We start from the raw sequence: 502,434 nt of genomic DNA on the forward strand, positions 1-502,434 counted from the left end.
TGCTGCTGCTGCTGCTGATTATGATGGTGACGTAACAGGTGGTAACCTCTTATGGTTCATGGATTTTGTTTCTTAGACAGTTGTCATTCCAAACACACAATCTTGCTGAGTTTGGCCTTCTACATTTGTAGAAGTGTAAACTTCATCGACCAATGCAGTTAGGATTGCTTGTATATATCTCACAAAGTTCTTTATTAAGTCATAGCTGCAGTTTCATTTTCTGTACTCGATTTTGTTGAACACTGGGATTTGGCTTTTTTCTGACATTTTGAAACCACACCGCCATGTACGTGACAGGTACTTGGATAGTTTGTTGTTCCACTGAAGAGTTATCAATTGTTGTTAGGACTCTTTAGTTTTCTGATTGTGATGATTTTGAAGTAGCTGGGTATTGCTTGTACCATATATAGTTGTTTGGATGTGGTCCGACACAGCTGGAACATTTAGCTGGCTCTAGTTTTGATTTTTTTGTAGGAAGCGGTTGGGTGGTTTCTCCACATTTAATACAGTGGCAATCGTCCTGCACGATCCTGCAGCAGTTCTGCGAGTGGACGAATTTTTGACAACGGTGGAATTGCCTACCTGATTCCTTCTATCATGATGGCTCTAGTTTTATATCCAGGTCGCTGGCGGATTTTAATCCGTAGATTTCTCGGTATTGTTTGATGATCCCCATTAGGTCAAGGGGCATCAGACATTTATCTGTTTGGAACATACAGATAAGTTTAACTGGGTTAAGTCTGCGGTTTTGGAGGTATCTTATAACTTCCTAGGTGGTTCCGGATTCTGTTATAAAGTGCATCACTACCTCGATATTTTTTTCTCTTTTTAAACGACTGCATGGAACTAGGCATTTCTACCGTCTAAAAGTTTAATACGTGCGAGATAATCGGATACATCTCCAGAAGTATTCGACCCCCCCCCGCATGCATTTCTGGCTTTTGTAAAATGTATGTTTTTTGAGGGACGTGGCTACTATTGCCCACTGTTCACTGGCTCTCAGGATAACAGAAGAAATTCTTCCAATATCTTTGTTCGTTTCTGCATTGCAGTTTCGTTTGATGTTGTTTCTTGCTTCCTGCTCTCTCTCTTCCTCTGGATGGCAGTTAAATCGGTAATCGTCTTGGGAGAGCTATCTGTGATTGGCTTTGAGTGAGAATTTCTGTCCACTAGTATCTAAAAGTTGGTACTATATAGCTTCGCTTACGCTTTTAGAACTAAATTCATTAACGGTTTATTGCTCAGTGGACTTGGTGTTTGCACACCACAGGGCTTGATCGCACGAAGGAAGACATGGTTTCGAGTCTAGTCGGTGACTAGAGGAAATTTTTTCTAAACCTTTTATCGACCGGTTCCCGAGTTAGTCGATCTCTGGAACTGGAAAGCGTGTTTTTTCTCCCGGAAACTAGGGTTTTTCGTCGCGTATACTCAAGAAAATCGACTGTCGAACCCACACTATTTCAAACATTAAATATATTGTGTTAGGGTTAGGGACCACGAGATGGCGGTACTTGTTGACCTGCCTCTCTTCACTGCGTGCCACTTAATTAGTGATAGTCTTGGTCCAGCTATCTCTGATTAGGTACCAGTGGAGATTGACCTGCCCACTCAGTCTCAAAAAAATTAGATAGGGCTAAACGGCCTCGCATACTCCCTATACGGAAATAAAAATGCGTTAGCTGATTTTTTAAGGTGTATTTTCTTTCTTTCTTTCTTTTTTCTTTTCTTTTCTTTTTTTTTTTTTTTCTCTCTGTGGGTTGAGTTTGGTTATGGCCACTCTTCCAAGCTTAGAACTGAACAGCTTACCCTGCTCCCACTGGAGAATAAAAAAACAATAGCAGATTATTTTTTTCATGACCCTGATGTCTAATGTTTACATAAATTTCGAAATATTTTTGTTGCAGTTCCTCTATTCTTTATTAGCCTAATCATATTTTATTTCGAGATTATTTTAGAGATTATCGAGATTCGTGTTATGCCATCTAGAGGGTGTTGATTTAAACTGTGAACTAAAGTGGGAATATACGTGTTCAACGCCAGCAAACTTATTCTGTTATGTGTTGTGTTTGTGCGTGATTCAGTGTTGGAAATAGACATTTCGAAAAGTTGTCAGAGAATATGTATGTTTTGAAAAGAGATAAGAAGGAAGAGGAAGACGGTAAGGCTGGTGTGTCAATTAAGTACACTTATTCATTCTGTTTATTTTTTGATGGGAGTGTCAGGTGATCATAGAAATCTTAGATTACCGGTTTGCTGTAAACAACTGGTAACTAGTTATTTAATGATTCCCCCCCCCCCCACTGTATATATTGAATATATTATTATTATAACGGTGTCTCCATGGAGTCGAAAGACTCATCGCGGGAGACCCGCCACTAATTATTCATACAATATCTATCATACTTCCTTAAACTCATTCACAACCACCTCTGGCAATGCATTCCACACACTCACCTCCTCCAAGCAAAAAATCTAGTCTTAACACCCTGGTTAACCACACTCTTACGCAATTTCCAGGGATGATTCCTCATTCCCTCCCTTCCTGCACTGCACAGAAAAAAACTCATCAGTATTAATCCTATTAAACCCCTTTAACAAGTTATATGCTTCTATCATATCCCCTTTCTTTGCCTATCTGCTAGGTTTTTGGAGTCCACAGACCTTCAGTCTTTCCTAATAGGAGACATTCCACAGGTCTGTAACAATCTTTGTCACTCACCTCTGGATCCTCCCCACCATTTCTTCATGGCATGTGCAGTTTTAAATTCATGCTGTCACTGTATGACATTTAATGATTATGATGGTGTGATCGGTTGATTTTAGTAAGGATTATATCGAAAATGCTTGCGATCCAAATACTTTTTTTTTTTTTTTAATTATTTTAACTTTCTTTATGATTTCAAGAATATGCCATGTATTCGATTGGTAGCATATATGTTTCGTTTATCATGCTGTGATGGAATTAAATCTTTACTACTGCACTTTGGATTTCTGATTTCATATTAGTATAAAATCTGATTTACAACGAATCAAAATGTATATATATCATTGATGTGATATATAATGTAGGTTTATAAACTTTTGAATGGCTATTATAGGATATCATCTGATGAAATTTTTTGTTATATGGAAGGTGGGGAGAAAACACGAGGGGACATCCATGGAAGCTAAGTTTGTTCACAGTCAAGAAAGAGGTAAGAGCTAGATTTTTCTCTCACAATGAGTGAGTGGAATAGTTTGCCTTTAGTGAGTGCATTTAAGGAAATTGAATGAATTTAAGTATGACAGCTGGTTTGAGTGATTCATAGCCTCCCTCGTTGAATCCCCGACTCCCTGGAGGTCTCAGATAATAATAATAATCATAATTTAGGACACAAACAGAATCCTCAGAGAGCAAAATGCTCTTAATGGTAACATACAACCATTATTTTTAAACATAAGGTATTGCTTCCGAGTAAACAAAACAACTGATTCCAATAAAATTGTTGTTCCTAAGTGCATATTGCAAGAAATATTAGTTACATTAAATTAATACTCTCCATGTAATTGTATAGTTTCTTTAAATTTGTTTTTAGCATCTGTTACTACAATACTTTTGGGAAGTTTATTTCCGTGGTTGGCTATTCTTTCGCTAAAATTGTTATTGTTATTATCATTATACTGGTGTCTCTGTGGAGTTAGAAGACCCAAGCTAGGGCAATCCTTTATTGGTTTAAAAATTGTAGATCCTCTGCTGTGGTTTCATTTTAACTAGAAGAAAACATCTTAAGGCAGTAACAAATTGTAAGGTAATCCCAACAGATCATGTGGTGCAACAACACTGGCTGCTGTGCACAGACTTTAAAATAAAGTTGGAGATAAGAACCTTTGGAAGCCATGGGAGGAAGACACAGCCCGTTTTAGGAAGAAGGTGTTAGAGAGGATTTCAGATGGACTAGAAAGTGCACAAGATTGGTGGAGACATAATTCAAATGCAATTTTAAGCTGTGTAATTGAGGTGCTTGGTGAAGCATCCGGAAAGATTAGAGAGCAAGAGAAGGGTTGGTGATGGAATAATAATGTACAAGAAGCAGTGATGCTAAGAGGAAGGCAAAGCAGAAGTGGGACGAGTCAAGAACGGAAGAGGACAGAGAGGAACACAGAGTATCGATTGGCAAAATGTAGAAATAAGGCATCAAAGGACATCGTACATGTGAGGCAGATCAAAGACTCTGGAGGAAGGGTATTAAGGAGGGATGTGGTATAAGAAACAGATGGAGAATATATTTTGAATGGCTTTTGATTGAAGAAAATGCAAGGACTCACAGAGAAGATGAGGAGCCTTATGAGGGCATGGTGCAGAACATTAATAGAGTGGAAGTGAAGGAGGTCATAAAGAGAATGAAGAATGGAAAATCAGTGGGCCCTGACAGGATCCCAGTGGAGGCATGGAAGGTGCTGGGGTAAGAGAGAATTGAGGAGGGAGGAAGAGTATGTGGGAAGAAAGGTCATGTAGATGGATGTGCAGGGGAAGAGGAAGCACGAGCAGCCAAAGAAGAGATGGAGGGAGATGGTGGAGAAGGACTTGAGGATGAAGAACTTGGATGTGGCTACAGCCCAAGACAGGAGGTTGTGGAGGAGACTCACTACAAACAGTGACCCTACTTAAGTGGGAAAAGCTGCAGAAGAAGAAGAAAAGGTGTATGACAGGGTGCCAAAATAGAAGCTGTTCAAAGTGCTACAGTTGTATGGTGTCAATGGAGAATTATATCAAATAATACTTAGTCTTTATCAGAGTTGTAAGTCAGCAGTCAGAATTGAAGGAAGTACAGGAATATGGTTTTTATGTTAAATCTGGTGTCAGACAAGGATGTACACTATCCCTGTTATTTATTATCTATATGGATCACATTATGAAGGAAAGTGGTATTAAACCTAATATCAAAATTGGAGATGTTAATTTCAGCTCTTTATGCAAATGAAGTTATACTCCTAAATAAATCCAGTAAAAGTCGGCAAGATTCCCTGACTAAAGTGAATAACTGTTGTAACACGTTTGGTATGAAGATCAGCAATAAAAAGACAAAGACAATGAAAATAGGCAGAATCATTGAAAATGTCAACTGTGTTGTGAATGGAGAACCTATAAACAAGTAAAACATTTCAGCTACTTAGGCACAATTTTTAGTGAAGATGGTAAAATAAATATGGAAATAGACAATAGAATCAATAAAGCTGATATGTTAGGAAGTCAACTGAATAAATTTATATGGAATAAGAGATAAATTAATCAAAACACTAAATTGAGTGTATACGAGACGGTGTTCAAACCAATTTTAACTTATGGATCTGAGAGCTGAGTTAGAAATAAAACACTTGACCAAAGACTAGTGACCACAGATTGATAACAGATTGAATAGATGGCAACAGTGTCAATATATTAAAAACAAGGATATTATGAAAGAACATAATATTGTTAGCATCCAGAAATGTGCTAGCAGAGCTAATTTCAAGTTGCTATGGTCACTTAAACAGAATGGGAGAGAAAAGATAAGCAAAATAAGTGTTCTTTGCCAAGTTGGCAGGAAAGAGACCCAGAGGAAGACTAAGATATAGGTGGATTGATACAGATAAAAGAGCCATAGAAGATAGAAATATAAGAACTGATAATGTTGGAGTCTTGGCAAGTAACAGATTGATTTAGAGGAAAATTGTAGATAGGAAGTTAGTAATGGTGTAAGTTTTTCATGTAATACTATCATATCCTGTACATCCCTTGAAGACACATATCAGGAATTTCATGATGATTATGGTGGTGAATAATAATGCAAAATTTATTTTCAACAGCATAATAATGCAAGTGGGAGGGATTATTTTTATTAATTTGCAGAAGTATTCATTTTTCCTGAGTGGTATACACAAATATGTAATTGTTTCCCTATACAAAACAGTTCTGCCTGCTCCTTTGGGAGTCCCATCTTGGAAAGGATACAAATATGTTTAACAAGATACAGAGAAAAGTGAAAATATCTGTAATAAATTTAGTTTAACCTTTATCCAAGTGTAAGCAAACAAAGTTTGCACCTGAAAATATCTTCAGGACTGAGGTAAGGTGGTACATCCCTTGGCAACTTGTAGCAACGGTGGACTAAGCTCACAACACTCCTTGTCTCAGCATCTCCCATAATGCAAAGCATATCTCCTTGTGGACATGTATACTGCCATGCATTAAGGGAAGGGCTGCTATCGAGACCAGTTTCGAACTTTTTTGAGATCTCGTTAGTGGGAGGCAGACCCGGGGTGGTGATACTAAGGAGAAAGTAATGGAGAAATCATATCTACCTATGCGAGTTGCCAACCGGTGTACCATCTTATTATTAAATTACTCTGGATTTAGAGAAAGATGTTGGAAGTTTATTTTGCACTTGGTTAGACTATAATAAATTTAGTTTAATCCTTTATGCAAGTATGCAAAATGGTTTCAATTTTATATGCTGCAAACTGTATATGCAAAGTAAATAAAAGAGAATCTGAATCAAACAAACAAACTGTTAATAGAATTATGTGCCCTTTTTTTTTTTTAAATATTTTTCCACAGATCCTTAAAACAAAGGAGAATCTACAATTTATAAACCAATAAAGGATTACCCTAGCTTGGGTCTTCTAACTCCACAGAGACACCAGTATAACGATAATAACAATAACAATTTTAGCGAAAGAATAGCCAACCACGGAAATAAACTTACCAAAAGTATTGTAGTAACAGATGCTAACAACAAATTTAAAGAAACTATACAATTATATGGAGAGTATTAATTTAATGTAACTGATATTTCTTGCAATATGCACTTAGGAACAACAATTTTATTGGAATCAGTTGTTTTGTTTACTCGGAAGCAATACCTTATGTGTAAAAAATATCCTTATTACTATATTTTATATATATATACAGGGTGTTCGGGATAAATTTGACATATTTATAATTAATTATATTTTTCCGTAAGTTACATGTATTAACACACACTTCTCTTCATTTAAAAGTTTGGACCCTTCTTCATTCATATACAAGATGTCAGAAAGGATGGATAGCTGGAACCCACCTGAATCATGGAAGAGAATAACTTGTATCATGATGATTCGTGCCCGCCATCAAAATAAGGATATTACGACTGCTGCCCAATGCTCCCTGAATACAGTAAAAACAATCAGGCATGAACTAGAGACTTGCAATGGTGACTACGAGGATGTAGCAAGAAGAAAGATCCCTAGCAGACGATCTGATTGCGTTCGTACAGCAGAATTCCTCGCAAATCTGCAGGAACAGGTGTTGAAGAACCCTGGCATTGGAATTCGGGCTTTTTTCGTGGAGTTGCTAACTGTAGTCAAGCCCTGGATAACAAGGGTAGCCAATGGTAGGCCGTATGTATGGCAGAGGATTCGGCCCCTTGCCACACCTCTGGGAAAAGTCAAAAATGGTTGTCTGAAAATTTCTACGACTTCACCAGTCCAAATGTTTGGCCTCCAAACTCCCCAGACCTTAACCCCATGGATTATTTTGTATGGGGCGCAGTTGAAAAAGACACCAATCGCACTTCCAGTAATACAAAAGCCCAGTTAATGGATAAAATTAAAACAGTTTTTGCGGCCCTTCCCAGGGAGACTGTAGCATCAGCTTGTTCGATGTTCCGAAGCAGAATTGAAGCTGTGATCGATGCTAATGGTGGTTATTTTGAGTAAATCTTGTTGATAGTATTGTAATTAACTCTGCCTGTAATGTTTTTTTGTCAATTCATTAAATTTAATAGATACAAAGAAGATTTTCTTTTTCCTTACAAAACTGTCAAATTTATCCCGAACACCCTGTATATATATATATATAGTAGTAATGGTTGTATGTTACCATTAAGAGCATTTTGCTCTCTGAGGATTCTGTTTGTGTCCTAAATCATGATTATTATTATTATCTGAGACCTCCAGGGAGTCGAGGATTCAACGAGGGAGGCTATAAATCACTCAAACCAGCTGTCATACTTAAATTCATTCAATTTCCTTAAATGCACTCACTAAAGGCAAACTATTCCACTCACTCATTGTGAGAGAAAAATCTAGCTCTTACCTCTTTCTTGACTGTGAACAAACTTAGCTTCCATGGATGTCCCCTCGTGTTTTCTCCCCACCTTCCATATAACAAAAAATTTCATCAGATGATATCCTATAATAGCCATTCAAAAGTTTATAAACCTACATTATATATCACATCAATGATATATATACATTTTGATTCATTGTAAATCAGATTTTATACTAATATGAAATCAGAAATCCAAAGTGAAGTAGTAAAGATTTAATTCCATCACAGCATGATAAACGAAACATATATGCTACCAATCGAATACATGGCATATTCTTGAAATCATAAAGAAAGTTAAAATAATTAAAAAAAAAAAAAAAGTATTTGGATCGCAAGCATTTTCGATATAATCCTTACTAAAATCAACCGATCACACCATCATAATCATTAAATGTCATACAGTGACAGCATGAATTTAAAACTGCACATGCCATGAAGAAATGGTGGGGAGGATCCAGAGGTGAGTGACAAAGATTGTTACAGACCTGTGGAATGTCTCCTATTAGGAAAGACTGAAGGTCTGTGGACTCCAGAAACCTAGCAGATAGGCATAAGAAAGGGGATATGATAGAAGCATATAACTTATTAAAGGGGTTTAATAGGATTAATACTGATGAGTTTTTTTCTGTGCAGTGCAGGAAGGGAGGGAATGAGGAATCATCCCTGGAAATTGCGTAAGAGTGTGGTTTATTTTTTGCTTGGAGGAGGTGAGTGTGTGGAATGCATTGCCAGAGGTGGTTGTGAATGAGTTATAAAAGTTTTAAAATGTTATGAAATGTTACTAAATGTTATAAAAGTTTTAAAATGTTACTAAATGTTATAAAAGTATTATTTGATATAATTCTCCATTGACACCATACAACTGTAGCACTTTGAACAGCTTCTATTTTGGCACCCTGTCATACATTTTTTCTTCTTCTTCTGCAGCTTTTCCCACTTAAGTAGGGTCACTGTTTGTAGTGAGTCTCCTCCACAACCTCCTGTCTTGGGCTGTAGCCACATCCAAGTTCTTCATCCTCAAGTCCTTCTCCACCATCTCCCTCCATCTCTTCTTTGGCTGCTCGTGCTTCCTCTTCCCCTGCACATCCATCTACATGACCTTTCTTCTCACATACTCTTCCTCCCTCCTCAATTCTCTCTTACCCCAGCACCTTCCATGCCTCCACTGGGATCCTGTCAGGGCCCACTGATTTTCCATTCTTCATTCTCTTTATGACCTCCTTCACTTCCACTCTATTAATGTTCTGCACCATGCCCTCATAAGGCTCCTCATCTTCTCTGTGAGTCCTTGCATTTTCTTCAATCAAAAGCCATTCAAAATATATTCTCCATCTGTTTCTTATACCACATCCCTCCTTAATACCCTTCCTCCAGAGTCTTTGATCTGCCTCACATGTACGATGACCTTTGATGCCTTATTTCTACATTTTGCCAATCGATACTCTGTGTTCCTCTCTGTCCTCTTCCGTTCTTGACTCGTCCCACTTCTGCTTTGCCTTCCTCTTAGCATCACTGCTGCTTGTACATTATTATTCCATCACCAACCCTTCTCTTGCTTTCTAATCTTTCCGGATGCTTCACCAAGCACCTCAATTACACAGCTTAAAATTGCATTTGAATTATGTCTCCACCAATCTTGTGCACTTTCTAGTCCATCTGAAATCCTCTCTAACACCTTCTTCCTAAAACGGGCTGTGTCTTCCTCCCATGGCTTCCAAAGGTTCTTATCTCCAACTTTATTTTAAAGTCTGTGCACAGCAGCCAGTGTTGCTGCACCACATGATCTGTTGGGAGTACCTTACAATTTGTTACTGCCTTAAGATGTTTTCTTCTAGTCAAAATGTAGTCAATCTGTGAACTGTTGTTGCCATTTCTAAATGTTATCAAATGCTCTTCCCTCTTACAGAAAAAGAAGTTCACAATTGCCAGATCAAACACTACTGGAAAGTCAAAAATCCTCTCTCCTTCCTGGTTTATCATTCCCACTCCATGACCACCATGCACCCTTTCACAGTCCCTATTCTGTCTCCCTGTGTGTCCATTCAAGTCTCCTCTGACAATCACCGTCTCGTTTTCTTTCAGTTTCCTCATTTCTTCATCTAACACATTCCAGAATTCATCTTTCTTTCTGCTGTATAGCCAATTTGTGGTGTGTATACACATAAGATGACCAGTTGCTCTTCTCCAAGACCCAGTTTTATTTGAATGATCCTGTCGTTCCTCCTACTTACTTCCAGTACCTTCCCTCTTTATTCTGCCACACACACACACCACAATTCCAACACCATTTCTTCCCTCTTTATTTGCTCCAGAGTAGAACAATTTATACCTGTCTCCTAGTTGCTTCACCTTTTCCCCCTTCCACCTTGTCTCCTGCATGCATAAAATGTCCAACTTCCTCTTCCTCATCATGTCTGCCACCTCTCTTCCCCTTCCAGTCATGCTTCCAACATTCAACGTTCCCACTCGTAACATTCTCTCCACTTGCTGGGCTCACTTCTTTAACTGCACCTGGCCTGGATACAGTAGCCCTCATCCACTTCTCGCAGCTGTAGGATGATGTGGCTGTGTGTTGCTTAAGGAGTATGCCCTAGCCTTTGTATCACTTTCTTTTCAACTCATTTGATCATAGCTAAAGCTAGTAGTGAAGTTTTACGACCAAATGCCCTTCTTGACATCAACCTTCACCATTTATCTGGGCTTGGGACTGGGAACTATTGGGGCTCGCTTGCTCCTTTTAGTGGCTGCAATAGGCAAAATGACATAGCAAGACAGGAAAGATTCACCCCTAGCCCTTGAATAACCAAATAGCATTGGGGGTAAGGAGCGAGAAGAGACGAAAGAAGCAAAGAAGGGGAAGGACTAGTCTACAGATAATATAACAGATGTATATTACATGAAGTAAGGCATGGTCCAGCATCAGGTACCTTGGGTTTTCCATGCCTGTACTCACTAAAGTGAGCCCATGAGGAAGTCTTTCACCTTTTCCAGATTAAGATTAAAACTTAAATACAGATCGTTGTTATATTATCACAATTTTTCAACTATTTGTCATAACTTGAAAATTTGATCCTGAATTTTGCATTTAGACTTCATTATTATTCTGATCTGTTTCATCTATTGTCCTGAGTTTGACTGTACCAAAATAGTACATTTTTTTCTTATTAAGAGAGACCTCTGACTCCTAATATTATTAGGAGTCAGGGACTCATTGAGGAAGGCACATACTACACACACACCAGCTATCATACTTATTCTTGAATTTATTCACACTGCCTGCACTCAAAACAGCCAATGGTAATCCATTCCAATCACGCACCACTCTATGAGGAAAAAATCTAGCCCTCGCCCCTTCTTATCAGAATTCATTCTCGGCTTCCAAGGATGCTCTCTTGTTCTTTCCCCCATCCTCCATAAACTGAAAAATTCCATCAATTGAAATCCTGTATGATCCCTTTAAAAGTTTGTAAGTCTCAATCAATCATCATCCCTTTTTCTCCTATTTGCTAGTGTCTGCAGTTTAAGAATTCTCAATCTGTCTTCTTACTCAATATTCCACAATCCTGATATAATTTTTATTGCTCTCCTTTGCACTCTCTCCAATATATCAGAATCGCAACAGAAACCAGGAGACCAGATCTGGGCACAATAGTCCAAGTGAGGTCTCATCAAAGCCTTGTAAAGAGGCAAAATTAACATCCTTATATTTACATGTGAATGTTCGTTTCAACATTGCAATTATCTTTTGAGTTGTATTTGCAATCTTTGCTACATGGCCACCTGAACTTCAACATCTTATCTGCTAACACTCCAAGATCTCTAGCCGCATCAGTTTCTTCTAGCATAATCCCACCAATATAATATGACATTGGATAACTAATCACTCCGAAGTGAATGACTTTACATTTACTGACATTGAGCTGACATTCATTTTCACATGCCCACATTTCCAGCCTATTCAAATCATTCTGCAAGTACTGCATATCAGCAGCATTCCTGATTTCCCTACCTATCTTTGCATCAGGGGTGTCAGAAGCCCTGGTCGGTTCTCCGACCAGGGCTTCTGACCTAATGTCCATTCCTCTTCTTCTTGTGGTGCACCCTGTTGGGTATCTACCTGGATACTGAACGAACAAGGATGGCTGGCAATTTGGGATTCAGCCGGCCAAATTGTATTCTTATTGGCTTAAACCAAAATACAAAATGATGGTACAACATGACAAAATTTCATGCCTACACGGGCGTCACCCGGTTAAACAAGGCCCCTGTTGTTTTCGCCACAGTGAAAATTCAGCAAAATGAAACAGTGAAAAGTCAGCTACTGAAACAACCATAAAACACGCTCCAACTCGATATCACCAGAGTTGAAGATCGGTACTATCAACATAAGAAGCCTGAATGGTAAAGAAATGGAGCTAGCTGAGGAATTAGATGTACCAGATTGATATAATAGGGGTGACTGAAACAAAAAAGACAAAAGCTGGTGAGACCTTTCTGAGCAATAAATACAATGTTATATTCAGGCAATGACAATTAAGGAAAAGAAAGAGTAGCAATAGGAATTGTTGAAGAAGCTCAGAAATGGAGAAAAGAGTGCTGTAAAAGGAATTAAAGATGATAAAGGTAACATGAAAACAGGAGTAAAAGATATCCTTGCAGTATGGAGTAATTACTTCAAAAAATTATCAAATGAAACAAGCAGTGATAGCACAGTGGTTAAAAAACACTAAACAAGCATACAGTCAGGAATACATATCCATACTTGAAGTAGAAAAAGCCATCAAAGTCTTGAAATGTGGAAAGACAGCTGGTGGGGATGATATTCGACCAGTAATGTTCAAGTATGGTGGTATAAAAGTCTTACAGTGGCTGCACTGCATAGTTCAGAAGAGGGACGAATTCCCGAGAGAATTACAGAGGTATTTCCCTACTGAGTATTTCCGCTAAGATTTATGCTAGTATACTTGAGAAATGGTTGAGAAGAATTGTGGAAGAAAAGCTTGGTGAAGAACAAGCTAGATTGAGGCCAAATGGAGGCTGTCAGGATTAGATTTTCACTTTACGACAAATAGTCGAGAAATCATGGGAATATAACAAAGATCTGTATTTAAGTTTTGTCTATCTGGAAAAGGCATATGACAAGGTGCCAAGAGAGAAGCTATTCAATATGCTACAGTTATATGGTGTCAATAGGTAATTATATCAAGCAATACTTAGTCTTTATTTGAGTTGTAAGTCAGCAGTTAGGATTGAAGGATGTACAGGAAGATGGTTTAATGTTAAATCTGGTGTGAGACAAGGATGTACATTATCCCCTCTTTTATTCATTATCTATATGGATCACATTACGAAGGAAAGTGGTATTAAACATGATATCAAAATTGGAGATGTTAATGTCAGCTCTTTTGCTTTATGCAGACGATGTTATACTTCTAAATAAATCTGCTACATGTGTGCAAGATTCTCTGACTAAATTGAATAGCTGTTGTAATAGATATGGTATGAAGGTCAGCAATAAAAAGACAAAGACAATGAAAATAGGTAGAATCGTTGAAAATGTCAACCGCGTTGTGAACGGAGAACTTGTGGAACAAGTAAAACATTTCAACTACTTAGGCACAATTTTTGGTGAAGATGGTAAATTAAATATGGTAATAGACAACAGAATTAACAAAGCTGGTATGGTAGGAAGTTCAATTGAATAAATTCATATTGAATAAGAGAGAAATTAGTCAGAACACTAAATTAGCCGTATACAAGACAGTGTTCAAACGAGTTTTAACTTATGGATGTGAGAGCTGGGTCAGAAGTAAAACACTTGACCAAAGACTAGAGACCGCAGATATGAGAGTCCTGAAAAAAGATTAGAGGCGTGAACAGATGGCATCAATGGCGATATCATATTAAAAATGGGGATATTAGGAAAGAACTTGACATTGTCAGCATCCAGGAATGTGTTAGCACAGCTAATCTCAGGTGGTTTATTCACTTAAAAGAATGGGCGATGAAAGATTAGGAAAACAAGTGTTCTCTGCCAGGTTGGCAGGAAAATGACCCAGAGGAAGACCAAGATATAGATGTATTGATACAGTACAAAGTGCCTTAGACCAGTGCTTCCCAAACTTCTGGATGTCAGGGCCCCCTTTGCAAAAAGTAAAATATTTCATGCCCCCCCCTCCTCGAAAAAAATCATAATAGAGAGATATTATATTTATTGTATTTATATTCAATACAAAGCATACACAGCGAATATTGCAAAAATCAAATGCATATATTACATTTTTTGCCACTTACCGTTTGGTTCTGAAGACGATGCAGGCTGTTCTGGTGAAATATGAAATACTGTCCTTTTTTTTTTTTGAGTCTGTTTCTGCTTCTTCTTATTGTTCGCGGGATTTTTTTTTTATTAGTCACTTATCCATCTCAGGGTTAAATTTTTTAACATAGAATAGTAAGTAGTAATTTTCTAACGTAGAAAGGTAAGTGGTGATATCAAATAATATCACCACTTACTGATACTGGCGCACCACAGACTGATAACATGAAATTAGTGAATATTACCTGAATAAAGGAATCCCCGGACCAGGAACATTTTTCTCTTTTGTGACTTTTTTCCCTTTATGGTATTTAAGCCTAATGCGAAACAGATAGCAAAGGCAGGTTATTAAAATGTGCATATGATTGGTGTGGTATTAACAAAAGATCGTGCAACCGAAAGATAAAAGCATAGCTGACAATTGAGTTGAAATTCTAACTCTCTTCAACCGAATTCCATATGTGAAACTACCATAACATTCATTATATGTGTGTATATATATATATATATATATATATATATATATATATATATATTACTTAGTTTTAACACTTTTACTAATTTTAACACGTGCGGTTGAATTGTATTGCTGCCTTGGGAAATCGAACTCTCACACATCTAATTAATAACAATAGTTTTTCGTTAGATACTGCGTTTGCCCATGCAACATATGGTTTTGTTTCAGTCTATACAGCAGTTTCTGTATGAGGGGATCATGTGATTCATTAATTAGTGTGTTTTTATCCCAGTTGTCTCTAATTGCACTATTTTTTGAGAAATATATTACACAGACTCCTCATACCTTATTCACTGGCATAATAAAAGTACTTGTTTTTATTGCCTCTGCAGTATAGTGGCTGTTAGGGGTGGCGTGTTGTTTACCACTGCAAGCGAGTTACTATCTCCCCACATGAACTTGTTTAAGCTTTTTTTCATGTGTGAAGTATATGCGAAACTTTTATTGGTAACAGAAAACTAGCTCGGATGACAGTGATAATATAAAACGAGTTTTGATATGTATATAAAGTCAATATCAACAATTCCTGATTACAAACGCATGATGAAAGGGACAGGAAGATTTGGAGCTTCACTGGAGAGCATTCGAAGTAAATACAATTAACCACTGCTTTGAAATGAAACATATGAATAAGCAATATTTACTAATATTCATTAAGCGCTGAAATACGCAGCAAGCAAAGTTTGTGAACCAACACTAATGTGTGAATTTTTCCATTAAAATATAAAAAATAACAGAAAAGAAATAATAAATAATAAAAGTTAAATATGTTAAATATCAGACAGTGGACTGGTATGAACTCTGAGAGACTGCTCAGAATAGCTGAGAATCGCTCAAAATTTGCCAAGGTGGTCGCCGCCCTCCGATAGGAGGTGGCACTCAAAGAAGAAGAAATATGTTTCTTTTAAAATAAAAAAAGTCTAGTTTTAAAACATTTTAAATTTGTTTTCATTATTTCATGCCACCCCCCCTCAACAAAACCTATGGGCCCCCAAGAGGGCCAGGGCCCACAGTTTGGGAAGCGCTGCCTTAGACGATAGAAATATAAAATCTGATAATATTGGAGTCTTGACAAGTAACAGACTGATTTGGAGGAAAATTGTAGATAGGGAGTTAGTAATGATGTAAATTTTTCATGTAATACTATTAAATCCTGTACACCCCTTGAGGGTCCATGGCAGGAATTTGATGATGATGATCTTTGCATCATCAGAAATAGCTGTATTTGCCTGTCAAATCCTTACCAATATCATTAATGTATAGATTGAATAACAGTGGGCCAAAGATTGATTCTTGTGCTATACCATTAGTTACCATAATTCTGCAGACTCACATCCTCTGTGTACCACTTTTTTCATTTTTTTTTTTTGATGTCTGGCAGTCAGCCATCCTTTTTATCCACGATAATATTTTATAATCCAAACCTATATTCTCCAATTTAACCAACAGTCTTCCATGCTGTATTCTGTTAAAAGCTGTAGTAAAATACAAAAGTATCATGGTGTATCCATTCCCTTGTCTAGTTTTCAGTGGTAACATTGTTATAGACTCTGAGCAAGTTGCTAAAATATGACCTTCCCTTAGTACCCATATTGCTCATTGCAAAGTAGAGATTCACTGTCAACCCATTTTTGAATTCAAGCCATAACCAATTTAGTCAAAATCTCACCACTACTCCTGAGATACTGATTGGTTGATAGCAAGATACATTGATCTTTGCACCACTCTTCTGCAATGGGATTAGGATACATTCTTTCCATTCCTGCAGAATCTTCCCTGCTCTGAGATTCAAATTGTATAGCCTGGTCGATTCACTTGACACTGTCAGTTCACTGAACACTCTTTTACCACCTGTGTTTGATATCCCATCAGTCCTTATTGCTGAATTCTTATTCAGTTTGTGCAACAGCTCTAATACCTTCTCTTCATACACCTGAGTTCCTTCATTCAGTGAGGAGGTAGTAATGAACTCAATGTTGCGTACTCCAGGTTGATAGCTTTTAGCAAACTGATCACTCAATTGAACTACCTCTTTTGCATCTGTCACCATCACACCATCTGCATTCAAAAGAGTTATTCTTTCATATTCAGTCTTTTTTTACTTGCAGCATATCAATAGAATTCTCGTGGGTTGTCTTTAGCTTGCAAGGCTAGTTTCTTTCATATTCAGACACCTTGCTTTTTATGCAATAGTTGACTATTCTAACTTGCTGCTTATAATTTTAATAATGGACATCATCCTTATGCACGTGGTATCACTCAAGAATATCACTATCGATATTCTTCCTATCAAGCAACTGATACCATACCACTGAAATCAGTATGCTCCTCAGTTGGTCATAATTTGCTGCTTTATAGTTTAGCATATAACCTTTTCTGAATGGAACATTCATGAACTTAGTCACTTCCCAAGTGAGTATTGCATGATCGCTGTCACCAAACGGAGACAGAATAATTACATCTTTACCTGAAACACCCTCTGACACTATAATCAAATACAATCTAATACATCTGCTTACATTTAATGCCTTAGTAATAATGCTATCATAGTAACTGAGTTTGACAAGCAGCGCTTATCTTTAACTGTGGTGTGATTTGTTTATAATTTTATGGGCATAATGGCTGTTCCAACTGACTAAAGTACAAACTGTTATTTTATTCATGACATGCCTGATGCCATTATCACTTTTGACCTGCTTTTTTAATTATGATAACATTTGTCCTTCTTCAGCTCACTAGAATTTCTCTTACATCCAGTGAAGGTCTCAATTATTAAAGTTAATGCTTTAACTCTTTTCTTGTATGATACTTGTTCAATATAACATGATATACACTGAGTAATCACTTCATTAGGAACAGCATTTATTAAACAAGTGGAATCCCCTTTTACCTTAAAAACAGCCTGTATTCAGCTACGTATCTAAAATGTTCCTCTGGGATGTTTGTCCATGCTGCCAAAATGGCATCTCCCAATTGTTGTTGGTATCACACTGCTGTTAGCTGCTCATTCCACCTCATCCCAGAGATGCTCTGTGATGAGATACGTTGTCTTGCTGGAAGTAAACTTTGACAGTGGGTAAACTGCAGCCACGAATGGCTAAACATGATCAGTGACAATGTCAGCTGGTATCAAGGAATCTAATGTGTGCCAAGAAAACATATCCCACACCATTGCACCCCACCACCAACCTGAGCTGTTGCTACTTGGCAGGAAGGGTCCATGGCCTCATGTTGTCATCATATTCTGGTTCTGCCATCAGCATGATATTGTATAGACTGGGAATCATTTTGCATCTTCCTGTTGTTAGCTGACATTGGAATCCAGGAAGGGTGTCTGCTCCTGTACCCCATCCGTGAGAGCATGCAGTTGTGTACTCTGAAATTATTGCAATTGTTGTATGGAGCTGTGATTTGACTGGCTGTGACTCTCCTATCATGTTTCCCAATTTTTGCCATTCTTCTCTGACCTTTTGCATCACTGAGCTGTTTCTGTCCATTGTGCTGCCATTGGCTTGAAGTTGTTTGGTTATTACATTACTCCTGGTACATCCTAAATGATGTGTGTGAAAATCCCAGAAGAGTAGACATTTGTGAGATACATCTGGCAACACCAGTCACACCTTTTACCCATTTGATGCATCAAACTCAGAACCACCAGATGCCTCTCTGCCTGACTTATATAGCAAACTGCAGCCATGTGACTCGATACCTTCAGGAATGGTCTATTTTCATAAATGGAGAAGTGTTCCTAATAAAGTGGCCACTCAGTGTATGTCATCTATGAATTTCATATTTGCATTATTTTTTTTTTGATTTATTCTCAGTTTTCAAAATCTTAAAGTTTGCTTACTGCCTTTTATTAACTAGATTGCTAGTGTCATTTATAACCAGCATCTTTTCTTGTATAAAAGTAAATGCAGAATAGGGTTTAATCATTAGCCATCTCTCTCTCTCTCTCAATTTGGCATATTTCTTTTGCTGTCTCTTAGGGGTGATTTAAATCTTTCCTTTTTTGATGACAATATACATATAATTTCTCATACCCTTTTAATTTTAAATTCATACAACAAACACTCAAAGACAACTGTAGGCTCAAAAAAAGCCAAATAACAATTGAACAGCAGTTTCTATATACTAATGCCAGAAATATCAGGAACAACAGGGAGGAGTTTTTGGCAATGGTTAATGCAACCTCCCCAAAAGTTATAGGCATTAGTTAGACTTGGCTAACAGCAGATGATGTTACAGGGATTGAATGTGAAGGGTTTAGTATTTTTAGGGAAGATAGTATGGGGAAGATGGGTACTGCTGATGATAGCAGATGAATTGCAGCCAAAAAGAATAAGAGACAGGCAGGAGGGTGGCTGTTTATTTGAAGCAGTCTGGTGTGAAATCCAGTAAGACAAAATATACATTTGTTGTTGCTATAGGCCAGGGAGTTCCACAGATGATCTCGAAGATATGCATTGCCAAATTAGTACAATGAGTGCAGGTTGAGTATGGAGATATAGGCTGGAAGGAAGAAAGATCACATGGCAAGAAGGAAATAGAATTTATACACCTGCTTTGTGATAATTATTTAAGGCAGCATGTGATGGAAGGGACTAGTAGATGGAGAGTATTGGACCTGGTCATAAGATCAGAAGACTACTTATAACCAAGGTGACAACATTGCCTCCAATTGGTGAAAGTGACTATGTGGTCTTGATTAGAAAGAAGCTTAAATCTGCACAATGGCATAAAATACTGCAGCATAAAGATGTTAGTAGTGCATGGAATATAGTTATGGGTCATCTAGAGCAGCGGTTCCCAAACTGGGGGCCGTAAGTTTTGTTGAGGGGGGGGCGTGAAATAATGAAAACAAATTTAAAATGTTTTAAGACTAAGTAGTTCCTTTTTTTTAATCTTAAAAGAAACATATTTAATATTTATTATTTCTTTTTTGTTATTTTTTATATTTTAATGGAAAAAAATCACATTGGTGTTGGTTCACAAATTTTGCTTCCTGCATATTATAGAGCTTAATGAATATTAGTAAATATGTGCTTATTCATATAAGTTTCATTTCAAAGGTATTGATAAGAAGCACGAAAAAGCTTGCAAACGTAAAATCTTGAATATAAATTATTGAATATATATACAATAAATATTATAATAAAATATGTCTGTATTATGATTTTTTTTTCAATGGGGGGGGCGTAAAATATTTTAATTTTTGCAAAGGGGGGCCTTTACATCTATAAGTTTTGGGAAGCACCGATCTAGAGGAATCAGTATTAAATTGTATGCCTATGGTAAGGAGGGTTAATCAGGTAGGAGTTAGGTGGATGAGTTATATCATTAAGCACGACCTGCAGAAGAAGAAAATGCTGTGGAAAGTATATAAAGAGAAAGGTGACCAGCAAACTCATGAACATTACAAAGCTCAGGCAAGAAATGCTATCCACTTAACCAACCAGGCTGTCACAGTACGTTGAAGATTTCATCATGATACAAATTTAGTGCTTGATGAATTAATCCATATCAAATGGCTATTTGATTTCTTGAAAATACAAGTAGAATACAAAAATGTCTTCGTCATCTTTCTGCATGGCAAGGAAGGCAAAATCAGATTATGAGAAGAATCTAGCCAAGCAGTCCAAAGGAAATCCCAAAAGAGTTCTTTTGTTATATGGCAAGTAAGAGGAAGAATAACCATGGAAGATTAACCTCAATGAGTGATGAGGGGCACGAGGAGACAAACATGGATAAAATAGTCTAGTTACTGAGTGACCACTTTGCAAGGATATAACCTCCTAGTGAAGTTACTGCTTTAACCTGTGTCACAGACACTAATATGGGAACAGAGGTGGACGAATTGGAGGTTCTCAGGATATTGCAGAATCTCAATGTAAATATAGCTGTGGGATTAGATGGGATATCAGCCTGGGTTTTTGTGAGAATGTGATAGGGAACTGGCAGTGCTTATGACTAGGCTCTTTAATTTAAGTCTCAGCTCTGCTAGAGTTCCAAGGAGTGGAAAGAGGGCAAAATAATTCCTTTGCATAAGGGAGGTTCTAAGACTACGGTAGCAAATTATAGACTGATCGGTATCCCGGGCATGGTGGTAAAAGTACTAGTCAAAAAGAGAATTCAAGGATGGGTAGATAACAATATGATACTATATGAGGGTCAACATGACTTTGTGAAGGGAAGGGTCGGTCATGTCTTAGTAATTTACTAACTTTTTATAATAGAGTAACAGCTGAGTTGGATAAAAGAAATGCCTACATGATGATTTTGCAAAGGGCATTTGATAGTATACCACATGGAACTCAGTTACACAAATTAGAACAAATAGGGGGGGATGTATATGACACTGATTAAGTGGATAGGAGGGTGGCTCCATATACCACATGATATCTGCTGGACAGATATCATGTGGTATATGGAGGGGCATGTAAAGTGATGTATGGAGCGGTAGAATCAAGGCAAAAACAGGTCACTAATGGCGTATCACAAGGCTCGGTGTTGGGACTATTGCTGTTTAATTTGTACATAAATGATATAGGAAATAAACTGATAGGAAATATTCAGTTGTTTGGTGATGACGTGATGTCATTATGGGCAAAAGATGATGGGTGTCAGTTTAATGTGGAGAAATGTAAAGTTATGCATTTTGGGATAAATAGATTAACAAGGTGTGTACCACATTGGTGGAACTGTACTCCACTAAGATGAAGGTAGGAGCAATGGCAGACATATAATTAAAGTTTAGAGGACACATTGCTAAGATTGATAAGATGCCCATAAGATTACTTGGCTATTGAAGAACACATTAACAAGTAGACATAAGAAGTTTTCATTCCTCCTTATAAGGCCTTGATATGCCCACCTCTGGATTACTGTGCTCATGTCTGGTCCCCTGGATTTCTTGGGGATGAGGAAGCAGTGGAGAGGATTCATTGGTGAGTGACCAAGATGGTGAATGGCCTGTGAAATGTTTCCTATGAGGATATATTGAAGGTGTATGGATTGCCGAAGTTGGTGGATAGGAGAGAGAGTTAGGACCCGGGTTGAGCCCGCTTCATCTACTGATCAGAGCAATGAAAAAACCGTCTTTTGGAGGTGAGGCCTAGTGTTTCTGACAGGAAAATGTCATGAGGGGGAGAAGGGTCATTACAAGCTGCTGCCCACCTCCTCCCCACCCACCCCAGCAAATTAATTATTATTATTATTTTTTTTGTTTTTTTGTTTTTTCAAGTTGGAGCAAGCTCAACTCTTATATGTCAACTGATGTGTGAACTTGATAGAAACATTTAAGTTGCTTAAAGGGTTTTATAGGATAGATGCAGGGGAAATATTTCAGCACTTGGCTAGAGGAACCAGAATAAGGGGGTCATCTCTGTCTGGGATAAATACTCCTATATATATATATATTCCAATTGCTAATTAAAAAAAAAGCTGCTTATAGAAAAATAAATACAAAAAGAAGAATATCACTTAACATCTTGAAAAACAAAAATTAAAAAAGGCGCTTTTGTTTTTAAACATATCGCTATAAACAAAACACAAAACAGTACAGCAAACCCATTGTTAACAGAATCAATACTGTCAAAACCCACTTAAAAATGAGTACGAAGCACCATTCTGAACATAAAATCAGACCTCAGTAAACATGATATATAAACTAACCAGTAATATCCCTTCTTGATGTCAGTTAATGTTTTGTTGATTTCTTGGCTCTCAGAAGCAGTAATTTTTCATGCAGTAATACCTGTCATAATTATGATTTGTACTGTCGCTTTCTGACATCTTAATGGAGTTCTATTGATTCTAGTCTTCTTAGTCATCCTACCAGATGCATTTTTCTTATATATTTTCAGGCTGCTTTGCCTATTTTCTTGGAGGAAAACACCTTTGGTATAAGATCAGCTGACTTGCTTTCAATTGAAAAAGCTCGTATAAAAGTACTCACTATATTCGATGTTTCAGCATAGGTCTTTTCCAACCATTTCATTAATGATTTGTTCTTTGTGTGTGTGTGTGTGTGTGTGTGTGTGTGTGTGTGTGTGTGTGTGTGTGTGTGTGTGTGTGTGTGTATCAATTGTTCTTCAAGAACTTTCTATAGTCTTCCAGTGCATCAATAAATGTTTTTATTATTATCATAATGTGACACTTGCGAGGTACTCAGAGACTCATTATAGGAGGATATGATGGAATATGCCCTTTTTCCTTCAACATTTCCTTCACCTTGATATTTTGATAATGCCAAATATTTATTTAATGCCTAGCAGTTTAAAAACATCTCAGAATTTGGGAGCATCACCACAGGTGGTTATCTTCATTCTCAACTTGCAGAAGTTGCATTCAGCACCATTAATTCTCCATTTACAGTGAGATTGTGATTACTGGAAATCATGTGCTGATTCATCATTCTAACAATCACATTTATTGAAGCATATACATTGCTCCCAGTTTATCATTTTCATCTTTTGTAAAATCCTGAAGTAGCTCTTTCAGCATCTTGCTGCCTGTACTATCCACTGCTTTTTTTTATGTTGATATAAACGTAGATAAGATAGATAGTCATTATGGATGGTAGAAGCAAGCATGTGGTTTATTCTAGAGGTTTAATTTGGCTTATTTGATTGACAGCATGTCATTCAAGAATGAGCAAAACTTCGGAACAGTTGGTACCTATTTGTATATTCATTTCTCTTTGTTGGTCTTCCAAAATTGTAATAATTATCATAACACTCTATTGCAGTATGTTTGGTAAGCAGTATTTGAATTATTATGCCGGCCTGGTTGGCCAAGTGGTTAGTGTATCCGTTCTCCAGCCAAAAGGCTGTGGGCTTGAATCCCACCATGGGCATGGATGTTTGTGATTGCCTGTGGAAATGCTAGTGGTAGTGTAGTTGGTGGAGATAGAGAATTGTAGAGTAGGTGCTCTCCCTCGATGAGTCTTTGGACTCCCTGGAGGTGTCACTTAATGATAATAATTCTCTTACAAATTTGTCGCATCTGGCACCAGTATAATGATTTTCAGTTTAATGTGGCACAGTATAACAATCAAAAGATTGTATGATGTGTATTACATTACTAGAATCATGCTATAGGGAACTGATAAGGCTAGTGATTTGGGTCGTGATAAAATATGTTAAAGTTTAGAAGATATATTGCAAAAAAGTAGCCAGAATAGCTCAAGGATTACCTAAATGTTGAACATTAACAAGTGCAAGGGATTAGATTGTCATTATCATCCCTCTTTATAAAGCTTTGATGCAGCTACACCTTGACCTATGCTACACAGATCTTGTTGCTGTTTTTTTGAGATGCTCCCCTCTAAGGATGGATTGAAGATATGTCTAAATTTGGCTTATAGGCAGAAAAAAGGGGACAAAGTAGAAATTTTTCATGTGACAAGATGAAAACAACGGGTTACTCATGAAGGTTGTGTAAGAGTGAGGAGTAAATTTTTTTTGCTGGTGCAGTGAATGAGCTTAAAGTGTTTGCTAGTTATTGTGTGAATAAAGGCATGTGTGGGTTTCTCACAATGTCTTCGGACTCCATGGAGATGCAAGATAATGAACGCAGGCAAATAGCAAATATTGTACGGGTATCATCTCGTAACAGTAACTTTTTTTTACCATGGAATGAAGTTCTTCACAGTGTTAGGTTTCTTTGGCTGTAGATTGAAAAAAAAAATAATACTGTCCTTTTAGCATCATGTATGTGTGTAGCAGTGTTTATCTTTTTGTAAATGATCTTCTATATTAACATCTTATTTGACATTCCATTTATGGAATAGTGTGTTGGCTTGAATCTTTTAAATTAGTTGCAACAAAATTATCTTTCCTACAAAAAAAAAAAAAAAAAAAAAAACTTTACTGATAGATGCTGGTAGATACATTCACTCATCATCCTGTCATTCTTCACATAAAAAAGGGCATTTTCAAGAGTTTTGTACATAATGCTCATCTGATCTGATTTTCTGATCCCTTTTGCTAGGTGAACTGAATAAAATTAAAGCAATCTGATATGTAATGGATACAACAAAACTACTGTTCAAAAAATTATTGATAACTATCATTCTTCTACTAGACTGTGATCCGATGTGATAAGAATTTCAATACCCTACCTTAAAGGAACCTAGGAACAAATAGCATGGATTCTTCGTAAATTCAGTCTATATGCCTCCTTCAAACAAGCTTGGAAACTGTCTTACTTCCTACCATCTACAAAGAATGCATTATTAACTCTTTCCTTAGGTGTCTATCAAATACCCCGCTTCTCATGCTAGTAACACTAGGCATAGTTCTTTTGAACCAGACAAACTTCATTCCAGCAAGTGCAGATTTGAATTTCGTTTCCTAGAAACTTTAGATGAACTTCAACCATTTAGACTGTATGCCATTATCCAAGTTTTGGGAGGTGATCACTATTAATTGTTCATAAGTTTTTTAAATTAATAATTATTTTAATTTATTTTTTATCTACACAACATTTTTGCAGTTGTTCCTTTGAATTCTAATAGTGTAATATTGTATACTTCAGTTGTGAGTGAGACATGAACTAATATACACATGATTTATTACTCATTGTAATTCATGTTTTTGATGAAGTTAACGGTCTCTCTCTCCCTGATGTCCATGTAAAATTGGATGAAATTAGTGGAGTTTTTGAATAACATTCTATACAATTTTTGTTACACATTCAAGCTGTGAAAGTTATTTAAATATGTCTAGTGTACATGTGCCATTAAAACTCCTTAAATAAAAAAAAATATCTTTTCGTTGATGCTGAAAAACTTCTTCAGATGAGAACTCATGGTTAGTGTTTCACTTGTATAGTCAGAAGATTTTATTGATACTTAGTTAAAATCTGGGGTTTGTTTTTGGTGACACGAGGAATAATTTATACTTCATATATACCATTTATATGCAGCTTCCACTCATGAAAGGTTGTAAGCCTATAGTACTGTGAGTGGGCCAACATTTGAACAATTTTTCACTTCAAGCTTTTTTTAACATATGTTCCTTTTCAGTAAAAAGTAGTTAGCTTGTCTCCAGTTTTTTTCCACCTTGGAAGCTTAGATTTTTTCATCCCACAGACAGATATGCTGGCCTAGTGTGTATGTGTGTGTGTGGGTGTATGGGGGGGGGGAACTGAAAGGAACGAACCTGACTGAAAATACTAAAACAGTATACCTAGAATTGGAAAGTGTTCTCTTTAATCCACGGAAACACCTAATCAACACGTGCACCCTTATGTGAAAGTGCAGAGCCACCTCTGATTTCTCTGTGGTGAATGCTGCAGTAATTTTTCTGCTTTAAAGAGTGTATCTGTTGTATATAGTATTTTTAGTTTTGATATGAAATACTCAATATCACTCAATATTAGTGTGAGGTCGCATGTACTCACTAATTTTGTTGTCATTTCCAAATGTTTTGCATTTTTTACTGTTTTCACTTTTCCTGGGTAAGGTCTGCTTCACAGCATTACCTTCCATTGTCATTCTGTAGCACAATGCTGTATTAGTGTTTATGTTAATTATAGAATCGCACATGTACCAAAGTAAAACTTAATTTATTATACAGATATTTTGTCTTACATATCGTAAGACTGTGTCAGTGTAAGCAGAGAATAAGGAATTTGAGTGAAGAAACAGTGGAGTACATGCATCACATTGGAATCCCTCTGTGTATGCAGTCTTGTGTTCATCGGTTAAAAATTATTGGGCTGAAAATAAAATTTAAAAAAATTGGATAATTTGAGGTTTATTGTTATTATTTGACACCTCCAGGGAGTCCAAAGACTCATCGAGGGAGGGCACCTGCTCTACACCTCTGTCTCAATCCACTAACTGACCGCAACTACACCAACGCCATTTACTGCCAACCACTAATATTTCCACAGACAACTCAAATATCCATGCCCATGCCTGGATTCGAACCTGTAGCCTTTTGGCTGGAGAGCAGATACACTTACGACTCAGCCAGCCAGACTGGCATATAATAAAATATTAGTGGCACAATTTGTTAGTGTGCAGTATTTATAGGACAGTATTGGTGAGTGATGACGAGGTTGTGAGTTCGAGCCTCACCTGGAGAAATAATTTTTTAAGGAGGAGTATTCTAGTCAGATGGAGGAGATTGAGACTTTTGTCTCGTTGATGGAGTGACCTTTGACAGGAGCACGCACATGGCCAAGGTGGTGATGAGCCTATAAGGCAAGCCGCCCAAGAGTAGTAGTAGTAGGAGAGAGAGAGAGAGAGATGAAAAAATAATGAAATAATTTGAGGTTTAAAAAAGACTTCATTAAAAATTTATTTAATACACTTAGGGATGACATGTGAACAAATCATAATGGGGAACTGGAACAATGAGACATATTTGTGCCTATGGTCTCACAGAAGGTTCTACTAAAGTAAAAGTGAAGGAATTTTTTGAGGCTTTAGAGAAAGCAACTGACACAATGAAAAATGAAAAGTTTTCGGGATCTAAATAGCAGAGTAACAAATGATCGTCAAACACACAAAAATATTTTGGGAAGATTTGGAGAAAACAGCAAAGCTAATAATAATGGCAAATGCCTGTTGGATTTCTGCTCAGGACATAGACTGGTTATTACTAACACAATGTTCCAACATAAAAATGTGTACAAATTCACATGGAGAGAAGAGGCAAGGAATAAGAAAAATCTCATTGACTATGTTATTGTTGATAGTGATGTTTTCTCACTGGTGCATTACACTTGAGTGTACAAAGGATTTGAAATTGGAAGTGATCACCATTTAGTCTTGAGCAGGATAAAATTGAATTTCATATTGAAAAGAAGAACATGTAAGAAAGTTTTAAAGAGAATAAAGGTTGAACAGCTCTCAGATGTGAACTGTAGACTAAAATACACAAACATTATTGAAGAAAAAATGAAAGAGTTAGAGAACAGGAACCAAACCTTGCAGATTCAGTGGCAAATCTTGAAGAAAGCATTGATTGATTCAGCCAGAGTGGCATGTGGAGAAGTTGTGTGCAAGGATAGAAAAATCAGTACTCCATGGCAGACACAGGAAGTTAAAGAGACAGTGAAGGAAAAGAAGAAAGCATATCAAAAGTTCCTGGCAAATAAGTCAGCTTATGCTCTTAGGGAAAACGGAGACAAATTTATGAAAGCTAAACACTGCGTTAAACTAGCTAAACAAAAGTCATGGGAAGACTTTGTTAAGAACATAGAAAATAAATACCAAGAAGGTGGCAAGATATACTGGAGGTTGTTGAAAAAGCTTAGAAATGGAGGAAATAGTGCTGTAAAAAGATTAGCGATGATACAGGTGACATGAAAACTGGAGAAAAAGATATCCTTGAAGTATGGAGTAATTACTTCGAAAAATTGCTAAATAAAACAATTAGTGACAGCATAGTGGTATAAAACAATCAGCAGCCAATCAATAGATATATTCGACTAGAAATTCTGAAGTATAGAGGTGTAAAAGTCTTAGTAGCTGCACTGCATAGTTCAGAAGGCATAGACAGAGGGATGAATTCCAGATTATTGTAGTAGAGCTCTCATAGTACCCATATATAAAAAAGGGAAATAAAACCGAATGTGAGAATTACAGAGGTATTTCCCTATTGAGTTTTCCTGGTAAGATTTCCTGGTAATGAAAGTATACTTGAGAGATGATTGAGAAGAATTGTTGAAGGAAGGAAAATCTGATCCTGATAGCCTCTATTTTGTCTGAATCCAGCTTGAAGAGCAAGCTGGATTCAGACAAAATAGAGGCTATCAGGATCAGATTTGACAAATAGTTGAGAAATCATGGGAATATAACAAAGGTCTGCATTGAAGTTTTGCGGATCTGGAAAAAGCATACAATAAGGTGCCAAGAGAAAAGCTATTCAAAATGCTACAGTTGTATGATGTCAATAGGGCATTATATCAAGCAGTACTTGGTCTTTATTTGAGTTGTAAGTCAGCAGTTAGAATTGAAGGAAGTACAGGAAGATGGTTTAATGTTAAATCTGGTGTCTTCTGAATTCTGGTGTTTAATGTGAAACTCAACTATTTGTCATAAATTGAAAATCTGATCCTGATAGCCTCTATTTTGTCTGAATCCAGCTTGAAGAGCATTTTCAATTTATGACAAATAGTTGAGAAATCATGGGAATATAACAAAGGTCTGTATTGAAGTTTTGCAGATCTGGAAAAAGCATACAATAAGGTGGCAAGAGAAAAACTATTCAAAATGGTACAGTTGTATGATGTCAATGGGGCATTATATCAAGCAGTACTTGGTCTTTATTTGAGTTGTAAGTCAGCAGTTAGAATTGAAGGAAGTACAGGGAGATGGTTTAATGTTAATTCTGGTGTTTAATGTGAAACTCAACTATTTGTCATAAATTGAAAATCTGATCCTGATAGCCTCTATTTTGTCTGAATCCAGCTTGAAGAGCATTTTCAATTTATGACAAATAGTTGAGAAATCATGGGAATATAACAAAGGTCTGTATTGAAGTTTTGCGGATCTGGAAAAAGCATACAATAAGGTGGCAAGAGAAAAGCTATTCAAAATGGTACAGTTGTATGATGTCAATGGGGCATTACATCAAGCAGTACTTGGTCTTTATTTGAGTTGTAAGTCAGCAGTTAGAATTGAAGAAAGTACAGGAAGATGGTTTAATGTTAAATCTGGTGTCTTCTGAATTCTGGTGTTTAATGTGAAATCCTTGTCTGACACCTTGTCTGGTGTCAGACAAGGATGCACATTATCCTCTCTATTATTCATGATCTATATGGATCACATTATAAAGAAAAGTGGTATTAAACCAGTTTTCAGAATTAGAGATGTTAATCTCAGCTCTTTGCTTTATGCAAGTGATGTTATACTTCTGTATAAATCCAGTGCAATTCTGCAAGATTCCCTGACTAAATTGAATGACTGTTGTAATAAATTTGGTATGAAAATCAGCAGGTTCGTTGCCAGATTAGATTGTGCCCTGAGGCAAACGATTAAATATCGTACCTGATGGATTATAAGATAAAAATATAAGAAAATCTCCAATTGCTATTTTGTTTTTATTAAAAAAGAAACATTAATGCAAAACAATTACCTAATAACATTAATTAAGTGTTGCTCTACGGGGATATCACATAAGTTCTTTTTAAGCTCTTCTAAATTTAAATTATAAGCTATATCCACCTCTATCGATATAGTTTCTAGATCAACCAATCTTTCTTGGTTCGTTGCAGTTCACAAATAATTTTTAATCAGTTTAGGCTTGGAAAATCTTTGTTCCGCACTTGCTATGCTAAAAGGAATTGTTAGCAAAATGATGGCGCCTAGCGCAATATGGCTGAACGAGCTCCCTTATTAAGCTGTGCTGTGAGGCAGTCTGTCTCAATGCCACACTCTGTCGACAGTACTGAAAATCAGCAATGATTTTCAGTACTTGTTCAACTTGTTTATTTGTTCAACCTATAGAACAAGTAAAACATTTCAGCTACTTGGCACAATTTTTAGTGAAGACTGTAAATTAAATATGGAAATAGACTACAGAATCTACAACGCTGGTATGGTAGGAAGTCAACTGGATAAATTTATATGGAATAAGAGAGAAATTAGTTAAAACACTAAATTAGCTGTATATCAAACAGTGTTCAAAACAATTTTAATTTATGGATCTGAAAGCTGGGTTAGATATAATACACATGACCAAAGACTAGAGACTGCAGATATGAGAGTCCTTAGAAAGATTAGGAATGTGAACAGATTATTATTATTCATGACACCTCCAAGGAGTCCGAAGACTCATTGCGGGAGGACACCTACTGTACAACTCTCCATCTCCACTACTACTACACCGAACCTCTACTACCGATCACCTACATCAATGCCATCTACTGCCCACAACCACACCACCACAGCTAGTATTTTTGTCTGTAAATTGCGTGTGTTCTAAAGGGCCAATTTGTGTGTATGCGGGATGAAAAAACCCGAGTTTCCGGGAGAAAAAACTCTGCTACCTCCGTATGAGATCGGCTAACTCACCTTCGATTGAAAAAGTCCATATAAAGATTTCTCCTGTCATGACGAGAATCGAACTTAGGCCTTTTCTAATCGAAGGGCGCAACATACTGTCGTTCATCCAATTGTGCTACGGAGGTGCTTAAGATGGCATCATTGACAATACCATATTAAAAACAAGGATATCAGGAAAGAACTTGACATTGTTAGCATCCAGGAATGTGTTAACAGAGCTAATCTCAGGTGGTATGGTCACTTAAACAGAATGGAAGAGGAAAGATTAGCAAAACAAGTGTTCTCTGCCTTTTAGCAGGAAAAGACCCAGAGGAAGACCAAGATATAGGTGGATTGATATGGTTAAAACGTACCTTAGAAGACTGAAATATAACATCTGATAATGTTGGAGTCGTGATAAGTAACAGATTGATTTGGAGGAAAATTGTAGATAGGAAGTTACTGGTGATGTAAGTTTTTCATGTAGTACTATCATATCCTGTACACCCCTTGAGGATACATCTCAGGAATTTGATTATGATGATGAGGATTGACTGATTTCCACACTTTAGGAATGGTAAGAGAATCATTACAATTAAGGTTAGGTCGATGAAGTAGGACTTCAGCACCTTTTTTGTAAATGTTTATTATTTTTATTATTGCATGACATCTCCAAGGAGTCCAAAGACTCATCGTGGGAGAGCACATACTCTTCAACTCTCCATCTCCATCACTTAATCCACTACAGCGATCATCCACTACCATCATCCCCTTACAGTAATACCTACTTACTACCACACCACTAGTATTTTCTGTCTGTAAACTGTGTGTGTTCTCAAGGCCGATTTGTTGTATGGGGGATGAAAAACCTGAATTTCCAGGAGAAAAATCCTTGCTACCTCTGTATAAGGTCGGCTAACTAACCTTCATTTTTTTTATTTCAAATAACGAAACCTGTGGTGTGTTCATAATTAGAAGAAACACACGTATAAACCACTGTGAAAATTATTTAATTGTAAATATTTCATCCTAAGTATCTTAGGATATCATCAGTACAGTATTTAAACAAAATTAGGAATAACATACAGTTAGGGCGCATGATTACAATAGAATCTCATGAAAACGTGCATAATGTGCTAAAGTAGTACAAAAAAAAAAAAAAAAAAAAAAAACGTTATATTTAACACAATTTTGTATGATAATTTCCCATACTTTAGGAATAGTAAGAACGTCATTGCGGTTTAGGTTTGGTCTGTGTAGTAGGGCTTCAGAACTTTCTTTGTATAAACGTTCATGTTTAAATAAAGATCTATGTAAAAGTTTAGCCTTTTCCCAATGGATCCTATGGTTTGGATTTTCAATTCCGTGTTGAGAGAGGCCAGATTTCTGTGGTTTAAGAAGACGAATGTGGTCTTGATATTCTGAGATGTGTTTCCGAACAGCCCTACCTGTCTGTCCAAAGTAAGATAATTTGCATGAGCATGGAATCTCATAAACACCAGGTAACATCAAGGGTGAGAATTTGTCCTTAGGAGAAGGTAATAAGTTGTAAATTTGGTTGATAGGTTTGTAAGTAGTGGCAAAATTGTATTTCTTCATAATTTTACAAAGACGTTCTGAGATGCCTTTAACGTAAGGCATGGGAATCCTATGGACTTCTTCCTGTCTGGTTTGATGTATGCAGAAGTGACTGATGATTTTTTGAGTTGTTTTGGGATTATATCCATTTAGGATGGCTGTATTTTTGATAACTTCTAATTCCTGGTTTAAAGATTCTTCAGAAGAGAGAATTTGTGTGCTCTGGAAACTAGTGATTTAATAGCACACAAATTCTGCTCTTCTGAAGAATCTTTAAACCAGGAATTAGAAGTTATCAAAAATACAGCCATCCTAAATGGATATAATCCCAAAACAACTCAAAAAACCAGATTTCTGAGATGGATGACGAGCAGAAGAATTGTGAATGTAGCGACCTGAGAATGTAGACTTGCGAAAGACGGACGTGGCGATGGAACCGTCTTCTTTTCTTTGGATGTGTAAATCCAAAAAAGAGATACCCTGTGGAGATTCTTTTTCTAACGTAAAGTTGATGCGATGATGAAGAAGGTTAATTTTATCTAGAAACAGTTGTAATTCAGGTTCGGGATGATTCCAGACTGCAAATACGTCATCGACATATCTTAGCCAAATTTTTGGTTTGGGTTGAAAAGTGAATATTTTTTCCTCAAGGTGTTCTAGAAACAAATTTGCTATGTTGGTGATAAAGGAAGGAACAGCAATGGGATCTCCTTTATCACCAACTGTAACAGTTCAGTGTTTTCTTATTGGATCCTGTGGCTAGTATTTAAACTCCCATGTTGTTCTAGGCCAGATTTGTAAAGTTTGAGCTGTATGTGGTTCTGATGTTTAGATACATTTATTGACAGATCTTCCTGTTTGTTGTAGTAAGCAAGTTGCACCAACATGGTACTTTATATACACCAGGTAGCATTAATGGTGAGTGTCTTTTGAAGGTGACAGGTTATGAATTTGATTGATGGGTTTATAGCTAACATGAAGTTTGTTTTATGAGCATAGAATATTGCATAATTTGTTGAGCCCTACCTGCCACTGTTGAGTTTTTATTATTTCCTGACACCTCCAAGTAGTCTGATGACTCATCGAGGGAGGACATCTACTCTACAATTCTATATCCACCACTCCATCCACTAGCTACACTACCATCAAATGCCCACCACTCCATCCACTAGCTACACTACCATCAAATGCCCACCACAACCACCACTAGGTATATTTTGTCAGTAAATTGTGTGTTTTGAAGGGCCAATTTGTCTCTATGCAGGATGAAAAACCAAGTTTCCAGGAGAAAAAACCCTCTGCTACTTTCATATGAGATTGCTAACTCACCTCAATTGAAAAGACTCCTCCCATCGCAACAAGAATTGAAATCCTTCTTTTTACAATCGACATTGTTAACTGATTCTGTGCTTTGCTGTTTCTTATTTTGCAACTTAATTTTCCTATCCTTCCTATGTACATTTAAACACCTATTGGCCTTCTTTAATTCTCACGTCATCTCTCATAATCTGCTTGAACTTTGCAGTTTTGGATGTTAAATCATTTTCACTATCCTCAATATCTTCAATAACTTGCTTAGTGGGACAAGCCTTGTTTGTTCTCAACTAAGCTTTTCTGCTTAGTGTTACATTTCTTTTGCATTTTTGGTGCTATTTTAAACCATAATTATAATTACAATATCTTAATAAAAATATGCTATAAAACACTAAATACTAATACTCTAAAAACACAAATCTTCACTAATATACTATAAAATACTAATTTTCTTAGTAGAAAAACACAATAAAACAGATAACAATTTTATAGCTGTATTTAAGATTGCAATAGTGGATGACTAACAATATAAAGCAGGAGCTGCAAAAAAAGAAAGCATTGTGGAAGGAATATAAACAGGATAAAGTACAAGCAAGAACAGTAACTAGTATGGTAAGGAAGGCTGAATCAGATTTTGAGAGAAAATTAGCTGAGCAGAAGTTAAATACAAAAGAGTTTTTTTGCTATATAGCAAGTAAGAGAAAGAATGATTATGGAAAGATAATTTACTCAGGACAGATGGTAGGAAAGTGACAGAAACAGAAGAAATAGTTAATTTACTAAGTGATCACTTTGCAAGGGTATATCTTCCAGGTGGTGAGTTTGCATTTACTCATGTGACGGAGACTGATCTGAGCATTGAGATAGATGAACTGAAGCTACTCATTATATTGAAAAATATCAATGTGAATACAGCAGTGGGCCTAGTTGGTATGTCAACTTGTGCACTACAAGAATGTGCTAATGAATTGGCAGCGCCTCTGACGAAGTTGTTTAATCTCAGTATTCAGCTCTGGCAAGGTTCCAAGAGAAAGGAAAGAGGATAAAATAGTTCCATTATACAAAGACAAAAGATAAAGTTCCAAATTTCTTCAAGACAGAAGTAGCAAATTACAAAACAATTAGTAACTTTGGAGTAGTGGTTAAAGTGTTGGAAAAGTTAAAAGTAAAATTCAGGAATGGATGGATAGGAATATGATACTCTATAGGGGGGAAGCATGTTTTTGTAAAAGGTCGGTCCTACCTCAGTAATTTAGTCACATTTGATAATAAGGTAACAGCAGAATTGGATGAAGAAGGAAATGGCTACACCATGATACTGAAAACTGCATGGAAAACTTGCATAAGTTGAAGCAAATGGGAATGGATATGAGGGTGGTGACATAGATAGGGGGAGGAGTGGCTGATCAGTACTGGGACCTGTATTGTTTAACCTTTATGTCAATAGATTGCAGGGGGTATTCAGTTGTTTGCAGATGATGTGAAGCTGGGAAGGGTTATTAGTAAGGGTGCAGATGCGGCAGACCCTGCAAGAGGATTTTAATAAACTAGACAGATGGGCAAATGAATGGGGGTGTCAGTTTAATGCAGCAAAATGTAAAGTCTTCAAGTTTGGGGTATATTGATGGGAGGCTGCATACTTGATTGGAGGAGGTAGGGGAGACTAGATATGGGGGATTGATAGAAAACTGAAATTCAGAGAACATATTACAACAGTGGTGAAGGTAATCCAGAGGATTTCTACAATACTGAGAAGGACACTGATCTGCAGAGATAAGAGTTATTGTTCCATTGTATAAGACCCTGATCAGACCACACTTAGACTATTGTTCTCAATGGTCCCCAGTATTTGAAGGAGATAAATTAACTGTTGAAAGGGTACAGAGGCAGATAATAAAGATGTTTTCAGGACTGTACAAGTTAGTTATGAGGATCAGCTGAGGGAATGTGGACTGCAGATAGGAGACGTGATATGATTGAGACTTTTAAACTGTTGAGAGATAGTTACAGGGTTGACACTGGGAAGTTCTTTCACTTGTTGGAACAGTGGAAAGGAGCAATGAGGGTATCCCTGGAAGTTGCAAAAGGAAGCTGTTATAAGCAAACAAAGTTTGCACGTGAAGTAACTTCATGACTAAGCAACTCGTATATAGAGGTTAACACATTCCTTAGTATCCCATAATGCAGAGCACATTGACATGTATAATGCTATGCATTATGGGAAGGGTCACTACCCAGACCAGTTTTGACATTTATTGGGGTCTCATCGGTGGAAGCCAGACCCAGAAGTGATACCAAGGTTGAAGTAATGAAGAGGGTAAGGAGTGGTTTCTTTGCATGGAGGGTGGTTGAACCGTGGAATGCATTGCCTGATAGAGTTGTGAGAGCAAGAATGGTCAGTGAGTTCAAGGAGTGGTATGATAGACTTTATGTTTCCTAGGAAGGACCTCCCATGATGAGTCTTTTGACTCCATGGAGGCCTGAATAATAATAATATTAACAAGTAAAGATAGGGAGGTTATTATCCCTCTTTATAAGGCTATGATTCCACCACATGTTGATTATTGTGTACAGATCTGGTCACCTATGTTTCTTGAAGATCAGGAGGTGGTGGAGAGGATTTAGAGACAAGTGACCAAGTTGGTGACAGGTCTGTGGAATGTTCCCTTGTGTATGAGGATATATTGAATGTGTGTGTGTGTGGGGGGGGGGTTGCAGAGTTTAGCTGAGAGCCAGAGAAGAGGGAATATGAAACTTTTATTTACTAAAGGGATTCTGTAAGATTGAAGAGTGACAAGACCCTAGTAAACATGTACAGACTAGGTTCTTGACTAGGAATGTGGCGAATAAGTGGAATGATTGCTAGAGGTGGTTGTGAGCCCCCCCCCCCTTTTTGACTCTATGGAGTGTCCTTATAAATAATAATATCTCAGTAAAAATATATTATTGAAATGCTAAATACAATAAAAAATATGCACAAATGTACTATAAAACAGTAATATTCTAAGGAAAAAAAAACAATAAAACAGATAACATTCATTAATTTCACACAAGTGCTAAGTACACGGAGTACTCACAATATCACCTCAAATCCAATCTCAGTTTAGTTACATAAGATGTCTCCAGGTTTAAAATAAAACTTCTTTAATAAATTTGTTAACTACCACTATTATCAGAGAACTTGAAGTGAATGAGATGTTTTGAAATGAAAAAGAAAACAAAATGCAAAGAAAGTAATAGTTTGATTGCATGCAGGAGGAGGCTGAAATTTCACTTTCCTGTTCATTAATTCAAAGATGCCAAGTGGATTTCTTGAGGGCTGATGGAAGATTATGTAGTGGAAGATTATGGAAGATTTTAATTATGAAAATTGTTTTAAATCAACATTTAAGCAATAAAAATAGTTACTGTTCTGTTTTTCTGTTTCAAAAATTTGTTAAATTTTACTTAGATTCATTTCTCAACAGGAAATGGTGGTAATCCATTCCATAGCTTAGAAAAGACAGCTGTTTTGCAAGAGGTAAGTAAAAGTAATCTTATGTAAATACTCACAAAAAATCTTGTTTATAATGGATTTAAATCATCAGAAACTATCTGATTTTTTGAAATTATTAGTCACCATCTATCTTCAAAGTCAGTATCACATTATCTTCAGTTAATAACTCTTATCCCAGTGTTAATTATAATTTCTCTGATTATTCTTTAAAACTTGAAACAGTTTCTCTCTTTTGCTTGCTTGCTATCTATATTTATCATATTGTACAACTTCATACTTTGAGCTTGGTTGTGCAGAAAGAGTTTCATTAAATAATCTAAATGAAGTATATAATCATTGTGTCTATCAAATTCCTGCTACACTCTAAAGGAGTGTAAAGGATGCAAAGCTAACATGATAATTAATATCAGGACTTGAAGTATATTGTTTTAAGTGCATTATACTTGATTTTTTTTCTTTTTTGCATAAAAAAAAATTCTGTACATATAGGTGGATTTTGGCATAATCCTGAATGATGGACTCAAAATTTGTTCTTGTATTTCATTGAAGTTGTCAAGAAAAGTGCATCTCTTAAATGACATTGTAAGATGCAGCACTAGGAAAGCTAGAAAACGAGCACTTTATGTTCAGCAGTTTGTGTAATGTTTGAGCTGAAATTGGAATGTTATGCATTCCAGTATATTTTTTTATCTAATATTAATTTCTTGATATCAGCATCAACCAAAATGGTCAAAAATACTGAAAGATGTTATGTAAACACTCACCTATTTCAAAGTTATTCTGCAGTTAGTTTTTCAAATCAGTAACCAGCATAAGTGCTAAGTTTAAAAAGTTTTTTGCAGAATGTTGAAACATTCATGTCTGTGCTTATAATAATGTGTAAGGAATACTGATTCTGGATATTCCAGTTCCTATATCACCTCTTCAATCTTTACTGCTCACAATTTGCATTGATTTTGCAGCATGGAAAGCCTACATTCAGCACATTCCATAGAAAGGTGATAGGTCAGCCAACAAACTACTATCCACTTGTTCTCACTTTCGGGGAGAAATTCATAACAGCAGCTAACTTTCACACTATATGGAGGTCCACCAGCTAATTAGTGATTAACAATATGGATTCTACCATGCCTGATCCACAGCTGATCTCCTAGCACAGTGGTGGCGAACCTTTTTATGTATGCATGCCAAAAATATACCAATTGAGTTGCTGACGTGCCAAGCAGTTTTTATTAGGGGAAATATTAATAGAAAATTAATTGAACTTAATTTATTTATTTATTAATTTATAATATATATATTTATTTATAATATTTTATAAATAATTATAATTTTATAAAAAGTGTTTATAATTTTATAAATATTTTATTTTATTTATAATATTTATTTAGCTCAGTGGATGTGGCGTTTGCACACCACAGCGCTTAGCACGAAGGAAGACTTGCTTTCGAAACTAGTTGGATTCGAGATCGATTAACTCAGGAAACGGTTGAAAAAAGGCTTAGAAATTTTTCTAAGCATTTTTTTGACCGGTTCTCGAGTTAGTCGATCTCTGGCATGGACAAGCGGGTTTTTCCTCCCTGAAACTCGGGTTTTTCGTCCCGTAAACTCCAGAAAATCGACCTTAGAAGCCACATTATTTCAGACATTAAATATATTGTGTTAGGGTTAGGGACCACGAGATGGTGACACCTGTTGAGCCCTCTCTCTTCACTGCTTGCTGTTTAATTAGTGATAGCCTTGGGCTAGCCATCTCTGATTGGACTGATTACCAGTGGAGATTGAACTGCCCACTCAGTCTCCAAAAGTTAAATAGGGCTAAAATGGCCTTGCCTATTCCCTCGCCTATATGGGAATAAAAAGGCATTAGCTGATATTTATTTATATATACATTTATAATGTTATTCAGTGTAAAATTTGATTATTGTATTACTAAATTGATTTTAATGATGGTTTAAAAAAAAAATGGTAGTGAGGAATATTTATGCATTGTAACTCACCATAGAAGTCAGCTGAGCAGGGGAAGCAGCAGAAGGATGTCAACTTGTCAGTGAATTGCTTACTGTATTTACTCGATTATAACTTGCACCCCTGATTTTACTTTATGAAAAAAGACATTGAAAAGTTATTGAATTTTGTAGGTTGAATAATTGAAAAAACTCTATACTAACACTGTATAAATCCCAAATCCATGCAAGCATGAAATACTGACCACACACATGTAGTGGTGCACCCAAAGCTTCACTAACATTGTGTGAATCTTCAGAAAAGGACAGTCAGATTAATTAATCCCCATTAATTGATCACACACACCAAGAATGATGAATTTATTTTTATTTAGAGGTTTTTTTTTTCTATCTCTCTCTCTCTCTCTCTCTCTCTCTCTCTCACACACACACACAGGCCAGTACATACATAAAAATTTATACTGTCATCCAACACAAGAACTAGGGGTAATCAGCACCCTCAAGCATAGAGCCCTAACAGTTCACTTCAGTGAGCAGGCACTGAAGAAAGAATATGATATTATTAGCCAAATGTTTTTAAAAAATGGCTTCAATAAAAATACAATTCACAAGATCCTCCACAATAATACCATTAAAAGCAAAAAAGATTACAAGAATGCCATAACCATACCATATATTAGGAGAATATTAGGAAAAATCTAACGCTCCATAAATACATTAAGACAACCTTCAAACCTCCTGCAAAATTAAGAAGTATACTCAGCTCATCCAAAGATCCCCTTCCCTCCACCCAAGGGGGTTTACCAAATTCATTGCACCTGCAACCTACCCTACGTAGGTTGCAGGTGTACTGAATCTCCCTAAAGGGATATCAGACAAAATAAACAGATATACAAAAATACAACCATAAAGCCACCTTTAAACATTCTGCAAAATTAAAGAACTTAACTCATCCAAGGATCTGCTCCCTCCGCCTGTAATTTGCCCTGTGTTGGGGAAACAGGACACGCAATTCCTATCAGAAAAAAGGAACATAAACGACACATTAAATATAATAACCATGGTCAAGCTGGTCTTTCGGATCATGCCCTGAACACTTTATATAGAATTGACTGAAAAAAAATAGTACCTGTTGTTTGCATCACACCAAAACATGGTGAACATAAATTTAAGGAGCCCTGTGAGATTCTTAACAATAATGATGGTCTAAAAATCTCAAGCATGTGGATGACACATATTCTACCCACTTAATCTTTCTCCATAAGAGTTAATTTTAAATAGAACCATAGGTAATCCAGGATCCTTAGAATAACCATTCATCAAATCATTGTCTCTTCAGCATACTATGTGTAATGTAATTTAGCTCGTCTCTGTATGGATATGCTCCAGATGATGACCTTAATATCAAAGTTGAAACATCAGGAAATTAAAATAGTTATTTATAACACGGTTGTAGAGTCCATTGTTTAAAATGAATGGATTTATTTTTATTTAGAGATTTTTTCCCTGTTATCTGTATATTATTATACTGATATGTATAAAAAGTTTTTTTTTTTGTTAATTTATATTTTGTATATATTTTATTTATTTTTATTCATTTATTAATTTTTTCACCAGAGGTCAGGCCAGGGTAAACAATTAACAAAGCATTTAGATTTATCTTTTGTGTAGTGTCATGTGGCTTGTGTCCTGTACATATGTTTTCTGGATGATAATGACCTCGATACAGAGGTTGAAATGTCGAGCATTGAATTCTTCACTATGAATGCTGACCACTGTGTAACCTAAAAAAAAAAAAGAATCCAGTTTCTAGTGGAAAAGGAAACTAACAGTAGTCTACCCTATTGTATATAGAAAACCCACTCACAGGTAGATATATTCATCCCCCTCACCAACAATATGGTATCATTAAAACCCTAGCCTATAGAGGATAAGAGTCGGTCTAAAAAGATTCTTGACTGCTAATTTGAGCATTATCAAAGGTAAGTTGTTGTTTTTTTTGGTTGGGGGAGGAAGGGGAGGAGAAAGCAGACAATCATTTTGGAAGCATTAAAAAAAGTGGCTAGGTTGTTGCCCCCAATGGAGTAGATAAGGGAGATCAGTGTTTGGTACACTCAGCACAGATTACCTTGAAGCTTGAAATGTTTGAGTTCTACATTGTTTGTTGTATGAGTGGAGAGTGCTACTCATCAGCAAAACTGTGAATATGGTTTGAGACCAGTGAAAGCAGGTCATTTTATATATATATATAAAGAAGAGGATGGGTGAAATAACAGCCTTGAGGAACACCTACATTAATAGGAAACTGAAGAAAGAACACTTTCTGTCATTACACATAGGGAATAATCTGTGAGAAAACTGGCAGTCCAGTTATGAAGGAAGGAAGGCAGACCATAACATTTTACTAAGAAGCCTTTGATGCCTGACCCTATCAGATGTCTTAGAAATACTGTAGCAGCATATAAAGAAGAGGATGGGTGAAATAACAGCCTTGAGGAACACCTACATTAATAGGAAACTGAAGAAAGAACACTTTCTGTCATTACACATAGGGAATAATCTGTGAGAAAACTGGCAGTCCAGTTATGAAGGAAGGAAGGAAAGCAGACCATAACATTTCACTAAGAAGCCTTTGATACCTGACCCTATCAGATGTCTTAGAAATACTGTAGCAGCATAGGTTTCTCCAAACTTTCATTGGCATGTGTCCAGAGGTGGATGATGTAGGCAAAGTTACTGATCAGTTCACAATTCTCCAGATGTTGAAGTTGACTGTTTTTTCCTCCATTACTTTGAACTCTACTGAGGTGATGATGGTAGTAGTAGTAGTAGGTCAATCGTTGGATGGTAGACACCTTTTTTAAATTGACTATATATGGATTTGGATTTGCTTCCATGCTGTAGGGTGGATGCCAGCTGAGTATAATATAGTACATAAATTATTATTATCCCAAGACTCCATGGAGTCAAAGACTCATCTAGGAGTTCCTTTTGTCATACACACATCCTACTGCGTCTTAAACACACTCAAATTCTCTGCAGACACCATGCTCTCAGGCAAGGCATTCCCATCATTTACAACTCTGCATGCAAAAAACCTGCTTCTTGCTCCCCTGCTCACACCCGCCTTATACATCTTCCAGGGATGACTTCTGGTTCTTCCCTGATCAATCACCATTTGCTGTAAAACCTCTCTAACACTGATCCTATAACAACCCCTTACTAACTTGTAGTTCTCTCTTGTGTCACCCCTCTTCCTCATATCCACTAGACCAGTGGTCGATATCGACCCCCAGGGGTCAATATAACATTGTTAGGGGTCGATAGAAAAATATGACATCATTGTATGGGTAATATTTAATTCGGTTAACTTGGATTACCTTCATCCTGAATGACAACGCAATTAAGAGTGAATCATAGGAACAGTGACATGAATAGGACCTGTAAGATGGAGCAAGGTCATGAAAATAGTTACGGAGGCCAATCAAGTAGGCCAAAATGACATATTTACCAATAAATGGATGTTGGTGGTTCCCGCCTGGCTGGCACGGCAGGAGTGAGATTGCAACACGTGCGCTGTTGCTTATTTAATCGAACCCAGTCTCATTTTTGCGCATCGACATGCAAGTGAGCGTTCTAAAATTCATGAACACATATTAGTAATATTGAAATTACGTAATAGTAAAATAGAGATGGTCGAAAAAAGTCAAGAAACTCTTGAAGGGGTCGACGGTCAAAGAAGTTTGGTGACTCTGCACTAGACTGTAAATTGCATCTTCTCAACCTTTCCTCATATTCGACATTCCAGAGACCAGAAACTTCCTTAGTCGGTCGCCTCTGGACCCTTTCCAACATCTCTTCGTCCTTTTGAAAACCAGGTGACTGTGATTAAATTTGGGCACAGTAGTCCATGTGTGGCCTAATTAAAGCCTTATTACTTTTACAAGGCAATGTCCTCTGCATGATTCCTATAATTCTTTGTGTTCTCACAATTTTGGCAATGTGTTTCTAAATTTCATATCCTTATCCACTATCACCCCGATCCCTTGGGTATAAAAACTTCATCAAATACTTGATGCTGTCAAAAAGAGCGCCATCCAGTTAAATGCTAATCTTATTTTACAGGCTCACTCCACTCCCAACATGATAAAGAATAATAAAGAACAGGTGTTTAACTTAGGTGCATGCACTACTAAACTAATTGGTGGTCAGAAGCCTTTTTAGTATTGAGATTTTTCAAAATTTCCTCTCACATCTTTCTGGCTAAAAACTACAGGGGGGAGGGGGGCATGTGATGTAATGTTTCATGTAAAGAAGGTGATTTGCCTTCTTTACATGAAATGTAAAGAAGGCAAATCACTAGCAAATCTTTACAAGGAGATCAGCCTTGTTGTTAGGTGATGTTGGAATTATTCTACCATTTGGGTAAGGAAAAGAACAAATCAAAACTTATACTCAACAGCTTTTGCATTGGACCAGAAGGCATGAGTGCCATTTAGTAATGAGTTTTCTATATGCAGCCCTATCAAAGTTAGTCCTTTTAATGATGGTTTTGCAAGCAGGTAAAGAACATTTGACTTCCCTGGCACACTTGCTAGAAAGCCATGGCTTAGGAATTTTGAACAGAGTGAGGAATGAAATGAAAGGTTTCATTCATGAATAACTTCTATAACAAGATCATAAGCATCTAGACTGAAAAATGGAAACATTTTTAATGTTTCCATTAAAAGTAAATTCCATTAGAAGTAAATCTCAGGGTGATCTTCCCATTTGGTGTTGTAGTGCCAATCTACATAAAGTTGCAAATGGCTGAAGGGAGGATGCTCCACAAGAAATAAAATCTGGAGGAGGTTGTGATCTGAATTACCAAGAGGAGCAGTTCACCTCAACAAATCTACGGTCCTCTTCTTTGTTTGATTAATCTGTAGTGCTTAAATGTTTGGCTTCAAGATCTGTAATCACTGATCTGCCATTCTCCATTGAAGTGAGTTCATATTAATAAACTTCATCACTATACGAAAACAGTTTTTCTTGTATGAAGATTTTGCTTCACTTCCCCGTGACCAAAGTATAATTATACATGGATATATAAGGAATATATGATTTCTCTTCTTGGACTGACTCCTTAGCCTCCAAATATTTATTTTTTTCTGCTGGAAAGGTTCTCATTTATACAACTAAGTTTACAAATCCCAAGTTAGGCCACCCTCAGAATATTGTTTTCACATTTGGGAATAGTGCTGCAAAAAAAAAAAAAAAAAAAAGTCAATGCTGTCAAAAAGAGGGCCACCCAGTTAAATGCTATCTTATAGGCTCACTCCACTCCTTATCTGAAGATATATCCCAGATTTTTCACAGACAGGTTTTATGGTGTGTGTGATATGGAACTGATAAGTTTTTTTTTTTTATTTCTCAGATATGCTGTTTCTGCCTTATGCTTTCTATAGGTATTTTATGTGTACTTTTCTGCCAGATCAGCTACTTTCATTCATCTATGTTCTGTTAAGCCTGGGGTGGGGTACAGAGAGAGAGAAAAACTGCTGGCCAGCAAGGAACAACAGCTTTCATTGTACTCTTTTCTGAAGACCACATTCCTCATCTTTTTATAAACGTGTGAACAACATCCTTCTGTTTTGCTTGACCACTTTTTTAGGAATAGCACTGATATGGTGGAGGCCTTGAAACATCTCATGCATAAGGTTGATATATATATATATATAAATTTCTGTAATAGTTTGATCATGATTCTCAACCTATCAGCTTCATTCAGCTCCACTACTATTTGCTAGCATGTTGGGATATGTTATACTATCTAGTTGTGATGCGCAGAAACACTTTGCTGCTTTATCTTGAAATAGGGAGGTTCTGGGTCTCTACTAGATGATTGGAATGCTATTGATTACCCACACAGCACTTTCATCCTGAAGAAAGTACTAATACCAATGATATTCCAATCATATATAGCCTCAAGGAGTATAGAGTTTAAAGTGTGCTAAATATCAGGATTCCCTGTGCCAACATTGACACATTTGTTTTTGTGAAATTGCCAAAATAATCGATATTTGCACATTTGTCTGAATTTTCATTTAAATTTTAAATTTTTGTGTTATGCACGAACAGAGTTGGTAATAAATGATTGAACTTAATTTATTTGGTATACCTGTATATTTGTTATAATAGTTTTCTGAAGTAAAAATCTCCTAGGGTGTGTATGTTTAATACACACCCTAGGAGATGATCTCCTTTTAAATGATCTACATTCATAATGAAAACTATAATGTTTAAAGTTTTTTATTATTATAATTATTTTTTCCCTCTTCAACAGGCTCGAACTTTTAATGAAACACCATTAAATCCCAGAAAATGTGCTCATATTCTTACCAAAGTTATTTATTTGATAAATCAGGTAAGATAATTCATATTAATCCTGTGTTAAGATCCATGAAAAAAATTTATCAAATTCATGATATATACCCTAATGGGGGGTGTACAGGATACTATGATTAAGTATGCATTATTGGTAGATTCTGTTAAGCAATTTTTTTCAGATTGTCCTTTGTACATAAACTGTCATGATTGTTCAAACTTTAGATAGAAATGACGTATAAATTTTAATGATAGTTTTTCTCCTTAGTATCAAAGGCATCTTCAGTGCAATGATAATGGAACACAATAAAAATACAGTTAACAGAAGCAATTTAAAAAACAGCATCATAGCATAAGTAAGATGACAACTTGTCACTAAAATTCCTAATTAATCAATTAACTTCAACAAAATTTTGTGTGTGCATGTGTGAAAGAAGAAAATCATAAATTAGGAACTATAGAAAATTGATACAATAATATTTCCCATAGAGGAGATAACTGAAATCTGTTTAAATTTGGATAATATAAAAGAGTTTCACAGTTTTCTTTATGTGAATTTTTCATGTGGAATCCAATGGAGAACCAAGGCTTCTGACCTAATGTCCGGTCCTCACCTTCTCATGGTGCACCGTATTGGGGTATCTGCCTGGATACTGAATGAATGAGGATGGTCTGGCAATTTGGAAATTAGCTGACCAAATTGTATTCTTAGGGGCATTAAACCATAGTGAAAAATGATGTTACAACATACAGAATTTCATCAGCGGAGGCATCACCCATTTAAGCAAGATCTGTTTTTTATATCAAGGAACCAGGGCAAACAGTGAAACAGCAGCTGCAGAACAGAACCCAATTCAACATTGGTAGAATTCAAGATTGATATCATCAACATAAGAAGCATCAATGGAAAAGAAATGGAAAGCAGAACTGGATAATTACCAGATCAGCATAATAGGTGTTACCAAAACAACAACAAAAAAAAAAGGACAAAAACAGGTGATCTTTTTAAGCAACAAATACAAGATTTTATATTAAGGAAAATAAGTAGATGTAGCATTCAACGCTAAATATGAGAATAATCTTTTTGAATGAATAGCAGGCAATATCAAGTAGAGTGATATGGGCAAATATTAGAGTGGAGAAACTGAACAATGAGACTTATTTGTGCCTATGTCCCACAGAGGATTCATTCTACTAAGAAAGGAGGAATTTTTTGAGGCATTAGACAACGCAAGCAGGCTCAACAAAAAAAAAAAAAAGTTTTTCTTTGTTGAAGATCTAAACAGCAGAGTAGGAAATGTTCTGGGGAAATTTAGAGAAAGTAACAAAGTTAATAATAATAGTGAAGTTTGTCCTGAACAGAAATCCAGCAGGATTTCTGTTCAGGACATGTTACTGACATGTCCCAACATCAAAATGTGCCAAAATTCACATGAAAAAAGATGCAATAAAATAGGAAAAGTCTCATTGACTGTTATTGTGAATACAATATTTCCCCACTGGTTCAGGACCTAAGGTTATACAGAAAATTTGATATTGGAAATGATCACCATTTAGTGGTGAGCAGGATAAAATTAAATTTCATATTGAAAAGAAGACTCATTAAGACAGTTTTAAAACAAATCAAAGTTAGAGCAACTTTCAGAAGTGAACTATAGACTAAAATACTCGCATTATTCAAGAAAAAAGAAAGAGAGAAAATAAACACCAAACTTTGGAGGTTCACTGGCAAACCATGAAGAAAATTATTCATCCACAGAGTCATGTGGTAAGGTTGTCTGCAAGGATAGAAATCAGAACTCCTTGATGCACTCAGAAAGTTAGAGATAATTAAGAAAAGGAAGAACGTATATAAGAAGTTTCTGGCAAGTAGAGCAGTGTGTGTGTGATTTTAGAGAATACATAGAAATATGTAAGAAAGTGAAGCACTATAAAACTAGCCAAACACAAGGAAGACCTTGGTAAGAATATCATCATATTATCATAATCAATTTCTGACATATACCCTTGGGGGGGGTGGGGGATGTTCAGGATCTTACGATAATATTACATGAAAAGTTACATCATTACTATCAACAATTTTCCTCCAGATTAGCCTGTTATTTCTCAGCATTCCGATATTATCAGATCTTATATTTCTGTCTTCTGAGGCACTTTTACTGAATCAATCAATCCTCTGTATCTCAGTCAGTATAGGCGAAGCCCTTTGGTTGACAGGGGCTCGATTCCCATCCATAACTGGTCTCTTTTGACTAAAGGTGAGTTAGCCAGTCTCATACAGAGGTAGGCATTTTTTTTTTCACCTGGAAGTTCTGGTTTTTCATCCCTCAGAACAGGCAAACCGGCCCTGTGAACACACATGGATCTACAGTCATACATACTTAATCCCTCACTAGGAGGGCTCGACCAGTCCTAGGGACAGTGGAGGAATGGGGGAGGGGAGACCCATGTGAATAAATAAAAATAAACAGAATCAATCCACCTACATCTTGGTCTTGCTCCGAGTCTTTTTCCTGCCATCCTGGCAAAGAACATTTGTTTAAGTGATCTTTTCTCTCTCCCATTCTGTTTAATGGTCATAACACCTGAGATTAGCTCTGCTAATCTTAACACATTCCTAAATGCTAACAATAACAAGTTCTTTCTCAACAGCTTCGCTTTTAATATGATACTACCATTGATGCCATCTATTTAGTCCCCTAATCCTTCTCATGACTCCCATATCTGCGGTCTCCAATTTTTGATCAAGAATTTTATTTCTAACCCACTCTCAAATCGAGAAATTAAAATTGTTTTAATACTTTGTAAACAGTTTAGTGTTTTGACTAATCTCTCTCTTATTCCATATACATTTCTTGAGTAACTTCCTACCATACCAGCTTTGCTAATTCTGCTGTCTATTTCCAAATTTAATTTGAAATCTTCACAAAAAATTGTTCCTAAATAGCTGAAATATTTTAATTGTTCTATAGGTTATCCATTCGCGACACAGTTGATGTTTTCAATATTTCTGCCTAATTTCATAGTCTCTATCTTTTAATGCTGATTTTTATATCAAATTTATTACAGCAGTTATTCAGTTTGGTCAGGGAATCCTGCAGATATCCTGGATTTATTTAGGAGTATAACATCATCTGCATAAAGTAGTGCTGAGATTAATATCTTCAGATTTAATACTGCTTTCCTTCATAATGTGATCCATATAGATGATGTGGAGATAATATATACCATGTAATAAACAGTGGAGATAATGTATACCCTTTGCACACCTGACTTAACACGAAACTGTCTTCTTATATCTCCTTCAATTCTAACTGCTGATTTACAACTCGAATAGAAATTATGTATTATTTGATATAATGACTCATTTACACCATATGACTGGAATGTTTTGAACAACTTTCCTCTTGGCACCTTGTCATATGCCTTTTCCAGATCTACAAAACTTAAATACAGATCTTTGTTTTATTCCCATAATTTCTCAACTATTTGTCTTAAAGTGAAAATCTTTGAATGAGTACTCTCCATGTGAAGCAATGCACTTATCCCAGCGTTTTTTCCCACTGTTGGAAACAGTTCTGATACTGGTCAACTGGAATACTGTTTGTGGCTTCCAGTGATGTTTCTTTCATTTCATCCACATCAATGAATCGCTGCCCTTTCATGGTTTTCTTTATCACTGGGAATTGAAAAAAAGTCATATGGAGATTTCAAACGAGTAGGGAGGGTGGAGGACAACCACCATGTTGTTTTTCATCAAGAACTGTTGGACAGCAAGGCCGTGTGGGCTGGGCACTGTCATGGTGCACCAATCTCCACTGCAACACATTACTGGCCGTTTTCATTGCACACTATCATGCAGGATAAAATGTTGAGATAAAAAGGTTAGTTCACTGTCTGTCCAGGAATGGTGAATGGCACCATAAACAGTCCATATCTGTGTGCATAAGTTTTGATAAATCTTAACTTTTTATAATAGATCTGTATATCTCTTTTGGTAGTAAATGATAAAATAGACTAGTGTCAACATATATTTTATGAATTTATAACATACTTAACTCTCTCTCTCTCTTAATTTTTTTGATATTTCTAGGCTATGCAATTTTTCTACGAGTTTTTTCAAATTATCGCAAGTCTCAAAATATTTTCCAATATATCTATTGAAAAAATTCTGCATATAAGTGGATTTGCATTGTTCAAACGTCAGCTGTATTAGAAAACAATAATGAAGGAGAATGCTATATTTTGTTGTATATTTGAATTACTGAAAGGTGTAAAATTTGGAAGAAGAGGACGAGGCTTACTGCTTTCGACTATAATACTGTTTCCCATTGTAAATGTGGACAAAAAATTATAAATTTATCGAAAATTATATATTAAAACTTGTCTACCACATCTGTTTACACTTCACGCATGCAAAACAGATGAAACTCAGAAAACAAAAACAGCAACTCATGACAAATGACAATGTTCAGTTGGATTAGTTGATACAATAACCAATCACAGCCTTTAGGTGCTATTGTCTCAGAGCTCAAATGGCTGAAAGGTATGTGTTTTGAATGTATACCCGGGCTATTAATGCAAATATGATGCAATGTTTACACATCGAAAAGTGTCCTCTTCATGCAGCGTTGGCATATTGTGTTTAATTTTAGGAATCACACGAAGCCAGAAAATAATGGGGGGGGGTTAATATGATACATTTCAGTGGATGAGCACCACACACCTAGCACACCCTGAATATTCGCCCCTGCCACACACAGGTGACATTCCTACTGAGTGTTTTCTACCACCATGCTGTCACTGCTTGTTTCATTTAGCAATCTTTCAAAGTAATTATTACATGCATCAAGAATATGCTTATCCTCAGTTTTCATTCTGATCTTTTTCAATTGCTTCCAGAATATTTTACCACCTTTCTGATGTTTATTTTCAATGGTCTTACCAAAGTCTTCTCATTATTTTTGTTTAGCTAATTTTACACGCTGCTTTGCTTTCTTACATTATTCTTTGTATTCCCTATGAGCACAAGCTGACTTGCTTGCCAGAAACTTTTGATATCCTTTCTTCTTTTCCTTGACTATTTCTTTAACTTCCTGAGTCCACCATGGAGTTCTGATTTTTCTATCCTTGCAGATTACCTCACCACATGCCTCTCTGACCAAATCAATCATCCAAGTTTTCTTTATTGCCACTGAATCTTCAAGGCTTGGTTATTGTTTTCAAACTCTTTCAATTTTTCCTGATAGTAAGAATATAGAAAAAAATTGATAAGAATATAGAACATAAAACTCAGAAAGGTGGAGAAATATTCTGGAAGCTATTGAAAATGCTTAGACATGTATAGAAAGAGTATTGTAAAAGGAATCAGATGATAACATGAAAAATATAGGTAGATATTCTAGATATCTTGAGTAATACTTTGAAAGACTGCTAAATCAAACAAAGAAGTAGGAAAAAAAAAGTCATCAAAAACCTGAAATGTGGAAAGGCAGCTGGAGTAGAAGATATTTGTCCAGAATTGTTCAAATATGGAGGTATAAATGTTTTACAGGGGCTACGCTGCATAATTCAGACGGCCTTGTTAGAGGGATGAATTCCAAATGATTCTGTAAAAAAGAAATAAAAACTGAATCTGAGAATGGTAAGATTTATGAAAGTATATTGAGAAGCAGCTAAGAAAAAAAGTGTGGAATGTTGGAAAAAACAAGCTGAATTTATTCCAAATACATGTTGTCAGTATCACATTTTCACTTTGAAAGTTTTTCCACTTGGTTATACTATAAATTAAAGATGCCAAGAAATTATATTCTTGGTTTCATCCTTTATCCAAGTGTAAGCAAACAAAGTTTGCGCATGAAGTAACTTCACGATTGGGCAACTTATATATAATGGCTAATGACTTCACATCATTTGCCTTAGTATCCTATCCCACAATGCAAAGCACACAAATATCCTTATGGACATGTATAATGCCATGCATTATGGGAAGGATCACCACCCAGACCAGTTTTGACCTTTATTGAGGTCTCATTAGTGGGAGCCAGACCCAGAAGTGATACCAAGGAACTTAAAACTTTGGGTGATGGACTGAGTCCTTGACCTCTTCATTCCTTCATCTGAATTTTAGCTTGTGGGTGATGGGATTATTGTGGATTAATTACCTGCTCTTTGTGAGTTTTTTATGCTGTATTAGCTTTCTCTTGCAATGCAGGATTTTAGTTTTTTGTGTTTGAAACTATCTGAGGGTTGTAGTCTGCTGCTGCCTGTCGAATTAGCTGATTTGGGTGATTATCTGTGACTGTGAAGTATTTTTCTGCAATGCCTATTATGTAGGTCTTGATACCTAGAAGGTTGGCTTCTTGGTATAATTGGAGGTTTCTGATGAACCAAGGGACATTAAACGCCATTCTTAGACATTTATTCTGGATCATTTGTAGTCTTTGGATGTTTCGCTTATTCGTGTGTCCCCAGGTGGGTGAACCGTAAGTTAGTCGCGAGATCTTATCACTGATTTGTAGAGGAGAACCTTGTCGTTTATGTTTAGGAAGCTGTTCCTATTCAAGAGTGGGTAAAGCTGTGCTATAGTCTGATTAGCTTTAGTGGAGATACTATTTATGTGTCTTGAAATTCAGGCGTTTTTCAAGCTGAATTTACAGATATTTGGTTGAGTTGTGCCAAGGGATGATTTTTTCCAAACATTTGTATGGTTGTGTTTTTGTATCTGCTTTACTTCTGGTAAATACTACTACTAAGCTTTTCCCTGGGTTGATCGATATACCCCATTTGCTGTACCTATTCTCTAATATGTTGATTGCTATCTGCAGCTTGTTTATGGCCAGTTGAGGATGGAGTGACCTGGCTATGGTAATCCTGTCATCGGCATAGAGGGTGGTGATGGATGGAGATAACTTGAGGTGATCTGCCATGTATATGGAAAAGAGTAAGGGAGATAACAAAGAGCCTTGAGGGACTCCAGCTGTAATTCTTCTTGCAGTGGATATGACTCCATTGATTTTATTCTGAATTGTCTGTGTTCTTAATGAATAGAACTAGTGGTAATGGGAATCCTGCTTGATGAAGTTTGAAAATTAGACCATAATGCCAAATTCTATCAAATGCTTGAGTTATGTCCAGGAAGACTGCACCTGAGTGTTAGTGCCATTCATAACCTCGGGTGATGTATTCAACGACTCTGTAGATTGGTAGTGTGCTTGTGTAGAGGCTTAAGTGCTGTGAGGACATTATGTTGGAGGTTTAATGGATTTTTTACAACACTCAAAAAGAATTAAAATAGAATTTAATACTTCCTATATTTCGTCCTAGTCACTAGAACATCTACGGGGATTACAAAAACAATTAATGTAACATGCACACAAAAACTTACAATACTAAGCCCAACCATGTTGGTGACACTAAAGTCCTATCTAGGTGGAGCGCCCTCTAAGGGCAGTAGTAGGTGGCCTGGAATGTAAGGTGGGACCTCTGGTGATGAGTGTTTCCCAAATCTTCGGAAGCTTAATGCAACCGTATTTATTAAGATTTGGTTGGTTTTTGAGAGCTGCTGCTGCTTCTAAGAAAAGTCTCTCTTTCTTAAATTTGCTGTGGTGGAGCATGGTGGTTTTCTTCCATGATTTTCTTCCAAAAAAGATTACTCTAAATCCATTGCCATTCCCTACATCCGAGGCACCTCGGAAAAAATCAACAAAATCCTAAAAAAACATGACTTGACCACTTGTTACAGACCATATAGAAAATTGGCATCCCTTATCTGCCCCACTAAAGACCAACCACTTCCCCTAGACCTATCTGGTGTATACCAGGTCCCTTGCAGCTGTAAATTGTCCTACTTTGGCCAAACAGGCAGGACAGCAAATATCAGAATCTCATAACACAAGGATTACATCCAATTTCACCCAGTACAGCCACTCTGGGCTTGCAGACCATGCTCTGGATACTTGCCACAGTAATACACCGCAGCAACTTTAAATATGAAAGACTATTCATGGAATCAGCCTCAGCCCTTAGGAGCATGCCAATCCTCAACAAATTTGGATGCATGAGACTGCCCTAAATTTTGGAAACATTTATCAGAAGAACTTCAGCCCAAAGGCCAAGAACTACCGATATAGCCCACCAGGGGACACCATCAGGACTTTAGGAAAGCGCTAGCTTCCTCGCTTCGTTTCTTATTTGCTGTTATGTAGTACTTAACATGCACTTGTCTTTGTATTAAGTTCCCAAGAAGATGGCAACGTGACGTTGCCGAAATATCGGAAAGTATATATTAAAGTTTATTTAATTTATATTTCTAGTGTATGCTGTCAATTCCTTAATTATTAGTTATCATAGAGGATATGGTGTTTTATCAGCTGATTGCATACGGTTGATTTTAGTAGGTCTGAAGCCTCTGTTTTTGAGTTTGCTTGAACTTCATCTGTTGTAATTGATTCTGTTACCCCTCTGAGAACAACTTTGAGATTCTTTTCACTATCAAGAGCAAATGTATGGTGGGGTAGGTTGCTGTTATCCAATAATTTGGTTAGTTATCTGTAATAGGTAGAAGTTTTTCTTTTGGATGCAAATTCCTTCTTCTGTATTGGTGGATTTCGTAAATGATATTTTTAGAGTTCATAGTGAGATGACAATTGATGTCCATTGGTTTTTGTCTCTTAGGATGACTGGGGGTATTCTTTCTTTTGAATTTGTATTAATATCATTCTCGATATCTACTGTTTTGGGTGTTTTTCTAATAATGGAAATTTTCCTTTTTTTATTTTTAACGGTTTGGAATTCTTCTTCTGTCTCAGCTGTATCCAATAAATGGTGGGCATTGTTTTGGGATATTGCCACATCCTCAGGATCTAGTGACTTTCCCGAGTTTCGCTGTCCGATGTCCAACACAGTCTGTAACGATTGTGTGGAGAAACGTGCCATAGAGCTTTACTCTTCCTGGTCAGTTATTATTAAGTACTTCACCTAATCGGATAAATTCCTGATATACGTCTTCGAATTTTGTTGCAGCTATTAATTTTTCCATGTCTATATGTCTGTCAGTGTCAAGTATCAAAACTTAAGGTTTGATAAGTGGGTCCTTGAACCCAAATGTGAAATCCCTTAGATCAAATCAATGATCTACCAGCAAATAAAAATTCCGCAGTCACAAAAGGACTGCCAGCAAGACCGAACGTTAGAAAAAAAAAAAAAAAAAACGTGCGAAGTAGCGGTGGAAGAGTTATGATTTTCACTCGCCTTCAGGTAGAGCTTTCTACCTCTCTGTAATCCATCATACATCCACTGGTATTCTTTTTTGGTGGGCCTTCAAAGCCATTGACCTCATGCACATTTCATGCAGGGGGGGGGGTTCAAGATGGAATGGAACCTGTGCAATGTGAAAAACACAAAACGCCACTGAAATCAGATACAATTATCTAGCAGAAAGAAGTGAACATGTTTGTCCTCATCAATCACAACTCAATCTCATTTTGATCTTTTTCCCAGTGACTCAATACCATAATCTGATACCAAGATTGAAGTAATGCAGAAGTCATCTGTCCATATACAACTAGCCGAAAGGTGTCATACCTTGTTACCAACATACTCTGGATTAGAGATAGATGTTGAAAGTTTTCCACTTGGTTATACTATAAATTAAAGATGCCAAGAAATTAAATTCTTGGTTTAATCTTGTGAAGTTGCTTCACGTGGTTTGCTTACACTTGGATAAAGGATTAAACCAAGACTAGTATTATTAAACATAAGAACAGTGGTGAGCTATAAGGGACTCGTGGAGGCTCGCGCGAGCCTTTTGTTAAATTTTTCTCAAATTTGCAAGCTCCTTGTTCTTCTTGTTTACTTTTTTATTTTTTCAAAAAAGAAATTTTTTTTGAAACATATTAACCGACAAACTCATACGGTAACCTAACAACAATTAGTTTATTCAGCAGTGTTTAGATTATTTAGAATTCTTGTTTTACCTCCTCTATAACGAATGCCCAAGTTTGAAAATAAAATAAGCGCATGCACTATCTTTACCCTTCTGGTAGCCAATCGTATGGTAAAACCAGTAGCCAATCAAATGCTTTATAAAAGATTTCATTCTTATTATATTTTGATAGTTAAAAAATGTTTTTCTTATGTAAGATAAATTAACACAGTTGATTGTGTGCAAATATTTCATGTTTAGATCATGAAATATTGTTAAAATTTCCACAGCTCACCACTGCATAAGGAGGAACAAAAATTACACATACAAAAAAAAAAGCTCGAGAAAAATAAAACAGTGTGGACTGAAATGAAAACCATTTGCTGAGATCAAAGAATTATACTACCATATTTTGTTTTGCTTTTTCTTCTGATTCTTGCTGTTATTAGCAAGAACCAAAGAAAAACAGTGGTTGGGCACACATTACAGAATGTGTACTGAAAGAGTTTCTCAAATGAAAGAGCATAAGGATATATAATACTACCAGGAAAACCAAGAATAGAATGGACAGAAAACATTGAATATAAGTTGTATGAACTCAAAAAAATTTGAATAACTTCACTGCAGATAAATCTGACTTGAAAGCTATCACTCATGATAGCATCAGCCTGCCTTGTGTTAAATCTCTTCTACACAAAAAAAAAAAAAAAAAAAAAAAAAAAACTGAACATTTGTGTAATAGCTTGTGAGTTCAAAAATGCTAATGATGATTGCTGTAGAAAGGAAATGTGGAGAAAAGATAATTGTATTCCTATCTCCTAGTTGACTTCATTGCAGACTACGCTCTTTCTCTGTACTAGCCATGAATAAAAGCAGTGACTGAATTTCATGAAACAGTCTCAGAAGATTACCTGCAGATAAATAAATAGTGATGACAAATCTATCAAAGTTTTGTAAATATAGCTAGTTGGTAATAAATTGGCAACTAGTCATGTTCCAAGATAAAGTATTAATATTTTAGCAAAGGCCTGCAGAAATCATTGCATCAATAATTTTCCTTGCAAATTACATCTATAATACCATTTGATTACTGGATTGAAGTGTAAAAGTTAAATAAATGTGCAGAGCTTTTCAACTTTTTTTAATTTGATTTTTAATCATTAATTTCAGAATTTGTAATATTAAATTAGCAAATAGTCAAAGATGGAAAAAACCAGCTGTCAATCTTTTTTATCATGATGTATTTTATTTTTACAGGGAGAACAGCTGGGTACCGTAGAAGCTACAGAAACATTTTTTGCCATGACAAAACTTTTCCAATCTAATGATCCTGTTTTGCGGCGTCTTGTATATTTAGGCATCAAAGAGCTTTCAAAAATTGCAGAAGATGTCATTATTGTAACTAGCAGGTGCTAATACGTTCTTTGCTCTTTAGTAATTTAATCAGAGCACTATGTTTAATTTCATTTACAGTTCTATACAGTTGCTTTCATTGTAGTATGAAAAATTAAAATCTTGCTCTGCTCCTTTGAATAATCATATTGCTAGACAGTCATCTAAGCATGAAGCTTATTCAGTTTTTTTTTTTTTTTTTGCTTCTGTGTAATACTGTGTAGAATTATACTCTATATAATACAATATTCATATAAAATTTTGATAAGTTTATATAGCTTGATTCTTGTAGGGCCAGTGCAGTTTACTCTGTTATTACTTATTATAGATAGTAGTTATTTTATTTGAGTAGTCGTAGTCTACCTAAATGTTTAACATGTTTGTGCCAGGCTGTTTTGCTTATGTTGTGCATATCAGGCAAACTTGCTTGCCAATATATCATGTCCCTTCTGTGTTGGATAGGTGCATTTTAAAAAAGTTCTCATCTCATCTTCCTTTTACCCTCTTTTTCCTTGCAGTGTCAAGGGTTTATTAATCATTGGACCTCAAACTGTTCACAGGATAAGGTGGTCAGCCCTACACCCTGGTATATGCTATGTCCGTAGTGTTGAGTTCTCAAGGCCAGTTTGCCTGCTTTGCGGGATGAAAAACCCCAGAATATACTGGGGGAAAAAAACCTACTGTCCATGCCCAAGACCAGCTAACTTGGCTATGGCTGAAGAAGATCCTTCAGCTCCTCACGTCACTGACGGGATTCGAACCTAGGACACTCCTTCCCCTGGCATATGGTTGCGAAGTGCACAGTTACTAGGCTAACCGCATGGACTTTTTAAAAAAGTTCTCAATATATATGTCATGCCAATTTCAAATTTTTTGATACAATTTTATTTGTGAAATGAGTATTTGTGAACCATTTTAATGATATAGAAAATTTCAAATGTAATTCTGTGTGATTTTGAGTAATATTCATTGGTTTCCATAATTTATAGAACAGAGTAAAATCACAATAACTTAAGAGGAAAATGGAAAAAAAATGTATAAACATCAAGTGATGCTGAATCTGGTTCTCGTATACAAATGAGTGGTGCTGTCAGCAGTATATGCAAATGATCCGTGGCATTTTGGAGTGGTTTTCTGTTTCTTGTTTGGAATAAGAATGAGGCATTTCATAATAGCAAAATTCTTAGATATGACTACAAGACATTTAACTGGTGAATTCAGGTGGTCATCATTCTTATGATGACTCACCATAAGACTAGAGACTGGCTAAAGTCAGGCAGATGTAGTCACATGGTTTCAGGTGAGTCATTCTGTGGCTCAGACTGAGAACCCATTCAAATAGTCATAAACAGCTTCCCAGAGATGCAGTAAAGGAAGGCCTCAAACCACAACTGCAGCAGGTGGTTGATATCTCTAATTATCTTCTCATATAGAAGTTAGACCGGGTATTCAAGAAGAGAATAAGACAACAGATAATGCCCTTTGAAATGTGGTGCTATAGGAGAGTTCTGAAAATCTCATGGACAGATGTGACAAATACAGATGTCCTACAGAAAATGAGAACACAGAGATCTTTATTATGGGAAATAATACAGAGAAAGATAAGATTGGCAGAATATGTACTGAGAGGTTCAGCAGGACAGAGGATACTAACAGTTTTAGAAGGAAAAATTATGGGAAAAGGATCAAGTGGTAAAAAACAAAGGACATGGTTCGAAGATATAAGATCATGGACAGCATCACATGGCTATGCAGAAACAAAAAGAAAAACCACCAACAGAGAGCACTGGAAGGACATGGTGCTTCACCCTCTCACTGAGGAAGCTACATGAAGAAGAATTAATAATTAAAATTAAAAGAAACACACATATTGACCACAGTGAAAATTATTTAATTTTAAATATTTCATCTTAAGTATCCTAGGACATCATCAGTAACAAGTTGTAAATTTGGTTGATAGGTTTGTAAATAGTGGCAAAATTGTATTTCTTCATAATTTTAGAGACATTCAGAGATGTGTGGAGAAGTGACTGATGATTTTTTGAGTTGTTTTAGGATTATATCCATTTAGGATGGCTGCATTTTTGATTACTTCTAATTCCTGGTTTAAAGATTCTTCAGAGGAGCAGAATTTGTGTGCTTGGAAACTAGTGATTTAATAATGCCAGATTTCTGAGATGGATGATGAGCAGAAGAATTGTGAATGTAGCGACCTGAGAATGTAGACTTGCGAAAGACGGACGTGGCGATGGAACCGTCTTCTTTTCTTTGGATGTGTAAATCCAAAAAAGAGATACCCTATGGAGGTTCTTTTTCTAATGTAAAGTTGATGTGATGATGAAGAAGGTTAATTTTATCTAGAAACAGTTGTAATTCATATTCGGGATGATCCCAGACTGCGAATACGTCGTCAACATATCTTAACCAAATTTTTGGTTTGGGTTCAAAAGTGAATATTTTTTCCTCAAGGTATTCTAGAAACAAGTTTGCTAGGTTTGGTGATAAAGGAGATCCCATTGCTGTTCCTTCTTGCTTGTAAATTTGACCTTTCCAGGTGAGGTAACCTGATGCAATAACAAACTTGAACAATTCAACTATATCAGACGGAAATTTCTGAGTTAGTAATTCTACTGTTTCTTTATGGGGAATGTTTGTGAAGAGGGAGACAATGTCAAAGCTGATTAAGAAGTCTGTTTTTGATAGTTGAATGTCTTTAATTTTTGTGTGAAACTCAGTAGAATTTTTGATTGACGAGACTGGGTGGCCTATGTGAAGGCGAAGAAGGTTAGATAAGAATCTTGATAACTTGTAAGTTGGACAGTTGATACAGTCTACAATGGGTCTAAGTGGAACATTAGTTTTGCATAGCTTAGGTAAGCCATAAATTCTAGGAGGTCATGGTATGTCTTAAGTTTTTTGATTGTTTCTTCATCTAAAGAGGAAGAAGTTTCATTAAGTAGCTTATTTAATTTTCTGAGTTGACGTTTCATAGGATCATAATCCAATTTGGTGTAGGAATTAAAAGTAATCAAAAATACAGCCATCCTAAATGGATATAATCCTAAAACAACTCAAAAAATCATCAGTCACTTCTCCACACATCAAACCAGACAGGAAGAAGTCCATAGGATTCCCATACCTTACGTTAAAGGCATCTCTGAACGTCTTTCTAAAATTATGAAGAAATACAATTTTGTCACTACTTACAAACCTATCAACCAAATTTACAACTTGTCACCTTCTCCTAAGGACAAACTCTCACCTTTGATGTTGCCTGGCATTTATGAGATTCCATGCTCATGCAAATTGTCTTAGTTTGGACAGACAGGTAGGGCTGTTCGGAAACACATCTCAGAACATCAAGACCACATTCGTCTTTTTAAACCGCAGAAATCTGGCCATTCTCAACATGGAATTGAAAATCCAAACCATAGGATCCATTGGGAAAAGTCTAAACTTTTACATAGATCTTTATATAAACATGAATGTTTATACAAAGAAAGTTCTGAAGCCCTACTACACAGACCAAACTTAAACCGCAACGACATTCTTACTATTCCTAAAGTATGGGAAATTGTCATACAAAATTGTGTTAATTTTTTTTTTTTTTTTTTTTTTACTTCTGTAGCACGTTATGCACGTTTAATGTGATTCTATTGTAATCATGTGACCTAACTGTATGTTATTTCTATTATTGTTTTAAACTACTGTACTGATGATGTCCTAGGATACTTAAGATGAAATATTTACAATTAAATAATTTTCACTGTGGTCAATACGTGTGTTTCTTTTAATTATGATCGTACCACAGGTTTCGTTATTTAAAAAAGAAGAATTATCTTCTCACTGAAACAGGAGTGCTACCCCAAATCAGCTGTGATCTGATCTTATGTTGGCTACAGGAACATTGTATGTTTCCGCTGTGTGGAAACTGCAGTAAAGTTCTCTGTGGTGTGGTATAAGGACACACAGGCCACTATTGCCTAGCATACAGACCTTCATGAAGGTTGTCTGTATGCTAGGCAATAGTGGCCTTTGTGTCCTTATACCATACCACATAGAACTTTTTTTTTTTTTTAAATGGCCCAGCCTCCATGTCGAATGGGCCCAAGACCACTGGCGAACAGTATTGTTTACAGATGAAGCCTGATTTGCTGTACAAAGATACCAGACTTGCCCCAATCTCGAGTGGATCTTCTACATTCATCTGTATGCAGGTGCGATACAGGAGACATTTATCCTACAAGATTTCCCCTACTGAGTGTTTCTAGTAAGATTTATGCAAATATTCTTGAGAAACGATGGGAAGGATTGTAGAAGTTAAGCTTGGTGAAAAACAAGCTGGATCAGGCCATATAGAAGTTGTCAGGATCAGATTTTCACTTTACGACAGATAGTCGTGCTTAACGGTCAAAGCTGTATAACTGAGAGGAGACTTCCACATAGCCTTTAAAGGAATGCGGAGAACCGACCAGGGCTTCTGACCTAACGTCCAGTCCTCACATTCTCGTGGTGCACCCTGTTGGGTATCTATCTGGATACTGAACGAACGAGGATGGGCTGAAAATTTGGGATTTGGTCGGATTTAGCCGACCAAATTGTATTCTTATTGGCTTAAACCAATATACAAAATGATGGTACAACATGACAAAGTTTCATGTCGCCTAGTTAAACAATGCCCCCGTTGTTTTTGCCAGAGGAACCAGGGCGAACAGCGAAAAGTCAGCTACTGGAACAAATCTGAAAACAAACCCCCAACTCAACATCACCAGAGTTAAAGATCGGTACTATCAACATAAGAAGCCTGAATGGCAAAGAAATGGAGCTAGCTGAAGAATTAGATAAGTACCAGATCGACATAATAGGGGTGACCGAAACAAAAAAGACCAAAACTGGTGAGATCTTTCTGAGCAATAAATACAAAATGTTATATTCAGGAAATGACAATCAAGGAACAGAAGGAATAGCCATAGTATTCAACACAAAATACGAGGCTAATCTTCTTCAATGGCACACAGTCTCAAGTAGAGTGACGTATGCAAAGATCAGGGGGAATTGGATAATGAGACTTATTTGTGCCTATGGTCCCACAGAAGGTTCTACTGAGGTAGAAGTGGAGGAATTTTTTGATGCTTTAGAAAAAGCAACTGACAATGAAAAAGGAAAAGTTGGTCCTTGTTGGGGATCTAAATAGCAGAGTAGGAAATGATAGTGAGACATACAAAAATGTTTTGGGAAAATTTGGAGAAAAGAGCAAAGCTAATAATAATGGCAAATACTTGTTGGATTTCTGCTTACGACATGGACAGGTTGTTACTAACACCATGTTCCAACATAAAAATGTGCACAAATTCACATGGAGAGAAGAGGCTAGGAATAAGAAAAGTCTCATTGACTATGTTATTGTTGATAGTGATGTTTTCTCCCTGGTGTAGGACTCCAGAGTGTACAGAGGATTTGAGATTGGAAGCGATCACTATTTAGTCTTGAGCAGGATAAAATTGAATTTCATATTGAAAAGAATAACATGTAAGAAAGTTTTAAAGTAAATAAAAGTTTAGCAGCTCTCAGATGTGAACTGTAGACTAAAATACAGAAAGATTATTGAAGAAAAAATGAAAGAGTTTGAGAACAGAAACCAAATCTTTGAGATTCAGTGGCAACCCTTGAAGAAAACCCTGATTGATTCAGCCAGAAAGGCATGTGGTGAGGTTGTGTGCAAGGATAGAAAAATCGGAAATCCATGGTGGATACAGGAAGTTAAAGAGGCAGTGAAGAAAAAGAAGAAAGCATATCAAAAGTTCCTGGCAAATAAGTCAGCTTGTGCTCTTAGAGAATACAGAGACAAATGTAAGAAAGCTAAGCAGTGGCTAAAACTAGCTAAACAGAAGTCATGGGAGGACTTTGGCAAGAACATAGAAAATAAATATCAAGAAGGTGGCAAAATATTCTGGAGGTTGTTGAAGAAGCTTAGGAATGAAAGAAAGAGTGCTGTAAAAGCAGTTAGAGATGATAAAGGTGACATGAAAACTGGAGAAAAAGATATCCTTGAAGTATGGAGTAATTACTTTGAAAAATTGCTAAATGAAACAAGCAGTGATGACAGCACAGTAGTAAAAAACACTGACCAGGAATGCAGTCAGGAATACATATCCATACTTGAAGTAGAAAAAGCCATCAAAGGCTTGAAATGTGGAAAGGCAGCAGGAGTAGATGATATTTGACCAGAAATGCTGAAGTATGGTGGTATAAGAGTCCTACAGTGGCTGCACTGCATAGTTCAGAAAGCCTGGAAAAGGGGCGAATTTGAGTAGAGCTCTCATACTACCCATATATAAAAAGGGAAATAAAACTGAATGTGAGAATTACAGAGGTATTTCCCTACTGAGTGTTCCTGGCAATATCAATGCAAGTATACTTGAGAAACGGTTGAGAAGAATTGTGGAAGAACAGCTTGGTGAAGAACAAGCCGGATTCAGGCCAAATAAAGGCTGTCAGGATCAGATCTTCACTTTACGACAAATAGTGGAGAAAGCATGGGAATATAACAAAGATCTTTATTTATGTTTTGTCGATCTGAAAAAGGTGCCAAGAGAGAAGCTATTCAGTATGCTACAGTTATATGGTGTCAATGGGGCATTATATCAAGCAATACTTAGTCTTTATTTGAGTTTTAAGTCAGCAGTTAGAATTGAAGGAAGATGGTTTAATCTAAATCTGGTGTGAGACAAGGATGTACATTATCCCCTCTGTTATTCATTATCTATATGGATCACATCATGAAGGAAAGTGGTATTAAACATGATATCAGCATTGGAGATGTTAATGTCAGCTCTTTGCTTTATGCAGACAATGTTATACTTCTAAATAAATCTGCCATAATTCCCTGACTAAATTGAATAACTGTTGTAATAGATATGGTATGAAGGTCAGCATTAAAAAGACAAAGACAATGAAAATAGGTAGAATTGTTGAAAATGTCAACTGCATTGTGAACGGGGAACTTGTGGAACAAGCAAAAACATTTCAGCTACTTAGGCACGATTTTTAATGAAGATGGTGAATTAAATATGGAAATAGACAACAGAATCAACAATGCTGGTATGGTAGGCAGTCAATTGAATAAATTCATATGGAATAAGAGAGAAATTAGTCAGAACACTAAATTAGCTGTATACAAGACAGTGTACAAACCAGTTTTAACTTATGGATCTGAGAGCTGGGTTTTTTATTGCTGACCTTTATATTACAACACGTTTTCATATTACGACCAAGTATTACAACAGCTATTCAATTTAGTCAGAGAATCTTGCAGACTTGTAGCGGATTTATTTAGAAGTGTAACATCATCCGCATAAAGCAAAGAGCTGACATTAACATCTCGAATTTTCACATCATGTTTAATACCACTTTCCTTCATAATGTGATCCATATAGATAATGAATAACAGAGGGGATAATTTACATCCTTGTCTCACACCAGATTTAACATTAAACCATCTTCCTGTACTTCCTTCAATTCTAACTGCTGACTTACAACTCAAATAAAGATTAAGTATTGCTTGATATAATGCCCCATTGACACCATATAACTGCAGCGTATTGAATAGCTTCTCTCTTGGCACCTTGTCATATGCCTTTTCCAGATCGACAAAACTTAAATACAGATCTTTGTTATATTCCCATGCTTTCTCGACTATTTGTCGTAAAGTGAAGATCTGATCCTGACAGCCTCTATTTGGCCTGAATCCAGTTTGTTCTTCACCAAGCTTTTCTTCTCAACCGTTTCTCAAGTATACTTGCATAGATCTTGCCAGGAACACTCAGTAGAGAAATACCTCTGTAATTCTTACATTTAGTTTTATTTCCCTTTTTATATATGGGTACTATGAGAGCTCTACTCCAATCATCGGGAATTTGTCCCTTTGTCCAGGCTTTCTGAACTATGCAGTGCAGCCACTGTAGGACTCTTATACCACCATACTTCAGCATTTCTGGTCGAATATCATCTACTCCTGCTGCCTTTCCACATTTCAAGCCTTTGATGGCTTTTTCTACTTCAAGTATGGATATGTATTCCTGACTGCATGCCTGGTCATTGTTTTTTACCACTATGCTGTCATCACTGCTTGTTTCATTTAGCAGTTTTTCAAAGTAATTACTCCATACTTCAAGGATATCTTTTTCTCCAGTTTTCATGTCACCTTTATCATCTCTAATTCCTTTTATAGCACTCTTTCCTCCATTCTTAAGCTTCTTCAACAACCCCCAGAATATTTTGCCTGCAAATAACTGCCAAAAGATTTGAAGACAGCCTCTCTAAAACCAAGAAGTAAATCTTTGATGATACTCAGAGGATATAATCTGAAAATACTAGCTTAAGTGTTACCTCTCCTTACTCGTTGCTTCATCCTGTGCTTTTATGATCATACTGACCTGACCTGACTGCTATAAATTGCCTTTAATGTTTTAGTAACTGAAGAAGCAAAATATTGTTTATGAAGTATCTACTTCATTTACCTGTTATGTTGTAATAATCTATGAAATTAAAGAAATATATGATTTAGTTATGCTAATTTTTTTTTTTTTTTTGTTAATCTTGAGTATTTAAAGTTTAAATTCATTTCTGTATAGAATAATCAAGGGTTTAAAGTGCAATCGCATGTGAAATCTTTTTGTATTAAAAACTTGCTGAATATTGTCATAATTGAATATAAGAATTGGGTTTTTTTTCCTCCCCCATAGCTTAACAAAAGATATGACAGGCAAGGTAAGACTTAGTATACAATTCTAATTAATTATATTCTATACATGCATCACATGCATGTTTCATAGTTTTTATATCAATCCCATTCAAGTTTGTAGATTAGCAGATTAATGCAATGTTTGTGATCAGCAATCAGAAATGCCATTAATTTCTTTTTTGAATAATTGGTTGTTGAGGAACACTTAGTTGAAGACTTTTCAAGGGAATAAAGAAGACGGATTGAATAAAAAAAAAAAAAAAAAGATTAGGATAAGCCGATTTGTTGGGTTCGTTTCTGTTGGACTGTGAATTGTTATTGATCAATTGCTGCTATGATAATTGTCATAGTTTTAGAGAGAAGTATATAATTGATGGATGTGAATCTGTGGAAAGTGCTCGTGAAAGTACATAAAGAGAAAAGGATAAGGACAGAAAATCTCTCCTTGTGGCCACTTTTTTCCTTCTCATAGTGCAGTCAATTATTGATGTAAACATTTTAAGTTGAATAAGATAGGCATTTTGTTAAATTAAAATTAATTATTGTTATTGCACTATTCATATTGAAAGACACTTGTTTCACCATTTGATGCATTCTCAACTACTCCAGTTAAACTAAGGGATCATCCGGAAACTTACAGAATCCGATGAGTTTATAGTTTTATATTCACTGTAATTGTTATTTTCAATATCTTATAAAATCATTGAAAAAATACTTATCAATAAAATGTGCATTCTCATAAGGGATCGGTAAAAACGTTTCATGATGTAATTATTATTCACAAGCAGAATTCCATACAGTAGATTAAACAATTACAATGAAAGATAAATGGAGGTAAAATAAACACCTTACTTTACTTTAGAAATAAATTACAAAATACCATCCTATGGAGAATCTGAATGACTCTCATTCAGGTAGACAACATTTTATTTTTATAAATTAGGTGATTCGTATTATAAAAAATATTATGTTGTATAAAAAAAATTTTAAAGAGATTGATATAATTAAATCTATTTCATTTCATTCCATGTTTACTGCGGTGTAATGTATTTCCTTCTAATTTTTTTTTGTTATGTTGAGCCCATGCATGAGAGGTTGGTAGATCAACCTATAGTACATTAGTACTGTGTATGGAATAGGAAAGAAGGTACTTGTTCACATTGGATTTGAATGAATGTATATTGTATTCCTTAGGGAACACATCAAGGGGAAGACTGTTTCATAGTATAGCAGCTGCAGGGATGAAGGAGGAGGAGAAACTTGTTCTGCACTGTGTAGGGATGTTGAGCAGCAGCTGCATGTGTTCCAATGAGCTTAGTACTAAGTGGGGGAAATTATTGATGCTATTTTGGATGAACATTTTCCATAGAAATATTTGTAGAAAACACATAGTGCAGAGACCAATCGTCTCTGTGAAAGTGTGTGTGTGTGGGGGGGGTGAGTTGGTAAGAGATGGATCATTAATAAGTCTGATTGCTCTCCTCTTTATTGAGTCGAGCATTTTGAGGGCCCCAAAAGCTGTTCAGGGGGTGAAGTAACCTCTTGAGCGAAAGAGAAATCCTAGTTTTTTAAGAAGCTGAGGATGCAATGGTTATGTGTTTATGCCAGGAGAGGCTTGATGTCAGGGTAATTCCAAGAAGAGAAATCTCAGATTGTCTAGAAATTTGGGTGTTGTCAAAAATAATACTGGGAGAAAATGGTTCTTTTTTATGAGAAATGAGACAGTACTGGATTTTATTTGCATTGAAATTGACTAGGTTATCTGAACCCCATTAGAGGATGGCTTGGAGGTATGACTTGAGGACAGTGGTGGTTGCTGTTCTGTAGGTTGAGGTGAGTTGTGTGGAGTAAGATTTATCAAAAGTAAGGGAGGAGTGCAATGTGCTGTCATCTGCAAAACTGTGTATTGGGTTGGAGGTAAGCTGAAGTGGGTCATTGATATATAGTAGGAAGAAGGTTGGTGAATTTACTTCACTTGTCCCAAAGAATATAAAACTTTGTTAATAACTCTTATGTTATCTAATATAATCTCATCTAATATAAAACTCATGTTAATATATAAAATTTTATCCTTATTAAAACAGTCTGCAAGTTCGTTATGAAATATGGTTTGACTTTGTAAATATTTCATAATGGCAACAAAGAGAGATAATGTTAACACAAATTAACATGTTAACACAAGGAAAAGAGTGAAAAGTGTTTAATAGCCAGGGATGCTTAAGGGTCAAAGCTGTATAACTGAGAGGAGACCTCCACATAGCCTTTAAAGGAATGCAGAGAACCGACCAGGGCTTCTGACCTAATGTCCAATCCTCACCTTCTCGTGGTGCACCCTGTTGGGTATCTACTTTGATACTGAACGAACGAGGATGGGCTGGCAATTTGGGATTTAGCCGACCAAATTGTATTCTTATTGGTTAAATCAAAATAAAAAATGATGGTACAACATGACAAAATTTCATGCCGGGTGGGGCGTCGCCCGGTTAAACAAGGCCCCCGTTGTTTTCGCCAGGGAACCAGGGCGAACAGCGAAAAGTCAGCTACTGGAACAAATCTGAAAACAAACCCCAACTCAACATCACCAGAGTTAAAGATCGGTACTATCAACGTAAGAAGCCTGAATGGCAAAGAAATGGAGCTAGCTGAGGAATTAGATAAGTACCAGATCGACATAATAGGGGTGACTGAAACAAAAAAGACCAAAACTGGTGAGATCTTTCTGAGCAATAAATACAAAATGTTATATTCAGGCAATGACAATCAAGGAAAAGAAGGAGTAGCCATTGTATTCAACACAAAATACGAGGCTAATCTTCTTGAATGGCAGTCAGTCTCAAGTAGAGTAATGTGGGCAAATATGAGAATGGGGAACTGGACAATGAGACTTATTTGTGCCTATGGTCCCACAGAAGGTTCTACTAAGGTAGAAGTGGAGGAATTTTTTGAGGCTTTAGAAAAAGCAACTGACACAGTGAAAAAGGAAAAGTTGGTCCTTGTTGGGGATCTAAATAGTAGAGTAGGAAATGATTGTGAGACATACAAAAATATTTTGGGAAAATTTGGAGAAAAGAGCAAAGCTAATAATAATGGCAAATATCTGTTGGATTTCTGCTCAGGACATGGACTGGTTATTACTAACACCATGTTCCAACATAAAAATGTGCACAAATTCACATGGAGAGAAGAGGCTAGGAATAAGAAAAGTCTCATTGACTATGTTATTGTTGATAGTGATGTTTTCTCCCTGGTGCAGGACACCAGAGTGTACAGAGGATTTGAAATTGGAAGTGATCACTATTTAGTCTTGAGCAGGATAAAATTGAATTTCATATTGAAAAGAATAACATGTAAGAAAGTTTTAAAGCAAATAAAAGTTGAGCAGCTCTCAGATGTGAACTGTAGACTAAAATACAGAAATATTATTGAAAAGAAAATGAAAGAGCTTGAGAACAGGAATCAAACCTTGGAGATTCAGTGGCAAACTCTGAAGGAAACATTGATTGATTCTGCAAGAGAGGCATGTGGTGAGGTTGTGTGCAAGGATAAAAAAATCAGAACTCCCTGGTGGACACAGGAAGTTAAAGAGGCAGTGAAGGAAAAGAAGAAAGCATATCAAAAGTTCCTGGCAAATAAGTCAGCTTTTACTCTTACAGAATACAGAGACAAATGTAAGAAAGCTAAACAGTGTGTAAAACTAGCTAAACAAAAGTCATGGGAGGACATTGGCAAGAATATAGAAAATAAATATCAAGAAGGTGGCAAAATATTCTGGAGGTTGTTGAAGAAGCTTAGGAATGGAGGAAAGAGTTCTGTAAAAGGAATTAGAGATGATAAAGGTGAAATGAAAACAGGAGAAAAAGATATCCTTGAAGTATGGAGTAATTACTTTGAAAAACTGCTAAATGAAACAAGCAGTGATGACAGCACAGTGATAAAAAACACTGACCAGGCATGCAGTCAGGAATACATATCCATACTTGAAGTAGAAAAAGCCATCAAAGGCTTGAAATGTGGAAAGGCAGCAGGAGTAGATGATATTCGACCAGAAATGCTGAAGTATGGTGGTATAAGAGTCTTACAGTAGCTGCACTGCATAGTTCAGAAAGCCTGGACAGAGGGACGAATTCCCGAAGATTGGAGTAGAGCTCTCATAGTACCCATATATAAAAAGGGAAATAAAACTGAATGTGAGAATTACAGAGGTATTTCCCTACTGAGTGTTCCTGGCAAGATCTATGCAAGTATACTTGAGAAACGGTTGAGAAGAATTGTGGAAGAAAAGCTTGGTGAAGAACAAGCTGGATTCAGGCCAAATAGAGGCTGTCAGGATCAGATCTTCACCTTACGACAAATAGTCGAGAAAGCATGGGAATATAACAGAGATCTGTATTTAAGTTTTGTCGATTTGGAAAAGGCATATGACAAGGTGCCAAGAGAGAAGCTATTCAATACGCTGCAGTTATATGGTGTCAATGGGGCATTATATCAAGCAATACTTAGTCTTTATTTGAGTTGTGAGTCAGCAGTTAGAATTGAAGGTAGTACAGGAAGATGGTTTAATGTTAAATCTGGTGTGAGACAAGGATGTACATTATCCCCTCTGTTATTCATTATCTATATGGATCACATTATGAAGGAATGTGGTATTAAACCTGATATCAAAATTGGAGATGTTAATGTCAGCTCTTTGCTTTATGCGGATGATGTTATACTTCTAAATAAATCCGCTACAAGTCTGCAAGATTCTCTGACTAAATTGAATAGCTGTTGTGATAGATATGGTATGAAGGTCAGCAATAAAAAGACAAAGACAATGAAAATAGGCAGAATCATTGAAAATGTCAACTGTGGTGTGAATGGAGAACCTTTGGAACAAGTAAAACATTTCAGCTACTTAGGCACAATTTTTACTGAAGATGGTAAACTAAATATAGAAATAGACAACAGAATCAGCAAAGCTGGTATCGTGGGAAGTCAATTGAATAAATTCATATGGAATAAGAAAGAAATTAGTCGGAAAACTAAATTAGCTGTATACAAGACTGTGTTCAAACCAATTTTAACTTATGGATCTGAGAGCTGGGTGAGAAGTAAAACACTTGACCAAAGACTAGAGACCGCAGATATGAGAGTCCTGAGAAAGATTAGAGGCGTGAACAGATGGCGTCAATGACAATATCATATTAAAAATGAGGATATTAGGAAAGAACTTGACATTGTCATCATCCAGGAATGCGTTAGCAGAGCTAATCTCAGATGGTATGGTCACTTAAATAGAATGGGAGAGGAAAGATTAGCAAAACAAGTGTTCTCTGCCAGGTTGGCAGGAAAACGACCCAGAGGAAGACCAAGATATAGGTGGATTGATACGGTACAAAGTGCCTTAGACGATAGAAATATAAGATCTGATAATGTTTGAGTCTTGACAAGTAACAGACTGATTTGGAGGAAAATTGTAGATAGGAAGTTAGTAATGATGTAATTTTTTCATGTAGTACTGTCATATCCTGTACACCCCTTGAGGGTACATGGCAGGAATTTGATGATGATGATATTTCAACCTGAAAATTCCAGGTCATCAGTGGCATATGAATACAAATTAGAATACGAACATTGGATTAGATGAAACAGTAAGAGCCTTGTAATGTGTTTTACATGGAAAAGTAGTGCAAATGAATAATAGAGTAAGCATGGTATTATTATTTTTAAAAAAAAAAAAATGTTAATTATGTGTGATTAGAATAAGACTCCTGTATCTTCAATACTGAGAGGCTGTCATTCTGATTCAGGTTGCAATTTTGGAGTAAATTTTCAGACCATAGGATATTGTGGTCAATATCAATTCCATGTTGTGCAAGGCCAGATATCTTATTAATGATGTAGGATTGGTGTTCTTGCATTCTTTTATGCCTTGAACATGCAGTTTGTCCAAGGTAAGAAAGGGTGACACATGGAATTTGGTTGACACCAGGAGGTGCCAGTGGAGATCGTTTATCTTTATAAGATGGGAACTATGGTGATAGTTTGTTGAAAGGAATGAATATAACCACTAGATTATACTTTTTAAAGATTCTAGAGATAGATCGGTTCAGAGTTTCCAACATTTAGGTTTCAAATTCCAAGAATTTGCAATGCAAATGTTGCTTCTGTTTGTTAACTGAGGATGCTTTGCAGCCATTTAAAATGCATGTGATAGGTGAGGATATTTTTATTTATTTGTTTTTTTAAATATCTGATCCACACATGAAAAGCCACAAGACCTATAGTGCACTAGTGCTGTGTGTGTGTGTGTGTGGACAAGAGGGATAGAGGAAAGGAAGGAGTCTGTTCACATGTTATCTTGAATATCAATGATATGATTGCAAGTACTTGACTTGCATTTAGAAAGATCCCTGCTGGAGATATGATTGTTTCTTTCAGTTTTATGAAGTTAAGAATAATCTTGAGTTCATGGCATTTGGGGGGGGGGGGGAGAGAAATCCTAGCTCAGCTTATTTTGTAACAGATAATAATGGCTTCTTGGAGTGGACCAAACAACATATTTTTGATTTCTCAGAGGCTGTGGAAGCCAACTGTCCAAACCAATATATTCATTCTTTTCCTTGTGTTATTGTGTTAATTTATGTGTGTGTGTGTTGCTGAAACAGTAATGCATGGAGGTGACTATTTTCAAGTTCAATTACTGCATGTAATTTTGGATGACAGATATCAAGAAATTATCATTTTACTTTAATAGACTGAAAGTGTATAATATAACTGTCTTTCTTACTTGACTGTTTATTTTATATGTTGTTTTGTCCTGCCATGCGATTAGAGTGCTATTGAGTTTAACCAGCAGTTAGCCAGTACATGCATGTACAGAGATTGAGGAAGCAGCACATCTACCAATAAACAAGTTTGAAGTTGTTTGTTGTATAAAAATCTAGATAAGGCCTCTAACTTTTTTTTAATGATAGAGTAGCATAGTTGGAAAGAGTGAATTCTTATGCTAGTTTTGTCTATTGTTTGTTTATTTAACACTTTTTGTTCCTATCAGTAGAAAAAAATTGAAGCAACAAAATTTTTGTGCTGCAAACAAAGCTGTGTTTTCATCTAATTTTTGAGGTGACATGATCAATTTTCTGGTAGGTACCCTCAAGGAGTGTTCACACTACTATGACAGCAACACATGATTAAGTTTACATTATTATTAATCTCCATTCAAGAGATTTTCTCTAAATTAGTGTAGTACTTGTCAGCTCCAATATTATTGCATCTAACATTTCCTGCTTCTAAGGCACTTCTGACTTTGGTCTTCCTCTGGGTCGCCTGCTGCCATCTAGGCATCAAACACATTTATTTCTAACATTCATTTTAGATAAATTATGGACTCAGCAACTATATTATAACTATTTTAATTTCCCGACATTTCAACCTACATGTTAAGTTCATCATCTGGAGTATGCACATATATACAGAGACAAGCTGAATTATATTTCACACAGTATGATAAAGAGACATTGATTTGATCAACTGTTATTCTACTGGCATGACCTCTAGTGAAAATAGAATATATATAAAAAAAAATTAAATAAATAAATACAAATAAAAAAAAAAATTAAAAACTACATCAAAGCTATATTCTATTTAAGATAACATCAGAGAAACATTCTTTCATATAGATTTTCTTTCTGGATTACTTATGGTCCTATTTAGAGTTAACTCTTAGTGAGAAAGTTTAAGTGGGTAGAATATGTGCCTTTCATATGCTTGGGATTTTAAGACCATCATTATTGTTAAGATTAGGGTGGTTAATAAGAATCTCACAAGCTTCCTTAAATTTACGTTCATACCATGTTTTGGTGTGATGTAAACAATTGGCGCTTTTCCAGTCAATTCTATGTAAATTGTTCAGGGCATGATCAGAAAAGTCAGCTTGACCATAGTTATTATATTTAATGTGTCGTTTATGTTCCTTTTGTATGATAGGAATTGTGCATCCTGTTTCCCCTATATAGGGTAGATTACAGGTACAATAAATACGGTAACTCCAGGGTTGGCCAGCAGAGGGAGCGAGTCTTTAGATGAGTTAAGTTCTTTAATTTTGCAGGAGGTTTAAAGGTGCTTTAAGGTTGTATTTCTTTAGTATTCTGTTTATTTTATCTGCTGTCCCTTTAATGTATGAAATGGTTATAGTTTTATTGTAGTCTAGTTTATCTTTGTTTTTTAGTGAGGTCTTGTAGAGAATTTTGTTAATAGTATTTTGGCTGTAATAACCATTTTTTAGGAAAATATTGCTGATAACTTTAAATTCATCTTTAAGCGCTTGGTTATTGGAGCAAATCTTCAAAGCCCTGTTTTTTAGAGTATTAATAACACCTAGTTTTTGTGTTGTGTGCATCTATTGGCCAGTATGTGTCAGTTTCCGGTAAACAGTGAAGGAAAGACTGCTAGAAGGAAGACGTGTGACAAGTCTAGAAGTGTGTTCTGCTTTTCAATCTCAATTGTGAACTGTATGTGTTTGTGTGGCTGAAGAAAGTGTGTAATGTCTGGTGGCCATGGGACTAGATAGTGAAAACATCGTCAATGTATCTAAACCAAACTGATAGCAGAGGACTCTAGAGCATGTTGCTCAAAATATTCCATATAAAAGTTAGCAATGGGGGGGGGGTATAATGATGAGCCCATGGCTATGCCTTCTTTTTGTAGGTAGAAAGCGTTTTGCCACACAAAATAACCAGAACTTAATACATGCGCAAAGAGCACCGTGATATCAGGAGGGAATTTGTCCTGTAAAAGAAAGATTGTGTCATTGATTTGGACATTCATGAAGAGGGCAGAGATGTCAAAAACTGACTAATAAATCATCTTTCTTTTTTTTTTTTCCTAATGTAATGTCTTTGATTATGTTTATAAAGTGTTGTGTGTTTCTTATATAGGAAGGGGAATGACCTACCAACTCCTTGAGTGTTAATGCTAATTTCTTTGCCAGGTGATAATTAGGGCTCTCAATACTTTCGATTATCAGCTAGAGTGGTGTGTTTTGTTTGTGAATCTTTGGTAGACTGTAAATTCTTGGAGAAAGAGTGTAGTGCGGAAGTAAATTTTTGACTGTATCTTCAGGCGATGTAGTGACTGATTTAAGTAGCTTCTCTCTTTTCTTTTTTATTCTATTGGTTGGGTCATAGTTAACAAGTTGATAGGGACTGTTGTCTGAGACTATCAGATTCATTTTTTCTAAATATATGGTTAGATTTAGAATAACTGTGGTGCTGCCTTTATCGGCTCTAGTAATCATGTCCGGATTTGATTTTAATGATTTCACCACCGTTAATTCGTGTTTTGTTAAGTTGCTCATTATTGTTTTCTTATAATTTACTAAAGGAAAGGATTTTTTACTAACCTTTCCACACCCATTCTCTTTAAGTAGCCAATACCAGCTTAGATTAGCTTACACATTCTTGAATGCTAACAGTGTCAAGTTCCTTTTTAATATCTTCATTTTTAATATGATTTTACCATTGATGCCATCTGTTCACTCCCCTAATTTTTCTCAGAACCCTTATATCTGTCACTTCTAATCTTTGGCATGCTTTATTTCTAACCCAACTCAACATGTGCCCATTATTGGTATTATTATTGTTGAAATGAAATGTAAAGCATTTGAAAAATTGATGTACTTACTAGAATCTGATAATTTGTAATAATTTGAGTTTTTATTGTAATTTAAAATTGTGAAGCGTTGATATTTGTTGTGGTTTGTGAAGACATCCTGCTTACGCTAATGAAAACAATGTGTCAACCATTATAAGTAACTTTATGCTGAATTTTTAATTTTTGATTTTTTAACGATACTTGTGACATAATGATTAGAAATATACACGTTTATACAAGAATAATGTTTAATTTGCCAAATATTTCAGTCTGAATATTACAGACCATCTTCAGTGGCTACATAGGAATAATTTTAAAAAACAAGGTGGAATACGAATAATTGATCATTCACACATAGAACGAGCCGTGTGATGTCATATCGCTAAGTATTAGAAGAGTAAACATTTTAAAGTCTTAATTAAAGATATTAATTCAGAAATTCATATAATCTTAAATAACATTAGACTAATATAGGAAATTTACAAAAAAAAAAAAAAAAAAAAAGTGTTATCCTGATTGATTAAACTTTCCTTTTTTTTTTTTTTTTTTTTTTGATATAGATATACAGTCATTACAATTCAAGTTAGGACGTTGAAGTAAGGCCTCCACACTTTCTTTAAATAAACATTCAATTTGTAGCGACATCTGTGTGGGAGGAGAGTATTGGACCAAAGGATGTTGTGGCTTGTTTCTAATCCATGCTGAGCTAATCCAGATTTCTCGGGTTTGTTGTGTTGAATTAATGATTGATGCTCTTGAATTCTTTTTTCTATAGAAAGTCCAGTTGGTCCAAAGTAGGAAAGATTACAATTACAAGGAACTTGATACACACAAGGTAGAGACAAGGTTGAGCGTTTATCTTTAGATGAAGGAAAATGGGTGAATAATTTGTTAATAGGTATATAAGTGGCTGTTAAATCATATTTCTTCAGAATTCTTGAAATTGGTTCTGAAATCCCGGAAATGTAAGGAATTTGAACTCGATGTATTGAATCTTTGCTGTTCTGTGTTGGATTGTAAGAATCAAAAAGATGTTGTGTTCTCTTTTCGGAGAAGCCATTTAGTTTCATGTGATGTTTGATAGTTGAAAGTTCTTTCTGTAATAAATGAGAAGTCGAACAGTTAGTTTTGGCTTGCCAGATTAAACATTTTATGATTCCTGTTTTTTGACAAGGATGATGAGCAGATTCTTTGAGAATACCTGTGAAAGTTGGTTTTCTGTAAACTGTTGTTGTAAGAATACCTGAAGGTGAACGGATGAGAAGGATCTAAAAATGATAACTTGTTGTCTTTTTCAATCTCCATGGTAAACTTATACGAGGATGTAAGGAATTGATACTGCTTGGTAAGGAGTCTCTGTTGTGAGGCCATACAGCAAAGATGTGTACATATCTAACCCAGAAGGATGGTTGAGGAAATATAGAGGAGAATAGGACTTCTTCTAGATGTTCTAAATTTATTTAACTTTATGCTTGCCACTTACATGGAGTGCTCATGCCTGCTGAGGAGTTTGATGTGTGATTGACAGTTGACAGACAGTTCATTTGGTATCGAGGTAACAAGGAAAACAAGGAGAGCTAATGGGAGTTTAAGAATGTAGATCAGAGATATTTTGTTCTTATGAAGTTTATAAGTTTTATATGCTAGTCGGGAGAATGTTAATAGAAGATTCCAAAGATGAATCGTAGAACTTTGAGTCTCTAAACTGGAGGAGTTGAGATTTTCAACAAATATTCAGTAAATAACAGAAGCTATTGCAGTCAATGTTCTAATTGAATGTTTGAGGAAATGCTGATTGGAAAGTTTCATCTGTCTTAAGGATGCCAGATCTATTTATTATTTCTACTGGAAAAGGCAACAGAATTTACTGTACTAGAGAAGAAACTTTTCTTCTCTAGTACAGTAAACTGTGCATCAAATAGAACTGTAAGAGGTATTTTTATACTTCAGTGAGACAGAAGGAATAATATTGTGTTCTATATAAGGGAGAATAGAAAGGATCCTATGGAAAAGACAAAGAGAATTTTGTATTTTCAGAAAGTGCCCTAACCAAAGAAACTATGAACATTTTACTATTGTGAAAACAAAGTGTTTAGTCTTTTAGACATGATTAAGTACATGTTAAACAATCCAGTAATAGAATGAGTCAGAGAATGGGTGATTTTAATATTTTTGGATATCTCTAAAGAATAGATTTATTTTAGAAGGCTTTAGATCCAGTATTTTGTAGTTATGTAATTTTATTTAAAGTGCATATATTGTTTTATTAAATGTGTGTATTTTTTGTATTTGGTCTTGAGTTGGTGATTTTCCAGATTCTAAAAAAAAACGGTTAAAAGTCATTGCACCAATTGGAATTGAACCCTTGTGTAATAATAAACACTTGGATTAAAAAATATCATTTATAGAAATGAATGAAAATTAAAAGGCAATTTCTTTACAAATATTATCTATAATTTTTTTTTTTTTTTTTATACTCTGAGTGTTTATATTACACAAGGGTTCAATTCTGATTGGCGCAATGACTTTTAACTGTTTCTCTTAGAATCCAGAAAATCACTAACTCAAGACCAAATACAAATAATATATACATTTATACACTTTAAATAAAATTACATAACTAACTACAAAATTAACTGAATTCAAGGTCTTCTAAATTAAATCTACATTTTAGAGATTTTCTTATCGAAATTAAAATCATTCATCCTCTGACTCATTCTATTATTGGATTGTTTGACATATACTTAATCACGTCTACCAGACTAAACACCTTGTTTTCACAACAGCAAAAATGTTCATCAAAGTCAGTTGCTTTGTTAGGGCCTTTCCAAAAATATAAAAATTTTCTTCTTTTCCATGGGATCCTTTTTTTTTTTTAATCTCTCTTATGCAGCATACAATATCATTCCTCCTGTCTCTGAAGTATAAATACTCTTACCTCTTGCAGTTCTATTTGACGCACAATTTACTGTATCAGAGAAAAAAAAAAATTTCTTCTTCCACTTCGTAAACAAATTTAAGCTGAGCTAATTCCATCTCCTTTTCAATAGAAATAACAAATATATCCGGTGTCCTTAAGACAGATGAAACTTTCCAATCGGCGTTTCCTCTGAAATTCAATTAGAACATTGACTTCAATATCTTCTTTTATTTACTAAATACTTGTTGATGGTCACAACTTCTCCAGTTCAAGACCCGCAGTTCTACGATTTCTTTTCAGAATCATCATCAAATTCCTGGCATGTGCCATCAAGGGGTGTACAGGATATGATAATACTACATGAAAAATTTACATCATTACTAACTTCCTATCTACAATTTTCCTCCAAATCAGTCTGTTACTTGTCAAGACTCCAATATTATCTTTATCAGATAATATATTTCTATTATCTAAGGCACATTGTACCATATCAATCCACGTATATCTTGGTGTTCCTCTGGGTCGTTTTAAGTTTTAACGACAACCTGGCAGAGAACACTTGTTTTGCTAATCTTTCCTCTCCCATTCTATTTAAGTGACCATACCACCCGAGATTAGCTCTGCTGATGCATTCCTGGATGCCGACAATGTCGAGTTCTTTCCTAATATCCTCATTTTTAATATGATATTGCAATTGATGCCATCTGTTCACACCTCTAACCTTTCTCAGGACTCTCATATCTGCGGTCTCTAGTCTTTGGTAATAGTGTTCTACTTCTGACACAGCTCTCAGATCCATAAGTTAAAACTGGTTTGAACACTGTCTTGTATGCAGCTAATTTAGTGTTCCGACTAATTTCTCTCTTATTCCATATGAATTTATTCATTTGACTTCCCACCATACCAGCTTTGTTGATTCTGTTGTCTAGTTCCATATTTAATTTACCATCTTCAGTAAAAATCATGTCTAAGTAGCTGAAATGTTTTACTTGTTCCACAGGTTTCCCCGTTCACAACACAGTTGACATTTTCAACAATTCTACCTATTTTCATTGTCTTTGTCTTTTTAATGCTGACATTCCTACCATATCTATTACAGCAGTTATTCAATTTGGTCAGGAAATCTTGCGAACTTGTAGCGGATTTATTTAGAATTATAACATCGTCTGCATCAAGCAAAGAGCTGACATTAACATATCCAATTCTGATATCATGTTTAATACCACTTTCCTTCATAATGTGATCCATATAGATAATGAATAACAGAGGGGATAATGTACATCATTGTCTCACACCAGATTTAACATTAAACCATCTTCCTGTACTTCCTTCAATTCTAACTGCCAACTTACAACTCAAATAAAGACTAAGTATTGCTTGATATAATGTCCCATCGACACCATATAACTGTAGCGTATTGAATAGCTTCACTCTTGGCACCTTGTCATATGCCTTTTCCAGATCAACAAAACTTAAATACAGATTTTTGTTATATTCCCATGCTTTCTCAACTATTTGTCGTAAAGTGAAGATCTGATCTTGACAGCCTCTATTTGGCCTGAATCCAGCTTGTTCTTCACCAAGCTTTTCTTCCACAATTCTTCTCAACCGTTTCTCAAGTATACTTGCATAGATCTTGCCAGGAATACTCAGTAGAGAAATATCTCTGTAATTCAAACATTCAGTTTTATTTCCCTTTTTATATATGGGTACTATTAGAGCTCTACTCCAATCATTGGGAATCCGTCCCTCTGTCCAGGCTTTCTGAACTATGCAGTGCAGCCACTGTAAGACTTTTATACCACCATACTTGAGCATTTCTGGTCGGATATCATCTATTCCTACTGCCTTTCCACATTACAAGCCTTTGATGGCTTTTTCTTCAAGTATGGATTCCTGATTGTATGCCCGTTGAATGTTTTTTACCGCTGTGCTATCACTACTTGTTTCATTTAGCAATTTTTTGAAGTAATTACTCCATTCTTCAAGGGTATCTTTTTCCCCTGTTTTCATATCACCTTTATCATCTCTAACTCCTTTTACAGCACTCTTTCCTTCATTTCTAAGCTTCTCAACAACCTCCAGAATATCTTACCACCTTCTCGATATTTATTTTCTGTGTTCTTGCCAAAGTCCTGCCGTGACTTTTGTTTAGCTAGTTTTACACAGCGTTTCAATTTCTTACATTTATCTCTGTATTCTCTAAGAGCAAAAGCTGACTTATTTGCCAGGAACTTTTGATATGCTTTCTTCTTTTTCTTCACTGGAGTTCTGATTTTTCTATCCTCGCAGACAATGTGTGTTTTTACATTATGAGAAAATATCAAGAATAGTGAGGGAGCTTGCTCCACCTTTGCAATGAGTTGCCTTGGTGTGGCACTACCAAGTGGTCACTTACGCTTGGATCTGCCGACAGTTTGTTCGCATGAAATGTTCAGATCGTAGTTTTCGATCTTAGTTTCGCTTACTGGCTGAAAAACAATATGGGATTTTTATCCCCTTAACTTATCAACCTCGCCAGAAAAATAGCTGTTTGGCTTTTCATCTTAGTTATAATATGTTATAACACAATATAGTGACACACCTTTCTGGCATTCGTATAGCAAAAGTAAGAAATGTAAGAAATGTAAAAAAATGTAAGAAAGCTAAACAGTGTGTAAAACTAGCTAAACAAAAGTCATGGGAGGACTTTGGCAAGAATATAGAAAATAAATATCAAGAAGGTGGCAAAATATTCTGGAGGTTGTTGAAGAAGCTTAGGAATGGAGGAAAGAGTGCTGTAAAAGGAATTAGAGATGATAAAGGTGAAATGAAAACAGGAGAAAAAGATATTCTTGAAGTATGGAGTAATTACTTTGAAAAACTGCTAAATGAAACAAGCAGTGATGACAGCACAGTGATAAAAAACACTGACCAGGCATGCAGTCAGGAATACATATCCATACTTGAAGTAGAAAAAGCCATCAAAGGCTTGAAATGTGGAAAGGCAGCAGGAGTAGATGATATTCGACCAGAAATGCTGAAGTATGGTGGTATAAGAGTCTTACAGTGGCTGCACTGCATAGTTCAGAAAGCCTGGACAGAGGGACGAATTCCCGATGATTGGAGTAGAGCACTCATAGTACCTATATATAAAAAGGGAAATAAAACTGAATGTGAGAATTACAGAGGTATTTCCCTACTGAGTGTTCCTGGCAAGATCTATGCAAGTATACTTGAGAAACGGTTGAGAAGAATTGTGGAAGAAAAGCTTGGTGAAGAACAAGCTGGATTCAGGCTAAATAGAGGCTGTCAGGATCAGATCTTCACTTTACGACAAATAGTCGAGAAAGCATGGGAATATAACAAAGATCTGTATTTAAGTTTTGTCGATTTGGAAAAGGCATATGACAAGGTGCCAAGAGAGAAGCTATTCAATACGCTGCAGTTATATGGTGTCAATGGGGCATTATATCAAGCAATACTTAGTTGTGAGTCAGCAGTTAGAATTGAAGGAGGTACAGGAAGATGGTTTAATGTTGAATCTGGTGTGAGACAGGGATGTACATTATCCCTTCTGTTATTCATTATCTATATGGATCACATTATGAAGGAATGTGGTATTAAACCTGATATCAAATTTGGAGATGTTAATGTCAGCTCTTTGCTTTATGCGGATGATGTTATACTTCTAAATAAATCTGCTACAAGTCTGCAAGATTCTCTGACTAAATTGAATAGCTGTTGTAATAGATATGGTATGGTCAGCAATAAAAAGACAAAGACAATGAAAATAGGCAGAATCATTGAAAATGTCAACTGTGTTGTGAATGGAGAACCTGTGGAACAAGTAAAACATTTCAGCTACTTAGGCACAATTTTTACTGAAGATGGTAAACTAAATATAGAAATCGACAACAGAATCAGCAAAGCTGGTATCGTGGGAGGTCAATTGGATAAATTCATATGGAATAAGAGAGAAATTAGTCAGAACACTAAATTAGCTGTATACAAGACTGTGTTCAAACCAAAGACTAGAGACTGCAGATATGAGAGTCCTGAGAAAGATTAGAGGCGTGAACAGATGGCATCAATGGCAATATCATATTAAAAATGAGAATATTAGGAAAGAACTTGACATTGTCAGCATCCAGGAATGCGTTAGCAGAGCTAATCTCAGATGGTATGGTCACTTAAATAGAATGGGTTTTGAAAAACAATATGGGATTTTTATCCCCTTAACTTATCAACCTCGCCAGAAAAATAGCTGTTTGGCTTTTCATCTTAGTTATAATATGTTATAACACAATATAGTGACACACCTTTCTGGCATTCGTATAGCAAAAGTATGCAAGTTCTTTTCACTTAAAATCTGATATTCTAGGTCTAGCTACTCACTGATGAGACCTCAAAAAAGGTTGAAACCTGTCTGGGTAGTGACCTCTCCTCATAATGTAAAGCAGTACTACATCTCCTAGGAGCTGTGTGTTTTTACATTATGAGAAAATATCAAGAATAGTGAGGGAGCTTGCTCCACCTTTGCAACGAGTTGCCTTGGTGTGGCACTACCAAGTGGTCACTTACGCTTAGATCTGCCAACAATTCGTCGGCATGAAACGTTAGATTGTAGTTTTCGATCTTAGTTTCGCTTACTGGCTGAAAAACGATAAGGGATTTTTATCGCCTTAACTTATCAACCTCGCCAGAAAAATAGCCGTTTGGCTTTTCATCTGGTGATGTTGATTTGGGGTGTGCTTTCAGATTTGTTCCAGTAGCTGACTTTTCGCTGTTCGCCCTTGTTCTCTGGTGAAAACTACGGGTGCCTTTTTTAACCGGGTGACGCCCCAACGGGCATGAAATTTTGTCATGTTGTGCCATCATTTTCTATATTGGTTTAAGCCAATAAGAATACAATTTGGCCGGCTAAATCCCAAATTGCCAGCCCATCCTCGTTAGTTCAGTATCCAGGTAGATACTGAAATAGGAAATATCCAATTAGATACTGAAATAGGAAATATCCAATTAGATACTGAAAGAGGAAAATATTATTCTGACATACATAAAGGAGAATTAGTTTTGCTAGTAATGAAAGGATTGTTTACAGAACTGTATAAATCAACAGTTTATTCTTAATGTTTTCTCGTCATGGAAATATTTCTGAAAGTAATTTTTCTGATATACTGAGGTAGAACAAAAAAATCCTTCCTTCAGTTTAAGAAAGAAAAATAATTTGTGAAGAATGTTAACATCCTTAGTCTTTATTTGAGTTTGAGTCAGCAGTTAGAATTGAAGGAAGTACAGGAAGATGGTTTAATGTTAAATCTGGTGTGAGACAAGAATGTACATTATCCCCTCTGTTATTCATTATCTATATGGATCACATTATGAAGGAATGTGGTATTAAACCTGATATCAAAATTGGAGATGTTAATGTCAGCTCTTTGCTTTATGCGGATGATGTTATACTTCTAAATAAATCCGCTACAAGCCTGCAAGATTCTCTGACTAAATTGAATAGCTGTTGTAATAGATATGGTATGAAGGTCAGCAATAAAAAGACAAAGACAATGAAAATAGGCAGAATCATTGAAAATGTCAACTGTGTTGTGAATGGAGAACCTGTGGAACAAGTAAAACATTTCAGCTACTTAGGCACAATTTTTACTGAAGATGGTAAACTAAATATAGAAATAGACAACAGAATCAGCAAAGCTGGTATGGTGGGAAGTCAATTGAATAAATTCATATGGAATAAGAAAGAAATTAGTCTGAACACTAAATTAGCTGTATACAAGACAGTGTTCAAACCAATTTTAACTTATGGATCTGAGAGCTGGGTCAGAAGTAAAACACTTGACCAAAGACTAGAGACCGCAGATATGAGAGTCCTAAGAAAGATTAGAGGCGTGAACAGATGGCATCAATGGCAATATCATATTAAAAATGAGGATATTAGGAAAGAACTTGAATTTGTCAGCATTCCGGAATGCGTTAGCAGAGCTAATCTCAGATGGTATGGTCACTTAAATAGAATGGGAGAGGAAAGATTAGCAAAACAAGTGTTTTCTGCCAGGTTGGCAGGAAAACGACCCAGAGGAAGACCAAGATATAGGTGGATTGATACGGTACAAAGTGCCTTAGACGATAGAAATATAAGATCTGATAATGTTGGAGTCTTGACAAGTAACAAACTGATTTGGAGGAAAATTGTAGATAGGAAGTTAGTAATGATGTAATTTTTTCATGTAGTACTGTCATATCCTGTACACCCCTTGAGGGTACATGGCAGGAATTTGATGATGATGATGATGATGTTAACTTCGAGTCACAGTGATATGGCTCTCTATTTTAAAACTGACTGTACTGTATATATTGAAAGCCAAAGTTGTTAATCCTAGAAATGATTTGCACAAGAAATTTTTTCTTTGTTTTATTGCTAGAAATCTTTTAATTCCTGAAATTAATTAGTATGAATGTGAGAGAGAAAGCATATCTTAGGAAATCTTTGTAAATGAATTTTACGTAATTAATATTTTTTGTATTAAACAATGTCCTTTTTTCTATTACTTCCTTTCTTATTTATGATACAAAGATAAGTGAATGTAATATGAATGATTTATTTTAAGGTTTGGAGAAAACCAATTATTTGTTTAAAGTGAATATATTCGAGGTTGGATGGAAACCAAATAATGCTCATAGCATGAACCTAATCTTCTTTTTTTTTTAATATAGGTGTGGGAAAAGCACACATAAAGAAATAATGTAAGGCAATGGATTTTGAAATCAATTCATTGGGGTTTCCTCGCATAGGTTTGAATCCAAGCCATTTATTATAAATGATTGAATGAAAATATATATGCATTTCTATATATTATTACTGGGGGGTGGGGGGGAGCATCTTCTGTTAATAGGTGCCCAGTTTACTGGCCCTGGGCTCTTCAGCAAGTTTATTAGCTTTGGCTATATTTCCTAATGTGTTTGCTCTAGTCTCGTGTCTGGGGATGAGGAAGAGGTATACATTATTTTATCTGTTCCTAAGGTTTGCAACAAGAGTTTTCAAATCACTAGGGAAAAAAAATGCTTAGATAAGTACTCCACAACAAAAAAGTGCACATTAGATTTATCACACTTTATCTATTCATCTTAGGACAAACTCCACCCTCTCTTATCTAGGATTATGTAAAGTGCCTTGGCCTATTACCAAAGAACTATGAACTCCTTCATTCTGTGCATTTTGGCATTAGTGATGTGTGCAATAGCCAACCACTAGGTTGATGGGTATTTAGCTTAATTAAAATCTTACTAGTTCAAGTAAGCAGCATAAATCGATTCTTCAACCAAATTCATTATTCCATTGCTGCAGTCGTACTCTTTGACAAAACTAGTCTCGTTATTCTTGTGATCAAATCTGCCACTAACATTCTTTTTCTTATCTTATGCTCTTTGTCTTTGCAGTAATTTTTACCTCTCACCTTAATGCATGCATTCAAATTTTTGTGCAGTCATAATCATCCAGACATATCTTCTTCCCTGACTTTTCATATAATATTCTTTTACTGATTAACAGTTTTTCTAAACACTTAATATTAGCTGATCTCATCCCAAGATAGCAGGGTTCCCCCCCCCCCCCCTTCCCCTTAGAATATGGGTTTATTATCCATAGCCTTTATTACAGACTTTTCCAGGCACTACAAATTAAGTGTAATCCAGTCTATAAATACACAAATTCTTTCAACCACTTGTATGGGAGTGACTGACAAAATTAACCTCACGTGCCATTTACTCCTGTAAGACTCAGTCTCGTCCATTTCTTTTGTCTCTTTTCAGCAAATTCTTTTATATCCTTTCTGTCATGCCATACATATCTCCTTTTGTCATTTATTCCAAAGAACATAATCATATCTTTACTACCTGTCATATTAGCTCATTTGAACTCTAAGTGTCGGAGAGGTGCAATTTCCATAAGCAAACTCTCGGTCGGTGTGTAAAGTATTTACTAAAATAAAGAGCCAAAAGGCTTCACTTAGGTGATGCAAAATTATATAAATTAAGTGGATATTATTTCTTTTACAGTTACATGATGATCAGCATTCATATTGATGAATTTAGGGACACAAAACACACGTGTTGAAAAGATTATTTTACTGATTAATGATAAAATAATAACTTTACGTTTCAACCCCTGTATTGAGGTCATCTTCAGAAGGATACACATGTATAAGAACAAGCTACATGCTGTTACACTCTATACAAGTAAATTACATCTACGTTGTTAACTAATCTTTTTTTCTTAGCCTGCCCTCTAGTGGAAAAAAATAAAATAAAATAAAAACTACAATAAACTTTGCTAAAGTCCTCACGTACTAGGATTCCTCTGGAATTATACAGTTTATATTGTTATATTATGATTATCTTCTGGATTTGTATAGTACAGGTTGCTGTTGAATGTTCAGGGAGGGAACAAAAAAAAAAAAAAAACTTCAAGTCTTCTTGTATTGAGATTTTTCTTCGTGGTTGCTATGAAGGTTGTAGATGGGTCCTCCACGTTATTGGAATTGTTAGACCATCATTTTTATTCAGATTCGGATCATGTTTGAGCATTTCACATGCTTCCTTGAATTTCCGCTCGAACCATGTTTTGGTGCAGTGTAGGGACTTCGTACCTTTCCAGTCAATTCTGTGGTATGTTTGGAGTGCGTGGTCAGAAAGGCCGGTTTTTGGAACCGGGCTTGTTTAACCGGGTGACCCCAGCCGGCATGAAATTTTGTCATGTTGTACCATTATTTTGTATTTTGCTTTAACTAATAAGAATACAATTTGAGCAGCTAAATCCCAAATTGTCAGCCCATCCTCGTTTGTTCAGTATCCAGGTAGTTACCCAACAGGGTTCACCGCGAGAAGGTGAGGATTGGACATTAGGTCAGAAGCCCTGGTCGGTTCTGCACATTCCTTTAAAGGCTATGTGGAGGTTCCCCTCTCAGTTATACAGCTTTGACACTTAAGCATTGAGAAATTTATTAAATTTAATAATAATTCTGTAGATGTACTGCAGACCATTAGAGAAATTAAAAACATCGTTAAAGAGCTAATGGAAAGAGAGCATAACTTAATGAAAGAGACAGTGGAACTACGGCAAGAAGTAAATACTTTAAAAGAACATTATGAACCTCTAAACCAATAATAGTAGAAAAATGATCTCCTCATGGTCGCCCATTAACTGCTACTGAACATTTAAAAGACAAGGTAATTCAACTAAGCCAGAAAATTGATGCTCCCATAGAATCAAAAAATATCCTGTAGGTTCATCAATTACGTCAAAAAAGGAAAAGAGAAGGTTCTCCCTGACCTTCACCCCACATTGTGCGACTGACTAACGGTCCCAACAAAAGTTAACCTCATAAAAGCTAGCAGGATTAAAAAACCAGTAGTCAAGGATCTGAATGGAACTCACGATAAGACCCCAATCTACTTGTCCGAGTACTTAACACCACAAGCTATTCTATTATACAAGGAAAGTAAAAACTGAAAAAAATACCAGTTTATACGGATAAGAGACAGCAAAATATTCCTTAAAAAGACACCAGATGCAAACCCAATCCAAATAAAATCCGTAGAAAATCTCAACAGGCAGCCACGTTAAAAGGAACACTGACGAGTCTTAAAGAAGGGAACATACCAACTTATATTAGCGCAGACCACCAAGCAGATGTAATCACCCCATGGAAATGGAAACAAGTGACTACCCCAAAAAAGGACTATCTATTCTTCATATCAACATCAGGAGATTCAAAAATACTGGCTGACCCTGCAAGGTTATCTGAAGAAAGATATAGACATCACAGATATTTTAATACTAAAGAAGAATCCACAAAAAAGAGCCAGGTTTCTTTTATGCCATTCTGAGCTGTTGTTAATTTGTTTCTGTAATAATTTTGTAAAATCTTTGTTGTTAAGCGATTATTATTATTATTATTTTTTTTTTTTTTGGATTCAGCAAAACAACAACGTTAGGTGACTGCTTAAGTTGTTTCCATAGGGCATCGTTTCTTTGTACGTCTATTAATATGTTGTCTGTTATCCATGGATTCCATCTGGTTTGGGAGCATATTTTTATTTTTGTTAACGATTTGTTATATATTTTATTAAATAAGTTTAAGATTAGTATATACAGCATCAGCAGAGTCTAAAGATGCTGTCTGCATCCAGTCTGTTTTTCTGATTTCATTGCTTAGTATAGTTTCGTTTATGATGTTATTATATTGTTTTGTAGTCTCAGTGAGTTTAAGGGTTCTGGTGCAGTATGTAACTTAACTGTAGTGCAGTGACATAATGAACTGTCAGTTTACACATTATGACAGCTGCTCTATAGCTATTTGGTGCCCCCCTCCCGCATATTTATCTTTACTACCTGTGGTCAATTCTATGGTCAGTGTAGGATGAGATGATTGTATTTTAGATTATCTCTGCTTGTGTATACAACTGTATAGATGGAGTTATGTTATATGCTGATAATAGGTCTAGGTATTGTGCTGTGTTGTTATTTATGTTTCTAATGTTTATATTCATGTCATCTATTATTATCAAGTATTCTGAGGCGCCTTCTTCTGTGGTAGAAAGCCATCTGTTTAATTCATTTAGAAATTTTGTGGTATTTAAATTGGGTGGTTCATATATTGTGTTTAATATCAACTAGTTCTCTTGTTCGATATTTTTAACTTCGATGCTTATATTTTCTGCAAATTCTAATTTATAGTTTATTTCTATTACTTCTAATTCATGTTTGCTAAATGTTATTATACCGCTGCCTTGTTTAGTTTGTCTGCAGTGTTTGTGTTGAAAGTTTGGCATTTGGTAGATGGTTGCCTCTTCTTTTTTGTGGATTCTTCTTTAGTATTAAAATATCTGTGATGTCTACATCTTTCTTCAGATAACCTTGCAGGGTCAGCCAGTATTTTTGAATCTCCTGATGTTGATATGAAGAATAGATGGTCCTTTTTCGGGGTAGTCACTTGTTTCCATTTCCATGGGGGGGGGGTGATTACATCTGCTTGGTGGTCTGCGCTAATATAAGTTGGTATGTTCCCTTCTTTAAGACTCATCAGTGTTCCTTTTAACGTGGCTGCATTTTGAGATTTTCTACGGATTTTATTTGGATTGGCTTTGCATCTGGTGTCTTTTTAAGGAATATTTTGCTGTCTCTTATCCCTATAAACTGGTATTTTTTTCAGTTTTTACTTTCCTTGTATGGTAGAATAGCTTGTGGTGTTAAGTACTCGGACAAGTAGATTGGGGTCTTATCGTGAGTTCCATTCAGATCCTTGACTACTGGTTTTTTAATCCTGCTAGCTTTTATGAGGTTAACTTTTGTTGGGACTGTTAGTCAGTCGCACGATGTAGGGTGAAGGTCAGGGAGAACCTTCTCTTTTCTTTTTTGACGTAATTGATGAACCTACAGGATATTTTTTGATTCTATGGGAGCATCAATTTTCTGGCTTAGTTGAATTACCTTGTCTTTTAAATGTTCAGTAGCAGTTAATGGGTGACCATGACGAGATCATTTTTCTACTATTATTGGTTTAGAAGTTCATAATGTTCTTTTAAAGTATTTACTTCTTGCTGTAGTTCCACTGTCTCTTTCATTAAGTTATGCTCTCTTTCCATTAGCTCTTTAACGATGTTTTTAATTTCTCTAATGGTCTGCAGTACATCTACAGAATTATTATTAAATTTAATAAATTTCTCAATGCTTAAGTGTCAGAGCTGTATAACTGGATGGGAACCTCCACATAGCCTTTAAAGGAATGCAGAGAACCGACCAGAGCTTATGACCTAATGTCCAATCCTCACCTTCTCGTGGTGCACCCTGTTATCTACCTAGATACTGAACGAACAAGGATGGGCTAGCAATTTGGGATTTAGCCAACCAAATTGTATTCTTATTGGCTTAAACCAAAATATAAAATGATGGTACAGTATGACAGAATTTCATGCCAGTTGGGGTCACCCAGTTAAACAAGGACCCCCCCCCCCCCCGTGTTGATTTTGTCAGGGAACTAGGGTAAACAGCAAAAAGTCAGCTACCGGAACAAATCCTAAAACACACCCCCAAACTGAACATTGATAGAGTTAAAGATCGGTACTATCAACTTAAGAAGCCTGGATGGCAAAGAAATGGAGCTAGCTGAGGAATTAGATAAGTACCAGATTGACATAATAGGGGTGACTGAAACAAAAAAGACAAACGGGTGAGATCTTTCTAAGTAATAAATGCGAAATGTTATTTTCAGGCAATGACAATCAAGGAAAAGAAGAAGTAACCATAGTATTCAACACTAAATATGAAGCTAATCAACTTGAATGGCAGGCAATTCCAAGTAGAGTGATGTGGGCAGATATCAGAATGGGACAATACGACTTATTTGTGCCTATGGTCACTCAGAAGATTCTACTAAGGTAGAAGTGGAGGAATTTTTTGAGACTTTACAGAAAGCAACTGGCACAGAAAGCAACTGAAAAAGGTAAAGTTGGTCCTTGTTGATGATCTAAATAGCAGAGTAGAAAATGATTATCAGACATACAAAAATATTTTGGGAAAATTTGGAGAAAAGAGCAAAGCTAATAATAATGGCAAATACCTGTGGGATTTCTGTTAAGGAAATGGACTGGTTATTATTAACACCTTGTTCCAACATAAAAATGTGCACAAATTCACATCGACAGAAGAGGCAAGGAATAAAAAAAGTCTCATTGACTATGCTATTGTCGATAGTGATGTTTTCTCCATGGTGCAAGACAATAGAGTGTATAGAGGATTTGAAGTTGGAAGTGATCACCATTTAGCCTTGATCAGAATAAAATTGAATTTCATATTGAAAAGAAGACCGTATTAGAAAGTTTTAAAGCGAATAAAAGTTGAGCAGCTTTCAGATCTGAAGTGTAGACTAAAATACACAAAGATTATTGAAGAAAAAATGAAGGAGTTTGAGAACAGGAACCAACCCTTGGAGATTCAGTGGCCAGCCCTGAAGAAATCACTCTTCAGCTAGAAAAGCATGAGGTGAGGTTGTCTGCAAGGATAGAAAAATCAGAACACCATGGTGGACACAGTAAGTTAAAGAGGCGATGAAGGAAAAGAAGAAAGCATATCAAAAGTTCCATGCAAATAAGTCTGCTTGTGTTCTTAGTGAATACAGAGACAAATGTAAGAAAGCTAAGCACTACGTAAAACTAGATAAACAAACATCATGGGAGGATTTTGGTAAGAACATAAAATAAATAAAAATGTGAAAAGATATTTTGGAGAAGAAGCTCAGAAACGGAGGAAAGAGTGCTGTAAAAGGAGTTAGAGATGAAAAAGGTGACATGAAAACTGGAGAAAAAGATATTCTTGAAGTATGGAGTAATTACTTCAAAAAATTGCTAAATGAAACAAGCAGTGAAGCACAGTGGTAAAAAAAACACTCAACAGTCATGCAGTCAGAATCCATATCCACACTTGAAGTAGAAAAAGCCATCAAAGGCCTGAAATGTGGAAAAGCAGTAGATGATATTTGACCAGAAATGCTCAAGTATGGAGGTATAAAGTCTTACAGTGGTTGCACTGCATAGGTCAGAAGGCCTGGACAGAGGGATGAATTCCAGATGATTGGAGTAGAGTTCTTATAGTACTCATGTATAAAAAGGAAAATAAAAGTGAATGTGAGAATTATAGAGGTATTTCTCTACTTAGTGTTCCTGGTATTTACACAAGTATACTTGAAAAACGGTTGAAGATTGTGGAAGAAAATCTTTGTGAAGAACAAGCTGGATTCACGCCTAAACAGAAGCTGTCAGGATCAGATTTTCAATTTATGACAAATAGTTGAGAAATCATGGGAATATAACAGAGATCTGTATTTGAGATTTGTAGATCTGGAAAAGGCATATGACAAGGTGCCAAGAGAAAAGCTGTTCAAAACGCTACAGTTATATGGTGTCAATGGGGCATTAAATCAAACAATACTTAGTCTTTCTTTGAGCTGTAAGTCAGCAGTTAGAATTGAAGGAAGTAGTCCAGGAAGATGGTTTAATGTTAAATCTGGTGTTAGACAAGTATGTACATTATCCCCTCTGTTATTCATTATATATATGTATCAAATTATGAAGGAAAGTGGTATTAAACCTGATATCAGAATTGGAGATCTTAATGTCAGCTCCTTGCTTTATGCAGAAGATGTTATACTTCTAAATAAATTCGCTACATGTCTGCAAGATTCCATGACTAAATTGAATAACTGTTGTAATAGGTATGAATGAATGTCAGCAATAAGAAGACAAAGACAGTGAAAATAGGTAGAAGCATTGCAAATATCAAATGCAATCGGAATGGAGTACCTATAGAACTGGACATTATCAGCATCCAGGAATGCATTAGTAGAGATAATCTCATCTGGTATTATCACTTAAACAGAATGGGAGAGGAAAGATTAGCAAAAGAAGTGTTTTCTGCCATTTGCAAAAAAAAGACCCAGGGGAAGATGAAGATATATGTGGATTGGTACAGTAAAAAGTGCCTTAGAAGATAGAAATATAAGATCTGATAATGTCGGAGTCTTGATAGGTAACAGACACTGATTTGGAGGAAAATTGTAGATACGAAGTTAGTAATGATGTAAATTTTTCATGTAGTACTATCATATCCTGTACACCCACACCCCTTGAAGTTACATGGTAGGAATTTGATGATGATGATAAATTTCTCATATTGGTTAAATTTTTCAGTAATTTGTGCGGTATGATTTTTGAATAGTTCTGAAACGAAATTAATTAAACACTCTTTTGGGTTTTGTAATCTATTTTCTTTTAATACATTAAAAGTGGATTCACCTGAGTTTCTGTTATTGTACTCCTTGTGATTGCTGGTTTGCTCTTTACTGCCTGCTGTTGAAGGCAACATTCCTTTGTTTTCTGTATAATGTGGGAACTTCCATCACTCTTTGCATTCGATTTTTGCTGCCAAGTGGCCTCAGATAATCCCAAACAGAGAAAATGCATTTTTCTCTGTTCACTTCCTGCACATGTGGTTTTCTTCTTCCATTAAGTCTTCCTGGCATTTATAGCACTTCATCCTTCTGGTTTTGGTGATCTTATTGTGATTGCTGAAATGGCGACTTCCTTTGTTCTCCTGTCGCATGATTGACCACTGTATGCTTCAAGCTTTGAAAACTTATGACTTACTTATTACTTAACAGATACTTAGTCTTTACATCAGTATGTTAGGTTTGAGGAATGAAATTCATTGATACACTTCGAATATCAATCCGTAAGTGAAAACTCTACTTTAATATTTTGCTTTACTTTACTTAATAATACATTAATACTTTAATAATAAAAATAATGATATCAGATGACTTGAATCCAGTTAGAGTTGAGATGTATGATTATAGTACTACTGCTAAACAGTATTTCATGTGGCAGTGAGTTTGAAACCCTCTGGTGTGAGGTGGAATCTAACAAGATCAATTACGTAGTAGGGGTGTTGTTACAGGTCTGGTGGATTGGTTGCTAGTGATGAAATAATGTATCACCAAATAGAAAAGATGAGCACGAAAAGAGTAATCATAATGGGAGACTTTAATTATCCTAATATTGATTGGGTAGCAGTAGAATCTCATGAGAAGAATAAAAACGCATTTGTTGAACTGTTGCGGAACAACTTCCTCAAGCAGCATGCGACAGAAAGAACTCGAGATCAAAGAGTGTTAGATTGATTATTGTGTCACAGGGCATTTCAGTTAAAGACTTAACTATTCTGCCTCTGGTTGGTGACAATCATGTGGTACTCACTTAGGAAATGACTTAGTTTATGAATGTTCCATTCAGAAAAGGTTACATGTTGAACTACAAAGCAGGAAATTATGACCAACTGAGGAGTATACTAAGTTCAGTGGAATGGATATATTGCAAGTGCATGGGAAGCATTTAAACAACACTTGAATGATGCGATCTCAGAATGTGTCTGTAGAGTTTGAAGAATAAATAGGGTAGGAGTAAAATGGATGTGTAATCTTATTAAGCAAGAGATTCGTAAGAAAAGGATGACATGGAAGAAATACCATGTGCATTATGAAAATTATAAGCAGCAGGCTAGAATAGTCACAACTGTTGTATAGAAAGCAAAGTCTGAGTATGAAAAGAAACTGGCTTTGCATGCTAAAGAAAACCCACAAGAATTCTATCGATATTCTACAAGTAAAAGAAAGAATGAATATGAAAGAATATCTCTTTTGAATGCAGATGGTGTTGAGGGTTACAGATGCAGAAGAGGCTGTTCAAATTTAACTTAATTTAATGGTTAAAATCTATTAACTTGGTGTATGCAACATTGAGCTCACTGCTACAACTTCATGGATGAAGAAACTCAAGTTGAGGTGTATGAGGATGAGGTATTAGTGCTGTTGCACAAATTGAATAAGAACTCATCAATAGGGACTAATGGGATATTAGTATGTGTGCTAAAAGTGTGTTCAGCTGTGAATTGGTTATTTCTTTGGCCAGGCTGTTTAATGAGGTCTCAGAACAGGGAAGATTCTGCAGGAATGAAAGAATGTATGGTAATTCTAATGCACAAAGCTGATGCAAAGACCAATGTATCCAATTATCGACCAATTGGTATCTCAGGAGTGGTGGCTGTGAAGATTTTGGAAAAATTGGTTAGGGCTCACATTCAGAAATAGGTTGATAATGAATCTGTACTTTGCAATGAGCAACATGGGTTTAGTAAGGGAAAGTCATGTTTTAGCAACTTGCTCACATTCTATAACAATGGTACAATTGAACTAGACAAGGCGAATGGATATACCATGGCACTTTTGGATTTTGCTAAGTTATTTGACAGAGTATAGCATGGTAGACTGTTGCATAAATTGAAGAATATGGGTTTGGAATTATAGAATATTACTTGGTCCACTGTTATTATCAATCTATACAATAATCATATTGGGAAGGATTTGACAAGTGACATACAGCTATTTGCTGATGATGCAAAGATAGGCAGGGTAATCAGGAATGCTGCTGATATGCAGCATTCCTGATTACTTGCAGAATGATTTGAATAGGCTGGATATGTCAGTTCACTGTCAACAAATGTAAATTCATTCACTTTGGCATGATTAGATATGCAATGTCGTATTATATTGGTGGGATTATGCTCAAAAAAACTGATGAAGTTAGGGATCTTGGAGTGTTAGTAGATAGGATGTTGAAGTTCGGGGGGTGGGTGGGTGGGGGGGGGCATCTAGCAGAGATTGCAAATAGAACTCAAAAGATAATTGCAAAGCTGAAACGAACATTACCATGTAAAGATAAGGATGTCATTTTGCCTCTTTACAAGGCCTTGATAATACCTCACTTGGACTATTGTGTGCAGCTCTGTTCTCCTGGTTTCCATTATGATTCTGATATATTGAAGAGAGTGCAAAGGAGAGTATTAAAAATGATATCAGGATTGTGAAATACTGATTATGAAGAGGTTGAGAATTCGTAGACTGCAGACATTAGCAAACAGGAGAAAGAGGGATGATATGATTGAGACTTACCAACTTCTGAAAGGATCATACATAATTTCATTTGATGGAATTTTTAAATTTATGAAGGTTGGGTCAAAGACAAGGGGGCATCCTTTGAAGCTGAGAATGAATGCCGTTAAGAAGGGATGAGGGCTAGAGTTTTCTCTCATAGGGTGGTATGTGATTGGAATGGATTGCCATTGGATGTTTTGAGTGCAAACACTGTGAATGAATTCAAGAATAAGTATGATAGCTGGTGTGTGTGTGTGTGTGTGTGGCCTCCCTGGAGGTCTCTCTTAATAATATCATGATACCTCTCAGCAGTGACTGTATTACAGGATGCAACTGGTGAATGTCTGCAAAGAAGAATGGGCCAATATAAATGAACTGTGCACTAGTCAGTAAGGGTGAATACAAAAGAATTAGTTGGATTGCATGAGAGTTTTGAATAGTCCATACCCAGCAGTTGTAGGTATTCATAACTCCATTCAAGCGAAAGTGAGTCTCATCACTCCACAAAATCATTCTTGGCCACGCATCGTCCAACTCCACTTGAGCAAGGAATGTTAATAAAGTGAATATCAGTCGACTTTCAAAGTCCTACAAGTGCAACTCCTGTGTCGGGTTATTTTGAATGGGTAGAAATGCAGAACTTCAGTAGATTCTTTCAATACAGTTGTGTAAGGCAGTGTCTTAACAGAGCACATGCACTCAGGAACCAACACTTATTCATATCCTGCTCCACAACAGCAGTAGCAACTTTATTTTTTTGTGGTGAACTGATTGTTTTGCGACCTTTGCTGGGTCTAACTCGCAACTTTAAATTGTTCAATGAATTGCAATTCATTAAACTGTCTTTTGATTAACTTTTTTTTTTCAATGAATTTTCATGGAACACAAAATAAAAATGTCATATACTTTTTTTTTTTTTTTGTTATGAATACTTGTATCATGTCTGTCATGCCTTCAAAAATTATTTACATTTATTATAAATTTAGGAATATGCTGTTAATTTATTCAGTAATTATTGGTTATCCACCTTATTAAAAGCTTAATGGAAACAAACAACTATTTTGTTTCATTCATAGAGATATCGTTATGAAGTTATGTTACAAGTGAGTGAATACTATGTAACACCTGCACAGAAGAGATTATAATGGCTTGTTGGTTTTTGGTAAACTGGGGGGGGGACTAATGGGGTTGAGTTTTTTTGCCAGGAATTCAAGAAGTTAACTTTCTTTGAGCATTGCCTTTAATGTCTTAACCTAAGATTTAGTGGAATTGCAATCTAATGGAATTCAAGTAGACTAATCTCTGAGCATAACATTCATTTTGTGATTATATTCACTGACATTTGAGAATTACAGTAACACTGCTATCCTGGAGCAGAGACACTAGTCTGCTCTGGTGATGACTATTGTCGTGTTTCTATAGACTCCTGAAGGCATAGAATTGGCTAAATTACTTTGATGGACTAAACTTGAGAAAGAATGTTACTGATGTCGTCTTAAATACTAGATGCAACTAATTCCCTTTCTTAGATTATCAAAACAATTACCTAAAATTTTCCCTTCAACTAGTCATACCTCTTGCAATTAAAATTCACTCATTTTAAAGTTTCTATCAAAAACTGATTGTAAATAGGTTTGTTAAGAGATGAATTTCATTGCCTGGTATGACACTACTGCCTTGCTTATTGGAGGCCTGAAGTAGCTTGAAAAGTTCCATGTCTGGCTTCTAGAGCAGGGTTTCCAAACTGTAAAAATAATTTAAAAAAAAAAAAATCACCAGAGTAACAAACAAAGAGATCTGATCTCACCAGACAAGACCAGATCTCTTTGCTTGGACTAATGTTTACCTCTAGTTTTTCCTGGCACAAACATATCACATCAGCCTCCTCAGCATCCAAGCTTCCATTAAAATCTTTGATGCCATCCAGAAGTGTGCAATTAGGTCCATAGAAGTTCCTTCTCTTACAGACTTAATTGAACTTCTTTCTCTCAGTTGCAATGTTTCAGTGCTGTGTCTAATCTATAGGTATTTTCATCATTACTGCTCCAGTGAATTGGCAACCCTTATTTCTTCACTTTCAGTTGCACCTGTTAATACAAGATCTGCAGCTGCCTAAGACTCCTTTACTGTGCAACTGTTGACACACTGAACCTGCTTCTGTTCATCCTCTTTTATTGTCCACCTCTGTCTTCTGGAATAATCTTCTTCAAGAAGTATTCTTAAACAACAACCTACAGTTCTTAGAAGGTTTTTTTTTTTTTTTGTCTCAGTCCTTACCTGCACCCCCCCCCCCCCACACACTACACTGATATGCCTATAGGTTCCTCAACCTCTCTTGTATTGGATCAGTATCAAAAAAGAAAAACATTTTTTTAACTGAAAGAATCAAAGAGTGAGAGAGAATGTTTCCTTTGAATTCACATTATCTAGTTCTAGATATTGGCTACTGGTAGAGATTTGAACTGCCCACTCAGTCTCCAAAAACTGATAGGGTATAAAGGCCTGAACCATGCAGACAGCTTCTTGCTGTATGCACGGTTCAGTTTGTGTAGTGGAATTAACAGAATTAGTAAAAGTTATCGGTACAAGACGTATCAACAACTTCTACTAATTCCGCTAAGTCAGAGAGTTATTGTAATACATAATTTGGACATGTTATTTCTTTGTTGCCCCGAACACAGCTGAACCGAAAACTGGAATAGTTCGACATTTTCTTGTTAAAGTTTCAAATAGAGAATCTGAGTAAAATTCATCCGATAATAATTGCTGTATTAAAGTCACATATTATTACTAGTAACAATAATAATAATGGAGCCTGTGTAGGCTGGGCTTTTCCTCCTGGAAACAGGCAAATCAGTCCCATGAACAGATATGAAGCAGTCATCGGACAAGAAAGACGATAAGAAACCATATTGTTCTACAATTATTCCCTATTAAAATAGGATTGCTATCTCACTCTGCAAGCTTCAGTTTTTGTTCTAAATGGATCACTTATCATAACATTTTCGGAAAAAAGTTTGAAATGATATTAGCAATTCCGCTTTAGCTGGATCAATTTAATGAAATTTTAGTTAAAATTTTTGGTGAATTGGTTTTTAATGAATTGTTCATTCGCTGAATTGCCTTTCGATTAAATGTTTTTTGATGAATTTTCATAGAACCTTTATTTCTAATCCAACCCTCAATTCATAACTTAAAATAGGTTTGAAGTGTACTGCTAGTTTAGTGTTTTGGCCAATTCCTTATTCCATATAAATTTATTCAGCTGGCTCCCCACCATACCAGGTTTTCTTATTCTGTTGTCTATTTTTGAATTTCATTTATCATCTTCACTAAAGACTGTACCTGAAGAGCTGAAATGTTTTACTTGTTGTATAGATTTTCCATTGAGAATGCAGTTGAAGTTTTCTATGTCCTGATATTTTCATAGTTTTCGTCTTTTTATTCCTGATTTTTATACCAAATTTGTTGCAGCTGTTATTCAATTCAGGTAAAGAATACTGGAGACCTGCATTGGATTTGTTTAAGGTACATCTGCATGAAGCTGAGATCTAAGTTTGTATCTCCAATTTTGATATCAGGTTTAATGACATTTTGTTTCAGAATGCAATCATCATAAATGATGATTATGAGTGGAGATGAGGTACAGTTTACATGTTCATGAAGGAGTGATCTCGCATATGCCAAAGTTGGATTGTTACTCCTCAAAGTTGAGGAGTAACAATCAGAGAGGTTATACTTGAGGTTGGTATTAAGGTGTACAGCATTGATGACAATTTCTGTTGATTCAGTAATTCTTCTCTCAAGCTCATCATAGCATCTGAAAATGTTTTCTGATTTCTTCTTGATCACTGGATGAGTGATAAAATCTACATCATCAGGGTTAACAGAATTAAGAGCTGATTTGATTGCTGGCTCTATTTTTGCCATACATGTTGTCTCTTGCAGTTTTCTCATTGTTCAGATCAATGCATTTCTCCATGTGACAAAAAAGAGCACATTGCAGTTACACCAAATATGGATTCCTGAAAGCTTTAGGTTGTTTGTCATGTCTACAGCTATTACTATCAGATAATGTTCTTAATTCTAATAACCCTGACAGTGAAGATTCTATCACTAATCCAGTGATCTGGAACAAATCAGAAAACATTTTTAGATGTCATGAGTTTCAGAGAAGAATTATTGAATCGGCAGAAATTGTCCTTAATCTTGTCCACCTTAATACTGACCTAAGTTATAATCTCTCTGATTGTTACTCCTCAGCTATCCAACTTTGGCTTACATGAGATCATGCCCACATGAACATGCTCAGTAATATGGCAACCAGAACATCTTCAATGTTAGCATTGTCAGCAATCTGTTTGCAACTTAATTTCCAGCTGTTGTTCTCTTGTAATGTATATTTGTTGTATTTCTCTTTTCATGTTATGCACCTGATTTAGTTTTATAAGATGAAACTAGTTGTGCATTCATGTAATAAATGGTTTTATTGTTTTTTCTCATTAAGTTTAGTCATTAAGTTTTTTTCGGTTATATCATATAGCCGAGTAAATCCATTGAATCAGATATATATATATATATATATATTCAGTTACTTTTTTTTGAAAACATTCAAATACTAAGTGCTAGTATTGACTGATTGTTACTGCCATCTTAGTCAAATATCAAAAGAGGAAAATCTCTGCAAAAGATCATAGATTAAATTGAAAAAGATTGAAAACCAAGACACATACTGTTCTTGCAATCAGCTTTTCACTTTATTCTAATTTTATTTTGACTTTAGATATAATATTGATTCCTTGTTTTTCCCACAATAAGTTTAATGATTATTTGAATGTCAGGTTTTGTGTACAATGGAATAATTATATCTTGCTAGTCCCTTAGTTGGAATCCCTCCCTCCCTCAATGGATGATTTGTGGCAGATAGTTCAGTTATAAGAATGTGCCTATTTTTATTCCAATTTCATATGTAATTTTGTTTTATTTATGAATCTATCAAGTTTATATCATGTATTTTCTTTCTGCCTTATTTTTTCAGGAAGATCAATATAGGGCTGCTGCAATTCGAGCTCTGTGTACTATAACAGATGTAAGTAAGTTTCTTAAATGATAGTAAGTAAATACTTGGTTGACAAAATTTTGTTAAAAAAAAACAATTATTTTTGTTTCGATTCCATTCTATTCAACTGTTAGACAGAGTAGAATTATTATTATTGTATTAAAATCTCCATGGAGTCCAAAGACTAATCTTGGGAGACCCAAACTATCTACACAATCTGTCATACCTCTTCTTGAATTCATTAACAAAGTACTCACAACTGACTATGGCAACCCATTCAAATCATTCACAATTCTTCAAGCAAAAAACCTGGTTTTTGCACTCCTATTAACAATGCTGTTTTTTTCAACTCCAGGGATGACCTCTTCTTGCCTCTCTAGCCAAGTGCTGAAAAAAGTCCTTGCACCAGTCCTGTAAATAAATACCCTTTGAATACCTTGTATTCCTATCATATCCCTTCTTTTTCTCCATTCAGCCAATTTCTGCAATCTATACATCCTCAATCTATCCTCACAGGGAACATTCCACAGATCACTTAGTTCCTTGCCTCTGAATCTTATCCACTGCTTTCTCTCCCTAAGATACCCAAGTGACCAGACCTCAGCACAGTAATTCAGATGTGAATGTATCAAGATTTTATAAAGAAGAATAACAACTTCCTTATCTGTGTTTCTTAGTGTGTTCTTCAATATCCAAGTAATCTTATGAGTTATTTTATTAATATGTCCTCTAAACTTTAACTCTGTTTTCCACAACCCCTAAATCTCTAGCTTTATCTATTTCCTGGAGTACATTTCTATCAATGTGGTATATAGCATGTAATCTCTTTATTCCAAAATGTGTAACTTTACATTTCTCCACATGAAATGGACACCCATTATCTTTTGCCCATACTGACAGCCTATTTAAATCATCCTGCAAGTTCTCCACATTACTTTGATTAGCTGTTACTTTACCTAATTTTGCATCATCATCGTCAGCAAACAACTGAATGTTTCCTTGGGATATTTTCCTATATTATTTATGTACAAATTAAAGAGGAGTGCTCCTAGCACTGAACCTTGCAGCACACCACTAGCCAACTGCTTTTGGCTGTTTTCTGCACCCCCATATACCACTTGTTATATGTCCAGCAGCCACCCTCCTATCCACATATCCAGTGTCATATCCATCCCCATTCTAATTTGCATAACAGAGTTCCATGTGGTATTCTATCAGATTCCTTTGCAAAATGTCATATCCATCCCCATTCTAATTTGCATAACAGAGTTCCATGTGGTATTCTATCAGATTCCTTTGCAAAATCCAGCAGAATCATTGTGTAGCCATTTCCTTTATCCAACTCAGCTGTCACTCTATTATAAAAAGTTAGCTATCTAAATTACTAAGGCATGACCGACCCTTAACACAGCCATGCTGCCCCTCATACAGTATCATATTCTTATCCATCCATTATTGAATTCTCTTTTTGTCCAATATTTTAATCACTTTTACCACCACTCCTAGGATACTGATTGGTACATAATTTGCTACTGTAGTCTGAGAACCTTCTTTATGCAAAGGATATTTATTTTGTCCTTGTTCCACTCACTTTTAATGGAGTTCCTTTGGTTGCAGATGAGTTTGTTCATTTTATATTATTTTTTTTTCCTTTAATTACCAACTTTGCCACCCATCATGGTAAAGTTAGGTAGGTTTTATGAGGAATTATGTGGACTTGAAACTAAAATTTGGAATTCTGGTGCAGGCATACACTTTTTTACTCATGACCCTAATATGAATATGTCATGTAGATATAACTGAAACAATTTATTACTATTTCCTTTATTTCACTATAGTGGCATTGGCATTATCAGGTGGTAATACACAAATATATGTGCATATAGGCACTCTATGAATTGAAAGAAACTGAAGTGGGTAACGAATGCCAATTTTTGTGTGGTCTAAAAATGGTAACTAGATCATATTTCTTCAGTATTTTTGCTACCTTCTCACACATGCCATGGATATAGGGGACGGTGATGGGGTCATCTCTTGAGGAGGGTGTATGTGAGTATGAATTGCTTTTTTAATTCAGTAGCCATTATCTAAAATTGTATTGCCATTAAGTTCACTAAGTTCAGTGATGAGAACATAGTCATTAGAGCGTATCAATTTTGCTGTATTAAAATTCTCACTATAGAGGTGGTGGGAGAGAATTGCTTCATGATGTTTCATTTCATGAAATGGATTGGTCCTCTTTCTTGATGCCCTACCTAAGTGATCAGATTGCATGGCACCTTCAACAGGAACTAGGGTTTTCTTACTTTATTGCATTTGGAAGTCCGTTATATATTTGCATAACCTGTTAGACCCCATTATGCCAATAATCATCTAAAGACTTTGCAGAACAATATTGATGTATTTGTTCTGCAATATTGATATATATGGAGTGTTTTCAGAGAGCTCCCAAAAGCTAAGTATAATTTTGAGTGAAAATTAGAATATAGGTTTAAATCATAACATAATATTGTCTAATTTTGGTAGCTTGTTGTGTCTGTGTGATTTTGGTATGAATTCCGTTTTATTTAATTTAGTATTTTAACGATACGTTTCATAGAATAGCCCATGGCGCCAATGCGACGTAAGATAATGGCATCCAAAAATATGACGCCTTTGTTCAAAAGCTGTAATGTGAGGGAGTTTGTCCAATGTGATGTGTGTGGGATGTATGCATTCCTGAATGAGGCTGGAGTTTGGATTGAAAGTGATAGTGGTGGGAGAATGTGCAGAAAGTGTAAGCAAAGTTAGGAGTTGAAGTATGTGTCAGGTTGTGAGAAAGTTATGGTTGAAGAAAGCCAGAATGTGAATGAAAATAGTGGCTTGATAAGGAATTGCGATGTTGTACAAGATGGCAATGAGAGCGGTGATGAAAGAAAGAGTGAAAGCAACTATACAGAGAGAGAAAATGGTTTAAATGATGAAAAAAATGAGGAATTATTTGTAGGGAATGAGATCGCTAGGTTGCGTGCAGTGATACAAAATGTGCAGCGGCAATTAGAGCACCTGCAAAACTCTTTCCAGAGTGATTCGGCTAACGTAAATAAACAAGTGTTTGAAAGGGAAAAATAAGCATAAGAGTGGGAGAGTTTCTGAAATGAAGGAAAGAGTGTTGTATGGTGACTCGTTATTAAGAGGAGTGATAGATGGGAGTTTAACTAAATCATACTTACTGGGTGCGAAATTTAAGGATGTACGTGAGAGTATTAAAGTGCAAAAACAGATGGTGAAAGAATTGATAGTTGTGGCGGGTATGAATGAATTGAAAGGAGATAAATTTTTTATGAGAGAGGACTTGAAAGTATTGTTAAAGGTAGTGAAAGAAAACAGTGACAAAGTTAGAATGGCGAGTCTGTTGCCACGGTATGACAGAGAGGAGTTTAGAAGCAGGGCCATAATCGCAAATGACATTATGTGCAGGTTATGCAGACGGTGTGGTGTGGAATGAGTTTGATGGGTGAAAGGATTTATACAAGATGGATGGCCTGCATTTGAATGGATTTGGTGTGCAGAGACTGGAAAAGTGTTGCTGAATGAAGTGAAAATGGATGTGCAGAACCAGGGAAACTAGAACTACCAAGGAAGGGGAGAAGTGAATATGCGGACATCAGTGAGACAGTTGAGTATAAGAATGTATATAATGTACCTGAGCCAGTACTAAGGACAAAAAATCGGAATGGAATAGTTAGAATAACGCATCAAGATAGGGGTGGGACAAAGGGACCACTGCATTTCATGTATACTAATGCCAGGAGTATTAGGAACAAGAAGGAAGAATTTTTGACCTTGATTGTCTCTTCCTGGCCACAGGTTATTGGCATTAGTAAAACATGGCTGACTGAAGATGACATAGTTAGTGGGATAGAATGTGTGGGTTGTAGTGTGTTTAGGAGGGACAGAGAGAATAAAATGGGGGGAGGGGTGTTATTGATGATAGCTGATGAACTGCAGCCAAGGAGAATTGAAGTTGTATCGCAGGAAAGTGAAAAGAGATCATCATCATTAAATTCCTGCCATGTAACCTCAAGGGGTGTACAGGATATGATAGTACTACATGAAAAATTTACATCATTACTAACTTCCTATCTACAATTTTCCTCCAAATTAGTCTGTTACTTGTCAAGACTCCAACATTATCAGATCTTATATTTCTATCGTCTAAGGCACTTTGTACCGTATCAATCCACCTATATCTTGGTCTTCCTCTGGGTCGTTTTCCTACCAACCCGGCAGAGAACACTTGTTTTGCTAATCTTTCCTCTCCCATTCTATTTAAGTGACCATACCACCTGAGATTAGCTCTAATGCATTCCTGGATGCTGAAAATGTCAAGTTCTTTCCTAATATCCTCATTTTTAATATGATATTGCCATTGATGCCATCTGTTCATGCCTCTAATCTTTCTCAGGACTCTCATATCTGCGGTCTCTAGTCTTTGGTCAAGTGTTTTACTTCTGACCCAGCTCTCAGATCCAAAAGTTAAAACTGGTTTGAACATGATCTTGTATACAACTAATTTAGTGTACTGACTAATTTCTTTCTTATTCCATATGAAATTATTCATTTGACTTCCCACCATACCAGCTTTGCTGATTCTGTTGTCTATTTCTGTATTGAATTTAGTGAATTTTTAGTGAACCATCTTCACTAAAAATCATGCCTAAGTAGCTGAAATGTTTTACTTGTTCCACAGGTTCTCCATTCACAACACAGCTGACATTTTCAATGATTCTGCCTATTTTCATTGTCTTTGTCTTTTTATTGCTGACCTTCAATCCATATCTATTACAACAGTTATTCAATTTAGTCAGAGAATCATGCAGACTTGTTGCAGATTTATTTAGAAGTATAACATCATCCGAATAAAGCAAAGAGCTGACATTAACATCTCCAATTTTGATATCATGTTTAATACCACTTTCCTGCATAATGTGATCCATAGAGATAATGAATAACAGAGGGGATAATGTACATCCTTGTCTCACACCAGATTTAACATTAAACCACCTTCCTGTACTTCCTTCAATTCTAACTGCTGACATCATCATCATCAAATTCCTGCCATGTACCCTCAAGGGGTGTACAGGATATGACAGTACTACATGAAAAAATTACATCATTACTAACTTCCTATCTACAATTTTCCTCCAAATCAGTCTGTTACTTGTCAAGACTCCAACATTATCAGATCTTATATTTCTATCATCTAAGGCACTTTGTACCGTATCAATCCACCTATATCTTGGTCTTCCTCTGGGTCGTTTTCCTGCCAACCTGGCAGAGAACACTTGTTTTGCTAATCTTTCCTCAACCATTCTATTTAAGTGACCATACCATCTGAGATTAGCTCTGCTAACGCATTCCTGGATGCTGACAATGTCAAGTTCTTTCCTAATATCCTCATTTTTAATATGATATTGCCATTGATGCCATCTGTTCACGCCTCTAATCTTTCTCAGTACTCTCATATCTGCGGTCTCTAGTCTTTGGTCAAGTGTTTTACTTCTGACCCAGCTCTCAGATCCATAAGTTAAAATTGGTTTGAACACAGTCTTGTATACAGCTAATTTAGTGTTCCGACTAATTTCTTTCTTATTCCATATGAATTTATTCAATTGACTTCCCACGATACCAGCTTTGCTGATTCTGTTGTCTATTTCTATATTTAGTTTACCATCTTCAGTAAAAATTGTGCCTAGGTAGCTGAAATGTTTTACTTGTTCCACAGGTTCTCCATTCACAACACAGTTGACATTTTCAATGATTCTGCCTATTTTCATTGTCTTTGTCTTTTTATTGCTGACCTTCATACCATATCTATTACAACAGCTATTCAATTTAGTCAGAGAATCTTGCAGACTTGTAGCAGATTTATTTAGAAGTATAACATCATCCGCATAAAGCAAAGAGCTGACATTAACATCTCCAATTTTGATATCAGGTTTAATACCACATTCCTTCATAATGTGATCCATATAGATAATGAATAACAGAGGGGATAATGTACATCCTTGTCTCACACCGGATTTAACATTAAACCATCTTCCTGTACTTCCTTCAATTCTAACTGCTGACTCACAACTCAAATAAAGACTAAGTATTGCTTGATATAATGCCCCATTGACACCATATAACTGCAGATTGAATAGCTTCTCTCTTGGCACCTTGTCATATGCCTTTTCCAAATCGACAAAACTTAAATACAGATCTTTGTTATATTCCCATGCTTTCTCGACTATTTGTCGTAAAGTGAAGATATGATCCTGACAGCCTCTATTTGGCCTGAATCCAGCTTGTTCTTCACCAAGCTTTTCTTCCACAATTCTTCTCAACCGTTTCTCAAGTATACTTGCATAGATCTTGCCAGGAACACTCAGTAGGGAAATAACTCTGTAATTCTCACATTCAGTTTTATTTCCCTTTTTATATATGGGTACTATGAGAGCTCTACTCCAATCATCGGGAATTCGTCCCTCTGTCCAGGCTTTCTGAACTATGCAGTGCAGCCACTGTAAGACTCTCATACCACCATACTTCAGCATTTCTGGTCGAATATCATCTACTCCTGCTGCCTTTCCACATTTCAAGCCTTTGATGGCTTTTTCTACTTCAAGTATGGATATGTATTCCTGACTGCATACCTGGGCAGTGTTTTTTACCACTGTGCTGTCATCATTGTTTCATTTAGCAGTTTTTCAAAGTAATTACTCCATACTTCAAGGATATCTTTTTCTCCTGTTTTCATTTCACCTTTATCATCTCTAATTCCTTTTACAGCACTCTTTCCTCCATTCCTAAGCTTCTTCAACAACCTCCAGAATATTTTGCCACCTTCTTGATATTTATTTTCTATATTCTTGCCAATGTCCTCCCATGACTTTTGTTTAGCTAGTTTTACACACTGTTTAGCTTTCTTACATTTGTCTCTGTATTCTGTAAGAGTAAAAGCTGACTTATTTGCCAGGAACTTTTGATATGCTTTCTTCTTTTCCTTCACTGCCTCTTTAACTTCCTGTGTCCACCAGGGAGTTCTGATTTTTTTATCCTTGCACACAACCTCACCACATGCCTCTCTTGCAGAATCAATCAATGTTTCCTTCAGAGTTTGCCACTGAATCTCCAAGGTTTGATTCCTGTTCTCAAACTCTTTCATTTTCTTTTCAATAATATTTCTGTATTTTAGTCTACAGTTCACATCTGAGAGCTGCTCAACTTTTATTCGCTTTAAAACTTTCTTACATGTTATTCTTTTCAATATGAAATTCAATTTTATCCTGCTCAAGACTAAATAGTGATCACTTCCAATTTCAAATCCTCTGTACACTCTGGTGTCCTGCACCAGGGAGAAAACATCACTATCAACAATAACATAGTCAATGAGACTTTTCTTATTCCTAGCCTCTTCTCTCCATGTGAATTTGTGCACATTTTTATGTTGGAACATGGTGTTAGTAATAACCAGTCCATGTCCTGAGCAGAAATCCAACAGGTATTTGCCATTATTATTAGCTTTGCTCTTTTCTCCAAATTTTCCCAAAATATTTTTGTATGTCTCACAATCATTTCCTACTCTACTATTTAGATCCCCAACAAGGACCAACTTTTCCTTTTTCATTGTGTCAGTTGCTTTTTCTAAAGCCTCAAAAAATTCCTCCACTTCTACCTTAGTAGAACCTTCTGTGGGACCATAGGCACAAATAAGTCTCATTGTCCAGTTCCCCATTTTCATATTTGCCCACATTACTCTACTTGAGACTGACTGCCATTCAAGAAGATTAGCCTCGTATTTTGTGTTGAATACTATGGCTACTCCTTCTTTTCCTTGATTGTCATTGCCTGAATATAACATTTTGTATTTATTGCTCAGAAAGATCTCACCAGTTTTGGTCTTTTTTGTTTCAGTCACCCCTATTATGTCGATCTGGTACTTATCTAATTCCTCAGCTAGCTCCATTTCTTTGCCATTCAGGCTTCTTACGTTGATAGTACCGATCTTTAACTCTGGTAATGTTGAGTTGGGGTTTGTTTTCAGATTTGTTCCAGTAGCTGACTTTTCGCTGTTCGCCCTGGTTCCCTGGCGAAAACAACGGGGGCCTTGTTTAACCGGGCGACGCCCCAGCCGGCATGAAATTTTGTCATGTTGTACCATCATTTTTTATTTTGGTTTAACCAATAAGAATACAATTTGGTCGGCTAAATCCCAAATTGCCAGCCCATCCTCGTTCGTTCAGTATCAAAGTAGATACCCAACAGGGTGCACCACGAGAAGGTGAGGATTGGACATTAAGTCAGAAGCCCTGGTCGGTTCTCCGCATTCCTTTAAAGGCTATGTGGAGGTCTCCTCTCAGTTATACAGCTTTGACCCTCAAGCACCCCCTAACTGCTGACTCACAACTCAAATAAAGACTAAGTATTGCTTGATATAATGCCCCATTGACACCATATAACTGCAGATTGAATAGCTTCTCTCTTGGCACCTTGTCATATGCCTTTTCCAAATCGACAAAACTTAAATACAGATCTTTGTTATATTCCCATGCTTTCTCGACTATTTGTCGTAAAGTGAAGATATGATCCTGACAGCCTCTATTTGGCCTGAATCCAGCTTGTTCTTCACCAAGCTTTTCTTCCACAATTCTTCTCAACCGTTTCTCAAGTATACTTGCATAGATCTTGCCAGGAACACTCAGTAGGGAAATAACTCTGTAATTCTCACATTCAGTTTTATTTCCCTTTTTATATATGGGTACTATGAGAGCTCTACTCCAATCATCGGGAATTCGTCCCTCTGTCCAGGCTTTCTGAACTATGCAGTGCAGCCACTGTAAGACTCTCATACCACCATACTTCAGCATTTCTGGTCGAATATCATCTACTCCTGCTGCCTTTCCACATTTCAAGCCTTTGATGGCTTTTTCTACTTCAAGTATGGATATGTATTCCTGACTGCATACCTGGGCAGTGTTTTTTACCACTGTGCTGTCATCATTGTTTCATTTAGCAGTTTTTCAAAGTAATTACTCCATACTTCAAGGATATCTTTTTCTCCTGTTTTCATTTCACCTTTATCATCTCTAATTCCTTTTACAGCACTCTTTCCTCCATTCCTAAGCTTCTTCAACAACCTCCAGAATATTTTGCCACCTTCTTGATATTTATTTTCTATATTCTTGCCAATGTCCTCCCATGACTTTTGTTTAGCTAGTTTTACACACTGTTTAGCTTTCTTACATTTGTCTCTGTATTCTGTAAGAGTAAAAGCTGACTTATTTGCCAGGAACTTTTGATATGCTTTCTTCTTTTCCTTCACTGCCTCTTTAACTTCCTGTGTCCACCAGGGAGTTCTGATTTTTTTATCCTTGCACACAACCTCACCACATGCCTCTCTTGCAGAATCAATCAATGTTTCCTTCAGAGTTTGCCACTGAATCTCCAAGGTTTGATTCCTGTTCTCAAACTCTTTCATTTTCTTTTCAATAATATTTCTGTATTTTAGTCTACAGTTCACATCTGAGAGCTGCTCAACTTTTATTCGCTTTAAAACTTTCTTACATGTTATTCTTTTCAATATGAAATTCAATTTTATCCTGCTCAAGACTAAATAGTGATCACTTCCAATTTCAAATCCTCTGTACACTCTGGTGTCCTGCACCAGGGAGAAAACATCACTATCAACAATAACATAGTCAATGAGACTTTTCTTATTCCTAGCCTCTTCTCTCCATGTGAATTTGTGCACATTTTTATGTTGGAACATGGTGTTAGTAATAACCAGTCCATGTCCTGAGCAGAAATCCAACAGGTATTTGCCATTATTATTAGCTTTGCTCTTTTCTCCAAATTTTCCCAAAATATTTTTGTATGTCTCACAATCATTTCCTACTCTACTATTTAGATCCCCAACAAGGACCAACTTTTCCTTTTTCATTGTGTCAGTTGCTTTTTCTAAAGCCTCAAAAAATTCCTCCACTTCTACCTTAGTAGAACCTTCTGTGGGACCATAGGCACAAATAAGTCTCATTGTCCAGTTCCCCATTTTCATATTTGCCCACATTACTCTACTTGAGACTGACTGCCATTCAAGAAGATTAGCCTCGTATTTTGTGTTGAATACTATGGCTACTCCTTCTTTTCCTTGATTGTCATTGCCTGAATATAACATTTTGTATTTATTGCTCAGAAAGATCTCACCAGTTTTGGTCTTTTTTGTTTCAGTCACCCCTATTATGTCGATCTGGTACTTATCTAATTCCTCAGCTAGCTCCATTTCTTTGCCATTCAGGCTTCTTACGTTGATAGTACCGATCTTTAACTCTGGTAATGTTGAGTTGGGGTTTGTTTTCAGATTTGTTCCAGTAGCTGACTTTTCGCTGTTCGCCCTGGTTCCCTGGCGAAAACAACGGGGGCCTTGTTTAACCGGGCGACGCCCCAGCCGGCATGAAATTTTGTCATGTTGTACCATCATTTTTTATTTTGGTTTAACCAATAAGAATACAATTTGGTCGGCTAAATCCCAAATTGCCAGCCCATCCTCGTTCGTTCAGTATCAAAGTAGATACCCAACAGGGTGCACCACGAGAAGGTGAGGATTGGACATTAAGTCAGAAGCCCTGGTCGGTTCTCCGCATTCCTTTAAAGGCTATGTGGAGGTCTCCTCTCAGTTATACAGCTTTGACCCTTAAGCACCCCCTAACTGCTGACTTACAACTCAAATAAAGACTAAGTATTGCTTGTTATAATGTCCCATTGACACCATATAACTGTAGTGTATTGAATAGCTTCTCTCTTGGCACCTTGTTATAAGCCTTTTCCAAATCAACAAAACTTAAATACAGATTTTTGTCTTATTCCCATGCTTTCTCGACTATTTGTCGTAAAGTGAAAATCTGATCCTGACAGCCTCTGTTTTGCCTGAATCTAGCTTGTTCTTCACCCAGCTTTTCTTCTCAATCTTTTCTCAAGTATACTTGCATAGATCTTGCCAGGAACACTTAGTAGGGAAATACCTCTGTAATTCTCACATTCAGTTTTATTTCCCTTTTTATATATGGGTACTATGAGAGCTCTACTCCAATCATTGGGAATTCATCCCTCTGTCCAAGCTTTCTGAACTATGCAGTGCAGCCACTGTAAGACTTTTATACCACCGTACTTCAGCATTTCTGGTCGAATGATCTAGCTGGTGACATTGAAAAAATGAAGGAACCATTAGTTTATAAGGGAATTATGATGAATGAAGTGGAGGTGAATAGTCTATTACAGAACCTTAATGTGAATACATCTGTGAGATTGGATGGTATACTGGCATGGGTTTTGCATGAAGCGGCTAAAGAATTATCAGTGCCCTTGACCATGTTGTTTAATCTAAGTCTCGGATCTGGTTTAGTCCTGAAGGTGTGGAAAGAGGGGAAAATAGTTCCACTGCATAAAGGAGTATCCAAGACTATCGTTGCAAATTACCGACCGATCAGCATATCAGGAGTCGTTGTCAAGGTCTTGGAGAAAGTAGTCAAGGGAAAAATACAGGAATGGATTGATGAAAATGAGATACTGTATGGGGGACAGCATGGCTTTGTGAAGGGTAGATCATGCCTCAGTATCTTGCTCAAGTTTTATAACATAGTGATAGCTGAACTGGATAAGGGTCATGGGTTTACAGTGATACTGCTGGACCTGGCTAAGGCATTTGACAGGATACCACATGGAATTCTAATCCGTAAACTACAACATATGGGAATGGATATAGGGTTGGTGAGATGGATAGGTGGTTGATATAGAGATATCAAAGAGTAGTTTATTCAGGAGTAGAGTCCGAAAGACCGCCTGTGACTAGTGGTGTGCCTCAGGGTTCTGTTCTTGGACCACTGCTGTTTAATTTGTTCATTAACTATATAGGGAAGGATCTAAGAGGAACAGTTCATTCGCTGATGATGCAAAGTTCGGTAGGGCAATAGTGAATGCTGAAGATGTCAAAATCTTGCAGGATGACTTGGATAGATTGGAGTTCTGGACTAAGGAAAATGGATGTCAATTTAATGTGACAAAATGTAAGGTTATGCATTTTGGGGTGAAAAGATTAGCAGCAGTATACCACATTGGAACTGTACTCCAGGAGATTGATGAGGCCAGGGACTTGGGAGTGTTGGTGGATAGAGAGATGAAGTTTAGGGGGCACATTGCAAAAGTAGCTAAATCAGCTCATCAACTCATTTGGTTGTTGAAAAATACCTTGACGAGCAGAGACAAGCAAGTTATTGTACCTCTGTACCAAGCCTTGATAAGACCTCATCTCGACTACTGTGCCCAGATTTGGTCACCTAGGGTCCTTCTTGATGGGGAGGAGGTGGAGGGGATCCAGAAGCGAGTGACTAAGATGATAGCAGGTCTATGGAATGAACCATATGAGAACAGGTTGAAGATTTGTGGGTTGTAGAAATTAGTTGATAGGCGATAAAGGGCAGATATGATTGAGACATTCAAATTGCTAAAGGGTTTCTATAGGATTAATTCAGAGGATATTTTTGAGATCAGGACTGGTGGTGGGAGAGCTAGGGGACACCTATGGAAGCTGGGCAAGAGTGTGGTTAGCAGGGGTGTTAGAGCTGGGTTCTTTACTTTAGAGTGGTAAATGAGTGGAATAAGTTGCCAGAGTCTGTTGTGGGTGCTATGACGGTGGGCGAGTTCAAGGCAAGGCATGATTGATACTGTGAGAATGTCGTATAGTTATGTGGACATGATGTTTAGGGCCTCCCTCGATGAGTCTAAGGACTCCCTGGAGTCGCCCATAATAATAATAGTAATTTCACTTGATTTGTCAAATGATGCATGTGGCTGTTCTACATTATTATTGTTATATGATTTAAAACTGCTGCTATTAGAAATGTTAAATTTTTCTGTATATGCTTTTATACATTTACCTTCCTGCTGCAGTTAGCAGATATCAAAACATGAAGTTTATTATTATATTTTTAAATGTATGAATAAATCTCATTATTGTAGTTGTTGAAAGTTGAGTGATTCATCAGATTTTACATCAGATATCAAGAGCATGGAAGAATGCCCTCTCTTTTTGAGGGCAAGTTTTCTGTGTAATTCCTGCCCAAAAACTGTTGTGAACTTATTATACATTAGTACTATGGGTGGGCTAAGGATTGTTTCCTATTTTAATTGTGTATTACATTTTTTCTATTTTTATCTTTTACATCATCCTGATATGTATCCCCAAGGCATGTTCAGATTACTATAACAGCACTACATGATTAAGTTTACATTATTATTATGAAGTTCCTTTCTAATATCTTTGTTTTTATTGATTCTGTCATTGATACCATTGGTACACTTCCCCTAATCTGCTATCAACAATATTCCTCCAAATCAATCTATTACTTATGAGCACTCCAATATTGTCATATCTAACATTTCATGCTTATAAGGCACTTCTGACCGAATCAACCCACCTAGACCTTGGTCTTTCTCTGGATCTCTTTCCTGCCATCTTGGCATCAAACATGTGTTTTGTTAACTTTTCTTCATCCATTCTATTTAAGTGGTCATGCCACCTTAGATTAGGTTTGCTGACACATTCTTGAATGCTAATAATGTCAAGTTCCTTTCTAATCTCTTTGTTTTTAATGATTCTGCCATTGGTACACTCCCCACTAATTTTTTTCAGAATCCTCATATCTGTGGTCTCTAGTCTTTGATCAGGTGCTTTATTTTTAACCCAAATCTCAGATCACTAATTTAAAACTGGTTTGAACACTGTCTTGTATACTGCTAGTTTGGCGTTTTGGCTAATTTCTCTCTTATTCCATATGAATTTATTCAGCTGGCTACCCCACCATACCAGCTTTGTTTATTCTGTTGTCTATTTCCAGATTAAACCTGCCATCCTTCATTAAAAACTGTGCCTGAATAGCTGAAATATTTTATTTGTTCTGTAGTATCTCCATTCAGAATGTTAAATGTTTCTGATTATTTTCATAGTTTTGATCTTTTTATTCCTGATTTTCCTGTCAAATTTGTTACAACTGTTATTCAGTTTAGTTAGAGAATCCTGGTGACTTGCACTAGATCTTTTAGTAGTGCAACATCATCTGCATAAAACAGAGAACTCAGTTTGACATCTCCAGTTCTAATATCAGGCTTGATGCCACTTTCTTTCACACTATGATCCATGTAAATGATGAATATGAATGGAGATAATGTGCATCCTTGTCTGACCCTTGATTTTATATCAAACCATCTTTCTTTTTTTTCCCTTTCAATTGTAACTGCTTACTGACAACAAAAAATAGACTATATATATATATATATGTGGCGATCAGCTTTTACTCGGTTGTTATACATTTGAAAAAAATAGATTTAATGACTCCAAGACCGAGATAACATATAAAGATTTTAATGATAAATACTACTAGTTTCGGCATATAGCAGCCTTCTTCAGGTATTTATAAAGGAAAGGAATACTAATAAACATTGAATTATTTAAACAAACTGGAAATTACAGGTACAAATTGCCTCACATAATCGATACATAAAAACGTTGTATTTTTCAAGTTGTTCCAACTGGCGTGCCATTGTTTGTTGCAATTGTGCGTGCAAGTTCACGTGAACGCCAATATTGAATAACTGCAGCATGGCTATCTGGGATGTTATAACTTAAATTATTATTTAAGTGGACCGGGTTCAGTAGGATTTCCCTTGATTCTACGATTTTCCTTTCAAACTCATCTTCACAGCGAAAAATATTTTCTGATCTATTCCAGCATACAGAGTGGCTTTGTTGGTCATCATTAGGATTATTTGAAAAAAGAACATGACTGGATAACGCAGTTGCATGAGATCTTTTGCATGAGATGTCTCTCTTATGCTCTTCTATGCGTTGTTCAATAGATTTGTTAGTTTGACCAAAGTATGGGATGTTGCAATCACACCACAATTTATATACTCCAGGGTACTTAAGGTTGTGATGAGTAGGTTTTGGATGGCTGATTAGAGAACGGATTTTTGGAAGTGTGGTGAAGAAGGTCCTGATATTATATTTTTTAAGGACTTTAGCTATTTTCTTAGAGACTGTGCTAATGTATGGAATGGAGATGCTACCTTTAAAATTAATAGCTACCTTTAAAATTAATAGATTTTTTAGGGCTTTTCGATTTTTATTATAAATAATGCCAAACCTCCAACAGATAATATTTCAGTGGCTGAAAGAAAAGCCCTAAAAAATCTAAAACAGAACAGTAACATTATTATTTTACCTGCAGATAAAGGCAACTCTACGGTCATCCTCAACTCTGAAGATTACCACAACAAAATGCTTCAATTACTTGAAGATAGTTCAATATATTCAATTCTTCAGGAAGATCCTACAAGAGAATTACAAAACCGTACAAACAACTTGTTAAAGACTGCGAGTGAACTTCCTCATAATATTCGCCTCTCATTACGCTCTCTACATTCTCTTATCCCACGCATCTATGGAGTTCCAAAAATTCATAAAGAAAACATCCCTCTTCGCCCAATTGTGGAAGGAATTGATTCACCTACATATAAACTTTCAAAATATTTAGCAAAATACCTCAAGTGTTTCTCCAATAAATCTTCATCTTTCATCAAAAACACCACAGATTTTGTTTCTCATATTAAAGATATTCCCATCGATGATAATGATATTCTAGTTAGTTTTGACATTATATCTTTATTTACTAACGTTCCTACGGACGAGGTACTTACATTACTACAGGACAAATTATCCAAAAAAATGTTCACTTTATTAAAGCATTGCATTCATTCTGGTTACTTCAGATATAAGGACTCCATTTACCAACAAAAACAAGGCCTGGCAATGGGCAACCCTTTGTCCCCAGTGCTAGCTAACATCTTCCTTGAAGACTTTGAAAAGAAAGCCATATCTTCCTTCTCATTTAAACCAAAAGTTTGGAAAAGATATGTTGATGATATATTCATTATTTGGAATCACGGGCACACAGCTCTCACAGATTTTCTTCGTCATCTAAACATCCTAATATAAAATTTACTGCTGATATAGAAAATAATAACTCTTTACCTTTTTTGGATGTTATGCTTACACGATGCTCTGAAAGATTAAAAATCTCTATGTACAGAAAACCTACGCATACCAATAGATATCTGCATAATCTTTCTCATCATTTTCCACCACAAAAACTTGGAATTATATCTACCTTAGGGCACAGAGCACGTTCTCTCTTAAATGAACAAGATGAACTACAAAAAGAAATGAATCACCTCACTCTTATTTTTAAACAAAATGGATACTCTGAAAAAACAATTAAGAAATTTCTTCTGAACCCTCCTAAGCAGTGCACAACAGAGACTATTAATTTTAAAGGTAGCATCTCCGTTCCATACATTAGCACAGTCTCTAAGAAAATAGCTAAAGTCCTTAAAAAATATAATATCAGGACCTTCTTCACCACACTTCCAAAAATCCGCTCTCTAATCAGCCATCCAAAACCTACTCATCACAACCTTAAGTACCCTGGAGTATATAAATTGTGGTGTGATTGCAACATCCCATACTTTGGTCAAACTAACAAATCTATTGAACAACGCATAGAAGAGCATAAGAGAGACATCTCATACAAAAGATCTCATGCAACTGCGTTATCCAGTCATGTTCTTTTTTCAAATAATCCTAATGATGACCAACAAAGCCACTCTGTATGCTGGAATAGATCAGAAAATATTTTTCGCTGTGAAGATGAGTTTGAAAGGAAAATCGTAGAATCAAGGGAAATCCTACTGAACCCGGTCCACTTAAATAATAATTTAAGTTATAACATCCCAGATAGCCATGCTGCAGTTATTCAATATTGGCGTTCACGTGAACTTGCACGCACAATTGCAACAAACAATGGCACGCCAGTTGGAACAACTTGAAAAATACAACGTTTTTATGTATCGATTATGTGAGGCAATTTGTACCTGTAATTTCCAGTTTGTTTAAATAATTCAATGTTTATTAGTATTCCTTTCCTTTATAAATACCTGAAGAAGGCTGCTATATGCCGAAACTAGTAGTATTTATCATTAAAATCTTTATATGTTATCTCGGTCTTGGAGTCATTAAATCTATTTTTTTTCAAATATATATATATATATATATATATATATATATATTGCTCTATATAATGTTCCATTCAACCTATATAATTGTAGTGTTTAAAAAAGCTTTTCTTTAGATACCTTGTTGTATGCCTTTTCCAGATGTACAAAACTAACTACAGATTCTTGTCATATTCCCATGGTTTCTCAGTTTGTCTTAAAGTGAAAATTTGATCTTGGCAACCTCCCTCTATTTGGCTTGAATCCAGCTTGTTCTCCAAGTTTCTCTTCCGCATTCTTTCTCAACCTCTTTTCAAGTTTGTTTGTATAAATCTTACATGAACACTTAGTAGAGAAATCCCTCTGTAATTCTCACATTCAATTTTATTCCCTTTTTTTTTATGGTTGGGTACTATGAGAACTATTCGGAATTTGACCTTCTGTAGTCCTCAATTATGCAGTGTAGCCACTGTAGCCACCACAAATGCATATAACGGTACAACATGAGATTTATTTTTTTATATAATCTGGAAATCCTGCTCTATAGACCGAACAGCAAACCTTTTCAGACCACTGCCCTGCTTGCTGCAGAGCAGTGGTCAGCAAGCAGGGCAAGTGGTCTCACACAGGACAATGAAATTTGTCTCCCACCTAAAAACATTCACAAACATTCATACTTTTTAGGATTAGAATCCACAGCATTTTGGGTAGACTGCATCAGATAATATGTGTGGGTGTGTAAGTATTTTCAATCCCATAGTATCTAATAATACTGTAGATTTAACTTGATACAAATTTAATTCTTATACAAAAAAAAAAACATTCTTGCTCAGGTGATTAAGAATGTTTTAATCTCCAAATAGTGAAAATGTTAACATCATCATTAGTGTTCTGGCTCTTGTCAGCAGATTCTCTTCCTCCAATTTCCTCTGTCTCTTGCTTCCTCCTTCATTTCTTGATATCCTATTGTGGCCATTGTATCATTAGTGATCTCCTTCCTCTTGGTCGCTTTCCTTCAGTTTTCCCTTCTATGATTCTTTTCAGTAGGCTGTCTCCTCTTAATACATGTCCTATCCAGTTATGCTTTCTTTTTCTTATTGTCTTTAGTAAATTCCTTTCTTCTTCAACTGTTTGTAATACTTTGATTTTTTCAGTCCACTTTATTTTCTCCATTCTTCTCCATAACCACATCTTAATGTTAACATACCAGATGATCCACAAAAATCATTTAGGATAGATGGATGGAACAGGTAGCCAGTGTTCAAGCTGACTGCCAGTTTCAAACATATCAACAAAATTTACCATTTACTACTAGGTAGAAAGAGCAGAAGGATCTTTTATGAGGTCTCATGCAATCTGTTATTTCAATGAAGTTGATCTTCAGCTAAGAAATGAATCTCTAAACATGAAGACTATATTCAGATATAGGCTTATAAGACCACAAATCAATTTTAACTAGTCAGGATGCTTTGGGATATGACTTCCCTTGCTGTAATGGAATGAATGTCTTGTCAGAAAACTGGGGAATATCCATTTTGTTCTGATGCTGAAGGCCCTGGTTATAGAATATTGGACAGTGAAAAGAATTCCAAATGATTACATCAAAACATCTTCAAATGTGAATGTGTATTCAGATAAAGTTTGAAATGCCTACGTCTTCACCTTAATTTTAATGCGAATAATGGAGTTCTCAAAATGTGAGAAATTGTAATTTCTACTTGTACCAAATAATTTGTGTATGTGTGCTTAAATATTTTTGTTCCCATAGTACCACTCCTATTTAAGTGCCATCTCCTATGTAGGAGGTTGACTACCACGATGTGACTCATGGTTAACTGTGGGGGTCTTATGACACATGGTGAAGACCCTCTCTCTTCCACATATTGTTGTAAGTATTCATGGCCGTAAATCCATATGTGTTCATGGGGCTGGTTTTGTCTGTTCTGGGGGACAAAAACCTGAGTTTCCAGGTGAAAAAATCCACTACCTTTGTATGAGACAGGCTAACTCAACTTTAGTCAGAGAGACCTGATAAAGGATCATCACATCACATCATGGATGAGAATTGAACCCAGGTCTTCCCAACCAAAGGGCTTCATTTATACTGACTTTAGCTACCAAGGCTCTAGTATCTACTAATGTTGAAAATTTAACTTTGTACAAGTGCTTGTACTTTAGAAGTATGTGGTTATAATTAGTTGCATTTTCCCATTTCACTAACACCAATTTTTTCCAGTTAATTAAATGTTCATCTCTTTCTTCCCATCTCTCACTATGGTCCGTATATCTTATTTCTTAATATTTTAACTTCTTTCAATATAAAATGCACTTAATTTTAAATATTTAAATTAAATATACAATCTTGCTTGAAATTTATTCCAATAATTTGAAGTTAATATGAATGCATCAGATTTGAAGACTATTTATTTTACTCTTTAGTCAATAGATAAGAAAGAAGACCGTCTAAGAAATCAATAGTAGACAGAATAAATAAATAAATTAAAAAGGAAAAAATTTGCTTCTGAGTAGTTTGCAGTTGAACTGTGAAGGAATGTAAAATAACCGCTGCATGTGTTAATGGATTTAGAAGTGATCCAGTCCGTATCAGTTCTAATAGACAGTGTCCATGGAATCATTGCATTCCTGATATGTACCCTCATTGGGAAAGGGGGGGGGGGGGTTGTTCAGGATATATTAAGATAGTACTACATGAAAAGTTACATTATTACTAACTTCCTATCAACAATTTTCCTCTAAATTAATCTGTTATCTATCAAGATGCCAATATTATCATCTTATATTCTTATATTTCTGTTTTCTAAGACACTTTTTATTGTATCAATCCATTTAGATCTTGCTCTTCCTCTGAATCTTTTTCCTGCCAGCCTGGCAAAGAAGTAAAACTTGTTTTGCTAATTTCTTACTCTCCCATTCTGTTTAAGTGATCATACCACCTGAGATTATTTCTGCTACCATATTCCTGAATTTTTAAGTTCTTGTCTAATATCTTTGTTTGTAATGTTGTGATACTACCATTGATATCTTTTCACTCTCCTAATCTTTCTCAGAACTTTGATATCTGTGATCTCCAGTCTTTGATCCAATGTTTTATTTCTAACCCAGTTCTCAGATACAAAGGTTAAAATTAGTTTCGACACTATCTTGTATACCGCTAGTTGGTATTTTGACTAATTTCTATTATTCCATATAAATTTATTCACTTGACTTTCTACTATACTAGCTTTGCTAATTCTGTTGTTTTTTCCATATTTAATTTGCCATCTTCACTAAAAAATTGTTCCTAAATAAGCTGAAATGTTTTACTTTGTGCTATAGGTTCTTCATTCAGGATTCAATAATTGATGTTTTCAGTGTTCGGACCTATTTTCATTGTCTTTTTATTGCTGATTTTTCATATCATATTTGTTACTGAGATATTTAGTTAATTAGGGAGTCCTGCAAGCTTAAATGGATTTATTCGGAAGTATAACATTTGTATAAAATAGTGAGCTGAGATTAAGATCTCAAATTCTAATATCAGGTTTAATGCCACTTTGTTATAATGTTATCCATCTAGATGACTAACAGTGAAGATAATGTATGACCTTGTCTCGCACCTGATTTAACATCAAACCATCTTCAATTCTAACGTACAACTGAAATATAGGTTGTGTATTTGCTTGATATATCTCATTTACATCATATAATTGTAGCATTTTGTTTTTCATATACTTGTTCCAGATTCTTCTTATATTCCCATGATTTCTGTGGAAATCTGGTCTTGACAACCTGTTTGTCCTGGATCTGGCTGGATCTGATTTCCAGGGTTCAGGATAGATATCAGTGGAATAGGAAAGAATAAAAAGACAAACATTAAGCAACTCTGCAGTACAGCCCTACAGAACAGTAGGAGAAACACTATCAGGACCAAACATACGAGGGTGGTCTGAAAAGTTCTCGGCCTCGATGATAGATGGCGACACTGTCGTTACGATTTTTTTTTTATTTCTAAGTTGGTACATCTGTCATAAGCATCCATGTGAAATTGCAAGTCATTCTATCAAGTAGTTTGTTTTATACAACTGTCTGAAGCAAAAGTGTTGTCTGTATCCCTTCAAAACAATAAAATTGATATTGTGCAGTTATAAAATTCTTTGTAAAAGAAGGTTTAATGCTAGAAGAAATTCATTCGAAGTTGATAAAAGTTTATGGACACTCTTCTCCTTTGTTTTCGATAATTAAGAAATGGGTTGCCGAGTTTAAAAGTGGCCATACCAGCCTTGAAGATGATCCATGCGAAGGATGTCCAGAAAGTGTAACAACACCAGAAATCATTGATCAAGTGCACGATGTGGTATTGGATGATCGGCGAGTCAAAGTGCGTGAAACTGCTGAGACTATAGGCATTTCAAAAGAATGTGTAGGATATATTTTGCATGAAGAATTGCAAATGAAAAAGTTTTGCGCAACATGGGTACTGCACTTGCTCACAGCAGATCAAAAACGCACTCGCATGAAAATCTCTGAACAGTGCTTGGAACGTTTTAACAAGAATAAAACCAATTTTGTGCATCGATTTATTACTATGGATGAGACTTGGATTCACCATTACACACCAGAATCCAAACAGCAGTCAAAAAGTGGACAGAAGCCGGTTGTTCAGCTCCAAAGATGACAATGTCGGTTCCATCAGCAGCATATCGATGTTCTGGGATGCTAAAGGCATTTTTTTATTAATTATCCTGAAAATGATAAAACAATAACCGGGGAATATTATTTCGATCCTTTAACCAGACTAGACGAAAAAAATCATCTTTCATCAGGACAGTGCACCTGCCCACAGCAGATGTTTTGGCAATGGGAAAATTAAGGGATATGCACTATGAATTGTTGGAACATCCACCCTATTCCCCAGATTTGGCTCCCTCTGACTTTTGTCTCTTCCCAAAACTAAAACTCTTCCTCACTGGTCAGCGTTTTTTCTTCGAATCAAGAGGTGATTGCAGCTGTAGAGGGGTATTTTGCAGATCTTACTGAGAACCACTACAGGGACATGATCATGGTGCTGGAGCATTGCCTGGAATTAATGTATTAATTAGTCTTAAGGGAGATTATGTTAAAAAATAAAAATAATTTTGAAATTATAAATTCGTTTTTTCATTGTTACTGAGAACTTTTCAGGCCACCCTCTTACTTATCTAGCTAGTCTGCAGAATCTAGAAGAAATGGGAGAGAAAAAAAAAAGACTAGTGCACTTGGAATGGAATCTAAAGAAATGATTTTTAGTCATCCAAGCTCTTCCAGTAAGCAGAGTAGTAGCATTGCAATGAAACTCATCACCTAATAGTGTACCTCAGAAGTTTGGACTTTGCTTTGAGAGATGTGGCTGCCACATGTTGATCCTTGCCTGTGTTATTTCACTCCTAGGAGTTATCTTTAGTCTAGTGTCTCGAGGTAACTCATAAGTCTTCTCCATATTGTGATGGCCAACATAACTTTAAGTGTAGACATTTATAGGTGAGGAGTGTGAACATGTTAGAAGAACATGAAATAATGGCCAAATAATGTCATTCATATAATGTGCAGCACTGACATTTAAGTTTAAATTTTAGATTGTCAGAGAATATGATCTGAATTTCTAAACTATGTATACACATTAAGTGCCACAAACTGTAAATGTTACTGAGATGCAGTTTCAATACAACAAAATTAGTGCATATCGGTGTTTTATAAATTTTAACTACCTTTCAGATGGTTAATATTTCAAGTTTAGATACCTCTTCGCTGCTTCAATGGCATTTTGCTCATAATTACTGTTAAATTATACTTGACAAGAAATCTTTATCCAAGTGTAATCCTTTATCCATTTACTTTGTAAGCAGGTGAAAAATATTTCTATGACTATATCTGATTTCTTTCTTTTTTTCTTCTCTTCTTTTCTTCTTTCATTTCTTTTTTTCTTTTTTCATTTATGTTGACCCCACACATGAAAGGTCACAAGACCTGTAACACTGTAGTGGCATGTGTGGAAAAATTATTAAAGAATAAAATGTAGCCTGTTCATATGTTTCTTGTAGAGTATTGAGAGATGCACTCAGTCGGAAAAACAGTTTTGGAGAAATTATTCCAGAGAATAGAGGTGGATGGAATGAAGGAAACTGATGAGAAGTTAGTTCAATTTGTTCAAAGCTGGACAGTGTATGGGTATTGGTGACTGAAATAATCTGTGAGGGATTGGTCATTTTTTAAGGAGATTGCTCTCTTCTTAATATCATCAAAAATTCTTAGAGAAGTCTTGGGTGCTCCATCCCAAATGTGGGAAAAGTACTCCAAAGTTGGATGGATCTGAGACTAATAAAGTGTTAGGATTAAAGAGAAATAATGTTTAGAACAGAAAAGTAATATGTTTGTGCCAGGATAAACTGGTTTGACAGTCTGCTCAAGAAGAGAAAGTCTATCTTGAAGGAAACTAGAACATTGTCAAAAAAATGAGTGGGGAATGAGGTAGGATTTTTTTCTGGTGGGTAATAAGGCAGGATTTACTTTTTTTGTCATTGAAATCTCTTAAGTTGTCAGCCCATTTCAAGATGTTGAGGAGGTCAGTGTTCAAGTCGCTGGCTATAGACGATCTCGAGGCATCTGACATTAGGCTACTGCAGAGTTTATTGAATGAGGAATCAGAATGAAGAGTATTATCATTGAAGAGTACAAAGCTGTGAATAGGATTTGAAGGTGAGAGAATGAAGTCATTGATGTAAAGGAGGAAGAGTGTGGATGAGAGTACAGAACCCATGGGCATTCCAGCATTGATAGTGAAGTCTGATGAGAGGAAGCCATCTACTCTGACACACAATGTGGAAGCTGACAATCCAATCACAGTGTAGAAAGGAGGTCATAAGATGGCAGCTTGTTCAGTAGGCCTCAGTGCCAGATGTGATCAACTGCCTTAGAAATATTGAGAAATAACCTCCAAATCTTTCCATGGCCTGAGTCCAAAGTTGGGTGAGATTAACTAGGAGGTCGGCTGCAGAACGAGATTGGTGGAATCCATATTGGAGATCGCTAATTAACTGATGAGTCTCCAGGTAATGAAGAAGCTGGTTGTTGATAACCTTCTCTATCACTTTTTGAAAGTACTGGGACAAGAGCAATGAAATGATAGTTAGATGGTTGACTTTTGTTTCCCTTTTTTGGGGCAGGGCAGAAGTCATGTCTGCTGTATCTTGTTTTATTTCCATGCTGTTGGTTAGATGCCAGTAGACTATGAAAGTTTATATGAAACTATACAAGATGCATATCATTTCTGGGGTACAAATCTTGAATACAACTGAAGGACCATCTGCGCCAGGAGCCTTATTAGTATCAAGATTAATGAGGGTTTTTATTGTTGAGATTTAGAGGATGTTTGCAGTGAACAGTTTGTGGAAGTACGGGACATGATTTACTTTAGTCTTCCAGGAAGGCGTTGGAGTTAAAAACTGATGCCAAGAGGTCTGCTTTTTTTTCTTGTGTGAGGTTATCATAGTGCCATTAGGATGCAGGAGTGCTGGCAACATGGAAGGCAGGACAAAAGTCATGCCTGCCAGCCTTAGCAAGGAACTAGAAGGCTTGACTACCAATTGAGCACAAAGCAAGTTTATTGCATTTCATTCTTATGAAGTCTGCTTTGGAATCGTTGATAACTTTTTTACATGTTTCTAGTTGTTGAGTAAGCTGAATGAGAAGCTGGAATTTTTTTTTTGTGTGAGGTTATCATGGTGCCATTAGGATGCAGGAGTGCTGGCAACATGGAAGGCAGGACAAAAGTCATGCCTGCCAGCCTTAGCAAGGAACTAGAAGGCTTGACTACCAATTGAGCACAAAGCAAGTTTATTGCATTTCATTCTTATGAAGTCTGCTTTGGAATTGTTGATAACTTTTTTACATGTTTCTAGTTGTCGAGTAAGCTGAATGAGAAGCTGGAATTTTTAATTAAAGCAATTGAACATAAGCTGCATTTTTATCATGGATGGCAGAGGAACTTTTTTTTTTTTAGAATCAGGGCTTGGATTATAGGTGTGCAGTTTGCAGTGTAGTAGGGAATGAACTAATAATCAAAATAATTCCAGTGAGAATTATTTTGATTATTAGTTCAGTGCAGGTGAGAGCAAAAGCAGTAATCTGACCATGGAAAAGTAGCATAAAAATTCCAGAAGTCATCCCATTTGGAATTATAGTGCCATAGGGTATGAGACTGAGATTGACTGGGTGAAGGATGATGAACTGTGGAGAAGGATACTTGGATAGGATTGTGGTCACAGTTGCCAAGGGGAGAGATCAGACATCCATGATATATTTGGAGAGAGAGAGAGTTGGTTAAGAATTTTGGTAGAATAATGAGGATTTTTTAGTATTCTGGTTGGTAGATTAACTATTTGTGTTATGTCATTACTAATGGCAAATGATTCAGCTTCCCTTTCAGCTTGATCTGTGAAGTTGAAGTAGGAAATCTTGAGCCAGAGCAAATTGAAAAGTGGAGATTTCAAGTTGAATAGCTTTTGACAAGGAATATCAGATTTCACAAAAGCACAGTCTGCCCTTTTTTGCAAAATGTATCGTGTAGGATGTAGTTGGAATAGTTGAGGTGGACTGATCATGGAGGATGCCAACTAAGGTTCTGTTAGGAAAAAGAGAACAGGTTTTCATATGTAAGTGGTAATGTATATTACTGTTGTTGTGTATTAATGCCTCAAATGTTAGTGAAATGAATATATAAGTGTTTTTTTTATTGGAATTTTGCTATTATTTGGAGTGGGTTGAGACATGTTTTTATTATTAATTCCAACGTTTTTTTTTTTTTTTTTGTTATATTTTTCCTATCCTATCCTTCTCATCCATCCCTTAGTATGGGTTGAGGTCCCCTCCTAATGAAGGGCTTATCATGAATTAATGCAGCCAGCTTGTCACTCCATTGCTGCACCCCCCCCCCCCCCTAAGGGCAACATTCATGACTGTAATCTGTGTGTGTGTATACGGGACTGGTTTGCATGTTCTTGGGGACAAAAAACCTGAGTTTCTAGGTGAAAAAAACCCTACCTCCTTATGAGACCAACTAACTCACCTTTTGTCGAAAGAGACCAGATAAAGGTTCCCCACATCATTGATGGGAATCCCAGGTCTTTCAGACCAAAGGGCTTCATCTATATCGACTGAGCTACAGAGGCGCTGTCATATTTTTAGATTTTTTATGGGAGGTTCTTTTTTTTTGTATCTGCAGTTAAAACTCTGGTATTTTAATCATTGACTTTCTTGATTCAGAAAACAAAGACAGTGTCCAGATTCCAGTCTAAGTGTGGCCTCAGACAGTGCCTCTTGCATACCATTGACCCAGTCTCCCTGCAGGCACAGTCTGGCAGGGTTAGTGGCAGCAGGATTTACTGCTGTACCCTCAAATGGGGCAGAAACTGGCTCTCTAGTTGAAGATAACAGTGTAATGAGTATGCTCAGCAAGGCCATCACCCAAACTGTATGTGAGAAGAAAGGGGAGGGGGGGGGAGAGAAACTGGAGGCTCTACTTTGGGGATTAAACATGGCTGAATCTATTTCACATCTCCAAAAAGCAGGGTGGTGATGCTTCACTGGGCAATGAAGGACATCTACCACCTAAGATACCCCTTCTGATTCTAACCAGTTCCAGTTCTTTTTCATCTCGTTCCTTCTATCACATGCTGCCTCAAGTAATTATCTCTCAGTAGGTATATAAATTTTAACTTCCTGTCATGTGATCCCTCTTCCTTCCAATCTATATCTCCATAGTTGAAGTCTCCCATAATAATTACTCAACCTGCACTCATTGTACTAATTTGCTGATGCATGTTTTCTACATCATTGGTAGAATCCTCAGCCTATAGCAGCAACCAACCTTATGTTATCTTATTGGCCTTGATCTCACACGAGACTGCATCAAATGAACAGCCATCCTTCCCACCTATCTCCTATTCTGTTTGGCTACAATTCATTTGCTGTTATCAGCAGTACCCCCATCCTACATTCTGTTTTCTCTATCTTCCCTGAAAATGCTAAACCCTTCATATTCTATCCCTGTAACTAAATCATCTGTTGTTAGCCAAGTCTTACTAATTCCTATAACTTTTGGCAAGGGTGCACTAACCAATGCCAAAAAACTACTCTTTCTTGTTCCTGATATTTCTGGCATTAGTATATATTAACTGCAGCATCCCTTTGGGCCCCCAACCACCTTTACTTCATGAATTGATGATCCTATTCAATATTTTGCCTTGAGAGACTAGATTCTGCACTTGTTAGTTATTCTCACACTCACTCACTTACCTCATGGGTGCCCTCACACACACACATTCACCTACATCCACCCTAATTGCTTATGTTTTCCTCAATTCACACTTCAGTATGCTCAGTGAAAAAAAGCTCAATCTCTCTAGACACCTGACACCAAAACCAGTTAGATGCAGTCTCTCAGCTTTATACAAATCCTTCTTTCCATCAAACTCTGTCCATGGTTTACAAACTCTACATCATTCCTTCTGTACATTTGTATCTTGATTCATTTGCTATCAATATATTGAAAACCTCCCGATCATCCTCAGTTTGCCTCTCTCATAGCATAGCAGGAGACTTACAATTTTACCTTCTCTCTCTTCTTTTTTTTTCTTCATCTAACATCTCCTTCACATCCTCCCTCATAGAATATCTCTCACCGCTCAGATTATTAGTGCCAACCAATACAGTTAGTTCTTTCACCTTACCTTTTTTGCGTCCAGATGGCATGACTAATATCCTTATTTTGACCAGGGAAACATGATTTTGTTATACTTTCTTTATGTGTTCCTCTGATCATTGAGTCTCTGTACATAACTTTCTCTTTACCATGTTTTTCTCATTTGTTGACATGATCTCGATTTTTGCCTCGTGCCATCTTTCTTTTCACTTTCATGCTTTGTCATATGAAGGATAATGTCGAAGTACACTATTTCCTTATATACATCTATTTCATTCTCCTGTATTTACAACACAGCATATTCACTCTTAATTCTGACATTATCACTTTCCATTTTATCATCGATACGATCTGCTCCACTAACATTCACTTCATTCTCACCACTTAACTGGCACAGGCTGTTCAAACACTTAATTATAAACAGTCATCCATTTCAGCAGTATGGCAACCTCAAAGCATTTAATTGCTGAACCAAGAGCTATTTGTTACATTGACACAGCCCTTGAAACTGAGCTGAGGCATCTTCATAACACCTTTTTAGCTACTGGCTAAAAAGGTGTTATGAAATATAAAATAGATAAAATTCTACATGCATCCCTATCCCTCCTGTAACGAACACACAGAATCAGATCACAGCTAAACTATTCTCATCTCATATATTTAAAGGTACATCAGAAAAGATAGCTAAAGTTTTCTGCAGATGTGCTACTTCATCTGTTCTCCAGAAGATCCACCTGTAGTTTAGCTTATTTTGGACAGACCGGTAGATCAGTTACCATCTGCCTTAAAGAACAGAACAAGTTAGAATTGACAGACCAGGCATGGATACTCCTTCATGTAGTATGATGAAAGAAAGAAATGGAATGAAACATCACTGTTGCATAGAAGTTGCTACAGATCTGAGAGAGTGTTTTTAGAATTAGCATCAGCTATAAAGCACTCTTTTAACCTCAACAGACATGATTGTATTAGTTGGCCAAAGGTTTGGGAGACAGTCATTCTGAGACTAGGACTTCTCCAGATTAACTCTATAGTAATCCAACCCACAGAGGGCACCATGTTGTGCTTAGAGGACATTGGTTCTGTTTCAGCTATGCTTTAATTGTTTCCATGGAATACAATTTAAGAAACACCACATTAGAACTGTGTGTCTAAGAATGTCGTTAATAATCTCAAATGGTTTCTCATTTCAGATCTCTCTACCCAGATTTACTGTAGGATTCTGGCCTCTGTTTCTAATGCCAGGGAGCATTTTGTTGAACCTTGATTATTTTTTTTCAATGGCATACAGAAACCGCCATAGTAAGCATCCTCTGAAATTGGGGCGGAAAATTTTCTTCATAAAGCAAATTTTCACCATAGGGCATTGTTGATACTGATTGAACCATGGAGTCTCTTTAGATCAGAGATGTTAGAAATAGAAAGAAATCAAGCAATTAATCAAATGAATACAGATAAAATAAGAGGAAATAACAATATCTCATAACTGATTAATTATGAAGGGATCAAACCTATAAAAATGAATTAACACTATTTAATAAGATAACTTTTTTCTGGTATGATCCTGAATGATTGGCTAACTGGAAAAATAATTTCAGTTCATAAGGGAACAGACAAGATTAATCTCTAAAGGTACTTATTGCATGACTATAAACAATAAATTACACGATAACCACAGTAAAACTTTAATGGAATGAGAGTACTTTGATTTCAAATCAAAGGAACGGGAATACAAGGTACATACAGCATTCCATGTTTATCAATTAAAAACTGTTTCTGTATGCTAGAAATTAATATTAATAAATAATATTATTAAAAATATTATTTAAAAACTATTTTTGATGATTATATAAGATAAGAATCTTTCAACTTTTGGGGAGGAGAGAGAGAGAGACAATCGTTCCAATTCAGATTTGGCTGATGTAAAAGGGCTTCACAACTTTCTTTGAAAAGGCATTCATATTTAAACTTGTTTCTATGGAGAAGACAAGCTTCTTCCTACTGGATACTGTGTTTTGTGTCAATACTGTGCTGTGTCAGACCAGGCTTTTGAGGTTTCATGTATTCGATATAATATTGGTGTTCGTTAATTCTTTTTTCCACAGAACGGCCTGTTTGCCCAAAGTATGTTAGATTACATTCACAAGGTATCTGGTAAACGCCAGCTAATGTTAGAGGTGACAGTTTGTGTTTTGTAGATGGTAACAGATGAGAAATTTTGTTGATAGGAAAATATGTGGGAATGAGATGATACTTCAAAATTCTACCAATCTTTTCAGAGATGGCAGAAATATAAGGGATTGGAACCCTGCAGTCTGTTGAAGAATTCTGAGGTGTTGGAACATGAGTCAATTATCTGCTTGATTTGATTAGGGTTGTAACCATTGAATTCCATAAATGTTTTGATAGTGAGAAGTTCCTGTCGTAAGCCTGAGGGAGAGCTCACGCAATTTATATTCATGCAAGATTTTCTTGATATGGAACTAACGTCAAGCGACTAAAAAAAGATTTAGCATGTAATAGTCCGTCTATTTTAGATCTTGAAAGAAGGATTTCAGCTACCCTGGATGACGAATTACTGGATATTGTTCTGTGTGTTTCTAAACAATCTTTAGCCAGTTCTTATGAAAGACATTCTGACAGGCTGATGCAAAATATGAATCTTTATGCCGTAAGCAAAAAATTACTTCTGACAACACTCCTAATAAATTGATTGTGAATATTTCTGGATGCACGTTGTCTGATGCTGAAACTAGTTAAAGGCTATGACTTGGTTGTGATACCTAAATGCATCCTGTATCTTGATTTTTTGCATAACATCAAATGCAATCTGTCGAGACTTTCCATCAAAGACGCTAATAAACTACACTTTGAAGTTGCTGCTTCACTTTTTAAAAGCAAATTACCTTCATGTAATTTATCTAGTGCAGAAACCCTTGTGCTATTTTCATTAAGACAAAAGAGCAATATATCTATTTCGAAAGCAGATAAAGGAAAAGTGGCAATGGATAAGGCCGACTATGAAAAGAAGATAGACTTCCTTTTACTGGATACCTGCACCTATTAAGAAATTAGTTATAACCCTACAAAAACACAAAATAAACAATTTAAATAAGCTGCTTGATGAATTGTTAGTTGAGATTAAAATACTTTGGACAAGTTGCATACTCATTTTGGAAGAACTCATTTATATGGCCTCACAAAAATTCATAAAGAAGGTTATCCAGTAAGACCCATCATGAATTGTATTGACTCTCCCACCTATAGAATTGCTAAATTTCTGTCACGTATATTTACTGCCCATACTGGACAATCCAGATCATTCATCAAGAATTCCATACATTTTCTTGAGAAAATCAGGGACATTCAAATACAAGAGTCAGATTTGTTAGTCAGCTTTGACATTGTTTCCCTCTTTGCCAACATTCCATTATCTGACACTGTTAATTTACTATATGATGATTATCCTCGTGATATTGCAAGGATTTTTGAATTTATTATACAATCAGGATGTTTCAGCTGGAAAAACAAGATCTATAGACAAGTTGAAGGTACTGCCATGGGTAGCTTTCTGTCTCCACCTTTGGAAAACTACTTTTTGAACCATCTGGAACTTGTTCACATCCATTCATCTCCAGCCCTTTCATTGGTTTCATTATGTTGATGATGTCTTTGCTATTTGGCCTCATTCTGAAAACGAACTTACCACTTTCCTACAACAAATCTGTAGCCTTCACCCACACATTCAGTTCTCCATGAAAAAAAAAAGGCTGGTAATTGACATTCTTATACATCCTTCTTATGTGCACTCAAAAGTCTGCTCATCACACCTCTCAAAAAATTGGTGGTATCAAGTCTTTAATTAATAGAGCACATAAGGTGTGCTCCTCTCCCTCAAGCTTACAACAAGAACTTCTCACTATCAATATCACTATCATTATATCGAATACATTTCATGTATTCGATATAATATTGGTGTTCGTTAATTCTTTTTTCCACAGAATGGTTACAACCCTAATCAAATCCAGCAGATAGTTGACTCCTATGTTCCAACACTCAGGTGTCTTCAACAGACCACAGGATTCCAATCTCTTATATTTCTGGCATCTCTGAACTGATTGGTAGAATTTTGAAGAAGTATCATCTCATTCCCACATATTTTCCTATCAACAAAATTTCTCATCTGTTGTCATCTTCAAAAGACAAACTATCATCTCTAACATTAACTGGCATTTACCAGATACCGTGTGAATGTAATCTAACATACTTTGGGCAAACAGGCCATTCTGTGGAAAAAAGAATTAACGAACACCAATATTATATCGAATACATGAAACCTCAAAAGTCTGATCTAACACAACATAGTATTGACACTAAACACAGTATCCAATGGGATAAAGCTCGTTTTCTCCATAGAAACAGGTTTAAATATGAATGCCTTTTCAAACAAAGTTGTGAAGCCCTTTACATCGGCCAAATCTGAATCAGAACGATTGTCTCTCTTTCCCAGATTCTTATCATATGTAACCATGAAAAATAGTTTTTAATAATATTTTTAATAATGGTATTTATTTATTAATATTAATTTCTAGCACACAGCAACAGTTTTTAATTGGTAAACCACCAACTGCTGTATGTACCCTGTATTCCTGTCCTTTGATTTGCTTTTCTGCACACTGATGATGTACTGTTATTTTCAGTGTGAAATATCTGTAAACCAAAGTTAATTACTGTGGTTATCATGTAATTTATTGTTTATCAGACAAGATTGCAAGCATCTATCATAAATATAAAATTTATTAGAATTTTGCAGAACCGAATATCCTTGATATGTGAATAGTCAGTTGGAGAAAAACAGCTGAATTTAAATAGATGTGTTGTTAACCAAATCTTTGTCTTTCACAGAATTTCAGAAATAACCTGGGAAAAGACATTTATCTTTTTTTGTTGATTTCAATCAAGCACATTCAACTCTGTTAATGGTGAAAAATTATGAAATACTTAAAATACTAACTGTATACTATAAAAACTACCATTTTTATTTTTAACTTCTTCATAGGTTTTATTAATAATGCAAGATAGAAAGTAAAAGGAATAATTTTAGCAAACAGGCCGTTCTGTGGGAAAAAAGAATTAATGAACATCAGTATTATATTGGATACATGAAACCTCAAAAGTCTTGTCTGGCACAACATAGTATTGACACTAAACACAGTATCCAGTGGGATGAAGCTCGTCTTCTCCATAGAAACAGGTTTAGATATGAATGCCTTTTCAGTGATAGTGTGACAAGTGATAGACATCACTCATATGAAATATTCTGACAGTCATAATTGCAATCATGAATTGTCATTGGTATATTTAATTATCATTAGATACTAAACCTAAACAAGCGTATTAGATAATAGGTTTAACAAAATGAGAAGCCTATTGAAAATATAAAAATGTCAGTATGAACTAAAGAAAAACAGGAAAGATAGAAAGACAAAGCAAGAGTTTTAAATAATTAATTTAACTAACAGTGATGAGAAAATTACAAAAATGGGAAAATAATATACTATCTGACTGCTTCACACTAAAGCTCTATGATTATCATTATTCCATTTCTCTTTATATAGTTGAGATATGGAAAATGAGAAAAGATGAAAGAAAATTGCTAACCTTTGAAATAAAATGTCTCTGGAATATTGGATTCAAAATCCAGAATTCAAATTCAAAACAAATGAACAAATTAGCTATGGACTTAATAGATCACACATAACTAAGGATTAAAGTATTAAACATTCAAAGAAATTGGTGCTAGATAGACAGATGAAATGTACACAATCCAAAGGGAGTCTGTGATAATAAATAGTTGCAGACATTATGAAACACATTTGTAAGAGATGATGATGAGAGATCTTGCACAAGACAGGAATGGAGGTGAATTGACACTTATGAGAGGTTGAACCTATCAAGTCTCCAGTGACTGGGACAATGGTTTCATTCTGAGAGATGAAATTTATCTCCCCTAAAGACAATCACAGATATTCATGTCCATGATTGGAGAGCAGGTATGCTACCCACTCAGTAAAACAAAAAAATAACAAACTGTCATTGAAAGTCAATATTGGGAGGGGGGTATCACTAAACATAAGATTATATGCATTGGCATATAATCCTCTTATAAATATGCAGTATATTATCTTCATAGCAAGTCAAGCTTTCTCTTTGCTGATTCCTGGTTCAATAGATTGTGGTCACAGACTTCTGTTACATTTGTATTTAATGGCTCCAGTATGCTCTACAGGATTTGTTGTATTGGAAGTGCTCTTCATTAGCAGATGAGTGCATAAAAATATATCAAGTGCTTCTTTGCTTGTCCTTTTATTTTTTTTAACTAACATAGTTCTTATTTCAAGGAAATATAATCTAAAACCTTGCTCAACTATTCATATTAATCATGGTTAATCAGAGATTGCAAAACCTTGAATCTGCTTGATGTGCTTTGGCTCAATTTCCTTATCAAACCAACCTGTCATTTTTGTTCACTGTGGTTATCACTCCCCAAACTCTAATAACCACTCTGATCTCTTCAAATGTTTTTCTCTATCTCAAGTTATTTTCACATTTGAAATACCCTCATAGTGAGGTCATTCTTTTTTGTGGACTTTATCTGCAGTTCAAACTATCTTCCCTTCTCCATTTTCACTGATCAAGCAAATAGGAATGTTGAGGTATTTGCCATTAGCAACATTAACACACACAATGTCAATCTCCCTACCAGAATACTTGACAATCCTTTACAATCTGCGAACACACTCTCTTATTAACAATGCTCCTCTTCCAAAATATATACTGTGGATGTCAGTTCTTCTCTTGATAACTTGGACCACAACCTCATACAAGCCTCCTTTGTCATGGAACAACCTTCATCCAATAGTTCTGTCTTGTGTCCTTTGCACTTTAATGATGCCAAATGGAATGATCTCCGTGACTTCTATTCACACTTTCCCATGGTCTTGACTGCTTCTTCAGTTCTTCTGATCCAAACATTAGGTCACCTGTTGAAACCAAATAACAGAAATTGTCTTCTCAGGAAAGAAAACCTTTATCCTTCGTTTCCACCGCAAATCTGTACAATATCCAAGCTTTGCTTCTCAAGAAAGTGTGCCAAGACAGCACAAGAAAAATCTCAGCATGCCATGAGTGACTCAAGACTAAAACTCCAGCAGCTCACTTCACCTGTCACAGCTTGCAACAGCTGTAAAAATAACCAAATTTAAATTAGATTTTGAAAGTGCCAAATATTACAAACTTGCCTCCTCCTGTCCAAATGGCTGTCAAGCTTTCTGGTCCTTAACCAAGACCATTGGTCACAACTTTTGTCTGCCATTGTTTCCACCATTCTCATACCATAGCTACCTCACTCAACTGACATCAGTCTTCTCTTCCAAAGGGCAAAATTTCCCCCACTTTACCAAGAACTGCTCATTCTATGTCATCTATAATCTTCTGCCAGAAAGAAATCCAAAGAATCCTTAATAACCTGAACACAAGGCATCTGGTTCTAAGGGTATCTCATCTATTCTGTTAAAAACTTATGAGAGAACTAATACCTGTCCTGTATCTACTGTTCACCTGGCATCTATTATACAGCTTGGAAACAGGTCCACATCCAGCCATTCCAAAGAAAGGAGATAAAAGTCAGCCAACAAACTATTGTCCAATTGCTCCCAATTTTATTCTCTAAAACTATGGAGAAGTTCATTTCCAACCAAATTGTGTGCCATCTTGGAGACCTGCTGCTGAGCTTTCACCACCCATCTTTGGACTCAAGCCATGGAAAAATTTGGAAAAATTCACATGGTCACTCTCAGCATCTCAAAAGTGTTTGGTCGGGTTTGTTACAGGAGCCAGCTTAGTACACTGCCATTCTATGGTCTTCCCTACACCCTCTATGGATTGCTAACTTTCTCTTATAAATCATGGTGGATCGTTTCCCTCTCCTCAGATTTCCCCACCAGTGCTGGAGTGCCCAAGGGTTCTGTATTTTACCCACTCTCTTCTTCTTGTATATGAATGATCTACTCTCACAGGCTTCAAATCTTATTTATCCAAGCCTTGATTCTCAAGAAAGTGTACCCCCCCCCCAAAAAAAAAACCTCAGCATACCACGAGTGGCTCAAGGCCAAAAAGATGAGAGTACACTCTATCACCCCATTCCTCCTTTTTATGTGACAAACCTTGTAGTACCCAGTTGTTAGAATCCTCAAGATACACCTTGACCAATGTCCTGAACTCCAATCTCCAAGCTATATTTCAATGGGATAACAGCAACCTTGTAGACTTCAATGTCATATTGGAGGCTTAATGGATTGTATACAGCACTCAGAAAGGATTAAAACAGAATTTAATACTTCCTATATATTTCGTCTCAGTAAATGAGACATCTCTTTTAGTGACTTAAAACTGATCTTCCTGTCATTCTCATGATAATCCAGTGAATTTTAATGCAACCAAAATACAATCCTGTTTTATTTCATGAAAGAAAGAAAGAAATCAAACATTCCTCACTCTCCTTCCCTTTTGATAACATCCTGCTTTATAACAGGCTAATTTATTCTTCTTGGCTTGACTTTTACATCTGGCCCAACCTAGCCAGAGTATTTATTTTACTGCATGTTCAGGCTTAATCTCATCTGTACTTAATACTAAATATTTGTTTCTGTTGGCTTTTGTTATTTCTTTGCTTTTCTTTGTTATTTGCTTCCCTTGACCTCCATAAGCTAAAATGCAAAATTCAAACTTTTTTCCTCTGAACTTCAAGAAAGTTGGCATCCATCCAAAATATCCAAAAACAATTCAATATCCAAGCTGATATTCTTACCTTTTCTTTTCATTTCATTTTCTTATTATTTATATTATAACATAAAATTTGTTATTAGCATAAAGTCGCATTCTTTTCTTCATACATATATTCCTTTGAGTACTTGAATATAATACCATAGTAATGTATTTTATTGTTATATGAGATCGCTTTGGAGTCCTAATTTATTGTGTTGGGAGATCTGCTTCAGCTGGATGTACCATGCACAAAGAGTGCATTTGTTTCCTTATCACTTATTTGCAAGAACCTGCTGCATACCTTTTTTTACATAGCAAATATTTCACTCAACTAAACATGCCTTATTGAGTCTACACTTTGTCTTGTCCTTGACTAAGTGGGTAATTGGTGTAGTAGTTGTCCAGATAATTACACTAGTACCTTTCCTGGCTGAATCAGTCAAATGTGTATTTCTTCAACTTTTTCTGTTAGATCCCTAATGTCTTGTTCCTGTTTTTAAATTCTTTCACTTGATCTAATTATGTTTATATTTGAATCCTCATCATCTTTATCTACATCTCTCAACGTAACTTCATTTCAATTCTTTTAAAGACTTTACATATTTTTCATTTTTATCCTGCATAAAACAAAATGATAATTTCTTGTTTTAAATTTCCATGTAATAGTATTTTCAGCAGTGCTTGTAAAGTTATGTTATACAATCCTGAAAAATACTGTCTAGCCCTTTTTAATCTTTGATATCTTGTCCATTTTCATCTTGTATTATTATTATTTTCTGTTGTGAGATTGTTTCATAGTAGTTTCATATTTTTGTTATCTTTTGTTTCTCATATCATTTTATCTTTTCTTTTCTTTTTATTTTATTTAATAATTTTTCTGATTGTTTTATTTCTGTAAGTTCTACTGTATTTTTCCCCCCTCTCCAATTAGTTGTCTTCTTTACTCCAACAGATTTTTTGTTTTCTACAAGAGGATTTTATTTTTAATTTTTCTTTTGCTATTGTATGTGCACTTTCTATAATAAAGATTTTCTTGTATATTATCCATTTGTGGATTTTCATTTTCATTCATGGTTTTTTTTTTTTTTGATTGCATAATTTTTTTGCGGTTTTTTTTCTTGGTATAATTTTTCATTGGGCACTAATGTATCATTATTTATCTTTACATTTTTGTTTTATTCTGTCTCATCTTGTAAATTTTTTCTTATATTATTTTCCCTGTAACTATTCTGAGATAACTTCCTATGCCTATTTGATTGATCACTGAAACATCTTTAAATATTCTTACATGAGATGATTTGGACCAATCCATGCCCATTTTTGGTTCGGTGTTTCTTTGTAAAATGTGTTCATATCACTCAGTTGGATCCTTGTCATAAGTTTAACATCATATTTCCTCTTTCATTTTGTTTTCTTATTCCATTGTTTCCTGTACACTTTTCAGGTTTGTTTTTATTTTTTCTAAGTTGTGCATTAAAATCTTCCAATACTATTGTGTAGGCTGTAGGATCTTACCATAATGTTTTGGACACTGTCATAGAATTCTTTAACTTCATCTTCATAACTGCTGATTGGTGCATATATTTGTATTATTTTAATGATTTTCTGTTCTGATGTTTGTTATATGCTATTCAATCTGATAATATTCCTGCATATTTAGTAACCTTGTTTGCTATACTTGGGTTTATGAAAAAAACCTGCTCCTCTCTGCTTGATATCATCTGGTCCTTTCCAGTAAAGCACTTTTTCTGATTTTAGTGTTATGCATTCTTCTTTCACTTAGTCCTATTATATCCCATTCCATTTTGTTTATTTCATATTCTAATTACCTTTTTCATCATCTGCTAATGTTCTTACAGTGTATGAAGCAATTATGAAATTAGTTTTCTTGCACTTGATTTTATTAATTTGCTTTAAAGTGGCATGTCCATTCCAGTAGCTCAGTTCTCTACCAAACTAGGTTCTCTGGCAGTTGTAAGGCTCAGCAATGATAAATACTGTGGGCTCATTCTTGTATGTAGTATATTCATGATCTTAATAGGAAGGAGTCATCTTTTCCTCCCATGATGACAAATCAGCTTAGAAAAGGTTGTTTTCAATATTTTCTGTGTGCGCTTTTATAATATATTTTCCTTCTGGGCTCTATATAAAATTATTCTTTAGCTATCCTTTTCTGCGTATCTATTTCCCCTCCTTATACTGTATTAATATCTTATTCTTCATGTTATCTCTTGCTCTACCTTCCGTGACTATATTCTTATACCTGGGAGCACTAGAAATTTATTTTTCGTAATGACTGTGCCACCAGTGGTCCTGATGTGGTATAAGAATTAGTAGTACTTCCAGTAGGTCCTAATCTAACACAAAATCCTCTCTTAATTAAATTACAGTCATGGCTTTTTATGTGTTCCTTATCTTATCTATCACTTAATTCCCAGCTCACAGGATCGAGTTTATTTGGAAACAGTGCATTGCATATTAAGATAAGGCAGCACTTCTTTGATATAAATAACAAGCTTGTTTATTAAACACTTAGTTTGAATATACAATACATGCAAAATAGAAAAATTGCCTTTTCTAATCTTAGTTCGAGTTACGCTAATTATGGCAAACTCTTACGACAATCTCCCACGAATATGCAATAAACTTACAATAATCGCTGCAACTGAATTTATAACTCTTATTTTTAGCTAATTATCATAGAACATAATTTCTATAGCAAATCTACAATTAAGCAACATAAAACTTTAGGATTCCTTATAATTAACAATTTAACTTTTGGCCCAATTCTTAGGAAATTGCTATGCTCTGGTCTACACACATAAATAATCCAACCATAAATTTGCATTAAATTACTCTCAGATATATATATATATCTCAGCACCATAAACTTATCAATCTATCTATGATAGTTCTCTTACATCACATGCAAGATAACATATAACAAATAACTCACATTGGTTCTTCATCTCTTTGCCGCACTTCTTCACAGTCTGTTTCAGTTTTCAGATTCTTCTCTGTCTCTGGTTTTTGGATTTTCTTTCCGTGGGAGTTCTCGGAGCACCAGCACATCAGTCAGATCTGTTGACGGGATTTGGAATGCAATTTCCTGGCATCTCAAAATGCAGACTAAGGGTCCAGTGATCGGCACATATGCAGATTCATCTATGCGACAAGGCATCTGGTCTGGCTCGGTGTGGTTCCTCTGTGACTAATCGCTTCTGGTGACCGTCATCTTTGATCTTGGACATTGTGGCAGATCGACCTCCATCTCCTCTTTTCCTCTTTCGGACTTCTGTGTGTTCTAGCCAAAATGTCAATCCTCATGGTTCAGGATCCATGCCCTATATTCAGTCTTTTCTGGAACCTTGGCTTAAGGATTAAAACCCCTGAATATTTCCTCATTATTCCCTAGATCTAACATTTCTGCCTACTTCTCTTTTCTCCCCATTAGTACATCATCTTTAATCCGTTTTACTGGACTGCGGAACAATGCTTGATTCATACCGCCCCTTTCTCCACTGACCTCGAAAGTCGTCTTAGACTGAACTTATAAACAAAAGAGTTCTCTTACAGAGCTCTAACTTCACTTGGCTTCCCTTGGCTTTACCATTTTAACATTCTTTGTTTATGAGAGGAGCAAGCTAATTCCCTTTGGGCTTTATATATAGGCCTTTAGTATTCTATTTACAATAACAAACAAAATTTACTTTTGAGAATTTTTGATGTGACCTCTGTAAAAGTCAATGCAATAAAAAATGAAAAAAATTCATGCTGCATCGAATTTTACATCTTCACTATTTTCTCAGTAATCTTTGAATATTTGCTTGTACAGTTCACATGCAAGAGTTGTTGAACTCTAATTATTTTCAGACCTTCACTATCAATTTTTCTCTTTATACACATATTACGAAGTAAAAAGTTGTGAAGTGCAGTATTAGTTCAGAAGTTACATTTTGTGCTCTTGTACTTTTTTCCTTCAAATATACAAATAGCAGACTTTTTTTTCTGAATATGTTGTTTAAGCTCTTCCTTTGGTTTATTAAATATAAATAGCCATGCATTTCTTTTGTGATTGCAGAGTAGCATGTTACAAGCTATCGAGAGGTATATGAAGCAAGCTATTGTCGATAAGAATAGTGCTGTTTCAAGTGCTGCATTGGTGTCATCCTTAGTAAGTATTTGTCATAGAAAATGAGTGTATTTTTGTGATTTGGATATTTAGTTATATTTTTATGTGATAAAGCTGCATAGGAACTATTTTAGATTGCTGATTATTGAGATTAACATGCTGGCCTTAATTTATCCTCAGATTTAATGGTATATAAATTAGAATAAACCAGTAAGTAAATGATTATATACAGTCAATTTAGATAAAGTTTCATTAATTCCAACCAGAGTGGAATTATTTCATATTTTGATAAACATTGGATAGATATAGTGAGCAGGAGGGTCATTCATCAGTAGGCCTTAAACCTCACTCAAACCTCTGACTGAAAATTACTATACTGCAACATATGTAAATAAATATATATAGCACAGTTTAAAATTCTTCACAGTTTGAATGTTGATTTCCATCACCCTAAGACAGTGTGGTCCATAAACTTTAGGACAAAAATTATAAAAAATCAAAAACATGTGAGAGAAAGTAAAACATATCTATTTTATCTCTCAAACATATCTGTTTTAAATGTGATCCATTGATATCTATACAGGCTTTAGTAAAGTCATCCATATAAAACCTTGTAGAACCATATAAAATTCTGCTTGTTTGATTGCCTTTAATTCATCGTTGTTACTTTTTGGATGGCTGAAACATCTGCAGATTAGTATCCTTTCAACTTGAGAATACACAATTGTCCAGAGGGGAAGGGGATACTTTGTGTGTAAAAAAGTGATGCACATTTGCAATTTTGTGAGCAGGTGCATTATAATGCAACAGGAAAAAATCCTGTGATCAGAATGTGGCATCATGTTGAATGCATTTCAGATGATCCATAAATTTATAAAATTATACATTCACTGTTCTCTCTCTCCTCTAGCAAAATTCTTTGTGTACCACACCTTGAGAGTCAAAAAAAAAAAATTAATAAATAAAAAACTTATGAAACATGATTTTGATGTGTGACTTTTGGAATCTCAATTTCTTCAGTCTGAAAGATGTCTCATCATCCATTCAGAACTTTGTCACTTTATTTCAGGATCATAGGCCCAATTTCTTATCTCCCAAAATGATTTTGACAAAGAAATGTGCATCTGTATCTGTCATTGCAATAATGTCCAGACAAAACATGACAGAATCGTCTCTTTGCTCAACTATCAAGGACTGTGGGCTAAAATGTGCACATAATTTCCTCTTCCCAAAATCTTCACTCAAAATGCGACAAACAGCATTCTTAGGGATGTTTTAAGATTCTACTATAATTCATCATCATCATCATCAAATTCCTGCCATGTACCCTCAAGGGGTGTACAGGATATGACAGTACTACATGAAAAAATTACATCATTACTAACTTCCTATCTACAATTTTCCTCCAAATCAGTCTGTTACTTGTCAAGACTCCAACATTATCAGATCTTATATTTCTATCGTCTAAGGCACTTTGTACCGTATCAATCCACCTATATCTTGGTCTTCCTCTGGGTCGTTTTCCTGCCAACCTGGCAGAAAACACTTGTTTTGCTAATCTTTCCTCTCCCATTCTATTTAAGTGACCATACCATCTGAGATTAGCTCTGCTAACGCATTCCAGAATGCTGACAAATTCAAGTTCTTTCCTAATATCCTCATTTTTAATATGATATTGCCATTGATGCCATCTGTTCACGCCTCTAATCTTTCTTAGGACTCTCATATCTGCGGTCTCTAGTCTTTGGTCAAGTGTTTTACTTCTGACCCAGCTCTCAGATCCATAAGTTAAAATTGGTTTGAACACTGTCTTGTATACAGCTAATTTAGTGTTCAGACTAATTTCTTTCTTATTCCATATGAATTTATTCAGTTGACTTCCCACCATACCAGCTTTGCTGATTCTGTTGTCTATTTCTATATTTAGTTTACCATCTTCAGTAAAAATTGTGCCTAAGTAGCTGAAATGTTTTACTTGTTCCACAGGTTCTCCATTCACAACACAGTTGACATTTTCAATGATTCTGCCTATTTTCATTGTCTTTGTCTTTTTATTGCTGACCTTCATACCATATCTATTACAACAGCTATTCAATTTAGTCAGAGAATCTTGCAGACTTGTAGCGGATTTATTTAGAAGTATAACATCATCCGCATAAAGCAAAGAGCTGACATTAACATCTCCAATTTTGATATCAGGTTTAATACCACATTCCTTCATAATGTGATCCATATAGATAATGAATAACAGAGGGGATAATGTACATCCTTGTCTCACACCAGATTTAACATTAAACCATCTTCCTGTACTTCCTTCAATTCTAACTGCTGACTCACAACTCAAATAAAGACTAAGGAAGTTAACATTCTTCACAAATTATTTTTCTTTCTTAAACTGAAGGAAGGATTTTTTTGTTCTACCTCAGTATATCAGAAAAATTACTTTCAGAAATATTTCCATGACGAGAAAACATTAAGAATAAACTGTTGATTTATACAGTTCTGTAAACAATCCTTTCATTACTAGCAAAACTAATTCTCCTTTATGTATGTCAGAATAATATTTTCCTCTTTCAGTATCTAATTGGATATTTCCTATTTCAGTATCTACCTGGATACTGAACTAACGAGGATGGGCTGGCAATTTGGGATTTAGCCGGCCAAATTGTATTCTTATTGGCTTAAACCAATATAGAAAATGATGGCACAACATGACAAAATTTCATGCCCGTTGGGGCGTCACCCGGTTAAAAAAGGCACCCGTAGTTTTCACCAGAGAACAAGGGCGAACAGTGAAAAGTCAGCTACTGGAACAAATCTGAAAGCACACCCCAAATCAACATCACCAGATGAAAAGCCAAACGGCTATTTTTCTGGCGAGGTTGATAAGTTAAGGGTATAAAAATCCCTTATCGTTTTTCAGCCAGTAAGCGAAACTAAGATCGAAAACTACAATCTAACGTTTCATGCCGACGAATTGTTGGCAGATCTAAGCGTAAGTGACCACTTGGTAGTGCCACACCAAGGCAACTCGTTGCAAAGGTGGAGCAAGCTCCCTCACTATTCTTGATATTTTCTCATAATGTAAAAACACACAGCTCCTAGGAGATGTAGTACTGCTTTACATTATGAGGAGAGGTCACTACCCAGACAGGTTTCAACCTTTTTTGAGGTCTCATCAGTGAGTAGCTAGACCTAGAATATCAGATTTTAAGTGAAAAGAACTTGCATACTTTTGCTATACGAATGCCAGAAAGGTGTGTCACTATATTGTGTTATAACATATTATAACTAAGATGAAAAGCCAAACAGCTATTTTTCTGGCGAGGTTGATAAGTTAAGGGGATAAAAATCCCATATTGTTTTTCAAAACCCATTCTATTTAAGTGACCATACCATCTGAGATTAGCTCTGCTAACGCATTCCTGGATGCTGACAATGTCAAGTTCTTTCCTAATATTCTCATTTTTAATATGATATTGCCATTGATGCCATCTGTTCACGCCTCTAATCTTTCTCAGGACTCTCATATCTGCAGTCTCTAGTCTTTGGTTTGAACACAGTCTTGTATACAGCTAATTTAGTGTTCTGACTAATTTCTCTCTTATTCCATATGAATTTATCCAATTGACCTCCCACGATACCAGCTTTGCTGATTCTGTTGTCTATTTCTATATTTAGTTTACCATCTTCAGTAAAAATTGTGCCTAAGTAGCTGAAATGTTTTACTTGTTCCACAGGTTCTCCATTCACAACACAGTTGACATTTTCAATGATTCTGCCTATTTTCATTGTCTTTGTCTTTTTATTGCTGACCATACCATATCTATTACAACAGCTATTCAATTTAGTCAGAGAATCTTGCAGACTTGTAGCAGATTTATTTAGAAGTATAACATCATCCGCATAAAGCAAAGAGCTGACATTAACATCTCCAAATTTGATATCAGGTTTAATACCACATTCCTTCATAATGTGATCCATATAGATAATGAATAACAGAAGGGATAATGTACATCCCTGTCTCACACCAGATTCAACATTAAACCATCTTCCTGTACCTCCTTCAATTCTAACTGCTGACTCACAACTCAAATAAAGACTAAGTATTGCTTGATATAATGCCCCATTGACACCATATAACTGCAGCGTATTGAATAGCTTCTCTCTTGGCACCTTGTCATATGCCTTTTCCAAATCGACAAAACTTAAATACAGATCTTTGTTATATTCCCATGCTTTCTCGACTATTTGTCGTAAAGTGAAGATCTGATCCTGACAGCCTCTATTTGGCCTGAATCCAGCTTGTTCTTCACCAAGCTTTTCTTCCACAATTCTTCTCAACCGTTTCTCAAGTATACTTGCATAGATCTTGCCAGGAACACTCAGTAGGGAAATACTTCTGTAATTCTCACATTCAGTTTTATTTCCCTTTTTATATATAGGTACTATGAGTGCTCTACTCCAATCATCGGGAATTCGTCCCTCTGTCCAGGCTTTCTGAACTATGCAGTGCAGCCACTGTAAGACTCTTATACCACCATACTTCAGCATTTCTGGTCGAATATCATCTACTCCTGCTGCCTTTCCACATTTCAAGCCTTTGATGGCTTTTTCTACTTCAAGTATGGATATGTATTCCTGACTGCATGCCTGGTCAGTGTTTTTTATCACTGTGCTGTCATCACTGCTTGTTTCATTTAGCAGTTTTTCAAAGTAATTACTCCATACTTCAAGGATATCTTTTTCTCCTGTTTTCATTTCACCTTTATCATCTCTAATTCCTTTTACAGCACTCTTTCCTCCATTCCTAAGCTTCTTCAACAACCTCCAGAATATTTTGCCACCTTCTTGATATTTATTTTCTATATTCTTGCCAAAGTCCTCCCATGCCTTTTGTTTAGCTAGTTTTACACACTGTTTAGCTTTCTTACATTTGTTTCTGTATTGTGTAAGAGTAAAAGCTGACTTATTTGCCAGGAACTTTTGATATGCTTTCTTCTTTTCCTTCACTGCCTCTTTAACTTCCTGTGTCCACCAGGGAGTTCTGATTTTTTTATCCTTGCACACAACCTCACCACATGCCTCTCTGGCAGAATCAATCAATGTTTCCTTCAGAGTTTGCCACTGAATCTCCAAGGTTTGATTCCTGTTCTCAAACTCTTTCATTTTCTTTTCAATAATCTTTATGTATTTTAGTCTACAGTTCACATCTGAGAGCTGCTCAACTTTTATTCGCTTTAAAACTTTCTTACATGTTATTCTTTTCAATATGAAATTCAATTTTATCCTGCTCAAGACTAAATAGTGATCACTTCCAATTTCAAATCCTCTGTACACTCTGGTGTCCTGCACCAGGGAGAAAACATCACTATCAACAATAACATAGTCAATGAGACTTTTCTTATTCCTAGCCTCTTCTCTCCATGTGAATTTGTGCACATTTTTTTGTTGGAACATGGTGTTACTAATAACTAGTCCATGTCCTGAGCAGAAATCCAACAGATATTTGCCATTATTATTAGCTTTGCTCTTTTCTCCAAATTTTCCCAAAATATTTTTGTATGTCTCACAATCATTTCCTGCTCTACTATTTAGATCCCCAACAAGGACCAACTTTTCCTTTTTCATTGTGTCAGTTGCTTTTTCTAAAGCCTCAAAAAATTTCTCCACTTCTACCTTAGTAGAACCTTCTGTGGGACCATAAGCACAAATAAGTCTCATTGTCCAGTTCCCCATTCTCATATTTGCCCACATTACTCTACTTGAGACTGACTGCCATTCAAGAAGATTAGCCTCGTATTTTGTGTTGAATACTATGGCTACTCCTTCTTTTCCTTGATTGTCATTGCCTGAATATAACATTTTGTATTTATTGCTCAGAAAGATCTCACCAGTTTTGGTCTTTTTTGTTTCAGTCACCCCTATTATGTCAATCTGGTACTTATCTAATTCCTCAGCTAGCTCCATTTCTTTGCCATTCAGGCTTCTTACGTTGATAGTACCGATCTTTAACTCTGGTGATGTTGAGTTGGGGTTTGTTTTCAGATTTGTTCCAGTAGCTGACTTTTCGCTGTTCGCCCTGGTTCCTCTGGCAAAAACAACGGGGGCCTTGTTTAACCGGGCGACGCCCCAGCCGGCATGAAATTTTGTCATGTTGTACCATCATTTTTTTATTTTGGTTTAACCAATAAGAATACAATTTGGTCGGCTAAATCTCAAATTGCCAGCCCATCCTCGTTCGTTCAGTATCAAAGTAGATACCCAACAGGGTGCACCACGAGAAGGTGAGGATTGGACATTAGGTCAGAAGCCCTGGTCGGTTCTCCGCATTCCTTTAAAGGCTATGTGGAGGTCTCCTCTCAGTTATTCAGCTTTGACCCTTAAGCACCCCTCTACTATAATTCATAATGTGATTTTGTTTGTTCTTCACCGATTTGGCCCCAGCAGTAATGTTTTCCTTAGTTCAAGTCAATGTGCGACATCCACTTGTTATCTTTTGCTGACTCCCTGTTGTTCACGAAAACAGAAAACACGAATGCTCCCTTGAAAAATGTTATATTAGCTCAGAGCCTCATTTCCATATGCCTTTTGTATGTTTCTAGGGTTTCTGTGGCAGAAAGACTCACTTTAAAACAATTTAATTGTAGTTCTATGTTCACTTTTCATATTTATGACATACGTAACAAATGCACTTTACACCACATCATGACTCACACGCTACTGAACATAACGTAACCTCACTGTCTGGGGATGTAGACTTTAGTGGGTATTACTTAGCCTGTTTGCTGATAAATTACTCCAGTACTGTATGTGCAACAAATCATGTCCTAAAACTTGTGGACTGCACTGTGTATCTGGTACCCTTTGACATTAAAATTTGTGAAGCCAGTGAAATTTTAATTTAAGCACTTTAATTAAATTTATAAAGTTGGATGGATAACATAAAGGAACTTACAACTGCCAAAAGAAAAGACAAGAGGCCTAGCGAGATGGACAGAAAGATCACCAAGAATTGGAAACGACTGGATGGCACATAACTAAATTTAAATAGCTTGAATCAGTTTGCCAGTAAAATGATCTGATTAAATTAGATGGATGCATTCTACTGAACATCTTAAATTCCAACCAGATCTTATTAAATTCATCTGAATGGAATTTGGATTCAGGTTCAAGGATATTTGGGGAATTTTGTTGATTCGTAGCACTGCTTTTCAAAAAATAAGTAGTTTTTTTTCAAACTTTGGTAATAATATCAAATAAAATGCTGGCCTGGTTGGCTGAGTGGTTAGCATATCTGCTCTCCAGCCAAAGGGCTGCGGTTTCGAACCCTGCCTGGGCATGGATGTTTGTTTGTCAAAATACTAGTGGTGGTCGACCATTGATGGCATTGGTGTGGATAATGAAAGTAGTTGCGGCTGGTGGATTGGCAGAGTGGTGGAGACGGGGAGTTTTAGAGTGGGTGCCCTCCCTCGATGAGTCTTCAGACTCCCTGGAAGTGTTGTGTAGTAATAATAATAATAATAATAAAATTATTTTACTAAAATTAATTTTAGTGAAATTAATGAATAAAATTAAAAATATTTAATTGTTAAGGATGCAAGACTAAGTTATTTAGATGTAAGTAAAACATGCATGTTTCCTTAAACTATATACATTGTTGGTGGCACCTATGCATAACAGAACAGAGGCAGCCAAGATGTCTTTGTTGGGTGAGCTGAATTTGTGTGAAATTGTCCAGTACAAAATTGTGAGATGTATTCATTGCAAAAGTTGAAAGATTTGTGGAAAGCGAGTTGAAAGATTTGTGGAAAGCGAGCGAAACTGGTGAGAGAGTGTGCAATAAATGTTTTGAGAGTAATTCTGCAGCGAATACATTACGTCATAGTAGTGTATTGATAGAAGACTGGAAAATGTTAATATCAGTGATAATACTGAAAGTGCAAGCACACTATGTCTTTATTCAGGTCTTTTATGTTCACCAGAACAAAGCATGAGATTGAAAGGCTGCAGAAACAGCTAGAGATTTGTCGAACTGAGAACAGAAAAAAGCAACAGGTCTGAAGCCAAAAAGAAAATTTTAAGAATAAACACTAGAGAGAGAAAATGTAATAGTAGCTTTTTACAGTCATTCTATGATAAGGGAAGTACTTCATGAAAGTGCTACAAAATCTTGTTTCCCCCCTAGTGTAAAAAAATATTATTATTATTATCCAGGCCTCCATGGAGTCAAAAGACTCATCGTGGGAGGTTGTTTTTAGGAAACACAAAGTTTATCATACCACTCCTTGAACCCATTGACTGTTCCTGCTCTGACCACTCTCTCAGTCAATGCATTCCACGGTTCAACCATCCTCCATGCAAAGAAACCACTCCTCACCCTCTTGCTTACAGCCTCCTTTTGTAACTTCCAAGAATGGCCCCTTGTCATCACTCCTTCCTGCTGTTCAACCAAGCGAAAGAACTCCCCAATGTGTAAAAATTAATAATATTGGTAATGCTCAGAAAGCAGAAGGGGAAAGTGAAAGAATTGATTGTTTTGATGGAACCAGTGACCTGAGAGATGAGAAGTATTGTATATGGAAGAATGTGACAAAGTTATTGGAAGAAGCAAAAAAAACAACAGAGCAAGAGTGGGAAGTTTATAAGTCTGCTGCCATATTATGTAAGAGGTAAAACTGAGAAGGAGGATTATGATAGCTATTGAATCAATACACAGGTTGTACAGAAGGAATGATGTAGAGTTTGAGGGACAGAAAGATTTGTACACTGCTAATGGACTGCACTTAAATGGATTCAGGGTTGGATGTATAGAGAGCTTTGTTCACTAAAGGTGTGGAGGTGCAAAGTCAGAAAAACTAAAGTAATTAGAGCCGATACATACGAGTGTGTGTGTGTGAAGGCACCCATGAAGGGAATGAGTGTGCAAATGGTGGGGGGGAGCAGAATCTAGTCTCCCGGGCAACAGTATTGAATGCAGTAGTGAATTAAGGCTGTAAAGGTTGTTGGAGGCCTAAGTGGATTCTACAGTCAATTTCTATATACTAATGCTAGAAGCATTAGTATATAGAACCAGTTTTATTCTAGTATTAGTATATAGTTTTAATGTAAAAAGTTTTTGGCATTGATTAGTTCAACCTTGCCAAAAGTTATAAGCATTAGTGAGACTTTGCTAACAACAGATGATGTAGTTACGAGGGGAGAATGTGATGGATTTAGTATATACAGGGAGGATTGACTAGACAAGACAGAGGGTGGGGTACTGCAGATGAGATTTGTTTTAGTCTTTCCTCTGATTCTAGGTGACACTTGATCTGGCATGAAAGTGGTACTTATACCATCGCAAGAATGTTCTTGAAAGGAATAGATACGGTGGTGTTGGGGTCATGATGTGGGGTGCCATTATAATATATGGACACACTGAGCTATGGGTGCTGGAAAAAGGGACCATGATTGGTGAACATCATGTTTGATTGTTCCGTGTTGCTGTAGGTGAAGAATTCATTTTTATGGATGATAACGAAGTACCTCCACACCACATCCTACATAAACAGTGTATGATATGGTGTGGAGATACTTCTGGAGACAGGATATTAAACAAATTGAGTGGCCATCATGGTCCCCAGAACTCAACCTTATGTGGGGTGCATGACCTATGTTGCTGCTCGAAATTCACTCCAGAATACACTCAAGGCCATATCCTTGCTCTCGAGGAGTGGGCCAGTTTGCCTTAAGAATTCCTGAATCATTTGGACCTAAGCATGGTACTATGTACTGAGAGCTGCATTGCAGTTTGGGGTGGACATATTCCATCTTGAAATGTCTCACTGCATAGTTTTCTGTAAGCATTGTACTTTAATTCCTTAACTGTGTCCTTAGGAAATTTTTAACTTTTGCCAAATGCAGATTGCAATTTAATTTGTACAAAATTTATAATACATTTTTTGTGTAATATAATTTATTAGTATGCTGGCAATAAATTTATGTCCACATTATGCTGTAGTCATGAAAATTTTTTCACATACAGGTAAAATGTAGTTTTTCCTTAGCCTTTGGTTGCCAGCGTACAAGGCAGGTGATTATGATACACCCAAGTTCTTGCATAGGCACTGCGGAACTGCAGTACCCTCAATTTTTCTCGATATATAAATTAATTTATTTATATTTGTTTGTAATATTTAATTTTATCATCAACAATCCTATCAATTCTCTTATTTTGTATAAAAAATAATAAAAATCCATCTTGTAGCACTTAGGAAGGCGAAAGATGCTAGCAGCACTGTGTCATATTTACCACAGTGTCATATTTATACGCACGCAAGCATATTCGTGTCATAGTGAGATATGAGTGGTGCCGGCCCGAGCAAATTTTTGAGTGTGGGCAAGATTTTTTTTCCCTTCCTTCAGTCGAAATTGTATATGTATATATAAAAATTATATATAGTGAATAAATAAATAAAATATTTTTGTGTTTATTATATAATGAGTACATAATTTTAACACAATTTATAAATATTACATAAATCACATTAAATATGACAAAACAAATATGAAAAAATCTAAATTAAAAATTAACAATTTTAATTATTTAAAAAGAAACCTTTCTAGCCTTAATTTCGGCAAAAGACTTTACTACTTCTTCTAGATCTAATATCTCGGCTATGTCACTTTCAATAGATAAAGTGGGTAAGCCATCTAATCTCTCTTGGGTCATTGTGGACCTCAAATAATTTTTAATAAGTCTTAATTTAGAAAAACTGCGCTCTACACTTGCAACTGTAGTTGGGATTGTTAAAAGAATTCATAGTGATGTGTACACATTAGGAAAAAGACTTATGCAGTTATTTGCACAAATATAATTTAATACTTCTTTGGGAGAATAATTATTTGATATCCTCTGAGACAATATTTTTAATTCATCTAATAAATCTATTGCTGAAATATCTTTTTGATCACCATCAGACAGAACAATGTCTAAGTTGAAACAAGCTTTTTTTACTGTATCATTATCAAATTTTACTTTACCAATGTTAAAGAGAAACCCAAAAATTGATTCATATTTCTTTAGTTGTTCCAATCTCTCAGTAATTGATGTTATTGCTGAATCAAGAATTACATTAAAAAAAATTAATTTGAAAATGTGGCTCAAAATTAGTAATTGATTCGTCAGGACATTCATAATCAAATTAAGTTTTTACATGTCGAGTTCGTGTGCTGTCATTAGTTGAGAAATCAGCATTTAACCCAATATTTAAAGCAAGGCTTGGCGCTTAACTTTCAAAAAATTATTTTCACTTCTGTATGACATCAAGAATTTTTTCGTGACATCTAATGATTTCAAGGCTTCCATAATATTGCAAGAGATATTTTGCAATTGTTTGCTAGATGCATTGACTTCACTTAGAATATCATACCAAACAAATATGCAAAATATAAACTTGAAAGAATTATTTTTTTTTTTTTGCTGACGAACTAGCTTCCAATTTTGTTTTAATGCCTTGTTGCCCAATTAAGCCATCTTCTGTGATGAAAATTAAATCTTCATGTATTTCTTTTACTTGATTTTATATTGCTTTTACAGCTTCAACATGACTTTCTTATCTCGTCGTGCATAAAGGTTTTAAAGTAAAATTTTGGATGTGGTTTAGAACTTCCCATTGATGACTCGATGAAGAATAGAAATTATAGATTGACTGAATAATGTCAAAAAATAAAACTGTATCTACATTGCAGCTTGCTGCATTGCTCAATACCAAGTTTAAGGAATGCATATAACACAGAACAAAAAATGCTCTAGGATTTTTGTTCCTTAAAAGTGCTTATACCCCTGCATTCTTCCTCTTCATATTTGACCCATTGTCATATCCCTGACCACGGATATTTTGAATATTTAAGTTTTTTCTTCTAATAATTTTAAAATTACTTCAGCCATGCTACTTCCTGTTGTATTATTAATTTTAATAAAATCTAGAAATCTTTCCTCTATTTGTATATTTTGGATTTCTTCATTTTTTCTTTTATAGAAACATATCTTACAGTTAAGGACATTTGCTCCTGCCGCAAAATATCAGTGGTGCAATCAGCAATTATTGAAAAATTCTTAGCATTCATTATTTTAGATACTATTTTTTTTAAATTTCATTACTCAATATATTAATGATTTCATTTTGTATACATTTCCCTAAATAATGAACGTGAATTTCATTGTTTTTTATGCGTTCTACGTGTTTTTGAAATATGCTGTCAAATTCGGCGAATAATTCAATCAGTTTCAAAAAATTTCCATTATTATTTGTATATAGAGTATCTGAACTTTCTCTGAATGCTATGTTTTCTTTTGCAAGAAATTTAATAACCGATATTATGCATTTTAAAACATTCATCCAGTGTTCTTGTTCTTTTTTGAGTAATTTTAGCTGATGTTGATCAATTGTAGTTTCATTTTTTAAACGCTTTTCCAAATTAAAATGTTTTTGAGATTTTTCGTGATGCTGAAGAACTTGGGACATATGTTTCCAATCGTTATTTCCTTCCGAAATTAAGTTCATAGTTTGAATATAAGAAAATAATTTGCAGCAGAAACAAAATACTACATTTTTTGAACTTGAGTAAATTAACCAAGATCTTTTAATGGTTTCTCCATTACTCAAAATCCTATTATAATGCCATACATGAAAACTTCTGTTATGTTCATCGCGTGGAAAAAAGTCTCTTTTGATTCAGCAGGAGGACCTCGTTTTACTAATATATCAATTATTGAATTGGACAAGTTTGGCCATAAAGCTGGATCATCAAAAAGCTTGTAAATTAGTGTTGAGGTATTTGTATTTTGAAGTCGAAGCTATTGAATGTTTCTCAAGAACCTGATTATCATCTAAACACAAATTCGAATTTTCAGACTCATTGTCAGTGGGGAACTCCACAGGAACATCGCTTTCACTGACTCTTGTTTCTGATAATTTCAAAAATTTCCACAATTGATTTTCTTGCTGAGCTCGAATAACCTCTCGTTCTGCTCATCTTTTTCTGTATTGATGACCAGAAAGGGTTTTCATTTTGTTTCTCTTGTCTGCCATTTTTGTCTGGTTCTGAAATGATAAAAAAAAATTCTTTTTTCATAAATTATGGGCACAAAGCAACATAAAAAATTTAGAATTGAATCGTCATTTGCAAAGTCTCACCCCTTTATACAATCATTTTTATCTGATTTTACTGCATTAAGAAAACAAATAAATTAGCAAAATAGAATTAAAAATTACCTTGTTTAATATAAACATAAAACTCTGTGTAGTAGTCAATGGGCACAATTTCAAATATATGCAAGGGTTCGTAACATAAAAAATTAAAAAAAAGTTTAAAACAACATGGCTATAGCTACAAAGAAAATGAAATGAATAATTTATTCGAAAAATCATTACTAAGATAAATCACATATTTAACTACAAACTTACCTTCATAAATACAAGGTAACAAAATTCATTCATAGCTAATAATATAATGCACATTAATACAGGGATAGCGAACTGGCATGTACGAAAATTTTGTGATATGTGAACGATTTATAATAATAATTATTATTATCATAAAACCCTCCATGGAGTCAAAGACTCATCGTGGGAGGTCCACTATTATGCACATAGTTTATCATACCACGTCTTAAATATATTTACTGTCTCTGCGCTCACCACACTCTTGGGCAATGCATTCCAGTCATCACTCTCCATGCAAAAAATCTGCTCACTCCCTTGCTCACACAAATTCCAAATCTCCTTATATTGCTTGTTGCTTTCTTTACTTGCTCTTCCTTTTCTCTTTCAAATTACTGATCTAAATGACAATAAATTTTGTATTGAGAAATTATTCTTTTTCTATTAATTATTAATTTTGAGTTAATTTATTTATTATTTTTAAGAGTTTTAAAACAAATCTTATTTTTAAAAAGAAGCAATTTAAAACAGTTGCCTTCTATGGATTTTTATTATAAATAATTAATATATACAATAATTTGAAAATTTGAGAATTGAAGATAAACTATAATTATCGAGGGCAGTGTATGACGTAAAGTATGCTGCCCAACGAGCAATTTCGGCATTTTAGCAAAATTCGCCTCTGATTAATATGTTTATAATTTATAAACTATTATCTTTAAAATTTTATTTGTCTATCAAAAATCCAAAAATAAGTACACAATTAAAATCAAAGTCAAGAATTGTCCAAAGTCACTTAAACACAGAATACACACAATATGTTTCACATTCAAAATTGAAATGACGCTGAAAAAAATGCAAGAAGTGCATATCACTGTTTCATCTATCCAAATTCGAAGCGGAATTTAAGAAAGCGAACAGCGTAATATACATCTTTCAGACTAAATATTTGGATAGATAAGTGTTTCTGGAACTTCAGATATCCATGTACCCTTACTTTAATTTTCATTATTACCAAGTACCTATCAAAATACCCTTATCAAAATAATAATACTAATAATAATAATTAAAAATATTTCATTGTAAATGTCTGTTTTATTTAAATTTAGATATACATTTAAACAAAAAAAAAGATTTATTTTTAATAGAACAAAATTTATCATCAGTGAGAGGAGTGAAATTGCTTATTTCTCTATCTGCTATATTGCTCTCTTTTGTACATTTTATAAATCCAGTCTTTAACCAATGATCCATACGTATGAATTTGGAAGCTAAAAAAATTGCTGTATTTATTCGAATATAACTCTCACTTTTTCCCAAAATTTAAAAGCTAAATTAAAGCTAAAAATAATAAATTTAGTTTAATCCTTTATCCAAATGTGAGCAAACAAAGTTTGCGCCTGAAAGTATCTTCAGGACTGGGTTAAGGTGGTACACACCAGGGCAACTCGTTGCAAAGGTGGAGCAAGCTACCAACACTCCTATCCTAGTATCTCCTATAATGCAAAACACATCTCCTTGCGGATATGTCTATTGTTATGCATTAAGGGAAGGGCCACTACCCAGACCGGTTTCGACCTTTATTGAGGTCTCTTCAGTGGGAGCCAGGCCCAAGTCGAGATATCAGGCAGAAGCATTAGCAGGTCATCTCCACCTATAGGAATTGCCAATTGGTGTGCCACCCTTTTTTAATAAATTACTCTGGGTATCACCAGAGTAATTTATTAAAAATCACCAGAGTAATTTATTAAAAAAGGGTGGCACACCAATTGGCAATTCCTATAGGTGGAGATGACCTGCTAATGCTTCTGCCTGATATCTCGACTTGGGCCTGGCTCCCACTGAAGAGACCTCAATAAAGGTCGAAACCGGTCTGGGTAGTGGCCCTTCCCTTAATGCATAACAATAGACATATCCGCAAGGAGATGTGTTTTGCATTATAGGAGATACTAGGATAGGAGTGTTGGTAGCTTGCTCCACCTTTGCAACGAGTTGCCCTGGTGTGTACCACCTTAACCCAGTCCTGAAGATACTTTCAGGCGCAAACTTTGTTTGCTCACATTTGGATAAAGGATTAAACTAAATTTATTATACTCTAACCAAGTGGAAAATAAACTTTCAACATCTAAAGCTAAAAAATCGTGGTGTGAGATATATGCGGGGATTTTTGGAAACTAAAGTTTTCAGAAAAAAACAACTTAAAATGGGTATTATTAAAACACTTAAGGAATAGAACAATGTAGTTAAGGATATAAATTAAATTAAACTTTAATAAATATTTTCCGATATTTCGGCAACGTCACGTTGCCATTTTCTAAAGGAACTTACAAAAAAGTTACGTGCACGTAGGCACTACAACACAGAAACTGGGAATGAAGAGATGAAGCTATTGTTCTCCTAACAGTCCTGATGGTGCCCTCTAGCGGGCTAAGTAGGTGTTCTTGGCCGTTGGGCTGAAGGTCTGCAGATGTAGGCCTCCCAAATTTGGGGCAGTCGCATACAACCAAATTTGTTGAGGTTTGGAGAATTTCTTAGGGCTGAGGCTGATTCCATAAAGAGTCTTTCAAATTTGTATTTGCTATGGTGTATCACTGTAGCTTTCTTCCACCGTATTCTGTGGCGTGTATCCAGAGCATGGTCGGCAAGCCCAGAATGACTGTATTTGTGAAAACAGATGTAGTCCTTGTGTTCCGAAATTCTGATATTCGCTGTCCTGCCTGTTTGGCCAAAGTAAGACAGTTTACAACTGCAAGGGACCTGGTAAACACCAGGTAGGTGGAAGTGGTTGGTCTTTAGTGGAGCAGATAAGGGATGCCAATTTTCTGTAAGGTTTGTAACAGGAGGTCAGGTCATGTTTTTTTAAGATTTTGGTAATCTTTTCCGAGGTGCCTCAGATATAGGGAATGGTGATGGATTTAGAGTAATCCTTGTTGTGTGTGTGTGGGGGGGTCTGTGGTTTGTAGGTTCTATTTTTTTTTGGGGGGGGGGGGGTAGCCATTGGCTGAGAAAGTGTTGAGGATGTGATTTAGTTCAGTGTTTAGGGCCAAGTCGTTTGAACAGATTAGTTTAGCCCTGTTGTATAGTGTTTTCACTACTCCATATTGTTGTGAGGGGGGGGGGGATTGTTGGTGAATGTATCTACCTGTATGGGTGGGTTTTCTGTAAACTGAGAAAACCAAGGATCCATTAGGCTGGCGGGTGACTAGTGTGTCTAGGAAAGGGAGGCTGTTGTTTTCCTCTTTTTCCATTGGTTGTTTAAGTGTGTTAAGAAAGAGAGAAGTGTTTCAGAGCCATGTGGCCAAATAGCGAACACATCATCAATGTAGCGAAGCCATGTGGTTTGTTTTTGTGGGGCAGAGGCTAAAGCTTTTTCTTCAAAGGTCTCCATAAAGAAATTGGCCAAGGGTGGGGAGAGTGGTGAACCCATGGCTGTCCCCTCTATTTGTTTGTAGAATTTTCCCTGCCAAATGAGATAGCCTGAGTTCATTGTGAACTGAAATAAGGCTGAGATATCGGGAGAAAATTTAGCTTGGATTAGCAATGAACTCAGGCTATTGCTGCTGTATAGACTCAAAAAACCACCGGCAACATGTGGTTTTGTTTGAGTCTATACAGCAGTTTCTGTTGGAGGGGAGATGTGATTCATTAGTTAGTGTTTATATTCCCACTTGTCTCTAATTGCACTATTTGCACCTCTTGTATCTTCTTTGTGATCATTTTTGTTCTCTAACACTGCCATAACCTCTTCAAGAAACTTCTTCTTATACAATCTCTTGCAGGCAACAATGACTCCCTGGTCTATAAGCTGTATTATAGAAATGGTATTTGGAGGAAGGAAGATAGATTTTATTCTTCTATTCCTACTAACCAACTGCTCAGCATTAGGATGGGCTGATGCATTATCAAGAAGTAAAACAGCTTTTACATCTTCAGGAGTGATTTTCAGGATCTCTTCATGGTAGTTTTGCACTTCAAGCATGAAGTGATTGAAAAACTAATTAGAAAATAATCACTTGTAAACCAGGCACATTCCTTGAGCTGGAATTGATTACATGCAACTGGTTCATAACATTCTTTAAAGCGCGAGGCTTTCGTGCTCTTCTGACTACCATTGGCTTGAGGCGATTAGTGCCATTGACATTAGCACAAAGTATTCAGATTCAGTCAGAAAGTCCATAGTGCACTGAAATGTTAGACATGACAATACTGGAGTGCTGAGCAATTGATTAATTCGGAGGGAAATTGTTAGTATTCAGGGATGCATGAGCAGGGCTAATATAAAGTGCTATGGTCACTTAACCGAATGGAGAGGAAAGGTTAGTAAAACAGATGTTTGATAGCAAGAAAAAAATTCAGAGGAAGACCAAGATCTAAGTGGACTGATTCAGTCAGAAGTGCCTTAGAATACTGAAATAGCAGAGTGCTGACAAATAATAGACTGATTTGGAGGAAAATTGTTGATAGGAGATTGGTTGCATGATTAATGCAATCTTAATCATGTAATGCTGTCATCATAGCCTAATCCACTTGTGAGGATACATTTGATGATGATAATGGTGATATCTCTCTCTCTTAGATAGTCTTTTTGACGAATATCACCTCACTGAACAGTTGGTGCAGTACAGATATTATTTTTTCATGTTTACATCTTGGATACATGTATTTGTTGTCATGTTTTAAAGATTAATTTTTCTTTCCACCAATAGTCTCGAAAGTAAAGTCAATCGATTAAAATGTGTATATATTTCATTAAACTGTTTAAACTAAACATATTTGGTCATTTATAATTAAAATACAATTTTATTAATGCTGACCATAAAAAAATTTTTTTATGGTCAGCATTAATAAAATTGTATTTCAATGTGTATATTATTATTATTATTATTTCATTATTGTACAAGCACCTTCCTGGAGTCAGAAGACTCATTGGGAGACCCAAACTATCTACATAATCTAACATATCTCTACTTGAACCCATTAACAAAGTGCTCACAACTGACTCTGGCAACTCGTACCATTCATTCACAACTTTCCAAACGGAAAATAAACACTTTTACTTCACTTCCAGGGATGGCCTCTTGTTCTGTCCCCTTTATCCAAGTGCCTAAAACATTTCTTCTGCATCAGTCCTATAAAAACTCTTTAAGTAATTTAAATGTTTCTATCCTATCCCCCCCCCCCCTCTTCTTTGCCTGTTAACCAACTTCTGCAGTTCACACACCCTCAATCTATCTTCATAATACACATTTCACAGACCAATCACAATCTTGGTTGCGTGTCTTTGAATCCTCTCCACCACTTCATCATTCGCAAGAAACCTAGGAGACCAGAACACACCTAATCCAGACATAATGAGGCCTTATAAAGAGAAATAACAACTTCCTTAATTGTACTCATTAATGTGTTCTTCAATAGCAAAGTAATCTCATTAGCTACCTTGGCAACCTAAGGAATATACCTTCTAAAATTTAATTCTCTGTCTAGCACCACCCCAAATCTCTGGCTTCATCTATTTCTTAGAGTATAATTTCATCAGTGTGGTACATAGTTTGTAATTGATATATTCCAAAGTTCATAACTTTACATTTCATCACATTAAACTAACATTATCTTTTGCCCATACTGATAACCTATTTTAATCATTCTCAAGAGCTCCACATTGCCTTGATTAGCTATTATTTTATCCAATTTTGCATCATCCACAAACAATTGAATATTTCCTTTCAGATTATTTCCTATATCATTAATGTACAAATTACACAGTAGTGGTCAATTGTGGCACTCCACTAATCACTTGCTTTCATCTGGATTCTGCTCCTCCATATACTACTACATTTTGGTATCTGTCCATCAGCCACCCTATTATCTACATGACCACTGTCATATTCATCCCCATTTGTTCTAATTTGCATAACAGTTCCATATGGTATTCAGAGTAATCATGAAACCATTTCCTTTATCCAACTCATTTGTCATTCTATTATAAAAAGTTAGTAAATTACTAATGAACGGCTGATCCTTCACAAAGCCATGTTAACTCTCACAGAGTATCATATGCTTATCCATCCATTCTTGAATTCTCTTTTTGACCAATTTTTCCTATACTTTTATCACCACTCCTGAGATGCTGATTGATCTATAATTTGCTGTTGCAGAGTTTGCTGTATGCAAAGGACTTATTTTATCCTCCTTCCACTCCCTGGGACTTTGCTAGTGCTGAGACTTAAACATCCCAGTCAGAGTCCCTTGCACATTCTCATAAAATGTGAACTAATACCCCCCCCCCCCCATCCTAGTTCCGCAGCTATATTTTGATTCTGGAGTATCCTGAGAACCTCCAGTACATCCATCTCTATTCCCACATATATCTGTAATGTATGTAACAGCAGTAAATTCACTTGGATGATCTTGCAGAGTGGTTACTGTGTAACTCAACTACTTTATCTGTTTCTTTCACCTCATCACAATCAACAGTCATTAAGGTTATTCTTCCATAGTCATTCTTCCTCTTACATTGCCACATTACAAAAGAATTTTTTGGGATTTTCTTTGGCCTGTTCAACTAGTTTCTTCTCATGATCTGATTAACCATTCTTACCATGCTGGTCACCGTTCTTGCTTTGACCACCCTTGTGCTGTTCATGAGCTTGCTAGTCACCTTCCTTTCACATATGCCCTATGTTCTCTCCACAACATTTTTTTTTCTGTAGTTTATGCTTATGACATTACTCATCCATCTGACTCCTACCTGATTAACCCTCTTACCATAGGTATACAATTTAAATTGGTTCCTTTAGCTGTCCCTTAACTATCTGCCATCATTACTAACATCCTTCCCTTGAAGGGTTTTACGCCATGGCACAGCTTTAAGCTTGTCATAATTAGGACCTTTTAGTTCCACATATAATCCTTCTTTGCAGATTATTCCTTATTTTTAACAATCTCCCTAGTCAAGACTATATAGTCACTTTCTCCAATCAGAGGCAATGTGGCCACCTCGGTTATGGCTAGCTATTTTGATCCTATGATTAGGTCCATTTCTCTTGCACTCTGAGTCCCTTTCCATCGCATGCTGCCTCAAGTAATTATTTCTAAGTAGCGATATAAATTCCATTTCCTTCCTACCGTGTTAATATTTTTTCGTTCCAATCTGTATCTCCATAATTGAAGTCTCCCATAAAAATCACTCAACCTGCACTCTTACTAATTTGTTGATGCATGTCTTCCAGATCATCCTTGGAAAACCCCTTGCCTATAACAGGAACCATATATCTTATCTCATTGTCCTTGATCTCACACCAGACTGCTTCAAATGAACAACCACCCCCACCCTCCCACTTTTCATCTCATGTTCCTTTTGGCTGCAATATATCTGTCATCAGTACCTCTCACCCATCCTATCTTCTCTATCCTTCCTGAAAATACTGAATCTTTTGCATTCTTTCCATGTAATTATATCATCTGCTTTTAGTCGAGTCTCAGTAATGCCTATAACTTTTGGCAAGGTTTCTCTAACCAATGCCAAATACTCCCCCCCCCCCTTGTTCCTGATACTTCTGGTATTAGTATATAGAAACTTTAGTGTTCATCTGGCCTGGTTGGCCGAGTGGTTAGCATATCTGTGCTCCAGCCTGCAGGTTTGAATCCCACCGTGGGCATGGATGTTTGTGATTGTCTGTGAAAATACTAGTGGTAGGTGGTAGATGGCGTTGGTGTAGTTGCGGTTCGTTGTAGTTAGTGGGTTTGGGTGGTGGAGACAGAATTGTGCAGTTGGTGCCCTCCCGCGATGAATCTTTGGACTCCTTGGAAGTGCCACGTAATAATAATTAAATCTGCTATTTTTATGGCTATTTTGCCGTAAAGAATATAATTTTTAAGAGGAGTAACTTGGGAGTTTTCTCAGAAATAATACATAAAAAAAATCTACCGTTACTTCCTGAATTGACTACTTATTTGATGTTGTTACTTGAGAGACGGGATTCTGCATTTGGTCATTCTCATACTCACCTCATGAATGTTTTTACACACACACACACCTGACTCCACCCTAATTGCTTAAATATTCCTGAATTTGCACTTCCTCATGTTAGAGAGTAAATACCAAAACCATTTAAGTGCAGATGACCAGCATTATACAAATCCTTCTTTATCTCAAACTCAGACCATAGGTCTACAAATCCTACATCATTCCTTCTTCTCAACCTTGTATATATCGATTCGTTTGGTTTTCTGTCAGTGCTCTTATCAGTCATTCTTGCTCCCCCCCCCCCTCTTGCAATAACAGTTTGCCTCTATTATAGAGAATTGCAATCTTCATCTTCTGACTCATCATTTTTTTACTTTGTCCAACAACTCCTTCAAATACTATATATATAAATGTGTGTGTTTAAGTTATTTAACATGTAAGATATATAATATATATTATATAGTAATAAATATATGCTTTTAAATTAATTTATTTAACAAAAGATGTATATTAATTAGTTTTTTTTTTTTTTTTAATGTGGTTTTTTAAATTCATTTAGAAAAAGTTCTTGGTTCTTATGTAATCATCAACTTCAGAATTAACACATAATCAACATTTAAAGATATTGTTCAGATCAAACTTATTTTGATGAATAATTTTGTATATATATTTGACTGAGATTCTAGTTTTTGAGATGGTTAATGAATTGTGAAAATCTTGATAATTCAATTTCCTAATTAAGATTTAAAAAAAAAAAGTGTGCAGTACGAATATTGTGACTTATTTTCAATGCTACTCTTAGCATCTGATGAAAGTCAGTCCAGAAGTAGTGAAGCGATGGGTAAATGAAGCTCAAGAAGCAGTAAACTCTGACAATGTCATGGTACAGGTAAGCTATTTGTGTTCCTTGAAAAACTAGTTCTGATCTCTAACAAAAATTATATAGCTAACATGTTACTACACAGTCCATATTATTCAAGAACCATAAAATAGCATGTTTTTATACCACACATTAGGAACAATATTTCCTTTTTTAGGTAAAACAAAATTTAATTTTTGTTCGTATTGTTTGTCCTGAAGAGTCAGGTTACTGGATACACAGATGTGTGCCTCGCAGTTTAACGCCTAGCTGTTTATAAAGAGAGGTGATTCTTAAGCTACATATGACATAAGCAACATCTCAAAAGTTTTTCTAAATTTCCTTCTCCATCTTTCCAAAAAGAAACTTTACATTTCATTATAGCATTAGTTCCCAACCTTTTTTGGATTGTGCCCCACTTCAGTGCCTCAAAGATTCTGATGTTCCCCTCTTGCATAATAGTCAGCCAAGTTCTGAAAAAGTATAATATAAATAGGTACTTCAAATAAAAAAGGAACTTAGGTAAAACTGTTTTTAATTTGACTTTCTTCAATGAATATAAATTTTATATTACTTTGTATATTATAAAACATAAATCGAACTCAACTTTAAAAAATAAAATCCAAGTTAATATGATCCTTGAGCATGATGTCTGCTGTAGAGAGTTTTTATTTGAGGTACTAATTTAGTCAGTTTTAATCTCAAATCCCCACAGTTTGTGATATCCAGACGATTTTTTTTTTTTTTTTCAGTAATAAGTCATTTACTAAAACCACATTCAACTAAATATGATGATGGGAAGGACAACAGTAATTTTCTTGCAAAATTAGTTGAATTTGGGTATTTTATTTCTGTCTTGTCACAAAGCCATCCATTGTTCCTTTCATGTTGAATAAAATTCTAACAGACACAGACTCATCATTCTGCATTTCTGAGAGTTCTTCTTAAGTCCACTAGCATTGACTTAGTTATCAAACAATGAATGGAAAATCAATTTCTTTTAAATCAGATCTATCATTTAAATCACAAATCCTTTTACTCAGGCAATCTGCAATAACAAGTACAGCAGCATCAGTTACCTCACACTTATTTAGCCAATAAAATTGGTCAAATTTTTTGGCTGAAACATTCTTTTGACATAATGGCAGAAATTCAATGAAGCCAAATATCTTAGCCTTTGCATCAATAAGGGATCTTATTTGGTCCTTGCAGTTGCTTATTTAACATATTCAGCTTTTCAAAGATATCTGTCAAATAACTCACAAATGCTTGACCACCAACTGTTTGTAGGAGTTTCATTTCAGGTTTGTTATTCAAAAACTCACTAAGAATATCAAATAGTTCCATGAATCTTCTCAGTCAATTCCCCTGTGACAACCATCTCACCTCGATGTGAAGCAATAATCTTACATGGTCAGCAGTTTTATCCTCACAAAATTGTTTGAAGAGATGCTCACATTTGGCCTTAGCTTTTGATAATGTTGATCCATTTTATAACTGAATTCAATATCTTATTTAGAACAGGTGAAAGTTTTTTGGAAACTAAATTTTCTCTGTGAATAACACAATGCAAAAGCAACATTTCAGGATTGTCATCCTTCATTAATTTTAAACGGCCATTATTCTTGCCTGTCATAATGGGAGCACCATCTGTAGCACAAGATGTAATATTTTTCATTGATATTTGAGCTTTGTCTAAATAATTTTTGAGTTTATTGTATATATCAATGACAGTAGAGGTGATTTTCAATGCTTCACAGTACATTTCTTCAGTAAATTCACTATTGTCAATATCTTACGTATACTATCAATACAGCCTCGCTGTCTCTTACAGTTGATTCATCCATCTGTATAGAGAATTATTTCTTGATCTCATTGATTGTGTTTTTGTTGATAGCTATGTTTTCCCCCTGGTGCAGGACACCAGAGTGTACAGAGGATTTGAAATTGGAAGTGATCACCATTTAGTCTTGAGCAGGATAAAATTGAATTTCATATTGAAAAGAAGAACATGTAAGATAGTTTTAAAGAGAATAAAAGTTGAGCAGCTCTCAGATGTGAACTGTAGACTAAAATACACAAACATTTTTGAAGAAAAAATGAAAGCGGTTGGGAGCAAGAACTTGGAGATTCAGTGGCAAGTCCTGAAGAAAACACTGATTGATTCAGCCAGAGAGGCATGTGGTGAGGTTGTGTGCAAGGATAGAAAAATCAGAACTCCATGGTGGACACAGGAAGTTAAAGAGGCAGTGAAGGAAAAGAAGAAAGCATATCAAAAGTTCCTGGCAAATGTCAGCTTGTGCTCTTAGAAAATACAGACAAATGTAAGAAAGCTAAACACTGTGTAAAACTGGCTAAACAAAAGTCATGGAGGACTTTGGCAAGAACATAGAAAATAAATGTCAAGAAGGTGGTAAAATATTCTGGAGGTTGTTGAAGAAGCTCAGAAATTTAGGAAAGAGTGCTGTAAAGAAATTAGACATGATAAAGGTGACATGAAAACAGGAGAAAAAATGCTTTTTCTCCTGTTCTCATGTGGTAAAAAATGCTGCCCAACATGCAGTCAGGAATACATATCCATACTTGAAGTAGAAAAACCCAGCAAAATCCTGAAATGTGGAAACGCAGCAGGTGTAGATGATATTTGACCAGAAATGTTCAAGCATGGAGGTATAAAAGTCGTACAGTGGCTGCACTGCATAGTTCAGAAGGCCTGGACAGAGGGACAAATTCCAGATGATTGGAGTATAGCTCTCTCATAGTACCCATATATAAAAAGGGAAATAAAACTGAATGTGAGAATTACAGGGGCATTTCATTACTGAGTGTTTCTGGTAAGATATACGCAATTATACTTGAGAAATGGTTGAGAAGGATTGTGGAAGAGAAGCTTGGTGAAGAACAAACTGGATTCAGACCAAATAGAGACTATCAGGATCAGATTTTCACTTTACCACAGATAGTTGAGAAATCATTGGAATATAACAGAGATCTGTATTTAAGTTTTGTAGATCTGTAAAAGGCATATGACAAGGTGCCAAGAGAGAAGCTATTCCACATGCTACAGTTCTGTGGTGTTAATGGGGCATTATATCAAGTAATACTTAGTCTTTATTTGAGTTGTAAGTCAGCAGTTAGAATTGAAGGAAGTACAGGAAATGGTTTAATGTTAAATCTGGTGTCAGACAAGGATGTATATTATCCCCCCCCCCCTCTCTTATTCATTATCTATATGGATCACATTTTGAAGTTTCAGTACTTTACCACCTTGACGTGAAGATGTCGTGGTTCTTTCGTCTGTCCGTAAGGGGGGATATCTTTCTGTTACGGTAGATTGCCACCACGTGGAAGTCACGTGTTCGTTACGAAATGGCCACTTTTCTTTGCTGGACACTCGCTAATCCCATAGATTGCTGTCGTTAGCTGGACCTCCATCAAAAGGAATCCTTTACTATCTCAACATCGCCAAAAGCTTTACTGATGGCCCAATTTGGAGAACTGCCGTCATCTCGCTTATAGCATGCCCAACTCCTTCAGTTAGCAACCAGGAAGGAGATTGCCGTCCGGCGGCATCGATCAGTCAGCACTGCTGATCCATATTTCAAAAAATCTTAAAAGGAAGAGAGGAAGGAATTAATGTAAATGGTGAAATCATTAGTAACATCCAATATGCTGATGACACAGCTCTCCTGGCTAACAATATTCAGGATCTTCAAAATCTTCTGTAACTAGTGAATGAAGAGAGTGAAAAAATGGGATTAAAAATAAATATCACCAAAACTAAATTCATGGGCATAAGCAAGAAACCAATTCTTCATTCATCACTTTCTTGAAATGGGAAACGAATAGAAAGAGTGAAAAAGTTTAGATATCTCAGATGCTGGTTAAATGAAGAATGCAATCCAGAAATGGAAATAAAAGTTAGAATTGAAATGACAAGAAAAAATTTCCTCCTGATGAAATCAACACTGTGTAACAGCAACTGAAACTTAGAGCACACATGATTAAATGCTATGTATGGTCTATACTGCTGTATGGTGCAGAAACTTGGACCTTGAAGACAACATCAATAAAAAAAACTTGGAGACTTTGAGATTTGATTATATAGACGAATGTTAAAAATCCCATGGACAGCAAAAACGTCCAATCAGGAAGTACTGGAACAAATGGGGAAATCACATGAACTTTTAAATACCATAAAAAGAAGGAAAACTGCATATCTTGGTCACCTTCTTTGTAATGAAAAATATAAAATACTTCAATTGCTTATAAAGGGGAAGATAAATGGAAGAAGAGGACAAGAAAGATGATGAAAATCTTGGCTGGCAGACATCAGACAGTGGACTGGTATGAGCTCTGAGCTGAGGGACTGTTTAGAGTGGCTGAGGATCGCTCAAAATTTGCCAAGGTGGTCGCCGACCTCTGATAGGAGTTGGCACTTAAAGAAGAAGAACCCTTAATCATGAGTAAAAGGAATGGTGTGCAAAAAATAGAAATGTCAAAATGATTCAAAAAGTAATCTGATTGGAAGAAAAACTTGAAATAATAAAGAAAAATGAACAAGGCGAGTCCAGAGCAAAGATAGGACAAGAACACAAAATTTGGTGAATCAACTGCTGAATATAAAGAGAAAGGTAAGGCTGCTTCAAGTTCATCATGCATGCGCTGAAAATCAAAGTATTATAATGATTGAATTAGAGAGACTGCTGTTTACATGGATCAAAGATTGTAACCAAAAACGGATCCCGCTAAACACTGGCCTTATTAAATCAAGCATTGTCTCTTTGTAATCTGGAAAGAAAGGGCTATCAATGATGGAAAAGAAGAATTCCATGTTAGCGCTGGGTGATTTGAGCGTTTCGAAAAGAGAAATAGCCTACATGATATTCTAATCACAGGTGAAGCTGCAAGTGCAGATAAGGAGATATCCTGAGATTTTGAAGAAAATTGTGTAAGAAGGGAACTATTGTGATCAACAAATATTTAATGTTGATGAAACTGGCCTTTTTTTTTTTTTTAAGCGAATGCCTTCCAAGACTTTTCTAGCCAAATCAGAGAAATCTCAGCCTGGTAATAAAGTTACAAAGTCAAATGAAATTACTGCTAGCAATATGCAAGCCGTTTGGAAGCACATTCTTCCACATTGTGCAAATGATTTTAGAGGCTTTTCAAATGAATCTACGTTAATTAAATCTCATTCTGAGAAGTTGAGTGATTCTGATCTGCTAAATTTAGATGTACGGTGGGAAGATCCTGAAGAATATGAAGAAAATTTAATCTGACTAGCCAGAGGCTTCACAGAAGCAATTTGAAAATAGTTTTCGCACAATTGAAGTTTTTAAGCAGCAATGCTTAGAGACTGACCCTGGTGAAGAGAGAACCAGTAAAATTTGCATAAGAGGCAATAATAGGGCCATACCATTAGTTGTATGAAAAAAAGAAACAATGCCCGCCAAACTACATTAGCTCATTTCTTTGTTAAGAAGCAGAATAATAAATTTATATTCTGAATATGCTTTATTGTCTTTCAGCTTCATGGTTTTCCTTTAACTAGGCCCTGAAACATACCCTAATTCTTTCATTAAAAAAAAAAAAAAAATTAAGGATCAAAGAAGAAATTTGTGGAACGAATTATACATTTTCCCATAGGTTATTATATTCGATTAGCGCATTTTCGATTAATGTGCCTGTTTTAAAGAACGCATTAGGCACATTAACCGAGGGGTTGCTGTATACTCAGATTGCAATAATTCCATCATGGATGCTGCTATGTCATTTTCAATGAAAATTTCATTATGCAGTACTTGGCAGAGCATTCTGTCTTGGTTTGTTTACATTCAAATAGGTCACTACCCAAAGGGTTGAAACACTTTGGGTAGTGACCTTCCACCATAATGTATAACATTATACATCTCCTAGGAGATGTGTTTTATATTATGGGAAATACTAAGAATAGCGATCAGAGCTTTATCCGCCTTTGCCACGAGTTGCCCTAGTTTGTACTACGTGCTTTAGCTTACACTAGTATCTGCCGATTCTTTTATAGTTTACCGTATTCGGCATGAAACGCTTTGATTCCGATCTTTGAGTTTCTTATTCGGCTTTGAAATAATGTGGGATTTAATATCCCCTTCACCTTCATTTAAATAATGTTACATCACCGAAGTGAAGCCTATTGGCTCTTTTATTTAAGTAAGTGTGTGTGTATTTTGGCAAAGGGAAGATGTGCAACATACCATTGCATGCCCTCTAATCATGATCAGTCATTTTGATTACACCATGTCAAACACTGTTTTATAAAAATTTAGCTACTGCTGTGAATTATTAATATTCTTTTACAATTTAGTTCCTGTGATTTCATTGACCAAGTAAGTCTTGTCTTCGTTGCCATAATGCACTAATCTTATGCCTAAATATATAAAACAAAAATAAAATAAAATTCCTGTTGATATTAAAATTATGAAAAGAAGGGTATATTAACATCCCACAAGACAGAGGTGTGCGTGCTAACAATACGTTCTTACTGATGTATACGAATAAACACAAGAACAGGCTGAAAATAATGCCTGTTGTGTTAGGAAACCTTACATATATCAAGAAATGCCTACTCTGTATATGAGTTGTATGTCAAAAGTTAGAATTGAAGAAGGTACAGGATGATAGTTTCATATGATCACATTAAGACAAGGGTGCTTGCTATTCTCCATAATATGATCCATGTATGAAACTATCAAAACAAACCGGACTGTGCTGTATTCTCAGTGACCAGATCAAGTTACGGTCTCATGCTGCCAGATGTCAGTGGCGTAGACATTGTTAATCAAGCCTGCCATGTGGCGTTGGGCTGTGTGCATCAGAACTCATGTAACACACATAATTCTTATCACATGTTTTTGCTATTTTGAGATTTTGTCATGAATGCAAAATTAGAACAAAGGACAAACGTAAAATTTAGCATAATACTATGGAAATCTGCCACAGAGACCCTTGAATTAATTCATAAGCCATATGAAGCCATGAGCCAAACTCTGTGTTTCACGTAGTACTCAAATTTTTAGAAGGGCATAACCACCTTGATGACAACTAGAAGCCTGGATGACCGTCCATCAATACAGCTCATGAAAAAGACGAAAAAATTCAACCAATTATCAGTGCAGATAATTGGTCGAACATTACCATCCAGAAAGTTGTAGAAGTCAAGAGATAGGGAAAGAATCTGCCACAGATGCAATGCATGTTCACACGATCATTACAAGAGATTTGAACATGCATTGCATCACTGCCAGGTTCATTCCCCATCTCTTAACTTCTGACCAGAAGGAGCACCATGTGAATGTCTGTCAAGATCTTTGTCAAAAGGCCATTGATGATCCGATCTTCATCTCAAGGGTTATCACAGGGATGAGATTTGGGTTTACAACTGCAGCCCAGAGACAAAACAGCAATTTTCACAGCGGAAGAGTCCATATTCCCCAAGAGCGAAGAAGGCAGGGCAAGTCAGGAGTGCAACAAAGAGGGTGGTGATCATCTTTTTCGACATTAAGGGGATTATGCACTGATAATTTGTCCCAACCAGTCAGGTGGGCAATGCAGAATTCTATTGCAATGTTTTAAGGCAATTGAGAGATATAGACGTTCATTGCAAAAGACCTGAACTATGGCAAAGCCACAACTGGCACCTCCACCATGATAATGTTTTCTCCCACAGCTTCTTAAAAACGCAAGAATTTTTGACAGTTGTCCCACATTCTCCTTACTTGTGTTAGATCCTGAATGGAGAATTTTCTAAGTTGTTCATTCAGAATCTAATATGAAAATTTTAACTAATTTAAGATAATACCTGCACACCAGCAGAAAGTAATAAGACCTTGTTTGTTGTATATGAGAATGTGCATTAATATGTGTAATGTATTAGAAATATTTGTAGTCAAAATGGAAAACTAAACTAGAAAATTATGTCAAATTAGTGATTATATATAAAGGAAATATTGACTTAAATTTGTGTCCTATTAAGCTATCTAAAATAACATAAATCGCCAAACAGTAATGAGTAACAGCGCAAAGGTCGCGTCTGAAACGCACGTATTGGTCGTGACGCCGGAGGCTACAGCAGATGCGGAAAATAACGTAAGCATGCTTTCCTCGAAGACAGCACCTAACAGCAATAGGGAGATTAAGGATCATCTTAAGGGCATTAAAACTAAGGGTCGTGTGCAGAAAAAAAGGATACAGCAAAAAGAGGGCGCTAGAACACAGAATATAAGACAATGCATGCCATATTGCAAGGCTTTTTGTTCCGGATTTCATCTCGAGGATTCTTGACCGGTGGTTGGAGAAAGGACGAGCCAGGGTTCTATGATGTCAGACAGTGGCCGTTTTCCTGATTATGCTGAACAAGATTCCACATGGAGCCGTACCGAATCATCAGCCTATGAAGAATCGTGCCACTCCCTGGATGTCCCATCGGAAAGGAGTGGAGATAGCGGCAGAAACTAGTTAGAGTCTGGAAGCAGTAGAAAGGACGACATAGCCAAAAGCCAAGCACTGAGATAGCCGATCGAAGGAATGATCAGAACAACACGTGGTAGTTAATAGACCTTCGGAAAGAACTGGGTAATGTAGAGATCTTTGTTATATGTTACGGAAGTGATAGAAGATTGAAATTTGTGTTTGATTAGGTAATGTGGACAATCCTTTAGAGAACTTTGATAAGATTTTGTATTTTGGACAGCAAATTCTGTTAGACAAGGAATTGTCAGGAATGAATCTAATTGTATGTGACTGAAGTAATAAGTGTATTTTGTTTAGTAGATAACCTTAACTGAGAAAACAACAAGTTGTATAGTATGTATTCTATGAATAGCATGCATGAGAGAATCTTAATTTAGTGTAATATTGTCATTGCTTTCTATTGTTCTGTGTGATTAACAGTTTGATCTGTCTAGGTGAACTTAATTAATTTACTTTCTAGTAGCAAGGCTTATATGTTGGTCATACATAACTGGTAATTAGTTTACGGAATTAACAACGCATATAAAATATATTAATTAAAGGAAACTTTAATAAATAGCTTCTATATTTCGGCAACGTCACGTTTCCATCTTCAAGAACATAAAGATATGGTATGTGCACGCAGGCACTAACAAAAGCAAATGAGGAAGAAAGCAAGAAACTAATATTGTTCCTACAGTCCTAATGGTGCCCTCTGGTGGACTAATTTGGATGTAGTCTTTGTGTTCTGAAATCAGGATTTCAGAACACAAAGACTACATCCGGTTTCACCAGTACAGCCGCTCTGGGCTGGCAGACCATGCCTTAGATACCTACCATAGGATTCGTTGGAAGAAAACAAAAATAATACACCACAGCAAGTTAAAATATGAAAGATTATTCAAGGAATCTTCAGCAGCTCTAAAAAACATTCCTAACCTCAACAAATTTGGGTGCATGAAACTACCCCAAATTTGGGAGACTTACATTTTGAGAACTTCAGCCCAACTGCCAAGTCAACCAAATTAGCCCACCAGAGGGCACCATTAGGACTGTAGGAACAATATTAGTTTCTTGCTTTCTTCCTCATTTGCTTTTGTTAGTGCCTGCGTGCACATACCATCTCTTTATGTTCCTGAAGATGGCGAAATATAGAAGTTACTTATTAAAGTTTCCTTTAATTAATATACTTTATATGCGTTGTTAATTCCGTAAACTAATTACCAGTTATTGATTAATTTAGAATTGTTTAATTATCTTGGCATGAGATTTAACTTAGCAAGAGATTTAGAAGTTTTAGTATTTTGATTCAGTTTAGTTGTAATTGTCATTTAGTTCCAATAAACATGTTTTATTGCATATGCCTCAGTCTCGAATTAAAGATATCAAATTATCATTTATGAAATTAGAACCACAGCAGGAGAAATTTTAGATATATATGTTTAAGTAATAGATCATTGGTCACGACTGCAATAGTACCGATATCTATTTAAGTGTGTGTTATAGTGTATGCCAATGGATCTAGGAATATTTCCCTGAACTTGAATAAATTCCTGTTGTAGGATACTGGCTGGCAAGTATAAATACAAATTTGCCAGTATTTGAAAAGGAAATATCTCTAGGTGGAATCTAGTTAGGCTACACACAAGAAAAGATAATAGAGGTTAAAGAAGTATATAAGTTAAGGAAATTAGAGAGAAACAACGATGTAACACTTGCCAGATTTAATTCACAAACCATCAATATATTGTTATAAGTATTCACCATTGACAAGTAAGTGCCTTTGTGCAAAAAATGTACAAAAAGTTTTTACACAAATGTAAATGTTAAAATAGATTTATCAAAATGAAAAAATCTTATATATATTTTTTACTTACTATTCTTGAAAATCGGACAATACTTTTACAAATACTGCAATGTCAGAGAGTTCTGAACATGATGAACACATGTACAGTAATGAAATCCTTGACACGTTGCAGATCCGTTGCAGACATAATCGCAAACATTCCAGTATTTCAATAATCAAGTATCATGTTTAGATTATTACAAAACTTTAACTTAGAAAACCACTAGACAGCTAAAGGTCATGATTTGTATCTGCATAGAAGAAGACTCAGCTCAGCTGGTACTTGTTAGACTGAGCTCCCCAGAACTGCAACAATATGCTCATTGGAAGATGTCAGCAGGGCACTGATAGTTTTAGATTGTGCGATACATACAGTTTCTCTGAATTGATATACAGCATTTGTTTTGAAAGAAGCGAAATCTGACATAAACAAACACGTAGATTTTTAAAACTTCATTTTGCGTCCCCTTTTATGGCCCCCTTTGCATAGTGCACAACTTGCACACTTGCTTGAGGTGGTTCTGGTCATAGGGTATTCCAGAGACTATGCCATGTTGGTCACTCACCTCTGGGTGTTCTGCACCAATTACACATCGCAAGAAACCCAGGTGACCAGACCTGAACACAGTAATTTAGATGTGGCTACCTTAGCAGCATGCCCTCTAATATTTAACTCAATGTTTTTCAGTTCTCCCAAATCTATAAGTCAATTTACTGACGTACAGCCCCATCAACATGATACACAACCTGTAAGCTTTGACACATAATTTTATACTTTTACTTTTCAATGTAAACATCCATTATCTTTTGCTCCTACTATCAGCCAATTTAAATCACTCTGCAGCTCTCCACATTGCCTTGATTATAAATGAAAGATGCCAAGAAATTATATTCTTGGTTTAATCTGTTATTCAACTGTAAGCAAACAAAGTTTGCATGTGAAATATATTCACAACAGGGCTACTTGTATATAGAGGCTAATGACTTCATATTGATTACTTTAGCATCCCATAATACAAAGCACATATTATTTAGCGTGCGTGCGTGTGTATAATGCTATGCATTATGGGAAGAGCCGCTACTAAGACCGGCTTCAACCTTTATTGAAGGCCTTGTCAGTGGTAGCCAGACCCAGAAGGGATATCAAAGTTATCTGATCTGGCAAGAGGGATTGATTGGAACTGTAGTCCTTTATCCCTTTTTCGGATTTGTAACAAAATCTTTGGATTAAGAATAATATTATTGTGCACTTGGCTTGCCCATTATAGGCTATTGACTACCAGTGAGTTTTTTTTTTTTTTTTCCCCCTCTCTTAAAAAACAATACTTGTTTGGTATGGTTTTTTGAATGTTTGTCCTAAAATATTTGTTTTAGTCTATAGCTAGGTGGTAGACCATAATGGCTAAGAGTATTATCTAGCCTTTGACTCACCCAATTTGGACTTCTAGCAGTGGTTTTATAAAACTTGCCTGTTCAATATGATTTTGGGACGTTTGTGTTTTGCAGTATCATATTCACTGTAGTCTACTGCTTTGCAGATTAGTGAGTTAGGGTGGATAGCAGCATTTACAAAGAATTTTGTGGCCTTTTCGCGTAGGAGAGTTTTGATCTCTGCAATATTGGCTTCTTGGTGAAGCTGTATGTTTTTTATGAACCATGTGGTGTTAAACGCTATTCGTAAACATTTGTTTTGGATTGTCTCTAGTTTGCTTACTCTTGAATCTGCTGTGTGACTCCATGCAGGTGAGCCATACATCATACTGGCTGAGTGGCAGCTTGTCCATAAGCGCTGCAGGGCTGCAGTCTTTATTTAACAGAATTCTTCTCTTTGTTCATTTCTACAAAGATATAAATTAAATGATAGAATTAAATAGAAACCGCACAATATTTACCTACGATAACGACAATGACGTTAATTTGCATTGTTTGTGCTTGTGTAGTAGCAACGTATCTTGGGTTGCAATGCTGCATGCAAATCACATAAGGGCTGCATTGAATGCAGCCCTTATGGTCATTGTATTACGAACAAGAAAATAATGAATTTTAGATAAATATATAAAAATGTAAGAATGGCGACAATAAAACAGGAACTTTCATTTTATACTGGAGGAACTGCAGTTCTGCATCCCTTATGGAAGAGCTGCCATTGATTCTGGTATTTAATTTATATCTTTGTAGAAATGAACAAAGAGAGAATGCTGTTAAATATTGTTAAATAAGGGCTGCAGCCCTTATGGACAAGTCACCACTGTACTGATCAGCATCTTGTATACCAGCAGTTTGAGTTCTGGTGCTTAGCCGGATACAGCAATTCAGTAATAGTGTTATCTGCCTTATTTGCTTTTAAGCAAACATGATCGATATGTTTAAGCAAAGCCCTTTTGTACCCTAAGTATTTGGCTACTGGTTGCCATGGAATGGAGATGCCAAACATGACAACTTTGCTCTTTGGGCACACCCGTCTTCTTGTGAATAGTTTTGTGAATAGTTTTTTTTTTTTATTATAGGTTGCTAGTAGCAGACCATTATTGCAGTATCATCTGCATATAGGGCCATTGTGGTGGTAACTGTGCTTAGGATGTTAGCCACATACATGTAGATAGTAAACAGCAGAGATGAGGGGGGGGGGGTACCTGCAGTGATGTGTTCACATGATCTAATTACCTTCAGCTTCACTTGGAGTTTGCGATCGCTGAAGTATGATTTGGTGAGTTTGACCAGTCAGTCCTAGTAGAAATTTGGCCTGCAGAAGTTCGAAAGGAAGCCCATTGTGCCATATTTTGTTGAATAGTTTGTTAATGTCAAGGAATATTGCCCTGTGTGTGCTGCTAGTTGAACCCTACACTGATGTTTTCCATGACACTGGGAACTTGTTCTGTGGAGTGGTTCTCCAAGAATCTAAATTGCTCATCTGAGATGAGATTTATTTCTTTAGTGACTTATTAGTATTACCTTCTCAGCTATTTTTCCTAGGCAGGAAAGCAGGCTAATTGTTTTTCCTGGTTTTGGGATTAAGATTACATCTGCTACTTTTCATTGTGCAGGAAAGTAGTAAAATCTTAATATTACATTAATAATAGCAGCAGTGTGCATTATGGCTTTATGTGGCAGGCATTTGATAATTTTTGTTAGAATTCATATCTGGGCATGTTCCTTCTTATTCTTAAGTTTGGTGATGATTTCACGAACTTCAGCAGAAGATGTTAGTTGGATGAGGTTTATGTACTCTGTGAGTTTTAGCATTCAGCATACCCAGGTGTGTACTTTACTGATGAAGTCTAGATCTGCATGAGTAAAGCTTTGACTACACTGCATTTTGTTTTGTCTCACAGTAAACCAGACCACAGTTACTATGGATTGGTGGGAGAGATTTATGGTTTGTGCATAGAGCTTTGGTCATTTTCTAGAGCATCTGGTCCTCTTTGCTTAGGGGCCACAGTGTCTCTCACTGTTGATTTTGACAGTTTTTAAGTACATATCAAACATGTTTTGTAACCCCTACTGAGCATTTTGTGGTATTGGCACCTGGCTATGTTCTTTTCACAGAGCAGTTTTTTTTTTTTTTAATCTCATCCAGAAGTTGGTTGGAGTTTGTGCATAGCAGCTGTTCATGCAGTTGTTATCTGCTTTTTTAAGCTCAAAATAAGTCCTTTGAGTCAATGGCTGGAGCTGGGCCAATAGGTTTGTATAGAGCAATTATTAGTTTTGTCCAGTTGACAGTTGAGATCCGATCTGGGATATTTTCATGCTGTAAGCCCATTTGAAGTACAACCAGGTTGTGCTCATAGCTGAGGCCATCCATCACACTTATTTGGTATTGATGCATGATATTTTGTAGTATTACTGTGTCAAGAAGATCAGGAGGTCCTGCCACATTGTGGTACATGGTTTCTGGAGGTCCCATGATCACTGTGTTCCCGGCAGCAGCAAAGTCATTAATTTTTCTACCTTTTTGATTTGTTTGGGCTGGAATCCTCCATGACCATTTGATTGGCACATACCTTCTGCCAGCACGACTGAATGGGGGAACGTACCTTGTGTTTTTTACAAGAGGTCTTGCCAGAACTACTGAACCCTGTTCCAGCAAACATTCAAACGCGTGTATGGTTCCAACATGATGGAGTGCCACCCCATTTCAGCGTGGATGTACGGAACGCCTTGGATGCAACATTTCCAGGACGATGGATTGGTCGGGGTGGTCCCATCACTTGGCCGCCACGATCGCCCGATCTCTCATGTCTGGACTTTTTCCTGTGGGGCCATATGAAAAGCCTGATCTACTATAGCCCCATCGATTCCAATGAGGACCTTATTGCCAGGATTTCTATTGCCACTGTACGAGAAATGCCTAGTGTTTTCATCAATGTACACCAATTACTATGTCGAAGGTGTGAAGCCTGCATTAATGTTGGCAGTCGCTCTTTTGAGCAGTTTCTGTAATTTGTTCAATAAAATTTTTAATTTATATTCTGTAATTTCTGCAATTGTTTCAAATCTCCTCTGTTATTCTTGTGTTTCCTGACACAGTAGTTGCTGACCCCCTAGTGCTTCACCACTTGAGTTTGGACCATGCATTGTATGACGAAAAGTGCTTGTTTAGGTGTGTTCTATCACCTCTTAAAGTTTGGCCCAAGAGTTCTGAATCTCCCTGTGTGTGTGTGTATATACATATATATCAACAATATATACATATATTTTGTATAATATATAATTATACAAATTTGGAGTCATTAATACTCTTAAAAACAGAGCTTAACAATATGCTCTAATCAGCAAGCTCTTAAACAAGAATTAAAAATTATTAGCAACACGTTTATAAATAATGGCTATAATAAAAATACTGTTAATGAAGTTCTTCATAAAATTTCATCAAAAAAGAATATAGATAATAGTAAAATCATCCCATATGTAAAAGGGGCCAATAATTGTTGTAATGGTTGGTCACTAACTTTAGCAAACCATGTAGATTGTAGTGCAGCTTGTCTCTGTATATATATATTGTATATGCTCCAGATGATGATGACCTTGATATGAAGATCGAAACGTCGAGTGTGTATTTTGATTTATATTAAACTAAAGTTTTACTGCAACATGGTAGTTGTCTCCATAATTTTCTAAAATGTATTCTGATCACTGTGAAAGCATGAAAGAAAGGATTTAAACATGAGTGACCAAACTGGTGACAGGTCTGTGGGATGTTCCCTATGAGGATAGATTGAAAATGTATAAATTGCAGAGTTTAGCTGTCATTCGGAAATGAGGGGAAGGGATATGATATAAATTTATAGATTACTAAAGGAGGTTCTATAAGACTGATACAAAAGAATGTTTTCAATACATGGGGAGGGAGGAAAACAAAGGGTTAGTAAGGGTGTGCAGACTAGGCTTCTTTACTTGGAGAGTGGTGAATGAGTGCAATTTATTGCCAGAGGTGGTTGCGAGTGCCTCACCAGTGAATAAGTTTTAAGGAGATGTATGATAGGTATTGTGTTAATGGATAGTGTGGGTCTCCTGTGATGAGAAATTTGACTCCTTGGAGTACCCTTATAAATAATAATATTTGAATATTTCTGATCGAATATCATCTACTCCAGCTGCATCACAATTCAGTTTTCAATGGCTTTTTTCTCTCTCATTGATTGTAGTCTTGATTGCATTTCTACTGAATGTTTTCTATCGCTGTGCTGTCACTGCTTGTTTTATTCAGCAGTCTTACAAGGTAATTACTACTGACATCTAGAATAGCTAACATTATCTTTTTTCTGTTTTCATGTTACTTCGTCATCACTTATTATTGTTCTCTTTCATTTTCTGAACTTCTTTTCAATACCCTCTAGAATATTTTCTACCTTCTTGATATTTATTTTGTGTTTCTTAGTTTTTTTATGAGTTCTATTTAGCTAATTTTATACAGTGCTTCACTTTCTTATATGTTTCTCTGTATTCTCTCAGAGAACAAGCTGACTTATCTAGAACTTTTGATACATTTTGTTTTCCTTCATTGCATTTTTAACTTCCTTAATTCACTAAGAATTTCTGATTTTTGTCTCCTTGCAGACAACCTCACCACATACCTTTTCTGAATCATTCCCCTTTTTCTCCAGGGTCTGCCATTGAATCTCTGAGGTTGTTCTTGTTTTCAATTCCTTTCATTTTTTTCCTAAATAATTGTGCAATCGAGTCTACCTTTGATAGCTGCAAAACTTTATTCGTTTTAAAACTTTATGTTGTTTTTGTTTCAATATGATATTCAAATTTATCCTGCTGAGCTAAGTGGTGATCATTACCTATTTTGAATCCTCTGTATATGTATACTCCTGTGCTCCAAATCAGCATGAAGATATATTTATTAAGAATCACATGTCAATGAGACACCTTTCTTGCATCTTCTGTTCAGCTGAATTTGTGCACATCTTTACATTGGCATTCTGAGCTTTGACACTTGTTCACTTTCTATATGTGCATTTATTTATATATTATATTATTAGTATTATATATATATATATATATTATATTTAAATATTACATTAGAGCCAGTATCTAATGAATGTAATGATTGATTCTCTTCTGTCAAGATTGGTTGAGTATTTCATGAGCCCATCTTCTCCACTTTTCTCTTAATAAAGTCTTTCTTGAAAGATCTTGAAGGCTGTTGATCTTAGCAGCTTTCTTAATATTAGTGACCCAGCTTATCTTTGGTCTGCCCCTTGGACCATATAAAAAATGAAGATATCAGAATGAACGAGATCTTGTCTGTTTGGTGATTTTCTATTACAGTAGAGCATTGTAAGGTAATCTCTATTGATTCATTCTGTTTACATGCCCATATCATTTTTTAATCTCTTTTTAATTTAGTTTATCTAATATTAGTTAGTTCATTCCTCACTGTTTAATTAATCTTTTTCTCAGTCCATTTAGTTTGGTTTATTTTTCGTAAGCATTTGGATTCAAAAGCTTGTAATTTTCTATTTTCTTTGTTATCCAACTTTCAGATCCATAGAGGACCATAAGCAATACTTTTGTTTTGCATATTTTTAGTTTCAGCTGTTTATTTATTTTATTATTATTCCAAATTTTATTTAGCTTTCCTATTACAGACCAACCTAAACCTATTCTATGATTTTTTTTCATTGATCTCATCCATCCCTTTAGGACAAGAGTCCCCTAATGAGGGGTTCACAACAAAATTAATGCGGCTGGTTCGTCACTCCTTGCTACATCCCCCTAAGGGTAGTCTTCATGACTATAAGCCATGCGTGTGTGTTCATGGGGGCTGGTTTGCCTGCTTGCAGGATGTATGATTTATTGTTTTCATATAATTTAGATCTTCATTGATGAGTGATCCCAAATAGTTAAACTTACTTGTTCTATGTATTTATTATCAATATTAATGTTAACTAGTTTCTTTTCTTTTCTTTCCCTATTGTTCATTTTAATAAATAGCTTTTAAAATGAAGTTTTACTGAAATTTATACTGATATTATATTTATTGTTAATTTGGTTTATTTTGCTGATCATGGATTTCAGATATTCTTCGCTGTTAGTAATGACTATATCATTCACATATTTGATATGGGTGATGTTGGTTCCATTTACTGAGAGGCCAGTACATTCTTCTAGAGTTTCTCTGACAACATTACTAATATATATATATATATATATATATATATGTTAAATAAGTATGGTGAAAGTGAACAGCCTTGCATAACTCCTTTTACAATATGTATTTCTTCTGTTTCCATTTTATTAAATTTCACCATTGCTTTTGTGCCTTGATAATATTGCTTAATGAGATTAATAATATTGGGATCTATGTTAGTTTTTTCAAGGAATTTGATCATGTATTTTCTATCTATTGTATTGAAAGCCTGTTTATAATTGATGAAACAGCAATAAAGAATAGAATGAATGAAATGGAGAAAATAAAAGGTGGAACAGCTTGGGACAATAATATAACAATAGAAATGTTTATGACAACTAAAGAAACTGCTGCTTACCTTTGACAATGTGTGGAAGACTGAAAAGATACCTAAACAGTGGAAATAAGCAGTAATAATTATTATACCAAAGAAAGATCTCAATAGTCAACTGTTTACTGTCAGTAATAACTGTAAAAATTTTCTATAAAATTTTAATAAATAGCTTTTAAAATGAAGTAGAGAAGATATTAAGACATGAACAAGTTGGTTTTAGAACATGTGGGAGTACTGTGTCACATTTTTTACTTTAAGGAATATCATAGATTTAAATTTCTTAGATTTTGAAAAAGAATTTGACAGTATTCATAGAGAAACATTGTAATTAATTATTAGAAGCTATGAATTTCTGACAGATATGTGAGAATAATTAAGGAATGCATAAAGGAAGTAAAAGTTGCACTATAGTATAGCAAACAATGTCTGTGATAAGGTTTGAGATAAGGATTGGTGTGTCACAAGGTTGTGCAATGTCTGGTTTACTGTTTAACTGGTCATTGATTTTGTTATGAGAAAAGCTATATATAAATTTAAGAAGAGGGATTAAATGGAATCATATGTCACAGTTAAAGATCTAGATTATGCAGATGATGTAGTCTTGATATCATTTGTTAACTTGATGAATTGGAACATAAGACATGATATTTAATAAAACATAAGGATTTAACTTATGCAAATATTAGCATAAAATTTTTGTCCTAGTCTAGTATCAAGGGCATCTTCAGTATGCCTCAGATTAAATAACAGAATCAGAAACTGCTGGATTCAATAATGAAAATGACCAAAATGCTGTTATTGTCAAGGAACCAGGGCAAATTGGGAAAAGGAAGCTACCAGAACACACTCCACCATCAGCAGAATTCAAGATCATCATAAGATTCATCAACAGAAAATAACTGGAAGTGACAGAAGAATTGAAGTACCAGGTTTTCATAATTGGCATTACTGGGGAAGAAAAAAAAAAAAAGACAAAATTAGAGACTTCTAAATAACAAATACAGGATGTTATATTCAGGCAGTAATAATCACAGAAAGGAAAGATTAGCTATGTGTTCAACAGCAAACACAAGACCAATCTTCTTGAATGGCAGGCAGTCTCAAGTAGTGATGTAGTCATACATTATCAAAATGGGGAAATTGGACATGGAGACTTATAGTCCCATGGATGATTCTTAGGAAGAAGAACTGGAGGGATTTTTTTGAGTCATTAGAGAATGTACCGGTGAGGGAAAAAAAAAGTCAGTCGTTGTTGGAGATGTAAATAGCAGATTACTAAATGAATACCAGACATAGAAATATTTTGGGAAAATTTGGAGAAAAGAGTAATAATAATAATGGCAAGTAGCTTCTGTATTTCTGTTCAAGACATACACTAATCATTACTAATACTATGTTCCAGCATACAGAAGTGCACAAATTTACACGAAGAGAAGTTGCAAGAAATAGTCTCAGTTATGTTATTGTTGATAGTGATATTTTCATGCTGATTCAGGATACAAGATTGCTGGAGATTTGAAATAGAAAGTGATCACCATTTAGCTTTAAGCATGATGATAATAATTTCATACCAAAAAGGAAAAAATATCCAAAAAAAGTTTTAAAAAGTTTATCAGTTTTCAGAGATGAATTTTAGACTTAAAAATATGACTCTTTACAGAGAAAGAATGATAGAACTTATAATAAACATGAAGACTCATTGATAGAACTGAAGAAAACATCGATTCAATAAGACTAACATGGGGTGAGGTTTTGTTCTCAGTAAGAATAGCAAAATTTGTATTCCATTCTTGACTCATAATCTTAGAGGGAGTCATGGAAAAAAAAAAGAAATAAGCAAATCAGTATGTGCTCTGATAGAATATGGAGAAAATGTAAGAGTTAAGCTATGTGTGAAATAAGCTATACAGAATCTACAGGAAGATTTTCGTAAGAGTATAGAAGATTATCACAAAGGTGGCAAAATGTTCTGGAAGCTTTCTTTCAGAAAGCTTAGAAATGCAGGAAATGAAACACTGTTCAGGGAATCAGATGATAAAGGTGACATAAACCAAAGATCTAGAATAAAGATATTCTAGGTGTATGGGATAATTATAGGCAGTCCTTGCTTTTCATTATAGTGCAGAACCATAAAAATTACCATGCAAAATAATCTTAATAATCAGAGTAAAAAATTACGATTGTTCCATGACCTTGAAAAAGTTTTGTTGAAGCATTAAAAACTCCTACTGTCAATTATAAATGTATAGGGAAATAGCATTTCATTTCTTTGTTAAAAAAAAAAAAAAACAGTTGTTTGAACAGTGCTTGCTTTCTTCTCATTGTATAAGTTACAGCATACAGTGCAAGCATCTTTTCTATGCCTTGGCAAATTGTCACACTCTTTTTAAGTTTGAATCAACTTCTGACATTTCATCCTTTGTGCTTTCAGTGTCTCGAAATATCTCCAAGAGTTCCTTTAATTTGAAATTTGAACCGTGTTGTTAGGGAAGTGGTTTTATTTAAGTAAACTGTCGTAACTGAAATTTGAGCATATTGGAACTGTGCAAAGCCAGAACTGCCTGCACTTAGAATGATGCTAAATGAAACAAAAAGTTGCAGAATAGTGCTACTTTTTGTTTCATTTCGACTGTATTCAAAAAATACAGTCGAATGTACATATCAATATGTGAGGCAGAAAATGCTATAATGTTGAAAAGGCAGCTGGAGTAGATGATATTAACCAGCATCTCAAATATAAAATATAAGAGTTTGACAGGACCTGCACTGCATAATCCAGAAGTTATGGTCAGAAAGTCGAATTCCAGGTTATTGGAGTACATTTGCTCATGGCACCCAACTATAAATTGTGAAATAAAGCAATGTAAGAATTACAGATGAATTTCCTTACTGAGTGTTTCAAGTACAATTTATGTTAGCATACTCAAGAATAGGCTAAAAAAATTGTGAAAAGGAAACTTGGAAGGGAACAAATAGAAGTTATTACGATCAGATTTTCACTTTAAGACAAATTGCTGTGAAATTATGGGAATATAATAGGCATATGTATTTGTATGCAAGCTTTGTCTTGAAAATGCATGACTAGGTGCAAAAAAATAAGCTGTTTAAAATGCTACACTTATATAGTATAAATGAGATTATTATATTAAGCAGTACATAATCTATATTTAGGTTGCATATCAGCAATTAAAATTGAAGAAAATACAAGAGGGTGGTTTGATGTGAAATCAAGTGTGAGAAAATGTTGCATATTATTTCCACTATTATTCAGCATCTATATAGATCACTTTATGAAGGAAAGTGGCATTAGATGTGATATCAAATTTGGAGATATTAATTTCAGCACTTCACTTAATGCAGATATTATGCTTCTAAATAAATCTGGTGTAAAATCTTGTATGAAGAGAAATTAGAGCGAAATTTTTCTATACCGATTTTACTTGGTAATAACAAATGATACAAAATACTTGTAATTGAATTAACATTTACCTCAAATTTTTGCTGTAATGAATCTGGTAAAATATTAGAGTAAAAGTGTTAAAATATTTAAGAACCACTGAAATTGTACAAACAAAGAAATAGCTCAGACAGGATTAGACATATAGACCTGAGGCTAGAGAAAATTGTGAAGGTCAACGGGCTACTGGTTTTCCTGCCAGAACTCAGCGACAGCTAGAGAAAACCCCTCCAAGAATATCCACGTGATTGAATTTGAGGCCGTTCCAAGGTTGGGAGAGTAGGATAAAAAGGAGAAATTGAAGGGCCAGAAAGGCTCTGTTCCTGGCTCTCGCTTCTGGTCTCGTCTCGAAGAGGTTCCCTGTGTCCAGCCGTTCCAAGGATTGGGGGGGGGAGAGTCACATCCTGGCAGCAGAAGTCCGTTCCAACCCTTTTATACTTGCTCTCCTAACACCACCCTAATTGGTCGGTGAAGTAAAAACAAGTAGGGGCGGAGAAAAGAAGTTAAAGAGGGTGCCGTTAGGAGAGCAAGTATAAAAGGGTTGGAACCCCCCCCCCCCCACACACACACACAAGCCTTTTTCGTTTTTGTTTTGGTTCTGTTCCCGAGGAGTTCTCTACGAGCTCCGTGGCATAGGTTTCACGCGGTTTTCCTGAGTGGAGATTGGGGTTATATCTCCGTCGTCACAACATGGAAACAAAAGTGAGTGGGATTTCGATTCCAGATTTCCTATGTAAGAAGCGAAGAATGCCATAGAGTCAAAGAAAAGGAAACATATTCTTTGTGTTTCAACTTCAGTGACAACTACGAGAAAGGGAAAGCTATAAAGATATCGATATCCGCGTCGCGAGTCGCACAGCCGTCATATAAATGATTCATGTGTCCTGAATTACGAAAGTTTAAGACCATGTAAGCATAGTTCAACTCCAAAAGGAACGTAGGAGTAGCAGATTATCGAAGAGGTTATACCAAGCTAGTTCAATCAGAAAAAGGTAAAGGCCCATATGAAAAACTCAAGAAAGAAAGGTACTGTAAAATATATCTAATGTTAACTAAAATTTGTCTGTAATAAGTATCATTATTCTAATACGGAACTGTTGAAGTGACCAAGGAAAACTTATACTAGGACTTTAGTATCTGACAGAATATATTAAAAGTAAGCTAGCTAAGTGTTAATGTTATATGAATAATTAAGTCCTGAGAATTTTGCATATCTATTGTAATGTATAGGAAAGTTAAAATGTCATAGTTGTGTGTTAGTGCAGTAAAAGGTTTAGTTAATCTACTTAAATTTGAATAGTTAAATAGTGTGAATTAATCTTATATGTCCATGTCATATGAAGTTATGTATTGAATTGTTATGGCGGCATGATCGTAATACCCATTATAGGATCATAGCCTAATTACTTGTAATAAGTTAATGTTAGTTTGTAAGTATTTAGTTTAGCATTGAATTGAGTAAATAACAAAAATTGAGTTGTACCATGTTAAGGAACTTAATAAACCTTTTGTCCAATGATAAAACAGTTGTCTGAAATTGATGTCCAGTGCACCACTTGGAAAATTACGAACCTAATCACGCGGGAAATTAATGTGTTAAGAAACGAGATAAAGTGTCACGACTGCAACATTGTTTCACTTTCAGACATATTTTAGTTCTTTCTCCTTGTTTTTGAATATAATATCTCAAACTAAATATCCCAAAAGGTGCAGTATAAATGCAAATATTAGGGGTACTAAGGGGAGAAATAACTTAAGTATTAGTAAATTTTTTGGTGATATCTCGAGCATAGATAATAGTAGAACATAAAGGAGAGGAAATTACTAGACAGAATAAAAATCATAAAATGGGACACAACAATGGGAAAGACATACAATTCCTCTACTTGATCTTTAATGGCGCAGTCAAAAAAAACGATAAATATTTAAAGATTAGTGCAAGAGAAAGACAGCAAGACAGACAAAGGAATTGGTTCCAGCCTGAAGCACTTCCTGAGTCTAGACTAAATACATGTGAAATTTAGCATAATTGAGAAGGGGGGAAAGTAAATTATAGCCAGAGAGGATTAAGAGTGATTGAACTAGCTCAAGCAACGACTACAAACTCGGTAGTATGACTGATAGAGAAGAGAATATAATGGCGCAGTTGAAGATTTGATGAATAAGAAATTAAATAATATAAATAAAATAAATAGTCAAATATTACACTGGTATATGCAGGATTCTCCAACCAAATTGAATAAATGCTATAATGACAATTAGCAATAAAAAGATAAACATTGAAAATAGGTGGGAACATTGAAAACATCAACTGCATTATTAATGGAGAAAGTATAGAACACATGAAACATTTCGGCTATTTAGGTACAATTTTTACTGAAGATTGCAAATTAAATTTGGAAATAGACAACAGAATTAGCAGAGCTGATATGATAGAAAGGGATCTGCTACACTCATCTACCTGCTTGGTAGAGGGATTCGTCGGTCCATAACAGCTTTCCAAGCTTCCACATCCCACTGTACATACTCTTTACACATTGAAGACTATGCTGCATGTTGGTTTGGATAATGTGGGGCTTTCATATTGTGGTCCTACTGTAGAAACCCATGTTGTGAGCCTCAGTTCTGAATCTTTTTGTGCAGATTCATGTACCATTAAATACTCGAAACTCTGCATTCAATGTGTTGGCTGATGAATGGTGGTTTTTACCTATTTCTTTCATAGCACTGTACGGTCATGTTCAGTGAATGTGGTGAGAACTAATGACTACAATGAACTTCGCACGTACCTGTTTTTTAAAGGAGTTCCTCTGTGTCCTCCTCCCCCACCAAGGCCTGTACACCCCTGAGGGTACATATCAGGAATTTGAGGATGGTGATGACTTTATTTCTGTTCACTGTTCATATATCGAGGACACAGACACCATCATTATTCTCCTTTTACTATGTTCTCTTCTCTTTTGAACAACTGATAATTCAAAAAAGCATTTACTCGACAGTATTTTTCACCATCAGATTTTGAAATTGAGTTTGAAATTTCTGTTAGAAATGAAGTTGTTGTTTTTTTTAATTACAAACACTTGGTATAAATTCTGGCAAAGCAGTTGTGTTTTGCTAAAGCAGAAGACCACTGTTGAGATTGTAATACCTACAAGTCCATAATTTAAATTGATTAAGGGAAAATGAAGTAGTGGTCTTTAGCACCATCTTTGCTTGTGGTTTAAGTCAATGGAATGTACAATTTGGTCACTTGAGTCCAAAATTTCCAACCCATGCTCCATTCAGTACCCAGTGGATAGCTACTAATAGGAATAACTACTTTATAATGAGGATTAGACAGCAGGTGAGGTAAGATGCCCTCGGTCAGTTTTCTCCATTAATGTAGAAGTTTTCTCCTGGACATTAGAATTAACCAACAAATTGTGGTTAATTCTAATTGATTTGTATTATGTCCCAGTAATGTTGGTTGTAGTAGGGAAGGTATGAGGGATTATTCATGAGTTTAAATTTGGGGGGGAGGGGAATAGTTAATGCCCATGGACCACCTCTGTGAATTATTGTTCAGTGTAGAAACCAATGTTATTGGAATAAAGCAAAAAAAAAAAAAAAAAAAAGCAAATGTTTATAACAGTTATGTTTTCATTTTAACGCATTCACTCCAGGCTATGTTTCACATGTTTTGCATATCTAGAGGTAGCTCACTTGACTTTTATAGGTCTCTTCCATCTTACTCAGAAGGTATATTTTTATACATTGTACGTTTCAGTTTCAGATTTTTTTTTTTTTTTTTTTTTGATAGAATTTTTGTGTAAAATTAATATTTGTGAGCTTTCTTTAGTATACCTATAGAACTTTGAAAATACAAATTGTTTCTCATAATTATTAGGTAAATTATACAACCAGAAAGAAGAAAAAAGTTTTTTTTTTTTTACCTTCTAACATAACTTTAGTCTCTCTAGAAAGCACAGTGATTTGTCATGTACTCGACGGATTGCAGACTGGAAATACAAGACAAATTCTATGGTGCCTGGCATGAACATGTTAATTATTTTCTAAAATGATGTGGTTTTTCTTTATTGTGTGATGCAATAATACAGCCATTAAAACATCACATTTGGTATTTATATTGCTTATTGGGTTTAATGATCTTGTGAAGTTTAAAAATAAAAATGTTTTAATAACAATGTCCCAGAATTTAAAATAGAGGTTTGCAAATTAACAACTTATGATTACTAAAAATGAATTTTATATTGGCTTAAATATATTAAGATTTTATTATTATTATTATTCAGGCCTCCATGGAGTCAAAAGACTCATCATGGGAGGGTTTTTTGAAACACAAGTCTATTAAGACTCATCAAGGGAGGTCACTCCTAGGAAACACAGTCTATCATACCACTCCTTAAATGCATCGACCGTTCTCACTCTCACCACTCCATCAGGCAATGCATTCCATGGTTCAACCACCCTCCATGCAAAGAAACCACTCCTCACCCTCTTTCTCACAGTTTTCTTTTGTAACTTCCAGGGATGGCCCCATGTCATGACGCCTTCCCACTGTTCAACCAAGCGAAGGAACTCCCCAGTGTCAACTCTGTAACCACCACTCAACAGTTTAAAAGTCTCTATCATATCGCCTCTCTTTCTTCTATCCACCAAACTCTGCAGTCCACACTCTCTCTCAACCGATCCTCATAACTAACATTGTACAGTCTCGACACCATCTTTGTTATCCGCCTTTGTATTCTTTCCGCAGTTAATTTATCCCCTTCAAATCCTGGGAACCAGATCTGAGAACACTAGTCTAAGTGTGGTCTGATCAGAGTCTTATACAACGGAATGATAACCATTTTATCTCTGCAGGTCAGTATCCTTCTCATTATTGCAGCAATCCTCTGTGTTAGCTTCACTACCTTTGCGATATGGCCCCCTAAATTTCAGGTTTCTATCAATCATCAAACCCAGATCTCTTGTCTCTCCTACTTCCTCCAATTTAACTCCTCCCATAGAGTATGCAGCGTCCCATCGATGTGTTCCAAACCTCAAGACCTTACATTTTGCTGCATTAAATTGACACCCCCATTCATTTGTCCATCTATCTAGCTTATTCAGATCCTCTTGCAGGGCTACCATATCTGCACTATTACTAATAACCTTTCCCAGCTTTGCATCATCTGCAAACAACCGAATATCCTCTTGCAATCCACAGACAATGTCACTGATATAAAGGTTAAACAATATAGGTCCCAGTACTGAGCCCTGTGGAACCCAACTTGTAACCTTCTGCCTCTTTGATATTGCTCCACCATACACAACTCTCTGATAGCTATCAGACAGCCAATCCTGAATCCAGTTGACCAATCTGACATCCAGACCTATGTGCTGCAACTTGAATATCAACTTATCATGTGGCACCCTGTCAAATGCCTTTGCTAACTCTAGGAAAATGGCAGTATATGCCTTTCCCTCATCTAATGCTCTTGTAACTTTATCATAAACGGCTAGCATATTGCTAAAACAAGAGCGCCCCCTTCACAAATCCATGCTGACTCTTACTGATAACATTACCATCATCTGCCCAATGCTGTATATGGTCCCTCATGACTTTTTCCAAGATCTTACTAACTATTGACGACACACAAACTGGCCTATAATTAGACACTACCAGTCTTCTACCACCCTTATGCAATGGCACTATCTTACCTTCCTTCCATTCCATGGGCACCTTTCCTGCAGCCAGACTTTCATTGAAAAGCCAGGTCAAAGGTACTGTCAGTTCCCTAGCACATTCTCTCAAAACTCGTTGGGAAATACCATCCAGTCCCACAGCTTTACTAACATCCAGAGTACTCAGTATGTGGAACACACTCTCCTCCTGCACCTTTAAACCTCGAACCTGCTTTATCCCTCTGGTATTCAAATTGACTCCTCCAGAATGAAATATTCCAATAAAGTGTTCATTGAACAATTCCACTATGTCCTCTGCATCAGTTACTCTATTCCCATTTTTATCCCACAATGTCATTCTTCCACAGTCATTTCTCCTCCTACTGGCCACATAGCTAAAAAAATTCCCTAGGATTTTCCTTGGATCTAAGGGCCAATCTTTTCTCATATTCCAGTTTCCCCTTCCTTACCATACTAGTCACTCTTCTAGCCTGTGTCTTATATTCTTCATGCATCTTCTCTTCACCTGTCTCCTTATATCTCTTCCATTGCCTCTTTTTTTGCATGTAGCTCCTGTTTAATATTGTTTGTCATCCACTTTATTCCGAATTGTGTCCTCTTCTTCACTCATGGAATACAGCTTACCATTGCTGCTAACAAATATTTCTTCACAATTTCCCAAGCACTAATGATATTCCTGCCTTCCAATTCCTTCCTCCAAGGAACTTCCCCAAGTTGACATCTAAGACTATTATAATCACCTGCTTTATAATTCCACATATGTTCCCTTCTCTTTGATACTCCTGCATGTCTATTCATTTTCCAAGTCAAAACCATTTGGTCACTCTATCCAACTGGTGGGAGAGATGTCATCTCAGTTATTATCAGCTCTTCTGATGCTATAACCAAATCCAAAACTCTTGAACCTCTTGTTCCGTCTGTTACATGTTGCCTAAGACATTTGACCCTCAAGAATTCTAGAAATTCCATTCCCTTATTGTTACATGAATCTTCCTTCCATTTATACTGCTGTAGTTAAAATCTCCCACAACAATCGTTTTTCTTGCACTTGCCACGCTCAACTAACCCCCATACATTACACCTCTTACCATCATATTGCTCACATGCATCCCTCTCTCTCTTGTAACAGTTTCTCTCTGTGCTCCCCTACTTACCTGCCTTCCTGACATCCCTCTATCTCTAGTCCCTGTGCTCCCTTGCGTTCTTCTCATTCCTTCTCTCCTGCTGTTTCCATTCTTTCCTCTTCTATCATTCCTGTATCTGACACTCATTCCTTCTCTTCCACTTATCCTATTCTCACCACTTCTATCATTCATACAACTCTCTCTCATTCCCTCTCTTCTACTGTTCCCATTCTCTCCTCTTCTATCACTCCCATAACTCCCTCTCTTATACTGTTCATATTCTCTCTTCTTCTGCCATTCCCATAACTCTCTCTCAATCCTCCTCCTCTACTATTGTTCTTTCTCCTCTTCTCTCATTTCCATAACTCTCTCTCACTCCTCCTCTGATTCACCTTGCATTCGTCTCTTCCATTCACTTAATTTCATCTTTCACACTTCTCACCTCATTCCCCCCAGACATTCCACCTGCTCTTTCAGCTCATCTATCTCTCTCTGTAAGTCAGCCATTCTTGTTTGCCATTCATCCTCCCAATTGAGACTATCTCCTAAAACTTCAGAATCATTCCACCTTTCCATACTCCCCACTCTTATTATTTTATTCATACTTCTCTCGCCCTCTATCATACCCGTCATCTCTCTACGTGGAGAATCTCCCGTCTCTGACTCAACGAGGTCAGTTATGGTCATTTTTAAATCACCAAGTTCTTCCCATTGCCTGCATTTTGATCATTTTTTATTTTTGAGTCTGTCATATTGTAGTTACCATCCCAAATTGATCGAATTCAATTAAGTACTCCACAAGCTGCTTGCAGTAGTAGTTAAATGTCACTGTTAAATTATGAAAAATCTTATGTTCTATGTCACGTTATTGAATGAATCATTGGATTGCAGAAGCATTATAACAAAATTATAGTAGTTTCTATCCAGATTACACACTGGCATGTATTTCTTGAAAATGACTACCTAGCCATCTTAATAAAGAATGTGATTAGAGGCCACCTTCCTGGTTTAATTTGTAGTAAATACCACATATCTTTTGATATCTACCATCATTAAAACTTGGATTTAAAAACTTCTGTATTTTATATTATTTTTCAGATAGGAGAGGTTTTATTGTTGAAGAATAAAATGTATCATAATAAAAATTATGAAAATGCATTCCATCCTTTAGAGATGATTAGGTGATCAGATGATTTTTAGGAATGTATACATACAGGGTGGCCTGAAATGTACCTACCGAGTTTAAACCCAATTTTCTCTGGAATTATCTGGTATAATTAGGAAAAAACTTTACCTTTTCATACATATATGAAACACAAATGGCTTGATGGCTATAATGTGTCAGTAAAGTTTTTTTTCTAATTATACCAGCTAATTGCAGAGAAAATTGTATTTAAACTTGGTAGGTACATTTTGGGCCACCATGTGTGTGTGTGTGTGTGTGTGTGTGTGTGTGTGTATATATCCATTACATTTTGAAATTTTTCTTCCAAACCATTGTTTTTTTCCCATGGTTGGGAAGATGACATTCTGGGAGGCAAAATTAATAAAGAAACATGGCAATGTGCTTGGCTGAGAATTCTGGACCTCAAGTTGACGTGGCATCCTATATTGTTGTAGTAGAGAAACTGGATACTGAGAAATCATTTGAGATATTTCCAATGAAATGGACCATTTGTAACACTAGATAAATGGGCTCTTCCTGGTTTTGGGAAAGAAATTAAAACATCAAACAAACCTTTCTATCATAGTAATTCATATATTCTACATTTTTAAAATGAGTGTCTCTTAAATGAGTCAGCAATATTTGAATCCTTAAATGTTGTGTTGTTTCTTTACTATCTTACCAAGTTTCCTGGAGAAGTTATTATTATTATTATTATTATTATTATGTAACACCTCCGGGGGGGATCAAAGACTCATCGAGGGAAGGCACCTACTCTACAACTCCCTGTCTCCTCCAATCGCAACTACCTTCATTATCTACACACCAATGCTATCTACCACTGACCACTGTCACTGGTATTTTCACAGACAATCACAAACATCTATGCCCATGGCAAGATTCGAATCCACAGCTTTTTGGCTGGAGAGCAAAGACGCTTACCACTCGGCCAACCAGGACGTGTCAGTAAATAAGTAAAGAAAAAAATACCCATATATTCAAGATCAACTCACTAATGATAGTCAAGCTGCCATATTTTTCTGATAGATAGTGCTAGGAGATGTTGCTAAACATTTTGCACAGTTTCATCTTTGATACTGTTAGTAGTTTCCTTACAAAAAAATCTGTCCTGGATACTTTTGTTCAACTCTGTTTTTGTTTCTTAATTTACATGATTTTTTTTAAAATAATTATTTTCATTGTTATTTCAGTATCATGCTCTTGGTCTGTTGTATCACATTCGCAAATCTGATAAACTGGCAGTCTCGAAATTATTAGCAAAATATTGTCGTTCCTCCTTGAAGTCTCCATATGCTGTGTGTCTTTTGGTAAGTTTATTAAAAATAAACCCAAAAAAAAAAACTATTGGAATTTTGTTTTGACTAATTTAATATACAGCTAATTAGTAATTAATATTCTTTAATTCAGATTTTATATATATATATATATTACTCAAACCATCATAGGATGTTGAACTGTGATCAATATTAATAGTTAAATAATTAATCCAAAAATGCAGTTACTTCAAAAGTACTTATGTCCCAGTGATCTCTTCTAGCCAAATCTGTTATAACTTAGCTGTTATAAATGTAATTTATGTAAAATGGCCTGCTCTGACTTTTTTCAGGCAGCCAGGCTAGAGAAACCCGAGTTTCTGCGAGAGAAAACCATTCCATCTCTGTATAAATCACCTTCAGTTAAAAAGCCATTATATTCTTCATGCCCCAGTTCGTTTAAACCTAGGTCTAAGAGCCGCTGCCAATATCATTGTGGCTTATAGAGGTATAAGTGTTAGAGTTGGATGGGTGCTGTTTTTTATGGGTTGAAGAGCTTTCTATTCTGCATTCTTACATTATAATTTTTTTTTTAAATTCTTCAGTTCATCAATAAGCGATTGATTTGTAAATTCAGAGTAATTATAAAAAGTGAATTATAATTTGATAAATAAAATATTAAAAATATATATCTTTTAAGTATGAGTAGCATAGCACTTTTTTAGTAATTTACGTGGCCTATGTTGAGTTGATTAAAGAAGTCATTTCATGTTATTGCTTAAGACTGTGTGAATAGTTTCAAACACATATGTGAAAAACTATGCAGAAAACTAAAATTTTCATTGCATTTTCACCATTTTGTAATTCTTTTATTTTTTCATCAGTCATCATCAAATTCCTGACATGTACCCTCAAGGGGGTGTACAGGATATGATAGTACTACATGAAAAAGTTACATCATTACTAACTTCCTATCTACAATTTTCCCCCAAATCAGTCTGTTACTTGTCAAGACTCCAACATTATCAGATCTTATATTTCTATCGTCTAACGCACTTTGTACCGTATCATTCCACATATATCTTGGTTTTCCTCTGGGTCATTTTGCTGCCAACCTGGCAGAGAACACTTGTTTTGCTAATCATTCTTCACCCATTCTGTTTAAGTGACCATACCACCTGAGATTTGCTCTGCTAATGCATTCCTGGATGGTGACAATATCAAGTTCTTTCCTAATATCCTCATTTTTAATATGATATAGCCATTGATGCCATCTGTTCAAGTCTCTAATCTTTCTCAGGGATCTCATAATTGCAGTTTCTAGTCTTTGGTCAAGTGTTTTACTTCTGACCCAGCTCTCAGATCCATAAGTTAAAACTGGTTTGAACACTGTCTTGTATGCAGCTAATTTAGTGTTCCGACTAATTTCTCTCTTATTCCATATGAATTTATTCAATTGACTTCCTACCATACCAGCTTTATTGATTCTATTGTCTATTTCCATATTTAATTTACCATCTTCACTAAAAATCGTGCCTAAGTAGCTGAAATCTAATTCTCAGTTCAAAACACAGTTGACATTTTCAATGATTCTGCCTATTTTCATTGTCTTTGTCTTTTTATTGCTGACCTTTATACCATATCTATTACAATAATTATTCAATTTAGTCAGGGAATCTTGCAAACTTGTAGCAGATTTATTTAGACGTATAACACCGTCTGCATAAAGCAAAGAGCTGACGTTAACATCTCCAATTCTGATATCATGTTTAATACCACTTTCCTTCATAATGTGATCTATGTAGATAATGAATAACAGAGGTAATAATGTACATCATTGTCTCACACCAGATTTAACATTAAACCATCTTCCTGTACTTCCTTCAGTTCTAACTGCTGACTTGCAACTCAAATAAAGATAAGTATTGCTTGTATAATGACCCATTGACACCATATAACCGTAGTGTATTGAATAGTTTCTCTCTTGGCACCTTGTCGTATGTCTTTTCCAGATCAACAAAACTTAAATACAGATCTTTGTTATATTCCCATGCTTTCTCAACTATTTGTCGTAAAGTGAAGATCTGATCCTGACAGCCTCTATTTGGCCTGAATCCAGCTTGTTCTTCACGAAACTTTTCTTCCACAATTCTTCTCAACCTTTTCTCAACTATGCTTGCATAAATCTTGCCAGGAACACTCAGTAGGGAAATACCTCTGTAATTCTCACATTCAGTTTTATTTCCCTTTTTATATATGGGTACTATTAGTGCTCTACTCCAGTCATCAAGAATTCGTCCCTCTGTCCAGCCCTTCTGAACTATGCAGTACAGCCACTGTAAAACTTTTATACCACCATACTTGAGCATTTCTGGTCAAATTTCAAGCCTTTGATGACTTTTTCTTCTTCATATGTATTCCTGACTGTATGTCTGTTGAGTGTTTTTTACCACTGTGCTATCATCTCTAACTCCTTTTACAGCACTCTTTCCTCCATTTCTAATTTTCTTCAACAACCTCCTAAATATCTTACCACCTTCTTGATATTTATTTTCTATGTTCTTGTCAAAGTCTTCCCATGACTTTTGTTTAGCTAGTCTTACATAGTGTTTAGCTTTCTTACATTTGTCTCTGTATTCTCTAAGAGCACAAGCTGACTTATTTGCCAGGAAACCATTTTAAAAATTTTTTATGGAATTTACAACCGTGTTAAAAAAAACTTTTTTTATTATCTGACATTTCGATCTTCCCATCAAGATCATCATCTGGAGCATACATAAATATACAGGACAAGCTGAGTTACATCATTAACTGTAAGCTAGAGAAACAATGATTTGATGACATGTTATTCTACTGGTGTGACCTCTGGTGAAAAAATAAATAAATAAAAAATATATATTTTTTTTTACATCAAGCTAAATTCTATATTACAATGACAGGAATAAACATTCTTTAAGATGGTTTTCTTTTAGAAACAATTGGTGTCCTATTTTTAGTATTACAATTCTAATTTTTGATTTACAATACTGGATTTTCTACAGTTATGTTTATAGTTGTTCTTGGTGAGGAAGGTCGAATATATACCTTCCATATGTTTGAGATTTTTAGACCATCATTGTTGTTCAGATTGGGGTGGTTGATAATAATCTCACAGGCTTTCTTGAATTTCCGTTCATACCATGTTCTAGTATGATGTAGACAGCTGGTGGTTTTCCAGTCAATTCTGTGTAAGGTATTCAGGGCATGATCAGAAAGGCCAGCTTCACTATAATTATTATATTTAATGTGTATCATTTATGTTCTTTTTGTCTAATAGGAATAGTGCATCCTGTTTCTCCTATATATGGTATGTTGCAAGTACAATAAATCCGGTATACTCCAGGGTGAGCTAGTGGAGGGAGTGGGTCTTTGGATGAGTTGAGTAAGCTTTTTAATTTTGCATGAGGTTGTACTTATGTAGTACTCTGTTTATCCTGTCTGATATTCCTTTAATGTAGGGAATGGTTATAGTTTTACTGTAGTCTGGTTTGTCTTTGTTTTTTATTGTGGTTTTGTAGAGAAATTTGTTAATAGTGTTTTGGCTGTATCCATTTTTTTTGTAAGTTATTACTGATAAATTTAAATTCGTCTTTCAGTGCCTGTTCACTTTAACAGATAGTGTGAGCTCTGTGTTTTAGCATGTTGATGACACCTAGTTTTTGTGTTGGGTGGTGGTAGGAGTTATGTGTATATATTGTCCCGTATGTGTCGGTTTTTGGTAAACAGTGAAGGAAAGATTGCCTGAGGGAAGACGTGTGACAAGTGTATCTAGAAGCAGAAGTGTGTTGTGTTTTTCAATTTCAATTGTGAACTGTTTGTGTTGTTTGTTTAGGTGGCTAAGGAATGTGTCTAATGTCTGGTGGCCATGGGACCAGATCGCGAAAACATTGTCAATGTATCTAAGCCAGACTTTGGGTTTTAGAGGAGAGGAATCTAGAGCAAGTTGCTCAAAATGATCCATGTAAAAGTTAGCAATGGGGGGGGGGGGGGGGGCAAAGGCGAATTTAAAATTATCAGTAATAACTTACAAAAAACGGATATAGCCAAAACACTATTAACAAAATTCTCTACAAAACCACAATAAAAAACAAAGACAAACCAGACTACAGTAAAACTATAACCATTCCCTACATTAAAGGAATATCAGACAAGATAAACAGAATACTACAAAAGTACAACCTCAAAGCCACCTTTAAACCTCCTTCATAATTAAAAAGCTTACTCAACTCATCCAAAGACCCACTCCCTCCACTAGCTCACCCTGGAGTATACCGGATTTATTGTACTTGCAACATGATAATTTAAAATTATCAGTAATAACTTACAAAAAACAGATATAGCCAAAACACTATTAACAAAATTCTCTACAAAACCACAATAAAAAACAAAGACAAACCAGACTACAGTAAAACTATAACCATTCCCTACATTAAAGGAATATCAGACAAGATAAACAGAATACTACAAAAGTACAACCTCAAAGCCACCTTTAAACCTCCTTCATAATTAAAAAGCTTACTCAACTCATCCAAAGACCCACTCCCTCCACTAGCTCACCCTGGAGTATACCGGATTTATTGTACTTGCAACATACCATATATAGGAGAAATAGGATGCACTATTCCTATTAGACAAAAAGAACATAAATGATACACATTAAATATAATAATTATGGTGAAGCTGGCCTTTCTGATCATGCCCTGAATACCTTACACAGAATTGACTGGAAAACCACCAGCTGTCTACATCATACTAGAACATGGTATGAACGGAAATTCAAGAAAGCCTGCGAGATTATTATCAACCACCCCCAATCTGAACAACAATGATGGTCTAAAAATCTCAAACATATGGAAGGTATATATTCGATCTTCCTCACCAAGAACAACTATAAACAGGACTGTAGAAAATCCAGTATTGTAAATCAAAAATAAGAATTGTAATACTAAAAATAGGACACCAATTGTTTGTGAAAGAAAACCATCTTAAAGAATGTTTATTCCTGTCATTGTAATATAGAATTTAGCTTGATGTAAAAAAAAAAAAATTTTTTTTATTTTTAAAAATTTTATTTTTATTTTTTCAACAGAGGTTACACCAGTAGAATAACATGTGATCAAATCATTGTTTCTCTAGCTTACAAACTGAGTTACATCATTAACTGTAAGTTAATGATGTAACTCAGCTTGTCCTATATATTTATGTACGCTCCAGATGATGAACTTGATGTGAAGATCGAAACGTCGGGATAATAAAAAAAATTTTTTTAGCACAATTGTAAATTCCATAAAAAATTTTTAAAATGAATGCTGATCACCGTGTAACCCTAAAAGAAAGTATTTGCAATGAACTTTTGATATGCTTTCTTCTTTTCCTTCACTGTCTCTTTAACTTCCTGTGTCCACCATGGATTTCTGATTTTTCTATCCTTGCAGACAACCTCACCACATGCCTCTCTGGCTGAATCAATCAGGGCTTTCTTCAAGGTTTGGTTCTTGTTCTCAAACGCTTTCATTTTTTCTTCAAAAATGTTTGTGTAACAGTTCACATCTGAGAGCTGCTCAACTTTTATTTGCTTTAAAACTTTCTTACATGTCATTCTTTTCAATATGAAATTCAATTTTATCCTGCTCAAGACTAAATAGTGATCACTTCCAATTTCAAATCCTCTGTACGCTCTGGTGTCCTGCACTATGGAGAAAACATCACTGTCAACAATAACATAGTCAATGAGATTTTTATTATTCCTTTCCTCTTCTCTCCATGTGAATTTGTGCACATTTTTATGTTGGAACATTGTGTTAGTAATAACCAATCCATGTCCTCAGCAGAAATCCAACAGGTATTTGACATTATTATTAGCTTTGCTCTTTTCTCCAAATTTTCTCAAAATATTTTTGTATGTCTGACAATCACTTGCTACTCTTCTATTTAGATCCCCAACAAGGACCAACTTTTCCTTTTTCATTGTGTCAGTAGCTTTCTCTAAAGCCTCAAAAAATTACTCCACTTCTACCTTAGTAGAGCCTTCTGTGGGACCATAGGCACAAATAAGTCTAATTGTCCAATTCTCCATTCTGATATTTGCAAACATCACTCTACTTGAGACTGCCTGCCATTCAAGAAGATTAGCCTCGTATTTAGTGTTGAATACTATGGCCACCCCTTCTTTTCCTTGATTGTCATTGCCTGAATATAACATTTTATATTTATTGCTCAGAAAGATCTAATCGGTTTTTGTCTTTTTTGTTTCAGTCACCCCTATTATGTCGATCTTGTACTTATCTTATTCTTCAGCTAGCTCCATTTCTTTGCCATTCAGGCTTCTTATGTTGTAGTACCGATCTTTAACTCTGGTGATGTTGAGTTGGGGTGTGCTTTCAAATTTGTTCCTGTAGCTGACTTTTTTCGCTGTTCACCCTGGTTCCCTGGCAATGGGGGTTTTGTTTAACCGGGCGACGCCCCAGCTGGAATGAAATTTTGTCATGTTGTACCATAATTTTCTATATTGGTTTAAGCCAGTAAGAATACAATTTGGTTAGCTAAATCCCAAATTGCCAGCCCATCCTTGTTAGTTCAGTATCCAGGTAGATACCCAACAGGTGTACCATGAGAGGGTGAGGATTGGACATTAGGTCAGAAGCCCTGGTCGGTTCTCCGCATTCCCTTAAAGGCTATGTGGAGGTTCCCATCCAGTTATACAGCCCCCTTATTATTGAATTGTATGGTAAGTAGCATTAAGGAAGTCGTAAATATTCTTGGGATAGTGCTTGGAGTTGGTCACTTTCCAGCCAGTGCTAGAAAGTAGACACTTTACTCTGGCCAACATTTGTACTTTCAGTGGATAAACCTGCAGTTGAAGTCTTAAGACCACAAGGAATGTACTCTGTTCTCACATGGAGTTTGCAATATTTTTCTTTCTGGAAACTTTGATTTTGAACTCTGGATAACAAATTGACCAGAGAATACACATTTAATAGACTCGGTACATTGGTATCATGATTGGAGATGTTTTGGCTGTAACTCCAGCTAAGTTTTCCTAAAATAAGATCAGTTGTGAAGCACTTTGCAAGTTTCCTGAAACATGGAGTCCAGAGGAGTTGAGGAGAATTGAAATACCATTTCTTGGAGAAGTTAGCAGCTAAAAATTCACAAGGTTGATAAAATTATTCTTTACATTGTAAATTATAAAATCAGGAGTTTAACATTGCCTTTCATATTAGCACTGCATACAATATGTCATATATCTGTAACTAAAATCAAATTTTATCAAATGTACTGTATTTACAAGAAATTTTGAAGTAATAACACTAATGTATGCTGATTTGTCTTTGCAATATATCATCTTTGCTTAAAATTGTGCCTAAATTATGGTGACATATTTTACTTGTGCTGTAGGTTCTCTCCTTTTAGGATGTTTTTTCATGTTCCTGCTTATTTTAATTTTTTTTATTGCCGATTTTCATACCAAAGCAATTATTGAATTTTAATTGAAGAATTAAAATAGTTTGTATAATAGTGCTGCATATGCATAAAGAGTTGAGTTTTGAATATCTCCAATTTTGATATGCATTTTTTTAATGCAATCCATAAAGATGATGAATAATAGTTGAGATAGCATGCACTGTTGTCTTACACCTGATTCTTCATCAAGCCATCTTCTGTGTATCTTTCAGTTCTAATTGTTGACTTACAACTTAAGAATAGTAATATATTGCTCTGTATAATGTCTTCCCCCTTTAAGCCATATTCTAGTGTTGTTTTTAATAGCTTTTTTGTGGCACATTTTCATATCCCTTGTCCACATCTTCAGAACTTGCAAATCCTTATTGTATTCCTAGGATTTCCTGGCTATTTGTCTTAAAATGAAAACCTGATCCTGATAACCTCTGCTTAGCCTGAACCTGGCTTGTTCTTCCCAAATTTTTCTTCCACAATTTTTCTCACTCTTAAGTATATATTTTGCATAAATATTACCGGGACCTACTCAGTAGGACTCTCATAGCACCTATCTATAAAAAAAGTTTCTCTTTTTTTATAGATAGGTGCTATGAGAGTCCAATCATCTAGAATTTGACCTACTGATGAAGTCTTTTGAATTATACAGTGTAGCTACTATAGAACTATTTATACACCTACATATTTGAACATTTCTGGTCAAATATATCTATTCTGGTTCCTTTCTACTTGTCAGGTTTCTTCTGGCCTTTTCTACCTCACATTTCAATATGGCACTTTATTACCTTCTTGAGTATTTTCCACACTGTGGAAAATACTCAAGAAGTATTTTCATTTAATTTATATCATAGTAATTATTCCAGATATCCAGAATATCTATCTTCAGGGTTTTTTTTTTTTTTTTCCTTCAGCCTTCATTATCTCTTTCCTTTTGCAGTGCTCGTCCCATCATTTCTAAACTTTTTTCCAGTAGTTGCCATTTTGCCAACTATGTCTTCTATATTTCCCAGGACTTTTGTTTAATTTAGCTAATTCTGCACATGGGTTGCCTTACTTGTATTTTTCTCTGCATGCTGACTTACTTGCCAAGAACATTCAGTATGATTTCTTCATTTTATTGACTGCCTCTTTAACTTCTTGAGTCCACTGTGAAATCGACTCCTTCCCCTCCTCCTGCAGATGAAATTGCCACATACCTCCCTGGCTGAATCGTGCTTTCTTCACATTGCCAATGAATCTCCAAATTAGGTTCTTGTTTTCTGAATTTTTAATTTTTTCTCAAGTAATATTTCTATATTTGTGTCTAGAGTTCAGTGTCAATTTTCAAACTGCTTGAGGTTGATTCTGTGATGGATTGAAATGATATATTGTGCAGGGTGACTTGTAGTGCTGACAGAAATTTTGGATGAAACTCTTATGTTTCGGATTATATTAGCAGTACTTTTGGATATTTCAAATTATATTAGTCTTTTTCCATAAATTATACCATAATGTTCAAATCAGAACATCGTTTATAAACATCATTAACATTAAACAGGTTTTCTACAGTGCCTTGAAATGTAGAAAACCTCTTAAATGTTAGTGGTGTTTAAAAAATGAATTTCTTTTTTACAGAAAATAATGCTTTTAAATTTTGTTGTAGATTCGAATCGCCAGTAAAATCATTGAGGATGATGATGCTGGGTATGTTTAAACTTTAGTTTTTTAATATTTATATAATCTCTGTTTACATACTGTATATTTTTCATGAGCAAAAACCTTTTATATGTAATTTTCTTTTGAGTATATTACTTAATTTTTATTCCTTAATACAAGTTCTATGTCCCTGATGATGTAAGTCCAATGACTTACAAAACTTGTCATTTTGTTATTTTAATAAAAATTAATTTTCCATGCCAATCAAAATAACTCTTCCACTTCCTTTAAAATCACTAGAGTAACATTCATAATGCAAAGATTGAATTAATAACCAACCTGCTGGCCAAGCATGTGAATCTCATTATTGGCATGATATTGCTTTGCAAATGTCTTTAGTAGAAGATGAATTTTATTATGTGGTGTTGAGAAACCACTTGTTAATTGGAAGTCTGAAATGACTTGCAAAAGTTCCATGTTTGCTAGATAAGGCTTCCAGATTATCCTTTAACCACCCATAGTACTAGTACTAATGTGCTATAGGTTATTAGCCTTTCTTTATGCTGGATAAAAAAAAAATTGTGAGGAATGTCATATCTCCATTTATGTTAATGAACATTTTTTACTGAATGAAAAATAAACTTTGCACGAATGTGATTGTTCTGCTGCAGACACTCTTGCATTACATGTTATGCATTACACATGATATATAAACAGTGTTTTGGATTCTCTGATATCCTTCCAGTTTTTTGGTTTTCATATTTTTCAAGGATCATGTGTGATAAAGTATTGCAGAGTTGCTCGTGTGTAGAAACAGGTTTCACTAAGTAAATTACTGCAGAATTTACTTTCTGTCCTTGCACTTGTTGATTGTGAGGAAAAATGTTTACCCATATTGGAAATCATTTTTAATAAAAATGGAAGAATGGTGTTAAATGCTGTTAGATCTACCCTTGGCTTGACAAAACCTGAGCCCATGTCCCAGCTGCAAGGATACATGTAGGACAATAGTGAAATTAGTGAGGGATGCCTGATAGATTGCAATCCATTAGAAACCCAGTAGTTCTAGTAAGATGCTGGTGAAGCTGTGACAGGCCCCCACCAAGCTGACTGATTTATTTACAGCTAAAAAGAAACAAAGGAATTAAAGTTGGATGAATGGAAATGGTAAACATCTAGACCAGAAAGGAAATTGAGAATAGGAACATTAAATATACCAACACTTAAGGGTGTGAATAAACATGGGGAGTAGGTGGATGCTGTGATGAAGAATGTTTTGATTGAGACTAAATTTAAAAAACAGGAAAATTGGAGCTCAGGAGGAGACTGCTTTGTTTTAGAAAGGAGCTGATGACTGCCAATCTGTTTAATGTCAATTTGGCTTTATTACCAATATAGAAGTAAATTACATACTTGTAAATTTAGTCTGCTGGAAAATAATTCCTCTTCTTCTTCAACCTTCTGGTTCTGTCCACTGCTGGACGAAGGTCTCCCCCATGATTTTCCAGATCACTCGGTTTTCTGCTTCTCCCATCCATCTCACTCCTGCAATTTGTTCCAGTTCATCTCTCCACCTTCTTCTCAGTCTTCCTCTTTGTCTTGTTCCATCCATTGGTCTCCACTCTGTTGTTTTTCTAATCCATCTCTTGTCACTGCATCTGGCAATATGGCCAACCCATCTCCACTTAGCCTGTTTAATGTATATTACAATATCCATGACACCTGTGTGAGATCTTATCCAGATATTTGTCTTCCTATCTCTTAATGTTATTTTTAGCATACTTCTTTCCATGCGATGTTGTGTTGTTCTCAGCTTTTTGTTTAGGCTTCTGTTAAAGTCCATGTTTCTCCTCCATATGTTAGGACAGGAAGTATGCACTGGTCAAAAGCTTTCCTTTTTAGACTGATAGGGATGTCACTTCCGAATATGTCTCTCATTTTCCCATAAGCCATCCATCTAAGGTGAATTCTTTGTTCAATCTCTTTTCTTTGGCACTCCTCAAAGGATAACAATTGGCCAAATATACATATGAAGTAACTTGTTCTATTTCATGGTTTTCAACTTTGATAGTTCTATGGTTTATGTATTTATTCATCATTATTTTTGTTTTTTCTCTATTTTTAATCAAATTTCTCTGGAGGCTTTGTTTAACTGATTTAGCCTTTCTTCCAGATCTTCAAGATTATCTGCTATCAGGACAATATCATCTGCAAATTTTAGATGATGCAGCCTTTCTCCATTTATGTTTATTCCTTTTGTTTCCCAATCAAGGCTTCTAAAGATTTCCTCTAGTGCAGCTGTAAATAATATGGGAGATATGGTGTCGCCTTGCCGGATGCCTTTTTGTATTGAGAACTTTTCACTGTTTTTATATAATTTAATTACAGAAGTTGCATTATTGTAAATATGTTTTAGTGTTTCAATATATGGTTTCTCAGTTCCCTGGTTTCAAGTGCTTTTAGTGTTGCAGATGTTTTAACTGAATCAAATGCTTTTTCATAGTCTATATAGGCCAGACATAGGGTTTATTGTATTCAATTGATTTTTCAATGAGTTGTCTTAATGTGTGAATATGGTCCAAAGTATTATAATTCTTCCTAAATCCAGCTTGTTCACAGGATTGCATTCCCTCTAGTTTAGATTTTATTCTGTTATTAATAATTTTTGTGAAAACTTTATATATGGTGGGGAGTAGGCTTATAGGTCTGTAGTTTTTAATTTCTTCCTTATTGCCCTTTTTAAAAATTAATATTAGAAGTGAATTGTTCCAATTTTTCGGAATTTTTCTCTGTTTTAGGCATTTATTGAAGAGTTTACTGAACTGTTTGATGTCAGGGCTTCCTCCCAGTTTTAAGAAGTCTACCATAATTCCATCTTCTCCTGGGGCCTTTCCATTCTTCATTTCCTGCAATGCCATTTCCACTTCACCTTGTAAGATCTTAGGGGCATCATGTTCTTCCTCACTTGGGTAATCCATAGATGATTCTTGGATGTCCCGGTCTTTGTCTTCATAGAGTTCAGTATAAAATTCCTGAATTCTTTTGATTATTGCATCTCTATTTTTTATCAGTTCACCATTTTTTCCTCTTACGCAGCTACTTCCTTTGTTCCAACTGATAATATTTGTTCGTCGTAGGACGTTCATATTACTGTTGTTTTCTATTGTTTCTTTAATTTTCCTAGTATTATATGATCTAAGTTCATGTTTCATCCTTTTACATATAGTTTTACAAATTTCCGTATATTCTATTTTATTGGTGTCATTCAAATCTTCTTTTCTCCATCAGATCTAAGGTTTCCTGTCTTAGTTTGTCCTCGCCTTGGTGCCTTTTTACAACTCCTATTTCTAGTGCACAATTCACGATAGATTTTGTTAATATTTCATTAGCATCATCGATGGTAGTAGCTGTGTTGAACTTTTTTAGTTCATTTTTGAGTGATTCTTTATAACAGCTTTTATTGTGGTAGTGGTTTTGTAGATTCGCTAAATTGGACTTTTTTCTTATGAGCTTATTCCGTTCCCATTTTTTGTTGATCCATACTTTTGCCCTTACTAGTCTGTGGTCACTTCCCGTATTAAATCTATTAAGCACTTCAGTATTATTTATTATATATCTTCTGTTCGAGAGGATGAAGTCTATTTCCTTGTAAGTTTGTCCATTTTCGGTTGATTTTCTTATTGAAAAAGCTGTTCATAATAAAGAGGTTATTTTCTTCTGCAAATTCAACAAGTCTTTCTCCTCTTTCCAAATCCAAATTTACCGATGGAGTTCAGATGGTCATCTCTGCTTCCAATTTTGGCATTAAAATCGCCCATTATAATTATGTAGAATTCTTTAGAATTATTGAATGTGGATTCTAATGTTTCATAGAAATCTTCTATCTCTTCATCTGGATGGTCCATAGTTGGGGCATATACTTGTATAATTTTCAGTTGGTATCTTTTATGTCATCACAAGCAGTGATGACAGCACAGTGATAAAAAAAAAAAAAAAAAACTGACCACGCATGTAGTCAGGAATACATATCCATAGAAGTAAAAAAGCCATCAAAGGCTTAAAATGTGGAAAGGCAGCAGGAGTAGATGATATTCGACCAGAAATGCTGAAGTATGGTGGTATAAAAGTCTTACAGTGGCTGCACTGCATAGTTCAGAATGCCTGGACAGAGGGACGAATTCCTGATGATTGGAGTAGAGCGCTAATAGTACCCATATATAAAAAGGGAAATAAAACAGTGTGAGAATTACAGAGGTATTTCCCTACTGAGTGTTCCTGGCAAGATCTATGCAAGTATACTTGAGAAACGGTTGAGAAGAATTGTGGAAGAAAAGCTTGGTGAAGAACAAGCTGGATTCAGGCCAAATAGAGCTGTCAGGATCAGTTTTTCACTTTACAATAAATAGATGAGAAAGTATGGAAATATAACAAAGATATGCATTTAAGTTTTGTCCATCTGGAAAAGGCATATGACAAGGTGCCAAGAGAGAAGCTATTCAATACGCTACAGTTATATGGTGTCAATGGGACATTATATCAAGCAATGCTTAGTCTTTATTTGAGTTGTAAGTCAGCAGTTAGAATTGAAGGAAGTACAGGAAGATGGTTTAATGTTAAATCTGGTGTGAGACAAGGATGTACATTATCCCCTTTGTTATTCATTATCTATATGGATCACATTATGAAGGAAAGTGGTATTAAACATGATATCAAAATTGGAGATGTTAATGTCAGCTCTTTGCTTTATGCAGACGATGTTATACTTCTAAATAAATCTGCTACAAGTCTGCAAGATTCTCTGACTAAATTGAATAACTGTTGTAATAGATATGGTTTGAAGATCAGCAATAAAAAGACAAAGACAATGAAAATAGGCAGAATCATTGAAAATGTCAATTGTGTTGTGAATGGAGAACCTGTGGAGCAATTAAAACATTTCAGCTACTTGGGCACAATTTTTAGTGAAGATGGTAAATTAAATATGGAAATAGACAACAGAATCAACAAAGCTGGTATGATAGGAAGTCAGTTGAATAAATTCATATGGAATAAGAGAGAAATTAGTCATAACACTAAATTAGCTGTATACAAGACAGTGTTTAAACCAGTTTTAACTTATGGATCTGGGAGCTGGGTCAGAAGTAAAACACTTGACCAGACTTGAGACCACAGATATGAGAGTCCTGAGAAAGATTAGAAGCATGAACAGATGGCATCAATGGCAATATCATATTAAAAATGAGAATATTAGGAAAGAACTTGACATTGTCAGCACCCAGGAATGCTTTAGCAGAGCTAATCTCAGGTGGTATGGTCACTTAAACAGAATGGCGAGGAAAGATTAGCAAAACAAGTGTTCTCTGCCAAGTTGGCAAGAAAATGATCCAGAAGAAGACTAAGATATAGGTGGATTGATACGGTACAAAGTGCCTTAGACGGTAGAAATATAAGATATGGTAATGTTGGAATCTTGACAAATTACAGACTGATTTGTTGGAAAATTGTAGATAGGAAGTTAGTAATGATGTAAATTTTTCATGTAGTACTATCATATCCTGTACACCCCTTGAGGGTACATGGCAGGAATTTGAAGATGATGATGATGATGATGATCTTTTATTTATGAAGAGACTTAGTTTAGCTATTCTTGATGTTATTTTATTTACAAACAGGACATTGTCCTTGATTGTTTTATTTATTAGGAATCCTACACCACCAGTTGAGTTTCTGTCACATTCACAGTGGTTAGAGTAGATGTCCATCTTTTAATTGCTTGAGAGTTTCTTCTTTCCTTCTTATCTCTGAAGGGCCCACAATGTCCCATTTTATATTTTCCAATTCCTTCATGTTTTTCCAATCTATCGTCATCCCATAGAGATCTACAGTTATATGTTCCTACTAATATCCTTCTATTATTGTGCACTATAGGTGGACTCATTGTAGCTAGTGGGGACTGTAGCAAAATTTTCGACCTTGACCCTCTGCCTAAGTCTAGGATGCGTCCCTTTTTATGCTGGGTGACGTATAAGCCAGTATATAATTTTCCTATTTTATTCATTCATTCATGGGGAGATATTTGGCCTTATAGCACCATGCTGGCCAGATGGGTTGGTGCCTCACAATAGTGCATAAAATGAAATGACACAGCAAAATAGAAAAGATTCACCCCTAGCCCTTGAATACTCTAATAGCACTGGGGGTAAGGAACCAGAAGAGAAGAAAGAAGCAAGGAAGGAAGAGGAGGTACCAGGCTACAGATAATATAACAGATGTATATTACATGAAGTAAGGCATGGTCCAGCATCAGGTACCTCGGGTTTGCCATGCCTGTACTCACTAAAGTGAGTCCTTGAGGATAATAATTAGTACTCTTTAAAATATATATATAAAAAAATTAATAAATAAACTTAATTTTTAGCCTACAGGTGGCATATAGGGGATGCTCCGTTACCCTATAAAGCCTTGATATTTTTACTTTATTTTATATAGCTGTAAATGTTTTTTTTTCTTTTTTTTTTAATGTAATTCTTTTTTCTCAAAGTATTTTTATTAATTTAATTTATTGTGATAATATTTAATCTGCCTAGTATATAAACTTGACCAGTGTAACCAGTTAAAAATTGAAATTGCTTACTACATTATCTCTTCTGCATAGATTAGTTACTTAGAAATTCATTCATAAATGAAATATTGTCTTTTTAATTACACTCAGTGTTCAAACTTCTGCCTTTAAATTATTGTTTTCCTGCTGAGAAATAGTGAAAACATTGAATTTAACTGCCATGGTTGGCTGAGTGGACAGCATATCTGCTATCTGACTAAGTGGTAAAGGGATTTGAATCCTACTGTGTGGGGACATAGATATTTGTATGTGATTTTAGGGTAGTGAATGAATTTTATCAGTGTGAGTCCACCATCCTGTCTATTGGAAACTGGAAGTGGTTTAGAGATACCATGTTTGCAGGGTTTCTGGATATATTTAATCCTTGCCCAACCCATGGTTTTAATGTATCATAGGGTTACAACTTTTTGTGTATGGAATTGACATAAAATGTTTAGATAGCATTTCATCGTTAAATTCCTGACATATACACTCAGGCAGATATACAGGATCTTATGATAGTACTACATAAAAAGTTACATCATCATAAATAACTTCCTATTGGCAATTTCCCTCCAGATTAGCCTGTTATCTGTCAACATTCCAGTATTATCAGATCTTATATTTCTGTCTTCTAAGAAACTTTTTGCTGTATCAATCCACCTACATCTGAGTCTTCTTTCTGCCATCCTGGCAAAGAACATTTGTTTACCTAATCTTTCTTCTCCTGCTTTCTAAAGTGATGGAAATCATCATCCATGAACTTAATTACCTTGAGAACAACTTTCTAATCAATTGTAAAATAACACTGGGTTTAGTTGTCATAAAATTTGATATTACTAGTTAACGACTAGTTTCACCACGTGAACTAGTGGCTTCACTAGTGGGTTTGGATGAACGTATAAATAAACAAGCTTTGATAATGAGTCAATGCATTACTTAAAAAAAAATACCGAATGCATAGGAACCATTACACAAATACAATCAACACCTGGATGCTGGCACAATGATTAGTCATTGTTCAGCAGGTGCGTCCGATAGTTAGCAGAGAAATTAAACTCTGATATGTTCAGAGATCTAATGAGTGATTTCCAAATGTCACACAGAATCATCCCTTTGTTTCTAGGGTACCTTGTGAGTGGATTAACAGTGTAGCCTTTTTTGGCATGGAGTCCTCATCCCATTCAATGTTGTGGTGAGTGTTGGAGAAATGGAATGCCTACCTGAACTCTCTTCTTGTTATATTTTTTTATTGTGCCTATGATATCTTGTTATATCATAGGCACCTAATGATATATTTTTATTTATTTTTTTATTCAACCCCCTCACCCATGAAAGTTTTAAACCTATAGGTCGTTAGTACCATTGGAATATGTCTAAAGAATTTTTCTTCAGTTTGTATTTATGTATTTTGCATAAGATAGAAATCCTGCTGAGGAATCCAAAGAAGAAACTTTTTGAATTCACTTGAGGCTTCCAGCAAGCAGGCTGTTTGTCTTACACTGGGTGATGAAATTCATCTCCCACCTGAAGACAGCCACAGACATCCATGCTCATGGTGATATTTCAACAAACAACGTATACAGTTGTAGAGAGTATTTCACTAATGTGAAAGAAAGAATTCAGGGTCAGAGAGAGATATTTGATCATAGCATTAGAAGAAATATCAGTTAAGGATGTGACTGTTTTGCGCCAGTTTATGACAATGTTCATTCCATACTGACTTGGGTAATATCTAAGTACTGTATATCATAAGTAATCATTATTGGTGATTTAAATTATTCAAACAGTGATTGAAACATTGATCAAATGAAGGAGAGTATACTGAGCTTTTGCGAGTACTGTCTTAAGCAGCATGTGAAAGAAAGAATTAATTCAGGGTTAGAGAAATTTGATCATATCATTAGAAGGAATCTCAGTTAAGGATGTGACTGTTTTGCACCTTAGCATATCCACTCTCCAGCCAAAAGGCTGAGGATTTGAATCCTGCCATGGGCATGATATTTGTGATTTGGATATTTGGATATGGATATTTCTGATTGTCTGAGAAAATACTAGTGGTGGTGGTGGGCAGTAGATGCCTTTGATATGTTGTAGTTGGTGGATTTGAGTGGTGGAGTCAGAGTGTTGTAGAGTAGATAGTAGGTGCCCTCCCTTGATGAGTCTTTGGACTCACTGGAGGTGTCACATGATAATAATAATAATAATAATATGGATATTCCGATTTGGGCCAATTACTTGCTGAACTGCAAAGCTAGAAATGATGATACATTTAGACAAATTATGGACTCCATAACCATCTTAGACAGTTATTTTAATTTCCTGACATTTCGACCTTTATATTTAGGTCATCATCTGTAGCATACACACACACACACACATATATATATATATATATATATATATATATATATATATATACAGAGACAAGCTATATTACATTTCACACAGTATGCTAAAGAGACAATGATTTCATCAACGGTTCTACTGGCCTGACTTCTAGTGATAATAAAATAACTTACATCAAGTCTATATTCTATTTAAGACATCAGTTTTTTTTTTTCCCCATACAGATAGTTTTATTAGCAAAGATGATGTCCTAATTTAACATGAGAATTGTTATATTAGATTTAAGATCCTGGATTATCCACAGTCCTTTTTATAATTAACTCTTAGGAAGAAAGGTTATGTGGGTAGAATGTCTTCCATTTTCTTGTGATTTTTAGACCATCATTATTGTTAAGATTAAGAATTTCATAGGCCTACCCCTTAAATTTACATTCATACCACGTTTTGGTGTAAACAGCTGGTGTTTTTCCAGTCGATTTCTATGTAAATTGTTCAGGGAATGATCAGAAAGGCCAGCTTTACCATTGTTATTAATTTTAATGTGTCATTTATGTTCCTTTTTTATGATAGGAATTGTACGTTCTGTTTCCCCTATATAAAGCAAATGACAGGTGCAATGAATACAGTATACTCCAGGGTGGGCCAGCAGAGGAAGTGGATCCTTGGATGATTTGAGCAAGTTCTTTAATTTTGCAGGAGGTTTAAAGGTGGCTTTAAGGTTGTATTTCTGTAGTATGGAATGGTTACAGTTTTATTGTAGTCTAGTTTATTTTTGTTTGTGAAAAAGAATAGTTTTGGCTGTAGCCATTTTATAGGAAGGTATTGCTAATAACTTTTAATTCATCTTGAAGTGTTTGTGCATTTGAGGAAATCTTCAAAAGCTCTGTTTTTTAGTGTATTAATGTCACCCACAGCTGACTTAATGCAGTAAGCAGGTGATGCATTGCATCGGGACGCCTTCTTCAAGAGGCAGTGAAGTGAGTAGTAAAAATAAAATAAAAACACGTTTAATATTAGTGTTTATTAAATGTGGATATTCACTAAATATATTATAATAAATACTGTGCATTTTAATACCATTTATCAAAAACAGAAAGTTGTTTTTTGCTTGTCGTATAGAGATTGGCAGAAGCACTAAATGAGCAGGGTGCTCTTCTGGGGCATTCTATTATGGGGGTGCCTTACACTACCGACTTTCTTTTTTACTGCAGCGTGCATTCACCAATCATGACGTGAGGCATGTGTATCTGGCTGAACATCTATTAAAATTGACATTTGGGCATTTTTTTATTGAACAGACCTTATGCATTGTTTGTAAAAAAAAAAAAAAAAAAAAAAAAAAAAAAAAAAAAATCATTGATCTGTTTATTGTTAAACACACAGTGAATGTGTAATTAATTCACACTGACTTAAGTGGATTCAAAATTTAACCTAAGCCTTTACAAATCAGCGAAAAATTGATGCATTTCTTTAAGTATTTATTTTCATTTTTTTTATTTACATTTATTTTTAATGTCTTACCAAATTTTTTGTTCAATACATTTTTTACTTCAGAATAAATTTGGGCATAATGGAGATGAAAAAAATTATCTGGAGCTGCAAATTAAAAAGAAAAGGTGCAAAAAAAAAATCAGCTGACTCCTTTTTTGATCCCATATAGGGAGTAGGTAAGGCCATTTTAGTTCTATCTAACTTTTGGAGATTGAGTAGGCAGTTCAGTCTTCAGAGATAGCTGGCCCAAGGCTATCACTAATTAATTAGTATGCAGTGAAAAAGATGGCTAATAAGTGCCGCCATCTTGTGGTCCCTAACGCAATATTTTTGAATGTCTGAAAATGGTATGGGTTCGATGGTCGATTTTGTTGAGTTTACGGGATGAAAAACCAGAGTTTCTGGGAGGAAAAAAAACCGCTTGCCCGTGCCAGAGATTACTAACTCGGGAACTGGTCAAAAAGAGGCTTAGAAAATGTTTCTCTAGTTGGCGACTAGATTTGAACCCAAGGTCTTTCTTCGTGCAGTCAAGTGCCATAGAGTATTTAAAGTAGGGTGCAGACATGACCTCTACTGAGCTACATAGGCTCCATGAGAAAAGTGGCAAAAGAACTTGAAAAAGATAACAGAAAGGGAAACTAACTAAATTTCTCAGAAAGTCTGAAAGTTTATACACGTACCTCTTAGATAAATTAAAAGATTTAAATATTAAAAATTCGTGGAGACAAGGATATCATAACAGGGCAAACATGAGAGGAAAACACAGTGACGTTCAGAGACACTTATCGAATATTAATCCTCGAGCACTCTTTGTCCCATGCGCTGCACACACACATTAAATTTGGTGATCACTGATGCTGCCCAAGTTCATACTGAAACAGTGAGTTTTTTAACACTAACGAAATTTATAATTTCTTTAGTACTTTGACTAAACGATGGGATGTACTGCAAAAGTACACCAAAATTGCACTTAAAACTTTATCTAATACTAGATGGGAAGTGAGGATAGACACTCTTCGTTTGCTTAGATATAATATAGGAGAAGTTTTAGATTCTTTTGTGGAAATTTATGATAATCAAATTAACAATAGTACAAAATATAAAGCAAAAATATTAGCTTTGAAAATCAAAAATTATGGATTTTTGTGTTCACTTATAATTTGGTATGAATTTTGTGCAGGATCAATGTAATAAGTAAAATGGCCTGATTGCGTTGGCTGAGTGGTTAGCATATCTGCTCTCCAACCAAAAGCTGTGGGTCAGAATCCCGCCATGAGCATGGATGTTTGTGATTGTCTATGAAAATACTAGTGGTGGTGGCAGCGGCCAGTAGATGCTGTTGGTGTACATGACCATGGTGGTTGCGGTTCGCTGTAGTTGGTGGAATGAGTAATGGAGATGGAGAGTTGTGGAGTGGGTGTCCTCCCTTGATGAGTCTTTGGACTCCTTGGAGATGTCACGTAATTTAAAAAATCCAAACACACATTTAAGTGAATCTGTAAACACATTAAATAATATAATCGACTTCACTGAAGAATTTATAATAATGATAATAATCAGCTGACACCTTTTATTTTCTTATAGGGAGTATGCGAGGCCTTTAAACCCTATCTAGCTTTTCGGAGACATGGGCCAGCTAATCAGAGATAGCTGGCCCATGTCTATTACTAAAGAATTTAGATTGGATGAAAATTTGCATGTTGCACTTGAATCGGCAAAAGAGTTAGCATTAAATTTAGAAATTTCTCCTGAGTTCAAAAGCAGTGTATTATGCAAATATAAGAAAAGATTGTTCTGTTATGAATGTTTAGATGAAGCACCAGTTGATCTGCAATCTAACTTTAATGTTACATTTTTTTCTTCCAATTGTAGACACTATTATTAATTCTTTGACTGAAAGGTTTGATCTCTTGACAAGTCACTTTCAACATATTTCAGTTTTTATCCAATTTCCAGGAAATTTCTAATATGGATGAGGATACTTTAAGAAAACACTGTGATAATTTACATGTTGCACTGACTGATTGGTGAAGAAAAAGATATTTGTCCCACCAAATTATATAATGAAATACAAATATTCTAAAGGAGATCATACAGGATAGTTATGGCTTAGATCCACTGAAAATACTGCAATATATATATATGTATGTATTTGTGTATGCAATGTATGTTTTGTGATTTTTGCTGTATTGTTAATATATGTATTTTTCAAAGTGTACAATTTTACATAAAAATATGTGTGTTTTGAGTTTTTGAAACTTTAAATTTTACCTACATTTTAAAGAAAGCAAGGAGTGCTCAACTTAAATTTGCATCCAGCACTGATGACACCTAGTTTTTCTGTTGGGTGGTGGTAGGAGTTTATGTATATATTTGCCAGTATGTGTAGGTTTCCAGTAAACAATGAAAGAAAGACATGTGACAAGTAGATCTAGAAATGGAAGTATGTTCTGCTTTTCAATCTCAATTATGAATTGTATGCATTTGTGTTATTTGTTTGGGTGGATGAGGAAAGTGTCTGTCTGGCAGATATGGGGCCAGATGGCGAAAACATAGTCAACATATATAAGCCAGACTTTGGGTTTAAAAGGAGAGGAATCTAGAGTACTTTGTTCAAAATATTCCATATAAAAGTTAGCAATTGGGGAGAATAATGGTGAGCCCATGGCTGTACCTTCTTTTTCTAAGTAGAAAGTGTTTTGCCACACAAAATAGCCAGAACTTAATACATGTACAAGGAGTGCTGTGATAACAGGAGGGAATTTGTCCTGTCATTGATTGGGACATTTGTGAAGAGGGACAGAGGCATCAAAGCTGACTAATAAATCATCTTTTCAGTGCTCTAGATTCCTCTCCTTTAAAACTGAAAGCCTGGCTTAGATATGTTGACGACGTTTTCACTATCTGGTCTCATGGCTGCCAGACATTACACACTTTCCTCAGCCACTTAAACAAACAACACAAACGCATACAATTCACAATTGAGATTGAAAAGCAGAACACACTTCTGTTTCTAGATACACTTATCACATGTCTTCCTTCTGGTAGTCTTTCTTTGACTGTTTACCAGAAATCTACACATACTGTAGCCAATATATACACATAAACTCCTACCACCACCCAACACGAGAACTAGGTGTCATTAACATAATAAAAAGCAGGGCTTTGAAGATTTGCTCCAGTGAATATGCACTTAAAAATGAATTAAGTTATCAGCAATACCTGCCTAAATATGGCTACAGCCAAAATACTATCAACAGAATTCTTCACAAGATCTCACCTCACTTAAAAACAAAAATAAACTAGACAATACAATAAAACTGTAACTATTCTATACATTAAAGGGATATCAGATAAAATAAACAGAATACTGTATTAAAGAACTTACTCAACTCATCCAATGATCCACTTCCTCTGCTGGCCCACCCTGAAGTATACCGTATTCATTACACCTGTAATTTGCCCTGTATAGGGGAAACAGGATGCACAATTCCTATCAGAAAAAAGAAACATAAACGACACATTAAAATTAATAACAATGGTAAAGCTGGCCTTTCTGATCATGCCCTGAACAATTTACATAGAATTGACTGGAAAAGCACCTGCTGTTTACACCAAAATGTGGTTTTCATAAATTTAAGGAGGCCTGTTGATAAATTCTTTTCAAACGCCCTGATCTTAATAATAATGATGGTCTAAAAATCCCAAGAATATGTAAGCCACAACATATTCTACTCACATAACCTTTCTCTCTAAGAGTTAATTATAAATAGGACTATAGGTAATCCAGAATCTTAAATCTAGTATAACAATTCTCATGTTAAATTAGGACATTATTTTTGCTGTAATAAAATTATCTGTATTCTTCTTCTGCAGCTTCTCCCACTTAAGTGGGTCACTGTTGATGATGAGTCTCCTCCACATCCTCCTGTCTTGGTCTGTCACCACATCCAAGTTCTTCATCCTCAAGTTCTCTTCTACCAGCTCCCTCCATATCTTCTTTGGCCGCCCACGCTTCCTCCTTCCTTGCACATCCATCTGCATGACCCTTCTTCTCACATATTCATCCTCCCTCTTCATCACATGACCAAACCTTTTCCTCAGGGCCACAGTTTCTATAGCATATGTCATAGCTGGCCTCACTACTGTCCTATAGATTTTGCTTTTCAGATTGATCGGCACCCTCTTATCGCATAACTCTTCAGCCATCTCCCTCCAGTTCCTCCAACCCGCTTGTATCCTGCATCCCACTTCCTTCTCAGCTCCTCCATCTTCTTCCACTTTTGAGCCTAAGTATCTAAAGTCCCTCACCTTCCTGATGACATTTTCCTCCAGCTCCAGGTCTGTCTCCTGGCTGCTGCCCACTGTGCGACATATATACTCTGTCTTACTTCTGCTCAGTCTCATACTTCTCTCACTTCCAGTACTTTTCTCCATCTTTCCAGTTTAGTTCCCGCTTCTTCTCTTGAATCTGCACAGAGCAAGATGTCATCTGCATACAACATTGTCCAAGGCGTATCTTCTCTCACCTCCTCCGTCACTACCTCCATCATAATGTTAAACAGAAATGGACTTAATGCTGACCCTTGATGCAAGCCAACTGTTACTTGAAAACTTTCTGTCTGTCCCAAACAGGTCTGAACACTCGTCTTCACATTTCTGTGCATCTCCTGCACCAACCTGACATATTTCTCTGGAACCTTCTTCCCTCAGACGCCTCCAGACTTCATGCCTTGGCACTCTATCATATGCTTTCTCCAGATCAATAAATGCCAGATGTAGCTCCCATTCTTTCTCTCAAAACTTTTCCATCATCTGCCGTAACCCAAAGATAGCATCTGTTGTTGATCTACCAGGCATGAAGCCCAATTGTTCCTTTGCAATCTCCACCTCCTTCCTCAATCTTCCATCAAGAACTCTTTCTAGGATTTTCATTGTGTGGGACATCAACTTTATTCCTCTGTAATTTTTACAGTCTTGTGCATCCCCTTTACCCTTGTGGATGGGAACAAGAGTACTTTCCCTCCATTCCTCAGGTATATTTTCCTGTTGGCAAACTTTCATGAACAGGTCCCACAGCAGGTCAATTCCCCCCCCCCCCCCCCCCCCCAGTGCCTTCCATGTCTCCACTGGAATCCTGTCTGGGCCCTCTGATTTTCCATTCCTCATCCTCTTCATGGCCTCCGTCACTTCCACTCTGCTGATGTTCTGCACCATCCTCTCAGAAGGCTGCCCCATTTTCTCTGTGAGTCCTTGCATTTTCCTCATTCAAAAGTTCCTCAAAGTATATTCTCCATCTGTTTCTTATGTCCACAGCCCTCCATAATACTCTTCCTTCAGCATCTTTGATCTGCCTCACATGTAAGATGTCCTTTGCTGCTTTATTTCTACATTTTGCTAGTTGGTAAATTTTTCTCTGTCCTTCCTTTGTTTCTGATTGATCATACAGATCTTGATATGCTATGGCCCTCGCCTGTGCCACAACTCTCTTGGCTTCTTGCTTTCTCTCTCTCTCTCTCCTCTTCCACTCTTGATTCATCCCACTTCTGCTTTGCCTTCCTCTTAGCTGTCACTGCCACTTGTACATTATTATTCCACCACCAACCCTCCTTCTGCTCTCTAATCTTTCCAGATGTCTCACCAAGCACCTCGATTGCACAGCTCAGGATTACTTTTGAATTATGTTTCCACCAATCTTGTACACTTTCCATTCCATCCGAAATCCTCTCTAACACCTTCTCCCTAAAACGATTCCTCACACTCTCTTCTTTTAAGCGAAACCACTTAATTGTCTTCATCCCATGGCTTCCAGAGGTTCTTATCTTCAGTCCTATTTTAAAGTCTGCGCACAGCAGGCAGTGTTGCTGTGCCACTTGATCTGTTGGAATTACTTTACAATTTGTCACAACCTTAAGATGTTTTCTTCTAGTCAAAATGTAGTCAATTTGTGAACTGTTGTTACCACTCCTAAATGTTATCAAATGTTCTTCCCTCTTGTAGAAAAATGAGTTCACAATTGCCAGATCAAACGCTACTGCAAAGTCCACAACCCTCTCTCCTTCCTAGTTCATCATTCCCACTCCGTGGCCACCATGCACCCTTTCACAGTCTCTATTCTGTTTCCCTATGTGTCCGTTCAAGTCTCCTACAACAATCACCATCTCATTTTCTTCCAGTTGCCTCATTTCTTCATCTAACATGTTCCAGAACTCATCTTTCTCCTCTGCTGTACAGCCAACTTGTGGGACATATACACATAATACGACCACCCGCTCTTCTCCAAGATCCAATTTCATTCGCATCATCCTGTCGTTCCTTCTACCTACTTCCAGTACTTCGCCCTTCCATCACACACCACAATTCCTACACCATTTCTTCCTTCGTTATTCGCTCCAGAGTAGAACAATTTATATCCATCTCCCATTTCCTTTGACTTTCACCCTTCCACCTTGTCTCCTGCACACATAAAATGTCCAACTTCCTCTTCCTCACCATGTCTGCCACCTCTCTTCCCCTTCCAGTCATGCTTCCAACATTCAGTGTTCCCACTCGCAACATCCTCTCCACTTGCTAGGCTCGCTTCTTTAATGCACCCACCCACCCTTGATGCAGTAGCCCTCATCCACTTCTCACAGCTGTAGAGCGATGTGGCTGTGCATCGCTTAAGGGGTACACCCTAGCCCTTATATCATTTTCTCTTTGACTCATATCATGGCTAGAGCTGGCAGTGAAGTTTTATGACCGGATGCCCTTCCTGACATCAACCCTCGCCATTTATCCGGGCTTGGGACCGGCACCTATTGAGGCTAGCTTGCCTCCTTTGGTGGCTGCATAAGACGAAATGACTTAGCAAGATAGGAAAGATTCACCCCCAGCACTCGAATACTCTAATAGCATCAGGAAGGAGCAAGGAGAGGAGAAAGAAGCAAAGAAAGAAAGAAGGGGAGGGACCAGTCTACAGAATAAACAGATGTATATTACATGAAGTAAGGCATGGTCCAGCATCTGGTACCTTGGGTTTGCCATGCCCGTACTCACTAAAGTGAGCCCTTGAGATAAATAAAATTTGTATTAAAAAAAAAAATTATCTGATGTTTTCATAAATAGAATATAGCTTTGATGTAGTTATTTCATTTCATTTATTTATTTTATTTCTAGATTTCACTAGAGGTCTAGCCTCTAGTGAAATAACTGTTGATCAAATCATTGTCTCTTTAGCATGTTGTGTAAAATGTAACATAGCTTGTTGTGTAGCCCAATGGATATGGCATTTGTACACCATGGCGCTTGGCCGCATGAAGGAACACTTGGTTTCGAGTCTAGTCAGCGACTAGAGGAAATTTTTCTAAGCCTTTTTTCGACAGGTTCCCGAGTTAGTCGATCTCTGGCATGGGCAAGCGGGTTTTTTTCTCCCTGAAACTCGGGTTTTTCATCCTGTAAACTCAAGAAAATCGACTGCAGAACCCACAGTATTTCAGACATAATATATTGTGTTAGAGTTAGGGACCACAGGATGGTGGCACTAGTTGAGCCATTCTATTCACTGCGTGCTGCTTAAATAGTGATAGCCTTGGGCCAGCTATCTCTGATAGGGTACCAGTGGAGATCGAACTGCCCACTCAGTCTCCAAAAAGTTAGATAGTGCTAAAAATGTTTCCTGATGATAAACTCAGGAGAATAGATAGTATTCTCCTGAGTTTATCATTAGGAAATTAAAATAATTATTTCTAACATGGTTGTAGAGTCTATAATTTGTCTAAAATGAATCTGATCACTGTGTAACAGTAAGGAAAGGAGGGGGTGGGATGGAAATGATGATAAACTCAGGAGAATACTGTGTTCGATTCCATGGTATGAGTTTCTGAATGAGAAGGATAACAGTACATTGAGAACTTAAAGATGCTTAAATGAAGAAGGGCCTGAATGTTCCCCTAGAGTTCAAAGAATAGATATTGTGAGAATAAACTGAATGTGCATCCTTATTAAACAAGAGCTCTATAAGATGATGATTTGGAAGGAATGTTGTGAGAATAGGATGAGAGGAATCATGAAATATATGAAGAGCAGAAGCAGGCTAGGAGAATTAAGATGATTGTATGGAAATCAAAGTCAAAGTGCAAAAAGAAATGACTGTGCAGTCTAAAGCTGAATAGAATTTTCGTTATCGTACTAGGAAAATAAAAAAAAAAAACGTATATGGAAGCTGACTGACACTTACCTCTAGCCATTCTGTCACAAACACGTCTTTAGCATCCCCAGCTTCCAAAAAAACTTATGCTTTGCTGCATAAGACGTTATCCTTTTGACTGAATCAGTCCACCAAAGTTCTTGGTCTTTTCCTGTCTTTTTCTTGCCATCTTGGCATCAAACACCTGTGTTGATAACCTTTTCTCTCCCATTTGTTTGAGTGATCATACCACCTTAGATTAGCTCTGGTTATGCATTCTTGAATGTTAACAGTCATGAGTGCCTTCCTAACTTTATTTTTAATGATTCCATGTTTGATGCTATTTAAAAACCTATTTTAAAGTATTTTCTACATACTTTGAAGTCACTTGAAATTATCAAGGCCTATGTTTAAATAATGACTAAACCTAATAGTCATCAACAGTAATAATGCTAATTCAAAAATGAATCATTATTTAAGACTTTACACATTTAAAAAAGAATAATATTTAAGAAATTCCTGCATACTAATTTGAAGTTGATTTCTTGATATACTGTACATGTAATACTATACTTTTTTCAATTTTCTAAATCTGCAAACATTATTATCTGTTTCATCAAAATACTTGTTCCGTTTTGTATCACCAGATATTTGGTTTTGAGAGTATAGTTGAAATTACTATTTCGGACTTAAGGTTAGGTTGAAACATTTGGTTTTTCATTACTTCAGAATTAATTTTGCAGGTCATATTTTATTAATGGTATCTGTTGCAAGTATGTATTAATGTCTAATGAAGATCCAAGATTGATGATGATTCATTATTGAACATTATGCATTATTCAACTTTCATATTAAACATTGTAAGCTTATGTGGATTGGACTTGTATTTAAATAGTAAGAATAAAATCATTCAAATATTAAATAATTTAAAACTTTTTTTCCAGTCCAGATAGCCCTCATTTTGAATTTATTGAAAATTGTCTGCGACATAAAAGTGAAATGGTGATTTATGAGGCTGCTCATGCTATAGTTAATATGAAATCAACTACTTCAAGAGAACTTGCTCCAGCTGTTTCTGTTTTGCAGTTGTTTTGTAGCTCACCAAAGCCAACCTTAAGATTTGCTGCTGTCAAAACTTTGAACAAGGTAATAGTTTCATTTCTACTTATCATTTTTAACTGATTTAAAACAAAAGTTTTTTTTTTAATCATTGTTATCAAAAACATGTGTTTTCCCTTTTTACTTACTATTTCAGGTAGCAATGACTCATCCTACTGCCGTAACAGCTTGTAATCTTGATTTGGAAAATTTGATTACAGATTCAAATCGCAACATAGCTACTCTAGCAATTACAACACTTTTGAAAACGGGAAGTGAGAGTAGTGTAGATAGGCTTATGAAACAGATTTCGACTTTCATGTGTGAAATATCAGATGAATTCAAAATTGTGGTGGTACATTCAATTAGGTAAGTTAGCTTTTGAGAAATTTATTTCCCCAGTATATTTGTACTTTTGAGAGACACTTGTGACATAAGTAGGAATTATAGACAAGTTAACACAAGAATATTTTAATATTTTGCCAAATATTTCAGTCTGAAAATAATAGACTATCTTCAGTGGCTACATAGAAACCGTTTTTTAAAAAGGTGGAATACCAACAATTGATCATTCAAAAGTAGAACGAGTCGCGTGATGTTTTATTGCTAAGCATTAAAGAGAGGAAAAAATTTCATCAGAGTGATGAGTACATTATACTTATTAATTCACAATTTCAATCTTAATTTATAAATAACATTAGACTAATGTAGAAATTAAAAGTCTCAATAAAAAAAAAAAAAAAAAAAAAAAATTAATGTGTTATCCTGATTAAACTTTCCATATATTTTTGATAAGGATATACAGTCATTTCGATTCATGTTAGAGCGTTGAAGTAAGGCCTCAGCACTTTCTTTAAATAGGCGTTCAAATGTTTAGCGACACCTGTGTAGAAGGCGAGTCTTGGACCAGAGGATGTTGTGGCTTGTTTCTATCCCGTGCTGAGCCAATCCAGACTTATTGGATTTGTTGTGCTGAATGTATGATTGATGTTCTTGAATTTCTTTTTCTATAGAGCGTCCTGTTTATCCAAAGTAGGTCAGATTGCAGTTACAAGGAACTTGATACACACCAGGCAGAGACATAGTTGAGCGTTTATCTTTAGAAGAGGATAGATGTGGAATCTCTATACACTAATGTACCTCTCAAAGAGACTTTACAATTACTTGCTGACATCTTCCCACAAGATATTATAAAATTATTTGATTTTGTGATGCACTCTGGATATTTCTTGTGTCAAAACAAATTCTGCAACCAAGTAGAAGGAACGGCCATGGGAATTCCACTTTCACCTGTTCTAGCCAATTTTTATTTGGAACATCTAGAAAGACGTCCTGTTTTCATCTATATTCCCTCAACCATCCTTTTGGGTGAGATGTATAGACGGACATCTTTTCAGTGTGGTTACAAGAGATTCCTTACCTTCATTTTTAGCTAGAATCAATTCCTTACATCCTTGTATTAAGTTTACCATGGAGATTGAAAAAGACAATAAGTTATCCTTTTTAGACATCCTCCTCATTCGTTCATCTTCAGGTATTCTAACAACAACAGTTTACAGAAAACCCACTTTCTTTCACTGGACGTTATATTCTCAAACAATCTGCTCATCATCCTTATCAAAAAACAGGAATCATAAAATGTGTAATCCGAGCTAGAACCAATTGTTCAACTCCTCATGAATTACAGAAAGAACTTTCAACTATCAAACATCTCATGAAATTAAATGGCTTCTCTGAAAAAAGTACACAACATCTGTTCGATTCCTACAATCCAATCCAGAACAACAAAAAATCAATACAACAGTTCCAATTTCATATATTTCTGGGATTTCAGAACCAATTTCAAGAATTCTGAAGAAATATGATTTAACAGCCGCTTATATACCTATTAACAAAATATCCACCTATTTTACCTCTTCTAAAGATAAATGCTCAACTATGTCTCTGCCTGGTGTGTATCAAGTTTCTTGTAACTGCAATCTGTCCTATAAATACTTTAGACAAACAGGACGCTCTATAGAAAAAAAAATTCAAGAACATCAATCATACATTCAGCATAACAAATCTGATAAGTCTGGATTGGCTCTGCATGGGATAGAAACAAGCTACAACATCCTCTGGTCCAAGATTCACCTTCTACACAGGTGTCGCTATACATTTGAACACCTATTTAAAGAAAGTGCTGAGGCCTTACTTCAACATCCTAACTTGAATCGAAATGACTGTATGTCCTTATCAAAAATATGGGAAAGTTTAATCAGAATAACTTCTTCTTCTTCTTCTGCAGCTTCTCCCACTTAAGTGGGGTCACTGTTTATTATGAGTCTCCTCCACACCTTCCTGTCTTGGGCTGTCACCACATCCAAGTTCTTCATCTTCAAGTCCTCTTCTGCCAGCTCCCTCCATCTCTTCTTTGGCCGCCCACGCTTCCGCCTTCCTTGCACATCCATCTGCATGACCCTTCTTCCCACATATTCGTCCTCCCTCCTCATCACATGACCAAACCATCTCAACCTTGCCTCCTGTATTTTCGCTCCTAAGTTCGTAACTTTCACTGTTCCCCTGACATAGTCATTTCTCAGATGATCCTTTCTGGTCACACCGCACATCCACCTAAGCATTCTCATCTCTGCTACTTCCATCCTGCTAATGTTATTTTTCCTCAGGGCCACAGTTTCTATAGCATATGTCATAGCTGGCCTCACTACTGTCCTATAAATTTTGCCTTTCAGATTGATCGGCACCCTCTTATCACATAACACTCCAGCCATCTCCCTCCAGTTCCTCCAACCTGCTTGTATCCTGCATCCCACTTCCTTCTCACCTCCTCCATCTTCTTCCACTGTCGAACCTAAGTATCTAAAGTCTCTCACCTTCCTGATGACATTTCCTTCAAGCTCCAGGTCTGTCTCCTGGCCACCGCCCACTGCGCAACACATATACTGTGTCTTACTTCTGCTCAGTCTCATACCTCTCTCTTCCAGTACTTTTCTCCATCTTTCCAGTTTAGTTTCCGCTTCTTCTCTTGAATCTACACACAGCAAGATGTCATCTGCATACAGCATTGTCCAAGGTGCATCTTCTCTCACCTCCTCTGTTACCACCTCCATCACAATATTAAACAGAAACGGACTTAATGCTGACCCTTGATGCAAGCCAACTGTTCCTTGAAAACTTTCTGTCTGTCCCAAACAGGTCCGAACACTTGTCTTCACATTTCTGTACATTTCCTGCACCAACCTGACATATTTCTCCGGCACCTTCTTCTCCCTCAGACACCTCCAGACTTCTTGCCTTGGCACTCTATCGTATGCTTTCTCCAAATCAATAAATACCAGATGTAGCTCCCTTTGTTTCTCTCGATATTTTTCCATCATCTGTCGTAACCCAAAGATAGCATCTGTTGTTGATCTACCAGGCATGAATAACACATTAATTAATTTTTTTTAATTGAGACTTTTAATTACATTAGTCTAATCTTATTTATAAATTAAGATTGAAATTGTGAATTAATAAGTATAATGTACTCATCACTCTGAAATTTTTTTCCTCTCTTTAATGCTTAGCAATATAACATCACGCAACTCGTTCTACTTTTGAATGATCAATCGTTGGTATTCCACCTTGTTAAAAAAAACAGTTCCTATGTAGCCACTGAAGATAGTCTGTCATTTTCAGACTGAAATATTTGGCAAATATTAAAATATTCTTGTGTTAATGTATCTATAATTCCAGTATATTTGTCTTCAACATCATAGTTTGAAAATAGTCTGCAATAAATGTTAATGTAACATCATGCCGTAGAATAGGATGGGACCATTTCTGTCCCATGATATTGTTATCTAATCATTCATCAAGGTATTTCAGTTGAAGGGGTGAGTTAGTTAGTTTTGTATGACAGTGAGAGAATATTTCATTTACCTGGCCAGTTAATTGCATCGTTAAACACATGCAGTTTACACACAAAATATATATTTATCCATAAGAATAACACCTCATTCTAAAATTATAGATATAAAAAAAAAAGCCAATCATGGCAGGTCATACCTGCAAGACCTGTTAATACTGCAGATTAGTATTATTAATATAAAAAAATACAAACTATTAGAATTTTTGAATAGAAATAGAGAACTTATAGAATTTCACAATTGCTAATCTTTTTGTGTAGTATCATCGTCAAATTCCTGATATCTACCCTTAGGGAGTGTACAGGATAATTATGATAGTAGTACTATATGAAAAAGTTACACCATTGCTAACTTCCTATGAACAATTTTCCTCCAAATTAATCTGTAATCTGTCAAGACTCTAAAACATCAGATCTTACATTTGTTTTCAAAAGCAGTTTTTACTGTATCTGTATCTTTTTTTTTCCTGCAAACATGATAGAGAACATTTGTTTTGCTAATTTTTCCTCTCCTTCTTCCTCTCTTAAGTGATCACCATACCATCTGAGATTAGCTCTGATAATGCATTTCTAAATACTAACAATGGCATTTTCTTTCCTAATATCTTCATTTTTAATTGATGCCATCTGTTCACTCTAATAATCTTTCTCAGAACTCTTTATATGTATGGTCTCTAGTCTTTGATCAAGTGTTTTAATTCTAACCCAGCTCTCAGATCCATAAGTTAAATGTGGTTTGAACACAATGTTGTACACAGCTAATTTGGTAGTTTGACTAATTTCTTATTCCACAAAAACGTATTCAGTTTGCTTCCTACCATACCACTTCTACTAATTCTGTTGTCTATTTTCATATTTAATCTGCCATCTTCACTAAAAAATTGTGCCTAAATAGCTGAAATGTTTTACATGTTCTATAGGTTCACCTTTCATGATACAGTTGAGGTTTTCGATGTTTCTGCCTATTTTCATTGTCTTTGTCTTTTTAATGCTGATTTTCATACCAAATTTATTACAACAGTTATTCAGTTTAGTCAGGGAATCTTCAAGACTTGTATCAGATTTATTCAGAAGTATAGCATCATCTGCATAAAGTAAAGAGCCATGATTAATATCACCAGTTTTGGTATCAGATTTAATACAACTTTTTTCATAATGTGATCCATATAAATAATGAATAACAGTGGAGATAACGAGCACCACTCTTGTCACATACCTGATTTAACCATCTTCCTGTACTTCCTTCAATTCTGACTTACAGCTTAAATAGAGACTATGTATTATCGATATAATGTGCTATTTACATCATATAACTGTAGCACTTTGAAGAGCTTTCCTCTTGGCACCTTGTCACTTGCCTTTTCCAGATAAACAAAACTTAATCAGGTTGTTCTCACCAAGTTTCCTTTCCACAATTTTTCAAGTATACTTGCATAAATGCATTAGTAGAGCTAATAAAACGACCAAGAGGAAGACTAAAATATAGCTGGATTGATACGGTACAAAGTGCCCTAGATGGTAGAAATATAAGATATGGTTACTTAAGTATAAAGAGCTAATAAGCTTCATTTCGGCAATGAAAACATTACTTAAATTAAGGGGATATTAATTCCCACATAGTTTTAAAACCGAATAAGAAACTCAAAGATTGGAATCAGAGAGTTTCTTGCCGAATATAGTAAACTATAATATAATAATAAACTATAATATATAATAAACTATTTGCTAACGCTAGTGTCCGCCGATACTTTATAGTTTACTATATTCGGCAAGAAACTCTCTGATTCCAATCTTTGAGTTTCTTATTCGGTTTTAAAACTATGTGGGAATTAATATCTCCTTAATTTAAGTAATAAGATATGGTAATGTTGGAGTCTTGACAAATTACAGACTGATTTGGAGGAAAATTGTAGATAGGAAGTTAGTAATGATTTAAATTTTTCATGTAGTACTATCATATCCTGTACACCCCTTGAGGGTACATGGCAGGAATTTGATGATGATGATGACTTGCATAAATCTTATCAGGAACACTCAGTAGTAACTGGATACTATGAGAGCTCTGCTCCAGTCATCTCTGGAGTTCAACTCTCTGCCCAGACCTGAATTATGCAATGCAGACACCGTAAAACTTTGATATCTCCATATTTGAACTTTTCTTGTTAAATTTCATTTCTTACAGCTGCCTTCAAATTTTTTATGACTTTTTCTACTTCAAGTATAGATACATATTCCTGACTGCATTCATGTTGGGAGTTTTCTGCCACCGTGCTGACGCTACTTGTTCATTTAGCAGTCTTTCAAAGTAGGCCTCTAAAATATCTTTATCTTCAGTTTTCATATCTCCTTTATCATCTCTGATTTCATTTACAGTACACTTTTCTCAATTCTAAACTTTTTCAATGGCCTCCAAAATGTTTTGTCAACTTACTGATATTTGTTTTCTATGTTCTTACCAAAGTTTTTCCATGTCTTTCATTTAGCTACAGTTCTCCTTCAAGCTGTTTTGTGTCCATTAATATTGCTTATGTTGATAGTGCCCATCTTCAGGTCTACTAATAATGAGTTTGTTCTTCCAGTTGCTAAAGTTTGCCCATATAACTCTACTTCTGTTTGCCCTGGTTACCTGATGAAAAACAACCAGGACCCTGTTTAACTGTGTGATGCCCAGCATGAAATCTCATCATGTTGTATCATCATGTGTATTTCTGGATTAAGCTAGTGGAGAGTATGTTTTGATCAGTTAAGTCCTAAATTGCTAACCTATCCTCCTTTGTTCAGTATCCAATGGATACCCACTAACTAGATGCATCATGTAAAGGTAAGCATTGGAGATTAGGTGAAAAGCCAAATCATTTCTCTACATTCCTTAAAGGTGATGTGGTGGTCTGTTCCTAGTTATCTCCTTTCACCTTTAGTGTCAGAATAATCCATGAAATAAGAATGTTTTGGTACTTCCTGCCCACACTTTTTTTAAACAGTAATAATATCCTGGATTTCCTATTTAATCATTCAAGAGAACCAGCAAGATTGAAACAGTCCTTGATATTCATTGAAAAATGAAGCATTAAAAGCCAAATCCATGTGCTCTTCAAATATACTGTTTTAAGTAATGTAGTGATGCCAAAGAAAGTGATAAAGGACATTAAAGTGTTTTGTGATCATGTTGTATTATTATAGCAGTATTACTTTTTTATGTGACTCCCCACCCATGAAAGGTTATTAGTAAACCTATTATTTTTTTCAGGAAATTACAACGTATACTAAAATATTAATTATAATAATTTAATCAATACTTTCCATATTTTGGCAGTGTTACATTGCCATCATCAAGGATCACAAAAACAATAGTGTGCACATGCAGGTACTAACACTGGACAAATGAGTCCAAAGAAATGCGACCAAAGTCGGGCCTAGAGTCTTAAATGGTGCTCCCTTATTACTAGATTTAAAGATCAGTACTATCAACATAAGAAGCCTGAATGGCAAAGAAATGGAGCTAGCTGAGGAATTAGATAAGTACCAGATCGACATAATAGGGATGACTGAAACAAAAAAGACAAAAACTGGTGAGATCTTTCTGAGCAATAAATACAAAATGTTATATTCAGGCAATAACAATCAAGGAAAAGAAGGAGTAGCCATAGTATTCAACACAAAATACGAGGCTAATCTTCTTGAATGGCAAGCAGTCTCACAGTAGAGCGATGTGGGCAATTATCAGAATGGAGAATTGGACAATGAGACTTATTTGTGTCTATGGTCCCACAGAAGGTTCTACTAAGGTAGAAGTGGAGGAATTTTTTGATGCTTTAGAAAATGCAACTGACACAATGAAAAAGGAAAAGTTGGTCCTTGTTGGGGATCTAAATAGCAGAGTAGGAAATGATTGTCAGACATACAAAAATATTTTGGGAAAATTTGGAGAAAAGAGCAAAGCTAATAATAATGGCTAATATCAGTTGGATTTCTGTTCAGGACATGGACTGGTTATTACTAACACCATGTTCCAACATAAATATGTGCACAAATTCACATGGAGAGAAGAGGCTAGGAATAAGAAAAGTCTCATTGACTATGTTATTGTTGATAGTGATGTTTTCTCCCTGGTGCAGGACACCAGAGTGTATAGAGGATTTGAAATTGTAAATGATCACTATTTAGTCTTGAGCAGGATAAAATTGAATTTCATATTGAAAAGAATAACACGTAAAAAAGTTTTAAAGCGAATAAAAGTTGAGCAGCTCTCAGATGTGAACTGAAATACACAAAGATTATTGAAGAAAAAATGAAAGAGTTTGAGAGCAGGAATCAAACCTTGGAGATTCAGTGGCAAGCCTTGAAGAAAACCCCGATTGACTCAGCAGGAGAGGCATGTGGTGAAGTTGTCTGCAAGGATAGAAAAATTAGAGCTCCATGGTGGATACAGGAAGTTAAAGAGGCAGTGAAGGAAAAGAAGAAAGCTTAACAAAAGTTCCTGTCAAATAAGTCAGCTTGTGCTCTTAGAGAATACAGAGACAAATGCAAGAATACTAAACACTGTGTAAAACTAGCTAAACAAAAGTCGTGGGAGGACTTTGGCAAGAACATATAAAATAAATATCAAGAAGGTGGCAAAATATTCTGGGGGTTGTTGAAGAAGCTTAGAAATAGAGGAAAGAACGCTGTAAAAGGAGTTAGAGATAATAAAGGTGACATGAAAACGGGAGAAAAAGATAAGACTATTACACTTTTTTTATATAATCTTTGTCAAGTAGCTTTATTTTATCCTCCTACATGTTTCGCCAATCTTTTTTATTAGCATCCTCAGGGAATACAAACCAGTAAGCTAAAATGAAGGTTACAGACTAGGTTATAACTGATGGTTCTAATTCATGCAAAAAATTGGTATTGTGCGTGACAATGTGCGTGTCTCGTTAACGTGATTTATTCGTTATGGCTCATGACGTAATTGTTATGAAAGACTTATTCATGGAAGATCTAGAGAAAAAAAATCTTAATCCAGATCATTCCAAAACCGAAAATTTGGTACAGATATGTAGATGACATCTTTATCATTTGGGATCATACGAAAGAAGAACTAATGAATTACCTCAAATCAATAGTTTCCACAATACCATCAAATTCACGTTAGAAATTGAAAAAGATAAAAAACTGCCATTCCTTGACATTTTAATAAAGAAACAATCCAATAATAGTATCAACTTATCTGTATACAGAAAACCTACAAATACTGGACGTTAACTCCATTTCAACTCAGCTCATCACATAGCTCAGAAACTTAGTATTATCTATAGTCTCAAGAAAAGAGCTATACAGTATACGACAGACAAGGATGACCTACTAATGGAATTAACCACAATATCCAGAGAACTTTCTTTAAATGGTTACCCAAAAAGACTCTATAACAAGATTCTCTTTACTGATATACCACATCGACAACGTGATGACATCCAATACATCAGTACAATTACGATTCCTTTTGTCAGCAACCTTTCCAAAAAATTAGCTAACCTTTTAAAACCACATAAGATCCGAGTGGCATTCAAACCAATCAACACTATTCAGAAATTTTTAAGATCACTGAAAGATCCTCACCCATTCTACAAGTACTCTGGAGTATATAATATACCTTGCTCATGTGGTGTTAGTTACGTAGGTCAGACCTCTAGAAGCTTTGAAACGAGAAAGAAAGAACACATAGGATATGTCAGAAATAACAGACAAGACATTTCAGGCCTTTCATGCCACTTTGCCTCTACTAACCATCACATTGAGTGGGATAAGAGCCTTATGCCATACATAGAAGATAACTACCATTCAAGAACCTTTAAAGAAGCAGCTACAGTCGCCCGTAAAACTGAAAACCTAAACAAGAATCAAGGTCTAATTTTACCAGAAATTTGGAAAACTTTTATCAGATCATTAAACATCAAAGAAATGAACTTTCATAACAATTACGTCATGAGCCATAACGAATAAATCACGTTAACGAGACATGCACAATACCAATTATTTGTATGAATTAGAACCATCAGTTATAACCCAGTCTGTAACCTTCATTTTAGCTTACTAGTTTGTATTCCCTGAGGATGCTAATAGAAAAAGATTGGCGAAACATGTAGGAGGATAAAATAAAGCTACTTGACAAAGATTATATAAAAAAAGTGTAATAGTCTTATGAATAATTGTCAAGAAAAAATTCAACATAATGAACGGGAGAAAAAGATATTTAAGTATGGAGTAACTACTTTGAAAAAAATTAAATGAAACATGCAGCGATAGCACAGTGGTAAAAATTAAATATAGAAATAGACAACAGAATCAGCAAAGCTGGTATGGTGGGAAGTCAATTAAATAAATTCATAGAATAAGAGAGAAATTAGTCGGAACACTAAATTAGCTGTATACAAGACAGTGTTCAAACCAGTTTTAACTTATGGATCTGAGAGCTGGGTCAGAAGTAAAACACTTGAACAAAGACTAGAGACCGCAGATATGAGAGTCCTGAGAAAGATTGAGGCGTGAACAGATGGCATCAATGGCAATATCATATTAAAAATGAAGATATTAGGAAAGAACTTGACATTATCAGCATCCAGGAATGCATTAGCAGAGCTAATCTCAGGTGATATGGTCACTTAAATAGAATGGGAGAGGAAAGATTAGCAAAACAAGTGTTCTCTGCCAGGTTGGCAGGAAAACGACCCAGAGGAAGACCAAGATATAGGTGGATTGATATGGTACAAAGTGCCTTAGACGATAGAAATATAAGATCTGATAATGTTGGAGTCTTGACAAGTAACAGACTAATTTGGAGGAAAATTGTAGATAGGAAGTTAGTAATGATGTAAATTTTTCATGTAGTACTATCATATCCCGTACAACCTTTGGGGGTATATGGCAGGAATTTGATGATGATGAAATAAAAGAACGAAGAAGATGCTTTCAAACCCGTATCAGTTAAAGAAACGACCATGATGATAGGTTACCATTCAATAAAATAGTTAACAAGTCCTCAAAAAAAATTTGTAAAGGTTTGATAAGACCTCTACTGTACAGATGTGAATTATGGACCATAAAAACTAGAGGAGGCAAAAAAATAGAAAGTGGAGAAATTAAATTCTTGTGAATTACAGCAGGCTTTGTTCTCTGTGCCAGAAAAGAAATGAAATATGTAAAGAATTAAAAATACTCAGTATTGGACAGAGTCTATGAATACTAAAATAAGTGGATTTGAAAATATTGAAAGATTGGACAGTTCCCGACTATTAAAGTATATATATATATATATATATATATTCTGATACCACCCATCTGGTTTCAGATGTGGGGAGTGGGTGTGCTAACCACTCAGCCAACTTAGGACTCCCATGCACTCTCTTATATGAAATCATCATGTTCCTAATATGCACCTTCACAAGTTGAAGAAGATGGATGTAATGATACATAATTAGGTTTACATTATTATTAGTTTCCTGTTATTAGTTTTCTCCCAAATTAGTCTTTTAGTCAAGTCTGAAATATTGTTATATTTTATATTACAGTCTTCTAAGGCAGTGCTTCCCAAATTTCTGGATGTCAGGGCCCCCTTTGCAAAAATTAAAATATTTCACAGGGCGTGAACCTCGAAAAAAAATCGTAATAGAGAGAGATAATATTATTATATTTATTGTATTTATATTGAATACAAAACATACACAGTGAATATTGCAAAAATCAAATGCGTGTATTGCATGTTTTGCCTCTTACCATTTGGTTCTGAAGACGATGCGTGCTGTTCTGGTAAAATATGAAATACTGTCCTTTTTTTTTTTTATTTTTTTATCAGCTACTTCTCCATCTCAGGGTTAAATTTTTTAACGTAGAATAGATAAAATAATATCACCACTTACCGATACTGGCACACCACAGACTGATAACATGAAATTAGTGAATATTACCTGAATAAGGGAATCCCCGGAGCAGGAACATTTTTCTCTTTTGTGACTTTTCTCCCTTTAAGGTAATTAATCCTAACGCGAAACAGACAGCAAAGGCAGGTTATTAAAACGTGCATATGATTGGTGCGGTATTAACAAAAGATCGCGCAACCGAAAGATAAAAGCATAGCTGACAATTGAGTTGAAATGCTAACTCTCTTCAACCGAATTCCATATGTGAAACTGCCATAACATTCATTATATATATATATATATATATATATTACTTAGTTTTAACACGTTCGGTTGAATTTTATTGCTGCCTTGGGAAATCGAACTCACACACACCTAATTAATAACAATAGTTTTTAGTTAGATACTGTGTTTGCCCATGCAACATATGGTTTTGTTTCAGTCTATACAGCATAGTTTCTGTATGAGGGGACATGTGATTCATTAATTAGTGCGTTTTTATCCCAGTTGTCTCTAATTGCACTATTTGTTGAGAAATATATTACACAGACTCCTCATACCTTATTCACTGGCATAATAAAAGTACTTGTTTTTATTGCCTCTGCAGTATAGTGGCTGTTAGGGAGGGGTGTTGTTTACCACTGCAAGTGAGTTACTATCTCCCCGCATGAACTTGTTTAAGCTTTTTTTCATGTGTGAAGTATATGCGAAACTTTTATTGGTAACAGAAAACTAGTTCGGATGACAGTGATAATATAAAACGAGTTTTGATATGTGTATAAAGTCAATATCAACAGTCCCTGATTACGAACACGCGATGAAAGGAACAGGAAGATTTGGAGCTTCCCTGGAGAGCATTCGAAGTAAATACAATTAACCACTGCTTTGAAATGAAACATATGAATAAACAATATTTACTAATATTCATTAAGCGCCGAAATACGCAGCAAGCAAAGTTTGTGAACCAACACCAACGTGTGAATTTTTGCATTAAAATATAAAAAATAACAAAAAAGAAATAATAAATAATAAAAGTTAAATACATTTCTTTTAAAATAAAAAAAATCTACTTAGTCTTAAAACATTTTAAATTTGTTTTCATTATTTGACGGCCCCCTCAACAATACCTACGGCCCCCAAGGGGGTCGCGGCCCACAGTTTGGGAATCGCTGTTCTAAGGCACCAATAACTGAATCAGCCTAGAAATGATCAGTCTGCAACTTGAAGTGGAATACTACAGGGATTCATTATTACAATAGAAGTCAAAGAAAGATATTAGAATCCATAGAAATTATGCCAACCTTATCCATCTGACTCGTGTATGTTAAACACCTGACCTCTTTCAGTAATAACTGTATTTGTAATAGCTACTGCTATATTTCAGTGATTCTTTTCTCCTCTGCAAGTTTGCACCTGATGAAATCCAGATCTGTGATCTGTTTTCACTTGATCTGCGTTTGTCAGTGTGAGCAGCAGCAACAGGATGAAACTAATGCTGTTTAATTAACAAACAGTAATAGTTTTATTCAAAAAAGTTTAATTTAATTTCCTGTTTTGTAGTCGATTTCCATGTTTCAGATCTATATAATAATACAGCTATTGCTATTGAAGATATTTATTTTGGTTTTATTATAATATGGAATGGCTAAAACAACAGTCAGAGACCTATCTAAATCTGGAATAATGGCTTTATTTCAACAGGAATAAAATTGAGGATTCTGGAGACAGCTGCTTTTCCAACAGTGACTTATGGATGTGAAACTTTGAACCTAAAGAAGTCTGATAGGAAAAGTATAGCTGCTTTTGAGATGTGGTGTTGTGTTACAAAAGGCTGTTAAGGATGTAATATACTGAAAGGCAATCAAATGAACTTTAAGACTCCTTAAAGATATTGACAGAAGAATTCTGAAGTACTTTGGATACATTGAAAGGAAGAAGGAGGACTACTCAAAACAGTAATAGATGGTAAATTTCCTGGAAAAACAAGAGTTAAATCCTCGATGAGATGGATGGATAGTGCATCTGAAATGACTGATCTTCAAAAAGTTGAAGCCTCCAGAAGGACTACCTGGTAAGGACTAATGTGGTATGTCACTGAGGAACAGAGTGACTATACAGAATCTGATTATGTCTGATGAATAGTTGATGGATGGATGGAGTATTCACTTTTGTCAATCTTTTCCAGTTCCACTTTCATTTTCAGCATTAGTTCCCTAGTATGTAAAATATTAATTTAAAAAAATTAACAAATAATGCATAACATATTAAAAAATATTTTGGTCCTGATGTGATAAATGATGAATTATATAAACTGACTGACAAAAAAAGTATTTAAAAAAAAATATGCATGTGGAAATGGATTGGACCCATACTGGGAATGGACAGCAGAGAGAGAGAGACAAATAACAACGATAGCTTTCATGTGGAACTTGAATAGAAAAATGGATAGACCTAAATTAACTTAACTGAGAATGACTGAAAAATAAAAGACCAATGGCTCATTGAGAGAGCTAAGCAGAATTAGTAGCACAAGACAGGTATCTGGAAGAAACGAATTTCAGCTTTAAGTACCATGAAGAGGATAGGTATTTTAATCAGCCAGATAATAACAAAATTCATGCATGTACACACAGATATATAATATATGCATAAACCTACACATAATGTGAATATTCTAAAACCTAAAGTACTAATGTACTCTAGGTTTTGCAAGGGATTTTTTGATTCTTTACTAGTGCAATTTTGTAATCTAAAAGCATATACAGGCAGTCCCTGGGTTACAGATGACCCAACTTATGGCATTTCGTACTTACGAACAGGCTCCCAAGCATTCCTATAAGGATAATTGATTATTAAATAAATTAATAATTCAGGAACTAGTTGCTTCCATGCATACACAAACTAGCATGGTGTGAGTGGTTTGTTCGCACAGCATGCTAACGGCTAGTCTCATGGTTTGTATGGTTGCTTACACAGCATCACTTTCATCTTAACTTTTTTATTTGATTTTGTGAGTCTGTGATTACCCGTATGACCATGCCTTCAAGGTGAAAGCCCGCTACAAATGCAGGTGAGCCTGCAGCAAAGAGAAAGGTGATTACAGTGGAAATGAAAGTAGAAATAATTAAGCTTTGGGAGAGAGGCCAGATGCCATCATTCATTGGAGATAGGAGAAATTTCTCCTATTGTTCCGTTTGTTTGAATTAAAAGAAAGAACACAATAATTTCTGTAACTTATTTTACAGTACAGGGGTATTATTATTATTATTATTACAGTATTATACTGTATTATTATTGGCATATGAGCCATTATAGTATTATTATTACTGTGTATGCGCTGTTCATCAGGGGATCTGAGCTACATACAAATCCGTCCTAAAGATGTTCTTCGGAACGTATCTCATCTGTAACCCAGAGACTGCCTGTATTATATAAAAAAAAATGAATAATTTTCTTTCTTATTACAGGTCTCTTTGCCAAAAATTTCCACGTAAGCATAGTGTGATGATGAATTTCCTTTCTTCTATATTAAGAGATGAAGGTGGCTTTGAATACAAAAAAGCAATAGTTAATACAATTATCAATATTATTGATGATAGTCCTGAAGCTAAAGAGGCAGGTAGGTAAAATTATTCTGAAAAAAGAAACATAATCTTATTTAGAAATAGTGTCCTACTAAATAGTTATGGCATACCCCTACAATTGCAGAGGAAATGGTTACAATATTAGATTAATATTTCTTCCCAAGAATTCTCAGGAAAACTGTAATTTTAAGCTCCCAATTGCCAGAACTAGTAGGAATATTTCCTAGAAATTTTTTCAGATATTTTCTTGCCACATAATAAGTAAAATAATTGGGACAAGCCCCAAATTCACCCCAAAATTGTGGTAAGTAAAATGATTATGAATATTTAATTTTTAACAATTATTTTTGAATAAACACTAATTTCACTTTATTGTAGTTACCCACAATAAGTAAAACATATGATTAAATTAAACGTGTTCCAAAACATTGTAGTACTAAGCATCATCATCAAAAACGTGGACTCAAACATATTAATGCCATGAAAACAAAGAAAAGTAGTGAAAATGTCAAATGCCATCAACAGTAAGTAAAATTTCTATCACTATTATTGTAAAACTGGTAATTAATTTACGGAATTAACAACGCATATAAAGTATATTAATTAAAGATAACTTTAATGAATCACTTCTATATTTCGGCAATGTCACATTGCCATCTTCAGGAACATAAAGATATGGTATGTGCACTAAGGAACTAACAAAGCAAATGAGGAAGAAAGTAAGAAACTAATTTTGTTCCTAAAGTCCTAATGGTGCCCTCTTGCGGGCTAATTTGGTAGTCTTGGCAGTTGGGCTGAAGTTCTCATAATGAAAGTCTCCCAAATTTGGGGCAGTTTCATGCACCCAAATTTGTTGAGGTTAGGAACGTTTTTTAGAGCTGCTGAAGATTCTTTGAATAATCTTTCGTATTTAAACTTGCTGCGATGGATTATTTTTGTTTTCTTCCAACGAATTTTATGGTGGGTATCTAAGGCATGGTCTGCCAGCCCAGAGCGGCTGTACTGGTGAAACCGGATGTAGTCTTGGTGTTCTGAAATCCTGATATTTGTTGTTCTGCCTGTTTGGCCAAAGTAGGACAATTTGCAGCTGCAAGGGACCTGGTATACACCGGGTAGGTCTAGGGGAAGTGGTTGGTCTTTGGTAGAGCGGATAAGGGATGCCAACTTTTTATATGGTCTGTAACAGGAAGTAAGGTCATATTTTTTGAGGATATTAGTTATTTTTTCAGAGGTGCCCTGGATGTAGGGGATAGTGATAGACTTGGTGTAGTCTTTATTGTGTGAGGGGGGTTGTGGTTTACAGGTTTTAGTATTTTTTGAATTTTTTTGGGGTTATAGCCATTGGCTAAGAAAGTGTTGAGGATGTGGTTTAGTTCCATAGTCAGGGCCTTGTCATCTGAGCAGATTAATTATGCCCTGTTATATAGTGTTTTTATCACCCCATATTGTTGTGAGGGGGGGGGATTGCTGGTGAATGTATCTGCCAGTGTGGGTGGGTTTTCTGTAAACAGAGAAAACCAAAGATCCATCAAGCTGGCGGGTGATTAAAGTGTCTAGGAAGGGGAGGGTGTTGTTTTCCTCTTTTTCTAAGGTGAACTGGACTCTGGGATGTTGGTTGTTTAAGTGTGTTAGGAAGGAGTGGAGTGTGTCTGAGCCATGTGGCCAAATAGCAAACACATCATCCACATAACGAAGCCAAATAGTGGGTTTTTGTGGGGCGGAGTTTAAGGCTTTCTCTTCAAATGTCTCCATAAAGAAATTGGCCAAGGGTGGGGAAAGTGGTGAACCCATGGCTGTCTCCTCTATCTGTTTGTAGAACTTTCCTTGCCAAACGAAATAGCCTGAGTTCATTGTGAACTGAAATAGGGCTGAGATATCGGGAGGAAACTTGGCTTGGATGAGCTCAAGGGTTTCTTTGAGTGGGACATTAGTGAATAGGGAGGAGACGTCAAAACTGACCATTATGTCAGTGTGTTGGAGTGTGAGGTTTTCTATACTGGCTTTAAAGTGGGCCGAGTTTTTTATATGTGATGGTGTGTTGCCAGTGTAATGTATGAGCGTTTTGGCTAAATGTTTGGCTAATTTATATGTGGGGGAATCAATGCCATCCACTATGGGACGCAATGGCACATTTTGTTTATGTATTTTTGGGAGTCCATATAATCGGGGGGGGTCTAGAGTTATAAGGTTTAAGTTTGTTGGTGACTTCCACAGGCCAAGAAGTGACTTTCTTAAGGAGTCTGTGGATAGTTCTAATCTGAGAGCTGGTCGGATTATATTCAATGGGGAGGTAAGTAGTACGGTCTCGTATTAAAGAATTTAGCTTACCTTTGTAGTCTTTTTGATTGAGTACCACAGTGGCGCTTCCCTTATCAGCTTTGGTGATTACTATTTTTTTGTTGTTTTTTAATTCTTGTAGGGCTGTATATTTGTTTTTGGATAAGTTGGATTTTGGAGGTTTGGCTTTAGTGAGAACACCGACTACATCCAGTCTCACGTTGTTGGTGATATGGTTAGGCAGGTTGCGAATTCCACGCTCTATTTGGATCATGATTTCTTCAGCAGGTATCCTTTTAGGAGCTAGGGCAAAATTGTGACTACATGAAAGTGCGGTGAGTGCTTCAGGCTTTAAAACTGCCGACGAGAGGTTGACTACTGTGTTAAGTGGTGGCTGGGGTACAGAAGTAGAAGTCTTTGTCAGGTTTTCATATTTTTTCGAATTCCTTTCTTGCCGATGTGCATGAGATGTCATGAAGTATAGACCATAGATCAAGGCCGAGTGTGTTAGAAAGCTCTTCCTCTAGCGCCCGTAAGGTTTTGTTTTCGTCGGCAAGGAGAACGCGCGCATTGTCCATTGCAAATTGTCCTACTTTGGCCAAACAGGCAGAACAACAAATATCAGGATTTCAGAACACCAAGACTACATCCGGTTTCACTAGTACAGCCGCTCTGGGCTGGCAGACCATGCCTTAGATACCCACCATAAAATTCGTTGGAAGAAAACAAAAATAATCCATCGCAGCAAGTTTAAATACGAAAGATTATTCAAAGAATATTCAGCAGCTCTAAAAAACGTTCCTAACCTCAACAAATTTGGGTGCATGAAACTGCCCCAAATTTGGGAGACTTTCATTATTAGAACTTCAGCCCAACTGCCAAGACTACCAAATTAGCCCGCAAGAGTAGTTTCTTACTTTCTTCCTCATTTGCTTTGTTAGTTCCTTAGTGCACATACCATATCTTTATGTTCCTGAAGATGGCAATGTGACATTGCCGAAATATAGAAGTGATTCATTAAAGTTATCTTTAATTAATATACTTTATATGCGTTGTTAATTCCGTAAATTAATTACCAGTTATGTCTAACCAACGTATAAGTCTTACTACTAGAACTATTATTGTAAAGAGTGATTTTATGAGAAAGTTTCTCTAAAAAAACGCCTGTAGTTACCAATAAGAAGTTGATAAAAATTCATGTTACTTGTTCTGCGGCAAAGGCCTATTCATTAGCTAAAGAAATATTGTTGTCCTTCAAAATTTGAGATAGTGGTAATTGTAACTGTTAGTGAAAACACTGCAGTTATATTCAACACAAAATACGAGGCTAATCTTCTTGAATGGCAGTCAGTCTCAAGTAGAGTGATGTGGGCAAATATGAGAATGGGGAACTGGACAATGAGACTTATTTGTGCCTATGGTCCCACGAAGGTTCTACTAAGGTAGAAGTGGAGGAATTTTTTGAGGCTTTAGAGAAAGCTACTGACACAATGAAAAAGGAAAAGCTGGTCCTTGTTGGGGATCTAAATAGAAGAGTAGCAAGTGATTGTCAGACATACAAAAATATTTTGGGAAATTTTGGAGAAAAGAGCAAAGCTAATAATAATGGCAAATTATTATGTTGGAACACAATGTTCCAACATAAATATGTGCACAAATTCACATGGAGAGAAGAGGCAAGGAATAAGAAAAATCTCATTGACTATGTTATTGTTGATAGTGATGTTTTCTCCCTGGTGCAGGACACCAGAGTGTACAGAGGATTTGAAATGGAAGCGATCACTTGAGCAGGATAAAATTGACTTTCATATTGAAAAGAAAGACATGTAAGAAAGTTTTAAAGCGAATAAAAGTTGAGCAGCTCTCAGATGTGAACTGTAGACTAAAATACATAAAGATTATTGAAGAAAAAATGAAAGAGTTTGAGAACAGGAATCAAACCTTGGAGATTCAGTGGCAAGCCTTGAAGAAAACCCTGATTGACTCAGCAAGAGAGGCATGTGGTAAAGTTGTCTGCAAGGATAGAAAAATCAGAACTCCCTGGTGGACACAGGAAGTTAAAGAGGCAGTGAAGGAAAAGAAGAAAGCTTATCAAAAGTTCCTGTCAAATAAGCCAGCTTGTGCTCTTAGAGAATACAGAGACAAATGCAAGAATACTAAACACTGTGTAAAACTAGCTAAACAAAAGTCGTGGGAGGACTTTGGCAAGAACATATAAAATAAATATCAAGAAGGTGGCAAAATATTCTGGAGGTTGTTGAAGAAGCTTAGGAATGGAGGAAAGAATGCTGTAAAAGGAGTTAGAGATGATGAAGGTGACATGAAAACGGAAGAAAAAGATATCCTTGAAGTATGGAGTAATTACTTTGAAAAACTGCTAAATGAAACAAGCAGTGATGACAGCACAGTGGTAAAAAACACTGATCAGGCATGCAGTCAGGAATACATATCCATACTTGAAGTAGAAAACGAAGGTGGTATGGTCACTTAAATAGAATGGGCGAAGAAAGATTAGCAAAACAAGTATTCTCTGCCAGGTTGGCAGCAAAACGACCCAGAGGAAGACCAAGATATAGGTGGATTGATACAGTCCAAAGTGCCTTAGACAATTGAAATATAAGATCTGATAATGTTGGAGTCTTGAAAAGTAACAGACTGATTTGGAATAAAATTGTAGATAGGAAGCTTGTAATGATGTAATTTTTTCATGTAGTACTATCATATCCTGTACACCCCTTGTGGGTACATGGCAGGAATTTGATGATGATGACTGCAGTTATGAAAAAATTCAGAAAATTATTGCCTCTCTGTCAATATTTACATTACAACCACTCACTTCATCTTTGCTGTGATGATAATGAGTGTTACATGTCAAAAAATCAAATGATAACAATAGCAGCAAAAGTTACAACAATGATAAATATGATGAAAAAACATAGAGAATTAGATTTTGTTAATGTAGCATGTGCTTTGCAGGATATTTCTTCTTCAGTACCTATTATTATAAGGAAAATTGTTTAAATATTCTCCAACAAGAAATTCTATTTTGCAAAAAAGAAATAGTAAAGAGCAAAAAAATGGTTACATTTAATTTTGGATTGCAGGACATATTGGAATATATTAAAAATTATGACTGACAATTTTTAAGGAAGCTGTCTTATTTAATGAAAAGACCTGAATTCAAAAATTGCTGGAAATATTTTAAATTATTCCAGCAATTTATTATTATTCCAGCAATATTTAAAAAAAATATTTTAAATATTTTAGATTCCTCATTTGTAATTTGAAAAATCAAAGTTCTTTTTTGAGTGAGAAGCTTTTGAAAGCTTATTGTTAAAGTTAATGGTGATTTTTGTGCAATGGTATATAAAAATGAAATTGTACAGAATGAATTCGATAGTGGAATGAATTTTCAAAGAAAATGTACTTCAGTGGATGTTTGAAATGGAAAATAATATAAAGAAATAGAAAATTATGATCATGGAGAATTAGAAATGGATTTAAAAATCAAAGGCAATCAAAATATTTTCATTGTTAAAAAAGTGAAATGAATTTACGTGAGGAGATGTTACTGGCAATGAACCTAAAAATTTGATTAAATGCACTATTTTATTATTTTTATTAAATAGCCTTTTTTTTTTTTTTTTAATTTTCTACCTACTGCAGGGTGAAGGCCTCTCCCGTTGTGGGAGGTTTTGGGTCTACTACTCCCATGGTGAATCCAGTCCATATTGGTAGAGTGTATCTATACTTGGGTGAATGAATGTATGAAGGTGGAAGACTCACAAACATCCATGCCTATGCGGGATTCGAACCCACAGCCTTTTGCCTGGAGAGCGGATACGCTAACCACTTGGCCAACCAGGCCAGCATTAAATGCACTACTAACAATTAAACCTACAGCAACTGAAAATGAAAGAAACTCTTCTATTTCATTATTTTTATGGCTATTTAGCCTATTTTTGTTTAGGAGTGCCCCTTTTATAATGTCTTTGAAATGAATTTTCAATGACATTATAAAAGGGCTTTTTACTCAAATTTTAGAGCATTACTGATGTTTTATATAGACTGATATATGAAGAATATATAGGAGGAAAAAATTCAGACATACCTTAGTAGGATATTGCTGGCTGTCTTCTTATTCTGCGGCATTTTGGCATGTGGCAATATACATTTATCTGCTGTTAAAGGAAGGAAGTATGATTTAAAGGAAGGGGGGGTTGGAAAAAATGCAGGTAGAGAGAGAGATGTGGGAGAATTATTGGTGAAGCAAGGGATATGTGAAATTTTTGAAAATTCGGGATTTTTTATTATTAAAGTGGACAGAGAATACTTTGGGAGGGGGTGAAAATAGAATTTTTTGGGGGAAGTGGAAGAAATAAGATCAGGGGTGTGAGCCATATTTGTACATAGCCAAACAAAAATTCCAGTTTTGAATTGATCAGTTAAAGCTTTGCATATTTTAAAATTCTATTTTAACAGATGTAAACATTGGTATTAATTTCTTTCTTCAGCATTACTACGTATTTGAAATTTATTTTATGTTAATCTCAAACTTGGTATTTTTCAAAAAATATATATATTACCTATCTGTATGCTGTTCCAGTATAATTTTTTTTGTATGTAATAATTAAATTTGAGTCTTATTTTTTTTAACAACTAATAGAAATGTCAAATAATATTAATAATTTTAATATCTAATAATTAAATTTTACTTTTTTTTCTCTTATATAATAAAATAATATTAAGTCAACGAATAAAATTCTTGGGAACTGCCATTTCCTGTCCCTGATTCGTGAAGATTAAGAAATCTTGGGAATTTAGAAACACTAGATTAGATTATGTGGCAGGCAGAATTTTTAGCTTATAAAGGAGATCACTCCAAAACTTGGAGCGTCACACAAAAAAGAGAAACTTAGTTTTCAAACCAGCATGATATGGAAAGGAGAATCTTAGGGATAAGTATAAAAGACCACATCACAAATACAACTATCAATATAACTGGAGTAAAAGAAGTGGTGAAAACCATATATGACAACAAGATACAGTGGGCAGGTCATATTGCAAGAACAGGTGGACCTACCATGTCACAAACTGGTATCCAAGATCAACTATGAGAAAACCCAGTAGATCTCCAACTAGATGGGAAGACCCCCTAACCAGAGTGATAGAAAACAAATGGAGAAGAATGGCTCAAGATTGCCATAGCTGGAAACGTTGGTACTTGCATTTATGGAGAAACCTTAAATGAAAGCAACAGGTAATCCAGGTAAAGGAGAACAGCTATTCACTCAAAAGGTATTTTGGTTTCATGCCAAAATGTGTAAAGAAAAATTAAATATTGATAATCAGCTATCATTTTTGAGAAATGTTTGTATATGCAGTTGCACAGAAATCAAGCATTCCCAAAGTCTACAAAGTTAAAATATGCTAAGAATTGGAGGTTCACAGTAACACTGAGCTTATGATGTGATCAGTATTTTAGTCAAGTAATGTCAAACTGCTGACTGATAGCAGTCAGTATTTCTCAAAAAAGTTACTGTCACCTCCATCAGATCTTTGGATAGCAACCACATTCACTCCCATAACATGTATAAACTTCATTGCTATAATTTTCACAGATGAGCTGCATCTTTGAAGTGTTTCTTTATAATAGTAAATAAATACATGGCATAGATTAATATGCACCAGAGTACATAATCTGAACTTTACAGCACTGAAAATTAGGTTGTGTGAAGCAACGAGTAATGCTACTGTGCTTTTCTGGTGCTTTGGCTGAAGAAGAATACATTTTTACCTCATTAATTTTGTAATGAGGTGGTGGTGGTTACTTCTCATGGATGTAGATAAAGTCAGCTGGACATAGTGCATGGAACCATGAGTCCTACATCAATGTTAGGGAAAATTGACAATTTATGGTACTAGATCCTTCCAACATACCGTATTTGCCGGCGTATAAGACTCTCCCCCTTTTTTGTACAAATTTTTTCAGAAAAAAACTTTATCACTGAATATTATAATGAATTTATAGTATTTCAAATATAAAATAATAAGTAGGTCTACTTTCAACAAATACCTAATTTAACTAATGATGAATCAATGAAATTCAATTTTTTCTTCATATTCAGCTGGCATCTTTTGTGCTATTTTTGTTTTAGTCTGCATACATAGCTGGTTTCTCTTCATGAATCTTGAACACCATGATATTGATCCAGTAAAGTTGTCGATCCCTCTGTTAATGGCTATCGCTTTCGCTTGATGAATAATCATTTTTGTAGACACTGAAAGTCCACCTTTTCTGTGGTCTAAAATCCAAGTATTCAGTTCTGGCCATTTTGCATTTCCACTTTTATGTTTACTGTGAGTTGCTTTTATTAGATCCTCTTCCTTATTCCCCCCAAGTTCTTATAATTTTCTCATTTGGGTGGCTCGAAATGCCTCTCTGCAACCCTGTTTCCATGTTCTTTAGTGTACACAACCACACGTAGCTTGTATGCAATATTGCAGCAATACCAATGTTTTTCAGCCATAATTTGCCAAGAAATTTAGAGAAAATTTAACGACAGATATGTGATTTAACAGTTGTAATCGTTGATGACAAATCATGCATATCCACTTAATTCTACTTAACTGGAATGCTCTCACACACACTGCAAGAAAGTAATCGTGTAACTCGGAACAGAGAACATTTCCAAAAATGAAAGTAATAAAAAACTGAGTATCGGCGTATAAGACGCACCCTGTTTTTCAGACTTATTTTCAAAGAAAAAAGTGCGTCTTATACACCAGCAAATGCAGCAATTGCTTAATTGAGAAGCAATTACCGTATGTAGATTTTTTAAGTCAGAAAATTAAAATTAAAATGGGGTGCTTAAGGGTCAAAGCTGTATAACTGAGAGGAGACCTCCACATAGCCTTTAAAGGAATGCAGAGAACCGACCAGGGCTTCTGACCTAATGTCCAATCCTCACCTTCTCGTGGTGCACCCTGTTGGGTATCTACTTTGATACTGAACGAACGAGGATGGGCTGGCAATTTGGGATTTAGCCGACCAAATTGTATTCTTATTGGTTAAACCAATGAGAAAAAAAAATGATGGTACAACATGACAAAATTTCATGCCGGCTGGGGCGTTGCCCGGTTAAACAAGGCCCCCGTTGTTTTCGCCAGGGAACCAGGGCGAACAGCAAAAAGTCAGCTACTGGAACAAATCTGAAAACAAACCCCAACTCAACATCACCAGAGTTAAAGATCGGTACTATCAACGTAAGAAGCCTGAATGGCAAAGAAATGGAGCTAGCTGAGGAATTAGATAAGTACCAGATCGACATAATAGGGGTGACTGAAACAAAAAAGACCAAAACTGGTGAGATCTTTCTGAGCAATAAATACAAAATGTTATATTTAGGCAATAACAATCAAGGAAAAGAAGGAGTAGCCATAGTATTCAACACAAAATACGAGGCTAATCTTCTGGAATGGCAGTCAGTCTCAAGTAGAGTAATGTGGGCAAATATGAGAATGGGGAACTGGACAATGAGACTTATTTGTGCCTATGGTCCCACAGAAGGTTCTACTAAGGTAGAAGTGGAGGAATTTTTTGAGGCTTTAGAAAAAGCAACTGACACAATGAAAAAGGAAAAGTTGGTCCTTGTTGGGGATCTAAATAGTAGAGTAGGAAATGATTGTGAGACATACAAAAATATTTTGGGAAAATTTGGAGAAAAGAGCAAAGCTAATAATAATGGCAAATATCTGTTGGATTTCTGCTCAGGACATGGACTGGTTATTACTAACACCATGTTCCAACATAAAAATGTGCACAAATTCACATGGAGAGAAGAGGCTAGGAATAAGAAAAGTCTCATTGACTATGTTATTGTTGATAGTGATGTTTTCTCCCTGGTGCAGGACACCAGAGTGTACAGAGGATTTGAAATTGGAAGTGATCACTATTTAGTCTTGAGCAGGATAAAATTGAATTTCATATTGAAAAGAATAACATGTAAGAAAGTTTTAAAGCGAATAAAAGTTGAGCAGCTCTCAGATGTAAACTGTAGACTAAAATACAGAAATATTATTGAAAAGAAAATGAAAGAGTTTGAGAACAGGAATCAAACCTTGGAGATTCAGTGGCAAACTCTGAAGGAAACATTGATTGATTCTGCCAGAGAGGCATGTGGTGAGGTTGTGTGCAAAGATAAAAAAACCAGAACTCCCTGGTGGACACAGGAAGTTAAAGAGGCAGTGAAGGAAAAGAAGAAAGCATATCAAAAGTTCCTGGCAAATAAGTCAGCTTTTACTCTTACAGAATACAGAGACAAATGTAAGAAAGCTAAACAGTGTGTAAAACTAGCTAAACAAAAGTCATGGGAGGACTTTGGCAAGAATATAGAAAATAAATATCAAGAAGGTGGCAAAATATTCTGGAGGTTGTTGAAGAAGCTTAGGAATGGAGGAAAGAGTGCTGTAAAAGGAATTAGAGATGATAAAGGTGAAATGAAAACAGGAGAAAAAGATATCCTTGAAGTATGGAGTAATTACTTTGAAAAACTGCTAAATGAAACAAGCAGTGATGACAGCACGGTGATAAAAAACACTGACCAGGCATGCAGTCAGGAATACATATCCATACTTGAAGTAGAAAAAGCCATCAAAGGCTTGAAATGTGGAAAGGCAGCAGGAGTAGATGATATTCGACCAGAAATGCTGAAGTATGGTGGTATAAGAGTCTTACAGTGGCTGCACTGCATAGTTCAGAAAGCCTGGACAGAGGGACGAATTCCCGATGATTGGAGTAGAGCTCTCATAGTACCCATATATAAAAAGGGAAATAAAACTGAATGTGAGAATTACAGAGGTATTTCCCTACAGAGTGTTCCTGGCAAGATCTATGCAAGTATACTTGAGAAACGGTTGAGAAGAATTGTGGAAGAAAAGCTTGGTGAAGAACAAGCTGGATTCAGGCCATATAGAGGCTGTCAGGATCAGATCTTCACTTTACGACAAATAGTCGAGAAAGCATGGGAATATAACAAAGATCTGTATTTAAGTTTTGTCGATTTGGAAAAGGCATATGACAAGGTGCCAAGAGAGAAGCTATTCAATACGCTGCAGTTATATGGTGTCAATGGAGCATTATATCAAGCAATACTTAGTCTTTATTTGAGTTGTGAGTCAGCAGTTAGAATTGAAGGAAGTACAGGAAGATGGTTTAATGTTAAATCTGGTGTGAGACAAGGATGTACATTATCCCCTCTGTTATTCATTATCTATATGGATCACATTATGAAGGAATGTGGTATTAAACCTGACATCAAAATTGGAGATGTTAATGTCAGCTCTTTGCTTTATGCGGATGATGTTATACTTCTAAATAAATCCGCTACAAGTCTGCAAGATTCTCTGACTAAATTGAATAGCTGTTGCAATAGATATGGTATGAAGGTCAGCAATAAAAAGACAAAGACAATGAAAATAGGTAGAATCATTGAAAATGTCATCTGTGTTGTGAATGGAGAGCCTGTGGAACAAGTAAAACATTTCAGCTACTTAGGCACAATTTTTACTGAAGATGGTAAACTAAATATAGAAATAGACAACAGAATCAGCAAAGCTGGTATCGTGGGAAGTCAATTGAATAAATTCATATGGAATAAGAAAGAAATTAGTCGGAACACTAAATTAGCTGTATACAAGACTGTGTTCAAACCAATTTTAACTTATGGATCTGAGAGCTGGGTCAGAAGTAAAACACTTGACCAAAGACTAGAGACCGCAGATATGAGAGTCCTGAGAAAGATTAGAGGCATGAACAGATGGCATCAATGGCAATATCATATTAAAAATGAGGATATTAGGAAAGAACTTGACATTGTCAGCATCCAGGAATGTGTTAGCAGAGCTAGTCTCAGATGGTATGGTCACTTAAATAGAATGGGAGAGGAAAGATTAGCAAAACAAGTGTTCTCTGCCAGGTTGGCAGGAAAACGACCCAGAGGAAGACCAAGATATAGGTGGATTGATACGGTACAAAGTGCCTTAGACGATAGAAATATAAGATCTGATAATGTTGGAGTCTTGACAAGTAACAGACTGATTTGGAGGAAAATTGTAGATAGGAAGTTAGTAATGATGTAATTTTTTCATGTAGTACTGTCATATCCTGTACACCCCTTGAGGGTACATGGCAGGAATTTGATGATGATGAAAATTAAAAAGATTAGAGTAATAAAAATTGTTGAAGAAAAACTGAAGAACAAACTCTTTTCTGCTCAAATAATGGTGGGTAAGTTAAAATTCTTACTTTTATGATGATCAGAAAATCATGGTAGCAAGATGCCTTGTAGGAAATCTGCCAAGAGAAAAGTTATTCAAAATCCTATAATTATATACTGCCATAAATGGAATGTGATGCAGAGCAGTGAATATTCTTGGTAAGTCAGTAGTTATAATTTTAAAAAATTCTGAAAATGGTTTACCACAGAATCAGAACTGTTATGTGAGAATACTCTCTTCCTCTCTTGTTTGTTATTCATCATCTTTATGAATTACATTATAAAGAATGTTGTTAAGCCTGATATCAAACTTCATTCTTCATGCAGATGATGTTATACTCAATATGATGTTATAAATCATCTGTAGTTTCCAAATTGGTTACAACAGTTATTTCTTCTACAACAAATTTGGCATGAAAATCATTAAGAAAGACCAAAACTATGAAACATGGAAACATCAGCTGTATTCTCTAGGGAGAACCTATAGAATAATTTTTAGGTGTTTAGGCATAATTTTCAGTGAAGATAGCAAATTAAGATGGAAATAGATAATACACAGTCTTGCCATAAATACTGTTACAACTTCTACACAATCCCTGCACTGCCCCCAGAACTGCATGAGCCTGGTTCTGTTAGATGTGCTGGTCACAGCCAACATTCATGTGTTTATCAGTAGAGAGTGAGTTGTCTAGCTATATGGGTTAACATGCAGTAGGGAGATTATGAGAACCATGTAGCTGTAATAGCATGTATCAAGGTCAGAATTTAGCTACATTATTTTCAATATGCTAAAAATGCTTGGGCTCAGTAGGATATTTGTGTATCATACTATTAACCATTATGATGATACAGAAGACATATTTGACCACCAAAGAACAGGTCGACCGTGTGACATTAGGAGGCAACAGCTTGTAAGGGCTGTGGAAGCATGCCTCCACTGTAATCCTGTGAAAATGCAGAAAGTGATCTCATCAGAGATTAACATTTTGCAGAGAACAATATCACATGTACTAACTGACGATCTGGGGTGAGAGCCCATCATCGTTCTACTAGACACTTCCTAACACCACAATTTATGCAGCATAGAGTGATAAAATCAAAGGCACTTCTCCAGCGGTATGTGAACAACAGACATAGATATCCACTTCATAGATGAGAAGATTTTCACCGTTGAAGAGTCTTTTAACTGCCAAAACGATCTGGTTAAAATATATCCCTTGGTGGATTTGGAGCAATCCGCTGTAACGTTTCCATTGAATGTTGTGCATACCCCCATTGATATGTGGCCTCACAGACTTTGATTATGCGTAAAGTCAAAGGGGGGGGGACATTTCAAACATTGAGTGCTGCTATATGCATGCTGTACATGTGTTTTGTATGTGCTGAAAGCTGTAATTGATATACTGAATTGAGAATAAGTAAAGCTCATATAGAAGCCAACTAACTGAATAAATTATGGAAAATAAGAGAAATTAGTCATAACCTCAATGTATACAAGATAGTGTTTAAACTTTAACCCATAAGCGGTAAGTAAAAATAAAGTAGCTCTTCCCCAAAGAGTGAGTTTTTTAACTCTCACCAAAAAAATAAATAATATATATAGATAGATAGATATAAATAAACCTGTAGAGTACTTCAAATTCAATCCAAATGCATAATTTTACCAAAAATTGGCATTGAGGTGGGTTGAGTAGAAATCTTTTTTACATATACCATCAGTATCATCAAAGCAAACAAACAAATATATTTCCTGACATGTAGTGTTCATCCATTTCTTTATTTTGGATTTCTCTTTTTACCTCTAGGCAGCATGGAGGTAAGTTTACTGTTTACTTTTGATATCTCTTTGAAAATGGAAGATCACCGAATTATTTTGAAAGTTCGTAAATTTTTAGGGGAATTTTCTTATCTTCACTGTTACTGAACAGTGAGTGCTATCATTTGAATTGTTGATAACTTTAGCAACGTTCTTGGCAAAATTTATCACTGCATTCAAAATTACTATCTGAACCTTTTACTTTCCTCTGATTACAAAACATTATCTGACTTGAGTACAGTCAAAATATTCTTAACAGTAGCATACGTATGCTTTTGGCAGGTTGCCATCTTGACTCACTATTTTCACAAGTCAACAATTATTTTATTATTTTTTTTAATGCTTTTTAACAGTATTTACTAAAGTACATTGATTTGTTACCCTTAGGACTAGCTCATCTTTGTGAATTTATTGAAGACTGTGAACATACAAGTTTGGCAGTTCGTGTTTTGTATTTACTGGGCAGAGATGGTCCCTTCACATCCCAACCATCCAAATACATCAGATTTATATACAACAGGCTTATTCTAGAAAATGCGCCTGTCAGAGCAGGTATGTAGATTTTTTAATCTCCTTTATAAAATTAAAAGTTTTAGATTTTTATTTTTTATTATAATGTGCATTTACGTGTCTTGCAAATAAGTGTGTGGTGCAGATGGATGGATATAGACTTTGAATAGGTTGTGAGAGTTCTAAAAGATAGAAAGATACAGTGGAATCTGTCTGAAAGTTCTCTTGTTACCATCACATCTATATTAGGATATCATATCATTAGATGCAAAATAATATTCTTTTATTGCTGCTTTCATTTAAGGAAGAAATATTTATATAAACTTTTGAGAAATAAGAAATACTGAGAGTTAGACATGGAAAGATGTAGAATATCATGAGCAGTATTGTATAAAAAAAAAGTATTGCATTAAGAGTATTGCATAGAATCATGATACAGAACTTGTATAAATTTTTGACTAGTTATATTCTGAACAAACCGTACCAATTAACGGGTCACTGCAGAATAAAGTTATCTGTCCTTTCAGGGTAAACTTTAAGGTAGTCTTTGCATTAGAATATCTAATCATATTTTCACCATGTATCCAATCCTAAAACATTTCTTTGGATGAGCTAAAGCAAGTGAGATTTCATCATTGAATAAACTATTGTAAGTTATAAAATCCTGCTTGTATCATTCCTAAACAATGTTTCAATTTGATTTGTTGTTCTTTGTGAGTTTTGTAGTATTTTCAGTTGTATTGTTGCTTGTTATATCTTTTATTCCTGTGTGAATAATTTGAGATGCAAAAGTTTTGTATATATATTTATTTCTTGAATGGATGAAAAATTTTCTAGCTAGAACATTACGACTGTAATTGATTAGTTTCTTCTTTTCCATATTTTCAGTCCTAAATACAATATGTTCAGCAGTTCTCTAAAATTATTAAGTGTAAAAACTTTACACTTAATAATTTTAAGAATTTAATAAAAATTCTTGAGAACAAACTGTTAATATGCTTGTAGTAAATTTGTAGTCGTATGGTGCTTTGTCTTGCTTTTTCAGCTTTTGCATACACTGGTGTTATTCTCATTTCACATCTTTTCTTCTTTTGCACTGTCAACACTTATTATAATAAACCCACAAAGATATTTCTATGCAAATTTAGTTTAATCCTTTATACAAGTGTACGCAAACAAAATTTGCACCTGAAGTATCTTCAGGACTGAGGCAACTTGTGGTAAAGGTGGACCAAGCTCTCATCACTCCTTGTCTTAGTATCTCCCATAATGCAAAGCACATCTCCTTGCAGACATGTATAATGCTATTCATTAAGGGAAGGGCCACTACCCAGACCGGTTTCGACCTTTATTGAGATCTCATCGGTGGGAGCCAGACCTAGAGGTGGTGATACTAAGGTGGCAACTTGTATAGGTAAATATGACTTCTCCATTGCTTCCACCTTAGTATCACCACCTCTGGGTCTGGCTCCCACTGACGAGACCTTAATAAAGGTCGGCACCGGTCTGGGTAGTGGCCCTTCCCTTAATGAATAGCATTATACATGCCCGCAAGGAGATATGCTTTGCATTATGGGAGATACTAAGACAAGGTGTGATGAGAGCTTGGTCCACCCTTACCACGAGTTGCCTCAGTCCTGAAGATACTTCAGGTGCAAACTTTGTTTGCTTACACTTGGATAAAGGATTAAACTGAATTTATTATAGTCTAACCAAGTGGAAAAAACTTTCAACATCTTTCTCTAAATCCGGAGTAATTTAATAATAAGGTGAGACACCTTTTAGCAACTCGTATAGGTAAATATGACTTCTCCATTGATTCCACCTCAGTATCACCACCTCTGGGTCTGGCTCCCACTGACGAGACCTCAATAAAGGTCGAAAATGGTTGGAAGCTTGGGATGAATGGCAATGCTTAGCCCATGAAGTAACTGAGGCTTGGCTGTTGCTGTCACCCAGGTCCTGGGTGGTGGGGGTAATGAATGGCAATGCTGTAGCCCATGAAGTTAACTGAGGCACGGCTGTTGCTGTTATCCCCCTCATATGAGCAAATGAGTGCCACTGCTTAGTGGTGGGGGTGAGCCTGCCACAGGGTAGAGCCAACTCTGAGAGTTCTTCTCAGTGGCAGGGTGATCCTATTACTGAGGGGAACAATGTTGAGTTTTTTGGAGTTTGACCTGTACTTGAACATTCAGTTCAAAACTGGTCTGGGTAGTGGCTCTTCCCTTAATGCATAGCATTATACATGTCCGCAAGGAGATGTGCTTTGCATTATGGGAGATACTAAGACAAGGAGTGATGAGAGCTTGGTCCACCTTTACCACGAGTTGCCTCAGTCCTGAAGATACTTCAGGCGAAACTTTGTTTGCTTACACTTGGATAAAGGATTAAACTAAATTTATTATAGTCTAACCAAGTGGAAAAAATGTTCAACATATTTCTATGCATACTACTCTGAACTGCCATTCTCTAACTGAACCCTGGTTCAACAAAAGATGTACTAAGGCTGTACAAATGAAAAAACCAATACCGTAACTGGCTCAAATCAAGAAACCCCATCCTCCTTTAGAGCTTATACTGGAGCCCAAAATAGATGCAAAAAAAAAACAATCAGTGCTTCCAAAACAGAGTTTGAAACAGTAAAAAGCAGGAAACTAGCAGACTGTTCATATGGCAGCCGAGCCTTTTGGTCTCCAAAGCAATTGGCCGTAACTTCTGCCCAACACTATTCCCACCTATATCATACCCAGATAGCTCTATTGCATCATCATCCACAGAAAAACCAATCTTCTGGCTTCATACTTTGCTTCAAATCCATGTATACCTAATAATGGTAAATGACCCTGAACCATTCCAGATGCCCAACACACAAAGTCCTCTCTATCCTCTTGCCAGGAAGAGATCAGAAAAATACTGTCCAAATTAAACACAAAAAAGTCTCCTGCTTATGGCATATCTCCAATTGTCCTGAAAGTTTGTGCTCCAGAACTGACTCCTATTTACAAATTACGTTCTTGGTAAATTTTACAGCCCATTAATCATGTCGAAGAATAAGAGCAATCCCACAACCGTGTCATTAAATGAAAAAAAGAAGTGGGAAGTAATTACCTTAGATACAAAACGTGATATAAAACATGGTGAAAGTAAAAGTAAGATCAGAAGTGAATTTGGTTTTAATGAGTCTACAGTATGGACTATTTTATCCAAAGCTGACGAGTATTGCAAGCAAGGTAAAGTTGCATCTACATCTGCAAGTATGAAATGCACACATAACCGGAGTGCTATAATGGTTGAAATGGAAGATCTGTTGATTATTTGGCTGGAAGACTGCAATCAAAAGAGAATTCCAATTAGTGCCTTTAATATCACAGCCAAAGCTCTAATCATGTTTTTCAAGACTTAAAGAGATTAACCACCTTACCAGCCATTAAAGATCAAATACGCACCCTCAAAAGCTTTGTATCCATCATAAATTTCAATGTAATATCAATGGTATTACAATTTTAATATGCACTTCGCCTCCATGGAAATGTGGACGTATATATACGTCCTGGCCGGTAGCGTGGTTAAATATAAAGAAAACAAGTCAAAATTAGCAGCTAGCAAAGGTTGGCTTGAAAATTTTAAATCTAGGGCTGGACTAAAGAATGTGAAAATAACAGGTGAAGCTGCAAGTGCCAATGAAGATGCTGCATCTACGTTTCCTGCTGAGCTGCAGAAAATTATTGAAGAAAATGATTATGATTACTGCCAAATTTTCAACATAGATGAAACTGGCCTCTATTAGAAAGTAATGCCATCTAGAACTTTTATATCAAAAAAAGAAGCAGCTCAGCTTGGCTATAAAGTATCAAGAGATTGCTTAACTGTTATGCTTGGAGGGGAATGCTAATGGATATTTTAAATTGAAGCTGTTGCTTGTTTATCGAACTCAGAACCCAAGGGCTTTAAAAGGATTTAACAAGAACTCTTTACCTGTAATTTGGTGGGCGAATCATATTTTTGCCTGGCAGTTTAAGCCTATTGCAAGAGAAATAACTTAGCTTTCAAAGCTCTTTTGCTTTTAGATAATGCACCTGGTCATCCAAATTCTCTTAATGAACTGTGTGAGAATGTGAAAGAAAAATTTTATTTTTCCCACCAAATACGACATCATTGCTACAACCTATGGACATGGGCATCATTGCAACTTTCAAAGCCTATTTTCTTATAAAGACGTTCTCAAAGGCATTAGAAAACAAAAACGGGAGAAAATGCGATTATGCTCCAAGAATTTTGGAAAAAATTTAACAAAAAACATGCAATTGAAAACATTCATGACTCGTGGGAGCAAGTGTCTTCTAGCTGTATGAAAGCTGTTTGGAAAAACTTTTTGCCAGAATGCACTAATGACTTTGGTTGTTTTCAAAATCCTGTGAACCATGTGATTGAAGAAATCGTTGCAGTTGGTGAGGATCTTGGTTTTGATGCAGAAGATGTTAAAGAAGTATTGGATTCAAATTCAAAAGATTTCAGTGACAATGATCTTCTTGAAATTTAACAACAACGTGCATATGAAGATGAAGTTCCAAAGGAGATAACAGTCAAAGAACTGGATGGAATATTTCGCAGTTTAGAATCGCTTAAGCAGCAAGAAATGGATATGGATCCAGATTTTAATCGAAGAATGCTTGTTTGCCGAGGTCTGGAGAGTCATTTTGCTTGTTATCTTAGAATTTATGCCAATAAGAAAAAAAACTAAAACTGTTCGAATGACCCTTGATAACTTCTTTTGATAAAAAAAATTGCAGTAACTAATGTAGGTACAAGTATTTATTAACCATTTACTTTGCATTCATTTTTTATCTTTCCTAAAAGAGTACCATATAAAACGAACTATTAATACGGTAATCGATCATGGAATGAATTGTACTTTTTGCCATTGATTATTATATTTGATTAACGCAATTTTGATATACACGATAACATCGAGGGATACCTGTACATATATATATATACAGAGACAAGCTGAAATATTTCACACAGTATGCTAAAGAAACAATGATTTGATCAATGGTTATTCTACTGGCATGACCTCTAGTAAAAATAGAATATAAAAAAAAATTAAATAAATAAAAAATACAATTACAAATAAAAAGTTAATTACTTAATTAAAAACTACATGAAAGCTATATTCTATTTAAGATAACATCAGCGATACATTCTTTTATATAGATATTTCATATAGATAGTTATTATAATTAGGAGTGGTTTCTTTGCATGGAGGGTGGTTGAACCATGGAATGCATTGCCTGATGGAGTGGTGAGAGCGAGAATGGTCAATGCATTTAAGGAGCGATATGATAGACTTGGTGTTTCTTAGAAGGGACCTCCCTCGATGAGTCTTGATAGACTTGTGTTTCTCAGAAAGTACCTCCCACGATGAGTCTTTTGACTCCATGGAGGCCTGAATAATAATAATATAATAACTATGGTGAAGCTGGCCTTTCTGATCATGCCCTGAACACTTCACATAGAATTGACTGGAAAAGCACCAGTTGTTTACATCACACCAAAACATGAACATAAATTTAAGGAAGCCTGTAAAATTCTTATCAACCACCGTAATCTTAAAAATAATGATGGTCTAAAAATCCCAAGCATATAGAAGGCACATATTCTACCCACTTAACCTTTCACCCAAAGAGTTAAATATAAATACAACCATAAGTAATCCAGAATCTTAAATCTAATATAACAATTGTCATGTTAAATTAGGATATCATTGTTACTGTAAGAAAATTATCTATATGAAAGAATGTTTCTCTGATGCTATTTTAAATAACATCAGAATTAAAATTAATTACTTAATTTTAATTAAGTAATTAATTTTTTTATTTGTATTTGTATTTTTTTATATATATTTATTTAATTTTTTTTTTTTTTTTTATATTCTATTTTCATTAGAGGTTATGCCAATAGAAAATAACTGTTGATCAAATCATTGTTTCTTTAGCATACTGTGTGAAATGTAATTCATCTTGTCTCTATGTATATGCTCCAGATGATGACTTTAATATGAAGGTTGAAACGTCGGGAAATTAAAATAGTTATTATAGAGTCAATAATTTATCTAAAATGAACTCTCTTACTTCCCACAACCTGAAAACTGGCTTATATTCAACCCATTCCCAAGAAGGGAGATGTCACTGCCGTCCAACTACAACCCTATCATGTTTACCTCAGTCCTGTCTTAAGTAATGGAAAAAGTCATCAATTCCCAACTCCTACACTAACTTGAAGACACCCAGCAAATAAGCGACTACCAGTAAGTATGCCGTCGCTGCCGATCAACAGGAGATCTGCTTACATATGTCACCCATCTCTGGACAAATGCCATGGAGAAGTTTGGCAAATCTCAGGTGGTTGCACTTGCTTTTGACCGGGTCTGGCACAAAGTCTTACTAAGCAAGCTACCATCATTTGGTCTGTCTCAAAATATTGGTAGTTGGATTGTCAGCTTTCTGTCTGGATGCACACTGTGTGTGATGGTGGATAGTTCCTTATCCTCTCACCTTTCAACCAATGCCAGTGTTCCACAAGGTTCTGTCTTCCTACTATATATCAGTGACCTACTTCAGTTGACCTCGAACCCAATACACAGTTTGCACATGAGCACATTGCACCCCCTTTTCATTTGATAAACCTTACGCTACACAACTCACCTCAACCTACAGAACATCAATCACCACCGCCCTCAATTCTGATTTCCGACCATCTTCAAATGGGGTTCTATAACCTCATCAATTTCGCTGCTAATAAAACCCAGTTCTGTCCTATTTCTTATGAAAACAGGACAGAACTGTTTTATTTTCATGAGTTGTTTTTGACAACACCCAAATTTCCAGACAATTTGAGATTCCTCATCTTGGAATTACTCTGACATCAAACCTCTCCTGGCATAAACACACAACCATTGCATCCTCAGCTTCCAAAAAACTAAGATTTCTCTTTCGCTGAAGATGTTGCTTCACCCCTGAACAGCTGTTAACATTATACAAATCACAAATCTGCCCACCTATTGAATACTGCTCTCTTATATGGGGTGGGGCCCCCTAAAAGCTCCCTCAAAATGCTTAACTCAATACAGAGTAGAGCATTCAGACTTATTAATGACCCATTGCTTACCAACTCACCCCCCTCACACACACTTTTGCACAGATGTTTGGTTTCTGCAATATGTACATTCTACAAATATTTCCATGGGAAATGCTCAACTGAAATGACATCAATAATTTCCCCACTTAGTACTAAGCTTGTTGGAACACATGCAGCTGCTGCTCAACATCCCTTCACAGTACACCTTGAAACAAACAGAACAAGTTTCTTTTTCTTTACCTTCATCCTTGCAACTGCTGTATTGTGCAACGGTCTTTCTCCATTGTGTTTCCCAAGGAATAGAATATACAGTCTTTCAAATCAAATGTAAACAAGTTCCTCCATACCTAATATATTATAGGTTGATCAACCAACCTCTCATGTATAGGCTCAACCAGAGGAATAGTTTGTGACTATTCTTTAAAATAACATTATCCCTTATAGCCTTAAATGTCAATCCCCTTGTCCTTGTCAAGTTGGGGGAGGGGAGAGGAATAATGCTACCAAGGCTATAGTTTTTCTCTTCTTGGGTTGACTTTTACATCTAACCTACAGGTGCAGGCACATTACATGCATAGCTTCTTCCTCCCTTCAAAAATCTTAGTATTTGTTTTCATTCTGAATAGTACTTCTTGACTCCTCACATTATAGATCTCCAATCCATCTGACCTTGGAATACCGTTCACATTTGTGGTGGTTCACTAAAACCTCCCTCAGAATGCTCATTCATCAGAAGAGCTATTCACTTAGATGACACACCTCCCCTCTCTCTCTTCCCCATAGTCTCCATTTCTTCATTCTTTTCTATATGCATTTCTATGCATACTGCTCCAATGAATTCTTCTGCTTTCATGTGTTCATGACATACGTGCGTGTTCACATGCAGACACAGCTGCTAGTTAACATCCATTTGTGGTTCAGATGTAAACTTACTGAAGCAACATTTTATTTTGAGTTTGTTATGGTGTTTGCTGTAGTGAGGAAGTCAAATTATGTCACTGCCAATACTACTTGCTTCAACAGTAATTTTTAGTCTTACGAGTCTTTGAGGCATATGAACATTAAAAGGCCTGAAGTGTTCAACAGAATAATATATAAAAGAATTAACTTTCAATTACTATAGTTAATACATTGAGGCCTCTGTTCACATTCTGAGATATTTATATATTGGAAAATCATATAATCATCATCATCATCATCAAATTCCTGATATACACCCTCGCGGGGGGGGGGGTGTACAGCATATGATAGTACTATATGAAAAATTTACATCATCACTAACTTCCTATCTACAATTTTCCTCCAAACTATTCTGTTACCTGTCAAGACTCCAACATTATCAAATCTTATATTTCTATCGTCTAAGGCATTTTGTACCATATCAATCCACCTATATCTTGGTCTTCCTCTGGGTCGTTTTCCTGCCAGCCTGGCAGAGAACACTTGTTTTGTTAATCTTTCCTCAGCCATAAGTGACCATACCACCTAAGATTAGCTCTGTTAATGTATTTATGCAAGTATACTTGAAAAATAGCTAAGAAAAATTGTGGAAAGGAAATTTGGTGAAGAACAACCTGATTAAGTTTTGTTGATCTGGCAAAGGCAAATGACAAGGTGCCAAGAGGAAAGCTCTTCAAAATGCTACAGTTATATGATGTAAATGGGACATTATATCGATAATACATAGTCTCTATTTAAGCTGTAAGTCACTTGTTAGAATTGATGTGGATTATCTTATTTCGGACAAACAGGAAGATCTGCCTCTATTCGGCTAGAAGAACACCAGTCTTATATTCAATACCTTGATCCTGAACAGTCTGGACTTGATTCACTGGACATAGAGTTCATTGGAAAAAGACAAGAGTCCTTCACAAAAGTCGGTTCCTCATGGAACGGCTTTATAAAGAAACGTGAAACAAACTTTACTTCACTCTCCTAACTTAAACAGATCTGATGGTTTACATCTATCTCCTTTATGGGAGATAGTACTTTATAAATCAGCTAATCTTTCCTAATTTTTTATTGTATATATAATTTTTTTTTTTTTTTTTTGTTAGGAAATTTATTGACCTTTTTAGTTATCTTACACTAGCTACTTAGGTGGCTCTTTTTGGAATTGTCAGTTATTGTTTAATTTGAGCTTAAAATGTACTGAAGATGCCTGTGACACACAGGCAAAAATTATACTATTAAATAATCTTTTATGTGAGTTTTTCCATTATTAATTTTGTATTTATATGTCTGCTCTTAGTATTCCCTTATTAAAACTTACTATCATATCCTGTACACTGCTTGAGGGTACATGTCAGGAATGTTATGATCCTGTACTGACAATGCCTATGACACTTGCACAAAAATTTTACATTAAGTAAGTTTTTTACTTGAGTTTTCCTCTGTTTTTATATTTCCTTTGATTAACATCTTTAGCACAACAGAATCCAAAATTGTGGTCAAACCAGTTTGAATGAACTTCAGCAGAATTAAAAGTGGAGAGAACAGAGGATCTGCACAAATACCAGTAATATAAAACTTATGTTACCAAAACAAAGAGGATCAAAGTAGATCCTTATAAATAATTATTCAGTGATTTATTCTGCAACAATTAAATATGCAGAGAAAGAACTAACAGCTTTGGTATACTTAATATTAAATATTAACTTTTTGAATAGAAGGCTTTTTTCAAGTAAGGTAAGTTATCTCTTCTCATTCTTATCATCACAGAAGAATTTGGTAGTTTGAATCATTTCAAAAGCACAAATAAAATTATAATTACTTAAATATAAAGAGCCAACAGGCTTCATTTCGGTGATATAAACATTATTTAAATTAAGGGGATATTAAATCCCACATTGTTTTAAAACCGAATAAGAAACTCAAAGATTGGAATCAGAGAGTTTCATGCCGAATATAGTAAACTATAAAAGTATCATCGATTACTAGTGTGAGCTAATGCAAGTAGTCCTAGTATGTAGTACAAACTCGAGCAACACGCAGCAAAGGTGGTAAAGTTCTGATCGCTATTCTTGGTATTTTCCATAATGTAAAAACACATTTCCTAGGAAATGTATGCTGTTATTACATTATGGCAGGAGGTCACTACCCAGACCAGTTTCATCCTTTATTGAGGCTTCATCAGTGAGTAACTAGACAAAAATTAATACCAAAGGGTATTAATTTTGTTGGATTCTTGCAAGAATCCAGCAAGTATTTATTACTTAGTAAGTGATAAACACTTGCTGGATTCTTGTATTAAACAGTTTAGTTATGCTTATAGTATCAACTCTTGTTACAGAAACTTTTATAACATATTCTTTCTCTATAATGAAATACTGAGAAGTCCCTGCTAAAGCTTCATTAAATATCATTGTTCAGGTTATAAAATAAAGGTAATTCACTATATTAAATCTTACACAAATAAAAAAAAATAATTATATAACTTCACAGTAGTGAGTTGATTGTAATGCTGTGCTCCAGAATAAAAACAAGTATATTTAATATGATCAGAAGAAAAATTAATAGTTTTTTTTGTATTAGTATAAGAAAGCTTTTAAAAAGTTAAACACACTTATTTTTAAATGATTTGTAAACTGAAAGATATTATTGAAGAATACAACAGTATAAAATCTTTTTATATTTTAAATAACATAAGGAGTAAATATAAAAAAAAATAATAATAAAGTAATGAAATATATTATCTTTATTATGTCATCTATATTTTTCTTTTCATGTTTTTATTTATATATATATATATATATATATATTTTTTTTTTTTTTTTTTTAAGGTTACATATTCTCTATAAAATGATTCATTTTCGGGTTCATTATGTCCTCTATGTGATGTTTGTTTTTTGACCAATATGTAGGAAAGATGCAATAATCTACTTTAAAGGAATATGTTAAGAAACAATAACCAAATTTCAGAAATTGAATGGCAAAATTTGAAGAAATGATTATAGATAACAGTATTTTCCTTTTCTTTACTTGTAAAAAATAGGTAATAACTCCCTAACAGGCTTGATCAGTAAAAGAACAGTGTTGAAAGTTCAAATTTCACAAACATAAAGGTAGATGCTGGACTTTGCTGGTTACTGTAGACTGTGACTATACTATGAAGTTGAACAATATTTGACATTGTTCAACTTTATGGTATCTGAGAAAGCTATGGATCTATGTATGTGTTGCTAAATGTACATAAACTTAAATGTCTGAATGGATAAGTGCTGGCAAGTTTCTTTCAGATCTCTATGAACTGAACTTGTGGATTAGTTGCCTCATTATATAATAGCAAGAAGAAAGTGATTCAATATTAGTGATTCACAAATATGATATTATATGAATGATAGTCCCTGGTTCTCTCTCTCTACAAAGCAATGCCATGTATGCTGTGATCTGGAAAAACCCAGGGATGCATCATTCCTCTAATATTCACTTAAAGAAACATTTATGGTGGAGGTAGTGTGGTGGTTTTGGGAGGCATCTCGTTGGGTGGATGCACCGACCTGTATGTGTTTCCTAGCAGAACTACAAATGCTTCAACCTACACAGACGAGATTCTGGACCCCTGTGTTCATTCGTATGGAGGTGCAATAGGAGACATTTATCCTACAAGAAGATAATGCTCATTCTCATCTAGTGGCTCATGAAGCAATATCCTCAAGAAGATATGGACTGGCCAGGTAGGTTTCCTGAACTTAGTCCTATTAAACATCTCTGGGATGCTCTAGAGAGACATATTGCTGCACTCAATCCCTTTCCCCAAACCTTGAGAGACAAGAGGTTGCAAGGGCAATGGTTGTTATTACCTGGGCATCATTATAAACAGTAAGAAACATTATCGTGAGGGTGACCATATTCCGTATTTGGGCACTTTGAAATCTCGTTTTGACCTCTTGTTTTTGGCCATTGTCTTCATGTGCCCACTTGTTACTGAAGTAAACTGTTTATTTGTCATTTTTATGGGTGTTTCTTTTGCATTTCATATCACGCTGCTTTATACCAAATTGCATAACAAATTCATCATGCAGTTTTTGAGTCGTCATGATTTTTCTCTTTATTCCTTAATTTACGGAACCCTGTGTAAAATGTTATACTCAAAATTGTATAAAGCTGATGTTGATATATGTCATACATCATGTTGATATATTGAATTTTGAATGCATTATAAAATATTAATACCAGAAACACTTAGTTGAAAATTTTACAATAAAAATATCAAACATAAGTGTCATAGTCATTGTCAGTACAGTTATAGGAAAACTCAAAAAAGAACAATTTAATTGAAAGCAGATGATATTATGTACAATATCGGCTGCAAGGGAATAGCTCCATCTGCATTAATAGATTTTCAAAATAAATTACAATAAATTGATTTAGTTAATTAATTTAAATTATAAACAAAATTTAATTACAATTATGGAACAAATGAATGGTGAGCATTGGTTAATATAACTTTTGAAAATTGGGACAGTTTTAGGTAGTCGTCTTTGTTAAGATTCGGATTGTGAATATGTGATTCATAGCTTTCTTTGTAGTCCTTCTAGAAGAAAGTAACTTTTGTGTAACACTTTGGTTTTGTTCCACTGAATTCTGTTTTGTAGATAAAACGTGGTTTGCTAAACTGGATTTGTTGGGTTCGTTAAGAGAAATGTATTCCTGATGTTCTTCCTGGTGAATTTGTGCAGATCAACCAGTTTGTCCATAATAACATAAATCACAAGAGCAGGGATTCTGTAAACTCCAGGATAAGATAGAGGAGGATATTTGTCTTTTGGTAAAATAAGTTTGCGAACTGAATGGAAAGTACAAAACAGAATTCTTTGTATATTTCTCAAAAATAATCTTGCTATTTTTTCAGAAAGTCCCTAAACCCATGGAATACAAATTCTGGTAATTTCTTCTTGAGGAGGGTTAGGATGACAACAATAATTATTAATTATTTTTTCTATAGTTTCTCATTCTATGTCAACAAAATGGCAGTGTTGGATCTTGAATGACGACTCTTTCAACAAAAGAATCATTCATTCAAGATTTAACAAGAAACACAATTCTGAGCTAGAAATACTTGTTCTATTAGTACATAAATTAACTAAAGGAAAGTACATTAATCTGTCAAAATAATCTTGCTATTTTTTCAGAAAGTTCATGGAATACAAATTCTGGTAATTTCTTCTTGAGGAGGGTTAGGATGACAACAATAATTATTAATTATTTTTTCTATAGTTTCTCATTCTATGTCAACAAAATGGCAGTGTTGGATCTTGAATGACGACTCTTTCAACAAAAGAATCATTCAAGATTTAACAAGACACACAATTCTGAGCTAGAAATACTTGTTCTATTAGTTAAGCAAGAAAAATATAAAAGAAAGCATGTTAGAATTAGCTTAGAAAGAAGTGAAATAGAGGAGAAAATTGTTTGTCTAAATAGAATTATATTGTTTAAAATTATTGATGTCAAAATTATACTCTATGTAAGAATATATGTCTAAGTGCAAACAAAGGTCCAAAGGTTGCTAGCTAGCTGCCCACGATGACATAACATCCGAACCAAGAACGTTCGTGGAAAGCGAATGGAACTCGTGTTCTACGAAAAGCGTGCTCTTCGAGGAGAGGTATGACGCCACTTCGTAAGAGCGAATAGGAAGGCATCGTGAATAAGATTCGAATGTGGAAAGAGGGTGCTGTAAGAGAGGATAAGTATGAGTTCACGCGTGTTTGAACCCCCGTTTTTTCAGGTTCCGGTTTTTCTCGTGTGGACTAGCAGTGCTGACCGATCGCCGCCGCCGGATGGCAATCTCCGTCCCGGTTGCTAACTGAAGGCTTGCTATATGCGAGGTGATGGCAGTTCTCCAAATTGGGCCATTGGTAAAGCTTTCCTCAATGTTGAGATAGCAAAGGGTTCCCGTTGATGGCGGTCGAGCTAACAACAGCAAACCATGAGATGAGTGAGTGTCCAGCAAAGAAAAGTGGCCATTTCGTAACAAACACGTGACTTCCACATTGCGGCAATCTACCGTAGCAGAAAGAACCACATCTTCACATCAAGGTGGTAAAGTACTTAAACTTTTTTTACCTATGTAATAATTAACTTTAGAGGAAAGAAGGAACAAGATTCTGACTAGGAAGAAACGGAACTTTAAAGTAACTTTGTGCTCAGTGATTTATTGACTGCGTTGGACTGGTAGTCTGAGAACTTAAGATTGTGTAGTTCTTAATTTAATGTAAAGGAGTCAAAATGACAAAGTTTTTAGTTTAGAAATTGATCTTATATTTTGTGCTATGTGTGAACCTAATTCACCCATGGAATGTGAATAGCATACTTGTCAGTTTGAATATTTCTTATTTGCTTAACTAGTGATTTAGTAATGATTTCAAATGATTTGCTCTTGACATGTTAAACTTAATTGTAATCTCTTTAGCCATTTAATAAATGTTTTTCTATGTAAGCCTGAGTTTTGTCTGAGCATGAGACTGATTTTACCACTCATAAAATTACTTACCTATGCATAAGTGGAATATAAGGGGAGTTAAGAGTAATTTGGCCATGAATATATGCTAAGATTACTTTAAGCTACTTAATTATTTTAATAAAGTTAGGTAACACTTGACCTTCGGGAAGGTTTCTTTGGACAAAAATTTTCTGTCCTAAAGCTCTTGACTGGCGCAGCTAAAACAAACAAATATCATCAGAGCTTGAAAAGGGAAACTGATCCCACAGAGATAGTTTAGAGATTTATTCTTAGTTGGCACAAGAGAAATAATAGTAGTGAAAATATAGAAAAACAACGACGTAACAGCAGTTTACAGTTCTCAATATGTAGAAAACCAACTCATACTGGTAAATACATTGATTCTAACTCTCATTATCACCCTTGTCAGAAATATGGTGTAATCAAATCCTTAGTTGTCAGAGTTCATAAAATTTGTTTTGCAAGTTCTCTTTTAAAAAAAAGAAGTGTTTATTATCAGAACTATTTTTAGTGCAAATAGTTATAATGCAAAAACTATCAAAAAAAAAAAAAAAAATATGACCATTATCCTAACCTTCCTCAAGAAGAAATTACTAGAATTTGTATTCCATGCATTAAGGAACTTTCTGAAAAATTAGTAAGACTATTTCAATAGATTGACTTACAATTCTCTTTTGGTCCAGTTCGTAAACTTAATACCTTCCTTATCGCACAAAAACACAAATATCCTGCTCTTGTGGCTTATGCTATTAAGGGCAAAATGGTCGATCTACACAAATTCATCTGGAAGAACATAAGGAATATATTTCTCTTAAAAACCCAACAAATCCGGTTTAGCAAATCATGCTTTATCTACAAAATGCAGAATTCGGTGGAACAAAACCAAAGTATTACACAAAAGTTATTTTCCTCCAGAAAGACTACAAAGAAAGCTGTGGAGCACATAGCTTTCTTTGTAATCTTTCTGAACAAAAATGATTGCCTAAAACTATCTAAATTTTTGGAAGTTATATTAACCAATACTCACCACTCATGTTCCATAATTGTAATTAAATTTTGTTTATAATTTAAAAATAATTAACTCAATTTATTGTAATTTATTTTGAATATCTGTTAATGCAGATGGAGCTATTCTCCTGCAGCCGATATTGCACATAATATCACATGCTTTCAATTAAATTGTTATTTTTTGGATTTTCCTATAACTAACTGTATTAACAATGGCTATGAAACTTAGCCGAAATTTTTATGATGAATTTTGAATGGTCAGAATTTACAGGGAGCCTCTGTAACTCAGTCGGTATAGACGAAGTCCTTTGGTCAGAAACTCTGGGCTTAATTCCTGTCTAGAGAAACCTTTATCTAGTCTCTTTTGACTAATCTAAATCTTTCACCTGATTTTAAAACTCATACAGAGGTGGGATTTTATTCTCCCGGTAACTCAAGTTTTTCATCCCTTAAAACAGGCAAACTGTTCCCGTGGACGGACATACACACACAGCTACAGTCATAAATACTTATGGCAAGGAAGGCAACAGGGAAACTACCTTGCTTCATGATCATCTCCCTGGTATAGTAGCATATTCGCTACCCCATAAGGTTGAAGGGAAAAATACAAAGTATAATTTACAGTATGCAAGTATATTGAGAATTCTCAAATTATTGAAAATAAATGAATTAAATACATTTTAGGTTTCATTTAATTGTAATTTGTATTGTTGAAAAAGTTACTGCTTTTCTCTTTATATATTTAAAGTTCAACTGAGAATCATTCAAAACTTGAAGAAACTTTAAAATTTCTTTCTCTCTCTCTCTCTCTCTCCTAGCTGCTGTTTCTGCTTTAGCTAAATTTGGTGCACACTGTGAGGATCTACTTCCAAATATCAGCGTATTGCTTGAACGGTGTCTTTTGGATCTTGATGATGAAGTGAGAGATCGAGCTACCTTTTATTTAAATATCCTTATGCAAAAACAGAAAAAATTAAATATGCAATACATATTTGAAGGTAAGAGTGGTATTCATTTTCTGTATGTGATGATTATTGTGTTATTGTAAAATGTACAAGGTTGATGAAATGCTGCTAAGCATCTTGAATACTATGCAGTAAATATGTAATTACAACAGATGTTCACTTTAGTGAATGCTACTATAATGAAATACTGAAAATCTCAAGCAAAACTCCATAATATTGTTGTTTTGTAATTTGAAATTGCATATGGTAGGAAGCATTTACTGTTAGATGATACTGCAAGCGTCCAAATTGCTTTCTCATATTATAAATACAGATGCATTTATTTTTAACGTAATCTGCTCAGCATAACAACCATATTGACATCAATCATCATGTTGCCATAATAACAGATGTAAAGTATGTTATTGTGTCTTTGCTTCAAAGTACAGTTTGATTCCTCATAATACAGCTATCTATTACAAAGGCTCTTCAACTAATGGTAAGTTAGTTGATTCTCATACAGAGGCAATAGAGATTTTCTGCTTGAAATCTCAGATAGGCTGAGATTTTATGTGGACCCCCATCAACAAAAGATTCTTAGCCTATAGTACATTAGTAATAGTGCCATGGATGAGCTAAAGATTAGATAATCCAGAAAGCCTACTCTAGACACCAAACATGGGATTTTTCCAAGCAACTTAAGAACTCTATTAAGCAGGGTAATGGTCTTGCATTCAGTAATGATGTTCATCTACAATCTGAAAGCATCCATGCTTATGGTGGAATTTTGAACCTACAACCTGTTGGTTAAAGAACAAAAACACTAATACCACTTAGTCATCTAGGACAGCATTTACTTAATAAACTTAACTGCTTTGGTCACTCTAAAAGCAACCTTAAGATAGAAGAGTAGCTTTACATTCCCATTGAAGGGCTGGTTTGCATCTGTTTTAATTGATTGGGTGCTTTTCAAAATGCAATTTGAATGTCCATATTGTTGTGGGTAGTATATGTCTGAAAAGAAGCTATAAATTTTAGAACTTTTAAAACCAGAAACTGAAATTTATTAACTGCTATACAAAGGATTTTAATTGGCACCAGAAGTAAGCATCTTAGTTGTTAACATGTAGTCATGTAAAACTTTTTAAGGGTGGATTGGAGCACACTCATCTTTTTATATTGCTAAGAGGAAACTAATCAGCTTTACATCCTTTCACCATAATGATGAACTAGAAATTGTTCTAATTCCTTGATCCCTAATCCCTGATAAATGTTTCCCAAATTTGGGAAACATTTATCAGGCCAAAGGCCAAGAACTACCAATATAGCCCACCAGGGGGCACCATCTGAACTTTAGGAAAACGTTAGCTTCCTAGCTTCGGTTCTCATTTGCTGTTATGTGGTACTTGTGTGCACTTGTCTTTGTATTAAGTTCCCAAGAAGATGGTAACATGACGTTTGCCGAAATATCGGAAAGTATATATTAAAGTTTATTTAATTTATATTTCTAGTGTACGCTGTCAATTCCTTAATTATTAGTTATCATGTTTGACCAGCATATAAGCCTCTCAACAAGAATAATGATCATCCACGGAGATTCCTTCGCACACAAGGCCTGCCATTACGGCAAACTGAAGCTAAAGTTATCCAGACAACTTAACCGTCTGGCATTCCTAAAATGCTGCCAGGATAATCAAGTCATCCCTAACTGTGTAAAATTTAAACACCGCTTCGTCTCACAGAAAGCTCCCCGTATCTACAACCGGGCGAGCCAGGCTTTACTTCGGGAGCAAATTACCGCTACACGCGATTCCCTAGTCGACATAAACAGAGCTATTTTAGCGCTAGAAAATGAGCTTTCACATACACTTAATCACGACCTTTGGTCAATCCTCGTGTACGGCGGCTAATAAAGAATTCAAATGAATACAGAGCCGACATATCAACAAGTTCAATAAATTAATAAAGAATTCGGCGTCCAAACCTAAACTACAAACCAACACTGTAGTTAACCTTTCTTCAGTTATCTTGAAGCCTGAAGCACTCAATGCTCTGTCACGTGGTCACAACTTCGCCATTGCTCCTAAGAAATTACCGGCCGAGGAATTAATGATCCAAATTGAATGTGGGATTCGCCACCTTCCAAACCACATCGCCAACGATATTATATTGGATGTTGCCTGTGTTCTCACAAAAGCAAAACCTCCAAAATCCAACATTATCCATTAGTGAATACAAGTCACTACAAGAATTGAAGAGAAACAAAGAAATAGTGATCACCAAAGCGGGTAAGGAGAACGGCACTGTGGTACTCAATCTTAATGACTACACAGGTAAGCTCAAGGCTTTACTATTAGATCGATCCACTTACCTCCCTATTGAATACAATCTCACCAACTCTCAAATTAGAAAACTCCATAGGATCATTAAGAAGGTCACTTCTTGGCCTGTGGAGATTACCAACAGACTGAAACCCTATAACTCTACCCCCCCCCCCCCCCCCGCATATATGGGCTCCCAAAAATACATAAAGAAAATGTGCCATTACGTCCCATAGTGGATGGCATTGATTCCGCCACTTACAAACTAGCCAAGCATTTAGGCCCTCACACTATACTGGCAACACACCATCACACATAAAAAACTCAGCCCACTTCAAAGCCAGTATAGAAAACCTTACACTCCAACATAATGACATAATGGTCAGTTTTGGCATCTCCTTCCTATTCACGAATGTCCCCCTCAAAGAAATCTTAGAGCTAATCCAAGCTAAATTTCCTCCTGTTATCTCAGCCCTATTTCAGTTTACAATGAACTTATTTCGTTTGGCAGGAAAAATTCTATAAACAGATAGATTGGACAGCAAGGGGTTCACTACTTTTCCCACCCTTGGCCAATGGAGACTTTTGAAGAGAAAGCCTTAAACTCAGCCCCACAAAAACCTATCATATGGCTTCGCTACGTTGATGATGTGTTCGCTATTTGGCCACATGGCCCGGATTCACTCCTCTCCTTCCTAACACACTTCAACAACCAACACCCTGCAATCAAGTTCACACTGGAAAAAGAGGAAAACAACCTCCCCCTCCTAGACACATAGTCACCCTGCCAACCTGATGGAACCTTGGTTTTCTCAGTTTATAGAAAACCCACCCATACAGGCAGATACATTCACCAACAATCTATCACCCCCCCCCTCACAACAATATGGAGTTATTAAGACACTATTCAACAGGGCAAAAATAATCTGTTCAAATGATCAAGCCCTAACCACTGAACTAAATCACATCCGTGACACTTTCTCAGCCAATGGCTATCCACAACCCACCATCCCCTCCCCTTCACAAAAAAGATTACTCTAAATCCATCACCATTCCCTACATCCGAGGCACCTCGGAAAAAATCAACAAAATCTTAAAAAAACATAACAAACTATTCCTACTTTGTTTCTTATTCTTACTGTTCAGTAAGATCTTCAGAAGCTTCATTTGGATATATGTAGGTGGACTATCAAGGCTTGATGCTGCATAACTCAAAAGGAAATTATCTGCCAAATTTGAGGGTTTTATCTGTTACCCTTCTGAAAAATCAGTACCCAAATTTCGCATATAACTTTCCCCTTATCAAATTTGGTACCCAGAGCAACAGGAATTTAGCCCTTTATTTTATTTTTTATTTTTTTATTATGGAGAGAATTCAGGAAAAGCAGTAGTCTTGAATTTCAAGAGGATGTGGGATTCCCCATGTTTATCTTCATAAGAAGGTAGATATGCCATTCAGATTTTACCTCTGTTTAAGAGTTCTACTTTGTTTTGGTTAAAGTCATCTCATGAACATTCATTTACCTTTTCACTAGAAAGTTTGGAGAAATCTTAAAATGTTACCTTACAACTCTTTGCTTCCAGTCTTACTTTTGACAACACCAAATCTTTGGTTAAACATCTTAACAAATATTGTCTCATCAGTATAAAAAAAAATTATGCTTTCTCTTCTGCTCAAGGAATTGCTTTACCTCTGAGCAATTAATGCTATACAAATTGCAAATCCTTTACCAGCATTCATTACTATTTTTATATTTGGTTACATTCGTTACTATTCTAATTACCAGTCTTTATTCTTTACCAGTTCACTCTGCTCAAACATGTTGCACATAAATGTTCAGTTCCTACTGCTTGCATTTCTGTGCATATTTCTACTGCTGCTTTCATAGAATTGGCATCAGTAATTCTCTGACTCTCCTCTAAATCTGATGAAACACATGCAGCAGTTATCATTCCTTCATTTAAAAATTTTATGGAATTTACAACCGTGTTAAAAAAACTTTTTTATTATCCTGACATTTCGATTTTCATATCAAGATCATCATCTGGAGCATACATAAATATACAAGACAAGCTGAGTTACATTATTAGCTGTAAGCTAGAGAAACAATAATTTGATCGCATGTTATTCTACTGGCATGACTTCTAGTGAAAAAAAAAAAAAAAATTATTTATAAATTACATGAAGCTAAATTCGGTTTATGATGACAGGATTAAACATTTTTTCTTACAGATGGTTTTCAGAATCAATAATGTCCTATTTTTAGTATTACAATTGTTATTTATGATACTGGATTTTCTACAGTCCTGTTTATAGTTGTTCTTAGTGAGGAAGGTTTCATGGGCGAATATATGCCTTCCATATGTTTGGGATTTTAAAACCATCATTATTGATCAGATTGGGGGTGGTTGTTAATGATCTCACAGGCTTCCTTAAATTTTCGTTCATACCATGTTTTAGTGCAATGTAGACAGCTGGTTCTTTTCCAGTAAATTCTGTGTAAGGTATTCAGGGCATGATCCGAAAGGCCAGCTTCACCATAATTATTATATTTAATGTGTTGTGTTCTTTTTGTCTGACAGGAATTGTGCGTCCTGTTTTTCTTATGTATGGTATATTGCAAGTAGAATAAATATGGTATACTCCAGGGTGAGCTAGTGGAGGGAGTGGGTCTTTGGATGAGTTGAGTAAACTTTTTAATTTTGCAGGAGGTTTAATGGTGGTGGCTTTGAGGTTGTATTTTTGTAGTACTCTGTTTATTTTGTCTGATGTTCCTTTAATGTAGGGAATGGTTATAGTTTTACTGTAGTCTGGTTTGTCTTTGTTTTTTATTGAGGTATTGTAGAGAATTTTGTTAATAGTGTTTGGGTTGTATCTGTTTTTTTGGAAATTATTGTTGATAATTTTAAATTCATCTTTCATTGCCTGTTTACTCGAACAGATTGACTGAGCCCTGTTTTTTAGAGTGTTGATGACACCCGGTTTTTGTGTTGGGTGGTAGTAGGAGTTTGTGTGTATATTGTCCCGTATGTGTCGGTTTCCAGTAGACAGTGAAGGAAAGATTGCCAGAGGGAAGACGAGTGACAAGTTTATCTAGAAACAGAAGTGTGTTATGTTTTTTCAATCTCTATTGTGAACCGTATGCATTTGTGTTGTTTGTTTAGGTGGCTAAGGAAAGTGTCTAATGTCTGGCGGCCATGGGACCAGATCGCAAAAACATCGTCAACGTATCTAATCCAGACTTTGGGTTTTAGAGGGGAGGAACTTAAGGCACATTGCTCAAAATGTTCCATGTAAAAGTTAGCAACGGAGGGGGGGGGATAATGGTGAGCCCATGGCTGTGCCTTCTTTTTGTAAGTAGAAGGCGTTTTGCCATACAAAATAACCAGAACGTAATACATGCACAAAGAGTGCTGTGATATCTGGAGGGAATTTATTCTGTAGGAGAAGGATTGTGTCATTGATTGGGACATTCGTAAAGAGGGCAGCGACGTCAAAACTGACTAATAAATCATCTTTTTCTAATGTAATGTCTTTGATAATGTTTATGAAGTGTTGTGTGTTTTTGATATAGGAGGTGGAATGACCTACCAACTCCTTAAGTGTTGCTGCTAATTTTTTGGCTGAGTGATACGCCGGGCTATCAATTCCTTCAACTATAGGTCTTAGCAGAGTGTTTTCTTTGTGAATTTTTTGTAGCCTGTAAATTCGAGGGGAGCGCTTGTAGTGCGGAAATAGTTTTTTGACACTATCTTCGGGACATGCGGTAATTGTCTTAAGTAGTTTCTCTGTTTTGTTTTTTATTCTATTGGTTGGGTTGTGCTTAACTAATTGGTATGTGTTATTGTCAGAGATCAGCAGATTCATTTTTTCTACATAAATGGTACGGTTTAAAATAACGGTGGCATTTCCTTTATCGGCTCTGTTTATTACTATGTTTGGATTTGTTTTAAGTGATTTTATCACTGTTAATTCATGTTTAGTTATGTTGCTTGTTATTGTTTTGTTATGATTTAGAATGTTGGCAGTTTCTAAATGTATTTTGTCTGCTGTGTTATTTGGGGTGAATCTTTACCGAAATCGATAAACAAACTTGAATTTATTTGTAAAAATGAAAGAGACCTAAGATTCATCCCAAATAACATAGGATCCCACAAAACTATATATACTAGGGGGGAGCCCCCCCCCCCCTAATATATATATATAAAAAGATAAGCCAAAATTTGAAACGTCCAACAATGTGTTTTGCCTTCACGAGACAATTTGTTAAGCCGAAATTTTAAACGAAATTTGTCACGATAAAGAGCCAAGAGGTTATTTTTCCGGCTACATAAATTAAGTTAAGGGGATAATAAATCCCGTATTATTTTACAGCTGGGTACGAAACTGAAAGATCGAAATCCATCAAAATCTAAGGGTTTCATGCCAAAGAACTATCGGCGACCAAGCGTAAGTCATCACTTGGGTAGTGCAACTCATGTCAAAGGTGGAGCAAGATCCATCACTATCCTTAATATTTTCTCATAATGTAAAACGCAGCTCCTAGGAGATGTATTACTGCTTCGACCAGACCGGTTTCGACCTTTATTGAGGTCTCATCAATAAAGTAAGTAGACCAGGTCTACCTATTGATCAGCATGAGTAGGTAGACCAGGTCTGCCTACTCATCGGCATGAGAAGGTAGACCAGGAATATCAAAATTTAAGTGAACCGAACTTACATATACCACTACTAACAAATTGCCAGCCCGGTGTACCCATATATTATTATTACTGCGATAAAGAGCCAAGAGGCTATTTTTCCGGCAACATAAATTAAGGGGATAATAAATCCTGTATTATTTTACAGCCGTGTACGAAACTCTGAGATCGAAATCTAAGAGTTTTATGCCTAAGAGCTATCAGCGAGTCCAAGCTTAAGTCATCACGTGGGTAGTACTAAGTCATCACGTGGGTAGTACAACACTAAGGCAACTCCCGTCAAAGGTGGAGCAAGCTCTGTCACCATCCTTAATATTTTCTCATAATGTAAAACACAGCTCCTAGGAGATGTATTACTGTTTTACATTATATGGAGAGGTTACTACCCAGACCGGTTTCAACCTTTATTGAGGTCTCATCAGTGAGTAGGCAGACCTGGAATATCAAGGTTTAAGTGAACCGAACTTACATATACTGCTACTTATGATGATAACGTATGCTTGGACTCGCCGATAGTTCTTCGGCATGAAACTCTTAGATTTCGATCTCCGAGTTTCGTATCCAGCTGTAAAATAATACAGGAGTTATTATCCCCTTAACTTAATTTATGTCGCCGGAAAAATAGCCTCTTGGCTCTTTATATCAGTAATAATAATATATGGGTACACCTGTCTTGGAATTTGTTAGTAGTGGTATATGTAAGTTCGGTTCACTTAAACCTTGATATTCCAGGTCTACCTACTCACTGATGAGACCTCAATAAAGGTCGAAACCGATCTTGGTAGTGACCTCCCCTCATAATGTAAAACAGTAATACATCTCCTAGGAGCTGCGTTTTACGTTATGAGAAAATATTAAGGATAGTGACGGAGCTTGCTCCACCTTTGACACGAGTTGCCTTAGTGTTATACTACCCAAGTGATGACTTACGCTTGGACTCGCCAATATTCTTCAGCATGAAACTCTTAGAATTCGATGGATTTCAATCTCCGAGTTTCCTACCTGGCTGTAAAATAATACGGGAAATTTGTCACATTTTTATGTCATGTCTTCATTGTTTTGAAACGTTCAACAATGTGTTTGCCTTCATGAGACAACAATTTTATCGTTTCAGGATTACCACAATCAAACTGATTGTCGACCATTAGAACAGTACATGTTAGTATTCATTACTGAAAATAGCATAACATGCGTGTCATGACTGATTATATAGTAAATATTTTATTTTCATTTCGTGATTTTGAATAATTAAAGTGAGGTTCATAAAGAACCGGCCTAGCGCCCGGAACTCGGGGGATTGGGTGCCATAGGCACCATATATATGGTTCAGCACTAACCACGGGGAGGGTCTTGGAATGTATCCCTGTGGATAAGTGAGTACTACTGTACTGCATATCAGCAGCATTCCTGATTAGCCTACCTATCTTTGCATCATCAGCAAATAGCTATATGTTGCATGTCAAATCCTTCCCCATATGATTATTGTACAGATTGAATAACAATGGACCAAGGATCCATCCCTTAGGCACACTTCTTATCTTGAATCTTGCAGAATCACATCCCCCATATACAACTTTTTGATATGTCTTTCAGCCATCCTCTTATCCATGCCAAGAGTTTATAATCTAATCTCATATTCTTCAATTTATGCAACAGTCTTCCATGCTATATTCCAGGGTTTCTCAAACTTTTTCTACGACGGAACACTTCACAAATCCTGAAATGTTCACGGAACACCTTGATTAGTTTGTAATGTATTAGTTAATAATTAATTGGTAATTTAGCTTATTTTATTGTTAATTAATAATTAATCATTAATTATTAATGATTGGTAATTAATTATTAATGATTGATAATTAATTGTTAATTACTTAAACATGAATTAAACCAACTTTAAATTGATTTGTGCTGATTTTCATTGACATATCCCATTCTGATCACCAAAAATTTAGTGAATGCAGACTTTTTCTCCTGTGTGCTGGTTTTGCAGGTTAGGTAAATATAAATAAAATAAATGAGTAAATCTAAGCATTAAGAATAAACAATCATTTATTGTCAAATGTTAATTAGCAAAAACAAAACACATAAAAATAGTAAAAGTATATTGCAAATTAAGTTCTTAATGACTCCGATGTTTTTGGGTCTTTGAATTACAAATTCTTTTGATATCAGGTGCGATATTAGAAAGTTGAATTCTCATATTTGGTGTAGCATCGAATCTGTTCCTGGACTTTGATTTGGTTGCAGCATAATATGAAAATCCTGCCTCGCATAAATGTCATTGTAAAAGGAAGTAAAACAAAAATAGCTAGTTTTGACACACTTGTCCAGAAATCATTTATTGGCAGTTCCTTGTATTTTTGTTTTAAATCAGAGTCACTAACTAAATCAATTAGATTTTCATAGTCACTTGCACTGAAGCCTTCTGGCTTAGTTTAGCTGTCACTGTAAGTGGATTCAGAACCCAGGAATTGTCCTCACTGGATTTTGGAAAATATTGCAAAAGGGTTGATTGTAAGTCATGCAAGTGTTCTAAAATTACGTTAGATACTTCTTCATTTACTTTAGAATTTATTTCAGTCAAAAATTCATGCAAGGTGGGAAAACAATCAAAATTATTCTGTTCAACTGTAGAAATCCAGCATTGCAACTTCCTATCAAAAGATGCAATTTTATCTCTTGTATTAAAAATTGTAATATTCTTTCCTTGTAATGATAAGTTAATTTCATTGCACTTTGTAAAAATATCTGCCAGATACGCAAGACTCATCAACCATGAAAAATTTCTTAATAATTCAATAAAATTTTGTCCTAAATTATATGACATCAAGAAGACCATTAACGCACCACAAAGTTCAAAAAGCCTCAATATGCTTTTCCTCTGGATAACCATCTCACTTCGATATGTAATAAAAGTGTGTCATGTGCACTACCCATTTCATCGCACAAAATTTTAAATAATCTGGATTGAAGTGGTCGAGATTTTACACAGTTGATCATTTTTTCGGCTTCATCCAAAATAGTTTTTAAATATGTACGAATTCTTTTTGTTACTAGTGCTTGTCTATGCAAAACACAATGCTTTTTGGTGGCTCTTGTAGCTACTTGCAGGATACGTGTTACAACTCCCTTCCTCTTTCCTACCATTGCTTGAGCACCATCTGTAAAAATATCAATATTTCTCCCAACCAATTTCCTGTTTTGCAATATAATTATTAATACAGTTGAATATATCTTCTCCGGTAGTTTTTTCTTGATGATATTCGAACATGAGTAAATCTTTTTCAATACTTTTATCAAATATGTAACGAGCAAACACTAGTAATACAGAGAGTCTTGCGACATGTGTAGATTCATCCATTTGCAGTGAATATTCACTGCAGTCTAAGTCGATGAATTAGCTCTTTTTCTATGTCAGCAGAAAGATCTTTGATGTGGCGTGAAACAGTATCATTTGATAATTGTTCTGCATCTATTTTTTTTTAGCAACCTGCTCGTTTAACATGTATGATACAATGTCTTTCACACGAGGCTTAATGAGCGTCTCACCAATTGTATGAGCTTCACCATGAAGTGCAATGCGGTAACTCACACGAAAAGATGCATTTGTTGCATTTTCAGTTGTAGTAATTGTAGCCATTTGAAGTTCAGATTTTTCTAGCGAGTCACGTCGTCTCTTAAAAAAATGTATATATTTTCCTTTGTAATCAGTGTGTTTCGTTTCGAAGTGCCTATGAAATTTAGCTGGAGCCAAAGAACTGTTTACTAGTATTTTATTACATAAAACATCAGGAGCATGTGTATTGCCAATACACGTAAATCCATAATTTAAATAACTTTCATGGTACTTCCACTTTGGTCTGTTCTTAGACGACTCTTGTTCTTTAATATTAGCTTTTGAAGAAACCACAGTTTGCAATTCCATATCTTCTCCAATCATATGAGTAGATGTGTCAGCAGAAGTACTTGCTCCTCCTTGTGTTAAAGTTTCTGTCTTTAAACAAGAATCCATGGGTATTTTTTCAATAATATTCAAATTCCAATATTTGTCAGAGCTATAATAAAAACAAATAGAATTTTGTTGTAAAGGTAACTTTAGTATGAAAAACAATAAGATTATAAATAAGAAATGTCAAATAATATAAAAGTAAATGAATAATGCAAAATAGTGAAAAAAGACTGCAACACACAAAAGTAAATATGAATTGTAACAATACTTGTAAGAAAAGTACTAAACCGTATCAAATAATGTAAAAGCAATTGCAATAAGAATGATTTGATAAAATGTTCCGTAACAAAAATTAAACAGTTCAAAATAAATCAGATATTAATTATAAAATTAGTTAAAAGAGTAAGAATTTTTTTTTTTTTTTTTTTTTTTTTTTTTTTAAAGTCGCCTCGCCTTCTCCCTATGTACGGGAATAAAAAGGCTTTAGCTGATTTTTTTTTTCCGAGGGCCCAGTCCCAACAAATTTATTCGTTCGTAAATACCTTTCCAAATTTTTTTGAAGTTCATACATTAACATAAGTATTAATAATTAATTATGGCATAATCATAAAAGAGTATTAGTACACTTATGTATACGGTGTGGCATGTTGACAAATATAAATTACATTTAAATTAGTTATCAATCACTGGACTAATGAGATGTTGTAGTTTATTCAGGCAAACATCATTAAATTAATTTGTGCTGATTTTCATTTACATTTCCCATTCTGATCACGAAATATATTTATAATATTATAAGTACTTACGAGTGAATGCAGACTTTTTCTCCTGTGTGCTGGTAGTTTTCCCTCTCCTTTTGTACATCCTGGAGATCTTTGTAGGCTTCAGGTGGATGACTCACTATCTATTCTGTCACAAACACCTTCAATAAGAGATTTCTCAATACCAAAGTTTCAGAACAAGCACTTACACACTGCAATACGAACTTGCGAAGAAATTATTCAGTTGTAATAGATTTGAGAACCGGATACAGACTACCTTGATCTTGTGGAAAAATTTGCTGATTGGTCACTGATATTTGCAATGCAGATGTTATTTCATTCAGTTTTGAGAACACGCCACCCATTGTTGTAATCAGCTTGCAGGCAATTTTTATGATCTGTCATAAATGGCGGTATTTTCTTTCCCGATTGTTGAAAGATTTCAATGTGTGAAAATTACCAATAATTCATGAATACTTCCATGTTTAAAAATATGCTGCTTGGTCACTGACATTTGCAACACAGATGTCATTTCCTTCAGTTTTGAGAACAGAAGATATGACACCAATTGTTGTAATGGGCTTACAGGCAATTTTTATGACCCGTCATAAACAGCAGCATTCCCTCTCCCAAATGTTGAAAGGCTTTCAATGTGTGAAAATTAACGATACACAGATGTTATTAGGTGTTCTGGGTCTGAGCTTTTCGACATCACGAATATCATCCTCCTCGGAATATTTTTACTATAAAATATTTATTCATGAAAAATGCTTAGAAAACTAAAGTGACAAATTTCAGAACTTCTCGCGGAACACAATTTGAGAAACCCTGCTATATTCTGCCAAAAGCCTTAGTAAAATCCAAAAGTATTATGGTATATCCATTCCCCTTGTCTAACTCAGTGGTGACATCATTTTAAAATATGAACAGGTTGCTAAAAACATGACTTTCCCTTAGTAAACCCATGATGTTTGTTACAAAGCAGAGATTCTTTGTCAACCCTTTGACAGAGAATGAATGTGAGTACTAACCAAATTTTCCAAAATCTTTACCACCTCCTGAGATACAGATTGGTTGATAGTTGTATAAATCAGTCTTTGCACCACTCTTGTGCAATGGGATTACCATACATTCTTTCCATTCCTACAGAATCTTCCCTGCTTTGAGACTCAAATTATATAGCCTGGTCAAAGGAATAGGCAGTTCAGCTGAACTGGATATTCCTTTTACTCTTTTAACTCCCGTGTTGATTACCAATCAGTCCTTATTGCTGAAGTGTTATTCAGTTTGTCCAACAGTTCTAATATCTCCTCTTCATACACCTGTGTTTCTTCATTCAGTGAAGAGGTAGCAGTAAACTCAATGTTGCAAAATAGGCACTCAGTTGAACAACAACCTCTTTGCATCTGTCACTCTCACACCATCTGCATTCAGAAGAGTTATTCTTTCATATTCATTCTTTCTTTTACTTGCAGCATATCGATAGAATTCTTGTGGGTTGTCTTTAGCTTGAAGAGCCAGTTTTTAGCTCTGCAAGCTAAAGACAGCCCACAAGAATATCTTGCTTTGTAGTTCAGCATGCAAACTTTTCTTAATGGAATATTCAGATTAATTCTCCATTATTATATAACTGTTTCCATTTTAGTTTGTCAGTATCACTCGATGTTTTTTTTTCCACTTTTAGAAATTTTATATTTGTTTTCATTTAGGGGTAATAAAAATTAGTATCGTATATGTGAATATGCACAACATTAACTTTTGTTAATGTTGTGTGCACTACAATTCATTATAAAATGAATTGTAGGTTGTAATTTATTACAGCCTACAATTATACACTGCTGCAACCTACATTGTAGGTTGCAGCAGTGTTTGTAAACATGAATTGTTTCTTGAATGTTTTTTAAGCAGGGTGTTCATCCAGTAATTAATCAAGTATTTTAAAACATTTATCTATTTCTTAATGGTAGCAGAGACTCCAAGTTTTGCATTTATTTCATTTTTTTTAAGCAAATATCAAGAACTTATCATCTGTTTCTTTATTGAACTATAACTGTATAATAAAACTGTTCTCCTTTTCTTAAAATTTATTTCACACATTACTGTTTGTTTTCCCTGAGTGCATACATGCACAGACGTCCAGGAAGCTGTGCAACTCATATCAACCCATACCAAACAAGTATCTGTTGATATTAGGCACCTACAAATCATGATTTAAAGCTACCAGTGCAGAGGGAGAATTCTTCTTATTCCTATGCTAGGGGAAGAAAAAAAAAAAAAGCTTTGACATCCTAAATTCTTAAACTAGAGAAAATTAGTTATTGTTGGTTGTAACTACAGTAATTTCAGTAAATACATTAACCTACTAGTTTCACCACTAAAATTCTTGTGACTTTTTCTAAGTTAATACAGAAAAAATAAATATAAAGTAGGCAACTGTAAAGTAAAATACAACTAAGCAAAGTTTTTAGTATTTTACACTTAGAAGCATGGGAGGTGGCACGAGTCAGCTGTTGTTTGTGGTTGGTTTGCTGAAAAGTTGAAATCTGGCATCCGAAAGAAACTGGTGAAAGATTTTCATATGTTACAAAGGATCATTCCTTGGTTATTATTATGCATGCCATGTGAAAAGATGACCATGATTCTTTTATCTTATGAGAGATGTCTTCTAAGTATGGCATAGAGCTTTTGTTCCAGTCATGATGTGTAGATGTGAGCATCAAATTTCGAATTTTTTTGAATACCCATTGCAAATTAGTTGCTGCAGTAGAATTTGTAGTTCATTAATTTTTTCCTCATTTCTTAAGATGATAGCAACCCTTTTTTAAGCATTTGAATGTTGCCCAATTTTGTGAAGTATAGTGCAGTGGAGACAAATATAGATAAAGACAGATGTGGGTTGGTTTGCAGGCTGCATTGAGCATGGCATGAAACATTATCAATATTTGTAGGGATTCAAACATCTACTAAAGGTAGTTCTACTTCACTTGCTAGTTCTAAAGTGAATTTGATTTTTTCGTGGAATAAGTTGATTGAGGTAAGAAAATTGTTTAAATGAGTAACACCATTTTTCCATATGATGAAAATATTGTTAACATAACTCTCCCCCCCCCCCCCCCCAAAAAAAAAAAAACTAAAGATTTGCTGTCATCTTTTTTCGAAGTTGTTGTTCAGCATACTGTTGGTTTCAGTTTTCATATCAGATATAACATTGCTATTTATGAATATTTCAAAAACTTGAAAAGGGGATAAATTTTCATTGATGTTGGATGCATGAGATACATCAGGTATACTGATGATAAAGGTATGTCTTGCATAGTACCCTCATTTTTTCAGTTCAACTGCTTATCATTTGGTTGCCAATTGCCACTTCTCACTGATACTCGTACGTTACGATCTCACGTGCGATCGCGAACACGACTCACTGGACGGCCTCGAATTTGGTCACCCCTCATTCGAAGTTCTGCATCACTGTCTCTTGACTCGGAGCTCACACATGTGGGGAGATCTGCTTCCTCTTGTTCTGGATCACTGTCTTCCCAATCATCTAATTCAGATCCTTCATTATTGAGTAATTCCTCGAACATTTGTTCTAATTCCTGTTCACTCGAGCAGTTTTACACCCCTGCTTTGGGCACTACTGGTCCTGGTCTGTCCATGGTGACAGAGAAATTCAAGCTGATCTCGCAGGTCACAAGAAGAGAGTCGTGAATCCCTTATGTTGTTTAGACCAGAGTTATGATGGCACGATTTATTATAAACACGAACACGTGCGATCGTACATGATGTAGCCAATGGGCAGGTGTTACGATATACTAATATAAATTCCCTTTTTTATTGATAAAAGGTAACCATCCTCATGGATAATGAAGCTGAAGGTTCAACTTTAACTACAGTACAGTGTAATAATAAATTTCAAGTATATATTATTATTTTTGGAATTTTTAATTCAGTGATGTAATTATACATCGATGGGATTCTTGTTCACGCGTGATTGATGTATATTTACATCAATAGGGCTCAAAGTGCTAAATCAGTTGACCCATGAGATTTTATGTTACATGAGAGTTCATTGGTCCAAGTAGGATCATAATCTAAGGACGCATAAGTGGAAGCAAAATGAGAAGAAAATTAATGAAAAAGTGTAAATTCTATTCCAGCAGCTAATTTGCAAATGTATATTCACAAAACTTGTATAAAAATTGCTTTTCTCCTTTCTTGCTCCACATCAAAATCCTGATATTCACTACAGAGATTTAGTTTCCATTCCTAACATTAGTAGATTTTCTAGCAAGATTGCTAGTATCCTAAAACCTCATTATGTGAGGGTGGTTTAACCTGTTCTTAATATACAATCTGCTCTCCTAATTATCATCACCCCCTCCCCTCTACAAACACCCTGGAGTTTAGAATTTCCTGTTTATATGTAGCCTTTCATATATATATATGTCAGACTTTAAGAAGTTTTGAGATTAGACAGAAAATACATCCAGTAGACATTGCTCACAACAGAGAAAACAAGTTTTGCTTAGCTTATCGTTTTTCTCTCTCTCTCTCTCTCTCTCACACACACACACACACACCATGACATATAGGGTTCTTGGTTAGATCACAAACTCTATACCCTACTTAGAAGATATCTTCATCTTTCATAATATAAAAGAACTTACTCTGGTCATATTTTCACATGGCATGCTTTAGATGGATCAGAGATTGGCTCTCTGAACACCAACAGCTTGTGTATGATGGAGCAATGTCTCAAAAAAGGAGGGTAACCAGTGGCATGCCCCAGGATTCTATTCTTGGCGCCCCCTGCTGTTTAACTTTTTTTTAAAAAAAATATATCATGCAAACTGACTGGAGATCTTCGGTTATTTGCTGCTGATGATGCAAAGTTGAAAAGAATTATAAGTAGCATTTCTGATGTTAATTCTCTTCAGGAAGATTTGAATAGACTTTTTACTTGGACAAAAGAGTGGTGTTGTAGTTTTAATATCAATTAGTGCAAGATGTTGCATTTTGGAGGGCAGAAATATAATGCTGTGAACTATTATTTTAAATACTCAGCCAGCTGGCCGACTGGTTAGCGTATTAAGAGACATAATCCATTGTGCTCATAGCTTTAGCTGCTTCAGTTGTAATTCCAGACAGCAGCTATTAAATTTTATGCTAATAAATTATATGCATTGAAGGGGAAGGGGAGAGAACAGACATTACATTTAAAACAAGCTGCATGCCACCATTTCTATTCACTGATTTTAAAATTAAGTAGTGTTAAAATTTTTATTTGTGTATATTTAAATAATTCAATATTTTAATATAATTATGATTAACATAATTATAAAGAATTAATTATATTTAATTATTTAAATTTTGAGATATACTGTAATTAGTTAAATTTTAAAGAATCTTCTTTGAATATCCGTGAGAATGACCAGTACTTCATCCTTAACTATAAATGTAACTAATTAAGAAATGGAATAAATCTGTCTTAATTATCACAGACACTACTATTACCTATCTATACAATGTGCCTGTTAAGTAATGAGATTTATTGTTTACAGAACAACCCTTTGAATAAAAGTAACAAATGTGTTTCTAGTTTTAACCGCTAGAATGTTGTAATCGCAGGTGCAATTCTTGTGGCAGCCATTGAAGAGTGTGTGAGTGGAGCTTGTCAGAAGTTACATCATGGAGCAAAGAGCTGTGATAAAATTTTAGTGTAAATTAGGATCAATTGCTACAAAAGTATAGCAAGAGTTGAAAAAAATTTACTGCAATGACTGTCTGCTTGCACAGGTGATTTGCTGATTTTCAAGAGGGGAGGGATTTCATCGAGGATGAACCGTGCTGTGGATGGCCAGTTTCTGTACGGACAAATAAAAATGTGGTGAAAGCTATAGAAATTGTTGCCTATGATAGGCGAATAACCACTAGGCTACTCGCTGTACAGCTTGGTGTCAGTAAGGAAATGGCCAGATTAATCTTAGAAAGAGATTTGCACAAGAGGAAGATTTGTTTGAGGTTTGTGCCACACATATTGACACACAAATCGGGAGAGAGAGAGAGAGCACAGGGTCATATTGTCAAAATTTCATCCATGCATTTGATCAAGTTTGTGATGTATTGCAAAGAATTGTCACCAGTGACAAAAGTTGGTGTTTTCAGTTTGATCCGGGAATGATGTGGAACGTCTTCTCCTTGGCAAAAGAAAGTCAGGTTGGAAAAATCATGCGTCAAGACAATGGTCGTTGTTTTTTTTTTTTTTTTCGATGCTGCTGGAATTATCCACCACGAATTTGTTCCTGAGGACACCACAGTGAACAGGCAGTATTATTTAGGAGTAATGCAATGTCGGTACTCCTGCATGCAATGTGTCAGTAAAGAACTGTTCCACATCAACATTTGGTTTCTGTTGAATGATAACATGCCAGTTCACTGGCTTTGAAGTCAATCTGTGTGATCGAATATCCCCTCCCATTCCGCAGATTTGGCTCCTTCAGACTTTTACCTCTTCCCAAAGATGAAGTGTGCCTTGAAAGGGGAGTGCTTCAGTGACATTGAGGACATCTAATGCAGTGCAGCTAGATGCTGAGCATTCCCATTCAGTACTTACACCATGCCTTCAAACACCTGTATGACATGTAAACATTGTGTGGAGTTGTAGGGAGATTATTTTGAATCTATATAATTGACAATTTCAAATATAGTTCTTTGTTATTATAATTGTTGTCTCATTACTTAATGGACACACTGCATATTTCAACACATTCAGTTATTGCTTTCTGTGTATGAAAGATTGTTCACAGGTACTTATTTACTCTTGGCAGGAATCAATGTCTCCATTGTTGCTTTAGAGAAAGCCCTTCATCATTATACACTTGAACCATCGGAAACCCCTTTTGATCCAAAGACTATACCAATATCTTCTACTCCGCCTGCAGAAATGAAGAAACCAGGTAAGTGTTAATCATTGTCATTACTATACATTGCCTTTGTGCAAATTAGAAAAAGGCATCCTCTCCTTAAGTAATTTTTTTTAAGTTACTGTATTATTTCTCAGTAATAAAAATTAACAAACATATTCATTCTGTATAAATTATGCAGATTAAATTATTGAACCAAAAGAGTAGAAAATTCAAATTTTTATTCACAATAATTATGAGTTCAGAGTCCCTAGGATATAATTTGTTTTAAAATACCATATTTTTCTGTGTATAAGATGATACTGTTTTCTAAAATTTTGAGAACAAAAATTGGGGGCTTATACACGGGGGATAACCAGTTGAGAGGCCTACGGTTGCTGTGGCAAAACTGCCATTACCTTGTCGCCGCGAACAGGCTTCTGCCAATCACTAGCTTTTGTTTTACTCTGTCGAATGACATCATTAACGTCCAATTCTGAATAAACCAATCAGAACTCTGAAATCATTCATATGTTTGCAACTCATTGGTGGGGTAAGTTACTGCATTAACAATATTTTTAGCACTAGCTCATAAAAATGTCCGAAAATAAAAAACGATTGCATATTCTTCAAAATTCAAGTTAAAAGTCATCAGTTATGTAAAAGAACATGGAAATAATGCTTCAGAGAGACAGTTTGGACCTCCTCCCACTGAATGTATGATTAGACAGTGGAGAAAACAGAAAGAAAAACTACTCAAGATGCCAAAAAAAGAAGAGAGCCTTAAGAGGAAAACCAGCAAAATGGCCAAACTTGGAGCAGAGGCTTAAGACTTGGATTATGGAGTAGTGCCAGAGCGGAACATATGTGTGTTAACCAAGCTTATTCAATATGAGGCAAAATGGTGCTTCAACTTCATGAGGAGAGATGTTAGCCATGAGAACACTAACCAAATTAGTCCAGAAAATTCCACCAGCTTATGAGGATAAAATCCAACAGTTTTACTCCTATGTCATAAAACTTCAGAAAAAATATGCTTTTGAACCAAGTCAGATTGCAAACATGGATGAGGTGCCTCTCAAGTTTGATTTGCCTTCCAACAGAACTGTTGATATGAAAGAGGGAAAAACAAGTGGTCATGAAAATACACACTATACTGCTGTCCTTTCATGCTGTGCAGATGGTACCAAGATGCCTCCTATGCTCATTTATTAAGAGAATAACATATCCTAAAGAGAGCATACCACCAGGCTTTCTTGTCCAAGTTCGTGAGAATGGCTGGATGAATGAAGAGATCATAGCTATTTGGTTTACAAAGATTTGATCCAGAAGTCCTGGAGGGCTCTCAAAGAGGCCAGCTTTACTTGTGTTTGTTCAGTTCCAAGCACATTTAACAGATAAGACAAAAAGGGTTTTAGTGGATTTGCAAACACAGTAGCAGTTATTCCTGGTGAACTTACTGGTCAGCTACAGCCACTAGATATATCTATCAACAAGCCCTTCAAAGCTCTGATGAAAGAATAAATGGAATAAATGGATGCAAAAAGCAGGTAATAACTCAACACTGACAGGAAGAGTGAAAATACCAACCATTACCAAGGTATGCAAATGAGTCCTAAACTCATGGAATGGAGTGGAGTCAAGCAAGAGGTGGTTCTGAAGTCTTTCAAGAAATGTGGAATCAGCAATGCCATGGATGGAACTGAGGAAAGATGAAGAAAATGATATGCCCAGAACTGAGAAATTCTTTGACACTGTCAGTACTTTTTTTTTTATGTGGCACTAAATCCACAAAAGGTTTTTGTAAACCTAGAGTACATTCATAACCATGGGTGGATTAAGAATTTTTGTTCCTCCATTATCTTATTTTCTATAGAAATAGTTTCTAGATTTGACAGCCACTTTTGATAATGTAAACCTAAAGTGGTTTTTAATAAATTTTAATTTTGAGAAGGTACAGTTTCTACTGGTGACCAATATTGGCGAAGTATATCTGAAAAACTACGAAAAGTATTTGTTGTTTCAGTAAATTATTGCTGAAAATATAGTGTACTACTTCAGTGAAGTCATACTAAATGTTAGAAAAGAACTTTAGGTTTGCAGTTCATCATAATTTAGATGACATCTAGAACACTGAAAAGGCAATGATATTCTTTTAGTAAGTCATCCCTCAACTTACATCCAGGTTCTGCTTCATCAGGAAGGATGTACGTCGATACATTAAATCAACAGAGTTATAGTGGTTAGGGACTTAACAGTAATAAGTATACTGTCATTTTAATTTTTAAACCTTATTATAAAACTGTACTGTGTGTTACTGCCACTATAACAGGAGAATAATCACCGAAATCTTCCTCCACAATCACATCTTCATTACCCTCCCTATGTGAAGGACCAGGCTGTGGCTCTATTTTTCCCTCTTCCTTTTCTTGTTCTTCCTCTTCTGCAATATGTTGTTCCTCCAGTTCGACCAATTCTTTGTGGGATTTCTATGAGTTGAACTGTGTCGTCATCATCATCGCTTCCAGATTCGGATTGTTTGCTAGGCCCACTATTTCTTCACTCAATTTACAAAGGTCCTCATTTTTTTCAAAATTTCTGAAATTGTGCACAAATCTTTTTAATATCTTTTTCCATATGCCACCGATACATTGAGAGATCACTTCGTCCCAAACTACAGCAATATTTGTAATAGCATGATAAATATTGAATGCTTTCCAGAACTGCATGAGAGTCTGGTCGTTCCCTTCAATAGCAGAAATGGCTTGTGAAAAAGTTCTCCGTAGATAATAAGCCTTAAACACTACTAGAAATCTCATCTATCGGTTGGATCAATGAAGTAGTGTTTGGAGGGAGAAACATGACCTTAAACTTGGTGAAGATCGTCGATATAAGACGGATGACTTGGAGTATTATCTAGAATTAATAAAATTTTAAATTCTACATTTTCTTTCACACAATAGCTTTCTATTTCACTTGCATAACAGTTGATTAAGGCATCCGCAAACAATTTTTGAGACATCCACAACATATCTCCACTAATGAACTGGAAGAGAATGCTTCCTAATGTTTTTGAAGGCTCATGGATTCTCACCTGTGCCCAGTGGTGAGCTATAAGGGGCTCGCAGGGGCCCTTTGTTAAATTTTTCTCTAATTTGCGAGTCCCTTGTTTTTCTTGTTTACGTTTTTATTTTTTCAAAAAAAAAAAAAAAAAAAAAAAAAAAAATTTTTTTGAAACATATTAAGCTACAAACTCATACGTTAACCTGAAAAAATTAGTCTATTCGGCAGCGTATAGATTATTTAGATTTATTGTTTCAACTTCTCTATAATGAATGTGTCCAAGATTGAAAATAAAATAAGAGCATTCGCTATCTTTACCCTTCTCCCTTCTGGTAGCCAATTGTATGGTAAAACCAGTAACTTAATCAAATCTTTTATAAAAGATTATAAAAGATTTCATTCTTATTGTATTTTGAACCAAAATTAAAAAATTAAAAAATGTTTTTCTTATATAAGATAAATTAATACAGTTGATTGCGTGCAAATATTTCATGTTTAGATCATGAAATATTTGTTTAAAAATGATAGCCTTTACCTCTCATGCTTTTTGATTGGAATTTTTATGTGTGAAATAAGTTTTTTTGCTCGACGATGTGAGCCCTTTGTTAAAATTTCCATAGCTCACCACTGCCTGTGCTATATCACAAATGGTTTCAGTTTATATCCAGCCACATTACCCCCTAACAGAATCGTAACATGGTCTTCAAGAGCTTTTAAACCATGCATAGAATTTAGCTTTTTGTGGATGAATTGTCCACTCGAGCATTTTTTCCCAAAACAAGGAGGTCTCATCTATATTGAATATTTGGTGTGGCATATAATTTTCCTCTGTAATAATTTTATCCAATTTCTCCCCAAACACCTTGGTATCTTTCTCATCGGAACTTGCATATTCACCATACATTTTCACATTATGCAGTGCAAAACGCTTGAATCTCATGAACCGACTGGAAGAAAGGTTGAACTCGTAGTCATAATCTGGTCTTGCTTTCTCCTTCAACATGTTGAAGAGACTTAGTGCCTTAGCAGTTATGGTCATAGTGCTAGGAGGTATGCGCTTTTGGTTCAGGTCCTCTATGCACGATGCAAGTAGCTTTTCCAATCACTGATAGGACCTTGTCGTAGCTTCGTCACTATCGTTGAACTAGCAACATTGTTTCAAGATCACTCGCTCATCTCTTTTTCTGTGATTCTTCACTAGGTTTTTTAATTGGGATGTAGGGCCATGTTGCACAAAATACTGTGAAATATTTAACGATAAATACACAAATAACATTTTTCAAACACAAAATCAACAGAGGAACTGTTGAAGCCAAGTGCCGACTGTCGAAGGATGTTGCCGCTGAATGTGTTTACCATTGTGCATGATGCATTGTTGCTAAATAAAAACCTTTTTACTTTACCCTTGTTTGCATCTTGTTCGACAGTATAGTTGAAAATGTGATTTATTCCATTATGGGATCATGGATGTATCTTCCAAAGGACGTAAGTTGAGGGATGACTGTATTGTACACCTTTCTTTTAAAGATATTTTGTTTTTAATATTGGGGTGGGGGGGGGGATTGATTTTGAAATTTAGTTTTTGATCATAAATGAGATCTTAGTAAGATTTGCAGTCAGAATGCATTGCCCTCTTTTTTTTTTCTTATATTTTATACTGGAGAAGTTATCGATGTCAAGAAACTGCAATTTATTTAGCATCAATAATATAGTTCTCATGAACAGCATTCCCCCCCCCCCCCCATCCGAAGAATTTCTTAATCCCTTCAAAGCTTTAAAGGGAATTTGTACATTAAATTTTAGTTCCTGCATTATTTTACTTATGTCAAATTAGTACTGATCAATAAATTTAAAAGTAGATATTTTCAAAAGTATACCTTTGGGCTGCATTATAGAATCTATACCTTTTTATTAATATCTAAAATTTCTAAAAACATTGCATACCTGCATCTAGTTCAGTTTCTAGTGGCATAATGTCAAATATGTAATCAGAAAGTCAAGCTGGTGGTTTTAAATTTATATTTGGTAAATGTATTTTCAGTATGGTGATCAAAATGCCCAGTATATTTTGAATTTGAAGCCATCTTGTGTATGTGAAGTCTAAAATGATCTAATCCGTAGCTGGTCATGATGAAATGCATTACCAAATAAACATGATGGGTATAAAATGAGCATTCATCACAGATGAATTTAATTATCTGAACATTAATTGGGTAGCAATGAAATCTCATGAGATTTTTATATTTTTTGTGATTCCCACTCATGACAGATTGTAATGAGTGGGAAGGGATATTTTTCTAATTTATTAATTTTATATATATATATATATTTGTATTTTTATATTTTCCAGACTATTTTTTTTTTATATAGTCCCAAAACCTTCTTCTAAAGACCAAACGTAGAACTTTTTCAGGTTTACTTACTGAAGGCCACTTCAGTAAGCAAACTTGAAAAGGTTTTCTGCCTGGTATGATACCACATCATACCAGGCAGAAAACTTTTTTCAAGTTTTTTTCAATCTTGTCATCTGCAAATTTTTTTCCTCAAAGATCTTTCATCGGTTTCAAGAAGAGGTACTAGTTACTGGGTGCTAGATCTGAGCTGTAGGGTGGGTGTTCAATCTTCTGGAAGCCACAGTCCTTCACTGCAGCCTCTACAACAACAACAGCCATATGTACTAGATCATTGTTATGAAGTAGGCAAACACAATAACTTAGCATTCCTCAGCTCTTCTCCTTTTATGGCGTCATGCAGTTTGTGCAGGAGTGAAACATAATATTCTACATTCATTGTGGTATTCCTTTCCTTGAAGTCAATCAAGAGGATTCCCTGGATCGTTGCCATGATCTTCTTGGTGGACTGAGTGACTTTGGCTTTTCTCGGCTGTGCCTCACCTGGTTTGCACCACTCCATGGTTTCATCCTGGTGACAATGGATTCCAGCACTTCTCTGTGATTCTCCTGGCAAAAACTAAAAACTTTCAGGAACAGGTCACATGATGCTCCTAAATTGAAGTGAGAAGTCAGAGCACCCACCTTGTACTGACTTGGTCATGTGAAGCTTCTTGTGAACAATGTGAAAGATAGTTGTTATAGAAAGCCCTGACCTTGCTGAGATTTCTTTCAGCTTCATCCAGCTATCATTGAACAGTTCCTCCTCAACAAGAGAGGCAATTTCCCCAGTCATCACTTCCACTGGCCGACCATCATGAGGATCATCTTCAGTGCTCTCTCTTTTCCTGGGCAAAGCTGTTTAGCCCATTTCTTCATGGTGGAATATGAAGGAGAAACTTCCCCATAAACACCATCCAGTCACTGTTTGATAGCACTTGGAGAAAGCTCTTCTTTGGTGAAAAACTTTATCACGGTACTCTGTTTTTAACATTACAGCCTTAGCATGCCACATGTTTGTCAAATGAGTGCCTCCAACTGAATGATGCAGGTAGAGATTTGAAACTGGTACACTAAGCTCCCCATAGATATGGTGCCGTCTGTCACACAAAGCATTTTAAAATTTGTGCAAATTCTGTATTTCAGGCCAGAAACTTTTGGAATCTACCTCATTTGTGTTTGATTAAACCTTATTTCCTTCCAGTTCTTTTTATTTAGGACTATTTAATAATGAGTCACTAAAAAAAAAAAGTGTATCTGAATGAAAACTCATCAGATACTCCACACCATTCTTTTTCCAGACCATCATCACTGGGATCCTAGTAGTCTTGCACTGCTTTGGCTAGATGGCCAGGACCACCATATAGCCGAAGCAGTGACCACTACTTTGGCCACTGCTTCGGCTAGATGGTAGTCTTGAATGGCCTGCCAGAATTAGTTGGTTAGTGGGTTTTCTTGGTAAATTTGTTGCAATAAGACTCTCACTCCAATCTCCAGGGTCAAGACTCAAGGCTTGTTGCTGCTGGTGTAGCAATTAGGATAGCCCCTGGCTTTCCATTCTGGCTCCGTGGTAGGTGAGGAGCTCTGGTACAAAACTAAAAACCCTCAAGCATGAATTCATTCTCTGATGTTTGGGGGGGGGGAAGAGAACTAACAAGGTCCCAACCAAGTACTGATACTGCAGATATCATTGGATAACAGAAGAAAGAAACAAAAGACATGTGATACTAGTATAAATATTTCTCATCATGAAAGAGGTGAAAAGCCAAAAGGGAAAATGCCACACTTCTTTATTTAAAAAGGTTTAGAAGGATGCAAGTTCTTTCAAAATAGTTAAGAAACTGTTTCGGCGACATCCTTGTGGAATCATGTCAGCAACATTCTTAAAAACTACTGAGAGCAATGTCAGTGAGTGGAATACCAATCACAGTAACATCTCATTAAACACTGAATGCTTATAGAGTAGGGGATATCAGAATGAGATCACCTTGATGTTCCAAATGAGAAGATATATTCAGAGCTTAAAGATCAGGGACTGAACAGGTATGAGGTGCATCCTGATATGTAGGGATGGTCACCTGGTTCCAACCAGGAAACATCATCCTTACTTATGATAAACCTAAGCTTCCAGCATCTGTAAAAGCAGAGTATTCCAACTGTACTGTTCGACTGTACATCCCTAATCCACTAGGATGCTTTAAACATCAGAAATATGGACATGCCCAAACTGACTGTTGTGGCTCTACCAAGTGTGTCTGATGTCGCAGTAATGAGCATTAATAACAAATCTTGCTCTGCGAAGAAAGCCAAATCTGTCAGCCATCAAGAAGATCATCCAACTTACTCTCATGAATGTCAGAAGTGGAAAGATGGAAAAAATAATAATAATAATATAACATACCAGAATGACTAGCCACAACCACACCTGTCCTGAGATGAGATTGCTTTATGCTGAGAAAGTGGCAGTTAAGAAAATATCCACAGCAACTCAAACTCATGTGTTTATTCCATCGTCTACTTTATGATCATGAGAGCTTCTCTGTTGAGTGCATCAATTGCACAATGTATGGCCTCACTCCCGAAACAATTCCAAAAATGGTTCCCTTTGATGAGAACCCACTTTTCAAAATAAACTATGGCAAGAATATCACTTAAAGATAAAAACCACCAGAGATCCCCTCATAAAACACAGATATTTCAGTATCCATTGAAAGTACATTAAACTTACCAAGTGATCCTAATACGAGGGTAGTCTGAAAAGTTCTCGGCCTAAAATGAAAAAAAAAAAAGAATTTATAATTTCAAAATTATTTTTTTCAAGATAACCTGCCTTAAGACTAATACATTTATTCCAGCGGTGCTCCAGCACCATTATCCCGTCCCGGTAGTGGTTCTCAGTAAGATCTGCAAAATACCCCTGTACAGCTGCAATTACCTCTTGATTTGAAGAAAAATGCTGACCAGCGAGGAAGAATTTTAGCTTTGGGAAGAGATAGAAATCACAGGGAGCCAAATTTGGGGAATAGGGTGGATGGTCCAACAATTCATAGTGCAGATCCCTTAATTTTCCCATTGCCAAAACACTTTTGTGGGCAAGTGCATTGTCCTGATGAAAGATGGGTTTTTTTCTTCTGCAAACCGGGTCGTTTCTCACAAATATTTTCGTCTAGTCTGGTTAAAAGATTGGAATAATATTTCCTGGTTATTGTTTTACCCTTTTCAAGATAATAAATGCCTTTTAATAAATAAAAAAAAAATGCCTTTAGCATCCCAAAACACTGATGCCATGACCTTTGCTGCTGATGGAATTGACTTTGTCTTCTTTGGCACTGAACAACCGGTTTCTGTCCACTGTTTTGACTGCTGTTTGGATTCTGGTGTGTAATGGTGAATCCAAGTCTCATCCATAGTAATAAAGCGATGCACAAAATCAATTTTATTCTTGTTAAAATGCTCCAAGCACTGTTCAGAGATTTTCTTGCAAGTGCGGCACCCATCTTGCATAAAGCTTTTTCATTTGCAATTCTTTATGCAAAATATATCCTGCACGTTCTTTTGAAATGCCTGTAGGCTCCACAATTTCACGCACTTTGATTCGCAGGTCATCCAATACCATATCGTGCACTAGATCAATGATTTCTGGTGTTGTTACACTTTTTGGATGTCCTTCACATGGATCATCTTCAAAGCTGGTACGGCCATGTTTAAACTCGGCAGCCCATTTCTTAATTGTCGAAGCGAAGGGGAAGAGTGCCCATAAACTTTTATGAACTTTGAATGAATTTCTTTTGGTGTTAAACCTTCCTTTACAAAGAATTTTATAACTGCATGATACTCAATTTTATCCATTTCAAGGGATGTAGACAACACTTTTGCTTTAGACAGCTGTATAAACCAAACTACTTGATAGAATGACTTGCAATTTCACATGGGTGCTTATAACAGATGTACCAACTTAGAAAAAAAAATCATGCTGATAGTGTTGCCATCTATGGTCAAGGCCGAGAACTTTTCAGACCACCCTCATACATCAAATGATGTATTGAATATTTTTCCAGAAGAAGAGGTGTACATGGCTGTCCATACTTCCCAAAATCAGTTAATAAATATAAAACTGACAAAGGTAAGTCCTCAAGCTCCCTGAAATCAGACAAGTATAAAAGCAGGGTATCTTGTGGGTTTCATCAGAATATCAGTGATATCAAGATTTTGCTGCAGAAACCCAAGCTTTCTGTTACTGTCTGTAGGAAACATTTAAAATCCAGTGAGCATCCCACTTCAAGAAATTTCACTATTGTTTGCAAAGACAGAACTGGAGATGGTCCTGCTCGTGATGGAGTAACTATCCTGTGGACAGTCATACTCATTTTCATCATGTCCAACTTAATATTGCTCTAGAAGTAGTAATGATTTGCCTGTCTGTGAGATTTCTTTTACTGTATATTTTTATTATTTCTTTTTCAATATTTTTACCATCGGGTTACAAGTTAAATGAGATGGAACTTGATAAATAATATATTTAGTTTAATCCTTTATCCAAGTGTATGCAAACAAAGTTTGTGCCTGAAAGTATCTTCAGGACTGGGGTAAAATGGTACAACCCCGAGCAACTGCTTTGCAAAGGTGGAGCAAGCTACCAACTCTCCTATCTCAGTATCTCCCATAATGCAAAACACATCTCCTTGCAGATATGAATAATGTTATGCATTAAGGGAAGGGCCACTACCCAGACTAGTTTCGACCTTTATTGAGGTCTCTTCAGTGGGAGCCAGGCCCAAGTGGAGATACGAGGCAGAAGTATTGGCAAGGTCATCTCCTCCTATAGGAGCTGCCAAATGGTGTTCCACCTTTTTATTAAATTACTCTGGATTTAGAGAAAGATGCTGAAAGTTTATTCTTCACTTGGTCAGACTATATAAATTTAGTTTAATCCTTTATCCAAGTGTATGCAAACAAAGTTTGTGCCTGAAAGTGTCTTCAGGACTGGGGTAAAGTGGTACAATGCCAGGCAACTCCTTGCAAAGGTGGAGCAAGCTACCAACACTCCTATGTCAGTATCTCCCATAATGCAAAACACATCTCCTTGCGGATATGTATGTTATGCATTAAGGGAAGGGCCACTACCCAGACTAGTTTCGACCTTTATTGAGGTCTCTTCAGTGGGAGCCAGGTCCAAGTGGAGATACGAGGCAAAAGCATTAGCAAGGTCATCTCCTCCTATAGGAGCTGCCAAATGGTGTGCCACCTTTTTAGGTTGAACCTGATAATCTTATATTGCTACTGCTTCAGCCCATACTTCTCATAGGTGACTTTAATGGACACAACACTGTAGGTTAGTGCCAAGGTATCATTGAGCAAATACTGACAGTCATGACCTCTCCCTTCTTAATAACTGAGTCTGTATCTTATGCCTATTCTAATCCCTTTGTATTCTTCAATAGATCTTACAAGCTGCTTCCCTGCCATATTTCCACTGCTTCTGTGGGATATTGAAAAGAACATATATGTAAATGATCATTTTCCTGATATTTGCACTTTGTGTTCACAAGAGCAATGCTATCCTACACAGATGTTTTCCTGATGCCTGTGTGGAAAATGGACTAGGTTGACTGGAATATTTTTTCCCATCTTGCAAAATTTAATGCTGAAGCAGTCATCTAAGCACCTATCAGTGAAGCAATGATAATTCCGAAAATATCATCTTGATATCCAATGCTTTGTAGAACCCAGAGTACCAAGCAGCCAAAAATCATCAAGACGAAGTATGGGATTTATTTCGTAGATACTTAATCACATCAAACTTGATAGTTTCTAAGCATGCGCAGGCCAAAGCATCTTATGTGAGATGTCAGAATCAAAAACAATCTTGGATCCAATTTACATCATTGATTAATCAAACAACAAGGTGCAAAAATTTTATTGGATGAAATCTGGAAAATAAGAGGTAGATATAGAAGACGTGGTTCTACACCATAATGGAGTACACAAGAGTGATGTAAAATAAATTGGAGATAATAAAAGGTGACATGAAAAATGAAGATAAAGAAATTTCAGATGTCTGGTGGAATTGCACTGAAAAGTTGCTATATGAAATAAGTAGTGACAGCATGGTGTAATTCACCTTCACTTGAAGGTGAATTACATGGATCCTTATAAAGATCCTTCATGTTTGAGACAGAATTTGAGCTCAGGCCTTTCAACTAAAGGGCACCATTACTACCTGAGCTGAGGCTCTTCAAGAAGTTCATCTACCACCAGTTAACAAACATCCATGTCTCCAATGGAATTCGAACCCCCTGACCTATTGATTGGAGAGCAGAAATGCTATCCACTTAGCTAACCATGCCAAATGTATTCAGATATTTGTATAATTAGGGAAATTGCATATTCAAAAGGCACTAGCCTTTTTTCTAAGTGAATGCAAAAGTGATGAACAATATACTGCAACCCCTGTATATTTATATAGAAATATATTCTCCTGCAAAAAAAACACCACAGACCAGAAGATTTTTGTTTGTTTGTTTGCAACTTTTAAAAGACAATAAAACTGAGATTTTGTTTTACTTTGTTTACATCTCTTCTTTTAACATGCAATTGTCCATGTCAGGAAAGAATAACATTACTCCATGAACCTAGTAGTAATTGAACCTTTTTTTGTTCTAGAGTTTAGCTGGTTGGCTGAATGTGGGTTTGAATCCTGCCATGGGCATGGATGCATGGTAAATGAATTTCATTACCCAGTGTGAGACTACTGCACACTTATTGGAAACCTGAAATTTGTTTTTAAAAAAGTTTCCTGTTTGTTCTGTAAAACAGGGATTCTGGGCCAGATAATGAAGAATTAAAAAAAAAAAAAGTTATAAAAACCAATAAAAAAGCAGGGGGGATCTTACCCAACCATGTATTCTGCTGTACTATAAGTTTACAACCTTTCATGGGTGAGAGTCACATAAAAAATAATAAAATAATTCATAAAAATTGATTCTATATTCAAATACATGAATTTGTATTATTCATTTTGATTTGAAAAACTAATAATAGTATTGTTCAAAGTCCTTTTCTCTTTCTTTCAATATAGGTGTTGGAAAACCTGCAGAAAAAGTGATAGTTTCGAGACAAGACATTTTTTCAGGTAGTTAGATACTTGTGAAAGAAAACCTATTATACTAGCATTAAAATAATTTAATCCAGTTAACATGATGGTCAATTATAAGCTACCTGATCTTATCATAGAAGAACTATAACTGGTAGTACTTATATAAATGTGATGTATTTATAAGTTTATACTCAGGTAATAGTAACTGTTATCAACATTAAGCATATTCATTAACTGTTTCAATATGGAAATACCTTGAGTAGGCATATTAAATAAATTGTGATACCCAAATTTTCTGATGTGGCAAAAGGCAACAAAAATATTTAGTGGTTTTAAAACTTTCGCTATGCATTCACTAATGCCTTGCACATAAGAGATAGGAGTAAGAATTATTTCTGTATTTGAAGAGGTAGAGATAAACCTCTTTTCCTGAATAAACTCATAAAATATTATTTTATTAGTATAATTTTCACCTGAAAATGTAATACCTATCAAAGGTATTGCATTTTCAGGACAAAGCTAAATTGAACAATAACTGACAATTCCAAAAGGTGCCCCCTAAGTATTATAGCCAATGTAAGTTAACTAAAAAAATTATTAAATTTCCTAAATTATTAAAAAAAATAAATAATTAAATTATATATATATATAATTTAAAAAATAAAATAAAGTTAGGAAAGATTAGCTGATTTAAAAGAACTATCTCCCACAAAGGGTTAGATGTAGACCATCAGATCTGCTTAAATTAGGAGAGTAATGTTTCACATGTTTCTTTATAAAGTCATTCCATGAGGAACTGACTTTTGTGAAGGACTCATCTTGTTCCAATGAACTCTACGTCTATTGTTGATAGCATGCTCTGCAAGTCCAGACTGTTCAGGTTCAAGGTACTGAATATAAGACTTCTGTTCTTCTAGCTGAATAAAAGCATATCTTCCTGGTTTGTCCAAAATAAGATAACCCACAAGAGCAAGGAATCTGGTAGATGCCTGCCTGGATAATTGAGCTGTGGAAGCTTGTCCTTTGGAGAAGTGAGAAAGGTAGAGATTTTTCTGATGGGGTGAAAGGCAACAAAAATATTTAGTGGTATTAAAACTTTCGTTATGTGTTCACTAATGCCTTGCACATAGAGGATAGGAATATGAGTTATTTCTTCTGTATTTGAAGAGGTAGAGATACCAAAGCTGCTTAAAGCTGTTTTGATGAAAGAATTCTTATAACCATTAGATAAAAAAGTAGAAATAATGTGTTGTAATACTTTCAAAAATAGTTCATCTGAAGAACATAAGGATTGGGCCCAATGAACCAGTGGTTTAATAGTTCCAGCCTTTTGACTGGGATGGTGATGTTCATCATGGATATAATGGCCTGTATGAGTTATAATGGTTATAAGAATTCTTTCATCAAAACAGTTTTAAGCAGTTGTGATGAAAGAATTCTCTACCTCTTCAAATACAGAAGAAATAACTCTTATTCCTATCTCTTATGTGCAAGACATTAGTAAATGAATAGTTTTAAAACCATTAAATATTTTTGTTGCCTTTTTTTTTGTCCCATCTGAAAAATCTCCGCCTTTCTCACTTCTCCAAAGGAAAAGCTTCCACATTTCAATTATCCAGGCAGGCATATACCAGATTCCTTGCTCTTGTGGGTTATCTTATTTTGGACAAACCAGAAAGATATGATTTTATTCAGCTAAAAGAACACAAATCTTATATTCAATACTTTGAACCTGAACAGTCTGGACTTGCAGAGCATGCTATCAACAATAGACAGAGTTCATTGGAACGAGACAAGAGTCCTTCACAAAAGTCAGTTCCTCGTGGAATGGCTCTATAAAGAAACATGCAAAATTTTACTTCACTCTCCTAACTTAAAGAGATCTGAATGTCTGTATCTATCCCCTTTATGGGAGATAGTTCTTTTTTAAATCAGCTATCCTTTTTTAACTTTATTTTATTTTATTTATTGTTATTTTTATTTTTTAATAAGTTAGGAAATTAATGAATTTTTTTTTTAGTTATCTTACATTAACAAATTAGGTGGCACCTTTTGTAATTGTCAGTTATTGTTCAATTAGCTTTGTACTGAAGATGCCTTTGATACTTAGGCAAAAATTATACTAATAAAATAATATTTTACTTCAGTTTATTCTGGTATTATAATTTATTTATTTAAATCTTCATTAACTTTTCACTGCAAAAATTGAAGCCAGCCAAACTCTCTTTGCTTGAGTTATTTTTTAAAAATCACATTAAAATCACAAATTAAACAGTTATGGTATCTCTACCTCTTCAAATGCAGAAGAAATAAGTTGCATTACATTATTTTATGTGCATGGCATTAGTGAACGCATAGTGAAAGTTTTAAAACCACTGAAAGTATTTTTGTGTCCTTTTATCCCCTCAGAAAAATCTCCATATTCCTTGCTTGTGTAGGTTATTTTATTTCAGACAAATGAGAAGATCTGCTTTTATTCATCTAGAACATCGGTTCCCAACTGGTGGTACGCATACCCCCAAGGGTATGCGTACCACCAGTTGGGAACCGATACATGTAAGCATGTATGCATACCCCCAAGGGTATGCGTACATGTACCCTTGTACATGCTGGGCCGTTCAGGGTTACACAAAAAATAATCAGTAATGGTGGAAAAACCTCATTTCCACTATTTTACATTAAGATAGGCACTGAGCAAAAGTGTCAGTATTTATGTGAAGGGGAGGGGGTGGTGGGTTGTGGATAACTGGGTTAAGTATTTTTTGGATTTTTTGGAGGGGGTAGCCGTTGGCTGAGAAAGTGTCACGGATGTGATTTAGTTCAGTGGTTAGGGCTTGATCATTAGAACAGATTATTTTTGCCCTGTTGAATAATGTTTTAATAACTCCATATTGTTGTGAGGGGGGGGGGTGCACATGTCTTAGTAGTAAGTTCCCAAGAAGATGGCAACGTGACGTTCGCCGAAATATCGGAAAGTATAAATTAAAGTTTATTTAATCTATATTTCTAGTATACACTGTCAATTCCTTAAATATTAGTTATCATGTTTAACCAGCGTATAAGCCTCTCAACAAGAATAATGATCATCCACGGAGATCTCTTCGCAAGCAAGGCCCGCCATTACGGCAAACTGAAGCTGAAATTATCCAGACAACTTAACCGTCTGGCATTCCTAAAACGCTGCCGGGATAATCATGTCATCCCGAACTGTGTGAAATTTAAACACCGCTTCATCTCACAGAAAGCTCTCCGTATTTACAACTGCGCTAGCCAGGCATTACTTTGGGAGCAAATTACCGCTACACTCGGTTCCCTAGCCGACATAAACAGAGCTATTTCAACGCTAGAAAATGAGCTTTCACTTACGCTGAATCACGAGCTTTGGTCGATCCTACATGACGTCTCTTGTACGGCAGCTAAAAAAGAATTTGGACGAGTACGGAGCAGACATATCAACAAGTTTGATAAATTAATAAAGAACTCGGCGTCCAAACCTAAACTACAAACCAACACTGTTGTTAACCTTTCGTCAGCTAACTTAAAGCCAGAAGCACTCCACGCTCTGTCACGTGGTCACAACTTCGCCATTGCTCCTAAGAAATTACCAGCCGAGGAATTAATGATCCAAATTGAACGCGGGATTCGCCAACTTCCAAACCACATCGCCAACGATATTAGATTGGATGTAGCCTGTGTTCTCAATAAAGCAAAACCTCCAAAATCCAACATATCCATTAGTGAATACAAGGCACTACAAGAATTGAAGAGAAACAAAAAAATAGTGATCATCAAAGAGGATAAGGAGAACGCCACTGTGGTACTCAATCTTAAAGACTACACAGGTAAGCTCAAGGCTTTATTATTAGATCGTTCCACTTACCTCCCCATTGATTACAATCCCACCAACTCACAAATTAGAAAACTCCATAGGTTCCTTAAGAAGGTCACTTCTTGGCCTGTGGAGATTACCAACAGACTAAAACCCTATAACTCTAGACCCCCCCGCATATATGGGCTCCCAAAAATACACAAAGAAAATGTGCCATTACGTCCCATAGTGGATGGCATTGATTCCCCCACTTACAAACTAGCCAAGCATTTAGCCAAAGCGCTGTCACACTATACTGGCAATACACCATCACACATAAAAAACTCAGCCCACTTCAAAGCCAGTATAGAAAACCTTACACTCCAACATAATGACATAATGGTCAGTTTTGATGTCTCCTCCCTATTCACGAATGTCCCCCTCAAAGAAACCTTAGAGCTAATCCAAGCTAAATTTCCTCCCGATATCTCAGCCCTATTTCAGTTTACAATGAACTCAGGCTATTTTGTTTGGCAGGAAAAATTCTACAAACAGATAGAGGGGACAGCCATGGGTTCACCACTTTCCCCACCCTTGGCCAACTTCTTCATGGAGACGTTTGAAGAGAAAGCCTTAAACTCAGCCCCACAAAAACCTACCATATGGCTTCGCTACGTTGATGATGTCTTCGCTATTTGGCCACATGGCCCGGATTCACTCCTCTCCTTCCTAACACACTTAAACAACCAACACCCTAGAATCAAATTCACCCTGGAAAAAGAGGAAAACAATAACCTCCCCTTCCTAGATACACTAGTCACCCGCCAACCTGATGGAACCTTGGTTTTCTCAGTTTATAGAAAACCCACCCATACAGGCAGATACATTCACCAACAATCCCCCCCCCCCTCACAACAATATGGAGTTATTAAAACATTATTCAACAGGGCAAAAATAATCTGTTCTAATGATCAAGCCCTAACCACTGAACTAAATCACATCCGTGACACTTTCTCAGCCAACGGCTACCCCCTCCAAAAAATCCAAAAAATACTTAACCCAGTTATCCACAACCCACCACCCCCTCCCCTTCACAATAAAGATTATTCTAAATCCATCACCATTCCCTACATCCGAGGCACCTCGGAAAAAATCAATAAAATCCTAAAAAAACATGACTTGACCACTTGTTACAGACCACATAGAAAACTGGCATCCCTTATCCGCTCCACCAAAGACCAACCACTCTCCCTAGACCTACCTGGTGTATACCAGGTCCCTTGCAGCTGTAAACTGTCCTACTTTGGCCAAACAGGCAGGACAGCAAATATCAGAATCTCAGAACACAAGGATTACATCCGATTTCACCAGTACAGCCACTCTGGGCTTGCAGACCACGCTCTGGATACTCGCCACAGAATAAGATGGAAGAAAGCCACAGTAATACACCGCAGCAAGTTCAAGTATGAAAGACTATTCATGGAATCAGCCTCGGCCCTTAGGAACATGCCAAACCTCAACAAATTTGGATGCATGAAACTGCCCCAAATTTGGGAAACTTCTATCAAAAGAACTTCAGCCCAAAGGCCAAGAACTACCAATATAGCCTGCCAGGGGGCACCATCAGGACTTTAGGAAAATGCTAGCTTCCTAGCTTTAGTCTCATTTGCTGTTATTAATTAGTACTTGTGTGCACGTGTCTTTTTAGTAAGTTCCCAAGAAGATGGCAGTGTGACGTTCGCCGAAATATCGGAAAGTATAAATTAAAGTTTATTTAATCTATATTTCTAGTATACGCTGTCAATTCCTTAAATATTAGTTATCATGTTTAACCAGCGTAAGCCTCTCAACAAGAATACTGGTAAAATTAGTTAAGTGAAAGATGCTACAGCAGTTAATCCTTTAATTTTCCATGAAGATGATCTTATTGCCAAAATAGAAAAACTTAATAGTGTATGCTTAAACTACCCAACTAATCTGCATGCTTCTCTTCCTTCAGTTCTTTGTCATTTGTGAAAATTCAGAAATTTTGGTTTGTGTGACTAAAATAAATATTTAATGTATATTTATTTATCCTGCACAAAAGGTGCAAGACCCTATTAGCACATCAATGCTGTGGGAGAGAGAGTGCAGATAAGATTCAGATAGAAGAAATCTGTTGACATTTTTCTTGAAGAATTGAGGTTAAAGTTGTTGGTGAACACATCTACATATCACAATAATGTAATATGCAGATAAAATAATGTGGTGCATGGCATCATGAGCCACATTTTTTAACAAAGGCTCATGGGTAAATTATTACAAATACAAAATTATTACAGACAAAATTTGACATTTCTTTAAGTGTAATCTCCTTAGCAAAGTATGTAAAAGTGAACATGACAGGTTACATATCATGAGAGATTTTACAGTACCTTCAAAATAGAGGGAGGTTCTGGATCTCTAAGTATGTTTGGCATACCCTTGAAGGGTATCTCTCACACTACAGGAGAAGAAGATTGAGGAACAGAAACCAGAAACCCTGCTCTGAAGGCTAAACCTAGCCTCCGCCACTTCAGATCCCCAGTAAGCATGGTCATGGTTCACTAGGTGATGAACATCATCTGTACCTAGTGGATCTAGTTGGCATTTCCTCCATCTGGGAATCTATTCTTTTGCAGTGAGAATGGTTACCAAATCCCCTTTTGAGGACTGGATTGACTTGACAGGAAGAGGACACATCCCTTAGTGTAGTTACAGGAAAACTTTTATACCTTCATTTTTTTTATTTTTCTAGTCATATACCATCTACTCCTGTCTTTCTACACTTCATGTTTCTGATGGTATTTTCAATCCCTTGGTATTGATGTGTATTCCTGGATGTCTTCCTCTTGAGTATTTTTGCTACTGTTCTATCACTTTCATTTGAAGACTTTGCTTTAGTTTTTCTGTTTTCATATTTTATTCCTTTTTTACAGTGCTCTTTTGTCTGTTTCTAAGCTTTTTCAATAGTGGCCAGAATCTTTTGCCATCCTTGTGATATGAAGATGAAGAGATATGAAAAGTATGTTAAAGAAGCAAGAAAGAAATGCGAGAGAGTTAAAAATAGGTTTGCTACCCAGATATGATAGTACCAAGTTAAGGAGGTCAATGATAGCAAATGATTTCACGCACAGGTTGTTAGAAAAAATGGATATGAGTTTTTAGATGTGTGGAGTAAGTTTGATGGCAGAAAAGACTTGTATAAGAAGGATGGCCTGCACTTGAATTCATTTGGCATCAGGAGCCTGGAGAAATTACTTCTTGGTATGAGACCTAATTCAGAGACTCAGGGAAACTAGATCATCAAGGGAGGAATGGGAAAAATGTGTGTGAAAGTTCAGCTATGGCATGCAGACATGTGGCAAAGGGATGGAAAAATATGCTTTGGGTTCAGATCTTTTAAGTATGTCTGGGGAGGGAAAAGAGAAAATTCTAGAACAATAACAAATAGATTGCATTTCTAATTATAAGAATAATCTAGATGGTAATTTATTATGTCTATACATAAATGCCAGTAGCATTAGAAACAAAGGGGTTGAGTGAAACCTGGCTATCAGAATCAGATATGGTAAGTGGGATCAAGTGTAATGGGTATACTATTTTTAGGAATGACAAAAGAGATAGGAGGAGTACTACTAATGATATCAAATGACTTAAGTCCAGTTAAGGAAGAAACAAGAAAACGACGGTAACAGTGTCCCATGTAGCGGTGAGTTTGAGTCTATCTGGTGTGAGTGGAAGTTAACAGATCTGGTGGCTCAGTTGCAGGGGACAAAGAAATGCATTGGCAATTTAGCTTTATGGTACTGTCGTGACGTTCTATTTTCATGTTATGTTCTAAATCTGCCATCTTGGTTCAAGTCACTTTTATCAATATAACAACTAATTGCAAATTGATCACCGATCCAAAAGTTGGGAAATTTATAATTATACTGCGCCACCCTATTCTTAGATTAGTCTATACAAAATAGTAGGATCAATTTTTAATTAAGTTAGCAGTCTCCTCATTTATTTAGGCCGAATTATTTACTATTCCACTTGGGGTTCCTGCAAGATTCGAATATTTATGAACGGTGCAATAAAAAGGAATTCAGGCAAACACAATATTTAGATTAACAAAATAAAACATTTAATATATGATATATATAACAAATACAAGAATTCTGCTTTAAAATGAAACAATACAATCAACTTAATACATCTTGCTAAGTCACTCATGCCAATTCAATGTTCTAAACTTTCACATACAATTCACAGTTTCAAAATCACAAGCTTTCTTAACTCAAGTTAGTAAAACGAAACTTCTTATTTAAACAATCTCCAAATATCTATCAGCTGTATTTAATGTTTAAAATTCACAGGAAGCACTAATCAAGGTAGACAATATTCCAAGCAATCTTATTTCGGACTTTAAACTTCGAAGATATGTTAATGTTAGAATAAACAAACAAGTATGACTACTCTTACCAGATACAATCTTCAATACATCAATTAATTGTGAGCACACTTATGAATTAACTTATTTACGTTAGTGGAACACATTAATAAAGATTCTCCAACGATTTAACTGAACTACTGTTAATCGCGCTTCACTACTCAAAAAAAAAAAACACATCGATAAGGCACTGATAATTCTCCTTGTTTACTTTTCTCAAACTAGTTAATTTCAATATAATTCTTCTCAGGGCAACATAGAATTAAGACGTAATCCTAGACTAACTGGAACTAATCAGAATTTTCCATTGAATGTCCAGTTCTTTATTTATCCGGATACGGCATTAATTTTCTTTTACAACACAGCTGACTTAACTTGCACCTAAGTATATGATTCACTATGTTTTGGCTCACTTCTAAACATTATTCTCATGAATTTCTGCCCTAGAGAACTTATAATTTTCTTCCACTTCCTTTGCTTGTATCTTACCTTCCTTCCCGCTCTGCAAAAATTTCCTCTCTCCTCTAATTAAAAATCTTATCTCTCTATATAATATCTTTCCTCTCCTTTTTGGTTCCAAGGTCACGCACTCTTCGACTCGTGCTTGTTTATTTCATGCGTCTCCATGATAACGCATGAACGTAAATATTTCGCTAATGTAATACAACGCTCTACTCTTACATAAGTGATTACATAACATGAAATTTTCACAAATAAAAATAAACAGAATATTTGAGCTACATAATCAGCTCTTTCATTACGTATACAATTATTTATAATAATACTTTTCGTTACATCATATATATATTTCAGTTATTATAAATTCTACACATATTATTGCCTAATAAATTAATAGTAGGTTAAGTTTAGAATAAATAATTAAATAGTAATCCTTAATTAAGGAACAATAAATAATCTTTATACAAATTATGATTACTACATAATAAGCAATGTTAAATGTGAATGAAAAAAAATAAATTACTCAACATAGTTTCATTCACAATTTAACAGTACCAAAAGAATGATCATTATGGGTGACTTTAATTTTCCCAGACATTGATTGGGTAGAAGAGAAATCTCATAATAAGAAAGAAGAGGAATTTATTGAATTGTTGCGAGACAACTTTCTCAAGCAGCATGTGAAAGAAGGAACTCGAGATCAAAAGAGCGTGATTTGCTCATAGCATCAGGCGGGGGGGGGGTGAGGGGGGTCTCTGTTAAGAATATGGCTATTTTACCACCAATTGGTGAGTGTGATCATGCTGTGCTTTCCTGGGAAGTATCTAATTGTATTCGTGCTCCGATTAAAACAGGTAACATGCTGAACTACAAAGCTGGAAATTATGATCAACTTAGGAGAATACTATCTTTGGTTCCATGGTAGCAGTTACTGAATGGAAAAACTGTCAGCAATGCATGGGAATCTTTGAAAAAAGTGCTTAAATGAAGGTGGCATCTGAATGTATCCTAGTGTTCGAAGAATAAACAGGTTGGGAGTGAAATGGATGTGCAGCCTTACACACACATGTATGTACACACACAAGAAGATGATGTGGAAAGAATATTGTGAGAATAAGAGTGAGAGGAGTTATGAAATTTATAAAGCTAATATATAAATATAATGAAATATATAAATCAGAGTATGAAAATTGGCAATGCAAGCTAAAGGCAATCCAAAAGAATTTTATCGTTATGCCCCAAGCAGAAGAAAGAATGAATGTGAAAGAATAACTTTACTGAATGCAGATTATACTCGAGTGTCAGAAGCAAATGAGATTGTTCAGTTAATGAGTACTCACTTTGCTAAGATATATCAACCTGGTGTATGTAACATGGTGCACACAGCTTCTGCTATGTTGGATGAAGAGCTGTTATATAACCTAGATAAGAATTTGTCTATAGGGACAGATGGAATATCAGTCCATTTGCTAAAAGGAGGGGTGCTTAAGGGTCAAAGCTGTATAACTGAGAGGAGACCTCCACATAGCCTTTAAAGAAATGCGGAGAACCGACCAGGGCTTCTGACCAAATGTCCAAACCTCACCTTCTCGTGGTGCACCCTGTTGGGTATCTACTTTGATACTGAACGAACGAGGATGGGCTGGCAATTTGGGATTTAGCCGACCAAATTGTATTCTTATTGGTTAAACCAAAATAAAAAATGATGGTACAACATGACAAAATTTCATGCCAGCTGGGGCGTCGCCCAGTTAAATAAGGCCCCCGTTGTTTTCGCCAGGGAACCAGGGCGAACAGCGAAAAGTCAGCTACTGGAACAAATCTGAAAACAAACCCCAACTCAACATCACTAGAGTTAAAGATCGGTACTATCAACGTAAGAAGCCTGAATGGCAAAGAAATGGAGCTAGCTGAGGAATTAAATAAGTACCAGATCGACATAATAGGGGTGACTGAAACAAAAAAAGACAAAAACTGGTGAGATCTTTCTGAGCAATAAATACAAAATGTTATATTCAGGCAATGACAATCAAGGAAAAGAAGGAGTAGCCATAGTATTCGACACAAAATATGAGGCTAATCTTCTTGAATGGCAGTCAGTCTCAAGTAGAGTAATGTGGGCAAATATGAGAATGGGGAACTGGACAATGAGACTTATTTGTGCCTATGGTCCCACAGAAGGTTCTACTAAGGTAGAAGTGGAGGAATTTTTTGACGCTTTAGAAAAAGCAACTGACACAATGAAAAAGGAAAAGTTGGTCCTTGGGGATCTAAATAGCAGAGTAGGAAATGATTGTGAGACATATAAAAATATTTTGGGAAAATTTGGAGAAAAGAGCAAAGCTAATAATAATGGCAAATATCTGTTGGATTTCTGCTCAGGACATGGACTGGTTATTACTAACACCATGTTCCAACATAAAAATGTGCACAAATTCACATGGAGAGAAGAGGCTAGGAATAAGAAAAGTCTCATTGACTATGTTATTGTTGATAGTGATGTTTTCTCCCTGGTGTAGGACTCCAGAGTGTACAGAGGATTTGAGATTGGAAGCGATCACTATTTAGTCTTGAGCAGGATAAAATTGAATTTCATATTGAAAAGAATAACATGTAAGAAAGTTTTAAAGCGAATAAAAGTTGAGCAGCTCTCAGATGTGAACTATAGACTAAAATACAGAAAGATTATTGAAAAGAAAATGAAAGAGTTTGAGAACAGGAATCAAACCTTGGAGATTCAGTGGCAAACTCTGAAGAAAACATTGATTGATTCTACCAGAGAGGCATGTGGTGAGGTTGTGTGTAAGGATAAAAAAATCAGAACTCCCTGGTGGACACGGGAAGTTAAAGAGGCAGTGAAGGAAAAGAAGAAAGCATATCAAAAGTTCCTGGCAAATAAGTCAGCATTTACTCTTACAGAATACAGAGACAAATGTAAGAAAGCTAAACAGTGTGTAAAACTAGCTAAACAAAAGTCATGGGAGGACTTTGGCAAGAATATAGAAAATAAATATCAAGAAGGTGGCAAAATATTCTGGAGGTTGTTGAAGCTTAGGAATGGAGGAAAGAGTGCTGTAAAAGGAGTTAGAGATGATAAAGGTGACATGAAAACAGGAGAAAAAGATATCCTTGAAGTATGGAGTAATTACTTTGAAAAACTGCTAAATGAAACAAGCAGTGATGACAGCACAGTGATAAAAAAACACTGACCAGGCATGTAGTCAGGAATACATATCCATACTTGAAGTAGAAAAAGCCACCAAAGGCTTGAAATGTGGAAAGGCAGCAGGTGTAGATGATATTCGACCAGAAATGCTGAAGTATGGTGGTATAAAAGTCTTACAGTGGCTGCACTGCATAGTTCAGAAAGCCTGGACTGAGGGACGAATTCCCGATGATTGGAGTAGAGCCCTCATAGTACCCATATATAAAAAAGGGAAATAAAACTGAATGTGAGAATTACAGAGATATTTCCCTACTGAGTGTTCCTGGCAAGATCTATGCAAGTATACTTAAGAAACGGTTGAGAAGAATTGTGGAAGAACAGCTTGGTGAAGAACAAGCTGGATTCAGGCCAAATAGAGGCTGTCAGGATCAGATCTTCACTTTACGACAAATAGTCGAGAAAGCATGGGAATATAACAAAGATCTGTATTTAAGTTTTGTCAATTTGGAAAAGGCATTTGACAAGGTGCCAAGAGAGAAGCTATTCAATACGCTACAGTTATATGGTGTCAATGGGACATTATATCAAGTAATACTTAGTCTTTACTTGAGTTGTAAGTCAGCAGTTAGAATTGAAGGAAGTACAGGAAGATGGTTTAATGTTAAATCTGGTGTGAGACAAGGATGTACATTATCCCCTCTGTTATTCATTATCTATATGAATCACATTATGAAGGAAAGTGGTATTAAACCTGATATCAAAATTGGAGATGTTAATGTCAGCTCTTTGCTTTATGCGGATGATGTTATACTTCTAAATAAATCTGCTACAAGTCTGCAAGATTCTCTGACTAAATTGAATAGCTGTTGTAATAGATATGGTATGAAGGTCAGCAATAAAAAGACAAAGACAATGAAAATAGGCAGAATCATTGAAAATGTCAACTGTGTTGTGAATGGAGAACCTGTGGAACAAGTAAAACATTTCAGTTACTTAGGCACGATTTTTACTGAAGATGGTAAATTAAATATAGAAATAGACAACAGAATCAGCAAAGCTGGTATGGTGGGAAGTCAATTGAATAAATTCATATGGAATAAGAGAGAAATTAGTCGGAATACTAAATTAGCTGTATACAAGACAGTGTTCAAACCAGTTTTAACTTATGGATCTGAGAGCTTGGTCAGAAGTAAAACACTTGACCAAAGAATAGAGACCGCAGATATGAGAGTCCTGAGAAAGATTAGAGGCGTGATCAGATTGCATCAATGGCAATATCATATTAAAAATGAGGATATTAGGAAAGAACTTGACATTGTCAGCATCCAAGAATGCGTTAGCAGAGCTAATCTCAGGTGGTATGGTCACTTAAATAGAATGGGAGAGACAAGATTAGCAAAACAAATGTTCTCTGCCAGGTTGGCAGGAAAATGACCCAGAGGAAGACCAAGATATAGGTGGATTGATATGGTACAAAGTGCCTTAGACGATAGAAATATAAGATCTGATAATGTTGGAGTCTTGACAAGTAACAGACTGATTTGGAGGAAAATTGTAGATAGGAAGTTAGTAATGATGTAAATTTTTCATGTAGTACTGTCATATCCTGTACACCCCTTGAGGGTACATGGCAGGAATTTGATGATGATTGCTAAAAGGAATGTTCAGCTGAATTGGCTATACCTTTCACATGTTTGTATAACTTAAGTCAGCTCAGGAACGGGAGGAATGTATGATAGTTCCATTGTACAAGGGTTGTGCAAAAAGTGATGTGTCTAACTACTGACCCATCAGTATCTCTGGTGTGGTAATGAAGATTTTAGAGAAGTTGGTAAGAACTTGCATACAGAAATGGGTAGACAAACAAGTTATGCTCTGCAAGGAGCCACATGGGTTTACTAAAGGAAGGTCATGCTTGAGCAATCTGCTTATATTTTATAACTGTTACGACTGAGTTGGATAAAGGGAATGGATACACTATGATAATTTTGGATTTTTCTAAGACATTTGTTAGGATACCACACGAAAGGCTGTTGCACAAACTGGAGATATGGGATTGTAATATACACTCTTCATTTGGATCAGGGAATAGTTGACAAATAGATATCATAAAGTGATATACAGTGGGTGTGAATCTGCTAGATTTAAGGTGACTAGTGAAGTACCTCAATGTTCAGTCTGTACATTAATGACATCAGGCAGGGTCTAACATCAGATGTACAATTGTTTGCCGATGACGTGAAGATAGGGAGGGTAATCAGGGATGCTACTGATATTCAGCAATTACAAAATGATTTGAATAAGCTGGAAATTTAGGCAAACGAAAATGACTGTCAATGTAATGTTAGTAAGTGTAAAGTTATGCACTGTGGCATGATTAGAGTTTCAGCGACATATTAGCGGGGTTATGCTATAAGAAACTGAGGAGACCAGCGATCTTGGCATATTGGTGGATAGGAATTTGAAGTTCAAAGGTCACATAGCAAAAGTCCTTCCAGTCTATATCTCCATAGTTGAACCCCCCCACCCCTATAACAATGACTTGACCTGTATTCATTGTACTAATTTAGCAACGCATGTCTTCCAGATCATGTGTGTGAACTCTCCAGCCTATATCAGCAACCGATTGTATATTTGGTCTTACTGGCTTTTTAACAGGCACCTTCCATCTATATCCTATTCTTTTTGGTTGCAATTCATCTGCCATCATCAGCAGTAACTCCCCCCCCCCACACACACACACATTCTATCTTCTCTGAAAATACTAAAACCTTCACATTCTATTCCTGTAACTACATCATCTGCTCTGAGCCAAGTCTCACTAATGCGTATAACTGTTGCTGAGGTTGCACTAACCAATGCCAAAAACTCCTCCCTCTTGTTCCTGATACTTTTGGCATCAGTATATAGAAACTGCAGCATCCTTTCAGGTTCCCCATCCCCACCTACCTTTACTCCCTAAATTGACCATCCTATTCAATGTTTTTGCTTAAGAGACTAGATTTTGCACATGGTCATTCTCACACTTCACTCATTTCATGGGTGCCTTCACAAAAACTCACCTGCTTCCACCCTAATTGCTTAAAATTTCTTGAATTTGCACTTCAGCATGCTCAGCGAACTAATCTCTCTCTCTCTCTCTAGACACCTAACACCAAACCCATTTAATGCAGTCCATCAACATTGTATAAATCCTTTTTTCCATCAGACACAGACCACAGATTCATAAATCCTACATCATTTCTTCTGCACAACTTACATATAGACCCATTAGCTAGTAATGCCCTCCTCCTCTGTTTGCCTCTATCATAGTGTGGTTGAAGGCTTGCAATCTTCACTTTCTCACTCTTTGTTCATATTTATGAATTTAGGGACACAAAACACACGTGTTGTTTTTATTTTACTGATTAATAATAAAATAATAACTTGACGTTTCAACCCCTGTATTGAGGTCATCATCAGAAGGATGCATGTGTATAAGAGCCAAGCTTCATGCTATTGCACTCTATACAGGTAAATTACATCTACGTTGTTAACTAATCTTTTTTCTTAGCCTGCCCTCTAGTGATTAAAAAAAAAAAAAAAATTACAATAAACTCTAAAGTCCTCACGTACTAGGATGCTTCTGGAATTATACAGTTCATATTGTTATATTAAGATTATCTTCTGGATTTGTACAGTGAGGTTGCTATTGAATGTTCAGGAAAAAAAAACACTTCACCAAGTCTTCTTGTATTGAGATTTTTCTTTGTGGTTGCTATGAAGGTTGCAGATGGGTCCTCCACATTCTTGGAATGGTTAGACCATCATTTTTATTCAGATTCGGATCATGTTTGCGCATTTCACATGCTTCCTTGAATTTCTGCTCGAACCAGGTTTTGGTACGGTGTAGGGACTTGGTACCTTTCCAATCAATTCTGTGGTATGTTTGGAGTGCGTGGTCAGAAAGGCTGGTTTTTCCAAAATGGAGGTATTTTATGTGTTGTTTGTGTTCATCCTTCCCGATTGGGATGGTTCACCCTGTTTCCCCTATGCATGGTATGTTACATGTGCATTGTATTTTGTAAACCCCTGGGTGGGCTAGGTGTGGCAGAGGATCCTTGGAAGAACTGAGTAGGTGTCTTAATTTTGTCAGGGGTTTGAAAGTGGTTTTGATGTTATATGTGTGTAGTGTTCTATTTTTTTGGATATGCCTCTAACATATGGTATAGCAATAGCATTCTGCTTTGTGGAGGATCTTGTGAATGGTTTTTATACTGTATCCATTTTTTATAAAGGTATGTTTGATGGTCTCATATTCATGGTTAAGAGCTTGTTTATTGAACAAATAGTTTAAGCTCTGTGTTTAAGGGTGCTTATGACCCCTAGTTTTTGTGTTGGGTGGTGATAAGAAGTTTTGTGTAGGTTTGCAGTAAACACCCAACACAAAAACTGAATGCTGAATAAATACGAATGCTGTTCACCGTGTAACCTTAAAAGAAAGAGTTCTCACTCTTCAGTTTGGCATCCTCTAACAACTCCTTTGCACCCTCCTCAGAGAATACTTTTCACGTTTCAAATCATTTGTGGCAACCAAGACAGTCATTTCCTTCGACTTACCTTTGCATCCAGAATGTTGTTTTCCATGTTGATGCTTTTTTTGTGAGTGAAATTAGATTTTGTATTGCTCTTCATTATTGTGGATGTGGTATAAGAGTGCCTTATCTGTACTTTTGGACCATGTGAACAAGCATCTATTCTCATTAATTTTTTGTGTCAGGTTTTGATATTTTTTTAAGCATATTTCAAGATTAAATGACAGTTTATTCACAATTCATTCTGTAAATTATATTCGGATTATATATTTTCCTATTCTCCTTGCTAATTATAAAAGAAAAATCCTAATCGTGGTGAAAGCAAAATCCATTGTTAAGTATTTTATTTTATTTTATTTTTATATGTGCAAAGCTGTAGGAAATTCTTTTAAGTGATTTCAAGAAAGGGAAAGGTAGTTGTAGTATTTAGCAATAAAATTCATCATAAAGCTGAATTTCTTCAGCTTTATGATGAAAAATGCCTTTGGTTAATGTGGACACATTAGAAAATAGGAAATTAGAGACTTTTACATAAGCATATGATTCCTAATAATGGTGATGGAGAGTATTAGATTTGGAAACATAAAAATATAGAACTAGTGAAATAGGATGAATCTCGTGAATCTAATACTTCTGTCATCGTTAAAATTCTGTACTAAATCTAATGTCATCATCTTCATCTGAGAAAAATCCATGTATTTCTAAAATGTCATACTGCTTCTACTATGTTAAATATAATTTCATGACTACCTTGTTTATGATGATTTATATTTATTCACCTTTTATAAATGCAGCCTATCATTCTGATATATAAACTGGAAGTTCCATCCTAGTTGAATAAGCTTTGCTATAAACACTTTCCATTACTGTATTTTTTTTTTTTATGTTGAAAATGCTGTAATTTATTTTACATGTTATTTTATTATAGAACAGCTTGCTTCAGTTCCTGAATTATCATCACTAAATCTTGGTCCTTTATTCAAATCATCTCAGCCATTAGAATTAACTGAACTAGAAACAGAATATGTAGTAAGGTGTATAAAACATACATTTAATAACCATATCATATTTCAGGTATGTAGCATACATTTTCAAAATAGTGTAATTTTGTTTAATTAGTTCATATTGACTTTCTTTACTTCCATTTCAAAAGATTTTTAAGATCATTGAGAATTATTTACTTGACGATGAAGGCCTCTGTGGTGCAATCAGTTAGCATGTTTGGCTGTTAACCGAAAGGTTGGTGGTTCAAATCCACCTAGGGGCGAATGCATCAGTTCATGTGGCCTGGTTGGCCAAGTGGTTAGCGTATCCACTCTCCAGCCAGAAGGCTGCGGGTTCGAATCCAGCCATGGGCATGGATGTTTGTGATTATCTGTGAAAGTACTAGTGGTGGTCGGCGGTAGATGGCATTGGTGTGGATGATAAAGGTAGTTGCGGTAGTGGAGACAGAGGGTTGTAGAGCAGATGCCCTCCCTCAATGAGTCTTTGAAATCTCTGGAGGTGTTGTGTAATAATAATAATAATATAAATTCCAGTGCATATACTTTTAACTGTGGATGAGTTAGCCAGTCTTATATGGAAGTTGGAAGGTCCCCCCCCCTTTCTTCAAAACAGATATACTTTCTTCATGACCCTTGCCTCTGCCATAATTCTGGTCATTCCAGGCCTGTGTGTGTATCCACACACACACACACACACACACACACACACTTGATTACAAAAATTGTCTGCATTTTACGTATCCCTTGTCATTGCAGTACTCTCAATATAATGAGCACTGAAAAGTCCTGATTAAAACTCATAGACAGACTGCGTTCTAAAGAAAAAAAAATCACTATGGCAAGTTCTTTAGTACAAGAAATTATTCCTGCAGTCCCTACGAGTGTGCTTTTGTGAGAATCAGAATCTGAAGCATTTTGTATCATTTAGATTTTATATTTCAGTTTATTTTCACAAAAACTGTACTGATGATTAGTTAAATAGTGCCTTATGCCCTACAGGAAACTGAATAGTCAGCTCACAAATCATAAGGAAGCTTTTTACCTTGGGTTTATTATACATTAAAGATACCAAGAAATTTTATACTTGGTTTTAATTCTCTTTCCAAGGAAGCAAAACAAAGTTTTGTACTTGAAATATATTCACATCTGAGCTACTTGTACATAGAGGCTGATGACTTCACATCACTTGCCTTAGTATGTATCCCATAATGCAAAGCACCCCCCCCTTTCAGGTGTGTATAATGTAATGCATAATGGGAATGGTCACTATCTAGACCGGTTTTGACCTTTATTGAGGTATCAACATAGTGACCCTTTCCATTATGCATTGTGTTATACATGCCTGAAAGGGGATTGTGCTTTGCATTATGGGATACATACTAAGGCAAGTGATATGAAGTCATTAGCCTCTATATACAAGTAGCTCAGACGTGAATATATTTCACGCACAAAACTTTGTTTTGCTTCCTTGGGAAAAGGATTAAAACCAAGTATAAAATTTCCTCATATCTTTAACGTATCACAAATCATAGTTGAAGTTTTTCATTTGCCTCAGAGAAAGAAAGTAATTAGTGATATCTGCATAACCTGTGATGAGCAGATGTTTTCTAGTTATGTGTGGTTTGAATTTTTTTCCCCTTTGTACTTGTTTTTCTGATGAAGCAGTTGTTATAATTATAAAATATTAGCACAGTGTTATTAAACAGTATATATCTACCAAAAAAAATCATTAACACCTTTTATTCCCTTATAGGAAGTAGGCAAGGCCTTTTTAACGCTATCTAGCTTTTGGAGACTGAGTGGGTAGTTCAGTCTCCAGTAGTAGCCAATCAGAGATAGCTGACCCATGCCTATCACTAATTATAAGCAGCAACCAATGAAGAGATGGACAAACAGATGCTGCCATCTCTTGGTACCTAATAACAAGATATGTTATTGTCTGAAATGATGTGGGTTCTATAGTTGCTTTTCTTGAGTTTCTTTGAGAAAAAAATGGCTTACCCATGACTGAGATTGACCAACTCTGGAACCAGTCAAAGAAAGGCTTAGAAAAAGTTCTTCCAGTCAGTGACCAGACTTTAAATTAAATCTAACTTTGGGCAGCCTAGCGCAGAGGATGCAAATACCATTTCCACTGAGTTACACAGGCTTATTTCTCTACTATTAGCATGATTTTCATTAATATAATACAGACTTGAACCATTGAGATGAAGCTGCATTCTTTCTGTTATTTTGATAGTATTTATTATATATTTTTTATCACTTCTAATGGGTTGATAAGCTTTTAAATATTTTCCTCTTCCTTACATTTCTATCTTTTAAATTTCTGTTCATATGAATGGAAATTTAAAGAAGTCTGTGAAATTTTGTTTAACTGACCTAATCTTAATAATAATGGTGGCTTAAAAATCCCAAGAATTTGGATGGCACACCTTCAGCCTAGAAAACTTGAACTAAGAAAACTTAGTTCAAGTTTTGCAGCAAACACTGACTCGAAGCAATTTTTCAGCATTTATTGGCCACCATCCATACTGGTTTGTTCTAATTTATATGTATAGTTATATAAATAAAAAAATTTTTCTGTAAACATGTTACTCTCTAGCTTAATTTAATTTAATTTTGTAACTTAATCGATAATATATAATAACAGGACTCTAGCTTTGATGTAGTAGTTTTTTTTTTTCACCAGAGGTCACACCAGTATTAATGGTTGACTAAATCAATGTAATTTCAGCATACCATGTAGATTGTAGTGCAGCTTGTTTCTTTGTATATATGTATATACTCCAGATGACCTTAATGTAAAAGTCGAAACATTGAGTGATTATTTTTTTATATTAAACTAAAGTTTTACTCTAACAGTGGTTGTTTCCATAATTTTTGAAGATGTATTCTGCCCAAAGGTTATTGGCATTAGTGAATCATGGCTTACAAAAGATGATATAGTGCAATAGAATGTGAAGAGTATGGTGTTTTCAGGAAGGATAGAGAGAAAAGAATGGGAGAAGGAGGAGATTATTGATAATAGTTGAGGAACTGCAACCAAAGAGAGTAGGAGTTCAACTGCAGGCCAGTGAAAAAGCACATTTGAGGCTATCTGGTGTGAGACAGAGGGTAACAAAACAAAATATACAGTTGGTTGCTTCTGTAGACCAGGGATGTTAAGAATGATGGGGATACTATGCATTGACAGATAAGCTCAATGAATGTGGGGAGAGGGGGGGAGCAGTAATTATTATGTGGGTGACTTCAGTTATATGGGAAAATGAATTGGAAGAAGTAAAGGATACTTGGGAGGAAGGAAGTGGAATTATGCAGTTTCTGAGGATAATTACCTGAGGTAGCATATGATGGAATGTACTAGGCATTTCAGAGTGCTAGGTCTATAATTGCATAAGAGAATTTGTCTATAACTAATGTGACCGCATTGCTACTAATTGGTGAGAGTGATCATATTGTCTTGACATGGGAAGTGACTAAATGTGTGGAATTTTCAGTTAAGAGGATCTATATATATTGAATTAAAGGGCAGGTAAGTATGACAAACTTAGCAGATTGCTTGGAACAGTGCCATGTCATGTGAAACTGCAAGAGCTGGATGTTAATAGTGCGTAAAAAGTGGTAAAGGGGATATTTGAGGGAAGTAATAGCATACTACCTAGAGTCAGGAGGAAAATCAAGTGGGAGTTAAATGGATGAATACCATCATTAAGCAGGAGCTGCAATAAAAATTTGTGGAGGGTATATTAGGAAAGGTGACCGGCAGGCACCAGATCAGTACAAAGCACAATCCAGAAAAGTAACCAGTATGATAAGAAAAGCATAATCAGAATATGAAAGGAAATTAGCAATATGGCCTAAAAATAATTCCAAAGAGTTCTTTCGGTGTGTTACAAGTGAAAGGAAGAATATGTATGACAGAATGATTTTAATGAATGTCAATAGTAGGGACATAACTGAATCAAGCAGAATAGTAGAATTACTAAGTGAATACTTTTCAAATGTCATTCAGGTAGAGATATTGCAATAACGAGAGAGAGAGAGAGAGAGAAGCAAGGGCTTATATGGAAATACAAGTAAATGAACGAGAGGTACATAGGATATTACAGAACCTTGATGTGAATACAGCTAAGGGATTACATGGTATACAGCTCAAACATTAGAAGGTGCTAGGGAATTTCGTAACCTAACCCTACTTTTTCTATGTAATCTAAGTCTCGTATAACGCGATTTATATAACACGGCATTTCTATGGAACCTAACATCCGCGTTATACGAGGGTTACCTGTATATTAATCCCATACACAAATGATCAAGAGACCTATAAGCACTTTTTTTTTTTTTTTTGAAAAGTTGTAATTGTTTGGGAATATTTTATGAGGAAGGCTATTCCACAGGACAGAGGTGGATAGAATAAAAGAGGAAGAGAAGAAGCAGATTTGGTGTGTTTGCATTTGTACAGTAAAGAAATTCACTGGAGCAGTGACCATGTACCTGTAGAATAGATCCAGTGCTGAAATACTGTGAGAGGTTGAAGGGAATCTGTAAAAGAGGGATCATCATTGAGCTTAATTGCTCATCTCTGGACATCAAGGATTTTAAGGGAAGTTTTAAGTGCACTATCCCAAACATATGAGCAGTATTCTAAGCACAGACAGATTTGGGATTTATATATATAGTTAGTTGAATGCCTAGTTTCTAGGATGCTGAGGAAGCTATTGATGCGATGTCTTTATGCGAGGAGAGACTGGAGGTATACATTAGTCCAAGCAGAGAAAGATCTGATCTTGATTTGTGTATTGCATGTTAGTGAGGACAAGGGTAGGTGAGCTGCGATCTCTTTTGTGAGAAAAAAGATAAACTGTATTTTGGGGGCATTGAACATGATAAGATTGTCCTTGTCCCATTGAAGGATAGTATGACTACAGGGAACGACCAGTGAGAAAGCTGGCTACCTAATTACAGAGGATGGCAGGGAGACCAAAGAAGGGAAATTTGTTAAGTAGTGGTGGTGGGCAGTGTAAACTACCTGGTCAGCTGTCGATCTGGAATGGTGGAATCCCTAATGGTGGTCACTGATTAATTGATGGGCTTCTGAGTAGTGGAGGAGTTTGCTATTGATTACTTTCTCCATTATTTTGGAGAGGACTGAGGTGATGGTGGCAATTGGTTTATATTATGATGCAACAGTTGGCTTCTGTCACCCATTTTAGAAGGATGAATATCAGATTGCTTCCATGCATTGGGATATGTATACCAGATATGTGTAATAGATTGTAGAAACAGTGCAAAATGGGTGTTAATTCTGGAGCACAATCTTTGAGAACAATTAGAGAGATGGTATCAGGACCAAGACTTTTTAGTATCCAAGTTATTTAGTGGTTAGCAGAAGTTGCATCCAGAGGCTTTAGTGAAGGACCAGGCATAGCTTCCATTTGGACTGGAGGACAGTTTATTGCTGTTGGCATTTATGAGATTAGATTTGGATCTGTTGATGGCTGATTTACATATGTTGAATGATTTGGTGTAATCAAAGTAGTATGAAGTTGGAGTTCTTGAAGCCAGCCATTTGCAGGAAACTTTTTTGCTTCGACTGTTTTAGAATACTTTGGGTTGAACCAGGGCTGTTAAAACGGATGAAGACTATGCCTTGAATTGGGAATGAAGGTCTTCTTGCCAGTGAGAATAATTTCTGTAACTCATTCACAGCAGGTGTTAGTGTTAGATGGGTGAAAACGATAGTCAGACCAAGGAAAGGTGGAATAGAAATTCCAAAGATCATCCCATTTGGCTCTTTTGTGATGCCAGAGGATGCGAGTTTGGGAGGGGATGTTCTGTGTGAGAGAGATGACTTGTATAGTGTATTTGGAAGGAGAACTAGTCAAAAAGAGATCCAGAGTATTTGGAGAGTGAAGCAGGTTATCAGGAATTTGAGTAGGTAGATGTATGATTTATGTTCAGTTGTTACTTATGTCAAAGACTTCTGCTTCTCATCTAGCTTGTTCAGTGGTGTTGGAATAGATGAACCAGTTGGAATTGTGAACATTGAGGTTGCCCAGGAAGATGACCTTACTATTTGGATAGCTGAATTGTTGGGTTTTGTGGAAAGGATTACGTGGATCAGAATGGTGACCAGTGTTTGGACACCGGTGAATGCAACAAATGAATGTGACTAAACGGGGCAAGGAAACTTTGAGCCAGAAAATGTTAAAAGCAGAGAATTCTCAATTACCTATTCTCTGGCAGTGTTGGATTTCACAGTGGCACAGGTGCTGCTCTTGTGGTGAAAAGAATCATGTTCTATAGTTTGTCCACTGGATGTGGACAATAGGAGATGTAGTTGAATTCTGCTGCATTTTTGTCCTTTCTTTTAAGCTTATATGGTGATCCGAATGCATTTTTGATAATTATGGAGACAACTACCGTGTTTGAATAAAAACTTTAGTTTAATATAACTAAAATCATAATTCAACTATAGTTGAATTCTGGTTTCTTTCAGGAATAGGATGTCTCGTCTGGAAGTGGTGGTGAATATCATTTATGTTTGTGTTAATGCCACAAATGGTGGTGAATTCAATATGACAGTGACTTTTGTTTTGTTTTTTTAGTGACAAGATTCTGGCTTGGTTTATGTCTGTTTGTGAAGCGACTTTTTTTTTTTTATGAGATTGGTTTATGAGGGAGATACATTTTTGTCGTAGTATTACTCTCTTTGTTTTAGGAGCCCTCATAAGTTTAACTGTGATTAGCTGGAAAAATATAGTGGGGACATGCAATGAGAGAGATACCAAGCAATTTTAAACCTGGTTTTACTCCATTTTTTCCAAGTAAGCAAACAGACAAAGTCTTGCATAAATTGCAGGTACAAACTTGACATTTTGTCTGTTTGCTTACTTGGAAAAAATGGAGTAAAACCAGGTTTAAAATTGCTTGGTATCTTTAACATAACTTAAAAATACTTTCTACATGCAATGAGAGGAGACACTTTTGGACATAATTTCCATACAGAGAGAAACCAGTCTCTGTACAGTGACATTGCCTCTTGAGGCCAATCAGACATTTGCCACTTCAGACCTCCAATAAGCTTGGCAGTGGTATTCCACAGGGCAATGAAGAATGTCTACCACCTACTGTCTAGTTGGCATTTCATCCAACTAGGAAGATATCATTTTGCAGTTGAAATGCTCACTGCAAAATGCCAGAGCCCTTTTTGTGAAAACAGGTCAAACTGCAGGAAGGCAGAGTTAACTTGAGAGGGATAGGCTGTATATTGTACATCCTGTCCTTTAGTGACCCATTATAGGATTAAAACAAATTTTTTTGCTTAGTTATTTGTAACTACTGCCTGACCACAGAAGCGAGAGCTGTCGTTGGCAAACTGCCAAAAAGTGTCAATTCGTGTTGAAGGGAAGGAAAAAATAAGCCAATGCACAATTGGTCACCAATACGCAAAATTACGTGCTTTATACGTAAAATTTCCCAACTGTTATACAAACAAAATAGTTACCATTTTAAAAACTATAATGATCATAAAAGATAAGTTAATTTTCCAATGTAATAATTTAATAATATAGGGGAGTGCTGTTTTCCTACTTGTATATGAAAAATGAGACTTCTGCATTGATATAGCTCATCATTTCCGTACATCTAGCTTCCTTTGATAAAAGTGCAATGAAGATTACACCCAGTCTGGATAGTGATCCTTTTGATAATCCCATTTCTTGTCTAGTATAATTTCCCTATTTTGCTAATTTATTAAAATCCACTAGCAGTTAACTCTTCTATTCCTGTCAGTTATGTATCAGGTTCTTCTTAATGGTTCTTAAGCACTATTAACATCCTAGACAGGATTTGAATGCAGGTCTTTCCAACTGAAGGCATTATGGAAACTAACTGAGATGGCGAGCTCTTGCTGTATATTAGGTAGTTTTATTAAATAGTTTTCTTCTTTATCTAATTAATAAAACATAGGTATCCAGGTTTTTTTTTTTTTTTTAGACTATTATTAACCAAATCTTACTGAAAGAATAAAACAACTTAAGAGATTGATTTAGAGACAAAATAAATTCAAACATAATGCCATTATACCCAGAGATTGTTGGAATAAGTGAGACATGGTTAGATGAGGACAACATCCTGACAGGAATAGAGATGGAAAGGTATAATGTGTTTTGTGAGGATAGAAGGGGTAAAAAGGGAGGGGGAGTGCTATTGATGATAGAGAAAGAGTTATGTCCATACAAGGTAGAGATGCAAGAGGAAAATAGGGCCAGTGGTTTTGAGGCAGTATGGTGTGAGATAGAGGTGAATAGAATCAAATACTTGGTGGGATGTGGTTATAGACCTGGTAATGTGGATGGTGGTGAAATGTTTAATAAGCCAAGCAAATAAGAAAAGGGTGATCATTTTGGATGATTTTAATTATGGCAGTATAGACTGGAATGAAGAGATAGCGACTGGAAGTAAAGAAAATGAGTTTCTTGAGTTTTTGAGGGATAACTACCTCAGACAGTATGTAACAGAGGGCACACGAGGATTAAGGGTCTTGGATTTAGTCATCTCATCGGAGGATGTAATTATCAATGAGGTGTCAAATCATCCACCAATTGGTGAAAGTGACCATGAGGTGGTTACCAGCAGTGCAAGGACCCCTGTGAAAAAAGGGTATATGTGGAACTACAAGGGGGGGGGTGATTATGAAGAGCTCAGGAGACAGCTTGCAGGTGTAGCATGGAATGAGGAGTTAGCTGGAAAAGAGATCAATGCAGCTTGGGGGATTTTCAAAAACTATTTAGTAGATGCAATGTCTAAATGTATACCATGGGTGAGAAGGTTAAATAAGGTGGGTGTGAGATGGATGAATAAAGAGATTAAGCATGCAATACAGAGAAAAAGGGCATTGTGGAGGCAGCATAAGAGAAGTGGAAGTAACCAATTTCATAAGATCTACAAAGACCAGGCAAGGAGGGTGACTTGGTTGGTGAGAGTAGCTAAAGAGAGGTATAAACAGCAGTTTATACCTCTCTTTTTTTTTGATTTATTGGTGTTTTGGATTCAATTTAATGGACTTAAGTGTGTTTAATTTTGGTATATTATTAGAGCTTTATTAACGTGGTTAATGTACTAAAGTGTTTTATAACATAATCTATGTCGGAAGTCTCCGCTAGATGAATTCGTAATGAGTAGTGTTCGTGCAAGCTCCAGATAAGATAAGTATCATTTTCAGTTATCGATACAAATTACTTAATATTGTGTAGTTTTGTTTTGTTTGCCTTGCGTATTTTAGTGCGTCTATTTTTGGTGTGTTATAACGTTTAATTTGACAAAACACGTTACAGATAAATATGGCACCTGTGCGTAGGAAAATGGCGGCCAGTAATGAAGGTTCGCCATCGTTATCAAAGAACGGTAGCATAAAAGAAATGAGTCAGTGTACTAGCTGTGAAATGTACGCTTTGCGGAGTGCGGTCGGAGTGTGGTTAGATGATGATAAAGGATTGAATGTGTGTAGAAAATGTAGGGAGAATGAGGAATTGAAGTGTATTTCGGATTGTGAGTGTGATATTTTTGTCAACCTTCAAAATGAAGGAAATAGGGATATGACAAGAAACGGCAAGGTTGTACATGAAAATTGTGAGAGTGTGAATGTAGAAAGTGTGAATGATAGTATAAATGGTTTCTCAGAAAACAAAAAAGATGAGATAGATGCATTGAGTGAGATCGCGTTGTTGAATAGTGCGATAGAAAGAGCAAAACAGCAGCTAGAGTGCATGAACAAAAGTAGACTGAATGAACCAACCAATAATAAAAGGTATGACAGGAAAAATAGACGTATGAATGGGAACATGAACAAAATGAAGTATAGAGTGCTGTATGGAGACTCGTTAGTACGAGGTGTGTTAGTAGAGGATTTGACAAAATCGTACCAACCTGGTGCGACCATAAAGGACGTAACTGCGTCTATTAGAGAGCAAAAGGAAAGGGTGAAAGAAATGATTGTTGTGGCAGGTACGAATGATTTGAAAGGAGATAAAATGGAAATGATAGAAGACCTGAATGAATTGTTTGAGGTAGCAAAAGAAAAGAGTGAGAGAGTTAGAATGATTAGTCTTTTGCCACGGTATGACAGTGAAATGTTTAAAAGGAGGGCTATAATTGCAAATGACTTTATGCGTGGGTTATGTATGACGAGTGGTGTGGAATTTGTGGATGTGTGGAGTGAGTTTGATGGGCGAAAGGATCTATATAAGATGGATGGCTTGCATTTGAATGGTTACGGTGTAAGAAGACTTGAGAAAGTGTTGCTGAATGTAGTGGATGTGCAAATTCAGGGAAACTAGATTTGTTAGGGGGGGAGGGTAGAGATACAGTCCTTATGGAGGCAGTTGAATATAAGAATGAATATAATATGCCAGAGCAAATAAGAACAACAAATCAGAGTGGGATAGTTAATATAAGGCATCAAGGTAGGGTTGGGGCTAATGGGGGTCTTAAATTCATGTACACTAATACTAGGAGTATTAGGAACAAGAAGGAAGAGTTTTTGGCCATGGTTGGCACTTCCAGACCACAGGTTATAGGTATTAGTGAAACATGGCTGACTGTAGATGATATAACTAGTGGGATTGAATGTGATGGGTATAGTGTGTTCAGGAATGACAGAGAGAATAAAATGGGGGGAGGAGTATTGTTGATGATAGCTGATGAGCTCCAGCCAAGGAGAATAGAAGTTGAATTGCAGGATAGAGAAAAGAGCACATTTGAGGCCATTTGGTGTGAGATTGTGGCTAGCAGAACTAAATATACAATTGGGTGCTGCTATAGACCAGGTGATGGAAAAGATGGTGGTGACAGTATGCACAAGCAAATAGAAGAAATGGGTGGAAGGAGGGTGATTATTATGGGAGATTTCAACTATGGTCGCATCGATTGGAGTGAGGAGAGGACACACGGGAGGAAGGAACTGGATTTTATGCGGTTATTAAGGGATAACTATCTGCGACAGCATGTAATGGAAAATACTAGGGGTCAGAGAGTGCTTGACCTAGTAATTACATCTGAGGATTTGGCTGTAACAAATATGACCACATTGCCACCAATCGGTGAGAGTGATCATAGGGTCTTAACTTGGGAGGTGGCTAAAGGTGTAGAATTTTCAATTAAGACAGGGTACATGTGGAATTATCGGGCGGGAAAGTATGACAAGCTTAGGAGTTTGATTGGTTCAGTGCCATGGCATGTACAACTGCAAGGACTAGAATTTGATAGTGCATGGGAGGTAGTTAAGAAGTGCTTGCATGAAGCAATGGCTGACTGTATACCTAGAGTCCGAATAATAAATCAAGTAGGGGTTAAATGGATGAATAACACCATTAAGCTTGAGTTGCAAAAAAAGAAACAACTATGGAGGGAATTTAAGGAGAAGGGTGACTGGCAGGCACATGAACGGTATAAAGCGCAGGCCAGAAGGGTGACGAGTGTGGTAAGAAAAGCAAAACAGGATTACGAAAGAACATTGGCCATGCAGGCTAAAGAGAATCCTAAACAGTTTTTTAGATATGTAGCAAGTAAAAGGAAAAATGTACATGGCAGATTGATTTTAAAGAATGCCGATGGTAGGGAGGTAACTGAATCAGTTGAGATAGTTGAGTTACTGAGTGAGCACTTTGCAAAAGTATATCATCCAGGTGGTGACATTGCAGAAACGAATAAACCAGTAGATTATACGGGAATTGTGGTTAATGAAGTGGAGGTGAGTAGTCTATTGCATAACCTCAATGTCAATACATCTGTGGGATTGGATGGTATACCAGCTCGTGTTGTACGAGAAGCAGCTAAAGAATTGTCAGTACCCTTGACCATTTTGTTTAATTTGAGTCTCGGGTCTGGGTTAGTCCCGAGCGGGTGGAAAGAGGGGAAAATAGTTCCACTGCATAAAGGTGGTTCCAAGACTGCTGTTGTAAATTACCGACCGATTAGTATATCAGGAATCATTGTCAAGGTCTTAGAGAAAATAGTCAAGAGGAAAATACAAGATTGGATAGAAGAAAATGGGATACTGTATCGGGGACAGCATGGTTTTGTGAAGGGTAGGTCATGCCTCAGTAACTTGCTCACGTATTATAACACAGTGACGGCTGAACTGGATAATGGGTTTACGGTGATTCTACTGGACCTTGCCAAGGCCTTTGACAGGATTCCACATGGAATTCTAATCAGTAAATTGCAGCATATGGGAATGGACATAGGGTTGGTGAGATGGATAGGAGGGTGGTTGACGGAGAGATATCAGAGAGTGGTTTACTCGGGAGTAGAGTCCCCAAGACGGCCTGTGACTAGTGGTGTGCCACATGGATCTGTTCTTGGACCACTGCTGTTTAATTTGTTCATAAATGATATAGGAAATGATCTGAGAGGAACAGTTCATTTGTTTGCGGATGATGCGAAGTTGGGTAGGGCAATAGTGAATGCAGATGACGTCAAAATTTTGCAGGATGATTTGGATAGATTGGAGGTCTGGGCTAAGGAGAATGGATGTCAGTTTAATGTGGCAAAATGTAAGGTTATGCATTTTGGAGTGAAAAGATTGGCGGCAGTTTACTGCATTGGTGGAACCCTGCTCCAGGAAATTGATGAGGCACGAGATTTAGGAGTGTTGGTGGATAAGGAATTGAAATTTAGGGGACACATTGCAAAAGTGACCAAAACAGCTCACCAAATCACTTGGTTGCTGAAGAATACGTTGACAAGCAGAGACAAGCAGGTTATTGTTCCTCTCTATCGAGCCTTGATAAGACCCCATCTAGACTACTGTGCTCAGATTTGGTCACCTAGGTTTCTTCTTGATGGGGAGGAGGTGGAGAGGATCCAGAGGCGAGTGACCAAGATGATAGCAGGTCTGTGGAATGAACCGTATGAGAACAGGTTGAGGATTTGTGGGTTGCAAAAATTGGTTGATAGGCGGAGGAGGGGAGATATGATTGAGACATTCAAATTACTGAAGGGTTTCTATAAAATTAATTCAGAAGATATTTTTGAGAGCAGGGCTGGTTGTTGGAGGACTAGGGGACATCCATGGAAACTGGGCAAAAGTGTGGTTAGTAAAGGTGTTAGAGCTGGGTTCTTTACTTTTAGAGTAGTGAATGAGTGGAATGTGCTCCCTGAGTCTGTAGTGGATGCTGTGACAGTGAATGAGTTTAAGGCGAGGTATGATAGATACTGTATGAATGTCAGATAGTTGTGATGAATATGATTGGGGCTTCCCTCGATGAGTCTAATGACTCCCTGGAGTTGCCCGTAATAATAGTAATAAGAGAAGTGGAAGTAACCAATTTCATAAGATCTACAAAGACCAGGCAAGGAGGGTGACTTGGTTGGTGAGAGTAGCTAAAGAGAGGTATAAACAGCAGTTAGGTAATGAAGCCAAAAAGAATCCTAGGGAGTTCTTTCGATATGTAGCCAGCAAAAGAAAGAATGATTATGGAAGGATGACATTGATTGGAGGAAATGGTATAAAGACAGCTGTTGCAGAATGTGTGGTGGAGATACTTAATGAGCAGTTCATAAAGATCTTTCAATCTTGTGAACGTGACTTCATGGAAAGATTAAGAGCAGTTGATGATGGGGAGGAGAGACTGACTGTAAGTGAGCAAGAGGTGTTTGGGGAGTTGAGTAAACTAGATGTAAATAAGGCTGTGGGACTTGATAATATATCACCGCGTATTCTGAAGGAATATGCCAGAGAGTTGACACCTGCCTTGACATATATTTTTAATACGAGTCTTGCACTTGGTCAAGTTCCTAAAGAGTGGAAGGAGGGCAGGATTGTGCCACTTCATAAAGGAGGTGATCGAACTCAAGCATCGAACTATAGGCCTATCTGTGTGTCAGGTGTTGTGGTTAAGTTGTTGGAGAAGCTTGTGAGAACTAGGATCTGGAGTTGGGTTAACAACAATGGTATAATCTTTGATGGACAGCATGGATTTGCTAAAGGGAGGTCATGTTTTAGTAATCTACTTACTTATTATAATAAAGTGACTGCTTCCTTGGACAGAGGAGAAGGATACACAGTAATATACTTGGATTTCGCAAAAGCTTTTGATAGAGTGCCTCATGATAAGTGACAGTCACCCTAGAGCAGATGGGGTTGGATATTAGATTAGTGCATTGGATTGGAGACTGGCTATCTGATAGGTATCAACAAGTTGTGTATGGGAGTGCAATATCCAGGAAAAGGAAAGTCACTAGTGGAGTGCCTCAGGGGTCTGTTTTAGGGCCATTACTATTTAACTTGTATATTAATGATATTGGCAAAGATTTGAATGGAGATATTCAGTTGTTTGCAGATGATGCAAAGTTGGAATGAACCATAAAGAGTAGTGAAGATGTTGTGGCCTTGCAAGAAGACTTGAATAAATTGAGTGATTGGGCAAGCAAATGGAGATGTGAGTTCAATGTTGCAAAATGTAAGGTTTTGAAATTTGGAAAACAAAGATGGGATGCAGAATTTATGCTTGTTGGAAGTAGAGGAAATAAGTGATCTGGGGATGATAGTGGATAAGGATCTAAAATTTAGGGGACACATCACCAAAATTGTGAAGACAACACAAAGACTTCTCGGAATGATGCGGAGGACATTGACGTGTAGAAGTAGGGAGGATTCTTGTTCCATTGTATAAGGCTTTGATTAGGCCACACATGGACTATTGTGCCCAGATTTGGTTACCTGGTTTTCAGAAGGATGAAGAGATGTTGGAAAGGGTCCAAAGGCGACCGACTAAGATAGTTTCTGAACTCTGGAATGTCGAGTATGAGGGAAGATTGAAAAGATGTAATTTGCAGAGTCTAGTGGAGAGAAGGAAGAGGGGAGATATGATAGAGACCTACAAGTTGGTAAGGGGTTGTTATAGGATCAATGGTGGAGAAGTTCTACAGAGAATAGTGGGAGATCAGGGGAGAACCAGAGGTCATCCCTGGAAACTGTATAAAGAGAGTGTGAGTAGGGGAGTGAGAGGAAGGTTTTTTTTGTGCAGAGTTGTGAGTGATTGGAATGCCTTGCCTGAGAGTGTGGTGTCTGCAGGGAGTTTGAATGTGTTTAAGACACGGTATGATGAGATGGGTGTGAGATAAAAGGACCTCCTAGATGAGTCTTTGACTCCATGAGGTCTTGTTTAATAATAATTATGTACCAGATATGTACTTTATGTACCATCATTAGTATATTTTGTGGTACATGAATGATAAGTGCTACATATAATTCAGTCTTATGTAACTTTTCTAAAACAGCCCTTAAACTTTACAGCAGAAAATACAAAATGCAAAAATCGGCAAAATGGCCATAAAAATTAACAAAATATAAGCTGGTCAGAAAATTAATACCCATTTTTATTTGTTGTAATAATCACAAAATGCTTTAAGAACAAATAAACAAAAAATCAGTTTAAATCAGTCTTTTAGTATTTGCTAGCCTGTTTGGCTATGTGGTTAATGTATTAGCTCTCCAGCCAAAAGGCTACGGATTCGAATCCCATCACGGGCATGGTTGTTTGTGATTGTCTTTGAAAATACTGGTGGTGGTGGTGGACAGTAGATGCGGTTGGTGTAGATGAAGAGTTGTAGAGTAGGTACCCTCCCTCGAGGAAATAAAACTGAATGTGAGTTACAGAGGTATTTCCCTACTGAGTGATCCTGGTAGGATTTATGCAAGTATACTTGAGAAGAGGTTGAGAAGAATTGTGGAAAAAAGCTTGGTGAAGAACAAGCTGGATTCAGGCTAAATAAAAGCTGTCAGGATCAGATCTTCACTTTACGACAAATAGTTGAGAAATCATGGGAATATAACAAAGATCTATATTTAAGTTTTGTAAATCTGGAAAAAGCATATGTAAGGTGCCAAAAGAGAAGCTATTCAATACATTGCAGTTATATGGTGTCAATGGTACATTGCATCAAGTAATACTTATTCTTTATTTGAATTGTAAGTCAGTAGTTAGAACTGAAGGAAGTAAGTACAGGAAGATGGTTTAATGTTAAATCTGGTGTTAGACAAGGATGTACATTATCCCTTCTGTTATTCATTATCTATATGGATCACATTATGAAAGAAAGGGGTGTAAAACCTGATATCAAAATTGGAAATATTAATGTCAGCTCTTTGCTTTATGCAGACAATGGTATACTTTTAAATAAATCTGCTACACGTCTGCAAGATTCTCTGACTAAATTGAATAACTGTTGTAATAGATATGGTATGAAGGTCAGCATTAACAAGACAAAGACAATAAAGATAGGCAGAAGCATTGAAAATGTAAACTGCATTGTGAATGGAGAAACCTGTTGAACAAGTAAAACATTTCAGCTACTTAGGCACGATATTTAGTGAAGATGGTAAATTAAATATGGAAATAGACAGCAGAATCAACAAAGCTGGTATGGTAGGAAGTCACTTGAATAAATTTATATGGAATAAGAGACAATTTAGTCGGAACACTAAATTAGCTGTATATAATACAGTGTTCAAACCAATTTTAACTTATGGATCTGAGAGCTGGGTTAGAAGTAAAACACTTGACCAAACACTAGAGACCACAGATATGAGAGTCCTGAGAAAGATTCAGGGCACAAACAGATGGCATGAATGTCAATATCATATTAGAAACAAGGATATTTGGAAAGAACTTGACGTTGTCGGCATTCAGGAATGCGTTAGCAAAGTTAATCTCAGGTGGTCTGGTCACTTAAACAGATTGGGCGAGGAAGATTAGCTAAACAAATGTTCTCTGCCTGCAGGAAAAAAGACCCAGAGTAAGACCTAGACATAGGTGGATTGATATGGTAAAAAGTGCCTTTGAAGATAGAAATATAAGATCTGATAATGTTGTAGTCTTGAGAGATAACAGACTGATTTGGAGAAAAATTGTAGATAGGAAGTTAATGATGTAAATTTTTCAAGTAGTACTATCATATCCTGCATCCCTTGAGGGTATATGGCAGGAATTAGATGATGATGATTTCCATATTTTGTACACTGGCACTTTGAGAGCCTGTCTATCTACTTGTCTGGAATTTGGCCTTCTAAGTTATCCCATGTGGCAATTTTTCATCTTTTATAGATAAAACTCAGTACCTCAACAGTCAAACTGTTTTCCACCCTCACTTCTTTATAAAAGAAAAATCTTGCTCATCCCTTAACTGCATATAAAAGTTAACTTCCACAGATGGTCCCCTTGTCTTTCCTTCACCTTCCATATAATGAAAATTTTCATTGACAATATCATACAACACCCTTTCAGAAGTTTATCATAATTTTCCCCTGTTTACTCATGTCTGCATTCCACATAACTCTATCCTCATGATCTACATTCCATAACCTTAATATCATATTTGTAACTCTTCTTTGTATCCTTTCCATAGTTACTTTACTCCTTTTCAACCCAGGACACTAAATCTGAATATAGTTGTCCAAATTTAGTGTCCTTGTAAAGAGGCTGCTTCAGCATCAAGTTATCTTCTGAGTTATACTTGCATCTTATGCTATGTGACCTTTGCACTTGAATTCACTTGGCATCAGAAGCCTGGAGAAATTACTTCTTGGTATGAGACTTGATGCAGAGAATCAGCAAAGCTAGATCATCAAAGGAGGAATGGGGAAAATGTGTGTGAAAGTTCAGCTATGGTATACAAACGTGAAAAAGATATAAATGCCTTTGAACATGGTTATGTATGTGATGTAGGAATGGAAAAATATACTTTGGGTTCAGACCTTTTAAGTATGTCTGGGGAGGGAAAAGAGAAAATTCTAGAACAAGACCAAATACATTGCATATCTAATTATAAGAATAGGCTAGGTCGTAATTTATTATGTCTATACACAAATGCCAGGAGCATTAGAAACAAAGGGATTGAATTTGTTGACATGTAAGGATAAGGAAGTAATTTTGCCTCTTTATAAGGCTTTGATAAGACCACACTTGGATTACTGTGCTCAGATTTGGTCTCCCTGGTTCCAAGGGGATCAAGAAGATGTGGAAAAGGTGCAAAGAAGAGTTACAAAGATTATATCCAGATTATGGGATTTAGATTATGAGGACAGATTTCGAATATGTGAATTACAGACTCTGGTTAACAGGTGAAAGAGGGGTGATATGTTAGAGGTCTATAAACTTTTGAATGGGTATTATAGCATTTCAAATGATGAAAATATTTTGTTATATGGAAAGCAGGGAGAGAACACGGGGGGGGGGGGGGCATATGTGGAAGTTAAGGTTGTTCTCAGTCAAGAAAGAGGTAAGAGCTGGGTTTTTCTCTCAGAGAGCAGTGAGTGAGTGGAATAATTTGCCCTTTGGGGTATTGAGTGTATCTAGTGTAAATGAATTTAAGGGAAGGTATGATAGCTGGGTTGGGTAATTTACAGCCTCCCTAGATGAGTCCTTGACTCCCTGGAGGTCTCAGATGATAATAATAATAATCATCCCATCAATGGTATATTATAATATACCATTGGAAATCTCATCATGCCAAAGTGTATAACTTTACATTTACTAACATTGAACTCATAGCCTGTAATTCCAGCTGTTCAAATCGGTTCTGTAAATGCTGTATATCAATCCTTGAATACACTTCCAATCTTTGCATCATCATCAGTAAACAATGGAACATCTCCTGTCAGGCTCTTCCCAATATCATTAATGTATAAATTTAGCAATGCTTGGGCCAATCCCTGGATGTACACCACTGGTCACCCTAAATCTGAGAGTTTCACCCCCCCCCATATGCTACTTTCTGATACCTATCCATCAGCCACCCCCTTACCAAATCAGTACTTTTTATTCCATTTCCATATTCTCCAGTATATACAACAGCCTTTCATGTGGTATCATGAATATGTCATATGTCCTATCATATGATTTAGCAAAGTACAATGCTATCATACTGTATTCATTCATTTTATCCAAGTTGGCTGTAAAAGTATTGTAAATTATGAGCAAATTGGTTGCCGCTAGATAGCAGAGATAGGATGATTGTTCAGAGAGCTGCAGAAAGATAAGTTAAACTTTTATACCACATTGGTGGAACTGTATTCCAAGAGATTGATGAGGACAGGGACTTGGGAGTGTTGGTGGATAGGGAGATGAAGTTTAGTGGGCACATTGCAAAAGTGGCTAAATCAGCTCATCAACTCACTTGGTTGTTGAAAAATACTTTGACGAGCAGAGACAAGCAAGTTATTGTATCTGTACTGAGCCGAGCCTTGATAAGACCTCACTCGACTTCTGTGCCCAGATTTGGTCACCTAGGTTTCTTCTTGAGGAGGTGGAGAGGCCAGTTACCAAGATGATAGCAGGTCTATGGAATGAACCTTATGAGAACAGGTTGAAGATTTGTGGGTTGCAGAAATTAGTTGATAGGTGGAAAAGGGAAGATATGATTGAGACATTCAAATTGCTAAAGGGTTTCTATATGATTAATTCAGAGGATATTTTTGAAATTAGGACTGGTGGTGGGAGAACTAGGGGACACCTATGAAAGCTGGGCAAGAGTGTGGTTAGCAAAGGTGTTAGAGCTTGGTTCCTTACTTTTAGAATCGTAAATGAGTGGAATAAGCTGCCAGAGTCTGTTGTGGGTGCTATGACGGTGAGTTCAAGGCAAGGTATGATAGATACTGTGAGAATGTTGTATAGTTGTGTGGACATGATGTTTAGGGCTTCCCTCGATTTCAATAGTATCCTCTATTTCATCATTTCTCAAACTGTGGTGCATGTACCACTAATGGTACATTATGTTATTTTTGGTGGTACAGTTTTTACGCAAAATTTTTAAATGTTCAGACAAATGTATTTTAATATTGTAATGAGTAGACTGTTCCAAGAATTTAGCTTGGCGAATCGAATAAAACAAACAAATTTTATTGCAGTTTTATGTGAATTTTCAGATGCGAAGTCTCATTACCGTGTCATAAGGGTTTTCATATTTAATATTTATTTTGAAACAGTATTTTTGTATGTAAAAAAATTATAATAAACAAAGTACATATAACATAATGAAAAACAAACGCAATAGATTGTTGCAAGTTTAAGAGTAATATATTATTTTACGTGAAAAGGTATTTTATTAAGATAATTATGTGATATTCCATTAAAAAAATAAAGGAAAGTTATTATTTAACATAAAGATATTATGTAACATAAATTATATTAAAAATAAATATTATGTATTTATTCGTATGAATGTGGAGTGGTGTTTTTGATTTATGCTGACACCACTGTTAAGACACTACCAAGATGTGATATTCTTACGAACACCGGGAATGTGCTGAATTTTGTTTATGAATGAGATCACTAGCAAAGTGTACCAGAACATAACAGTAACATCACTCTATTTGACATTATAATGTCAAATAAAATATAATGTAATGTCATTATGATGACAATATCCTCGTTATAATGGACAAATGGTTAGGAATTGAAAAATCGAAGAGGAAATGGCTGGCAGGCGACACTGACACAGCTAGCACTTCTAGTTTTAATCCTGAATCTCACGAAGCATTTAGAAAATGAAATGCTACTGCTACAAGAAAGTATAATGAAATTATTTGAAATATGGATTTTTTTGGAACAAGGATGAAAACGACCCCAGGCCCAAGTGTGTTATTTGTTACGAACAATTCTCGAATACTCAATGAAACCATCGCTTCTGCTACGGCATTTTCAAAACAAACATGCCTGTTTAAAAGATAACCCTCTTGACTTTTTTTAAAAGAAAATGAACTGAAATGAAAACTAACAAATGTTCACTTTATTCTTTTACTACAATTAGCGAACGAGCAGAGGAAGCATCATATTTGGTTAGTTTGAGAATTGCTCAAACTGCAAAAACCACATACTATTGAAGAAACTTGAATATTACCTGCAGCCAAAGACATTGTGATGTCTATTCTTGGCCCTACAGCAGCAGCAGCCAAGTTGAATGTTGTTTCTTTGTCAGATGACACTCTTTCGCGACGAATTAACAAAATGGCAGCTCAAGTAAAACAAACGCTAATCGAAAATATAAAGCAAAGCAAATATTTTGCAATTCAGTTTGATGAAAGTACAGACATAAACAACTTTGCACAGTTGATGGCTTGTATTCGATATGAAAGAGAACAAGTCATAGATGAAGAATTGTTATTTTGCGAGCCTCTTCCAAATCATACCACAGCGGATGAGATTTTTAAGAAAATTAATGAGTTTATCATTGGCCATGAAATAAATTGGAAAAAATGTGTAGGACTGTGTGCTGATGGTGCATGTTCAATAACAGGTTGTCGTGGTGGTGTTTTTGCCAAAATTAAAGTTGCACCAGATGCCAAGTTTACACGTTGCAGCATACATTGTGAAGCACTAGCTACCAAAGTAATCCCCACAGAACTAAAGACTGCTTTAGATCAATCTGTGAAGGTAGTGAATTTTATTAAATGTCGCGCCCTAAATTCACGACTGTTTATAATTTTATGCAATGAAATGGGCAGTAACCACAATAAGCTCCTTTTACACACAGAAGTGCGGTGGTTGTCAGGGGGGAAAGTTTTAACTCGACTCTTCGAATTACATTCAGAGGTCCAAATATTCCTGTCAGAATTCAAATTTGAACTCCGCCGTTGTTTCACTGACGAACTCTGGCTATCACGTTTAGTGTATTTGGCCGATATTTTTGGAAAACTGAACGAACTGAATTCTAGTTTACAAGGTACCAACATAACTGTCTTTACTGTACATGACAAAATAAATGCAGCTGTGAAAAAACTAGAATACATAATTAAGGACGTGAAAAGGAAGAAAATTGCTACATTACCAACATTAGAAGAGTATCTTCAGGAAAAGGATCTGTCACTGAATGAACAACTAATTGTAGATATAGAAAAACACTGCATAGGACTTGTTAATAATTTTCATTCCTACTTTCCTGAAAATTTAGAAAATGAAAGTTGGATAAAAGATCCGTTTTCTTTTTCAGATACTATGCTAGATAATTTTTCAATTCAAGAAAGAAATCAACTCATAGATATTTCATGTGACAGAAATCTCATGAATGAGTTCAAAAAAGATAACCTGTGCAATTTTTGGTTAAAATGAAGAGATGAATATAAATATATTTCTGACAAAGCGAGAAAATTTTTAATGCCTTTCAACACATCATATCTTTGTGAAACTGGGTTTTCAGCCATGCTATTAATTAAAAATAAATATAGGACACGGTTGCAACTTGAACCTGACTTATGTTTGAAATTAATGAAGATAAAGCCCGACATATCGAAATTGGTTACAATGAAACAGGTTTATCCATCGCATTAATCCTCACCAATAATAAATCTCCTTAATATTTGCTCATGTATTATTACCCACCATTTACTATATTTCATTATAATGTAAAAGTTTCATTTAAGAATATAAATGAATAATATAAATTTAAAATGTTTTATTCTTTGCTTATAAATACTCCATTTGAGATGTATTGATTTTTAACCGGGGCTTTTATGGTGGTACATATAATTTTTGATTCTTATTTATGTGGTACAAAATTTAAAAAGTTTGAGAACCCCCTGCTCTATTTGGTTCCTAAGCCTCTCCTAAAATACAGTTATATAGTTTTCCTGTAGCGCTTAAAAGAGAAATCCCTCCATAGTTTTCACATTTACAGTTATCTCCTTTCTTAAATATAGGGATTATTATTGCTACTTCCCAGTCTTTGGGAATAATTTTCTTTTTCCATATGATATTAAATAGATGTAAAAGAAATTTTATGGCATTCGTTCCTAAATTCTTCACCATTTCTGGTGTTATTTGATCATGGCCTGCTGATTTGCCCAGTTTTATTTTATTTATTGCTGCTAACAGTTCATTTGCATGAATTTCCTCACTTTGATCTTCTTCTGTTTTGCTTGCATGTCTTGCTCTTAGAGTTCTGTTTTTTCCGTGTCCTGCATCTTCCATCTTTCCATGGTGTCTTTGGGATTTGTAACTTTCCATCCTTATATTTGATAAACTTTATGGGACATTCTTTCTCTGACCTCATTCTTCTTAAAACATTATAGAAGAGTTTTTGGTTTCCTTTAAAATTTTGTTCTAAAGTATGTCCGAAGTCTTCCCAGCATTTTCTTTTCTCTTCTTTCATTAAGGTTTTAACTTTATTTCTTTGGTCGTTGTATAGTTCTCTATCAACCTGCAGCTTTGATGTTGTATATCTCTTCCCCAATTGCTATTTCTTTTTAATTTCTTCTTTTAGTTCTTCAGTCCACCAGGATGTTTTATGTTTCTTCTGTTTATTATTTATCGATACACCACAAATTTCTTTGCTTGTTTCTAGAAGTGTTTTGAACCTGTACCATAGGCTTTCTACATCTTGGTCTTCATATATATCTCTTTTTCTACTTCTTTCGTCTTCTCTTCTATTTTACTTTTATACTCAATGGTTTTCCTTTATCTTGACATTTATTCCCTTGCTACTTTTTCTACATTTATTTTATGGATCGTTTCCAATACTAATAAGTAGTGATCACTACCTATTTCAGGACCTCTGTAGACTCTTTGTTTTTTGTATACTTCCAGTACGATCTGCTTATGATGGCGTAGTCAATTATAGATTTTTCATTTCTACTAGGCTCTTCCGTGGTGAACTTATGGATTTCTTTATGCTTGAACATAATATTTACTATTAGTAAATTATATTTTTTCTGGGTTATTTCTCCTTGTGATCCCAACACCTGTTTTGTTTCCTTATCTACTTGATTGCCTACCTGGTCATTAAGGTCTTCTAGTAGTATAATATGCCCTTGAACTTCAATTGTTTTTTTGTAAGAGTTCAAAGAATTCATCTTTAATTTCTTTATTAGCAGTATCATTTGGGCCATATGCAACAATTGCAGTGAATATTTGGTTATCTGATTTAAAATCTATAGTGATTGTCAACAACCTTTCATTTATTAGTTGCCATTTAGTAATATATTCTCTGAGATCTGGTTTAATTAAGCATGCTACCCATTGTTTTCCCCATTCTCTTGGATTTACCCTGAATAAAAAAGTATATATCCATCTTCCAATTTCTGGCAACCTTAGCCTTTCTTTTTTGTTTCTGTAACTGCTAGGCCAGCGAAGGTTGGTCGATTGGTAGAGCCTCTGCTACTAATGGCTCTCACAAAAAGTTAAGCGAATTTGAGCGTGGTTAGTAGTTGGAAGGGTTCAAATGTTCGATGCTGTTGGCACACTCTTTCCCTCGATGAGTCTTTGGACTCCCTGGAGGTGTCACATAATAATAATAATAATATATCCATCTTTCATTTTCTGGCAACCTTGACCTTTTTTGTTTCTGACTGCTAGCAGATTCAATCTTGATTTTAAATTCATCTATTAATTCGTTTTGTTTTTTTTTTATGTAAACTTTTGATGTTCCATATTTCGTACCTTTTTCCTCGTTTTGTCGTTAACCATTTAAGCACTTCAGCTATCGCTTTGTTATTTCTTTTAATCTGTGAAATTTTAAGGTGTGTAGGGGATTAGCCTTCTGCACCCGAGCTTGGTGGTGGGGCTGCGATCTTTGAGGCCCCACAGACTGGCCTATGAGAGAAGTTGGTCCGCAGGAGGAATTTTATTTTCCTCCCACCCTTCATAAATTATGATGAGCATTCCCCGATCCGACACAAGGGGACGCACCCAATGGGGTTACAGGAGTCTCCCACACGTGTATTTTATATCATTAATGCTTTAAAGATAAGTAAAAAACATTAAACATTAAAAACATTAAATATTTGGAAACTTTAAATTTTTAGCTTTTAAATGGTACCGTTCAAAAGGGTTCTTAACATGAATTTTATTATCATATTTGGTGGTAAATTAGTGTTTCGACATTTGATGGCCTGTGTCGTTCCCCCCAATATTAGTTCCAAAAGTGACTACTATGATCGCTGCATAAGGTGACATGAAAACTGGAGAAAAAGATATCCTTGACGTATGGAGTAATTACTTCGAAATATTATTATTACTATTACTATTATTACGGGCAACTCCAGGGAGTCATTAGACTCATCAAGGGAGGCCCCAAATCATATTCATCACAACTATTTGACATTCATACAGTATCTATCATACCTCGCCTTAAACTCATTCACTGTCACAGCATCCACTACAGACTCAGGGAGCGCATTCCACTCATTCACTACTCTAAAAGTAAAGAACCCAGCTCTAACACCTTTACTAACCACACTTTTGCCCAGTTTCCATGGATGTCCCCTAGTCCTCCCACAACCAGCCCTGTTCTCAAAAATATCTTCTGAATTAATTTTATAGAAACCCTTCAGTAATTTGAATGTCTCAATCATATCTCCCCTCCTCCGCCTATCAACCAATTTTTGCAACCCACAAATCCTCAACCTGTTCTCATACGGTTCATTCCACAGACCTGCTATCATCTTGGTCACTCGCCTCTAGATCCTCTCCACCTCCTCCCCATCAAGAAGAAACCTAGGTGACCAAATCTGAGCACAGTAGTCTAGATGGGGTCTTATCAAGGCTCGATAGAGAGGAACAATAACCTGCTTGTCTCTGCTTGTCAACGTATTCCTCAGCAACCAAGTGATTTGATGAGCTGTTTTGGTCACTTTTGCAATGTGTCCCCTAAATTTCAATTCCTTATCTACCAACACTCCTAAATCTCGTGCCTCATCAATTTCCTGGAGCAGGGTTCCACCAATGCAGTAATCTGCCGCCAATCTTTTCACCCCAAAGTGCATAACCTTACATTTTGACACATTAAACTGACATCCATTCTCCTTAGCCCAGACCTCCAATCTATCCAAATCATCCTGCAAAATTTTGACGTCATCTGCATTCACTATTGCCCTACCCAACATCGCATCATCCGCAAACAAATGAACTGTTCCTCTCAGATCATTTCCTCTATCATTTATGAACAAATTAAACAGCAGTGGTCCAAGAACAGATCCTTGTGGCACACCACTAGTCACAGGCCGTCCTGTGGACTCCACTCCCGAGTAAACCACTCTCTGATATCTCTCCGTCAACCACCCTCCTATCCATCTCACCAACCCCATGTCCATTCCCATATGCTGCAATTTACTGATTAGAATTCCATGTGGAATCCTGTCAAAGACCTTGGCAAGGTCCAGCAGAATCACCATAAACCCATTACCCTTATCCAGTTCAGCCGTCACTGTGTTATAATACGTGAGCAAGTTACTGAGGCATGACCTACCCTTCACAAAACCATGCTGTCCCCGATACAGTATCCCATTTTCTTCTATCCAATCTTGTATTTTCCTCTTGACTATTTTCTCTAAGACCTTGACAATGATTCCTGATATGCTAATCGGTCGGTAATTTACAACAGCAGTCTTGGAACCACCTTTATGCAGTGGAACTATTTTCCCCTCTTTTCACCCGCTCGGGACTAACCCAGACCCGAGACTCAAATTAAACAAAATGGTCAAGGGTACTGACAATTCTTTAGCTGCTTCTCGTACAACACGAGCTGGTATACCATCCAATCCCACAGATGTATTGACATTGAGGTTATGCAATAGACTACTCACCTCCACTTCATTAACCACAATTCCCGTATAATCTACTGGTTTATTCGTTTCTGCAATGTCACCACCTGGATGATATACTTTTGCAAAGTGCTCACTCAGTAACTCAACTATCTCAACTGATTCAGTTACCTCCCTACCATCGGCATTCTTTAAAATCAATCTGCCATGTACATTTTTCCTTTTACTTGCTACATATCTAAAAAACTGTTTAGGATTCTCTTTAGCCTGCATGGCCAATGTTCTTTCGTAATCCTTTTTTGCTTTTCTTACCACACTCGTCACCCTTCTGGCCTGCGCTTTATACCGTTCATGTGCCTGCCAGTCACCCTTCTCCTTAAATTCCCTCCATAGTTGTTTCTTTTTTTGCAACTCAAGCTTAATGGTGTTATTCATCCATTTAACCCCTACTTGATTTATTATTCGGACTCTAGGTATACAGTCAGCCATTGCTTCATGCAAGCACTTCTTAACTACCTCCCATGCACTATCAAATTCTAGTCCTTGCAGTTGTACATGCCATGGCACTGAACCAATCAAACTCCTAAGCTTGTCATACTTTCCCGCCCGATAATTCCACATGTACCCTGTCTTAATTGAAAATTCTACACCTTTAGCCACCTCTATCCTTCATTTTGTTCATGTTCACATTCATACGTCTATTTTTCCTGTCATACCTTTTATTATTGGTTGGTTCATTCAGTCTACTTTTGTTCATGCACTCTAGCTGCTGTTTTGCTCTTTCTATCGCACTATTCAACAACACGATCTCACTCAATGCATCTATCTCATCTTTTTTGTTCTCTGAGAAACCATTTATACTATCATTCACACTTTCTCCATTCACACTCTCACAATTTTCATGTACAACCTTGCCGTTTCTTGTCATATCCCTATTTCCTTCATTCTGAAGGTTGACAAAAATATCACACTCACGATCCGAAATACACTTCAATTCCGCATTCTCCCTACATTTTCTACACACATTCAATCCTTTATCATCATCTAACCACACTCCGCAAAGCGTACATTTCACAGCTAGTACACTGACTCATTTCTTTTATGCTACCGTTAAAAGAAATATTCACATTTGACGTCCGTGTGGTCACTGCCGTATCTCACAAGATGTTTGCAATGATGTCTTCTGTTAGAATAAGTGGCAGGATCGCAGATTCCCTTTCCACACAAAGTTTGTAAGACAATCGCAAACATTCATACTCCTTTCGAGATTCGAACCCGCAGCCTCTTTGCTGGAAAACGGACACGCTAACCACTCGGCAACCAAGCCGGCAACGAGCTTGGTTGCCGAGTGGTTAGCAATATTGCTAAATATAGCAATATTGCCGGCAATATTGCTAAATGAACCAATCATTGACAGCACAGTGATAAAAAAAAACACTCAAAAGGCATGCAGTCAAGAATACATTCTATACTTGCAGTAGAAAAAGCTATCAAAAGCCTGAAATGTGGAAACGCAGCTGGAGTAGATGATATTCGACCAGAAATGCTCGAGTATGGAGGTATAAGAGTTACAGTGGCTGTACTGCATAGTTCAGAAAGCCTGGGCAGAGGGACAAATTCCAGATGATTGGAGTAGAGCTCTCATAGTACTCATATATATGAATAGAAAAATAAAGCAATGTGAGAATTACAGAGGTATTCCTGGTAAGATTTATGCACGTATACTTGAGAAAGATTGTGGAAGGGAAGCTTGGTGAAGAAAAACTGTATTCAGGCCAAATAGACTGAAGATCAGATTTTCACCTTACAACAAATGGTGAGAAATCATGCAAATATAACGAAGATCTGTATTTAACTTTTGTAGATCTGGAAAAAGCATATGACAAGGTGTCAAGAGAAAAGCTGTTCAAAACACTCTAGTTGTATGGTGTCAATGGGGCAACATATCAAGCAACATTTAGCCTTTATTTGAGTTGTCAGCAATTAGAATTGAAGGAAGTACAGGAAGATGGTTTCATGTTAAATCTGGTGTCAGACAAAGATGTACTTTATCACCTCTGTTATTCATCATCTATATGGATCACATTATGAAGGAAAATGGTAATAAACCTGATATCAAAATTGGAGATGTTAATGTCAGTTCTTTGCTTTTATGCGGACAATGTTATACTACTAAATAAATCTGCTACAAGTCTGCATGATTCCCTGACTAAATTAAATGACTGTTGCAATAGATATGGTATGTAGTTCAGCAATAACAAGACAAAGAAAATGAAAATAGGCAGAAACATTAAAAATATCAACTGCATTGTGAATGCAGAACCTATAGAACAAGTAAAACATTTCAGCTACTTAGGTACGATTTTTAATGAAGTTGGTAAATTAAAGATAGAAATAGACAACAGAATCAACAAAGCTGGTATGGTAGAAAGTCAGCTTAAATAAATTTATATGGAATAAGAAAGAAATTAGTGAAAACTAAATTAGTTGTATACAAGACGGTGTTCAAACCAATTTAACTTATGATGGGAGCTAGGATAGAAATAAATCACTTGACCAAAGATTAGAGACCATAGATATAAGAGTCCTGAGAATGATTAGTAGCATGAACGGGTAGCATCAGTGGCAATATCATATTAAAAAAGAAGGTATTAGGAAAGAACTTGACATTGTCAACATCCAGGAATGCGTTAGCAGAGCTAATCTCAGGTGGTATGGTCACTTAAACAGAATGCAAGAGAAAAGATTAGCAAAACAAGTGTTCTCTGCCAGGTTGGCAGGAAAAAGACCAAGAGGATGACTGAAATATAGATGGATTGATACGGTAAAAAGTGCCCTAGAAGTTAGAAATATAAGATCTGATAATGTTGGAGTCGTGACAGGTAACAGACTTTTTTGGAGGAAAATTGTAATAGGAAGTTAGTAATGATGTAAATTTTTCATGTAGTATTGTTGGATCCTACTTCTTCTCAATCTGTACTTTGGATCCGACATGATTACTATTACGATGTTCTTAACTAATTGATAAGTTGTAAGTTGATTTCTAATTCAAATATTACGAAAATTTATATTTAAAGACTGCACCACTTTATATCTGAATTAGTTCAAGAATTGAAGATAAACCGACTCTCAACTACCCTTCCTTTCAATGTTGTTATTATATATACTGGCCGAGAATATTTAACTTACTTAATTTACCCGCCTTGGTTCGAATATTTTATGAATGGTGCAGTAAAAGAGATTCAGGCAAAATACAACTTTTGATTAACAAAAACAAACATTTAATTTTAAAATCACAAATTTTACACTTAACTTCAAATCAGTAATTAAGATACCACAAACGTTTTAGCTTCTCTGATAAGTACAATCATACAAATTCAGACAATGGTAAATCTCTTATCTCCATAATAGTCTTCTCACAGTTCCTTAAGTTCCAAATATAATAAAATCGTAGTAGCACCACTTTACAAGCAAACACTTTTAAATTTACACTTCAGCTAATCTTCACAATAGTTACAGTTAACATAGAGAAATTCTAGGATGAAACTCACACACTTCTCTGTATAGGAATATTAATGGTTGGAATAATCTTACCGGTAATCTTCTATCTTCATCAACTTATACACAAACACTTTTTATATCTGCAAACACTTTTAACAATAAACGGCACTCATTAAAATAAATCTTCTAAGCATTAACTGAATAAATCGTTGGTCACTATACACATAAACAAACGTTCTTGCATGAAATACTACCGATCACTTATGAATTAAGGCAATACACAATAATTCCTTAACTTGAGGTTTTATATGCACAGATGTTCATTCTTCCTGCATTCATTTAATTCTTTAGGCAATATATTTCTAAGCACAGCTAACGGTAAACTTCAATTTTACAGCCTCTACTATTTGCTAATAACTCTGTACTTTGCTTCAAGGTTCTGTATGTCCTTGAAAGGTCGGCCCTGAAATTGAATCTCAACTCAAATATCACTAGTCTGTTTAGTAGTCGCTCAGCTGTCTTCCTTAGCTATAATTGTTATTCTACAATTTATTAGCTAACCACCTCTCGACTAGTAGACTTTATTAGCTGCTTGGTGACTTGCCGACTTGCTATTATCGCACTGTGATTGCCGAATGCTCCAGTTCCAACCTAATGCCGATCCTCTCCTTTCTCTCTCTCTCTCTCTCTCTTAATTCCTCTAATCTCCCCTTAATTAATAATTTCAGCATTCATCGCTTATATATCTGTTCTTCCCGCCTAAATTATTCTCGTGATTTCTTTCTAAAACTCTTTTCAATAAATCTTCTCCTCAAGTGGTGTTTCAAAACGTGCTCGCTCACTTACATACGTTTCCATGACAACAAAAAAAAACATAATAAAATTTAGCTATTGCATAACATTAAACTTCTACAAATAGGAATAAAAAGAGAATATTTACATTTCAATTAATGTGCAGTTAAATTATCAAATACAAACTCTTATAACATAGTAGTAAATAAAATAGCTTAATAATATTTAATACAGTCTTTTCATTAATATATCTTTGATTAATTTTCTAATTATTATTAGAACTTCAAGGAAAATTACATGAATAATAAATCTTAAGCAAGGGACTAACAAATAATATATAAACAAGTCTTGCTTAGTATATGGTAGATTATGTTAAATGTGAATGAAGAACAAAAACATGCAAAATAATTTCATTCACTGTTTAACAAAGACTCATCCTTTCTCTGAAAAAGTTTTCACACTAGGCTCTTTTATGGAGGAATTAGACTACATGTTTCTTTTTCGATTTCTTAAGTAGTACCTAGTTTGAATAAAACTTGGTTCCTTATTATGACTTGTGCATTTATTCTCATTCACTTTCTTATTTAAATTCTTGTTACTTTCATTATCAAATTCAGCGTGTCTTCTATGTCTGTAGTATGGAACTGTCTCTTCCGAATTAAATTCATGTTCTGCATTAATACTACTGTGTTTTGGTTGTTTTGTAATATTTGTGTTCCTTCTGTACTTACTTTTTCTATGGTAATTCCTTTCTTTCCCCCATATTGTCTCTAGAGAATCTCCTAGGCAGACTAATATGTCAGGTCTCTTCTTGAACAATTTCAATCGGTCTGAGTGGACAATTAGAGTTCTTTTCAATCCCGTAGATTCTCTTATTCGAAAGTTGACAGGAGATGTCTTTTCAACAATTTCATAAGGTCCTATTGCACATTTTCCAAACTTTCCAGTTTTCTTGTTACTGTGTTCTTGTCGTAAAAGTACTAAGTTTCCAGGTTTTAATTCCTTGTAATTTCTCAGTTTATTTGCATATGCTCTAGCCTTTTGTGAGCTGTTTTGACTGGCTTCTGCTACTAAGTCATGTGCAATTTTGTTTTCCAGAGATTATATTGTTAAGGTACTCATCAATGTCTGGGAATCCTGAGTTTGCATGCAAGTCCTTGAAATCACTGGAAAAAAAAGGTTCAAAACCATATAAAACTACAGCAGGGGCTTCTTTTATAGCAGCATGCAGGGCTGTTCTACAGGCAAAAAGGGTGTGTGTGTGAAGGAAATTATCCCAATTATATAAGTGATTATCTGCAAGTTTGGATAGGGTTTGTTTCAGGGTACGATTCATCCTCTCACACATTCCATTTCCTTGGGGGGATGATAGGGAGTAGTGAAAAGCTTTTTTATCTTCAATAATTTACATATTTGAAGCATAACTTCAGCTGTAAAGTTTGATCCTTGATCAGTGAGGAGTGTTTGGGGGGTTCCATATCTTGAAATGATCATCTTAAACAACTTGTCAGCCACTGTTTGTGCAGTTTTATTCTTCATAGCTGTGGCTTCTGAAAACTTAGAGAGCATGTCTATCACAACAAGTATATACTTGTTTCCTTTAGAGGTAGTTGGGAGTGGACCTATAATGTCCATGGCTATCGCTTGAAAAGGGCGACTAGGAATAGGGAAAGGTTGAAGAGGAGCCTTTCCTCCGTAATTTGATTTTCTTTGACATAGATGACATGAAAACACATAACTTTCAACGTCTCATCTCATTTCCTTCCACACATATCTGTTTCTTATTCTTCCCCATGTCCGAAAGAACCCTTGGGGTCCTGTTAGATCAGCATCATGAAAGGTATATAACACCCAAGGAATCATGACAGCAGGAACTACTATTTTGTTCTTCCAATTTCCGGCGATATCATGTTTTGCCATCAGGAGGCCATCATCATCCAAAAATAAGGAATGTAAAAAGGAGTGTTCCTCCAAGATTCTCTTCCCATTTTTGATTCGTTGATATATTCCCCCCCCCCCATGTTGGGTCTAATTTTTTGTGCATCTATAATGGAGAATTTGCTCCAATTCTGAAGGTGTGTGTGTGGGGGGGGTTTCTTGTGTTTTCTTCTCCTTCATTTGCCTTGGCTATCAAGTTCATTATCCTTTCCTTTGCACTGGTACTTTCATCTACTTTATCATCTAGAGCCCTGGATAAGTAGTCAGCAACTACATTAAGTTTTCCAGGAATATAACATATCTGTATTTGGAATTCTTGTAATTCTAAGGCCCATTGAATAATCCTTTGGTTTTTATCCTTCATTGTGGATAAAAAAGTTAGGGGTTTATGGTCCGATCTTAAAAAAATTTCTTGTTCCAGTAACATGTATCTGAATTTCCTTAAGGCATGCACAATAGCTAGTGTTTCTTTTTCAATAACTGAGTAATTTTTTTCTGATGCAGATAGTTTTCTACTTAGGAGTGCAATGGGTCTAATTTCTTCTTTCTTCTTTTGTTCTATTACCGCTGCAATTGTGTCATTCGAGTCATCTGCTGCAAGATAGAAGGGTTCTCCAAGAGTGGGATGAGTGAGGACAGGAGATCTAGTTAATGCTAAATTTAAGGATTTATGGGCAGATTCCTGTTCCTTTCCCCAAATGAACTTTTCCCCCTTTTTTAGTTAATTTAATTATGGGCTCCATTATTTGAGAACAATTTGGAATAAATTTTCTATAGAAGTTTACCATTCCTAAGTATCTTCGTGCTTGTCTCACAGAGGTGGGTATTTTCGCCCTTAGAATAGCAGAGATGTTTTCTTGAGTGGGGATTATTACAGCCTCACTGACAACATGTCCTAGGTATTCAACTTTCTTCATGAAGAATTTACATTTTGAGCACTTCAACGATAGATGTGACAAGTTTAGTCTATTTAATACATTATCTAAAATTTCTTCATGTGATGTTAGGTCTGGGGTGTAAATTAATAGGTCATCTTGGAAACATATGACTCCCTTTCCTAACATGTCTGAGAGTACAGTATTCATCAGATGCTGAAAACTCACAGCTGAATTTCTGGCCCCTTGAGGAAGTCGACAAAGTTGGTATTTTTACCATCGAGTGGTAAAGGCAAAAAACTGTCTGTCCTCCTTTCTAAGAGGTATCTGGAAATAGCCAGAGTTCAGGTCCAATTTTGAAAAGTATTTTGCTCCCTCTAGACTAGTCAGGAGCTCTTCTATGTTTCATAGAGGAAAATCAATGGGCTTAGTGATCTTATTAATTTCACACAGATCTAATATAAATCTGAGACTTCCGTCAGGTTTTTCTACCAACAAAAAAGGGCTATTCCATCTGGAATTAGACTTTTCTATGATCCCAGCTCTTTTATAATCATTCAGAAGGATCTGAAGTCTGTCTAGATATTTAAGGGGGGTTTTGTACTGCTTAGTGTAGATAGGCGTTTCTGAAGTGATTTCAATGGAATGCTCTACCTTGTTTGTACAGGTCAATGAGCTAATATCTTCAGTGAATGTTTGGGGATATTTTTGGAAAATTGACAGAATGAATTTCCTTATTTCTACTCTATCGGTTTTTGATTCTGCTAAATTGATAGCTTCGTGCAACAATTTTTTTTTTTTATCACTTAATCCGTCTTCAAAGTTTAAGGTTTCAATCTTCATCTTGTTACATAGTTCCCTTTTATTGTCTTCATTGTACATTGATTGATAACTCACGCCACACAAGGAAATGGTTTCGAAGGCAAAGTCACACACGATTTTATTTTTCTGTAGGAAATCAAGTCCTAGTATGATCTGGTCATTCGTGTCAGCAATTTCTGGAAGAATAATGAGTTCATGTGAGAACTCAATCGGAAAGCAAGGTATGGAAATTTCAGCATTTATTTTTCTTGTGGCAATCAGTTCAATTTTAGCAATTCCCATGATTTTTACTGGTTTCTGAATTAGGGTGATGTTATCAGAAGAATCATCAACAAGCTTATTCACCATGGAGTTAGAAATAACTGATATATGGGCTCCAGTATTTAAAAGAATATTGCATGGAATCCTCCCAATCAGACCTTGCACAAGAGTTAAAGGTAACCCGCCATTCTCTTTGGTCATTGTCACACTTTGCATTCTATGGGAGTTGTAGTCTAGTGAATCTGGTTTGTTATTCAAGGTGGTAGAGTTATCTACATTGACTTCCTCATTCTTAATCTCTTTCCTTTTTTTACAGTTTGGAAAGTATTCAAGAATTGGTAAAGGTGTAAGTTGATCATTACAGTCCTGCATAAGTATTGTTTCATGGAGTATATTTGTTGCATTTCCTCCAATATTTTCTCTCTTTCTTTGGCCAGATTATAACATGCTTCTAAACTGACAGGCTTTTTTTTTGTAAATGACTTCTCTTAAATTTTCATGCAATCCCAGTTGAAATTGTTGAAACATAATCCAATCTAAGTGAGGTTTTTCTGCAGGGGACACCTTCATAGATTTAGCAATGTTCACCAATCTGTTAAAACAATTAGTCACATCTTCTTTGTCACCTTGCATGCGCTCGTGGAGCTCTATAAGGGTTCGAAGGTAGCACTTAGTATGGGAAAATCTAGAGATTAGTTCATCCTTAAATTTCTTGTATTCTAATGTTTCTTTTAGCACTGGAGATGAGTACAAAAAAGTTTTTGCTTTGCCAATTAACTTACTTCTTAATAATATAAGTAATTGGAAATCAGTCCAGTTAGCTATTTCCCTAAGTTTTTCAACATAAGCAAAAAAGGACAGTACATCATCTGATTTTTCACTTGAAAACTGGGGAAAAACCTGTTGTGGGTTCATTGTACGAAAAAATTCACTATCTTCCATTTTAGAAGTTGATGAAACAGCCATATTAATCTATTAACAACAACTTTTAAAAAAATAGAATCCTAAAATAATTTCTCTGTTTGCCTGATTCTGGTTTACAACCAATTCACTTGATTCACTTAATTTATCTTTAAATACGCTTTACTATTACAAAATCTAATACTTAATATCACAATCTTTATTAGTGAATTCAAATCCTGTCGACTGCGCCATTTTGTTGGATCCTACTTCTTTTCAATCTATACTTTGGATCCGACATGATTACTATTATGATGTTCTTAACTAATTGATAAGTTGTAAGTTGATTTCTAATTCAAATATAAAGAAAATTTATATTTAAAGACTGCACCACTTTATATCTGAATTAGTTCAAGAATTGAAGATAAACCAACTCTCAACTACCCTCCCTTTAAATGTTGTTATTATATATACTGGCCGAGAATATTTAACTTACTTAATTTACCCGCCTTGGTTCGAATATTTTATGAATGGTGCAGTAAAAGAGATTCAGGCAAAATACAACTTTTGATTAACAAAAACAAACATTTAATTTTAAAATCACAAATTTTACACTTAACTTCAAATCAGTAATTAAGATACCACAAACGTTTTAGCTTCTCTGATAAGTACAATCATACAAATTCAGACAATGGTAAATCTCTTATCTCCATAATAGTCTTCTCACAGTTCCTTAAGTTCCAAATATAATAAAATCGTAGTAGCACCACTTTACAAGCAAACACTTTTAAATTTACACTTCAGCTAATCTTCACAATAGTTACAGTTAACAATAGAGAAATTCTAGGATGAAACTCACACACTTCTCTGTATAGGAATATTAATGGTTGGAATAATCTTACCGGTAATCTTCTATCTTCATCAACTTATACACATTCAAATCCTGTTGACTTTTTATATCCGCAAACACTTTTAACAATAAACGGCACTCATTAAAATAAATCGTTGGTCACTATACACATAAACAAACGTTCTTGCATGAAATACTACCGATCACTTATGAATTAAGGCAATACACAATAATTCCTTAACTTGAGGTTTTATATGCACAGCTGTTCATTCTTCCTGCATTCATTTAATTCTTTAGGCAATATATTTCTAAGCACAGCTAACGGTAAACTTCAATTTTACAGCCTCTACTATTTGCTAATAACTCTGTACTTTGCTTCGAGGTTCTGTATGTCCTTGAAAGGTCGGCCCTGAAATTGAATCTCAACTCAAATATCGCTAGTCTATTTAGTAGTCACTCAGTTGTCTTCCATAGCTATAATTGTTATTCTACAATTTATTAGCTAACTGCCTCTCGACTAGTAGACTTTATTAGCTGCTTGAGTGACTTGCCGACTTGCTATTATCGCACTGTGATTGCCGAATGCTCCAATTCCAACCTAATGCCAATCCTCTCCTTTCTCTCTCTCTCTCTCTCTCTCTCTCTTAATTCCTCTAATCTCCCCTTAATTAATTAATAATTTCAGCATTCATCGCTTATATATCTGTTCTTCCCACCTAAATTATTCTCGTGATTTCTTTCTAAAACTCTTTTCAATAAATCTTCTCCTCAAGTGGTGTTTCAAAACGTGCTCGCTCACTTACATACGTTTCCATGACAACAAAAAAAAACATAAAATTTAGCTATTGCATAACATTAAACTTCTACAAATAGGAATAAAAAGAGAATATTTACATTTCAATTAATGTGCAGTTAAATTATCAAATACAAACTCTTATAACATAGTAGTAAATAAAATAGCTTAATAATATTTAATACAGTCTTTTCATTAATATATCTTTGATTAATTTTCTAATTATTATTAGAACTTCAAGGAAAATTACATGAATAATAAATCTTAAGCAAGGGACTAACAAATAATATATAAACAAGTCTTGCTTAGTATATGGTAGATTATGTTAAATGTGAATGAAGAACAAAAACATACAAAATAATTTCATTCACAGTTTAACAGTATTATCATATCCTGTACACCCCTTTGTGGGTACATGGCAAGAATTTGATGATGATAAAATTTTATTCAAAGAATGGAAAAACATTGTTTTTCCCTTTTATGATTTTTTTCAACAACAACCATGGGTTCAATGCCCGTAGGTGTCTAATGCCATCTTGATATGAGTCTTCCATTGCAGTCTATTTTGTGCAAGATGACTCAGTTTGTGTACAGAGTTTCTGCACCATTTGGCAATGTCAATAATGCCCCATTCTCTGTTTGGTCTTCCTCTTTTGTTCTTTCTTTCAATCATCCCAAACAGCATCGTTTCTGGTTTACTCTCATCGTTCCTTCTACATATAGTCTTAACTCCTACAGTTTAAAGACTGCTAGTTCTATATTTCCTGTTTGGAATCTTCCATTAATATTCTCCCAAATGTCACATAAAACTTAAAATCTTCCTAAGAACAAAATTCTTCGTTTGCCGTTCTCAAATTTCATTAGCTCTCTTTTGTTTTCCTCGTTAACTCGATATCTAACACTCTCTGTCAGCTGTCAATCACTTATCAGTTTTCCTCTGCATGCATGCACACTCCATGTAAATGGCAAGCAAGAAGTTACGTATAATGGCTGACATGTCTGTTACCATAAACAGAATGTCTAAACAAACTACCACAAATACCTCAACACTTAACAATTTTAAATTACAATAAAAAAGAATTTGAGAGTAACACAACTATCAGAATCTAGTAAGTATATGAATTTGAAATGGTTTACATTTCATTTTGATAATAACGGTGTTGAGTTGTAATTTCTGTTGTTAAATAGTCAGTTTGATCTTATCATGCATTAATTTACTGTTTCTTGAATCTATCCTTTTGCTCACTTAAAACCTTATACAATCAAAATCCTATCGGCTGCGCCATTTGTTGTGTCGTCCCTTCTTCTATATTTTATGTGTATCTTGTATCTTTCTCATTGATGTATCAGGACAACTTATTCAAGTTTAGCATTTATTATTACAGTCACAAATATCAATTCTATCGCATATGTCTCCACGTTAAGTAGGTTGCATCATTGTTATGCGTTCCACATTAATAATAAACTAAGCCTTATATCTTGCTTCTCTTATGCTCCTTCTTATGTAACTTAATCTTTAAGGGCCACCAGAAGTTTACCCGTTCCCTGAATTCTATAGATTATCCTGATCACTCAGGCAAATTTGTTTTTTTACTGCGCCAGCCTGTGCCTTAAAGTTAGAGATAGACTCTGCCTTTAGGTTAATTATAGAATATCAGGTGTTACTAACAATATAAATCTAATTCCTAGAAATTTGGCTCTCTGGCATAATTTTACTCTTATTTGCAGTCGTGCCCTTACTTTCAATTGGGGTATTCCTGCATACACACACACACACTCGTTCTTAGGTTCGATATTTTATGAAGGGTCAGGGTCAGTCATCATGATCAGAAACACATATAATTAAGGAATCAAAACATTTATTAAATTCAATTAGTAATGCAATACAAGTTAAATTGATCATCAAATCTAATGTTAAACCTCTACCTTTCATTCGCTCTCTCAGTCTTAAAGCATTTTAGTACTTTACTTCAAAATATCAGTAAATTCAATAACACAATAACTCAATACATATTACATTTTACGATTACAACTCATTTTTGGACATTAAGGTGCTTTAACACATCTTATAACCTCTTTCGGAATAAACATGACAGAATCTCCATCTGGTTGAAAGTCCTTCAAGTTCGTTTCAAGAAAACATAGTCATTTACACAGATCTTAATTCCTCACTCTTTCTTTTAATACAAATTTCAGATTGCGTTCTTTTAAACGTTAGTCAATTCTCAAAAAAGGGGCTAGAACAAGTGAGAGTACTTATCTATTCTTTTTCTTCTACTTCGGTTTTCTGCCGTCCTTCGTTCTTTGTTTCGAATCTGGTTATCTCAGTTTTTATCGCCTCGTGGGTTACACGTGCCCGCCTGGGCTGGACACTGTCCTTCTGCTTTGGTTTTTACGTCGATGATCTTCTCACCACGGCCTGCGATTAGTCTTACCGAAACTTTACTGCGGTGTCATACTGAACTCTATCGTAAGTCAGCCCTCAGAAATGAGAGCTGAACCGCGAAGAACTCTCGGAGCACACGGAGAGAAAACTCAGGAACAAGAAAAAACGGGGTCATTTACTTCCGTGTCGCAGGTTTTATTCGCTCTCCTAGAGTGCCACCTTTCCGAGTTTGAAATATCTTATCGTCTCACCCATTGGTCTCCGTTTGGGTGACCTCACCGATTAACATACGGGACTTCTTGTTTCGGGGAACGTATGCGTCATGATGCCTTCTAAGATATGATGCCCGCGGGTGCTTACCCTGATCTTACAGTATTTAGGGTGAACTTTGCCCTATGTCGTTGAATAGTGCACATTCTTTCACTTACAATATTTTATTAATAATTCCTCTCTTATTTTGCCCCTTTTTCTGACTTACATTCATGTTAGACACTTGTATATATAAAACTTTAAAATTCACAAATTCAGGGTTACCTCACCGATTAACATACGGGACTTCTTGTTTCGGGGAACGTATGCGTCATGATGCCTTCTAAGATATGATGCCCGCGGGTGCTTACCCTGATCTTACAGTATTTAGGGTGAACTTTGCCCTATGTCGTTGAATAGTGCACATAGGGCACTATTCAACGACATAGGGCAAAGTTCACCCTATGTCCTATGTCGTTGAATAGTGCCCTATGTGCACTATTCAACGACATAGGGCAAAGTTCACCCTATGCCCTATGTCGTTGAATAGTGCACATAGGGCACTATTCAACGACATAGGGCAAAGTTCACCCTATGTCGTTGAATAGTGCACATTCTTTCACTTACAATATTTTATTAATAATTCCTCTCTTATTTTTCCCCTTTTTCTGACTTACATTCATGTTAGACACTTGTATATATAAAACTTTAAAATTCACAAAATTCACAGTTCATCATGTAGGAAGTTGTTATAAACAAAACATATTTATACTGCACTAAAAGGATAAGTATGCAAGTATGCTTTTATGTTAATTGTTAGATTTTGGAATGGTGACGTCAAATAAAGGTTGAAGTCGCCTATTTCAGATCTAACAATGGGCACATTGCAAGTGCTGATGTACGTTTTACGAAACTGAAACTAATGATGTGTTAGAATAGAGAAACAATTGTAAAAAAGATTTATAAATGTAAATTATGATTATTTTTACATGTCCCTCTTAAACATGGGAAGCAAATCTGTATGCCTACCTGAACATTCACTGCCATCAAAGTAACTATCTATTTACCCTATAGTTTAAATAGGAAACTGATGCCAACCTATTTTGGAGCAATCACTTTTTCCATGGTATCCACTTTTCTGCATGAACACCCATGTACTGCATTACAGATATTATGGAAAATTGAGCAAGCTGACTGGTCCACCTTTTCTTCATTAGCAGATTTTGATTCCGTAATAGTCAGCTCATCTCCTGTCAGTAATGCAGTGAAGCATGTAACAATGTATTATAGCAGCAGCCACAACTGCGATTCCTAAAAACATCTAGATGGTTCTCGCATTTTTTTAAGCCATCATGGAATGATGATTATTGCATGCTAGCCAAAGAAACCTAGAAGAAAGCTTGAGATATTTTCCACAGGTACCCCAAAACAACAAACCTAATTGCTTTCAAACATACATGGCTCAAGCTAGATACATCTACTGCCAGAGTCAGAAGGAATCCTGGATCCAATTTACTTCTATATCAAGATCTACAAACAGCAAAGAAGTATGGGAAAAATAATCTGGAAAATTGTAAGGCAGATATATACCACCCACTAACTCTCTATCCTTGAGCACAGTGGTTGTTGGAAACGTCAGTTGATTCATCTATTTGTAGTGAAAACACAGAAAATTTTTAATATTTTGAATTAACTGCTTTTGGAGATCATCTGCAATCAGTGTAGTTCTATGACCGATACCTTTCGGCATAGGTATTTCTTTGATTTTATTAGCCTCTGATATTCCAAACAGTTCCTCCCAAATGTTAACCATTCAATAAACTTTTGCCTATCGTGAATGGTTTCTTGGATTTCACAATATGCAAAGCTATTATAAATGAATCACTAAAAAACACACATACTAACCACAATGATAAGTTTTAATACGTAAATATTTCATCCCAAGTATCTTGGGACATCCTCAGTACAGTAATTCAAACAATACTAGGAATAACATACAGTTTGGGCACATGAGTGCAATGGAATCTCAATATGCGTGCAGTAATGTGTTATAGAAGTAAATTAATATATATAATTAAAAAAAAAAACATATATATAAAGAGTATTTTACACAATTTTGTATGACAATTTCCCATAGTAAGAACGTTATTGCAGTTTAAATTTGGTCTGTGTAGTAGGGCTTCAGCACTTTCTTTATATAAACGTTCATCTTTATATAAAGATCTATGTAAAAGTTTCAACTTTTCCCAATGGATTCTATGGTTTGGGTTTTCAACTCCATGTTGAGAGAGACCAGATTTCTGCGGTTTGAAAAAAACGAATGTGGTCTTGATGTTCCGAGATGCGTTTCTGAACAGATCTACCTGTCTGTCCAAAGTAAGACAAATTGCAGGAGCATGGGATCTCATAAATGCCAGGTAACATCAGAGGTGAGAGTTTGGCCTTTGGAGAAGGTAACAAGTTATAGATCTGGTTGATGGGTTTGTAAGTAGTGGCAAAATTATTTCTTCATAATTTTTGAAAAACGTTTGGAGATGCCTTTGACATAAAGGTATGGGAATCCTATGGGCTTCTTCTTGTCTAGGTTGATGTGTGGGGAAGTGACTGATGATTTTTTGAGTTGTTTTAAGATTATATCCATTTAGTATGGCTCTATTTTTGATTATTTCTAGTTCTTGGTTTAGAGATTCTTCAGAGGAGCAAAATTTGTGTGCTCTGTTAACTAGCGATTTAATGATGCCAAATTTCTGAGATGGATGATGAGCGGAAGAATTGTGAATGTAGCGACCTGAAAATGTAGGCTTGCGATAGACAGACATGGTGATGGAACCGTCTTCCTTTCTTTGAAGTGTAAATCCAGAAAGGAGATAGATACCCTGTGGAGATTCTTTTTCTAGAGTAAAGTTGATGCGAGGGTGAAGAAGGTTTATTTTATCTAGAAACAGGTGTAATTCATGTTCAGGATGGTCCCAGACTGCAAAGATGTCGTCGACGTATCGTAGCCAAATTTTTGGTTTGGTGGGTTCAAAAGTGAAAATTTTTTCTTCCAGTTGTTCTAGAAACTGATTTGCTAAGTTTGGCGATAAAGGAGACCCCCCCATTGCTGTTCCTTCTTCTTGTTTGTAAACTTTACATTTCCAAGTGAAGTAACCGGATGTGATAACAAATTTGAATAAATCAACCATATCAGACGGAAACTTTTTTTTTTTTTTTTTTATAAATGCCCCAAGATACTTGGGATCAAATATTTATGTATTAAAACTTATCACTTACGTGTGTTTTTTAGTGTTTTAGAATTCTGAATTCACCACAGGTTTCATTATATAAAAACATATAAATGAAGCTTTAACTAATGATTTATTTCTAAGAGTAATTACATTCATAAAGGACTTCTGATTTTTCAATTCATCCCTTTTTTTTTTCTTTTTTTTTCTTATAAAAAAACTTCTGGTTTATCTTTATATTGCTGATGCTTCGTTTCTAAATGCCTTCTTAATTTATTTGGTTTCAGATATTCATTTGAGAGGACTACACCACAAAAAACACATTGTGGTGTTTGAATTTCATCCATTTCTACACTAATAAATCCAAATTTTATATAACTTGTATCATATTTCCTTTGTTTGCTTTCACTTATTTTTTTTTTTACATTTATGACAAATTATTTTTTGTTTCACACGCATTTATATCATCCGTGGAATTATCAATATCACTACTTTCGCGTGTTCTTTTGAACTACCAGGTGTATTTATATTTAGGAAATCAAATAATGTTCTTTGTTTGCTCATTTTATAAGGGGTAAATTTTAAAAAATAAATCAATATTACAGTACCGAAAGTTTCGAAAAGTAATTGCACTCAAGTAACACTTAACAACATTAAGTTCTATGCATCCTTACTAGTATTGTTTAAAACTTCAGAGCATCACTTCTATCACACATTCACACGTCCAGTAGGCAGATATCACGACTGGCAGTGTTGCCAGATCGAAAAGTCGACTTGTGGAGGTCTGTAAGGAATGGAAAGCACTTTCTAAATTTTACCAAATGTGCTTAATATCTGTTTTTTCCATCAGCTGAGTTCATTAAACCTAAAGAAATCGAAGATAACAAGGTCTGTGTACCAAATATGAGGATAGCCTCAAAATGTATTCATCTCATTACTTACTGATCTATCATCACTCTGCAATATAAAGATATTTCAAATACCTTTTAACACACACACAAATAAATAATAATGACGAAATGAAATTACTCTAGTGGCACTGTCTCTTGACCATTCAGCAAACAAACAAATGTAATGAATTTTTCTAATTGTCTTCTTTATATGAATATAAAAATACAGTAGTAGATAGTTAAATTAATCATAATAATAACCTGATATTGGTTCTTGCCATATCGAGAATGGGGATGTAGCACCTATGGTTTTTCTATAAATTCAGAGCATTAGTACAACTAAGAAATCAAGAACTGAGATTAATGAAACATGGTTTTGAATTTGAATAAAATTCTGTGTCTTCGTTAAATTTGTTTTATATTTGTTTTGATTAAATTATGAATCTGTTATTGAAATATACTTATATACATGGTGTTTATTTTGTAATTTTTTTTTTTTTTAATTTGCAGTTTGATTGTACAAACACACTAAATGATCAGATTCTTGAAAATGTAAGAGTACAGGTAGAGCCAAGTGAGGGTTTTGAAGTTTTGCACACAGTTTCTTGTTTAAGACTTCCATACAACAAACAGGCTACCACATATACCTGTATGAAGATACCTGAGGATCCACTAATTGGTATTTGAAAAAATTTATTTTAATTTCCCATGATTAATAAACGTATTGCTTAAATAAACCAGAAAGCAGTATATATTTTTAAAAGATTGTAGTTCCGTTATGATTGAATTCTAAAATTTACTATTATTTTTTATTTTTTTAAATATTTTTGCTTTTGATTCTTCTTTAAAGGAATGCATTTGGCAATCCAAAATTTCTCTTAAATTGCACAGTGTATGTGTTAAAAATGGGACTGGGAAACCTACATCCTAATGTTTACTCACTTTTTGCATTCTTTCGGGCAGTTTTTTTGCTTTGCTTGACAGAACAACATTAAAATATTTTAAGGTAGATATTTTTTTATCTTCTGATGCATGTTATGTTACTAAAAGTTCCTATGGGATGACACACAGTTCTCATCATATGTTATGAAACTATAAATTCAATTACATATCTCTTTCAGAGAAACCTTCAACTTTGGGAATAGAAAGAAGTTCCCAGAAGCCACATAGAAATCTGCTATGAGCAAATGCTGGACAGAATGTACTGAGAAAATAATTTTCACTTTGACACTCATGTTTTTGCTTTGCATCATCTTGCAAATTGTTTCCTCACAACAACTTATTGATTATTGATTCAGCTGGAACACGTTGTCATATAACTCTTTGATTTGTGGGGGATTCAAGCAGCTAACTTGTTACAGTTAATATATTTATATACATTGGGGGGGGGGGGGGGTCCTCGACATGCGTCGTTTCGACTTTAATCCCATAAATAATTTAAAAAATAAATTTCGACTTGAAGCAGCACGATGTAGAATTCAAACGTCACGGGTGAACTTGTTTGTGAGCATATGCAGTTACGCGGCGTTTGTTTGGGAGAGGTGGCATCACTTGGGTACCGCGTGCTTTGTATACATCCGCTCTCTCACTTTTGTGTTTGTGTTTTTTTGCGACTTTTTATCCTTCAATGTGGCTCCCAAATGTGAGGCAGACTCTTACGATGGCAGTGTGTCGAAGAAAAGGAAAGCCATTACATTAGAAGTGAAATTAGACATTAAAAAGGGAGAAATGCCAACGAACATCGGCCGTACATTGAACTTAAGTCGTACCACAGTCGGGATTATTATCAAGGATAAAGTTCACATCCTTGAACGCATGAAAGGATTGCCACCCATGAAATCGACTGTGATTACGAAAAAATGTAGTAGGCTCATGATTGAGATGGAAAGGCTTCTTGTTCTTTGGCTGGAAGACCAGCATCAATGCCGTATCCCAATTAGCCTCATGTTAATTCAAGAAAAGGCGAAAAGATTGTTTGAGGCATTGAAAAGTGAGGGGGGGGAAACGAGTGCAAGTGAAGAGTTTAATGCTAGTAAAGGATGGTTTATGCGGTTTAAGGCTCAGGGAAATTTACATAACCTTAAAGTGCAAGGTGAAGCTGCTAGTGGTGATGATAAAGCAGCTGGTGAATTTCCTGAGGGGTTGGCTGAGATAATGCGGGGGGGGGGGCTACAGTGCTCAACAAGTGTTTAATGTGGACGAGACAGGCCTATTTTGGAAACGTATGCCTAATCGTACCTATATCGCCAACGAGGAGAAGGCAGCACCAGGCCACCAGGAGAAACTGACTTTGCTTCTTGGGGCTAATGCTGCTGGCGACTTAAAACTGAAGCCCTTGTTGGTCTATCAGGCTGAAAATCCAAGGGCACTAAAGGGCATTTGGAAGGGTCAACTGCCTGTCATCTGGAGGTCCAATAAGAAGGCATAGGTGACACTTCAAATCTTCGAGGACTGGTTTACCAACCATTTTGTGCCAGAAGTTCAGAGGTACTGTACAGTCAAGGGTCTGCCCTTTAAGGCATTGTTAGTGTTAGACAATGCTCCTGGTCATCCTGCCCACTTGGATGACTTTCATCCTAATGTTAAGGTGGTTTACCTTCAACCAAACACCACAGCCCTTTTGCAGCCTATGGACCAGGGTGTTATTGCTTCCTTTAAGGCCTACTACCTCCACAGGACATTTGCTATGGCTTTCAGGGCAACTGAAAAAGACAGGCACTTAACCCTCAAAGACTTTTGGAAATCGTATAGCATTTGTGATGGCATACAAAACATTGAGCATGCTTGGAATGAAGTGAAGTAGACAAATTTGAATGGTGTGTGTGGAACAAACTGTGTCCCCAGTTTGTGATTGATTTCCATGGCTATGGGGAGACAGTTGAGGCTGTCACAGAGAAGGTTGTTGCCCTGGGGAAGCAGAGGAATTTGGAAGTGGAGGCCGAAGATGTCACAGAGCTTCTGGCATCTCATGGGAAGGAGTTGTCAGCTGCTTCTCTAACTCATTCAGTTAGAGAAGCAGCTGATTGAGGAGGAGGAGGAAGAAACAGTTCCAACCCCTGAACCCAGGAGATTCACCACCAAGGGCTTGGTGGAAGGCTTTGCCCTCATTGAGGATGGGCTGGCCAAGTTTGAGGCTGAGGATCCCAACACTGCTAGATACACAAAGGTCTTCTGAGGGGTTATGGATTGCCTGCAGTGTTATAGGGAGATATACGAGGAGAAGAGGATGGTATCATTCTAGACTAGCCTGGAACGTTTTTTCACGAAGGTAGAGAGGCCTGCAGCTGGTGCTGGTACCTCAACTGTCTCTTCAGTTCCTCTTCCAGCCTCTCCATCTTCTTCAGTTGCACCTGCAGTACCTCCTGCACCTTCTGCAGCCTGTCCTGACTCTCCAGCCTCCTCTTTCCATTAAGTCAGTCTCTCCCTTCTTGCAACGCCCCTTCCATTGTGCAAGCCAACCACAGGATAAAAGGTAAAGAATTGTTTTTTTTAATCACCTGTACAGAATGTACAGTTTCATTTGTCATTTTGGGGATTGTTCTCATTTTTATGTTTGTTTGTTTTTATTACAGTTTCATTTTTCTGTACTATACAGTAATTATGTTCTCCCTTTTCATTTATGGCCTAGTTCTGTTTCTTGATATATATATACATATGACTTTAGGGTGTTTTAGGTTAGGTAAGTAACTTAGGCTATGGTAATTCCGACTTACATCTAAAATTGCCTTATGTCGGTCCGTAGGAACGGATCTCTGGCGTAACTCTAGGAAACCCCCCCCCTGTACTTTTCAAATATTAAACTGAAGTTGTACGTTTCATGGATAAATTGCAACAAATCTATTGTATGCAATATCATCTTGCAGATGCTTAGATAAGTTATTTATACTTGATGAAATATCTGTTGTGTGCATATAAAAGAAGAAAATATTTGCTTCTCTAACATTTACATGTTTATTTTACTTCTGCATTCTTTCTTTCATGTATATTCTTCATTTTCTATATGTAGTTTTTAAATAGTGGGTCATTTTGCAAGTCACAGCTATACCAGAATAGTTAATTACAATCTTATTCAATTGTTTGTAAAAGGAGTTTATTAATTAGTTTCCTGTTATAAGTTAATAAAGTAAATAGGTGCATATACAGGAAATTTACTATCTATTTTTAATTTTCTCCTCAAGATGAATATTGCTTAATAATTTTTTTTTTTAATTAAATAAATATTGAAAGTCAAGAGATTACAAGTATAAACACCTGATTGAATTGATTCAGCTAAAGCAAACTCCTTTAAAGATAATATGCTCATGCTTCTTCTTCAAACAATGCTGGGTTAGTCAAATCAAAATAGATAATTCATACCTGTTCTGATTCTGAGATAAACCTACACATTACTGAGATCTTTATTACTTGAACACAAGTAGCAACATTAATTTGTGTTGCAGAATTCCTGGTCAGAATATCTTGAATTGTCTTAAACAAAATAGACACTATGATGAATTTTTCTATGAAAATATTTTGCTATCTGTAAACATGGAAAGTTTATTTTTTATTGTACAACTCTCTTATGTAACTGATCTCATTCCTGAATTAATACCCTTTTTTTATTATTCTTATTCATACTTTCTTTCTTCTTTTTCGAGACTTTCTTTCTCTCCACTGAATGAAAGAGCTGCTATTAGTATTTTCCTATCAGAAAATGTCATCTTTGCACAAACATGTATGTATATAATATGGATAAACTGTACTAAAAATTTCAGTTAAAAATAAAATATTTTTAATTATTCACACTTTGTATTGATACACTTTGGTGGAGGGTTTAACTCTTTTCTCGCAGAAATGCAACTTAGATCGAAACCAGTCTGGGTAGTGACCCTTTGCATTATGGGATATGGCTATTTTGCCTATTTTTTTTAGGAGCACCCCTTTTTATGATGTCATTGGCTTTTTACTCAATTTTTAGGGCATTACTGATGTTTTAAAGTTATGAATACATGAATAAGGAAGGAATAATTTTGGATACCAGGAACATCCTACAAAGGATGTTGTCTTCTTCTTGAGCTTCTGAATTTGGCATATGGTGATAAACATTTATATTACTGGTGAAGTATGACTGAAAGGATGGGAGGATGTAGAAATGTAGAGAGAGATGTTGGAGAATTTCTGGTAAGACAAAGGTATGTGAATTTAAAACCTGGGTTTCAAGGGTGGGCTGTGAATTCTTTAGGAACAGGGTGAAAGATAGAAATTTTTGGAGAAAGGAAAAGGATAGAATATGATGAAACAAGATTAGGGGGTAGGAGTAACAGGATGTGAGCTGTTTCGACTGTGTCATCTTCATGGGAAAAGTCGTTAAATGATTTTTAATGAATACTAAATAGCAGATATTTTACATAATTCACAATCGTATTTCACACTGTATTGGTACACTTTGGTGGAGATTTTGACTCCTTTCTCATAAAAATGCAACTTAGGTAGAAACTAGTCTGGGTAGTGACCCTTCCCCTTATGCATAGCATTTTACATGTCTGAAAGGATGTATGCTTTGCATTATGGGATACATACTAAGACAAGTGATGTGAAGTCATTAGTCTCCTCTATATACAAGTAGCTCAGATGTGAATATATTTCATATGCAAAACATTGTTTTGCTTCCTTGGGTAAAGGATTAAAACCCAGTATATAGTTTCTTGGTATCTTTAATGTATTGGATACCCTGATATGTCACCCTCCACCAAACCATCACTGAAACAGGGTGATCACGTCTCTGAATCCTGGGTGCTATGGCTCATTCTGTGCAAACATCCATATCATATACCTAATTGTTTTGGCAGTTAAACTACTCTTCAGTGGTGAAAAAATCTTATCTCTGTGTCTGTTGTTCACATACCACCAGAGAAGTGCCTTCTGCTACATAAGTTGTGGTATTAGGAAGTGTCTAGTAGAATGACAATAGGCTCTCATCCCTAGGTAATCAGAATTGTGCAAACACAATTCTGTGGGCAGTGCAGGGATGTGCTGAAGTTGCAACAGTATTTATGGCAAAACTGTATATAAGGATGCATAAAATAACATAATATTAGAAAGTTAGAATATGTGGCATTAGGATATCAGTATTAAAATGGATACATTATATTGATTAATAATTGACATCTGACATACAAAATTGTTTGTTTTTTCAGTTGCAGGTACCTTTAGTAACACTTTGAAATATTTAGTCAAAGACTGTGACCCTAATACTGGAATACCTGATGAAGATGAAGGTTATGAAGATGAATATGTGGTATGTACTGAATTTTTTGCAGTTATATTATTATTATGATTAGATAGTAACTAAAACTTAATTCACTGGAACAGAAAAGTATTTTTTCCCTTTTATGACATTTACTCAATTTTTACTTCAATATATGTTATTTATTTATTTACTTATGCTCAGTTTCTTTTAGTTTCTTAAAAATTATTCAAGAAAAAAATGAATTTGAAAACCAAACCAAAACTTGAAGCCTAAGTGACAAAATCCAAAGAAAACATTCATTAATTGAGAGAGAGAGAGGTATTTGGTAAGGTTTTCTGCAAAGATAGAAAAATCAGAACTTCATGGTTGACTCAGGAAGTTAAAGAGGCAGTCAAGGAAAAGAAGAAAGCATATTGAAAGTTCTTGACAAGCAAATCAGTTGTTCTTTTAGAGAATATAGAAAAAAATATGAGAAAGTGAAGCACCCTAAAACTAACTAAACAGAAGTCATGGGAAAACTTTGGAAAGCTAATACAAATTAAATATCAGGAAGGTGGTAAAATATTTTGGAGGATTATAAAAACTTAGAATTGGAGTAAAGTGTACTGTAAATGGAATCAGATGTTAAAGGTGACATGAAAACTGAAGATAAAGATATTTTAGAAGTCCATAGTAATTACTCTGAAGAGTTGCTTAATTAAAAGACGCAGTGACAACACAGTGGTAGAAAACCAACAGGAATACAGTCAGATGTGTATACACACACATATACATATATGTGATATGACTGGTTTACTCAGTGGAGAGACGTGTTTTTTAAAAATTAAATGACTGGATAGCAAAGCTGGCCGTGATTTCTCATGGCCAGCTAATGTACTAATGTACCTGCAGAAGAAGAAGTTCTTTTACTACTGAAAGAAAAATTATCAAAAAAGGTTATGTACTTATTAACTCACTGTATTCATTCTGGCTATTTCAAGTTTAAAGATACTATCTACAAACCAAATTCTGGTCTAGCCATGGATAACCCATTATAGCCTATTCTATCTAGAATATTTTGAAGAAAAGGCTATCTTCCTCTTTTCCTTTAAAACCAAGGATATGGAAAAGATATATTGGTGATGTTTTTTTAATTTGGAGTTACAGCCATTGAATCTCTTTAGACCTTTCTTGACCACCTGAATAGTCAACACCCAAATATAAAATTTACTGTTGAATTTGAAGTTAATTGTTCTCCTCCTTTTTTTAGATGTTAAACTCGCGTGCTTCTCTGAAAAATTAAAACTCTCTATTTACAGGAAACCTACTCACACGAACAGATATCTCCATGCTCAGTCCCACCATTATCCACCTCAAAAACTTGGAATCATCTTGATGCCTAGGAAATGGTGCTTGCTCCCCTCTTTGTGAAGAGGAGAAGGAGGAGATTAACAAAGAGCTTGAATTTCTTCGTACTACTTTCCAACAGAATGGTTATTCCAAGAAAACAATCAATAAATTACTTTTAAATCCTCTCTCATGCTATCTCTTTGCCTGACACCAATAGTATAAAAGGCCAGAGTTCTTACGAAATACAACGTCAAGACGTTATTCACTCCCTTCCTAAACTCTATTCCTTACTGAACCAACCCAAACCAAGGCATAACAACCTTAAATATCCTGGCATCCACCAGATCTGGTGTAACTGTGATAAACCATATTTTGGCCAGACTGAGACGTCTATTGAGTTACGTATTGAAGAACACAAGAGGGATGTTACATACCGCAGAACACGGGCTAGTGCTCTGTCAAACCATGTTCTGTTTTCTGCTAACATTAATGAAGAAAACCTCATCCATTCAGTTCTGTGGGACAGATCAAATAATATCTTTCATTGCTACGACGAACTAGAAAGAAGGATAATGGAATCTAAAGAAATCATCCTTAATCCTATACATCTTAATAACAACCTTAGTTATAACCTATCAGACTGTCATTGTGCTGCTATTCAACTTTGGCGTTCACGAGATTCTGAATGCATCGCACACCCAACAATGAGGTTATCCAAAGAACAGTTTTAAATGTCCAAATGGCGATGCTTTAATATTGAACTATTTATGCTAATGCTTTGTATGTTTAGAGTTTATTCCTTCAAGTTTTTTGTTTGGTACACAATAAATAACGGAAAAAACTCACGTAGAAAGATTATTTATTAGTATAATTTTCGCCTGTGTGTCACAGGCATCTTCAGTACATTAAGCTCAAAATTAAACACTAACTGACAATTCCAAAAAGCGCCACCTAAGTAGCTGGTGTAAGATAACTAAAAAGGTCAATAACTTTCCTTTTAAAAAAAAAAAATTAATACAATAAAAAATTAGGAAAGATTTTTTTTTTTTTTTTTTTTTAGGAAAGTTATTGATCTTTTTAGTTATCTTACACCAGCTACTTAGGTGGCGCTTTTTTGGAATTGTCAGTTAGTGTTTAATTTTGAGCTTAATGTACTGAAGATGCCTGTGACACACAGGCGAAAATTATACTAATAAATAATCTTTCTACGTGAGTTTTTTCCGTTATTTATTGTGTATCGATATGTCTACTCACGGTTTACCTCTTTTAAAACTTAAGTTTTTTGTTTGTTTTTTCTCATTTTATGCACCTGAAGAAGTCTTTTAAAAGACAAAAATAGTTCTGCTAATAAACTATATTTTACTTTTATCTTTCAATATCCAGTCATTTAATTTTTAAAACGCTTGCATATGTGTGTATATATATATATATATATATATATATATATATATATATATGTTATCATCATCATCATCATCAACAAATTCCTGACATGTACCTTCAAGGGGTGTACTACATGAAAAGTTTACGTCATTATAACTTCCTATCTACAATTTTCCTCAAAATCAATCTGTTACTTGTCAAGACTCCAACATTATCAGATCTTATATTTCTATCGTCTAAGGCACTTTGTACCGTATCAATCCACCTATATCTTGGTCTTCCTCTGGGTCGTTTTCCTGCCAACCTGGCAAAGAACACTTGTTTTGCTGATCTTTCCTCACCCATTCTGTTTAAATGACCATGCCACCTAAGATTAGCTCTGCTAATGCATTCCTGGATGCTGACAATGTCAAGTTCTTTCCTAATATTCTCGTTTTTAATATGATATTGCCATTGATGCCATCTGTTCGTGTCTCTAATCTTTCTCAGGACTCTCATATCTGCAGTCTCTAGTCTTTGGTCAAGTGGTTTACTTCTGCCCCAGCTCTCAGATCCATAAGTTAAAACAGGTTTGAACGCTGTCTTGTATACAGCTAATTTAGTATTCTGAATTTCTCTCTTATTCCATATGAATTTATTCAATTGACTTCCTACCATACCAGCTTTGTTGATTCTGTTGTCTATTTCCATATTTAATTTATCCTAAAAATCGTGCCTAAGTATCTGAAATGTTTTACTTGTTCCACAGGATCCCCGTTCACAATACAGTTGACATTTTCAGCAATTCTACCCATTTTCATTGTCTTTGTCTTTTTAATGCTGATCTTAATACCATATCTATTACAACAGTCATTCAATTTAGTCAGGGAATCTTGCAAACTTGTAGCGGATTTATTTAGAAGTATAACATCGTCCGCATAAAGCAAAGAGCTGACATTAACATCTCCAATTCTGATATCAGGTTTAATACCACTTTCCTTCATAATGTAATCCATTATAGATAATGAATAACAGAGGGGATAATGTACATCCTTGTCTCACACCAGATTTAACATTAATCAATCTTCCTGTACTTACTTCAATTCTAACTGCTGACTTACAACTCAAATAAAGACTAAGCATTGCTTGATATAATGTCCCATCGAGATCATATAACTGTAGCGTATTGAATAGCTTCTCTCTTGGCACCTTGTCATATGCCTTTTCCCGATTGACAAAACTTAAATGCATATCTTTGTTATATTTCCATACTTTCTCATTTATTTATTGTAAAGTGAAAAACTGATCCTGACAGCTCTATTTGGCCTGAATCCAGCTTGTTCTTCACCAAGCTTTTCTTCTACAATTCTTCTCAACCGTTCCTCAAGTATACTTGCATAGATCTTGCCAGGAACACTCAGTAGAGAAATACCTCTGTAATTCTCACATTCAGTTTTATTTCCCTTTTTATATATGGGTACTATTAGAGCTCTACTCCAATCATTGGGAATTCGTCCCTCTGTCCAGGCTTTCTGAACTATGCAGTGCAGCCACTGTAAGACTTTTATACCACCATACTTCAGCATATCTGATCAAATATCATCTACTCCTGCTGCATTTCCACATTTCAAACCTTTGATGGCTTTTTCTACGTCAAGTATGGATATGTATCCCTGACTGTATGCCTGTTGAGTGTTTTTTTACCACTGTGTTATCACTGCTTTTTCATTTAGCAATTTTTCGAAGTAATTACTCCATACTTCAAGGATATCTTTTTTTCTCCCATTCTCATGTCACCTTTATCATCTCTAACTCCTTTTACAGCACTCTTTTCTCCATTTCTAAGCTTCTTCAACAACCTCCAGAATATCTTACCACATTCTTGATATTTATTTTCTATATTCTTGCCAAAGTCTTCCCACGACTTTTGTTTAGCTAGTTTTACACAGTGTTTTGCTTTCTTATATTTGTCTCTGTATTCTCTAAGAGCAAAAGCTGACTTATTTGCCAGGAACTTTTGATATGCTTTCTTCTTTTCCTTCACTGCCTCTTTAACTTCCTGTGTCAACCATGGAGTTCTGATTTTTCTATCCTTGCAGATTACCTCACCACAAGGCTCTCTTGCTGAATCAATCAATGTTTTCTTCAAGGCTTGACACTGAATCTCCAAGGTTTGGTTCCTGTCCTCAAACTCTTTAATTTTTTCTTCAATAATCTTTGTGTATTTTTGTCTACAATTCACGTTTGAGAGCTGCTCAACTTTTATTTGCTTTAAAACTTTCTTACATGTTATTCTTTTCAATATGAAATTCAACTTTATCCTGCTCAAGATTTTGTCAGTTGCTTTTTCTGAAGCATCAAAGAATTCCTCCACTTCTACCTTAATAGAACCTTCTGTGGAACCATAGGCACAAATAAGTCTCATTGTCCAATTCCCCATTCTGATATTAGCCCACATCACTCTACTTGAGACAGCCTGCCATTCAAGAAGATTAGCCTCTTATTTTGTGTTGAATACTATTGCTATCCTTCTTTTCCTTGATTGTCATTGCCTGAATATAACATTTTGTATTTATTGCTCAGAAAGATCACACCACTTTTTGTCTTTTTTGGTTTCGGCCACTCCTATTATGTCGATCTGGTACTTATCTAATTCCTCAGCTAGCTCCATTTCTTTGCCATTCAGGCTTCTTATGTTGATAGTACCTATCTTTAACTCTGGTTATGTTGAGTTGGGGTGTATTTTCAGAGTTGTTCCAGTAGCTGACTTTTTGCTGTTTGCCCTGGTTCCCTGGCGAAAATAATGGGGGCCTTGTTTAACTGGGCGACACCCCAGCCGGCATGAAATTTTGTCATGTTGTACCATCATTTTGTATATTGGTTTAAGCCAATATGAATACAATTTGGTTGGCTAAATCCCAAATTGGCAGCCCATCCTCGTTCGTTCAGTATTCAGGTAGATACACAACAGGGTGCACCACGAGAAGGTGAGGATAGGTCATTAGGTCAGAAGCCCTGGTCGGTTCTCCGCCTACCTTTAAAGGCTATGTGGAGGTCTCCTCTCAGTTATACAGCTTTCACCCTTAAGCACCTCTAACTTCAGTTTGCATCTGATTACTTTTACAGTACTCTTTACTCCATTTCTCAATAGCCTCGAACATATTTTGTTACCTTCCTAATATTTATTTCTGTGCTCTTACCAAAGCCTTCCCATGACTTGGTTTATCTAATTTTACACAATGCCTTGTGCACTTACGTTTTTTTGTTACTTGCCAGTATGCTTTCAGTATGCTTTCTTCTTCTTCTTGATTGCTTCTTTAACTTCCTTAGTCCACAATGGAGTTCTGAATTTTCTATCTATGCAGACAACCTTACCTGATGTCTGTCTCTTACTCAATAAATGAATGTTTTCAACAGGGTTTGCCACTTCAAGATTTGGTGTTTGCTTTCAAATTCTTTCTTGAATGATGTTTGTATATTTGAGTCTACTAAAAGAAACTTGGTGAAAAAAAAAATTATATATTGAAGTAAAAATTGAGTAAATATCATCTTCATCACACACCTGGAAAGAACACCTGATAAGATTAAAGGAGAAGGTGGAGGCATTTCAATAAATGGTATGAGAATAAACTACATCTACTTTGCCGATGACATCTTCCTGATTGAAGAAGACGCAGCAAGCCTGGAATGGATATTGTAAACAATATACAGGAAGGAAAAAAGATGTGGACTAAACGTCAATTTTGAAAAAACTAAAACAATGATATTCGGACAACACGAGTTACTGAGCAAAGTTACCATAGACGGATTTCAACTGGAAAATATGGAACACTTCACATATCTTGGATGCCATATTACGCATGACTTGGACCCAGAAAAGAGTAAAAATAGAATAGAAATGGAAAAATAGAAAATAATAATAGGTAGAGCAACAACTATCTTAAAAGCCATGGACAAAATATGGAGTTGCCAAGCTATAAAGATACACACTAAACTGCTTATTGTCGAAACCTGTATCTTCAGCAGCATGCTCTATGGATGTGAGGCCTGAGGACTCCTGAGAGAATCTGAAAGGACATTAGCATTCGAGAGGAAGCTATAGAAAGATCTTGAGAATAAGCTGCATCCAGAAAGTGAACAAGAGGAAATCTAGATGAATACAACCAAAAGAAAACCTGATCCAGAAAAACATCAAAAGGAAACTACGTCTCTTTGGCTATATATGCAGAATGAACGATGAGAGGAAATTAAAAATGCTGCTGTTTGGGATGATTGAAGGAAAGAACAAAAGAGGAAGACCAAACAGAGAATGGGGTTGATGACATTGTCAAATGGTTTGGAAAACTCTGTACACCGAGTCATCTTGCACAAAATAGCATGCAATGGAAGAATCATATGAAGATGGCATCGGACGCCTATAGGCATTGAACCCATGGTTGTTGAAATATCATAAAAGAGGAAAACGATGTTTTTTTTGTTCTTTGAATTGCGTTTTATCATCATCATCAAATTCCTGCCATGTACCCTCAAGGGCTGTACAGGATATGATAGTATTACATGAAAAATTTACATGACTACTAAGTCCAGATAAGTCTGTTACCTGTCAAGACTCCAACATTATCAGATCTTATATTTCTAACTTCTAAGGCACTTTTTATTGTATCAATCCATCTATATATTCAGTCATCTTCTTGGTCTTTTATCTGCCAACATGGCAGAGAACACTTGTTTTACTAATCTTTCCTCTCTCATTCTGTTTAAGTGACCATACCACCTGAGATTAGCTTTACTAACACATTACTAGATGTTAACAATTTCAAGTTCTTTACTAATATCCTTGGAGGTACTGCCATTGATGCCATCCGTTCACGTTCCTAATCTTTCTCAGGACTCATATCTGCGATCTCTAGTCTTTGGTCAAGTGTTTTACTTCTGACCCAGCTCTCAGATCCATAAGTTAAAATTGGTTTGAACACTGTCTTGTATACAGCTAATTTAGTGTTTTGATTAATTTCTCTTTTAGTCCATATAAATTTATTCAGTTGACTTCCTACCATACCAGCTTTGTTGATTCTGTTGTCTATTTCTATATTTAATTTACCAACTTCATTAAAAATCGTACCTAAGTAGCTGAAATGTTTTACTTTTCTATAGGTTCTTCCATTCACAATGCAGTTGATATTTTTAATGTTTCTGCCTATTTTCATTGTCTTTGTCTTGTTATTGCTGGACTATATACCATATCTATTGCAACAGTCATTCAATTTAGTCAGGGAATCTTGCAGACTTGTAGTGGATTTATTTAGTAGTATAACATTGTCCACATAAAAGCAAAGAACTGACATTAACATCTCCAATTTTGATATCAGGTTTATTACCACTTTCCTTCATAATGTGATCCATATAGATGATGAATAACAGAGGTGATAATGTACCTCTTTGCCTGACACCAGATTTAACATTAAACCATCTTCCTGTACTTCAGTTCTAACTCTGCTGACTTACAACTCATATAAATTCTAAATATTGCCCCATTGACACTATACAACTGTAGTGTTTTGAACAGCTCTACTCTTGGCACCTTGTCATATGCTTTTTCCAGATCTACAAAATTTAAATACAGATCTTCGTTATATTCCCATGATTTCTTAACTATTTGTCATAAAGTAAAATTCTGATCCTGACAGCATCTGTTTGGCCTGAATCTAGCTTGTTCTTCACCTAGCTTTTCTTCCACAACCCTTCTCAACCGTTTCTCAAGTATACCTGCATATATCTTACCAGAAACACTCAGTAGAGAAATACCACTGTAATTCTCGCATTCAATTTTAATTCCCTTTTTTATATATAGGTACTTCTATGAGAGATCTCATCCAGAATTCATCCCTCTGTCAAGGCCTTTTGAACTGTGCATTGTAGCTACTGTAAGTCTTTTATACCTCCATATTTGACCATTTCTGGTCGAATATCATCTACTCCTGCTGCTTTTCCACATTTCAGGCCTTTGATGGCTTTTTCTACTTCAAGTATGGATGTGTATTCCTGACTGCATGCCTTTTCAGTGTTTTTTACCACTATCACTGCTTGTTTCATTTAGCAACTTTTCAAAGTAATTACTCCATACATCAAGGATATATTTTTCTCCAGTTTTCATGTGATCTCTCATCTCTAATTCCTTTTACAGTACTCTTTCCTCCAATTTTGAGCTTCTTCAACAACCTCCAGAATATCTTGCCACCTATTTGTCTCTCTATTCTCTAAGAGCACAAGCTGACTTATTCACGAACTTTCAATATGCTTTCTTCTTTTCTTTCATTGCCTGTTTAACTTCCTGTGTCGACCATGAAGTTCTGATTTTTCTATCCTTGCAGACAACCTCACCACAATGTGTCTCTGGCCGAATCAGTCAGTGTTTTCTTCAGGGCTTGCTACTGAATCTCCAAGTGGTTCCTGTTCTCAAACTCTTTCATATTTTCTTCAATAATGTTTGTGTTTTAGTCTACAGTTCACATCTGAGAGCTGCTCAACTTTTATTCGCTTTAAAACTTTCTTACATGTTCTTCTTTTCAATATGAAATTCAATTTTATCCTGCTCAAGACTAAACACAGTCAATGAGACTTTTCTTATTCCTTGCCTCTTCTGTCCATGTGAATTTGTGCACAATGTTATGTTGGAACATTGTGTTAGTAATAACCTGTCCATATCCTGAGCAGAAATACAACAGGTATTTTGCTGTTATTATTGACTTTTCTCTTTTCTCCAAATTTTTCCAAAATATTTTTGTATGTCTGACAATGATTTTCTAAAATTAAGTTTTAGTTTCTCACTAATCATAATACACTTAAATGTTTATTTCTATGTTTATCCTACCTCAACATATTATAAACATATTGCATATTTTTAGTATCATGAGCAGGCTAATGGTAGATAATGTGGAAACCTTGCCATCTTAGAGAATGAATATAGTACTTTTTCCCCCATGTCATCATCATCATCATCAGGTTCCTGATATGTGCCCTTAAGTTCAGGTTACTATGAATAAGTTTAAATTATTAATTATGTATCAATAATTTTCTTCCAAATTAGTCTCTTACTTGAATGTACAGCAATATTGTTATATAACATTTCATTCTTCTAAGGCACGTCTGACTGAATCAGTCGATCTAGACCTTGGTCGTTTTCCTGCCATGTTGATATCAAACTTGTTTGCCAACCTTTTCTCTCCCCTGCCATTCTTTTAAGTGACTATACCATCTTAGATTATCCCTGCTCACATATTCTTGAATGCAAGCAACCTCATGTTCCTTCTTAATGTCTTCATTTTTAATGTGATTCTGCCATAGTAAAATTACTTCCGAAAAAGTGTTTCTTGATGGGGTTAAACAAATGGAAGTCTGAAGGGGATAAGTCCAGGCTTTAGGGGAAGATGTGGCAATTTCCCAACGACTACAGCACAACCATTCATGAGTAGTATGCACAGTGTGTGAAGTAGCATTGTTGTGCACTAAAATCATGATGGTTGTCAGGAGTTCCAGTTGTTTCTGTCGAATGATGGCTTTCAGTTTGTCCAATGTTGCATGTCAAAGCTCTGCATTGATTGTTCCTCTCTTTGGGAAGCAGTACACCAACAGAAAGCCTTGATGATCCCAGAACACTGTGGCCATAACTTTCAAACAGTGGGAACAGTTTCGAATTTTTTGCACGCTAGGTATTAGTGAATTTTTTCAGGTCAAGGAGTCTTGTTTGCAATCTGGGGTAAAGTGATGAGCCCACATATCATCTCCTGTGACTATTCTATTGACAAATCCTTACCTTTGTCACTGTATCGAATAGATTCTCCAAACACATGCCCATGCATTGCCTTGTATTCCTCTGACAATTGTTAGAGCAACCAGCTGGAGCACATTTTTCGAAAACCAAGGACATCTATCTTTAATGTCACCATGGCCTGCTTTAAATGCATTGCACCAAAAAGACATCTACTTCTTAGACATCTTTTCACCATACATTGCAACCAGTTCATGGTGAATGTCACTTTGTGAAGCCCTTTTGCTTGCAAAAAAATGAATAACTTCATGGATGCCTATTTTGGACCACATTCACATGGTGGCTGCCATATTGCAACTGGAATTAACTGGGAGGCAACAGTAACACCACACTGCAGTGGTGGTCTTTTTGAACATTATTAATGAGCCTATCTTCCACAGTGCTTTATCTTGTTCCCTTTCACCATTATTAAGAAAAAAAAAAGTGATATTTTTCTTTTCAGAAACCCCTCATAGGTGCATCTGTACAGCCTCTATATACAAATAGCCTAGTCTTGAAGATACACTTTGGATAAAGGATTAAGAATATAATTTCTTGTCAAGTATAATGTACTTTGTAACAAGTGAAAAAACTTTTTACAACTTTATCTCATCAACAGAGTATGCTAACAATAACGTGCTACACGTTTTACTTGTATATAAGGAATATGACTACTGCATGAATTCAAAGTTGGTGTCTTCCTGGTTTGTATATAATCCATACTCTGATACACATCCAAAAGGGAGTGTGCTTTGCATTACTGGATACTAAGGCAAATGGTGTGAACTCATCAGCTTCTATATACAGGTAGTCAGTCATGAAGATACTTCATGACTAGACTACCTGAGTAAAGGATGAAATAAGAATATAATTTGTCAAGTATTATTTACTTTGTAACCAAGTGGGGAAAAAACTTTCTAGATCCAAAAGGCTTTACTGTTTACGATTTTTTCTAAGTAATTTCTGCTTTCTGTGGCAGAATGCCCATGTATATCATATGTTTCATTAATATTCAGAATATTTTACTATGTACGACGGTAGTCTGAAAAGTTCTCAGCCTCGACCAATGATGGCAACACTATCGGAAAGATTTTTTTTTTCTAAGTTGGTACCCCCTGTCAAAAGCACATGTGAAATTGCAGTTCATTCTATCAAGCAGTTTGTTTTTTACAGCTGTCTGAAGCAAAAGTGTTGTCTGTATCCCTTGAAATGGATAAAATTGAGTATCGTGCAGTTATAAAATTCTTTGCAAAAGAAGGTTTAATGCCAAAAGAAATTCATTCGAAGTTCATAAAAGTTTATGGGCACTGTTCTCCCTCGTTTTTGACAATTAAGAAATGGGCTGCCAAGTTTAAACGTGGCCACACCAGCTTTGAAGATGAACCATGTGAAGGACATCCAAAAAGTGTAACAACACCAGAAATTATTGATCAAGTGCACGATATGGTATTGGATGACCAGCGAATCAAGTGCGTGAAATTGCTGAGACTATAATCATTTCAAAAGAATGTGTAGGATATATTTTGCATGAAGAATTGCAAATGAAAATGCTTTGCGCAAGATGGGTGCCGCGCAGATCAAAAATGTACTCGCATGAAAATCTCTAAAACAGTGTTTCGAGCATTTTAACAAGAATAAAACTTATTTTGTGCATCGATTTATTACTATGGATGAGACTTGGATTCACCATTACACACCAGAATCCAAACTGCAGTCAAAACAGTGGACAAAAGCTGGTTGTTCAGCACCAAAGAAGACAAAGTCGGTTCCATCAGCAGAAAAGGTCATGGCATCGGTGTTTTGCGATGCTAAAGGTATTTTGTTTATTAATTATCTTGAAAAGGGTAAAACAATAACCAAGGAATATTATTCTGATCTTTTAACCAGACTAGACAAAAAAATTCGTGAGAAAAGACCTGGTTTGCAGAAGAAAAAAATCATCTTTCATCAGGACAAAGCACCTACCCACAAAGATGTTTTGGCAATGGGAAAATTAAGGGATCTGCACTATGAATTGTTGGAACATCCACCCTATTCCCCAGATTTAGCTCCCTGTGACTTCTGTCTCTTCCCAAAACTAAAACTCTTCATTGCTGGTCAGCATATTTCATCGAATTAAAAGGTGACTGCAGTTGTAGAGGTGTCTTTTGCAGATCTTACTGAGAACCACTACAGAGATGGGATAATGGTGCTGGAGCATGGCTGGAATAAATGTATTAGTCTTAAGGGAGATTATGTTGAAAAACAAAAATAATTTAGAAATTAAAATTTTTTTTTTTTTTTATTGTTAGGCCGAAAACTTTTCAGACCACTTTCGTATAGTTATTGTTAATAAGACCCCCCCTTGGCAAACAGAATCATAGCCAGAATCCTCTCGATCAGCTACATATCTATTGTTACATCATTACTTTTTCCTGTTTTTCTCTATCCTTATCCCTGTCGTACCTACCAAGCTTGAAATCTCTAACCTATCTCTCTGGGGCCGCTTCCCCTTTCGGAACTCTGATAAAATTTGTTTGATATAGCTGCGCCAGCCAGAGTCCTAGTACAGAAGAATTCTTGTACAAAGAAACCTTCCCAGAGTTCAAGTATTACCTAATCTTGTTAATGTATTAAATGCCTATAGAAATTTCAACATTGCAGTCTTGGCCAAAAAACTTTCTAAACTTTCTTTAATTTCCCCTTATTCACAGGTTCTTCGAACTTTAGCGAGTGGTAAAATCGGTCTCATGCTCAGACAAACTCAGGCTTACATAGAAAAAACATGTTTATTAAATATAAAATTGCGTAGAAATAAACTTCCACACATCAAAGGTATGTCATATCAAAATTGTAATTCACTAGCTAAGCAATAAGGAACATTCTAATTATCAAATATACTATTTACATCTCTAGGTTAAATAAGTTAAGTTCAAAATTCTAATAAAGCTCTCTAACAAAGATCAATTCACAGTCAACTGAGTGTTGCATACTCTCAGGCTTTCAGACTACTAGTCCAATATGATTAACACGTTACTGAGCACAAATGTCACTTAAAAGTTCTCTTTCCTTTCAATTAGAAATCTGTTCTTCTCTCTGCTCCAATACTAATTATTACATGAATAAGGAAATTTCTGCACATTACCAATGTCCTGAGTGGATATCACGCTTCTTTCATCCGTTCTTTGATGTCTTTCTGCTTTATCGAGTCGCGTCCACGTGGAGGTTACACTGATCGATACAAATCGCCATTCCTTGCACTTTGCCGTACAAATGCTCGTCTACCGGATCGCTGTCCTTCAGAGGGGAAACTCTTCCGTTGCCTCACATCGGTCAACTCTTACCGATGGCCCTAGTTGATGTCTGCCGTCAGCTCACGTATAGCATGCTCAACTCCTTCGGCTAGCAACCGGGAAGGAGATTACTTCTGCCGCTGTTGATCAGTCAGCACTCTGCTTGTCCGCACAAGAAAACAGGAACAGAAAAAATGGGGGGTCAAAACCCTCGTGAACTTGCTTTTTATTCTTCTTTGTAGTGCCTTCTTTTCGTATTGGAGGATCTCTCATTGCGCTCTCCTATTCACCCCCATGTGGTTGCATCACACTTCTGCTCCTTGGAGCATTCTTTTCGCCGAACGCGGGTTCAGCTTGCCTTCCATGAATGCTTCGGGCGTTATGTCATCGTAGGCAGCTAGCTAGCTAGCAACGTTTGTTTGCACTTAGACATACATTCTTACATAGAGTATAATTTTGACATCAATAACTTTAAACAATATAATTCTACTTAGACATACAATTTTCTCCTCTACTTTACTTCTTTCTAAAGTAATTCTAACAGGTTTTGTTTTATATTTTGCTTTCTTAACTAATAGTACTAGTATTTCTAGCTCAAAATTGTGTCTCTTGTTAAATCTTGAATGAATGATTCTTTTGTTAAAAGTGTCCTCAATCAAGATCTAACACTATGATGTTGAACCATATTCACACTATATAAAAATTACTTCTCACTGCCCTATTCACCATACTTCTATACAACATCCAGAGATGGCCTTTCATTCTCTCCCTTCAATGTTATTCTCTTCCACTTCCACATTAATCTTGTCTAATCCCCTCACTGGCTTAAAACATCTTCATATTTCCTCTTTTCACCTCCCCACTAAACTCTGCATTTATACTTTCTCAACCCATTTTCCCATAACCAGTGTTCTATAGTCCTAATATTGTCTTGGGCACTCATCTTTGGATTCTCTCTCTAGTTTTGCAATGGTGTTTAGATGATCATTCTATATTTTGGTTTAACCAATAAGAATACAATTTGGTCGGCTAAATTCCAAATTGCTAGCCCATCCTCGTCTGTTCAGTATCCAAGTAGATACCCAACAGGGTGCACCACGAGAAGGTGAGGATTGGACATTAGGTCAGAAGCTCTGGTTGGTTCTCTGCATTCCTTTAAAGGCCATGTGGAGGTCTCCTCTCAGTTATACAGCTTTGACCCTTAAGCACCCCCATTGGAGGAAAATTGTAGATAGGAAATTAATAAATTAATAATGATGTAATTTTTTTCATGTAGTACTATCATATCCTGTACACCCCTTGAGGGTACATGGCAGGAATTTGATGATGATGATGATGATGTTTAGATGATTAAAGCTAGTAATCAAATTTGAAGCTATAACTCAAGTCTAATCAGTCTTGAACACTGGTTCACCCACCTCATGTCTACTTTTCAATATCTTCATCACAGTGCAGTGTACTTCACAGCACTTCAGTATGTCCTCTGAATTATGTCAACCATCACTCCAAATCCTGAATCCCATCCACACCTTCTTGAGCAAGCACAGTTCTAATAATCACTCAGTTCCCCCCCCCCACACACACACACACATCTTTATACTTTCTGTCTAAGCCATTTAAATCATCCTGAAGTTCTTGACATTGGCATTGCTATTTATATCCCTACCATCAATCTGCATCTTTAGCAAGCAGTTGAATATCCCTTGTCAGTCTGTGTGACATATTAATAAGTTGAATGGTAATGGCCCAAAAACAAAATCCAGCAGCACACCACTAAGTCCTCCACCAGTTGCTATCTCTTCCCATACATGGCTCGCTGGTATTGTTCAGACTACTCATTCCTTATTCGGAGCACTTCCATAGCAAGGTTATGAGGATACCTTAATATTTGCTCTTTGGTTTGAAAGATGTGAGTTCATATCTCATTTGAGATGTGAGTTAGCTGGTCTGTCTTAGCTGTTTTCCCTCCCAGAAACTTGGGTTTTTTTTTTAATCTTGCAAATTAGACATAAAACACTGCCCTCACCTTAGTTTCATTGCTTTTATTTTAACTACCTAACTCAGCTTATCCATCTGAGCCATCTTGTACATAAATTCACTTTGTGAAGGCACTGGACAAATTACTGTAAAGTTCAAAAATATCGCTTATATGAGTTCCTCTTTTCCATAAACTTCAACTAGTACAGCCACAACTGCAAATCCTGTGAAATTTTCAAACATGCTTTACTGGTGTATCTGGAAACATATCTTAGTATCATCTCACTATTTTCCCCTTTCCACTCTCAAGACCTTTTTTATTATAAGGGTCCCATTAAACAAGCTAATCTGTTCATCTGCCAATGTCATTGGTGTCCTATTAAATATCTTTTAATGAAAACAGTTATATAGATAATACTATGTATCATAAAGTCATTATACAGATAAGAACTTGTTGGTGTATGAATAGTCATTTCTCAGATTCCCCATCCATCTCTTTCCCAAGAAGTCTTGATCTTGCACAGTCTATCTCTAATGAAAGGCTATCTCCAGCCTGTGAGATTAGAAATTTGATTGCTATTGTCCCACAGACATTTCTGTTTATTATGAAAGCTTGTTTATTACTTACAAATCCCTTAGTACCATGCCAAAATAAGTGATTTGATTTCAGCATTCTGATAATGACTCTACCAATGGAAAACTTAGTGTGCAAAAATATGTATCGATAATTTTCAAATAAAATTTCATTTACAACATATAGTTCTTGATTTATTTCAAATATTTGCAGAGTTTTAAACAAAAAAAAAAATCTGCATATTTCTTTTCATCCATGTTATATAATTGCAAAAAAAGTTGAAAAACTTCAGCTGAATATGTCTGGTTTATTTTCTGTGTTTATGAATTTATGGCAAAAAAAAAAAGTAAGACTAAAAAGTCTTGGGATATTATGTAAATTCATAAATTAAGAAATTCCACTAATATATAGTCACATTGCCTATAACAAAAAGTATGATGAAATTTTCACCAGAATTTTATGGTAGCCCAGCACTTTCAATAATGAATATTACATTTATTAATTAATTTTTCTTGTATAATTCAGCTTGAAGATATTGATGTCACTGTGTCTGATCACATGCAGAAAATATTGAAACCTAATTTTGGAATGGCATGGGAAGAAATGGGGCCAGAAAATGAACTGGAAGATACTTATGCACTAAGTACAGTGAAATCATTAGAAGGTATGATATATTTTATATATGTATGATTATTTTCTTAATTGCAAATCATTAGAATTAAGTGTGATAATTGTTTAAAAAAACATTTTTCTCTGGTTGGTGTGGAAACATTAACACATATTCAGTTAATAAAAATCATCAATTTTTATCAACTGGAGGTAGCCCTCAAGGGCTACCTCCAGTTGATAAAACGATGATATAAAGTTGATAAAAAGTTCATATAACGATGCAAAGTGATTGAAGTAACGATGCAAAGTGAGCCTTATCTTTAGATTATGTTATGATACTACCATTAAACAGCATAAGATTCAAAATTGTTCCAAAGGATAAAGATAAGTTCAATCGTCACTGGACAATTGATGATTGGTATGAATCAGTGGATGTTAACTACGCATTTACTGATTTTTTTGCTTAAAGGAAAGTGGATTGATGGTGGCTAGATCATCTGTTTCTGCTTTTTCTTATATAGGTATTTTCAAAGGCAACAGAGCATCTATGAGAGATAGTCATCTGGTAACTAGATTATCCTTTTCTGAATAATTCATGCTTTCTTAGAAAGCATAAGTCTTTTGGTAGTATTGAAGTTCAGAAGATTAACATCGGTCCAGCTGGACAAAGGTTATCCTACACATTCTACAAAATCACAGAATAGGATGAGGTTAGTGAGAGAATATCATTTATGTGTAGGAGGATGTGCATAGGAAGAAATAGACAATCCACTTGATATTTTGGTAAGTACACCACCTGTTCTTAGACCTGATGAAATGCCATGGAGACATTGAGAGCAACCATAGAAGTTGCATCAAAGTTTTTCATGGCTAGCATCCAAAGGTAGGTAATATTCCCTACAAAATCTGCTCTGGTCAAAATTTGCATCACTGTGTTGACAGATTTCCAGTTGGTGAAGAGCAGAGCTGTTGGTGACATCTGCCATTAATTTCTAGAGAATTGGAGCGTGGTCAGACCAATAGAGTGATCATTTGAGTGATAGTCTCAATAGAGTGGTAATCCCCCACTTGGACAGAGATGGCAGGGTTTATTTCTTCACCAATGAACATTACGAGGGTGGTCTGAAAAGTTCTCGGCATCGACCATAGATGGCAACACTATCGACAAGATTTTTGTTTTTCTAAGTTGGTACATCAGTCATAACCATCCATGTGAAATTGCAAGTTATTTTATCAAGTAGTTGGTTTTATACAGCTGTCGGATGCAAAATTGTTGTCTGTATCCCTTGAAACAGATAAAATTGTGTATCGTGCAGTTATAAAATTCATTGTAAAGGAAGGTTTAATGCCAAAAAGAAATTCATTCAAAGTTCATAAAAGTTTATGGACACTGTTCTCCTTCGTTTTTGACAATTAAGAAATGGACTGCTGAGTTTAAACATGGCCTTACCAGCCTTGAAGATGATGCACTTGAAGGACATCCAAAAAGTGTAACAACACCAGAAATCATTGATCAAATGCCCAATATGGTATTTGATGACTGGCAAGTCAAAGTCCATGAAATTGCTAAGACTATAGACATTTCAAGAGAACATGCAAGATATATTTTGCATGAAGAATTGCAAATGAAAAAGATGGGTGCAGTACTTGCTCACAGCGAATCAAAAACGTACTCGCATGAAAATCTTGAACAGTGCTTGTAGCATTTTAACAAGAATAAAACTGATTTTATGCTTCGATTTATTACTATGGATGAGAGTTAAATTCACCATTACACACCAGAATCCAAACAGCAGTCAAAACAGTGAACTGAATCCGGTTGTTCACCTCCAAAGAAGACAAAGTCAGTTCCATCAGCAAGAAAGGTCATGGCATCTGTGTTTTGGGATGCTAAAAGCATTTTGTTTATTGTTTATTAATTATCTTGAAAAGGGTAAAACAATAACCAGGGAATATAATTTTAGATCTTCTAACCAGACTAGATAAAAAAAATTCGTAAGAGAAGACCCAGTTTGCAGAAGAAAAAAATCATCTTTCATCAGGACAATGCGCTTGCCCAAAAAGGTGTTTTGGCAATGGGAAAATTAAGGGATCTGCACTATGAATTGTTGGAACATCCACCCTATTCCCCAGATTTGGCTGCCTGTGACTTCTATCTCTTCCCAAAACTAAAACTCTTCCTCGCTTGTCAGCGTCTTCTTCAAATCAAGAGACAATTGCAGTTGTAGAGGGGTATTTTGCAGATCTTTCTGAGAACCACTACAGGGACGGGATAATGACACTGGAGCATCGCTGGAATAAATGTATTAGTCTTAAGGGAGATTATGTTGAAAAATAAAAATAATTTTGAAATTATAAATTTGTTTTTTCATTGTTAGGCCGAGAACTTTTCAGATCACTCTCGTACAGTTAACATGGGCTATGCCTGCCTCATCACTTTCATTGTTTCTGCTTTAGGATTTGCTTCCAAGGTGTAATGTAGATATCTGATTATGCAAGATTGAAAAGATATAAAAATGGTATTAATTATGAAGCAGAGATTTCAAGCACAGCTTTTGGTGTAGGTGGCCTTTAGGCTCTAAGAATTGTTGGTATCCAAGCTATTCAAGATCTTCTAGTTAGTGACAAAAAATCCAAGGAGGTATACAGCAAGCAGTTCTTGATATAATGGTTTACTTTGGTTATTGTCTATGCAGAACGATGAAGACTGAAGAATGATGCAAAGCGAGCCTTATCTTTAGATTATGTTATGATACTACCATTGAAAAGTGAGAGAAGTGCTAGCATAGAAAGGTGGATAGGTTATCTGTGCACATCTATCATTCTATGCTAGCACTTCTAGATGTGCACAGATAACCTTTGCAGGACTAGAATGCTTGATTGCTGTTTGACGAGAGGAAAGACTTCTTCATTTAGTCCTTTCAAAGTCAGATATTTGGATTTGTTTTTTTTTGGGGGGGGGATGCAGTGCAGGCTACATACATCTGGGAATTCTCTCTCAAGTCCCTCATAGTTTGAAAGAAGGCTTAATGGTTCTTTAACAAGACATTCATAATGGATGGTGTTTTAGATGGAATGGTAGATGAGGGCCTTCATTCCAGCAAGAATCATTTCACTTATTCAATCAGAGCAGGTGTGTGTGTGCATCAGGGAAGTAGGAACAGTAATCATATCATGAAAAGGAATGGAAATCACATTATTCCATTTGCATTATTGCTGTATCAAAGGACTTACGGTCTGAGTTGCCAAAAGGGGAGGTTGATATTTACCACATATTCAGATAAAGAAAACGTCTTGGATGTTGGAAATGAGAATTATCTTGATATTCAAGTATATAGCTAGGTAGTTGTTAAACAGAAAATACTTCAGCATCCAGATTGATCAGGGAATCAGAGAATGAAAGCCAGTTTGAGTTGCAAACATTGAAAATCCCAGAGAAGGTATCATTGTTCAGGTATTTGAACTGCAAAAATTCAAACTTCTGAGAGAAGTAATCAGAAAGGTCAGCTATTAGAATTTAGAGAATAATAAAGCTAGAAAATGAATGTAACAGAAGACAAGGAAATTTCAGGCCAGAGCAAATAAATAAATAAAAAATTCCATATTTCCCATATTCTGTGGTATGGCATAAATGATAAATGCCAAGCACCACCTTTGTGAAGAAAAAATCATATAGGGTATTACTTAGGTAGTTATTATTATTATTATTATTATTATTATTGTTCCGGGCAACTCCAAGGAGTCGACAGACTCATCGAGGGAGGCCCTAACATCATGTCAAGAACAACTATTCGACATTGACACAGTATCTATCATACCTTGCCTTGAACTCATTCACGGTCGTAGCACCTACAACAGACTCTGGAAACTTATTCCACTCATTCACCACTCTCCAAGTAAAAAGCATAGCTCTAACACCCTTGTCAACCATGCTCTTGCCCAGCTTCCATTCATGGGCAAGAGCATGGTTGACAAGGGTGTTAGAGCTCCCACCACCAGTCATATTTTCAAAAATATCTTCTGGATCAATCTTGTAGAAACCCTTCAGTAATTTGAATGTCTCAATCATATCACCCCTCCTTCGCCTATTGTCCAATCTCTGCAACCCACAAATCTTCAACCTATTCTCATAAGGTTCATTCCACAGACCTTCTATCATCTTGGTCACTCGTCTCTGGATCCTCTCCATCACAAAGAAACCCTGGTGCCCATAACTGGGCACAGTAGTCCAGATGGGGTCTTATCAAGGCTCGATACAGAGGAACAACAACTTGTTTGTCTCTGCATGTTAAAGTATTTTTCAGAAGCCAAGTGATTTGATGTGCTGATTTAGTCACTTTTGCAATGTGCCCCCTAAACTTCAATTCCCTATCCACCAACACTCCCAAATCCCTGGCCTCATCAATCTCCTGTAGTACGTTTCCACCAATGCGATATACTGCTGCTATTCTTTTCACCCCAAAGTGCATAACCTTACACTTTGCCACATTAAATTGACATCCATTTTTCCTAGCCCAGTCCTCCAAACTATCCAAATCATTCTGTAACATTTTGACATCCTGTGCACTCACAATTGCTCTACCCAACTTTGCATCATCAGCAAACAAGTGAACACTTCCTCTCAAATCCTTTCCTATATCATTGATGAACAAATTGAAAAGCAGTGGTCCAAGAACAGAGCCCTGCGGCACACCACTAGTCACAAGCCGTCTTTTAGACTCCACTCCTGCATAAACCACTTTCTGGTATCTCTCCTTCAACTACCCTCCTATCCATCTCACCAACCCTGTATCTATCACCATCTGCTCCAGTTTACTGATCAGGGTTCCATGTGGTATCCTGTCAAAGGCCTTGGCAAGGTCCAGTAGTATCACTGTAAACCCATTACCCCTATCCTGTTCAGCCATCACTGTGTTATAGAATGTGAGCAAGTTACTGAGGCATGATCTACCTTTCACAAAACCATGTTGTCCCCCATACAATATCCCATTTTCATCTATCCAATCCTGTATTCTTTTCTTGACTAATTTCTCTAAGACCTTGACAATGATTCCTGATATGCTAATCGGTCGGTAATTTACAACAGCAGTCTTGGAACCACCTTTATGCAGTGGAACTATTTTTCCCTCTTTCCACCCCCTCGGGACTAACCCAGACCTGAGACTCAAATTAAACAAAATGGTCAAGGGTACTGACAATTCTTTAGCTGCTTCTCGAATTTGTCGAGTTATAAAGTGAAAATCTTCTCAGATTTTCACTTTATAACATATAGTTGAAATATCATGGGAATATAGCAAAGAATCAGTATTTAAGTTTTGTAGATCTGGAAAAGGCATATGACAAGGTGCCAAGAGGAAAGCTGTTCAAAACACTACAGTTGTATGGTGTCAATGGGGCATCATATCAAGCAATACTTAAGTCTTTATTTGAGTTGTGACTCAGCAGTTAGAATTGAAGGAAGTGCAGGAAGATGGTTTGATGTTAAATCTAGTGTCAGACATTGATGTACATTATCTCCTCTGTTATTCATTATCTATATTGATTACATTATGGAAAAAAAAAAAAAAAACAATATTTAACCTGATATCAAAATTGCTGATGTTAATCTTAGCTCTTCACTTTATGCAGATGATAAATCCAGCACAAGTCTGCAAGATTCCCTGACTAAATTGAATAACTGTTGTAATATATTTGGTATGCAAATCAGCAATACTAAGACAAAGACAATAAAATAGGTAGAAACATTGAAAATATCAACTGCATTGTGAATGGAAAACCTATAGATCAAGTAAAACATTTCAGCTACTTAGCCACGATTTTTAGTGAAGATGTTAAATTAAATATGGAAATATACAACATCAACAAAGCTGGTATGTAGAAAGTCAATGTAATAAATGTGTATGGAATAGAGAGAAATTGAAAAATTAGTCAAAATACTAAATTAGCTTTATACAAGACAGTGTTCAAACTAATTTTAACTTATTGATCTGAGCCCTGGATTAGAAATAAAACACTTGATCAAAGACTAGAGACCACAGATATGAAAGTCTTAAAAAAGATTAAGAGCATAAACAGATGGCATCAGTGGCGATATTATATTAAAAACGAGGATATTAGAAAAGGACTTGATATTGTTAGCTTCTACAGTATTGCTATCTTCTTCTGCAGCTTTTCACACTTATGTAGGGTTGCTGTTTGTAGTGAATCTCCTCCACAACCCCCTGTCTTGGGCTGTAGCCACATCCAAGTTCTTCATCCTCGAGTCCTCCTTCACCATCTCTCTCCATCTCTTCTTTGACTGGCTGCACTTCCTCCTCCCCTGCACATCCATCTGCATGACCTTTCTTCCCACATACTCTTCCTCCCTCCTCATCACATGACCAAATCATCTCGACCTTGCCTCCTGTATCTTTGTTCCTAAGTTCATAACTTTCACCATTCCCCTTACATAGTCATTTCTCAGACAATCCTTTCTGGTCACACCACACATCTACCTGAGCATTCTCATCTCCAGTACCTCCATCCTGCTGATGTTATTTTTCCTCAGGGCCACAGTTTCCATAGCATACGTCATAGCTGGTCTCACTACTGTCCTGTAGATTTTGCCTTTTAGATTGATCGGCGCCCTCTTATCGCATAGCGCTCCAGCCATCTCTCTCTCCAGTTCCTCCAGCCTGCTTGTATCCTGCATCCCACTTCCTTCTCGGCCTCACCATCCTCTTTCACTGTTGAACCTAAGTATCTAAAGTCACTGACCTTCCTGATGACATTTCCTTCCAGCTCCAGATCTGTCTCCTGCTTGCTATCCACTTTGCAACACATACTCTATCTTACTTCTTCTCAGTCTCATACCTCTTTTCCAGTACTTTCCTCCAACTTTCCAGTTTAGCTGCCACTTCTTCTCTTGATTCTGCACGCAGCATGATATCATCTGCATACAGCATAGTCCAAGGCATGTCTTCTCTCACCTCCTCTGTCACCACCTCCATCACAATATTAAACGGGAATGGACTTAATGCTGATCCTTGATGCAAGCCAACTGTCACTGGAAAACTTTGTCTCTCCCGAACTCTTGTCTTCACATTTCTGTACATCTCCTGCACCAGCCTGACATATTTCTCCGGTACCTTCTTCTCCCTCAGACACCTCCAGACTTCTTGCATTGGCACTCTATCATACTCTTTCTCCAGATCAATAAATACTAGGTGTAGCTCCCATTGCTTCTCTTGAAACTTTTCCATCATCTGTCGTAACCCAAAGATAGCATCTGTCGTCAACCAACCAGGCATAAGCCAAATTGCTCCTTTACAATCTCCACCTCCTTCCTCAGTCTTCTATCAAGAACCCACTCTAGGATTTTCATTGTGTGTGACATCAACTTTATTCCTCTGTAATTCTTAGTCTTGTGCATCCCCTTTACTCTTGTAGATTGGGGACAAGAGTACTTTCCCCTCCATTCCTCGGGTATATTTTCCTGTTGACAAACTTTATTAACAGGTCCCACAGCAGGTCAATTCCTTCTTCCCCCAGTGCCTTCCATGCCTTCACTGGGATCTTGTCAGGACCCACCGATTTTCCATCTTCATCCTCTTCACTTCCACTCTACTAATGTTCTGCACCATTCCCTCAATAAATCCACATCCCTCTTTAATACCCTTTCTCCAGAGTCTTTGATCTGCCTCACATGTACGATGTCCTTTGATGCCTTATTTCTACATTTTACCAATTGATATAAAGGCTTGATATGCTATGGCCTTCGCCTGTGCAACAACTCTCTTGGCTTCTCGCTTTCTCTCTCTGTCCTCTTCCACTTTTGACTCGTTCCTCTTAGCCATCATTGCTTCTTGTACATTATTATTCCACTACCAACCCTCCTTCTGCTCTCTAATCTTTCCAGATGTTTCACCAAGCACCTCAATTGCACAGCTTAGAATTGCTTTTAAATTATGTCTCCACCTTTCTTGTACACTTTCTAGTCCATCCAAAATCCTCTCTAACACCTTATCCCAAAACGTTCCTCACGTTCTCTTTTAAGCAAAACCACTTAATTGTCTTGTTAACAGTATTGCTGACTATCACCAAAGGAAATACCTTTATAACAAAATCACTTACCATAACAAACTACCAAAAAAAAAAAAAAGTCTCATTGAAATCACCATGAGCATGATCCTAGTCAAAAAGATATTCATTATAACAGTATTCTTGTAGTCCCTACATGTTTGCTGTAGTGGGAATTAACTTTTTATTTATGTATTTCATGGTTGATCATTGAAAAAGTTAATGATTGAATGAATGGAAGTGGAAAGAATGATACTCATTGATCATGTCTCATGCAGAATAGCCAATTCTTCCTGTCTATACTTGGCTTTAACAATGTCCTCTGCATAATGCTATATTCAGCCTCTCTCCTGAGGTATGCTTTGATAAATTAAGTGATAGAATTGCTCTTATTTGGCAAGAAATAAAGACAGACTAAACATTGGAGCAGCTAGTTATTGCACATCTCCAGTAAGCAAGGTGAGTATTTCACTGGAAGATGAAAGTCATTGATTTTCATGTTTTTTTCTGCATTACTTGGTAGGTTTACCACAACGTATGGAGAACAAGGCTACGCTGTGAAAGTATTGCATTGGTTTGTTGTGGAGAGAGAGGCTTTATGTTACACTCAACGTTTATTATAACTTATAGCTTAGTTATGTTGGTTCTAGGTTAGCCGTTTTTGGAACTAATAGTTCAAATGGCATCTAGCATACAAGGAATATAATTCTGAGGGCTCATTATAAGTCTTTCTTAGCACTCTCCCTCAGGAAAAAGAAAAAGTAGGCAGGGGTTACACTTAAAAATTTGCATTTAAGATATATAGAACTCTGGAGAGCCTTTATTTCAGAAGGAAGGAAGATTTGTTAGTTAAATCTCACAATAGCAAATTCATAGAAATCTTAAGAGTTTGTTGTAGTATATTTAAGTTAAGGGATATTATATCCCATATTATTTCATAGCCGAATAAGAAACTCAAAGAGTTTCATGCCAAATATAGAAACTATATAAAGTTCAGCGAGTCCAAGCGTAAGCAAATACCTGGATAGTGCAACACATAACCCATTTGGTAGTGTAACACTGAGGCAACTCATAGCAAGAGTGGAGCACGCTCCGATCACTGTTCTTGGTATTTACTCATAATGTGAAACCCAGCTCCTAGGATTACTTATAATGTAGAATACAGTTCTACATTATGAGTAATACAGTTCTCATAATGTAGAACTGTATTACTGTTCTACATTATGAGAGAAGGTCACTACCCAGACCGGTTTCAACCTTTATCGAGGTCTCATCAGTGAGTAGGTAGATCTAGTTAATACCAAGTTTGTAGCGAACAGAACTTGCATATCCTGATATAAGAATTGCCAAGAAGGTGTCCTAATAAATTACTAATTATATGAAGAGCCAAAGGCTTCAATTCGACAACGTGAAATTATTTAATTTGAGGGATATTACATCCAATACTGTTTCATGCCGAATATAGAAACTATATAAAGTTCGGTGAGTCCAAGCATAAGCAAACTCACCTGTGCAACACATCAGTGAGTAGGTCTACCTACTCACTGATGAGACCTCGATAAAGGTTGAAACCGGTCTGGGTAGTGACCTTCTCTCATAATGTAGAACAGTAATACAGCTCCTAGGAGCTGGGTTTCACATTATGAGTAAATACCAAGAACAGTGATCGGAGCTTGCTCCACCCTTGCTAAGAGTTCAGTGTTGCACTATCAAAGTATTTGCTTACGCTTGGACTCGCCAAACTTTATATAGTTTCTATATTTGGCTATGAAACAATATGGGATGTAATATCCCTTAACTTAAATAATTTCATGTCGCCGAATTGAAGCCTTTGGCTCTTCATATAATTAGTAATGTTGTAGTATATTTCTTTTAGCATTTCACCTACAAAGTTTTCAATGGAGCTTTTTTCAGTTTGTTATAGGGGTGTTTATAGTTCTAGTGAGAGTTGACTGTAACTCTCACTAGTTTGAGTTTTTCACTCCACCCACAAAAAGTTGTAAACCTATAGTAAATTAATACCACTGATAAGCTGAAATATTTTTTTTTTTTATTAATTATGTCTAAATATATTTTTGTATTTTTACATAATCTGGAATTTCTGCTCTAAAAATCAAATAGATTTTTCAAGCTACTTCATTTACACCTCCAGACAATTATAGATGGGAGATGAATTGGAACTAGCAGTCTATTTGTATGCTAACACCCAATCAATCAGGCTGGTATCGAATACAAGTCTGAATTGGGGGGGGGGGGTTAAAAATCATTTGTTGTGTGTCATTCGCTTTACCCAGTCAAAGTTTGTATTTTAAAAATAGATTCTGCTGAGGAATTTTGCAATCATCTTGGGATAGCTAAAAGATAATGAGTTTACTTTTATTACTAAAACACATAAAGACCACAGTAATAACTTTTAATTAATAAAGGTACAAATAATTCATACTGAAATTAACAGCACATCTTCGGTGTCATACAAACAGTTAAAAGAATAGAATACAAAGTACAGAACAGTCGGTGGATCACCAATTAACATTGTTGTCGTGTGCTAGGAGATTAATTACTAAATTATTAAATAATCCTTTAAAGATAATTAATTTTTATTGATGGTTGCATAAAATAAGTCTCCCAGATTTTTGAGAGAGAGAGACAGTCATTTCGATGTAAAATAGCTTCACAACTTTCTTTAAAAAGGCGTTCATATTTGAACCTGCATCTATGGAGGAGAAAAGCTTTATCCCACTGGATATTATGAGTAGTGTTAATGCTGTGTTGTGCTAGACCAGACTTATGAGGTTTCATGTATTCAATATAATATTAATGTTCCTTAATTCTTTTTTCCACAGAATGGCCTGTTTGTCCAAATTAAGATACATTGCATTCACATGGTATTTGGTAAACACCTGCCAAAGATAGAGGTGACAGTTTATCTTTTGTAGATGACAATAAGAAATTTTGTTGATAGAAATATACATGGAAATCAGATGATGATACTTAAAAATTCTGTCTATCGGTTCTGAGATGCCTGGAATGTAAGGGATTGGAACTCTGCGGTCTGTTGAAGAAACCTGAGGTATTGGAACATAGGACTCAATTAACTGTTGGATTTGATTGGGGTTGTAACCATTTGATTCTATTAGCTTTTTTATAGTGGAAAGTTCTTGTTGTAAGATTACTGGAGAGGAGCATACTTTATGTGCTCTATTAATTGAGGATTTGACAATGCCAACTTTTTGAGATGTGTGATGAGCAGACTTTTGATGAATGCATCTGCCAGTAAATGTAGGTTTTCGATAGACACTTGTAGACAAAGTGCCAGTGTAAGGAGGAATTCCAAGAATGGTAAACTACCAGAATTTTCTTTTTCCATGGTGAATTGAATACGTGGGTGAAGGCTATTTATCTGTTGTAGAAATGTCGAGAGTTTTTCTTCAGCATGTGGCCAAATAGCAAAAAACATCATCGAAATAACAAAACCAAAGAGAGGGTTGAGGTTGAAAGGATGAAAGCATATCCATTGGGATAAAGCTGTTCTCCTCCATAGATGCAGGTTCAAATATGAACGCCTTTTTAAAGAAAGTTGTGAAGCTATTTTATATCAGCCGAATCGAAATCGAAATGACTCTCTCTCTCTCTCTCTCTCAAAAATCTGGGAGACTTTTATTTTATGCAACCATCAATAAAAATTAATTATCTTTAAATGATTATTAATTTAGTAATTAATCTCCTAGCACGCGGCAACAATGTTAATTGGCGATCCACTGACTTGGTATTTGTATGACACTGAAGATGTGCTGTTAATTTCGGTACGAAATATTTGTACCTTTATTAATAAATATACTATGCCACAGGTACCTCTAAAGATAATGAGTTTACTTTGTGAATAATCTTGTTTTCTTAACTGTAATATATCATATGCTCTTGTACTGACAATGTCTGTTAATACTTAGGTGAAAATTTTATATTAATAAAGTTTTTGAGATGAGTTCTCTGATTTTATAATTCTTTTCATTACATCAGCTCAAGTATTTTGTTATTGAAACAAATATGTACATGTGATGCAGCCTATGAGTCAGTGGATCCCCCCCCTTCTCCTCCCCTTTGTTTAATGCTTTGGCTGTTCAGTCTAGTAGAGATGATGTCATAACAGAATTCACAGTCCTATTGCCTTCTACTGCTTGCCTTCTACTGTGGTGTGACCATTCCTGACACATGGAATCTACAACATAGTAGATTATATATGTAGAATACCTGTAACGTCGATGTGTGTGTGTGTCTTTCAGAATGGTAATGTGGCATATTCCTGGACCTAAATTGTAAGGAATTGATTTGGGGAACATATGAATGATATCTTGAATGGCTAGCATATTCACCAGCTATCAGCTTAAACATCTGCAAGATTTCCAGGAACATTCTATGTGCCATTTAGCCATGGCACCTTCCCCTTCCTCATTCATGGACTGGATTTCCTTATTGCAGACATAACTAAAGATCCATGCTAATATTGATAGACTGTACTACACCAAGGGGAATTGTGCATTGTGTTACTTGGAAATTGAGCTCTACTATTACATCATTTTAGGAGGAGTGATTTTACCTAACCTTCTGCTCCAAAAGAAAGTACAGCAATAGTTCCCATGGACTGAAGAATGCTGAAACCAACTCTAAGCACCCTGATCATATAAAAAAAAAGTGTTCCTGTATTCTGATAAGAGCCATAGCAAATGCCAGTTGATCACATGTAGCCATGCCTGCAGCATGAAGCAAAGATTGCAACAACAAAGCTAAGTGATGACAGAGTGCTTCTTCTCACTACCACAGACAGACATCTTGAAGTTTTAAAATGCCAAAGCTGCAAAGTAGACATTTCAGAAACAGAAGAGTTTTCTATGTGATTTTGTTACTAGTGGATTCATGCCAATTGTGCCAAAATCACCAAATTGGTATTCAAATTCCTAAGCAACTTCAGCCAGCCATTTTTCTGTCCTCTGTGTCATTCCCACCAGTTCCTAAACCTCAGCAAGCACATGGACTGCCTAGAACATCACTTTTATCATACTCAGTGAAACTGTCTCCTGAAAAATCGACGTAATTGAAAAAAAAAAAAAAAAAGCTTGAATCAATTCACTATCAATGCCTTGAAGCTTAACATGCATACTGCTGACAACACCAGCAAGATTCACAACCTCTTTGCATCATCCTCAGTTTCCATTCTGAAACTGGAACATTGCTAAAAAACAACATTTGCGGGAAAGTTGAACTAGCTGAACAGTTTAACTTTGATCCCAAGACAGTTGTCATGTGTCACTGCTTCAGTTCCACAATTACTGGAAGAAATGGAACAAACTTCCCACACTTAATAAAAGTGACCTGTGATACCCCGACAAGCAGAACTGCATGTATCGGCCAAAGTCGGACGGCACCAGCACCCCATCATCATCATCATCACACCTACTCGGTCTTTATGTTGAAGCAAATGAAAACTGGCTGTATCACTTAGATGGAAACAGTTGTCTCTTAAATATGCCCTAAAGATAGTCTTTCCCAGATCATCCTACATAGACTAGTCTCTTTTCTCTGCATTGGGAAGTTCAATATCACACACTTCAGATTATCATACATCTTTTTCGTATGCATATTAAAGAGATTATGCAAGCTGTTGGCATGAATGCTGAAACCAACTCAGCATTTATGCCAACACTAAACATAACAGCATCCCTTGGCATGTTTGCACTCCATCCTGCAACTTCTCACTTTGTCAGCTACAAAAGTCTCATACTCCATCTGTCTATCTGCAATCGTTTAATGCACACAGAGCAGCTGTTTCTGATTTCTTGCCCATCTATACTGAGAGTTCAAGAACTGATACCTATGTTGGCTGTGTTTCCTGACATTATTATCTCTAACCAGAAAAAAAGTTATGCAAACTAAATTATATTTAAGATATATAATCTTTCAACCCATATAGAATTATTCTATTTCACCAAGAACCCTTAAATATAAGTTATACATATTTTTTATTTGTTGCATTTTAAGAAATTAAAAATTGCTATATTCAAAAAATATCCCTGAATGTGCCGCCATTCATGCATGCGCCCAAGCTGAACGCACAGATACTTGCTGCGCATACACTTCTCGTTGTTATGAGAAACATTCATTTGTCAAGTGACAAACGAACACTATTTTTTTGATTTACTGGCAGTAATCAGTAAATAAAGAACAATTGATTGAATTTTGAAAAGTTTAGAAAGAACTAAAATTAATTTTTGTTTTCACATTATTTTATAATTTTCTTAAGGAACTATGGCCAAATGCATAGTAAATAATACTTAATATCATCATCATCATCAAATTCCTGCCATGTACCCTCAAGGGGTGTACAGGATATGATAGTACTACATGAAAAATTTACATCATTACTAACTTCCTATTTACAATTTTCCTCCAAATCAGTCTGTTACTTGTCAAGACTCCAACATTATCAGATCTTATATTTCTATCGTCTAAGGCACTTTGTGCTGTATCAATCCACCTATATCTTGGTCTTCCTCTGGGTCATTTTCCTGCCAACCTGGTAGAGAACACTTGTTTTGGTAATCTTTCCTCACCCATTCTGTTTAAGTGACCATACCACCTGAGATTAACTCTGCTAACGTATTCTTGGATGCTGACAAGGTCGAGTTCTTTCCTAATATCCTAGTTTTTAATATGATATTGCCACTGATGCCATCTGTTAGGTCATACACTTGACATCTTGAAGTCTAAGAAGGCATGATTCAATAGAGCGGTACCATTACAAAATTTGACTCTGCGGTAGTTCAGAAGCCCTTGCTAGAAGCTTCTTATCAGGTGGCATATCTGTGCATAAAGGGAAAAAAGCCTCATACAATAACTGAAGAATTGGTGAAACCATGTGCATTGGAAATTGAGAAAATTGTATTAGGCTCTGAAGCACTTAAGAAAATTCAGCAGATTTAATTATCAACCGATGCAATTCGATCACACATTCAAGTCATCAGTCAGGATATTTTACTGCAAGTAATACAAGATATTAAAACCAGTCCTCTGAAAGTGTGTATTAAATTGGACCAGTCAAGTGACGTTGATAATTGCAGTGAGCTATTAGTATTTGTGCGATGCATAAAGTAAAAAGAATTTTATTTTGTAATCAACTGGAACTGATGGCAAAAGGAATTGATGTTTTTAATCACGTTAAAACTTTTTCTTGAAACATCAAATACCAATGGATTTGATTAGCTCAATATGTACTGATGGTGCACCTGCAATGTTAGGCAATAATTCCGGTTTTTTTTGCCTATGTCAAAAAAGTACTGCAAGTCACAATAACACATTGCATGTTGCACTGCCATGCACTTGCATCAAAAACTTTGCCAGAGAAGTTAAAAAAAATATTTAGCTGCAGCAGTAAACATAGTAAATTATATTCGAGGACAGATGCTTAATCATCATATCTTTCGTGCTTTCTGCAAAGAAATCGGTTCTAACCATAGTGTGCTTCTTTATCACACTGACATAAGAAGGCTCTCCAGGGGATGTGTGCTAAGCAGGGTTTTTGAAATGCGTGAGGAGATTATTCAGTTTCTTACTAACCAGAATTGTAATTTAGTTCAAGAATTTGAAAGAAGAGTTGCAGTAATTTGATTGGCCTACTTAGCAGATATTTTCGCTCACCTAAATGAATTAAATATTATCAATGCAAGGGTATGGTAAGAATATAATGACATCTAGAGAAAAATTATTTGCTTTTATTGAAAAACTAAAAATTTGGATACGTCAAGTTGGAAATAGTAATTTTGCAAACCTTCCCTTGCTTGATGAAATTGTTCTGAAAAACAAAAAAAAATCACGATTTTACCTGAAGTTGTAATACATTTGCAACAATTGATTGATTCTTTTCATGGATATTTTTCCACAGGAGATATTGGCAAAGAGCAGAGATCGATACTGGATTCATTTCTTTTTGATCTTAATTCTATAAACGACAGTAATTTAATAAAAGATGATCTTATTGAAATGCGAGCCAAGGCATGTATTCAAATAGAATTTGAAAATTTGGATTTAGAACAATTCTGGTGTACTCAGTTAGAACCCTTTCCACAACTGGTGAAGGCAGCATTGTAGACACTTCTACCATTTGCTACCACCTATCTTTGCAAAATGGGATTTTCATCCCTTTTGCACATAAAAACCCGAAATCACTTAAATGCAAATGTGATGATATGCATGTAGCCCTTTATTGCACTAGTGATGCCGGAAAAAGGATCACTCCACTAGTGATCTTTTTTCCGGATCACTAGTGCATTGATGCCGGAAAAAAGGAACCTCGCTTTTAAATATTATTATGAAAAAGCAACAACAAATTAGTCACTAAAACTTGATATGTTATTTTGATTTTATGTTGATACATATATGTATATGTATTTTTCAATAAATTTTTTGCAATAAATTTTATTTTCTAACAAAAAACACATTTTTCAAGGGGATGCGAGAATGTAAATTGAAGTTCACTTGGGTGCAGGCCAGTAAAAAGGTTAAGAACCACTGCTCTAATGCTCAGTTTCCATAACCATCTTCTATAAATGCACCTATGTCTGCTGTTCATCAGAATTGGTATCAGTAATTCCTTACTTCTGTCAAATCCTTTCAAATGCATGCAACAGCCAATCAGCACCCTCTCACGTTTCAATTCCAAAGCCACAGAACAAATTTCTCCTCTTCTTTATTAATCCCTTCCACTGCTACCATCTAGGAAGTCCCCCACAACATGTTTCCTGAGGAATATAGTCTACAGCTTTTCAAGTGAAATGTGAATGAACAAGTTTCTTATTACACATTCACAGTACTAGTGTACTATTTGTTGACCAACCTTTTGTGGATGGATTCTCCATATATATGTGTGTGTGTGTGTGTGTGTGTGTGTGTGTGTGTGTGTGTGTGTGTACACACACTATATATATATATATATATATATATATATATATATATATATATATATATATATCAATAATTGTCTGAACATTTTAGCAATTTGCAGTTGATACCAGCAGGCAAACCCTAATATCAGTTATGTCCACCTTTGGCTTTGATCACTTATCCCTTTGAGGGAGGCTTTCCACCAATGTGCAGCAGACATTAGGTGGAATTTGTCTCCATTTCGTCCATCAAATCAGCACTGAGTTCAGGCTAGGGCAGTTGTTTAACACCCATCTCTTCATACCATTCCACAACAGCTGCAGCTTTGTGGCATGGGGCATTGTAGACTTGATAGTAACACAGGATCTGTTCAATAAAAATTCCAGTATAGGCAGCAACTGATTATCCAAAATATCAAGGTACTGAGCTGCCTTCATGGAACTGTGGACAACAATCAGTGGTCCCAATCCAAACCAGCTGAATGCACAACACACCATTACTTCACCACCACCAAACTTTACTGTGGATACAACACACTGTGGTAACAAGGGTTCACCAGGCTGCCTCCACACCCACACCCTGCCATCAGACTGGAAACAGGTGAACCTTGATTCATCGCTCTAGAGTACCATTTTCCACTGGTCATTTGTCCATTTCACTCTCTGCACTAGGCTAGATGAGCTGCCTTATTCATTGTTATGTTCTGCTTGTGTGCTACTGCTCTTCCATAGAAACCCAGTAAAGGAGTTCTTTTCATACAGTATTAGTGCTCACCATTTTGAGTGCTCTTGAACTCATCACAGATGGTCTATGCCACTTGTAGCCGGTTTTTGCATGCCACCCATTTTAACACCCTCCTGTCCCTGTCAGTCATTTTTGGCAGCCATCCTGGGTATTTTCCTGCACTAGTGATACCAGAAAGTCTCCATTTGTTGATGTGGCCTACCATTGATTTTGGATGCTCCAATTGAGCAGCAATGGCATGTATGGACATGCCACCAATGTGATAGCCTACAATAACACTTCTCTCTAAATCAATGAATTCACTTCGTGTTGCCATAGTAGCTGTATTCAACTGCCACAATGAAATACTGCTTCCAGTTTTTATGTTATTAACCCCCCAACTGGCCATGATGTCTATAGACGTCCAGCTAAATCTGGATATGATTCTTTAATACCTATTGAATAACATAGATAAGAAGTGCAATTTGGTCTCACTATTTCATACCCACTGGCCTATAGGGAGTTAATAGACTTGGAATGTGCCATAACTTTGAATAACAGGGGGTGTTCAGACAATTATTGGTAGATGTATATGTACATGTACAAAAAGTAAAAACATTGTTATGTCATCTACATTTAACATGTAGTCAGATGTTTATGTTGCATGTATCATTGTCTGCATAAGATAAGTGATGTACGTCTACAACTTTCAATGTATGGAGATGTATCCTCCTACCCTTTTGTAGCATCCATTCTGTGTTAATAAAATAAAATACCAGCAGTCCACAACAATCTTCCTTTCTTTTCATATCTTTTAGAGGAAGCAGGCTCGACCTGGGACCTAACACTCCACGCGCGGAAGCCTGCGGCTTCTTTCGTTGCTCTGATCTATAGAGGTGGTGCAATAGCAGCACCTTCTTATTAGAAGGCTGGCAACTAGAAGCCCTCCTTTCAGATATTACACTGACCTGGAATGTGCCATAACTTTGAATAACAGGGGATGTTCAGACAATTATTGGTAGATAGTGTGTATATGTACATGTATAAAAAGTAAAAAGCATTGTTATGTCATCTACATTTAACATGTAGTCAAATTTTTATGTTGCATGTATCATCGTGTGCATAAGATGAGTGATGTACATCTGCAACTTTCATTATATCTTTGAATGTATGGAGATGTATCCTCGTTCCCTTTTGTAGCATCCATTCTGTGTTTAAAAAAAAATAAATAAAAATACCAGCAGTCCACAACAATCTTCCTTTCTTTTCATATCTTTTGGAGGAAGCAAGAGTGGGGGACTGCTATTGCACCACCACCTCTACAGATCAGAGCAACGAAAGAACTACTACCACACGCCTCGTCAACGACGGATGGGAAAACGATCAGCCGAAAGGGGGGAAGTGTCAAGTGAGCTTCAGCCAGCCTTTAGAAGTATGCATGTTGCTTGGGAAAATTAAGTTACAACCAACTTTTTATGACGATGTTATTGACCAGTTCATAAAGAAGAACCGTAGGGTAGAATTTGTATTCAAGTAGCTAAATTGAAAAAGATAGAATATCATTTGTAAAATAAATGTATTTGTAAGATTAAATGTACATAAATTTTACCTAATTCCTTTCCTTTTAGTTTTTCACAATAATTTTAAATTTTACTTCATATTTTGGTAGATTGCCATAAATAATTATCTTTACTAGTAACATAACATTTTTTTTTTTTTTCAAATGTGTATCTCACTTACAAAAATGTGTGAACCTATGATAAATTGGTAAGCTGGTAGTGTTCTTAGACCAGACAGTGAAACTATCATCCAAGGACATTTATTAAGCATCCAGCCTGCTGTTTAGAGTGTAGGTATGCCATCTACTTGATCAACCAGGTTGGCACATGTAACTTTTAAAAGTAAACTTTTCTGCCTTTTATTTACTCTTTTAAGTTTATGCACATCTTTGTAGAACAACAGGTTAGCAATGACTAATGTAGAGAAGAAACCCACAGTTTGTTACTCATGTTAGTTAGCTCTTATTTTCCCGGCATCTGCTCCTTTTTCCTTATTTTTAGTTTCCATTTTTGCCTCAAGGTATTATTATTATTGTTATTGTTCCGAGAAACTCCAAGGAGTCGACAGACTCATCGAGGGAGGCCCTAACATCATGTCTGGAACAACTATTCAACATTTACACAGTATCTATCATATCTTGCCTTGAACTCATTCATAGTCATAGCACCCACAACAGACTCTGGAAGCTTATTCCACTCATTCACCACTCTCCAAGTAAAAAACCTAGCTCTAACGCCCTTGTCAACCATGCTCTTGCCCATCTTCCATGCATGGCCCCTAGTCCTCCCACCACCAGTCATATTTTCAAAAATATCTTCTGGATCAATCTTATAAAAACCCTTCAGTAATTTGAATGTCTCAATCATATCACCCCTCCTTCGCCTATCGTCCAATTTCTGCAACCCACAAATCCTCAACCTATTCTCATAAGGTTCATTCCACAGACCTATCATCTTGGTCACTCGTCTCTGGACCCTCTCCACTTCCTCCCCATCACAAAGAAACCCTGGTGCCCATAACTGGGCACAGAAGTCCAGATGGGGTCTTATCAAGGCTCGATACAGAGGAACAACAACTTCCTTCTCTCTGCATGTTAAAGTATTTTTCATAAGCCAAGTGATTTGGTGAGCTGTTTTTGTTACTTTTGCAATGTGCCCCCTAAACTTCAACTCCCTATCCACCAGTACTCCCAAATCCCTGGCCTTATCAATCTCCTGGAGTACGGTTCCACCTATGCGATATACTGCTGCTATTCTTTTCATCCCAAAGTGCATAACCTTACACTTTGCCACATTAAACTGACATCCATTTTTTCTAGCCCAGTCCTCCAAACTATCCAAATCATCCTGTAAAATTTTGATATCCTGTGCACTCACAATTGCTCTACCCAACTTTGCATCATCAGCAAACAAGTGAACACTTCCTCTCAAATCCTTTCCAATATCATTGATGAACAAATTGAAAAAAGCATTGGTCCAAGAACAGAGCCCTGCGGCACTCCACTAGTCACAAGACGTCTTTTTGACTCCACTCCTGAATAAACCACTCTCTGGTACCTCTCCTTCAACCACCCTCCTATCCATCTTACCAACCCTATATCTATCCCCATCTGCTCCAGTTTACTGATTAGGGTTCCATGTGGTATCCTGTCAAAGGCCTTGGCAAGGTCCAGTAGTATCACCGTAAACCCATTACCCCTATCCAGTTCAGCCGTCACTGTGTTATAAAACGTGAGCAAGTTACTGAGGCATGATCTACCCTTCACAAAACCATGTTGTCCCCCATACAATATCCCATTTTCCTTAGAGATGACTAATTTCTCTAAGACCTTGACAATGATTCCTGATATGCTAATCGGTCGGTAATTTACAACAGCAGTCTTGGAACCACCTTTATGCAGTAGAACTATTTTCCCTTCCTTCCACCTGCTCGGGACTAACCCAGACCTGAGACTCAAATTAAACAAAATGGTCAAGGGTACTGACAATTCTTTAGCTGCTTCTCGTACTACAAGAGCTGGTATACCATCCAATCCCACAGATGTATTGACATTGAGGTTATGCAATAGACTACTCACCTCCACTTCATTCACCACAATTCCCGTATAATCTACTGGTTTATTCGTTTCTGCAATGTCACCACCTGGATGATATATTCTTGCAAAGTGCTCACTCAGTAACTCAGCTATCTCAACTGATTCAGTTACCTCCCTACCATCGGCATTCTTTAAAATCATTCTGCCATGTACATTTTTCCTTTTACTTGCTACATATCTAAAAAACTGTTTAGGATTCTCTTTAGCCTGCATGGCCAATGTTCTTTCGTAATCTTTTTTGCTTTTCTTACCACACTTGTCACCCTTCTGGTCTGCATTCATCTATTTTTATTTTTACTATAACATTTAGTATTGTCCATAAATATAAATAAAACCACCTTGTTGATTTTGCAGATTAAAATTTACCTACATGGTAACTTCCATCTGTTTAAGAAATATATATTTATGTTCAGTTGTTGTTAACATGTAAAATTAAAATGTAATTTCTTTCCAGATGCTGTTAAAAATATCACTCAGTTTATGGGAATGCAGCCATGTGAACGTTCTGATAAAGTTCCAGAAAATAAAAGTGCACATATTTTATATCTTTCTGGAATGTTTCGTGGTGGACACGAAGTTTTGGTGAGAGCTAAACTTGCAATTGGAACTGAAGTAGAAGGTGTTACGATGAACATTGCTGTACGAAGTACAAATCCACATGTTAGCGAAGTAATTGCATCTGCTGTTGGATGAAGATAATGCTGATTATTGATTGTATATCTACAGCTATGTCAGAATAGTGTGTGTGGGTGTCAGTTAATGAAGTAGACAAAGTATTCTAAAAATGTATAATTTTGAAAATTGTTTATTTGTATTTCTTTATATAAAATTCTTTTAAACCTGATATTTCTGCTTATTGTAAGAATTGTGTCCTGTCTAGGACATTCAGCTGATTATGTCCTTCTTAATATATATAACTTTTTTTTATACCAACACCAGTCATGAGAGAGCTATAAACCCAGAACACGGCTGTGTGTGTGTGTGTGTGTGTGGACTGAACTGTTCATATATATGGTTAATTTTCCTGTTACTGTGTCAGGTCAGGACAGAAATCTCTATCATGTTTTTGAAGCATGAAATACGTGACATTTTACTTAAGTGTTGGTAGCTGCTAATTATCAAGAAGATATTTGACTTGTCATTGATTAAATATGACATTTTCAAAACTGTAGAACTCATCCCCTCTTCAAGGGATTAAAAGTAATGCCGAGATATCTTTAATCACATAATTTTCAGTGCCTGTTTATTTACAAATGTAATTTAAAATTTCCAGAGATATACAAACAGAAATAGAATTAATTCCCAAATTATAAGTCTCATGAATTGTCACAATTTCCATACCACTATGTTTAGTGTAAATATGTTTTGACTATTATACATGCACAGATGTTGTTGAATCCATTGAAGAGCTTCTAGATATCACCGTGGATCTGTAGAACTGCTTTGGCAATCTGTTGAACTTTGATGGAGTAGATCTTTTTCTAGGGTTATTGTCAATTTTCTGTAGAGCAGCAGCAATTGCTGGACAAGAATAAATATGGACAGGTGTTAGTTCAACTCCTGGACAGTTTTTGCATGTTTCATAGCTTCTACTTCCGTCTGGCTGAATTTTCATGCCTTTAAAATGTTCCGTCCGTATTCTGGTGATGACTGGTTATTTCTCTATTTTCATTAATTTCATTCTTCTTCTTGATAGTTTGTTTTACCAATCTTATTTTGCTGATAGTGTTAACATCAGTTAGTGATGGTGGGTGTAATTTTTGAGGTAAGTATCTTACTTCTTTGGCTAGTCTGTCTGCTCTTTCATTGTCTTTAATATTTGCATGGGCTGGTATCCATTGAAGTGTGCAGTTCTTATTTTTCAAATTTAAGGTAGTTAGTAGTTCATGAATTTCCTGTGTGAGATTTGTTTTTCCATTTTTTAATGCCTTAAGTGCAGATTTTGAGTTGCTGTAGATGGATATTCCTTCTGTAATGTTTATTACTGGATTTGAGAGCTGTTTGTATGGGTATTAATTCACAAGTGAAGTTTGAAGCTATTTTGCCAGCTGTTGTTTTGATTTGCATTTCCTTTCCTCCAGGTAGAGTTAGAAAAACCCCTGAACCTCCTTGATTGAGTGCTTCATCAGATGCTCAATCAGTGTAGGCGATGGCATGGTTTGGATTGTTTAAGTGATGTATAGTGTCAAGTCCTTTTATTTTCTTTCTGTGAATCCTTTTTTGAACAAGGTTCGAGGAGATTTAAGTTTATCGTTGTGTTGGCTCTTTGCTTATTTCAATGGATAGGATGCTCTAAGTCAGTCTGTTTTCTAATTTCATGATCATATTGTAACGTAGATGATCTCTTTAGTCTAGATTTTCTTGTCCAGCCATCGAAAGTCCTGAGTGAGATGTGATCCTGTTGGTGGCTCCTGATTCGGTTAGTGAATTTAAACTGTGGAGAGTTTTCTTCTGTTTCTAGTATATGAAGCCCACACTCTTGTTGAGCTTTTAAATTATATTTGTGGATGAGACTGCACCTATGATAATTTTTGCTGCTCTTGATTGTACTGTCAAGTTTTTCTTTTGAACTAGTAGAAGCTGGAGCATAGATTGATGAGGTATATTCCATAGTGGGTCGTATGAGTGCCATATATGTAGTTTTGAGTGTCTGGTTTTGCACCCCACTTTATTCCACAGAGCCTTTTGATGATATTAAGCTTTTTAAGAGCTTTATTGGATATATTTGTAATATGAGTTGTAAATCTCAGTTCAGTATCTAGGGTTAGGCCTAAGTATTTTGGAGACTGTTTTTTTCTATTTTGGTATTATATATTTTGATTTGGGGGTTGTAATTGTGTCTATTTTTTCTATCAGTGGAAAAGATGCTCAGTTTTGTTTTTTCTGGGTTTATGTGTAGTTTATCTGTAGAAAAATAGACAAGTTCCTTTGCCCATTTCTCTAAGCCTTTTATTGAATTATTTAGGACTTTTTCAGATTGTTGAGGATTACCGCTTGTATGCCAGATTGCTATATCATCTGCATAGCATGCTATTTTTGTGTCATTTATTATGTGAGGATGGATATTGTTCATATAGATGAGAAATAGGAGTAGGCTTAAAACAGAACCTTGTGGGACTCCAGCCCAAGTTCAATGCATGTTGGAATAAATTCCATTAACTTTTAATTTAATTTTTCTTCCTTTCATGAAATCTGAAATCCAAATTAATGCATTCCCCCTTATTCCTGTATCATATGCAATTTTTATTAATTTTTGATTCCAGACACGATCTTAAGCAGCTGTGAGTTCCAAGAATATTGCTGTCATCTTCTTTGGTGGTTTTTCTTGAAAGCCATCTATGACTGACTGGCAGAGATAAAATAATTGATCTTCTGTACTCTGTTGAGACCTGTATGCAATTTGGTAGAAGTTGATCTTGTTGTTTTCTAAGAGCCAATTCATGTCTGGTGTGTATTATTCTTTTGTTTAGTTTACAGAGAGTGCTGGTCAAAGCTATTGGCCTGTAGATTTTACAGTCACTAGAGTTTATGTTAGGTTTTAGTAAGGGTATAATGACTGATGTTTTCCAGATTTTTGGTAGTTTACCTGCATTCCAGGAAGTGGTAAATTTCTTCAGAAGGCAGTTTTTGGCTATTTTCCCCATGTTTTTAATCATATGTCCAAAGATAAGATCAATTCCGGGTGATTTGTCAGGGTCAATTTGACTAATTGCTGTTTCTAATTCTGTCATTGTGAGGTCCTGAGTAAAGATGTCTTCAGAAGGATAGGTTCTGGAATGTGTTAGCAGATGTTTTGCGTTTCCTGCACTTTTTTGTCTTCTATGTTGTATTGCTGCTATATTGGTTCCTGAGGAGACTGTGTTTGAAGAGTGATCAATATCTGGAAATATTGCATTGTTTAATAATCTTGATGTTCCAGTGTTGTGAGTCTTTTCTTGGATCTGGTCTATTGCAGAATTCTTCCCACTTTTTTTTGCTTGCAGCTAGAAATTTCATCTTCTATGTTTTCAGTTAATTTTATTAACTTCTTTCTGTTGTCTTCTGTATTATTTTGTTTTAACTGTTCATTGATAATATCTCTTTCTGTGATCATAGCATTGATATTATGATCTTTCCAAAATGGAACTCAATTCTTTTTCCTGAGTCCTCTGGGAATTGAATTTTTTGCAGCTCTCTGTATGTTGTTAGTTAGTTCTAGTAGTTGCTGATCAAATTCTTTACTAGTGGGTGTGCTAGTACAACATGTTTCTAATAGTTGCATGTATTTAGGCCAGTTTGCTTTTTCTGAAGTTCCAAGATTGTCTGTGGTTTTTGGTCTAACTGCAAATTAATGGTTGTGATAATGTGATAATAGGTCTATGATCGCTGATAGCATTCTTCAGTATTTTCCACTGGGTAAGACTCGCAGTTTCATAATCTACTGCTGTGATGTCTAATGCTGATTCTGTGCCACACAGATGGATGATATTTAAAGTTTTAAATAACTTAATAAAGATCTGCATTTGTTTTTTTTTGTTTTTTCATTGTACTGTTGCAGAAGTTACAATTCTAAATATACTGATGTCCATCCACAAAATCTGCTGACATCATTCCACCTTGCTTGGTCCTCTCAAGATTAGGTCCCTGCCATGTGTAAATTTATATATGCAGTTTGAGAAAGTGTACTAAGATAATACACTTACATATAGATAATATGTAACATTTGGGATAATACAAAGTATATTATCCCAAATGTTACATAATTGACATGTGGTTACTTATGTAGGTACTTTATTATATGAAATACATAATATATAATTATTAATGCATTTAGATAAATATTACAGTAACAATTTGTAAAAATCATTGGATGAAAAAGTTTTGTGGCAGATCATATCTTTAAAGATAATTCTAACAGATAAATTGTTGATGATTCTCCTCTTAACACATCTTTACCTTAAGTGAATTAATTGATACAGATACCTAATATCAGACCATCATCATGTGTCATCTCCATCAAGGAGGTTGACTATGGGCATAAGGATAATGTGATGAGGATCCTCTCTCTTCCTCATTGCTGTAAGTATCATGGCTGTAATCCGTGTGTTCACAGGGCTGATTTGCTTGTTCTGAAGGATGAAAAAAACCCTCTACCTCTGTATGAGACTGGCTAACTCGCATTTGGTCGAAAGAGACCAGATAACAGTTCCTCACAGATGGGAATCAAGCCCGTGTCTTTCTGACCAAAGGGCTTCGTCTATACTGACCGAAGTATGGACTCTAATATCAGACCAATATATATATATAGGTCATGATTTAATACTTTTATTATAATTATCATCATCAGAGACATCCATGGATATCTCTGATGTGTGCAATTATCCTTGGATGCCACTCATCACTCCTGTCATACATTGCTTGGAAAGAAGTCAATGGACACCATAGTATTGTGAGGAACAAACAACCATGGCACCCACCTTAAGATGTAGGAACTCCTTTCACTGCAGCAGTCCTACCAGGTATACTTTCCACACTCGTATGATAGTGATTGATTCAATAACTATCATACAATTGTAGGAATTTTGGACCGTTCTTCCTGTAGGCATATAATGAGGTCCTGGACTGCTGATGGGGGGGTCAGACATCACTTGACCTCACCCAATGCTCCAGTTCATCCCACAGATGTTCAGTAGGTTGAGATCAGGGTTCTGTAGAGGCAAATCAAGTGTGGTGATCATGTCCACACACCATGCAGTTATAGCAGCATCCTTATGACTTGGTGCATTGTCTTGCTGAAAGAGACAATGGTCAGTTGTGTAGAAACGTCACAAAGTAGGAAAGTATTGTCCAGAATGTTCAGATACCTTTCCTGGTTCAGCTTTGGACCTCTCTTTTTGCACCTGGTTCGACCCTGGGCCTCTCTCAGAGGCCCAGGGTCGAACCAGGAAAAGCACAACCATGCATCATGGCCCCCAGTTCCATGAAAATTCATTAAAAACCATTTATCAAAAAAGCAATTCGTCGAATAAACAATTAATTGAATAACGATTTAACAAATAATTCATCACAAATGCAATTGATCGAAAAAAACAATGATGGATTCCTTCCTAATTCATTGAAAGATGAATTTTCTTGAAAACTATTGATTTAATGTAGATGGTCATTGGGATGTTATAATTATTTTTTGTTTTTTGCAACATTATTCTGTAAGCATACCTGTTATTTCATTTTGTGGATAGTTGTTTATCTCTAGACAAAGTTCATTCTACCTAATTTTTTCACAGCAGTGATCAGATTGAAATCACAACTGACAAATTTTAATATAGATCTTAATTATAAACCTTCATTAAATTTCATCCAAATAGAGTGGATTTATTAATATTACTTCAAAATTTCTTTACCAAAATTTTCTAATAAAAGTGATACTGTTGGTACTGGAACTGAACCACACAGACTTCTCAAGCATTTTACAATTCCGACATTTGCACATATTTCACTAAGTGTCAAAGAGTTATTATTCCAATATAAAATTTCGTCATGTCCATTTGTAGCTCCAAATATAGTTGAACAGAAAACTGGAACTGTTTGACAATTTTTTTGTAAAAGGTTCAAATACAAATTTGAGTAAAATTCATCCCATATAACTGGTGTTACTACTAATAATAATAATAATGGAGTCTCCATAGTTTGGTTGGTATAAACAAAGTCCTTTAGTTAGAAAGACCTGCGTTCGAATCCTGTGCATGATGGGAAGAATTTTTATCAGTTGCCTTCAAATGATGAGTTATCTGATCTTATATGGAGATGGTAGGGTTTTGGCTCCCAGAAACTCCAACGTTTCATCCTACAAATCGGACCCCACGAACACGCACATCTACGAATATAAAACACTTACCAGATACCATCTTGTTCTCTAATTATTCTCTACTGAAATAGTATTCCTACCCACCAATCATTTGGTTGAGGAGAGAGAAGGATAGGGGGAATAATAATTATTATTTGTAGTTATTATTTCTAATGCTTTAATTAGAAATGTAAGGATTCCATACGATGAAGCATCCATTCAATATACTGTTGCCAGTGAACGAACCATCAAGATTGATTATTACTGTCTGACCATAGATGCGAGACCCCTCGGCACTTATGCATATAGCAGAAAGCCATTCTGATAATACAGTAATCAATGCGTTTCATGGGATGAGTGTTTATTATTAAACGTCAGAAAATTGGCTTTTCTTTTATGAAATTTCTAATTTTTTAAGTCATAGCTGTTTTACTTTTACAAAAATCGGAAAATTTTACGTATAAAGCACGTGATTTCGCGTGTTGATGGATTCGTACATTGCCTTATTCCTTTCTACTCTTGGCAATCTGCCAGTCGAGGTTCTTGCATCTGTGGTTGGGCAGTAATGTATTACACAGCAATTACAAAATGCTGATATACTGGTGTGAATGGCAAAATAGATAAAATTTACAAACATACCCTGATGATAATCCCACATGAATTTCATGAACACGATTTTGGGGAACACTTGCAGGGTACTGCAAAACAAGAGTGCCGTTTTTTGTGATAAATTATTTTCAATGTTTCTTATGGTAAAATACTCTAAGATTACCATTTGTACTTTGTGTGTACATCTTGTCATTTGTATGGTTCAGTGGCGCATCCATGGGCCCTCCCCCGAAAAAAAAACACAAAAAAATTTTCCTTTTCCTAAATTAAAATTCATTTTTTAATTTATGTTATGTCTTCTATTTCTAACTACTAATGAATTAGCGGTCACATAACATGGAAATACTCTATAGCCCTCAGGAATCACAGCCGCTCTGAATGCAAGGAAAACGAATTAGTGCTCAGGCGGAGCGAGTGCTACTTCGTTTACCCAAGCCGGGCCAGAGATCACGAGTATCATGTATTGGCGATCACTGCAGATGCTCAGTCACAGTCATAGGTCATATGCAATGTCTAGTGTGTATTCTCAAATTATATATAAGGTGCCTCCATGGAGTCAAAAGACTCATCGCAGGAGACCCAACATTGACATACTAACCGTTATTCACACAATACCTGTATATTCCCCTTAAACTCATTCACAGATGAAGCATTCACAACCACCTCTGGCAATACATTCCATCCATTTACAACCCTCCAAGCAAAAAACTAGTCCTAACACAAAGTTAACCACAATCTCCAGGGATGACCCATCGTTCTCTCCCTTCCTGCACTGGTCTTAAAATAAGTTATCAGTATCAATCCTATAAAACCCTTTTAATAATTTATATGCCTCTATCATATCTCCTTTCCTATGTCTATCAACTAGTTTTTGAAGCCCACAAACCTTCAGTCTGTCCTCGTAGAAGACATCCCACAGGCCTGCAACAATTTTTGTAACCGCCTTTGAATCCTCTCCATTTCCACATCACCAAGAAATCCGGGTGACCAGATCTGTGCCCAATAGTCCAAATTAGTCTTATTAATGCCCTATAAAGTGGGACAATCACTTCCTTATCCCTGCTTGTCAGTGTGTTCTTCAGTAACCATGTAATCTGATGTGAAGTGTTGGCAACCTTTGGAATATGCCCTCGAAACTTAAGTTCTATGTCCACAATAACTCCCAAGTCCCTAGCCTCATCAACTTCTTGCAGTTCAGGTCCATTAATATAGTAAACATGATCTCATCCTTCTGAAGTGCATCACCTTGCACTTGGCTGCATTAAACTGGCAACCGTTTAGTTTAGCCCAAATTGTCAGCCTATATGTCATCCTGCAAGATATCCATATTATCTGAATTAACTATTGCTATTCCCAGTTTTGCATCATCAGCAAACAAGTGGATATCTCCTTTCAAAGTATTCCCATTATCATTGATGTACAAATTAAATATCTCCTTTCAAAGTATTCCCAATATCATTGATGTACAAATTAAATAATAGAGGACCAAGCACTGAGCCCTGAGGCATACCAGTAATCACCCGCCTTCTGCTGGACTCCACCATAAACCATTCTTCGATATCTATCCACTAGTCACCCTTTAATCCAAATCACTAGCCTCGAATCCATACCCATTTGTTGCAATTTATGCAACAGAGTTCCATGCAGAATCTTGTCAAATGATTCATTATAGAAAGTGAGCAAATTGCTAAGGCAAGATGTACCCTTCACAAAACCATGTTGCCCCTTATAAAGTATCATATTGCTGTCCACCCAGCCCTGAATTTTAATTTTTATCAATTTCTCCAGAACCTTAACTGCCATTCCCAATATACTAATTGGTCTATAATTTGCTACCTCAGTCCTGGAGCCCTTATGTAGTGGAATAATTTTCTACTCAATTGTGACTTTACCAGAACTGATGCTTAAATTAAACAGCCAAGTTAGAGGAGCTGCTAATTCTCTTGCACATTCCCTTAAAACATGGGCCAATATGCCATCTAACCCAATGGCAGTGTTAGCATTAAGGTTCTGTAATATACTAAGCACCTCAAATTCTTCTATCACTAGACTCATCAGTCAATGACACATTCGGCACTGCAATATCACAACCAAGATGGTACACTTTTGCAAAATGATCACTAAGCAACTCAACTATTTGATTAGCTTCTGTAATTTCCTTACCATCAACACTTTTTAAAGTCATCCTTCCAAAGTTATTCTTCCTTTTACTTGCCACACAACGAAAGAACTCCTTAGGATTTTTTTTTTTTTTTTTGGACTCATCAGCTAGCTTCCTCTCATAATTAGCTTTGGCCTTCCTTAGCATGCAGGTTACCTTTCTTTTACCTGTATCTTGTACTGCTCATGGGAATGCTTATCACCTTTTTCTTTATACTTATACCACAACTTTCTCTTTATCTGCAACTCTCACTTAATAATATTATTCATCCATCTTCCTCCTCCTAACTCTGGGAATACAGTCAGATAAAGCTTTCATTAAATACTCCTTGATAATCTCCCGTGCACCATCAACATCTCTCTCCTTTAAATTCTCATGCCATCGCACTTTTGAAAGCTGACTTCTCAGCTTGTCATAACCGCCAGCCTTGTAATTCCACGTATAAAACCCTTCTTAGCAGAATATTCAGCACATAATACAATCTTCCAAGTCAAGATCACATGATCATTTTCTCTAAGTGGAGACCGTGTATCTAAATTACTTACTGATACGTTCTCCAATGCTATGACCAGATCTAACACACTCAAATCTCTTGTCCTTTCCATTACATGCTGTCTCAGGTAGTTATCTCTTAACAATTGTATAAACTCCAATTTCTTTGTTCCTTGAGACCATTCCTTCTCCCAAGCTATGTCCCCATAGTTAAAATCATCCATAATAATTACGTCCTCCACTCATCTTACTAATTTGCCAATGCATACCACTACATTCTCCCTTATACCCCTTGGAGTATAGCAGCAACCAATTTCATCCTGTTGATTTCTATCTCACACCAAACAGCCGCAAATGAACTACCCTCTACATGCCTGTCACCTTGAGGCACTTATACCATTTTTGGCTCACTTCTTCTATCAACACTTCAAAATTTGATTTCCTCTTAGCCGATTTCAATGAATTTTATATCACTTTCTTCGGCGTGACAAGTACACTAGTGGCCAAAATTGTGGAAACCATTTGGAAAAGTATATTTTTGAGGTTTGATGGCTCATACACCACTTTTTTGGTGTGATACCATAAAATTATATATCAATACAAAGATAATTTAATCAAGAATACAATGCAATAACTTTTATGAAGGATTATTTTTATTAGAACACCAGTTATAAAGAAGAAATATGAAACACATAGAAAAAATGAGATATACAAAAATTCTCACAATGTGAATTAATACTTAGTTGGGTAACCTTCAGAGTTAATTACAGCCTTGCAACGCCTTCCCATGGAATGAACCAAGTTTTTTAGTTCTGCGGCTGTTATAATGAGAAACCAAGGATGAATTATTGCTTCTATTAATTAGGTTTTATTGGTGGGTTGCTTGACTAACAAGTTTCTTCAGTCAGCTCCATAGATTTTCGATTTTCTTAAAGTCTGGGATATTCCCAGGCCATTCTAGCACTGGAATATGATTATCTTGAAACCACTTTTTCCACACAGCAAAAATGGATATGGAGCTGAATCCTGTTGAAATATAAATGCTTCATTATCTTGGAAAAGATCACGTGCGGAAGGCTTCAGTTTGTACTCATAATGTATTTATGGGCATTTATATTCCCATTAATCACGCAAATTCTGCGTGAGTGTTTGTGTAAGTGGGTGTTTCAGGGTCGGTGTAATGCAATCAGGATGTAAATCGTCTCCGATTCTTCTTACGTATTTTATGCCATCACTACCAAACAGGGAGATTTTGATCTCATCACTCTAAATAACACCGTTCGATTCTTTCACTGTCCAGTTAATCTCTGATCCACAAAAATTGGTAATTTTTTTCTGTTTTTGCTTTTCTTGGGTATAACAGATTCTGGTTGAAGGGTGTTAAATATTTGGACAGTAAGATCAGTGTATTGTATTGCAATGCGTTCAAGTCCTTGGCAACTGTTTTTTTTTTTTTTTTTTTTTTTTTTGTCGGCTAGCTTTTATTATTACTATTATTACGGGCAACTCCAGGGAGTCATTAGACTCATCGAGGGAGGCCCCAAATCATATTCATCACAACTATTTGACATTCATACAGTATCTATCATACCTCGCCTTAAACTCATTCACTGTCACAGCATCCACCACAGACTCAGGGAGCGCATTCCACTCATTCACTACTCTAAAAGTAAAGAACCCAGCTCTAACACCTTTACTAACCACACTTTTGCCCAGTTTCCATGGATGTCCCCTAGTCCTCCCACAACCAGCCCTGTTCTCAAAAATATCTTCTGAATTAATTTTATAGAAACCCTTCAGTAATTTGAATGTCTCAATCATATCTCCCCTCCTCCGCCTATCAACCAATTTTTGCAACCCACAAATCCTCAACCTGTTCTCATACGGTTCATTCCACAGACCTGCTATCATCTTGGTCACTCGCCTCTGGATCCTCTCGACCTCCTCCTCCCCATCAAGAAGAAACCTAGGTGACCAAATTTGAGCACAGTAGTCTAGATGGGGTCTTATCAAGGCTCGATAGAGAGGAACAATAACCTGCTTGTCTCTGCTTGTCAACGTATTCTTCAGCAACCAAGTGATTTGATGAGTTGTTTTGGTCACTTTTGCAATGTGTCCCATAAATTTCAATTCCTTATCTACCAACACTCCTAAATCTCGTGCCTCATCAATTTCCTGGAGCAGGGTTCCACCAATGCAGTAAACTGCCGCCAATCTTTTCACCCCAAAATGCATAACCTTACATTTTGCCACATTAAACTGACATCCATTCTCCTTAGCCCAGACCTCCAATCTGTCCAAATCATCTGCAAAATTTTGACGTCATCTGCATTCACTATTGCCCTACCCAACTTCGCATCATCCGCAAACAAATGAACTGTTCCTCTCAGATCATTTCCTATATCGTTTATGAAGAAATTAAACAGCAGTGGTCCAAGAACAGATCCTTGTGGCACACCACTAGTCACAGGCCGTCTTGTGGACTCTACTCCCGAGTAAACCACTCTCTGATATCTCTCCGTCAACCACCCTCCTATCCATCTCACCAACCCTATGTCCATTCCCATATGCTGCAATTTACTGATTAGAATTCCATGTGGAATCCTGTCAAAGGCCTTGGCAAGGTCTAGTAGAATCACCGTAAACCCATTATCCAGTTCAGCCGTCACTGTGTTATAATACGTGAGCAAGTTACTGAGGCATGACCTACCCTTCACAAAACCATGCTGTCCCCGATACAGTATCCCATTTTCTTCTATCCAATCTTGTATTTTCCTCTTGACTATTTTCTCTAAGACCTTGACAATGATTCCTGATATACTAATCGGTCGGTAATTTACAACAGCAGTCTTGGAACCACCTTTATGCAGTGGAACTATTTTCCCCTCTTTCCACCCGCTCGGGACTAACCCAGACCCGAGACTCAAATTAAACAAAATGGTCAAGGGTACTGACAATTCTTTAGCTGCTTCTCGTACAACACGAGCTGGTATACCATCCAATCCCACAGATGTATTGACATTGAGGTTATGCAATAGACTACTCACCTCCACTTCATTAACCACAATTCCCGTATAATCCGGTTTATTCGTTTCTGCAATGTCACCACCTGGATGATATACTTTTGCAAAGTGCTCACTCAGTAACTCAACTATCTCAACTGATTCAGTTACCTCCCTACCATCGGCATTCTTTAAAATCAATCTGCCATGTACATTTTTCCTTTTACTTGCTACATATCTAAAAAACTGTTTAGGATTCTCTTTAGCCTGCATGGCCAATGTTCTTTCGTAATCCTTTTTTGCTTTTCTTACCACACTCGTCACCCTTCTGGCCTGCGCTTTATACCGTTCATGTGCCTGCCGGTCACCCTTCTCCTTAAATTCCCTCCATAGTTGTTTCTTTTTTTGCAACTCAAGCTTAATGGTGTTATTCATCCATCCCCCACCCCCCCCCCCCCCCACCCCCCCCCCCCCCCACCCCCCCCCCCCCCCACCCCCCCCCCCCCCCACCCCCCCCCCCCCCCACCCCCCCCCCCCCCCACCCCCCCCCCCCCCCACCCCCCCCCCCCCCCACCCCCCCCCCCCCCCACCCCCCCCCCCCCCCACCCCCCCCCCCCCCCACCCCCCCCCCCCCCCACCCCCCCCCCCCCCCACCCCCCCCCCCCCCCACCCCCCCCCCCCCCCACCCCCCCCCCCCCCCACCCCCCCCCCCCCCCACCCCCCCCCCCCCCCACCCCCCCCCCCCCCCACCCCCCCCCCCCCCCACCCCCCCCCCCCCCCACCCCCCCCCCCCCCCACCCCCCCCCCCCCCCACCCCCCCCCCCCCCCACCCCCCCCCCCCCCCACCCCCCCCCCCCCCCACCCCCCCCCCCCCCCACCCCCCCCCCCCCCCACCCCCCCCCCCCCCCACCCCCCCCCCCCCCCACCCCCCCCCCCCCAAGACTGTGTATCCACTTTCTAATAAACAGGCTGTAAATTCCACCTTGGGCTCAGTTTTATTCAAATTAACTCATTTTATTCAATTTAACTGAGGTTTCATATATATATATATATATGGGAGACCAGAAGGATTGCAGTAACTATCGTGGCATCTCTCTCTCTGCTCAGCTTGCCTGGGAAAGTGTATGCTAGGTGCTTGGAAAGACGGTGCAGGAGCATAGTTGAGTCAAAGTTCCAGGAAGAACAATGTGGCTTTCATCCTGGTAGAAGCACAAATGACCAAAGCTCCACTTTAAGGCAAGTTTTTGAGAAATCTTGGGAATATGCCAAGAATGTCTACACATGTTTTGTGGACTTGGAGGAGGCATATAACTGGGTTCCTCGGGATAAGCTTTGGCAAGTAGTACAGGAGTATGGAGGCCAACTATTAGCTACCATCAAGTCCCTGTATGAAGGCCCAGAGTTTTGTGTCAGGGTAAACAGCACAAAGTCTGGACCTTTCACAATCTCCATTGGCCTCTGCCAAGGGTGTGTTCTGTCACCCCCTCCTTTTCATAATATTTATGGACCAGATTGATAGGCACAGCCGAGACAGTGAGTGTCTGCTTTCTGCAGATGACCTAGTTCTGCTTAGCTCTTCCACAGATGACCTCCAGTGGAGCCTGGATAGGTTTGTAGCCGTTTGTGCAGATGCTGGAATGAAGATCACTGTGACCAAAACTGAAACATTTGTGGTCTCAAGACAGCCATCCCAGTGCACTCTACATGTAAGTGGAGTCCCAATGAGGTAGGTGGAGAAGTTTAAATACCTTGGGTCCATATTCACGAATGATGAAAAATGGGCCGTAGAGCTAGATACTCGAATTGGCTTAGCAAGCTCAATATTGCAGGAGCTTGGCCGTTCGGTAGTATTGAAGTGGGAGTTAAGCCAGAAGGCAAAGCTGGCTGTCTTCAATACAGTCTATGTCCCCATCCTCACCTATGGTAATGAGAGTTGGGTAATGACCAAAAGAATGCGGACACGAATCCAAGCGGCTGAAATGAGGTTCCTTCGAGGGGTTACGGGGCTGACAAGACTCAACAGCGTCAGAAGCTCTGCAATTCAGGAAACCCTCAATACTCAACTACTGCTTCAACCCATGTTGAGAGATCTGTGATCTCTCTCAACACGGGTTGAGAGAGATCACAGTTACGTTGGTATGGGCACCTGGTCAGAATGCCACAAGAGAGACTCCCTCAGCAGGCCCTTTTTGCCAAGCCAGAGGGTGGGAGGCCACGTGGAAGGCCAAGGACTCGCTGGATAGATTGTATCCAAAACCTTGGGTGGACATGTTTGGGAATCCCACCAGAACACCTGAGCTTGGTGGCAGAGTATCATGACCATGGAAGTTCCTCTTGCAGCTGTTTCCCCCCCCCACAACCCAAATAGGAAAGTTGGGCCTTGAAGATATATATATGTGTGGAGCTCAGTGGATGTGGCGTTTGCACACCACGGTGCTTGGCCGCACGAAGGAAGACTTGATTTCGAGTCAAGGCGGCGACTAGAGGAAATTTTTCTAAGCCTTTTTTCGACAGGTTCCCGAGTTTATCGATCTCTGGCACGGGAAAGGGGGTTTTGTCTCATGGAAACTCGGGTTTATCTCCCGTAAACTCAAGAAAATCGACCATAGAACCCACATTATTTCAGGCATTAAATACGAGTGTTAGGGTTAGGGACCACGAGATGGCAACACTTGTTGTTGAGCCGTCACTCTTCACTGGGTGCCCTTAATTAGTGATAGCTGATAAATTAGTGATAAATCTACTGACACGTTTTACACCATAAAGGAAGGAGGTGAGTTGTTTTCCCATAACTGTGTTTTAGAAATTAGAGGAAGCCAACCAATCACAGCCAACTATGTCAGTTATTTAAATTAGCATCTTGGGAAGAAACTATGGCAGAAAATTTCTGCCACATAATGTTTGTCATGTGGGATAATGAGATGCCCTAAGGAAAAAAAACAACCTGCTCACCCTCCCACGTCAGAAATCGAAGAAATCAGTTACGGTCGAAGAAAGGTTTAAAAAAATCCCTGTAATCACAAGTAGAATTGAAGTTATAACGGTTCTCCTTCCAGCAACCTAGTAGTATTGATGCAATTGATATACCTGTGATGTTATATATCTATTCTTAAAATTTTCCGTAAATTTAGGGATTGTCGTTTTCATTCTTTACACCTACGTTTTAATGTCACTTGATGTTCGTGATGTACGTTCATTTCTTTAAAAGATAAAGTTTCTACATTACGATCAGGGCCGGTGGAAGCGAGCATGCGATGCATGCTGGCGCCGCTACGAAGGGGATGTCGCCGCCGGCGCACGGTTCATATGTTCATTTTTAAGAAACAAAATTTTTATCATAAAAACAAAAAATCCTTAGAATGATCAATATTAAAATAAATAAGGCCGGATTCACCGAATAAAAATTTAAAAAAAATTGTATATTTCCGCCTCTTTGATCAGCCGTCTGTTTACAATTTTGCAGCAAAAGCAGACTAAATGCTTGCCTACAGAATGTTTTGTCTACTGCAGTCTATCTATAGTGAGACGGTGAACGGTTTATATGCGCAGAAATGAATTTTCGTGCAAAACATTTGTTGCTAGTTAACCAGTCATATGGTATGCATGTCAGTACGCTACTGACAGTAGAGCAGTGCGGACCATCCTTTTGTCTCTGTGTTGTGTTGTGTAATATGGTACTCATCTCAGTAGGCTACTGACAGTAGCGCAGTGCGCACTATTATTTCGTCTCTGTGTCGTGTTGTGTAATAATTTCTTGTGGTATAAAATAGAAATGGCATCCAAAATTTACACCGGATAACCGGTGTTATCCGGTGTAAATTTATCCAGTGCACAAAATTGTAAGTGTCATGCTGCGAAAGAAGCAGATATTAAGAAACAATCTGGGGCTCTTAATAAATTTGTTAAAATATCAAAATTTTCTGATTCAGATTGTAACCAACGCGACACATCAGAAATCAGAGTTGAAGAACCGTGCACATCATCCAGTTTGCATGAAAGTACTATTGCAACTATTGAACAAGATAACAAGATGCATGATTTAAGTGAAAAATAGTTAGGAGAAGATTTAATTGCAGTTGACCACGAAACTAACATATTGTTACTCTGTAAATTTAGAAGATCCAGGTGAATGGAGAAATATTGATAAAAACATTATGTGCTAAAATAAAGAACTACAAATTTATTTGCTCTCTTATAACTTGGCATGATTTACTTAGCGGAATAAACTCTGTGAATAAAATGCTTCAAGACAAAAATATGAACATTACACTTGCTTTAGAATCTATCGAATACTTAAAAATATTCTTACAAGAGTATCGATCAGATTCAATTTTAAAGAAGTTCTAAAAAGGCAGAAGAACTGAGTGAAGAAGTGGATGGACAATAAGAATTTAAAATTGGTACGGAAGTTCGACTACGAAAGAAGACACGACAATCTGACTATGAGCTTCATGACGAAACGCCACAATCGCCAGAAGATAAATTTAGAGTGAATGTATTTTATACACTTCTAAATGTTGATTGCAATGTGTTCGTTAATAGAACGTTTTGAACAACTAAAAACATATTATGATAATTTCCATTTCTTGTATAGATTACTACAAATTAATAACGAAGATTTACGAAAAAATTGTGACGATTTAGAGATTCTCTTGAAGGACAGCGACAATAAAGACGTAAATGCAATAGAACTATATGACGAATTATGTGCTTTCCGGGAGATTTTTTGGAAGGATAATCAAAAATCAGCTAACGCCTTTTTATTCCCGTTTATACGGGAGTAGGCGAGGCCATTTAGCCCTATCTAACTTTTGGAGACTGAGTGGGCAGTTCAATCTCCACTGGTACCCAATCAGAGACAGATGGCCCAAGGCTATCACTAATTAAGCGGTACTCAGTGAAGAGAGACGGCTCAAATGTGCCGCCATCTCGTGGTCCCTAACCCTACCACAATATATTTAATGTCTGAAATAATGTGGGTTCTACGGTCGATTTTCTTGAGTTTACAGGACGAAAAACCCGAGTTTCCGGGAGGAAAAACCTGCTTGCCCGTGCCAGAGATCGACTAACTCGGGAACCGGTCGAAAAAAGGCTTAGAAAAATTTCCTCTAGTCGCCGACTCCTTTCGATATTCTTAATTTTATTGTATCCAATAATTTATCTTTCCCTAACTTTTCAATTGCTTTAAGAATACTATTAACCTTTTCGGTAAGTGTGGCGAGCGGTGAACGTTCCTTTTCCAAGTTCTAATTGATTAAAACCTACTTACGAACAAGTATGTCACAAAAAAGGCTTGTTAGTTTGGCGTTAAGACCATTAATTCTAATTTTTTGAATATGAAATCAAAACCCTAAAATTTTAATTAAAAATTTCAAGTATATTTATGTAATTTAATTTATTTTCTGTTATTCGGTAAAGATGCTAATTTTTGAATACTTATATTAAATGTTCTAATTATTTCTGAATTCTTTTCTTATTTTCTCATCTATCTTGAGTTTCTTTTATTTTCCTAAAAGATAGTTCCTCTTATAAAAATTATTAAAAAATTTTTTACAAGTTACTAAGAATTTAATAACTTGTAAAATGCAAGAAGTTTTTAAACTTTAGTTCAAATAAATTTTAACTTTAATTAAAATTCATTTTAATTTGTTAGCGATTCGGGTCGGTGAGAAGGCTATAATCCCTGTATCATTATATTCAACGATTAAAGTGAAGTGGCTTTATAAAAATTTGCTTTAACGTTTGAATTTTTTTGAATATTCGGGGTTTTTTTAACGATTACCCTGCCTAGTCAACACCCCCGGTTCGTTATATTTTGTGAACCAACGTGTGGCTGTTCTGTCAAAATTTATGTAAGAAATTTCAAATAATTTAAATTTTTATTATCGTAAAAGAACCCACACACGCCCGGATCGTTACAGGGGCGCTTAGATAGAAATTGCATGCGGGCAGCAAAGACCCGGTTCTGATTACTATGATGCAAAGGTAGTGTGTTTTTAAGTTCAGTTTTTGAAATGCAAATATTGACATTATTACGGCACTTAAATATTGATGTTATAATCTCAGCATGTAACTGCCAGCAATAGCAGTTCGTTTAATTTTTGTCTACATTCAGTTGTGATAATGCCATTTAATGCATGCTGGACGATTTTGATGGTCTTAAAAATCACAGAGGTGATTAATCGCTTTCTTTTCAGTTATCAAAAGGAAATGTTCAGTTATTTTATTGATTTTCCCTCAGACTCAGCCAGAGCAATCCTAGTGGAGTAAGGCTGTATTAGCGGGTTATTCAGAGGTAGAAGACGAGAGACTCACAAAGCAAGATACATAAAGCCGTATAAATTTTATTATTATATTATATTATATTATTATTAAACCATTGTAAGTGTCATCAGAATATATGAAACTGGTATATTACAACAACACACATACAAAAAAGGTTGGTTCAAAGCAGATGCCTGGCATATTGATGAAATGAGTTGAAGGAGGGTAATTATTATGGGGGATTTCAACTATGGTAACATTGATTGGAAGGAGGAGAGGACACATGTGAGGAAGGAAAAGGATTTTATTCAATTATTAAGGGATAACTATCTGAGACAGCATGTAATTGAAAATACTAGGGGTGTGAGAGTGCTTGACCTGGTAATAGCATCTGAGAATTTGACTGTAATGAATATGACCATGTTGCCACCTATTGGTGAGAGTGATCATAAGGTCTTGACCTGGGAGGTGGCTAAAGGTGTGGAATTTTCGATTAAGACAGGGTATATGTGGAATTACCGTGCTGGCAAGTATGACAAGCTTAGGGGATTGCTTGGATCAGTGCCATGGCATGTACAACTGCAAGGGCTGGACGTCGATAGAGCACGGGAAGTGGTCAAGGAGCATTTACAGGAGGTAATGGCTGATTGTATACCTAGGGTCCGAATAGTAAAACAAGTAGGGGTTAAAGGGATGAATAACACCATTAAGCTTGAGCTGCAAAAAAAGAAACAACTGTGGAGGGAATTTAAAGAAAGGGCTGACCTGCAGGCACACGAACGGTATAAAGTGCAGGCCAGAAAGGTACCGAGTGTGGTAAAAAAAGCAAAAGCGGACTATGAAAGGAAACTAGCCTTGCAAGCAAAAGAGAATCCAAAACAGTTCTTTCAATATGCTGCAAGCAAGAAAAAAACTGTACACGGTAAAATGATTTTAAGGAATGACGATGGTAAGGAGGTCACTGAATCAGTCGATATAGTGGAGTTACGCACTTTGCAAAAGCATATCATCCAGGTGGTGACATTGAAAAAATGAAGGAACCATTAGTTTATATGGGAATAGTGATGAATGAAGTGGAGGTGACTAGTCTATTACAGAACCTTAATGTGAACACATCTGTGGGATTGGATGGTATACCGGCACAGGTCTTGCATGAAGCTGCTAAAGAATTATCAGTGCCCTTGACCATGTTGTTTAATCTGAGTCTCAGGTCTGGCTTAGTCCCAAAGGTGTGGAAAGAGGGGAAAATAGTTTCACTTTTTGAATACTTATATTAAATGTTCTAATTATTTCTGAATTCTTTTCTTATTTTCTCATCTATCTTGAGTTTCTTTTATTTTCCTAAAAGATAGTTCCTCTTATAAAAATTATTAAAAAATTTTTAAAGGAGGATCCAAGACTACGGTTGCAAATTACCGACCGATCAGCATATCAGGAGTCGTTGTCAAGGTCTTAGAGAAAGTAGTCAAGGGAAAAATACAGGAATGGATTGATGAAAACGAGATACTCTACAGGGGACAGCATGGCTTTGTGAAGGGTAGATCATGCTTCAGTAACTTGCTCAAGTTTTATAACAAGGTGACGGCTGAACTGGATAAGGGAAATGGGTTTACAGTGATACTGCTGGACCTGGCAAAGGCGTTTGACAGGATACCACATGGAATACTAATCCGTAAACTACAACATATGGGAATGGATATAGGGTTGGTGAGGTGGATAGGTGGTTGGTTGATGGAGAGATATCAAAGAGTAGTTTATTCAGGAGTAGAGTCCAAAAGACGGCCTGTGACTAGTGGTGTGCCACAGGGTTCTGTTCTTGGACCACTGCTGTTTAATTTGTTCATTAACAATATAGGGAAGGATCTAAGAGGAACAGTTCATTTGTTCGCTGATGATGCAAAGTTGGGTAGGGCAATAGTGAATGCAAAAGATGTCAAAATCTTGCAGGACGACTTGGATAGATTGGAGTTCTGGGCTAAGGAGAATGGATGTCAATTTAATGTGACAAAATGTAAGGTTATGCATTTTGGGGTGAAAAGATTAGCAGCAGTATACCACATTGGTGGAGTACAATTCAGAGGATATTTTTGAGATCAGGAGTGGTGGGAGAACCAGGGGACACCTATGGAAGCTGGGCAAGAGTGTGGTTAGCAGGGGTGTTAGAGCTGGGTTCTTTACTTTTAGAGTGGTAAATGAGTGGAATAAGCTGCCAGAGTCTGTTGTGGGTGCTATGACGATGAACGAGTTCAAGACAAGGTATGATAGATACTGTGAGAATGTAATCGCATAGTTGTGTGGACATGATGTTTAGGGCCTCCCTCGATGAGTCTAAGGACTCCTGGAGTCGCCCAAAATAATAATAATAATAATAATAATATGTCGGGAAATGTTATAAAGCTACGTTTATTGATGGTGGGTATAAACATTCTAGATAACAGAGACTCATTAAGAGTTCTTTCTACTTTTGTTTCTACTTTCTGTTTGAGATGGCAATAATATTTCAGAAAAAGCTGAAATCATGCAGGTTAATCAGCATGTTATCATGCAAGAACAAATAACGAAGTTATTTTTAAAACCGGCTTGAATAAAGCTCTGTTTTGTATATCTACAGGCTTTTTGGCTTTTTCTGACAATGCTATTATTTCACTAATCTGACTCCATTTTATGACAAGAGCATTTGAGAGGTCGATTGCATATTGTATACTACGACTAGTCATATTTTCAACTCTTTCCAAATTGCCTTATGAAAAATCTATATTTAAATTGCACGGATAGCTTTTGATACCACTCTATTAAAATTAACTCTAAAATGTACCAAGAAGGTAACTTTAACATACTGAAAATCTCACTAATATCAGGCTATTGGAAATTCAAAATTAATCCATAAAATATGTTCATCCCCTACGTAAAAACAAGTTATTCAAACTAGTTACTTCTACTAGCGTCTTCGAGGAAAATAAACTGCTTACAAACTGAAAACACTGATTACTTGATCACCTAAGGACTATGTCCATAATTCAAAACTAAAACGGGACATCAGCTGTTAAGGAGGGAGACAATAAGAATTCCTCAAAATAAATAAATAAAACAATTATCCGAGGCCTGGACAGCTGATTAAAAGTGACGTTTTGCTTCTTCTGTGCTGGAATGCCCGAAGAATGCATAGGTTCGATTCTATCCGCTGAGTTGAAGAACTTTCTCTATACCTTCAGTAAACTGAATTAAATCGACCGTTGAATCCATACTATTTCAGATAATAACATACTTCTGAAGATGGTGACATTTGTGTCTTCATCGAGTGAAAATTATAATTAGTGAATATCTTGATCCGGTTATTTTTGATTTGCTAACGGTAAAGACTGAACTGCCCACTCAATCTCCAAAAGATGGATAAAGCAGAAACGGTCTCGCCTATCCCCTATAAAAGAATAAAAAGCCTTAGCTGTTTTCGATTTTTTTAAGAAATTATTTATCGCCTACGATATCATTTTATTATTACATTTTTTAAACAAAACTGGCAAAAATCTTCAATGCAAACTGATAAAATGACTAGTTATTTGAAAAGAGTTCTTGTTCATGTTTTATAATTTCAAGGTAAGGTAACTATGTGTAGTAGGTTATAAAGTACTTCAAGAATTATATTATTATCATTATTATACGGGATCCTTCATGGAGGTGCCTGTATAATAATAATAATAATACTGTATATTTCTTATATAATTTATGTACAAAAATAAGGTACTGATCCCAGTAGGGAACCTTGAAGACACCACTACTCATCTACTTTGTCCTGTATTCTCCTCTCACATACAGGATGATTCAGAACTCTTGGGCCAAACTTTAAGGGGTGATAGAACCGACCTAAACAAACACCTTTCGTCATATAATGCATGGTCCAAACTCAAACGGTGAAGTTCTAGGGGTTAGCAACTATTGTGTCAGGAAATGAAGAAACATAAGAATGACAGAGGAGATTTGAAACAATTGCAGAAATTACAGAATATAAATTAATGAATTTTATTCAACAAATTACAGAAACCGCTCAAAAGAGCGACCGCCAACATTAATGCAGGCTCCACACCTTCGAGGTAGTGATTGGCGTACATTGGCGAACACACAGGCATTTCTTGTACAGCGGCAGCGGCAATAGAAATCCTGGCAATAAGATCCTCATTGAAATCGATGGGGGCTATGTAGATCAGGCTTTTCATATGGCCCCATAGGAAAAAGTCCAGACATAAGAGATCGGGCGATCATGGCGGCCAAGCGATGGGACCACCCCGAACAATCCATCGTCCTGGAAATGTTGCAACTAAGGCGTTCCGCACATGGGTTGGCACTCCGTCGTGTTGGAACCACATACATGTTTGAAGTTTGCTGGAACAGGGTTCATTAATTCTGGCAAGACCTCGTAAAAATACGAGGTACATTCTCCCATTCAGTCGTGCTGGCAGAAGGTATGGGCCAATCAAATTGTCATGTAGGATTCCAGGCAGAAACATTTATGGAGAAACGCCACTGGTACGAATGTGGACGTGATGCGTGCGGATTTCTGCTCGCCCACACATGATAATTGTGGGTATTAAAAATGCCCTCACGTGTAAAGGTTCATTCGTCAGTGAATAAGATATGAGCATCAAAGTCAGGAACCACTGTACAAAATCCACACGAGGTCGGTAATCTGCAGGTGTCAAGGCATGCACCCTCTGTGCATGGTAGGGGTGTAATCGTTCGTCTCGTAGAACTCGTCACACCGTCGATTGGGACACACACGCACGGCATGGGAAATTGCTCGCTTGCTACATTCGGGACGATCTGCAACCCTACATAGAATTTCCTCTGTAACATGTGGCGTCCTCACACTTCTGATTTGTAAAAGGATGTATGCTTTTTGTACTCAACGGTAGAAATAACGACGACTGCAAAATCCAGCGCTTATCTGGAAAGCGCCCTCTAGCGCTTCACCGCTTGAGTTCGGACCATGCATTGTATGAAGAAAAGTGCTTGTTTTGGGGTGTTTTCTATCACCCCTTAAAGTTTGGCACAAAAGTTCTGAATCACCCTGTATACTGGTTAGACAATAAGTTGCAACTGCTTTCTTATTAAAACAATAGAATTATTTTCCCTCTTTCCGATTCTTGGAACTCTTCCAAAACTGAGACATGATTTAAAGAACATAGTCAGAGGCATTGCGGGTTACCTTGCACATTCTCGCAAAACGCGAGCTGATATCTCATAGCTGTATTTACATTAAGATTTTACATTATCCTGAGAACTTCCAATTCATCCACCTCTGTTTCCACATCAATGTTTGTCACTGCATGAACCTCACTTGAATGATATACACTCTTGCAAAATTGTCAGTAAATAACACAACTATTTTATCCGCGTCTCTCTCAGTTCCTGACCATGAGCACTCATTAAGGTTATTCTTCCATAGTCATTCTTCCTATGTGCTGGTCACTTTTCTTGCTCAACTTTTGTAGTGTTCATGATCTTGATGGTCACCTTTCTATTTTATATAACCTCAACAATTTTTTAAACTCATGTTTAATTATACTATTGATCTAACTTTTACCTGAATTACCTTCCTTACCTAATGTATACAATTTCACATTGTTTTTTGTAGATGCCCTTTAACTATCTCCCGTGCACTATTAACATCTTTTCCTTGCAGGGCTTTATGCCATGGCACAGGCTTCAGTCTTTCCTTTGTGTTTGTTACAGTCACTTGCATTGCAGTTCTATTTTTATCATTGTTATATTCTTAACAGAATATTCTTCATGTTTTGCAATTTCCCAAGTCAAGACTGCATAGTCACTTTCTACGGGTACGAGAGTATTTTTCAGATACAATATTCTCATACCCAAATAACTTGCATCATGTTGACCAAGTAGTTATATCTCAGTAGGTGTATATGTTTTATTTTCTTCCTACCATGTGATTTTTCTTTCTTCCAATGTGTGTGTGTGTGTGTGTGTGTCTCCATAGTCGAAGTCTCCTATAATAATCATTCCACTGCACTCACTGTACTAATTTTCTGATACATGTCTTCCAGATTATCCCTGGAACCAAATGGCCTATAGTAGCTACTAACCGTATATTTTGTCTTATTTGCCTTGATCTCACATCGGACAGCTTCCAATAAACAACCATCCTCCCATTTACCTCCTATTATTTTTAGCTGCATTTCATCTTTGTATCATCAGCAGTCTCACTTCTCCCCAACCTATCTTCTCCATCTCCCCTAAAAATAATAAACCCTTCACATTTTATCCCTATAATTATCATCTGCTAGCCAAGTCCAATTAATGCATATAACGGTTGGCGAGGTTTGCACTAACCAGTGCCAGAAACACCTGCTTCTTGTTCCTGATTCTTCTGGCATTAATACATAGAAACTAAAGTGTCTGTTTAGGTCCCCGGTCATCTTTACTTCCTGATTTACTGTCCTATTCAATATTTTTGCTTGAGATATTCCGCACTAGTCAGTCATTTCACACTCACCATATATCCACCCCTAATTGCTTAAGTTTTCCTGAATTTGCACTTCATAATGCTCAGTGAACAAACCTCTCTCTCTAGATATAGACCATCAACGTTATACAAATCCAATCCTTCTCTCTCTCCGATGCAAGAAGGATTTGTATTTGTTCCCTGTCCTCCTCAATTTACCTCTATCATAGTGTGGCAGGTCACTTACAATCTTCAAATTCTTACTGTTCTCTTTGGCTTCGCTTCGACCAACATCTCCTTCACATCCTCCCTCACAGGATACTTTTCACTTCTCAGATTGTAAGTAACCTGCCATATTAACGCTAATCAAGACAATTAGTTCATTCGCCTTACCTTTCTGCATTTGCATGGCATGACTAATGTTTTTTTTTTGCACCAGGGAAACATGATTTTGTTATACTTTCAATAAGTACTCCTCTGGTCATATTCTCTGTACATTAATTTTTCATCACCTTTTTTTTTCGTTTGTTTTTGTATGTAATATGGATTCTTTCCTCCAACCACCTGCTTCTTTACCTTCTCAACCCTGCTAATCTCTTGCCGGTTCTGCAAGTTTTCGATTTTACGCTTTATCCTGTAAAGGATAATGTGTAGGAGCGCTAGTTCCTTATTTTGGTCCATTTCTTTATCCTATATTTCCATCGAAGCATGTTCAACATTAAATTCGACATTTATATTTTCATAGAATAAGGTGGATACTGCCTAACTCTAGTAACACTTGTTTAGTTTTCTCCATCCGAATGGCATTCATTCTCTACACACTTAATATACAGTCGCTGACCAGTTTTGCTCTCCTTTCATATATATATTCTTTACCTTTCAAGACGAATACATCTCTCTCTCTCTCTCTCTCTCTCACTCACACTCACACACACACACACACACACACACACACACACACACACACACACACACACACACACACACACACACACACACACACACACACACACACACACACAAACACACACACACACACACACACACACACACACACACACACACACACACACACACACACACACACACACACACACACACACACACAGTGTGGTGCACTCAGGATTTAATCTTGGAGGGGGCCGATAGACGATTTGAGAATACACACTACGCATTGCATACGACCTATGACTGAGTATCTGCAATGATCGCCAATACATAAAACCCGTGATCTCCTTTGGCCCAGCTCGGACAAACGAAGTAGCGCTCGGTCCGCCCAAGCACTGCTTCGTTCGCCTTGCATTCACAGCGGCCGTGATCCCCTAGAGCTATAGGGCATTCCCACCTTATGTGACCGCTAATTCATAAGTAGTATAGAAATAGAAGACACGACACAACATAAATAAAAAAATGAATTTTAGCTAGGAAAAGATTTTTAAAAAATTTTCTAGTGTTTTCTTTCCTTTTTCTTTTGGGGTCCTGGACCCCTTGACCCTCCTCCCTGAGTGCGCCACTGCACGCACGCACGCACGCACACACACACACACACACACATACACACACACACACACACACACACACACACACACACACACACACACTGTAGTGCACAAGATCAATTAAAGCGAAATTACATAGCACTGATGTCTTTGTGCCATACTGTATTTAAACAAAATTACAAGGTTTACGTACAAACTAAATAACACAGTCATACACCTACATAAAACATAAACTACGATTTAACTTAATAGTAACTAAAATATTCCGACTACCTTTTTTTGTCGGCTTAAAAGTAGAATAATGTTCTCGGTTTCATTGATTTCTTTAAATTTAGGGAGAAGCGCGCTTTCACTTCTTCCTCGGCAGCTTCTCCCACTTAAGTGGGGGTCACTGTTGATGATTAGTCTCCTCGACATCCTCCTGTCTTGGGCTGTCACCACATCCAAGTTCTTCATCCTCAAGTCCTCTTCTACCAGCTACCTCCATCTCTTCTTTGGCCGCCCACGCTTCCTCCTTCCATGCACATCCATCTGCATGACCCTCTTCCCACATATTCGTCCTCCCTCCTCATCACATGACCAACCCATCTCAACCTTACCACCTGTATCTTCGCTCCTAAGTTCGTAACTTTCACTGTTCCTCTCACATAGTCATTTCTCAGACGATCCTTTCTGGTTACACCGCACATCCACCTAAGCATTCTCATCTCTGCTACTTCCATCCTGCCCTGCTGATGTTATTTTTCCTCAGGGCCACAGTTTCTATAGCATATGTCATAGCTGGCCTCACTACTATCCTATAGATTTTGCCTTTCAGACTGTTCGGCACCCTCTTATCGCATAACACTCCAGCCATCTCCCTCCAGTTCCTCCAACCCGCTTGTATCGTGCATCCCACTTCCTTCACGGCTCCTCCATCTTCTTCCACTGTTGAACCAAAGTATCTAAAGTTTATGACCTTCCTGATGACATTTCCTTCCAGCTCCAGATCTGTCTCCTGGCCGCCGCCCACTGTGCAACATATTTACTCTGTCTTAGTTCTGCTCAGTCTCATACCTCTCTTCCAGTACTTTTCTCCATCTTTCCAGTTTAGTTCCCGTTTCTTCTCTTGAATCTGCACACAGCACAATGTCATCTGCATACAACATTGTCCAGGGCGCATCTTCTCTCACTTCCTCCGTCACCACTTCCATCGCAATATTAAACAGAAACGGACATAATGCTGACCCTTGATGCAAGCCAACTGTTACTTGAAAACTCTCCACTTGTTCTAGACAGGTCCGAACACTTGTCTTCACATTTCTGTACATCTCCCTGACCAACCTGTCATATTTCTCTGGAACGTTCTTCTCCCTCAGACACCTCCAGACTTCTTGCCTTGGCACTCTATCGTATGCTTTCTCCAGATCAATAAATGCCAGATGTAATTCCCGTTCTCTCTCTCTCTCTCGAAACTTTTCCATCATCTGCCGTAACCCAAAGATCTCATCTGTTGTTGATCTACAAGGCATGAAGCCAAATTGTTCCTTTGCAATCTCCACCTCTTTCCTCAATCTTCCATCAAGAACCATTTCTAAGATTTTCATTGTGTGGGACATCAACTTTATTCCTCTGTAATTTTTACAGTCTTGTGTATTCCCTTTACCCTTGTAGATGGGGACAAGAGTACTCTCCCTTCATTCCTCGGGTATATTTTCCTGTTGACAAACTTTCATGAACAGGTCCCACAACAGGTCAATTCCCTCTTCCTCCAGTGCCTTCCATGCCTCCACTGGAATTCTGTCAGGGGCCCCACCGATTTTCCATTCCTCATCCTCTTCATGGCCTCCGTCACTTCCACTCTACTGATGTTCTGCACCATCCCCTCAGAAGGCTGCCCATCTCCTCTGTGAGTCCTTGCATTTTCCTCATTCAAAAGTCCCTCAAAGTATATTTTCCATCTGTTTCTTATATCCACATCCCTCCATAATACTCTTCCTTCAGCGTCTTTGATCTGCTTCCCATGTAAGATGTCCTTTGCTGCTTTATTTCTACATTTCGCTAGTTGGTAAATTTTTCTCTGTCTTTCCTTTGTTTCTAATTGATCATACAGATCTTGATATGCCATGGCCTTCGCCACAACTCTCTTGGCTTCTTGCTTTCTCTCTCTCTGTACACCTCTCCATCCTCTTCCACTCTTGACTCATCCCACTTCTTCTTTGCCTTCCTCTTAGCTGTCACTGCTTCTTATATATTATTATTCCACTACTTATCCTCCTTCTGCTCTCTAATCTTTCCAGATGTCTCACCAAGCACCTCGATTGCACAGCTCAGGATTACTTTTGAATTATGTTTCCACCAATCTTGTACACTTTCCAGTCCATCTGAAAACCTTTCTAACACCCTCTCTCTATAACAATTCCTCACACTCTCTTCTATTAAGCGAAAATACTTAATTGTCTTCATCCCATGGCTTCCAGAGGTTCTTATTTTCGATCTTATTTTAGAGTTTGTGCACAGCAGTCGGTGTTGTTGTGCCACTTGAAGCACGCTTTCATTGATTCTTCTTTAAATTTCTAATATTGTCTCACGAATCCTGTGAATGTTTTGAGATACAAAATTCAGCACACACGAGACTGTCATTTACAATGATTCTTTCATTTTTCAGCTTCTCATGTGATGTATCAATTATTGTGTGTCCTCTTTCTAATCCATTTCTTTTTTACGATTATTTTATGATATTCCGGAAAACGTTACTGTCTATAAGGGTGAAGCAAAATGCTTTTATAATCCCTGCTATCTGATAAGGTTACTGTGTAGGGGAACCTTTATGAGCTAAGTGTTCTGCCCAAGTGGGTGCGAGTTATAGATCCTTGTTAGGAACTCGGATGGCCATAGATCTCCTATATTTGGAGAAATCCATTTCGTCATAGTTTGCTGCTTGTTGAATTAGTTAATTTGGATGTGAAGACGATTTTGAAAATAACTTCACTGCTAAAGATTGCAGGAAAGAGTTGATATAAGGGCTATTTGTGTCACGATGAAGTTGAACATCTCAGATATACCATGGCGCATTTAAATCATCCATAGGCATTTGTTTTGCACTCTCTGCAGTTTAAGGTTATTTGTGCTTGAAGTGTGGCTCCAGGCAGGGGACGCAAGTAGTATTGTAGTCACTTCTGACAAGATCAAGATAAAATAAAGAATCGTCACGTGATTGGTTGTTGATATGAGGACGTCATTATGTGTATGACGTCAGGAGTTTGGAATGTTAGGAATTTTTCTGGGGAGCATCTGTGTGTGTGACGTCATGTTGTTTGTTTTGTTTGCATATGGAATTATAGGTGATGATTAGAGATAAGGATCCATCTCGTGATTGGTGGTGCACTTCTGACAAGATCAAGATAAGATAAGGAATCATGATGTGAATGTTTGTTATTATCACATGTAGATAAGTTACATAATTTGTTAGTTGTAAATAAGTGACGTTATTGTTGTGAATGGAAAAGGGAGGTATATTAGTGGATAAGAATTCTGTCGTGATTGGTGGGATACTATGAACAAAATAGGGTTAGGGTGAATGGAGAGAAGCGACGTCAGTGTCTTGGATGTGTATTGTTATGAGTTGTAGATAAGTAAATGGTTTGTGTATGGCATTTATGGGTGATGGATAGTGATAAGATAAATTTTGGAATGTTTGGAAATTTTTTTCGCTGGGGGCCCTCCCCTTCTATCAGGGACATCACGTGGTGTGTTGGGTTCCCGTATAGTATTGTGGGTGATATTTAGGGATAAGAATCGTGACTTTATGTCTTTGCAAATTTCTGGGGAACATATGTCTCTCTGTGATATCACATGGTGTTTTGGTTTGCCTATAGAATTGTGGGCGATGTTTTTGAGATAAGATATCTTGGAATTTTCCCACGGTGATACACACATCCATCATTGTCATCATGTTTTGTCTTTGGTTGTCTATAGATGGGTGTAATAATTTTCCAGTACATTTTGGGGTATTTCTTTACTGTGAAAGGGTGGGAATTCTTAGGGTAGAGTCGTGATGGCAGCAGTGATTAGACTTTTCTGAATAATTTAATTATATACTGGCGTCCCTCTCTCTCTCTCTCACACACACACACACACACACACACACACACACACACACACACACACACACACACACACACACACACACACACATGCACATATTAGAAATGGAAAGTCGCTAATGTATCCATGTTGATACTCTAATATGTACCCTATTATTATTCTTATGAAAAAAAACTATTCGGTATTAGAATTATCCTTACCAAAACATACGATAAGTGATTATTGAAATTATAATTATCAAGTATTATATTTAAGTTTTAAAAAAATTAACTTACATTTCTTTCCAGAATTGGAACATCTTGGTACTATCTAGGTTTTCTGAATATTCTAAATTGTTGATTTTTCACATATATTCACAGCACAGAACACAAACACAACTGAAAATGCGTTGACTTTTTCATTATAGGTTACTGGGGCTAACATATATTCACAGCACAAAAACACACAAAACAGAGGAGTTGAAAGATATTTCTGTAAATAACCAGAAAATAGAGTTGACACCTCGTTTAGATTACCACCCTTTTGATTCTGTTCGTTTTCTTGAAGATAACTCATTAATTTATAGTCTTAGTTTTCGGTTCCCTTTTCAGACTATGGAACTATAGTTACTTATTTTGTATAGAATTAATCACATCCTGTATTAGATGACGTTCATAAATTATAATTTACCACGATTTGTTTTTGCGATTCTGGAGCTTCTCTGATTACCGACATCATGGAAGAAAAGTAATCTCAGTGCTTGCCTTTCTGTTAATCTCATTTATCTCTGGTATTAGTCTGTAGTTTAGTCTGTTTGTATTAATCATATCCTGTAATATATGAGTTGTAGTATTGTTCAATAGGTATCATTTTCCCACAGTTGGATGTTTCTCAAATACTTACATATGAAAGTGATTAGCAGTCATATGATTGTGATGACACATCCTAAAATTATTCCTTCCTGATTAAAGATTTCATACACTTATTGTTTTCAAGTAGATGGCTTGTTTGTTTGTTTATATTTTGTGTAGCTAGGAAACTGGAATTTATTTCAAATGAATATTAGCTCTGTAATATATATATACTTTCTTAATTTCTATGTTTCCTTTTATTTGACAGTAATATTATTAACAAATTGTGTTTACTGAATCTAATAACCAGAAATTAAATAAAGTGAAACAGGCAGTATTTTTTTTTTCTTATTCTTCTGATTACACATTTGCACAGATGTTCATAATGTATGATTTCCCACTGGTGCTTACGTAAAATTCACGTGCTTTTTCTCCATGTGACATTTCAAAACAAGTTGAACTATGGTTTTTACATCATTCGGTTATGTAAAACTCATTTATGTTAGTCCAAATTGACTGTTGTCCTCTCAGCCTGATATTTATTTCACAACAGGGATATTTATATATATATTATAACACAATTACTATATTAGATATTCTTTCCAATACAAATAAATAATTATTTATTCTTATTTCAAATAAAAATTAGCTCAGAAAGAAAGAAAGAAAGAAGAAAAAAAATTTTTTACCCTCAAAAAATATTTATGTTCACGCAAACAAGAAATTCATCAGCTTTTTCAAAGTTTTGAAATTAATCCAAATATTGTTTTCATCATTTGGTATCATTTAAATGAAGAACGGGTCTGGCTATTAAGTTCTTTATTGTTTTTTTTTATTTCTCTTTTGATATATGCATGCTGACTCACTTGATTTTATCTGCACACTAGGATACCTTTTTTCTATAGCAATCTTTTAAAGAGTTTTAGTAAGATGTTGGGTTAAAATATCTAATGAGTCTCTGTAAAATAACCAAATTCTAACAGTATTGTGACTTTTCAGGTGAAATCTTCTCCACTAAAATTCTGGCTATTAATTTAATAACCGATTTTTCCTTTTGCTTCAAAGAGTTGACAGTTTCATGAAATATTTAGGGCTTGCATGAACAAATAAGACTTTTAATTCACTGAGTCAAAAAGTTTGTGGTTTGTCAAAAACTCTGGTTAGTTTGTGGCATGAAATTTCACAAAGGGAAAAAATGTCATTGTCTTACTTAAACTTGTATAACACTTCAACGACACCCAATTTGTTCATTTAAATTTACACAGTTTATTTGAATGAAATATTATTTACAAATTGCGTTTACTGAATCTAACATACAGAAAATAAATAAAGTGAAAATTACAGTCTATTTTTTGGTCATTAATATTCTTATTGTTAAATTTGCACTGTTGTTCAAAGGTTCTTCCCATGCTTGTGGAAATACCATCATGTGGTTTTTGACGATGTGACTCTCATCTGAAATTTAATTTTCATTTGGTGATCGTTGGGAATTCATTGCTATAGTAAAATTAAGGGTTGCATATTTCTTTTTTTGAAACCAATACATATATTTCTGAGCATTATTAAAAGCACCGAATCTTTCGTTATGTTTCCAAAAGCATTAAAAAGTACACATTACATTTTCACGTTTTCGACATCCAATTTCATGTAAATTAAGAACAAGCATCCCTATTAACCTCGTTAATGTTTTTGATTTTTCTGATCCTTTGGCAAGTAATATTTGATATTTGCATGTTGATTCTATCATCCAATTTCTTAGTTTGTCCAGAGATAGTGAACCAATTTCCCACTTCAGCTGATGGTTATATTTTATTAACCAGGAATTCTGTTTTTTACTGTTTCAGGTAATTCTTTCCAACTACAAGGTGATTTTGTCAATGCATATCTTACAATAAATCTATCAGAAATACGTATTTCTTTGGGAAATAAATTTGAAGTCTTATTCAAAAGAAATTGTACATCAAGTATAGCAATGATAACCATAAATTCGTATTTTTCACCCACTGTAGATTTTTGCATATTCGTTTTCCTTCATTCTTCTTCTTCTTCTTACATTACTTCATATGGCACCACAAATAAATAGTTATTAATTATTATTATTATGTTACTGATTATCAGCTCTAATCTTATATTTTATGTTAACTTTCTGTTACAAAATTCTGAACAATTAGAACTTTTCACATAGAAACTTTCAAAGAATTTAATGGCTCGCCCATTATTTTTACATTACCAAACACAAAACACCACAACACAATAGAGCAGCTGCAGTGGATCAACGATTACCTTACATCCAAAGCCACTCAACTCTATCGTTTTTTCTTTTAGTACTGTTTACCCTTACTATGCCCTATCCTGATATCTGTCAGCATTTTCAAAGGAATACACTGGTAAGCAATAGAAAGTAACAAAAACTAGGAAACTAACTGACAATACTAAAAATTATATAAAGTTATCACTGTGCATGATACAATGATATAATAAGCATGTCATAAGTACAACATTTTATTTGTTGAGATATTTAATGTAAGTTTCATGAAAGTTCATTTTTTTTGGTTAAATGATCTGATTAGAGTTTTCCATATATCTGGTAAGATTAGGCACTGATTCTTATTTAAGTTATCTGTTGAATGGGCAATGTAGCAGCTTCTTTAAATGTTCTGGAATGGTAGTTGTCTTCTACGTAGGGCATATCACTCATATTCCATTCAATATTATGGTTAGTAGAGGCAAAGTGTGAAGAAAGGCTTGATATATCCTGTCTGTTATTCCTTACATAGCCTATGTGTACTTTCTTTGTTGTATCAAAACTTCTACATGTCTGTCCGATGTAATTAATACCACAAGAACAAGGTATGCTGTAAACTCCAGAGTATTTGTAGAAAAGATGGCTATCTTTCAGTGATCTTATAAACTTTTAAATGGTCTCAATAGGTTTGAAGGTTACTCTGATATTATATCGTTTTAGAACAAGAGCTAATTTTCCGGATATGGCACTAACAAATGGAATTGTTATAGAGCTGATGTATTGGTTTTCATCTCGTTGTCTTTACAGTATATCACTAAAGAGAATCTTTTTGATGATTCTTGTAGGGTAGCCATTTAGGAATAGATCTTTGGGTATTTTCATTAAATCTACTTGTAGGACACAAGGGTCTGTAGTACAATATATAGCTCTTTTTTTGAGCATATGGATAATGCTGAGTTTCTGGGATATGGAATACACAGAATGTTTAGGGAAGCATGGTGTCATTTCCAGACTGACACAATATCAAATGTATGTATGTATGGTTTACCATGGTATCTGATTTAAAAACTCTTTTGCATGACCAGCTATTTTGATGTAATGTAACCAAGAAATAGTGAGTAACAAAAATTTTATTCATTGAACTCTTTGGAAAATGTTAAGAGTGTAAACTAAATGTTTTTCTGTAATTACATGTTTCGAATTTTTCTCTGTGAATATACTTGTAAATAGTATTTCAGCAAAATAAAATATGCATTTGCAAACTTAAATGAACAAAAATGTGTGCTTTTGATTTTGTGTTTTTCCACAGTGAATTTTTACTCATTTTTCTGATTATAAATTGATATTTAAATCCACAACTTTACACCTTAATGCAATTCTGTTTCATTATTGTAAAAAAAATCACTACTGTGAAATTAATGCCAGGAATGGGAAATAAAAGTGTTGAAAACTGACATCCATGTAATTGATTATTTTAGAAATTGTCTAATGCTACCCATTGACATTGTTTGAGTTATCTGAAAACAATTCGTTCACATTATCGAAAATCGAAACTGGTAGAATTTGGTTGTTTTACAGAGAGACAACAGATAATTAACCCAAAACGTGACTTAACTCTTAAAGTTTGGTATAGAAAAAATGTTTGTACTCTCCAGATAACACAAATACAAATTTTACCTTTCCCCACAGAAAATAAGATAAAAACACATAAACAGTATATCCAAGAGCGTGTGAAAACACATCGTTCATTCATCTGCACAAAAGGTTAATTTTTGAATGAACGATCAGGATAGGGCATAGTAAGGGTAAACAGTACTAAAAGAAAAAACGATAGAGTTGAGTGGCTTTGGATGTAAGGTAATCGTTGATCCACTGCAGCTGCTCTATTGTGTTGTGGTGTTTTGTGTTTGGTAATGTAAAAATAATGGGTGAGCCATAGAATTCTTTGAAAGTTTCTATGTGAAAAGTTCTAATTGTTCAGAATTTTGTAACAGAAAGTTAACATAAAATATAAGATTAGAGCTGATAATCAGTGAAATAATAATAATAATTAATAACTATTTATTTGTGGTGCCATATGAAGTAATGTAAGAAGAAGAAGAAGAATGAAGGAAAACGAATATGCAAAAATCTACAGTGGGTGAAAAATACGAATTTTTGGTTATCATTGCTATAATTGACATACAATTTCTTTTGAATAAGACTTCAAATTTATTTCCTAAAGAAATACGTATTTCTGATGGAATTACTGTAAGATATGCAATGACAAAATAACCTTATAGTTGGAAAGAATTACCTGAAACAGTAAAAAACAGATTTCCTGGTTAATAAAATATAACCATCAGCTGAAGTGGGAAATTGGTTCACTATCTCTGGACAAACTAAGAAATTGGATGATAGAATCAACATGCAAATATCAAATATTACTTACCAAAGGAACAGAAAAATCAAAAATATTAACGAGATTAATATGAAGGCCTGGAGCCTGTGTAGCTCAGTGGATGTGGCGTTTGCATACTACCGCGCTTGGCCGCACGAAGGAAGGCTTGGTTTCGAGTCTAGTCGGCGACTAGAGGAAATTTTTCTAAGCCTTTTTTCGACCGGTTCCCGAGTTAGTCGATCTCTGGCACGGGCAAGCAGGTTTTTCCTGCCGGAAACTCGGGTTTTTCGTCCTGTAAACTCAAGAAAATCGACCGTAGAACCCACATTATTTTTCAGACATTAAATATATTGTGGTAGGATTAGGGACCACGAGATGGCGGCACATTTGAGCCGTCTCTCTTCACTGCGTACCTCTTAATTAGTGATAGCCTTGGGCCATCTGTCTCTGATTGGGTACCAGTGGAGATTGAACTGCCCACTCAGTCTCCAAAAGTTAGATAGGGCTAAATGGCCTCGCCTACTCCCGTATACGGGAATAAAAAGGCGTTAGCTGATTTTTTTTTTTGATATGAAGGCCTGTTCTTGATTTAACCACCTCACCGGCCATTATGGATCAAATACAGATATGCATATGCTTCGTATCCATCACATATTTCAATGTAATATCAATGGTATTAAAATTTTAATATGTACTTCGCATCCATGATAAACTTGACGTCTATAGAAGTCTTGGCCGGTAGCGAGGTTAAATAAATTTGGATGTCCAAAAGGTGAAAACATAACGTGTACTATTAAATGCTTTTTAAAACATAACGAAAGATTCTGTGCTTTTTAATAATGCTCAGAAATATATGTATTGATTTCAAAAAAATAAATATGCAACCCTTAATTTTACTATAGTAATAAATTCCCAATGATCACCAAATTAAAAATTAACTTTCAGATGAGTGTCAGATTGTCAAAAACAACATGATGACAAATCCACAAGCATGGGAAGAACCTTTGAACAACAGTGCAAATTTAACAATAAGAACATTAACGAACAAAAAAAATAGATAGTATTTTTCGTTTATTTATTTTCAGTATATTAGATTCAGTAAATACAATTTGTAAATAATATTTCACTCAAATAAAATGTGTAAATTTTAGTGAACAAATTTGATGTCGTTGATGTGTTATACAAATTTAAGAACGACAATAATTTTTTTTTCCTTGTGAAATTTCATGCCACAAACTAACCAGACTTTTTTTTTGATTCAGTGAATTAAAAGTCTTATTTGTTCATGCAAGCCTTCAAATATTTCAAGAAACTGTCAACTCTTGAAAGCAAAAGGGTTAATCAGGTATTAAATTAATAGCCAGACTTTTAATGGAGAAAATTTTAGGTGAAATTTTCTCCACTAAAATTCTGAAAAGTCACAATACTGTTAGAATTTGGTTATTTTACAGAGATAGTAGATGTTTTAAACCAACACGTTACTAAAACTCTTTAAAACATTGCTGTAGAAAAAAGGCATCGCACTATGCAGATAAAATCAAGTGAATCAACACCATATATCAAATAATATTCGTCATTGGAAGAGAAATAAAAAAAAACATTAAAGAACTTAATAGCCTGACCCGTTCTTCATTTAAATGATACTAAATGATGAATACATTATTTGCATGAATTTCAAACCTTTGAAACAGCTGATGAATTTCTTGTTTGTTGTGATCATAAGTATTTATTTGAGGGTAAACATTTTTTTTCTTCTTTCTTTCTTTCTTTCTGAGATAATTTTCGTTAGAAATAAGAATAAATAATTATTTATTTGTATTGGAAAGAATATCTAATATAATAATTGTGTTAATATATATATATATATATATATATATATATATATATATATATATGTAAGTGTAATAATTCAACTTGTTTTGAAATGCCACATGGAGAAAAATTACTTGGTTATCCTAATATATATATATATATATATATATATATATATATATATATATATATATATATATATATATATATATATCCCTACTGTGAAATAAATGTTGGACTGAGAGGACAACAGTCAATTTGCACTAACGGAAATGAGTTTTACATAATTGAATGATGTAAAAACCACAGTTCAACTTGTTTTGAAATGCCACATGGAGAAAAATCACGTGAATTATACGTAAGCACCAGTGGGAAATCATACACTATGAACATCAGCACAATCGTGTGAAATCAGAAGAAGAGAAAAAACAATACTGTCTTTTTCACTTTATTTAATTTCTGTATGTTAGATTCAGTAAATACAATTTGTTAATAATATTGCAGTCAAATAAAAGGTAACATAGAAATTAAGAAAGTATATATATTACAGAGCTAATATTCATTCGAAATAAATTCCAGTTTCCTAGCTACATAAAATGTAAACAAACAAACAAGCCATCTACTTGAAAACAATAAGTGTATAAAATCCTTAATGAAGAATGAATAATTTTAGGATATGTGGCATCACAATCATGTGACTGCTAATCACTTTCATATGTAAGTGTTTGAGAAACATCCAACTGTGGGAAAATTATGCCTTTTGAACAATACCGCAACTGATATATTGCAGGATGTGATTAATACATACAGACTAAACTACAGACTGATATTGGAAATAAATGAGATTAACAGAAAGACAAGCACTGTGTTTAATTTTCTTCCACGATGTCGATAATCAGAGAAACTCCAGAAATGCGAGAAAAAACATGGGAAATTATAATTTATGAACGTCATCTAATACAGGATGTGATTAGTTGTATACAAAATGAGTAACTATAGTTCCATAATCTGAAAAGAGAACCGAAAACTAATATTGGAAATTAATTGGTCATCTCCAAGAAAACGAACAGAACCAAACGGGTGGTAATTTAAACTATATGTCAACTCTATTTTCTGGTTATTTACAGAAATATCTTTCAACTCCTATGTTTTGTGTGTTTTTGCGCTGTGAATATATGTTAGCCCCAGTAAACTATAATGAAAAAGTCAACTGCATTTTCAGTTGTGTTTGTGTTCTGTGCTGTGAATATATGTGAAAAATCAACAATTTAGAATATTCAGAAAACCTAGATAGTACCAAGATGTTCCAATTCTGGAAAGAAATGTAAGTTAATTTTTTTAAAACTTAAACATAACAATTGATAATTGTCATTTCCATAATCACTGCTCGTATGTTTTCGTAAGAATAATTCTAATACTGAATAGTTTTTTTTACATAAGAATAATCATAGGGTGCATATTAGAGTATCGACATGGATACATTAGCGACTTTTCTTGTCTGATGTGTGTGTGTGTGTGTGTGTGTGTGTGTGTGTGTGTGTGTGTGTGTGTGTGTGTGTGTGTGTGTGTGTGTGTGTGTGTGTGTGTGTGTGTGTGTGTGTGTGTGTGTGTGTGTGTGTGTGTGTGTGTGTGTGTGTGTGTGTGTGTGTGTGTGTGTGTGTGTGTGTGTGTGTGTGTGTGTGTGTGTGTGTGTGTGTGTGTGTGTGTGTGTGTGTGTGTGTGTGTGTGTGTGTGTGTGTGTGTTTGAGGGACACTAGCGTTTAATTAAATTTTTCAGAAAAGCCTAATCACTGCCGCCATAACGACTCTACCCTAAGAATTCCCACCCTTTAACAGGAAAGAAATAACCCAAAATGTATTGGAAAATACATTTTGGGTTATTTCTTTCTATCTATAGACAACCAAAGACAAAACATGACAACAATGACAGATGTGTGTCACCCTGGGAAAATTTCAAGATATCTTATCTCAAAAATATCACCCACAATCCCTTAGCCAAACCAAAACACCATGTGATATCACAGAGAGAGACAAATGTTCCCCAGAAATTTCAAAACATATAACGTCACGATTCGTATCTCTAAAAAACCCACAATACTATACGTGAGCCAAACACACCACGTGATGTCCCTGATAGAAGGGGGGGCTGCAGCGAAATTCCAAACATTACAAAATTTATCTTATCACTATCCATCACCCATAATGTCATATGCAAACCATTTACTTATTTTCAACTTATAACAATACACATCCAAGATGTCGCTTCTCCCCATTTACCCTACCAATATTTTGTTCACAGTATCCCAGCAATCACTACACGAATGCTTATCCACTAATATATCTCCCTTTTCCATTCGAAACAATAATGTCACTTATTTACAACTAACAAATTACATCACTTATCTACATCTGATAATAACAAACATTGACGTCGCGATTCCTTATCTTATCTTGATTTTGATCTTGTCAGAAGTGCACCACCAATCACGAGACGAATCCTTATCTCTAATCATCATCCATAATTCCATACACAAACAAAACAAACAACGTGACGTCACACACAGGTGCTCTCCCCAGAAAAATTCCTAACATCCCAAACTCATGACGTCACATACAAAATTACATCATCATCTCAACAACCAATCACGTCACGATTCCTTTTCTTATCTTGATCTTGATGTTGTCAGATGTGACCACAATACTACTGATGCATAAGTAATAATGGGACGAATCATCAACTGGTAGAGGAGCAATTTGATTTTGGTATCTAGTTTACTATTCTTATTGATAAAAGGGAAGAGCTGTGCTATGACTTTTGATGCCTTTGTACATGAGGCGTTTGTATGTGGGCTGAAGGTTGTTTTTTGTCCAGCAGTACACTGAGATATTTGGCTTCTGCTTTCCAGGGAATTTTTATATGAAATAAAAAGATGTCTTCTTTAGGAGATATTGAATTTTTAGTGAAATGCATGGCAGTGATCTTTTGAGGGCTTACATGCAATCTCCAATTAAAGGACCAGTGCTCTAATTTCAGCAGGTTTTCATGCAGTTTCTTGGTGACAATATGTGGTTAAAGAAATCTGGTTACTATTACTGTGTCTTCAGCATAGAGGGCAATGATAGATGACATTGGATTGTGCGGGATGTCTGCCATGTAAATCGAGAAAAGTATCAGACGTAAACTGAAGTTAAGTTTGAATTGTCGTTATAGTCCATTCTATGGCCTGACTGAGAAGTCAATCCTCCTACGGCTAGGGGAACATCAGAGAGACATTTCATACAATAGAATCAGAGCAAGTGCACTCTCAAATCAAGTCTTATCTTCAGTGAACACAAACGATGAAGGCCGCGAACACGGAGTAGATTGGAATGCGACATCAAACGTTTATATTTGTCAGGATGAAGTGGAACAGCGCATAGTGGAATCCAAAGAAATTTTCCTAGATCCTTCTCACATCAACAGCAACCTCAGTTATAGTCTATCTGACTCGCATAGTTCTGACATTAGATACTGGTATGTGTGAACTCATATGCTCGCATTTGCATAACAATAGAACTACAGCATGGACTATAATGACAATTCAAACTTAACTTCAGTTCACAAGTCTGTTATTATAATGGCACAATGTTTTATGGGTTTTTTTTAATTTGCTTTAAGTGTTACCACACCTGAATAAGTCATTTTTGAAGAAACATCTGGTGTGCTCCATTAAATTAACTTGTTATCTATTTTCTTGGTTTCAGTCAATGAATAAACGATGAACATATCTAATCACCGAGTCAATGTAACTAATGATCATATCAGTGGCAGCTTGCACATAAGCACTGCGACACTGCAGCACCACCAAGGAAAAAATGAAAAAATTAAATTTTGTCTGTGTTTATAAATAATAACAATGCTTACAACATTACATAAATGCAATACAATATGTTCAAGGTTACAGCTTATGTTTTGACATTGATTGAATAGTTAACAATTTGGAATTATTCGATTAACACTTTAGATTACGAAACAAATGCACTGCGATCTAATGCCGATATTCGTTTGCGTTGTCATTGCACGCTACATCATTAGATACACTGTCGCTTGGGCAGTGTATATATAATATATATATACTGCCCAAGCGACAGTGTATCTAATGCTTGCAAGCATTATTTCTGTGAGATATGAAACGTTAATTACTGGTGCATGTTCGTGGTGAACTTTTTTTTGTAAATCTTATTTTATTTTGTTAAATAACATATAATTATTTATTTATTATAGATCCAAGGCTGAATTATGATGAGTGTCAGAGTTGAAAAAAAAAAAAGAATTATATTTTTTAAATTATCGTTACACGAAACAAATGCACTGTGATCTAACTCCGATATTCGTTTGCATATGTCAATGCTGTTGATACAAAACTTTTATTATTGGTGTTTGTTCGTGGTGAGGATGAAATATTTTTAATAAAGCAATGTTTTAATATGTAAATTTATTTATTAATAAATTCGTTACTGATTAAGAAAAAAAGTTTTTTTTTTTTTTTTTTTTTTTTTTTTTTGTATATACAGCACTCCTACTTAAAATTTTCACCGGCCGCCACTGGATCATATATATATATCAGTGATGTAGTGTGCCCATTTCGGTTGGGTGTGCTGTCCTGTGGGTTATGCAACCCGTGCTACAAATTTCCTGTCAGTTTGACCGTATGCATGGGCATGTGTCTACAGAAAATTTGCCAGGCAGGGGGGGGGGGAAGCTTGGAGCCAAATAATTTCATCAATAAACGTCTTTTAGCATTTTTTGATGTAATTATTTGTCGATGTAAACTATAAATACATTATTTTCATTTTACATCGATTTTAATGATCTTTAATTCTTGGGGAAAAAAAGTATTCAAAATTAATACAGTTTTTAGCGCACAATTTCATATATAAAAAATTGACTGGTATATTTTATTAAAAATCAACTAATTATTTAATCCCAAAATCCTAAATTAAATTATTTCAGTTTAAAAGCAAAAAATCATAAAACTAACAAGAAATATAATATTAAATTACATACACTTAACTTTTAAAAATATATTTTTTTGTTTAAAACAGAGACCAATTCACACTTCACTCAGTGACTTACTAGACACAGTGGACAAGTGAATTGGTCTCTGTTCACAACAGTAATGTACATTTTTTTCTCAAATCAGAAAAACATGAACACATGTTTGAACCATCATTTATAAGACGTAAGAATAAGAAGGAATAAGTGTGAGAAGAAACACTTTCGTTAATGGTAAACGAATTATTAATAATTATCGTTTGTGGTATGTGTGTCCTATCAGTTGCTGAGTAGAGCGAATAGCACGATCCTATAAAGTCTAAACATGAATAAGTAAATTTATGATGGCATAATTAAAAGAAACTTATGAAGAGAGCGAGAGCGAGAGAGAGAGAGAGAGAGAGAGTATTGCAGGAATAAATATGGTGGGATGGAGCAACAAATCATCTCATAAAATTTGTTGTATATTTCGCTCCATTTTCCAAGAATTTTATTTTGTTTACTGAGACTCAGTATACATAACATCCGATCATTATCGGAATTATCCACACTTTCGGGAATCCTACATTCATTGGTATTTTTTTTTTAGTATCAGCAGTTATTCTGTCTTATCAATCTCACATATGCTGATATTTTGTTGTAGATCAACAATGTCTTATAATACACAGAATATTAATTTTTATTCAGGAATAGATTTTTTTACTGTCAGTTGTTTCCAAAGACTAGAATAAAAGTGTGTCTATACCATTAAAAAACTGCAAACTCAACAGATGCTATACTGCCAGGGCAGCCCCCTATGAATTTTGCCGTGTAGTAGCATATTTTGCCGCCCCTTCTCCCATATTTTTCGTATAGTCGCCCCATGCAGTAGCATATTTTGCAGCCCCTTCTACCTTATTCTTCAAATAGTTTATGCCAACTTACCCGTGCCAAAAAAACTTGCAGCCCCATGCAAATCTTGCACCGTCTGTAGAGCCGGCCCTATATACTGCACAAGCAAAAGAAAAAAACAATTAGCATTTTTCTCCTAACATTCACTTTCAAATTTTCAGTTCCAGAAAACATGTGTAACAGCTGTTTGTAATACAGCCATCTGATACGGAGAGCGTTCAATTCATGACAAGTGACAACATTCAATTGAATTTGTTGACACAATAGCCAATCACAACCGCTAGCTGCTGGATGAGCTCAAAATGTTAGCTCATCCAGCCTCACCTTCTCAGCAGTTTAAAAATACCAAAATGCTGAGAATTTGACCCACTGCACCCTCTTTACATCTTCTCGAAGGGCTCAAAAGTGTATGCATTTTCAAAGCACATCTGGGCTATTAACGCGAATGTGACGCAATATTTATTCGTCAAAAAGTGCCTTCTTCATGAAGTACTAATGCTTTATTACCCTCGTGAAGAGGACAGTGAAGCATTAGTATATTGTGTTTAATTTTAGGAATCGCGAGACGTCTGCAAACAATTGGGGGTGTCCTTAATGGGAATAAATACAAAAATATAACATCGGTGATACCGATATTTCGTGGATGTAAATATCTTTCTATATATATGTATATATATAAAGTTTTTTACTTTAAGTGTTAAATACATTAAAGATACCAAGCAATTTTATACTTGGTTTTAATCCTTTTCCCAAGTAAAAAAAATAAAGTTTTATGTGTGAAATATATTCACATCTGAGTCTTATTAGCCTCAATATAGAAGGCTCAGATGTGAATATATTTCACGCACAAAACTTTATTTTGCTTACTTGAGAAAAGGATTAAAAACAAGTATAAAATTTCTTGGTATTTTTAACGTATTTTACGCCCAAGGTAAAAAAACGTTCTACATCTTTCTCTCGTACAGAGATTTTTATTAAGAAGGTCAAGCATATTTTTTCTACTTGTATATGAGATATATATGACTTCTGCATTACTTCAACCTTAATATCTCTCCGAGATTTGGCTCCCACTGAAGAGAACTCAATAAAGACCAAACTGTCTGCGTAGTGGCCCTTCACATTATGCATTGCATTACCTGAAAGGGGTGTGTGATTTGCATTATGGGATATATATATATATATACTAAGGCAAGTGATATGAAGTCATTAGCCTCTATTTACAAATAGCTCAGACGTGAATATATTTCATGTGCAAAACTTTGTTTTTTGTTTCAGTTGACAATAATTTCGTTATTGATTTAGGTTTACCATTTTCGATTTTGGTTTTCGTTAATTATTTTGGTTGAGTGCTTCGTGTTTTAACCATCTCAGTGATGTTTATTAATAGTGTAAAATGTTGCGATTCGTAGAGTTTTATTCATTTTGGTTACCTATAAAATAGATACCGATACAAAGCACTCAAAAATATGCACTCTTTCTCAGCACACATCCTTGACTCAAAGACAAATAGACAAGGTGGTTTAGGGAGACAAATACCTTTTCGCCTGACCTAAAAGGAAAATGTGGGCGAAGAAGGAAAACTGCACTTAGTCATGATTGCTTACTTACTTACTTAGGAATAGCAAAAATGCATCCAAGATTGTCTGCTGTAGACTTACATAGAGACTTTGCAGCTAGTCGGATTAATGTGTCTGACATGACAGTCTGTCGAAGATTGTTGGAAGGAGGGAGGACTGCCCACAGACCACAAAAAGAAACAACTGTCAGTGGGTAAAAGTTTACAAAGATTGGAGAATTGAGAAATAGAAGGTCATATTCCCAGAGGAATATTTCTTTGCTCAAGGAGAGTGAATACCCTATGTTTGCAAATCAGCAGCTGAGAAGACATATTCCATTCACCTTGAACAAAACTACTAAACACTCAGCTAAAAAGATGTTCTTGGGTTGTTTTACACATGACAGTTTAGAATCACTTGTGCCTGTTGAAGTATAATGAAAAGGAACCAATACATAAAAATATTGCAGAAAAGAGTAATCCCACAGATCTAGAAAGAGAAAGAACTTCTCTTCCAACAGGATCTAGCTCCATACCACACTTGAAAAAAATGAAAGAGTTCCTTACAAATCAAATTAATAAAATAAAATAAATCAGATAATGCCTTCTAGTCCCATATAGGGAATAGGCAAGGCCGTTTAAGCCCTATCTAACTTTTGGAGACTGAATGGGCAGTTCAATCTCCACTGATAGCCAACCACAGATAGCTGGCCCAAGGCTATCATAAACATAATTAAAAATATTCACGTCAGCTGCAGATACTGTGTATCTTATTTGAAATGATTTTTTTAAAAAAATCAGCTAACTCCTTTTATTCCTGCATAGGGAGTACGAGAGGCCGTTTTAGTCTATCTGACTTTTGGAGACAGAGTGGGCAAAAGTCAATCTTCACTGGAAGCCAGTCAGAGATAGGTAGCCCAAGGTTATCACTAATTTAATCCACACACAGTAAAGAGATGGCTAATAAGTGCCGCTATCTCGTGGTCCCTGACCCCAACAATACGGTAGATTCTCTTGAATGTACGGGACGTAAAACCGGGGTTTCGGGAAGAAAAAACCCGCATGGCCGTGCCAGAGATCGACTAACTCTGGAACTTGTCGAAAAAAAGTTTAGAAAATGTTCCTCTAGGCAGCATCTGGATTTGAATCCAACTCTTCCTTCTATGTAGTGCAAAAGCCACTTCCACTGAGCTATACAGTCTCCATCAAATATGATCCAAATTTTAAAATGAGAACGGTTGAATTAATTCGTAATAACATTCAAATAATTATCTACTATCTATATTATATGATAGTACTCAATTTGGTAAAATCAAAAATTATGAAAAATACAATAAATCCCATACTTTTCTGTTTCAGGTTTGTAAATTTAAATTTATGAAGGATCTCGAGATGAGAAAAACTTTAATATTTCCTGGGAATTGTCCCAGTGACAGAAACTCTGCTTCTCATACTGTTGTCTGAAATAATGTTTCTCGCTTGAACTTTTGCTTATTGTGGTTTCATCATTTTTTTTTTTTTTGATATATTGCAAAACATTAGAATCTTTCTCCTTATAGTGCTTTAGATATTGTGCATCGAACCATTTCAATGTATGTTGGTGACTGTACGAAATATAATTTTTAAATTTCTCCACTGACTCTCTAAATTTTCATCTTTTGGACATCATTATTAATTTTAACAGCTAATTTAAATATTTTTTAATTGTAATAATAAATTACAAAAAAGATTGCTAATAAGTGCCGCATATTTGTAATTCTAAAAGTAGCTCAAGGATATATAAAAGTATAATACTGTGTATATTTGAGCGCAAGTGGAAGAACGACAGTAAGTTGCGCCCTTCGATTGGAAAACGCCTAAATTCGATTCTCATTATAACGGGAGGAATCTTAATATGGGTTTTATCAATTGAAGGTGATTTTGGTCAATCCTGCTACCTCTGATCTCATAAGGAGAGAGGAGGGTTTTTCTTCCAGAAACTGGGGTTTTTCATCCTGCATACAGATACATCGACCTTCACGCAATTTACAGACAAAAATACTAATGGGTGATGGGCGGTAGATGGCGTTGATATAGATGATGGTAGTGCCAGTTTGGTGTAGACAGTCGATTACATGGTGGACATGGAATTGTACAGTAGGTGCCCTCCCTTGATGAGTCCTGGACCCCTTAGAGGTGTTACAAAATAATTCCATACCAAAGATTTTTAACATTATTAGGAATGCATTAATTATCTACTTGTCCATAGCAGTTGAAAAAATTACTAACTGATTAATACCTAGTTGACACTGCTGCACATGGCAAAAAACACGCCGCTGTGCAGCGGTGTTTTTGTCAAAAGCAATTGCAATATCTGTTAATTCTTACACATCATCATTAATTTCCTGATATATATCCCCCCCCCCCCCAAGGGATATTTAGGTTACTATGACAGCACATAGAATTGGTTCTTGCGTCCTCTGTGCTAAGCAGCACGAAACAGACTTAAGTTCAAGTTTAGTCGCCGACTGGAGGAAGTTATTCTAAGCTATCTTCGCCAAGTTTCCAACTTAGTGAATCTCTGAAACGGGTAACTGGTTTTTTTTAATCTCTCTCTTGGAATCTCGTGTTTTTCGTCCTGTAAACTCAAGAAAATAATTGTAGAACCCACATTATTCCAGACAAGAACATATCCTGTTAGGGTTAGGTACCAAGATATGGAATCTAATCTAATCTCTAATGCTTTCTATGCATTCTCTGTTTAACAAGGTCGCATTTAATTCTTATATTTACTGTTGAATTTTTAAACTACGACTTATTATTGAATTAATTATTGATATTTTTTAATCATGTGCAGTATCATTAATTCAATGATATGATTAGGAAATATATAATTACAAGTCTCCATAGTTGGCATTAGAAACTGCAGTATCGTCAACGTATATTGGGATTTCATGATGCAATTGATTAAATTATGACTAATCAGGATATAACAACCTCCAATTTTGATTTGCACATGTTCAATCTCCGTAAAAATGGAATGTGGATTATATATTTAGTACAATCTCTATCTACAGTACCATTCGATATCATCTAGGTTAATTATTATATAACCGATATAATTTGGGGAATTTCAAAATAATTATTCGTGTAATTTCTATCAATAACTAGTCTAAAAGATGAGATATTAGTATCAGGAAATAGTCGAGAGTATTTTTAATAACAATCACTCTAAAATAAACGAAGAAGGTACACACAGGCTAAATATTTAAGTAATTTTACTAATGAAATGAGGTTTCAGAAGTATTATATAAAAAAATAAATGGTGTATAAATATAAGTCTAAACTATTCGAAAAATTTTAAGCAAAAACGCTTCTAGTTTATTTAATTAATAATTAAAGTTTAATCAAATTTGTTGGATTATACAGTGGCGTTTATGAAAACCGTTTTATTATGTAGAAAGTTAAGAGTTGAAGAACAAGTCGCCTGGGTTAACTTTCTTAGACCATGAATAGCTAACATCGTTTCAAGCATCTCTTAACAAACCGTAGTGCAAAATATTCCATCATTACACTCAACGTTAAGGTAGTTTCGTCAAAAACCTAAACAACATCGCATATGGAGACTCATGTGATTGTATAATAATCACGTGTTCTTTCTAAACTCAACCAGACTGCTACCAAGTACTTCGCCCAGGCATCACTCCCTCCCAACCAACTCATTCGTGATTCATCAAATTATGATGAAAACGACAGATGGAGACACAAACGCTCGAAGGCAGCTCTGATCATCGTTTCAAACGATTCTACACAGCCCTAATTCGGGCGAGCCAGGCGCTCAAAAATGTTTCTCTAATAATAATCACAATCTAGCGATGAAGGGATAAAAATCCAAGGGATTGACGTCCATCTCGCCGCAGAAGTCAACAACAGTGTGTATTATATATATTTTAAATATATTCAATCAAAAGACTTCGATAATTGAACCAGTGTGTATTTTAAATATATTTAATTAAAATTCTTCAGTTGTGAATCAGCAATCAAATTTCTCAAAAAATATCTGATGAATTCTTGCTCGCACGCACGTGCGTGCGTGCATGCGCGCATGTATGTGTGTTTTAAATTTATTTAATTAAAAAACACTTCAGTAGTTGAATCAGTGCTGTAATTGCAGACATTGGCAATCAAAGTTCTCAATAAATATGTGATCAATTCAGTCTAGTTTGATGATAGCAGTCCCACCATCAACCAAGTCTGCAGGTGGCCAGTAATCCCACTCAGTTAAATATAAACTCACTAAAAAAACTCATAACAATTCAAAAATCACGGACTTTACTGGAAATGACTCAGCTCGGAGAATGGATACGATTGAGACACCGACACAAAAACGGAAAAAGAAGATACCTAATATTTGGAAACTAGCCACATGGAACGTTAGAAGTATACGGCATAAAATACAAGAATTAGACCAAACCTTGGAAAAACAAAACAATAATGATAGCTACCATTACAGAAACAAAGAAAAAAAAATGAACAGATGAAACTGAGAATTACATCTATTTTTATAGTGGAAGTAAAATGGAAGAAAGAGGAAAGTCAGGAGTAACGATGTTCATACATAAAACTTTAAGAAGAAATATTATACATTACAACTACTAGAATGAGAGACACTTATGCCCCCGAAGACGGAAAAAAAAGAAGAAGAATCAGAGATTTTTTTATCAAGAATTACAAAAGATTAAAGATAAAATAAATCCTTCTGATTATATTATAATAATGGGTGACTAAAATTCAAGAACTGGTAATACCTCACATAAACCCAATATAGAACCGATATATAATAATAATGGGAAGAATTAAGAGCATTCACCCTATATAACAATTATAGAATATCGAATACCTACTTTAAACATAAAAATATTCAGAGATTCACCTGGCAGGAAAGAAATACAAAAAAGCATCACAGACTATAACAGTTAGTTATAACAGTTATCAAATATGATCATAGACACCAAAGTATACAGAGAGGCAGAGATAAGGATAGGCCACTACTTACTAGTAGGAAAAATTAAATGAAAACCAAGATGGGGGATAAGGAAAAACCAAAATAAAAAAGGAACACAGAACTATATAAGATTAAACTCTTAGACGACGAGAATATCAGAGGCTTGTAGCAGAATAGAATTAGGGATTAGTTGAGTAAAACTGAGGAAAGTAGGACAGTGGAAGAAGAAGAATGGTCAAACATCAAATATATATTGGAAAATGCTGTAAGAGAGAGTTTGGGAACAAAAAGAAAATGGATAAGATGCAGAGGTCTAAGACAATGAGATGAAGAGATCAAACAGATAATTGAAGAAGAAGAAAATATATAGCATATAAACAATGGCTAAATTTAAAGACAGATGAATCATTCGTTGAATATAAAGGGAAAAGAGCAATAGCAAAGAAAGTGTGTAGGGAAAAAAATGGAGAAACAAATGAAACCTTTATAGCAAAATTAGGTGACGGGACTGTACATTACAAAAGACCTAATATAACATATAGAATCCTCAAACAAATGAATAACGATTTAAAAGAAAGAACAAAAATCGATATAATCGAACCAGAAACCTGGCAGGAGTATTTCCAGAAGTTACGGCAAGATAACCCTTGATACAAGAATTCCCCTTAAAATATAACATTAGTAATATAGATGTACATACGAAGAACTACAAAACTCCCCCAAACAAAGTAGAATAGGCAAATCACCAGGAAAAGATAATATAAACACAGAACTTATTAGATTTGTAGGTAACGAATTTAATACCAAATTTCTAAAACTTATAAACCAAATATACATCATCATCACCATCATCATCATCATCATGCGTATCAAGGATTTAGGCCTAGCGTGGCCTGTTCCGGCCTTAGAAGTCATCGTTGAATCGTTTAAGAGGACGTCCTGGTTTTCTTTTTCCTAATGGCTTGTACTTTAAGGCTTGTTTTGGTAATCTTTCTGTTTTCATTCTTTGAACGTGTTCCATCCATATATGTTTATATTTTTTAATTTTTTCTATTACTGGTTCTTGGTTTAATTCTTTCATTATTTCTTCGTTTCTTTTGTGATCAAATAGGGTATACTTTGCAGTTTTCTCATAAACTTCATTTCTGCCGTTATTAATCTTTGTTTGTCTTTTTGTTTTATTGCCCAGATTTTGCTTCCATACAATAAGACTGGTAGGCTAATGTATTGTATACTTTTAGCCTGGTTTGTTTTTAAACTATGTTTGGTTTAAATATAGAGTTAATCAGTGCCGCGCAGTGGGTAGAAGGCGCCCTTGTGCAAAACGTTTATCAGGGACCCCATAAAATAAGTTTCCATGAAAAAGTTTGCGAAAAATTTTACTTTGTTAAAAGTACAAAATAGTTTATACGCATACATAAAAATAAATGTTATTTAACAGTAGTAGAACATTGTAATCATTGAAATTCATTAATAAGGAATTTTTAATAATAAAAATTTTATAAATACAACACAATGTATATTTATATTTATAAGATTAAAATTTAACTGAAAATTAAAATTTCCCACCTAGTAGCAGAAAGTGGTTTAAAATTTAAAACACGAATATGTTTTTTTTAATATAGCCCAACGCTTCACAGATATTGAAAAATAATTATATAATTCCTGTATTCGCCCAAAAAATTTACAGTTTCACAGGATATCTTAGCTGCATCAATAACTACCAAATTTAATGAATATTACACACACACACACACACACACACACACACACACACACACACACACACACACACACACACACACACACAACACACACACACACAAATAAATATAAATATTTGAGGAAGCAAATCAAGCTTTGATGAATATTATATATATATAATATTCATCAAAAATTTGTTTATTATATATATATAATAAACAAAATTACTTTTATTTTAATATAAAAAGAAATATTATATAACAAAGATAATTTGGAGATATGCTTTTATCTATATAACAATTAGGATAAATGTAGATTTATTTTACATATTTATCCGTCTTACTTTAGCCTCCACAAAATTTTTAATAATATCTTTAATATCTAATGAATCCATAATGTTATTTTCAATTGATATAATTCATAAATCCGTTAGATGCTCTCCAGACATTGTTGACCGCAAATAATTTTTTATTAATTTCAGTTTTGAAAAACTTCTTTCCCCTGATGCTACGAATATTGGTAATGTTCTGTGTGGCTTATATCCGGAGTAGTGTCAAGAATTAATGAATAATATTTTGCCTCTTTAACCATATCTAAACTTTTTTTGTTTTATAGCTTCAGAAATTAAACGGATGATTTCATTTTGTATTTCATCACCTAAATAATGAGCAATGTTCCTTTTTTGTGATGTTTGGATGCGATGCAAGTGTTCTGCCATTATCGAATCAAATTTAGCGACAGTTTCTACTAACTTTAAAAAATTGGCGTTATCATTTTCAAAAAGTTTTTGTGAAGAACCTCTAAAAACTATACACTGTCTTGATAAATATTGTATTATGTAGATTAACCGTGCTATAACAGATTGCCAATATTTTTTCTCAGTTTCGTATAAGCTTTTTTGTGTGCAGTCGATAATGCATTTCTTAATCAACGACATTTTAAGTTCGCTGTATTTTGAACAGTTTTTAATGTGCGCGGAACTTGTCTCGTGTATTTTTAGTATATGACTCAAATGTTGCCAATCGTTACAATCGTATTCGTTAGTAAGTTGGGAATTTTGATTACCAAATATTTTGCAATAATAGCAGAAAACCGAATTTCGCGATTCTGAATAAACTAAATAACTTCTTAAAAGTTTTTCTCCATTTGCTAAAGTTCGATAATAGTATGAATCGGAAAACTTGCGGCCAGATTCATTTTTGGGAAATTCTTTATTAATTACTTGACGCGGGCAATGCTCAACTAAACAATCTTTAACTTTGGTAGTTATATGATTCGGCCAAGTACCTGGATCATTAACATTAAAATTTAAAGTAAAATTTGAAGTTTCGTGTTGCGCTGAATCGGAATCCAATATTTCCTCTGCTGCAACTTCTGTAGACAGTCCTGTCAGGACAGTTTCATTTTCGGATATAACATTTGTTTCCTCATAGTTATCTTGTGTCCTCTCTTTTTCTGTAGTAGAGCTACACGGAGTACTTGCTTCGTCAGAACTTTCTGTTCTTCGTTTTTTATGTGGTCCTGAAGTTAAAAATTTATTCAGCGATCCTGCCAATTTATGTTCCAGTTGTACTCGTTGCAATTGTTTTTTCCTGTTTTATGCACCAGAAAACTTCTTTGGTTTTTTTCCCGACATCTGGGGGTTAACATACTTGGTTAGACTTTATAATAAGAAGTGCGTTAAAAGTTGTCCACCAAAATAAATAATAATTGCTGAAATTTTCCCTTAAACTTATTTTTTAACCCCTATTATTTTTAAGGTGAATGGCCCAAAACTGACTATTTTTTTTAATTACAGAATTTGATTTTTCAGATGTTTTGAATAATAAATATGCTTACATTTTAGGTATTTTTTTGAAAATTAGCAAGTAGAGATATTAGGCATTGATTGATTTCTCAGTGATATTTATTTAATATTGTTTTACATTCTGGTAATTGTTTAATAATAAGAAATTTCTAGAATATTAAAATTATTTATTAAAGAAATTAGTAAAATGACCCCGACCCCAATGTCTTCTAACCAGAAGAAGAAAAACAAATATATAAATAAATTTCTTATTTTCTAGACGTCTACCCAACATAAGATAAAAATCTTTTGTTTTCAAAATAAGATAATTAACTAAAATGAAACAATGAAACTGATTTTCAAACTTAACAAAAATATAATAGACGTACTTACTTTACGTGAATAATAATCCAAATTCACAAAAACAGGTCAAAAATTGTCCAAAGTCACTTAAACACAGAATACACAATACACTCAATATGTTTCACATTCAAAATTGAAATGACGCTGAAAAAAATGTAAGAAGTGCATATTTGGGTAGACGCTATGCCGTCTATCCAAATTCGAAGCTGAATTTAAGAAAACGAACATCGTACTATACACCTATGCTTCAGACTAAATATTTCGATAGATCAGTGTTTCTGAAACTTCAGATATCTGTGTACTCCTTCTTTAATTTTCATTATTACCAAGTACCTTTTCAAAATACCCTTATAAAAATGATAATAATAATAATAAATAAATAAAAATATATTTCATTTTAAATGTCTGTTTTATTTGAATTTAGATATACATTTCAACAAAGAAAAAAAAATTTATTTTTAATAGAACAAAATTTATAAAGATACTATACATCTTTACTTAATATAAATAATTTATCATCAATGAGACAAGTGAAATTGCCTATTTCTATATCTGCTATATTGCTCTCTTATGTGCGTTTTATAAATCCAGTCTTTAACGAATGATCCATACATAAGAATTTGAAAGCTAAAAAAATTACCGTATTTACTCGACTATAACTCGCAATTTTTACCAAAATTAAAGCTAAAAAATCGTGGTCCGAGATATATGCGAGGATTTTCGGAAACTAAAGTTTTCAGAAAAAAAAAGAACCGAAAATGGGTATGACTTACCAAGAAGCTTCTATTCTCCATCACTTCTGTCCTCGAGAAAAGTTTCCTTGTGTGCAATCAAAGTTATCTACCCAAATATAGTCATCTCCTTTCCCACTATGTCAAGCAAAAATTACCAGTAATTTAAAACTTGAGATACGTAATGAACAATCCTTGACAAATTACTAATGGGAAGTGAAAGATGTGGGCGATTGTAGGCCAGTAGAGAAAAAGCAACTATTAAGAAGTGCATATGATTGGTGCGGTATTAACAAAAGATCGCACGACCCAAACAAAACAAGCTGACAATTGCTAATTCTCTTAAATCGATTTCCATAATATCTGAAATGCATTCCCTATATATTTCTTAGTTTTAACACGCTCATGACGGGGTAGTGTCAAGCAAAACAAAGATGGGACATCCCTGTCGGACCCCTTGGTTTATCTCTCTTGTATATGATAGCTCGTGATTTAATCTTATTTGTGTTTGATTATTTTCATATATATTTGTGATAGCTTTTAGGATATTATTTGATATTTGTCTTTCTTTTAATATGCTAAATAATATGTTTCTTTTAACTTTGTAATATGCTTTTTTTTTTCAAAGTCAATAAATGCAATATGTGTTTCTAAATTGTATTCTCTTCTTTTCTCTATTATTAATTTTAGGCAAAAGGCCGGGTCTATACATGATCGTCCTTTTCTAAATCCATTCTGTACTTCTAAAATAAAGTTTTCGGAATATTTCGTTAGTTTGCTATTTAAGATTCTGCTATATATTTTGTAACATGAATTTAGTATACTGATACCTCTATAGTTTTTAGGGTCATCTCTATTACCTTTTTTAAAGATAGGAATCAGAATTGCTTTTTTCCATTCTATTGGAGGGATACCAGTTGAATAAGTTTTATTTTAAAATAATAAGAGTCTTTCTTTGAGTCTTGTTCCTGCGTATTTATATAGATCTGAACCTAGCTTATCTTCTCCAGGTGATTTTCCGCTTCTTCTTTCTTTCAGGCTGATTTCTAATTCTTCTTTAGTTATTTCCTTTTCATTTTCGTCAATTGTTTGTAAGTTGTCTTTTTTAAAATATTTGTCTGTCCACAATTCCGTGTAGTAATTTAGAAATTCTTCTAATTTCAATTCGGTGTTTAATTTTATGTTTTCTTTGGTACCTGCATTTAAGTGTTTCAAAATCTTATATACAATTGGGTCTTATTTTATATAAATCATGTTCTAAATTAGAAACGAATTTGTTCCATGATTCTCTATGTCTTTTTCTGACTTCTTTTATATTCTATTTCATCTTCTAATCTTTTACTGCTTAACCATTTGTGATAAGCTTCTTTTTTCTTTTGGATTATTTCTTTGATTGTATCATCCCAGATCTTCAGTTTTTTTCCCTTTTATTGAATTTTTTGGTCTTTCCTAAGCTTTCATTTGCTGCTGCATTTAGTATCGTTTTTATATTAAGCCATGCTATTTCTATTTCTTCATTTTGTTTTATTTTATCTAGATATTGGTTAATTTTTGTTCATATAGCCATTGTACATTTGTGTCATTCAATGATCTAGTTTCATAAACAAATGTTTCAAATTATCCTCTGGGAACTCTAATATCTAGTGAAAATTTTGATGTCTATTTATTTAATATAAAATAATCTAATATTGATTTCCATCCTCTGTTGCCCAAGTATATTTATGTATGTCTTTATGTTTATAGAAGGAATTCGTTATTTTTAGGTTATTATAAACTACAAAGTCAATAAATTTTTTACCATTCCTGTTTAGAGTATGTTCTCCATGTATTCCTATATTATTATTAATTTTCGTGTTTCCAATTCTTGCATTTAAGTCTCCTGCTAAAATTACGTAATTATATATATATATATATATATATATATTAACAATAAACACCCTGTATATATATATATATATATATATATATATACTGTATATATATATTATGTGTAGAAAGTTTTTTACCTTGGGTATAATATATGTTAAAGTACAAAGTTATTTTAAATATAAACCTGGTCTTTTGTACTCCATTTCCCAAGTAAGCAAACAGAAAAGTCAGTCAAGTTTGCGCCTGCAAGTGTAGCTGACCCTGTGCAAGTCCAAGGCAACTCGTGGTAAAGGTAGAAAAGCTCTGATCACTATTCTTAATATTTACCCTTAATGCAAAGCACATCTCCTGGAGGAGATGTATGATGCTTTGTATTAAAGGCAAGGGTCCACTACCCAGACCGCTTTCGACCTTTATTGAGGTCTCATCAGTGGGAGCCAGGGTAAGAAATACTAAGTTTTAAGTAATACAGAGCTTATAAATATTTTACCAACACAAGTTACCATAAGGTGCTTTGACCTGATTAAATAAAAATCTCAGGATGAGAGATGGATGTAGAAAGTTTTTTACCTTGGGTATAATATATGTTAAAGATACTAAGTTATTTTAAATATTAACCTGGTCTTTTTTACTCCATTTCCCAAGTAAGCAAACAGACATACGTGCAGGGTCAGCTAGACTTGCAACACTTGCAGGCGCAAACTTGACTGACTGGTCTGTTTGCTTACTTGGGAAATGGAGTAAAAAAGACCAGGTTTATATTTAAAATAACTTGGTATCTTTAACATGCATATATTATACCCAAGGTAAAAAACTTTCTACATCTATCTCTCATCCTGAGATTTTTATTTAATCAGGTCAAAGCACCTTATGGTAACTTGTGTTGGCAAAATATTTATTATCTCTGTATTACTTAAAACTTGATATTTCTTAGCCTGGCTCCCACTGATGAGACCCCCAAGGCTAAGACTTGGGTTTTGAGAGGCTCTGCTTGGGAACAGGTTTTTGCCTGTCTCTGAGTGGGGCCACCGCTGAGATTATGGCTCTCCTTGGTGGTGGGGTGAGCCTGCCACTGGGTAGAGCCAATGCTGAGAAGTTCTTCTCCGTGACAGGGTCAGCCTGTCATTGAGTGGAACAACGCGGAGATGGCGATCTCTCCAGATCGTCTTATTTTTAGAGCCCGTTTCACTTATTCAAAAGGTATGGGTAGTGGCCCTTGCCTTTACAACATAGCATCATACATCTCCTCCAGGAGATGTGCTTTGCATTAAGGGTAAATATTAAGAATAGTGATCAGAGCTTTTCTACCTTTACCACGAGTTGCCTTGGACTTGCACTACGTACAGGGTTAGCTAGACTTGCAACACTTGCATTTAAAATATTTAAAATAACTTGGTATCTTTAATATATATATATATAATATAAACTCATTATATTATATATAAACCATTTATTGTTAATGAACCTCTATTTATTATTATTCCATCTTCTATTATTCTTTCATTCCATAATTTATAATGTTTTAACTGTTTTGAAAGGGAGTTATGAATCCAAATCATGACTCCTGCTTGTGCTCTTTGGTCATGTCAATTCCACTGTATATCACATTAAAATTTTCGGTTCTCATAGTTCGTTGTAATTTCTTTTTTGTTTCAGTGATTACTGCTATTTTAAAATTTCTTTCATTTTATAGCTGGTCTAATTCTATTTCTTTATATGCTATTCCTCTTACATTCCAGTTTGCTATGTGTATTATATTTTGTCGGAATCTTTGGAGTTTGTCTTCAGTCTTCAAACCAAATATACAAAGAGGGAAAATCCCTAAAAAGCTGGGATAGAGCTCTAGTGATCCCAATTTCCAAAAAAGGGCAAAAAACAGATTGCAGTAACTATCGTAGCATCAGCCTCCTCAATACAGTTTGTAAAATCTATGCAAAGGTGTTAACAAACAAATTAATATCCTATATAGAATCGCAGCTGGGAGAAGAACAGAATGGATTCCGTAAGGTAAGATCATGTACAGACTCGGCTTTCATTTTAAAAATAATTACAAAAAACAAAAAGAATACAATATTGAAAGACATAGCTTTCATTGATTATAAAAAAGCACTTGACACAATTTTGAGAAAGAAACTATAGGAAACCCTAAAGGAAAATTACATTCCAAACCAACTATACAATGCCCTGTTGAATATTTACCACAATAATGAAATAGCAGTAAAACAAAATGATACCATATCTACTGGGAAACCAATAAATAGAGTGGTCCTTCAAGGAGTCCGTTGTCTTTTATCACCCATATTATTTAACATATATATATAGACAATATTATCAAAAAATGGAAAGACGTAAATACATGTGGCTTCCAAATTAATCAACATACAAAAATAGACACACTGCTCTTTGCTGATGATCAGCTCATCTTTGGAAAGACTGAAGACGAACTGCAGAAAGCAATCTATATCTTAAATAATATTATACAACATATGGCCTGGAAATATCAACGGAGAAAACTAAAGTCACGGCTTTTTATGGAAATAACCGTGTCAGAAGTAAAATAGTAATAAATAACAACATAGTTGAACAAGTTAATAATTTTAAGTACTTAGGCTGTAAACTATCTTACATAAATGAAATAGATATTGATTTTATGATGATAAACTTTATAAAAATTACTGGAGTATTTAACAGAACAGTTATACCTAACTACGAGGGTGGGCTGAAAAGTTCTCACCCTAACAATGAAAAAACGAATTTATAATTTCAAAAGTATTTGCATTTTTCAACATAATCTCCCTTAGGACTAATACATTTATTCCAGCGATGCTCCAGCGCAATTATCCCATTCCTGTAGTGGTTATCAGTAGCATCTGCAAAATACTCCTCTACCGCCTGCAGACACCTCTTGATTCAAAGAAAAATGCTAACCAGCGAGGAAGAGTTTTAGTTTGAGAAGAGACAGAAGTCAGGGAAGCCAAATCTGGGAAATAGGTTGTATGTTCCGCCTAGTACAGATCCCTTACTTTTTCCATTGTCCTGCTCAAACCGTTGTGAGCAGGTGCATTGTCGTGATGAAAGATGATTGTTTTCTTCTGCAAACCGGATCTTTTCTCATGACTTTTTTCATCTAATCTGGTTAAAAGAGATCGGAATATTCCCCGCTTATTGTTTTACCCTTTTCAAGATAATTAATAAACAAAATGCCTTTAGCATTCCAAAACACCGATGCCATGACCATTCCTTCTGATGGAACCGACTTTGTCTTCTTTGGCGCCGAACAACCGGCTTCTGTCCACTGTTTTAACTGCTGTTTGGATTCTGGTGTGTAATGGTGAATTCAAGTCTCATCCATAGTAATAACTCGATGCACAAAATCAGTTTTATTCTTGTTAAAACGCTCCAAGCACTGTTCAGCGATTTTCATGCGAGTGCCTTTTTGATCTACTGTGAGCAAGCGCGGCACCCATCTTGCGCAAAGCGTTTTCATATGCAATTCTTTATGCAAACGATATCCTACACGTTTCTTGTGAAATGTCTATAGTCTCAGTAATTACACGCAATTTGATTCCCCCGTCATTCAGTAACATATCGGGCACTTGATCAATGATTTCTGGTGTTGCTACACTTTTTGGACGTCCTTCACGTGGATCATCTTCAAGGCTGGTACGGCCAGGTTTAAACTCGGCAGCCATTTCGTAGTTGTCGAAAACCAAGGAGAAGAGTGCCCATAAACTTTTATGAACTTCGAATTAATTTCTTTTGGCATTAAACATTCTTTTACAAAGAATTTTTTAACCTTAAGATACTCAATTTTATCCATTTCAAGGGAACAGACAAACTTTTCATTCAGGCAGCTGTATAATACAAACTACTTGATGGAATGACTTGCAATTTCATATGGATGCTTACGATAGATGTACCAACTTACAAAAAAAATCTTGCTGATAGTGTTGCCATCTATGGCCGAGGCCGATAACTTTTCAGACCACCCTCGTACGTTCAGAAACACACAAGACTTGGAGTCCACAAAATGATAGTGAACCCACACATAGAAGTGAAATATTGACCTTCTGAGAAAGAGATATACAGAGATTTAGGAAGCAGAAATGAAATTCCTTAGAAAAACAGAAAAACTATCCCCATTAGATAAAAAAAGAAATGGTGAAATAATTAAAAATCTTAAAATTAATTTCTTAACAGACTCAATGATTAAATATAGGAAAAACTGGCTAGACCATGTAGCAAGAATGCAGAGAGAAAGATTACCAAAAAAGATCTTAACATATCAGCTTTGAGGAACAAAGAATGTCCGGAGCCTACTTGGCCTAGAATCTGGATAGGAAGAAGAAGAAGAAGGAGAAGAAGTCTTCAGTAGTTCAATCAGTGCTGTAGTTGTAGAGACTGGCAATCAAATTTCTCCCAGAGCAAATTCTTGATCGGATTATATTTTCAACAAGATATGTGTTTTACTGTGTGTGTGTGTGTGTGTGTGTGTTTCAATACGGATGGTCCATAGCTCGAAAGTGTTCTTTTTTTATATCGGTATTTATTTTTTAAATCAACAAAGACAACGTCTGTCTAACAGTAATAATAATAATAATGATAAACACTGCATACTCTTATTAACTTATTTACTGGATTGATATTTATTTAGTATTTAGAATTTTCTTTAATTTTATAAAACAATACGTTCTTATACGTTAGTAGTAGAATCAGTGCGGTACTTGTCGACTATTTGGTAATCAGATATCTGGACATCTGATCAATTCTTGGTCTTATTATATTTTCAGTGTGTGTGTGTGTGTGTGAACACTACCCACAAACGTCGTAATCCGCTAAGGAGATTGTTACCATTGATTGGCCAAGAAATTTTAGGAGAGAAATAAAAGAGAAGTTCATATTTTGGATGGTAGAAATGATTAAGAATGCGACAATTGAGATATGCGAGAAGGTATTAAAGATTTGCTGGTGCATTCGAAAAAAAATAACGAGGAAGTAATAGTTTGTGAGTTGACAGGGGCTAAGTGAGATGGAAAGCAATGACCGCGAATGAATTACGCAGGTTGCGCAGGAGAAATGGTGTGGATGTGTGGACTGAGTTTGATGGAAGGAAGGGGGGGGGTCTATAAAGTGAATATCTTGTATCTAAATTTATTTGTTGTCAAGAGTCTTGAGAAAGTATTGCTGAGTAAGAATTCCTAGTGCACACTCAGAGAAACTAGAAATTTAGGGCAGGTGATTTTGGACCCATGCAACCTCGACGTTCGTAGGGGGGGGGGGGAGAGTGATGACGTGATTCAAAATGTAGTGAAGCGTAAAGCCACTCCGGGTTCATAACATTACGGGACTAAGCAACACAAGTGTAAAGAGATTGTGGAATTATGAGGTGTTGCAGATTATGTACACTCATGCCAGAAGTAATCGAAATAAGGAGGAGGAGAAGAATGGAAAGAATATATTATCTTCAGAGAAGACTGAAAGAACAAGAGGAGGAAGGGGCTTTTGCTAACAAGAGGGGACAAATTGAAGCAAAAAAAGAGTAGAAGTACATCGGGGCGGGGGTGGCTGGAATGCAGAGGGAAGTTCGTTAATCCGTCTTCTGTGTGTGTGTGTGTGTGTGTGTGTGTGTGTGTGTGTGTGTGTGTGTGTGTGTGTGTGTGAGAGAGAGAGAGAGAGAGAGAGAGAGAGAGAGAGAGAGAGAGAGAGAGAGGTAAAAAGGACGATATATGCAGCTCATCATGCTAATATGCCAGTGAATATTAGCATAATAGCTTTACGCTTCGCAACCATATGCCTGGGGAAGGAGTGTTTTAGGTTCGATTCCCGTCGACGACGCGAGGAGCTTAAGGATCTTCCTCAGAGATAGCCAAGTTAGCCGGTTTTGGGCGTGGACAGTAGGGTTTTTCCCGCAAGTTTATCTGGGGTTTTTCATTCTGCAAGCAACAAATCCGGCCCCGTGAACACCCCCACACACGGATTACAGTCGTAATCCATGTGTGTGTTCACGTTCCCAGCCGTAGGCCTGATTTGTCAGCTATGCCGGTCCCGAGCCCGGATAAAACTTGCTGAAAATTGAGATGGTGCTATACCGTCCCGTAAAAGGGACTCACGGCCGTTGTATCATCATACGAAACTAATTAACTAACTGAAAGAGATCTGGTTTTATAGTAGAAGGTTATATATTTTTACCACTAAAAATGTTAGAAAGGAATTTCTTCCTGAAATTGGGATAGCAACTGATGAGAAATAATTCAAAGTGTACAGCTGGTTTTCTTTATTTGATGAAGAAACCATAAACAATAATATGATATCCATACAAATAAGAATTAACATTTTCAAAAACTTTTAAACTAAATTGTAAATAAATTTAAAATAAAGAATAATTTAAAAGATTAATTTTTTTAAAAAATTTTGTCATATATATCGTATACCTGTTTTGAAATTAAAAAGGTATTTTATAACCATCTATACAAAAGAATTGATTTCTCTATGCCGGTGTGGTGGCCAGGATAAGAATGGCCCCAATGTAGCTCATGCATGTCGTACGAGGCGACTAAAATGGGTATCCTGGGAGAGTAATGGATGGCAATGCTGTAGCCAATGAAGTTCTAACTGAGGCTCGGCTGTTGCTGTTACCCTCCTGCCATGATCAGAGCTTTATAGCTCAATAACACCTTAGCCTTACACTGTCCTCTACAGACAACGGGGAAGATGAAAAGCATTCTTGCTACGCCCTTTTAAGCAGGTCGTTATATTATATATAATGATTTCTCTGTTCTACAGCCAAAAGGCCGGTGGTATTTCTCTCATTTAGATCTTTCATTAGTTGAATCGTATTGTCTCTCAGGTTGTCATTTAATTTATAAATCGAAATATAACTATAAAATGAAATATAATTTCATTATACATTTCGTAAAGCAAAGCAAGCAATGCTAAATTTATGAGTGACAAACTGAACATTCAGATTAATATATTAGCTAATATCCATTCCAAAGGAGGGGGAGGGGGATGATAAAGTTTTAAAGATGAAGACCAGCAATACCTTTCAATCAAGATTAGAAAATTCTAGAAAAAATAAAAAACAAATAAAGCGAGATGCTTTGAGGAAGAATTCGTGTAAAGGCGACTCGTGAAGATAATTTGGGGCGAGAAAAATTCACGTTCAATGAAAAGAAAAATAAAATTAAAAGTCTATCGATAAAAATAAATTAAAGGTACTAATTCGAATTAAGATAAATTTAAAACAAAGATGAAAATGACAGCGTTTTTGCGTATTTCTAATTCTAATTTTGTCAGTATTTTTGCATGACTATCGCGAATCACTACTTTCCGTAACGATTTACAGTCTCGCCATCTAGTGACGAGAAAAGAACAGAAGTAGCGGAGTTATTTTGATTAGCTTTGGAAATAGAAATGCAAACTTTTGAATACAATTATTACAGTTTAACAAGTATTGTATAAGCGTTAAATCTGTTATAGTATTGAAATTATTACGCAAATATATATTAAATATATAATATAATGAAATCTATAATGAATATCTTCAAATATATGAAATATATAATTTTATCAGGACATAGAATATCCGGGATTGTAATCAAAATCACTTAAAATTCTCATTTTATTCCATTTTTAGATAATCCACAGTACTGGTCCTTCAACGTTTTTTTAGGATCCACCCTTTGCTGTAATATTTAACATAATCTTTAATATGTACTAGCGCATATGTTCCTTTTAATCTTTCCAATCAAGTGTACCATTACAAAAGTAATTGCTTATTATTCACGTAATGGCCACAACGGTGAGAACATGCAATAATACCCTCAGATTCTCTAGTCTCAAATTACTAATTCAAATAAGTTCGTTACCGTTAGCAGAGACAAAGAAACACTTTGGAAATAATAATAATAATAATAATAATAATAATAATACAATGCTTAACCTACCAGATAAGTTAGCTGGAAAGATTTGTTGCTGTGGATATTTCCATTTCCTGGTCCAGAATAGATATGATTTTTGAATTGTAAGGCATCAGTCTTCCGAGTGTCGCTTGAAGGTCTGCGTGACAGAAATAGAACAATGAAATCTGTTTAAGCGGATATTAAATCCAACATTATTTCAAAGTCGAATATATAGAAACTATAAGAGTTTCGTATGAAATTGACCAGAAAGCTTACGGTAATACACTCGCTGATATTTACGAATTGCTCTAGCCGGACCTTATAGGAGAGATGACCAAGCGTTCATATATTCCCCTCCTATTGTTCTATTTTGAAAAGATTTCACTGGCCTAAAACAGCTCTTTCGAACTGGTTCGTTTTCGTCAAAGACCAGACAGAAACATTAAGAGAGTAAAGACTTTCACTACTAACGATGGGAAAAAAAAGATTTTTGGGGGAGTTGGACCGAGTCCTTGACTCTTTATCCCTTCATCTGATTGAAGAAAATGTGTGGATGAGGTGTTATAGAACTAAAGGCTCTAGTCATGGTGCGGTAACGGCAATAGCCGAGCGTCAGTCAAAACTTTATTGGATACAGCATTGCCATTCGTTACCCTAAAAGAGGATCCCCGTTTGTCATCGGAGAGGTGAATTTTTCGTAAGCGAACTCTCGGTCTGTGGTAAAAGTATTTACTAAAATAAAGAGCCAAAAGACTTCACGTCGGCAATGCAAATTAAGCTGTTATTAAATCCAGCATTAGTTTAAAGCCGAATATATAGAAACTATAAAAGTTTCGTATGAAATTTGACCAGAAAGCTTACGGGAATACACTTGCCGATATTTACGAGTTGCCTTATTATTTTATTATCTATACAGATATAAAAGATGAAAGCTTGGCGATGTTGCGAGATGAAAACAGCGATTTTATATCTGAGGAGATGTAGGAAATGTAAATAGTATTTATTGCAATGATTTCTATAGATGTTATTGAATATTTAATAAAAAGAGTGTACACTAAATCTCTTCCTCATATTTTTAAAATTTTTTTTCATTTATATCCATAAGAAATTTTGTAACCTTCATATTCTGTCAAAATCTTATAATATTTCTTAAATATAATATGGAAATATGTGCTTATTTTGATTTTTTATAAAAAATAAGTTTCATTTTATTCAATAAAAATTTAACTAATAACCGTTTTTCTGAATATTATATTATATTTCGATGGGTAATACAGGGGATAGTATCGATCATACTATTACAGTTTATATACGACAGGCTAACAAGAACGGCGCTAGAAATCTTACATAACAAGAAATGCATAATAGACGAATATATCACGTTATTTACAATATTATTATTATTATTATTATTATTATTATTATTATTATTATTATTATTATTATTATTATTATTATTATTATTATTATTATTATTATTCACCACGGCAAAGCCACCCGAAACTTCTACGTACCTGACATGATAAACAAACTGCCGTTCGACAACAGAAACCTAGGAACATACAGAGAGCTGAAACAGGCACTATATAAATATTATAGCGAGAATGAAAATTAGAGCAATTCCTGATTCTCTCTCCCCCACCACACATGCACACACACAAAAACCTATGACAACCCCCCCTCTCAAAAACTATCACTACAAGAACACACACCATGCCTAAATCCAACCCTATTTGCACAAAAAAAAAGAAGTTAAACTGTAATAGCAGTCAAAGTCTTTCAAGTACGTACCAACAAACAGTAAAATCAACACCTGGCTTGTGACCAGTATAGGAACACAACCATGAAACCACCACCCTCTGTCATCTATTATCTTCCTCAGATAAGCTCTGCTAAGCTTCGAGGAAGAAAATTACTAACTTGCAAGTATCTGTTATACACACTTGTAATGCGTTATAAATATTATATATATATATATATATAATTACTACAGCAACTATGTAAGCAATTCATCTGAGACATAAAAAAAAATAATAATAAATAAATAAATAAAATAAATAAATTATTATTATTGTTATTATTATAATTATGTATATTCTAAATTCAAAAATTCTGTATAATCCTTATTGTAAATACTGTAAATATTATTATTGTATGTAACTTATACTGAGACATAATAAAATGTTTTTTTAAAAAAATAAATAAATAAATAAATAAATAAATTATTATTATTATACTCAAGATAACTATTGTATATATATGTGTAAATATTTTAGCAGTGAACAAAAATATTATTTATTTAAAAAAATTATTATTATTTAAAAATATTAATAACTCGCCAGTATTTGTTATTCACAATTGTAATGTATTATAAATATTATGTATATATATATACGTGATAAAACTATTGTTGTATCTATGTATGTAATTTATCTGAGACAATAAAATGTTAAAAAAAAAAATGTTTTTAAATTATTATTATAATTATTACGAGAGACCTCCAGGGAGTCAGAGACTCATCGAGGAAGACCACATACTGCACACACCAGCTATCATACTTATTCTTGAATTCATTCACACTGCTTGCACTCATAGTATCCAATGGCAATCCATTCCAATTACGCACGACCCTCTGAGAGAAAAATCTGGCCTTTACACCCTTCTTGACAGCCTTCATTCTCAGCTTCCAAGGATCCCTCTCGTCCTTTCCCCATCCTCCATAAATTGAAAAATTCCATCAATTGAAATCCTGTATGACCCTTTCAGCAGTTTGTAAGTCTCAATCATATCACCCCTCTTTCTCTTATTTGCTAGTGTCTGCAATCTACAAATTCTCAACCTGTCTTCATAATCAGTATTCCACGATCCTGATATCATTTTTAACACTCGCCTTTGTACTCTCTCCAGTATATCAGAATCACATCGGAAACCAGGAGACCAGACCTGAGAACAATAATCCAAGTGAGGTCTTATCAAGGCCTTGTAAAGAGGCAAAATAACATCCTTATCTTTGCATGTGAACGTTCGTTTGAGCATTGCAATTATCTTTTGAGTTGTATTTGCAATCTTTGCCACATGGCCCCTGAACTTCAACTTCCTATCTATTAACACTCCAAGATCCCTAGCCTCATCGGTTTCTTCTATCCTAATCCCACCAATATAATACGACATTGGATAGGTAATCATGCTGAAGTGAATGACTTTACATTTACTGACATTGAACTGACACCCATTTTCCCATTCCCACAATTTCAGCTTATTCAAATCATTCTGCAAGGACTGCATACATATCAATAGCATTCATGATTACCTTGCCCATCTTTGTATCATCAGCAAATAACTGTATATCGCTTGTCAAATTCTTCCCAATATCATTAACGTACTGATTGAATAACAGTGGACCAAGAACTGATCCTTGTGGTGCACCACTTGTTACCTTAAACCTTGCAGACGCAGATCCCTCGTATACCACTTTTTGATATCTATCAGTCAGCCGTCCTCTTATCCATGCTAATGTTGTATAATAACCCAAACCCATTTTCTTCAATTTATGCAGCAGTCTGTCATGTTGTATTCTGTCAAAAGCCTTAGCAAAATCCAAAAGTATCATGGTGTATCCATTCCTCTTGTCTAGTTCAATGGTAACATTGTCATAGAATGTGAGCAAGTTGCTAAAATATGACCATCCCTTAGTAAACCCATGTTGTTCATTGCAAAGTAGAGATTCATTGTCAACCCATTTCTGAATGCGGGCCCTAACTAATTTTTGTAAAATCTTCACCACCACTCCTGAGATACTAATTGGTCGATAGTTTGATACATCCGTCTATGCACCACCCTTATGCAATGCAGTTACCATACATTCCTTCCATTCCTGCGGAATTGTCCCTGTTCTGAGACTCATATTAAACATCCTGGTCAAAGGAATGATCAATTCAGATGAGCACTCTTTTAGCACACATGCTGATATTCCATCGGTCCCTATTGCTGAATTCTTATTCAGTTTGTGCAACAGCTTTAATACCTCGGCCTCATACAAATGCGTGTCTTCATCTAGTGAAGGGGTAACAGTGAGCTCAATGTTGCGTTCACCAGGTTGATAGCTTTTAACGAAATGGGCACTCATTAACTGAACAAAATCTTCTGCATCAGTAACCCTCACTCCATCTGGATTTAGAAGAGTTATTCTTTCATATTCGTTTTTTCTTTTACTTGCAGCATATAGATAGAATTCTTCTGGGTTGTCTTCCGCATGCAATGCCAGTTTCTTTTCATAATCAGACTTTGCTTTCCGTACAACAGTTGTGACTATTCTAGTCTGCTGCTTATAACGTTCATAACGGACGTCATCCTTATGCAAACGGTGTAAGGACATCATCCTCATACTGTTTGCATAATACATAACGTTTACATAACGTCTTTATACCGTTTGCGAAATGAATGTGGACTAACCACATGCATTTCATTATATTTTCATTTCATCAAATATTCATTATATTTGCTTTCCAGCATGTTTGAATAGATGATAATATGCGATTGAAGCTATACTAGGAATATAACTAGTAGATAATACCAAAGGAAGTTTAGCACAGCATTTTGAGTGGAAAAATAATTTGGAAATCCTTCTGTAGAGATCCAGCCTGTACCTTTGAAAGCCACATCAGGAAGTTGAATGGTAATATCACAGTATGCATTAAAAATTGTCAACCACTTAAAAGAGTTCACAGATCCGTGCGTTGCAGAATTTGAATCCACTTCCTGCCTTATTATGGAGCTGGCTCGAAATCCATTCTGCCAATCAGAAGAACGTAATTCTGAAAAAAGAAATCATTTACTGAGGTGTCTTCTTACACATATATAAAAATATATATACGTTCATTTTTTTTTCCTGGTTTGCGTGTATAAGTGATTACACGAGCCCACGCTCATCCACGTCATGAATAACAGTGGCCGCTTGTTACACTTAATGGACTTTTGTTAGTACACCCCCCCCCCCACACACACACACACAACCGGCTTGTCGCCGAACCTGCCGGGCGGGGGGGGGGTAACACAAAATGATGAACGAATGAAAAACGATTTTTCTGATTCTACGGTAGTCACCACAGATGGAGTATACGAAATCAGCAAAAATTTGTACCCAGCTGAGAGGCATCCTCTTTAACGAATTCGATGGGATCGGAATTGTTATACTATCGATCTTTGTTAAACGTTCTTTTATGCATGAAGTAACATAGGATTGAATTTCAGTTCTGCTAATTATAATTCCATCAGTTATTTTTTCCTACTCCAAGAAATAAATGCCGAAGATTCTACAGGAGAAGTTCTGCAGTCACGATTTCGTACGAAATGCTGACGTTAGAACTTCTCCTGTAGAATGCAAAGAGATCATTGAAGATGCAATAAGACCTCGAAGAGAAGGACCATTTTCTACAGAAAAATACGTAATGTGGTTGTACTTGTGCATGTATATTGCTGATTAATAAATCACAGAAGGAAAGTGTTACCTTATTCCCTTTATTAACATTTCTTACAATTTATGAAAATATACAGAAATTTGGAACAGATCAGGGAATCGCTTGAAATATTCAACAGTTTTGAAGGTCCTCTATCGCTTCCTATTCCTCTAGAAAATGAACGTATCTGCATATAATCGGTGGGAGGCCAAGTTTGTAGATTCCTTCAGGAAGCTGAAAGTTTTCGTACAAGACACTTCTAATGACGCATCGGCATTGATGGGTCAGTCTTGATGGCATCAAACATCGTTCTTTGATCATCGGAATCCATTCGTCCAAGAGATCAAGAATATCCACAAAGCCGGTGATCTCGAGATCGGCAACATAGGGAGTTTCCAAGTGTTCTACAAAATGATGATAATACGATTTTTAGGTTCATCTGGGGTGTGACGTTAAGAAGTAATTGAATTCTCGAGGCAGTATTCTTGAGATCGCTTTTTACATCATTGTTGATGATAGGCGATTCAACATCTGAATCATCCGAATATATGAGATCATAAAAAGATTCAAGTTATGCAGATGATTCTGTATGTTGATGTACAAATCAGAGCGAGTAAACTTCGTTTCATTTAAGTGATATCCAAGGGTGAGCATGAGATGCAATAATTCAACACAACAGCATCCTGATCCTAACACAGGAATCAAATCTAGTTTGTAACAACAAAGAACATCAATGAGCCGCTTACCGAATCCGAATTCCAACCTATTTGCATTGGCAGCACGATGGAAATAAGCCAAAGGGGATTCCCATTCTGATCTCCTCTCCGGAATTGCTTTTCCAGACAATAACCACAATGAATTGATCTGCCTGGTGTAGAACAGTATCTGATTTGCAAGCCCTTCTAAACGATCAGACCAGTACAAACACATCATAACATCTCCAGCCAGTTTCATGTCATCAATCTTCTTCCAAAAGCACACCTTAGCCGCGGTGTAAATCAAACCTTGCACTTCAGCATCATCAAAATCTGTACCAGTTTCATTCTTCCACGTATTGTACAGATCCACAATGGTTCGGATGAGGTGTAGTTCTCTCTGGGGATTTTCATCTTCCTGTATTTATCAGTTCTTCGACGGCCAAATAAAAGCTGGTGAGTACATTAATCGCCATAGTCCCGTAATTTGGTAGCTGATCTATTTGAAATGCAAGGACAAATGGTTGGTACCTAGCTCTCTAATATTTCCAGTAAATGTATTCTTGCGTCTGCTTTGTTGCTGTCTCTTACTGTTGGCTGGAACGTAATAAATAATTGTGACCGTATTATTGTTCTTCATTTAATTGTTTCATTTTATGTTAATCCTCTGCTTTGATTTCTGATTTGATATAATTTTGCAAAATAATAAAATATTTAAGGTTTTTTTCTCATTTCTTATAAATAAATCTCACAAAGTGTTAATTTAATACAATAAAAATTTCCTTGCCTACACCAATTCAGTTTTCAATGAATATATTCATCAGTACGTCAAAACAGTATTCAGTTACTGTTGGCTAATCTGTTTCTGTAAATGCTAGTCAAGAGCGTCACCACAATCAGAGAAATGAACTTTTAATGATCAAAATACAGTCTATTTTTCTTTACGTTTTAGTGTTTGTGATCTTCCAAAGTCATTGATCTCTTCAGTTTATTTTGTATATTCAGAAGCCATGAGATTTCCGATCTCGAGTTAGCCCTTGCTTTGTTGCTTAGCACTTTCGTTCTCTTGTTATTCCTCCCACAATTTAGAATGCACATTGGCGGTACTAATAAAGATTAATACTAACCTTACTTCGTTTTTTCACTGGCGGACCACACCAGTATTTCTAGAATCGTACTTCTCCTGGAATTCTTAGTTTCCTATTTCTCCTAGAAGTGGGGCCATCTGTTTCTGTCTTCATATATCTTTCAATTTATTGCGATTTCTTTGTTATTCTGTAGGCTGTAAAGATTACGGTAAAGAATAACTTATTGTTTCAAGGCCTGGCGGGATTAATGGTTGTCTTAATCGAATTTCTCCCAGTGCATTTTTGCAGCTTGGTTGTCAGTATTAGTTATTTTCAATGTTGTTTCTCCGATGAGCGCATGTACACTATAGTAGTAGATTTGGAGTATGTCTTTCTTGTTTCCTTTGTAACTAAATATTCCAAATTTCAACAAGAAAAATCATAGTTGTGATTGTAATATATATTTGCTCAGTCGAGTAGAGAAAAGGAGAAAGGCTTTTCTTAATAATCCTAACGATGTTTGTTACAGATTGGTACCGTAGCACAGGCAGATCGAAGTCGCATCCCTCGGTGGTGGGAAAATAGAAGAATTGTATTTATACTTCTTGTTGTAATTATTATTCTCTTTTATAATTATTTTTCTGATTTAGCTGGCAAGGGATTTCTCTTTAACACACTTATATTACTTGTCCATCTAAAGAATGGCTCAAAGAATAAGAAGAAGAGAAGTGGACTGAATGGAAAACCTTGTTGGACCTCGTTCTCTAAGACGATATGATTAATTAAATGCCCATTGAACAACGGACATGTTTCGGCAGCTTCATAAATGTTTTAATATTTTGTCTGCACAGATTGCGATGTAAGTGTTCATGTGCTATGGTAACAAATCCCTTTTTCTAAAGTATCTTGTGAGGGTTGCTGAGGAAAATTGTATGACCTATTGAATTAGGAGATTCTTTGATTGTAAGATAAATTTAGATTTTGCATATTTCTGGCTGAACAAAATATCACTTACGACCTTTCGAAGAAGAGAGGTTAACATCTGACTGTAAGGAAATATATAAATCACTGAGCAGGGAAAGGTCTTCTTCCTGTACTCCCCCATACCCTAAAATTGAATCTCCTTTTGTGTTAGTTAGTAGAGAAGTGATTATGTACATTTTTATTTCGATAATGTTGTGAAAGGCTCATCTGTAAAGACATCACAAAATGTCCGAAAATGAAGGGGAAAACAAATTAATGGAATGCAGGCTGTTTATTTGACTCATATAATTGATATAATAAAATCAAGAGAGTAGTGTACTCAAATTTAGTAGAGAAATTACACAAAGCATAAAACTGAAGAAATAACGATACTTTTGATGCTTTGTAAATTGTCTTTTTAAAGTATCTAAAGTATCGCCATTTTGTGATTGCATTATTCGCTGATAAACCTCCGACAGCGGATGTAAAATAAATCTGTTAGCATTCCCAATTGAGTTTTTCATTTCTTTATACATACTAATTACATATTATACATTATATTACATTAATAAAACATTAAATATACTAATAACAACAACAAAAAGAATAGTAAAATATTATTATTATTATTATTATTATACAGGACGCCCAAACGCCAGACTGGCCTTACCAGATGAGCGCAATTAAATATGCTTCACTCCATTTTAAATGGTGAATAGATGAAAGAATTCATCCATATCGGATCCGGTGTCATCCGACTCAAGAAGGACAGCATTTACTGATATTCCTCCTGAGAATTAGGCCAGAAATGAACAGAGTACAACCACTGTTGATGTCTCTGAATTAAAAAGAAATGGTTTCACTCATTGACTGATATAAGAAGGATCACGACTGTAACAACATGCGTTTACAGGACTGATGGGGGTCGAAAAACCCGTGTTTTTTGTCCCCCAGCTGTCGTATGAGACCAGCTAACTCATCGTTCGTCGAAGGAGACCAGATAAAGGTTCCTCACATCTTGGACTGAAATCGAACCCAGGTCTTTCCGACCAAAGGGCTTCGTCTATACCGAATGAGCTACGGAGGCTCTCGTTATTCTGTAGTTTAATAATAATAATAATAAATGTTCCACTAATTTTCTTTCAGTAATTACAGAACTACGAACAACTTCCAACAAAAGTTGAAAAATATTAAAATACGTTTTTTTCTAATTTATAATAGAAAGCAAAAAAAAAAAAAAACTGGAATCAGCCTGAGAAAGATACAGTTATTATGTTACATTATATGGAGCTTATAATTATTTTTACAGGAGATACTTGCTTAATACAGCTTGCCCAATTTGTAACTCATGCAAAAGTCGACCACTTCATTATCGAAGTTGTTTATTTTTGCTTAAAAATAAATTATTTTTATTTAATAATCATAATACATCTAAGCACTTCGCTTGGAACTTAAACTACTTGGTAAAATAAATTAATGCATGTAAAGCCAATAGTGCTTTTCAATCAGTAAAGAGTTTGTTCTTCTGTACACTACCAACAGTTTTTTCATTAGCTGTTTTATAAAATACGCACTGAGCAATTCATTTGGATGTGAAAAAAATGGATGAAGATGAATTTCGTTCAGCCTTGGTATCATTTCATAATATTCCACTGTAATGAGAGCTTTGTGCTCGATTGTATCGCTGTAAATAAGATGAAGTTGGAGATGCAACATTTTCTAAGTGTTTTGTTAATTTGTCGGTTGCATTCGGTTCTCTGAGGATCCATCTGTAGTGAAAGTTGCAGCTATGGGAAACAGCCGAGGTGTTGCTTCATAATATCACCCTGTGAACAGTTTTCATTTTTAAGTTTAAATATTAAATGAACTTTACATTTGCTGCTCTGAGTAGTGCAGTTGGTTTGTTTGTGCGATAAATAAAATGAACTTGTTGCGTTATAGTAATTCTGTGTAACGAGAGCTTGATTAAAATCTTACCTCTCCACAAGATGGACATAAACAGTGTTGGTTGTGTATTTGTGTATTTATTATTTCTGTATTTATTTCTGTATTACATTGTCCTAATTTCACATTTCTAGATGAATGAAGAGTAATTTGCTTACTTCGCATAAATCTAACTCTGCTCACAGTCATGAAAAGAAATATACAAATCATGGCTAAAAATCATCAACACCACTGCAGCCAACTACCGGCCACACGGACATATTTGGCTTGTTGCATTCAGAACCTACGGTATTACGCCTCTACTAGATTATAATGCACTAACTTAAAAAAAAAAAAAAAGTGAAATAAGGTATTTAAATAGAAGTACATTAAATTTCTTATATCAGTAGTCGTTTTGTAGAATTACACTTCACTGCGCATACTCCATACTCCATAAATAACAAAAAAATAAAAAATTAGCACTGACTACTGGGAAATCGGTTGACATCCTTTCTACTCATATTTAATTAGAAAACGTTTTACGAGTCAAACGTTCTTGAAAAACAAGAATTTATCGTGTCCACACAATTTTTCGCCAGAAGATCGAAATAATATTGTAATGCACCGCATATATGAAAAACAAATGCAATAAATAAATAAATAAAGGAAGGAAATAAATATTTTCGAAAATATTTTTTTTCTATATTATTTATTTAATTAGATTTTATTTAATTTTTTATATAATATTTTTATTCTCTATAAATGATATTAATATTTTATAGATCGGTGAGTTCCCTAAGTTCTGTTTATTTCTTCATTTTTTTCTTGCTTAGATACTACAGACTGTATATGGGATATTAATATTTTACAATTTTTTATTATTTTTTTACGCACTTCATACGCTCATGCAGATTTTTTTTTTTTTAACTGAACTAATTTCGAATATGAGATGGTTTAAATTATAGAACCCCTTTAGATTCCTCCCACTTGCAGGAAAAGTTATTTTCAAGATATTTTTAAGGCGATTACTCTTTTACCGGGAAAGAATATGATGGGAAAATGCTTAAATCCTATCATGGCGTAAACCAGGTTGAGGCAAAATTCCCATCTGTAAATGAAACACAAATCTCCATCTTATTTCCAATATTAGTATTTTATGAAAAGAAGATATTTTAATATTGATATCTGATAATACTGTCTTCTTGACTGAACTGTCGGAGAAAAATTTTCCGTGAACTGGAATTTATTACTCGTTAAAACATTTGAAATATACCTTCGAGTGTCACCCCCTGCTACAAAATTGGTGGCTTCTTCAGAAATGGAAGGTTCTCAGCTTCAAGGTGGATCTGATCTGATTTTTCCTTTCAATCGTTTCCGGACGTAGTGTATTCCTGGTGAGATTTTTACAGGGTAGTTCACCATTGCTTTCTCCAATCCCCCAATTTTTTTCCGGGCTCAGGACCAGCATATGGCTGGAGGTATTCATGACTGTAATCCATGTGTGTTTACGGGGCCGGTTTGCTCGTTCAGCTTCAAGTACTTGGCCTCAATTCTTACGAAGGACAGCACCATCGATGCAAATATGAATCACGACTGGATGAAATGGGTAATGACGTCCTGAGTATTACGTGACCGAAGGATGTCAGTACTAGTAAAGGGCAGGATATATAAAGCAACAGTACGACCCGCCATTATATACGGCGTGGAATGTTGGCTTCTTAAAAACAACAAGAACAAAAATCTACGCGTCACTAAGCTGAAGATGATGATGGTGGGTCGGAGGCGCTCCCTTGCAGGGAGCTTTTAACACATGCGTGGGAGGTTAAAAGTTTTGCAGATGAAATAACTGAGTCACAGCTTAGATGGTTTCGCCATGTCATGAGACGCCTTTCAGATAACATGACGCGGAAGGTAATGGAAATATGTACGGAACTGAGGGGACGTTGTAGACGTTGTTTAGCATGGATGTCCCTAAAAAATTAAAAAAAAATAAAACAAAAGTAAAATAAAAATATCTCCAAACTACCCAGTTTGAGATATCGTTACTCAGGACAGAATATCCAAGAAATTATGCACTCGGAGAACCTAACCCAAACGGAATGGAATAATGGCAAGGGCAAACAAATATCTCATTGCCTCAAATACATTCTCTCCAAAGCATCTTATGTCAGAAGTCAGAATGAAAAGCAATTTCGAGTCCAATTTACATAATCTATTAATCAAACAACAAATCCAAAAACTCACCTTCCTTTAGTTCGAACGAGACCAAATAAAGGTTTCTCACGTCATGGAGGGGAATCGAACCCATGTCCTATCAAAGGGATACGTCTATACCAACTGAGCTATGGAATCTCCTAGATAACTACTACTTTCTCCTTTATGACATGCCATGTTTTTGGCAATGTTTGTATTATCGTTCTTGTGAATTATTGAAAAAAAATTATTGTTCGGAACATGTTTCACGTATTATTACGGTATAAATAATTAAACAAAAAGATATCCTGCAACAAAAGAAGCCAGCAACAAAATATTTACTCATACAAGAAGTGCAGTATGTTGGTCTCGCAACATCACTATAAACCTTATCCTTATAAGGACCGGCTTAAACGGGCGAAGCAAGAATGCATTTCATCTTCCCCGTTATCTGCAGAGGACAGTGTAGGGATAAGGTGTTATTGAGCTACTAATTAATTAAATGAAAGCTCTGATCATGGCAAGAGAGTAACAGCAATAGCCGAGTCTCAGGTAGAACTTCATTGGCTACAGCATTGCCATCCATTACCCTCCAAGGGTATTAATCACCGCATCTCACGGTCGATTCATTTCATCACCACCACTATAAGCCTAAATTTCAAGTATTTCTTTTAGAATAAATTATATGAAATACTAAAAGGTGTTTTAATTACGTTTATATATAAAATAAATTAAAAAATCAATTTTAATTTAATTTATTGTGTTACTTTGTCTTACAATTCCTTTAAAGAATAATTATTTTAGACTAAATTTGAAATATTTTATTAAAAAGTCTTGAGATTGAATATCATTTGTTCTGACAGTGAATTAGCTCCTTGTAAATATGGATCACCTTATGGAAAATAGTACGATCAAATATTGACGTTATCTTTACTATCAGAAATAGCTATATAAATGGAAAATATATAGCATTGGCACTCGATAATGAATGATGATGATGATCACATCCAAATCAGGTTTATGTTAGATCACCTGAAAAAAAATCTTAAGTTATTATTATTATTATTATTATTACATGACACCTCCAAGGAGTGCAAAGACTAATCGAGGGATTACACCTAATTTACAACTCTCTGCCTCCACCACTTAATCCACCAACCACAGCAAACCGCAACTACCGTCATCATCAACACCAACGCTACCTACTGTCTACAATCACCATTAGCATTTTTGTCTGTAAATTGTGTGCGTTCTGAAGTCGATTTTTCTGTATGCAGAACTGGAATTAAGTAACTAGAAGGGTCACTTTAAAATTTCTACAATCTTTAATAAAGCATGTTAACCTTTGATTTATTATTCAATGTGCCTTATCAGAGCTGTTCAACTTTGATTTTCTCGAGAATGTTTTTGTTGATTAGTCAGATTTCTTAAGTTCCTCATATAATGTTAGTTAAGCGTTTCCAACAGACTGAAGCAAACTGAATTCCTGTATAGTTCATAAGAATATAGAAACGAGCATAGGAAAGGACCCTTTGTCATCTTTACTCTTCTATATTATCAGATGCCACGATTGAAATTGTGAACTTCCACAAAAGATGATCATTTCGCGAAATACGATGCAGACGGATTTATCATCCATTTAAAATTCTTATTTCTGAAAACAAGAACACTGGAAACAGAAAATAATCACACGACTGCTTTAAATTGGATTGCAACCAATCTTGCCTCTTCTTTTTTGTCGATCAATGTGCGCAAGTGTCAAGTCTCAGACTCAATGTGAGCAAATGTAAAATTCTCATATAAATGTTGCCCTTTTTTACGTCTTGCTATAACCTATAGAATTTCAAACACTAAATGGATTCGCTCAAATCCGCGTAGGTACAAAAACTCATAAATGTTTGCACCAGCTCACACTGCGCAGGCTAAAAGGAACTAACTTGAGTGGATTAAATTGGAATGGTTAGAGTAATATTAGAGTGGTGCCACTGGAGAAATTGATAAATAATAAAAAAGTATGATCTATCATATAATTACTTTTTTATTAATTAAAATTTTATTTTATATTTTAATACATTTTATTAAAAATTAATTAAAATAGAAATTATGAAAGGAAAAAAAATTGTCTGTACGCATTTAATAGGCGTGTGCTCCCTTTTTTTTATCAGAGTGCGCGCGCGCGCACAGTCATGCGCCTAGCTTAGAGGGAACGTTGCTTACAACTGACCTAAAGGTGGAAACTATGACGTCATCCCACTGACTACTCATAAGCAGCTTGAAGAAATTATGAACAAACTTTCATAATGTTGATGTGTAAGTGAATTTGGCATATCTTCTTCTTCTTCTCCGTTTTCTTCATTTCTCATGGCTGTCCTCTTTATGAATCCTGTTTCTCCATCTGCTCTTTACTTAGACTGGTCGTCGTCTTGCTCTCTAAAATAGTTCGTGTCTCCTCTCACTACTTTCTCTCATGTTTTCATTGCTTTTCTCTCGAATCCCGCTATTCTTCTCTATCTGCATTCCAACTATCCCATTCGCATCCTTTCAGATCCCAAGAAAACGTAGTAACAGCTTACAAATGAAATACTGACTGATTTTTCAAAATAATATTCTGAAAACAACTGAGAAGATTCTTACTAGCATATGAAGAGTGGCTTGAATTCCTGCTATCCTTACATGATTGGAAAAAATATATAAAGAAATAAAGGAAAGAAAAACTCACTATGGAAGCGTATGTAGTGAAGTTGGAGTAACACAGAATAAATTTGGCAGATTTAGCAGTGGGATTGGGGGGATAATCTATCCCTAAAGTGGTGAACACATTGAATCCAAGAATTCTTTACACAGTTATGTGAGGAAGACCGTGATAAATCCATGTTGCAAACACTCATCTTTACATCTTATATATTCTTATCTATTTGGTTTTAAATCGCACTTCCCAAAAGCTCCAATCACACTAACAAAAACTGCCCGAATTAATCAGAAAAAAAAAGCAACCAAAAAAGCAATCTGAGCTTTCAAATACTCAGGTTTCTCTGGCGTGCTCATTTAGACGGTTATCGTGAAATGATTTAAACTTTCGTGGGCACGGTATTTTCAGCAGGAAGGGAATGTACGAGTATATCTAAAATTCTTTTATATTAAAGAATTTGGAATTTTATAAGAAAAACCTGAAATTTGTTTGACAAGAAGGGCTCTTCTACCTTGAGCTAATTAAAATGAACGAATAAACTGATAAAGGAAAAACAAACAAACTAATATTTCATTTTTATCGTTAACGATATTAGAAAACAGGATAATAAATATCCAGTGTCATTTTATGGTCAAATAACAAATCGCTGTTGCTTTTTAAATGTAAGCTCCATAAGAAGTTTCGTAAGAGAGAGAAAACGTAAGTTGCGTTTAAATTTTCTCTACTTATAGACAAGAGTAGTCAAGTTATTCAGAAACCTGCTATTCACGAAAAAAAAAAATGTACTCCTGCCAATCTCTCCCCTCCGCCCATTTTTTGATGATATGTCGACAGGAATTCCATAAAGGGCTCAGTGATGCTGCATCGTTGTTCATGGAGTATTTCCTTCGTGTGAAAACCATTCGAATAAGAAGTCGATAAATAATAACAATGGACAGAAAAGTAAAAACAACTTTTGATTTTTTGGAAATATAATTTGTTACCTTAATGTTTGTTACTAGAATGACTTTACAAATATGTTTATTCTTCAGCGTTTTAGTCAAGTTCAAGAACATTTTCTGTAGATATCTATTTTTTATTAAATACAGAAATGTTCTCTTCTGACTAGTCTGAATCTGCTTTTCAGATGGCATTTTCCCCCCTCAAATATGACAATCCAAATTATGGAAAATATCTTGATCTATTTAATTTGAACTTCATCAATGTATTTATAAAAAATAAAATTGCAAATTTAATATTGTAGTAAATTATATAAACATCTTCGGTTATAATAAAACTTACAGAGTAAGAAATTATATTTTATTTAACTACCATTATATTCTTGTAATATTTTTATATATAAGTAAATGACTGTTTGTTCCTGTAGGATGAATTGGAAAGTATTCGAAATACTAAGATGTTTCCTGACTGAAAAAGTCCTTTTTAGGACTTCCAGGGTAGCAAATGGCAATGCTGTAGCCAATGAAGACTTAACTGAGGCACTGCTACTGCCGTTACCCAGCCATGACTAGAGCTTTTTAGCTCAATAATACTCCATCCACACAGATTTTCTTCATTCAGATGACGGGATAAAGGTCAAGGACTCAGTCCATCGCCCAGTTCTTTTAAGAACTTCCTGTAGGATTTATTATCTAGGCGTTACAAAGAGCAGGGATTCACCGGCCTTGAGTCATGCTTTAAATTCTAATATTCTCAAATTGCAACGTATCCAGAATAAATGTCTCAGAATGATCCTGGGCGCCCCATGGTTCATCCGAACGGTCCAGCTGCACCGGGACACGGAGGTCCCATATATTTATACTTTCATGCAGACTATAGCAATCAAATTCTTCTTAAAAGCATCTGTGCACCCTAACAAACTGATCCAACTGGCTGCAGACTATGACGCAATGGATTATTTCAAACATAAAAGACCTAAAGCCATCCTAAACTTCAACACTGAGGACTAATCTCCAAGCCCACTCAGGGCGAGCAATTGGCTCACAAACTTTCTCCACTCACAGTTTCTCTCAAGATAGCTGGGAATATGAAAAGCTTTTGCTTCACCCCTATATCAGTAAAGTTGATAATTGAAAGAAGAGCAGGGATTATCAACCTATGGTACGCGTACCACTGGCGGTACGTCAGCCACTGCCTTACTGGTACATCTAATATCTTGAATTAAATATAGTGGTACGCCACTGGAAAAGGTTGAGAACCCCTGACTTAGAGGATCGTAAATTGTTTGACATTATTCTCTGATTTTTGCATACAAAAGATTTAATTCATTTCATTATTAGTTGGAATGAATTTGGCCTATATAAGGAAACGGTTCTTCGTACCTGCAAGGGGCTTTCGATGCTGAGTGGTGGCCAGCCATAATAAATCAATTAAGAGATTTGAAATGTCCAAATAACTTACTCAATCTTACAAAAATTATTTAACAGACAGAAGAGCAACCATGCTATTAAAAACCTAATATTGCAAAGAAGTCAAACGACGCTGCCCTCAAGGATCCTGCTGTGGACCAGTCTTCTGAAACACCCAATATGACTCGCTATTAAGACTTCCCTTCACTACTGAAACAAAACTCATAGCCTTCGCCAATAATGCGATGATAATGATTCGGGGTCGCGACGGTTTATAACTAGAATTAACGGAAAAAGCTTACAAATAATAGGAGTTTAAGTGGGGATTAGGCTGAAAACGATATATACCGGTGCTGTACTACCACTGCTACCTTATGTCCACCTGCCTGGAAATATACACTAAAATCAAAGATAAACCGACAAAAGCTAAACAGAGTTCAACGCCTTATAGCCATACGCATAATCAAAGGATACAGGACAATATCTTTCGAGGTAGCTTGCGTTATTGCAGCTTTTAAAACGATTTTCCTGAAAATACAAGAATATACGAAGTCACTTCCGGAAGATATAACGAAAATTCTAACATTGATCCAAATTGCTACGAACGTCCACTTCTCTGCAGTACGTGGAGCAAAGAAAACAAATATTAAGGAGAAGGAAAGCTTTGAAAGTGACGAATTCCATATAAACACTGACAAGCAAAACTGGAGAGAATGCTGACTGTTCTTTCGTTGCATATAACAGGCAGTCCATTATACAAGAACGCTGCTCTAGACTGCATTCTCTCTGTTCCAACAACCAAGCAGTTAAATGAAGAATACAATCCAGAAATGGAAATAAAAGTTAGAATTGAAATGGCAAGAAAAAAGTTTCTCCTGATGAAATCAACACTGTGCAACCGCAGCTTAAACTTTGAGCTTAGAGTACACATGGTTAAATACTATGTATGGTCTATACTGGTGTGCGGTGCAGAAACTTAGACCTTGAAGACAACATCAATAAAAAAACTTGAAGCCTTGGAGATGTAGTTATACAGACGAATGTTAAAAATCCCATGGACAGCAAAAATCCAATCAGGAAGTACTGGAATAAATGGGAAAATCACGTGAACTTTTAGATACCATAAAAAGAAGGAAAACTACATATCTTGGTTACCTACTTCGTGAAAAATATAAAATACTTCAATTGTTTATAAGGGGGAAGATAAATGGAAGAGGACAAGGAAGACGAAGAAAATCTTGGCTGACAGACATCAGACAGTGGACTGGCATGAGCTCTGAGAACTGTTTAGAGTGGCTGAGGATCGCTCAAAATTTGCCAAGGTGGTCGCCGACCTCCGATAGGAGATGGCACTCAAAGAAGAAGAAGAATTTTCATATATATACTTATGATAGCTTTTAGAATATTATTTGGTATTTGTCCTTCTTCTAATATGTTAAATAAAATGATTCTTTGAACTTTGTTAAATGCTTTTTCAAAGTCAATAAATGTAAGATGTGTCTCTAAATTGTATTCTCTTCTTTTCTATATTATTAATTTTAGACAAAAGGCCGGATCTTTACATGATCGTTCTTTTCTAAATCCATTCTGTACTTCTAAAATAAAGTTTTCAGAATATTTTATTAGTTTTCTATTTAACATTCTGCTATATATTTTGTAACAGGAATTTAGAATAATTATAGCTCTATGATTTTTAGGGTCATCTCTACTACCTTTTTTAAAGTAGGGATCACTATTGCTTTTTTCCATTCTATTGGTGGGTTGCTAATTGAATAGATATTCATTAAAAATAATTGGATTCTTTCTTTGAAACTTACTCCTGCATATCTAGGTGATGCTCCATTTGTTGTTTCTTTCAGGCTGATTTCTAATTCTTCTTTAGTTATTTCCTTTTCATTTTCATTAATGTTTGCCAATTATCTTTTTTAAAATATTTATCTGTCCACAATTCTGTATAGATATTTATAAATTCTTCTAATTTCAATTCGGTGTTTAATATTACATTTTCTTTGGTATCTGTATAATAAGTGTTTCAAAATCTTATATATATTGGGTTTTATATTATATAAATCATGTTCTAAATTAGAAACGAATTTGTTCCATGATTCTCTATGTCTTTTTCTGACTTCTCTTTTAGATAAGGCTCTTATTCTTTTAATTCTATTTCATCTTCTAATCTTTTACTTCTTAACTATTTGGGATAGGCTTCTTTTTTCTTTTTGATTATTTCTTTGATTGTATCATCCATATATTTTCAGTTTTGCCTTTTATTGAATTTTTTGGTCTTTCCTAAGCTTTCATTTGCTGTGTATTTAGTATCATCTTTATATTAAGCCATTCTATTTCTATTTCTTCATTTCGTTATATTTTATCTGAATATTGGTTAATTCCTTTTTTCATATAGCAATTGTATATTTGTGTAATCTAATAATCTAGTTTTATAAACTAGATATACTTGATCTCTTAAATTGTTTTAGTGATCTCTTAAAAATGTTTTAATTTTTGATCTTCCAGATAATAATAAAAAGAACTTTCAGTTTGGAGTGAAAATAATGTACGGTAATCAGATTGCACAACGGTGCTACACAGACCGATGTATTCCAGCTATTGACCAATTAGTATCTCAGGAGTGGTGAGAAGATTTTGGAAAAGTTGGTTAGTACTCGCACTCAGAAATGGGTTGACAGTGAATCTCTACTTTGCAATGAACAGCATGAGTTTACTAAGGAAAAGCCAGATTTTAGCAACTTGCTCGCATTGTATAACAATGTTACCATTGACCTAAACAAGGGAAATGGACACACCATAATACCTTTGAATTTTGTTAATGCTTTGACAGAATATAGCATGGCAGATGGTTGCATAAATTGGAGAAAATGGATTGAATTATAAAATGTTATCGTGGTTAAGAGGATGGCTGACGGACAGATATCAAAAAGTCGTATATGGAGGTGTGAATCTACGAGATTGGAGGTAACCAGTAGTGTGCCTCAGGGATCGGTTCTTGGTCCACTGTTATTCCATCTGTATTAATGACGTTGGGAAAGATTTGACATGTGACATACAGTTCTTTATTGATGATATAAAAGTACGTAAGGTAATCAAGAAAGCGGCTTATATGCAGTGTTTGCAGAATGATCTGAATCCGTTGTGATGCAGATACAGAGAGCCGAGGAGAGTGTTGAAAATGATATCAGGATTGTGGAATAATTACGAAGACAAATTGAGAATTTGTAGGCTGGAGACACTGGAAAATAGGAGAAAGATAGGGGAAGGTGATATGATTAAGACTTACAAATCTCTGAAAGAGTCATACAGGATTTCAGTTGATGGAATTTTTTAATTTTATGGAAAATATTCTCAGCTTCCAAGGATTAGAGGTATCCTTGGAAGCTGAGAAATGAAGGGGGTGAGGGCTAGGTTTTTCTCATAGTATGGCGCATGATTGGAATGATTACCGTTAGATGTTGTGAGTGCAAGAAGCGTGAATGGATTCAAGATTAAGTATGATAACTGGTGCGTGTAGGATGTGGTTTCTCTCGATGAGTCCATGACTCTCTCTCTCTCTCTCTCTCTAGATGGCTCTCTCTCTCTCTCTCTCTCTCTCTCTCTCTCTCTCTCTCTCTCTCTCTCTCTCTCTAGATGGCTCTCTCGCTCTCTCTCTAAAGAATAACAATGAAATATGCACTTTCGTAAGTGCATACCACATACGTGCACTTGGGGGAGTGCAACCACCCCTCCCATTTGTGGGGAAGGGGCTTTCACTCAGCTATGAGCGGTAGTTCATATTTATTCCGCTTAAAATATTTATGAATATCCGTTATCAAGCCAATTATCTCGGTCTTTTTTATTTCGTTGACAATTCATATTTTTCGTAAAAATATTGACACTTTTTAGACACTTTTGTTTCGCATTTTGTGTTCCCAAAATAGTTTGATTGAAATAAAAAAATCTACAAATGTCAATTGTCAATAAACAATTTTAAAATTCCGAAATAGGTCCAGAATATAAAATATAATTTTATTTTTTCCATTCGTATGCAAGCAAGTTAGTCTGGCTTTCTGGCTTGGTGAATTTTACTGAAATTTAGAGCAGCTCTTAAGATTTAGGTTTTGTTATAAGATTCGTTTGGCCTAAATGGTTTTAAGTTTACTGGTGATGATGAATGCCATAAGCAGACATAAATGCGATTCATGAAATACATACACGAATAGTTTGTATCAACATGCAGAAGACGAATTCCATTGCGCAGGCTTCCGTGGAGTGAGGACGTAATACAATTGTGTTGTTGTTATTCTCACGTAATACGAATGCCGACAACAAAACTGTGTTAAGATGCAGAATTGATAGATTATGCAAAATGTGCTCCTTGCTTAAAGAATATAACTAATTTTCTTATAAACTACTACCTGCAGCTTTAACACGTTCATTGCCAAGCTGAAAATTGGAATTTCGTGTGGTGGCCAAATTTTTTATATTTTTTTATTTAGTTAGCGACATCCACGCAATAACGCGTGATCGGCCGTTTGGTGAGAACTCGCATCCCGTGATTGGCAATGAACGTTCATTACCAAGCTGAAAATTGGAATATCGTGTGGTGGCCAAATATTTTTTATTTTTTTATTTAGTTAGCGACGTCTACGCGATAACGCGTGATCGGCCGCACGGTGAGAACTCGCAACACGCGATATCGCGTGATTGCCAATGAACGTGTTAAGCCGTAGTTTATATGGCATGTTCGCTAACTTTGAACAGGAAATACAATTTTTTTTTACTTTTCTTTTTATTGAGAGAACTGTTTACAAAATAACAACTCACAACTCCTTAAAACTACACTGCAGTGTTTTGCACACATGAAAATGAAGTTTCGCTAAAACTCTTATGTCTTCTTCTTCTTCTTCATGTAGCTTCCTCTGTGAGAGGGTGCAGCACCATGTCCTTCCACTTCTCTCTGTTGGTAGCTTTCCTTTTTGTTTCTGCATAATCATGTGATCCTGTCCATGATCTTATATCTTCAAGCCATGTCCTTCGTTTTTTGCCTCTTGATCCTTTTCTTATAATTTTGCCTTCTAAAACTGTTAATATCCTCTGTCCTGCTGAACCTCTCAGTACATGTCCTGCCAATTTCATCTTTCTCTGGATCATTTCCTGTAATAAAGATCTCTGTGTTCTCATTCTGTGTAGGACATCTGTATTAGTCACGTGTTCTGTCCATGGGATATTTAAAGCTCTCCTGTAGCACCACGTTTCAAAGGCCATTATCTGTTGCTGTACTCTCTTCTTGAATATCCATGTCTCACTTCCATATATTAAAATTAGCCACTAATTTTCTTATCATTCTTTTCTTTGTCTCGATACTCACAGAACTTCTGAGATCTTTATTTTTCCAGAATGCATCTTTAGCTATGGCTGTTCTTATTTTTATTTCTATCTTCTCTTTCTTACAACCATTAGCAACACAGTTCTTCCTAAGAAGAACATACACCCCAATGATCTAGTTCAGCAAGCTGTAGACTACGAGGCAACGGATATATTCAAACATAAAAGACCAAAAGCCATTTTAACTTCCTCTAGCGATGCATGATCTCCATGCCCATCCAGGGCGAGCAAACTGCTTATAAAATTCTACCCTCACTGTACCTGTAACAGATAGGCGAGGAATATGAAAAGCATCTTGCTTCACCTCCTAAAGACATTAATATCAATTAATGGCAATTGTCGATTGGAGTGTAATGGTCACACACACGGAACAAATTAAGTCTTATATGAAGTATCAGTTCGGGCTCGGGATCGCAACGTACTTCCCTGACGCCAGTGTAGAAAATTACCTCTATTCAGCAATGAAGTCCATCTGTTCTTTCAATTCTGAAGATAGAGAATCTATTTAATGAGTTTAGATATCTTTGTTCATATTAAAGGACTTCCTTCAAGTCAGTGAAATTCTCCTTGGGCGATTCATCAGATGGATCAACTCATCAGCCGAGAGATTAATTGCCATTTACTGTACATAGTGGCTGGCTTCGATGCCATTTCTTCATTAGATTCTTAGTAATTCTTCATGTCCTGGTGGATATTTTCGAATTGATCTGAAGGTTGGGCCTCCAGAGGTGATACCTGTTTCAAGCTTCCTTTTTTACGCTTTTTTATTCAAGGGGTATGTATATTAGAATTTGGAAATTAGCCACCAAAATTCAACACGTACGCTACCTCGAAGGCCATCAAATAATAAGCACTCATCAGTATGAATTCCGCTACTATCGAAAGTATTACTCCAAATCTTGTATGGCTATCCATTTAAGTCCGTCCAGTGAAGACGATCTCACCATTCTTATTTCCATGGTACAGAGCTTCTTACACGCTTCTAGCATTCCATGGACCTATTCCTGTAGTATTACTCAAAGGCTTGTGTGGCTATCTATTTAAGTTCCTCCAATGAAGACTATCTCAGCATTCTCATTTCCATGATATGGAACTTCGGAAAAGCTTCTAGCATTCCATGAATCTTTTCCTGTAGAATTACTCCAAGGCTTGAGTGGCTATCTATTTACGTCCGTCCAGCGAATACGATCTCAGCATTTCTATTTCCATATTATGGAGCTAATAACAAGCTTCTGGCATTCCATTTTACCTAATAGTAAAATATTATTCCAAGGCGCGTGTGGCTATCGATTTAAGTCGGTCCAACGAAGACGATCTATACATTCCATTTTCTGTGATATGGAGCTTCTGACAAGCTTCTGCAATTCCATGGAACTAATCCTGTAGTATTACTCTAAGGCTTGTGTGGCTATTCATTTACGTCCCTATAGTGAAGGCGATCTCAGCATTCCTATTTACGTGGTATGGAGCTTCTGACATTCCATGAACCTAAAGTAAAATTTTATTCCAAGGCTTCTGTGGCTATTTATTTATGTCCGTCCAGTTAAGTTACTTATCATATGATTTGTGACTAGATGATTTTTTCCCTTAAAAGTGATCTATTTGTCTGAACCCTAATATGAACTCTTAAGAAGAAATCTTTTCTTTCTTTTCTACTTGTTTTTTTTTTCTTTTTTTCTTTTTTTTTTTCGTTTTATATTGTTTACCTAAAAAAGAGAGAAAAGATAAATTATCATCACCAAACTTGCAATCACTATCTCAGCAATCAGCTGCTTATCTCATAATAAGTAAATGATCGTTATTATCTTTTTCTGATCAATTACAAAATTGTTTACTGTTCGGTGTTCATGGGTCGCCTAAGACAATAGTACTTTGTTTGGTGACGACACCCTTCCGAATTTTAGACAATCATTCCACTGGTTTTCATTATGAGTCTTTAACATATAAATCCACCCATTCTCTCCTCGATATTTACCCTCAATCAGGGGTAGCCAACTACGTGTTCTTCTGGAGCCAAAATAATTCTCATAAGACTTGGAAGAGCCGCAACCTTTGACCGATTCGATACGGGGTAAGTGAATGTGCGCATGGCGAGGTTGAAACGAGCTTGTAAGAAGTGCTTTTTCTAATTACACACCTAATTTTAAGGTGCTTACTAAGAAAATGGATACAAGGAAGGCTCTACTAATAAATAACTAACTAAAATTGTTGTGCTTCGACTTTAAAATTATTCTACTTCAAAGTGAATTTCATTTATTGTGTTTCGAATTAAACATTTTTATTGCAGTTATTTTTATTAACCATTTCTCTCTCTCTCTCTCTCTCTCTCCCTTCTCTTCCCTTCTTTTTTATTTTGTTCCTCTTTTCTGTTGTCTTCTCTTCTCTTTTTGTTTATTTATTATTATTATTATTATTTTTTTTTTGGTAGATCGTGAAGTGCCACTTGACGAACGTGGGCGCGAGCCACGTTATGGTCACTGCTACTCTAAACTAATGTTTTCGTTATAAGAAAAAAAAAAAAAAACTATCCGCTAACACGTTTTATTTCTCATCGAGAATAGGTGAGGTCATTTAGTTGTTAATGACGTTTCTGAAGACTGATCTGTCGATCTTCACCCTTAGTCTTCAGTATAGCTAACCTAAGACTTTATATCAATGATTTTCACAGGTATAACTTCTACCTCTCAATTTATCATTATCATCATTATTTATTTCTTTTGTATTTATATTATTATTTACTGCTCAATATGGAAATTTAACTGCATAGGGATAGCTAATCTCTAATCAAGGTTACGTTAAAACGCCTACGGATGTCCTGCAACAAGTCCTTTGAGTCACTGAGACTGAGAACGCTTATTGTAATGGCTGTAAAAGTAGACTGCATGATTAATGTCTTAGATTACCAAAATGAACGTGGAAGGCTAAAGCACAAGACACGCTTTTGCTCACACCATAGAGAGAAAACGGCAATCGAAGAGAATCCATCAAAGGGAATCCATCGTGAAATTTTTGCACACCATCTTTTCAAAGAATTAATTTGGGTTCAAGCAAAAGTTTAGCACAGAATACGCTTTACTGAACTTTACAAACACAATCTGTGCCTCCCTTGATGAACATAAACCAGCATTAGCAGTATTTCTAGATATACACAAAGCTTTTGACTCAGTGTCATATGAAATTTTAAACAAAAAATTAGAAGTCATAGGAATACGAGGTACTGCCCTAAACTTGTTCAAAAATTACTTAAATGCCAGATCAAAAATTCTAAAAACAAACAACAGCTATTGTAAATCCAAAAACTGTAGACAGCGATGTACCACAAAGGATCTGTTTTGGGACTAATTTTATTTAATATATTTATCAATGACTTCTGCAATCTTAAACTAAACAGTAAAATAAATACTTTTGCAGATGATACAGTACTAAATTTCTCTACAGACACAGCCGAACAAATGAAAACCATCGTGAATGCTGATCTTTTGAAAGTAACAAATTGGTTCCAGTCAAAATGAACTTCATTTTGACTGGAATTTCCAAAATGAACTTCACTGCACAATTAATTTTGCATGATTGAAAATGCATGACAAATTCAAATTCAACTTACTTGGGATTAAAAACTGATAGTAATTTAAGCTGGAAACCGCATATTACCGATGTCGTAAATAAAGTAAGGATTTGTTAAACAGACTTTACTGTCTAAACAAATTCTTAAATTTAAATATGCTAAAAATATTATATTCTGCCTGGGTTCAAAGCACACTACAATATGACATATTAGGTTGGGGAGGAATCTATCGCACACTACGCTGAAACCTTTAGTCTCGACTCAGAATAAAGTTATTAAAATCTTAACTAGAAACAAATATAAGGATACTGTAATGTGTAATAAATACACCACACTAAACATACTACCCCTTAGATATTTATACGTCTATAGGGTATTATTATATTATTCATATCGACCGTGAGATGCGGTGATTAATACCCTTGGCGGGTAATGAATGGCAATGCTGTAGCCAATGAAGTCCTAACTGAGGCTCAACTATTGCTGTTACCCTCCTGCACTGATCAGAGCTTTAATAGCTCAATAACACCTTATCCCTACACTGTCCTCTGCAGATAACGGGGAAGATGGAAAGCATTCTTGCTTAGCCCCTTTAAGATAGTCCTTATAAGGACTAATTATATTATTCATTAAAAAAGAACGACGAATACATAAATATCAAACAATATGCTTTCCTTAGTAGACACAAGGGTTTAAAATATATAGTTCCAAAAGCAAATAAAGAAGCGATACACAAACGTTATACTTATTTAGCGCCACAAGTATTCAACACACTACCATTAACAATAAGAAATGAAACTAACCCAAACAAATAGAAAACTCTAATCAAAGAGTATTTATTTTCCCACAGAAATGAGGAAGCTCTGTTAAAAATAATTGCATAAATTATTGGTTTTTAGCATAGTTGTATTCAAAGATCCAGTCTCATGTGTAAAACGTAAATATGTGAATGCTGTTTAACTGCTTTGTTGTTATTTTGTTCCTAATGAAAGGTCATGCAACTTTCTCTGTGCATGTTAGCATGTCTCCTGCGATTTTATTATGTAATGATATTATCATAATATGTAATATATATATTATATGCATGTACATATGTATATATAAAGAAAATGCATTACATACATTTTTGTAACTTTATGCATATCGTAACGTGGATGAGTTTTTGCTCTTAGGTTACATATACGTATGACTGCTCAACATTTTGTATTATTATAAGAAGGTTAAAAATAATAAATAAATTACTTCTAATTACTACTAATCACTACTTCAAAGGCCGACATCCACATCCTGACTTATTTTACCAATAACACAGACGAGAAAAATCAAAAGCATATAAGATTTACTGAATTCACAATAAGCAAAAAATTCCAAGCCTGTGAGAGTTTCTGTTTAAAATTTGATAAGAGTAGTTTATAAGAAGTACTGAGGAAAAATGCCGGACGTCTGGTCATCTGCAAAGAGATTCGTTTCCCTTTCTCAGACATTCATTGAAAGCGGAAATGGTTCACGCTCTTAAATAATATAATATAATATAATATAATATAATGAGCCTCCGTAGCTCATTCAGTATAGACGAAGCCCTTGGGTTGGAAAGACCTGCGTTTGATTCCATCATTGACGTGAGGAACCTCTATCTGGTCTCTTTCGACTAAAGGTGAGTTAGCCAGTCTCATACGGTGGTAGGGGGTATTTTCAGCCCGAAACTCGGGTTTTTCGTCCCCCAGAACAGGAAAACCAGCCTCGTGAACACAAGTATAGACATAAATCACCTCCGGGAATAAGAAGTAACCAACCTATTCTGTAGGATTTCGTTTAGGAAAGCCTACACGGTAAAAAGTGTGGGTCCACGCGAGAGCGTAAATAATAATAGGAATAATATAATAAGATCAATTCCTCCGAAATGGTCCTTAACGAAATGTCATATTTCAAAATGGTGTGGTAACAGATTTTCATCGCATTCCTTAATTTTGGCTTAGCTGTTTTCTGGAATTAAAAATTTAATTTTGTCGTCAGGACTAAGCTAGCAAAGTAGAGAGTGTGCAGCAATTCATGGTGTCACTTGCAGTTGCCTGTTGTATTTTCAAACCCGATAGTCCGTTATGAAAATTGCCTGGACTAGGTTCAAACTTGGTAACAAAATAAAATCACCTAATTTCTTGAAAAGTAGAAAATCCACGGGAACGGTTTGCCATTCGGAGAGATGAAATATCTGCATTTCCAGGAATAAATCGTAGAAGACCGGCTAACTCACCTTTAGTCGAAAAGACTTGATAAGGATCCTAGAGTCATGAATGGCATTCGAACCCATCCCATCAAAGGGGAGGGGGTCGTACAGATCGAATGAGCTATGGAGGCTGGAAAAACATGTTACTAGCCTCCATAGCTCATTCGATCAATTCGACAAATAAATATAATTAATTGCGATGTAGTCGTTTCTTTCTATCTGCACAAAGCTAGATACTCGAGTTACTTACCAATGAATTTCTTTAATTTGGCCGAAATGTCCTGCTGGTGGTGTTCACATTTTCTTTTTCCATTATAAAAATTAAGCTAAAAGAGAAGAGAAATCGGTAAGTTGTTACACTTTCTGAAATATTAGATATGAACTCAGATAAGATATTACTCAGACACAAAGAAACAGTGTTTATTGTTCTACGTTTACAAAGGAATGTGTTTTCACTAACTGCATAAGCATAAAGTCTGCTTCAGTTCATTCCTCGAAGCGTCATCTGCACAGATTGATGAGCGTTATACTGTGTAAAATATGTACAACCTGCAAACTCAGGTTTTGGACCTTTTTTTAAAAAACTGTTAAACGACCTGAAAACAATGTTAAGGGCTATCATAACATGAGC

General features: G+C 35.8%; 1 protein-coding gene across 2 annotated transcripts; it reads left to right on the forward strand.

Moving 5' to 3' along the window:
* The first annotated feature begins 2,028 nt into the window (after positions 1-2,028).
* On the forward strand, positions 2,029-408,666 carry gammaCOP (coat protein (coatomer) gamma). Of its 2 annotated transcripts, none has more exons than XM_090390747.1 (22): positions 2,029-2,167; positions 37,306-37,358; positions 45,627-45,707; positions 56,850-57,001; positions 65,729-65,753; positions 100,856-100,906; positions 141,646-141,738; positions 163,892-163,978; positions 194,903-195,019; positions 204,105-204,145; positions 223,650-223,851; positions 223,961-224,172; positions 239,073-239,224; positions 253,947-254,111; positions 270,501-270,680; positions 289,186-289,314; positions 301,792-301,845; positions 319,201-319,346; positions 363,807-363,975; positions 369,473-369,573; positions 386,372-386,510; positions 408,277-408,666. In XM_090390747.1, the coding sequence occupies exons 1-22, from the start codon at positions 2,119-2,121 to the stop codon at positions 408,513-408,515; spliced, it is 2,637 nt and encodes an 878-aa protein (XP_090246873.1). In that variant the 5' UTR covers positions 2,029-2,118; the 3' UTR covers positions 408,516-408,666. The 2 variants fall into 2 exon arrangements, with proteins under 2 accessions (XP_090246873.1, XP_090246882.1); XM_090390756.1 differs by having other exon boundaries at positions 2,029-2,158.
* The last annotated feature ends 93,768 nt before the right edge of the window (positions 408,667-502,434 follow it).

Source organism: Typopeltis vanoorti, chromosome 1 (genome assembly GCF_054136105.1).
Source record: "Typopeltis vanoorti isolate ZY-2024b chromosome 1, IOZ_Tvanoo_1.0, whole genome shotgun sequence".
Lineage (NCBI taxonomy): Eukaryota > Metazoa > Arthropoda > Arachnida > Uropygi > Thelyphonidae > Typopeltis > Typopeltis vanoorti.

Excerpts from the sequence above, each read along its gene's own strand:
- gammaCOP (XM_090390747.1), top strand. The coding sequence starts at position 2,119 with ATGTATGTTTTGAAAAGAGATAAGAAGGAAGAGGAAGACGGTAAGGCT. Across the intron at positions 254,112-270,500 it reads AAATGCGCCTGTCAGAGCAG|CTGCTGTTTCTGCTTTAGCT; the intron begins GTATGTAGATTT and ends TCTCTCTCCTAG. Across the intron at positions 301,846-319,200 it reads GAGACAAGACATTTTTTCAG|AACAGCTTGCTTCAGTTCCT; the intron begins GTAGTTAGATAC and ends ATTTTATTATAG.